This window comes from Balearica regulorum, chromosome Z (assembly GCF_011004875.1).
Source record: "Balearica regulorum gibbericeps isolate bBalReg1 chromosome Z, bBalReg1.pri, whole genome shotgun sequence".
Lineage (NCBI taxonomy): Eukaryota > Metazoa > Chordata > Aves > Gruiformes > Gruidae > Balearica > Balearica regulorum.
In genome coordinates, this window is record NC_046220.1 from 71,085,765 (window position 1) to 71,662,480 (window position 576,716).

The window sequence follows — 576,716 nt, forward strand, 5'->3', positions numbered from 1 at the left end:
TCAGAATCTCTCACATGCTCTGGTCAACAGTAGTGTCCCAGCCTGGTGCTTTATAAACAACTCCTATACTGAATTATTCAGAAGTAAATAATTATGCTTTTTGGTGTGAGGTGTTTTTTTTTTCATTGTAGCAAAGAAGCTGGACACAGGATGGTTGTTATCTAACGATCACTTCCCAGGACAGTATTCTGGGAGAAATAGTCACTAGTAAAGTGACTACAGCAAGAATAATTTAAGATTGTGAGGGATACATACGAGGACTGAGACTGCTGCAATATACTTGTTTGCTGAAGGACAACGGGAGCTCCAGCTCTGCCAGGCAGTTTCCAGCCCTCAGCTGGTTTGGAGGTCTCTTCTCTTGCCCTCTCCTCCCAGTTCCTTTCAGTTCAGGTATAACTAGTTCTAGGATAGGGTTTGTTCAATTAAAAAAACCCACAAAACCAAATAAAAACTGGAGAAAACAGGTTGGGCCTGTTCAATCCAAAACATATACAAGGAGGTGGTTCCTCTTCTCTTAGGGAAAATGAAATGTCATCTAGCAGTGCCCTACCAAGTGCCCTACCAAGTGCACTACAGTGCTCTACCAAGCAGCTGACAAAATATTTGAGCAAAGAGTGCCCTCAGACATTTTTGAACTACTTAGAACTCTTCAGTATCACAAGCACATAAAACATTAAATGATGTAAAATCCAGCCCTACACTGTATATGTCATTAGCTCTCCAGAAGATCTTGACGTAAGTTGGCCTATACTCTTGCATTTTCCCAGTCCAGACCTTCACTTGGATTACCATACAGGAAAAACTTCCAAAAATCTGGGGAGTGCCTTTCCAAAGCCAGAGAAGAGCTGTTAAATGCAGCAAATGGGCAAAGATATCACTGATGCATGTGTTGCTTAATACAGCAGTGGCTCATCTTCCAGAGTGTATCACCAGAAAAACATAGAGAAGCATAGTGAGATCCATGGAGGATGCATTATCCATGACTGATTTTTCACACTGACTGCTAACATAAAAACAGCTGTCATGAGCAGCAACAACAAAACTAAAACCTAACCTAGGCAGTACATTCTGAGATCCAAGAGCCATCTATGATGCACCCAGACAAACTGGCAAAAACATCTAGAAAACAAACGGCTGATGAAGAACTGGCCTTCCCCATACAAAAGCTGCAGATGAAAAATTCCTTAGTATCTAAGTTATGAAAAATTGCTTAGTATCTGAGTTCTGTCATTCTCTGGCTTATATGTTACCTTAAATGTTGGCACAGCCACACTATCTGAATACTGTAGCAGACAACATCATTACCTGAATGCAACTAAACCAGTCTCATATACAGGCTATTTCCGTGGTGCTTCTGTTGCCTACAAATTACATGCACTGCTGACCAGTGGTGACTAAATTAACAGTTGTTTCACTTTGTGACACTGGATTCAATCTGTCTTCACCTGTTCACAAGAGGTCAAAAAGCTACCAAAATGAAAATCTGTAATAGCCTCCACAGTGAACTACCACATACAAATGACACTTTGGTAAACTCTTATTCTTAAAATATCCTGTAAAATATTATACATCCTTCAAAGCTTTTCATAGGTTGTGGATGTGCAGTAGCATACAACTGTGACGTTGTATGAGCAAGGCTACATCTTACAAGGATTGTTAACATATCCATTGTGGCCTCCAATCCATCTCAAAAAGATTAGTCTCAAAATGTTTGAGAATACCCTTGTTAATCATGATCTTCCATTTGACATTGACATCTTCACCGACATACAGTTAATTGATTGATACAACCTCCCTGATCGACAACAACTACAGTTATGTTCTTAAGACAAATGACCCTAGCACTGATAGCAAACTGAACTCTCACCATTGATCCTATCACCTGCTTTTTTAATAATTCTTTTTAATTTTAATTTTAATTTTATTTTTTATGTTGCACCATTACAACCTGTTCAGTTAGGTCACTGAATTAGCTGCATGGTGACCATGGCCAGCATCTCCGGATGGGGTGCATGTAATGAGACTATGGACAAGTCCAAGTGACAGTGTACCCTGTAGAGCAGTGCCCTCTAGTTTGATTTGATGTCAAATGCTGTTGACATTCAACATTTACATCTTTGCCAAGGCACAGATTCATTAGATAATCTCTCTTGTTGATACTGTTGTGTAAAAAATTAAACTCTTATTGGCACATAATACATAACCCAGATGTACCATGTCCTTGATGAATTTTCTAACCAGCAGCTCAATTCTCTTCCACATTTTGGAGAAAGAGATATTTAAGAATTTTACTAAAAGCATAACAGCTTCACCAGAGTATAAAGAGATAACCTGATGGTTGAAACACATAACCAGAAGATAAAGGAACACAGCCAGAAGCTTTTATTACATGGACAACTTTATATTATGTTTATGCAATTGCGGGGTTATAATGCCATTAACATTAGCATTAATGCCAGGAAAAAATGTTCCCAACTGAAATAGCTTAGCAAAAAAACCAAAACAACCATGAAGCATCTCAAGTAACATCTGGTAAATAATCTTGACAGAATACTTTGTCCCAATCTACCATACAATTGAGCCGTGAGAGGGATGAACACGTCGGTATGAATATTTTCCCAAAGTCACGACATTTCAAACCACACATATCCCAGGTTGTGGGGATTTGTTTCACTGATTAATTTCCTATGCACATCAGGGTTCTGAGGGCACCAGCAGACCTTACAACCCAGCCCAGCGTCTCCCAGGGCCTCTTCATCCCTGACGATAACCCAGGAGCCCATTTCATGTAGCCCAGAGTCACCAGTCCATGCTCCTGCCTGGCTGTGAACCTCACTGAACATGATCCTTACCCATGGGCCAACATCCTGGCCCAGCCTCAGACCTTCCCTGTACCCAAGGAAGTGCCTGATGCCTGGGACTGGGGCTACCTGGCGCCCTGGCTGGCTGCTGGGATGGGGCCTGACTGCCAGACCCTGCCCCGCCATCTTGGGGAGCCTTTGCACCCCCATGGGGCTGCCAACTTGTGTGGTGCCATGACAATTCAAATGCAAAAACCATCATTTGCTTTTTGGACAAAGGATTTCTTTGAATGATTTAAACTTCAACAGCACACAATGAAAACCAAAAAAAACCTACAGCTGAATTTTGTTTTCACACTACTGTAAAAATCATAGCATTTATTAGCTGCAGCTTATAAATGCATGACTAAAGAGGTACCAGATGAAATACAGATGAAAATAATGAAGGGTGAAATACAGCTCCAAAATAAATCTGATATGACACAGAACAGAGTCATATGACACAGCCTTTTTCCTCCCTCGAATAGTATCTCTAATGCGTGAGAATTTACTCCATGTTTTTCTGCTCAGCATCACATTTTAATCTGATGGGTAATTCATATTAAGCACTTTAGGGCTTGCTCAGTATTATCTGTCCATTTGCCATTTTTGAGGCAGAAAGCAATGCCATAAATATCAAGGCCAAGTGGCATTAAAAAGGTGAAAGCTGGCATTCAAAGCAGTATACCACTTGAGCTTGTGTGAAAAAAAAACGTAAATTTGACTAGCTCAGACATGATACAATTAGGTGATAATTGACAGATTATATTGGAAAGCATATACATTATCTGAAGAGAGGATAAGTGCCTGTATGGACAGTTGCTTAAAGCTATTGATAGAGGTAATAAGTGAATCAGGCTGCTGAGCTTTCGTTAATCTCAACAGGACACCTTTGATCTGGTTTATATGAATTATGGAAATGGTATTGCTCAAGAAGGACATAGATTAGAAAAGGTCTTAATGCAACATTTACCACAGACTGGATGAGTGACACTAATGGCCATACATGCTTAGCCTGTAAGCAGACCTATTAACTAATTAGGTGATGTACTATACAGATGCAAGAGATAAGGCTGATAAACAAACCTTAATGATTAGGAAACAATAAACTCGGAGTTACAATTCCTTCTCCATGGTCACTGAACTAAGGCTGCTACAGAGAGGGCTGCACAGGGTGCATCGCCAGACTTCTGCTTGTTCCTTGCCACATTAGATCATAAAACAATCAGAATGATGAATCTGAAGTCAAGTCAAGTAGTATGTCTGGGCAAGGTAGGATAAGTGGTTTCTGGAAGAGGTGCAATTGGAAGCAGCCAGCTGTAAACTGTAGGAAGAAAGACTGAACATAGCTATATTGGGTCAGGTTGTCACGTTCAATACTCAAACTTGAATAGGAGTCCAAGCAGATGCCTAAAAGTGAATATAAAAGTAGTGTAAGCAGACAGTGAGGCTTTAAAATTGTTCACCCAGACCAACAACTTGCAGATCAAGGACTCTTGAGTCAAATATATTTAACAATTCTCAGACAATTTCTCTCCCATGATCATGTCTTGTCTGCCCTAAGCCTTCTGGCACTCACAATAACCCCCTGAAGTAAGGGCCTCTTCAGGTCACCAATATGGTGTATGAGGATCATCATCATCATCATCATCATCATCATCATCATCATCATATCTCTTGAACTTGGCTTCTATTAACTTAAATTCAGGACTTACACTCTTACATACAAAAAGATCCTAGCAATAAATTATTTTGCGTCATCTCCAAGCTACTTTCATCTAGCACACCTTTACTGTATCTCCCGTCAGCACGTTGTTGCAGGCTGGAGGGTCTTTGGTTTAATGAGTAATTCCTGGAATGTAAGCCATCTCGTATTTCTCATCAGCCTTGTTACATTCTTCATTGTATTTTCGCTAGTTCTACTAGATTGGGTTTTTTAGGTGGGGAGGGGGATACAGTCACTTATAAAACTGCTAGCAATTATTCTCATCTAGCTTCTTTCTTGTCTCTTTATCCTTGAAAAGGACTTCATCAATGGTAGTTTCTTTAGGACCCTAAGGTAAGGGAGCTCAAAGAATAGGTGTTCAAGACGCAGGTAGACTAGACTGAGCAGATTTTAGTCCCTATGGCTCAAGATTCCTAATGCCTCTACACAATTACTCCTCTCCACACACATTTAAACAAGCATCCAGGAATCATTATTTATTACAGTTTTCTACTAATTTGCCTGTTACAGATATGAGGATTAGTAGATTTTAGTTCCCCTAGAGCTCCCATACAGCCCTTTCTAAAATTACCACCACATCTGAGACCTCTGAGTCCTGAAGTGCAAGGTATTCTTAAACCCACATGGCTACCCACTTCAGTTAACTAGTTCAGAGATTTCATCCTTGAGTTGAACTTTTATAAGTCCTCGTTACTTACTGTCTGTTCCTGGCAGTCTGCTGTAGTCCATATTCTGTTTGTTCCACAATTTCTTCCACTGACACTTCACTTTGAGTGAAATACTGATGAATTCCACCTGAAAAGAATTGTGGAATACAACCTCCTGAAGCCCATATACATTGAACAAAACCCCCATTTAGTTTTCTGATAGTGGTTTACCTTCTCTGAGTGCTCTTTTCACACGGTGGTATCTATTGACCCAGCATATTGTCTAGAAGACTACCTCTTCCTGATGCCTTTCAAAAAAGTTTTTTTCATTTGACTTGGGCTTTAGTTTCTACCTTCTGCTAGTTGTTCCTCCAGCTTTCTTGCCTGTTTATTACATTTTACATTTAATTAGCAAATACTTCCAATGTTATTTGAGCTTTCTGAAAGATACCTTTTTGCTTTCAGTGATACTTTTCCTGTTATATTGATATTTAATCATGCCAGCATCCTTTGACATTTTCTCAGGGGTTTATATTTATTTATTGGATAAGTGGTATGCATTTGCTCTGTACCTCTGCTATAGTGTCCTTAAAGATCATCCAGAAACATCCAAAACTACACAGTTAGCCATCCAAGAGATACAAAACTGATTCTGCATTCTGTGACTCTGCTCATTTGCTCAGCTTAGTGAAGACAGAAGAATTTCAAATGCCATTTTAATTTCCTCCTAAATACTCCAAACCTTTCTCTAAGCTATACTCTCAGAACTTTTGCACCTTGAAGATACTTTTTCCCTTTCATTGCCCAGGTCTCAGATCCCTGTACAACCTTGCATATCTCCAGCTTAGTCACCATTGCAGGTGTCTAAGGATTGTGCAATAATATGATACAAGGGCTATGCTCTCCCATCTTACATTAGGCAGGTAAAGAGGTCAAATGTAAGCAACAGTCTCTACCTATTATTCATCTCCCAATTGTGTGTAAAGCAAAGACAAGCTGTGTGGTGTGGTTGACATGCTGGAGGGAAGGGATACCGTCCAGAGGGACCTTGACAGGCTTGAGAGGTGGGCCTGTATGAACCTCATGACATTCAACAAGGCCAAGTGCAAGGTCCTGCACATGTGTCAGGGCAATACCAATCACAAGTACAGGCTGGGTGAGAATGGACTGAGAGCAGCCCTGAGGAGAAGGACTTAACTTGTTGATGAAAAGCTCAACATGAGCCAGCAATGTGCTCTTGCAGCCCAGAAAGCCAACTGTATCCTGGGCTGCATTAAAAGAAGCATGACCAGAAGGTCAAGGGATCTGATTCTGCCCCTCTACTCTGCTCTTGTGAGAACCCCCCTGGAGTACTGTGTCCAGCTCTGGGGACCCCTGTACAAGAGAGACACGGAGCTGTTGGAGTGAGTCCAGAGGAGGGCCATGAAGCTGATCAGAGGGCTGGAGCACCTCTCCTATGAGGACAGGCTGAGAGAGTTGGGATTGTTCAGCCTGGAGAAGAGAAGGGCTTCAGGGAGACCTTAGAGCAGCCTTCCAGTACCTGAAGGGGCCTACAAGAAAGCTGGAGTGGGACTGTTTACAAGGGCATATAGTGATAGGACAAGGGCTAATGGCCTTAAGCTGAAGGAGATTAGATATTAGGAAGAAATTCTTTATTGTGAGGGTGGTGAGGCACTGGGACAGGTTGCCCAGAGAAGCTGTGGATGTCCCATTCCTGGAAGCATCCAAGACCAGGCTGGCTTTGGGCAACCTGATGTAGTGGAGGGTGTCTGTGTCCATGGCAAAGGGGTTGGAGCTAGATGATCTTTGAGGTCTCTTCCAACTCTAACCATTCTGTGTTTCTGTGATTCTTCTGATATGGAGAAGTGACATACCTCAAAAATTGAATCATCTTGATTTAGGAACCTAACTATTAAAGAAAAATGGACTGGGCTGGAATTTGTGTCTTTGCTCTTCTGTAGAGCAGTATCTGGTATTCAGATTCTCAAATGTTGTTTAACTATTAAAGACTAGTAATCTCTTTTTTTTTTTTTTCTTTAATTGAAAGTGCAATCTCTATTATGTTCTGTCCTTATCTTTGTCTTCTCTCATCTTGAGTCACACTGACATGTAGACAGTTTTTCAAAAAAATGCTAGAGAGAACTGGAGAAAAACTACAGCAATTTTCCTATTTCTATTATCAGAAAGTAAGAGCGAGCAAAAAGAGTCAGTGAAATTGCTAGGTTTCAGTGAGATTACCATCATTTTCCCAAAAAATCTCATTCTTGCTATGAAAGTATATGGTCATGATTTGTAAATAATACCAGCCAGAATCTGATCTCATTTGCATAAAATTCAGCCAAGGACAGCTGCACTGGTGCAATGAAACTGAAATCAGAACCTGGTCTTTTCGCAATTCTTGGGTCCATTCTTTCTACAGAGTCCCAAAGGCCTTGACAAACACAGACAGTATTTGTTGTGCCCTCTTGCTACTACTACAGCAGTTACAATCCCTGAGACATGGGAATTCAGTGACTGCTCCCTAATGGCCATATCTTAAAGCAACTTGCACTGCACTACCATGGTGTGTTAAAAATAGGGCACTCCCTAAAAGATAGGAAGGTAATATAGGACATGTACTGAAGACCTGTAACCAGGCTCAGCCCTCAGTCCCTGGCCCACCCTACAGTCTATATCTCTGTGTGTAATGTCTGTGAGCACACAATAAATGCCCAAACAGCAATCTAGAATACATGCCATATGTAACAGCCACATTCATTTAATGACAAAAACAAAACAGATGTGTAAGCTAGGGAAGGGTGCAGGACAGAGAAGTAGAAACACAGCAATTACATTTAAATGGGGGTAGTTCATTAGTCTTAAAGCTTTCTGCACATGCAAACAATTTTCTCACTCTAAAATTAAATTCTTGTATGGACATTAATTTCCAGTACATCTATGAAAATTCTATCTCTTTTGTCTTGTTTTCTTAATAATAAAGTATTATTTTTTTGTAAATAAATTGTACAAAATAACATTAGATAATAAAGTTCTGCTGTTTCCTCCAAGATAAACAAAGATTTGGATAAGATTTCAGAATGCAAGTTGTAAGAGGCACATGACACCTTTTACCTAACAAACCACAAAAGAAAAATTTTCAGATGAATTCTGAAACCCAACACTAATATTTCACAATAAATCAAGACTTGTCAAAATACATTATTATAAAATTACTCATGCATAAATTTATATGCCAAAATTTAGTTTTTACTAATCTGCATTGTAACAATCAAATAAATAACATACACCTCTATGTGATTCTGCTCAAATAGTGTATAACCTGCTGTTAATAACTCCCAGTAAAAGATATGATTAGTGCATACTATTGCATCTCCATACAAAATACTTGAGAAATTATTGCAGCAGTATATTGTAATATATACAACAACACACATTAACATCTTTTCTGTTTTTTTGATATCTTTACTAATAAGATTAAAATGATAACTACAATCACTTAATACCTAGATTAATAGCTTGGGTTTATTTTTTTATTCATGGGGGAGGTCAGGTGGGGAGGTGCAGAAGTGGAGGGGTTTTGAATTGCAAAATTCTCAAATTTAAAAAAAACAACATGCGATGTCAATCTAGTTTTCATCTGCACACAACAAAATGTAGTTCCTTTCATGACTTATCTTCTCAGAAATTTCTTTAAGATTGCTAAAGACTGTGGAGTCAAAGGCATAGGTGTGGGTACAACAGGAAGCCACTGCTTCAATATTCTGAAGATTCAGGCACCTGAGTAAACCTGCAATAAACTTAAGCATGAGAAGTTTATGCAATATTTTAGAGTTGCTTTCCATGTCCGGAAATAACTCTGCAGTTCCTTTGATTGACGTGGATATTGTATCACTCTGGATCTTCAGTCTTGCATCAAAAAAATTGTACAACTTCAGTTCTGAGAGTGTACACATACTTTCCTCCTCTGCTTCCCCAATTGATGCTGAAAACATCCTACAGAGAAGTACTTACACATCAATTCATCAAAAATTTCAGGGAACAAGCAGATATAGACATGGGAGGATAGAAGCGAGCTGTAGCCAGCATCTTAGGATTAATTCCTTTTTTCTTTGCAGTCAAAAATGAAGTGAACATTTTGTATTGCTGTCTGAGAAGCAAGAAGGTATTAGCAAGCACAGCTAGAAGGTATTACAATCCATCCCAAACTGATTTTTTTATAAAAGCTAAATGAAACTACCATTCCCTTCCTACATTATCTGAGGAAGAGAAACATGTCACACAGTCTAGTCTGTCATGATATTACTATTGAATTGTGCACTTCTTCACAGTACTTGCGAAGTACCACATTTCTATAAACTGAAATTCTTCAGAACAGGTTAACTGCAACATATTTAATAGACTAATTGCTACCAAAGCTGAAGGATTTCTAGATTCTTACAACAGCGATGTTACACCCACTGAAGATTTTGGCTGGACGAAATGACAACTTGTCCTGTGATTAGGAGACACTCACATGTCATAGCACTTGCACACTAACACAGTTCCTCCTTACTGTTTGGATTTCTCTTGGGGGACTCTCCCAGTGGTCATTCTGCAGGTTCCCTCCTGCTGACAAAGCAATGGAAGAAGCAGGCTTTCAGGCTCCAGAAAACAGCTTAAGGGACTGATTTCCATGTTGGAGTCTTAATTTAGTTCCAGGAGTAAAGAGTAGTTTTGTTTTTGTTGCAACTTATCAGAAATACTATGGTTAAAAAGAAGGTTGGTTGTTATATCTGTGGCATGCCTAAATCCTTGAGTGCAGATGCAGGGGGCTCCTGCCATTTTATACGAATTTAGTGAAGAGTAGCAAACAGCATCAGTCAGCTGGTAAGAAATAAGATGCAAAAAACAGTTTTAAGGGGGACCGTTTTCTTGTGGTCCAGCATTACAAATTTAGTCTCAATGTTAAAGTGGCAGTAGTTAGTACTATATCTTTTAAATAATTCACCTCACAGATCCTGCTAAGGGATAAATAACACTTGATCTGGCTGGTTTTTCATTCCCACAGGTTTTCTGTTTTCTGAGGAAGAAACTTTGTTTCCATAAAGTAACAGCAAAATTTCTATTGATTTGCACCCAAAACAAAAGTAACCTTTAGATTATTTTAAGGCTTGATTCTAAAAGCTAGATATAATACTACCCAATATGGTCCAGAAGACAAACAGGAACACTAAGGTTTAGTGGCTTGCCTGACAATTTTGTAGACATTCAGTGGCAGAACAATGATGAAGATATTTGGTGCACAAGTCCATGGGACCTGATGAGATACATCTGCAAGTCCTCAGGGAACTGGTGGATGAAGTGGCCAGGCCACTCTCCATCATATCTGAGAAGTGATGGCAGTCCAGTGAAGTTCCCACTGACTGGAAAAGGAGAAACATAACTTCCATTTTTAAGAAGGGAAAAAGGAAGACCCAGGGAACTACAGGCTGGTCAGTCTCACCTCTGTGCCTGGCAAGATCATGGAGCAGACCCTCCTGGAAACTATGCTCAGGCACATGGAAAACAAGGAGGTGATTGGTCACAGCCAACATGGCTTCACTAAGGGCAAATCATGCCTGACAAATTTGGTAGCCTTCTATGATGGGGTTACAGCATTTGTGGATAAGGGAAGAGCAACTGACGTCATCTACCTGGACTTGTGCAAGGCATTTGACACTGTCCCACACCACATCATTGTCTCTAAATTGGAGAGACATGGATTTGATGGATGGACCACTCAGTGGATAAGGAATTGGCTGGATGGTCACACTCAAATAGCTGTGGTCAACGGCTCAATGTCCAAGTGGAGAACGGTGACGAGTGGTGTTCCTCAGGGGTCGGTACTGGGACTGGCACTGTTCAACACCTTTGTTGGCGACATGGACAATGGGATCGAGTGCACCCTCAGCAAGTTTGCCAGCGACGCCAAGCTGTGTGGTTTGGTCGGCACACTGGAGGGAAGGGGTGCCATCCAGAGGGACCTGGACAGGCTGGAGAGGTGGGCCCGTGTGAACTGCATGAAGTTCAACAAGGCCAAGTGCAAGGTCCTGCACGTGGGTCAGTGCAATCCCAAGCACAACTATTGGTTGGGTGAGGAACGGATTGAAAGCAGCCCTGAGGAGAAGGACTTGGGGGTATTGATGAGAAGGTCAACATGAGCCGGCAGTGTGCGCTTGCAGCCCAGAAAGCCAACCGTGTCCTGGGCTGCATCAAGAGAGGCATGACCAGCAGGTCGAGGGAGGTGATCCTGCCCCTCTACTCTGGTGAGACCCCACCTGGAGTACTGCGTCCAGCTCTGGGGTCCCCAGTACAAGAAAGACATGGAGCTGTTGGAGAGAGTCCAGAGGAGGGCCACAAAGCTGATCAGAGGGCTGGAGCACCTCTCCTATGAGGACAGGCTGAGAGAGCTGGGGTTGTTCAGCCTGGAGAAGAGAACGCACCAGGGAGATCTGATTGCAGCTTTCCAGTATCTGAACGGGGCCTCCAGAAAAGCTAGAGAGGGACTGTTTATCAGGGAGTGTAGTAACAGGATAAGGGGTAATGGCCTTAAGCTGAAGGAGGGATGATCTAGATTAGACATTAGAAAGAAATTCTTTACTGTTAGAGTGGTGAGGTACTGGAACAGGTTGCCCAGAGAGGTTGTGGATGTCCCCTCCCTGGAACTGTTTAAGACCAGGTTGGACGGAGCTTTGGGCAACGTGGTCTAGTGGAGGGTGTCCCTGCCCATGGCAGGGGGGTTGGAACTAGATGATCTTTGAGGTCCCTTCCAACCCAAACCATTCTGTGATTCTATGATTCTATGTTTTAGTTCCCTTTCTAAATCCAAAGATCCCAGTTCTCACCAGCCACTATGAGAAAGTTATTTGCTTCAGTGGCTGGGTTTCCAGGATGGCCACAGAATGGCACAATGGAGGCAATACTTTAGGTATAAAATAGTCATAACTGCAGTCTAGGAAAGCCTTTTCTCATAGTGTCCTGCTGAATTTCTTAATGAACCACCTCAGAGAAATCCAGATTAAAAAAATAAAAATAAAAGGAACTCTGAATTCCAATGTTTCCCCATATTTAAAATATTATTGTCCTCTTTTCATATTTTCATCATAACACTATGTTCAAACAACAGTAACAAAGAGGTGGTGAAAAGAAGTTGGCTGTAAAGATGGAACCCTTACGGTAAACAGGCAACTAAATATATCAGTTATGACAAGAAGGATCCTACGGGACAAAAAACACAGTAAATTTTTCTAAAGTTCTCCTGTACCCAAATGACAAAACAAAAACTGAAGAGAAAGCAAGAGCAGAATGTTTTAGCTTAAAAGTTGTGCAATATTTCATGTATTTCTTTATAGAAGAAATCCTTCTCAGATCTTTGTTCAGCCATGCTCAGCTTTTCTATGGTCTTTATTTAAAAGCTACACAGAGAACAACTTTGACTCACATCGAGTGTGATATGTAGTTTCCACACTGAAATCATCATATTCAAAATGATGCTTAAAGTCTTTTCTCAAATATGTTTCACGTCAAATTTACAACTGTGAATGGAACCATTTGTTCTACTACTCCTAGCACCATTTTCTGTTATTTCCTATGATACACAGTGTCTTCTGTTGGCCATGAGGGCATTTAAATTCTTCTAGAAGAACCATTTTCCCTGTGACATCTGCAAAGAATGGCCAGGGAGATACTTAGACTTTATGCAGTTCAGCTGCTTGGTAACATCAATGGAAAGATTAAATGATAAAAAAGAGAAACCTATCATGCAGTTCAGATTTTCCTACAAAAACCCCATCCTTAAAATTCAGAAAAATTTCACATTTCAAAACATGTTGCCTGGACTGAGGATGTCCTCTATTCAACCTCCGTCCCAAGCTGGTTTTGCTGTTTCATTTAAAATATCACTCAGGTCATTGTGTGTTCTGATGTTGCTAACATTCATTATTGAAACTAACTGTTTTCTATTGAAAACCATGCTTCCTATCCCTACAGGCTTTCTCCTTAGTAAGGAGAAGAGGCTTAATGAGGTTTTCTTGTAAGCTAATTCCAGTAATAAATGCATGAACTGGGAACAAGAAATAAATTATGAGAGACTGCTGATTCCCATTTTCAGGGTCTTCCTTTCAAAACAGCATGTTCTCTTTAGTCCTCAGATGCTGTGTCCCCATGAAAGGCCATGGACTTCAGAAACATGAAGGATTACCAAACTCTCAAACTGATAACATCTGTTTTGGTTCTAGTTTTGTAGGTAGTAACAGAACCACATGTTATTTCAGGTTAGGGGTGTAAGCTACAGTAGGCACAAGGAAGAATGTGCTGTATACATGAAAGCGAGACACTGGCACAGACCAGTCTTTGTTCTGAGATTCAGGCTAGCAAATGAGACATTCAACTGTTGCTTGTGATAAAGGTGTGAAAGAAACAAGCAGCAGTCAATTGTCTACTGGATGAATGAAAAAAGAAAGCAAAGTTCTGCAGAAGAAGACAAATAGTGAGAGGAAAAAAAATCTCTTCTCCTATACAAGCCAGGTGCTTGCCTGTGTGAGTTAACATGTTTGAACACAGTTAGTCTGCTTCAATGTGTATTTGCAAACGGAAGTGAAGTGAGTTACTATGTACACTAAACACATCCTACCACCTTATGAAACATGGAAAATTATAAAAAAGTATCAGATAAAGCCAGTTTGGATGACCTATTATATACTGCGACAAATTTTAACCCTACAGAAGATGCAACCACTTCTGTATGTATTGTTTGGATTGTATGTGACTAAAATGACCTCCCAAGGTCCCTTCCAATCTCAACTTTTCCAGTTTTGTGAGAATTAATAGAAAATAGAATCTTCCCTGCATCTTTCTTTCTGTGATTCCTTTTTACAGCGTACTTCTCAGCATTATCAGACAGCAAACAAAGTGCTGATGTTTCCAGGGAAAAATGGACTCAACGTCATACTGCCAGATCTATTTAAATATGGAGGACAGGAAAGTTACATTGCCTAAAAAGTTCTGGGGTTCATATTGTACCCTGGTGATAACTTCAATTTATTTTAATGAAAACTAAGGTATCTGACAGGACAAAAATTTGCTCTCTTTCAAAGGAAGTGTAAGGAAGCTCTTGATTCAGCAAGTCACAACCACAGGGACAATCCAAGGTATCCCAAAAAAGAATTCCAAAGGACTGAGGACAAAACACTGAAGAACTAAAACAGTGTAACAAACGCATATGATCAGTGAGTTTAAGGGATGAGCAAAGACTTGGAGCCAAAATAGATATTCTGTGAGCTACTTCAAATCCTGTAAGATCTGTTCTTCCCTCCTTCTTTAATACTGATCTAATATTAAAAATGAATGAGCGAAAAAGTCAATTTTTTAGTATGCCATCTAGAGGTAGGTCAATGGCAGTAACAAAAAAGTGAGAGACACGAGCAACAATTCAAATAGGTGGACAGTTGGCTTACTGAGGTCCCTCTTTGCTTTTAAGTCTACAGTTTTTCCAAGATGGATGATACAAAAGATACAGGTAAGGGGAGATGTACCTAGATGCCAGAGATGTAACTCTGACATACCATCACCTTTTACATCAAAGGATTCATACTGCTGCCATAGCTGAGCACTTTGCAAGTTTTAATGCCTTTGACTCTTTATCCCTGCAATGAAAGGTTTTATTCTTGACTTAGGCACCTGTTTCCTACTGATTTGGGAAAATCACCTAAAGGAAGAGGAGTTTAGGGCTACAAACAAGCCATAAAGAAACAGAAATTACTTTCTGATTCCTGGCTGCTGGAATGGGGGTTTTCTCAAGAACTTATTCCACCAAACCATGGAACATTAGAATTACTGTAGCACATATCTCTGATTTTTCATAATATTATCACTAATGCCACAAAAACATTACATTCTTCAGCATGACTGAAAGTCAAAACAGCAAGTTTTACCTCAAGTTAATTAAATATTTTTATATACACTTTCCCCATACTCCATTAGGATTACACTCTTAAAAAAAAGCCAAATCTTTTAGTTGCTTAAATGAGCATGAAGCATGGTCACCTCCCACCTTGATCACTGCTATATACTTTTTTCTGACTATGACAGACAATTCTTGTCCCACTAATATCTATGCACAATGCTTCTAGGAAAGCAAAAAATCAAGAGGATAGGAAAATGGCTTTAGAACATGCAGAAAATGCTATGAAGTTCTTGTATGGATTTATCACAAGCAAGATAAGCGTCTTAACTTCTATCTTCATTTTCAAGACCTTTCAGTCCTTGTCCCAACATTACTGCACTTTATTGGTTATGGAAAGTTTGACACTCCTCCAAACAGGCTGCAGAGGCAGCTGACATTGCTTCCTACATATTTCCAAACAATACTTCTGCTTTCTCAGATATCACATTTTGAGGAAACTACTTGCACGTATCCATGCAACTAACCTTGCTCTAAACCAGCCCTAGCTCAGCTTAAAATGTTGCAAATATTCATCTGTTTCACACAAGAAAAGGCTTAAGTTGCTCCCTTACAAAAACATACTTAGTGTTATAATTAAAATAGCCAGTCCTCACCAGGGCTGGGCAAGTGTTAGCTCTGTTATCTAGTCCTCATCTAATTAGACCTTTCCTTCGAAGACATAAAAAAACCCCAAACAACCCTTTCCATCTGATTGTCTCTCAGAAATAAACAAATGGTAGAGGTCACTCTAACTTTCTAAACGGCATTTCCCTGGAAGTCCTTCTACTCTGCTTCAGGCAGTCTTACCTGATTACATGTTAGACAGGACTGCCCAGAGTGCCATGCTTTCCTGTTCCTCTTTTGCAGAAAGATTCTCCTGGGCTCCTGCAGTTGGGGGCTAGGAACTCAAGCCCTGTGCTCTGCAGATGTGTTAAATAGTTCTAGGACTCCAACCTTGGCAAAAAGTGTATTTGCCTAGAAGCTAACATTTCTGTAGATGTTTACCAGCAAAGAACTAAAGCTTTCAAATACCCTTTTCAGATTAGACATGCAAGCTCTCTTCATCAAAAATCACATTATATCTTTTCCTCAAATAAACAAACCACTTCATATATAGTTTTTCCGGTTAAATTAAATACTTGCTTGCACAGGGCTAAATGTAAGTTAAAGCCAAACATATAAATTCAGGAACATTTTGTTCTTCCTGACAATGCAATATTGCCATAGCATTCAAAACAAGAGTAACAATGTAAATCAGTACATTATTTTCCCAATTAAGGTAATTTTGTTACACAAGTTGATTCTGCTGGCACCATACAGATTTTCAAAGGCTGATGTATGCTTTCTTTTTTCTCTTTAATAGCAAAATGTTTTTGATGAAATAATTTTAGTGAAGGTACAATTTCCGTATTTATTCTCTGATAAAACAGGAGTCAGAGCAGTGCTGATTTACAGCCTCAGCCTTACCTAGTCTCAGTGACGTACTTCAAATTGCAGCTCTGGGTCCCAGGACAATCATAAGGTCACACAGTACTGTTAGCAATTCAGCCATTTTAAATCCAGAATTCTTTTAGAACTGGGAGAAATTATTTGTGGGCTTCTACTTATTGCTCGTTCTGTCCCTGTGTCCATTATCTTTTCTCTCGGTTTGAGACAGATTCTCTGGTGAGTCCTTCTAGAGAAGGATTCTGATATAAATTTCCCTACTACTTCTAACACAGTCAATACAAAATCTTACCTTCTCTGAGTCTCCCATTATTCTGAATGAACAGTAACACAAGCTTTAAGTTACAATCATGTTAGGAGGGTCATGGATACACACATAACTAAATACTTGGCACCTTACTATTTGCTAAAAACAAAAAAGCTTCAAGAATAGGTAGGAGATATATTCAGTCTTCCATTTGTCAGGAGAAAAAAAATAAACTGATCCACATACAAAACAGATATACAGTATTCTAGTTTACAGTACTAATGAACTAGGGTAAATAATTTTAACCTCATTGAAATTTTTCAACGTTTTGTTTCTGTTCATGTGCAATACAATTTAATAAATCAGCAATCAGCAAAATATACGGTAAGAAGTTTGACAGATGTTTATGATTAAGGACCACTTGGAGATTACTGGGGTTAATACTTTAATTTTCCTACTCTTTGAAAGCTATTCTGATGGTAAATTATTTGAGATAGGAAATCCACAACAGCTATTCAACTGAACTCTGACTTAATTTGGAACCTTTGTGTTACATAAGTAAAGTCAGTACAAGTAAAAAAGAAGCAAAACTCTCCCAGACGTTCACTCTATTGCTTTTATTCATACTCATAGTTGTGAAACTATAATTTTTAATCTGACATACAGAAACAGTTTGGAATATCTAACTATATATAACTGCAATTATTCTCAATATGAAATAAAGGTTCCACTTTATATTATAAGATTAGATTTTTTAATAAGATGACCTATAATTAATTAGTACGTAAGAATAACAGTTGTAACATGCAGCATCCTAACACTTAGTTCTCTGCTGAAAATTTAACTTCCTGCAATTTTTTCTGAAGTTTCTGCACTGATTAAAAAAGCATGAAGAAAACAACCATGCCTGGTCCTGAAACACTAAGTGAAGACATTTCATAATTGTGATTGGTACCATCTGGATGCAGAACCAAGACTTAGTGAACTCATCTGAAGGCAAAATATGAAATTTTGGCTCTATGAAATGAAATAGCAAAATCCTCAAATATAACTGTGATCAGAATTTCACCCACACTGACGAGACGCCTAGTAGCATTCATGGATATTCAAAAACAGCAAAGGCATTTGGAGAAGCCTGATATAAATATTTACAAAACAGGTAAGCATCTGCTGGTTTCTAAATGAAGTTCCTATTTTAGCCACAAAACAAATTTAAATATTTTTGTAGGTTTGTTGCAGAGCTGCAAAATGCCTGAACTACTGAGTGGTAGTTGGAAGACTTCCTGTTTTAAAGAGAAAGCAAGAGATTGCTAAATGCTGTTGATCTTGTTAAAGTAGATTACACAAGCAAGGATGCTCACTCAATAACTATGACTGTGGAAGGGAAAGGAGCTATCACAGACTTTATACTGCACGTACGAAATGAGGACTGTTTTTTACCATGTATATCATTTTACCTTTACAGTTAATGCATTTCATTTACTGTTTTAGTGCCTAGTCATTATCACAAGACTTTTCTGTGAGCCTTTACTTTTATTTTGTTTTGGGTAGCCTAATATCAACAACAATCTAAACTCAGTACTTTTCAATAGAAATTACTTATTGCTGTATCACAAAGCTGTGTGACATTTAATTACCAAGAATACAGTATATCCAGAGATGCATGGACACATTTTATCAAATCAGATTAAATACAATTTTGTGTCTTTGTTTATACATAAAGAGGTTTCCACACTTAAAAAAACACAGCCAAAATCTCTGAAGAGCCCAACAGGCTGCTTTTCTGTAACAACAACAGATACTTCATGGAAGTCATGAATCCAAACTTTTCCCTTATACATCCAGACCTTGGCTGTTTGCTGTTTCCTTCCCCACCCACTCTAGGGACTTTTGCCATGGGTGTTCTCAAGTTCTCCACTTTAAAGTAGGGGTCATGGGAGAGGAGGCCTGGGAATAATTATCATGTACTTACATTCTGAACAAAAATGGACTATGCATTGACTCATGAACACTAAGATAATTGTTGTTCCAGTAAGAAACAGCCATATTTACAGTATTTACCAGCTATTACCAATGAGTTTCATTGTTTTGGCTAGATTAGATACGGATTGTCCTAACAGACCTGCAGCTAAAAGGATTCTGTGACTGCTGGGAGGAGGGAAAGAGGTACAAAAGTACTCTAACTCATAGGTCTTCGAGATAACCTGGCAATTTTAATGTCTAATCTCCAGGGAAAACTGACAATGAAGTGAAAATCATTAATATTTTTAAGCTGCGTGTATGGTGACAAGTCTAAAAGGTTTTATACAGTTTTAGAATAATGTAAAAATAATAGCACTCAAATCAGCATTAATTCACTTAGGAACTCAATAGGAATATAAATTCTGAAAATTGTACAGTAAGGTTAACCTCAGATAGGATCTCTGAGAATCTAGCACTGAGAAAGGGGAGAGATAGTCTGTAGTAGTTTCCATGACATTAGAGAAAGACCATAAAACCCCTGGCTCATAAACACATGAACTGTTACACAAACTTACACTGAGAGACCTGGATTGTTCTACAGGGCAGAAAAGAAAGCATGCATGTTGTATGAATCCTTCTTACTTGCTATAACTTATGTTATTCTATTATCATACATGATCCTACATAAGGATCTCTAGAACTTAGGATGTGACAATTCAAGACTTTAAGAAACAAACTTGAGCTATCCTGAAAGGCATTTCAAGTTATCTGTCTTGATAGTCAGACTTGAATTGTTCTTCAGATGGAAAGTATATTGAACAAAATGCCCAATAAATAAAAAATAGCCGTGCTTCATATTCAGCTGGCTGAACATGAGCAGAGTGCCCAGGTGGCCAAGAAGGCCAACATCATCCTGGCTTGTATCAGAACTAGTGTGGCCACCAGGAGAAGGGAGGTGATTGTCCCCCTGTACTCGGCACTGGTGAGGCCTCACCTCAAGTCCTGTGTGCAGCATTGGGCCCCTCACTACAAGAAGGACATTGGGGTGCTGGACCTCATCCAAACAAGGGCAACGAAGCTGGTGAAGGGTCTAGAGCACAAGTCTTATGAGGAGGGGCTGGGGGAACAGGGGTTGTTTAGCCTGGAGAAAAGGAGGCTGAAGGGAGACCTTATCACTCTCTGCAACTACCTTAAATGAGGTTGTAGCCAGCTGGGTGTTGGTCTTTTCTCCCAAGTAACAAGTAATAGAACAAGATGAAATGTCCTCAAGTTGTGCCAGGGGAGGTTTAGATTGGATGTTAGGAAACATTTCTCCACCAAAAGGGTTGTCAATCATTGGAACAGGCTGCCCAGGGAAGTGGTTGAGTCACCATCCCTGGAGGTATTTAAAAGACGGGTAGATGTGGTGCTTAGGGACATGGTTTAGTGGTGGACTTGGCAGTGTTAGATTTACAGTTGGACTTCATGATCTTAAAGGTCTTTTCCAACCTAAATAATTCTGATTCCTGAAAATGTAGATTTTTCTTGTAGAATTGTGCAAACAACCTGGAAGCATCTCCCTAGGCAAAACTCTTCCTTTTAACTTTGAAGCTTAGATAAGTTTTAAAGTAAAGACAGTGAAGGAAATTCATAGAAACATTTTGTGAAGTCACCACTGTAGGTGGAATTAATGTGAATGTCTTAGCCTAAAGAGTCATAGTTGTGCATAAAGGGATAGAAAAAGCAACTACAGGGCAGCTCCAGGGCTGTACTCAAGGGTTTACTAACTATGACATCTGTTTATTGGCTTGAAAATATGAGTACCTGGAGAGCAAGCTCGTTTTAGTAGTCTCACCTGCTAGTCCTTCACATTGTTTCTTGGCAAACCATTCACATTAAAAAGAAAATGTAACCAAATGAAACCTCTGGCAAGCTCTTCTATAAGACCAAGTACAGACAAATGTGTATAATACCACTATGGCTCTTTATTTTGTGAAATAAATATGGCACATCGGAATACCCTATTTTCTGTGAAGGCCTGCAAAGCTGCATTTAGGTAATGGGAATGAAAAGATTCCTCTGAGCTGAAGTGTAAGCTGAATGGAATCTCTCTACAGGAGGCTGCTTCTTACTGTGGCTGGCTTAGGTAAGTGCTCTGTAGCTGAAGAAAATCTGAAAATCATTGCAGCTCACGGTACCGATTTGAAAACAACAAATAAAACAAGAATTCTACTGCCTAATTAGGCAGTGAGCTGGATAGCATCACAATACCAGGCATGAATGAGGGCTTGAGCTCCTTTCTGCCATATTCAGAGCACTGCAAGGTAGCCTACCATTTCAAAACATTGCTAAAGTTTTAGCCTCCAGAGAGGCTGTCTTCAACAGGAGTCTGTCAAAGATAAAGAACTCAACCTCAAGCATTCTGCAAGATTAGGCAAGAGCACTGGATTGCTCAGCATATTGCAGAATTGAGGTCTTTTGAAAAGGTGAAGCCCTGAAGCCATAGTAGATGAGAGATTAGGAGAAGATAGCATGAGAGAAAGCATTTAATTTGATTTTCCAATGTGGGTCATCCAAGAATCTCAGGCTCAGGTCAGACATGCTGTTCTGCTTGTTGTCAAGCTGGGTGAACAGGTTGTTACTCCTGTGCAGTACTGACTGCAGCCATCCTGCTAGAAGTTATCACTCAATTCAATCTGCCATTTTTGCTGCCTGTGTAGAACACTGTGTAATGTTTCTTGACGTAGGGTTAGGGAGCCTACTACTACAGCAAATACATTGCCCAACTATTTTGGGTTTGCATGGCAAGGTTTTGGTAGTGAGGGCGGCTACAGGGGTGGCTTCTGTGAGAAGTTGCTGGAAGCTTCCCCTAGTCTGACAGAGCCAATGCCAGCCAGCTCCAAGTCAGACCTGCCGCTGGCCAAGGCCGAGCCCATCAGTGAGAGTGGTAACGCCTCTGTGATAATATATTTAAGAAGGGAAAAAAAACTGGCAGCAGCTTTTGCAGCCAGAGAGAGGAGTGAGAAGATGTAAGAAACTCTGCAGACACCAAGGTCGGTGCAGAAGGAGGGGCAGGAGGTGCTCCAGGCACCGGAGCAGAGATCCCCCTGCAGCCCATGGTGAAGACCATGGTGAAGCAGGCTGTCCCCCTGCAGCCCATGGAGGAAGGATGAGGGGGTGTAGAGATTCCACCTGCATCCCGTGGAAGACCCCATGCCGGAGCAGGTGGAGGCACCTGAAGAAGGCTGTGACCCTGTGGGAAGCCTGCACTAGAGCAAGCTCCTGGCAGGCCCTGTGGGCCCATGGAGAGAGGAGCCCACGCCAGAGCAGGTTTGCTGGCAGAACTTGTGACCCTGTGGGGACCCACGCTGGAGCAGTCTGTTCCTGAAGAACTGTAGCCCATGGGAAGGACTCATGTTGGAGAAGTTCGTGAAGGACTCCCATGAAAGGGACTCCATGCTGGAGCAGGGGCAGAGTGTGAGGAGTCCTCCTCCTGAGGAGGAAGGAGCAGCAGAGATGAACTGACCACAACCCCCATTCCTGGGGGAGGAGGGAGAGAAATGGGGAGTGAAGTTGAGCCTGGGAAGAAGGGAGGGGTGGGGGAGGTGTTTTAAGATTTGGGTTTATTTCTCATTACCCTACTCTGTTTTGTCTGGTGATAAATAAAATTAATTTTTTGCTAGGTAGAGTCTGTTTTGCCAGTGATGGTAATTGGTGAGTGATCTCTCCCTGTCTTTATCTCAACCCACGAGCCTTTTGTTGTATTTTCTCTACCCTGTCCAACTAAGAAGGGGGAGTGACGGAGCTGCTTTGGTGGGCACCTGGCCTCCAGCCAGGGTCAACCCACTACACCAACCTAGATCGTTTTAATAGAACCAGGTGAGGGAGCAAAAACACACCAGATACTGAAAAGCAACCCAAAACTTCCTGTATTAGTAACAGGCAAAAAGCACACTGCAATGCTATTCAAATTAAATGAAAAAATAGGTAACATGTCATCTCATTTGAATTATAGCATCTGATCTGTAACTGAAAGCCTTTGAATTAATCAAATAGATTTAAAACAAAAAGTAAATACCTCAACTTTTAACACAACAGCAGGGTACTCTTTCTCTTCCATTAAGTGCATCTAATTGCAGTCCAAGACTGCACAGGCTTCTTCATGAAGTTATACTTTGTTTCTCAAAGCATTCTGAAGAGACAGAGAATGATTCAGAGAAGAGCAAAAGGCATGCTGATTGATCCTCAAATCAGTGTTTTTAAATGTCCATTGAGAAGAGGGGAGTTTGAAGGGAGATACTGCATAGTAAAAGTTTCTTTCCTTGTTTCTTTTTCTGGATAATTACCTGATCTGACTCAGAGTAATGCCAATAAAAATAAAGGGGTTCCTGTGAGCTGAAACAAAAAAAGAAGCTGTTTAAAGTGTTTTCTACACTGTTTGGAAACATTTAATTTCAAAAAAGAACAAAAGAATCTTTCATCTTCAAGAGGAATAGAAAGATGGGGCCATTCCAGACAACCAGAAGGAGACATTTAAATAATAATAAAAAAATAATAATAAGAAGAAAGGGTAAGAAAAAGTTAATGACAGTAATCACAGAATTAACCTTTCCTTTAATGACATAAATTCAAAGCATAAGCCATCCAAGTTTGTTCTCACCTTCAAATGTCTCCTTTATTGGATCATTTGCTGCTTCAACTGTTTTATTAGAAATGGTTTGAAGAAAACTTCCCTTAAAACTATTTCCTTATTCTTTTTCACCCTGGTTATGAATCTGAGTCCAGGTACCTGAATATGTCTATGCTGCTGTTAAATCAGTGGCAATGGCACAACGGAGAAATTCCTGACCTAACTCTAAGTTAGCCATCTTGGACGCTGGTCTTACCATAAATACATAGAACTTAGAAGGGCTGATTTAGACAAAATCATCCACCTCACATAAGTCTACACTAAACTTCAAGATAATTTCCCATTACCTTAAAGGAAGAAAGATGGGGTTTTGATGCATTTTGAACTTGCCATTCAGGAACTGATCCAAACATCTAGTTTGTTTTTCTACTTACATCAGCAGAAAATAGCTAATGTGCCTAAAGACTGCAAGAATCTCAAACTAAGAAAGCAATATAACCTGCATGAATCTCATACTAATTTCTCAGACTGGTTTAAATTCAGAAATGTGGAACTTCATAGAACTGACATTTGTCTTCAGTTGTGACTACCCTAGGTGAATTATTCCTCATACATATAGTCAATTATTTGAAGCAAGAATATACTGGTTAATATATTCATATACAAATATTAATTTCTTGTGGCAGCGTGCTCCATTAACATGCCAAAGTGTTACAAAAAAAAAAGAGGTAACACAGCAAATTCATCAAAGAGAGGAAAGATAATGGCTCACCAGGGCCTGCTGGAAGTTTGGCAGAGATTCATAGATTCATAGAATATTTAGGCAAAATACTTATTATATAGAATATATAGGATCTCATTTTCATTAGATGTTGCATTATGTAAAGCATGGTACATCCACATAGAGGTTGCTGAATATTGTGAGCTAGACGTTTAAAGTAAGAATAAATGTACTGGCTTAAATGTGATCAGTAGTAAACCTCTCACGAAAGAGGCAAAATGAGCGTCTGAGTACAAAATTTATTACAGTTTCGTAAAAGTGCTTCTAAATGTGAAATGGACATAGAGAGGGTTCTGAAATACTGAAGTGATGAAATCTTGATTGATTAATTACATGTATACTCATTCCCAAAACTGAGACCAAGGACTGCATAGGTTAGTGAATTAAATTTCTATTTTGTTTCCAACTCTTTACTTCTGCTTACATTTCTACTAACTTCCTCCTATGAAAATGATTAAAGGCAAATTCTTCTCTCCTCCCACATGCAAACTGGAAGTAGAGAATAAACTTTTATATAAATTGTGATATTCTCAAGCTTTATAATATATATCTCCTTCTTGGCCAGTAGCAGTTAAACTCAAGATCTTACTGCACTAGGTCTTCTATTGATGTGTTCTTATAATCTGTAAATACATAATTAAAAAAAAACCCATCTATCTTACATTTATCTTCTACACATATTTATCATAGAATATTTGTTCTGGTAATAGTTTCTTTTTCTCTTTTACATGTACTTCTGCCAGTTTGTTTTTTTTGTTGGGTTTGTTGTTTGTGTTTTTTTCCCTAATCCTTTTATTGTTTATCCAAGCTTTCAAAACAAGACATATTCGCTCAATGAATTTCACTGAACATTTTTATTGTATTCAAATATTTCCCTCCAGGTCTTCTCTGCCTTTTGTTTTCACAACTTTATAGTGAGAATTTTTTATTGGCCTTCTCCTCTTGCTTTATACCAAGTAAATGCAGAGGAGCCTTGAGAAATATCTTGCAAGTAAAATTATGGTTTTAAGTATTGCAGTTAGTAAAAAGATCTATGACACGCTCGTTTTAAACCACCTCCACTGAGGTGTCCATGCTCTTCTGTGTTACTACAACAAATTACAAGGGCTCTATAAATTCAGGCTCTGACTGTCCCTTGATCCACTGAATGTGATTTTGCTGCTCCCCAGTTCATCATCACCTCTGGGACCAGTGGCCCAAACCAGATGTAGCACTCCAGAAGTGGCCTCCCAAATGTGGCACTTGCACTGCAGCCCAGCATACAGGTAGTCTTCTTCACTGCAAGGGTACACTGATGACAACGAAAAGCCTGTCCAGTCTTTTTCCCCAATTAATATCAACTTATTTTAGTTTTGTGTGCAATAAAGAGCTCCACAGCCTCTACTGCAGTAGAGAAAAGAGCAATACCACCAGAGGTGAGACTTGCACAAACCTCACTGCTGAGAAGATCATATAGTGCAGTTGAATCTTTCAATTTTCTTTTTACTTGTTGGTACAAAGAGCTGAGATCTACCTCCCTCCCTTTCCATTCCCCTCTCCCTCCTTAGGTGCCATCTGAAGGCAAGCAGAGAGGTGGGTCAGGAGGAGACAAAACAGATGGAAAACAGACTCCTCTGCTCTCTAGCTGCATTGTTTGATAGTCAACAAAGCCAGATAATACTTTGCCCTTCTGAAGGTGTCTGTGCTCTGTACAAGCCCCAGAGGGCTCCGCAGCAGCAGTGCTGCCTCACCCAGGCAGTGCCATGTTGCCCATGCTGAGACCTACCTCACAGGCTTCATGTCAAAATGCCTGACAAAACACTTCCAGCAGCCATCTGGGACCATCACCACCAAAACACAACTCTTTTTGTCTTTTCAGTGTGGCCTCTTCCCTCAGCAGACGACTCTCCAACTCAAGGGGAGGCTGTAGCAAGACACTGAAGCCAGCCCATGGCTTGCTGAGGCAAACCGAATGTGGCAGGTGGGGCTGCGGGGTCCCTGTGGGGTGGCCCAGGCGCAGGGCCCTCACAGGAGCACCCAGGACACAGCTGTCTTCTGTAGGCTGAATTAAGGTCCTGTTCTAAGCAGGCATGAAGTCATATAATGTAATTTCTACCCAGTGTAATGCTATTACCATGCCAGAGGGATGGTCAAAGACTGGTGGTGTAAATGGGAATGAGGCCATCAGTCTTCACAGTAAACATCTGTGCATCTGTCACTATAGATAAGCCAAAAGGAATTTATTACCTTTTTCTTCCTCTGCATTTGCATTTTTCTTACTCATTAAGCTTTTTAGCCTAACATGCCAGTGCAATGAGGATGACATAGTCCTTTCCCAGTCTCTCTGGCAGAGAAGCCATAGACATAGCAAAGCACAGAAAATGCACTGTGGTTTTTTTCCTTTTGCAAGTGGGGCGGTCACAGATTTGTTGGGGTTTTTAAATTGTTGTTTTGGGGTTTTGTTTAACTTTTGGTTCAGGCAGTAAAGATTGTCTCAACACAATGCTATTCCCTTCGAACTGGTAAACAGGAATCACTGATCCACTCACCCACGCCCCTCTCCTCTCCAGACCCAGCTCCAGCTGCTGCTCTGGCCTGTCTCTCACCGGGACAGAAGGTTTGAGGTTCTCTTCCAGTGAAATGTGCTTTCTTCTGTCATTTACATAGTATAGCATTTCCCCTTTTGGCTAAGGTAGCAGCACAGATGAGGACATGAAATCAGGTTCTGAAGTTTAATTAGTGTGGTTAGAAAATTGGATAGAAAAGCAATTTAGAATGCTGCTGCTGAGGGAAAAAACCCCTTGCTGACAGCAGAGAATTGGACTCATAATGTACTATTCACATAACACTAATCTCCCTATCTCTGAACTAATAAAGATGGTTTTTCAGTAATTTGAACACCAGCTGGTGTCAGGATTTTGAACAATATGAACACTTGTAATAAAATTCTTATTGTCTGTTTATATCTCATTTGCAGCTAAGAAAAGTTTCATTATGGGTTGATACTTACTTTGTCTACAGGGTGGGAGTCCAATTTTCCATTCATATTTTTACTTGACATACTGTCTCCAGCTGTTCAATGAGTTACCCAAATTTCAACTGAAAATTTAATACTGCCACTGAACTCTTCAGTGTGGATTCAATTCATTGTTCATGTAGCTCATTTACAGACTTTATATGCTACCATGAGCAAGCTTAGACCGTGCCCAGGTGTCACAGCTGGGACTTTCTAAGAGGTACAAAACAGACTAACCACTGTCAAGCATTACATAACTGTCAAAGAAGTTGCCTGAAATCTATCATGTCTAAGTTCTGTTGCAATCCAGAAATACTTTATCTACATCCCCTCTTACCATGCCATCCCCTCTTACCAAGCCAGATAGAAAACACTTAAAAATGAAAGAGGAGGTTGACAGTACCTTTCTAAAGTAGCTTAGTGGTAAAAGACTTGAAAAGGAAACACGAGATTAAGGATCAAGGTCCCTTCAGCTTGGAATGACAGTTCTTGAGAGCGTGTTTCCCCATCAGACTGAAGGCAGGGAAACATCAATACACAGCCAGAAATGCAAGAACCTTATGACCGACTTACTCTTTTGCCTGGTAAGGTGAATTGCTGACCAAGAAAAGTGGCTGATGCTCTACGTCTATACTGACTCATGGATGGTGGCCAATGCCCTGTGTGGATGGTTACAGCAGTGGAAGCAGAGCAACTGGCAGTGCAGAGGCAAACCCATCTGGGATGCCCCATTGTGGCAAGATATTGCTGCCCAGCTAGAGAAGCAGGTTGTGAAAGTACCTCACGTAGATGCCCACGTACCCAAGAATCAGGCCACTGAGGAACATCAAACAACCATCAGGTGGATCAGGCTGCTAAGATTGAAGTGGCTCAGGTGGATCTGGATTGGCAACATAGGGGTGAATTATTTATAGCTCCATGGGCCCATGACACCTCAGGCCATCAAGGAAAAGATGCAACATATAGATGGGCTTATGATTGAGGGGTGGACTTGACCATGGACACTATTGCACAGGTTATCCATGAATGTGAAACATGTGCTTCAATCAAGTAAGCCAAGCGGTTAAAGCCTCTCTGGTATGGAGGACAATGGTTGAAATATAAATATGGGGAGGCCTGGCAGATTGATTACATCACGCTCCCACAAACCCACCAAGGCAAGCGCTGTGTACTTACTATGGTGGAAGCGACCACCAGGTGGCTGGAAACATATCCCGTGCCCCATGCTGCTGCCCAGAACACTATCCTGGGCCTTGAAAAGCAAGTCCTGTGGTGGCATGGCACCCCAGAAAGAACTGAGTCAGACAATGGGACTCATTTCCAAAACAACCTCACAGGCACCTGGGCAGAAGAGCATGGTGTTGAGCGGGTGCATCGCACCCCCTGTCATGTACCAGCCTCTGGGAAAATTGAATGATACGATGGACTGCTGAAGACTACCCTGAGAGCAATGGGTGGTGGGACCCTCAAATATTGCGATACACACTTAGCAAAGGCCACCTGGTTAGTTGACACTAGGGGATCTACTAACTAAGCTGGCCCTGCCCAATCAAAACTTCCACGCCCAGTAGAAGGGGATAAAGTTCCCATAGTGCTCACGAAGAGCATGTTGGGGAAGACAGTCTGGGTTATCCCTGCTTCAGGCAACGGCAAATCCATCCACAGGATTGCTTTTGCTCAGAAGACCTGGGTGCACTTGGTGGGTGATGGAGAAGGATGGGGAAGCCTGATGTGTACCTCAAGGTGATTTGATTTTGGGTGAGAATAGCCAATAAATTAAATTGTATGATGTTAATTGCTAAATAACCCTGCCATTGTATGTCATCATTGCTACAATTGCTATATGCTGTATCACCGGTATTACAGTAAGAATCACCCAAATTAATGAAGGATGAACTTTGCTGAAACCAAGCAAAGTGCAGCAATGATGGAACTAGACCTGCCTTCAGCAACAGGTGCCCAGCAACTGCTTCAAAATAGACCTCTTCAGCCCGCAGACTGTGGGCCGTGCCAGATACATTAGCTATGAGCGTCAGGTGCAGCATGCAATAATTCAACCCCACACACCATCTCTCCTGCCCTGAAAAACTGTTACAACAGATGGAGCCCAAAGTCATGGCTTAAACGAACTCAAAGGACATTTTAGAGGGATGGCCCATAGACTAGGGGAATGATATCTGTGCACATATATATATATATATAGTAATATATACATCAAAGACAGGAAGAGTGGTGGTGATAAATTGGGAAGTGTAGGATCTGGGCATGACATAGATAGTATAGAATAATGGGTGGATACTGTCCTGAGTTTCAGCTGGGATAGAGTTAATTTTCACAGGAAGTTGGGAGGGGACACAGGCAGAACAGCTGACCCAAACTAGCCAACATCAGAGTAGGGGAGGGGTGAGTGAGCAACCACAGTCATACTTAGCTGCAGGCTGGGGCTAAACCATGAAAACATGCATTGCAACATGTCTGATTTTGTTTTCCTTTTTAATTCTAAGAATTCAGTAGGTCTGAGAGAAGCACTACAGAAAAACATGTCTAGATCATCCAATTTCTCTCCCAGTCTCCAGCTCATGTTTTCACTTTGGGTTTCAGCTTCAGTTTTTATTATTTCCTATAAGCCAGCAGAGTATTGCATGGCTCAGAAACCCACAAGCTCTTCTCAAGGTCATTACACGACAAGGTTCTCCTCATGTAGTGTGTAAAAGTGATGATTATCAGAAGAGTGGGACTTAGAATTTGTAATAGGGTATTCAGATAGAACGTTTCTAAAGATATTCTTCAGTTACAAACATAAGCAAGATACTTTCTTTAGGTGATAGGTTTTCCAGCTTCTTTTCACTCCCCTTGATTTAGTGATGTTAAAAGGAAAAAGAAACTTTGATTCTTCGTAATAAAATCAAAGAAGCAACAGCGAAAGTTTACACAATTTGGTTTTGCAGACAAGAGAAAGAAGCCACCGTGAGGATAACAAGCAGATGAACAATCCTGAAACACAAGGAAGATGACTGTTTACCTAAAGCAATATGAGAAAGGAAGTGGTAAATAAAGAAAAATGTCTTTAAAACTTTGGTTTACTGTGGTGCTTGTATCACTGTGCAGAGCCATCCACTGTCATCCTATCCAAACACTCCCACTTATCTTTTATCCGCCTGTTTTTCTCATAATTAAATGGTGAGTGCACTGGAGTAAGATCTATCTTCCTGCTTTGTGTTTGACCAGTACCTTGCACAAATTACTCCCATGTCTCTGGCTGAGAACAGCAGGTACTGCAGAAATAAAAATAAAATCTGGATCCAGAGACTGATAAAAATCTTTGATTCACCTAGATAAAGAGATGATAGTTGAGCTTGGCTTCAAAAGCATATAAAAAGTAAGGATACAGACACATAAAAAAGAGCAAGGAGGAGAAATTATTAGTGTTAATAAATGCAAAGTTACCATGACTGCTTCAGAATGTCTGAAAAATTAATTGCTGGGGGCCAGGAAACTACATTTCATGCCCAGTCACTGTAGATGATGTATCTATCTGCTAGAGATGATGGACTGACCCACTATGGCCATTCTGATGACCTTATGTAAATGACTAACAGATGCTGAAGAAACAGACAAGAGATGTGGTGAGCAGTCAGAGAAGGAAAAAAGGACTGGGAAGTCTGGAAAGCCTAGGGAAGGTGCAATTTTGAGAAGTACAAGTAATGGTAGAAAGTGAGAGCTCAAGCTAAAATGCAACTGTTAGAATCGGAAAACAACCACGATATCTGAGGAAAGAGGGAGAGGGATTGGGGACTGGCAGGTCAAGCCCTTCTGGATTTCACCCACCTTGGTATTGAAAAGTCAGGTAGGCTCTATATGAAGACAGAGGAGAATCAGAATGGAGAACCAAAATTCTCCTTGGGATTGGGAAGCCAGAATAAGGTTTGGTGCGAGAAAAGAGAAAGTCAGAGTTGTGAGGCCAGGTGCAATACATGGACATTGAGTGCTGGAACAGTACATATGCTGAGGATATGGAGAATATGAGGAAATGCACCTCTCTCCATTCCAGTCAAACCCTTTGCAAGCAGGGTTGGAAGGAAGGAAGAGGACAGTGATGGTTACTAGAAGACGCATCCATGCACAGATCAATAAAAATACATTTGGCTCTTGAATCCAAGTAAATGGTCACTAGTGACTTCAGTAGAATTTTTTCCCTCACTGGTATTGATTGGTGCCTATTTCTTTGACAGAAAATTATACTGCTAATTCACTTTTGTTTAATTATGAAAACAAGTTCTTCTAGTCTCCCCTGGTTAGAGAGATTCCTCACTATGCTGTAGACTGTTTGCATTATGCCAGTAATCAGCTGAACCGCAGGCCTGTAGCATGTTGCTAAATGAGGGGAAATCACTGCAGCAACCCCAAAATAAGCAAAGGGTGATTCTTGTTCTATACAAAGAGGGACTGGCAAGCACAGGACTAAATAAATTCCAGTCCTCACTTTCTGACAATGAAATCAGTGAAGACATCCGTAAAATCAAATAAACCTAGAGCTTCCAGATCAGTCTGATTACAATACTTCAACTGAATAAGAAAAAAATAATGTATTATTACATCTACATATATATATATACTTTATAGTTTCTAAAGGAAAAGCAAGACTCTCATTTTGCAAAGACCCACATGCAAAATTTCAGGCATATGAGTACTACTGACTTTGATGACCCTTGCCACATATGTGGTATTGAAGGACCTGAATCTGCAGTCAGATTCTAGAGCATATTAAGCATATTAAAGGAGTAATAGCACTGACCCTATTACATTTATGGCAAAAATGCACTCTGATGTCCTAGACTTTAAAATAAACAGTATGTACAGGAAGCTCTTATTATTCTGCAAACAATGGGGTAATTTCCTGGAGGGAACAGCATTGTGACCTCTGTGTGATTGATAGCAAGGAACAAGACATGATATTGCCAGTGTCCAGAGAAAAGCACAGTATTAGCAAGACTTTCAGGCTGTTTCAAAGAGATAAAACAAAAAAGAATTAAATATCATAAACCAAATTCTTTAGGAGCAATGATGTTGCAATGTGCTAAAGTAACACAGGATCTCCAAAATGCTCTCTGAGGATACAACTCTCTGTCCTTCTCTCTGTATAGGAACTTTAGATACTCTCAACAACACCCTACTTAAATACCCTTCAATATTTGTATGATGAAAACTTATCTTTAGAAATCTTGGTGATAAATACAGGGGGGCTATTTAGTCTTTCCTTGACCTGCAGCAGTGAGTTAGAGGGTCCTAGTCCTCTCTTAACTTGACCCAGCAGGAGCATTATTTCAGTGGATTCACAATACATCTATGCTCTATTTAGGAACTGGTTCCAGCTCACTATCAATATGACTAGGACAAAGTTTTAGGTTTTGGGTGGGGTCCAGTACACTGGCACCTCAGAGAGCCCACATGACTCCTTGTTATGGCTTGCTGTCGCCCTGGATGGACTCTGTGAGGTGTGCCTTCTGGACCTGGGTCCGCACACATACAACTCACAGTGTACTCTCTTGGCAATAAGCAACCATACAGGGCTGCCAAGGTGCAAACAGTGCTGCAGTGCATCTCTTTGGGGTGCGCTGCAGCTGAAGTACAGAGCAAGCATGGCCCACAGCTTAGTGAGGTCAGGATGTGTGCTTCACAGAGCCCCTGTGATCACAGTGTGTCAAACAACGATCCAGGAAGAAATAAAAAGACTTAATTCAAAGATTTAACTCACTGCATTTGCATTTTGGAAATACAATATTTGTTTATCTTACAGGGCATTATCATTTAAGGTTTACCTTCTGTGAAATTACTCTGGAACTGTTTTACAACATTTTATCCCTGAATATAAAATCGGTGTGCTGATGCTCTTTTCCCAGGTCAGGAGTATGTCCTTCTAGTGTAGTTTAACCCACTTTGAATGAACAAAGTGGAATAACAGTGACCCTATTTGCAGTTGTTCAAGAATAGCAATTTTTTTTTCTAAATTCACTCTTGAATTGGAGACAACTTTCAAATGTAGACAGTTTGTTTAGATATTTCACAGAGGTGTCAGGAAGAAGATACCCATTCTGAAGAGTGGTGCCTTAGCTGTCATGCCAACTTCTACCTGTGCTCAGATAAATATGCAGCCTGACAACCTCTGGGTATGTGCAAGCACCTTTCTGGAGCAAACTGACCTTTCTGCCATTGCAGGGAATGGTGTGACAACACTGATATTCCAGTATCCAAAAAGATCTCCATTCCACTTTGATGTGCACAGAAGGAAAACAAACTAGCAACATACAAATGCACAGAAATATCTGAGCAGCATTTTCACCAGGAATACAGGATCAGACTTCAGCAATTTCACTGCATATTGTGCCATAACTATTGAAATTCTGTGGATGCGACACAAATATTCTAAGACCTTCCTTTCTCCCAGTGTATGCAATTCTGTGTGCTCAAATATGGGGTAAATTTACACACCTAGGATGTGATTAGGATTAAGGGAGGGTTCCCAGCGTGTGACTGCACCTCTGAGTGTGGAATCTCACGTGGGCTGCCAGCTTCAGATGAAGCACAGTTCTGCATTTTCTCCTACCCCTGATTTCAGAACCATCTGCTCAGCAAATCACAGGTCAGGCCTGTGACATTAATTCGGTGCACAGAATAACAGAGCAGGAAGGAAACTGCTGTGCTGCACTGCTTAGAGACCAGAGAGACACGGAATATACCCCTGGGGGAAAGTAAGACAGGAGCTGACTGTGCTCAGCGCGTGAGGCTTCAGGGGATGGCTCAGGTGGCGGCTCAGGTGGCAGTAGGACACCCATAGACAATGGGCACTGTGGAAATCAGCTGAAAAGAAGGATATTGATATTGGCTCAGCAGCAATTCTTTTCAACAAGAAAAAAGATGCTTGAATTCAAGTGCACAATTCAGCCACATGTTGATTACACTCAGTGTTGCCTCTCTTATTTTATATGAATGTAGCAGTAACCAGGTAATTAGGTTCTTTGCTCTCAATAATTTGATTTGACAAAATTTGAGTCTCTAATTTTGGGAAAAAAACATAAGATTCTTTTAATATTTTTGTTAGTTAAAGTTGTAATTTGCATTTATTTTCTTGCAAATAGCATAGTGTGCAGCTGTACCAGTACATCCTTATGCTACACTGTGCAAGGTTTGGACATGTGATGAATGAAGGTTATATTCTGAAAAGAGGATTCCCAGGTAACTTGTTTACTTAAATCCTCATGATTCAGATTCATGACAAAAAATTTAAAATAATTTATGTGACAGAATTTAATGTATAGCACATATGCAGGTCAAATTTAAACTGTTGCTTTCATATGAATCAAAGATATGGCCATTTCTTTAAATGTCCACAAAATTTAAGATTAAAAGACAGATGAATTTCAAAGGCAATTGGCTGTGAATACTATCAGTGTTACAGGAGAAAGTTCTAAGCAACTGCTGTTTCTAGATTCATTTGTTTAGGAAACTTGTGTAAAAACCTTCTGTAAAAGACAAGCTGGATTTGATTCAAAGTAGAGAAACAGGCTTGATTTTGTTTGTGAAGAGTAGCCCTTATATGTTGACATTCATGGAAAAATGTCTCCTCTGACATCAGGCTGTGGAATTGCCTTCATAATTCAAGTCTGTGGAGAAGATGTGAAAGATGCCACACCAAAATGATATCCTTTTATCAACAGAACACTATTAATTAAGAAATACAGTCCTCAGTCCCTCAGTCACTCTCTACCTACCTTGATTGTCATGCCTGAGAACAAACAGAAGAGTCTATTGTTATTGCTTTGCAGAGAGTAGTGTTAAATAATGTAATTAATACAGTAGGTGTTTCTGGTGTGTCACCAACACAACACAACACTTTTCAGGGTTTGGTGAAGTGTACTTCTGGGACAGTACCAGATTTTCACACTCACAGCTCTCATCTCCCACCAGTATGCCAAACTATGGAGGAATTTATTTTGAGGCTCTAAGACTAGTATTGTTCAACTGTTTTGATGGAGTAGATGGCTCGATTGATTTCAGTCTTCAGGAAAAGACTGAATGCCTTTTTCCTCTCCCATCAGGTGACTGATTCTGCATGCTGTCACGTGCAGGGCCAGTGTTCCCAGAGATACTAGGCTCTTTGTGAAAGAACAGCCAGAAATATTGCAAGTGTGCATTCAATGGGCCAACAGGTGCTCCAGGAACCTCCAGATGTTGAGCAAAGAAAAATGCAAAGTCCTGTATCCAGGAGAGAACACAGTATGCATCAGTGAGGGTCAGGGACTGACTGGTTTGGGAACAGATCTGCAAAAGGGCCCTGAGCTCCTGGTGGACCGGTGAATGGATTCAGCAGTGTGCCCATGCAGTGATAAAGTCTAACCACATACTGGGCTACATTGAAGACCAGTGCTCATTCCCTTCTGCCCAGAACTTGAAGTTCTGAATCTGCAAGACAGTGTCCAGTTTTAAGCCTGCAGTATGCGAGATATAAACCAGAGAGAATCCAGCAAAGGGCACTAAGGTGGTTAAGAGGCTGGAGAACTGTCCAGGAACCTTGGCCAGTAATGTCCTGACTGGTACCTGCAAGAAGTTGCACAGCACAAACGGACAGGACTTTCTGCCTGATCCTGGACCACCTGTGACCTCCCTGCTGGGAAGCGTAGACATTGTGAACATTAATGCTGGAGGGGGAGTGATGCTTGCATGGGAGACAATCTAATCTCACCGGTTCTTAAATATACCCCTCTACCCAGATGCACTGTGTTTTGTTGTTTGCTCTGTCTCACCCATTGAACATCTCTGCTATAGGCCTACCTACATTCTTGATTTGTAGTTTCACCCTCCCGAGGGAACGGAGAGCAGCCTGTGTGCAAACATCCTCTGGCCTGACATTTAAGCACAAGCTCTAGTTATAATATCACCTTCTGTAACTGGCTAAAGAATATTATTTCTTTATTCTTGTACAGAAGGAAAATAATTTATCCAGAACCACTAGTGCTAAAATGGCACAAAAGACAAACTAAATCACAGACTAAAGCATCAATCACCTTGCAATAACACCAGCAACTATTTCCAGCTATTCTTTTTAGCTGCAATACCCATCCTACCACACAAATATTGATACCTACCAGATTAGGAGAAGAGGCACCATATCGTCCGTCTATAAGCCTTTGAAAAACATGTTGATTTCCTCATAGGCTTTGTAACTGCATCTGCTTGCCGCCATATCTGAGAAGGGAGTAGAATTGGCAACTTGAAGCAATTTTGGCAAAGAGAGAACATCAGTGCTGATGTGGATCAGCAGTGCCATCCAGTGGGACAGACAGCGAGGCACAACGCCCCTCCGGGCGAAGCAGGGAAGCGAAGGGTCCCCACTGCCGCTCCCGCGTGGAGCCTCCGTGGCCACCCACGCAGGGCCGCTCCGCTGAAGGAACCCCGAGGCACCTGCCAGCTGTGTGCTGCGAGCCGGGCCGGTGCCCCCACGTACTGCTTTGAGCTGGCAGCAGGCATGTTTGCTATCCTAAGTTTCAAAGACTTGAAAATTAACATCCCCAGACACACCTTCTTTTTGAGGAAGCTGCTCAGGGGAAGGCTCAGTAATTCAGTTTTCTTATAAATCACATGTATTGTAATTTTAACCTCTTACCTTTTTTTTTTGGTGACCAGTGTTGAGATAAACATTCAGCCTCAGTGGGCAGTTTTTCTCACAAACCCATCACAGTTGCATTTACTGTGATAAATAGAAAATCAAATACTGATTTTTGAAAGCTTTTTATATTAAAGAGTTTTAAAATACATTTTAGTGACATTCTAATATTCCATATCCAACTAATTTTGAATTTGTAACAATTTAAGTCCCTAGCTTAATTGACTTACTATGCTTGTAAACCCAGCAGACTCTGTTATTTAAATAGTAGGAAGTGTTTCAGGTGAAATCTAAAAGGTAGTGCTGAATTAAATCCACGGTGCACCTCTGCAGCTATTTGGCATATGAATGCTCAGCAGGCTGGTTCCCTCCTCAGTAGCATACCTCTGTGCATCTAAGCTGCTCCTTTGCACTGCGCGCTTATCTTCCCTACCTGCTTGCCTGTATTGATCCACCACAGCACTCAATCACGCAGGACATCTCACCACCAGCTCGGCGATTCCTGTGATGCTGGAGCTCTGTGACTGCACAGACTTTTAATTCCCACTGTGTCTTTCCTAGGCTGCATCCTTAAAACTCTTAATTCTTTAAGTTATCCTAGCTTTAAGTTAATATAACAGATGTTCTTTAGGTTAAGAAAAATTACATTCTGTACATTATCTTGACCTTTTAAAAGGACACTGAATTAATAGGTTAATTAAACAGATAATATACGATAACATTATTCATTAATGACTAATAATGACTAACTTATCTGACAGTATGACTGCAGACTGCATGCACATGCACATGTGCACACATGCAGGGGGGCTTAACACACACAGAAAATATTGTTCTTTAAAAAATAATTTATTCCTTATGAAGAAAGCAGAACAAGGATCTTGCATAAAAGCCCATATTTGTAGTAGATAACATAGCAACAGGCTGCTGCATTCAACCCTCTACAGATAGATTACAGAATTACTACTACTGGCAGGAAAGTCACATACACCCAGTCACGAAGCGGGGAATTTTCTCCCCAAATACTGATAAATCTTTTGTGTCTTCTCTATTTTAAAGGGAAAAGCACATATACCCTTGTGTTTAAAAAAAAAAAAAAAAAAAGCATAAAACACAGAATTATCATCATATAAGCATCCCATGGCTTTTCCCTTGAAACTGCCATATGTCCTGATTGGAAGACATACAAAAATGTTTAGAAAGCTGAGTTAATTGTGCATGAAGATGAAAAGACACTTCCTGTGTCTATCCTTCTCCATTAAAAAATAAACTTCTCAAATATATTTCTGACATAACTGTATTGAGTATCACACAGACACCGGATTGAGGGCAATTATATCTGAATGTGCACCATGCGGTCATTTAGCTAGGTAACAAGAAAAAATTGTGACACTATTTTATTTCCATGGAGAGGGAGAGAGGAAAAAACCAAAAAAAATGCAGAACAAGACACATACACAGGCAGGAAATGCAAGGGAAGCTTCTGAACATTCATCCAATAATTAAAAAACATTAAAAGGTGGAAGACTGGGACTATCTCAAATGACATCAATACAGAAAATGCAATTCCAGCTGTAAAATGCTGTTTCCCTTTTTATAAAAATATTTGCAACTGTGTAGAAAATTTTAAGTCAAGTACACTTCATATCTCCGACTGGCCACAACTATTTAAGAAACTGATAGGTCCTATGTATTTGACAAATGTCCTGAACTACTAACAATTCTATTTAACATTTATTCATGATAACAGAGGTATGTCCTATTCAAGCTAATAAATTCACTGCAACAGAAAGCAGAAGATGCTGAAGTCTTTTGTCATTGGTTAATAAATAAGATCACAAGCAAGAAACAACCAATACATGGTAGTTGGTTAGTTTGCTTCTAAGAATTTTGGTCTGGGACAATTCTCCTGCAGGTGCTATTTCCTGCCCAGGCACTGTTTCTGGAAAAAATACAGGGGAATTTATTCTTTTGAAAGAGATACTGTCTTTCTGTCAACCTACTGCTGTACAATGTACAGTATAATTTTTTTGGTTGGGAACAGTCACTATCAAGATCTCCACTGAGTATACTTACTAAATGTGCGATGTGTGCCATAGGGTTGTATTGATAAACTAACCTAGTGTTAGGTATATTTACAGAAGAGATTAGATTATCAGATATATTGAGTAAAGATTGCACCCTAACAGCCCTAGCTTGAAAGAAAGAAAAAAACCAAAACACCCAGACTGCCCCTCAAAATCACTTCTGCATCAGCTGCTGGAATCCAGGCAATCCTACTTGTACTTCTAATTCAGGACTACAGTTGGAAGAATGTTAATTATTAAAGTATTTGCAGTGAAATATATGCAGGTTTGCCTTTTAAATCTCTCTTTTGACAGTGCTCTGTCAGGACAAGATTCTCACTTCATCTGAACTGCAACACACCAAAGTCTCTATACAGTAAAACAATGCACAGTTCCATTACTGTGCATTTTTACAATTTGCTTCTTCCAGGAGCCATTCAATTCCATTTAGCAATCCAGCCAAAGTTGCAGCTACAGTGTCCTGCACCTGCAAAAATAAAAAATGGTAATGTATTAGAGATAACAGGTAACAGGATCTAACAGCATTTTAACATCACTCCATGGCTATCCTTAAAGTCAGAAATACTCATATCAAAAAAGGTTTCTTAAGAGTAAGGTACAAAAAAGAAAACACTACTCTTTACAGAATGAATTACAAGATCCATTAGTAAAGACTAACATTCTTTGTATCAAGAATCATTCCATCAGCTATTCTGGAACATTACACTTACTTTTCACATGAGAGTCTACTTGAAAATTCTTCTCATAGCTCTTAAAGCAAAAACGATGATAGCTTTAGAATTCAATGCATATTATTAAGTCTCAGATTTTGGTAAGTATTACACAGTGACTATTATAAAAAAGTATGTTTTTTTCAAAAGCCTGTGAACATTTTCCTTATGAAAACAAGAGAAGCATCTCAAATCAGGATTTTTTTTCTGATTAAGTGTTATTCTTCTACACAACATGATCAAAAATAAATTGTGTGGCTAAGCCATACTGATATATACTGTGCTTGACAAGCATAAAAGAATAGGTTCAGGACCTGTTGTGCTAGGTAAAAAACTGATTTGTTAAAAACTCAATACATCATGTCAAGCAAGTGACAACTAACAGTGTCCTGAAAATGGTAGAAAAATCTACCTTGTGTCCAAGGCCTTGGGTCGTGATTCAGGAGATTTAGACTTAAATTAACTGAAGCTTCCTTACTCCCTTTGAGACCACCATTTCGTCCTTCCTTATATTCTGGCTCCATCTGAAGTTTCTTGTGTGTTCCTGGGCAAGCCGCTTAGCTCACCTGTGTTCAGACACTAATGCCTCATCTCAGAGGACCACAGAAACGAAATTCTTCAATTAACTGGAGAGCTCACGTACTAGTGTTGAAAGCTGCACACTTGCTTAAGTAGTTCAGGAGCTACCATAAGCCGAAATTAAATTTAAGTCACAGAGAAATAGAAAATAAGGGTTTAAAAGCAAGTACCATCCAGGGCTGACGTAGCAGATTTAGTTGCAACTGATGTGCCATGTAAACACAAGGAATTCTTTTCACACCAACATGAGAGACACAAGACAAAACTAGCAGAGGTCTGTTCGGAGGCCCGAGGGCTGGATCAATCATTGCCAAAATACGAGCCAGTTCCTCTTGACGATCATGCTCTAAGAAATAAATTTTAATATATAAGTATTAAATATATGCAAATCCCAAGGAGAACTTTTTTTAAAAAGATTTTGTAGTTTTCAAATATTTAAAATTTTAGAGGTGAGGAAACAGATGGCTGGGAGGGACATGGCAAAATTATCTAGTTCTGCTTATCACACGGCTGGAACACCAGCACTCATGTCACACAGATGTTTATGTCACACTTAGATGTTATTTAAAGATCTCCATAGATTCTACAGGCAGCCTAGTCTAATCCTTAACATCAGAGTGTTTTCCAAGTACCTCACAGAGATCAAAACTGCAACAAGCCAGTAAGAAATGCTCACAGTCCTTCCCTACTGACTGTACTTTTCTCCTTAGTATGTTGTCCCTTCACATTTCTTTTACCCTCTTCTTTTCTGAGGTAGCTCTTTCCCTCCATTTCTAGTTGATTAATGTAAAGACAATTACCATAATAGGTATTTGGATTATTCTCTTATAGGACTATCCTGATTTGGACTAATAGCATCTTTTACTGCAGTTTTCCTGGTGAAGATTTTGTTTCCAGGCTATTACACCAGTACCGATGCATTTCAGGCGTCTTCTCCTACCCTTCCCTAGGGTTTTTTTTAAAATCAAGATCATTGCTTAGATAGCAACCGTATCAGTATCTGCCATAAATGAAAGAAGGTGCCGTAACCCCCCACAGGGAGGTGAGGGAGAGTGTCTAGGATAGGGGACCTCTTTGACTAGGTAAGCCATGAATAAATAGCACTAATGAAGCAGATTTTGAAAGAATCAGAACATAGATTTTGATGCACTGCATATTCTTTGCAATCTTTTATGATGTTCCAATCATTCACAAAATATCAATAAATAAAATAAACCCCTTACTTTTATGAGCTTCTGCATTAGCAACATAAATGAATCCATTGACTACTTCGCACACCTTTTTCACTTGAGCTATTACACTGTAGTGCACGGCTTGCTGATTCCCTACTATGCTGTTCTCTTGGTAGAACATCTTATTCACAGCAACAGCTTGCTCTGCCCTCGCTCTCCTCCTTTCCACACTGCAAGATATTTCAATATTTCATTACTCAGATTAATTGAGAATGCAAACACTCAATTTTGAGAGTCTAGGCAGCACAGGAAAGGGACAGGAAAATGGCCTGAGCCAGCAAAACAGTTACATTTCTCCCCACCCCCCTCCTGCCCACCTTCTTTTCTAGTATACATATTCAGATGGTTTAGCAATCTGCAAGATGCATATGAAAATACACCCCAGAATGAGTTTATATAGTGTTTCAAAAGAGAAATCAAGGTATCAAGAGGATCAGAAAGACCTGTTACGTATTTGTCATACACATATGCTACGCATAAGGTTTGGAAAAGGTTTATTACTTCCATGTGGAAATTTAACAGTTGGAGAAAGAAAGAAAAAGTGAAGATATGCATTGACATGTCCGTTTACAGGGGATACCCACGCATGTGAATGCACATATACAAATCACATGACAAAACTATGAGGAAGAGTAGGAAATAACTGAGAAACTGTACTTTTTTTTTTGGTGGAGAACAAATCTTACCTGGTGGTTGAATACAATGTCAGAATATTGAATTTTTGATTGTTATTAAACTGAAAACTGACTCCTGATCCAATTCCTACAGGGAAAAAATGAATGTATGAGATTACAACTATTTGGTTACTGAATACAACTAAGTGTCAGGTTGAAAATTCCTGTGGTGCTACAGAATGGACACATCCAAGCTTAGGTGTTGCTGTTGGGGGGTAGCATATTTACTATTTTACACTGAAATTTTATACATGCTTTAATTGATCAGACTTTTAATTTAATTAAAATCAATTCAACAGTATTAAAAGAAAGCAGGGAGGCATTTCCATTTCTCTGATACTTAGAGTTGAACCTAGAAACCTAAGTCAGAGAGGAGCTAGACTTGTGTTTATTAGCTGGAACTGGCATAGCAAAGGCTCTAGTGTTTACAACTAGCTGCACTGAAAAGGACGTAAGAGAGAAAAAAGATAATGACACTAAGAAATCTTATTTTCACACTTCCTGTAAATACAATTTAATTATTCCAATTCTTTTGTGCTGAAATAAATGTTAGTTAAAAAGTAACAGATTTTTGTCTCTGGTTTGGACTGAAGTGAATTTACAGATGTTCAAAACTATGTTTTTAAACATTGAAAAAATCCTTCACCTGCTCCTGTAACTCTTCTAAATGAAATTTACACCATTTGACACCACATATAAAGGATGACTCTTGGCTTCCTGCATAAAAACACAAATGTGGTTTTTGCCACTTACTGGAAGCAGTATCTGAAGTTCTGTCTGCATTTATCCATTACAACAGCAGGTGCAACATGGAATTAGGATCAAAAGAGAAGTACAAGGAGCAGAATGATCCCTCTGACATTGTACAAATTTAATCATAAATTCACTGCAGCTGTAATTTTATCCCAAAAGTTTATCACATTTATCCTTCTGAATAAATACAAAGAGAGAATTATTTTTTTATATTATGCTATTGAGTTTCAAGGGGAGGAAAAACCATCCCTTTTCTCCATTGCTCCCCCAGTCATTTTTTCTGTTATATCTGTTTATGAAATAAAAAAGCCAAAACCCAAAACCAACATTACCATGAATTTGTCTTTGAGGTAAGCCAGCTACTAGCAGAATTTCTGGGCATGTCATCATCTTTTGCACTAAAGAGTCGTCCAGTTCTTCCAAGCCCGGTCCAAACATAGCAAAGCGAGGTTCTGCCTGAGTGACCAGTGATTGCAAAAAGGAAGTCACAGCCCCATACCGGGGACGGCTTGATTTCAAACTTCTTCTACTCTGAGGACAGCTTTTTTTATATCTGTGTAAAATAGATGCAACTAGAAATTAAACACAAAGTACAAAAGAGACATTAATCAAACATCATAAATTGATTTAGGTCCCACACTTCTCATGTTTCGTTACTGGTACAACTCAAGCACAAGTCAAAAATTGTAAAGTTCCAAACGTATGGTTTCAAGCACCCGTACAAAGCAGGTAAAGGCATCAGTCCTTCTGAAGTACAAATACTGACTTTCTAGACCTTAGACCACTTCCATCTATGGATCTTTTAGTTTATGGCAAAACAATAAAATAGTATTACAAATCCCCCCCAAGAACACACAATATTGGTAAAATAACATCAAAGCTGATGAGTCACATACAGTGTAAAAAATACGAGACTTTTGAGTGCATTTCAAACCTTAACTAGACCACTTTCGTGTTTTATTAACCATGAAACAGGTAATCACCTGAAAAGGACCATTTCCCCTGTAGGCCCAGAGAATGCATGCTGTGAAAGGAGACAGGTGGTGTCTGCAAGATTATGTGCTCATTTAACACAGAAGCTAGAAGGCATGAAAACACTATGGTAATCAAGGGAAAGAAACAACAGTCATGAAAGTGCCAGACATCCTTGAAATGCAGTTTCAGTCTTTGCTTCTGTGGTCACGGTAGGCTGCTGCTGGACACGTCACTTCAAGGAAACATTAAATCTGTGCTCCTCTACACCCAAAGTGAGAGGCTTCAGTTGAGATCAGCGAAACCGTTAAGTGTTCACAGACACAAGGAAATCAGTGACAGGTCATTTCAAACAGGTGGTGCTCTAAAGTATTCAGTCCTAATGAGATTTAAATCCAATGTTCAAAATCAGTACATATTTTGCACTTCAAATTCTGGGTGCATATTTCCCATCAGTAAAGTGGGGACAAAGTGCACAAAGATTGCAGAGGTTAGTGTACTTATCATGAAACAACAGTTTTGTGAAATCATCTTTGGAAAATTTAACTGCAAATTAAAAAAAAAAAAATACTGCAAACTAATTAAGGGAATTGAATGAAGTTTAAAAAAAAACGCAACACAGAATAATCTGCTTAAGAGTTCTCAGTCATCCAAACATATTATTAGTGTTGCTATGCTTTTCAACTGCACTAAGTGAAAACACAGTCGATGTCTTGTAGCCTTTGACCATCAGAGCTAAAGCAATACTACTTGTTATTGTGTGCACATTCAAAAAAACCTTTTTTTGTTGTCCTAGGTCTTCCAGATAAGATGAAAAAATTAAAGATTCATTCAATTTGCTGTGAAGAGTTCTTAGTACTTTTTATTAAAATAAGAAATCATTTGTCATTGTACTGAGAGCAAAGAACACATTTTTATCAAGATCAACAGTATGCACAGCTTCCAAGATGACTGTATTTCTGTGGCAGAGTAGACATGCAGTTTGCAAAAAGCTGTAATTTTCTGTAACATTACTTTTGATTTTTTTTACAACTTTTTACATTCTTGTTGAATTCCAAACAGAAAGAGCTGCCCAAACTGTCAAAGAACAGGAAATTGTATTTCCAAAACAAACAATGGATTTGAGACACATCAAAATTTAATCACAGCTTTACTGCTGTAAATATGAAACATGCCTATGGGCTATTACTGCTGTAGAGAGACTGTAAGTTCCCTAAGAGCATATGAAGATACTTACACTGCCATGTAATCATACAGCACGTTATCGCTGACATCTGAAAAGGCTTTATTAAAAACCTCCACATCTGGGAGTGATTTCCAATCAACGGATGTCCAAAAGGGGAGATCCCTCAGGAGAAAATACCTCCACAACAACGGATCTTGCACAGCCGCCCTCCAATAACAACTCGTGCTTCCCAAATGGCACAAATCTTGGGGCGAGAGGAAGGACATGATGTTCAGCTGCACGTCGATCTGAAAACCGTCGAAATCAGCGGTTTAACAACCCTGGAACTCAGCAGTGAACATGCCAAAGATGGGATGCCCAGCTTTACCAGCCCCCCCAGCCGCTTTCCGACCGGGCCCCACTCACCGGCAGCGCCTGCAAAGCGCTCACCTCCCCCGCCTCCTCTGGGAGCGCTGGACGCGGGGGAACCGCGAACGCGGCGGTACCGCCGCGTTCGCGGTTCCCCCGCGTCCAGCGCTCCCGGAGGACTCGTAGGTGACCCCGCACGGCGGCTTCCAAACCTCCCCGTTCCTCCGCTCCACCGGCCGCCATAGCAGCGCTGATCCCCGTCGCCGCTACCGCCCCTCGGACCGAGAGCGCCGGCGCCGGCGGACGAGGCGGGGCGGAGGGGAGACGCAGTTAGGTTGCGTGTGAGTTTATTACACAATCTTTATTTTTTTATTATTATTTTTTTTTTCCCCCTAAAAATACTTGATTAGACTTTGGACCTGTAGTCCAGGAGTTCTTTGAATGGATGTTTTTAATGCAACAAAAGTATACATTTTGATAAAAAGAACGGTCAGACACTGAAGCGGAGATCAACTCCCTAAGCGTGCTCTTCGGACACCAAAGTTTCTTCCAGCATAGTCAAAGCAGTGTATTTTAGTTGTGTGATTTCACAAAGTAACACAACATTTGTTTTGCAGTTGTTGTGTTCCACCCTTGGCCTTTTAAAGGTCCCTCACATACAGCCACATACTTCGTTAACATGTTTTTGCCCATTTCTCGGAAATCCAGCGACACGGTCTGTGATCTGCAGCCCAGGTCGCTGTTAGAGACAGGATCTATTGTCTCAAGGCTTTCCTGCTTCCTTTCTCCACAGTGTTGCAGTCCCCAGAAGCACATTTCTCCACTGTACATGATCGCCAGTAAGTGAGTGTCACTAAATATACCTGCGAAAATAATTTAGGTCAAATAGTCTATTGTTCTAAGCAAGTACACAGCTTAATGTCAATAATTATCTTTCAGTAACACTGGAGAAAAAGTCCAAAAAGGCAATATAAACCTATCAAAGAGGTACGCCAAAAAACCAAAATTTTAACCATGACTGACACTGCCAAGAAGAGAACTTGGATCAAGACTTCGCTCATTACTGCTCTCCATTTTGCCCCTCCATAATGCTAAAATCTTTAAGACTGCCACATAAATATTATTCTGACAATTGTGTTTGCCTATTTATCTCAGAGACTTTCACTATTTCTTTACAATCCATTAACCACAGGGATGATTATGCATATTTGTTTTAGAAAACTTCTGTGCCTCCCACAATTTAAGCCTAAAAGATGCTGTTTGAGCATCGTCTTAACTGAGGTTAACCAGCAGCAGCTTTAGTTGAATAGAAAGGCAGACACTGAAAGAAAAAAAAAAAAATCCTGCTACATTAATCTACAAATCAGTTACTAAACTTGGCTTTGTGTTGTGGAGCTGAATTGGCACAGTGCCACTTTCGGAAATTAATCAAGAAGGTGCTCCGTTGCCCCCACAGCCAGAGCAGAGCTAGTTTTGAGTGTGTACATGGACATCATGCCCTCAGCACCAACAGTTTTACCTCACAAATCCCCTCCTGCTGCATCACCCTACCTGCATCACCCTGAGGCAGCCTCAGATCCTCAAATAAATGTACTATAGTAATGCATAAAGTAGATAGAATAAAAGTGTGCCGAATCTAACCAATTCTGCATATAGAAACCTGTGTGAAGTCAGTAATTTTGTGTTCCTGTGTTCTCCTACATCTAAACAGGAAGACCAACATGTGAACATCTAGCACTCTCTTGCAGTCATATCTGTGCTTTCAACATGTCAATTGACAACTGGATGGTTGTAAAACACGTGCTGTGCATAAAACACCCATTGCCTCAGTTCACTTGCCTCCAGTGCACTCAAAAACACTGAGAAAATGAGCACTGCCACCTACTAAAATCCATGAGTCAAAAAGAAGGGGGGGGGGGGGGGGCCTGCTGCCTGCTTATCTGTCTAATCTATTTATCTTTTTTCAATCTAAAAAGTGACATTTTTTGAATACAAAGTCAAACAACAAAATACATAATAAAGCATTCCGTACAGTGGAGCAGTTAAGAGGAGCACGTTGTGGGGTTTTTGGAGGTTTTCTTTTTTACCTTCACTGAGTAATCTAGCTGTGTCTTTATCTTGAAGTGAGTCATCTTCATTTAGCTGAAGAGGGCATCTAAAGCTAAGCATCTTCATCAAGTAATGAACTCCATCATTAAGACACTGAGTACAGTTAAAAAATGAGGAAAAAAAATACTTTTAGATAAGTTCTGATTAATTTAATGGTAGCCAGAAATACTTCTTGCTATGAATTTCCCAAACCCTATTTTAAGAGGGGAAAAAAGAAGCTGTACTTTAAAAACAAAGAGTGAAACTTCAAAACTGTATTCACATGCTCATTGAACTTTTTAGTCTCCTTTACCTTTTTAAATATGGCAATATTTTCTCGCAGCCATTCACTCCTTTCTTTTGCTGTATGACAATACATGTAAAGCAGGGCTCCTTTTCTCCAGTAAAGACACTCTAACAACTCTGCACCAAGGATCTTGATGGGCTGAAATAAAATCCAACAAACTGGGCTAACCCAAAAGTGAACCATCTCAACTACTCGTATACACACTCATACACGCAAACAGCATGATATTAAGTCTCTAACTGTAGAGGCTGTACTTAACAGCAATGGTCACAGACACAAGCCTAATACTTTGGATATAAACAGCCAAAGGCACATGGAATCCTGAAATGTTAGCAAGAAAAATTCAGAGCATGTAACATGCTATTTGAAAAGTGTTTTCCAGAATCACTATTTAAATACAACTAAGACTTGAATATTTTTCAAAAGATCTTAAATTCTGCCCATGACAAACACTACTATCCCATTTCATTATTTTTTTTTAATAATGAAATAATTAATTCTCTGGCTGAATGATGTTAGTACTCACTTCTTCATTTATGTTGCATTCCCTCAGTAGATCTTCTGGTTCTGAAAGAATACAAGTAAGTTCTTTAACTTTTTGCAAAGAAGATTCTTCTGGGAAATCTTCATCCACAAGCTGGTTTTCCTCAAAATAAGTAATGTCTAAGACGGCCTGTGAAAACAAGAAGATACACAATGTAAAAAAGCTACCAGCAAAATAATCAAACCGTGGTGTGCAGTAACATGCAAACTTGCTACAGTTTAAAAAACATTACAATTTTAAGGTAATTTTTAAGATTTAGTTTACAAAAGTTGCAAGTTAAAAGTACTCTAAGATTGCTGACAGTGAATGCAGACTCAAAACCCTTTCTGTCCTTACAGTAGCAGCACAATCATTATCGACTCTAAGTTACCTTCTAATCCAGACAAAAGCAGCTCTGTACTTCATGGATGTTCACTGCACACAACAAGTAACAGAGATCCCATCCTGCTATACCCTTTCCTACACCTACACCTAATCCTCTGCCATACCCTACACAATAGATTTTATAGAAAGGGAGTTCTTAATGCTTTAAATATACTACCTGGGTATAGAGCTGTAAAAGCGTGGAAGGATGTTCTCTCCCTTTGTTACAGAGGTCCTTCAATTTCTCCAGAGTAGCAGAGCCCTTTGCTAAGAAGGTATCTGAAGGAAGAATACAATGCCTCCTTAGCACTGAAAAGCACTCAGCAAGAGCCTTGCTCCTCTCCCTTTTCACTTCGTATGGTTTTATCTGTCCTTGGGGTACCTACAACAGCAGCTGAATAATACAGCATGTACACAGGCCCCTTGTCATGTTAGACTACACCTTTCACGACTAAATTAAGGGCATTCATGGCTACAGTTGGACGTTTCGAAACCAATTCTGCACACTCCATGTACAAACAAGCCATATATCAAAAGCACAACTTGTCAACGCGCAGGTACACATTTTAGGCCTCAGACGCCCTGCTCCACAGAAGAGTCTCCAGAGCCTCCAAACGGAGGCCTGGGTCGGCACCAACCGCATTGCTCCGCGGGCGAGACTCTTTCTGGAGGAAGGAGAAGGGCAGCCCTCAGCAGCTGCCCCGGAGCCGGGGGTCCGCGCCCCTCGGCCCGCTCCCGCAGCGCAGCGGGACGCCGCACAACGCGGCAGCAGCAGAGGGCGGACCGGGCGCTCGGGAACGCCGGGCAGCGATCAGCCCTGTCCCCTCTCTCCTGCGGCCTCTCACCGTCGCCGCCCGCTTCCCTGGGCCCCGCCAACCGCCGGCCCAGTGCCGCCAGCCGGGGCCGCAGCGCGGACACCGCACCCCCCGCCTCAACACCCCCCGCGGCCGCCATCGCAGGCGCCGGTCACCGCGCCCCGCTACGCGCGACGCGGCGGGGGTGGTTCGGGGCGGCCGTGAGGGCGGGCCAGCCCGCGGCGCCTGCCGTTGGGGCGGGGAGAGGCGCGCAGCCGCAGCAGCGTAAGGGCCGCGGGCGCTGAAGGGCCGCTCCTCCCACTGATGCGCGGCGCCTGCCCTGCCGGGATGGGATGGGACGGAGCACGGCCGCCCACCGGTGGGGCGGTGTGGGGGTAGGGTCTGGTGCAGCGGGGACCGCCGCATGCCGGCGCCGCGCTCCGCTCCCGGCGGCTGGGCCTGCCACCCCCACAGGGTGCACCTCCGGCCTCCCCAGGCTGAGCGGACAGGCAGGCAAACGGCAGCCGGGCCGGCGGGGGAAGCCTGGTGCGCGCCGTCCGCAGGGACTGCAGTTTTGTTTTTATGTGGACTGTAAAGCTCTTTTATAACGGACATTTGTGGCTTCTGCAGATCTGTGTCCCCAGGGAGAGTCTTTGGCATGTCCCTGTGATGCCCCCACCGAGCTCTCTGGCCTTGCTCCAAAATAGGTCTTGCCCATAAGAGAACTGAAAAGAATGCTGAAAGGCCGTGAGGTTTTTTTAAGAACAAACCCATAGTTTTTATAAATAATTGTATTTTTATTGGTATTTTTTTAACTTACATTTTAGTATTGGATTACTTAACACGTAGAGGTACAACTCTACAGTTAAACCATCTTGAAACCGCATACCTTTGGTGAGAGAACTGAGACTTTTGCTCCAAATTTTGTCCATGAACTTCAGAAGTGCTAAATAGCTTCCATGTTACGAGAGGAAAACATTAAGTTTTCGTTTTAACAAAATCTTGCTACTACCCACAGTAAATCATTACGTATTTTATGTTCTGTAGTTATAAAAATGCTGTATTTCACTGTCTTGCTTCTCCAGCTTTCTCCATCTCTTCACCTGCCTGGAAAAAGCTGATACCTCATTGTCGATTGGAGTAATGTATCATGAGCTCACACAATATTTTGGATTTTGTTAGCTTGAATATTTTAAAAGAATAATTGACTGAAGACATTTTCCACTTTTCAAGTCATGTAGTGTTCATTGTGTTAGTGCCTGTGTCCCACCGAAGTACTTAAAAAAACAACAAAAGAACAGAAAAAAGTGCCATTTACTGGGGTATTTTACATAGTGAAAAACTGTCTACTTACAGACAGATGTTTTTGCTGCTGCCTTGTGTTTTGTCTTGTGACAGAGTTGCCAAACAGATCAAATAAAAAGTAAAACCTAACAGGCAAAATTGTGTTTGCTTCCAGAAATGGTTGGATTTCTAGAAGAAATATCTTCTAGAGATTTGGCTGGATATGTATCGTCATTTATTCCTGCATAGTCCGTAGCCAGATACAGTTTTTCATCTAATGAACAGCTGTCTTAACAGTACCAAAAGTATTATGGTAGTTAACCATATCATACCTGAGAGTAGAGGAGATGGTGCTTCACGTTTTAAGTGAAATACAACACTTCTCATGTTGTCAGTTTTGGGTCTGAAGAATGGTTGTGCCTTGGTAAGTTCCCTTCTTCAGATCCTTTGCTTGCTTGGTCCTGCCCTTACTTCTCTGTTTCAATACCCAGCTATAATTTTGTGTTGCTCTCTTAGTTGCTTTCTTCATAACTAGTCAAGTGGGCAGGTGGTCAGTGTCCTTAATAGTGAAGGATAAGTCATCCAGCTTTCAAGATGTTTCCTGTGAAAAAAAACAACCAAAACAAAACCCAAAATAAAACCCCAAAATGGATGTGTGCTGACTGATTTCATAAAGGAAGTGGTATCTTTTCTTCTTCCTGTGCTTCAGGCTTGCTGTGCTTCAGCTTACTTTAGCTGTATCAGTTTTGAAAGCTAGATGTATATGCAATTAGTTTTTTCCAGAAATTGTTATCCACTCTAAATATACAGTGAAATCTAGTTTTGACCTGTTTTTAAGGCTACTGTTACTAATAAGGGAAAGTGTAAAGTGTTGGCTGTTTAGAGACAGGCTCTGTTCCTAAACTGGTGGAAGCAAAACAGGAAAAGTGTTGTGGTGTGTAAACAGTTGCGTTTGATGGAAGAGGGAAAGTTGTTATGATTTTGTCCTTCAGAGCCAAGAACATGGCATTGCCACAATAGTTCTCCTGTTACTTTGGGTTTATATATAAATATATCTCTCTGTGTATGTGCATGTATGTATATATGGTGTGAATGTAAAGTAGATTGTGTAGATTGCTAGAGTAGATTCTGCTGCTTCTTTCCTTCTACACCATACACTCTGTCCTTCTGAGATCTGTGTGTGTAAATGTGTATGCTGCTAGAGGACAGACTGGTTGTAACTATACACTTTGGAATTATTTTTGTCCTGTGGTATTCCATCAACACTTAATAACTGTCCTGATACATGTTACTGTGGGGTAGCCTGACGTCTCTGAATACCTGAAAACTTTGAACATATTAGAACAACCAATGTCTTGGATATAGACAATCTACCTTGCTTTAGAAGTTCTGTGACATCTTTTATTTCTGAAAGTGGTAACTATAACTGAGACAGATGTTAGTCGAGTTAGGGTAGGCTTATTCAGCTGCACAGTAGTTTTCACAAATGTATTTGATCTCTGGTAAATTACTTAAATTAGGGATATATTTGTAAAAGGTTAAGTACTAATGGTATATTTTTGTTAGCAAATGAGAAGCAACTTACCTTATTTGGTGTTTTTTTGCTTAAGAAAATTGCAAACTTTGATAGTGTACAGAAGCATAACTACCTTAATTAGGGACAAATTCCATTTTATTGAGCGTTATTGTGAATTCAGGATTTGATCAGAATTTATGTGCATGTGGTGGGCATTATACTGATTTAGCTGTCTTAGAAATGAGGCTTTGCTGTTACAGTGTACCTCTAGTCACTAAGGAGCACTGTATAAAAATTAATCTAAAGTACTTGCCCTTTTTACTTACTTATATGTATTAATGACATTTAGTCATACCTTTCTCCTGCAGATTTGAGTAATAGAAGTTTGTCTAAAATAAGCTTGAAGTTTGCTTCAGGTTCATCTTGTTTCCTTTTGGATCAGCTGATGATCTTTAGTGAGCAAAGAGGTGAACTGAAGGGATGTGCCAGCTTCACACTCTCTGTTTGTGGCTCACCTGGTCAGAGCTGCCTCAGTAACAACTCGATTGTTGCTCTCAGTCTTAGGTGTCGGACTTGCACCGTAAACTGTTAGTTGAGGATTATGAGAAATGTTGTTTATATAAATACTTGAGAGAAACTAAATTTATTAAAATGTGTTACAGAACATTTAATCCTTTGCATGTCTTTCATCACTGTATTCTCTGAAGCAAGTATTTCTGCTCTTGAAAATAAGCAAAAACCACCCTGTATGTATGCAGAGAAACTATTAAACAAGGGTCTTTATTGTATGTGAGCTTCATGAATTTGTTGTATCTAATAATATCTATAAGAGAGATGGTCAATGTTATGGCATCACCTTTCAAATGTTCCTTGGATTCACAAAAGGAGACAAACATTCTTTCTCTCTCTTTTACTGTGTAGCTTTGCAATTACCAGGGAAGGGGCATAAAACTGGAATTTATTGAGAATAATGCTAAGAAAGTGGAAGATAGCTACCAAAGATTTCTTCTTCCATGCTCGTGGGACTAAGCACTATGAAATGATTTCCAGAATTCAATGTCACAGTGAGTAAAGTCATGGCATTCAATAAGGAAGTATCAAATTCAGGTAGTCCTCTTAAAATAAGGCTATGTATTCAGTCTGAAATATATCCAAGTCAGAGCATTTGATATTCATACTGTTGATGCCAAATGTGAACTCAGGGCATAAGGGTGATCTGTAATGGAATTTTACCTTTGTGTCAATAGATGTAAAATATATTTATTCTGGAGAGGCATGTGAGTGCCAACTATTAGACACTGTAGGTGTGTCATATGTTTGCCTAACTTGCATGACCGTTCTTTGTTCTGCCTGCTTTCTACTCTGTGTATACTTCAGGTGGTGCCGTGACAAAATATAAACCAGCTACTTTCTTACAATGTGGTCACCTGCAACCAGGACAACACGGTGCCTGATTCACATTTAAATAGGTTCTGAACACACAAGATGATTTAATGGTTTGATTTTTGGTTATTAGAAGTGGCTTGCACTGAACTTTGATGTTGGAATTGCTCTCTTCTAAAGTGACCTCCTTAGCAGAAGGGAGTGTTAGAGGCTGAAAAATAGGAACTGCTTCTTGCTGCTTGAGGAGTGCTGAAGTAGTTTCTTTTTAAAAAAGCAAGTATAAAGTGTATAATCTATAATAGAATCCAACAGTTTACTTGCAACAGGCAAGGAGACCTGTGTTTTTCTGTTACATGGTTAATGACCAAAGAACGGTGTGTACTGTGGACACCTCCATTGAGAAGAATGCTTGTGCCTGCCACATCTCATTTATGGGCTCCTGTACATGTCGGTCTGGGAGAACTGGCTTACAGCAATCTTCACCCCAGTCCCCAACTGTTACAGATTACTGTGTATATAATTTAGGGTATTACTTCACAGCTGACTTCTAGCTAACACAGAAGTAATGTCATTTGGTCAAACAAGTGACCAGACTCATGTCCCTAACTGCATGTTCCCATCTTTAATTGTATTAATCCTAGAGTCATGTGACAGTTTGATGTGTAAGGTCAGCTCACTTATCTGACTGGATGCTGCCTGGTTTTTCCACAGATCTAGTCTGCAGTTGGATCACCAAGCTGATCTGGGCATCTATAAGGTGAGACTGTAACTTAGTTCTGAAAATTTAATGTGTACTGTACCCTCAAAGAACCTTCATCTGACTTGTAGTAAAGTTTTGTGCCACCATAAAAGGTCTTATGCAGTTAATTCCCTTGGATCACAGCAAAATTAAATCTACTAATTGGGGTATTATATTAATCTGTGTAGCACTTAGCATTAAAGCTTTTCCAGTTCTTGTGGGGTTTCCCTTGGGAAAACAAAACAAAACAAAAAAACCCAAAAAACAAAACAAAACCCCAAAACATTCCTGAAAGGATCATGGGATGGATGAGAAGCAACGTGTATTTGAGAATGCAAGGCAGAGTTTCATGCCTTAGTTTGGCACATGTTTCTCTTGGAAAAGTACTAGTTTAAACAGCTGCTCTGCTCTCTTGCCCATTCTTCCCACTCTTTATGATGCTGCCTTTTAAGTTGTGCTTATGGAATTGCACCTTTCAGATGAACACAGCTGAGAAGCTGATCTGTGTTTAAAACCTCCCCACCCCTTTTCCTGTACTACAGCTGAATGTTCAACTATGCAAATGCATGTACTGTGCTTGCTAGGGCAAGAAGTCTGTGTTTCTTGTATGTAAAGCATGGAGCAGGATGTGAAGTGTCTGTGGTGTTCTGGCTGGCTTGCAGGAAATCTGCTACCTGGGAGTGTGACTGCTGAGAGTATCCTCTTGAACCTATGTTCAAATACCCTTTCAAAGGCAAAAGAAAATAAATATAAGCATACTGATTATGAAGACTTATTCTTGTCACAAGTAATTCCTCTGTTACGGTGCGAACTGCTGGAGTGGCAAGGTTTTACCCTGTGAGGTAAAAGGCAAATCCAGGATTCCTGACAAATTTTCTGATTCCTGTTGTGGATAACTGGCAAGCTAAGTGAAAGATTGGAAGTGCTTCCTTGAATTTAGTAACAAATTAAAGCACTATAACAAAAAAGCATCATGTTTATTGCTTGGCTAAATAATCTAGAGTCATGTGAATTATACATTCTAAAGGTGCTTTAAAATCATGTTGGAATCTGAGACCCTTTTTGCTATCCCCATAGTAATTAGTTTCAACCAGTCCTTCACGTTACCACTGGTACTTAAAGATCTCTATGCCAGACTTACTACAGAAGTAGCACCTCATTGGGACTCGCCAGTCTGAAGTGAGGACAGGCATTGGTGCTGAAAGAAGATAAATGCCAAGCTGCTGGAAGCCCTTTCTGTTGGAGAGTTCAGCAGGATGCCACAGGGTGTCATCACTGCGCTCAATACAGTCCGGCTTTTAACGAGGATGTTTCGTCAATCTGAAATGATTGTGTTTCCTGAAACTCTGCAAAGCCCCAAAAGCAGAGTACGGAAGCTTTTAGGGTGAACTATTTAGGGTATGGCTTCAAACTGGTGCCTGAACAAACCATCCAGATCTTTGATGAGATGTTTGGAGCTGGTGAAATTGAAAGGAAGAGGCCAGACAGCTTTGCAAAGGGCAGCTAGATGCTTGTAAATGCAGGGAACCTGCAGCTTAGGCTTAACAGGCTTCCAAGCTCCTTTTGAGCATGTATTTGTAGAACCAGGTTTCAAATCAGATGGATATACTTTACCTAAACCGGGGGAGAGCTGAAGGAAAACCCAATATTCTAAACCAGTTAGTTTTAGAACTGATTTTTTTGATTCTAAGAAGCCTTTTAAAAAGATGGACAAGTGAATGGTAGGGGTTCATTTTAAATTACCTTATAATTTTTTTTTTAAAGTTTCAGATTTTGCATCTATCCCACATGAAAGTTAAGCTACCTTCCTTCCTAATTCTTCTGTTCATTTGCCTGAGACTGAGAAATGAAACATCACAGGAAATCGCTGTCTGCTTTTCCTATTAGATGTGTAAGTTTTGCACCATTGAGAATATTAACCAAGCCATTGACGAGCTGCCCACTGTAAGGGGGAAGCTGTTCTGGACTCCAGACAGCTGTTCCTCCAGCAGCTGCGTGGACTAGCAGAATTAGGCAAAACAATTCAGATGAGAATGGGTTGGCACTTGGATTTGTCAGCACACACAGGCAACTGGCTCCCTAGTCAGTGAATGATAAAAGTATTACAGGGGCTTGGATTGCATGCATTACTTTGCATGCTAGGGTCTTATAGCCAAGAAATGGTGCTTGCCAGTTAAGCTCCACACCCATGAAATGGATGGCAAAGTCCAAGTTTCAAAGAGGAAACCAGAGTTACAGGCAAAACTTGCAGACCAGGCAGGTGTTGCTTTTCTGAATTTCCAACTCTGACGGTTGTCCTGTAGTGTTACTGTACAGCACTAGCCGTGGCGAGGTACGGGGGGTGTGGGGTGTGATCTCTTCACTGTGTACAACATCTGCCACCAAAGTGCTGCACTATCATCTTAAGGCTTCGTGTTTGTTTTTGCAAGTCGTGTATCAAATACAGGAAAAAGATTTCTTCACTAGTAGTTTTACAAAGTCCTCAGTTCTGAGTTTAAAATACATTCTGTTTGCTGATGAGGTTTGTTTGAAAGCACCCTGTGCAGCTTATTAGTGTAATGTTGCATTGCAGAATCTGGAAAAGCCTGTTACAGTAGTGCTATCAAACATGAACGGACACGCAGTGTGACAGCTGCTCAGGATTCCTGTTTACAGTTTATTGTATCCCCTTTCATTATATTTACCTTTACTCTTTTACAACAGTATTGGTATGGAGTGTAACCCCGTTCGTTCAGCTTGGCCAGAGGCAGGGAAAAAAAGACTTTCCTGTTCTGTTGCATTCTTGCAGCAAAAAATTCCAGGCAAAAACAAGGACTAAGAGATTATGAGAGTTTTCTGAATAAGAATTTAAACCATCCTCTGTAAATATCGATACACAAACATATGGAACTTGTACAGCTGATGTCTGCAAATGTCTGCTGAGTAGGCATTTTGTTTTTTCCTCACTCCTGCTGTAAAGGAATGATAAGTCACTTATCCCTTCTCCAGAACTAGTAGACATACTGACTGTTGCAGTTGAAGGTTATTACACTTAACTAATTTAGACAGTGTTGATGACAGTTACTAAACATGCAATATATGAACATGAATAGAAGTGCCAAGGATCATGCTGAGTACAGACTTCATGGTTCTATTTAAGCAAAAATGACACCTTAATTTTAAATACTGCATAATTACATCTTGTAAGGACTGTGGTTTTGACTTGAGGTGCAGTATTTGCAGTGGTCAGAAAGCCCAAGGCTTTGGATTTTTAAGACTGCTGAACTGAAGTAACTATTTAACTGTTGATGTAACTGCTGATATTTCAGTGGCTAATTCTCAGGGCTGTCAAGGTTAATAAGTGAATAACTTGTTGTGGTAACTTTACTTTTCTAATTTTGACCAAGTACAAAATGTTGAGTCACTTCTAAGAGGTTCTGCATAGTTGCTTATCTTAGCTTGTAATAATGATATGATAGTCTGATGATACAGAAACTTCTGTATCGTTTATATGAAAGTAGGGCAGCCTGCCTAAAATCTGAGAGTGCTGTAATGGAAACTGAACTAGTGTGAAACAAAACCAAAAAATCTCCTCAGATTGTTTTTCACAATATGGATCTGCTCATCCAATTATGGTTTTTTATATTCTTAATTAAGTGAGCTCCTGTATTTTACTACAATATTCAAGTCAACAAAAATATTTGTTGACTTTCTGTTGTCTTCTCCAGAGGTCCTCCAGGGATAAAGAACTGCTTTTGCCAAAGAGTTGTTAATTCTTCCTTATTATGTAGCTTCAGGATCCTTTCGTACTTTGGTATCCTCTTTGATCTACAGCTTAGAATTGTGAAGAGAAAATGTTGCCAGCGTTGGTCGGCAAAGGGATTCCTCAACAGCTCCATGGGTTGTTTTCTCAAAAGTCTTGGCTCTGTGCTTCTCTCATTTGCTTTACATTACCATAACTGTCTAGAAGTTGGCTTTTTAGTGTTTTTTTGTTTGTTTGTTTTCCAATTTAAGTTTGCCTTTGGTATTTATGTTTAATTATGTGTGAATTTTCATTTGCCAAACCTTTGCTGATTTTTAACTCATCTAGTTTTCACTAGACCTGTAAATACCCATTTTTCTTTGTAATGACCTTCCTTTCACCTGAACCTTGTTAATAGGCTGAATATTTAAGTTCACATGGCTTACTAGTGTAATCATTTGTGATGCAAGTGGCAGCCATTTTGTCTTCCCCTGGGTAAATATAGTTCCTGTAAACGCTATGAGTTGATCTTAAAATTGTTGAATGTATTGCACAGGAGCTTGTAATTATTTTTATGTTCTCAGTTGGAATATATTTATAATTATCTAATGCCTTTATGTCTGTATCATAAATTTTGTATCCTTCCTTTATTTGTCTTTCCTGTAGTACTCTACTCTTGCAGGAAGGTGTAGATGCTATGAAATATTCAATTTTATTTGACTTTCTGTCCCATATCAAGGGGATCATGTTCATTCCACTTTATCCAAAGATTAGTTGCAAGTACTTTTAAATTATTAATATAAAAGTACTTTAGTATTTTGAGTAATACTCAGAAGTACTTAAACATCAACCGTTTCAGAACTGGGACCTATTAACATGCTGGAGGTAAGTTTAGGTGTTCTCTGTGTGTTCTAGTTGTTCTCTAGAGCTTTCCCTTATGTGTGGCTCCATACATGATTTTCATGCCTTGATAACTGAATTTTATTGCCAACTTCCAATGGATCTGAAAGAAAGGTAAATTGCTAAATTTCAATTAGCTAAAATCTGGGTCAAGTTTTAAGAAATTTTTCTAGAAACAAAGGTGTTCATCTCAGAGTTCGGGTTCTTTCCCCTATACAGGTAAATCAAACACATAAAAATAGCCTGTCTATCTTCTAACTCTTTGGTGGCTTCTTTGGGAAATACTATTTCACTGTATTGGAGTGCTGACTTTGATGTCTCATTATGCTTGGTAATAGTATAAGTAAGCTGGTGTTATATGGTGTATATAATGATTAACCTGTGGTAGCTCCAGAATGCTTACCTGCTGACTTGTTTTTGGCACCAAGGGCTCAAAACTCTCCCACTATTCATTTTTAAATGCTGTTGAACTTGAAAAATGTTTGACTTGTGTGCTACCACTGTTACGTGATTTACACGTGAGTGTTCAGTGAGCAAAATAAGATCATGTTAAAATACTCTTGATCACTTTAGAGACTTGTTTCGTGTTGTATTCCTTGTTGTGTGAAGAGCTTTAAGATATCTTAAAAATTGAGACAAAGTAGGTTATCTACTATCTTTTATAAACTACTCCAGAACAAATTCTTTTATCTACTCATTATCTTTGCAGCTTTTGTAAGCCAAAATAAGAGGCTTGCAGTCCAAAGCATGTGGACTTTGCATAGGTTTTTTTTTAAATAATTTTGGTTTTAGATAACCCATAGCACCTGATAATGAAAAGTTATATCCCCCTAATTTTCCAGTTCAGAAACTGTAATTTTTGTAAGTAGAATTACCAATTTTGCATAATAGATGTTCCAAGGAGGTATTAATACTCATGCACTATACCTACTGCATGCATTTAGCCCCCTTCCTCAAGCCTGCAAGGAGGAACGCTTTTGGAGTCCCAAATAGCGCAAACCCCATGCAGAATAAATGCTAGCTGGGTATGTGACAAGTACTCAACAGTGGAAACTTTCATAAGTTTGAGAATGCACACTGTGGTTTAGAGGAATATATTTATTGAACAGAAGAGAATGAACTTCTTTTAGACAAGTTTTTCAATGCTTAGGGATTTTTTTTTCATTAAAGGAAATGTGACGTAAGGAATGTACATGTCTATATGAAATTTAGGTACAACTGAGGTTCAGAAATCCAGTCCCATAAAACTTTTCTGCTGATGCGTAGCCCTGGAAGGATACAAGCTGTGCTGTTATTTTGTTTTTCAGTTCACTAAGCCCCTTGTAGATCTGGAGCTGCCCCAGACTTAACTGACTAGCTAAATACGGTGAATATCTAGGAAAAAACCCAAACTACCCAAAACGTTCCCAACAGCGAAGGTGTCTCCACCATCGCTTGCAAATAAACTGCAAGGTTTATTTGTTATGTGAACTTAACTATGGGTACCACCACCTTTTAAAATGTGTGAGAGAGAGGCATGGCAGGGGCCACAGCCCAGCACCTGCAAGGCTGGACCAGCGCTCTAAACAAAATGGACTGGGTATGCACACACAATTTGGAGTCTGGCAGCACGCTCTTAAAACCTTGGCTTCCTCGTTGTAAATTATCCTGCTGTGTGTTCATACCATGATGGCTAAGTACAGTGAGGCTGGCAGCTGCGTTGCAGACAGCCTGGAAACCAGACGAGCAGTGTGACCCACAAGAAGTCTGATCTCCTGTCATGTGCATGAGGGGAATTTCTCTTTTCCTCCATCTAAACAGCTTCTCACATTTTTTTTCTGTGAATCCCGTTCCATTGTTAGGGCACACACTGATCATTCGGGGTATTTTTAGAAAGCATAAATAATGGCAGAGGCATGCTTTGAATTTTCCTTCTAGCAGCAGCAGAAATGCCAGCAGTTCACATCACGTGGCTGCTTAAACAAGTATACATCTATTCTAGTAACATTTTCCCACCCAAACATAGCATCCAAGCGCCTGGTGGAGACCATGTGCTTACTGGACCCTGTCTCACCCTGAGGGCTACACATGGGAAAAGTAACCGTTCAAAGTCTCTGTCCTTACTTCAATTCTCGTGATGTTAGCCCTCAGTCACAAAGTGATAGGACAGAAATTTAACCCACCTTAACTTCACAGGGAGACATTTGCAATGGCTCATCCGAGTTGCCCATCAGTAGAAGTAACGGAGCATCAGAAGGAAAACGGGAAACACACACCACCACCCCCCTTACAATTTAAGTGATCGTAACATTGACGGTTTCCCCCACGTGTGTTTTCCGTGTGTCTGAGGGTTTTTTTAAGAACAAAACCGCTGACTGCTCCGTCGGGGCTATCAGTGAGCTGTGCCCCCTGCCTAGCTCCGCCGCCAGCCCCACCGTGGGACAGCGCCCGGCCTGGGCTACCTGGGCTCGGCAGCCGCGGGACGGCTGGACAGCTCTCCCACGCCCCAGCCCGCCGGCTAAAGGCGGGGGGGGGGGGGGGGGCCGCCGACTGAGGGGAGCCGGCAGCCGCCGGGTCCCCGGCGGCTGCCGGCTCCCCTCAGGCGTCGGCCCCGCCTCGGGCGCAGCCGACGTCAGCGTGCGTCAAGGCCGAGCCCCCCACCCTCCCTCCGCCCGCAGGATCCGTCGTTCCTGCCCGTTCCCGCTCCCTTCGTCCGGCGTTGGACAGCAGGAGCCGCCGCCTCAGCCCAGCCCGCCGCTCCGTCGCCCCCTCCACTCCCCTCCACGAGAGTCGCGCAGCGCGAAGATGGCGGCGTACAAATTCCTCCTGCCGCCGCTCAGCCGCCGCATCCTCCTTCCCGCCGCGCGGGCGCGGGGCGCTGGGGTTGAGGTAAGGCCAGGCGGCGGGGGCAGCCGGACACCCGGACCGCTGCTCACCGCGCTTACCCACAGCGGTCGGCCCCGCTCACCGGGCCTTCGTTCTCGCCGCGCCCGCCCGGGCGACAGTGACCTTGGCGGGGTACCCGCCGCGTCAGGGCCGCGCTCAGGGCCGCCTCCGCAGGGGGTCGGCGTCTCCCGTGGGCGGGCGAGCCGGGCGGTGTCGGGCAACCGGAGCCCCGGGCGTAGGCGGCCGTCTTGCTGCCCCGAGGGTGGCGGTGCCCGCGCCCGTGGGGAAGTGATGGGCTTTTTTTGTTTGTTTTTTTTTTTTTTTTCTATTAACATGACCGTTGTGGCCCGAAGGAGGCCCCCGGGCGCTGCGGCAGGCGGGCGGCAGGGAGCAGAGCAGAGCGCGGCCCCGGGGCAGGCCTGATGCTGGCGGCGGGGAGGGATGCGGTGACCTTGGGGGACCGGGACTGGAGGTTTCGCTTTGAGGTTTAATTTTTTTATTTCCCCTGCGTTTGAAATCGTAGCGCAATTACAGTATGTTACTGTGTATTTCAATCCTGCTTTCACTACGTCGGGCTTTCCTAAAGGTAGGCTGCAGGTGTAGGCAGGGAGAGTCCAGGTCGGTGTGCACAGCTCCCTGGCAGCCCCGCTGTGTTACTGCCATTCCTAAACGCATGGAGTTCAGCAGTGCAGCTAGTTTGCTTGCTTGCTTTGCTCCTCCTGGGGGAAGCTTCTGCCAAACCTCACTAATCTAATGGTTTCCAGCCCACGTGTAACCATAGGCAAGTTAATTTTTTGTCTCTTCAGCCAGAATTTTTTCTGTGGCTTTCGTTGTTTTATTTTAGTTCAAACAGCTCAACTACTGTCTTTCTCATGCCCATGTTTAGTCTTCCTGATGTCTTTAGGGACCAATAATCATACTCTTTCAGTCTTTGTTTTGTGAAGTTATATTTTGCTCTTCTATGACATTTCCTTCAATTTTATTGATCATTCTAGGCGTTCATCTGTCTCTGTGTTACTTGTCTCTTAAACCTGGGCTGCCAGAATTGCAGCCAGCTCCTACTAGGTGATCCCTAGCAGCTTGATTCCCTGAAAGCCCGTTGCTCTCAAATGGCAGAGTGGGTGGGAAAGGGATTGAAAAGAAAGTTTTTAGTACAGAAGGGCATATACACTCATTAGAGACATCCAACCTGGGAAGGCATGCATGTATAACACATGCTGCTCTGTTGTTCCCCACTGTTACAGGCAGTTGGGAAGATTAAAGAAAAGGTACCGCGTGGTCTCTTTAAAGTATTTTCCTATGTGTGAGTACAGGGACACAGCAGTGGCCTGGCCTCCCTCCAGCCCTGGCCCTCATGCCTGCCTGCAGCCTTATTTTACCTGGGCTTATGAGGCTGCCAGCACTTAATTGCAAGTGACTTTTGTCACTTGCATACCAAATGTGACCAGAAGAGATGCTCTTTGCAGTATGAATGTCATGAAAAAATGTTTCTGAAAGAAATAGCCATGGTATAATTAAGCATGGGGAAGGGTCTTTTTCTCAGCTGGCACTGATCCTTATGACCCACATACTTTTTTTTTCTTTTTTTTTTTGAGCCCGCCAGAACAGAGGAACATAAGTGTTTTCAATGAGAAGGGAGATAAGCCTCCATTCAGAAAGGTTTTCTTAATATTCAATGTAAACTCTTGCAGCCTTTATTTTATAAAGAAGGCAGTTTGTATAGTCTTGAAACTGAGCCAAAAATTATTGCCATGGCTGTAACTGGATCTTAAGGCAACTCTTTAGAGAAGAATTAGGCTATTGTCTTTAAACGACTGTAGATTGGCTTGTTTATTATTTACTTACTCATTCTTCTCCTTTTCCAGTTTAAAATTTTCTCACTTCTACTATCAGATTTGAAGTGGAAACATCAGTGGGTAGAATTTTAAATTCCAAATACTCTCAATTTATGGAGACTGTGTCAATGTAGTGACTTGAATGTCAGTTGCTCCTGGTGCCTTGACAGTACTTGATTAGTACTGACGCATGATCGTATTAGTGGGAAGTACTTAAAGAAGAAAAGTTAGGGTAACTGTGACCTAAAAATATAATAAATGAGTTATGGTGGTTACTATGTAATGGGTTTGCACTGTAAAGTCTAATTTTGTGGGTGGGATTTATATTGATTTCCCTTTTGCCCTCCCTATTTCCTCAGTCTGTTGGAATCTCTCTGATTCTGGGTTGTTCTTCAACAACACAAAGAGCTCTAAGACTGCATTAGGAAGCTGGGGGGAGTTCCACTCTGTTGAAGGGAGTCCCTGCTTACTGTACTGCCAGCACAGCACTGTACTTCATATTATTCCTTGGCCTCCACTCAGATTTTGTGGTAGTGGTGGCTCTCTGCTTCAGCCATTTCTGGTTATGTTTAGTGTCTGGATATCTTTGAAGCCCCAAGTAGCAATATGTAGGTTAAAGCAGTCTTTGGGTTGCTCTAACTCGTACTAAGGAATTGCGTTTGTGAATCTGTTCACAATAAGTCACAATTTATCAGCAGTTCAGGATAGAATTCAGAAATTTGAAATCTGTTTGGATATTGTCAAATTGATGCAGCTCATATTAACCCTAAAGCTTTCATAATACATATGAATTTTGTAAAATATGGGTGATGTGGGGGATAAAGAGACAATAGAGTCTTTGTTTTGGAGACCTGAACCCTTCTCTCTTCCCCTCCTCAATGTTTAGTGTTTACTGTAGCAGTATCTTTTTTTGTGTATTTCCCCCCTTATCTAGCAAGAGGGATGATCAACATTATAAAGCTACAATATAAAGCTTTTTATTCATTCATTTGTTTCTTTTAATGTTGTTCCAGATTTGTGGATGCTATTTTTCTACCAGCTGTCATCGCAGCACCAAATTTTATACTGATCCTGTTGAAGCTGTAAAAGATATACCCAATGGGGCAACTATCCTTGTTGGTGGTAAATATTTAAATTCTTTATGGATGCAATCACATGTTCAGTTAATAAGATACTTTTTACCAGTTTACCATGTTTCTTTTAATATTAACTAATTTGAGAATATATATACTTGTATGGGTATTTTAAACAAGTGATTTCCTACTCTGCTAATGAGGGGTAGACTCTCTCAGTGAGAAAATGCCAGTTTGTTTCTTAGTGGAGGGAAAAAGCCTCAGAAAAATCACTAGGTTTTTCTCCCCACTAGTGAAGTGTTAGACTTTACTTGTGCCAGTTTGAATGCAGAAAATCAACATGGACTTCTTCAAGTTAGCATTGTTATTTCAGATAGCGAAGAAATAAAATCTAGTTTGATAGTTTTTGTGGTGGCATTCTCTATGTTCTCTATCTGCCTAGTCGCTGGGTCTCTGTGACCTTGAACAAATGGTCGAATGTGTTTCTGGCTGTAGGCAGTGAAGATAATACTTATCTACGCTACACGAAATGATTATGTGTAGCATTTCCAGAAGAGTCAAGAAGTTGTGTTGTACTGACTTTCACTGTGACTTGAGCTTTTGAATATTCTAGATGATTTCCACGATTTCATGATGTTCCATCTAGTGAAAGAAAAGCAATCTCTCTTTTTAGTAGGTTATAAGCAATTTTTAGTATTGAAGAAGTAATGAATGTAAGGTTGTAAAACATGGGAAACCTAACTGGAGGTGTTTAATAAGGCAAAATGCCTTCTAGGAAGAATTATTGTATTTTTTTGTTGTTGGATCAAAAGAAGAACTGATGCTAAGTGGTTGGGAAGGAAATGATAGTAGTTGTAGTGTTAGAGCCTTGCCTAAGACTTAGGTGCCTCAGATGTGGCATGGTATTTTATTTTAGGCATACTGAGTTCTTGCATAATAGGTAGGAGTGTGAGGCACCTCAGCCTGGGTGGAGATCTGAGTTACTGTGCTTCCAGTTGCACATCTTCCTAGGAGCGTTAAGATTCTCAGATTTTTATCGCCTAATTATAGGCTAAGCTATATGGGAGAACTCCTTGTTCTGCCTGTTTGATGTTAGGTGCAGCAAAGAACTGAAGGTTAGTTGGGTAGAGAGAAAAGGAGGAATAATGAGTACAGTGCACTACACACATCAGGAGAGCCAAGGTCCTTGGAGCCCTTCTCCAAAGACCATTTGTGTGTGAGCAGGCCTCTGATGGTTAAATTGCTTTCATCCAAACTGGGAAGCATCTAGTGACTGGGAGATTCCAGTACTATGGTGCAACTCTTTCCAGAAGTGTTGGTGTTGGCTCAGCTAAGGAGCTTGTTCTACTCAGAAAAGATTTTTAATTAAACAATGCATGTTCTCAGACATGTGATTAATCTGTGTTCTTTAAAACACCTGTTACATATTCTATTTTCTTTTACCCTACCTAGGTTTTGGATTGTGTGGTATTCCTGAAAACCTCATTGGAGGTTTACTGAAGACTGGAGTAAAGGGAATAACAGCAGTCAGTAATAATGCTGGGTAGGTATTCATATATCCGTGGTTTAGTAAGTGTTCCATTCATGTGAAAAGGCTGGTATGTATGAAAAAATCTTACTTTTCATCATAAGAATTTTCATATTAACCACGCAGCTTTGTTTGAAAGCATTATTTTTGGAATGAGCCCAGAAAGTACAGTACTGTATGTATACTCAGCTTTGTCAAGGAGTGATTGTCATTGTTGTAGACAGTTAGAATTATGTGTATTTATATATATTTAACTGGTTGACTGTAACTGAAAATTCTGACTAAGGTGCTTTAAATGTTTTATCAGTGACTTTTCTGTGTGTGAAGAGCTAAATAGGGATTATTTTTTAGCTACAGTTTGATGCTTTCTGACCTTCTTACTGTAATTCTGTTCCTTAAAAAAAGCCCAAACAACACAACGGTGAAGAATATTTATGATGAAAGAATGGAGAGCCTTTTTAATGAGTCTTGGATTTTTTTTTTTTTTAATGTTTACCCATTAAGAAATTCATGTGGGGCTGACAATTCTTTTACATATAATTTCTCAGTTTCTCATTAGGGATAATTTTTACATAAGCTGTAGTAGACTCCACAATACCTAATGATCTTCATATTGAGAAATAACTACAGCCACTTCTGCTGAAGTGCATTGACAAAAGAGAAATTAAATTAAATAAAAATATTGATATGCAGAATATGATGACTTGTAGTTGAAATCAGCCTGGTCACTAAGACTGATATTCTGTTCCTTGCAGTGTTGTTGGACGACTAGCATCTGCAGGTGGCCCTAAGCTTCATTCAGTGACTTACCCTATTAAATGTCACTTTCAGCAACGTAATCATTCCAGTGTAATTTAGTTAATCGTAGATTTAAAGAATATTGGAAGACTGATGTCTCCTAGTTGTACTCTCTTCAGCAAATTTGTTTTGATGAGGGAGCTCATCCTAAAGTCTATTGTCTTGTGAAATGAGTCTTCTGACAGCTAGATGTACTGGGATTACACACCTCAGTTGGTAAGGAAGATAGTTTGTGAGCATTCTTTCAGTTTGTTTTGTTGTTTTTTTTTTTTTTAATTTTTTATTACGTTGCTTACTTTCAGCAAATGGTAATATTTGTGTTATTACATTTTCTGTGAACTTTTTACTTTTGAATGCTGTATTTGTAGTGAAATAATAATGAGAATTCTGTATTGTTTTCATGGAACTTCATTAATGCTTGCAATTATGAGCCCTTTGCTTGGGTTGGAAGTCTCCCGTCTGTTCTTTAGAAGCTCAGCCTTTGTCCAGTTGCAGAACGAGAGCTGCAAGGGGGAAAAAACCCCAACCATGAGGAGACTGTTTTCTTATCATAGAATGACAGAATGCTTTGGGTTGGAAGGGACCTCAAAGATCACTGAGTTCCAACCCCCCTGCCATGGGCAGGGACACCCTCCACTAGACCACGTTGCCCAAAGCCCCATCCAACCTGGCCTTGAACACTTCCAGGGAGGGGGCATCCACAGCTTCTCTGGGCAACCTGTTCCTGTGCCTCACCACTCTAACAGTAAAGAATTTCGTCCTAACATCTAATCTAAATCTACCCTGTTTTAGCTTAAACCCATTACCCCTTGTCCTGTCACTACACTCCCTCATAAACAGTCCCTCACCATCTTTCCTGTAGGCCCCTTCAGGTACTGGTAAGCCACAATCAGATCTCCCCAGAGCCTTCTGTTCTCCAGGCTGAACAATCCCAACTCTCTCAGCCTGTCCTCATTCTTCTATAACTACATTAGAATAAAAGAGAGACAAGTTCATGTGAGCCAGAAAGGTTGTTCAGGTATAAAGAACTTTCGTTCTTCACACAAAATGAAAAGATGTCAAACCCTGCTCCTTCAATGCCTTCAGCCTTGCAGAAGAAGTGAATTAGGTGGGTTTTATCTAATAATGCTGGCTATATGTATGTTTGTATGTGTATATATATATGTATTTTCCAGGCTTCTGAGGCTGAAGTTCAAATATGTTGATCTTCTTTTTTTTTTCAGTGCTTCATGCTTGCCATTGCACATTAATTGGATAACAAATATAATTTGTATTGGTATTTGGCACATGCACAGTCAGACTCAAATTCCTTAGACTCTTGTGGGAAACACTTTCTGCTGGATGATAAAAAGGGGAGAGAAAGAGACAGAAATAATTCTGAGTGGAAAGATCAATTACTTAGAGATCACTCACTTTCCTGATACTCCTGTTTCTGAATGATGCACATATACGTAGATAGAGATTGCACAGATGCTCCTGGGAATGAGGTGGGGATTTGAATGTGAGGAAAAGTAAAGAGAGAAGCATTGTGGAATAGAATGGAGAAGGTGACATTTTGTATTGCATTCTGTGTACAGTTGGTTATGTTATACGTTAGAATTAATTTTGCTTGAAATAATGCTAACCTTCCTGAATATTCTTTGGACTTTGAGGCTGAAGCGATTGCTGTAAAATGTTTGGTTGCTGGCAAGAAAGCAAAATTTAATTCCTTTTTTTCTTGAAACCAGTTTTACCTGAACATTCATGGAAGTCCATTAAGCTCCTCATAGAACAGTGTGATGGTTTGAAAATGCCTGAGGGCATCTAGGCTTTTCATAAAGTCTAGTTTGTAAAAATCCTGGTTTTGCTCTCATATTGAACAGTATCATTTATTTTGAAATTAAATTAATAATAAAATACAATCTCATCTATTGTTTTTATTTATTATATTACTGTTATGTGGAACTTAACTTGCTATAGTTTGGTAGGGTTTGGGAACCAGGTTAATGACAGATGTCATCATTAATAAGGTCAGAATCCTTATCACAGCGATTGATACCATTTAAGCATCTTCTAATACCATGTCCAAAAGTATAGTGATATTATCAATATTGCAATATTAATAAATGGATTTTAAAACTGAAGTAGCAGAGCAATAGTATAACCTGCAGCAATAGTATTCCCTTAGAATTCATCCTTAATGAATTGTTCCTGTAATCTTCAGAAGTCATGTACTTTGTGGCATGAATAATGTGTCACTTTCCAACATCCCTCAGGATTCAGTGCGTTTTGCTTTGGCACTGTTGCGCTGTAGTTGATGCCCTGCTGTGTTTCATTTTCCTGACTGCAGCTGCTTTCTCTTCTGCAGCGGGGTTAGCAAGGAACTTGTAATTGAAGCAGGGAAGGAGCCAAGTGCATAGAGAGACAACCTGTTTTGGAGAGCAGTGCAGCCACATGGCTTAAGTCACAAATCTTTCAACATGCATGAACAACGAAATGTGTTAGAGAGCTATCTGTTTACTACTAAGATAGCAGCAATGGAGACAGTACTTCACTTACATCTAGGGGAAAGCAGTAATTAGGAAGTCCTGAAGCACTCTTACCAACTTTCTTATAGCTGGAAAGAAGGTTCAGCAAAGCATAGAAATGCTTGGCAGAGTCTGGAAATAACTTTAAAGGAGTAGGATGTTCACAAGTCCACACCCTACTGTTCTGTGCTGCAGTGTAATAGGGAGGAGATTCTTCCTGCAAATCTTTGTTCGAATCATGTAGTTGCTGGCAGGTAGAGTCCTTGTTTTGGCCTTTGAAAGGCTTGCCAAGGACACGTACGGTTGTGTACAGGGTGCTGTTAGACACCCTAGTTAGAAACGTCATACTGCTGAGCTTATTGTCTGTTGCAGTGCATTATGCTCGTGCAGGTGCTGTGTGCAAACTAGTGAAATGGCACCTTTAAGAGTAGTTAGTCTTTTGCCAAACCAAATAAGGCAAAGCGTTTGAAAGGGAAGCAATACAAATATCCAGTATCTCTGGTATTTGCTCAACTTGCTGCTGGGGAAACTGGAGCTTGTGAACCAGGGAGATTGTGAAAGATACCATGGTGGGTGGGTGTACTTCTAGAATACAACCTCTCACACCTTCCGTTCTAACTTGTTTTGCCTACGTTGTTCATATTTTAGGTATTTCCTTTACACTAAATTGTTATAAACCCTTTAAATTTAGAGGATTCTGTCTCACTAAGCTACTAAAATCCATTTTATTAAATTTTTGCTGCATTATTGCTTAGATTGGGTTCGCTCCGCGTACATCAGTAGGTCCCTATTTTAAATGTTGATTCAGTAAATTCCCAATGTAGTTGTGATTAGTATACAGTACCTTCTTGTGCATGGCTGTTTTTTCATCTGCTTGTGCAGATCTTGTTGCATACTGATTTCAAATTAGAGTGGACTTGGATGTTACAGGTCAGCTTATGCTAAGACTTTCCTAATGCAGGCTATCAGACCTATTGTTTCAGAATCTGTGTTGCAACAAAAGCTATGTACTTGTCAACACAGCCAAATATTTAAAACAACAGCTTAAGAAATTGGCACACAATTATTATTTTTATTTAATTTTGCTTAATGAAATGGATAACTGATTTGGGGTATAATCACATTCTGAGATAAACACTTTTGGCTCTACCACCTCAATAGGCTGAATTTGTACTTGGTAAAAATGAGGTCCATTACTTGTAGAAGCTGCACATGTCGTCTGACTGTTGTATCAAATGACCTACTTCCTTCTGGGCTTTGTCTGCTTTTGAGACTTAAATACGCATTCTTTTTGAATGCAATAGTGTTGAACAGTAGGGTTTCACTTACAGTAAAAATAGAGAAGTCACAGTTAATATCTTGATTACTAATCACCTGTGTGATTACCTAAAAGGAGGTTGACAGGTTATTACAGATTCAGACAGTCTGCTTAAAAGGCATTACCAGCTTTTTGAACCTTTGGTCTCCGTGCTTTTTGACAAGTTTTTTTTTCTGTTACATTGTTATGTATTAGTAAGGAGAAAACAGCTTTGAGATAAACATTTGAACTCTTGGTCATGGTGCCTGAGTATGCTGATTCCGTTCTGTTGAACATAATACCCTTGTTTTCCTAATGGGCTATTTGCAGTTGCCAAATCTCCAGATAAGGCACTACTCGGTGACATCGGATGCAATGAAAACTTAGTGCATCCCATATTGTAAAGCACAAAAGGTATTTTTATAATCTGAGCAATTAAATATTTTGAATTTAATGCAATATTGATAAATATTATGTATGTTAAAGTTTAAGGTTATGTAATTTTTCAGTCATTGCTTTGAGTTGTATGTTTTTGTTAAAAGCAAAATGTGGCTGCCATCTTTGCTGCGGACCCTCTGTTCTTGCTTTTGTAACTCCTATGGCTTAATTACGTCCTTATTATTACTTTTATATATATATATGAATATATGATTTTTATACTTATATATACTTACCTATATTTCTATTACTTTTATATATTACAATATATTTAAATATATGTATCTATAAATGCTGTCAGGTGGAAGTTGCATTCCAAATGCACAGAAAGTTGAGAAGTTTTTTCACATAATATAAAGTGTCAAGTGGTTTTAGTGGCATGGATTTGACAATCCCTTGATTTAGAGAGCTAAAATGTAACTGAAAAAGGCTATGAGGGACTGGAAAGAAAACTTGTATGTACACAAAGATATGATCAAGGTGATGCTCAGAGTACCTTATGCTGTGTGTGCCATTTTTGTATTTGCATAAGAAATTAAATTTAATGATCACAATTTAACTATACTTTCAGAAGTGAAATACAAGTTCACCAATGACTTTTATCTTTCTTGGTGGAGAGAGAAGAGCGGAGTTAGGTAAAATCCTGTGCATGGCAAGTTACCAAAATAATGAGGCAAGGTATGTAAGATATTTTCAGTGTTAAGTTGAAGATTTGAAGCAGGTTTGTTTTTTGTTTTTTGGGGTTTTTTTTGTTTGTTTTTTAAAATCTCCATTCTTTGTAAAGAATCTAATCAGATGCTTTATTACAGCTGTTAAATTGGTGACACTGTGTGAACTGCAAATCCCTGAAAATCTGACTAGGTCATCTTGCTAATTTTAGTGTGGAGGTTATTTAGGATTTTGGCAGGGCGAATTGTACTAAACTTTGCACTACATGGAACTATTGAGAAATCAGCTGTGCAAATGGATTTCTGGTTGTGATTACACATGAGGAAGACAAAATAGGCATCGAACTCAGCGTGATTGAGGAACTCTGTCAGCTGGGTTTTAGAAAAGTGACAATAAAAGTTAAACTTAGCTTTCAGCCAGGAGACTTTTGAAGTATGATGCATTCATGATGAAATTCAAATGTTTATTGGATTAAGTCTGTTCCATATAACTTCAGTGGGAAGGAAAAATATGGTAAATTTTGAAAGTTCTGAATAAAGTTTTTTATTTGTTGTGATAGAATCATAGACTCAGAGAATGGTTTGGGTTGGAAGGGAACTCAAAGATCATCTAGTTCCACCTCCCCTGCCATAGGCAGGGACACCCTCCACTTGACCAGGTTGCCCAAAGCCCCGTCCAACCTGGTCTTAAACACTTCCAGGGAGGGGGCATCCACAGCTTCTCTGGGCAACCTGTGCCAGTGCCTCACCACCCTCACAGGGAAGAATTTCTTCCTAACATCTAACGTAAATCTACTCTCTTTTAGCTTAAACCCATTACCCCTTGTCCTATCACTCCATGCCCTTGTAAACAGTCCCTCTCCAGCTTTCCTGTAGGCCCCCTTTAGGTACTGAAAGGCTGCTCTAAGGTCTCCCCAGAGCCTTCTTTTCTCCAGGCTGAACAGCCCCAACTCTCTCAGCCTGTCCTCATAGGAGAGGTGCTCCAGCCCTCTGATCAACTTCATGGCCCTTCTCTGGACTCGTTCGAACAGCTCTGTGTCTTTCTTGTACTGGGGACCCCAGAGCTGGACGCAGTGCTCCAGGTGGAGTCTCACCAGAGCAGAGTAGAGGGGCAGGATCACCTCCTTCAACCTGCTGGTCGCACTTACTGTGATGCAGCTGAGGATCCGATTGGCTTTCTTTCTGGGCTGCAGGTGTGCATTAAGAACACAATATACCATTTCATAGCAGAAAGGAATTTGGAAAGAGGAGAGTGCTGCTGATGTAACTATGCAACAGTACTTGTCCTCTTCAAAAATTATATACATTCACAACCTTCTGATGGACTTGGCCTGTATGTCTGCACCCATCATTCTTACAGGAGTGGCATATCGTTTCTGAAGGAGGATGGCAGAGAAAGGACATTTTACTGTGAGGCTGGAGCTGAGAAGAGCAGAGAGGACAGTTTCCCCTAAAAAGAGTCTAGTAGTGAAGGGAGAAGAGTGCAGTGCAAACACTGCAAAGAAGGAGCAGAGGGAGTTTAAGGCTCAGTCATGCCAAGTTGCACGCAGAGCTTCATGATTCTCAGCAACTGTGGGCTCCCTTGGTTTCCTTCTTCTTTCTCCCCTCAAAGTGGAAGAACTCCCAGGTTGCTGAGCTGAAAGAGATTCAGTGCAGTGTTTCTTTTGTCCTTTGCCATGGGTGGAAAAAGGTGGTGAGACAGTTTCTGTGGTTTCTGGGAGCTGTGACCCACTGGATTGTTTTCTGTCCTACCTCTTCCTTCTGATCAGAACTGCCTTACTATGGGCAGCACCCCTACTTACCGCTTCCTTCTCTTTTCTTGGTCACCTTCCCTGAGAGATCTTCTGCCTCCTTTTCTGCTTTCCATTAAACAGTTCCCATTAGGACAGATGGGAAAATGTCCTAGGAAAAAGGAAAGAAAAAAGATGGCTGAAGACAGCGTTCCAAGAATCAGTGGGGCAAATAAACATTATGCCTCTGTCTAATTTACCTTCCTATGAGCTGAATCTGTTTTCCTCTCCCTGTTAGTTGACTCATATTGCTCATTTTGCCCTCATTCTATGTATCCTGCTGGAAGTGGAAGACAGAAAAGGAGAAGCATCTGAGCTGGCTCCTTAGTAATCTTCCAGTGTAATGTATGAGGGATTATTGTACGACATAGTCTCACTGTTAAAAGACAGCTAGATGACTGGGGAAGATGGGTCACCAAGAACTGTTGTGTGAGTGATTGACCACATTTATTTTACCCTTGGTGTGCCTGCACTTTTGTTTGGTGTCTTCTGACAAACGCCATCTAGTAGGCTTCTACTGATTTTCTGCACAAAGGCTATAAAGGATCACTTTCTGGTGCTGCCAGGATTTTACTAAGAACTTGGATGGCATCTTCAGCCCCATACCTTCTTTGATATTGATAAAGGTTCGTGCTATAGTCAGGCACCCCTGTAAGCCTGAAAGCTTAAGACTGTGTTACTAAGAGGTGCCAGACAGGTGATTGATGCATTCCTTTTAGTTGGGGAGTATATCTGGACTTCCTAGGAGTGTGGACCTATCAGGAGACCTAATTGCTTGTAACTTGGAGCAGATCCTTTTGAGGACTGAAAAGCTGATGTTGCAAAATAGACAAGATGAAGCCTCCTTTAAGTGGCGAATCATAAAGGAAATTGTTTCCTTCTCCTAGTCATAGCCTCTTGCCAGGAAAATTTCTAGCTCTGGAACAGGTCCATCTGTTATCAAGTTTCATGCATAGTTGTCCAATGCTCGGTCCTGCCGAATGCCTAGAGAGACTGCTCATGTATCTCCAGAAGCTGACTAATGTCTTTACATAAAGCATTCTCCAGGAGTAGGACCAACCATAAATATGGGTTTTTTCCAGCAACAGCAAGTTGTAGGAAACTGATTTCTGCCTGAGGTGGAGCATTGCACCAGGATTCTTCCTGCATGCTTTTTTCTCTCAATCCATAGTCCTCAGGGGTGATGTAGTTAGCCTCTCATCCTTCCAATCCCCAAATTACGAGAGGAGAAAGGTCAGGTAGGGCATCATGTTAGTTCCTCTTTGGCCAACATGTTTTAGTTCTCCAAAACTCAAATTCATGTTAATCTTTCATAACCAGTGACTTCTGGTCTCAGGATCTCCCAGGATTATGCACTGAAGGTCCTGGAGAATCTTTGAACAAGTATAGAGGAAGACTTCTGTTTAAGAGATGTAGAATGAAGCCCTCATGCTAACTGACACCGCTTACCAGTGGTTTCCAGTGTTCCCAGTAAGGGCAGCCAGTCTGTCCTGAACATCCTCACTTTTCTTAGACACTTATAAATGTCTTTACAAAGGCAGAGAGGGAAGAGAGTGTAATAATTATCTCCTTTTAGTCAAACCCAGCCCCCCCAAAAAAGGTCTTACATCTCTTGCTAAAGTAGTGTGATATTCCAAGTCTCCTCTTTTCTGTATAAGAATGCAAATTTCTATTCCCTGCTTCATTGGGCTGTGTAGGGCTTGTGGCATTTAAAGCTTTTATCAGCTTGGAAATTTAGGTAGTTTCTTCTTCCCTGTGATGTAGAATGTGTTTTGCTTGAGCCACCAAAGAAAAAAGTTTGAGAGCTGCAAATTACCATTTATCTGGAGTGCCACATTGACATGTTGCCTTTGACTGCTTCCAGTATGCTTGAGATATGTGGGCTAGATACGGCTAGGAATAATTTTTTTAAAAATTTTTTAATGAGAAAAGGCTAATTTTTTAATGAGAAAAGGCAGACATTGGTTTTTGACAGGAAGGTTTTGTAGGTCTGAGCCAGACAAAACAATAGGAAGGTTTCTGTTGCTAAACAACCAGACCTCCTTAGTTGTGATTACTTTTTCTCATCCACATCAGTAGAATGGGGAACTTGTCACCTATGTTCTTGATAAGTGCCAGATTAGATCTTTTTTCCTATATGTGTCTCATTTTTCTGTTGATTCAGTTGTTATCCTAGTACAGAATGGGGAAACTTTGAGAGATTATAACAATTTTGAGGGCAAAAAGAACGCATTCTGTGTCTAGCACTTTCCCTTTTCTGACAGCATACATAATTACGTGAACTTCCACCATGGTTTTTTCCTTCCTGTCTAGGGCAATGCATTTTTATTGCACTCACTTTTGTTTAAATTTTTAAAGGACTGAACCCAGCTTTTCAAATTTTCTTTTAATATAGGATGTATTCTTTCCAAGCACTTGACAAAAGATCTGTTTTCCTTTCTAGGGTTACTATTTGATAGGAAGGGCATTGCCTGCAGGACAGATATTTTAGGGGTAACATTTTCAGCATTGATGTAATTTAAGCTGAAAAGTTCAAAGAAACTTTGGCACCTAAAACAAAACAACCAAGAAAGCAGTAAAATATGGAGAGGTAGAACAAGTAAGTAGCGTTAAAAATGTTATATTGAAATGTTATATTTAAAGAAATTTACCTAAACCAGAACTTGGTTTTTATTTTTACTCTGGAATAGAAATGTCAAGTCAAGAGCAAAGGGTAGGGAAAATAGGAGTGAGAACAACATTTTCACTGCTGTGTAAAATCTTGGCTTCTTAGGACATTCAAATATAAGAAAAAAACATAGGAAAAGTAAAATAATGCTGAAGTACTCAAAATGAGTTTTTGGAGGGAGATGAAAGGAAAACTGACATACATGGAAAGCAAAAGGGTTATTTCAGCTGGAAAGTTGAATGCAAATTGCATCCTTAAGAAAGATGGATGGCACGATATTTCTTTTAAGAAATTTGCATCTAAAATAAACATATGAGTAACAGGAATTAGATTTTATGATGCTGCTCTGAAGAAGAACTGCACCTGGGAATTGAAGTAATTTTGTGTTATCAGGCAGGCAGAACCTCTTGGTGTATGACTTTCTGAAAGTAAAATTCCTATTCTCATTGTGCTAGGGAAGTATGGTCGTATGAACGTCTGTACTTTTGCTACACAGTACTCTATTTATACAAACCCATTAAACTGCTATCAGATAGTGGCTCAACTGTTACATTTGTTGATTACCTTTTATAATGAGAGATCAGGGTTTGATGGTTTTCTTGTGAGAGAGATTGTCTTGTTTGTGTGACCCTATACAGGAAATTCTGGCACTTGTATTTTTATTCCTTTTTTTTTTTTTTTTTTGAATCCCTTTCTTTGCCCACAAGACTTCTCCTCTATTCCAAGCTCTTTTAGTTTCAAACTGCTGGATTTTTTTCCTGTAGGGAGTTAGAAATATAGGTTGTTCCCAGGCAGTGCACATTTTATTCTCGAGGCTTTGGCACTGCAACACTTTTAACATTGCAACAGAGTTAGATTTTTAATTTTTTTTAATAGGTCAGAGTTGGGGAGTGGAGAAAGCTTTTATAGTAAGTAAATTTCTTTACATCTAGAGAACATAGAATAAATTGAGAGAACTGGGTCAGAGAAGCTTGTTTCACTTCGTCTCATACAGTTTCCAAAATGCCTGAGTATGCATAGAAGTGGGCTATCTTCTTAAAACAGTCCTAACCTTAAAATAGTCCTCATTATGCATGTAGTTGAGGGGTGTTTCTCACTGCACATCTGTCTGTGGTGAGTTGACCCTGACTGGAGGGCAGGTGCCCACCAAAGCTTCTCTGTCATGCCCCCTTCTCAGCTGGATGGGAGAGAAAAAACAACGAAAGGCTTCTCGGTCAAGATAAGGACAGGGAGAGATCACTCACCAATTACCATCATGAGCAAAACAGACTCAACGTAGAAAAAAAAGTTATCTAATTTGTTACCAAACAAATCAGACTAGAGAAATGAGAAATAAACCCAAATCTTAAAACACCTACTCCCACCCCTCCCATCTTCCTGGGCTCAACTTCACTCCCAATTTCTCTCCCTCTTCCCTGCCAGTGGCACAGGGGGATGGGGAATGGGGGTTGTGGTCAGTTCGTCACATGTTGTCTCTGCTGCTCCTTCCTCCTCAGGGGGAGGACTCCTCACACTCTGCCCCTGCTCCAGTGTGGGGTCCCTCCCACGGGAGACAGTCCTCCATGAACTTCTCCAACATGAGTCCTTCCCATGGGCTACAGTTCTTCATGAACTGCTCCAGTGTGGGTCCCTTCTACGGGGTGCAGACCTTCAGGAACAGACTGCTCCAGCGTGGGTCCCCCACAGGGTCACAAGTCCTGCCAGCAAACCTGTTCCAGCGTGGGCTCCTCTTTCCACGGGTCCACAGGTCCTGCCAGGAGCTTGCTCTAGTGCGGGCTTCCCATGGGGTCATAGTCTCCTTCAGGCGTCTCCACCTGCTCTGGCGTGGGGTCCTCCATGGGCTGCAGGGGGAATCTCTACACCCCCTCATCCTTCCTCCATGGGCTGCAGGGGGACAGCCTGCTTCACCATGGTCTTCACCATGGGCTGCAGGTGGAATCTCTGCTCCAGTGCCTGGAGCACCTCCTCCCCCTCCTTCTGCACTGACCTTGGTGTCTGCAGAGTTTCTTACATCTTCTCACTCCTCTCTCTGGCTGCAAAAGCTGCTGTTCCTTTTTTTTTTTTTTCTTTCTTAACTAAGTTATCCCAGAGACACTACCACTGTCGCTGATGGGCTTGGCCTCAGCCAGCGGTGGGTCCGTCTTGGAGCTGGCTGGCATTGGCTCTGTTGGACACAGGGGAAGCAGCTTCTTGCAGAAGCTACTCCTGTAGCCCCCCTGCTACCAAAACCTTGCCAAGCAAACCCAATACATTGTTCATGCAGCTGTTGTATAATAGTAAACTTTTTGAATCTGTCCTTTTGAAAGGATGCCAGGAGTTTGCAGCTGGGTTGTCTGATGTGGATCCTGAAGTGGTGGAGCATTAATGTACATTCAGTGAGGTTTGGTTGTGGCTTGTGGGTTCTTTCCTCTGATGCTACACTGATTTATTATACCAAACAAATACCTCTCAGCTCACTTTGTATCGTATTTTGATTTTTAAGCTGGGATTTTCCCCTTTTTTGAGTAAGATATTATTTATCATATGGGGAGTATAGATTTGTGTTACAGTACTGATACATATCTCCTTTACATTGTTTTTCCTCATCACCGTAGCTTATAAAGCCAGGGTTAGGGGATATACTTACTGATAATTTGAGTAAGGTTATAAGGGGGGAGAATAGAGGGAAAGCAGTCTGATACCTTACTTTCTCCATCTGGTCATTAGTGGAAAGAGTTCATTTCTGACAGGACCTTGAGAAGCAAGCTGTATTGTAGACATGGTGCTATAAGAGTATCAAGAGGGTGAAATTTATGTAGGAAAGGGATATATTTCATTAAAGCAATCAGTAGAATTAGAAAATACAGACAGCCTTTTTGGAGCTTTGCTTCAGGAGTCATGTTTTTGATAGAACACAAATATTAAAAGCCCATGTGCATATTAATTACAGCATGCTAGATACTGGATTTGGTTTCTTAAAGGATTCTTTTAATATTTTTCAATATTTCTTATCCTGAAATCTCAAGCAATTGTGTGGATAATTAAGTCATACTGAATTGAGACAATTAGTGGCAGATACACATCACTTTTTGTGAGGTGCTTCTGGATCATGGCATCTTTCCTGTAGTGGGAGTGGAAAGTCTTTGAGTTCTCCACTCAGGCGTTGCAGAGACTAACATAAATGTCGAGGAACTTTGCACAGATGTAAAAGTCTGCCAACATCCTGCATAATGTGTTGGAAATATGAAAGAAACATGACTTTGTAGTATCGTCTCTGTTTATTTCCAGTTTTATATTTTAATATCTTTTTTTTTTTCCTTTAAGTTGAAATAGCTTCTTTTACAGAGCCCTTTTGTTACAGGAACTCTTGAAATATATTTTTGTCCCATCAGTACTCAGTATAGGGTGACAAACATCACAAAAATGCTGGATACTAATGGAGAGTAACATCTTTAGGATATCAGAATTTAGAAGCACTGGCACAAGAAAAACGTTATCTTTGGCATTGAGTTTAAGCTGATATGACACAGAAGAAATCTTGACTGCAGTGTTTACGTCTTCTGCTGGAGTAGGCAATTTCTTAAGAAGTGAATTATTTACTGTAATAAGAAAATTTAAATGCAAATAGTGTCTTACCTTACGTACAAACCAGTACTATAAATGTACTATAAATGCTCTCCTTGAGCTGCTAGGCAATCACTTGCCTTTTTCCTGGGGAGCAGGAGTTTAAATGAAAAGCAAGTGTTTTTTCACTCAAAATTGGGTTGTGCCATGTGTGACTTTTTATTAATTAGTAAGGCTTTTCAAAGGAGCAACTATGTAAAATAACACCACTTGTAAAGCTGATATTTGTAGCTGTTACATGTGAAATGTCTCTAAAATGCAGTTTTGAATGTATTCATTGCCTTGGAAGAGTTGAGGTCTGAGCACTGGAGTCCTAAATTTTAATTGTAGCTTTGATGTTCTCCCTCCTACAAGCTGGATTTTGGTTTTTGCCTCCTATTCCTTATGTCTAAAGTGGGGGGACATAACTTTGTCCTATTTTTTTAAGTCACTAATGCTTATCAAGTGCTTTGAATACAACAAAACTCTGTTATAAATGCTGAGTATTGTCTGGCTTTTTTCTACACAGTGTTGACAATTTTGGACTTGGCCTTCTGCTTCAGACTAAGCAGATAAAACGCATGGTCTCATCATATGTTGGAGAGAATGCTGAATTTGAACGCCAGTATTTATCTGGTGAGCTTGAAGTTGAGCTTACACCGCAGGTAAGGGGTGTCTCCAGGAGACTGGTGATTTCTTTCCATCTAAAATACTGAGTAGAATAATGTGTAAGTGCTCTTACAAAATTATTTTGCAATCCAAATGTTTTGCTTGTGTGCAGATGTGCAGTAAAGACAGACAGCACTTGTCTGGATCATGGGCTGTAGGCTGCAACTGGTGTGTTAAGAACTGACTGGTCATATTATGTGAATTCCTTTTACAGCTTGTTACATTGTATTCATTTCAAGTATATATTTGTATACACACACATACATATACATACGTATATTTTATTGTACAGTGTTTGATTTTTGGTAGTTCCTCACAAACTGTAGAAAACAGCACGAAGAATGCTCACTACTGTGTCCGATATAAGGGGAAAAAAGTCGGGAAGTTGCTGAAGTCCCTTATTGGTGGCAGCTCCTGTGGGGATGTTGTGTGTGCAGTGTCTGCCATCTAGTGGGTAGGAATCAAATTAGGAGATTGCAGTTCATTGTGAGACGTCTCTGTTGGGCTTGTTCATTAAATCTTAACTAATTAATCTCTTAATAGTGTTATGAGCCAATATTTACAACTTTAATTTTTAGCACCATAATTTTAATTATTTTAGCACTGTCAAACTACCCAAATAACCTGAATGCAATGAGATATTAAAATCATGAGTATCAGTCACAATCTATTGAGGTCTAGTTTTGTGAAATTAGTTCTCTAAAGCCTACAGCATATTAGTGTGTGGCATTTCCAAAGGTCAAACATAACCTTTGGGTTTTAAACAGCTATTAAGTCCCTGGGAAAAGCAACAGTCTTAAGTTTTTATGGAGAAGAGAATGTTGGACTCCATCTCTTGAGAATATCTCTTGAATCCCAGAGATAGGGGGAGAAAAAAGAAAAGGTCCTTTTATACCCAGTCAGCTGACATGGAAATAACCAGGCACTGGTCATTTCTCATGTTTTAAAACAACTCTCACAATTAATTTTTATTTTCTTCCTACTTCATGTTCAATGCTTTCATCTAGAAGACCTTGAACTCCTTAGACATATAATTTGCTTTGTGGACTGCACAGACAAGCTATGTAGATCCAGCATGAAAATACTGTATCTACAGTGTGCAATGGTAAACAGTAAGGTGAATTAATGACTTCCTAGGAGATGCGGGAATTTGAAATATTTGTATCAAGGTAAAATAACCTTTTGGAAAACTCTCTTCAAGTTTGGTATGATTTTAGGCAAAATGGAGGACTGTTGTGTCCTTGTTACACAGTAAGGGAGAGGTCATGGTGAGACCTTGAAATGCTAAGGGTGCTTGGAATACAGGACTTGGTATCATTGCGTGATTCGCATCTACCTCTTACCACCATTTTGTAAACCTACCAAAAGTCGTTTTGTTTCTTGCAGGATAACTAAGGAAAATACAACCTGTATTCTGGATAGATAATTGACCATGATGGTCTTGTCTTGGTTTGAATCCAGAAAAATATCAAAACAATTTGGGAAAGGACACTAATGAAAAGCAGGCAGACATGGCTTTGGTATCCATAATTAAGGCTGATGAGGAATTTCAGCTGGTAGTATCTGTGGTTCAGCTGGACATAGAGCAGAGTGAAGGTGGAGTGGTCAAATAGAGTAGAAATGCTGTTCTGTCAGCTTCTTGCTATTCTTAGCACAAGCAACCCAGATCACTGGACTCCCTTTTCCTTTCTCGATCTGCTATGTGTGGCTGTTTCATCTTGGAATGAGATTTTTTGTAAGATGTTGGAGAATGAGACATAAATATATAGGACTGTTACAAAAGAAAAACATTCTAGCATATGTAACCAGGTGGGAAGGAGAAAAAGAACTCTGAGCTCTTCTCAGAGTAATAGATTAGGAAACAAGCCAAAGGAGAGGAGGCACAGCAAAGTGCTGTGGCTCGGGCGTTGACAGTGAGTTGTGACGGTGTGCTCTTGAGCAATTTGTGACTGTGTGCATCATGTCCAGTATGTGGGTCTTGCCATATCCAGTGCCAATCTTGCAAAGGACAGCTAAAAGAAGAGGAAGAAATAGATGTGATGGTCTGCTGAGTCAGAAGAAAAAGCTCCAAATGACAAGATGTAAAAATAAGTTCATGCAAGCCATTCATCAAAGTTTGATTTGTTGTTCCCAAATTACTGGTTCTTAAATGTGTTTTCCCATAGGGTACGCTCGCTGAACGTATTAGAGCAGGAGGAGCGGGAATCCCAGCTTTTTACACCAGTACTGGCTATGGGACGCTGGTGCAGGAAGGGGGTGCGCCTATCAAATACAATACAGATGGCACCGTTGCCATTGCTAGCCAGCCAAGAGAGGTAAGACATCAGTTTGTTAATTAGGAAGCCTTCTGCTTTGAAAACTGAATTTCTTATGTGTATCCAAGATAAACAGTAGCTTAAGCACCTCCTGGCCAAGTTTGACCTTGGTATATTGGATTAACAGGATGGCTGTGGTACCAGACACATTACTTTTCCTCTGACTGCTCACTTCTGTCCTCTGTGATGTGTTAGAAAAGTTTTTAGAGCTTTAGGGTGACTTAGCATCAAAAACTGGTCCAGGTATAAATCTACCTTGCTGAATTACTCTTCACTTGATAGTTCTCTGACCAGATTCACTGCATATTCAAAGAAAATCTTGTTCTGTTGGAGTAAGTAGCCCTGAAGCTGTACATGAAGCTTTAACTCGACACAAAATCTCAGGAAACGCATTTGTCAACAACTGAAATGCAATTTAGTCTGAGTATTTCAAATTGCAAACAAATAAAAAGAATGTGGCTTCCAAGTGAGAAACAAGGGCTTCATATTGAAATTGGATGTAGAATTTGGAGAAGGGAAGAGATGTCTCAGTGCCATAACTGTACTTGAAGAAATGGATGGGGCTAATGCTGTATGTTTCAGTTAGGCTGCAAACAGCATTAAATTCTACCTCAAGAATGTCTCTGGGGTAAAGGTAATTACAAAAAATGGTTTTCATATATTTTATACATGGCTATTTTCAGTATCCAATCATTAACTTTGTCTTTTTTTTTCTTTATTTTCTTACTGAGTATGTCATTATGATTTTTTACCATTTGAAGGAGTGTTTTGTTTATTAAATAGCTTATAATTTTGATAACATTTTTCTTCCAATTTTAACATTTGTGGAAAAGTGTCTTTTACTCTTCTCAGTCTTTTGGGGGAATAATAACATGACTAGCATGATTTGATCAAATCCATTCTTCAAATCCATTCTGAATGTAAGTGTCATTTTATAAAAGCTTAGATCTCCTTTTACAGGACCAAAAAACTGGCTTCAGATACACTTTTGTCATACTTCTTCCCCCTCTCAGAAATTTTAAATAGCTCTCAAGTAGTATTTGCATATACTCTAACCTTCTGTATTGTTATGAGAAATGCTATTTCATGGTTCTATATAGGTTTAAAACACTAGCTGTTTGTCAGTTACATATTCGGGCTTCAATATCATTACAAATATTCATCATAAATGCAGAGAAAACCAAATGAAATTTAGCCTGTCAGATGATGTGATTTGAGTATTCTGTCTCAAATCCACTTCATTTTAGATTTGGAGTTTCTGGTGGTGAGCAGTGATTATGAACTTTTTCAACAGTTCTCCTTTAGCACTTCAGTTTTTGGTTAGCTGGTAGATGTGCAGGAAAAAGCATGTCTCATTCCAGTAGATGGAGCAGCAAGAGTATGGATCTGATTCTCATTCTGTTTCAGTCAACAGAGATGCTGTGATGAAACTGGGGTTTACAGCCTTTCCATGCTTCTCTGTTATTATACAGTTGAGCTACAGTTTTTCAGATGAAACTTTATGTAGTACAAAAAGAAGTCTAAATACAATAGTCTGTAAAATTAACCCCATAAAATAAATACTACATGGGAGATCTGTTTGAAGAAACCTGCATCTCAGTAGTGTGTTTTTCTCTGTAGGTACGAGAGTTTGATGGGCGTCACTTTATTCTGGAGAAGTCGATTACAGGAGATTTTGCTCTTGTGAAGGCATGGAAGGCTGATCGTGCAGGAAACATAATTTTCAGGTATAACTTGTTTACCAGTGGGAAAAGATTCTTTAATGGTTCAGAAAATGAAAGAGAAAGAGAGTCCTGTCTCCTGTGTGATGGCAAAATAATGTTTTACTGATTTAACTTTCTTTCATATTGCCTTTCCCTACTGTCAAGTTATACTGCTATAAAAAACAAAATATAATTGCTTTTCCTAATGACTTTTGAGAATTCAAACATAGCTGTGATATAAAACATTGGGAGTTAAAAATGAGACATAGCACACCAAAGTCATTATGATGACTGTGGAGAAATATGGTGACATTCTGTTCATTTCAATTTTTATGTTAGTTTGGGTCCTTTTCCTTGTGCAATTGAAGGCTGACCCAAGAAGTGCAGGTTCATGTATGTCAGAAGAGAAGGGAGCTGAGTCAGTCTCCTGGCCAGTCAGTGATGGGAAGACTTGATTCTGTCCCCAGAAAAGCATGTTTAAAGTCAATTTGATCTTGGTGTTGTAGGGAGAGGCATCATATGAATTTAAACATCTTTTGTAGTGAAAAGTTTGGATATTGCACTAGTGATAACATCATTTATTTGAGCTGCTGTATTTGTGCTCTGGTTTGTCCTGAACTGAAGCAGGAGAGGTTTGCTGATGTTTAATGTCTGGTTTTTATTTGTTTGTTTTATGGCTATCAGACGAAAAGGTAAGTGTTATGGTAATCAGTTGCAGTTTACTACAAGAAGATGCCGAATGATGCAGTCTATCTTTGTATGTATTAAAACAAACAAGGAGTTGAAAAAGCGACTGAAAAATATGCAGATAAAATTATAGTGTTAAAGTAATATTTTTTGTGTATATATGTATATATACACATGTATTCACATAAATTTTTATCTATATATCTTACAGATATAATAATAAATTAAAATACTTTAAAATTAAGGAAGAATCTTTTATTTGACCAAACTCTTGACATCCTGGCCTGCCTACTGGCAAGACAAGATTGTTTCTGATTGAAAACTGGACTTTCTTTTGTGTGTACACATGAATTTGATGGCTACTAAACTGCTTTCCTTAGGCTCTAGGACATGGAATACAGGAAACAGTCTTCCTCCTTGGGCTTCTCTTTGTTTGATCTCTACTGTCTGTGCTTTTACCCTGTATCTGTCTACTGATGCTTACTTATCTCTGAAAAATTCTTTCATTTTCCACAGAAACAGACTGGCTGCGTTATCCCTTTTTTCCCCCTCTTCCTTTATGTCCCGTGGTCTCTCTTTATGCCTTTCCCTCTCCCTTCTGTTTCTTTCAGAAGTCTTCATATCTCTCCCACATTCACACAATACCATTGATACTAGATACTACTTCCGTCTGGAGTGAAGACCTAAAAATCTTGACTCCTCCTTTCAAATGTAGCTAATCAAAGATAGAAACATCATCATCCAGTGTCTTATTCCATGTATAGTATTGCTAGCTTAAAAGCGTTTGCTTGTAATAAGCAGTGACCCATTCTGGTTTTGCATGGGATACACATTACCTCATGGCCTACAACAGAGAAACATAGGCTTATCTCATAGTCTGTGGAAGAGAATAGAGGAGGAAATTATAATAGATTGTAATATAATGGCAATATTTCTGTGATCTACAGGATGAAAAGGAAAATGTATTTTTGACATCGTGCTACATACTGAGTATGTATTCACTGCCAGTGGGATCCTTCCATACTTTTGTTATTATATGACTTCTGTTTTTGTTTGCTGAGGTATGCCTAGGTAGACATAGGCTCTGTTTACTCGCATCTGCCACTGCTTTCATGCAGTGTGGTACTATTTATAGTGTGTTTCCCATGACTCCAGTATCTGTGGAGACAATAGGAATGGTGTAAGTGTCTGCCAAACTGTTAATCACCCTCAAGCTAAGAGATTTTTAAAATTTAAAGAATGTACTTTAGGTGGACTTATTTGTACCACAGGCCAGCATGAGTTTTTTTGTCTATTCTCTTACATGAATCTGTACTGTTGGTGATCCAGAATGTACTGGGTGCTTTAGAAAGCAATTTTTTTAAACAAGGTTTTCTACATGATACTTCGTGTCCCCTAGCTCTTTTGTTCAATACAGCATGCTGTGGCTGCTTTCCTTCCAGACATCTTTATGCTGAGTGGACTATTCTGCACCACAGCTTTTCCCTAACAAGACCTGTGTGTGGCCCAGTAGATAATTTTTCTTAAGTATAGTGCACCATTGCCAAGACAAATAATCCATGACTCCCTCCCACCTTTTTCCTGTGCTAGCTGAAAAGATGCATGTATGGGCATTTTGCTTTGTTAGTCTCATGCAGGTACTAGTACTACTTAGCAGAACAGAGTGTCTCCAGGTCTTAAGCTCCTGTGGAGCTTTGCTCATTAGGAACGACAGCAAGGAGTGCCACAGCTTTTGTGGATATTCTACCTCCTTTGGCTGCCCTCCCTTTTCATCTGGTACCATTCTGCTTTGGAGTTGTTCTAGCCCAACTTTACAAGCGGAGGTGCTGTTTGGTGCTGATTAAAGTACTCTCTTGACAAGGGAACAGAGATGTTTAAGGGATAACCTGAGTCTAGGCCATGCTGTCACAGACAGTCATGTTAGGTCACTTCATGCTTCAAGTGGTTCTGCAATACATAAATTCAAGTCGTATCTGAGGTGTCCCTTCATCTCTGCACCATTAGGTATGTAGTGGATGTAGTTTGTTGGTTTAGTCTGCTGTGAACTAGTTTGCTATCTTTTGCCTTTGGGAGAAAAGCTGTTGTCATGCCTTTGGGTCAGCTTAGGAATCCATTGCTGGAACAATGGACTCTGTAGCCATTGCTGAATCTAGATGTCCAGAAAGCTATCTTAAAATAAAAAGGCAAACTTGCTTAGCTAGTTTCTGGATTTCGTACGCCAAATTCCTAACATCATTCTGTTTTGGAAATTAAATATAGTGTTTCTGGGATTTCTTCTTATAGATGATGTTTTCTTTAGAAAAAAGACCTTTGATCTTGAACAGGCTGCTGCTTCTGAAACAACTGTAGTAAACCAAGAACATTCTAAATTGCATAAGCTTTTATAAATAGGGTCAGAATCAAGCCTATTAACTCCTCTTAATTTGACATTGAAAGGATTTCTTGTAACTTCTTCCCCTAGGTAAAAAATAATTTTATGTCAGTTTCTTTCAGTGGCAGACCAGCCACTATGATCTTGAGAAAGTTTTTTGGCTCAGAAAAATAGTCATTTGGGATGAAATACTGAATTCTTTGTTTTCACATCTGCCTTGCCCCATATGTATCCATTCCCCTGCTATTTTAATTCAGCTTTTGTAACTCTATTTTTCCTCTCATTTTCTACTCTACCTAGTTTAGGGTAGTTTTCCCTAAATCACTACTAGCTAGTATTGTATTCATGCACTAAGAGGAGAATATAAATCCATTTTCTTTTTTTTTTTATGGTTTCCTCTTCTTACATTCTGTGTTTACACAGGCACAGAGGAAACCCATGGACAAAAGATACTGTCCCTTCTGTAGCTCTCTTAGAGGCTTCACAGCTGCTGTGAATTGCCAATAAAACAAGATTTCCTCAAGACATGTGTCTTTGGGTATAGCTTTGATTCTGTAGGTCTCTGCACTAGAAATCCTATTAAAACTGCATGGTCGTCTCAGGATTTGGTCATTTCAATTCCCTACCTCCCGCAAAGCCACGAGGTGGCAGCAGCCTCCTAAAGTTCAGCATGGCTATAGCACTAGGCATGGTCATCGCAGAAAAGGGTGAAGAGAAAAGGATGGTTAGAAAAAAAAAATGCTTCTGCAGAAAGGGGATGGGATGAAAGCAAGTTTTGACTAGTTTCATGCATTTTGATGAAAAATTTTCAAGACTTCTACATTTTAAAAGAGAAAAGTGCTGAGAAGCTATCAATGGAACCTTACTAAAATACGCATAATTTTTCTTAAATATTATACCACACAGTTTTGTTTGCTTTCTGAAAAATACAGAGGTATACACAGGTGACTTGTTTTTCCTTGTGTCTGCTAGGATCTCAGTGCAGATCCCAGCATGGTTATACATGTCATGTGTTGCTTTTACACCCTGGAGGTTCTTTTTCCTTGTTATAGAAATACTGCGTGGGAATACTTAGGATGAATGCCAGAGTCTTGCAGTAAAGTGCCAAAACTGGCACAGCTTTTTTAATCAAGAGAACTGAATTAAATTTACTACTCTGCAAAGTGCTATCCCAAGTCCTAGTCTGAATTATGAAGGCACGTGTGGGACTTGAGAGGCTGTTGGGCCCTGTGCTGTCCCCCCTGTGGAGATTAATTTCATTCTTTGTGCAGTGAAATAATGGGAAAGCACACTGTACAAAGCCTAGCTTGCTGCTGGTCTTGGATCTAATAAATGAAGATAACAGTAGCGTACCAATTTCAGTTAAACAATGTGCTGTTTAAAAGTCATAAGAGCTGTAACAAGTATTTTCGAATGTAGCAAAATATAATTAAATTTCATATGCATCTTACACAATTCCATAATACTTTTTCCTCCCTCCTATTTTTGTAATAGTCCTCTAGCTATTTGGCAAAAAGATTTGTGATATTTATATTCTAGAGATACTTGTAGTACCTTATCTCTGAAAAGTCTTTCCTCGTACGATTACAGCTTTTAATATTTATTCACTTTATTTTCTTTTGCAGGAAAACTGCAAGAAACTTCAACCAACCTATGTGCAAAGCTGCCAAGACAACTGTGGTAGAGGTAAGGACTTGAAACATAGTAAGCCCTATACCTCTGTAGTCAACGAACTTCTTTGTTTTGCATGGTATTCTAGGGACAGAGTTGTTCTTTTCTTGACTCACTGTGAGATTTCATACTAGGGACAGTGGTCTAACCTGTCTCCTTGGATTGCCTACTCCTAACACTATGCTTTGTTTTACTGAGTAGTTCACCATAGTTCCACAGTTTATTGCTGTTCATCTGATCCTGACCAGGACTTCGTGTTCACTGTGATCAGTCTTTGAAAGGGAAACACAGCAACAGCCTTCAAATTTGTTAAATAAAATAATATGTGGATGAAAGAAGAAACAGTAGGCTTAGGCTATGCTTGAGAAAATTCACATGAAACTTACGCAAAACTTCCTGATAATAAGGATAAGCACATAACAACATAGATTAGGCAAGTCATGGACCTATAACAGTTGTGGTCTCTAAAATTTAATAAATTAAATACATATCAGTGTATAATGAGATACAAAATTTTGGGTATGCCTTGGAAAGAGGATGGACCAGATAATCTAGAAGTTTCTTCCAATCTTTTTGGCCTTTTTCCTTGTTGTCTAAAATGCTAATATTTAAAAACATGGAGCAACCTACACTGGCAATATATTGGTGACTGGAGAGTTGCTAAGGCATGGGAATATCTAAAAGATAGACTGCTGTATTGGCTTTTTCATCACTCCCTGCTAAGTTGTGGGGTTTTTTTTTATATGCCTAATAAAAGCTAAATATGGTTTAACAGTAAGATCAAGCCAAACTCTTCTAGACAATTTCTAGTAAATTCTAAATGGAAGAGACTTGTGTTTCTTCAGTGGTTTTGAATTTTTTTTTTGTTTAGGGGTTGGTTTTGTTTTGGGGTTGATTTCTTGTGGTTTTTTTTTTTGTAAATTCTTACATGGGAAATATATTTGTTATATAGACATCTCTGGATAATACACTTGGGAACTTGAATTATTTCTTTGCATTTTACAGAACTATGGCAAAAAATCCCACAGAATTTGTCACAGGACTTACAGTGACAATTCAACAACAGTACATGAAGTTTCACAGTTGGTTTTCAGAAAGGTTTAAAATATTTTTCCATTTAAAAATTAAATAAATAATTTTTCATCATTCCTTTTCCTTCTAGTCACTTGCCCTTCATACTTTGCACAGTCTGGCATTTAGAGATTTAAGTAGATCAAAGCCTTCCACCTACATTCCGTCTCATTCTCTTTTTCTGCTCTTCTATCCACATGTGATAGGGTAGAATTTTCTTGTCAGTGAGCAGCAATTATGTGACACCCTTTTTGCTGTAATTCCACTCAACAGTCTTTAGTAGATCTGCTGTGAACTGTGTCCACCATGAGTCTTGTGGCATTTTTAATACCATTTAAAAACTGACAAGCTTTTTGCAAGATGGCACTTTAATAGTACTTGAAAATTCTAGTTTTTTACAGACAAATTAATGGGTGAAGAGGCATAACCAGAGATGTGGGATAAGTAGATGTTTTTAGCCAAATGCAATGCCTCGTTGGCTTACTTTTAAGTGTCTTTCTTCCAAAGTGGAATTCAGACTGTTGTGTTTGGATTGAAGCGTTCAAACCCAGAGAACTGGAAGGAGATACTTCACTGTGGCATCTAGTACACCTCAATACTGAGCGTTGTCAGCCTGCAGCTGTCTAGAGCTAATCGCTAGGGAACCAATGCAACTGAAAAGAGTTTTGCCTGACTCCTTAGTTAATGTTGTTCAAGGCTGAAGGGTGAAATTCTCAATGCCATTTACAGGGAGAAGAAAAAAGTTTGTGTAGAGTAGTAATTTGGATACTCTTTTGGCAGCAGGGATTTCTGAATTCTGGTATCTGTTCCCAGCTCTGTTTCTGTTTTTCACCCATTTAACTTAACTTAAGCAGACAGTCCTAGAAGTAGAGATTTGAAGCCATCCCAGCTCCTTTCCATCAAACTAGCTACAGGTCAGACTTGTCTTCAGAGTCATGCAGTGATTAATTGGGTTTTGCAGGATTGTAGTTTCTTAGTCTGGCGTTCCCATCCCAATTTTGAACATGGATCTTTGTACTGGTTATGCAATCAGACTTACGCTGCCAACATCTGCTTGTCTAGCACAAAGCGCCATGCTAAGGCAGGTAACTAGCAAAAATTACAGGCATATTCCTCTTTGTTTCTGATTTTTGTGTTGCTGAAATTTTTCCTTTAAAATGAATGCTATAAATACACAGAGAGTTGTTGTTCCTTGTAGCTACTCTGATGGGTTATTTATTTCCCTTTTCTGTTTATTTGTATACATCTAGTTTTATCCAGTCCTTTAGAAGCAATCTCTTTTTCAGGAACAGAACTTCATTTGTTAAACTTTACGTTAGAAAGATGGGTGCTGGGCCATTCACTTATGTCACTATTAAGCTCAGTAAGTACGTTCAATCAGAGTATAACTTGAATTTTGGAAGATAGGTTTAATCAGAAAGTTATCCTACCTTGATGCAAACAAAACAGGAGATGGAAAACCCATCCCTCCCATCCTTCTGTTTGTTCCAGTCATTAATCACCCTCACTGGTATAAAGATGTCTTTTTACTGTAATTAGTTTGGCTTTAGGTTCCATCCAGTGCTTTTACTCTCTTCTGCTAGATTAAAAACCTTTCTGAAGCTGGCATTTCCTTCCCACTGAGTGACTTCTCAGTGCTGTTGATATGATGAACAGATTGATTTCTTAATGATTCTAACTGTAAAACATTTTCTTCAGCTGTCGTATCCTTTTTATGTCTGTCTCCTTCTCACTTTGTTTTTTTCTGAAACTTTACAAATGTGGCTAAAAGTGGAGTGTCTTCAGCTGTAGTTGTTACACTGCTGCCACTAATGTCACCTGAAAGGTAGAGTTACTCTCTGGTCCTGCTGCTGCTTTGTTCGCATACCTGTACTCTTTGCTGATCATTACACAGGCAGTCCTACAGCATTAGTTGCTTATACCTTGTTGATCTGTTTCTGCCATACTTCAGGAAAAGTGTAATCAGTGTTTTCCAACATACATTCTGTAAGTATGGCAGGTATTTATTTCTTCATCACAGATGTTTAACTTTGTGTTTTGTTATGAAACATATATTTGAGTGGACCCAGTTTACCTGTTGTGTCTGGTACTTCCACTTCCTTCTTAGGATTTATTATTTCACTAGTCTTTCCCCAGATTTATTTTAGTTTCTGATCATTGATAAAAATACAGAAGGGCACTTGACATAGTAAGATCCATACCAAGGAAAATATAAACTACTAGAAATCCAATCTCAAGCTATTTGTGAACTTGGTGAAAGTGGGAAGTGCACTGGGAATCAATTGTATTTGTTAACCTGTCCTTCTAATTTAACCCAAGGAGCTGTGAAATCTCCTGACATGCGTACACAGTAAAATACACTTTTTTCTGTAATGTATTAAAGCTGCTGTTCTCTAGTTTAAGTCGGTGTGGCATTTTTCACTTTCTTAGCTGAAGTACAGACAGACAATTTTTGTAACAATTCAGAGGTGGGAGAACTTGGCAGCATTTGCGGATGTGGAGGATAAAAGTAGAGACAAATAAAACCCCACCTCACAAACCCACAAACTGATAGCTATGGCTTGCTTAAAAACTCTCCTGTGTTGTGGAGAGTGAGACTGGCTGTGCATAGAAGGGCTTCTGAAGGAGGAGGATGTCAAGCTGTACTGTTACCAGTTATGTCTGTGACACTGTGGAGAGTTACTGATTTTTAAAATTCCCCTAGAACAAATTTCAAATTAGTGTCTGACCCTCAGCCTTATTTATTTTGATGAAGCAAATGGTCAAAAGCAGCTGTTCAGTACCCTTTTTGGGATCAGAAATACATAGATTGTAAACTTCTAATGAAATGCAAGAGGCATTTAATGACCTGCACAAATATTTTGGACCATTACATGCATGATAGGCAGTAGAACCTGCTAACACTCATGATAAGGAAGTATGCTGAGGCACAGATAACTGTCTGTAAAGATCCAACTGTGCTGAGTCCAGTGGAATTTCTACTTTAATTGAAAGATGACCAGTATTAAGGGTCAAAAAAGAAGTTTGCAACTGAATTGCATGATTCCTGTAATTTGGAAATTAACCTTTGAATTATGTTAAATAATGCAGTATTCACAATAGTTAGTTAACGTTATTTAGTTTGGCTTCATGTGAAAGCGAAATGGTGCAAGAGTTTGTTTTTTAGTTCTTCTACAGTGTTGCATTTAAAAAAAAAAAAAGCTCTCTGTTCATCTGTTTCTCACTTCATCTTGCAAAACTTGCAGGACCTAAGTATGCAGTCAGAGGTATAGCTCTGTTTGGACACGAGCCATCACGCACGCACTAAGCCTGAGGCTTTCAGTTGATTTTCAGATGTATAAACACTTTCCTGCTCCTATTGCAAAGACAGGAGTCAGGAAGTCAGCTGATCTAAAAGGAACTTGGTGGTCACAAGTTATATATGAGTCACCAGCGCTTGTAAAGGTGCAGAGGAAGGGCTTGGCATGTGAAAAAACTTGAGGGCTTGTGTGGTTGTATAATGTGGTAACATTTCCAACACTGTTGAATGAAGGACATGTCTGCTGAACTCAGCAGGCAGCACTGCTGTCAGGCCCCTCAACAGACTCGTTGAACTGTGTGATGGGAAATGAAATGTGTAGCAGCTCAGAGTTACAGGGAGGCCTCCTGGATGTATGCCTAGACTGCTAGGGCAAGGGCTGTGATATTAGGACACTTCCTAAGATGTGCATCTCCCTGTAGAGGCTCCTGTGAGCAGAGTCCCACCAGGAAGGACAGCTTTTGGTGATGACACCTCTTTTTTTGGAGAGAGTCCAGGCAGCCCAGAATCACAGGGGAAAACATGGTGTGACCTTTTCAGGTGTGGGTATCATGACAGCACGGGAGAGGTGAAGGGTGATACAGGCTTGGGCTCTTGCATTCTGCCATGAAGAGTAGATAAATATCCGTAACATCCCCAAACATCCCTGAGCTGTTGTCTGTTTTCTTGCCATTGTTATTCTCTGCTGTGATACATACTGAATACTTGTCCCTGGTGAAGTGGTTTGAGATCTCAGCCACTACCATGATGGAAGTATTTGATAGTGTTAATAGTCAATATGTTTAGAAATATTTATTGACTGGCTGTTTGAATATCCAGTTTGAATAATTTTCTTGTTCAGATTGCAGAGGATGGCTAAATATATCTGCGTGTGTAAACAGCATTTCCACCTCAAATAATATCAGGGGAGGAAAAAAAGAGAGCATACTTTCTCATAAAAATGCATTAAATAAAAATCATTAAACCCTGCATTTTATCTCTGGTTGCCTAGTAACAACACAGCCACGTCAGTGAGCGCCATTATCTCACGTACAATGAACTGTGCTGCACTAGGGGACAGAAACAGACTTAAATAAGCTATTTGTGTCTTGTTATCTGTGCTAAATCATGGTGTTATGTTTTATTGAGGAAACTGGAAAATGCACCTTTGTTTTTGATGTCTGTTTGTCCAAGTGCTTCAACAATGGCAAAACTTTCCTCAGATGCATAACTCTATTCTGAGGAATTCTTCAAGGTTTTTGCACAGTGACAGTTCACTGTAAAAAACCCGTAAGTACAATTGTAAAGTGGAGAAGTAATCTAAAAGAATCTTTTTCTTTACCTGGATGCCCCAACTGTGGAACTCGAAACTGAACCCTGGTACAGGAGGCGGTTCTGGATTTGGGATGAGCACAGGCTTTGCATAAGGATGTGTTTCTGGGAAACCACAGATGAGGATTTGAGGCCAAGAAGGATGCAGAATTGAGGTTGTTCTGTGCAAATGCTGTAACCACTGAGCTATTGTGTTGCTATAGCCTTTCTCAATATTGTTTAATTGCTCAGTGATGACTCCTGTGTGCGCTGAGGGAATGGGGTTGCTGAGGGAGTGTCCCAAGGATCTGCAGTGGTGGAATGTTTTATTTGAGAATCCTATTTGGCACAGGATGGACACTGAGCTGTTTAGTCCTGCCACCTTACCTGCAGCTTTTGGCACAAGGACAGTAGAATTGTAGTTGCCATAATATATTACTCTAATATATGCAAAATATGTATGTTATATATATATAAAAATATATATGATCAGTATAAGTATGGAAGTCTTTGCGTCTTAAACATCGAGGTGGTTAGTCAGGGCTTTTGACTGCATGATTGGATTTACATGCCTGGGTTTTGGCTAAATTCTGAATCAGAGATGCTTGTGGATCTGAATTTAGATAAGCCAATTATAAAGTATAGACATTACAATATCCTTTCCCAAAGGAACCTTAGATAAAAGATTTGAGTGAATGCTTGTGGGAGAGTAACTATGAAATGCAAGCTCACAACCCTTAGAAAGCATAGAAGGGAAAACAGCAAAATATCAGGAATGCCTGATAGATGAAGCCTTTGGGAGGCTAAAAAGAAATTAAGGTATTCTCAAGCTCTTAACACAGTCTTTCCTTAAACTTTTCCAGCATGGAGAAATCATTGGAATAGCAGTAGGAATTTGACCTTGATCACAATCATTGCCATCTCAAAAACAGAAAAGAAAAAGCAGTTTGGTGGCTATTATGACACCACCCGTAGAAAGTTAAAGAGCAAGTCAGAGAAGGATTGGAACTGAAACCCAGGGAGTACTAGTGCTGACTTGGAAAAGCAGCTGCTAGAAACATTTGCACACCATTGCCACAATAATTTTAGTTTGCCAAAAAGAAGCCCACCCCCAGACTTGAATGCTCTTTTGTTGTTTTTATTTCCCTTCATTGTATTTGATTCCTTGCTTTTGTGTGTGCATGTGTGTGTTAAAAGACAGAACAGAAAAACAAAACATTTTTACAGCTGTTGTGCAGACCACCTTATGATGATTTGAGCAGCACTGGAATAAACTGGGCTAGAAGGGAGTTCATAAGGTAGTTCTTTTTACATTTAGTTAACATGCTTTTGATTTTCAGGGAAGTAAACTTCTTTAATAGTTAATTTAGCTATGTGGTTTTGTGGTGGTTTTTTGTTTGTTTGTGGGTTTTTGTGGGGTTTTTTGTAGTGTTTCTTTTTTCTTTTCCCTACAGATGCTTTTCTTTATATATAACCTCTAATTATGTGGGTTCAGATTTGGCGCTTCATTACTGGAGCAGTGAATGTTAAGTGGTTAAAATTCATAGCAGATCAAATTGTTGCTGACTGCCGCTCAGATAGTTTTACCTACACACAACATTGGCTGGAAGATTTGAATTTGTTTTTCTTCTATCTGTCTCTCATATTTTATTCCATTCTAGATTGATACTTTCTTGAATGAGTATCATGAGCTTTCTCAGTGTTCAGCTTCAGAAGTTCATTGCAGATGTGAATATAATCTTAAATGAAAAAAATCCTTTTATCCTTGTTACATATGTTAAGAGCAAATATGACATTCAAAAAGAACAAACTAAAGCAAGTCCATGGTTGATCAGTAGATACTGCAGATTGCCAGGAAGTCAGTGTGCTGGGGAAACTGATGGAAAGCCTCTGCTCCTAAAGCTAAATTTAGGGTTCTTTTCATAACAATTTGTAGAAAGCCTGATATACTGTGAATTTGAAGTATATTTCATTAACAGTACTCATGTCCTGTATCGTGAGAATTTGAAAATTAATAGGATTTAAAATACTCTAGATTTAACCTTTCATTGTATGCACTAATATATACAATAAATTAATGATTATTCTTATGCCCTGTAATCAATCAATCAATGACTTATCAATCTTTGTATTTTAAATCAGACAAGATTATATCACTGAAAAAATTGTGCAGAGAGATTTTTAGGCATGATTCAAGAAATTTATATGTATATATACTTTTATTTATTTGTCTTAAAGCAGTGATTTGTTTTCTGTGCTATTAACATCTCTGATGGAGATATCTAGTACAAAATGAGAAAGATTTGACATTCAAACTGAAAATCTTACAAAAAGTTCACAATGTGAGTAATTTCCTACTGACATGAAAATGTCGGGTGGTCAAAATACTGAGATTTGAAAAGCTACAGCCTTCTAACTATTGCTGCAGTGAGAATTTTGGAGTAATTGATTGAGTCTGTAGCTCAGATTTTAGTCTTCTCTTGCAACATTCTTCCCTGCAAATGCTATAGAATGGAATTATTGAGTGAAGAAAGTGAGGATTTAAAGAGAAGTAAAGGATTGAGATACCAAGAGTGTCTTGACTTCAAATTGTGCTGATTTTTCAGGCTGCAGAGGATGGTAAAAGAATGGATGAAGACCATGAAATATTTCTGTCTCCCAAACAGTTTCCTGGTGCTTATTTGAAAGTCATCTAGTCTTCCATTTTTTTTCCAAAAATAGAAACCATAGAAAACCTTCACTCCTGGAATCTACTGTGTGGAAATGCGCTCCCATTGATATTCCCATGAATTAGATACTAAGTTCCTCAGTTTGCCACTTGTGATGAAGCTGGAGAAAGCAATAGCTAAACAAACCTTAAAACAACTTAACGTTTAAACAGGTGTTTTGGGTTTTTTATTGTAGAAAACCAGACACATTTCTCTTTTTTGTTGACCTTTGGAATAAGTCAAATGTATTATATCAGGTTTTTCTTCTTGTTGAAAGAAGCAGGGAAAAGAAAAAGAGCTGGGATATATTCCTGATCAAAAGGAGGGAGGTATGTAGCCAATTGGCTGTGTAAGCACTGTGCTAATGAGGACTTGTGCCCCACAGGCTCACAAAGTGCTGACTTTCTCAAACACTGTGAGCATCAAGAGCTGCAAATGAGGGTGCAAACACATCTAGCAGTTAGGTTTTTTAAGTAAACTAATTTTCTCAGTAAAAATAGTTTCAGGTACCAATTTTTTCCCACAGTACCTTCCAAATAGCTACTTCCATTTTTCTGCCAAAATTTTTACCTGTTTGACTTCCAGCCTGATGGAAGTTATACTGGTGTCTCATGAGAGTTCTTATGCACCTTTGTTTATGTTGGTTTGTGCTGTTGTGGTTTTGGGGGGTTTTATTCGTGTGAGGTTTTTTAATTGTGTATTTGGAAAAGTCTTGTAGCTTTTGTAACATCTTGAGATGAGGCCAGCTGAGAAACAAGACTTCCTAGCTTGGACAGCAGCACATTCTTGATGCTGTGGTATTTTGGCACCTCCTGTAAGGCATTTGTGCTTTGTGTTTGTCTTTGCCACCAGCAATTAGAAAAGACTCCTGTTTCCCCCTGCACACTGAAGTAGACTATCCCTTGATTTTCCTGAGCTATGCATGCACTCAGAGCCTTCTGGTGTTCATGCATTCGGAAAAGCTATTTTTACATTTTTTTGTCTTAAATTTTACAGAAAGGTGATGGTAGATGTGCTTCATTCATTCAAAATTAGAACTAATTTGCGATTTTAAGAAACTCCAGAATTAAGGGACTATATTGACCCATCATACCAGTAGAAATTAATTGCTGTTTGTGATGGATTCCATCAGATTCCATCATGGTTGAAACCATATACTAACCAAATGTATCTGATTTAGACATCTGCTGGGAGGCTTATGGGAAAGGAGAGAACCAGATGAGTTATATGAAGTTGGCCACCAAACCACCCACTTCAAGACATTGTCTAGACTTTCAGACACAAGAAGAACAAAAATTGCTAAATGAATGCGAAGTTTCTGAGAGTGCTGAATTCTTTCAACAATTCAAAGGAATAAGAGACAGCAAAGAAACCTATCATTACTATATTTCTATTTTGAGGGGACTGGGGAGGGAAGGGTTAAAAAAACAAACAAAGACTTTGTATAAAAGATTAAATAAGCTGTGTAAGAGTTCTGTTGGGAATTTTAAGCCAATTGGTATTAGCTTGATGTGCTTCAGTGGTTATTCTGCCTGATTAATAAATACAGAGACAGAATAGAAAACTTAGTACAATCAGGAGAGTAGAAGTCATACTTTGAATATCAGATGTGTTAAAGACAATGTTTCATTGTTACTAGAGGGAAAGAAATCAGAATTTTCTTATTAGTCTGTGATACGCAGAAACTTTTATGGTGTGAAGGACTGATTTAACACATTTCCGTCAGCTTCAGTGTCAAATAATATTTTTGATTCTATGAAGCACTTTATTCTTGGTTTTTATTTCCATGCATGCCTAGTGCTCTCCTTCCTAGGCAGCTTTCAGGAAGGGTAATGATTAAGTGCAAGAAAAAATTGTTTTTGCTTAGAATTTGTTACTTACAATTTCTGGATACCCACATTTCTGTGGTTTCTGATTAATCTGTTGAAAGTGTTTAAGCCCCATAACATACTAACATCAGTTGTTTTCTTCCTTCCTTCCCTTGAAAAGTACTCTTGACTATCTTCTTCCTTAACACTGCAGAAAACTTTTATTGATGTTGAATATTTTGAGGTTTTGGGATATCTGCTGTGATTTTGAAGGTGAAATAGACAACACTGATCCCTTGTTGTGAAAGAAAGTGGTAGCATGTAGTTTTCAGAAATCTTTGTAAACCACCACTGTCTATAATGAACATCTGAAATAAGGAGGATAACTAATACATGTGTGCACATAAAGTGCCATTTTGAGATTATGTGTCTTTTCGTCACCTTTATTGAAATAAATACCTGTGAGGTTTCTTTTCCTTACCAGAGAGAATCAGCAACATCATTTGTTACAAAATAGCTGCTAATATATTGTTTTATCCTGATTAACTTCCTATATGTCTCCTACTTAGCATGCTCTGCTCTCATCCTTAGTTTGAGGTATTCTTTGAATTTGAGGGTGACTTAGTTGGATTTGCATAGCCTGGAAAATATGAAGAATTCCTTCTTGGATGGTGCAATTAAATTTCTGATTTTATTTTTTTTTCTTTACATTTCTACTTCTCCCTTCAGCACTTAAATTCCTCTTAGTTCATTTTTGAAAGTAAAGCTTAAATTTATCTCCTGAACTCTAAGTTACATTTCTTTGAATGCATAGGAGTTGAGATTTCTTTCAATCTCTTTTCATTTTTCATTTCTCTGATATGAGTAAGAAAACAAAATCTTTTGTTGAGATTAATGTGAATTTTTTCTTTTTTTAGGTTTTGATTCTTCTTGATAATATATCAATAATTTTAATAAAAAATGTCATTATTTTTTTACCTTCTAATCAAAGACTTTCTATCATCTAATGTATTTTGAAAATAAGCAATGAAGTACAGGAATAATGTATTTAAAGCAATGTACACTTTGTTTGCAAAAATGCTAAATGATACCATTCCAGTATAGTTAATATTGTTAGTAGCTATTCTGTTCTGGAGTGGAAGGATTTGGGATGTGGTTAATTACCGTTCAGCAGAGGTACCTAATACAGGTTTAGCAGGTTCTTTTGCCATTAGAGGCAGAAAATCCTCCTGTTTAGCTTGGAGAAGAGAAGACTGAGAGGGGATCTGGTGAACACTTACAAATATCTAAAGGGCGGGTGTCCAGAGGAAGGGGCCAGACTCTTCTCAATGGTGCCCAGTGACAGGACAAGGGGCAACAGGCACAAACTGGAACACGGGAAGTTCCATCTGAACATGAGGAAAAACTTCCTCACTTTGAGGGTGACGAGCACTGGAACAGGCTGCCCAGAGAGGTTGTGGAGTCTCCTTCTCTGGAGATATTCAAAACATGCCTGGATGTGATCCTGTGCAACCTGCTCTGGGTGATCCTGCTTTAGCAGGTGGGTTGGACTAGACGATCTCCAAAGGTCCCTTCCAACCCCTACCACTCTGTGAATCTGTGATGGCTTATATCAGAACAACCAGATTTTAAAAAGGGTTTAGGAAGGAATCACTCTTTAGGTATGCCTGCTGCAGGAGGGTTGGTTGGTAATACTGGGACTGGTAGATTGCTGAATCTTAAAGTAATCTCTCATACATTTAATTCAGGTAATTTTACAGTAGAAAAATAGCATAAAATCAAAATGAATGAATTTAAGGAAGCAAGAAAACAGCTATCATTTATCACTTTTGCTTTTTGATGCATACAGAATTATGTAGACCTATTTGTGCAAATTGTAAAACAAGCAATTCCATCAATTTAATGGAGCAACTTCAGTAACCAATAATAGTTAGCAGACTGCTTTTTTTCTTCATTGTCTACTTTGCAAACATCTTGAGGAAAAACCTGGAAGTTTCAGTTTATACTTACAGAATAGATTTTTACTGTGAGTATCTATAGGCACGGTTGATAGCAGGCATTTATTGTTGAAGTAGCTACTCTTTTATAAAATCACTTCTTCTGTGATTTAAGTGAGTCTGCCTAAGTGAGTTTTTATTTTGGGTAAAACTGCCCAGCTATAAGAAAAATAAAAATACATAGTTCTGACAATATGGGTTTTTGTGGTGGTTCTTTTGGGGTTTTTTTTAAGGATTATTCCTTTGAGAAATGTCAGTATCTTCTGACTTAGAATATGGTAGAACTTTTTCAGAGGCTGGTAGTTAAATTTTTCATATTCTTTTATGCATGCACACAGCTTTACATGCAGCTTTTGCAGATTATCAAGTATGCTTCCTCTTTTCTTTGCAGTTGTCTGTGAGTACGTAGAGCAGGTAATTTAGTGCAGCCTGTTTTCTTCTTTGCTGTCAGCAGTACAGCACGGAGGAAGAAGTTAAATGCTTGGAACAGAAAGGGACAGTTGGAGGAAACAAGCATCAGCTGCAGAGAAGTGTGAGAGAAGAGATTAAGCCTGAGGCAACTAGAAGTGGAGGTAATTGAGATTTAGAACAAAGGGCGGGGGGCGCGGGGGGAAGGTGAAATAAGTATAATAGCAGGGGCTTCTAGTTTATGAGGATCTGCAGCCACATGACAAAAAACCTGGAGACAAACAAACCTAGGATATTTATGTCAGCTTTGCTTCCTTAATGATCAGATACGACATACTGGCGACACACCTCACTGTTTTTCTCTGTGCTGTTCACAGGGGGTAACAGTGTACTAGAAACCAGGAAAAAATGTAAATGTACATAGGATCTTCATTGGTATGGAACAGGCAAATAAAGAACAGCTGCGTGCTATTCCTGTATTGCAAAGAGAAGGAAGCACACAGTGAAATTACAAGAGATAATGAGAAATGTTTTTCACACTAGTTAAATTGTAGAAATGCAATGATAGAGTCTTTTGGGTTCCAAGAAAACTATTAGGCAAGTTCATGGTCCATCAGAAGCTAGGAAGCAAGGTGGTCTATGTCCAGCCTCTGACTGAGGACATTGTTAAACTGCACGTTGCTAGAAGCTGGGAGAATATGATGAGACATACCATGCTGTCTTTTTAAGCTCCTGTTCTTTGCCAAGAAAAATGGTTACTGGCCTGAATGAACCTTCAGTGTAACCCAGATGTGTTTCATTAAGCCAAAGGTTCTCTAATAAATCTGAACTTTACAGATTTTTACTATTCTCCTGCCCCTCAATATGCTTATGAAGGCATTTATTCCAAGTTTGATGTGAGCATAACGTGGAGATTATTGATCAAGATGTGCCTTTATCAGACTACTTGGTAGTTGTTTGCTTTTTGAATTTGTTGTAGAAGTCTGTTCTTCAGGATGCCTATTGACTGTCATTTCATTGCCATAGGAGTTGGGCAGGAGTAAAAATTTCATGGTCTGGCTGATCTTAAGAGTCAGAAAAGGACAGAACTGAACTCAGATCTTCTTTTCATCTCCCTGCGGGCAGGCAGAACTGAGTAAATACTAACCTGCTTTGCCCTTTCCTGTAGCCCAGTAAGCTTGTATGGTGTGTTCTTAATTTCCAGTGACCTGTTTTCAGAATGTGTTCCACTGGTTTACAATACCAAAGCTTTTTGTGAAATTCAGTCTGAACAATTAAAATTAAGACTATTTTTTTTTTCTTGTTTGTCATTAGCTGTGGAGAATGGTTGATTGCAATTTCTGTGATCTTGAGTGAACCAGACACATACAACTTTTCCTCATAGCCCTTATTGTGGGTGTTGGTTTTTTTTTTTTTAAACTTCTTACTATTTTATAAATGTTACAATGAATTTTGCAGTGACATCCGACTCTTCCAGTAGTGAACTGAAGTGCTCTAATGATTTCATCTTGAGAATCTAAGAGGCTAAATTTGATTTAATTCTTCTGTGGTTTTGGACATTTGACCAGTTGTAATGTTTTATTCTAGTTGTGTTCTGCTGGGTTTTTTATTATTTCAGTTTGAAGAACTGAGGTGTACTAGGATAATTAAGGTAGTGATAGAGATATTTAATAAAGCCAGTGTAAAAATAAGCTACTTAAAAATGCATAGATTTTGTTAAGCTCACTCTCTCCCCCAGTCTCTTTCTCAGCCACCCACCCATGCACATTTTCCATTTTTTTTTTTCCCTGTAATAAGGAATTATATTGTCATTTCTGGTTACAGTTTAATTTTATGAAAACTGAGATTTAAAACTAAAACAGGTGAAAACATTTAACGTATCATAAAGGACCAAATTAGGCTGCAGAAACAGGTCAAAAGGTACGTACTCAAAGGAACAGCCTTCTTATTTTCAAGTGTTTTGGCATGAATAGTTGTGTCATTGTAATTTCCTTGCCAGTTTTTGGTCAAGAACTGGAGTTCTTTATCTTTCTTACTGGAAGTCCATAACCTCTGACGTTCCTTTTCCCTCTCTCTGGAAGACTTCAGAAATTCGGAGATAAAACCGTAGAAGAGTAGCTGAATTTCCATAAGCAAAAATAAATCAAACTGCTTTAAAAAGGGAAAAGTAGATGTAAATTACAGAAGGAAGTGATACTGTGAAACGAATGACCATTGATTCTATGAGTGCTGATACCAAAAGGAGTGGCAGAAGGCTCTTGTGATTCATAGCGGAGAACAGCTTTTATGTTCTGGGTGTACTTGCAGATAAACCAGTATTCAGAAATGATTGAATTTATTCATTCTGCTCCCATTGTCAGCAATCAGACAAGATTTGCAAGAACATTTATATCCAGGAAGAAAACCAATACTGTGAAACTTTTGAAACAATGAACGGATTTTTGAATTGTGCATCAGAACCTTCCTGGAAGAGGGAACTCAGCCTGTATGGTCTCCTGAAGTTACTCTTTAGCTTTACCTGTGTAGCAAAGATATAAAACGTTTTCTATCTTCTAGCACATTGATAAAGTTAAGATTGAAAATGAACACATACAATCAAGGCAATCTAAATGGTACAAGAGTATTTTGGTTTGCTAATTAAAAAAAAGGGCAGGAGGTGGTCTGCCTTGATTAGTTCCCTCTTTATGCTTTGCCAGACTTTGTGTCTTTTGGGTGGGATGCCATGTAATGATTTTTGATGTTTACAGTGATTCTTCGGTACATGACAAAATAAAGCCTGAGGCAAGGTAGGTAGAGAGAAGAAAGAACAGAAGGATAGATAGGAAGAGCAGAACAGGAAGAAAACTCACACACATCCTTTTACTTATTAATATGAATGCTCTCCTGCATGTCTCATTGAGGCCTAGGCTGTGGATGTGTTACATAAAAGTCTCATAAAGGAATATGAAACCTGAAAGGGAAGTGAATTTGCCCAGCTATGGAACTATTTATTTTTGCATTATCATTCTTATTTAGAAAAATGATTGGGTTCTGTCTTGCAGTGGTAACAGAAGGTTAAATTGGTGATTCCCGTAGCCATCAGATTTCCCTGTTTCACTTTTGTTGGCAAAGCTTCATCTGTGGTAGCAGTGCTGGCAATACTGATGGAGGCTGCTGGCAGCCCATCTACAGTGTCTCAGCTGGAGTATCATCTAGTTCCCTGTGAGCAGAGTTGGGAGAGAGAGTTGGAGCAATCAGATGACATTTGTACTTCCCCTGTGCGAATTCCTTCTTTTTCATATAAACATGCTGATTAATTTCACTTGTAGAACTGGATGATATGTATTCTTGCAGTTATTACATGCAAATTTTTAATCCCTTTTCAAAATTCCATTTTATTGCTATATGGATATTTCAATGTACTTAATTTTAATTACATTTCATTTTTAGTTTTAATGGTAGAACACAGAAATTGTGAAACACCAGTAAGAATAGTGGTGGACAGCCTGTGAACACAAAGGTGTTCCAGTCTGCTGGGATTCTTAGGCTCATTTGAAATCCTTAGGACAAAATACAATTTGTGTTACATTCATTTAGGATAATACACAGAAATAATAAATGTTACGTTGATGGTTCTTGAGAGGAAAAGCTATTATGCTGACTGCTGTTTCCAAAGAGACAAAATACTAACCAATTAAGGGAATGAGGTGATTAATAACAAAATCTAATAATTTATTGTTGGATAAATTATTTATTCTACGGGGCTAGAGATACAGCGTGTCAAGTTTTCTGACAGCGTAATTCTGTGGAAGCTGGTTGAATTGTGCCAGCAAAGATTATTGTTTTATAATCTCAGCTAGTGCAGCAAATAAATGTAGTTCTTTCAGGAGAAGGTTCAAATCAGTAATAATTAGTATTCCCCAGATGTAATTTTCCACTTGGTAAGTGAAGACAAATTTAATTAGAAAAGGTGAATTTGGGAATTCTGCTGGTAGCAGATCATCTGCTTGCATATGGCTTCATTGAAAAGTCTAGTCTCCTGCTTCTCCCTCCTTTCGAGCATGTTCTGGTAGTAGTCACTGCACCAAGAGTGCAATGTGCTTCAGCTGTGTGCTTCAGGATTTTTTCATTCTACCCTATGTTTGGCTTGGTCTCCATATTTTAAAATTCACGTATAGAATAATAAACTTCAAGTGAGATAGGGCATGGATGCGATTGCACTGTTTTTTTGTGAATACAGTAGTCTGAATCTTTATTGATTGTCTCTCCTTATCTTGTGGATAAGGACTTTCTGGATGTGTGATTCCGCTCTCCATGAACACTGAGGCTGGTGTTGCTGTGGCTGTTATTGCCACTTCCTTACCACATTTGCCTTACAGACTTCACAACTTTTGTCTCTACTGCAGTGGTTTTTCAGGGATCACCTGAAACTGATCCTGTGGTCTTTTAGTTTGTTAATTTTTCCTCTGCCTCTGCTGCTTTTAGGGTGGATTTGTTTGTTTATTGTCACACTGCAAGGCACAGTGGGAAGGTAATTGTCTATCAGATATACTGTAGGTTTTATTATTGATTACATTGTGCAGTAACAGTAGGATGTCAAACTGAATTTTAAGCTCTCTAATGTTGCTTCACTGGTGATGGCTGCTAAGTGATGTACCCCTACTGATATGTCATACCCTGGGTCTTGTTTTGGGGTTCTTAGACTTTGGACGTCCCTGAAAGTTTAACTAGTTCCTGGTGATAAAGCAGTTTGGAAACTTATTTAATTTCTTTTTAAGTAGGTCATTTCAGAAGTTATCTTTGTATATACTTTCTCTGTGGTAACATTATACATTTTCTCTGTGGTCAGATGCAGGTACAGCCCTAGCAGTAGTGTCTGTTTTGCAGCAGAGTGAGACATGCTTTCTGCACAGAAAGACGTGCTTTCTGTAAGGGAAAGCACCAGACATGGCTGAGGGTCTTTGCTGCAGGCATCTGGCCGTAGCAGAGTCTCCAGCTAGACCACCCTGAGCTCAGGCATAGAAGGAAGGAAAACCTTGTTGTCTGTGGTGCTCCAAATAGGTGACATTTCAAATGTACTATGCGCGGATCAGTGCCATTTTGTGCTGAATCTCAGTTTCACTAACTGTAGAGACTTCTAGAACTTCACATCCTTCTTGCAATCAATTATTACAGTTCAAATGTTTTCAATTTTATTTTTGAGTACAGTATGGAAACTTTAAGCCAGCTTCTGTGTTTGTATCCTTAAAATACATACTTTTGCTTTGTATTCTGACATTTTCTTACCAGCATGTTATTTCCTTCTGTTTGGATGGAAATTATTTGTAGGTACAAACAACTCTGATGTAACTGCACATGGTATATTTCTTCAAGGTGGTGGTACAAAATGGGCTGTTAAAACATAAACTACTTTCAATTTGTATTTAGAAATATACTTTGGAAGAAGAGGAAAGCAAAGCGTCTAAAATAGCCCATTTTAAAGAATATATGTATTTTGTCCCATTCCTTATTTTTCTTGATTTGATCCACTGTATATTTAATATTTGAAACTGCATTAGTAATAAAATCTCTCATTGAATGCTTTTTTGTAAATATTTTCACTTTACCTTTTCTCTGTGTAGGTGGAAGAAATTGTTGATATAGGAGCATTTGCCCCAGAAGACATTCATGTTCCCAAAATCTATGTTGATCGTCTGATACAAGGAGAGAAGTTTGAGAAGAGAATTGAAGTAAGTAGCTGAACTTCTTGGTCCCAACATACAGCTTGGGGTGTATTTTAGAATTGGTTTTTACTCTAGCCAGCAAGTCTTAGCATTGAGAAAACAGCGTGGGAAAGACCAGTCAAATTTTGCTAAGTAATAGAGTTTTGGCAGGTACTTAGGTAGGTAGTAGTGAGGTGGGGGCCTGAGAATTGTGCCTTGTTTCTTGTACCTCAGCCCCTCTGGTTCAGTCCCTGAATAAGTTAGAGCAACTGCCTTTTATTCTGGACGGCTTTAACACAGTTGAAAATTTGATGGGAAATGCTACTTCATTCTCCTTCCTTCTCTCAGTTCACCTTCTGTAGATATAACAAGGGGAACATCTGGACTAAGAACTGACTTTTATAATTAGATGCTTTCTTTTCTACTGGAGAGCTTTTGACATGGGCACGTAGGGCTAGTCTTGGTCGCTTTTGTGCCATGTATTGAATTAACATTACGTTGCAAAGGTCTTGGAACCTTTCTTTTCTCTAATCAGCAACTTTTTTAGTCAGTGGCATTTCTGGTCTGAATAAAAGACATCAATAGCTATTAAAAATTGCAGCAATAATATTCCATCACTGAAAACATTCACGAAAATAATGATTATGTAATTGTTCTTCTTTGTTTCTGTGGCTTTGCCTCACTGGAGCTATGTCCCTATATTCATTTCGGTGATGTGACAATGCTCTTAAAGTGCAATTGAAGATTCTGTATTTCTTCTGTGTCTCCCTATTCTGGAGGTGGGAATTATTCAAAATGCCATCAGAAGAGCTGGTAGAGGGGGAGATATGTGACACAAGGAAAAAAACATCTTGAAAAAAGAAGTGCAGAAAGGAATTGTAATAATTAAACTTTTGTTACTGAAATCATGTCACAGAGTCCTAGAAAGTCATACAAGGCCTTTTCTCTGGGTAAACTCTTCTATGAATGTTAAGGTTAAAAGCTTTTTTTTTTTCCCTTCCATCTGTTCATTCTGCAAAAGTATATTGCATGTTGTTGAGTATTTGACTGGAAACAGATGTGTCAAACCTCTTCTTTTTTTTTTTTTCTTTTTTTTTCTTTTTCTGGGCATGTTGTGTTAGACTGCAATTAATAGTCTGTTTCCTTATTCTGAATGAGTGCAATACCTCACAGAAAAGCTTTTACCTTTCTTGAGAGAAATCCATTTTACATTTATTAAACTGCTGTTCTTATTGCTGTTTGGCATTGGATGAAGAGGTGACTCTTTGTCCAGGGAAGACCTTTATGCAGACACCTGATTTTCTTGGCTTGGCTGCATATGTGAATATACCTACCTAGTCAACTGTCCTTTCCCCTATGTGCTTAAGGAAAATAGGAAGTGATGATGGGGGTAAGGTACTATCAACTGCACAGCAAAGTTGTAACAGATTAATTTTGTTTGTGTAATTTTATAATTCTGGCAGTGGTGCCTCTCATTAATAGAAGTAGAGGAAAGAAATGGCAGATTTATTTACTATTCCATAAACGGTTATATATGAAGGATGCAGCTGTACATATGAAAATGTTGAGTATGATAAGTGGTAAGAGGAGAGATGAGGAATACAGAGAATAAAGAGAAGCTAGTCTGTCATAACTCTTACTTTAAATAGCAGTTCCTGCTTAATTTGGCTTAGATGTGGTCCCTCTAGTGCAAGTCATACTTTCTATCCAACCTTCTCTTTGCTGCAGCAAAACCCTCTGTGATCTTACTTTTTCCCTAACTTGTAAGTGAAGCAATTCTAGGGAAAATAGCCAAGGCATAAAAAGAAAGTTGCTAGGAAATTCAAGAGGATTGATACTGTTTCTGACTGCCTAAGAGGAAAGTGGCTCCCAGCATGGGGAAAAAAGACACTGCAAAAATTCTTTTGTGGTGATGAAAAGGAACAGAGGATAATTTTGCCTTATGTGTTCCTTATGGCATGAAGTAGGAGAGGATGTGAAGACATGTTGGCATGACATGATGTTGCCCAGAGCAGTTTTATATGCATGGGAGAGATGCACAAAGACCATAATCTATGTAAACAATAATTTACAAAAAAGATCTTACAAACTTCTGGAATGTGATGGCATTTTCACTTACATGTGATTTAGAAAGCATCAGCTTAAGGCCAGGAAATCTCAGGAAACAACTTCAGGCAGATTTATGAAAGATTTTACAGATTTATATTTGAAAACTTAGTCGCTTAGCTCTCAGTATCTTTAGATGACTGGCATTTGTCTGTCTCATGCATGTAAATCTAGAAAGCACCACTGAATTGAATGAATGCAGAAAGAGAGCAGTATTTGTATTTTAGGCTGACATTTTACAAATCAATTTAGGTATCTCTGGGGTAGTGAATCTCAGACTTGCTAGTATTTGCACTAATGCGTGATGCCTTCTTAACCAGTTGTCTATGTATCACATATTCTCTCAGCCTTTGCAATACAGAGAAATAACATTTTACTCTAAGGCTATCATTGGAGGTATTTGATGACTCCATTGGCTTAGATAAGCTTGAACTGATAGAATAAAAGGTCAATTTGTGTAGAAGATGGATAAATAACATTATTCTTAGACCAAGTATCTCAGTGCAATCATAAATCAGGCTTTTGTGTCTTAAGAAGCAAGAATCTGGATTCTAATCTTTACTTATGATTACTACTATTACAGCGCTTATCAATCCGAAAGCCTGAAGACTCAAAAGCCAAACAAAAACAAGGAGACAACGTGAGGGAGAGGATCATCAGACGAGCTGCTTTAGAGTTTGAGGATGGCATGTATGGTATCCTTCAGCTGTGCTGTAGGCTGAAGTGAAAACTCACTGGAATAACAACTGCAGCTGTTTTGTTTAAGACAGGTTAATTACCATGCTCAGTGTCTTTCCCAGAGCCTGGGATTCTCTCATTTTATTAAAAACCTGTTGAAATAGATGGGATGTTAAGACACAGAGTACTTGGAGTTTTTACCCAAGCATATCTGGAGAGTTTGTTAGCAGTTGAATGTTTTGCAAGAATTTCTTGAAAAAGTTACATACATTGGAAATTAAGCTTGCTTGCACTGTGGGGTTTTTATCATAGAATGGTTTGGGTTGGAAGGGACCTCAAAGATCATCTAGTTCCAACCCCCCTGCCACGGGTAGGGACACCCTCCACTAGACCACATTGCCCAAAGCCCCATCCAACCTGGCCTTGAACACTTCCAGGGAGGGGGCATCCACAGCTTCTCTGGGCAACCTGTTCCAGTGCCTCACAACACTCATGTAAAGCATTTGACGGAATGCAATTAGGCAGTCCAAATAACAAAATAATTCATCACAAATATGAGGCATCTAACTGAAAATGAAAGTGTTTGTGGAGAGAACAGTTCTAATCTAATCACAGTACAATGACAGCAGTAAGTGTGTTCCTGTTTGTGCCTTAACCAGTTCTCTTCAGCTAATCTGGGTATTGGAATCCCACTGTTGGCCAGTAACTTCATCAGTCCAGACATAACTGTTCACTTACAGAGCGAAAATGGAGTCCTGGGTTTGGTAAGAATATATCTTGGTCACTTACAGCAGTGTACTTACCTTGCTGGGCCTGGGTTTTATTCCTTGCCCACCCCCAACTTGATTATAATTTTACTAAAAGTCATATCCAAGTATATGCCATATTGCATGATCATAAAATTCTCATTGTAGTGCAGTAAAGTTTTTAAGGAAATGCTCATTTCAGGATTATAGTACTATTTTGCCAAGTATGTTCTTAAGCACATGTGTTTCTGGAAGCAGTCAGAACCTTCTGTAGTTTGCAAGACCAAGCCTTGTAAGTCTTATCAAACATAATTTTAAATAAAGCTTAAAGTGAGTATTATTTTCACTGTTGTATGGCTTTATGAATTGCACCAACATACCTTTCACTGAAAAATGTCTGTCCCTTTGGTTAGAAACAAACAAATAAAAAACTCAAATAAAACCCCAAACCAAACAAAAGCCCCACTTCATGGTTATTTAGTAATTCTAACAGCCTCTAACAATGTGACCATTGGTCCTGATATGTTAGTTGATGTAAATTATGGCTTGTATTGTCAGAGATGTTGTTCTGCTAAAGATAAAAAAAAAAAGCATGTCCGTGATGACCTGTTTTTAGTAATAAGCATTAGAAATAATAAAGCAGTTATGAATGGTATCTCAAAGGTATTTTAATATAAAGCTGACATATGTCTGTGTTGTTGTCAGGGTCCTTACCCGCTTGAAAATGAAGTAGATCCAGACCTGATTAATGCAGGTAAAATCTTTTAAATAAATTTAACTTACGGAAAATGATTATTCATTGTTAATCTAAAAAAATTTTTTTGATTCAGTGTTTGAACCCAGACTCCTGTTTTATTTACTTACAAATATTAACATATTTGTCTTCTTTTAAGTGAAGGTTGGTTTTGATCAATGAAGATGCTAGAGAGCTTACGCTTTGATGCATTTGAATAGCTACAGAAGAAACCTGTCTTCCAGGCCAGGCAGTAAAGGATCAAATCTTCCTTTTCAGAAATGAGATTGTTTTGTGAAGCCTATACGCAAATATGGATTTGTTTTCCTGCTATTTTCCACTTTGTGTCTTCTAGAAAATGGTTTTCAATGATTTATGTGTGGGACATGTTTTAAAATGTCCTGTGTGCAATGGTCTGGTTTATTCCTGGCTAGTGAATTGCCAGGAATGCGACTCATTTGCATTTGGTGAGAGAGTGGTGGCCAGGGCAAGAGGAAAGAGCTCCCCAAACTGGACCTGGCACACTGGAGGGCTCTGCTGCAGGTGGTTTTTGCCTCTTCAGAGGGGAATGCTAGTTCTCACATACTGTTTTTGCCCAGCTGCTTTGGGGCATTTCACCTCAGAAGCAGCCATGCAATGTAAAAACTTAAGCTTTTCACAGTTCAGGGCATCTGTCTGATTCATGTTTTCTTCATGGAAAGTTGTGCCTGTGTCTGTTCTGTTTCCATGTAAAATTATACCTATATATTGCATTGTGACAAACAGAAGGTACCTTGGCACCTTATAAATTCTCAGTGATGTTAATGGTATAGGTTATACACGAATAGCTGACATCTTAGAGTTGTTTTTTTCATATGGAAAACCTATGCATTTTATATTTTTTTATTTATGTATACATATACAGACATACACGTGTGTGTATGTACGTATTTATATAGGCAGTACCTTTCTCAGCAGCTGTTAGCAAGTACAATTAAACTCTGAAAAATCAGAGATAACGCACTGACATCAAATAAGGTTTTTAAATTTAATATCAGCATGCAGTCCAGCAATTGTTCACTGACTTGAACCATTTGCTACCTCACTTAGCTAACTGATACCATTATCATACTGCTATGTTATTGCCATTATCATACTGCTATTGTTATTATGTTTTAAATAAAGAGTTGTTTAAGGCCATCTTCTGATTTGAAATAAGAAATTGTTGAGGAATTGAGTTCAGCATTTCGCGAGTAACTAGGTAACTGTTGTGATACACTGTATGAAGGAAAATGTCAGAGGCGCATGAGAGCTGTGTTAATGCTTGAACTGAAATTGAGGTGTTGTGTTTGGGTTTTTTTAAATAAATATTGAGGTGTCACTGGAAAGAAAAAATATTTATAATTAAAAAATTACTATAAAAGGTGAAATGATATGCACGCACATTAGAATTTAAGTTCTAGTATGAATGCATTAGAAATGAACATGTTAACAGAGTGATGGTGGAAAAAATACCCAAGAACTTGACAAATATGTGAAAAATCATTGTGTTTTTATATGGATGTCAAGGTGATCTTGAATTGTTTTTTATGCTTGGTAAATATTTTTCAAGAGATAATCTTGCGGGGATGAAGCTAACATAAGTCAGAATGCAACATAGAATCAGATTATTCTAGTGTTTGGAATTCAGTGTTAAGCACCTTCACATCTTCCTCTGAAGCTGCAGTAGACAGGACACAGGATAGGTAAACCTCAGCTCTACCACAAAAATTATTATTGTTGTCATTGCTGAAACATTCAGAAGCTGCTAAATCCCACTGACACATAGTTGAATTAAGACCATTCTATGTGCTTTCCAGCCAAATTTATAAAACCATGTGAAGAAAACAGAAGCTAAATGGCAGAGGACTAGGATTTAATTCTGTTCGCATTCATTGACTGGAATGGTCCAGTATTAGCCCCCAAAGTCTACATTTTCAAAATATACCCCCGGTTTGGGCTTTCTTCAAGTTTTTAGCTGCAAATGTAATTGTATTTCTCTGAAATGTGTATGGGTTTTTTGTTTGTCACATTTTCTGAGTGTCTCCCATGAAGTTTATTTTCACTGTCATTGGAAGATAGACTTCTGTCTTACAGCAGAAATATTTACAAGTACTGACTTCTTAAGAGCATTTTCAAGAAATCTGTAATACAGTGCTCTTGTTGCGTTACTCTGTGGCCCTCAGCATGTGTCCCTTTCTTCTCAGCCTTGCCATGGCTTGTCACTTTATCTCAGGGTTCTCACTCCATGTTGCTGCTGGCAGGCTGTGTTGTCTCTCCCACTGCCTTGGGTGGGTGCCTGGTAGGGAAAGACAATCCAGGCAGTCTCTGAAGGTCTGGATGCTTTTTCTGTGGATAGAGCAGAAGGCTGAAGTCTACAGAGATTTCTTAGTCTCTGGTGTCAGTGCTGTCTTGGCTGGAACTGCTGGTGGTCAAAGAGCAGGCAATCCTGTCATTAAACACTGTAACAAAAACTGCTTCACAATTCATTATGATTGATTAGGTTTACATGTGACATAGTAAATGTAATCAGGTCCATAGTTGTACAGAATCCAAAGGAATTTGATAAAAACCTCCTTATTTCTTGGTTAATGGCTCTAACTGCATTTGTCAAAGAGACAAAAACCATACATACTGTAGCTTATTTCTTTTACAGGTAAGGAGACAGTCACTGTTCTTCCAGGTTCTTCCTATTTCTCTAGCGATGAATCATTTGCAATGATAAGAGGGTATGTAATAACACAAACCCTGATCTTTTGAAACATGAAAAGAATAAACTGAGTCAGTGACTGAACTCATTAGTAATTCTTTGAAATGTGGTTAGCATTTAACACCCTGTAAAATGATCATGGACTTAATCAGTGATGGTTTACAGAGGATTAGGTCTAGCTATTGGAAATAGAAAAACACTGTAACTAATAGATACTGTAGTGATGTTCATGTCTACCACCACCTGGCCATATATAAACACATTTATAACTATGTTTTAACAACTACTTTTTGGTCATTTCCAAGTATCTAATCTGTACGTGCACTCTGTATATTCTCTTTGCTCAGCTTGCAACTGTGATCCTCGTTCCACCTCCCTAATGGAAATTCACCGTCTGCACCTGTTTTTTGTTTGTTTTTCGGGAAGGAGGTTGGATGCAAACAAACACTAAATCCTAATGGCTCTGAAAAGATAATGAGTGCATGTAAATACGTGAAGGAGTGCTCTTAAAAGTATGAGTTCAGAGCTGATTGACTGTGCATGCAATTAACCAAAACCAGACAAAAGTAATAACATTTTTGAGGCTCAGTAGGCAGACAGAAAAATTTGCATCAGCAATATATCTAGATGGGAGAAAAAACAACTACACATGTGACAAAATGGTTGCTACCTCTGTGGTATGCCACTGTTTTTATACTGATGTAATGAGAATGTGAACAAAAGCTTGTTAAGATTTGTGGGCTGTTACATGAACATGATATGCTAATTACACACTTTCTGTTGCCAGAGGCCATGTTGATTTGACAATGCTTGGAGCTATGCAGGTGTCTAAGTACGGTGACCTGGCCAACTGGATGATTCCTGTAAGTAGATGTTTGTACTACTCTCAGTGCACCGTATTTAGGATAATGTAAATGCAGCTGAGGGTCCTGCAAAGGAGAAAAGGGCTGAAGCAGAATGGGAGTTGTGAAACTCAAAGCATTAAAAAAGAAGATATATACAGCGTCAAGGTTAAAAGGTTTTTTTGTGTACTGCTGGCACCAAGCAATCGATTATCAGGAGTCAGCCCTCTAAAATTATACTTGTCCTAAGCATTGTGAAAAGCTAAACATGATTTATATAAGCCTTTTTCCTTCCTCTTGGGTCTGTGCCTTTCAGCTGTCACTTTTTTTGCTGAGGACTGATGCTTTTTCTTGAGAGTCACAACTCCTGTATAGTTGTACCTGGATGTAGCTCATCGTAAAATTATAAAAAAAGTGTGCATTATTTTTCTCAGTGTTCCTGTGAAAAGATCATTGCATTGCCATTTTAAATACATCTAGAAGGAAGCAATACTATTGTATTTACCTGAATAGTTCTGCAGTTTTCAACCACACAAACATAAGCTAATCCCAGTATTATTGAAGCAGCTGATGACATTAAGCCATTCTTCGAACACAGTTTCTGTTTTAACATTAATCAACATACCTATCTTTCACATGGTTTATAAATTTGAGATTTTCAGCATCTTCCAATGTGGTACTTTGTGATATGATTTGTATCAGAGACGTCTAGAAACAAATTTTCTTTTTAGCCTGGTTTAAGGTAATGAGGCATATTTCTGTCTATCGGAGCAGTGCTAAAGGTCTCAGGAAAGTCTTTGAAAACTGCAAGCTGGGTAGAGGAGGATAAAAGCCCGAATGAATGTCCTGTCTCTTGGAGAAGCGTTGGTTGAGCCCAGCAGTCTGTGTGACTTCTCCAGCAGGCCTGTGAGCGCACAAGTTATGGAGTGGTGTCTGGAATGTAAGCTGCTTTTAGCAAGAGGGGACAAAGACAAGGTCTGTACAGGCAGACATGGCAGAAAGGGTTATCTGCAGGACTATTCCAGGTGTCTGCGTGAGCGATTGTAGGCGATGTGAAGGGGTTATGTCTAGGTTGGAATATGTCACGCAGGAGATAAATCTGTAAGAAAACAGTCTTCCTTAGATGTATTTAAAACACAACCTGGTCTTATGGTCACGCAACTGAGAACAGACAGACTAGTGCTGGCTCGATCTTTTCAGACCCCACTGATGGAAGTGTTAGCTTTTTCAAGACTCTTTTCTACTTGCATCCAGTTAATATTGTGAAAAATGAGGTCTGAAAATTAATGCTGCTGATAGTGCATCACTCTGGGATCTTGTGTGTGCTCTTAGAATCATGGAATCCTTTAGGTTGGAAGACAGCTTTAAGATCACAGAGTACATCCGTTAACCTAACACTGCCAAGTCTGGCATTAAACCACATCCCTATGTGCTGTCTTAGTGTACTTCAAATAGGGAAACAGAGTAAGAACCAAATAGCCTCTACAAAGTCTGTATATTAGAACCCTTTGAGTAAAAAGCTGCATTTTGACCAAAGAGGGAAAAAAAAAAGCATTCACAGAAAGATCTTCCCCCAGTTCCATAACCACTTTTTAAACAAAGAAGCTTGTATGTCCAAAAAGCTTTTTCTTTTATTCAATTTTTTCCCCATCTTTCATTTCTAATTGAGCTGAAAAATGGTGCACTTAACCTTCTATTACTGTTTTATGTCTTTTGATAGAACTCTCTGTTTTAAACATAATCTGATGGTCAAATGTACTGTAGGAGTCCAAGTATGATTTACATTAAAGTAACACTGGTTAGCTTGCATTGTCCAATTCCAATTTCTTTTTTTGTCTTGAGTTACAAGAACTTGTTACTAGAATCCAAAATTATGAAACCAGCCTTTACAGAGGACCCCCCCACACACTTTGAAATATAAGGGATAAATGAAATTATGTTTTTAACCCTACATTTGATGTTTGAGCCAAAGCAAAAGTATGATAGTATAAGTTTTAAAGGAGTTGAAACCTCAGGTAACTGAAATTGGAGTTCACCTTATTTATCCATGGCTCTGTATCTCCAAGATGTGATAATTCACCCAAGCCTAAATATATTTTAAATAGTTAACTTAAAAAACCTTATGCTTAGTAAACTGTATTTTTTTCATATGATTGATGTGACTAAATGTAAGTAATCAACACTAACAGTCCAGTACTGCAGGTATATGCACTGAGAAGCTGAGTGGAATATTTTTTCCTTCATGTGAGTCTAAGAACTACTCTTTTCTTTTACTGGATGAAGTAGTTCTGTTTTTGTGAAAGCACTTCCTTCACATTAACAAGTAGAAATTACTTGCTTACATACTGGCTTTTAAAAATGATTCTTAACTATTATGTTCTCTGTCAAAATTTTGAAGATAGACTAGAAAAATATTTAAAGGTAAGCTGTTATACTATAACTCAATTAGTTTTTTTAAAATAGCGTGTAGAGATTTTCTAATACGCACAGTTCAAGATAATTTTAATCTATGCATCTTCTTATTCAATAGTCAGATAAATTCTAGGTTTTGTTTAGCTGAGTTGCTTTAGGCTGACATTCTCTTTATACTTCTGCAAAATTAAAGTCACTATACAAATGTGTTACTAGACTATCCTTTATATTCAAGATTACTTAACTCCTGAGACTTTCTTCTTTGACAGTCCTTTAGTCCTGCAAAAGCAGTGTTAAATGTTCCTGCACCTGGTAAAGCCTTCTGTTTACTCAACCTGTTTCTGAAAGGCCTATTAGAAAGCAGAAGGGGATGGGTTGAGTTTTAGATAGGAAGAATTGCTTTGTTTCCTTTTTTGTTGCTTTTGTAAGTTGAAGGGCAAGAGAAGTATTCTTCAAAATACACAAGTGAACAAGTAATAAATAAAGATGCCTGCTGTAAAGTATTCCTAGTAAACCAACAAAAATGCTCCTCTAGTGATAGCTCACAAAGCTGAACTGTTTGAAAAAAGGCACTCCTGAATCATCAGTGGATATATTTTAACGCTACAAAATCCTAGTAATTTCGACTGACCATATTGGTATGTCAGGATATAAAATTTCATGCAGTTGCATCTGTGCTGAATCTAAAAGCTATTCACTAGGGCATTCATTCTTGAAAAGCAGTGGTATAAGCTGGAGCAATTCATGACTTGTTTTTTTTCTTGGTTCCATTTTACTTGGGATGGGGTTTTTCTGTTTGTTTGTTTTTAAAGCCCATTGTGCTATATTTCCTTTTTATTTTGACCTGCACTCAGCTAACTCAGCGTTAGCTTTTTTCTAGACTTAGACTGAACAAAACCACTGCATTCACAGTCACCACAGGCACAAATAATATTTACAGTACCACACAATGCTTTCAGAGACCAAGTAATATTCATTTTTCCAGTAGCTTTGTGCACTTATTACTTTCTTTCAGAATACTTTTTGCCATAGAGAAATTAAACTCATTTTTCTGATCATGATGTTGAAATTCTTTCACTGACAGTTTTTGTGACTGACTTGTTTTTCAAGATCTGAACTATCAAAAGGTGAAGTCAGCATTTTGCATTAATAAAACAGGTTCATTTATAAACATACTTCTTGAAATGTTTAAGCTTAGATTGTATTCTGTTTTTCTCAAAACTGTGCACTTACATACTGCTTCCTTCAGTACTTTATGTTCTCTAGAAGATGCTGATTTTAATTTTGCATCCATATCAAGGGTATTTTCCATATCTGTAATTGCTTATTTTGCTTATGAAGATGCCTGTCTATTTTGTTCAACCCCAAATTTATGAATAACAAGTTTTCAGAACAGGAAAGTATAAAATACAACTTGGAGTAGATTTTTATTTGTCTTCTTGTTACCTTTTTTACTAATATACACCACTTGTTCCTGTGACTTTTTGCTGTCCTTACTTGCCACTCTTACTAAGCTTTTGCTGTCTGCAAATTTCTTTTGCAGTGAGTTTGCATTTATTTGTGAGTAAATATGCCTGATGACACTCTGCAAATCCAGCCAGGAGCCTTTCCAATCAGCAGTCATTTCCCTTTGGTTACTTTGTTTTGAGATCCGTTGGTCAGATGATTCTTAATCTGCTTTACTGATGTGTTATTACTGTTCTACAGTACAGATTTTTAAAATGGGATTTACCAGCACTTAGGCATTCATATCTTCCTGCTTTTCCTGTAAATAAGATGATATGTTATCGTCAGTTAAGTTGAATTATGAGAGAGATTTGTGTGGGGTGGTACAAAGATCAACTTTGCTGAAAGCTCATAGTGTAAGGAAACTTTAAGTTGTATTTTATTGTAATATTTTTCACTTAGCTTTGTGTTTAGGTTTGGTTTAAATATTCCTTATACACTGTACCTTTTGGGTTCCTGAATTGATGGTATTTGCCATTATTTCAGAGGCAAGTAATAACTCTAAATTTCTTGATTCAAATAAGTACCATCATGAAGCTATCCTTTCTGTCCCATAAGAGCTTGATAACACTTCAGTCCTAGTGCATGCATGTGCATATTTACTTGTACTTATTATTGGGAAATGAGATAAGGAAGACTCATTGCAATAATTACAGCCCTTTCTTCGCTCTTACCTGCCAATTTCTAATGGAGACAAAAATCCCATGAGTAAAGGAAGAAGAGGGTGAAAATATTTTAAGCACATGAAATAAACGATGCTGTTTGCTTAGGTAGAAGTTACTTCCTAAACACTGGCATTTATTGGTAGTTTTGTTCCATTAAGCACTATTACTTAATGGCTTTTTGTCTTTCTCCCTTTGGTATTTCTCCAACTAACAAGAGGGTTTCTGGGGACGGAAAGGAGAAGGAGGTTGCAAATTTCTGAGGAGCCCCTGGGAACAGAGTGCAGCTGGGAGAAGGTGGCCAAGAGAGGTGGAAGAGAAACGCTGAGGACATAGCCATGGAGTAGGGCAGACAGGCCAGAGTAGAGCAGCCCCTGGCTGCTCGGAGCTACTGGATGGAGCCACGTTCTCTTTAATATCTTTATCAGTGATCTGGACGAGGGGATCGAGTGCACCCTCAGTTAGTTTCTAGACGACACCAAGTTGTGAGGGAGTGTTGATCTGCTTGGTGGTAGGAAGGCTTTACAGAAGGACCTGGACAGGCTGGCCGAGGCCAACTGTATGAGGTTCAACAAGGCTCAGTGCCGGGTCCTGCACTTGGGTCACAACAACCCCATGCAATGCTACCAGCTTGGGGAAGAGTGGCTGGAAAGCTGCCTGGCAGAAAAGGACGTGGGGGTGTCGGTCTTCAGCCAACTGAAGATGAGCCAGCAGTGTGCCCAGGTGGCCAAGAAGGCCGGCAGCATCCTGGCTTGTATCCAAAACAGTGTGGCCAGCAGGACTAGGGCAGTGATCATCCCCTTGTACTCGGCACTGGTGAGGCCTCACCTCGAGTCCTGTGTTCAGTGTTGGGCCCCTCACTACAAGAAGGACACTGAGGTGCTGGAGCATGTCCAAAGAAGGGCAGCAGAGCTGGTGAAGGGTCTAGAGCACAGGTCTTATGAGGAGGGGCTGAGGGAACGGGGGTTGTTTAGCCTGGAGAAAAGGAGGCTGAGGGGAGGCTTTATCGCTCTCTACAACTACCTTAAAGGAGGTTGTAGCCAGGTAGGTGTTGGTCTCTTCTCCCAAGTAACAAGCGCTAGGACAAGAAGAAGTGGCCTCAAGTTGTGCCAGGGGAGGTTTGGATTGGATATTAGGGAACATTTCTCCACCAAAAGGGTTGTCAATCATTGGAACAGGCTGCCCAGGGAAGTGGTTGAGTCACCATCCCTGGAGATATTTAAAAGACATGTAGATGTGGTGCTTAGGGACATGGTTTAGAGGTGGACTTGGCAGTGTTAGGTTAACAGTGGGACTCAATCTTAAAGGTCTTTTCCAACCTAAATGATTCTATGATTCTGGATAAAGGCTGAAATATTCATCATCTTTGCCTTATACTTTAGTGGCAGGGTCTCTATGGCTAGCGGTAGAATTTGGTAGATGGTGGGTAGTACCAACCATGGAAGAGGACTGATTAAATAAACTGGATGTGTGTAAGTCCATGAGGGCAGAAAGGATACATGCAAAGGTGCCAAGGAAGCTGGCAATTTCCTAATCACCAGGCTCAAAGCCTAGTGGTCAGCAGTTCAGTTAACAAGCAGCAGCATCAAGGATGATACCGGGACTGATACTATTTAGCATCTCTATTCCCTACAAACAATAGAGACCAAATACAATTTTGAGCAAGAAAATTAACTCTAGCTTTGTATATTCTTCTGCTGGATTATAATATTAATGTTTTGATAGCTAAAGTAATGCAGTTACGGGGCTGAGGAAGAGGGTGATGTAATTCGTGCAGGGTGATGCAGTTTGGATACATAAATGTGTATAATTCTTGGGGAAAAAAAAAAAAAAATCCTTGAATTTTTGAAGCAGCAGCCTTTATTTTTAATACTCTGACTTGGAGTAGCCAAAGCTACAGGATTAAAGTGTTAATAATGAAATAAATGGAAAGAAAATGATACAAACATTCTAAGCCTTTTCAGAGAAGATTATCTGAAAAGAAAACATGAGGAAATCCAACTCACATTTAGTAGTCTTCTATTTTACTATCTGTAGAGGTCAGTATAACCTAAAGCTTTAGCAACATAATTTTATACATTATTGGTAGTTTTTCTACAGAGCTTCAAAGCGCGTCTTTTGCAAGTTTTGGACATTTCAAACATAAGATGAACTGCATGTTCATTGGTAGAGACATTTTTAAAATGAAAGTAATCTGGCAGAGGCCAGCTGAGTATGTGACTAAGGGAGGGATTTTTGCTTTTGTTTTTAATTATTATTTGTAGTGCCAAACCTGAGAGCAGAGAGCTCCACAGCAAGAGCTTTTCTGATTTGAAATTATAATTTTTGATGATGGGAGAAACAACATATATCCCTGAATGCCTGAGAGCACTCTAGGTCTTCTCCAAGGAGCCTTGTTGCAGGTCATTTGCCACTTTGCTTGAATAGGAGTATCTTTGTACAAGACTTATTTTCATTTTGAATCCAAATAGACTAACTCTTCTAGTATTTCTGTTGCACTGAGTGCATCAAACTGTCAGTGTTTTGTTCCAAGTTGCACAGCATTGCAAGAAATTTTGAGAAACATACTTTAACTATTAACCATAAAATGAATTAAGCATTACAAATTAGCTAAATTCTGTATTAATAGAAAATTTGCAGGTTAATTATGTTCAATGACTAGGTTTCTCCTAGTAGCAATGTGAAGTTCTGTAGGACATGACTGATAAGGGCTTATAAAGCAGTAGTTGGATAAAGGCGAACAACAGGACATGCAGTTACCCAGAGTCTCCTTGGCAATCTACATTTCAATGGGATATTATTTTAATATGCAGAGATACTAGGTTTTTGCAGACGTGTCTTGGAAGGAAGCCTACAGTAGTGTATCAGCTGACTGCTTCCCTCCCAACAAACATGGCCCTGGAAGCCCTGCAGAGTTCTTGTGGCACATAATTACCACCATTGGAAGAGTCCTGGACCCTCAAAGGGAGTGTATTGTGTTAGCTCTACTTCTTCAGCCTTTTGGAAGGCTTTTTCTATCAATTTTGTTTGTGTTTCTTTCTCTTCAGACTGCATGGAAGGATTGTAGGAGCTCACTGCTGGTATTTTATCCATACTCTTAAATTTTCAGTGGGAAGCGGCAGCTATGTGTTAGGCATCTGTATAATGAGAGTAGCTGAAGAAATTCTGACTGTCTCAAAAATACAAGCATATGTCAAAAGACTCCTGATCTGTGGATTAGTGGTAACAATTGTGACTACGATATGGAACCATCATTTTCAAGTGAGACGTTGGCAGTAATATTTAATTATTGCACGCTATGCTGTGTGTTTTGGAAAGGGTATGCAAAGGTAAATGGAGGCTTAACTGCCCTATTACACTGAAATGGCATTCATCACTGTAAAGCAAATCCATTCCAATGAAGCATGTCACAGACTGTTTTGAGTTGCTCTGGAGATGCAGTTTCTCAATGTATTCATTTGAATTTCAGTCAGTCATTCGAATCGCTTGCCAACGGTTATTTCAAGTTAGTTTTATGGGAGAATAGAGGAACAAAATTAGACCAACTTTCTTTGCATGTATTTTATGCTGCCTTAATTTTCTCCCTATGGAAATTAAAAATATAAATGTAGTTAGTGCACATATTTGTGTATGCTACATTTTAGGGAAGAGTTATTAATAAATTTTACCAAGAAGTGTCTGTCACTCAAGAACTTCTGTTCCATTCTTTCAAAAATCATATTGCTTTTTAATTTTGATTTTCATTATGTCTGTTAGGAGATACCTGGTCAGCATTCTTGAAAATCAGGTCATTTTCTGTATGGCTAAGCCAAACAACTAAATATTTTGTACATCCTTTAAAAAATATCTTCACTCTGTTGTGCATGTAGAGTGTGCTCAGCTTTGTTGCATTCAGCCATATTAACTCTTTGTTGTATTGTTGCATTATCAACTCTACTGATTCAAAAATCCCGTTAATGATTTCTCAGTGTTTCCTGGTAATGTTTATTCGGTTATACTCTCAAAGTAAAATCTAATGTAGCTGTCATAGTTGACAGTGTAATTACAATAATTCTGTAATTGTGCCATATAAAGATGTAAAATCAGTGGAAAATAGGACAAGGAAGTATATTTCAGAACACTTAATCTTCAGCTTTATCCATCTTTTTTGATACAGTCCTCATCAGGTCTTTTTCACTGAAGAAATGAAATCTGAAAGAGTTGTGGCTTTCATTTTAGAATGAACTGTAAATGTACCTTTCCTTTAAAGACTGGACAGGACTGTTAGCAATGGGTAAAGGATTGTCATTACATTTTTATATAGTTAGATTTATGCGTTTGCATTTTTTTAATATTACCTTCTGATTGGTATCTCTTTTGTACAAAGCTAAGGTCTGTGCTAATATGCACTACCCCAAACAAACAAAAAAACCCCAAACCAACGACATCTAAACCCGCACAATTTGATGAGATGTTTTTGTTAAATAGTTATATATGGCTCTGATGACCTCCTTACTTGTGCTGTATGTGTCATTTGAAGCTGGCACATCTGTGAAAACATACAGTACCTATACGGAGAGGGAGACCTATATGACTGATGTATGTTAGTAGTACAGATACACCTGCGGAGAGGGGCAGAGCGGAAAACTTTGAAGAGGTCCTAAGTTCATCCCTTCTACTGCAGCGTTAGCACCATTGATAGTGGTGATGGAAGTATCTTGTATCCACTGCATTACCTTCATTTCTGCTTGTCTCTGTGGAGTTCATACTGTTCCAGTTGCTCTGAATTTTAGCAGCTGTCCCTGGCATGATATAATTATTTCCTTTCATACGGAAGCTGAGACTGGTGATGGATGTTGTGCCTGTCAACTACTCTGTGTCTGTGGCCATCAGAAACCATACTGACATTCTTAAAACCTTTACTCTCTCATCCTAGGTAGCTTGTTAAAGGTCTTCCAGGGGGATGCCTGAAAATTCAGATTGAATGGGAAGCCTTCATGAGGACTATAGTTTAAACTAGAAGCATTCATTATCTTCTGTAAGAGTTTTTGAAACAGTAGTTTTACTAACTTTGAGCATAGCGTGAAGCATATGTATTCTTTATTTAATGGAAGGAAAGAGAAAATTCAGAATGAATTGTATTTAGTTAATACAGTATGAGGGCAGTTGGCAACATGGGCAAGGACTTCTAACAGGGAAGCAGCTCAGTTTCTTTTCAAATGGGTATATATGTTCACCTTGGCTGTCCTTTGATACTCAGTTTTAAACAGAATTATTCAAGCTTTTATTTCCATCTGCATTCTAATCCTTCAAACTCTGCGTTTACCACTGTTAAGTTTTCACTGTTTCTTGAACACATTACTAGCATCTGCTTTGCTGTACTGTTGATGTGATATGTTTTTGTATCAAAAGATTATGTTCTTATAACATAACCAGATCAATTCAGATAACATTTTAACCTGTGATTTTGGGAGTAACTATAAAATTCAGTTACGAAAGAAAAGTCTTTCCCTTTGGGCATATAGGGGAAAGGTGTAACACACCAGCATGGATTCAATACCTGAATAGTATTTGAAGGCTCCTGAGTTTTCCTCTTTTCTCTCAGCCACCTCTTTTTAGTATGCTTAGATTTTCTTATAAGTTGTTTCCTGCTTGCTGTAGCATCTTTCTAGCTTGCAGTACCACTGTGGAAAAACTTCATGTTCTCTAAAAAAATATCTTGACTGTCTCGCTCACCTGGGAGTACTCAAAGCTTCTGTTGGAATGCCACAGATTTTCTTGGATGTCACGACCAAAGCAACACGAAGGTTTCTGTTTATTAGGCTAAATCGGTTTCTCAGGCTGTTTAATGTTGTATTTTGACCACTCAAACATGTTCAGATAAGAAAACATCAGATGAAAATATGAAAATATGTACCCTTTTGACATATTTTCTTAAAGATGCCCCATCACCACAATAACAAAATGAATTACTTTGCAGTAAGTAGGCATTATAAGAAATTCCACTAATTTTATGTGGGTTTATGGCTGTGAAGAAACAGAAGAGCTGATTATATTAATTGGAAAAAAAAAAAAAAAAAAAGAAATCCATCAGGTCCATGAATTTCCACCTCTTGCATCCCAAGATTATTTGGACTGAGACTTAGGAAGAACTGCTGATGAAGCACAATGGTAAAAAAGCAGAATTCCTCCCAGCAATATGGAACTTTTATGGTAACTGAGAAGCTACAAGGAAATCGTCAGCTCGTTTCTGTCCTCTACCTAACCCTCTGCATAAATATTACCAACATTGGACCCCCCAGGAAGTGCATGGCTAATTCAAAAAACTTTTCTTCTCACTTCAAGCTCTTGCTGATGAAGTGGGCTTTACAATAGTACTTCAAATTACCAGTGCTCTATCACTGAACTAAGTCTTCCAATTTCTTAAGCAAGCGGCACCAATGTAATTGGGAACTAATTAAAATGATCTTACATCAATAAATGGGGGACACACACGTGCAAACCTTGGACCTTACCAACATGGTAAGAAGGATCAGGAAACCTGCAAATGTACTTTTTCAGTTGCTTATTTGAAATACCTCCTTTTTTTTTTTTTTTTTTTTAATGAATTGTTCAAATGAATTGAGCTGTGTACAGGTTATAACATTATAACTTACACTTATAAAGTTACACTTAAATGCCTTATCAAGTAAAGAAGAGTGAATAGTTTTACTGTCTGCGATTTGCTCTATTGAAACAAAAATAAATGAAAATTTACATTTTATTAAAGTGAAATGTATAGTTCCCACTTCAGCTAGTATCCAGCACTGTAAACAAAATTTAGGGTTTTTTTCAGAGATTTCACAGGAGAGGTGGCTGTTGGAAGTTGTCTTCAGGAGGAGAAAATGTTTATTTTCATGACAAACTCTGTATTACATGCAAAGTATTCAAATAAAACAGTCTGACTTATGTCAGATGCAATTAAATATGCTATTAAAATTTGAAAGAAACAGAAATTGCTTATTGTTTGTGGATGTGCAGTATTTATAAATATCAGAACTGTTTTAGTCTGCATGCTTATTGTAGGCAAAAAGGAACAAAACGTCTTTTGGGAATCACCTTTCGGTCTCAAGCATTTTAATTCAAGTTTAGGATGCAGCTGTCCCCTATGCCAGTACAGTGCGGGGGAAAGAGTAAGTTGTGGGGGTTTGCTAGGTGCACTTATGCTTTGGATATTCTTCAAAATAAAAGCATGTAATTACTTGGCTAGTTTGAAGATAATGCTTAATTGTTTTGCTTTACTGGGCACCCTACAGTGATGAGTATGTTTGCCTAAAGAGGAGGAGCAGATGTAGCAATTTATAGGTCCCTAAGTCCTTCTCTTCAAGTTAACTTGCATTTTCCTGCTTCTGCATACAGAAAGGGATGAAGTCTTTTCTCTCAGTCCTGTGTGACAGCTTCTCCAGCAGTAGATTTGTCATTGTCCTTCATCAGCACACACTTCTTCAGATATTTCCTAGTGGCTGTAGGTCTTTATAAGTTAATAGAACTAAAAGGCTTAGAAAATGAACTAATGGCATTGTCAGGACAGGTGTACTGATAGCATAATCCTCAATGCAAACATACTCTGAGTTATTGGGGAGATAATCCATTGTCCTCAGCTACTCTGCATTATCTTGTCAGTGAGCCTCTGGCAGGCAGGTGAGAGGTCACTGCAGTCTCTGTAAGAGCTTTGTATTTCCAGGTAGGATGGAGAATCATCTGAGTAGTACCAGGAAGTTAACGACAGAGATAAATCCTCTCATCCCTTTTGGGTTTGTATTTGCAAAGAAACATTTAGTACTAATGTTAATTAATTTGATTAATATTAAATATTAATCTGACCTGAGAAATTCAAAAGGGGTTGTTTATAGATATAGGAAGATGTGATTTATTCCTCACTGTGCAAACAGTAAGAAAATACGATTTATTTTGGGGGGTGCGTGTGTATATTCCCTTCATTATGATCAAGAGACCAATAAGTGCCTGGCCTGACAGCTTAATGAGACAAATCTCTTCCATATGTTATATATCATGAATCATAGGTATTGATACTAGTAAGGTACTGAATCACATAGCTGATAAAAGGAAGCAAAAAAGAGAAGCTTTGTACTACAAAGTTTTCCAGTTGTTTACTTTTAGGTTTTATAGATAAACAAGCATACATTGTATTACTGTCCATAATTTATTTTAATTACAGATAATAACCAAAAGAGAAAAAATACAAAACACTTCACACAAATTAAATTCTGTAAAATTCCTTGCCTTGTATTTCTTACTAACCTCCCCTATCATGCAGGTGCTTGATATTCCACTCTGCTTTCTGTCCTCAGCAACTCAGGAGTGGGGGGGTCTAGCACTTTCTGTCCAAAAATGACTGTTCTGCTGATAGAACTTTGTACTTACAATCATTTTCCGTCAGAAGTTTGCCAAGTCTGGACCTCTTACCTTCCATGATCAAATGTGTTTAGTTTCAAGTGGCAAAAGCAGGCAAAGGTTGAATGCCGTAGCATTAGGGAAAGTAGAAATAGAGATAGCTGAACACCAAGCCATAATACAGCTGCTGTGATAGCAGGTGCAATTCTGACGTTCTTTAAGAGAAGAATGAGTCACAGAGGCAGAAAGCATTGCTTGATTTGAGGGACAGACAGAAGTGAATACTGATCCACATTCATGTATTTGTCCACGTTCTGAAATGACATCCACAGACATCTGGAATAGAACAAAAAGATCAGTTTGTGCTGATACAGTGATACAAGCCATGGCTTTCTAAACAGGCAGGTGGAGAGTGCTCAGATGTTCTTGTTGCTACATTTCATAAGCAAAGATTGCTTTTGAGGAAGTAATGACATTGCTATTAACAGGAGAATGAACACTTTACTTTTCTAATGTCAGAACCATTGGAACTGAATTCATTGCTCCTCAGTGTCAGGGCTGCCATTAAGCCAATGGTACTACTCCCATTTAAGTTACACCCCAGGGTACCAGCCAGTGAATCCTTATTCTACTCATAATTTTTCTATTTGCATCATATAGAGCCTAGAATGAGACAGCTGTTTTCACTCTGGTGAAGCTCTGTTAGTGTTTGACTACAGCAGTGATGAAATAGGTGGACTTTCTATGCCAGAAAATGTGAATATCTTGTGGTATCATTGCAGCCTGTATATATACATTTATATATTTAATAGTAAAAGTGTTACATTTCCATTAAATATTTAATTTTAGGGTAAAATGGTGAAAGGAATGGGAGGTGCTATGGACCTGGTATCCAGTGCGCAGACCAAAGTGGTTGTCACCATGGAGCACTCAGCCAAGGTAGGGCTCTGCTGCTTCTTTCTATTTAAGAAGTGTTTTGTTCTGTACCAAAAAGAAGGAGAAGAAAAAGACAGCTTACATTCATTCTGCTACTTTGTGAGGATTTGACAGTTTTGCTTTGAGTTATTATGGTGGTGCAAAAGGGAGGTAGGTTGGTATGGTTCCTTTCCTCTTGCATGTGAATCATTCACCATGGTGAAAATGAAATATTAACTTGATGTTTGAAAGCTGCACTCATTTTTTAGTTACTTCATGCAAATTTAATGAGAGTGGCAATTGCCAGAGCTACAGTAGATGCTACCCCAGAGGTTTTAGTCTTCGCCTCAGAATAATTTGAAAAATGAGGTTCCCCACGGTTAAATACTTGTTATGATGGAAAGATATTTACCTTTGAAGTTACCAGTCGAATTGATACTGACAGCTTAATAGAATAGATCTTTTGGCATGATGAGATGCAGGCTGCCTTACATCATTATGTGATAGAGGTTAATCTGAAGACTTATTTGTGGGGGGAGGTTTATAGATATAAACAGTCTCCCACAGAAGGTCACAGGAAACTTGTCATTTGAAACTCTAAAATGGGACTATACAAACTATGAGAAAAATGGACTGAAGGACAAAAATCTCTATATTTAGGGAACTATACCGAATGTTTAAAAGTGAAGTTTTTGTTTCATTTCTGTGTTTCTGTTATTCCAAATTTGTTATATGTCTGCAATAAGAATTAGTTGTGTATGGTTCTAGATAATATTCCTGTCAGAATGCATAAGGGCAATCATAAGGAATTTGTGTGGTAAACTATAGTAAATATGTAAATATGAAAGCTAAATATATTAACAGTTCTGTGGTTTTTAAATGTGATTTGAAGAATGAATTTTCACTTTAAAAAAGTTGAAAATATAGTAGCTTCACAATTTATACTAAGCTGTGATCTCGAGGAGCACATTTTTAGTAACACAGCTGAGTCTGACCTAATAGTTTTTGCGTGCATATGTGTAAATGAAAGTACAAAGCAAATTAATCTATATGACTTGCATCCCTATCACAGCCTCCTCAAAACTGGATACGTAATTATCATTTGCTCAGACATATACTTCAGGTATTAATGTGATCTGAATAAATATTCATACTAAATTTCTAGTTACTGTGCAATTTGGTTAAGGCTCAGAGTCCGCACACCGTATAGTTATTCATGACAGTTTTTCTCTTAAAAGCACTATTACCAAAATCTTTTCTCAGTACAGTGTTTGGAAGTTGTTTGCATATTGGGTGTTTTTTTTGTCAGTAGGAGTACTGAAACCTGAAAAAGATGGAAACACAGATAGGTTCACTGTTACGAACAGTCCAGGCATAGACTTACTTATTTTGGAATATGTATACATTACTTGGGCTCTTATGTATATGGGATGCCTGGTGTGCACTTCTAGAGAGCCACTTACAGGCTTTCATAAATTATTCCTTCTGCTTTTGTAAGAAGGCACTGCAAAACTAAACTATGTGCATGATTTTTCATTTTATTATTATTTTAAAATGGAGAGTATTCTGGCACTCTTTCCTCTTACCTAGCCTCTTTTTGGGGTCATCTTCTTGTTTGCTCAAAAGTGAAGATGATTGAATATGGAAATCTAATGTTTGAAATCAAAAGCTGCTGCTGCAGTTTTTAGGTGGTCCTCTTTTTTTGTCCTCTCTCTTTTTTTTTTTTTTTTTAATATACACAAGCAAATGTAGCACCCATGAGACCAATTCTGAAATCAGAAGCCTTTTATTAGGGTGACTGCTTCTTACAGAGATGATTTTATATTCATAGCTTTTTAGTTCTTTACACCAAAGATTTTCTCACAAACTTACTGCATCTGTATCTGTGCATCAGAGGAGCAACCTTTCATCCTGCTCAAAGTCCAGTGTGCTACTAAGTGAAAGAAATGTCTGCATGCACTGTGACAGTCCATTGTGTCTGCTGACTTTTTAGTATAGGGACATTTTTGTCCTCCTATTCTCCAAATAATAAGAAATCTATCATTAGATGCCAAAATCTCCTGTAAATCAACAGCAGTCAAGATTTAATGGATAGAAATACAGTGGAAGGCATGGGATATATGGAGTACCTTCAATGGACATGTTCCAGAGTTGCTGCAATAGGTAGTTCTTGCAGTCAGTTTTGTCTGATTAGTGATCTTATGAAGGATCTTTTAATCCTTTTCAAGTTTTTTTTTTATAATACTAGTGGCTTATTAAACATTTAAATAAGTTTTCTAAGAGCTTAACAGTACATTCTCCTTTCAGTACATGTTGCAGTTTTTGAACACAGCAATAGGCTGAGTCCTTGCAGTGCAAAATATAATTTACACGTTATGAGAGTGAAACTAGTATCTGTCTTAACACTCAAATAAATTATCAAAGAATTTTCCTCTTTAAAGTCTGCTATGCAATATATTACAAATAGAACTAAATTAACTCTGCCCCAAATTATTTACATTTTTAATTACTTAAAATTTTTACATGTAATGAAAACCAAGAGGTACAGAAGAAAGATGACAGGCCATGAAATGGGTTTTGTAGAAGACTCTTCAGCTTAAGAAGTGGTATTGAGGAAGGGTAACAGAAATAAACAAAATAATAAGGGCATGGAGAAGATGGATACAGAATGGCTAGTCACTGCCTTGTGAAAGAAGTAGGGGTAGCTGACTGAAATCAGCAACAAGCATGTTTAAGACATCTAGAAACATTTTTCACAGCCAGCTAATGAAGTTGTGGGTGATCAGCAGAATGATGCAGGAGCTGAAAGAATTAAGTCTATATGAAAGAGATTAAACATTTTATGAGGTTAAGTTTATCAGTGACAATTAGATAGCATTGCCCAGAAGCAGTCTCTAGCTCAGGAAATCTATACATCACCGAATGTCAGGAACCGTGAGGGCCTATCTGCGGAAGGGTGGCTCAATTTTTGCTCCACATGCTTAGGCCACTGTGAGACACTAGGCAAATGGACCTTAAGTCTAATTTTTATAGTATTTCTTAATGTATTTTTTGCTAAATTACTTTTTTGTTTATAACCATGAAAAAATAATAGTATGTAAGGTTTTTATTTAATATCTAACCAGTCACTGTGCATCTGTGCCTAATCTGCTATATACTGCCTAAGAGAAATAAAACTCAGGTTCTTACCTTCATGCCGTCATTGACGTGCTTTGCAAAACAGTAAAGTAATGGCTGGTAATTAATTGTTCCATGTTGTGAACCGAGTTGTTTACACCATTCAGAAAAACAGAATGGAAACTAGTTTCAAGCACTTGATTTGGATGTGACTGAAACATGGAGAACTGAATTGAAAACTCTGTTCTGTCATTTTTTGATTTTAATGTGTTGTGGAAGATTAAGGACACTTTTGTTCTTCGACAACAGAATTTTTTTCTTAAAGCAGACTGAAACACCTTAAGGTTTTATGTATCTACACAACAGCCTTTTCCTTTATCTGGGCAAATCCCATATAAATTCAGATGGTAAAAATTCATGCATTTCCATTTGGATTGCTATTCTGATAGAGGCCTGACGGATGTCTTCCAAAAGTCACCTTTAATGCTAACTGGTAATACAATAATCTTCAGTTCAAGTGTTAAGAAGGTAGAATGTATCAGTTCTCAGGGTCACAGGAGCCGTTCAATCTGTCACCTCTGCAAGTCCATGCATTTCAATCTCAACTGAGTACCAAGAAGAGACACTTCATTTCATATGGCTGAGAAGTATACCTGATATGTTACTGAAGATATTGCAAATAGCACAGATTAATCTTGGCTCTTAGGCAAAGTGCGCAGGAAGGTCCTCAAGATGGACAAGATATATATAGATCAATTGAAAGTAACACTGTCGCAAGTCATTATTTTCATTAAGAGGGAGTTTCATGAGAGTAGTTGCCTTGATACCAGATGTGGATCTTGCTAGTATAGTTAAAGTTAGGATGAAGAAATAGTTCTTCTCAGAAAAAGATGAATTCAAAAGCACATGGATTGCTCATTTTATTATCATTCAGGACTGAAACTGGCTGAGAGATGGTTCCTGACTTTATATAAAGCCTTAAGGCAAACTGATGATTGTAAATTTAAAAAGTATTGAATTCAGATGGTTAAGTGGGACATGTAATACTCTGAGAGTTTTGAAATGCATAACTGAAAATTGATAATTAGAGAAAAAAATAAAAGCACATTTTAATGGGAGAAATGTGCACTTCCTGCTACCTCTGCAAAACACCTACAAATACTGACTAAAAATGTAGTGATCCATCTCTCTTACATCAATTCAGAACTCTTGCAGCCTACATTCATTTAGCAGGATCTAAAGTAATTTGTGAACTCTTACTAAAAAAATTGAAGAAAGGAAAAATAAAAGAAAAAAAAAAAAGAAAACACCCAAAAAATTCACCACCCAAACCTTACCTGCCCACCTTTACAGCAGAAGGTATGTCATATTAGGTAGTATTTTTCCCATGATTAAGAGTAGCTGGCATTTGATGCCCCAGAAAAGAAAGTGCTTTAAATCCTATTTTCTATATTTACATTCTTTTTTAATATATTTGCATGCTAATTTGTTCTGTCTAAAACAGAGATAATGTAACTTCTGCGTAGCACTTGAAGTTGAGCATATCACACTCATTTCTTAGTCTGCTTTTGGGCTTTCCAGAGAGATGGATGGAATAGGAATTCAATGTGGGTAAAGAAACTGGTTTTAACTATTTTCAGAGCATGACTATACACTTGAGCCCTGGGGATTTGAAACATTTGTGTGTGTGACTGATCCTGCACATACTATTTGTGATGAAGTATAAACCAGAGAAGTGTCATGCCTGCAATGTCTTTCCCTAGTTTTTCTCCTTTACATGTCGTAGAATCATAGAATCACAGAATGGTTTGGGTTGGAAGGGAGCTTAAAGATCATTGAGTTACAATCCCCATGCTGCGGGCAGGGACACCCTCCATTAGACCACGTTGCCCAAAGCCCCATCCAGCCCGGTCTTAAACACTTCCAGGGATGGGGCATGCACAGCCTCTCTGGGCAACCTGTGCCAGTGCCTCACCACTCTACAGTAAAGAATTTCTTTCTAACATCTAATCTAAATCGACCCTCCTTCGGCTTCAACCCATTACCCCTTGTCCTGTCACTACACTCCCTGATAAACAGTCCCCCACCAGCTTTCCTGTAGGCCCCTTCAGGTATTGGAAAGCTGCAATTAGATCTCCCCGGAGCCGCCTTTTCTCCAGGCTGAACAAGCCCAACTCTCTCAGCCTGTCCTCATAGGAGAGGTGCTCCAGCCCTCTGATCAGCTTCATGGCCCTCCTCTGGACTTGCTCCAGCAGCTCCATGTCTCTCTTGTACTGGGGCCCCCAGAGCTGGATGCAGTACTCCAGGTGGGGTCTCACCAGAGCAGAGTAGAGGGGCAGGATCACCTCCCTCGACCTGCTGGTCACACTGTTTTTGATGCAGCCCAGGACACAGTTGACTTTCTGGGCTGCAAGCATACACTGCCGGCTCGTGTCTTCCCTCTCAATCAATACCCCCAAGTCCTTCTCCTCAGGGACGCTTTCAATCCATTCCCCGCCCAGCCTATGGTTGTGGTTGGGATTGTGCCGACCCACGTGCAGGACGTTGTATGTGGCCTTGTTGAACTTCATGCGGTTCACACGGGCCCACCTCTCAAGCCTGTCAAGGTCCCTCTGGATGGCATCCCTTCCCTCCAGCGTGTCGACCACACCACACAGCTTGGTGTCGTCAGCAAACTTGCTGAGGGTGCACTCGATCCCACTGTCCACATCACTGACGAAGATGTTAAACTGTGCCAGTTCCAGTAGCGACCCCTGAGGAATGCACTCGTCACCGTTCTCCACTTGGACATTGAGCCGTTGACCACAACTCTTTCAGTGTGACCATCCAGCCAATTTCTTATCCACCAAGTGGTCCATCCATCGAATCCATGACTTTCCAATTTAGAGACAAGGATGTCATGCAGGACAGTGTCAAATGCCTTGCTCAAGTCCAGGTAGATGATGTCAGTTGCCCTTCCCTTATCCACCGATGCTGTAACCCCATCATAGAAGGTCACCAAATTTGTCAGGCACAATTTGCCCTTAGTGAAGCCATGTTGGCTGTCACCAATCACCTCCTTATCCTCCATGTGCCTGAGCATAGTCTTCAGGAGGGTCTGCTCCATAATCTTGCCAGGCACGGAGGTGAGGCTGACCGGCCTGTAGTTCCCTGGGTCTTCCTTTTTTCCGTTCTTAAAAATGGGGGTTATGTTTCCCCTCTTCCAGTCGGTGGGAACTTTGCCAGACTGCCAGGGCTTCTCAGATATGATGGAGAGTGGCCTGGCCACTTCATCTGCCAGTTCCCTCAAGACCCGCAGATGCATCTCATCAGGTCCCATGGACTTGTGCACCTTCAGGTTCCTTAGATGGTCTGACACCTGATCTTCTCCTACAGTGGGTGGTTCTGCATTCTTCCAGTTCCTGTCTTCTGTGACCTGGGCAGTGTGGCTCAAGCATTTGCCAGTGAAGACTGAGGCAAAGCAGTCATTGAGTACCTCAGCCTTCTCCATATCCTGGGTAACCAGGTCACCCATTTCATTCTGGAGTGGACCCACATTTTCACTTGTCCTCCTATTATCACTGACATACCTATAGAAGCTTTTCTTGTTGTCCTTGACATCCCTGGCCAGACTAATTTCTATCAGGGCTTTGGCTGTCCTAACCTGCTCCCTGGCTGCTCAGACAGTTTCTCTGTATTCTTCCCGGGCTACCTGTCCTTGCTTCCACCCTCTGTAGGCTTCCTTTTTGTGTTTGACTTTGCCCAGGAGCTCCTTGTTCATCCATGGGGGCCTCTTGGTGTTTTTGCTTGACTTCCTCTTTGTTGGGATGCCATCAAAGTCATGTCACTGTGTCATCAGTGAGGTCCCATGTGTCTCTTATCCTCATGTTGCAGCAGGAAAATTATTAAGCAGAAGTATGCAGAACTTCTAAACTCCGGAGCCCAGTCAGTGGTACAGTGAGATTCTTACTAGTCATCTGCCTATATGTGGGATTTAAGTAATAACTGTCCCAAATTGCCAAAGATGTAATCTACCATAGAAGTGAATTCAAAGAGTGTTCTGGGTACCATGAATGTTTCAATAACAACAAATGGCTACAGCTGTGATTTTCATGTACATATTTGAATTTTGAGTAAGTTGTGTTGTTTTTGAAAATTAATGCTTGTCTGTATATTGTTAAACACAGGGCAATGTCCATAAGATCTTGGAAAAATGCAATTTACCACTTACTGGGAAACAATGTGTAAACCGCATCATTACAGAGAAGGTAAAGTACTTTTCTTGAATCCTTGTCAATACTTTCCTCCTCTGTCCCTAAGAAGGGACACTCAGTGGAAGTAGTAAAGCTTAGTAAAAATGAAGAATATATTTGGTATCTGTTACCAATAAAGGGTAAAGATCCACTTGGAGTTCAGTTCCATACATCTGGGGGATCATATTGTTGTTTTTAAAGCTTTCACCATTGACGTTTAGTATACTGGACCATGTTCTTCAGGACAAAGATGCCACGCATGAGAAGTATGCAAAGTGTGTATCTCCTTATTTTCCCCAAAGTATTCCTGAAAATTTGCCATGTGAGATGCAAATCCTCAAATACAGCTGTAATCACAGCTCTTTTTTTTTTTTTTTCCGAGCAGAGCAACAACTGTGTAGCACATATATGTCAGACAATTGGCATCTTGCTTGGTGTGTACTACTGACTCTTTCAGAGAAACACAACCTGTAGCTGTATCACAGCTTTAATTCTTTCGTCCTTACTTCATTCCATTTGTGAAGCAATTTACTATCCAGTGCAAGTACATGTATCTGATATTGCTGAAGCTCAAAGTACATTAGTGGATCTTTTCAGCAAAGGAAAAGTGACTTAAGGTTTTTGCTGTGATCATAGTTCTTTTATTATCAGTGTTTACATTTTTAAGGGCTTAGAGTAGTCCCTCTGCAAGCCATCTGTCATACTAAGTGAATGCATCAAAGGTGTTGATGTAGAATATTGCTACTGTAATTTAATTTTTTTTTCTCCACAAAGCTAGGGAAAATAAATGAAAACGTGGAAGTTTTTCCAGTCTTCTACTAACTACCCACATACAAATGTAAGGTACAAAAAAGTGAGAGTGAACAAGGACTGATAGAAAATAAAAAACAAGCAGAAATTTCTGTAAGAGTCACTACTCGTCCGATCTGGTTACTTTATTAGGAGATGACACAAATGTACAACAGTACTTAGATAGTGTTGCAAATTCTGTTTCCACAACCTTCCAAGTGTGTATGATGTTCCTTATGCACAGCTTCTCTTTTAAGACCTAGAGGAACTGGTTTTTTCAGTCCCATAATTCAGTCTCATGTGCTCAAAGGACAGTGGAACTGTAGTTACACTTCTGCGATGAGCTTAAGACTTTTCTGTCATTTCAAGTTCAATCTTCACCACTCAGCTACTGGCTGTTTTTTTTTTTTTTTAAGGAAAATTACTATAGACCTTATGGTTTCCCTGGCAACTAGCTTGCAACCTGTGTATCTCCCTCTGGTAGGCACCATTAAAGTGCGTATTATTTTACAGGTGTTTTTTTTATTTGATGCGCTTGTGAGCCTTGGAAGTGGAAAGCATATCTCATGAAGATATTAGAAAGAACAGCCTTTGCTTCTTCAGCCACTTCTGCCCAGGCTTTCTATTATAAATACAACAAGAAATCTTGTCTTTCATTGCTAGCTTCTGCAAATACTAAAATTTGCACTGGGTATGCAATAGCTGTTGGAGAAGCTTATAATCTGGCAAAGGTGATCAACCACTCTGTAGCTCTCTACGAGCCTTAAAAAGAAACCGAAGAATGAGGGAGACATTGTCTTTTCCTGTTTTCCTTCATGATCTCTTGATGAGCATTTTCTTGCAGCAAAGAACGTCTCAGCCCTTCCTTTGGACCTCCTAATTCTTACCAGATTGGAGCAGGAGGCATGGTCCTCATTTCATGCAATAAAGAACAGTTGCGCATTTTTCCAACAGAACTAACACATCTCATATTTTATATTATTTCAGGTACAAATAAATGTAACAGAAATCTTTATTGGTCAGTCAGAAAAGTGAAAAGCAAAACCAATCGGTAATAGCATCTTTTCTTACTGAGGGAACGCCACCTACTTCAGCACACCATTTTGTACTATATTACTACTTACATCCTCATTTTCTGTTTTGATAATAAAAAATTAACTGTGTGCTATTTGAACCTGACAGGCTGTGTTTGATGTGGACAAGAAGAAGGGGTTGACCCTTGTGGAAATCTGGGAAGGACTGACAGTGGATGATATCAAGAAAAGCACTGGCTGTGACTTCACAGTAAGTCATATTACAAACAAGTATAATTAGACTGGTGTCAGAACAAGTATTGTCCACAAATACTCATCACATGAAGACTTGTAGATGCAGTAAGTTTCCTCCATATAGGTGAGGGCTGGGTAGATGACCTGTGGGATTTACAATAAAAATAAGATAATTTAGGGCTTATCTAGTATGGTTATATTGGAAGCATTAGAAGCTGGGAAAAACAGAAGAAATGGAGAAATGACTAAGAGTAAAAGGACAATGTGGAAAGAGAACTTTTATGATGCTTTGAAGAGGGGAGCTGATTCATATCTGAGAGGTAGATGAATATTTATTTTTCCACTGTATAAGTTAGTTTACCTAACTCTCTGTTGCTAAGTTTTCATGCCAGCTTTAGGTGGGGTTGTGAGTCTTCTCAACAGGTGTCCACTCTGTGTTACTATTGCTGATCAATTAAGTGCTCTGCTGTTGATACCTTTGCTTTTTTTCTCCCATTGCCTTGTACGAATGAAACTTCGGCTCTGAATTAATCCAGAAAGCCACTGCATTTTGACCTTCACATTCATTCTTAAGTCTCACTTAATGCTAATGCAAAACTGGCTCATTAATGGAAGGCTGCAGCACACTAGATTGTAACTGATTGTGTATGGGTGGTTGATAACATACAATTTCTTCCTGGCCTTCTCCTACATGTACATTATGATTTTTTTTCTTGTGTGTTCTCAAGTCTTTTGGGGCAGGTCAGCCCTCCTTTGGTGAGGACAGCAAGTATAAGAGTGTACAAATTGGACTGTAAATATAGTTGGGGAGAATTATTTGGTAATGAAGTGCAGTACTCTTCCTCTTTGCAGAGTTTCATGTCAAGGCTAGGGCACATAATTGAAAGATTGCAGAGCAGTTAGTATGTGAAAGTTTGTTATTAAGGCTTAGAGCATAGTATTGGCAGTAAATTAAACTTCCTGAGCAATGAGCCTCTGGAATTTCATTCATTTCCTGTGTCCATAAGAGAGCATTTCTGATAACTAAATATGATAGTGTATGTTCTTCTTCTGGAGTTTTAAATGAAGAGCTGTTCACTTCTGAAAATACATTTTTTATCTGAGAAACATTGTTCGGTTAAAGACCAGTAACCCATAACTGCAGAGTGCAGGAAACTGCTACAAAATCACTTCACTCCATTATTTATTTTCCATGTAACATTTTATGGAAGTTATTATTATTTTTTAATTTGCAGTGGAAGCAAGCTTCCATATTCAGCAGTTCTATGTGCAAAAGAAATTATTCATTCAACTTCTGACTCTGATTTAAGAAAAAAATGGTCAGTGTTTTACAACTTCAGTGTTGGGACTTCTTTTTCTTTGGCCGATTAGCCTATCGAACAGCTAGCATCCAAAATTAAAACCTAAAAATGAGATCTTAGGTTTGTACCTGTTGCAGTCAGTTTGGTTTGTTCTTGCGTATTTAATTTGGGAATTAACTTCATGATGAATTTGAAGGTGCTGTGTTTAGTAAGCATTTAAATAGACTGAAACTACAGGAAAGGACTTCTGTTGTCAGAAGACAGCAGTCCTTGTGTATTCCAAACCTGCTTGTTTGGAAGGAGTTGGTTTCTTTTTGGTTCAGGCAACCTATATATATATATACATTTAATTGAGCGTGTGTTCCCCAAAGTAAGGTCCAGCAGCCTATGCTCAAGGCAATGAGAGCAGAAGCAACCAAAGAATTCAGAGAAAGAAGTGATAAGCTTAAAATGATGGGCTATGAGATCAATCTTTGCTTCAGCACAGTGGGTATGATAGGGCAAGACTATTAGTACCAGAGAAAATATTAGCACCACCTCCTGTCCCTTAGGGCTTTCCTGTAAATGTTACAAAGGAGTACTATAAATTTTGAATCTGTAGGATAGCCTGAAGTTAGCAATTGGTGAGAGTTATTGCAACAATCCACTGTCTAGGTCCCTGGGATCTGTCTTACTGGGATCAGGAAGGGACACTTCACAAGCACCACTTCCTAGTTTTCCTGAAGGCAAACTCCAGGGCAGTCTGCTTTGTACAGCTGCCATGGTCATGCATGAAATCATGAGCTCCACTAAAGGAGCTGTGGGCATGAAAAATGTAGATGCTGCTTGGTTTATGCGCTTTCATATACTTACCTTGAAAGCATGTGGCTTGCATAAATGCTTGCAAAGCAATGCTTGCTTGCAAAGCATGTACCTCTGCCAAGGTATGTGTGGGGGTCAGCGTTACCTACTGATTGCTACTTCCAAAAGTACCTGAAAGAGCACTAGCTCTTCCTTCTTCCTTTCTGGTTTGTTTCCCGCCCCCCCCCGTAAAGAATGTTTCCAGGCCACAGTGACTCAGTCCTCTTCTCGCTGAAATCCTTACCAAAACTTCTGCTGACATCTGTGACAGCGAGACTCAGTCACTGTTCCGTAATATTGGATCCTTGATGGTCTGATTTTCATATTCAGTGAACACCTAGAGCCTCTTCACTTAGTTTTGGAGTTCAGAAAATAGAGATTTGAGCATTGTGATAGGCATTAGTTTAGAAAGCAGCATCCTCAGTCCTTTTTTCCACATTCCACATCTGCCTCAGGCTTCCTTGCAAGAGTAGCAGTTGTGCTTGTGATTATTTATGTTCACTGAATGAAACATCTTGTTTATATCGGTGACAGGAACTTTAGTGATACTGTATTGCTACAGTAAAAGCAGGTTTTTTGGATTGTATGTTTTGCTAGTTTGAAACAGAACTAATGGGTGGAAAATGAGGAGTCGACCCTTTTCTAGCAGCTTTGTTCAGTGGATGCAGTGAATGATCTGAACTAAACCAAACATGTCTAGGTTCGTTACAAGTGAGATTTTAAGAGATGGCTGTATCTTTATATATAACTATCTCTCCCCATGCAGACTACTCCTTTTTGGAGAGGAGAACTTTATGGCCTGTATGGCTTTCTTTGAGACATATTTGGCTATACAGTCCCATATTCACAGCCTGCTTACTTATTTGGAAAACCATCTCGTAAAGGACATTTGCAACAACAAAATGTGAAAGAAAACGTGATTTAGAGTCAACAACCTTCATTACAGCATGGCATCATATAAAAAATAAACAATTTACTTTCAATTTTACTGTGCTGTGAAGACAAAGTGTTGGCTTATCTTGCATGCTTAAATCAGTTTTGCTGTAGCCTAGCATATAGATCACCTTGGCAGGTAATCTGTTTGGGCTTGTACTGGCTTATACCATTGATGAGACCATGAGAGAACAGACTGAGGACCGTATTTTGCAGATGTATTTCATTATAAAAGTAATCAGGATAAGTCTGCCTGGGTAAAAATTCCCCATCCACCTCTCCTTTTTTTTTTTTTTTTCTTAACGTAAAAGCTCAGTTTTACCAGATGATCTTAAAAGGTAACATGGGGTTTAGGAAAAGCATCTGCCAAGGAAACATTAGGTAGTTGAATAGCAATTGACTAGTGTATGTTTAAGAAGAAATTGACTGTCCAAGTTCAAGCAAGTGAGTACAGAATAATAGAGGAGATGATTTGATTTTCTGAAAGTACATTTTCCTCTGAGGAAACAGGCTGTTGCAGGATTGAGTCCATTTTTAAATGGCTGTTGTGGTTTTTCCTAATCAATCACCTCCGTTGCAAAAGTCACATTAGGAACAGATTTTTATATAAAAGGTGATGCTGGAATTATGGTTTGTTTTTATCTTCAATTTCAAATAATTAGGAGTTAATAAAGGATAAGCAACTTTTATAATTTTAGCAAATATCTTAACACTGGTCTTTTTTTAATTATTATTATTTTGGAGGGACTGCTTTTACATATTTGAACAATAACTTGCTTTTGCACACCTGGTAAGGTCATTAGATGTTATTAGGACTCAGCTTCATTCAGAACCAGGCCTTGAAAGAACTGCTTACTATAAAGAAACATAATGAAATAAGCATAGGGCTGTTTGTGTAGCTGAAAAGGGTAGCTTGGGGTTGGAAATCAGAGTTAACAAGCTTGAATTGCAGGGAGTCCCTGAGGCCGTGTGTCCTCTTACCAGTTCAGAGGCTGCGTACAGGACTGCCCAGGCAATCTCCTCCCAGTACACCTACCTGTTCAATGTTAGCAAAGTATTTTGAGGCTTCCAAGATAAGCTGTTCTTCCTCTAAGTGAAATAATATTAAGAATGTGTTGCTTAAGAGGTACAACAAGAAAGTAGAAACTCTGCAGCTGTGTGCTGTAAAATGGTCTTGACTAAGCACGTTCAGCCCTTATCAAATGCTGTGCTCTTAGCGTAGGGTGTTACCAAATTGACTGACTCTACTTGGATTTAAAGCAGTGGACCCAGGGGGCTTTCTGCATTTCAGACTTGATTACTCCTTGTTTTCCAAGCACAAACCATCCCTTTTGTTACATTAGTGTTTTTCTGCTTATTTAATCACATTTTATTTAGAGCAAACTGTTGTATTTGGGTCCAATTCTGAGTGGTGCTGGGCTCTCACCACTCCTGTTATCTTCAGCAGGCATTGTGGCACTTCAGCACTCATCGAATCTGACCCTTTCTGAAGCAGATAGTGGTACACACAAGTGACAGCTGTTAGCATCAGATGTGCAGACATTTACATATAACATAATATGCTCATTCAAACGTGAAACACTTGAGGTTTTAGAGGCACCAGAATTTACAATAGCAGAAAAACAATAATCTTCTCCAGTAATTGTTAACAATATTTGCAGAATACAGATTTAAATGGTGGTGTCTTCATCCTCCAGTTTTTGCCTTTACTTCAGTACTTTACATCCCTGGGTGAGGCCCAGATTAAGTGAAGTACATAGGCACTTGGAATCAGAAATGTTGAAACATTTCTGGAACTAGTCCAGGAACGTTGATGGGCTCAGGGAGTTTCTCCAGCTCATCTACACTTGTACCTATTACATCTATTTATTATCCTAGTTCACACACAGCTTTGAAAAATCAAACAGTTTCCATGCACTGAAAACATTTCATTAGCATTTGATACAGTAAACACATTCTTCATGAACTAAGCTTAGGAACTGTTTTTTACCCTGAACAAGTGAGATCACATGAGTTACTTTTGATCTTTGTCCTGGGGCACCTGCTTAAATAGGACTGGGAAAAGGAGCAACTTAAAGAGGCTTGGATCTTCTGTGGGGTGCTTTTCCTCAGGGTATTTTTGTAGACCTGCAGTCAAGGTTCAACCAAATGTTAACCATTGCTACTCTTCAAAGTTTTCTCTGTATTGTTCCTGTTTACACCTTCTTTCCCAACCTAGTTTCCTATTTAGACTTACTATGTTTTATTTTTGGTCTGCTGGATATCTTGTAATACTACTAATTGATTTTTATGAGTTCATGGAATTAAAATGATATAATATCTAAGTGTGTCCTCACACAGAAATGAATGTGAATGGAAAAAGGCAAATTAAAAAAAATAAAAATAGAAGGGTTAAACTATATCATCATCAAAGAAATCAAATGAATGTGATGGAAGTAGGCAAATTTTAAAAAAATAGGTAAAATTAGAAGTATTGAATATATCATCATCAAACAAGTAATCAAATGAAATGTATACATATAGTATAGGTACAGTATGTGTATAATAGCCATATGCATTTGATTGTATATGCCCTGCTAATATGCATGTTCCAGAGCTCAGCTGACTACATCTGTACAAATCCAGCATTGACAGACAGCATCCTATCTCTTGGTGGGTGGGGAGGAAAACCAGAATGAATTGGTCTATTGAACAAGAAGGGAAATCATCAGTTTAAGATTTCTTGGCATGTTTGTTCTAATATTGCAGTGGTAATTCAATCATGTATTGAATGTAGTCTGTTTTGTTGCCTTTGCATCATTCAGTGTGTTGATACCTGGATGCAAGTGGATTAGAAGGTGATGGCCGAAGCTATTGCCCATCTGCAGCTCTCTCTCCTGTTGCTGTTCGTGGCAAGTGCAGTCCCACTGTACACAAACTGAGACCGTTTATGGGCCAGTGCATTAACTAAGCCATGGCCCATTTTTTAGTTACGTTTATGCACCATTCTGTACGCTGTATAACTGAGGAGCTGCTTCACCTGAGTTCAGCTATCCCTTCTGCTGGCATTGGAAGCCATCCGAGAAGACCATGTAGTTAGCAGGCACAAGTATAGGTGCAGCTGTCCAAGTTTAATCTGCTTGCATTCTTAAATCAATAACTCAACTCAAAATAAATGCAGTTTAGAGGCTGGATACTAGCACCACACATATCTTGTATTTCTGCATCAGAAAATTTAGTTGTGGGAGTGTTTATCTCTGAAATACTGCAAACATGCCAGTTTAAATAAATACAGTGTTTCTAGTCTTCAGTGGCGTATAGTTGATAGAGGTGGAAGTGAACAGTGGGTTGTACTGCTATATCTGTATGCCAACTGTTGTGTTTTTTCCCTCCTTTTTGCTAGGTTTCGCCAAAACTAATACCAATGAGGCAGATTTAAACATGAAATACAGACTGGGCTCAACTTGCCAGAAGGCTTGTTTCCAAATGGGAGCTCAGTGAAGAGAAATGGATGACTGTTTTGCAATTTTACTTCTTCTTTTTTTTTTTTTTTTTTTAAGGGCTTTGTAAGTAGTTTCCAGATAGTTAAACTCAGGCTGTTACTATCAGCCTAAATTGTATTTTACTTTCTTAACATTACCAATTTTAATGGAACAGTGAATATTCCCTAATTTTTTAATAATAATATACTGAAATGCTAATGAACATTTGTCAAAAAAATGCCTTGTAGTCTCTCTACCAAATACTACCTTTTTTACACAGATTCAGAAAATGACCACACAAAAGTTATGATTGCCTCTGCTTTTCTTGATGTCATTAAACTTACAAGTCACTCCATTGCTCTGGAACGACAGCACTTGCCAAGTCCATTCTCCTGTAAAGGTGTGGGGTTTTTTTTCTGGAGTGGTCTATAGCAAATGTACACAGCTGTAGAGAGACAGCAGGAATATGGACCTCCCTTTTCCTGAAACTTTTAATGAGTCTGTGACAAAACTGTTTATACTGGTGGAAATAACTGGGTCCTTAGCCCTGAATGTATCTGCAGTTTCCACGGTGTGTGTATGTTGGCATTAAGAAGCCCACACCTCCCAAAGTCCAACTCTCACCCCTTCTGTTTAAATCATACAAACTAAAATGGGGCTACTATGAAGAAGGAAGATTAAAAAGTCTCTGTCCCCATGCAGACAACTGGTAGCTGCACAGTTGTTCCAGGGGAACTGCTTTTACTCTCCTGATATAATCCTTCTTCCTAGCCCCAATTCAAAGGCAAATGAAGATTGTTTCTGGAGTGAGGTCTGTCCTTCCAGTGTTACATAGAGAAACATGGGAAGAGAATGCTGTGGGCACTTGGAAGATTCTTCTGATGGGAATACAGTTGTTTAAGGGTAAAAGCAGTAAGTTTGCACCACTTCCGATCAAGTCATTGGAAAAACTAGAGAGTTTGGAATCCAAACTCATGATAACTAGAATGAAAGCCATGAGACAATCAAAATGAAAAGTCATTCTCTCATAATGGCTCTGCTATTTGATAAAGATCTTACTTTCCCTGTTATTAATTACAAAATCACTGTGTATTTCTGCAAATATGACAGCATTGGATCTCACATCCCAAATCAGCACAATATGTCTTTATTATACAGAACTGACTGGAAATCCGCATTTACTAAAATACAATGTTCTTTCCAAGTATAATGGTTTCTGTCATTCATACAAATAAGAACATGTAAAACATTTCAGTTAAAATAATTCCTGACATAATGTTTGACATCAGGACTGGAGCAGATTAAGTGACTGAAAAACATGTAAAATATGCCTATCATACATGTGATAAGCACTGTTGGGATATGATGTAGAAGAGCATTCTAATACTGGGCGGATGAGATATTTACCAAAGTCAGTGTGTGTTGTGGGAGATGTAACACATTTCTAGATCAGATAGGAAAATCCTGCAATATTTAGCTCCTGTGCTAGCCTTTGTACTGCATTTTTCCATTCTAAAATAAGAAATGCACCTCTTTCATGGGACAGTTATAAAATTTGTCTTGATCTACACGTGGGTTTTATAGCAGTAAAACTGTTTTTGTTAGATTATTTTGGTTAGTTGCACTTACTTTAAACAAATCTTTGATAATCCTTTGCCAATACTGGAATAGGTTATCTTTCCTCTCACAAAGGAATAAAGCACCTTTGTTAGCACTGTTATGCTAGTTTAAAAGTACTCCCATAATACTAAGTTGTATGACTTGAACTCATGGGTGCTGATGGGTGGTAGGCTGTTGTATAGTCTGGATGTGTAGGCAAGACCTTATGCTGAGCCCATGGGAAACAAATGTGTTGTACAAAGACTAGTGCTAATTTCATGATTAAACATATACAAGTGATTTGGTTGATAGGTAATTTGGATGCAAGACTTGAAACTAAATTGATCAAAGTGTTCCAGAATATATTAACGCAGGATTAGCACAAGTTAGTTTTCATCTAGCTTCAGTTTTCAGCTGTTTTCTCTATTTAGGTGTATTCCTTATGTTTTTCACACCCTCCAAGCAAGTTACTTTCTTAAAGTTTGGCCATTTCTATTGCTGTGAAGATGGACTGAAGTTCTGCTTATAGAGATTTTGCAGATTAAAAGTCTCTATAACAAAAGTTGATTCTGCTTTAGCTCAGTATGAAACAGTTTTGGATTTGGATAGAGCAGTCCAGAGGCCTCTTCCCCAATCCATAAAGACACTTCAGTGACAGCTCTGACCCTTGTGGTGCTGTACACAGCAAGAGTTGCCTATCTTTGCCTTCAGGGCCAGGTGAAGGGCAACTCTGAGGGGATGGGTCTGATCCCTGACGGTGTCTTGTTCGTTGTCACTCACAACTCTCGTAGAGAGTACGCAGAATGAATGCTAGTTTTAGGGAAGGAGTATAAAAACAGGGAAAGGGAGTTACTATTAACTTATCCAGAGGAAAAAAAAATATATATTTAAGTAGCTGGGGAAGTCTTAAAGAAATCTATAAATGAAATGTTGATCTATTGCAATTACCTATGTTATATTAGTTGTAGGACTGATTAGTTAATTACAGCAAGCATTTATCGACACATAGAAAGTACAGAAGTGTCTGAGGGCAGCATAATGTACGTGCTGCTTATACCATAGAACTATGCTTTGCTGGCATACGCACAGAAGCCATTGTTGTCATTAATATATGGCTATAAAAAGACTAATAACCAGATAATGTCCGGGAGTTCAGCACTTTGGTTTCTGAAGCAAAGAGTTAGAAGCCAAGAACTCCTGAATTTCAGCTTTTCCAGTTCTCCACTTACTGCCTTGAGAAATGTTATCTGTGCTCTCTGCCTTGTCTCCTGTTTCTGGAAAAGGGGATGTTTTTCTTCCTACCTCACAGGGATGTTGTGAGGGAATAACCAGCTCACATCTGTGCAACAGGTTAATTTTTCTCTTCAGCTTGGAGATCGCACTTGATCAAGAGTGTGGAAGAGTACTTGAAAACTGTCATGTACGCTAGATGTTTGAATTCTGTGTCTTCTCTTATTTGTATCAGTGTTAATGCAAGAGAGCAAAAGTTGATAACGGTGCTGAAAACTGAGGAAGAAAGGAGAACAGGCTCTCTCTGTATACAACAGTGGTGCAAATACATGTATGTCACACTTGAATTTTTTTATCTTGAGGACAGTAGTGGTAGAATATTGGTATTGTTATGAAAACATCATGTGTCCGCACCTAATTGCAACAAGCTGTGACTCCACTTTTTTAATTGATTTGTAAAGTAGGATTAGAAATTAAAGCACTCCTAAGTATTTCCTTCTCTGTGGACGCAAGTGTGGTTCATAGGTAAGGTATACTCTGAGCAGTAGTGCAATGATCAGTACTACAGAAATATGAGAGCTTCTCGTTCCTCTTTGGTCATTGATGATACGCATTAAGGTTTATTGTGACATCACTGAGATCATCGTCTGCTTGACAGCACTTCACAAGACAAGGACAGTTGAGACTCTTTGTCCAGAAGAAGATGATGATTCTACTATATTATCACATTGGACTTATTTCACTTTATATTTTATTGACTTTTGTCCTTGAAAAAGCAAAAAAAAATGAAAAATGTAGTTGTACTGTAAGCTCTGCAAACTAAACGTCAAAGTCCTTCTATGTATTTGCAAAACAATCAATAAAACAAAAATTAAAAATCTCAGGTTTCATCTATTGTTACTATTTTTCATGGTGTTCTGTTCTGCCATTAGGAACACTAAAAGGTTAGCTTGTGTTCACATCAGCATGTCACACCTCAGCACACTCCAAAACCTCAAGGTCTTGGCTGAAGGCGGAGACATTTGATAAACACAAATAATGAAGCTCAAAACTCAGCTAACAGCTGGATTCTCCATGTTTTCTCTTCTCACTGATGTCTCTCGTGGGTCAATCTCAAATGTAATTGTCACATTCATTTTCGTAATTACTTGTTTTTCAATCAAGTCAAATGATGGACTACATATGTAGTCCTTAGAGAAGTGATTTTTTACCTTTTGATTAAAACTGCTGTAGAAATGATAGCATTTGAGATGTTAATCATTGATGTTAGTGTGTGGCTGCACTCTGAAAATAGTACTAGATGACAGATGAAGACAAATTCTATTAACCACCTGGTAAATGATAAAGTAGATGATTGCAAAGTTATGAAAATGCTTTTCCATGGATAGTGAGGTCATCCTTGCATACATGTCATAAGGTCATGCGTAAATATGTTGTATCATTTTATCTTCGGTATTATTGGAAAGCAGGTTGATAAATGTGAAAAAAAAAATGTTGAGGCTCAGAAAAAAACTTGGCAATTCGCTCTGAAATGCAACTTCAGTAATTTATAGGCATGGTCAAAGTCCAACTGTCTGTCACCCCTGTGAAAGGAGGTACAAGGTAAGTGCCAAAACTACTGAGATAATACACCGGTCTTGCAGCACTGAAATCTACTCATACAAATGTAGAAGGTAAAGTTTTCCTCTGACAAGAGGAGAAAGTTGCTTACAGGCATATCTGAGCAATTTTGTGCTATCTATCTTGTATATCTTCAGTTGTTGCCTGTTGTACAAGATCCCATCATTTCTTTGATGCACTGCAGTATTCTGAGCCCCTCTTCTGCCTGTACCCATCTGCTCCTGCAGATGAGGCCTCAGGTCTGAATGTGCCTACACCACGGTATGTGCGGCAGGTTTTAATGCAACCACTTCAGGGACACCTTGGTGGGGTGAGGGGGGGACATGAGAAATTCCTTTACCTAACATCAGATTTTGAGGCTCCAGCAAAGGTAAACGTAGCTATTGTGTTTGTGTTGCAAAAACTTCCTGTGCCTGGTTTACATATTTATGTACATACTTAGAAGTGAGATCATGGAAGAAATTCTTGCCTTCAAGGCCAGTGGGTTCTCCATCTGCCTCCCTTGGTACTTAAATTTTATCTATTGTGTTTTATTATTGCAGTGGCTTGCAAAAGCAAGTAGCACATTACTTATTTGTGGGAGCGGTAGAGTCTAAAACTAGAATTTCTATTTCTGTGCTCTTAAAGCTGTCCCCTGAGCATGCAATCCAGAGAAAAACTGTTAAATTTGTGTAAAGCTGTGACAGATGCTTAGACTGCAGCTGCTGCAATGCTTTCAGGCACCGCCAGTGCTGCTGTTGCACGGGGTGAGAAGTGCTGCCTTCGGTGCAGTGCACATTTGTCTCAAACCTGTGCCTGCATGAGATTCACGAGCTGGTGTGCATCCACCTGACTGCTGAAGCATCTCACCAAGTGTGTAGGTTTGTGCAGTTTTCAACACAGAAGTGGCACAGCCCCAGCTCCTTTAAAACAGCAACGGCGCTTTCCTCCCTGTGTGAACTCAGCAAGGAGTGTGTGAAGGTTCGGTTCCTACCTCTGTCCAGGAAGGTTGAAAGCACATCTCGCTTGTCCCAGGAGAGCACCTAAGCAGCCACGCTGCAGGGTGAGCTGGGAAAGGCTGCTGCTTGGGGGAAACCGGCTGGCTTTGCAGAAAGGCTTGTGAGGGCTTCAAAGCTGTCAATAGAGAAGTAAAGAAGGACCAGGAGATGGTCATCTAGCATGTAAGTCATTTGCCCAGCAGTGGCAAGGCCTGAATTACCTTTGAAGAGGGGTTTTTGGTTTATTAACATGGGCTTTAAACTGTGTGAGCAGCTCACTTCCCTTCCTTTCTGGCTCCCCTGCGTGTATGCACCTACCTGCGTTAAGCCAGGTGTTTCAGGGCAAGTGCAGAACATAAATATGAAGGGCACCTACAGAATGGGCAGGTCAAGCAGTGTGCTGCTCTGGCACCTCAGCAGGGTACAGAGCAGGATTTTCCCTTTTAATTAGGTCAGGTTGCTTACTGAATCAAATTCTCTTGTAGGTGTCTATGTCAATTACTTTTATTTTTTGAAAAAGTTCCTAAATGTTCCCTTCAGTTCTGTCAGCTGGAAAGTACATAATACAAACATATTACAAGAAGCACAAGCACTGCAGCCAGGAGGAGGAGTAGTTTGCATAAACTGAGCAAAAGCAATGTAAAAAGCAAACTTTTATGTTACCCCCAAAAAATAAAGGCAAGCCACAGAAGCAGCACTTTGGTACCACCTACAGAAAGTATACATTAATTCTAGGAAAAATTCAATCTCATCTGTTTAGGCGGTGACTGAATAAAGACTATATGATGCTCATATCCTGCAAAATAGTGCTTCTGCCACCCCTTTGGAAAAATCTGGCTGTATGAGCAATTAACACTTTCTCTCAGATCTGTCCAAGAATAAAGCACGCTATGTGAGGCTATAGCAGGCAAAGCTGTCTTGTCCAATAAATATCCCTACAAATAGAAACTTTAAAGCTATTATCACGTACTGTGGCTTGCCAGTCATTTCTGTTTAGTTCCATCTTGCATTTGCTCCAACAAAACCCATCACCTGTGCTTTCCTCCTTCTGGCACCCTCCTAATCCTAAAGGAGAAGCTCCCTTTGCCCAAGGAACACTGCTCAAATTTCATCAATCTTCCTGCTTGCCCGGGCTTGTTCTCAAGTGAAGGAGAGAAGGTAGAAAGGTGTGTCTGTGTGTCTGCTGAGATGTGCCAGCGGGGAACTGAGACCAGAATTGCAGAGCTGGTGTGCACTGTGCTCAGCTGGATGGCTGCAGGGGGGCACTGCTTGCTCTGGCTGCTCTCCGCCAAAACGTGACTGTGACGGATGGCGTGGGCAGAGATGGTGCTGGGGAACGGCGTCACAGAGCTACCACTGAGCATCAGCATGTCTGGTTTGCTGGCCTGTTTCTAATGCACTGTTACTCACGCACCTCCTGCCAGAAAAAAAAAAAAAAAAAAAAAAAAAAGCACGGTATGATCTTCTCTCTGTTTTTCATTTCATTTCAACTTGGAGATCATGTGGATGCCTGTGTTTGAAAAATGAAAATAATGCACTCCTGTCAAGTGGATGCATCTTAGCGAAGAGCTGGGGGCTGGCTAGCCCAAGCCCTGCACATACTCCTGGCTGCAATACCCACCGGGGCAAGGAGGAAGGTACCAGGCTTGGACATGGCTCTTCTCAGATCCTCGATGCACATCATATGGCCCGTGCTTACACAGCCATGGGGGACAGGGCTGTACCACCATGTCTGCCTGCCTTGGCTGAAAATGGCTCAGGACTTCTTCAGAGTGAAAGGCAGGGCTGAGATCAGAGACTGAAATGGCACACGAACACTTCTCTGTCCTGCGCAGCAGAAATGCTACTGAAGCTTTTGGTTCCACAAGGAGATGCTTCTCACCGTATTGCTGATACTTACTTCTTCAGGCTTACAGGCTGGTATTTGCTGATTCTCTGCTGCTGTATCGATTAATACTGACATTTTCAGATTCTCCTCTTCTTCAGACAACCTACAGCCTGGGAAAAAAAAAAAGGAAAAAAAGCCAACGGCATAAATCTGCTAGCTATAAAACTGAAGGATGGCGAAATTTGTCTGCAATAGCATATCCATGTTCTCATTAAGAGCAATTCAGCATTTTTAGGACATGTTAACTGCTGCAGTGAGGAGAAGAGGCTGCAGATGAATATAAAATAAACCACGGTCTCACAAAATCCCATTTATAATTTCCAAAATACTTCCCCTCAGTTGTGCAGGAAAGTCATTGTTGGTACATCAGTGGGGCAATAGTTACAAAGAAAACATGACAGACCAGTTTGGCTGTGGAGTTGCAAAGCTCATCCAATCTGAAAAAAATATCTCCATATGTTAACAAGGACAAAAACCTAGAGGTAATGTATGTTGTCACAGAGAAACTGAGAGAGGGTAACAAGCACTGATAGCTTCACTTCAAAAGTGGGAGAGGTCATGGCTGGTAATTAATTATCCAAATCACTACTGTTGTATGTCTCTACCTAACAAGCTGTCTGACCCTTTGCAAAACAATCCCTCTGAGAAGGTATCAACCTGAGAGCTTGTTTCTATGGGGATTTTAATTGTGCAGCAGATTATTTTCACGGTCGAGCTGAAAGTGGTAGAGGGCCCAGGGAGCACCAAAGGTAAGCCGGGTGCAGCAGACAGGGAGCTCGCAGGCAAATGGCCACGCACTTCGCATCATGGCACCGCTGGTCCTGGGGCAGCGAACCAACCCACTGGAGGTCACTGCTCGTGGCAATTGATTTGGATGGAATCCTCTTTTGGGTCATCTCTACAAGTGCATGTTTAGTTTAAGCATATCTTCAGATCTCATCAGATTGAAGTGTGTGCTTGGGGACCTCCGGGAGCACGGGCTTGGAGACGAAGGCCAGAGGAAGGCAGGGGGTGGGCACCCTGACCTGAATGGGCTTTTTGGCTCCAGCAGAGCGTGGCCAGGCAGGACCCACCAGCAGCTGGGGCATTTGTTTGCAGCCTGTGCAGGACGTACTGCTATCCTCGGGGCAGAGCAAGTGACGGTGGGATGGGAGAGCTGGGAAGGGCTATGCAATGCCGCTGCTGGTGCAACGGTTGTGTTAATCCCCATCTAAAAGCCAGATGGATGCTGCGTGAAAAGGGGAGGCACTTCTGCATTTGTTAATAGAGGTTTTGCATCTTTTCCCTGCAAAGCTGAGTGCTGAACCCTGGCTTTGATGGGGCACATCGGAAAGCTATCATGTACAGAACAGTTCTTCTAATGTCACAGATTTTGGCAGTAGCTGAGTTTTACCCCAAAGGGAGACCAGGTCTTGGTACAAGACAATCCTATGCACAGCACGATTCTCTGGCTGGGGCAGACATGAGGAGTGTGTATGGAGGTTGCCCAGTGCAGTTTCAGATAGTTAAGCATTAACTACTAAACATGTATTAATTTAGTGAGATTGTGGCCTCAGGATCCCAGGATTACTGGTCCCACATGTAGGCTCTCACCATTGAGTCACAGTAAATGTTTTAAGCCTGTGGCTTTCAAGAATTGAGATGGGTTGCACTAAAATCTAGAAATAATCTAATAATAATAATATAATCTAACAAGTATATTTAATTTGAGAGGTTCTTTAAAAATCCAGTAAAGAAAGATGTGCAGGATGAGAAGCGTTTTCCTGTGACTTTCTTGCTGCTTAGCACTCAAAACTTCATAGACTCACACACTGCTTTGCAGTTTAAGAGGACTTGGGCAAATCAATCTGAGCAGCAGGCATTCGTCTGCATAATTACTGGGGGCCAGATGAGAGGGAAAAAAGCTCTAATTCCACCATCCCTATTTGCAGGTGAAGCCTTAGACAATAAAAATGAATCAGCTTGAGTCTCACTAGTTATATTGAACCTTTAAGGTGGAAAATGAAAAAAAGATAACTTGGTTTGCTGAATAAATCAGCACCATCATCTCTGCTGCGGAATGTGGTTACCTGTGTTACGGTGGAAGCAGGAGGAGGAGGGTCCCCTATGCCCAGGCACTGTGCAATCACCCAGGTGAGCGATGGGGGGGCTGCAGAGATGGCTGGAAATGGTGCAGTCAGCACATCCTCGCCCACAGAGGGGTAATATCCAAACGGGCTGAAAGGACAGAAGGAAAGGTCAATTCTTAGCTGGTTTCTGCCACAAAATCCCAGGACCACAGAGAAGGTAAACTGCTATGTCCTCTTAAGTGAAGTTGGTGCTCTAAAATGAGCCTTAATTCCTCTCTAAAGCATGGTTTGCTGGGGTGGTGTGGGCACCGGGTTTTGTCGCAGCCCCCAGCTGTGAGGCTCTCAGTGGCAGGGAGCCAGTCCATTCCCACCAGCACCTTTCTGCCAATTTTGGTGCCATTGCTATTTTTTTTAAGGCATCACAAAACAATGGAGGTCTTTAAGCATGAAATGGAGTTGTGGTGGAGATGTTATTCAAAGCAGAGGGCTCTTACTTCTATTTGAGTGGTTCAAGGTAAGATTGCAGAGATATTTACTAATCCGAGTAAACAAAAAAATCCCTGCAGCTGAGAACCATCTCCATAAAGCACAGGCAGAGGTGGCTCTCCCACGCTGTTCCCCCACAGTTTTCCTTGCCTCTTGGTCAGGTACAAACACTGTATTTGTTTTTCATCCTTTGCCCTGTGTGGGGAAAAAAATAAATTCAATTTTTTTCTTGAAACAAGAGGTGTGTATATATATATATATATATATATTTTTTTTTATATTTTCTCCCACAGATGGTAACAGAATAGTCTCAGTTTCCTTGGCATCTGTATGAGTTTAAGATAAAGGGGGAGAAGATGGTCCTGGAAAAGGGACTGCGCATCATATTATGAGTCATAGTGCCTGAAAATCCTGTGGTTTGCTGTTGAAGCCACTTAATAGGAGGGAACTGTGAGGCAGCAGGCAAATGTTCAACTTCCAGACTCTCGGAGCTTTTTAGCTAGCCAAAGAGCACAAGTCTGCCAATTCGTATTTTGGGCAACGCTAGAGCTGACAGAGCACGTGAAGTGCTGGCAGGGCAAGATCTGGTTTCAGTAGTGGAGATGTCCATTATTTCCCATGGATTATTTTTGGACAGGTGAAAGTAATTATTTCTGATCACAAAATGAAGAATGTGTGTGATGTCAGGGCTGGGGGTACTGATGTGAGCCTGAGGTCACCGCTGCCCTTGGGGCAGCTGAGCCTGCAGGCAGGGACCTGCTGAGGGGCCAGGGCTTGGGGTGAGGATGCTCTCTGGGCTCTTGGTCAGGGCTTTGGCTTTTAATCAGGCTCTGGAATAGTCCCCAGAGGATCTTGCTACAGTAAAAAGCAAATAAAAATGTAAGAATATGCAGAAGAACCAAGTCATTTTAAGATCAGATGAAGTTTTGAAGAGGAGCGGTTCCCCTACTCCCAAGGCTAGGAAAGCAGTTTGTTCATTCCTCATGCCCATGGCTGGAAGAAGTCTTGTGAAACTTGTTTTAAAGGAAATTTTTGGCTAATGGTGGAAGCTTTTCTATTACCAGAAAATTTATTTTTTTTTTTTACCTCCCATCTGACAGCATAATTAAAAGTTTATCCTCTCACTTAACGTTCAGTTCAGCTCTTAACAAGTGTAAAGTAGGTTTGACCATCTGTATATGCCCCCTATTAAGTGCTCTTTTCATAATAAAGTATACCGTAACTCTTCCAGGGGTGGTAAGTCTGGCACAATAACTCTTTATTCCAATACAACCATTCTTTTGATGAGAGTGAAACCTCTTCCAAGAGAGCAGCCACAACGGATGGTACAGCCTTCACTCATGTCCCTCCAGCGGGCTCGTTTCTCTGATGTTTATGGCAAAAGGGACTTACAGGATAGTGTTGTTTGAGACAATTTCACAGGCTGCTCACGATGGAAGTCTTCAAGTAACCCTGGAAAAAGATGAAGGTACGTGACTATTTCTTGGGACTTATGATGCTGCGTAGAGTATCGCAGAGCCAGAGGGAAGTGCTGCACGAAACACGGGGAGAGGCACGCATTCCTGCATTATCAGCAAGGCGGGTTTCTTGCAGAGAAGGGACCTGCGCTGCCACAGGATAATACGAGGTGGAAGGGCTCTAGTCTGGCAAACCGCAACTACTCTCGGCAGGAAATGTAAAAAAGTCTTTTTTTTTTTTAATTCTTTCCCTTATCAAAGCCAAAAGCCTTCAGCCCTTCCAAAGCCACACCACCTGATTTTGGTCGCTGACCTGCCTCAGCCATGCCTGGAGCCCCTCCATCCTGGAGTCTCTCCAGCACACACTTCAGCAACAAAGAAAAACTCCCCAGGGAAACTGCAACCCAGGTAAAAGCCTGGGAACAAGTATTGAAGGGGAATGAATGGGATTTCAGACCGTTTTTTTTTTCCTTTTAGCAAGGGTCACTGGAGCAGTTGAGCACCCTCCCACTGGCTTTCAGAGCAGCTGGTCCAGGACTCTCCTCCATCACCCTCCACAGGGTTTCACCCCAGTTTGCTTCTGCAGTCGTGCCACAAAGGTGCTAGTTTCAATTTTTTCTCTTGATGGCCTTTCATGAAATTACATTATTTATAGTTCTGTGACCATTCACATCATCTTTACTCTCTAACAATAAACTTAACAATGCCTTTGCAAGCCTTTGTTATTTGCTGAATGCTGTGGGGTGCTGTGTTTCTGAGCTAACAAGCACTTTAAAGAGCCTATGATTTGTCTCTCGGGTATGTTATCTTGCTATTAGCTGTAAATAGGGATGTAGATAATGTTTTACATCTGTACCATTAAGAAGCAACAGATTAGACTCTTCCCCAGCCTCTTCCCCTAGCTCACAAATCTTTGTTCATTCCAGGAAAAACAGAATAAAAAATCATTGTTTGTAAAGATACAGACAAAACTCTGCAATTCATATGCTTGTGAATATAACAACTGAGATTTTTAACAAGATCTGGTTGAAATTCAATATTCCTTTTCTTGGGAAAGCTCCAAAATGTTGCTGTTTGTTTTCATAGCAAAATGAAAAAAAAGCCCAAAGCATCAAAGTTTCCTTTACAAGATGAAATAAAAAGCAATTAATTTCAAATCAACAGTTTAGGGCATTTTGTTTCAATGACATAGATTTTCTATTTTCAATAAGGTGCAATAGAAAATTAAACACTTCAGAATCAAAAGCCACTTAAGAATAACAAATATCAAAATGTTCCTTCACAGTGCAACTGAAACATTTATTTTCAATGTATTTGCAAAATAAAATAAGCAGCTTCTACGTATTCTCTGGAAAGCTTTGTTTTCACAGGTTGACTGGGCAGCAGCTTTCGAGCTGCCTTCTCCCCAAACTCCTGGCATGTTCTTGCAGGCTTCTTCCATGGCAAACCAGAGGGCAAAGGCCAATAGCAAATAGTTGCAGACGCTCACGCAAAAGATGCTGAAGTTCTTCCTTCCCCTTTCTGGAGAGATTCTGATCAACTCCGAAAAGGCAGGGGAACAAATGCTTTTTTAACATTTTCTTTCCACATTGACAAAACTCCAGCCTTTAGGCATTTTTAAAGTAATGATTTGCTAGCTGAGGTTTTGAAGCAGTCCAGAACATCTCCGTCCTGCACGGCTGCTGTGGGTGCAGTTGCGGGTCCCAGGCACAGGTGTCCCCATGGCCAGCAGTTTGGCCAGCCCCTCAGTGGTCTCGGCCCCCATGACTTCCTTGGCCGTGAACAACTGGTGTCACTGCAAACAGTGTCACTTCACTGATTGATTGCCTTTTTCAGCGTTTTCCCTTGGCACACTGAGCATTGGCTCTCTAGACACCAGGAAACACCCCACAGGAAGTTTTTTGCCTTTTTATTCCACACTTGATTTTCCCTCTAAGGTTTTTCCTTCCTAAGAGCACTGTCATCACCTGACACTGATGGAAAAGAGTTTGGGAATACACTGCAAACCCGTTTGCTCGCTGGCTTGAGGAATCCATTGCAATCCACTAGATAGATATGCTGTTTCTTCATCAAACTCGTGTTGGTCCATCTCTTGACATATTAACCAGTGGTAAGCTTGCAATGAAGTCACCTCTCTGCTTACAGCAACAGACTGATTTGCTTTGTTGGGAACTACCACCAAGGATGGAAAGTGGACGTGTCCATGGTCAAGCAGACACCAGTGCCTGTGAATACCTTGTTTGTAGGTGGTGTTTGGAGAAAAGGGAAATCTTTTTATCACAGGAGCAGTGAAATAACTTGAGCAAAGCCATGATTGCCCAGGCAAGCTTGGTGCACTTTCAGAAGACAAGTTAGCATGACTTAAGGGTCAGGGAAACGGAAATTTGGGAGGGATGTGCCCACTGATGGGCATCATGGAGGGGGCTGCTGTGCTTGGGGTAAAGCTCTGCAAAACACAGCGAGTCCTGCTCCCCTGGTTTCTCATGTGAAGGTAGATGGAGTTCATCACAGCTCATCAGCACCTTGCAGTGGCAGGCACCGTCCTGCAGTGATGCGCGATATGGCCAGAGCATGAGAATTGCGTGATGTGTAGGATGGTATCTGCTGTAGTGATGACCAATGGAAGCAAATTAAATTTCTATGCAATATTTATAGCTTTCTTAACTGCTCCCTTCCTACCACAAAGTGATCCCCTGACATACTGCGCTAAGTTTGCTGTGTTGGTTTCACTCCCTCTCTGTTTTCGCTGCTCTTCTCTCTGGCTGCACAACAGTCCTTTCTCATTTTCTGAGGGAGATCTATTTAGTCTGAGTAATTGAGAGAGTTGTTCTTTGTTAGATTTTAATGTGCATTTTCTATGTGTCCAAAGGTGGTGGGATTGGCATTTCCCATTAAATTTCTAAGGTGCAATTATCCAATTTTAAGAGAAAATGGGAAATACCAGTGAGAAATAGCATGACAAAAAAATTTGCCCAATTATTAAGATTTGCTGAAGTTTTGGCTGGCTGGCTGTGTGAAGACTGTGTCAAAAATCTTCCTAGAAACCTTGAAAATTTGTAAGAGAAATTCACAGCAGGCCTTGTGGAATACAAATCTCCTCTGAACAGTGTTAATGTAGCCACAATACAATAAGAAAAAAAGTAGTGTGATTAAAAAAAGTCACTGAAACTCAATTATAAGTGGAACTTTAAGATATATATGTTATTGGCTGGGCTACAAAAGTTAACATAACATTAATGAATGCACAGAACTGTTTTAAAATATAAAATACACTATTGTTCAATATTCCTTGATTTCTAATGAATTCATTTCAAATCATTACACACACTTTTTATAGGGTTGGATTTGTTCACACTATGCAACTAAACAACCAAAGCACATGCATTGTCAAACGGTGATCATACTTAAAACAGGAAAGGGGGCAGCTGCAATGGGGATTGTGCTTCCCACTGAGTATTTGCCAAGGGACACTCCACCTTGCCACAGGGCCCTGATGCACTCACCTGCTGCCCCTCACTACCATTTGCTCCAAGACAAGTTTACCTTTATTTAATCCAGCTGTGCACTATGCAATTAAAAACAAGACCAGGTGACAGATTTTCAGTCCCTCTTCTTTAAATCCTGCCACTGCATTTCCCTCTGGGGTAGTTGGTGACTCTTCTTATTTGGTTTTTGGCTTGTAAAAGCTGGTAGTCAGAAGGGTTACCTGTTCTTTCATTCTCTTCATGTCCTCAGAAATTTTTCTAGGAGAAGCAAGCTAGGGCTGTGATGTGGGATGTGTGTGTGCAGCAAGAAAAAAATTGATTTTTCTTCACAGGAATATGGACTACCTCATCCACAAGATGAGTTACTGCACGATAAGAGAATGTTGTGGCACTGAGTTTGCAAATGTGGAAGCTGAAACCATGATTTTTGGATCACAGGGGAACTCAAACCCAGCTCTGGATGTCAGCTGGTAATTGCTGGATGCATTAGAGCAGGAGGGACTGGGCAGATACTCTTGTTATTTTACTAAGTCCAAATGGCCTGCTTCAAAGGGATGCCATAGAGCATCTCAGGTAAGCAGGAGTCAGGACAGGTATGTCAATGACTTGAGGCTCAGGTACTGCCTTGTCCAGATTTGAAGTCAATGACATAACTCCTTTCTATGTCTTTTGTTTCTTTGCTCCCCCTGCCCTTGTAAAAATACTAAATTAAAAGATCCCTGAAAGATTGCGGCGGGCAAATAAAACCACAGCAAAGGTTAAGGCATCAGCTAGAGGTTGAAGCATGCTGGGAACTGGTGGAGGTGCTGTGTCTGCTCTGGCCTCAGTGGCCTGTGAAGTGAGGGGCAAACAGTCCCAAATGTTACTGTCTGTGTCCCGTCCCCCCCCCCCCCAGCTTCTGCACCCCAGTCCCTGAAGGGGCCGCTCGGTAAGCCAAAACAGCAGGAGCTGCCACAGGGAAACCATTTATTAACACACAGACCTTGCAGGGATCCCTCGCAGAGGGCACCTGTCCTCTGCATTGGGCAGAAGAAAGATCCTTCTTTTAACTTAGACCTAAACCTCAGCAACCTTAATTCTCTAAATCAGGAGTCACATGCTCCTGCACATCCATCAGGTGTGGCAAGGAGGTGCCGGTGAGTAGTGAAACACCAAGAAAGTTGTGCTCTCCCCCGGTATTCACCCAGAGGTGCACATGGATGAGCCCCAGGCATTTAGGCAGTGTTATTAATGAACCAAATGAACACCAAAGGGGAAGAAGGAGAAGCTGTGTTAGATAGTATAAGGGTGGGAGTAGCGACACTGACTGGGTGCAGCAGGGCTGGTGTGTTGGAATGGCCTGGGTTGAGCTGGCCGCTGCTGTGCTTCCTTCAAGCGTCCCTTCCCCTGCAGGTGAAAAGGCCAAGGAAAAGAGAAGCAAAGACTGTCCTAAACTCATGGACCAAGGGCCTTGCCTTTACCGGGTGTTAGTTTCCTGTGAGGGCCATGTCCGGGCTCTGCACTGATGTCCAGGCTGCAAACTTCCCGGACGGCTCTGTCCGAGCAGCTGCTCTGGAGGCCTGGGCTGAACTGGTGGGGATGCAGCGCAGCAGCAGGCACCTGACAGGAACAGTCTTAAATGCCTTTCCCAGTGTTTGGAGGAGTGCTGCTGCAACGAACTGTGGAATTTCAGCTGGCAGCTCTCCCTGGGGCTGCTCTCTGTGGCCCCAGGGGTGGCTGGGTGCTGCGAGGGAAGCTGACAGGCTTTGGTCCACCGCAGGTGCAGATTTACCAGGGAGGTCAGTGTGGCTGCAGCCACCAAGCACGCTGCCAGCAAGGGCAATGGGGTGGGACAGTGCTTGAGCGTGCCTGCTTGTACCCGGCGTGGAAAGGCACTGTGTGGTAGGGGAGAGCTGTTTCTCCCTGGTTGGTACCATGCAGCATTGGCTGGCGTTCAAGTCTCACGGTAAGCCAATTCACTGAATAATGGAGGGATTAATATTTGGAAAGGGCAAGCCTGAGCAAAAGACAAGATGTAGTCTGTGTAGTCTGCGCGTGCTAATGAACCTACATGTAGGATCTCAAGGGGTCATGATGACGTGCTCGGGCACTGCAGAGCCTGTGTGCGCAAAGGGCAGCCTGGCCTGCTGGCCCCAGGGCCGGGCAGAGGGGTTGACTGCTGCTGAAAGTATTTCCATGCAAGAGGAGTTATGGACTGCACACAGCAGCAGACACTTTCTAGTTCTTTGCATTCTTTCATCCATGCCTCTTAATGTTTAGATTTGATGATCTTAAAGGTCTTTCGCAACCTAAATGATTCTCTGATTCTTGCCTTAATTTAGTGGGAAATATGTTTGATTGGATGTGTCTAAAGTTAGTGGAAACTGACTTTTATAGTGGTGCTAAGCATGAGCATAGGAAGAGAAGCTACTTTTTACACTGCCACGTGTTAGAAAAGCTGTAACTGAAATATGTGTGATGGGGATATCATGCCTATCAGGTCATGTCCAACGCCTTGGGCAGTCTCCATCCTAGTTCAAAACCTGACCGGATGCCTCCCTGAGCAACCTGCTCTGGGTGACCTGCTTGAGCAGGGGGGTTAGACAAGGTGACCTCCAGAGGTGCCTTCCTACCTCACCCAGCCTGTGGTATTACAAATGATGAGCTTTTAGAAGCTTTGGCATTCTTTCTATTTCTTAAGCTCCTTCATATTGCCTTTGAGTGAAAACGAAATGGTCTATGGATCGGTCCCCCTTTCCCTCTGGTGAATGTCTGTGGTGGGCCTCCAGCCTGAGACAGCTCTGCAGGCAGCAACAGAACCTCTCCCTTGCCAAGGACCAAAAGGCTTTGAACCTGAGAACTTAAACAACAAACTCTGCAAATTGAAGAAAAACCTCAAAGTGAGACAGAGTAGAAATAAGAGTTTGAAAAAAACAAACAAAACCCCACCAAAAATCCCCTCGTGCACCCTGCAGGCTTGTCCTTTATTTCAGGCTTTGCTCACTCTGTAGTGGCTTTACCAGTTTCCCACAGCCTCCTGTGCTCCTGAGTGAGTGATGGCTGTATCCCCAAGATGTGGCCTGCCCTTCTCTTTGATGGGACATGATCAGCTTGACATTTCTGCAGTGGATGGGACCAGGCTGTCTGCAGACAAACTCAGGTTCTTGGAAGTGGGCAAAACTGGAACTGTATTCCTGTCCAGCTGGGTGTGTGCATTTGCACACAGACTGTATTGAAACTATTTAATTAGTGACTTTTCTCTCTCACACCCACAGCTCACAGGAGTGTACACGTGCTGGTGCTGCAGCAGGCTGCTTGCTGCAGCCCCCACAGAAGACCTACCGGCACAGGGGAAAAGGGTAGAAAAGACTTGCCTTCTGGAGCAGCAGTAGTTGCAAAAATCAGACTATCGTATCTAACGGTTTATCTGATTTAAAAAGAAGAAAAAAATCTGAAGAAAATAAAGGTATTAAAGACTAAAATGCTAACAGTAAGGAAAATTGACCTCCGGTCCTTTAGAAGAAAGAAATGTAACTATTTGGCTGTGTCTCTCTTTAATAGTGCTTTTCAATCACCTACTTTGAAAATAGATTCATATATTGCAGTTTCTCCACAGTGTGGGCACTGCTGGAAAAATCCTTTGGTGAAGGAATGGATGTCATTAATGTGTAGTAAAAAAAGGTTTGATTCATTTGTTCTAGACTCTGTTTTAACTTGTCTAAATTACAGTGTTTTCCAGTCTAATCTGTCATTTCTTAGAAGAAAACCATCAGCTGATGTTTTTAATCATTCATTTATTGCCTAACTGGCTGCTCATGAAACCCCTGCCTTTTGCTGGAGTTGGCTTTGAATAATGTGGTGTTGTAGTCTCTTTTCTTTAAGTTATATCTCAACATTTTTCTTGGCATCTTCTGGAGGGTATTCCTCTGTTGTAGCACCTCTCAGCTGAATCCCTTTGTGGCTGAAGAAAAGGCAGATACCTTTATTCCTACTCCAGGATATCTCCTCCAGGATTGAGCATCTATATAAAATTGCAAGATCTTCCAACTGCAAGATCTTGGTTGGCCCTTCATACTTGCAGTGTTCGGTGGTTGGAGTTACATCTGCTAATGAAACCTGAGTTCACGTTTAAAAACTCTGAAATGTAAAATATCATTCAAAGCCAACAGCAAAAATGAGGCAAAAGGAAAAAAAGAGTTATTCTGGTTTAGAAAACTATTTCTGTTCCTCATTTGTTAGCTCATAATTCACCTGCCATTTGCCTTTTTGATGTATTACTTCTGCTGTCCATAGTGTTAGACGCTTCTGAAAATGTCTGTGAAATTAGAGTATGATTTGAATGGAACATAAAAGCTAATTTTATTTGAAGTAATATTATCTTCAAACTGAAGTCCTGTGTCCAGGTTATATCCTCTTACTATTTATTGCTTTTACCATCAAAGTGTCTTGGAGCCCAATCCTCACTGAGTGAAGCGCTTACAGAAAAGGGTCCTCTCTGCCTCTCTTCTTCCAAGGAGTTGTGTTTTTCTCTTGCTCATGCGTGCTTTGTGGGCAAGGCAGATATCACATCAGGTGGAGCCAGGATTAATCCCCTGAGGAAAGAGCTGCAGGGCTGTACCCCACAACATCGAGGACCAAAGCCTGGTCCTGGCATGCCCTCCTGGGCAGCTCTAGCACAAACGGCCCAGGGTGGCCCCTCCTGGGAGCAGTGGTGCACAGCAGCTCAGGCAGTGCGCTGCCAGAGAGTCACCTCCGCTCATCTGCACAGCACCCTTCAGCCATATGGTGACATTTGCATCTTCATCCATCACTCAGTGTAATGAAAATACAGGCATTTGTTTTGCTGCAACAGTTGCCTTCCATAAATGTCTTGACATTTATGTACCACCAAGAGACATTATGTTATGTCAGGATTTTATTCTTGTGGCATTATCTACCCTAATTAAGGCTGTCCCTACCTACTTCAGCCATGTAGCAAAGTAACAATGAGGTGGTTTTAATTTCTGAATCTTTTGAAGTTGTAACAAAGGAGGCAGTTGAGGCCAGGAGGATAGGTGCCACATCCCCGCAGCCTGCCTCAAACACTGCTCAATGCCATGCCATGCGCTGAAGTTCTCCATCGCATGTTCAGAACAAACCTGTGTCCTCAGCTGTGGCTGGCACTGAGGATGTGTCCAGCAGCCCCTGCAGTGGAAGGGGCACTATTCCTGAGCACCTCTGCATCTCTTTTGTAGATCAACTACTATAAAACAAAACAATTATATGATATTTTGCAAAGACAGCTTTCTGGAAATCTAGGAAAGACCAGATGTAAATCAGTCTGAGCAATGGGAAAACCACTCGCCATGCAAATGAGTGCAGGCAGTGACCATGGGTGCATAAGACCTTGTTCGTGCCCCCATCTCCCTTTCATGGCGGGCAGTGGGGCAGGTAATAAATGAAGCAGCTCTGCGGAGATGTCCCAGGCTCTTCCATGATTCAAGTGTCTCAGCACCTCGGGCAGATAGCCTAGCTGTTATCTGGTACCATTTCCTCACCTCCATCTTCTGCTAGGTGCTGCAAGTTGTGTCCTCCTGTCTAACCTCCCTGAGGTGAACCAGGGCTGGACCAAATACCCATAAGGCCACATGCAGGATGTAAACCATGTGGCTTGTTACCAAACAGCTGTAGCATCCTATTAGCATCTTTTTGCTCATGGAGGAAAATGTAATGGTTTGGAAAAAAAGAACCACAGATGAGGAAGAGAAATCATCTCCTACAGCTTTTATAAGTTTGATCAGACTGCAGGGTAAGAACATTTTTCTTCCTCTATGCAAATAGAAGCAGTTTCCTCTAGCATTTATAGAAGCATCTTTTATATCGATGCATATATCTATCTACATATAATACAATCCCTGGACACTTAGAGATGCTCTAAGAGTCATCAGGATTCAAGCAGAGTGAGCCAGAGCAGGTAGAGGGCTCAACAGCTGATTAATACTTCTTGCTGGAGTAGGTTTGTATTAATGAAGTGCCTCTCACCCCTGCAGGGCTCTAATTCAGACAATTCAGAAATGCCTTGAGGGTGCCCTCCCAGGGCCTCTCTTCCCAGGCATGGGTGAGTGGTGCTGTGTCCCAGTCACGGCTTCATGTCCGTTCAGCCACTGACTTCTTGGAAAAGACTGTCATTAAAATCAAAAACCTTTTTTTCTGCTCTTCCTTCTCGGAGATTGAGTGTTCAGCATATTGAGTGCTCCTGGTTTAATGACAGGGCTTAATGACACCCACCCCCAACATGGGGCCAAATTTCCTGGTTCATTTACCTGCCATTCAACCTCTGACATGTCAAAGTAAGAATATAAATGTCTTAAAATCACAACTTGGTTAAAGAAAAGAAGGGTTTTTTTCTTTAAAAAAGGTTGAAAAAAGACTTGATTGGAAATGGAGCCAAGCGGGTCTGACAATCTATTTCAGTGGAAAACAAATTCAGTAATAACCTGCAAAATGATTGCTTCTCAGCACAGCCAGCCTTCTGCCTCCCACCGCAGCTAATGCACCCGCTGCCAGTGCCGTGGCTGGAGGGACCTCCTGAGACCTACGCTGGCCTTTAAAGACCAGAAGATGTGCAAAGAGCTGTTCCAGCTGGAGGCTGGCTGAATGCTGGGCTGATTTGCTATTGTGGAGTGTAAAGTGAATTATCCTTATCTTTGGTAGGAGACTTGTTCATTGCTGTGTCTCATGGGGAAATATATATTTGGGAAATTAATGATTGTCTCCAGCTAAAACCTCTAAGGCAGGTACCTTCATGGTTTAATTGTTACTACTGAAGGCTCCCGACTTTGTAGTCTTGCTATTGCCTCTCATTAGCCGAACTGTATTTTAAAATAATTATAACATTTCCTCTGATGAGCTTAGCTTGTTTAGCCAGGCCGAACAAAGGTTAGAGGGGATGTAATATCTCTTAATAAATACATTGGGTGGTAAATGCTGAGGAGAGGAAAGAGCTCTTTGAGTTGAAGGATAATATTAGTTCAGGATTAAATTGTTACATACTGGTCATGAATAAATTTATACTGTAAATTAGAAGACAATTTCTGGGTATCTGAAGAGGCAAGTTCTGAAGAGCTCACTCAGTCAGGGAAATGAGGAACTTGGGCTGGTGTTAAGGCATCCTTGGCCTCCCTCAGCAGTGGTGACTGTGAACCAGGCTGGTGGCAGCATGTACCGTTGCTGCTGGGGTGTTCACTTCAAAGGAGTCTCAGTGCACCTCCTCCTTCCTGCTCTGCTTAGACCTGTCACCAGAACTTGGTCTAGACAGAAGGGACAACTGAGGGCTTCTCATGCCTGCTCTGGTAGCATGATCCTGGTCTGCTTTGCTGGTCCATCTAGGATTTTTTAGATTTTTAGGTTTTTGCACATCAATTTTCAGTTACTAGGGAGCCAGTGGTGTGAGTGATGTCCCTGATCTTTCTTGTTCTCTTCCTGTGGGTGGATCTGGGTTTATAATCATAGGCTTTGAATTTCTTGCAGAGGGGGATGGTCTGTGGCCCGCAGCATGTCCTGGCAGATGGGTGAACGTCCTGGGGTGCCTCTACACTTGACACTCACTGCCTGGCACCTTGTGATCATGACAGTCGCCCTAGCTTGGCATTCCTTTATGTGCTGAGTACCACTGTCCCTTGCCCTGCAAATAGCTCTGGAAAGCAAGAAATGCTGCTTTGTAAGGTTTTTTTAGTCCAGGTGAGTTTTTACAAAAGGTGTATTCTTTTGACTAGAACTACCCTTCTGTATCTTATCTGCTGTGCACTTTGTTCCAGTGTTCATACACAAAATCATGACGTTCTATTTAAATGATTTTTTTTTTTTCCTTAGAATAAAATTTCTCTTTAAAAATGCTAATTTGTATCAACTGGGCCTATGATAGCTCTGTGGGATGCTGGACTTGTCCAGGCTTGTTGGTGCCAAATACAGGGCCATTATAAGCCAGCAGAAGGGGCCCTGGGGGAGTCCAGCTTGGGCAAAAGCAGGGATTGAGCAACTTGCTTATCTTGTACTGATAAGCACTGGACCTGAACAGGGGCAGGAGATGAGCAATGTGTTCATCTTAACAAGACGTGGAGCTTGACAGGTCTACTCCTCAATCAACTTAAGTGACATCTGGGGTGAGGGGGAGCCTTCACAGCTTCACGTTACTTTGGTAAAACTAAACAGATCACCGCTCCTCTATACTGAACACCTTTGTTCTCCACCACCCCCCCACCCCAGCTCAGGTCAACTGCACAACAAGCCTTGTTAAGGGCCAATCGACACACAGTATCTGACTTAGTCCCACCTTGCCAAAAGTATAAATCTGGCATTAGAATCCTCTTTTTTGAGGACGAGAACTCCAACTATCTGGACAGGGGTCAAAGGGCCCGGACTTCTCTCCTCCCCAAGCAGGGACACCTCTTTGGTAAGACTTGCGCTTCCAATTGTGTCGGATGTTACCCCAGGAAACTATCATTAACAAAAGGGCTGAACAATTAACTTGAGCTCAAAATTGTTGCAGTAAGTGCATTTATCAATGGCAATTCCAAACTTTTTATATGTCGCCTCAATAAATTACCTGTTTTTCTTTTCAACTTTGTGAAACTGTTTCAGTGAAAGTCCTCAGTGGGACTCTGACAGGCAGATGTTGATTCTGATAAGTGGCTACACACATAATCCTTTAGACATAAATCATTGACCAAGTCTGGGACTAAGACTGGACCTAGCCGCACCTAGGCTCCTCTCTGAGAAGGATTTTAGAAAGCAAGGGGGTCCTTTCTGAACCTCGTGACTCAATGGGAGGGCCTGCCTCACCCGCACGTCGGACTTGTGCCCTTTTACGCGACAAGCTCAAAACATAACATGCACAGAGTGGGAATAGTTTACGAAAAAGCTGCTTGTTTAACTGCAGTGTCTCTCTGACCATTAGCAGTGTGTTTGCTGTGCCTGAGACATGACTGTGGAGTTGAGCCTTCTCCCAAGTCATGGGACCCACTGGGTGCAGCACTCGTAGCACTATCTGTTGAAGCTCAGTTCTTAAGGACTGAAAAACCCCAAGTATTGGCTATGTTCTTCTGTTATATTCTTAAAGTGTAGGCAAATGCCATTGGATGGACAAATCTGGAAGTTTTGACAAAAAAATTCCGGTAATTTTGACAGTACAGTGTGCACGCTGAAACAATATTGAGTTTTCAGAGAACTGAGGTTTTCTGTGAGAATGTGATGTGACTTTACCTGAGAGTGTGGCCTATCCCCAAAAAAACCCAGGTACTTTCTTTTTGTATCCTTCTGTACTCTTCATTTGAATTTCTTTTCTGAAAACTTCATACATAAACCACCACAGACTGAGAGCCAAATCTGGCCTAGGGTGCAGCACCTACAACTTCTAGGACTATGAATAAATGTAAATCAGGCAGTATGTCCATTTTCCTATTACTTGTGCTGCTGTTGCTTTGCCTGCTCTGCACAGAAGACTCCTCTGCACACAGGAAATCTGTGAAGCTTCCCAGGTGGCATCACCAGCATGCAGCCCCGCTTACCCTCTTAATGCTCCCAATCAATGTTTTTTTGTATGTGTGTGTATGTGTGTTTGCATGGCAGAAGGATGAAAAAAATCTTGACTGCGAGCAAAAATATTGTGAAAGCACTGATTCAATATCTGCACTCCTGGTCAGTCCATAGCTCCTTGCCACCTAGCTCTTTCCTCCTCTGTTGGAGCAGGGTACAGCAGGAATATTAAATTCTAGTGATCAGTTCTGGTTAATAGAAGAAGAAAGACCAAACTAGCTCGTCTGCCTGGGAGACTTCTTCTGGAAATGCTAGCAAGGTCAGAGGGAAATTGAGAGTGAGTGGTCCAGCAAGGAGACAAGTATGAGGAAGAGGATCTTTGGGCAATTCCACTATTCCAAAGCCTGGAGCCATATAGACGTGTCTGCGTACGTGCATGCAGGGAGATGTGGTGCATTAATGGTAGCAGTTGTCCTTTTTCAGTTCCTACTGATTTTTTATCTTTTGGAAGGGAAGAATTTTTTGTTTGGAAAACACAGCTTGGAAATAATTAGCCTTACTTTACATTATGCTTTTAATTTTAAGCACTTTACTGTGGGCAAGCTAATGAATTAATAATAAATACCTTAATAAAGAAATCCAATAGGTCAAGGAATTGTTCATAACCATGGCTAATAATTATCTACAATCATAGACGGGCATGCGACCATCTTTAATGCTAGCCACAGGAGCCTGGCACATCATTTAGGGACTCTTTACACATAGAGTCTGCATAGAAATTGTGACCAACGATTGTTCAAAGCCACCCATTTCACTATCTGCCACCTGTCTAAACGAGGACCGCGCGGGTCTGTAACACCAGTGTCCTCTGTGGGGGCATGCAGTCACTTCCATGGAGCGGGGGGAACACTCTTGTGTCTTAAAACAGTAGAACTTGCTGTGCCAGGTGAGCTATTTTTTGACAGCTTTGTCATTGTCCGTAAACAAAATCAAATCAGTCCGGGTTGTTAGGAGTATTTTTGTCATTCTTCCCAGTTTATGGAAGTCCTGCAACTTCACTCCCTGCAATAAGAATAATTTTCTTGTCTTTTGAGGACTGTCTTTCATTACGTAGGAGCTAAGATGCGTATGCTCGTAACCCTTAGAATGTAATTCCCTCTTTCTACTCAGAACATGCAGCAGTCTCACTGTGAAGAACAAGATCAGTGCCATCACTCAAAGACGCTGGAGTCACTAGTGTAAAATGGAGGCTTCTCTAGGCTGTCCAGGCAGTGTGTGCAGCCAGTGTTACTTGTTTATAAAATCACCTACTGTTTATGGCTGTTTAGTCTCTCATACACAAGCCATGCATGAAGGCACATGCTCTCTGCAGTGTATGCTTATAAGCCCTAGAAACAGTGGCTGAACAGCAGCTTTCTCACTCACTATAAATACCTTGGTTTTGTTGGTCCCATTGAGCACCCCGATTCTTTGTGAACATTCATTTAGCAAAAACCACGTAGCCCCCAGTGCCGGGCCAAAGCAGGCTGTGAGGATGGTGCTCTGAGAGGTCTATGGGCTCTCCAAATGATATGGCTGCAAAAATATCTCAAAAAGCCATTGAGTCTACAGAGTTTGACTGGTTTATACAAGAAACAGTGGGCTTGTAATTCATTCTTATACAATATTAATGATATTAAACAATCTTTTCCCAGATGATCTGAACAGAGATTGTTATTTCCTCCATCACATTCAGATTTACAACAGAGAATAAACTTCAGAAGGCACCACATAAAGCAGTTCACAGTGTGCCTCTGCAGAGGCTCTAATGCATAGTGTTAACTTTACTTCTCCCTTCTGTGTACACATGTCTAATCAGAATTGTACAGATTTTATACACGTTTTTACAGAATCCCCATCACTGTAGTATCTGAAGGGTTTCTGTGGTACTTCAGTCAGGCATGGACCATTCTGTAATATATTTTCAGAGGGAAAAATGTAGTTGCAGAAGAGCATTTTAGTTTAGAAGGATGTTTGCTTAGATTTGAACCTTTTTGAGTTTCAGGTCCTATTAATGTTACATGGCTACTGTTCTGGTGGCAATAATAAAAAGGTGTGAAACCAAAGCTGGGTCACATGCGAGGATGGGAATGAACTTAGAGAGACAGCAATGATGAAAGCACTGTTCACCCATGCTACCTGGCATCAGCACCATGAAAATACTGCAAATTTCAGACTGAACTTTTTCTGCCTGCAGACATGCCAATAGGATCCAAGCCTTCCTGAGCCATCAAGTCTTGTCTCCCACTACCCCTGCCTGTCACTTCATGTTTTCCCATTCACGTGTCTGCTAAGCCCCACTTCAGCGCGTTGTCTTGCCCATTGTCCAGGCTGAGAGGCTCCTCCAGATCCTCTGGTGGGTGGGAACTTTCCTCTCACTTTCAGCCCGATACTATCAGTGACAGTTTGTACCTTTCGCTGTAGTGCCGAGCACACCTCTTGGCCTTAATAATTCTTCTTTCTGGTGTTCAGTTTGTCCATATTGTATTTCAAGAGAAAAATCCCACCACTCCTTGCCAATCGTTTCCACAGCTAACTACTCCAGGATGTGTCATGCCCTCGCAGGGACTGGCTAGCTGCTCTTACACATCTGCGTGTGTGCCTGCCCTAGTCGGCATTCATTCATGCTGCAGACAAATGGCTTTCATTGTATGACATTGCATTTAAAAATCAGATTATGTTAGCAATTTGTTTTCTGTGTTTTGTAATACTATTGTTTAATGTTAGTCACTGGATGGGGTAAGCCTATGGCCTTGTGGATGGGAGCTCTGACCACACTTCTGTGTGTGGTCCCATCCACCCCCGTCCATCCTCGGGAGTATTTCATCATCCCTTGCAAAGTGTTGTTCACAGCATTTTGCTCCAAGAGAGCCCATGGCTGGTGGTTTGGGCACTCGGGCAGGTGCCGTGGGCTCAGATCCTTCCTGACGAGGTCTCCTTGTGGAAACCCTTGCTATGGGGATCTGGGCAGGCCCTTGGGCTCCACAGGATCTTTCCAGGAGGCAGCAGGGATACAAGGTGTTGATGAACTAACGTGGCAGGTGAGGAGGGAGTCATGGGAATTAAACTGGTGACTCTGCATTCCGGAGAGGTAAGTCAGTACTTCTGGGGCTCCAGTGATGCACTGTACCTTGAGCCATTCCCCTGGTTTGTGGACACCAGTTCAACCACGTTGACCTGGACACCTTCACCTCTTCTGCAAAATGGCAGAGCATGGGGAGCTCAGCCCATGGCTGTCTGCCATGGGCTGGAAACTCTCTGGTTGAAAGGCACAGACACCAGGACAAGGATTTTTGTTGCACCATTGCCATCAGCAGGGGGAATATTGCTGAAGTAGGATGAGCAAATAGTCTAGTGTTACCTGGAATATTTTTGTAGAAACCATGGCAACAGTCTTCCTCAAAATAATAGCAACTTTTCTGTCTGGGAGCTCATCTTGCACCTGCCTAAGCTGTTACTTGTGGATAATCCCATTCCTGCCCAAAAAGGCGAAGCCAAGCACCTGACTATCTGTTTGAGAGTTTGGTCATTCAACCATTGTGGCTTCAGAGGAACAGTTTGAGAGTAATTTTCTCAGTGAAATCTCTGTGTATGCATAGGAGTGTGCATGTCTGTGTATAATTTCCACCTGGATCATTTTAATTTATTGATGTATAAAAGCTCTTGCAGTTTGCTGTTCATACTGCATTGTTCTTGTACACGGACAAATCACTCTTCAAAGCTGTGTCAGAAACAATTATTTATGGCCTGGGGAAGGTCTCATTTTTCATTATGTTTTATCATTCTGCTTTATACTAATTACAAACTGGGGCTGTTTGTCTATTTACTCAAAACACGGTAGTTTGGCAGTATTTCTAGGTACTTTGTAAGGCAAAGCGAAATGCAGAGAAGAGAGTTGCTCTCTGAGAGGGCTTGTTTTTCCCATGCATAGGGCTGCCAGCATTATGGATGTGTGGAGGCACCTTCATTTTGCTTATTCTGTCAGCTTATGTGTATTAATGTCATTTAATGTGAGGAGAGTATTTTGGAGAATTTCTAAGGACCAGTTTGGTCCCAGAGCTGTTTCATTTGATGAGGTCTGTTTTGTTTGATGGTATCTGTAAAGATCATCTTCTCAGAACCTCTTGCAAGAGCATCTCTTGTTGCACCAAATGGGCTGCACTCTGCCACCCTGGGGCCGTTTTGCACCTCGGGGGCTGTGGCAGAGCACACGCTGCTGCGTGGTGCTGCGGGGCGGCTTTGTGGGGGAGCTGGGCAGTGCTCTGGCAGCTTCTGTGTTTCTCACCTGGCTCCCGCAGCAGGACCAAGTGCATAGGGAAGCCATCAAGGGAGAGGCTATGAGCCCTTGTTCTTCCTCCCTACTTTGCTGCAGCCTCCCAGCCAGCACATCTCTCCTGCTAGCCTCAGGATGAATAATAGTAATAGTAATAATAGAATTTTTTTTCCCCAAAATTTCTGAATTGTACTACCACATTCAAATGGGAGAATAATTAAAAAAAAATAAAAATCCAACATTCCAGGCCTATATTTCTTGAGTATTTTTTATTAACATGAGTCACTGAACACTGTTTTTAAAATAAAAACTATTGCCTTAGTTGCTACAAACAGAGCTAATGTTTTACGGCAGAAGTTCTTTTAGCTGCAGCTGCGTAGAGCCTCATGCTTTTTATTGACTCAGAGAGAGCCAGGATTTGAACAATACATTAGTGCAAAAGGAAAATCTCATAATTTTGTTGCTTGATATGGTGATCTATCTGTAATTCAATATCATCAGTCTTATATCAGATGGTAATAAAATCATTGTGAGGTACAAATCTGATGGTTATATTTTTAAAAACTGAATGGAGGTCTTTCCAGCCATTTTTAAGGAACTATCCTTGCTCAGAGTGCAGAAATTGCTTTTACTTGATCCAATTTCACATTAGGACAAAAAGTAAATTTCATGCTACATTTCATTTTCAGGTGTAGATATAAAATCATGAGCTACAAAAGAAAGTCGTGTACTGTTCCTATCCTTTGTCTCATAATATAACAACAACAACAAAAGCATGGAGAGAAAAAGAAAGTTTCCTAGGGAAAAAAAGCCCCACCACTTGGGGGTGAAATCAAGACCCTGTGTACCTTCCTAAAGAATACATTGTGACTTTATTTATCTAAGGAGCAGTGATTTGCCCACTGGAAGGTCAGGAGATTATATCCCCTACCTACCTCAGTTCCTACTGAATGCACAATCTTTCATTTGCTGCTCTGATGGGCTGACTAATGGACATTAAGGCTGGAAGATAGCTCTGGGTTTAATCTGACCAACATGTCATGTGCTATAAAGATTCACCCTGGACCATTGATCTATGATTTATTTATTATCACAGAAGCCACCCCTGTAGACCCCCCCTGCTACCAAAACCTTGCCATGCAAATCCAACACATCCAGAAAGATACCCAGTCTTGATTTGGAGAGATGAAGTGACAGGTGAACATCAATGCCGCTTGGTGCTTTGTTCCAGCTGTCAGCATCCTCACCTGCCAGAATCTGTGTCCTGACATCTCTAACATGGAGATAGCTGCCATCCATTCTTGTTATTCTTAGCCTGTGACAGAGATGGCTTGTCTTTATGGATGGTTGTATTTCAGCAGTTGGCAAAAGAAGCCCTTATTCACCTTCTGAGCTCTACAGTTCTAGGAAGCTCTACACTTTTTTATCCAACAAAAAAAAAAAAAAAAGTAACTTTAATTTATATAATTAATATATTATCCTAAGACTATCTAGCCACAATCAGAAGTTCGTCCCTTGGTTAAGGATTAAACCTCAGAAACATGAGAACTATCACCTAGCAAAGAACAGTTCAGATAACAGACCTTTTTTTGAGTCTTGAGACAGCTCTTTGATGGAAAAACATCATCTGAGCACTTCCAGACAACATGAAAGAAAATTCATGACCAGAGAGATTAGCATGTTGATACACTGATGAAATACTACACGTTCTGACCATGTTAAATCAAACCCAGCTGCACTGCTCCAATGGCCCCACATTCTTCATTGTTTTGTGATGAGTATATTAAGAGTAGGGGAAAAAAAAAAAAAAAGAAAATAAAAAGATCAGAGATCAGTATCCCTGCAGAAAACTCATAGACTCAAACTCGGCACAGCTGAAATCTCTTGACATCTTTCTGTGTTGCTGTTACAAAAGGTACATAAATAATCTCTCTCCCTGGTGCAACTCTATCAGACAAATTGTAACTACTCTAACAGCTCTGTGTGACACATGGGTAATTAGTCCCGGCTGTCAGTTATGCTTTCAGGGTTCTCTTCTTGTTTCTAGGCAAAATTAGAGTGGTTTTTGCTTAGAGGTAACAAAACCAAAGAAATGGCCTTATTGAAATTTAGACCTGCCCTCTGAAACAGAAACCCAGAAGGCTGTTTGTGGTCTAGTGAATCTCAGTTTATCCGTCGCATGGAGGCCACACAGCCCAGGTGACCAAGAGTACTAACACCTCCATGGAAAGCCATCACTGACACACCATCTGCAAACCTGTAATTGTCACTATACGCAGCTGTTGCCAATGACCTCCTGCCACTGCCCAGAGCCAGGCTGACACCCCTGCCATGGTGAAGGAGTGCTCATCTTCATGGTCCCATCCCTCACCTTTGGATGAGGGTTTGCTGGTGTCACAGGCAGCTTGCTGCTGGCCTTATGCTGGAGGCACCAAGAGCAGATGCTTAGAGAGGCTTCTGGCACAACTTTGATATCAAGGAGTGTTAAAGACCTTACATGAGGAATTGTGGACACCCATGCACAGAGGTATAACTTTTTGGATTCTGGTTAGGCAGATACTTCTGGCTATGTAGGTCTGTATATTAGTGAGTCACCCAGGCTCTATTTCTCCCGCTTCGTTCCCTCCCTCCTATTGTTCATTCTCAGGGAGCTAGACAATAGAGTAAGACAATACATTTATGCCATACTTCTGTAGACATAGCAATGATTTTCCTTCCTTTCATTCTTTTTGCAGAAACCCCAGAGCTTGGAAAATCTGAAGTGATGGGCAAGAGAGCAGTTGACGGAAGTTTTACCCAGCCAAGACATACATAAGCATTAATACTTTTGTACCAGTATCAGCAAACACTTTAAGGTTCAACTTAATCTTTTAGTCTTACCAGTGTTTTGAGCACCTTGAAGCAGGCTACTGAAGTACAGCATTGTGGTCGTTTTGTATTTTGGTCAGCAAGTTTTCAGCTTGTCCAGAAACTAGTCTTTTTTTTTTTTCCCCAGCAAGAAAACATCTCTACTGATTCACATTCCTGTCATGTCTAGTATAGACTCTCACAACTCCTTTTTCCTCTCTCTTAATACGAACACTACAGGAAGCCTGAGATTGTACAGCATGCAGCGACGTGCCTCATAAACAATGATGGCCAACACAAGCAATTCACATCTGTGCTTTGTTAACCATGTTTCATCCTCCCCAATTTCAGAACAGAGTTCAAAATCCTCCTCATCATCTACAAAGTCATTGCCAGAATAATGCTGAACTCTCTGCTTTAGGGACTTCGTCCTCCAGAAAGCTCCATGCTCCAGGGTACATAATACTTCTGGGACAGGTTCTTGGTTACTTGAAGGTGCATATTCATTTGAGTATCCCTGTGGAAAGAGAGGAGAGTGGGCTGAGCATGAGCCTGACTGTGAAGTGTATAGCACATTCTTCTTTAAGACCAAGGATCACTACTAAAGCCAATACCATGGCAGGGGTAAATAATTCTACGATTCTAGTGCATGCTAAAAAAAAAGAAAAAGACACCTAACCTACTCCAATAAATATATAAATATGTATTCACACCCTGTGGTAGGGCAAGGGAGTGGGTCAGGCAAGCAGGAAGATGGGGTGACCTGTGATTAAGGTGTTGCTCCCAGGCTTTACCTCTAGGCTCCTCTTCACTAATTTTTAAATCTTTTTGGACCTTGCCATCTCATCTGTAAAATGATGGCTTGAAATACTGCTTTTGCCTTTCATCCAGATAAAATTATATTACGTTAATGAATGGTTGTAAGGGACTGGGATAACATCACAATGGGAAAAATACCATTTGCTTTTGAATCTGTGGTCCTGCTTGGATAAAATCAAATTTAATGCATAAATATCAAAGATTTTTTTTTTTTTCTAAAATTACAAATAGTAGAGAAATAAAGAATTCAACATATCTTTAATTAAAGCCCTTGGAGCAGCTTGGGTGAAAGTCACCAAAAAATTGCTCATTATCGTATTTCTACACGGGACTACAGAGTAGCTGCTTTCCCATTTTTTTCACTCAGCCTTGCTTTCTTTAGAAGGCATGTTTGATGCTTTGACACTGTTTCTTGCTGAAATGAGAAGACCATTGTTTCTACAAAATGGCCATGGTCCAGAGCACATGTCCCACTTGTGCTTGTCTGAAAAGTTACCATGATGGTGCCATGCTGTGCTTACAAATGTGACCAAGCCATTGATGCCAGTAGCGGTCCCTGCCCTGGGTAAAACTCAAATAATAGGCGATGCTGAAAAAGCTGCAGAGCTGAAGAAACTACCCCCTCGCACTGCTTATCACAAAACAAAGCCATTAGATCTAGTTTTACATGTAGTAGCACTAGCAGTGTGTCTGAAGTCTGGGGAGATGTTCAGCTCCTTCTATTTTGTCTTAGAAAATCATATTGTAAGAAATTACTTAGTCTAGCTGGGATTTAATAGAGCAGTTCTATTATATTTTATGTTGTGGAAAAATATGTTGAAGGAAGAACATATTCAGTGGGAAAGAGGCTGTGCCCTTTCCTAATGGTTGTCTCCTCAGGAAAGAGGTCTGTCAGCTGTGAGGACTTGCCATTCCACTGTTCTCCGGGAGCTTTGGGGTCACCGTTCTCACTGCTATTAATTAATAGGAGTCACTTCTCTGTGTGAAAACAAGCTCTGCTGTCAGCAGGAAAAACTCAACTCACTCCTTTCCTGCTTCAACTTTTTTGTAATTTTGTGAATGACTGTAACTACTATTTTGAAATCAGTAAGCTCCAAATTTGTCAAATATGTATATACTGCTGTTTAAAAAAAAAAAAAAAAAGAAGAAGACAAATTGTTACAATGTGAAAATGGTATCAGTAGTAAGTACAGTGGTGTGAAATGAAATCAGTTATGTTACTATTGGAAAATCTGTTGTGATTATCAAGTGAATAGAAAGTTCAAGGATTATTCCCAATTAATTTGATATACATGACATTCATTCCCTTTGCTGTACATACTAGCTATTTCTACACTAGCCAATAAAATTAAGCTATCCATAAACCTGAAGGCTCTGCTCTCACATGCAGTTTAATATGCCAAAAAGAACAATGCAATTTCCTGAGGATGAATAACTAGGGGCTTGCTGGGAGCTAATGGGCCAAGGTGTGCACAGAAACAATCACACCCTTCTGGTCATTAATCCCCGGGATCAGCATGTTCTGATTATTACTGTGTAATTAGTTAATAAAGCCCCTTTCAAAGCGGAAGAGAACTGCTTTCTTTGAGCACAATGTGCATTGCATCTATCATGGTTTATTCATTCTGGATGAATCTGATTCTCATTTAAGAGGATGTATTCTGGGAACTTAATATCTCTATTGCAATGTTTCTGTTGTGAAACACTGTGAAAATAAAAGATTGTGACAATTATTTGGGTCAGGATTAAAGGGAGTGCAGGGACAGGGGACGTTATAGTGGGGTCTGCTACAGCCCACCTGACCAAGCAGATGAGGTCCTCTATAGACAGATAGGAGCACCCTCACATTCACAAGCCCTGGTCCTCATGGGCAGCTTCAACCACCCCAATATCTGTTGGAGGGACAACACAGCAGGGCACAAGCAATCCACGAGGTTCTGAGAATGCATTGATCATAACTTCCTCCTCCAAGTGACAGAGCAGCCAACGAGGAGAGGTGCCACGCTGGACCTTGTTTTCACCAACAAGGAGGGGATGCTAGGGGTGTGAGGCTCAAGGGCAGCCTTGGCTGCAGTGACCACAAAATGGTGGAGTTCAAGATCCTCAGGGTAGCAAGGAGGGTGCACAGCAAACTCACTACCCTGGGCTTCAGGAGACCAGACTTTGGCCTCTTCAAGGATCTGCTTGGTAGAATACCATGGGACAAAACCCTGGAGGGAAGAGGGGCCCAAGATAACTGGTTAGTATTCAAGGGTCACCTCCTCCAAGCTCAGGAGCAATGCACCCCAACAAAGAAAAAGTCAGGCAAAAATGCCCAGAGGCCTGCATGGATGAACAAGGAGCTCCTGGGCAAATGCAAACACAAAAAGGAAGCCTACAGAGTGTGGAAGCAAGAGCAGGTGCCTGGGAGGACTACAGAGAAACTGTCCGAGCAGCCAGGGATCAGGTTAGGAAAGCCAAAGCCCTGATAGAATTAAACCTGGCCAGGGACATCAAGGACAACAAGAAAAGTTTCTCTAAGTATGTCAGTGATAAAAGGAAGACAACGGACAGTGTGGGCCCTCTCTGGAATTAAATGGAAGACGTGATTACACAGGACATGGAGAAGGCTGAGCTACTCAATGACTGCTTTGCCTCAGTCTTCACCGGCAATTGCTCGAGCCTCACTGCCCAGGTCACAGAAGGCAAAGGCAGGGACTGGGAGAATGAAGAACCACCCACTGTAGGAGAAGATCAGGTGTCAGACCATCTAAGGAACCTGAAGGTACACGAGTCCATGGGACCTGATGAGATGCATCCACGGGTCCTGAGGGAAACGGCAGATGAAGTGGCTAAGCCACTCTCCATCATATTTGACAAGTCATGGCAGTCAGGTGAAGTTCCCACTGACTGGAAAATGGGAAACATAACCTCCATTTTTAGAAAGGCAAAAAAGAAAGACCCACGGAACTACAGGCCAGCCCATATCACCTCTGTGCCTGGCAAGATCATGGAGCAGACCCTCCTGGAGACTATGCTCAGGCACATGCAAAACAAGGAGGTGATTGGTCACAGCCAACATGGCTTCACTAAGGGCAAATCGTGCCTGACAAATTTGGTGGCCCTCTATGATGGGGTTACAGTGTTGGTGGACAAGGGAAGAGTGACTGACATCATCTACCTGGACTTGAGCAAAGCATTTGACACTGTCCCACATGACATCCTTGTCTCTAAATTGGAGAGACATGGATCCGACAGATGGACCACTCAGTGGATAAGGAATTGGTTGGATGATCACACTCAAAGACTTGTGGTCAATGGCTCAATGTCCAAGTGGAGATCGGTGATGAGTGGTGTTCCTTAGGGGTCAGTATTGGGACTGGCACTGTTTAACAGCTTTGTCGGCAACACACACAGTGGGATCAAGTGCAGCCTCAGCACGTTTGCCAATGACACCAAGCTGTGTGGTGCAGTTGACACTTTGGAGGGAAGGGATGCCATCCAGAGGGACCTGGACAGGCTGGAGAGGTGGGCCCCTGTGAACTGCATGAAGTTCAACAAGGCCAAGTGCAAGGTCCTGCACGTGGGTCGGCGCAATCCCAAGCACAACGACAGGCTGGGCAGAGAATGGATTGAGAGCAGCCCTGAGGAGAAGGACTTGGGGGTATTGATTGACGAGAAGCTCAACATGAGCCAGTAATGTGTGCTTGCAGCCCAGAAAGCCAACCATGTCCTGGGCTGCATCAAAAGCAGTGTGACCAGCAGGTCAAAGGAGGTGATTCTGCCTCTCTAGTCCACTCTTGTGAGACCCCACCTGGAGCACTGTGTCCAGCTCTGGGGGCCCCAGTACAAGAAAGACATGGAGCTGTTGGAACAAGTCCAGAGGAGGGCCATGAGGATGATCAGAGGGCTGGAGCACCTCTCCTATGAGGACAGGCTGAGAGAGTTGGGCTTGTTCAACCCGGAGAAGAGGAGACTCCAGGGAGGCCTTAGAGCAGCCTCCCAGTACCTGAAGGGGCCTCCAGGAAAGCTGGAGAGGGACTGTTTATCAGGGATTGTAGTGACAGGACAAGGGGTAATGGGTTTAAACTAAAAGAGGGTCAATTTAGATGAGATTTTAGGAAGAAATTCTTTACTGTGAGGGTGTTGAGGCACTGGCACAGGTTGCCCAGGAAGCTGTGGATGCCCCCTCCCTGGAAGTGTTCAAGACCAGGCTGGATGGGGCTTTGGGCAACCTGGTCTAGTGTAAAAGAAACCTACCAGACGTGAGTTACCCTAGGTTTGCTTTGTTACAGCGCTGGATGCATGGGGGAACCAGCTCCACCAAACATGCATACATATGATTACCAACACACACGTTATATAGAATCAAAACATACATATTCATTATTTTTCTCAGAAAAGGCAGTCCCATGATAATAATTTCTTAGAATCCATTTCCATACTCTCCTCCCTGTCATGCATGCTCCGTGATTTGAGTCAGTGGTCCTCAAGGGGTCTCTGGTGGTCGTCAGTGGTCTCGCACCTGTGTTCGCTGGATGACCCTCTTCTTGCAGGCATGCGCAGTATCCTCGCTGTGGATACACTTGTCCATTACAACTTACTTCATAAGATTAATATTCCCGGGCCTATTGTCCGGTTGGGTAGGGACTGTACAAGGAATGTAGCAGCATTGTACGTTGCCATGGTCAGTTAGCTTCATTACCTATTACCTTGGTTACAAATTCCTTTCCCACAATTATAGGTTTTGAAACAGTTCTAGGCCTTAAGCAGCTAGTTAACATAAGTTTTCTTATAGCTAAGCTTCTATATTTTCTACACTAGTGGAGGGTGTCCCTGCCCATGGCAGATGATCTTTGAGGTCCCCTCCAACCCAAACCATTCTATGATTCTATGATACTATGATTATTAATTATTTTAATCTAAAGCAAATTTTTAAGAAGCAACTTACATTGGGAACAGTGTTTTGGGTTGGGTATAAAAAGCAGAGGTGAGTCTTTGATATTTCAGAGAGAGACATTTGCCTATGTGACTTGGAGAAGATGACATATAATCTGTTGTCCAGAAATGGAGTGATATGTGATTTATGATCTAGTATTAAATTACTATTTACTATTAAGTGTATTTTTTAAATAACTGCTTTCAAGAGTAGCTAGTCTTCAAAAAGAATTATCTTGAGCTGTTTTAATGTAATGCATATGTTGCATGGCATTTAAGTTTAAGTTGCCAGGCCAAAGGTTTTTGAACTCAGAACAACTTAACATTAGTGCTTTCTACATCAGATTATAGAGTAAATTAATTGAACAGAATATTCAGAGAAACAAATGCATTGTAGTCAGGTGAAATTATTGTAAAATCTTAAATGAATATTCACAGATAAGGTTTCTGTTTTGATTTTTTTTCTGGCAGTTCTTGGCCCAGGTTAACTGATCAACTTCTCAAGTTAGAAAACGAATCTGTCCGATTCCTCTGTGGAATTTTGATGAGTTTACATCCTGCTCCAGAAGATATGCTGAGAATTAAATCCAACCAAAATTGTCTCAATCCCTGATCAGTAGCAGCCTTTTTCATTATTATAAGGGTCTTTTTCAAGATACAGATACCATTGTCAGCATCCTGAAATGGGAATTCTGACCACCTTAGTGACACACGACCGATGGAGCTGTTTGTTATGGGTTTGTATAAGCAATGGACAAAAAAGTCTCTCTCCTAATACTATCACATCAGCAGTAGTCTATTTTAATTACAAATCTCTGCTGGGAAATTAATGGAGGCACCTTTCTAGCCTTTTATTGTATAAACCTGAAGAAGAGGTTGATTAGTTGGAATGAACCCAGTGGAGAGTTGCCAGGATGCTCAGGGTCTGGAGCACCTGCCCTGCAAAGGGAGCCTGAGGGACAGGGCTGCTTCTGCCTGGAGAAGGAAAATCTTTAGGGGCACCTCAGTGCAGCCTTCTCCTACCTACGGGCAGGTCATTGAGCAGACAGAGCCAGGCCCTCCACAGCAGTGCAAAGCAGCAGGATGAGAGACTGTGGGTCTAAGCTGAAACAGAAGAAGCCCACATTGTACATAAAGGGAAACCTTTTTCCCTGTGAGGACAGTCTAGAGCGGATCATGTTGCCAAGAAAGGTAGTGGGGGTCTGTGTTCTTGGAGCTTTTCAAGACTGGGCTGGAGAAAGCCCCAAGCCACGTGGTCTGACCTTCTTGCTGCTACTGTTTTGAGCAAGCAGTTGCACTGGGGACCTCCAGCCATGCATTCCAGTCTGGGTTACCCAAGCCCTTTCGAAGAGATTCCAGGGACATCTCTGTGCCATGCCTAATTGCTTAAATTGTGGTGTGCTGAATTTGATAAGCCATGTAGTCTCTTCCAGTCCTATCCATGCTAGAGTTTTATCTATTCATTCACCCTGGTTTTTTTAAACCAAGTTTATAGTTTGAAACCCTTGTTAGCCCTTTTCCCACTCCATGTCTGACTCATGCTGTGATGCACTCATGCCATGCTTTTCTATATCGCAAAACTTCCCATTTTAAGTAATAGTTTTTCTCACAAGCTAAGAAGCTAACTTAAGATGTTTTACTGAGTACTGTGAACTGTCTTTCTTTTATAATTTTTTTTTTGTACACCTCTGACTATCCAACATTCTCTCCCTTCTTTAGGTGTGCCAGTGTGAGCAGTTTTTAAAAGTCAACCAGATCCCTGGGCACAACAGAGCTCATACCACATATGCAAGGTTGGTACAATCTGTACTTGCATTTGTAGTTAGGTCAAGTGAATGTTTCTTCTTCTATGATTGAACTTGCTCAGCTTGGGGATTATCTCAGTGAGGATTCTGCTGTGCATATCTGCTCTCTGCTGATTTCTCATATGTATTGTACCTTATTTGCAGTCTTTTGCTGCTACCATGCAAACTTTCTGTATAATTGAGTTTGTTTCATGTTTTAGCTCATTGCTTAGGTTATGAGCAAGCTGCTGTGCACTGGAGCTCTAGAAACTATAGCTGATGATGTTTTTTCAAATTTCAGACAACATTTTTCCCTATTATCTTATGAGAAACATTCAAACTCATTAGCCAGTTCATATGCTTTGAAGATATTTTAGAGCACTCATTTTTCAGTCGTGACTGTGTAAAGAACAAAGTCAAGTACATGTTACCACCATTCAAGACTTCAAGCCAGCTACTTTCAGCCACTCAATAAATTAAATCAACTGTCTGGCAAGACTTGTTTTCCACAAAATCACATTGACTCAAGTTAATTATTGTCTTCCTCTAATTCTTCATCAATTAAACTCCTAGGATAGATTAGACTCTACCTAATAGCAGCCAACGAAGGTTCCATGAATAAGCTGTTTCTCTAGCTACAACTAAAGAGCATTGACTTACAAAAAAGGAAGGAGGAGGGCAAGGAGCACAGAAAAGACAGAAAGGCCACAAAGGCCTTAACCTTTGAGATTAGCTGTATCTTCTTCTTGCCTGCAGAGCAAAAAACCTTCACTAAACATTTGGGCAGAATAAAGAGCAGCAGTGGCAAATGTGTTGCCATGGCAGATGTAAGATGGCTCATTTTCTGTGGGCTGAATCTCCTAGAATTGATTATTTGATTTCCCATTATTTTGCCTGAGATTGCTATCAAATTAAGCCACCATCTGTTATTCTGTTTGCTCCTGCTGAAGTGTGGACAATGTTGCAGCTCTTCCAGTCATCAGGTGTTTTCTCTGTCCTCCCCTAAAATTTATTCCATACAGAATTCCATCAACTGCCTAGGCTCTTTCTCAGAAAATTTATTTCATAACTTGTGAAAAAGTTATCTGTCCCTGTTGACTGAAGTGTTTATCCCATATGTATAACTTGGTGTGCTTTGCTTTGCTGGCCTGGGAATCATTTCATCATTGTCATGAAAATACTTCTTCTAGTATCTTGTCTTGCCTTTTTCCAGATACAAAGCAGTAAATGATTATAGAAAGGCTGTTACTAATGAGGTAAAAAGAGCTGTTCACTAAATGGGTGCCCATCTTGCTTTCATATTTTTTTATTTTTTTTTCTTAAAACATTTAAATGGAAGTTGCTTTGTTCTTTGCCCTGACTGCCACAGATTTTTATCTAACATCATTAGCTTCTCTTATTACACCTTCCTGTACTCTGAGCTAGACATTCTATTCATTTTACCTATTTCTGCTTGTTTTCTTATTATACATCTAGCTTCTATCTGGTCTTCATTTATCCAATAGGAACTTCTGCTCAAAAAAGTTCTCTGTCTTTATTGTAGCTTTTTGATCATCTAAAACTTTTCTTAAAGAACTACAATATTTGTTCTTACTCCTTCTCCTTTGTGTAATCTTTTCTTTCAGATGAAGGTGCCTAAAACTTTCCTGATATACAAGAAAATAACTGTCTCTTTTTTATCAGTACTGATGCTAATCCATGAATCTCACTTTACAGGATTCAGAAAGGACTGGAACATTTAGACCTTGAAAGACTTCTAAGTGGGAATGTAAATAATGAAACTTTTGGGAAAACTAAAATCTTTAATATTAAATTAAAATTTCTTAACATTCAAAGAAAGCTTAAAAAAAAACACACAGAAACACCAGTTAGCAGTCTGAAAGGATGAACAGCTAAGGATAGGATCGAGCAGCATGCCAGGTAGTATCCAAGTCAAAGATGCTAATTTCAGAATAGCAACCTGACTAAGACAACAGTCTTATTGGCTACATAGACACTCTTCTAATTGGTTTACCATGTTCAATGTACTAGTAAGTGTCAAATGTGGAAAAAAGCTAAAAAAAAAAAAAAAAAAAAGGCAAGCCAACTCGTAGGTGTTACAACCAGCTTTCAAGCTGCTGTCCAGTCTTTTTTTTTTTTTTTTTTTTTTTTAAATTATTATTATTTGTGCTCTGGATTGTAGTTTCAGGTCCCTCAGGTGAGCAATGGTGCATGTGACACATGCTGTAATTCTTCCACCTACATTATACCTGCTTTGTTCCTCTTAACCAGGTTAAAAGCAATGTTTTTAACATTCCAGACATGCAAATCCTCCCACTAGATTTCTGTACTGCCAATTATATTAAATGTCGTCTTGTAAATGAGAAATTTCCAATTCTTTTTTGTTTCTTAGTGCAAGTTCTAGCAATTGGAATGCTATTTATTCTCACTTCTTCTGTCATTGTAGGTCAATTTGTTCATGATTTGCTGAGCTAATGTCTGTGTAACATTTGTCTCCTGTGCATGCTCCCTTATATTTTTAAAGTACTACCTTCCTTCCTTACTGCTCTTCTTGTCTCCATTCCCAATAATTACTGCTGCAACACAGGAGATAGTGGTCACCTAGTCTTTCAGAAAGGTCTTCATTTCACTCTAGTAATATGACTAAAGATGTGTCTCCACAATTTTTATCCTGGTCTCATCTCACTCTTGGGCACAGAAAAAAAAGGAAACAAGGTGTTTTTCTCTCATCTGTCTAGTTTTGTTTGATATCATATTGGTCCCAGCGTGTATGATTATTAGCAGTGGTTTTCTGGATGTCTTCATAATTTTATCCAATGCCTGTTATTCAAGTAAAAAAAGTCAGAATTTGTGCTTTTCTCCTCCAAAGACACAGTATGCACTATCCTGTTGTTCTCGTGCCACTGAGATGAATGATGTATAATCTCAGTGTTGATAATGGTTATCTATAATCTTGATATGGCTGAAGAGCTTCTCTTGATTGACGCTTCATACCACAAGGATGCCTACCAGGCTACGTCCTCTTTAGCTGAGTGTTACTTCTTCACAGACAAGTTTCTTGGCAGATGACTTGCCAACAACCTCGTAACCATCTGATGTCTCCTGCCTTGTTGAAAACTGTTTATATTTCTCATCTTTGACTAGTAGTCTCCAGTCTGGACTGTACGTGAGTACAAGTACTGAGGTATGTAAAAGGATAGTGTCTTTTATCCAGATATGTAGAAAGTCCTGAATATCACCAAGAACTTGAAGTGACTTTATTTTGGCATTTCAATTAGTTGTTTATTGAAAGGATCATTTGATCTGGACCAACACTGGTATCTGCCTAGCTTTGTTGAGTGAAGGAGACTTTAAAACTGATAAAGGTCTCAGCTGAAGTTTCCTCAGTGGTATGGCTGAGGACAAGAAGGTCACAATTTTTTCCCACAGCTTGAGAAACATAAGGTGCCAGTGGGGTTCCCCACACAAAACTGCAGAGCACATCTTTGTTATTTATGCATAAGCAAACACAGGGATGCTAGCAGAGTTAAAAATCAAACCACATGAAGCTACAGTGATATTTTGTTCTTATTTTGTTCTTGCCAGTGGATAAACCACTGCAATCATAAGGATGAGAAATGTTGGATGTTCCTATATTTGGACAATGACTGCTAAATACCCTTCAGAGAAAATACATCCTTCAGAGGAAGGGACTTTTATAACTGATTTTAAGATATAGGGCAATTTTTATTTTAGTTAATATGATGCCACCTTCATTGAATTCTGAGCTGCACCTGAGTGTATAAAAAAAACTTAGACCCATGATTATTTTGTATGCAAATTGTTCAGCCTGGAGAAGAGAAGGCTCCGGGGACATCTAATTGCCGCCTTCCAGTACCTGAAGGGGCCTACAGGAAAGCTGGAGAGGGACTGTTTAATCAGAGAGTATAGTGATAGGACAAGGGGTAATGGGTTTAAACTAAAAGAGGGTCGATTTAGATTAGATGTTAGGAAGGAATTCTTCCCTGTGAGGGTGGTGAGGCACTGCAACAGGTTGCCCAGAGAAGCTGTGGATGCCCCCTCCCTGGAAGTGTTCAAGGCCAGGTTGGATGGGGCTTTGGGCAACCTGGTCTAGTGGAGGGTGTCCCTGCCCATGGCAGGGGGATTGGAACTAGATGGTCTTTGAGGTGCCTTCCAACCCAAACCATTCTGTGATTCTATGATTCTATGGTATTGTAGTGCTATCTGTAAGGCCAGGTCTTGAGCAACATAGAAGAGAAAGGGAAAGAATTGTGCATGAATGAGTATAAAACAACAAGGGCACAAAATTACTCTGCAGAAACAAAGTTACAGTTTCAACAGTGCAAGAGTGGGCTATGTATTTTGAATGATAGCCTGTGTCCCCTTTCATACAGGGAAAGGGACTACGTACACCTGATGCTTTAACTCCTCTAAACTCTGAGCATCTTTCTCCTGAGCCATACTGCTGTTCTGCCATCTTCAGACAAGGTTCTCAAAGGTTTTCAGAAAGAAAAAAGGAAAGGAAAGAGGAAAAAAAAAAAAAAGATACAAGAACTCTCTAGAAGCTTGAAGCTTATCCCAACATGCTGGTGTGAAGATTTCCTTAGGTGCTTGCTTATGAACAGAGCAAGAGGGAGCCTCTGCCCAGCCTGAGGTCCCTCAAGGACTGCAAAGCTGAACTCAGTCACATCCCTGTGCCCTGGTGCATAAAGGTAACAGCAGATCTATTTCCTTACTGCCTGCAAATCTTATGCCTTATGTATTCCTTGGGCAAACCAATCATAAAAGCAACTATATTGGGGAGCAAAACAATGAAAACAGGTCCCACTGAGCTTCTGACTGTTTTTACCATGACACTGTGAACAGCAAGCCAGAGGCAGCGTTCCTTGTCTTTGCGACGTGGCCAAGGGACTTGATATTGATATGAATGAGAGAAAGAAAAGATTAAGAGAAGTTGCTAAGCAACCAGGGGAAATTATTCTTGGAAATGACATTTGGACTGAAAAGGACCAATGTCTGATCTAAGCCTTCCTGCTGCAGAGGGGTTAACCTAATAAGAGTGCTATGCACAGTTATCTGCAGTGGGCTCTTCACCGTCTTAAATGGAAGTTACTTAATAGTGAGAGAACTAATTTGAAGATGGAAAGGCTGCAACTTGCAGAAGTGAAATGAGCTAAGATAAAACTAAGGGGAAAAGGCAGAATAACTGCTTGAAGTGAGAGAGGTGAAGCCCTGTCATTGCTGCAGCTGGAGCACAGACAGCAGTGTTAGAAAGAGCACACAGCTGTTCAGCACATCAAGTTGCATGAGTATGTTTACAAGTGCAATGTTCGGTATTTTTTGTGTAAGAATATGATATGACAGTATAGTAATATGTTGGGAAACATAACACCATGCAAAAGGAACAGAGTTATAATGGATTGCAACAATCACTTGTGCACTGGCCTCCTGAATTCACGTTCAGTATAAAGACTGGCAAAGAAGAGTGGGACTAGTCCCCTGATGGCACTGCATAGATAACCTGATAGCACACCCATATATACGTGTGTGTAGGTATGCCACACACAGGTATTATTCAGTGTTGCACTAGCAAGGCCAGTATCTTTAAAGGAAGCTAGGGATTCAATGAGATCCACAGCAGTGACAAGACACCTAATCTACCTCTAATTTCAATGGGAAATTGAGTATTAGGTATCTCAGGGATTTGGCCATAGTTCCTACCAAATGGTCTCGACTCTCATGTCCAGTTCTAGACAGAGTCAAGAGTACAGGAATTAAGCTTTTATTTCTAATAGCTCTAATGATCAAAATGTCTTATGGACAATAGTGTGAGCTGGCAATGTCTTTTATACTACTTTTATATTTTTATACTGTAAATAGCCTTATGGCACTGTGAGGGCAGAATTGGTTTATTCTGGTGAAAGAGCTAAGTGTGAGAATGCTGAGTTGAGTTCTTGTTTTCACCTGGGCAGAAGGAAGCTGTGCGCAGCCCCAGGGAGCAAAGAACAGGCTCACACTAAGATCATGAAAGACCCTCTTTCTATGGTCCTAACTCTTATGTTTCTGATTTAATCATGTTGTCTTGCACCAGCCACTTAATCTAGCTCCATGCTGTGGGCTAAGTTTTGTACTAACTGGAACCAAGAAGCTAATTTTGCACCTTTCTCTACTATGGACATTTGCACTGGTATGAAAGGACCGTATCAATACAGATGCTTCTTGTAAACTAACTGAAGTAAGAGGTAGCAGCCTTTTTGTGATGAAACCAGCATATCAGCATAGCAAGGAAAAACACACCTTTGAAAACAAAGAACATTTTTGTAGCCTAACTTTGAAGATGATCTCATAAAATGTTAAGGTCTAAATGGACTATCATCATCTTATCCCCTTTTGCTATCCCTGTAGCCTCAGAGATAGACAAGGGGAGTTAGCATATCTGATTCTGGAACTTCTTGCTCACCTATCTTTTACTTTGGCATATGTTATATGCTTACATTTCTTGGCTGCACCATGAAAAATAATGCCAGGCAGTGCATGTTTGTTGTTAACATTTTAAAGCATGTCACAATCCTGAAATATTATGCCCTGGCTATGCATGTGGAAAAAAAAAAAAAAAGAAGAAGAAGTTTGAAATTATGAACCAACTTTTGATTGAAATAGCCTGTTTTGCATCTGCAGAAACTAGTTCATTTTCCTCAATGAAAGATGATTTCCCTCAAAAATGAAAAGCCAGTTGGGAACAGAAAAAGTAGGCAAGCTTGTTTTCCAGTTTATGAATAAAAACAAGGAGTGGAAGTGAAATTTATTGGTTCTACAATCTTGAAGGACATAGTCACCAGGAACAATCTGTTCAGTTCATTGTATTTCTTAATAAATCAATTTTTAAAGTAGAATACGATTTGATAAGACTATTTTTTTCTTTTGTGTCCAGCAAATTCAAGGCAATTTAACAAATAAAACTACTCTTAAATTCTGCTCCATGTAATTTAGCTGACTTCCAATTTCCATCTAAATATTACTTTGACATATCACAAATACGAAGTTTCTTAGAGACAGGGCATACGCTGTTTACATTTATGTAATGGTTATGTATCTTAACATAGTTATTCAGCCTTACTTAATCTTGTGAAGACATTGTATGCATCCTTGTGTTACCAAAAATGAGATCTTGTGAAAGAACTAGAGTAGTTGAAAGAACAATAGCAGTTGAAAATTCACATACAGTTATAGCTTCACAACATGAATCAACTTTTCTTTAGGAAAATAAAAAGAGAACAAGATTAAAATGCATGACGACATGAATGAAGGCCTATTCTGTGGTGTTGGTATGTTATTTTACATCAATTCATCCTGAAAATACTCTGTAGATCAGACTTTTGAGCCAGTCTGGCATAATTTGAGCATTATGAAATGTTAGATACACTACAGGCAGCATGGTGGGGCGTGTCTTTGCCTTTGCTAAGTTGCAGTGAAATGCACCTTACACTGTGAAGGAGCCAGAAAGCCAACGCAGGAGGAAAAACAAGCTTTGGAAGTTGTGGGAAGAAAGGTGCTAATGGAGCTTGAGTGTAGGTCCATTTTCATCAGCACGTCCCACACCAGGAGCTGCCTCTCCCAGCTCACGGCACAGCAAGCACAGGACTCACGGCTTTAGTACAACAGTGGGATGTGCTGCAGCCTGATGGGTTAACGACTGTGCTAGAAACCATTGCAGGTCCAAGCCTACAATGACACAAAATTGCTAGAAACAAGCAGTACAAAAACTGAAGAAGCTTTAACCTTCAACTCTGATTAAACCAGTTCTGAGAAAGCACGGATATAAAAGCAGCTCTAACCTTGCACATGGCCAGTGTCCGTGCAGCTTCAGACAGCGACACGGGGGACGAGCTGGCAGCAATATTGCCTTTGCCTTCCCCTGAGTTTTAGCACCACAAGGGGCTGACTTGGGCCAGGGAGCAGCACTGGAATTGCTTTAATACATAGAGCTAGTAATTTTTACCAACAGAGAGTGTGCTCTGACTTCTCCTGGCCTAGCTGGGGAGTTGGATGTAAGTGGCTTAACTCCAGGGTCACAGGGTCTCTGGCATTAAAGCTGTCTCTCACTCCAGGGAAATCTCCTGCTTCCAGAAGGGCAGATTTCTGGCCTTTTCTGACATTAAAGCACTGGTCCCACTGTAATGGGATTGACCTGATTTTGATTAGGTGTCTACAGTAATATCTGCAGTCATGAAAACAGAGTAAAATGTAGGGAAGGAAAGGAAAAGAGAGAAAACTTATCAGAGTTTCTACCATATATTTTTTCCTGTCTTTATCCATTTAGAGCATCGTATCTTTCCAGTAAGGTTAGCAGGTATAAGCAGGAGTTTGGCACTTGCTTTGTTTGCTAACACTAAACACAGCGCTGTGCAGGGGTGCAGCTCAGCACCATGTGGCGATCCTGTTAGTTCGTCCCCGCCTGGGAGCTGAAGGGTCACGGGCCACGTGTTGGTGTGATGGCACACTCAGCCTCTCCATGCCTATGGCAGGAGATAATCACAGATATAAGGTCACCACATGAGTCTCTCCATCAATGAAGTGCTGCAGCACTAAAGCATTAAAAGTAATCCACTTCAGACTTAACTCTTTTTTAATAACAAAAATCCCAGCGAATCTGCTTAGATTTAAGACAAGCAGAAACTTCCAGTGAACAAACAGTGTTTTAAAGCGTTACAGGAAAACTTTTAAAATACATTTGCACACATCTGCCATGTTGCCTCTCATGCTGTTATGGTATCTAAATATTAATGAAAAATGTTAACAGCAAGGTTAGCCTTCACACACATCAGAGTGTGTAGCTTGAATTACCATGGCTGGTTTTACAGAAGGCTACAGCCTGCCAGCTGTGCTGGTCAGGAGATCGCAGCCATGAGCAAGCTCTCCAACAGCCCAGTTTGGTTTTCTGCTGTGATATCTGCCTGTCTTCAGAGCTCTGCTGTGGCACTCGTGTCCCAGTGTCATGCAAGCTCTGTGAGTCCACAAGGTCGGTGGCCCCACCAAGGTGGAGCCCCCTGAGGAAGATGAAGGATGGAGGCTGCTGGCCATACAGCCTAGTGCCCAGGAGAAAGGACATGCTCAAGCAGGTTGCCTCCTTCAGGAGGGCTCTGAAGAATGCCCAGGTGGGGGCAGGAAGAAGCTGAGAGCCCCCCTAGACTCAAGGGACGCAGCAAACTGGGGTGAAGGCTGGGACTTTGGGCAATACCTGGGTGTTAGACGGTAACATGCTGCTGTTTCTTGAAATTTTCCTTTGCTTTAGGCAGTTGCTAACCTGGTGCTGACTGCAAGTCCAACAGTTGCTTTAGATGGTAATCTCAGAAGCCCTACAACTTTATTAAAATCAGGATCAATTGAAAAAACTTAAAATTAACATCACTATCAGATTTTGTGTATGTGTGAGTAACTGGAATTTAAGCTTTTTAAGCTGTCATTGCAGTTACATTAGTAGAAGGTTGTGTGTGACTACTTTATTTCATCTGACAGGACTTACAAATTCATAAATTGAAAAACATAATGAAATAAAATGTGGTTTAGCTTGCTGAAAAGCAATGGTGTCCTTCCTCTATGCTGTGTCCAGATTTCCAATGCAACCGGAATGCAATAGCCACAATATTGGGGCCTTCTGGAATAAGTATGCTTGTCCTGGTTTCAGCTGAGAGGATTGATTTTCTTCATAGCAGCTAGTGTGGGGATACGTTTTGGATTTGTGCTGGAGACAGCATTGATAATACAGAGATGCTTTTGTTCTATGGACTTCTTGTTGAGCAGTGTTTACACGGGGCCAAGGCCTTTTCTGCTTCTTGCACTGCCCTGCCAGCAGGATGGCTGGGGGTGGACAAGAAGTTGGGAGGAGACATAGACAGGACAGGTGACCCAAACTGACCAAAGGGATATTCCATACTATATGACGTCATGCTCAGTTTATAAGGAACTTGGGGGAAGGGCGGGGGGGGGCGGCGTTCGGAGCGATGGCGTTTGTCTTCCCAAGTCACCGTTATGCGTGATGGAGCTCTGCTTTCCTGGGGATGGCTGAACACCTGCCTGCCCATGGGAAGTGGTGAATGAATTCCTTGCCTTGCTTTGCTTGTGCGCGCAGCTTTTGCTTTACCTATTAAACTGTCTTTATCTCAACCCATGAGTTTTCTCACTTTAACTTTTCTCTTTCCCATCCTGATGGGTGGGGGAGTGAACGAGCAGCTGCGTGGTGCTCAGCTGCCGGCTGGGGTAAAACCACGACAACGCTAAACGTATTTGCATCTGGCAATGCAAGTAATATTTGCTTCATCTTATTTGTGTTTTTATGCTGGCATACAATAAATATCACATCCAGGTACACACAAGCACCTGCTGCCTATTTGCTTATATGTTGGTAATGGCACTCAAGCTTAGTTTTGGCTGCTTTGTTCCCCTCTGAGTAGCATGAACGCTTAGAAAAGCTGGCTGCTGCTGCTCTCCACCAGCACCTTTGCTCGAGGTGGGCCATGGGGTTGCCACTGTTTTGCAGAGACCCTTCTTCTCTGCACAGAGCCTCCAGGGCATTGATGCCGGAGATCTTGCCTCTCTACTTAACGTTTGCCTCCATCGCGTTGAGATTTTAACCATTAAATATAACCATTTTAAATTACCAAACAGTGTAATTTTTAATTAAGATTAAAAATTTTAAATTACCAATCCATGGAGTGCCTCTCCTCTGAGACTACTTTTCCCACCCATGAGGGTTCGTGCCTGTGATCCCCACGAGGCAGCGCTGCCCACCAGCCCACAGCCACAGGCCAGCTGGCTTTTCCCCCATCGCCACGCCTCGTTCAGTAATTTTTTGGTTTTGGTTGGGTTTTTTTTCTTCTTAGTAGTAAAGTCTAACTTCAGAGTCACCTGGGCAGTAATTATGCTGGTCATGAAGCATAATAACACTCAGTATTTCCCAGGGGGGATGAGGTAAATCTTACACTTTTCATTTCCAGCCCTAGAGTGAAAAGAACATTTTCCCTCTACTGTGAAAACACAATGGCCCCACACTGCGAGATGAACAGTGCTGGGGCGCTACTGGATATAATTTTTTTAGTGATGCTTTTTGCTTCTGCTTTTGGGTGGATTGCAGAACAGTTTTTTTGAGGCAGGGATCAGTGCTTATGTTAGGGCTGGGGGTGAAGGTTGTAGAGAGGAAATAGGGACCACGCAGAGAGGAACATGTTTGAATGGGCTTTGCAGAGAACAAAGTAGCTCACCTCCTTTTAGCTCCTGTGAAAGAAGCACAAAAAGAACTTTCTTGCTTTGTTATATGGGTGGAGATGTATGTGTCCGCATGTGTGTATACATATGTTTATTTTATTTTTTTTTTAAAGAACAAGTGTGTGTATATATATATTATTGACTCATTCTTAAAAACTCTTCTCAGGGAAGAAGGACTTATAAAAATCAAGCAGCTGGAAATTAAGAGGAAGGAAATTCATCCAGGTTGTTTAAAATCCTAAATCTCATTTATGGCCTCTTTTAAAACAGGCCAATTGAATATGTGAGTGTTCCTCGTAATAAATAGATGTATTTTATTGTGCTGTCAGATTATCTCATGGGAAAGATACCAGAATCTTAAAAGCAATCATAATCTGGTTATCAGTTACAAACTCTATTGATTTATTTTTTAAATGAAAATGTAACTGGGAAGGTACAATATTTGCTTTTAAAAGATGACAATTTTACTGACTTGTGTGGGTTGAGAATAAAAGAGGCAACTGATGGAAAGTCTGCAGATCTGATTGAGGAATCAAACAGAAAATTATTCCTGCATGAGCTGAAGCATAGACAAATAGCCCAGTTTGCTGTGTTTATGATGGCTGTTAGTGATCTGGGACCAGAGAGAAGGCAGGGATTAATAATATTTTATTGCTGTTTAGGGAAATTTTAGATGGAGCCATTGTGATCCTTTACTGGTTAAGGCTTCATCAGGGAATTTTGTTCTTGAGAAATGACTCTTCTGGATAGTGAGTAAAGAAGCAGGAACTTCTCGAAGATGGGTTTTGTATGTCAGTTGGGAATTGGTACCTCTAGGGCTAACGTCTGTGTTTGTGATGCAGAGTACAGGCACAGAAGACCACTTCATTAGGCATTGTTTTAAGTCACATAGGTCGGAGAAAATTGTTCAGGAAAGAATATGTATGTCATCATTGAGAGAAATTTTCAACATAGTCCAATGGGAGCCAAAGAAAAAGAAAAAAAATCAATCCCCACATACGTATTTAACTGCTGCTGGAAGAGGTGTATCAGGGCTGGAAACTCATCTCAGAAATGTCAAACATAGACATTTCACAGATGCTTTTCCATTTCCATGGCAATAAGGAAGGGAGGAAAAGCAGAAAGCGTAGAATTGAGGACACAGAAAGTCCAATGACGAGCTGCCTTGAATGGTCCAGCAGTGCAACCTCTTCACTGTTTGTTTCCTGAGGTGCAGTGAGTCATTCTGGGAGGGAGACCGTTTGTCTGCCATCATCCCACCTGACCTTTTTGGTCCAACAAAGAGAGGGGACATAGGACTGTACTCTTCTCTTGGCCCCTCCCCTCGTGACAAACTGTAGTTTTGTGGATTTGCAGGGAAAGAAGGGTGTCTGGTGGACCTTAGGTTTGTTTCAGGAGTTTTGAGGAGGAAAGAGGGAGGGATATGGAGCACGTGCACTTTTGGAGTGGGCATCCACCCCCAGCTGGTGCTGGGGTCCCCAGGTGCTGATGTCCAGCCCCATGTGCCACAATTTCCACACAGACCTCATGGCTGTGTCTGGGTTTCTTTAAACTCAGCTTCCTCTCAGGTTTCTTAGATGATGGATTTAGTCATTACTATTTTGCATCCACTCACTTGTAGAACTGGGGTGGTATTGCAGAGTATTGATGGAAAAGACTGCCTCCAACTCCTTTAAGGTAACCACAACATGCAGACCTGCTGACAGCCTGTTTCACCTCTGAATTTAATTAGTTTTACTAGGACTGATGCAAGCCATTGTCAAAATCAGTCTATTATTATGCCATAGTCTGTCTGCTTCGCTGTGCAGCACTAAACATACACTGAAGAACTGTGAGCAGCCTCACTAGGATGCTGAAGAAACCAGTATTTATGAAAAACTAAAGGGTAAAAGATTAAGACAAAAACTTCTCCCTAACAGTCACAGGCTGCTTCTTTTAATTAAAATAACAAACTGAAATAAAGTTGTGCCATTTAAAATGAGCTTGCCAGAAGCAAACAAGTGCACATGAGGCATAATGGCTAATAAAAAGGATAGACTGCTGACGAATAGTAAAACTTTGGGCACTTTTATCTCATCATTTAAATATTCCTATAAGGAAGGGGTATCAAAGCAAAAAAAAAAAAAAAAAAAAAAAAGAAATTGGGTGCTTTGAACCATTTTTTTTTTTGCTCTTTCAAGTATAAAAAGCTGCAATCCAGGGAAAGTATAAAATACAGAGGTTTATTTCCATTGTGATCCTTGCAAACTTCATATTAAAAGTATACACAAATTTGTAAAAATACATATACAAATAATAAGCAGGTAAGCATTAAAACAACTGAAATGGGTTTGTATTTTCCACAAGTCTGGTTCTCCTTTTCCAGAGGTTTTATATCAGAAAAACCTTATTCACATCCATATATTTACATATACAAGAGGGACATTTGTGGGTTTTTCACATTTCTAGAAGGACCTAAAGACTCTTTGGCTGTCCAGATGAGAAGGACCCAGGCACTCTTTCTTTGTGTTTTAAAGAGGATCAGCTTCTTGAATTTAGAACCTTGTACCACTTCACAGGGGAAAGCAGCATGCCTCTCTGCAGAGAGCAGAAGACAGGTGCATGCCATAAAACTGAATCAGAATTTGCATCCCAAATTAAAGAAAAAGATATTTGATCTTGTTGATAGCGCCAGGCATGCAATTAGTCCCACAGATTTGGTGATACTATACACATGATTAAATTTCTTTTGTAACTCATAAAAGAAATTAGACACATGTTCAACTATTTTGTAGTGATAGGGTCAGCTAGCATTTCTTGAACCACTGAGGGATTGCTGCTTGATGTAAAAATCTGTGTTTGATTGTGTTGGGTTAAAAAGGGGGAATGGGAGAACAAGCCTGATTTTGGCACTGCATTAGATCAAAAAGATAAATTGTATTTTCTTTTTAGAAAGAAATTTTAGAGAATACAGCTCAAAATTGCTGTGAGACCTGATCTATGGAAGCAATGTCAACAGGAGTGTGTATCTGCAGTCAGGTAACAAATCCTAAAGGTTTTTTTTAACCAATATTTAGTATAAATCCAGGCTTACAGTACTGCAAGAATTTACCACTTCAGGACAAAATGTTATTTAAAAAAAAAAAAAAATCAACATTATGCTTTACAGTTTTATTCTCTTTTAAAATTAAGGAACAGCTGCCAGCTCATGAGAATTTTGGTAGATTATCTCAAAAAGCTCTCCTAGATAAGCTCTACAGAAAGATAACTTTTAAAATTAGGATAAAAATGTGATGTAAAGGGGGATGGCCTAATAAATAGGAAATGCTCTGGAGTAAGACTCTACTGTTACTTTTCCAAAAGGATCAGGCCCAAAGAAAAGCCAACCAACCAACCAAAAAAAAAAATCAGCAACAAAAAAACCCCAACAAACCAAAGAAAAACCTTCAAAACCCACAAATGGTCTAGAAGCTTTTGCAAGTACAAGGCAAGGTGGCTATTGCCTAATGTGCTGAAATTAGGCAGGTTGGCTTCAGAGTACAACTGCTTAGGTAGCACTCCAAGAAGTGAAAAGTTGAAAGCTTAAAGGATGATGGTAAATTAATTCCTGCCCAGGAAAGGCAGCAACTATGGTTAACTGTGTTTAGCCGGGCTGGGATAAACCCTGTCCGGTGCTGTCACGAGTAGCGATACAAACCTGACCCCAGCCACCTGGCTCTCCAGAGACCTTCATGCACCCACATCACTGCTGCAATTTTGGAGCCGGTCCCTAAAAATGGCAGTCTAGTGGTCTTTACTAAGTCTTTCCTCTCTGCTTACTGGTATTTCCAGGCTGTAGATGCTGGCGTTGCACCCAAGCCACACAGGCGGGAGGTGCTGGCTTGGGTGTGTTTTCCATCTCGCAAAGCACCGAAAGAAAACCCTCTTCGCAGGACAGAAGTTCATCTGACGCTGATGTGGCAGGGAAGGGCCGGGGAGAGGCGATGGTCTGCCCGCTCTGCCTCTGCATCAGGCCTGTCACGGGCAGCATGTGCTCAGGGATGTGAGACACGGGTGCACTGGTTCCAGCACCAGCGGGTGGTGACCCCTCGGGAGATCCCAGCATTTCCACGCTCCATCCTCACCTGCTGCTCAGCGGGTCTTCCTTGATTTCAGTGTTAGAGGATCCGTCACTTCCTACACAAACCACCGCGTTTTTCAGCAGCAGAATGAACACTGGTATTTCAGAGGTTTTATGGATTTCCAGTAAGAGTAAACTAGGGGTGGGGATGAAATGCTGACACAAGAGAGTGCTTGCTTGCTTTTTGTAACCTGCAGGTGTTAGCTCTGCACCTGAAAAGCACGTAAAAAGCATTGGCTCAGGGAGACTGATGCACAAACAGCAGCTTTCACTCGCAAAACCTCAGCTTCCAAAGCAAATTTCACCTTTACTAAAACAGCAAATTTTTTCAGGAAAATAGTGCTGTCTGTCATAATTGCATTTGGCAAGCCTCACTAGCTTTACAGTTGTTACATAGAAACACAGTGTTTGCCAACATGATACAATCGCAGATGCATGTATCTCTACTTCAAAGAGTAGCTTTGAAATGGGAAATGAAGTTTGGCAAATTTTGGCAATTACTTTAACAGTGAATTATTACTGAAAATATTGTTTCGTTATGCAATTACTGTTTTCCATGAGAAGTCCTGCTGAGCCAGCTCAGGGACAGCAGACACAGTGGTACCACTTTCATAAGCTAAGGCAAAGCCTCGGTAAAGTATTAACACACATCTACAGCTGTCACCTAAGTGCTGACTGATCTAAAAGAGATTATTCTTTGCATACTGAGCATTTGTCAGGCTGAACTGAGATGCTTAGATTATTTGATTGATTTCCATTTCTATGATAATCCCATGTTTGTTCAGTCTTGCCTCCTGTTTGACGCCAAGGATAGGTATTTGGGCTCCAGAGTTTTTCCTCAGCCCCCTCCGAATATTGAGCGTTCAAGAGTTGGCATTGCAGTTTGGTTTGTTGCTTGGAGACAGCTGCAGGGACGCACAGTGGTATAAATCACACCTGACTCTGTTGCTAAGGAAATAAGACCATCTCCTGCTTTCCTTCAGGCCTTGTAATGAGACAGGCAAACAAAATTCGTATTCAGAATATTTAAAATATTGCTTTAATTTAACAAAATGAAAAGGAAACGACATAATGCACATCTGTAACAGCTTTCCTGGGGAACAAATACTGCATTTTCTTTCTTCTGGAGGTGATTACTGGAAGCACAGGATTCAAACGCATTGTGTGATGGAGGAGAATAATTAGACACAATCTGGATTTGGGGTATAAAAACTCAATAAACGTTTTGGAGGGTTTTTAAACTTGCAGAGCAGTGCCTGCTGCTCACCCTAATGTTATGGAGTTTCAAAGAAAAAAAGCAAGAAATTTTTGCTACCAAAAGCTTGACTGTAAAAGTGAAAATTTGACTTAAGCTAATTTTTCCTCCAGGAAGACCATCAAAAAAATGAATTTGTCAAGCTAATGAAGAATCACAGATGCATACTTCAGTTGTCCTGGACAAAATGCTCATTAAAGAGCTAGCTAAGAAAATATATTTGTGGAAAAACAGAGAATCTGTGAACACATTTCTCAATGTCTCCCAGATTTCCCTTAGACTTCTTTCCTGAGAGAAAACTGGGAAGAGACACGAGTGTGAAGGCTGGTCAGATGGATCTGTCCCTCAGAGCAGTAGGAAGGAGTTGGCATCCTCTGCTCAGAATTATTCTCTCCCCTTGGTGAAAGTGATGTGCAAATAGCTCCCCTTTTGTAAATACAGCTTCACAACATGCAGCATACGTTATTTTGACCTTTTTCAAATCAGACAAACTTTCACATCTTTTATCCTTTTCAAAACCCATGTAAGTCCCTAATCAGTACAGCATACCAAATCTATGTGTTGCATCAGTTGGAAACAAAGTTCATCACTACAGGGAAACACATCCTTGGAAATTTTACTCCTGAGAGGTATTAAGAGGTTTAGAGGTACCTAAACATTTAGAGTCTATTACCAGTATTGGCACTGATTTGCAGGTCTCATAATTATTCCTTTATGTCTCATTTATTTATTTTGATTTATACAACCTATAAAGGAAGAACCTGTCCCTAAGCTTTCCTCATTACTTTTGAGATGTGTCTTAAACTTCCCAAGCTTTACCAGACAAAGCACAAGCAACAATATTTATTCCCTCTTATGAATCTTATAAAGACGCCAGTTTAGATGCCCATCATTTATCCTCCTGAGAAGTTTTGCCTTCAAAATTTGAGAAACAGAGCTGGGTTTTGCAGGCTTGACCAGAATATCTTTCTTTAGGAAAAACAAAAATGTCAACCAATACAAACCTTTCCCAGTAATTCCTTCCCTCTGATGCAGCACAAGGCTGATGGCATCCTGGTGATGGCCAGCTGAGGATCAGCTGGGTGCTGGGTCCTGCAGCTTTCCCCCACCCTTTTTTTGGAGCTGTGGGAGCCACCAAGGTGAGCTGTGGAAATGCCAAAACAAAAACCTGCCCAGGATTTCACATGCACATTTAACCACCTGAGTACTAGTATGCTAATCATTCCTTCAGGTTATTAATTTGTATTGCATTAGTGAGTAGAGGTCCCTATTAGCATGTCACTGTGAACAACACCTGAGCTGAAAAATAATTTACTGCTAAACAAAGTGAATTGCAAGGAGAGGGAAAAGCGATGAAACAGTGCGGGTCAGGGTAGTACATAGTCTGCCAGACCGCCTGCTTAACTATTGCAAGGTGTTTTGTAGGTACTGTGCTGTAAGTGGATTACAAGAAGAATTTAAAAGAAATTACTGTTCTTTCTCCTTTCTCCTGCCCTCTTATCTCTCACAGACACAGGCAGTTTTAGTAGAGTGATTCATTGCCTTTTCATACTTATATTTTAAAGTATTTTCTTTATGTGTGTACATGAAATGCCAGAATTTCCTTCTATATCTAGCAAGACTTCCTTTTTTCAAGGACTGGGTGTACAGTAAAAGGACATTCAGAGTATACCAATGTACTTTCATGAGGAATTTTTTTTTTTCCAAAGGTATTATTCCTTAGTTGGCAAACCATTTATCCATTGCTGGCACACACAGAGCTTCTGAAATCCTTTGCTCTCATATTTTTCTTAATCATCCTTCTTCACTGTTCTAGAGCTCGTCTCCGTGCAGCAGAAAATAAGTGGCACTTCAAACCAATCTCAGCTGAACTTCTCTTACTTACTGAAAGTTGCTCAAACAGGGGATTGTGGTGATATTCTTCTCTTGGAGTGCTGAAAACCCTCTAGTGCGGGTGACGAACCATGTCCCAGCTGGACTTCCAACTTTCACACATTCATGAAGCACGTTTCCCAAAACAGCTTTGCTCTTCCCGGAGGCAATAGGGTTTCAAAGTACTTCATTTTCTCTCTGGGATGCCATTAGTTTGGGGGATTAAGGATATCTGTCTCCACACAGGTCAAGAACATTTTCAACCTGGTATCCCAACTTTGTTTCCAGGGAAGAAGAAAGATGCAGGAGATCAGCGCATACTTCTGACTCTCATTTGCAATGGAAAAAGTAGCTCCTGCTTTTCCTCCTCCTTCCACAACACTCTGGCTGTTTAGCCAACAATGTGACTTGCAAAGCTCTTGCAGCATCCCAGGGAAAGCCGGAACAGTGCTCGAAGGCTGGCTCCCTTGCATTTGGCGCCAAGCCTCCCATCGACTTCAAAGGGGTAAGGATTTTACCCACTGTGCCTCCTCAGACTGTGCATGATTCAAGTTGTTTATCATCCAGACCATTCACAAACCTCCTGCTGCCTCTTCCCTTTCAGCAGTAGAAAATTCTTTCCAAAATGAAATTCTAAAAATGGGATGAAGTTTTGGTGGCTTTTTCACTTCATATGGCTAGTGGAATAACACATCAACGCTCTTGTTTCTCAGGTGGCATATGCTTGATATAACAATGAGGAGACACTATCAGTCTATCTTTACAATTTAGCTGCTGCTGAATATGCTGTACCATTTCCACACAGAGATTTTCAATAAAATACTTATGCCCTGAATCAATGTACATTTTCTTTCATTCATAAATATTGTCTGATTTTGATATGCTTACATATGTACACTTGCATAAATCTGTTGATTTACATAGACCTGCATCTCACTATACTTCAACCCAGAACGAATCTTGTTAGAACAAAAGGCTACTTAAAAATCCACAAATTGAACCTCGCACTTAAAATTACACTAATTAATCCTATATAAATACTTTTGTTATCTTCTGCCACTGTGCTCTGCTCAGAAAGGTCTTTTCATTTGTCCAGAGAGTGAAGAAACGAAACACTGGCCTTTTTTTTTTTTCCAGCTTCTTCCTTTTCTCCAAGTCTATTTGCACCTCCTTGGTTTCATGGTGCCTTTGCTGGCGCTGGGGACTGCCCTGACAGCAGCTGTGGACACAACCCAGCCATCCCCTGCCTCTCCAGACCCAGGCTCGGTCTCAGCCCCGGCGCCTGAGGAGCTTTCTCTGCACCCCAGCCTGCTGATGCCGACATTCCCAGCACCGCTCCTGCCAGCCTCCTCCTGAGGCTAGTTTAGCTTCACCCTCAGGTACATGGGCTTTGCAAAGCTGTAATTACCATGAGGAAAATATCCTAGGTCTCCACTTAGGAGGAAGAAAACAGTGTGCACGCTGGCTGGATTAACTTTCTGCTTTCCACAGCAGCAGAAATTGGAAATCATTTGTTTTGCACACACAAGAAAGGGTATTTCAGTGAAGTTTGTATGTCTGTGTGCAGATCACTGCAGAATTCTTTCACCTTTCATTGTCTTGGCTGTGTAAGTCCTCATCGACCCCTACAGGGTCTGGAGCCGACATGAGGAAGAGCAGATGCTGCACATTACAGCACAGTCATGCTCTAACCTGCTCAGCCCTTGCAAAAACATGTGTCAAAAGCAGCTGTTTTGCAGAAAGGATAGGGAATATTTATTGCTGTAAAGGATTGCTTTTTCCTATTGCCCCCCCAAATTTTAATGTGAAGACTGAGTATCTGAAAAAAAAAGCAGAACAACTAAAAGATCAGATGTATATTAAGGCAAACTGATGATACACTGAGTTCAGGCAATGGGTCAAGGAAACAACCTGCTCAGTGCTGCCGTGGAAGCACTGGGGCTTTGTTTTGTCATTGGAGTGACGCTTTAATGCAAGTGACACTTCAAATTTAGACACCACTTTAGATGAGATAGCCTTCTTCCCCTAAAAAAAAAAAAAAAAAAAAAAAGATGATCTGTAGTGCTTGCAGTAGGCATTGTGGGGTTAAGGCATGAACAGCCATGCTCCCAGCCTTGGTGCTAGTGCTGCCAGCAAAGGCGTGAGCACTGCCTTTCCCTCCGCCTGCTCATCCCGAACAGCCCCATCCCTCCGACCGCCGTCCTGCTGGGATCCGTCGTCCCTGCCCCCTGTTTGATTTAGCTGAAGGAAAAAGACAGCTTTTGAAGGGATGATTTTACTTTTGGCCAATGTGTATTTTTCAGGAGGGTGTCAGGAAAATGCGACCAGACTTTAAGGTGTTGAATCCAAGAAGGAGGTGCTGAAACCCTTTTGTTAGACTATGACCATAGGTAGGTGCTTCAGTAGATCAAGGCCTTATTCTGATTGATGAGCATGAAGGTGTGCAGCACTTGCAGTGTGCTGGAGAACGGTTTGCAGGCTTTCTCACCTGCTTGAGAACGGAGGGAGGAGGCTGGTCAGAGCCAGACTGCACCTTTTGCCCTTTGCATTGGTTTTTGGTGCTTGTGGGTTATGTGGGGAGCAGTCTGTGATGGCCTTTTTAAACCTAGTCTTTCCCAAGAGAATGAGGAAAATATTTTGCAGCCTAGTGGCTAAAATGTGTGACTTTATATTGCAAAAAGTAATGAGTTTTAATCTTGAGGGGATTGTATTTTTATTAGGAATTCTTCATATCTTTTATTTGCTCAGTGTCATACGGATCATTACATTTTCAAACCTAATTATCTTTATAATCCAGAGCTGCACTGCATTTAATGAAACTGTTTTTAACAACTTTTCATTCTTGTAGCAAGTCGTGATGCACAGCAATTAGGGCCCAATCCTGTGGGAAGAAAATTGTTTCAGAAACTGATGCCTAATTTCCAGGTTCTAGCTAGAAATATTTACAACCTTTTGGAATGGTTCATTAGGTACAGTGCAGTCAGGCAATTAAGGTCTTAGATGCATAATTTAATTTGCCACATAGGTCAAGGTTGAGGCAGCAATTCAAAGCAGAGAGAAGCAGAGCTGAGTCCACAGGAACTGGGAGGAGCCAGATGGCAGAGGGACAAGATGCTCTCTGAAGGACAAGCAACACCAGCTTCTCCACCCCATTGTCCCAGAGGATGGAGGTCCAAGGGCAGAGATAAACTCCAGAACTTGGTCTCTAACCTCTTGGTGATACCATCACCTTTAGATATTAACTTTCTCCATGCCCTTGGGGGATTCTTTTCCTCTCTTCATTACCATCTACTTTTTCCATTCTCTTGTTCTGTCCCTCTTTCTCTCTCTCCTCATTTTCTTGGGCTGGAAGAACAAATATTGCTGGATTCGGGTAAGAGTTTTATGTTGTTGCACAGGATATTACCTTTAAGCAATGACCACATAGCATTCCTTAACATCACGAGGTGGAGTGAGGCACACCACGGAAACACTGAATTCTCACAATTAGTGCTCATCTCTGTTTGTCTAGTGTCCATGGTGATCTCTTCCTACCTCTTCCCATCTCTTCCTCTAGAGAAGCCAGACGCATCACCACTTCCTTTGAGGTTGAGACACTGCCCTGCATCCTCTACTACCTGACCTGCAAATGCCAAGATGGAATGACTGCACTGCTCACACTGACCATGGGGTGTATGTAATTAAAAAGGAACATTACCTCTCATCACCTCAGCAGGCACTGACTGCAGCCTGTGAAATGTGGCTAACATACCGATTTGAGTAGTGTGCTAAAATCTCGTAAGTCCTGCTGACTGTTTTCAACACATTTTGGGAGTGCTTCATTACCATGCAAACAGAAAGAGCCTGTTCGGAAAGCCTCATCCAGGGGACAGAAACGCATCGCTCATGAAACATGACTCCAGTTGCCAAGAATGGACCTGACCACTGTTAACACTCTGCAGCTTCTGTTGGAAAGTCTCTGTGTCATCCATCATCCTTTCTATTTAAAAATGGAAAAGATTTTTCATCTCTAGTGGCTTAGCATGCAAGCACAGTGGATGCGTCAGTTATTAACCAACTGATACTAGTTTTCCATCCAGGGGATCCAAAGCCCACTGAATTCAGTGGAGTATTTTCATTACCTTCACTGATTTTGGAATATTCTCCAACAGGCAAAGAAATAAAAATAATGTGTTTATTATTGCTTAATATTCAATTCTTAAGCAGCCATTATACATTTGTTTGCTTTCACTATTTTCTCCTTTAAAGCAGTTGTCATTTATTTTAGCCTCTTTTAGGTAACATTTACTACAGAACATGAATAGTTTGACTGAATTTTGGTCTTTTAAAAATAATCCTACAGCAAAGAAATGGGAACTACATAATAGTGCATAAGTGTTGCTCAGTCATAGCCAAGATCAATTACAAGATGTCATTCTGAATATCTTGATGGTGAAGAAACAGTTGTAAAATCTGAGAGTCTCTTTTTATAGCATTCAATTTCTATACTTTAACAAATAAAAAAGTACTTCATTATCTATTTAGAAATACTATTTTCCTCTTCTCCCTCAGTTCCTAAATACCCTGTCCGGTAGGTCTGAACTAATCCTAAATGGCTGATACATACAAACTGATTGCATCTTCTATATCTGGTGTATATCTGGTCTGCTGTAAAATCCTGCAACCACTATCCACTTCTGATTAGCTCATCCATTTCATTCCTGCTACCTTCACTGATTTTTCAGTGTATGGATTTGTCTTTTCTTACCACTATATAAGAACATAATAAATATTGCCAATTGAAATATTTTTTTTTTTTCTTGACTTGGTTCTGTCTTTCTTTTTATACAGTTTTTACCCTGCCTTGAATGGCCCTAATTTGTTTATGCTAGCTACAACCCCAAAGTAAGATCTCAGCATCCATACAGTCTGAATTATTCTGGAGTGTGTTGTCTATTATCATACTGCTTTTTAGTGGAGATTTTAGCTTGGTCAAAATTTTCTGTTCATACAAAGGGTTCTGTTTTCTGACAAAACTAAGTAGAGTCATGGGACTATCTGACTGCCTTGAAAACTCTTCATTCTTTTTTTGCTGCTGCTAGAAAACTTAAAAATTAGCAGGGAGGAGGTTGATTTGGGGCTTTCAACTCTATTTTTTTTAACCAAAGGTAGAAATTTTCATATTGATAAAGTCTTTTGTGACCACGTCAACACTACATTGGGTGGCTACACGGATTATGATCAGCAGTGGAGCTTGCTTCTGCATTGCCAGTGGTAACTCCACCACTGAAGTAGCTCATTTAACTAACTCCCGTTTTTGTTAAAACATGGTTTTCTACCTTGAGAATGTACTGAAATTCATATGCTTGAATCAAACTTTCTCTGCTTCTTTTCCAAGCTAAATGTGAGGCCTTCAAGTCACAGAGAAACTTGTTCATGAAAAAATGTTCATGAACTTCTATAGAAAATTTTAAAATATTGTCAGGACTGTTTAGAAATAAAAAGCAACCTCTCTCTCATCCTTCCCTGTACTGAAGTTGCATATTTTGCCGGGATTTTACAGCACTGGTTAGAAAAATAGGGGGGGGTTTATGTTCTGTCATTGCTACTCTCGGTAATGCCATTAGAGTCTTTGCAGTAACGCCAACAGAACCAAACTTGTTTGTTTTTAACCAGGTAAGGAAAGTAGCCACTGCTGTGTTTTTAAGCAAACATCTTAGGTGAGAAACAGCATGACTCTGCGTGACAAACTTAGAAAAGAAAAAAAAACCTAAAACAAACCGTATCTTCCAGAAGCCAGAGAAGTATTCTTCAGAGGAGTAGCTATGCTGAAATTGATTTCCACCTGAGGACTGGATACAAATATTATCATTCGTCTTTTAGCCTCTTTATTTCAAGTTTCTAGAATTTGGTTAATTATAACAAACTGTCTTGCCATACACTTTAATTATTTTGTTCTGTTTTAATAGCAGATTTAGTATGCATTTTGGACTTGATTTTTATTTGCATTAAGGCACACATACTCCCTTGGGTCCTCTGTATATTACTGTAATGTCTCTGTTCTGGTTATAAAGTGTGCAAGTAAAAACATATGATCTTTATATTAACCCATCCTGTTCGCAGTCTCTGTAGTTCACCACAACAAAGAATGGGGATAACATTGACATTCTGACATTTGTCAGCTGCCCAGAACAAATATGGCTCCTTCTCAGATTCAATATCAGCATCAGCAAGAGTGCTCCGACTTTCTTAGTAGAGAATAACAAATCAGAGTGCAGAACGAACCACATTTTCTTTTGCTTGAAAAGCAGAAGCAAACATATTCTTTCCCATAAAATGAGGAAAAGACTATATACTTCATTTCTGCAAGGTTTTTCTTCTCTGTACTGAGAAATATTGTAAGCTGTTTTGACAAGGTGAATACTGCTGAACAGAGATTGCTTAATGAATGCAAGGTGAGATTGTCAAAGTAGCCAGATGAAGCACGAAATGACAACAAAAACACTTGTCACCTCTTCTATTCACCCATATGGTCATTTAAAAAAAAGACCTTTTCTCATTCAACCAGTCTACTTCCTTTGACTCTTAAGGGTTATATGTGCTTGTCTTACAGACAAAAATGACTTTTTACACCTGTTAACCATAAGGACTAAAAAAGCTGAGAATAAAGCAGATCCATTGCATTGTCAGGTAACAAGAAGAGAATGGGAACTCAGCTGCAGATAACTGAAAGGGCGTTGCTGCCCGTATGTGACTAATGGCATCATTTCTGGATAAGGAATTGGCTGGATGGTTGCACTCAAAGAGTTGTGGTCAACAGCTCAATGTCCAAGTGGAGATCAGTGATGAGCGGCATTCCTCAGGGATGCTTTAAGCTTTAAGCTGAAAGACAGTAGATTTATATCAGATATTAGGAAGAAATTCTTCCCTGTGAGGGTGGTGAGGCACTGCAACAGGTTGCCCAGAGAAGCTGTGGATGCCCCCTCCCTGGAAGTGTTCAAGGCCAGGTTGGATGGGGCTTTGGGCAACCTGGTCTGGTGGAGGGTGTCCCTGCCCATGGCAGGGGGGTTGGAACTTGATGATCTTTGAGGTCCCTTCCAACCCAAACCATTCTGTAATTCTACGATTTAAAGCCATAAGAGATGCTAAGGTGGGATGTCAGCCAGGATTTGTTCTGAAAAATTTCTATTGATAGAAATGGGCAGTGAGGAGGAAGAGAGCAAACCTCAGAAGCAGAATCCACTGAAAATTTTCAAATATTTAAACAACAGTGATACTTCTATTCAAAGTCTCATTTTGAATTCATTAACAACAAATTTAGAGTAGTCTCTAAATAAATCAGATATAATAGGAAAATTACAGACAGGCAATGCCCCATTAAGCCTTTTTTTTTTTTTACCTTTCAGAGTGGAATGTACTTTATATAATTTAGAGAAAAAGATCCTGTTACTCCTTTGTTATTCACATGATTAAAATAGATGCCAAGGACATATGAAAAGGCAAAGTATCTGAATGTTAAAATGCCAAAGTATAACAGTGAGTGTTTACCATTAAAATGCTAATTTTTAAGAGAATAAAAACAATGGAAAGCCTTTTTTAAAAATTGAATTAATTTTGAGTGCTGAAGCGACATTCCTACTGGCTAAATTACTCTGTTTTTCTGTTCCATAGAAGCAGAGGTGTCACTATTCATCCATGCTGTTATAGCTGCAGACTGGAGAGAACACAATGTGTGATGAACGGATAGTATGATTTCAGTTTTCCTTCCCTACATGGCATCTCAGCATAGCTGAAAATAAAAGAGCAAAGATGGTATTTTTCAGTATCTTGGCACCGCCTTTCATTTTCGTTGGTCTCTTTTAAGCTTTTAAAGTATTTAATTCCTGGAATCCACTTTCTTTGACAGTTCAGACTTGTTATGTGTAGCAATTTCAGTAATTTGACCAAAAATGTGATTTTTATTCTTTTACTCTTTTTAAATAGGAACAAAAGATTGTATGGATGCTCTGAATTTGATTTACAGGCTGCTATTGTTTATAAAACAGTTGAAATTAGTAAAATGGCAGGTTCAAGCTAAACCAAAGCAAGCTGCTCTTCAATCAAGATAAGCAAAGAGTTTGCTTTGGCTTTTATTAAACTCTTCCCAAGCAGATACCTAAACAAATGGTGAAGTTTCAAACCACCGAAAAGCTCCAGAAAGCTACCTTTTTATTTTAAGTCAAAGCTCTCACATAAACATTTCTTCAGGTTGCTGTAGAAATGTTTCCTGCTTTCCATCCCATAAAAGCTTCCTCTCCTATCCCACTTCCCTCCAAATGATTTAAGCCTGCATTCTTACAAGTTCATAGAGATCCAGTGACAGATTTTAAGCCTGCTATCTTCACAGTTACAGTGCATTAGAAACAGAGGCAAGCCTCCTCAAACATGATTAGTGTGAGACACGTTTGAGTGGACTGGTTTTCACAAAGCAGAGTATCCATGGTTTGAAAATCCAGACTATGAAGAATCTTTCTCTGGGCATTAAAAAAAAAAAAAAAAAGTCAGCACAAAGAGGGACGTTTACAGTTCTCCAGTAAAGCAGAAGGCATTACTGAGAGACCTGGAATGATATGAGATAGCTTAGACATTATTATAGATACTAATACATTTTAAAATGACAAGGTTTTGCAGGTATTTGTTTTATTTTGCTCTGAGCTACATCCAAAGCTTTAGATACTGGAAGAGATTAACAACAGTATTAACAACATGGTTAGCCTTTCAAAAATCTATATAGTTCAGTTTTATCTCAAAAAGATAGAACACATAATGGAGTGGATAAAAATTACTGGTTACTAGTGCAATCCATTAATAACTTTGCCGCTTAAACCAACTTGATCTAGTCATGTTGATAGAAACATTCAGTATTCCTTACTTGAATGCTCTTTAGAAATCTTAAATATTTTTACTAGGATTTCCTCCTGTCCTTTGAAGATGATATAAAGTAACATCTGCCATCTTTAGGTCAGCAGTGGGTTTTATGTCTCTGTATCCAAAATGTAGATTATTCTTTTTTTTTTTTTTTTTTTTTTCCCCCATGTTTACTAATACCAGTGATTTTGGAAGGGGCAGATTAGCATACTAATAGGCAGGAAGTAATACTGCAAAAATTAAACCCGTCTCAGTGACTGTTTTCTTACTCCTCCCCCTTTTCAATGTACTACTCAATTCAGATTCAACATCTCCCCTGAGGTCAACCATCTGTTCACATTTCTCCAGTCAAATCCCACCTTAAGAGCAATTTCTATTGCAAAAAGTGAGTCAGCAGAATTTCATTTATTTAAATACCTCAGAAATATTAACTTATTTTCCAAGAAACCTCTCCTTTATTTAGTGGTTGAAGGAAGAGCTTTTCTTCACACTTGCTCCGGAAACCTGGATAGGAAAAGAGTTATTAATAACTGTTCCCTGCATTTTTATTTCCAAAGCTAGCTGTTAAAGAAGATGTTGAGTGAGAACATAAGCTATGGGGCCACAGCTGACCATCCTAGGAATTTAAGGTGACTGGTAATTGATCCTGGCTCAGGTGTGGCTCTCTCCAGGCATTGTTTTTGACAGATCTGCCAGGTGAACTTCCATACGCCTATCAGCAGCTTTGATAGGAAACAGTCACGCTGAAGTCAAAAGATCAGGCTAGTTGTAACAGTTCAAGATGGCTCACAGAGCTTTATCACGTTCATTCATTCATTGATCTGGAGGCAATAATGTAAAAGCTTTGTTAATGCCAACATTGAAGATGCTTCTCCAAAGACAGGTTGAGAATAGGAATGGAAGATACTACTCTGGATCATCCTCAAAGGACAAGAAAAAATTATTGCTAAAAAAATTGCAGATCTCCAAGGAGCATTCAAGTAAGGATCAATGTTTTGTTAATGTGAGTAACCCATTGCAAAACAATAAGTTTGTATCAGAGGCAGACAAGCCTGCCACAGCAATCAGCTGCGAGAGGAGCCCAGGTCCCAGGGGAGAAGGCATATAACCAACTACTCGCCAAGGTCAGGGAGGTTATTGCAAAGTCTCAGGGCTACGCAGGAGAACAAAAGCCAGCCAGGGCCCCTAAACGCCGTCCCAGGAGCAGGTGCCTGGTCAGCTACAGCTCCGTGGCCGCGGCCGAGCTCTCGGGTGGGTTCGGCTGCCTCCACCCGCCCCGGGGGACGCCGGTGGGGCTGAGCCGGCCGGCTGAGGAGGCGCGTGTTGGCGGGTGCGAGGGGCCGGTGCAGACGTGGCTTCGGCCCAGGGCCCGGGCCATGACCTTGCTCCTTCCCCCAAGCCCCCTGTGTGATTTAGGGCGGGTTCCCCCTCCCGAGCACACCGGGCCGCGCCGCCAGTGATGCCGCCCGGCCTGGTCAGCGCACGCCGCTGAGAGGGGACAGGGCGGCACCGGCGTGGGAGCGCGGCGGCCGCGGCCCCGAAAGCTCGGTCTCACAGCACCCGGGCCCCGCCGCAGCTAGGCGGCCGGCGGCAGCGCCCGGGCTCGGCGGGGCGGGGGCAGGCGGTGCGGGGCGGTGCTGGCGGGCGGGGCGGGCCAGGCCAGGCCGGGCGCGCTGGAGCGAGCGGCGCCGGCGGGAGAGAGGCAGGGGCACGGCAGCGGCAGGGGCAGCAGCAGCAGCAGCAGCGGCGGCGGCAGCGGCAGCATGGCTTCGTCGCAAGGGAAGAACGAGTTGCGGTTCGCCGACTGGATGGCAGCTCTGCCCGGCAGCCTCCACCGCACCCCGCTCACCAACCTGGCCATCCCAGGTAGGTGCTCCCACCTCCCCTCCCCGCGGGCCGGGATGCGCTGGCGGAGCGTTCAGCGCGTTTCATTTCTTAACGCCGCCGAGGAGGCAGCGCGCCCCGGGCTGCGCTGCTGTGGCTCTCCTCTTGAGGTGTCTTGCCGTGTTCCCGTGCGCTGCCTCAAATATGAGCGAGCAGAGCAGATGCATAGAGGGGTTCCTGCAGGACGCGGTTCTTGCGGCCCCAAACTGTAATGAACTTGCAGGCGATGGTTGGCAGAGTGCATGGGCTGGATCCGTTTTTTTGTGGAAAAGTAGCATGTTCCTATACCTCTTCACTGGCGTAACGGACCATTTACTGGACCTCATGTATGAGCGAAATGCCATGTATTGCCTGTTTCCTCTTAAACTTGTGTCGTGAGGTCGGGTCTGAAGGTCTGAGCTCGGGAGGAGCCGGAGGAGGATGCAGGGCTGCAGAGCTGCCGGCTGTGGTGAGGGTAGACAGGCTGCACCAGTGTGCGACTTCATTTCTCGTTGCTTTCAGAAAACACTTGATCTGAACGATAATTAAAGTAAGATGATAAATGGTAGGTCATGGTACTCTAACACTTTTCTTTTGTGTGCTCTCTGCTTTTTTTTTTTTTTTTTTTTTTTGTAAGATAATAACAGTAACTGTGGACTTATGCAAAATACATGTCAGAATCTAAACCAGCAATTGATTTGGATGATTCCTGGTTTGAGGGACCACCTCATTTTACAAAATCTCTTTAGCGGCATACCATCCCCTCTGAGATGTCAAACAGGAATAAGGTTTCAGAGATGCTGAAGCTGTAAAGTCTCTTAAGCCCCTTATGAGAATTAACTTCTTGCAAGTTTTGTGTAGCAGCTGCTCATGTTGTAGCAATTTTTATAATGCTACGCAAAAAAAAAAAAAAAAAAATTAAGACAATGTACTTGCAGCAGGTATTTGCTAGAATGTGTTTTCTATAGTTTTGTTTAAACACAGGTGTGCTCTTTCAAAATCATGCGTCTCTTAGTTTCTTACAGTTTACACAAGCTGTGTCTAGTATTTTACTTGCTAAACTGTTTTTTGCCATTGGTTGAATATATCTTGTATAAAATTGTGTCCCTCCAAGACATAGGAATCCAGCATCTGTAACTGCTATGTTAAATCACGTTGGAGCTGTAAAAGCTCTTGGTGTTAATAACTTTTCATTAGCCCACAAGCTGTGGAATGTTCTTGCAGAATACTGGCTATGATGAGAAATTAGTCTGTTTGCAATTTATTGGGCCTTTACAAGCTAAATATACTGGGGGTTAGACTTTTTCTTGGTCTTGAGAAGATCGTGATCAAATTTACTTGCTTCCAGATGCCAGGAATTGTCTTTGATATGCATCACCTTTAACTGGCTTCCTTGACGGAAGCATCATGAGGCTGTTACTGGTGCGTCTATCTCACCAAGATCTCTGTTACTTTCTCATTGTCTTTGTAAAATAAGGACAGTTTTTCCCAGCGGCCATTTTCCAGAGATTTGGCAGTAATAATACAAACTTTCACACTTTGTTAGCATGTTTAAATTTAAAACAAACGAACAAACAAAACCCCCAAACCACAAAACAACCTACTGTGGACTGTAAGTGCTAGTTGATCCCAGTACACCATTAAGCAGTGCGGAAGTTCTGCCTCAAAGTGCAAAGATCGACCCCTTGCACTGGCAGAAGGGTTTTGTTCACTTAACAGCTATGCACACGTTCTTGCTTTTTGTGAAATTAGCAGCAAAACTTCTACAACTTGAGTGGCATAGTGTTAGGACCTTTGAAATTTGCCCTTCTGTTAGTGTAAATTGACACAAACCTCACTTATCTGCCTATCTGACTTTTAAAATGCCAGCTTTGGTAAATAGAGCCTTATGGGGCAATACATTTCATATGAATTTGTCCATTAGGAAGCCTGGCACACAGGCTGTAAGCATCAGTGCAGTTTGAATATTATCTGCTAACTGTAGATTTATTATTATATTCAACATACAACATGGAAATATACAGTATTAGTACAAAGGCAAACATGGGATTGGTTTCATCCATTAAGAAGAAATATCATTTGAGATGTACATAATGTTTATTTGGAAGTTTCATCCCATATGACTACAGCTGAACGCTAATGCTATGTTTGCGTAATAACTATTAACATATAACTGCTATTCAAGTAGTTAATGCAAGGAATGTGTAGAATCCAAAACCTCGTATGTCAAATCTTCATAGTTTTAACTTGTTGATTTTTTTTAACTGTTTTGGAAACTAGCGTTAATAATTAAATGTATTCATAGAATTACTGCTATATAATGTAAATAGCATTTTGTTTACTTTTCCTTTTTCTTACCAAAAGAAGTTAACAGTACATTTTTATTTTTTCCAGCAGGATGTAAACTTCCCTTGCAGCAGTTGGAATACTGATTTTGACCTTAATTCAGCAAGATAGAATTCAGTTCCGGAGCCAGAGTAACAGTCCAAGGCTAATGTTGAAGAAAACAAACTACTAGCTTGAAAATGTTAGAAGGAATTTTCCAAATGAATGTATCATCACTTATCCAATACAGAGGATGTTCCAGTAAATTAGGGGGAAAATATTGTTGTTTTATTAGAAATCATCAGTACATTTCTCATTATTAGGAGGAGTGCTTGGAACTGAGATGATACACTGTGTTGTCTTTGCACCAACGTGCATGTAAAATTTTAACCGTTGCAAAGAGAAACACAAAAACTTCTGTCATGATCATTTTTAATTAATGGTGTTGCAGGTATGTTATGTACTTATGCTTAAAAGCATGATCGATAACATTTTTTTTTTTTTTCTTTTAAATTGGTCAGTTGTTAAGCTTATGCAGGGACAAATTTATACTAATTATCAACACTTACGCTTCCATAATCAATGCTGCATTTTGTTAGTATTCCAGTAAATTAATTTATTTGTTTCATTCTCTGCAGTTCAAGCCAGGTACTTTTGTTTTCTTAAGACCAAGAATCCAGCAGATGAGGCAAGTATCTCTAATATAACTTATGCAGGCTTTGTCAATCAGAAACTTTTCCATTTGGATTTCTTCCAAATATGAGGGTGATGCATTATACCATGATGTTTTCTTCTTTCATTGTGCTATGTCTGTGTTCTGTTGCACTGCAAATGACAGATTTTCCTCAAGTGAAGCATACCAGTAGGAAATAATAGTATACACTATTTGGAAATAAAATAATCTCTTAGCTTCCAGAAAATACCACACACATTTAATCTTCTATTGCTATGATAATTAGAACAATGAAAGGATATATTCTTAGGATTTCAGCCCAAGGTGTATGTCTCCTTCTTTTTGTAAACTGCCTCTTATGTTAAAAGGTCTGCCTGGCTAAAATCACAGCAGTCTGATTAAGAAAAAGGTGGATGGTTATGGATTTTTTTGTTGTTGTTGTGGGGGGGGTGGTATTGTTTGATAAAGTGTAGTTTTGTTCAATGCCTGTGCCTCTTTGACTAGGATAAGAAATAATTTTTTTTGTAGATAATGTACATTTATAGAACTGAAATCTTTGTGCCCCCAAGTTGAGGCTAGAAGGTGAGGTATAGAGAGCCTATGTATTCTGCTGTGTTAATGCCCTCTTCTTAATCCGGGCTGAGGATATGAGCTATGTGCAATGCAGTAAAGTAGACATCAGTAGGCAGCATTTCCTTATGAATTGATCCAGTTACTGATCAATTAACTTTATCTTATTGACAGTCAAGGATCAACTGATGACGATCACAGGTCAGTAGGAGAGCACCTGAAGTGCAGCACAAAGGAATTCCAGCCAGGCAGTCAGCTTCATCAGGGGCCCAACTGAACTGCCTCCATGCAAACACATGTAGCATGGGGAATGAACATGAGGAGTTGGAGACATGCACACACCTGCAGGGCTATGATCTCATTGACATGACTGAGATGTGGTGGGATGGCTCCTATGACTGGAGTGTTGGGATGGAAGGATACAGGCTTTTTAGGAAGGGCAGACAGGGCAGACGAGGGTGGGTGTAGCTCTATGTCCGTGAGCTACTGGAGTGCATGGAGGTCTGCCTGGGGATGGGTGAGGAGCCAACCAAGAGTTTATGAGTCAGGATTAAAGGGAGGGCAGGGACAGGGGACACTATAGGGGGTGTCTGCTACAGGCCACCTGAACAGGAAGACCAAGTGGATGAGGCCCTCTATAGATGGATAGGAGCAGTCTCACATTCACAAGCCCTGGTCCTCATGGGGGACTTCAATCACCCCAATATCTGTTGGAGGGACAGCACATCAGGGCATAAGGCTACATGACCTTTAAGGTCCCTTCCAACCCAAACCATTCTATGATTCCATGTTTGCTTAATGTAATTCCTTAAGAGGAATGCACAAAACGTGACTGGCTTCTTTTGTTTCTCCAATGAGACTTTTTTTTTTGGTATTTTGACCTATCAAGCTCTTTGTCCATCAGCCCAAAAACAATTACTAGCCACAGCAGAGCTGAAGTTGGCTCATTTTAAATAGTAAGCTATTGGCAGGTGGAATATTTTTTTATGCTACCGATCTTTAGAAAGAGGCTCTGATACTTGAAGTTTGTATTTCCCACTATCTCACCATCATCATGCTTTGGAAAGAAAAAACAAGACCTCATAGAGAATTAGTTTACAAAAAAGGAGGTTGTGTGTCAGTGTCAAAGATGTACTAAGAGATGGGAGGTGCTGTGAGGGGACTTGGGAAAAACCTACATATTACTGTGGCTGGAATATTTTAGCCTTTTTGTGAATGACAGCACTGCTGAGGTAACATAACAGCTCTATTTCAAATATTTTAAATTTCTGTCTTCCACTGTAATACCTTGCAAATGTTCAAGTCATTACTTCTTGGGCAGACACTTCTCATTCACAGCCCCATAGGGAAATTCTTTCATCTTAAATATGGCTAGAAATACTTCCTTCCACATACATACACAACACTTCCAATGTTTAAATGTTATTAGGGAGCTCTTTAATTTTGAGCTTGAATAGCTGATAGATAGGATATTCTTAGAGTGAAGAGTGATTGTGAAGAGCTTGGGATCTGTTTTGTCCTTGTCTGTCCACCAGTGGTCAACAGAATACGTCTGTTTCACTTGCCAGGGTCTGATTCTGTACACAGTTAACTCCACCTAGAACCTGATGATGCAGGTAAACTTGTAAATAAACCTACAATGAAGGTTCCCATTTGCTTTTGATATGCATGTAAGTATCTGGAAGAACTGTTTCTTTTTCCGGTGCACCCTGTACTCTATTTCGGTGTTCTTCTACCTGAAATAAGTACTTTATGCTTTATTTTCTGCTCAGAAAATGAGCAAAGATCTTTATAACTGACTTCTATAACTTTTTTAGGATAGCTCTCTTCTTCCTTATTGATAGTGCTCTTTTCACATCACATTTGGACACAAAACAATCTCTCACTGGCCCTGCACATGCTAAGGTGTCATTTCCAACCCTTTCAGAAACATTTGTGTGATACAGTTTCCTCTGGCATTCACCATTAATTTACCCTCCTGTGATGTGTTTCTAGCATGCACAGAATGAAGCTGTTTGGTTCCTCGTACTGCCATGAAAACAGTTCAAGCCCTTCAGGTACTTGCCCATCTGCTACAAGAAGTGATTTGAAACTGCTTTTGCTTGGTTGCCCAACAAGAGCTATTTATTTAATCCAGCAATCTCTGTCCACTCTGTCTCCTGCGGCTTAGTTCCAGCAGAGCTGGCTTCTTCTCTGACCTGCCTCGCATCCTGCCACCGTGGCAGGTGCGGCAGAGGGAACTGCTTTATTGCCATCTGGAATTATTCCTCTCTTTCCACCTCATTCAATTTCTGTTTCATTTCGTCTCTTGGCTGAAAATTTAACTGTTTTGTATATCCAAACTGCCCTTACCTTCTGACAATTTTTAACTTTGTGTTTGGTGTGTGTTTCATGTTTGGTAACTTTCTACAGTTCTTACTATAGTGCAACTTGTACTGTGTCTTTCACATAAAATGATACTTGCTTTGAAGATGCTCAGACACACTCAACTGTGCAAGTAATTAAAAATGTACGTGCAAAGTAGACAAAATTATGGGGACTATAAGCCCCCTAAGAGGGCTATGCAATCTGTTCTACTGCTCTACATACAGATATTAATTAAAATTTTAGCTAATTAATTAAAATTTGATTATATATCTTTAATAAATACTTTTTAAATTTAGTAAACAGATTTGTGTTTAACAGTTCTGCTTTTCAAAGAGTATCCAGTTCCAGAGATAATAACCCCTATGCCCATCTTGCCCTTTCTTCAAAATAGGCACAGATTATAGGGGCTTAATTTGTGAACAGATCTGCTTGTGCAGTCCTTACAATAAAGCTTGTGGTCCAGTGAGCGAAGAATATTATTTGGAAGAAAGATGGTTCAAAACCAGAATGTTTGGATTTTAATCTAAACTTTTGCAAAGTTGAATGGTTTATTGTTTGACCTACTGTAGCATACTTTTGTTTAATCTTATCTTTTCCATTATTTTGAACAGCTGTATGCTATCAGATAATGACTGTACAAAAATACTGAAATGTTGGGGTAAATCAATGTAAACAAATGCAATGAAACACTTCTTTTCCCTTCTCAAGTAGCCTGCCAGAAATGGGTATCATTAGTGATTTCCTTTGGTGGACTCCCATCTACAAGAAGGGCAAGAAGGAGGATCTGGGGAACTACAGGCCTGTAGTCTGACCTCGGTGCCAGGGAAGGTTACGGAGCAGATCATCCTGAGTGCCATCATGTGGCATGTACAGGACAACCAGGTGATCAGGCCCAGTCACCATGGGTTTATGAAAGGCGGGTCCTGCTTGACTAACCTGATCTCCTTGTATGACAAGGTGACCTGCTGAGTGGATGAGGGAAAGGCTGTGGATGCTGTTTACCTTGTCTTTAGTAAAGCCTTTGACACCGTTTCTCACAGAATTTTCCTGGAGAAACTGGCTGGGTATAGTGTTCACGGGGTAAAAAAACTGGCTGGATGGCCAGGCCCAAAGAGTTGTGGTAAATGTAGTTAAATCCAGTTGGCAGCCGGACACAAGCGGTGTTCCCCAGGGCTCAGTACTGGGCCAGTTCTCTTTAATATCATTATCGGTGATCTGGACGAGGGAATTGAGTACACCCTCACTAAGTCTGTAGATGACACGAAGTTGGGCAGGAGTGTTGATCTGCTGGAGGGTAAGAAGACTCTGCAGAGGGATCTGGACAGGTTGGATCAATGGGCCGAAGCCACCTGTATGAGGTTCAACAAGGCCAAGTGCTGGGTCCTGAACCTGGGTCACAACAACCCCATGCAACACTACAGGCTTGGGGAAGAGTGGCTGGAAAACTGCCTGGCAGAAAAGGACCTGGGGGTGTTGGTCGACAGCCAGCTGAAGATGAGCCAGCAGCATGCCCAGGTAGGCAAGAAGGCCAACAGCATCCTGGCTTGTATCAGAACTAGTGTGGCCAGCAGGACCAGGGAAGTGATCGTCCCCCTGCACTTGGCGTTGGTGAGGCCGCATCTCGAGTCCTGTGTTCAGTGTTGGGCCCCTCACTACAAGAAGGACATTGGGGTGCTGGACCGCGTCCAAAGAAGGGCAACGGAAGCTGGTGAAGGGTCTAGAACACAAGTCTTATGAGGAGGGGCTGAGGGAACGGGTGTTGTTTAGCCTGGAGAAAAGGAGGCTGAGGGGAGGCTTTATCGCTCTCTACAACTACCTTAAAGAAGGTTGTAGCCAGGTAGGTGTTGGTCTCTTCTCCCAAGTAATAAGCACTAGGACAAGAGGAAGTGACCTCAAGTTGTGCCAGGGGAGGTTTAGATTGGGTGTTAGGGAACATTTCTCCACCAAAAGGGTTGTCAATCATTGGAACAGGCTGCCCAGGGAAGTGGTTGAGTCACCATCCCTGGAGGTATTTAAAAGACATGTAGATGTGGTGCTTAGGGACATGGTTTAGAGGTGGACTTGGCAGTATTAGGTTAACAGTTGGACTTGGTGATCTTAAAGGTCTTTTCCAACCTAAATGATTCTATGATTATGTGATTTCAGTGATGAATAGTTTGTGCTCTTATTTTCATGTATTTATGCTTTTGACAGAAAACTGTACCAGTGCTGTGAATGTTTCCAGTGCTAGACCACTTGAGGTCATATTTCACATTTTTATAGTAAGGGTTCAGTTTCCTTGTTGGGTATAGATAAATAGCAAAGAAATAGTTTCTGCTAAGAAGTGTTTGGTTAATCTGGAGTTCTGAAATAATTTAATTTTTTTCTACTGTTGGCTACATGGAAGAACAGCTAAACAACAAAAATATAAGTTGCAGTTTAGAATACCAGTAGTAACATCTCCTTAAATTCTCATCTGTCCAAAATGCTTGAGGTAAAACTGAAGATCTTTCTTCCCTCGTGGATTAGTGCATGGTAGACAGGGACTAAATGCTGAAAGGTGCTGAGTGCTCCAGCTCCCTTGAAAGCTGAGGGTCCTCGGTTTTCCATCAGCTCAGGTCCAAGTATCCAAGGAGAATCTTCACTGTGTGATGCTCCTACTGTAGCAAAATGTCATAGCCACTTAAAAGTTTTTTTTTTCCTTGAGGTGAAATTGAATATATTGTTTCCCTTGTTTGGAAGTATAGATTTGGTCTTTTTCTATCTAATTTAAAACCATCTCACTGTTTTCACCATGATCTAATTTACAACAAATCATTAGAACAGTTTTCAGATGCTTTGCCACATTTTTAAAACATCTCTGTTCATACTAAATGAAGTTTAATCTTTGCTTAATCTAATCTCTTGTCTGGTTAGGTCACATACCTCATGCTTAAGTACTTCATCTTAGTGTTTCAGCAATGAAATAAAATATTGCAGAATAGCTCGAAAAAGAAAAAGAGAGGGAAGAAAAAATGGATTTTCTTAGTTGTCGTTCCAGGCTTTGCTCCCCTCTGTGTGTGACACTTAGGTTTTTGCCTTCATAGCAGCAGCACATGTCATACATCTGTAATCATTTGAAACATCCTATCTACAAAGTTTATTGGACTATAAATTTTCCTTGCAATTTTAAAAAAGCTAGGATAAAGGGCACTGAACTAACCTGGCCTTTAAATAAATTCTGTAGCTTTTTTTTTTTTTTTTCAAAACAAACCCCAGTGAGATGAATAGTATACTTTATGCTTTACCTTGTTGTTGTGCTATCATCCACAATGTATTAATGTTTTGATAGAAGATTTTTTTTTTAAATCTTATTAAACATTTGACATTTATTTATACTTTGGCAGCCATGCAACTTGGTTTTGTAAGTACAAAAGGTTGCTAAATTGTGACTTAAGTAAGAGTAGGAAAGATGTTCAATATATGAGTTGTGTAGTGCTGTCCAAACTGTTGGCTTAGGGCCTCAAAGACTATTAGTCTGTTGTTTTGGTAAATCCTTTTGTTAAAACTTTGTATTCTCTAAAAATACATGCTTCAGTCTAGTCTGGACATTCACATCAAAGCCAAATGACATGTTTGTACATCTTCTGACTGCACATGACTGGAATTGTCTTTTGATGTTTCACTAAGATGCTTGCCATTGAAGGGTAGAATAGAAAAGGAGACCTTTTAGTCATTTACCTTATCTGTGAAGCTGCTGTATGATCTTAAGAAAGTTGTTAGAAATCTCTGCCATGTTTTCTTCTTTGTAGACAAGGGCTGGTAATCTCAAGAAGATCACTGATACTGAGGCTGGCCTTGTTCTTAGGAGGAGAGCTGGGTTAGAAAGTGTGCTCCATGGGTTGTGGAACATTTCACTTACCCCTAGGCAGTGCTGTGGGAGAAAGTTAGGTTGGTTGTTTTACACTGCAAAGCTTGTACAAGCTCTTGGTGGAGTGCTGCTCTCCAGATATATGAATGCTACCCAGAAGTTGCTTTGTCAGTGGAGGACAAGTTTGAGCAGGTACTGATTCTAGTTGCTAGCACAGGAATCCCAACATGTTTGCTATTTTAGGATTAGTCTTATTTCTTTCTGTTGAAGCCCTTAAGTTTTGCAAGACTGTTTGTTCTAATTGTGTAGATCATGTTCACAAACACTGTCTCAGAAACCATGCAAGCCAGGTAGGTGATGTTCCTTATATGTCATGTATGCAGATGCATGTTCTCATCATGTGATCCAAAAATGTGAGGCTTTTGGCATTGGTTCCCTCAGACTTGAAGTGTCTGCTTTAACATCTCAAAAGTGGCCTATCTATGTATGATGGACAGGATCAGGAGATCACTTTGAAGCTACTGCAGAAGACATCCGCCACTTGCTTTTTCCATGGCTGGAAAGCAAGGAGGACTACATTGGTGATCTGTATTGCACTGTAGTAGGAGTGAATCATTAGTCAGTGCACTGTGAGCGGTGAGCTAGGGCTGGATGAAGCTGGTTTTGAACAGAAATTCCCCAGTTATCCTCAGCCACAAAAAGGGGGAGGAGGATGTTGACTCAAAGTTCTCCTGGAGGCAAAGATCTAACATGGACATTGCATAGCAGATGCTGTGGGTTTGTCTGCGTTCATCTCTGTATCCTCACTGCACTAAAAAAAGTGCAGGGGGTTGCATCATCGGATCCCCAGAACCTCTTCTCAGCAGGTACACTCTGGAATTAGCTGTGCTCACTGCCTGTGCGTAATGAGCCTCAGAGTACACCACAGGAGGTAGCAGTGTATTTTTTTTGGTCAACAAACTGCATGTTTTATTTCAGGACTGCTTAGACCATGTAAGTATGTGAATTCAAGTTTGAGATTTTCTGTTTCCAGCAGTGTTTGTGTTTTTTTGTGTATTGTGGGGCTTTGTTTGTTTGTTTTTCTAATGCCTCAAGTTTTCCCCCAGTTGGTATAGTTCTCTCGCTGTCTCCAGGGTTGAAGTCGACAGTTTTCCAGTGGCACAGAGATGCTCCTTTTTGATGAACTTTAATCTTCAAAGCATTGCTTGGTTGGAGTTCTGGCTTACCCTGCTTCTGATGCAAAATTGACAGCCTTTACACTTTCCAGTAGGAGAGGTTGCCTCAAGAGAGTCCTGTCTGGGATGGGAATGGGGGAGCACATGTATTTTTGACCTTCTTGTCATGCTTCAAGTCTTATCTAGTAGTGCAGGCTCTTGCTGTGAGAGGGAGCTGGACTCGTGCCGTTAGGCAAGTGTAATTTAGTGCATGTGCCTAGTGAGCGTTTTGAGAAACATTTTATAAGTTGACAATAAATAAGGAGAAATCAAGCCAGCTTCAGTAATTTTTGGATGTAGCTGTCTTATAGGGGAAACAAGCCAAGGGACACTGTGAAGGACATGAACAGTGCACGTACATATGAATGCTGTTTCTTCTAGTGTGCAAGAGGCAGGAAACCCTTTAGAAATAGAGTATGGAGAAAACTAGGATTTCTAAGATCAGTTTTAATGAACTGGCTGTCAACAATACAGGCTCTTCTGGCTGGAAACAAGGTGAGTATGAACTGATAAAACCAGACACTGACTTCTTCAGGAGCTCAGGATGATGCGGTGGTGGTACTGAAGAGAAATGGTTTGCTTTTGTGCCATTACATAGTTGGCCCTATCTCATCCTCCTGCTCTGCAGGGGTCAGAACAAGTTGCTGAGAGGTTGTGTGGCCTGGTACACCATATGACTTCAATTCCTAGCTGTTAATGTATTTTCTACACCACAAAATTCTTACAATCTCCTTTAAGGCTGCATCCTTTAAAAACAAAAAAAACAAAAAAACCCAAAACCCAGAAGTAATCTGTGCTATTGGAAAGTGACTTCAGTTTTGCAGGAGAGCCCAGGGACAAATAAACATAACAAGGATTAAACTGAGCCAGGGTTATGTGGTGTGGGAGATGCAAGGGTGGAAATCTAAGGCCAGGGTGAGAAGTGCTGTGCTGAAGGAGATCAAAGGTGCGGTTAATTTAGTGCCCTAGCTCTGGCATCTTCTCTGGCCTGTGTCAGGGAAAGGGCTTAAGGATGAGATGAGAATAAAGGGGTATTTCACACACACACCACCCCTGCCCCCATCCACCCACCCACATACGTTCACATACCCCTTTAGTCTTCTGGTCTGTGCATTTCTTGAGCCAAAAGGTTGCATCCAAATTATAATGTTGCAAAACCGCTGATGGACTGCTTTTCCAGTGGCTTTCAAGGGAGACCTGTGTCCCTTAGTCTGTTAATGAAGCTGGAGTAGGGACTTTCCCTATTCCCCTTGGCTGCTGGAGGGTGCAAGGTTTGTACAGCCATGAGAAGAGGGTTTGTGATGCTGGGTCAGTGATGGGAGAACATGACTGGGGCAAGAGAGGACTGAGACAAGTTTCTCAGTCCTGCTTCTGGAACTGCTTAGGTTTTTGACAGTGCATAGATACTGGATAGAGCAGCAGAACCTGTGCTGAGGGTAGCGGATGCAGCCTGAATACGTACTTCCCAACTGAGCATAGATATTTGTCTTGTTTGTGGTCTCCTGGGGCCTGTGAATCTCACCCACTGCTGTAGAGATGTAGGGGCATGGCTGGAGGACATCATCTTCGTTCTCCCCATGCTCAGTAGTTTCTGGCTATTTACAATCCATATAAATCAACATTTTTCTCCTCTGGAGGAAACGTACATATTTCTGAATCATGCGCATTGTGCCACCTACCCTCGAGGAACTAACATTTGTGGTGGCCTCTTTCTAACCCAGCCTGCTTCTCAAGTAAGTCTTCAGGCAACAATAAACCACCAGTGTAATTTTCAGAACTGGCTTTTATCTTTCTTTGGCGTTGCTTTCCCAGATGTGCCAAGAGAGATAAGGTTTCTTAATCTTTAAACCACCTTTCTAGGTTGTGAATTAGCTTAAATTTTGTCAGAGAGAGGGTACCTGATGGTGCTTTGTCATTTTAAGGTTTTAATAATAGGTGTTTTCATATTTCAAATAGTATTCAGAAGTGCCGATAAACTAACCTAATGCCTTGAAAGCAACTTCTCCATGTCAAGTGAGAGATAACACCCTTTCCTTTTGAAATTGCTATCATCTACAAGAGCATGGTGTTCTTGGAACACAGAAGCCAAGAAGCTAAACGCAATCCCTTTTACATCACACTTTCCATCAGTTGTCATTTCAACTGTGTCTTAAGTGTGGGATACAGGCCAGAAATACCTTGTTAGAGAATATATAAAACTAGCAGAAAAATGGAGAAGTATTCTTCTAACATGGAAATAGCATTTAAAAGTAAGGGGGGGGGGGGTAGGCTAGCAATTGTGTCTGTCTGTCTGAGATAATAGTTTGTGAGCGCTGTTTTAATCCAGGAGGCAAAGTAATGTGTTTTCAAAACTCCCACACACTTACGGACAAACCAGGAAAGATCCGTGAGGGAGGGAAGGAAACATTATGCTTGAGGTAAGCTTTTTGTGTGAGTTCAACCCAGTTCACAGTTTGAGTGTTGTTGGATTTTTTTGTTGTTGTTATTTTTTTGTTTTGTTTGGGTTTTTTGTTTGGTTGGTTGTTTTGGTTTTGGACTGTTTATTGGATAATAGAATTCACCATCTGGCAGGAGAAATTTTGACATTAGTCTGACTGGTCCTGGTTTTTCTACTGCCTTGTACCATGTGTAAATGCAGATCTGTATGAACTGTCACTAAATCAGAGCAGTAACTCTGTATTTTTACTTTGTACAGTGTGCAGTGTGGAACTGAATTTGTCTTGGTTGGCTCTTGATAAGTAAATTGTTCTGAGCAGCTGATGAACACAATGCTGATTAGATGATGGACTTATATATGACCCTCTAAAATACCCAATGCAACTCATTAATCAGAAAGATGAGTACCAGCTTATGTTGCTTCCAGTCTTTAAGTGAACCATTATTAAGTAGCTACATCAAAGAAAAAAATGTCTTCAAAGTGCAAAAATCACAAGCTTCACAATTCAGCCTTATCCAAAATTTCCATTGTCATTGATTATGACCTAAATATAAATTAGGGAACAATTAGAGAAAAGCAGGATTTGTGATTTTTACCTATTGCATTTCGAAGTCAACTGACAGACACACTGTGATGACTAATAGTGCTAGATCAGGCCCTCAGTTTGTTATTGTAGTGAGTTAAGGAACATGCAGGAGGTAATAGCATATAATCTAATATTTTTTTGAGACAGTGCACTACTGAAATGCCACTAAGTAATATTTTGGTTTTGGTCTGCATTATAATGATACTGGAGCCAGCTGGCCTTTCACAGACTTGCTCTTTTTACTGGAAAATTAAGAAAATAAATGAAGCTTTCAAATTTATTAACATTTATTTATAATAACGTGTTTTAATATTTAGGCAGCAGTATTTAAAAAACAATCTAGCTTATTCTCAAAGTCTTAATATATCTTTTAAGATGTTAATATAATTGAAGTCTGGAGAACTCTTGGGACAAGTAAAGGTTGTAATTTCTGGTTTTTGTCTGCCAGTTCAAATGTAGCGATTTGTTCCTGGAATCCCTATTGAATTGATACGCACATAGAAACAGAAAATATTCTCCAAGAAACAGCTTTAAAATATCTGTGGTGTATTTGAGGTGTATGGTTGTTTCATGACAGCAGTATTGGTCTGTTTTCTGAAACTCTGGAACATCAAGGCTCTTTATGTCTTTTTTGAACAGCTTCTTACAAAAGACCAATCTTCTTGCTTTGGTCTCTGATCTTGACTGGATTTTCATGTCACACTACTAACTGTGGGACAGTTTGAAAACAAGTAGTTTAAATAACACTGAGGTGCAAGGGGAGAACAGAAGAGCAGCTGTCAGAAACTCTGTGTGGATTTGCATTAAAGGTACGGATTTGTATTGCATTAAAGGTACGGATTTATGGAGTTTTTGATGCCAGGACTGAGTACTGAGAAGAGCAGTAGAGCTGGAGATCCTTGAGACATCACAGTGCAAGTGACCAGACTGGGTGACTTTGGTATTAGGCCAGCTGAAGTGTGCAACAGACACATCTCTGTATCAATGTGTAAAAACACTCATGGTTGGTGGTGTAGCTGATCTAGGACAGTGCTTGTGACTTCTGGCTTTTGCTGATGCTTCCAGAGGGAGATATAAGATCAGATTCAGTAAAGTGGGCTTAGAGCCAAAGACATATACTTAAAGCTTGTCTAAAAGAAACTGTCAGAGCCTCTGTACTAGACACAAATTGTAAAGGAGTAATATGCTGTATTATGACAGGATGTTTTCCATGTTTCATGGACCTGAAAACTAAATGGCTTGCTTAACATGGGGGAGGCTGAGGCAGGAGTAGAAAATGAACCTGAGTTTTATAAATCTTAGTTTAGTGACTTAGCCTTTGAACCATGCTTTTTCATAAATAGTAGTGTAACTTAGAATTGATGTATTCTGCTCTGACAGTGTATTACGGTGTTGTATAATAGAGGACAAAGAGCTGCTCATGACAGCTGACACATTAGGTTTTGATGTCTTGTACGCGAGACTTGTGTGGTTTGCACTTTGTCATAACAGCAAGGAAAGGAAACATTTGCCAGAGGAAAGCAACACAAGTTTGTTAGTCATTCAGAAGGTGTGATGGCATACGGAGTGCTAGATTGCATTGCCTGCCTCTGAGGTGGTCTCTGAAGAGAAGGATCAGTCAGAGGCGAGACCAGATCACAAGCAATTGTGGCAGGGTTAGAGGGTGAGCCGCAGGAGATGAGGTTTCTGGCCTCATTTGGAAAACAAAGAAAGTGTTAGAGCAGCTTCAGCTAAATGGGAGGTTTGCAAGGTCTGCAGAGGAAGGGCTGGCCCATTAGCAATAAATTTTGAGTTACATTAAGGTTCACATATGCTGTCCTTTGGAGTTGTGTGCAAACACTGCCTCACCATTGCACTGGATGTTTCCTGGTGCCATCCAAAAGCGCTTCTTTCAGCAGGTGAACCAAAACCAGCTGGTTTTATCTGTGCCCTTCAGTCACCTGTGCAAAGAACCAGACTGTGGGACTTGTTTCCTGAAGTGAAGATCGTTGAGCAAATTGTGTATCACTGTAGTCTTTAATATATGCTAGTGGGGAGTGGGACAAGGTGTGAGCACTCGGAAGCCTCCTCTAGCACTATCTGAAAGATTCAAGGCACCAGGAGTTTCATCCATTCACCCACAATCATGCAAGGGAGAGAATATAGTAAGTGAAAAGGAGAATAAATACACTGAAGGTTGGAGGGGTGAGGACAAGCCATTTAGGTTACTACCCTAAATCCCTGCTTGCAGATTAGGGGGTGAGCACTGCCAGATTTAGCTCCAACTCTTTGCAAAGCATTGCTTCAGAAAGCATCTAGAACACAGCCCAGGAGTGTTTTGCTGGCTGATTTTGCTTCTAAGACTGGAGCAAAAGTCAAGGAAAACGTGCTCAAAGAGGGGCACAGGTGTTATACTGCTATTGGGAAAATAAGTGAAATTTAGAGTAAAAACCCTTTTATTTATTGCTAAATAAAAGGATATACCTGGGCACTTCACCAGCTGCTAAGTTCATTTGTGGGCTCTGAAAAGACTGCTTTACTTCTGTTGTTCTTACATATGTTCCAAAAATATGTATCACGGCAATATCCCTATTAAATTTTGTGCCCAGGACCTCTGTTTGGAAAGAACTGTCTGTATACCATTGCAGCCCAGTCCTTTCTTTAAAACATGTGAAAGTGATAGAATTTGCTGTGGAGTCTAAGTAAAGCAAATGATAAACCATGCAGGAAAAAGGCTTCTGTGACCTCCCAGCAGAATGGGGCTGTGTTCTGATGGTTCGGTGCTGAGATCAAGCCATTTTGCAGTATTGAAATATTCCACGAGTGCCAAGCTAGGATATTTAAAGTGAAAACTGTTGATGGAAGATATTTTTTATAGCTGCCAAATTTAAATCAGGATATGAAATTGCTGAGGGCCAAAAATGATGTTTGCCAGTAGGCTTGTGCCTGCTGTTACACACTTCCTGCTGCACTCCTTGAGAGTGAATTCATGTTGACTTTAGAGAAATAAGCTTCAAGTATTTTTTTTTTTTGGGGGGGGGGGGGGGGGGAGAGGGCAGGGCTGATGAATGACTTTGACAAAACCACAGGTTAAAACTTGCTTACTGTTCTCCTGTTAGGTATGATACTTGCTAAATAAATAAAATCTTGGTAGTAGTGTTTGCATCCGATCAGTCTGAAAGCCTTTCAGGTGAAGACAGCACTGAATTAGTAAAATTGGGTTCTGGGTAGGGTAGTTTTTAACTGCTGCAATGTTTGGGTCCTGTTTCATTTAATGTTTTTCATTAATAACCTAGATGAGAACAAGCTCATTATGGAAATATGTGATAATAACAATTGAAAGAAGCACATGAGGAAAATAGTAGCCCATATTGCACCACAGTGAAATGCACTTAATTTGGATAAAAATAAATAGGTTTGGGCTGAACTGTAGAACTATTCAAAAGGTAGTTGTTTTTTCAGAAGAGCTATTTAAAATGTGATAATTCAGGAAGAGACCTGGAAGGTAGCAGTGGCTGGGATTTTGACAGGTGAGGCAGCTGGGAAGAAATCATCACTGCAGGCTTCAGCCACGTGCTCAGAAGCACGGTGTGTGGTGCAGTGGTGCTACTGCTGTGGCTGCAAATGAGGTATGGTGTTCATTGTTGCTGGAAATACAGGCAGAAATGGAAGCTGGAAGTGAAGTGAAAAAGGCCTTTGAGATGGTGTGTCAGTGTGAGGAGTAGTGAAGCACCTGGGCACGACTCTGGAAATTGGGCTGAGACCAGCAAGAGGTGTCAACAACACCTGGTGGATTAATTTACTATGTGACTCAAAGAAAAGAAATGAGGTATAGTTCCTTTGAGCTCCTTTAAACATGGATTGGAAAGAGTGCCTTGCTGTAAAACAGAAAGTTATCATGTTACCAGGTGGGTGCTCTGCCTGACCTCAGAAACCCTGTCTTCCCATCCTTTACTCATCTTCAGGAAACCGAAGTTGAAATGCGGTATTTTTCAACTAGCCTCAGTTGTAGTAAAGAGTGATAAATCACAATGGTTCATGTGTAAAAACTTAGAGGCTCCTGGGGGATCAAGTTTATGCAACCTTGAAGCTGCAGCTTGGCACATCTTCACCATCACCTGTAGCTATCTTCAAATCTCCCTTCTCTTCCCACAGCTTTAGATGTCAGGCCTCTTGGGGAAGTTACGCTGTGTGTGGATAATGAGCACCCATCATCAGCTGCGTGAGGGACTTTGCTGCTGCTGGTTGGCAGCATGTCAGTGATGGTTTACTCATGAGGGAACCTTTCATGGAACACTTCTAGGAACTTCTTAAGAGATGAAGAATGTTCATCCATGCCTTATTGACTTCTCTCAATCTGAGATCACCTTCTGGCACAAAATGCTTAGGAGAAGTAGTTTACAGAGTAGCAGTTAAGGTACTTTTATAGTTCTTCATCAGGGACAAGTTGGGAGGGGTTCTGTAAATTCAGAGAGTTTGCTGCTAGTGCAAACTATTAGTGGAACTGTTGCCCTATAAAAAATCATGTTGCTAATGCCTTGCTAAGGTTGTTTTTACCATGCTGTATAAAGAGCCTAGGCAAGCACTGGAAGAGTGAATTTTCTTACATGACTTGACATGCTCTCTTCTCTGCAGGGGGGATCTTAAACTGTCAAAATGCAGTGCTCCTTTTCAGTGAAGTTTTATGCTGAGAAGTTCTGTCTGATAAAGAGCCAAGATCTGTGACCTAGGAGCCTCTCTCTAGATGGTTGTGTGTGTGGCAAAGCCTAGCCAATTGAACTAAAGCCTGATAATTATGCATCAAGAAGCAAATTTTGAATTCTTTTTCTCTTACCAGTGAGGATTTTGATATGAACAGGCCCGCTGGTAGGACTACTTACACCTTAAGCAATCTCTTAAAAACATGGAGGATGAGAACAAAAGTTGAGCCTTAACTAGTCATGGGAGTAATTCAGATGAGAATTAAATTCATACCTTAATGCTTTGCTGGAATCAAGGCACCTTCTATCTTAGAAGAAAGTCTAAACCAGGAAAGATATGAGGAAATATATTAACAATTAAATCCAATATTATTTTCATGGAATCATAGAATGGTTTGGGTTGGAAGGGACCTCAAAGATCATCTAGTTCCAACCCCCTGCCATGGGCAGGGACACCCTCAACTAGACCAGGTTGCCCAAAGCCCCAACCTGGCCTTGAACACTTCCAGGGAGGGGGCATCCACAGCAACCTGTTCCTGTGTCTTGCCACCCTCACAGTAAAGAATTTCTTCCTAACATCTAATCTAAATCTACCCTCTTTTAGTTTAAATCCATTACCCCTTGTCCTGTCACTACACTCCCTGATAAACAGTCCCTCTCCAGCTTTCCTGGAGGCCCCTTCAGGTACTGGGAGGCTGCTCTAAGGCCTCCCTGGAGTCTCCTCTTCTCTGGGTTGAACAAGCCCAACTCTCTCAGCCTGTTGTCATAGGAGAGGTGCTCCAGCCCTCTGATCATCCTCGTGGCCCTCCTCTGGACTTGTTCCAACAGCTCCATGTCTTTCTTGTACTGGGGCCCCCAGAGCTGGACACAGTGCTCCAGGTGGGGTCTCACAAGAGTGGAGTAGAGAGGCAGAATCACCTCCTTTGACCTGCTGGTCACACTGCTTTTGATGCAGCCCAGGACATGGTTGGCTTTCTGGGCTGCAAGCACACATTACTGGCTCATGTTGAGCTTCTCGTCAATCAATACCCCCAAGTCCTTCTCCTCAGGGCTGCTCTCAATCCATTCTCTGCCCAGCCTGTCGTTGTGCTTGGGATTGCGCCGACCCACGTGCAGGACCTTGCACTTGGCCTTGTTGAACTTCATGCAGTTCACAGGGGCCCACCTCTCCAGCCTGTCCAGGTCCCTCTGGATGGCATCCCTTCCCTCCAAAGTGTCAACTGCACCACACAGCTTGGTGTCATTGGCAAACGTGCTGAGGCTGCACTTGATCCCACTGTGTGTGTTGCCGACAAAGCTGTTAAACAGTGCCAGTCCCAATACTGACCCCTAAGGAACACCACTCATCACCGATCTCCACTTGGACATTGAGCCATTGACCACAAGTCTTTGAGTGTGATCATCCAACCAATTCCTTATCCACTGAGTGGTCCATCTGTCGGATCCATGTCTCTCCAATTTAGAGACAAGGATGTCATGTGGGACAGTGTCAAATGCTTTGCTCAAGTCCAGGTAGATGATGTCAGTCACTCTTCCCTTGTCCACCAACACTGTAACCCCATCATAGAGGGCCACCAAATTTGTCAGGCACGATTTGCCCTTAGTGAAGCCATGTTGGCTGTGACCAATCACCTCCTTGTTTTGCATGTGCCTGAGCATAGTCTCCAGGAGGGTCTGCTCCATGATCTTGCCAGGCACAGAGGTGATATGGGCTGGCCTGTAGTTCCATGGGTCTTTCTTTTTTGCCTTTCTAAAAATGGAGGTTATGTTTCCCATTTTCCAGTCAGTGGGAACTTCACCTGACTGCCATGACTTGTCAAATATGATGGAGAGTGGCTTAGCCACTTCATCTGCCATTTCCCTCAGGACCCGTGGATGCATCTCATCAGGTCCCATGGACTCGTGTACCTTCAGGTTCCTTAGATGGTCTGACACCTGATCTTCTCCTACAGTGGGTGGTTCTTCATTCTCCCAGTCCCTGCCTTTGCCTTCTGTGACCTGGGCAGTGAGGCTCGAGCAATTGCCGGTGAAGACTGAGGCAAAGCAGTCATTGAGTAGCTCAGCCTTCTCCATGTCCCGTGTAATCAGGTCTTCCATTTAATTCCAGAGAGGGCCCACACTGTCCGTTGTCTTCCTTTTATCACTGACATACTTAGAGAAACTTTTCTTGTTGTCCTTGATGTCCCTGGCCAGGTTTAATTCTATCAGGGCTTTGGCTTTCCTAACCTGATCCCTGGCTGCTCGGACAGTTTCTCTGTAGTCCTCCCAGGCACCTGCTCTTGCTTCCACACTCTGTAGGCTTCCTTTTTGTGTTTGTGTTTGCCCAGGAGCTCCTTGTTCATCCATGCAGGCCTCTGGGCATTTTTGCCTGACTTTTTCTTTGTTGGGGTGCATTGCTCCTGAGCTTGGAGGAGGTGACCCTTGAATACTAACCAGTTATCTTGGGCCCCTCTTCCCTCCAGGGTTTTGTCCCATGGTATTCTACCAAGCAGATCCTTGAAGAGGCCAAAGTCTGGTCTCCTGAAGCCCAGGGTAGTGAGTTTGCTGTGCACCCTCCTTGCTACCCTGAGGATCTTGAACTCCACCATTTTGTGGTCACTGCAGCCAAGGCTGCCCTTGAGCCTCACACCCCTAGCATCCCCTCCTTGTTGGTGAAAACAAGGTCCAGCGTGGCACCTCTCCTCGTTGGCTGCTCTGTCACTTGGAGGAGGAAGTTATGATCAATGCATTCTCAGAACCTCGTGGATTGCTTGTGCCCTGCTGTGTTGTCCCTCCAACAGATATTGGGGTGGTTGAAGCTGCCCATGAGGACCAGGGCTTGTGAATGTGAGGTTGCTCCTATCTGTCTATAGAGGGCCTCATCTGCTCGGTCTCCCTGGTTGGGTGGGCTGTAGCAGACCCCACTATAATATCCCGTGTCCCTGCGTTCCCTTTAGTCCTGACCCATAGACTCTCAATTGGCTCCTCATCCATCCCCAGGCAGAGCTCCATGCACTCCAGCTGGTCATTGACATAGAGGGTGACACCCCTTCCTCCAAGGTCCGGTAATACTTTGAGTTTAACTGTCCCTGAGCCATGGGGAACACCCAAACAAACACTGTACCAAGGCAGTTCCCTGACAGTCTGTAGCTCACTTCCGATCAGTCTTGAGCTTGGCAGTCTGAACCATTATTTCTGGCTACTGCCTACACTGCCCTTACTGCTCTGCCAGCACTTCAGCCTTAACCAAGATCCAGGCAGAGCAAAAATTTGGCCCCCTCCGTGGTTCAGGGGTGCTAGTTGCATCCTGTATTGTAGAATACTTCCATAAGACAAAGGCAAAACAGAGGTTTGGTGATCTGGAAAAAAATACTAGCATCTCCCTTTCTGAAGCTTATCTTGTAAAAGTATATACTTAAAAAGAATTCCTGGTAGTGTTAATTTACACAGTTCTTGAATGCGTGCGTTTAAAATGCTGCGATGCCTAGCAGGGAGCCCACATGATATCGTATTACCCTCTTCTCATTTAGAGAGTGATGCTAATTTTCTGAGCTGTTTCTTAATCTGCAAAGGAAAGAAAGAACCAAGCCAAACCCCATACAATTACCACAGTATTTGTTACTGTGTTCATACTACCTGAACAGCCCTTCCATCCCTAATACAGTTCTCTTTTTGCCCTTCTAAAGAGTATTTGGGGTTTAGGTGTGTGGCAGTGTCATTCAGTACAAAAGAGTGTGTTTGTGACTGCTGTGCTCCATAATCACAGTTCTCTGGTTGCCTAAGAAAAAGGGTATTGCTGTGTAATGTGTTGTAGTAGGAAGTCAAAACCTCAGGAGGAAATGGTGAGGAATTGCTTACCCCAGCCAAATGGAGCAGGAGGAGGAGGAAGCTGGTGGTATCAGGAGAAGAGGCTGAAATCTTTGCTGCTCCTGTGCATTTCAGTCTCACTATATTTGGAAGTCAGTTTAATATGATGTCCTATAAACTATTCCATGAGCTGCCCTTTTAAAGCTTTTAATGACAGATTTTAATTTGACAATAAAAATTATGAAATCCTGAGGAGACCATTTGCAACATCAAGACTGTGAAGAAGGTTAGTGTTAGAGACCCTGTGAGATTCATTTTTTTGATGGAACTGTCTTCCTACAGAGTATGAAAATGTTTCTGAGTCTGATTAAAGAATATAAGCAATATTTTTTTCAGGATGGCTCTCCAGTAGGAACATAACTATCACAGCATGCTCTGGGGGTAGTCAAGAAGTGAAATATAAATGCCATTTTTATTCCATATATATTCAGCTTGGAATTAAACTGTGCATTTTCACCAATGAGAATGTTAACACAACTGATAGATTGAGAAGTGAGATCTGTTAAAGCGAGATTAGAGTCTTTTCCAGAAAAAATACTTCATCTCAGCATGAGGTTTTTGGGGTTGCTGTAGAGTCTATTGAATGGAATTATTCTGTGGCTTGAACTGATTTCTTCTTCTGTGCTATGTAATAGTCCAGCATAAATAACCATTACCTATTCTGGCCTTAGAGGTCTGTAAAGAGACCCTTAAATCCCCTAAGGCTGCTGTTGTTTATTTTCCAGTAAATTCCATATTGGAAAAGAACTTGGAAAGTAACAGATGCTTTTTTCTTTTTGCATTAGCTGTTGACAAAAAACAATGAAAAATGAATACTTCATTTGGAATGGAAAAACAGGCATTTTCTCATTAAAAATAATAAAAAAAATTACTTCACTCATAAGCCACCTTCAATGTATTAATTCAGTAATGGCAAGATATATCAAACCCAAAGGATTTATTTCAAACCAAGATGTTATGTTTAAAGCACCATATAAATAGCTGTACTGCCATCTCCCTATTGTCTTGCTCTCCAGCAGTGACCATAGGTAGAGTCGTAGGGAAGAGCAACAACAGGGGCAAGCAGATCTGCTGTTTCCCTTGTACATTCTTGCGGTTTCCAGCTACTAAAAATGGCATAAGCTTTGCTTTTGTTTCACTGAGATACTTATGCATCTTCTAAATCTTTTGGTGATGCTGGATGGAGTGATGCACACTCTTTCAAGACCATGGAAAATGTTCTACTAGTTCTGTTCAGAAAGCCTCTAAGGTCAAAGTAGTTGTTTATTCTACGAGTTTTTTCCAGATCTTGAGGGTTTTCTAACTTATGTCTGGGTCATTTTACAAATAAGACATTTCTTGTAAAGGATTCATTTGCAGGGAGATGAATGCCCCTGTATAGAATGGTGTACTCCACCAAAACACCCCATATTAAGCTCCAGTTTTAAAGCTGTTTCAAAAATGAAGATTTCTAGTTGAAAACTTCCCTTTCTGTGACATCTGTAGTATAGATATTTAAAAAAACAAAACCAAAACCAACCACAAACAAAAAAAACCCCACAACACGAAACAAACCAAAACAACCCTTAAGTTACACATTTCGGATTTTGGTGAGTATGGACTTAGATCAAAAGTGGGACTTGCAGGATGGAAACACTTGACAAAGATGAGAACTAAGCACGTTTCTGCCTCCACTGTTTTAAAGCCACTTCTCTTCTGGAGCAGTTTTTGTGGAACAGCCTATATCTAGTTCTAATATGATTTTGGTGTGAATCTGTAGATACTGTCTGTCAATTCCCTTGAGTGTTTCTGTACATAGAGTCACAGAATGGTTAGGGTTGGAAGGGACCTCAAAGATCACCTAGTTCCAACCCCCCTGTCGTGGGCAGGGACACCCTCCACTAGACCAGGTTGCCCAAAGCCCCATCCAACCTGGCCTTGAACACTTCCAGGGAGGGGGCATCCACAACCTCTTTGGGCAACCTGTGCCAGTGCCTCACCACCCTCACAGTAAAGAATTTCCTCCTAACATCTAATCTAAATCTACCCTCTTTTAGTTTAAATCCATTACCCCTTGTCCTGTCACTACACTCCCTGATAAACAGTCCCTCTCCAGCTTTCCTGTAGGCCACTTTAGGTACTGGGAGGCTGCTCTAAGGCCTCCCTGGAGTCTCCTCTTCTCCAGATTGAACAATCCCAACTCTCTCAGCCTGTTGTCATAGGAGAGGTGCTCCAGCCCTCTGATCATCCTCGTGGCCCTCCTCTGGACTCGTTCCAACAGCACCATGTCTTTCTTGTACTGGGGCCCCCAGAGCTGGACGCAGTGCTCCAGGTGGGGTCTCACGAGAGCAGAGGGGCAGAATCACCTCCCTTTACCTACTGGTGTCATCAGCAAACTTGCTGAGGGTGCACTCAATCCGACTGTCCATGTCGCCAACAAAGATGTTAAACAGTGCTGGTCCCAATACCAACCCCTGAGGAGCGCTACTGGTCTCCACTTGGACTACAACTCTGCGTGTGACCATCCAGCCAATTCCTTATCCACTGAGTGGTCCATCCATCAAATCCATATGTCTCCAATTTAGAGAGAAGGGTGTTGTGTGGGACAGTGTCAAATGCCTTGCACGAGTCCGGGTAGATTACATCGGTTGCTCTTCCCTTACCCACCTATGCTGTGACTCCACTGTAGAAGGCCACCAAATTTGGTAGGCATGACAAATTTGGTTGTCTGCTCTTTAAACCAACCATGTAAGATTACTTTCCTCTAAAATAATACCTTGCAGGCATTCTTGAATGATAAAATATGAAAGCTTGGATTAATAGTTAATCACACATAAAAAAAAATAATGTTATCTCTTATTGATTTAAGTAATAAAAAATATTTTATGAAATGGATAACATGTCTTGTTAGTTTAGGATCAATGGTCAAAAAAAAAAAAAAAATCCTTTTTCTATTATCTGCAAGACCTGGAAAGTTTGATAGTATCACACTTTGCAGAGATTTTGTTAGAAACCAAACCATTATCACTTCTTTTTATTGTGGTAAAAAAAAGCCTGCAAGAGGCAGAGGCTACTGTTGACAAGGTTATGAAAGAATATTTCACTGCAATGCCAATTTTGCTGTCTGCTTCAGGAGGAATTTCACCTGGATGGCTAAATGAGCAGTTTACTTGTACACGCTCTGAAGCAGTCTTTTTTAGTCTTTGCCATGGTTTTGCCCCAGATGGCAGCTCAGCCCCACACAGCCGCTTGCTCACTCCCCCACAGCAGGATAGGGGAAAGAATTGGAGGAGCGAAAGTGAGAAAACTCATGGGTTGAGATAAAGACAGTTTAATAGGTAAAGCAAAAGCCGTGCACACAAGCGAAGCAAGACAAGGGATTCATTCACCACTTCCCATGGGCAGGCAGGTGTTCAGCCATCTCCAGGAGAGCAGGGCTCCATCACGCCTAGCGGTTACTTGGGAAGACAAACACCATCACTTCAAACATCCCCCCTTCCTTCTTCTTCCCCCAGCTTTATATGCTGAGCATGATGCCATATGTTATGGAATATCCCTTTGGTCAGCTGGGGTCAGCTGTCCCAGCTGTGTCCCCTCCCAACTCCTTGTGCACCCCCAGCCCACTTGCTGGTGGGGTGGTGTGAGAAACAGAAAAGGCCTTGGCTCTGGGCAAGCACTGCTCAGCAGTAACGAAAACATCTCTGTGTTATCAACACTTTTCAGAACAAATCCAAAGCACAGCCCCATACCAGCTACTATGAAGAAAGTTAACTCTATCCCAGTCAAAACCAGCACAGCCTTTCAGGAGAAATTTTAGTTTTTAAGAGCCAAGAACAGACAGTGATACCTGAAAATACTCACTTAAACAATAGGCAGAGAATATGTGGGCTGACACAGTATTGTTCTCCAGATTGATCAAGGAGCGATAATTGCGGTGCAGTTAATCAAGGCTGTTTAATCATGGCTACAACAATTTCTTATAACTAGATTTTTCTCACTTTATTTCTTCCTTCATAATCATTAGACTTACTTAATTGACTTATACAACAGATAGTGCAATCCCATTGACTTGTAGAATTTTTGCTTTCTTTACTCATACTGTCTTTTGACATTATTTATGAAATTTTTCATCTTCAGTCTTAAAAATCAAACCTTTTTATTGGAGTATTGGAATTAGGTAGTTTCTTTTGTCTTCATTTTTTTTTTTTTTTTTGGCAGAAAAATTAATGTTTTGTAAAGGTTTTTCTTTGGATGTTTATTTTCCCTTCAGCACACTAAGATCTCAAATATGGACAGTTTAGAATGAATTTATAAACATAGACTGTTGTGGGGTGGATTGGGATAGACAGAGCAGGGTGTAGTAATAAAAAATCCATGTTTTCAGCTATAACTTGTGTTCATTTTTTCTGAATAAAGTACAATCCTTCAAGTATCTGAGTTGCTTAGGTAGAGCTTTGTTCTCAGGATGTTTTATAAAAGCTCAAATTCTGAAAGCTTACTCATATCCTCAAACCAGAAAAAGGCAGAGTGTGAATAGGGTACAGTGCGGCTGTGATCCTGGTTCAGTAGGTTAAAAACATTTGGGATATAGTAAATTAAAAGTATGAGGCAGTAATTCTTGAATGCAGTGATCCAGTGAACTTTCGTGAATGCTCACATAGCCTTTCTCATGAGAAGTAATTATGTGTGTGAAACTAATCTGAGGGAGTTTACTCACCACTACTCATATTTTAATTCCTTGTTTACGACACAAGCACTAGACTCCCAAGAAGTAAACGTATAGGAAAAAGTATATGTACATGTTGCAAGGTAACTCCTTAGGCTCCCATTCAATGGAGTCCTGCATATATCTATTATTTTTATATATTTTTAAAAATTTGGGTGTGTCTGTGTATATATAATTAATTGATTCATGTTTTTTTCCAACTGTTGAGCTAGGCTTTCACCTATAGTGATCTTCTCAATTAATTATCCTCTGTGTACAGGTCTTCAGGGTAAAGAAGTAAAAACACAGTATGATTTTTCTGCTCAAAGTTCATCACTACTTAATTGATATGTTGAAGCTGGCAGTATTCAGTGTCCTTAGCTCTGGGTTGGACACCAGCTGTGCTGCAAATTTGAGAGGTGGTTTATTAAAAGTACCTGAAAGACTAACTTCTTTTCATCAAATATTGTAACCAGCTGAACACCAGGCTTTGTAGCTAACTTACCTCCTCAAAGCTGAGTGACAGTGCTAGTATCTTTTGTATCTGGACTTCAAGACTACTCTCTCACCTTTCCTCCAGAGAGATGCTTTAGGGACCATGGTTTCTTTCTTAAATTCTGGAAGTTAGTTCTTTGAAACACATTGTTAAAAATTGACTCCCAGGGACAGGTTGGTCCAACCTGTCCCTCTCCCTGCTGTGTGTACTCAAAGGGCTTGAAGACTAAAGTGCTGTACTTGGGCAAAGACCTCTCATGTTGAAAAGAGTAGTTAGGAGATGTGTTATTTTAAAGTCTTGTTGAATTTGTACAGTTACATGATCAAACGCTTACTAGAGGCCAGCACGATGTTACTTTTCTGAGTCAGCTCCTCGTTAGACCAACTCTCCAGGTAGGAGAGCCCCAGCAGTAGCTGTGTTACTCTTCCTGTACTGGGAACACATATACAAAGCCAGCATAAACATGAAGAGGATTTGAAAATTGAATTTTCTCTCCAGTTGTGGCTGCCACCAGTAGCGTTACACAGAATTGTCTTTTTCTTCCTTTTCACTCATTTGTCTGTCCATCTCTTGTTCTTGCTTTAGATTGTATGGTGTCTAGGGCAGAGGCTGCCCATGGCTTAGCACACATAAGTCCTACACAGGGGTAATTTTAGTAAAATCCTAAATTCATTTTTTAAAAACAAACAAACAAACAAACAAACCCCCAAAACCAACCAACCAACCAAACAAAAAACCAATCACAGAGTAAAGGACCACACTTGGTGTTGCACTGGCCGCTGGGCTTTTTTTGATGAGTCAATGAGAGTAGACGTCGCAAGAACTGAAAAACTATCCTGGACCAAATCCTGGTTATTTTGAAGTCTGCCTTTTTGAAGACCAGGCAAAACTTTTTCTCCCCAGGAAAGCAGATTACCCATTCAAAGGATAAAGAACTATGTTTCACATGATGCTAGAGTAATCACTTGGTTAATAGATGTAATAATTTGGACATGCATTAATCATTGCATTGACTCCAATACCTATGTCTGTATGTGTGTGTATATGTGTACATATATTTTTCTGTGTTTGCTCATTCAGTTGACAGCTCCCTGTTGAAAGTTCATAAGGGATGAAATTAGAATTTACTTTGCAAGCTGCACGAGGTATATGGGACAAGTCAAGTGATAGATGAGCAAGCTAGAAAAGGAAAACTTGTTTAGAAAGTTCTTATATCTTTGTAGGAAGCCCTCAAAAGCTGAACAATCCTTTTTCAGAGTAAATATTGCTACTGTCTTCTCCAATTCTCTGTTCTCCATGTGTGTGGCACCAGGTGGTGCAGAAGCAGTTGAGCAGCAATACCTGTCTTGCTTGGACAAAAACCCACATGGAAACTCTCAGAGAACATACATAAATTGTGTCTGCTCAGGTACTTGAACAAATGCCTGTATGCAAAACCTCCTCTATGTTTCCTTGGCTCTGCTGAAAATCTCCTGCACTGTTGGTTATTATGATTCTATTTCTGTCTCCTTGCACAGACTTGTCTTCTGTTCTTGTCTGGTCTCTTCTGCTATAGATAATCTGCTTTATTGCATTGTCTCTTCCTGTATTTTCTTTGAGGTTTTTCCATTTTCCATTTGTGAATTGTGATTTGTAATATCTTCTCTCTCTGCTTTCCTCTACCCTCCCGCTCTCTGTGGCTGCTGAATATTTGCGTTTGGTACCGTGGTTAGAAACTATTAGCAAAACAGTCATCTTTGGCCAAGAGTCATCGTTGCCAAGGATCAATAATTACTTTCTCTGGACAGACACAGAGATATTTCAACTCCTTTCTTAAGAAGAGAGGCATGGAGTAAAAGTTAAGAGCAATTCAGAGAGCTGCTACAGTGAGATTGGAATTTGTAAGATGATGAGGTCAGATTACCCATATTCACCCAGTGCCACAGTTTGTGTCCATTTCTAGTGTTGTTCTGATGGGTTTGAAGGCTTCAGAAATAGCGATGGTTGCAGAGACAGCAGTCACCTCTTCAGGGAGAATATAATGAAGAACGTGTGTCAGAAGTCCACAAAGGATGTATGGACCACATTTTCAGGCTGAAATGGATGGTGTAAGTGCAGATATCACCAGCTGGACCAACGAAGGAGTCTTACTTAATTTCATTGTGATGCTGCTTTTGAAATGAAAGACTTATATGTGTAGACCAAAGAAAATGGACACAGGAATATTCTTTGCTAGGATTCATTAGAGGTAAGGAAAATTTTTGAAGTGTGGAATACAGATGTAGAATTAAACTTTTGACAGTGAAAAGGGCACTGGCTTTGGAGGCTTTAGGTAAGCTCCATGTCCTTCTACTTTCTTCAGTTAAATGCTTGTCATCCTCCCCAGCTTTGCGGTGATTGTTCTGTAGGGCGCTGCTGGATGTGTGCTAAGGACGTTCTCTGCTGAATGGAACCTAATAGGGCTTTGAAATATTGATGAATAAAAGGTTAATTTTTAATTCCCCATCAATCTGAACTAATTGGAATTCAATGTGCTTTTGTCCAAGAGACTTTCTGACATTATATGGTTTAATGTGCCTGCACATTTAAATAAGCATGGAGCTACAGGATTTTTCTTCCTTGGAGGCCAAGGTGTTAGGTTTAATAAAAGAAAATGGGTTTGTGTGCTTCTATTTATAGTTATGCCACTGGCCCAAATTCTGTTCTTGCATGTTCTTCAACATTCGTCACATAATGCAACTTCCATTGAGCTAAGACAGCCCATAAGGTCTTCAAGAGCTCATGCCAGGGATCATATATTAATAAATGAATATTGAGCCCATCTGAACAATGATATCCTGTAAGCACAGATATGAAACTTGTTGATGTGTATTTATGTGTTCCTTCCTTGTGCTGAATCACTGACCTGCTATGGCTTCAGACTTGAATGCCTGCATTTGTGCTTGTGGCTTGGAAGACCTGAGCCAGCTAGAGTGATGGTTGTCTCACTTCTGTCCTCATTCATGTTTTTGTTGTCTGATGGTTTCACCTAACTAAAATTCATTAATTTCTATTATGTCTGTATTTGGAAATATAGAATGATGGTCACAAATCCTAGTTTTCATTAGTGGGATAGAACTTAACAAAGTACAGTGGAAAAGAAATGTTAATCCCTGTTTTTCATAGTCAAATGTTGTTTCATTTGAAATGGAAGAAATACAAGTAACGTGTTATAGCGTCTTTATGCTGCCAGGATAAAGGAGCTTAATAACACTGCAAGAAATAGTGGCAAAGAACAGAAGAAGATGAGGAAATGTTTCTCTCTGCACCAGGCAAATACATTATTCAGTGACTGCTACTGTGATATGTGCCTGACTGAGCCAAAACTCAACGTAGTTGGTGCTCAGATTGCATTTCTATTTGAGTGAGCATGGACTACGTTTGCATAAGCAATAGCCACTCAGTAGGTATGGCCACAAGGAGAAGCTGCTAATGGTAGGTCACCAAAATATCTGCTTCACTGGGGGTTGTCCAAAAGATCAGTTCCATTGGTGTATTTGCCTTTGAAGCATTCATGTGAGCCTCACGAGTTTAGCCACTCCACTGCCAGAGGAGATAAACTTAGACTCTTTTGCTCTTGCCTCCTTAATGTTTTTTCCCTGCAAAACTGGGGAGATGATTTCTGGTCTATGTACGGTAATAAAGCTTGTCAGACACAGCCAGCCAGAATTCTTCTGAATTCACATTTAATTTATTCACAGCACAGCATGCAGCAGAGCTGATGGCTGCAAGTTAATCTGCTGCACTTTAATGAGATAACTGTTTGCCTCCCAGGTTTTGAGGTTTATGCTAGTTTTATTTGTCAACCTGGCCAAAGCCAGAGCCATAAGGAATCACAGCTCTACACTGAAATATTTTATTTACTTAGCTGATGTTTTGCCAGAAGAGAAATCGGTGAAGTAATTAAATAGTGCTGCTTCTATTTTAGAACAGAATTTTTTTTTTTTTTTTTGAGCCTGCAGTTTACAATATGTCCTTGTCAGTGTTCTGGCTTATGAGTATTACCTAGATAAAAATATTCTATTCACAATTTCTCTGTACTTGTGGAATTAAATTTCTACCTGTGTTTGAAAATTGATCCCCTCTTCTCGTTTCCTTTAGAGGTGCATATTACTGGGGAGGAGGGGCAGGGAGAGAAATGTAGGAACTGTGTAATATCAAATCCAAATGCAGAAATATCAGTGTGACAGTGAGAGTTGCAAAGTCTCCCATTAAACAACAGATTATATGGCTCCACTCAGGTTTAGAAATCCAGTTCATGGCAATCTAGTCCTTGCATTAAAACTCAGTCTTTTAACAGTGGCAATTCCTCCTCATTAACTAATTACTGCATTCATAATGAAAAGAAGATGAACCCTAGTCAAGAAAAATGAGGTAATGATGCTTCACTAATGAGATAATTTCTGTTGTGCGATGGGAACACGCGGGGGTCGGGAGGCACCTGGGAGCATCACCCCTGCAGATGGCTGTCGAGTGCCAGCCCTCACAGGTCTGCTGTCCGAGCCAGACCTGCCCTGGGGTGGGCAGAGAGGAGCACACTGTGCGGACACGGTGTCTCTTACAGCAGTCTTGGAGTCTGAACTGCTTAAATCAAAGTAAGTGTCCTCTGAGAGGCTTGCATTGATTTATCTAAAGCCAGTTAAAACACCATTTTAAGACTCACTTGTACTCATGCAGAAACATTGTTTCTGTACACAGAAGAGTGTTTGGAAAGGAGTCTTTGAGATGGAGCTAACATCTTTTGTGTATGTTAACCTTTAATGTCTAAACCCTGTCAGGATGAAGGTCAGATTCACCTTTCACTTCACCATTGTACCCTTGCATTATGTTTTCTTCAAAACCAAAGCCTGTTAAACTTGCCACCTTTTGCAGCAGGAATACAGCCACGTTAAGGAACTGTGTAGTTCTCTGTCGGTTTTGTGTGCCATTTGTGACACAAGCTATTGTCTGTTTGGATACAAATAAATAATGACTAGGAAATAACTGATAGATTTATGGGAAGATGCTGTAACAGGCTTCAGTTGAAATGTACCTGATGTTAGTTATAATCTCCTCATGTTCCTCTGCTGCTAACAGAAGGTTGGGGGAGTGGAGAGGGATGGGGAGGGAATGTATAGGAGGGGATGTGCCACTGAACATCATTGGGTTTGGGCACGGGGACAACCTTCACTGAGAGACTTCAGAAAAAGACATACAGAGGCTATATTTGGAAGTATTAAACTGTGTTTGGCAATCCAGTCAGGTAATGTAACCCATAGAAAGCACAAGATTAAACCAACCCTCTATGCATTTCTTCGAATTAATAAAATGTTGATTTCCAATCCTGTGCAGGCAGAAGGGAGCACATAGACAAAACATCAGCACATTTGCCTGTGTGTAATGCTTTTTGTTTATAGGCATGTTTCCTTTCTCTTGGACCACGAACTGCCTGTTAATATGCGTGTCTTCCCCGGATGCCAATAGCATATCGAAAGGAAAAGTTGTGCATGTGTGCAGGAAAGGGTTGTGGAGGTTGCAGGGGGAGAGGGGGCTTTGCCTTTGAGCAAGTGCCACCTCTGTAGCAAGACAATTCACACAGCTTCTAGGGTTTCTTTCTCATCTTAATGACGGAGCCTTAGATATTAGAGCAGTCTGAGATAAATAGTTATTTATGTGGCAAAGGAGAATGTAAATCACTGCTACGGATTGCCAAGTGCCGTTCCCTGTATCATTTAGATCTGGCAGCTGAGTTTGATACCTGTTGATCAGGAGTTAATGGGATTAGCTTAATGAAGAAACTTAGGGTTCACAAAAATATTAAACGTTTAAGAGGTTTGGATTTTTATTAGCCTCTTGCTGTTCAAGAGATAGTCTTTTTAAGGACTTCACTCTGAATTTGTGTCCAAAGCCATCTAATCTGACATTATTGTTATTTTTGTTTCATAGTGTTTCCAGGTCAATTTGTTGCTGGCAGTGGGTATTTTCATCATGTTAATGAGATTTCTTTTTTTTTTTTTCTTGTTTTGTCTGTTATCAAATTATTTTGGCAGCATTTTAGGGTTTGTTATATAGTGCGTGGTTTTGTTTCAGAAATGTTTTTTTTAGTTTGTTGGAGCGCGTTTCTTGTTTCAATTATTTCCTGTGGAGTTCAGTAGCTGAGTGAAAGAGATGATTCTCAGTGTTTGAAATTTTCTACCTAGTTGTATGTAGTAGTTAAAAATGAGTAATACTTAGAGGTTTGGGGGTATAGGTCTTCTGGGGATGGTGTGTAAATTTGAGAACTAAATGGTAATGTGGCTTCATTTTTCTTCATTTTGGGCAATCTCCATTCAGACACCAACTTCCCATATTGCGGTAGTTTCCTTACGGCTGTGATAGTCCCAGGTATGTAGAAAAGGTATTATCTTTTGAGGACCAGCATCTATAATTCGAAAAAAATGGATAAACTTTTAGGTATAGAAACCTTTCTCCAGGCCTGAAATGGAAGCAGCAGACTTCAAGCTAAGTACAAAAATATGACCTGACACTAATCTAATGCTAGTGCCACCTAAGAATAAACACAGTCTGAGTAGCTCAATCTGTGAAACATGAAAGTGCTACTGTCTGGATTTCAAATGGAGTCCAGTCTGGATTGTGCTTAGTGTATCCCAAAAGATGCTTTCCCTCAGACTGCCAAGGACTGACCATCTGGGCACTGTTCTCATGTCGTGAGGAGAGAAATACCAAGATGGCTCGTGTAATTTTAGTTTGTCCAACACAAACTGTTGCAGGATCGTATGCTGTTTCTCCCTGCAGGATGTCTGTCTCTTGGTTTGCAAAGAGCTCGCAGGTCAGGTTTGTGGTGGCTCTCTCTGGGCTGTGTGTGGCTCTGTACCTTCCTCTGCAAAAGAGAACGGTGCATTTCTCCATGGGTGTTTCCGCAGGACTCTGAACAGCAACTCTGGTCTTGCAGGCTCACCTTCCTTTTGACCTTGTCCATGCCTCCCTGCCCATCACATCAAATACAGGGTGCTCACCCCTGATTTCAGAGCCCAGCTTGCCTCAGCCCAACTGGTGAGCCCTGGGAGCCGTGGAGGGTTGGTTATTTCCTGTGTTCCTGTAGTACTGGTCCTTGTCTTGAACATGAGTGAGTGTTTCCCACAAGCACTATCCACTTTTCTCTTATGTTTTTTTCTGTATTTCTGCAGGGAGAGAAACACTGTTTCAGAATGGGAGTCATTCTAGTCTTTCCCTAAAATTGAGCTCTACTGTGATGTAAAAGCATGAAGCACTTGGCAAGCAATTGATGAGCTGTGACCTTTTTTTTGTGCTGTTAGTTATTATCTTAGTTTTTCTTTGAGCTCTCCTCTTTTGATTTTTATTTCTACTTCATGCATTTCTTTTTATCCTTAGACAGATAGATCCTTGCAGAGATACAGGCTGTCTGTGATGTGTCTTTGTAGAAGTTTCTCCAACTCATATCCTGAGCAAGGCAGCCATGCTCCTTCGTGAAGACTTCAAGCTATCCCAATACAAATGCCGCTGCTATAATTGTACCTCAGCAAGACAGAAAAGAAATGGAGATATTGCTGAATATCAGAGAGTACATTTAAAAATGAAAACAAGCTGAACATTTCTGATGCTCAGTTTGAAATATTGTGGGCCTGGATTTCGCAGACTTCTTGCACTCTCAACTGTTTTCACCCCCCAACAAGAGATGCCTACCCTTCCCCCTGCCCCGTCCCATCCCCCCCCCCCCCCACCCCTTGTCTTTTAACCATACTTCTTCCTCTGGACCGTGTGGCCTGATGTCTGGAGTTATTGAGTACCTTCAGGTTTTTCTGATGTTTTCTTGTGTGTGCTCAAAGCTTGGTTCCTAAATAGGGATTTAAAGCAAGGCCACTTTAAGGTTTTGCATCCAAACAGTGATTATATGCCATTTGGGCACCGAGCTGCTCATTCATGTGACTGACTAATTTCTGGGCAACTCTCAATACTTGGGAAATGCTGTGGTAAGAAGTAAGACTTTCTACTCTTTGGCTGTTTGCAGAGGGGTTTTCATGGTCATAGTTTTAAACTTTAAACTTCTAAATTCCATATAGATGGATTTTAAATTTTTTTAAGGTGCAACATTCAGTCTCTTGGACCCTAACTTGCCCATTAGTAACAGAGGGATAATATTTCCCTCCCCTTAAAGATGCATTCATTAATAGCAGAGGTAAGTATGCTGGGATTTGTCTCACCTAATTTTAGCTGTCTGAAGTGAGCTGTTTGTCTAATTTAAAGAGTGGAGCAAATGAATCACCTCCACTGGTGAATTATCCAAGCTTATATTAAACACCTGTATCTGGACAAGGTAAGTACATATCAGAGGTCCCTCTCTTTCTCTTTTGTCGCTGCAGAAATTTAGATGACCAGTACCAGTTTAGATGATGAGCTTAATTTTAAGTGGCTACAATTGGGTGAGGTGGTCGGGGTGATAAACATGGACCAGCTAAGTGGATGTTCATCTGCCTGATGAAATTAAATACCCAACAAATTGCTGCTCCTGTAAACAGCACATGTTCTGCTGGGGGTGGTTTTACTGCTAGAATTTTCTAGAGGTTTCCCACAATTTTTAATTTTTAATGCTGAGGATTCAAATCCACTCATAATGAGACCCTGGAAATCTGTATATCTAAATATCACTATACAGTTGCAGGAGCGAAATCATAAAAACGTTTCTTTCCTTGGCTTGGTTTCAAATAGGGTGACATCATTTTTATCAAACCGCCTCTATTAGTGCTTTAATTCAGCAAACAGAGATTGCTAAGTAAGATTCCTTTTCCAGCCAAAACGTCAATCAGAACTGCATGCTCCATAGAGTACTGTACAAATTAACATTTTAACATCGCTATTGTAGTAATTATTCCGAGCATCTTTCTTTTATGACACTCACAAGAAAAGGGATGACTTGTTGCTGAGTTTCCAGACTCTAATTTTCTTCCTGTGTAAGTGTGCTCTGCCGACATCTCTTTCCCTTCTGGCTGTGCAGTTTTTCTCCACTGCACGTACCCAGCTGGGAGCTCCCTGTCTTAGTTATTGAGCTGCCACAGCAGAGGGCAGGAAGGATCCAAACAGCCTTTGTGTATGTGAACAGGTGCTTTGAATGTTCAGAGGATCTGATGAATAGACAAACATATGATTTGACTTCTAGGGAGATGATTTGATGGCAAACAAAAGGTCACATACCAGCAAAACTGTTAACTGGTGGCATGAGGGTGGGGACTGCTGTTCTGCTCACTATTCATTTTCCTCCTACACTGCGGGGCAGATTCTGCCTCCATTGTAGCTGCTCTCGCTACACAGGATGAGCGAGCTTTTTGGGTGATGTGCTTGTGCGCTACCACTAAATAGAACATGCAGCGAACAGGGATGGATTTTGCTACAGCTTGGTTGCTATATGTCTCCTATTCCTCTTTATGAGCTGTTTATGTGTGGCATCATACACAAACCCGTGCCTGGCACCTGCATTCATACTTGCCTCGTCATTCTTGGATGCTTCGTTTACTGTCCAGACTGCAGTGCCCTTGCGTGCCTTGCTGCTTGACTGGTGAAAATCAATCAGTGCCATGAAATCTGGCTTTCTGTACGCAAATAATTGGACTCTCTTGTTTCTGGAGTTCTTCAAAGGAGGCTCACTTGTGGAAGAAGGAAACAATTAGTGTTTAATGTGGATTTGTATCTCTGCACAGAAAGAGGAATGTTAGTGAAATAAGCTGAAAGGTGGAATATGTCTTCTGCTTGGGGATCAGGTGCAATTCTGGCATTTTATTTATTTTTTTTTTTGACAGCTAAGCACCTGGACTGAGAAGTACCTGTGCTTGAAGCTCAGCAAATAAAGAAGCCATTGTACTGCCAGTCCCTGCTCAGACAAAATACCTTGCAAATCAAAACCTTTTCTTCTCAAGGTTTTGTACTGATTATTCCTTTGGCTTTCCTTCACGTGCACCAGGTTTGCTTTTTATTTTTACTGCTTAGGGGAAATTATGGTTCACCTAGCAGATCCAGCAAATTCATAGAACTCCACATTTGATAACTGGGATAAACATGCCTGGAACACTGCTCGGAAATCAACTGTGGATGTTGAAGAACTGTATAGTAATAGGGTGGAAATCTTTAATTTCAATTTTAAGTTCCTGCCTCTTTAATAGCAATGATATTGAATGTTTAGTTAAGCACCACCAGGCTTAAAACTATCTATTGCTCTTGGAAGAGCCTAGGTGTCACTGACTCCCAGCAACAGGCTGAATTCTGTGATTCAGAGTTTCAAAGTTCTTTGGGAACAGAAAGATAAAAGTATATGCTCAGAGGGTTTTTCAAAAGAACTTAAGATTAGTTTCTGTGTCCTGTTGAAATGTATTAAAAAAAACCCCAAAACCAAAAACCAAAACTAGTCCCTATAGAAAAGGAATAATTTCTTCCTTTTTTCTTTATTGTGTTGAAATGAAGAGAGATTTTAATACTTTTCACTACCTTTAGTTCGCAAGTGGGTTTCAAAAAACTAGAGTACTTAACTGGACAACAGGTATGTCATAATTCATGATGTGAAAAGAAGTCTTTTTTGTTGTGTTAGTGAATTCTGTAAGATTAAAGCAACTGCATGTTGATAAAGACGCAAAACTGCTTCATAGCAAGCGCATCGCAAATTTTCTAGACAGTGATTATAACGTGTGAATTAGAGCTAATTAAAGTATGTCAGTAACATAATGTACAAAATGGCTGATTGCCGGGAACAGATTTGGGAGCTTCCTGCAAATTTTAGTTTTTTATAAATATGTGTAGATTTCAAAACATGCCCTCTCATAAGAAGTGTTTAGTCTTTGTTTATATGTCAGTGCTGTTGCTAGTAAAAAAAGATTATGGATTAGGTGTTTCTCATAGGTAAGAAATAATTTGCCATGCGATTATTTTGATACCCTCTTTTTAAAATATTGAATATTTTCATAGTATGCAAGGGTGAATGTTTTACAGCTATGAGCACAGCACAGAACTGAACTTTTGCAAAAAGGCCTCTTGTGTTGTACGTAGGATCTGTCCAATCAGTGACGATGCTACTGGGGTGGGAAGGGAGGACGATGTCCTCCTTGTGACAACATCTGGAGCACCATGTGCCTCTGAGGACGAAATACAGGCTGTCTGCAGCTGCTGTCGTGGCTGTGTTCAGCTTGCTGAAGTGGCAGCCGTGCCGAGGGGCTGCTGGGCTGCCCATGACATACAGGTTTGCAGGGTGGAGGGTGGCAATGCAGTAAGGTGGTTCTTGTGGGCAAGAGGGATATTGTCCTTATGGTCTGTGACAGGCATTAACAAGAATATTATTAAGCCATTAACTGAGTATCTACTTGCACCATATACTGCCTCAACTAAAAGTTCAGGATTGCGTAGTTCCTATGCAGCTCTTTTTACTAGGAGACTTTTAATGGGTGAGAGTGTATTAATATCCTTCGTTTTGCAGAAATGAAAGTGGAGTCATGAAGAGATTTCCACCAGAGCTAAGCACTGGATTTGTCTTACACACCACTCTCTGGGTCACAACTGTATGTCAGAGGAATGGGGAGTCCTGGGAACTTTGGCTCCCTGTGCTCCACACCTTCAGCGGCAGAAGAGAGGTTCAGCATCCAACAGATAGATTAAGGTTGTGAAAAAGCTTTTTAAGCAAAGTTAAATATGAAGATCTAGATCTCTATCCAACTGGATCTGCCTTTAGATAATTGCAGGTGGCTTGCTGAATTGTTTTTTTCCCAGTACAGCTGCTCCTAAAAGAAGTATCATGGATTTTATTTTCTAAAATATCTCAGTTACTCAAAATTTGTCAAATTCCTGAATTAATGTATATGTCTATAAATGGAAGAAAGGCAGAGAGGAAAAAAAAAGACACTGTCAGATAAAGACTCAGTTTTGACAGTATCCTTGAAAAATGGCAATAATAGCAGCATGGAACAGCTTCCATTGTGTTTGGCTGTGGAGTGGGACTGTCAAACTGACACGCTGTCTGCCAGTGCCATTTATTAAAGAATTACTTGATGGTTTAAAGCAAAGGATCTCCTTTCACACAAGCCACTCATCCTCTCACAACTGGATCAGAAATGGGCTGTCTTGAGCAAGTCCTTGCAAATCTCAGGATAGCATAGAGCTAGAGAGTGGAGGGGAAGGGAATGTTAAGGCATTTTAGTCTATGATATTCCTACCTGAGTAATAAGGGCAATCTCTACCCAGAAGAAAAAGGGGACACAGAAGTTATAGAGAATTCAAAGGAAGCATGAAAGAATTTGTGCTGGCACCATCACTGCACAGCTGTGCCAGCTTTACCAATAGCCTCGGCTTTACCAGTATCACCAGCTGTGGGATTATTGCAGATAACAATATTTTGATTTCTAAGCTGAGGAAGTGTCACATTAAAAGCCAAAACACAGTCAGTCTAGGTGGATTGCAGTCATTGCCATGGTGTTCAGAGAAAACATGCCTTTTTTTTTTTTTTTTTTGGCACATTCAAGACTGAAAACATTCCATGTTTGGATACTTTGAAAGGTCCTTAAAATACATTTACTAATTGGTAAGTTTTACTGTATCAAGGTTAACTTTTGAACCAGGGGGATGTAAACAGCTGAAATGAGTTAGAGGGAGGATGAGGATTGTATCCAATCACGTTAGGAAATTACTATGAAATGTTGTATTTATGTAGTGTTACTATGAAACAGCTAAACCAATTGTTTTTAGACCTGAACATATCCAGTGTAAATTAGATGTATCCTGAGTCTGGACAGAGTGCAGATCAGCTGACTGTTCATTCACTTAATCAATAGTACTGCCTGTGCTTTTTCATTGACTTCTTAATGCTAAATGGTAAACACTAACAGCCAGATCTGCAGCAGTCTAAATTGGCTTAATGGGTCATTAGAGCTATACTGATAAATACCAACTGGGAATCTGATGTGGACTGTAGACTGGAAATTTAGGAAATGGAATACTGCTATTTTATAACTGGTTTCATTCATTTCTTATAGTTCTCTGTATTGTATAGTGGCTTATTTGATTGCTGTATTGAATCAAGCAGGGATACTGGATTGAAATTGAATTACTAGGCACAATGTGTTTGATGGGACTGTAGGTTGATTAATTGTGCAGGGCTTTAAATTGCCTCTTCAGTGATGATAGAAGAGATGAGTAAAAGGCAGGCATTGACAGTTCAAGTCCTCTCTACTATGTGCGTCTTTACTTGTCACCATTCTGTTTGCAAAATGAAATTATTAGTCTCTTTATGTTCCTGGACCAGAGAGGATGTGCACCAGGTGATGTGGCCAATAGGCATGTTTTGCAGTCTTAGCTAAGACTCTTCCAACAGTGGTACTTGTAATACTTGTATTACAGTGTGGAGGGTTTTTTGTTGTTGTTGTTTATCTGGTGGGGTTTTTTGTTTGGTTGGTTTTTTTTTTAATTTGATCTACTAGCTAAAATAGCGTCCAGGAGAGTTCTGTTTCCTGCTTACTGGTTGAGATTGAGACCTTTCTTTAGGCCTCTGTTGTTTTGCTGTGCTTTCTTTTCTGTTCTTTTGTGATATCTCTTGGTCTTCAAGGTCAAAAATGAAACAAGTGCACTTGTGTGGATAGGAAGATTATTCAGAGTTATAGTTAAAAAGATGAAAACTTTGGAGGGAGTATTATTGAACCTCATATTTTAGAATTTAAGAATATTCAGAAGTCAGGTTGTGAACCTGTGGGGAAGAGGGGGTGGAGGATTATCCCATACTTCTGTCTGGAGGGCTCTTAAACCTCTGCTGAGGTGTCGCCTCTGGCAGAAAAGGGATACTGCCTCGTCACAGCGTGGCAGGTCTGACAACACTTACCTGAACCATGCTGGGCTGAAAACATACTTGCACCCAACTGGGACAGGATTTATTTTTAAACCTCCTGGTCTGGTTCCAGAGAGGTCTCCTGTCTATCCACACCTCACAGCCAAGGAGTAAACATTGCAGCTCATCTTTGCTTATGTTTCCATTTAGTTCCATGTTGTGAAGCAGTGGTTGTACATAGTAAAGCAAAGCTGTGCTGTATTTGTAGACCTCTGGTTGGAGAAGGCCACTGACAACATGGTGTGGTAACTTGGTGGAGGGGTTATGTTTATGGCCAGCTGAATGAGCCTGTGTGCTTCCTCACGGTGATGCTGCTCCAGTTGTCCTTTCTCTTGCACCCTGTTGAGTTACAGCAAAGCAAACTGGCTCTGGGGGACCTCCTGGGCTGGAGGGATACTCCATTTGAATACGCATAGCTGGTGACTTCCTAAAGTTCAGGCTTCAAGCGCTTAGAGCTGTTTTTCTGGATTTTTGGAGGAAAAAATGCTTTGGCAAAGATGATGTAGTGTTTTCCACTCACATCTCAGGGCCTAAGGGAAAATATTTCATTATTTCTCTCCAGTGAGCATGAAGTCAAATATTACAGTGTCTTTGCTTATAGTTGAGGAGCCTTGCATGAGAGACTTCTTTTAGAGCACCTCATCTGGGGAGTCATGTCTTGCATTCAGCACAGCAGCTAAGAGAGTTATTTTGTTTGTTGCAGTTTGTCAAATGTGCCAGGCAATACACAAAAGTAGAATAATGTCTAATGTGAAGATCTGAGGCAACCAAAGGATAAGGAAAGTTGCAGAGCAAAGGGAATGGTCAAAATATGACACCTTACATGCTTTCTTCTTCATCCCCTTCCTTTGTAGTATTCTATATCCTTTTGTTATCTCTCAGCCTTGGTGTGGTCAGTCAGCTAAGTTGATATAATCAGTTTATTAAAAATGGTCTTTTAAGAAAGTTTGTATGTGAAAGCCTTTGTGAACTGACTCAGAAAAGGGAATAATATTTCTCCCAGCTGCTTTCCTAGCTTTCCCCACAAGAATCAGATGAACTGCTCAGCTTTTCATGGTCAGTGACTGAGAAAATGAAAAGGAATCTAGCTTGGATTTCTTGCATGGTTATAGAAAGCTCTATCAACATCGACCCGAGGACAGCCCATCCTGGAGTGCTGATAAACTGTCCGTGCACTCATTACAGTGCAGGAGGAGTCCTTATTCTCTGCATTGCAAGTGTCCTTGCAGCAGAGTTTGATGCTTGTACCATGTTGTGTAAAGGGTGTGAGTCTGACATGTGGGTGAGGCAGGCCCTCTCGTTGAGTCACAAGGTTCAGAAGGGACCCCCTTGCTTTCTAAACTCTTTCTCAGAGAGGAGCCTAGGTGCGGCTAGGTCCAGTCTTAGTTCCAGACTTGGTCAACAGTTTATATCTGAAGGTTTATATATAGCCACTCATCAGAGTCAACGTTTGCCTGTCAGAGCCCCCTAAAGAACTTTCAGAGACAGTTTTGCAAAGTTGAGAAAGAATAGTTAATTTGTTAAAGCAACAGATATAAAAGTTCAGAATTGCCATTGATAAATACACTTACTGCAGTAGCACTAGTATATGAATATAATGCCAGCAAAGTACTGTCCCGGGTATTCTTCACCAGAAAGTGAAGTTGCAGTGCTTACCAAGAAGATGTCCCTATCTTGGGTGGAGGAGAAGGAGCACAGCCTGTCGACCGCCTCTTCAGAGTCTTCAGTCTCTTCTCTCTCTCCCCAGGGGTACTTTCCTCAATATCCTCAATATCCCAGTCTTAGCTGTCCCCTCCCTGGGGTGACGTTTAACGTCATTTGTGTGGAGAGTAGAGTACTATAGTTGTATAGGTTTAGCATGTACTCCTTTTAGCTCGTTATCATATTTAGGGGTGTCAACTTTTAACTTTCATTTCATGGATAATGAAGCAAAAGGTCTCACTTTGGGGACCACGGCCTTCAAGATTCTGTGTAGAAACTATCTGTTTATTCTGCATTCTTTAGCCAAGACAGGGCCATCCTGCCGCTGTAAAACTCCCTCCTTCGGCTGCTTCTCGTACGAACCTTGCGGATCTCCATCCACAGTGTTTGTATGAGAGATAAGTGGACACCAGTGTTTTTAACCTCTTATGTGCAATTGCCACATACAAACAATGGAAAAAATCTTACCTTTTAAAGTCGTTGTGGAGATCCATCTCAGATGGCAGTGGCTTTCTTTTAGGGATCTTAAAAGTAATGGCAAACCTGTTTTAAGGCATCATTCTTCAAGTGGCTTTGCAAAGGAATCTCATTTTATCCAGCCACACCTCCTGGTTTTCCTTTTCTTGACCTTAAAATAATGAGTAAAGATGCAGAAACTGCATACACTGTGCAATATCTGTCAGCTATGAGATCACTGGAACTGTTCAGTAGTGATGCTCAGATTTAATATAAAATACTGCACTGTTGTTTGGTTTGGTTTTTATGGGTTTTTTTTTGTTGTTGTTGTTTGGGGTTTTTTTAAGAAAAAGAGAGGGGAGAGCACAATGAAATAAGAACTGTATTGAGAGTAATACATGCATCAATGCAGCCATGAGTTAGGAAAGGGCTGTACTGCATATGCCAGAGAAAAAAATGTACATCAAAGAGGAAAGGAGAGGCAAAAGATGGGAGAAATGCAAAATCAAGTATCCAAAACATTCTGTGTTGCTGAAAAGATGCAATAAGTGGCAAGAAAGAGATCTGTGTAATCAGAAGCAATTATTTCTACGGAAATTTCTCTTGTTACCAAGAGTATTAAAGGATGTTTTCCATGAAAAGAAGTAAAATAAATAAAAGCACAAGAAGCAGAGGTTGTCTGATTTGATCCTATTTTAAAGTGTGAACATTGAATTACTTGTGGCTATATATAATAAATAGTGCTTTATGTGTGCATGGAGAGGAAGAGATATGAACAGATCAACAGCCTGCTCTCTTTTTTAATATGGCTTCTCATTCGCGTACTGCCCTTCGAGGCTGTCCTGTCAATGGCAACGTTAGGGTTATGAACAAGGATTATGATTGGAAGGTACTCACTTTGGGGAGATGCTATTTCGTATGCTCAGCAGAGCTGCCTGGGGTCATCACAGCTTCTCGCTAGTCCCAAAGCTATCGGCTCACAATTCAAGTGCTGCTGATTGCCCCAGGAGATATAACTTGGATGCTGATGACATACTCAGCCAGACTAAGCTGATGCTGGAATAAAATATGCCCCAAATGATTCCTGGCACATTAATTTTATGCTTAGAATCAGATATACCTTTTGCTATGTTTTCCTCCCTGAAACGTTCACATATGCTAGTCCCTGAATTAAGAAGAAAAATAGCTAACATGGTACTTGTGAAACTAGCGTTTAACTAAAATGTCAGATCTGATAGAGACCTCTGATGCATCTGAACACACAGTGAGCTTGCAGAGGAAAAAGGAAAAATAGCATAGTAAATTTGTTTGCAGTGTTTCCAAAAAAGGGAACACTTGAAAGAATTGTCATTTTTGGAGTACTGGTGATAGACAGTAGCAATGGTTCTGCCCTCAGTATTTTATTTCCAAGTGATTAGATAGCTAGTTCACCTTCAGATTATAGATGTCCATAAAATACAAGGTTGTATGTGGTGCTTATTAATGTGATACAGAGTATTCTATTCAATCTTCATATATGCAGTCAAATTAATAAATGAGAAGGCTGTGGCAGTCTGTCTATCACAGCGCTTGACCTGCGTCATGCAAGCCATAGTGTTGTGTCTGGTCTTCTGTTGAAGTTGTAACTTCTGTTGATCTTAAACTCTATGTTTTAGGTGCTTGGTCAATCCTGATGTAAAGATGCTTTTAACAAATTGGTAGTTACTCTTGCTGTGTCAGAAATAAGAACTGATTTACTAGTTTTTGTAAGTTTGAGTCAAAATTCTTGTCCCATGAATCCAGCTGGGCTTTAGCCTGATAGATGAAGGGAGCCTTCTTCTGTTAAACAATTTGTGCTATGTGTCTGCTCACGAAACATTGTAAAATCATGTTTACAGTTTCACTTGACTGAACAAATAAAAATAACTTTTTTTATTGGGTTATTGTTGTGCCGGTTTTAAAAGTTTTAAGACTTTTGCACCTTTTAAAATTTTCAGTGCAGTGCACAAACATCCAACAGAGTTTGGGGTTTTTTTTGCATTTGGTATATGCACAGGTGATATTACTGCCTTCCTCCTCCACCTTTTCTTCTGTGTACAGCTGAGAGGTTTAGATCATTTTTGGAAAAAATAGTGGGGAAGGCACACCAGCTGATTCTCTCAGTCCTCAACATGATTATTTCCACTTCTACATCTATAATGCAAAAGTGGTCCCCATGCTGTTTGTGTTTAGATGTCTGCAGGAAGTCTGGTGGCCTGTGGCTCTAGGGGCGGTGGAGATGGGGAGAGGCTGTGAGCAGTGCTGCTGCCCAGAGCTTGCCTTGCTGCCACTGTGCTGTTGGGTGAGGTCTCCACTGAGCTGATTAAACATGAGAATTAGCGTGCTCCACTCTGCACTATGACCTGATCTCGTAGCCCTTTTTCAGTTTTCCAGTGGTGCTAATCTTATATTTGTCTGAGTAAAGATTGTCTTGTTTAAAACCTACATTTGATGAAACTAGTAACGCACTTAATGGTGAGCTTTTAGAGTGCAGTAATCTGGGGCTTTGGAAAAGCCCCTGCCATTCGCCTGCTGCTCCACCATGCGCTGCCTGCATGAAGTCTGCAAGGAAATCTGTCTGGGGGTGGTTTGACTGGGAAGAGGTGTGAGGCTATCTACACTTAGCAGTGTTTCAGAAAACATTACAGCACCTCCTCCTACATAAATAATTACAGGACGGTAAGGAAGTTACTAAGTGAGAGGGGAAACATGCTCTTGGGAGGGCAGCATGTTTTTCTGTTAAAGAATAGTTTCTTTAGCAGAATTGGCCTTGTGATGTCCATAGTTGTGAACATGCTCACACTGTTTGGAGAGCTAGAAATATAATTACAGCTTGTTTTTTCTCATTTCTTTACTTTTTGAGAGTACTGAAAATTTGAAATATGGAATTAAATGATATAGTGTTCTAAGAACAAGAGGAGCTGGTCTTTGTGCTTGCAGGAGGGAGCTGTAAGAGGCTGAATGTGGGTACTTTTATGAACACTAAATGTGTTAGTCTGAATTGAATAATGAGTAACCTAATCAGACTTTTAGCCAAGCTTGCCTTTTGTACTGTGATAATTGCCAGTTTTCTTGGGCCTTAAAGCCAAACAGATCCTTCCCCACCTTCCAAACTGTTTGATTTTAGAAGTGAGTTCCTTATAGGAAAGAAACAGTGCTTAGGTGAGGCACTCATCCTGGCTCAGTCTCTTGACCAGAAACACTTCCCCAGTGCAGGCACTGCCATAGTACACAAGCTATCTCTTAGAAAAGAACTGAAAATGGTAATGGTGTTGGTCTGAATCAAGGGCAGTTCATTGTGGTCATGGACATTACTGGCAATGTCAACAGTTGTAGGCTCCCCTTGGAGGCAACTGTAGCTGTGTTCAAAAACACAAAACAGAATGATCATCAGGAGTATTCAATAGATGATAAGGAGATGCCAGAGGAACAAGAGTAAGTAGTTGCTTAAAATCTTTTCTTGTGTGTGAAAATTTTATTTTATAGGGAGGACAAAAATACAGAGTCATTCCAGGTCTGAAAATTGGTCACTAGATACGGCATGCCATCTCCAGATTGATGGACTACCAGTTCTTCTTTCTTCCTATCTAAGAAGCTGGTTCGGACAGGTTTTTTTGAGCAGTCTTCAATGATTTGTAGTAATTTGTGCAAACATTTTTATTTCTTTCACTTCTCTTTGGCCTCAGAAGAAGGGAGGATTGGACCAGATGACCTCCAGAGGTCTTTTTCAAACTCAACTATTCTGTGATTTTCTGAAGGATAAACTCTCTGTTCTGTATTACGTTGATCAAAGAGCAGTTGCTTTGCACTGGGTTTTGAATGTTTTGTACTTTGCCACATGCACTCTAGGCTGTGTCCATTGATCCATAGCTGGTGTGTCTGCTGTAGTTGTGCTGTGACATTCGATGTGGATTAAGGTGCTCCAGCTGAGATGTTTTCGCTGAAAAATGCAGAGTCCCATCTGTGACAGAAGTAGTATTAGAAACCATGTCTGGCAGCAGTTGACAAAATATGGCTTTGAAGTGGTTTTTAATACAAAGTAGTTGTGCTCACCCTTGCAAGCAAACCATGTTTAAATGTTTGCATACTAATTACTGTGCACTTACCTGGTTTCTTGGATTGTCCCTTTGACACACAAATTTGCCTGCAATAACAGTACCAATAAGGCAGCACAGTGCAGACTCCTGATGCCATGTCGCTAGGCACAGGACCAAAGTCCAAATTATGGTTATGTGCAGTTCTGATGTCTGGTCCAGGACTCAGCTGGTGGTGGAGGGAAAATGCACCTTTATCTCCCATAGGAGGAGAGTGGGGGTTGAGGGGGAGGCTACCAGTTCTGGGAAGTAATGGGGCAGGAAGGAAGCAAACATTTCCTTTCTTTTTCACACATTATCACCGAGGTCTTCAAGGCAGAGGGGGGTACAGGTGGAGGAGGAGAACAGGACAGCCACAGTGGATGTGGGCAGACTGGGGAGTGTGATTATACTGTATTTGCAGCAGCATCTAAATTATTGCAAAGTTAACAAATGCTGCTATAACAGCTTCATTCTCTGTCACTCCTGTCACCTTTTTTGCTTGCGTTCTCAAACACGACAAGAATACATTTTCTCTTTTGTCACTGCCTGCCTCTTCTTTCTCCCTGATATTTGACGATGTCAATTTATCTGGTCTTAATGTAACTCCAAAGCAATTTAGAATTCTATTCTTCTGAAAGAAGCTAAAGCAAAATGGGTCTCTTTCCTGCAGACATTCGTGCACATAATTAAAATCATTCAAACAGTTAAGTGTGCTTAACTGCTTGGGCTCTGAATTTATCAGTAATCTCCCATTGAAAACTGAGGTTAATTCATCTCCATAGTTATCATTTGAAAGCATTAAAATGCTTACTTAACAGGTAAAGCTGTTGACTTGGGAAGATTTAACTGGCTGAATATAAAGTTGTTTGCGCTGTATGGCCTGGAAAGAGATTTGATTTAAAGAGTGGAATGACATTTAAAGTTTGTTTAATGGGCTTATTTAAAAAATCTCTTCATTTTGTTTTATGCCTTTTTTCTTTTTTTTTTTTTCAACAGAAGATTCAGGGGTTAATTCATCTCCATAGTCATCGTTTGAAAGCATTAAAATGCTTACTTAACAGGTTAAAGCTGTTGACTTGGGAAGATTTAACTGGCTGGATATAAAGTTGTTTGTGCTGTATGACCTGGAAAAAGATTTGATTTAAAGAGTGGAATGACATTTAAAGTTTTTTTAATGGGCTTATTTTAAAAGTGCCTTCATTTTGGTTTATGCCTTTTTTTTTTTCTTTTCTTTTTTTTTTTTTCCCCCCCAACAGAAGATTCAGTGCTTTATAAACAAAAAGTAAAATAGCTCTTCTGTTTTCAACACTTGAGAGGGGCTGATTAAGTTTGATTTGAGTTATGTATGGGCTAGTTCACCACCTACAAAATCCATGCTGTGCTGGTTTTGGCTGGGATAGATTTAATTTTCTTCACAGTAGCTAGCAGGGGCTATGCTTTGGATTTGTGCTGAAAACAGTGTTGATAACACAGAGATGTTTTTGTTACTGCTGAGCAGTGCTTGCCCAGAGCCAAGGCCTTTTCTGTTTCTCACACCACCCCACCAGCAAGTGGGCTGGGGGTGCACAAGGAGTTGGGAGGGGACACAGCCGGGACAGCTGACCCCAGCTGACCAAAGGGATATTCCATAACATATGGCATCATGCTCAGCATATAAAGCTGAGGGAAGAAGAAGGAAGGGGGGATGTTTGAAGTGATGGTGTTTGTCTTCCCAAGTAACCGCTAGGCGTGATGGAGCCCTGCTCTCCTGGAGATGGCTGAACACCTGCCTGCCCATGGGAAGTGGTGAATGAATCCCTTGTCTTGCTTTGCTTGTGTGCACGGCTTTTGCTTTACCTATTAAACTGTCTTTATCTCAACCCATGAGTTTTCTCACTTTCGCTCCTCCAATTCTTTCCCCTATCCTGCTGTGGGGGAGTGAGCAAGCGGCTGTGTGGGGCTGAGCTGCCATCTGGGGCAAAACCATGGCAAAGACTAAAAAAGACTGCTTCAGAGCGTGTACAAGTAAACTGCTCATTTAGCCATCCAGGTGAAATTCCTTCTGAAGCAGACAGCAAAATTGGCATTGCAGTGAAATATTCTTTCATAACCTTGTCAACAGTAGCCTCTGCCTCTTGCAATTGCCAGCTGGGGTTAAACCACGACACAGGCTCATAAAATATTTTTTTATTACTTTCTGATCAGATAATTCACTTGAATAAAACCCCAATAGTCTTACATATTAAAAAATATTCCTCTCATATAAAGAAAAGTCAGACTTTTAATTTTTAATGAAAATCCTGATTTCCATGCTGAGACCAAGTTACAAGAATGTGTGGTTGTTTGGCTGGCCAGGACTCCAGGAAGAGCACCTACTGCTCTGACTTTCCATTGAGAAGGTTCTCTGAACCTTCAGAAGGCCAAAAGGTAGGCGTGATCTTGCTGGTGCTGCAGGTAGCTTTGCTTGAAAAGCTTGACTAAGTTATGGGCAGTGCAGGAACTCACGGGTAGAGAGTTGCAGAAATCCCATGCAACTGTTGGAGGTTGAGACGGGGGGAAAAAACTGTGAATGAGCTTCCTCCCCAGGTACGTGCCCCCTTAGCTAACCATGGCAGTTTGGCTGGTTGTGGCCATGGTGTCTGGGTGGGTGAGACCTGGGAGATGGCCTGCTCAGTCTCTGCAGGCTTCTTAATTCAGACACAGAACAGAAGTTTTGGGGATTGCAGGGAAGAAGCTCCCTGGTCTCTCTGCAGAGGGGCAGTTTTAGGTTTCTCAGTTCCTCTTCACCATATCTAAGTTGACTTGCATGGGGCTGTCTGTGCATCTTTCACTGGTTTATCTGGAAACAGCAGCATGCTGCTTGAAGGCCCAAACTTTCTCACAGGGTTTTGGCAGAATTTATGAGTCTAGAAAGAGGTTTTATGAGTAGCAGTGAATTGTCTGTACACTTTACATCATAACAATGTGATCAGCTACACAGCCAGTGGGCCTATGTATACAAGAATGGGTCATACATGTACTCTTGTTCTGACTCTGACTTGTTCATTATCTGGATTTTTGCATTACCTGAGGTAGTGTCTGCCTCTCTTCTCATTCCTTTGGATCATGGAGTGCTGAGTGTTTATACATGCCTAAGCCCTGTGGCCTTTGGTTGGTGTCAGGGGCACACAACTGGTGATGAACACTGGAACAGCTGAGAAGTGAGGCAGTTACCTGTGGGGAGGCTGCATCACTGATAAATCTATAATCTCTTTTTTCCCAGTTGTTTTTGGTTTTCTCTCTTGGGTAATATTTTTATCAAACAAAGCTTGTATAACCCAAGCACTTTATATGCTGAAGGTAACTGGACTGTGAAGTCTGAATTGCACTGCACTTGGAGCACCTTTTGGGTTCCTGATCTGTGTTGTGGCTTTGGTGGAGTGAACACCAAACAGAGCGGTTTGGTGAACAGTGCTCAGCCATCTTAAAAAGAACGTAAAACACAATATTGAGGTTCACCAACTGTAGTGGTCATGACTAGGCTTTTCTATTCCTTCACATAGCAGTATGGCTACATAAATTTTCCTAGGGTTTTTTTCTTTGTTTTATTGATTTTTAAGGCCAACCGAGACAGACTAAATGAGGTTGTGAGAACATCTGCATTGGTCTCCTGTGTGCCAGAGGTTATGGAATTTGTCCCAGCTGTTCTCCACAACATCCAAGAAAGGTGGTGTGATCTGATGTCCATCATTGTATAGCCCTCATTGACAAGGATGTTTTCAAAAAAGTGAGACTGCACTGCATGTGACATTTCAGCAATAGTCACCAAGGGATGATATAGGAAGACAATAGCAGGTAAAGCATTTAATGACACCCATAGCGGTAGTAAAAGACTCCACTTCCAACAGCTCTGGGATAACTCCCAGTGCAGAGACAAGAGGAGCTTGAGGTCTGTGGGGGAAGGGAAGGGGAGTAAAACATGCCAAAACCAGTGAAACTTTGCTTCTGTCTGTTTGTGGTTTTCCTGTGACTTGTGGATCTTCAGGGTGTGATTGCTGCTGTCAGAAGTGTGTTGAGCAGTGCTGTTCAATTCAGTACCTCTGTTTTAGGTGCTATTTACCAGGCAGTTATTAAAAGGGATGGCCAGAGCCGACAGTGAGGCAAGGGGAGGGCAGAGAGAAGTTCAGCTACACTTGCTGGCTTTATGAATGATATGTTAAAACATAGCCACCAAAAATAGTAGTTTCTCTGTGCCTCTTTGTAAATCTCTGTGGGACAGAAGAAATGATTCTAAAGTGAAACACATGCTCCCCGAGCGACTTTTTTCAGCACTGAGCCCAATTATTTTTTAAATGGGGGGGTTTAGCCCTCCAGGGAAGCCATAAATATGTCCATAGCTGAGCTGTAGTGGGTTGTATATTCCCAATTGTCCTATTAAGGGAATTCAGTGAAGAAAACAGGAGACCGTTCTCACTAGTAAAAGTACTAGCAGCTGTTTTCTTTCAATGTAAGTCATACTGCACATTTTACTCTTGAATGTCTAAATAGTGTTTGGCCACATCTAAGTTCATGAAAATTTAATGCCTTGGTGGTTGAAATTGGCTGCTTTTGGTTTTGGACCATGGCTGGTGCAGACATTTTAAGTGTCTCTTGATAATTGCTTTTAAGGTTGAGAGAAAAGAAATGAATCTTTCGTATCTTGAGGAAGGGGGGAATGAGCAGGCATAGAGTAATTTACGTTGGAAAGGAGCTCCAGAAGTTATCTGGTCCATCCCCTGCTCAAAGCAGAGCTAATCCAAGTTAGATGAGGCTATTAAGCCAAACATTGAGAATCAGGGATACAGAGTCCAGTCGTGTAGGGCTCCTACCCCAGGGCTTAACTCATCTTGTAGGGAAGTTGTTTTTTCCTTCTGTCCAAGTGAACAAGTCTTTCTGCAGAGCTGCTTTCTCACCAGTTAGTCCCCAGCTGTGCTACTAAATGGGGTTGTCTGTCCTGGGTCCATCTTGCCTTTGAACTTCTTAATGTTCCTGTCATCCAGCTTCTTTGCTGTTTCTCTGAATACTAGCTTTTCTCTCCAGAGCATTAACCTCTTCCCCCAACTTCATTTCACCTGAAAACTTGCTGAGGGTGCTCCCCATCATGTTGTCTGTGACACTTATGAAGGTGTTAAATAGAATTGGCTTGTAATCACCTGGGAGTTTGACTTTGAACCTTCAGTCACAACCTTTTGAGTCTGATGGTCCAGACAGTTTTTCACATATCTTTTAGTGCATTTGTCTAGTTGGTGTCTTCCCAATTAGACTGGAAGCATATTAAGGGAGATGGTGTTAAAAGAGTTGCTGAAGTAAAAGGAAAATTTTGTTTTCCTCAAAGCTAGTAATTCCCTCCTAGAAGGCAGTCAGATTGGTCAGTGATGATTTGCTCTTGCTAAATCCATGATAGCTGTTTCCAGTCACCTTTTCACCATTATTAAGCTGGAAATGGTTTCCACAAGGACTTGCTCTGTGATCTTCCCTGGGACTGAAATGAATCTGAGAGGCTGTTGTTCCCTGGATTGTCCTGCTTTCCTGTTCTGAAGATGAGTGTAACTTTTGCCTCCTCCAGTCAACATGACTGGTCAAAGGTGAGAGAGGGCAGCCTTACAGTGATGTTGGCTGTGCCTTCTGCATGTTCAGATGAATCCTGTTTTGTCCTGTCTACTTATATGTGTCTAATCTATATACGTAGGCCTTAACTCAATCACCTTTTACTAATGAGAAGCAGTTTGAGAATGAGAAGGTACTAGGCAGAGAGATATGAGATGCATGAAAGCAGGCCTTGCCAGTGAAGACTAAGGCAAGGAAGATGCCAAGTACTTCAGTAGTTTCCTTGTCTTGCATTATGAGGTCTCCTGCCCTGTTCAACAGTGGGCCACCATTCTCCTTCCTCCTTTTTGCTGCTGATGTATCCGCAGGAGCTCTCTGTTGCCTTTCCCATTTCTTGCTGGTTTCCCATCCTTTGCAGGAGCTCCAGCCAAGCTGTGGACTTCCTAGAATCACAGAATGGTTTGGGTTGGAAGAGACCTCAAAGATCATCGAGTTCCAACCCCCCCTGCCACAGGCAGGGACACCCTCCACTAGACCAGGTTGCCCAAAGCCCCATCCAGCCTGGCCTTGAACACTTCCAGGAAGGGGGCACCCACAGCTTCTCTGGGCAACCTGTTGCAGTGCCTCACCACCCTCACAGTAAAGAATTTCTTCCTAACATCTAATCTAAATCGACCTTCTTTCACTTTAAACCCATTACTCCTTGTCCTATCACTCCATGCCCTTGTGAACAGTCCCTCTCCAGCTTTCCTGTAGGCCCCTGCAGGTACTGGAAGGCCGCAATTAGGTCTCCCCAGAGCCTTCTCTTCTCCAGCCTGAACAACCTCAAATCTCTCAGCCTGTCCTCACAGGAGAGGTGCTCCAGCCCTCTGATCATCCTCGTGGCCCTCCTCTGGACTCATTCCAACAGCACCATGTCTTGTCTTGTACTGGGGACACCAGAGCTGGATGCAGTACTCCAGGTGGGGTCTCATGAGAGCAGAGGGGCAGAATCACCTCCTTTGACCTGCTGGTCACACTGCTTTTGATGCAGCCCAGGACACAGTTTGCTTTCTGGGGTGCAAGAGCACATTGCTGGCTCATGCTGAGCTTTTCATCAATCAGGACCCCCAAGTCCTTCTCCTCAGGGCTGCTTTCAATCCATTCTCTGCCCAGCCTGTCGTTGTGCTTGGGATTGCGCCGACCCATGTGCAGGACCTTGCACTTGGCCTTGTTGAACTTCATGTGGTTTGTACGGGCCCACCTCTCAGGCCTGTCAAGGTTCCTCTGGATAGCATCTCCCCTCCAGCGTATCAACCACAGCACACAACTTGGTGTCGTTGGCAAACTTGCTGAGTGACACTTGCTGGCTGACACTTGATCCTGTGGACAATATGTCAGCAATATGTCCATGTCGCTGACAATATGTTAAACAGTGCCGGTCCCAGTACCGACCCCTGAGGAACGCTACTCATTACTGATCTCCACTTGGACATTGAGCTGTTGACCACAACTCTTTGAGTGTGACCCTCCAAACAATACCTTATCCACCGAGTGGTCCATCCATTGAATCCACGTCTCTCCAATTTAGAGACAAGGATGTTGTGCGGGACAGTGTGGAATGCTTTGCACAAGTCAAGGTAGATGACGTCTGTCATGTCTGTGAATTCTTTGCTGTCTCTTCACATTCCTTCTCTATTTCTTCCAGGGGGGCTGTTGCTGTTTACACCCTCTGTACATGGCTTTTTAAGTTTGAGCTCACTCAGCAGTTATCCATTCAGCCAAACTTGCTTTCTCCCTTACTTCCTTATTTTCTTGCATGATCGGGTGGATTGTTATGTGCTTTAGAGAGGTTGTCTTTCAATTTCAACCATTTCTCCTGAGCCCCTTGGCATTTAAGGTACTTCTCCCACAGACTACCAATTACCAGTTTCCTGAACAAGCTAAAGCTGCTGCTCTGAAATCCAGGATCTTTATTCAGTTATTTGCCTTCCTCACTTTCCTCAGTATTTTAAATTCTTCTGTCACTTCATAGTCACTCTGGCTAAGACCGCTGTCAGTCTTCATGTTCCTAGCCATTTCTTCCGTAATTTGTACCACATCCAGCAATGCACTTTGTCTACTTAAAGGAGTGCCTGCAGAAGAAAAGTCTTTGCTCTCTAGATTGCCTGAGCCCTGCTATTCTGCTCTCCTAGCACATGTCTCTTAGTTCCCCATGAAAACAAGCGCTGTAACTGTGAGGTTTCTTCCAATTGTTTAGAGAAGGCTTTGTTTGCTTTCTTTTCTTGACTGAGCAGTCTGTAGCGTATACACACCATGTTTATGCCTTGTTCTCTGCCCCCATGATCCTGATCCACCAACCTTCATCCTTGACTCCTTGGATCAATGATATGTTGTAGTGTTGAAACAGTAGGAAAACAGCATGCACTATTTTAAGAAAGTGCTAGACACTTAGTAAACTGGTGAGAAAATGTTTGCACACAAAAGGAATATCTGTTTACTCCTCCTGCCTGTGTAACTTGGGATGAGTTATTTCCCCTCTCTTTTGCCTCCCCATGTCCCAGACTGTGACGTTTCTGTGGTAGAGACTGCCCCATATATCAGGTCAGTGTGTCCCCTGCCCTATTGTACTAAAGATAGCTGATTTGCAAGCACTGCTGTCTTCCAAAGATTGCAGGCATCATGCATCAGTATTTCTGAATGTACCCTGCATCCTGTCTTTATGGGAGCTGAGATTTGGTGATACAGAGAATGTGCAAGTCCACTTCTGAGTGGCAAAGTAGGATGGAAATGTCCCCATGCACCAAAGCAAAGTTGGAAGGAAACCTGGTTGCTAAAACCAAGTGTATGTTCATACAGGATTCTCCCATTACCAGGAACATAGTGATTTGGGGCATGACAGTGGAAAAGATCATACTTTGATTTGCCTTGCTAAGTATAAGGTTTTTGATTTTCCCCGAGTTATATGAGTAAGCTGGTTAGGACAACAGGGCAGGATGAAGGCAAAAGGAAATGTAGATGAGTGCATGGTGAAAATAAATATTTAAATGACCTGTTCAAATTACTTATACATGTGGAAAGACAAAACACTTGTATTTTTCAGTCAGGAGGAATCCTTACATACTCTTGAATAGCTGACATTGGCTTTATTCAGTGTCAAGCAAATTAAGTCAAAACTTATTTTCTTTTTGTAGTATTTAATAGGGGCTCCTTGTTGGGTTACAAAACATGGAGGTTCTCAGCGTACTGTGTGCTTTTCTCTGTTCCTTATACATAGGAATCCCCATTTTTAGGCTCAAATATGTGCATGAAGACCTTAGTTAAGGAAAAATATTTTTCTAAACTGTCCTTTGTAATGTTCAATCACTTCTTACTGTGGTGTTTCCCCCACCTTCTACACTCTTCTCTGTGTTTTGCATTACTGATAGCTAAAAGCTACCTGCTGACAAGGTGTTCATTTTAATTTTCTGCCATGAGAACTGCGCTGCCTCTCTCAACTTAAGTAGTTTTAAGAACTGTTTTGCACTGTGTTGTGTGTTGGCTGTGGTGGTCAAGTTTAGCTGCCTCTCCTGCAACTTCGGGTTGTCAGTGGTTGTATATCAGACACCAAAGGACCAATGTTTTAATTGATCTTAATACCATTTTGAGCCTACTCCTGCAATCATTTGATCATGTTTATAGGTGTACTTATTCTCACATAAAGTCCTACTGAAATAAAAGGGACTTCAGTGGATAAAGCGAAGGTTTGCAAGATCTATCCCTTGCTAGTATCAGTAGCTATACCTTGTTTTGAACAAGACTGGATTTACTTTGATTTCTAGATTAGTGCAGGTTACATTGGGCAGAACATTTAATGTATCTCATTGATTTTCCCTGTAATACTGTTGAAACACAAGTCACTGCTCTAATCATTTGTTTTACCCATTAAAATTCTGTATGCAGATCCGGTCCCCTGGGATATCAGTGTGTAACCAGATACTCCATGATCTAATGAGGTTCTGCAAGGAATATGCGATCACTTCAACACTTAGCAGTAGAAAGCTTAATCAAAATGGAAAATTTATCTAATATTTAAAGTAAAATGCAGTTCAAAAAGACAACCATGAAAAGCAGGGGTGTACAAAATTTTAAGACATCTCAGATTAAACAAAACAAAATCCAAGCCAGAGTTTAAGATGATTTGTCGTGACTCTATTTATTGTTAAAGAAGAAAATGTTATAGCTGTCACTTCAGTTTATAGGGTTTGTTCCAGTTCAGTTAAAATAGCATCACCATCAGAAATGACTGACTAGCAGGATTTCATTAATGTGATACTTATTTGCCACAGCGTGTGTGCTTTGGAAAGTAATTTGGAAAAGCGCCTACAAAAGCATCAGTAGCAGGCAAGACTTGTGCTCTGAACTCATTTTGATGCTAGGATTTGGATGTCTGAGGGCCTAGTGCTACACTCCATTTCAGAAATACAAGTCCTGCTGACCTTGAAGGACTTTTGCAAATGGTGTGACTACGCTGAGGAGCAGACCTGCTTGCTGCAGTGAGTCTGACCAGAACTATCCTCTCTGGCTGGGACAGCAGGAGTGCAGCTCTGCCTGCAGCTGGACGATATTTCTGTATAAGCTGCCAGATTTCACCACCAGGTATTCAGAAGGCTGGTGGTAGACAAGAGTGATGAGCATCCTCAGGATCAGCTCATCTCTCCATAAAGCAAGACAAAGTCCTTTGCAGAAGAATGATCATGTGTTTGTGGATGTCCTTAGTTTTATCAGCTGTTCTCATGTAAATGTCTAAATGCTGAGCAAAGAATATTGTTGGGTTTTTGTTTTGTGGTTGGGTTTTTTAATGGACGTACCTTAAGATGGAGAGAATTTGCATAGCCAAGTCTCTTACATATTTGTATTCAACTTTGTTAAATTGTGGAAAATTATTAACTTCTGTACATAGGCATGTTAAGCAGTTTGTCTCACTTTTGTCAAGAGCATGCAGTGGAGTTGCTGTATTTTATCCTTGGCTCTATCATCTGTTGTACTTATGTAGCAGAGGAAAGCAAAGAATTTTAGAGGTAAATTTGAGAAGGAAAACAACATTCAGTAACCTTACTGATGACCAGATGAGACTTGAAATAAAGGTCAGAAAGGCTACATGTCCTTGGCATTTTTCAGCTCTTATTTTAGCTGGCTGTAAAGGTGTGTGGGGCATGTTGTTGGTTTGTTTTTGTTTTTCTTTGGTTCTGCAAAGTAGATGATGCACAATTCAGTGTGCAGGACCAGACTCTCCTCTTCTCGTTGGCTCTAGGGATTTATTATGTGACGAGCTTTGCTGGAGTTACACAGGATTGCTTTGATGTTAAGAGCTTGCTCACTTCAGTGAGCTTGAGGGCGTAAGTAAGAGCTAGAAGAGAGTGAGGGAGTGTCCAGACAAGCAGTGCAAGCTTTTCCTTCAAGTCCCTGCAAGGTGCTTGTAAAATGGTGCTACACAAATGTAGTGTACGGAGAAAAAGGAGAGGGGAGGAGTCTGTGGTGAGTGTTGGTACAGGTCAGAAGATTATGTTTATTAAGAAAGAATCACTAGTGACTTTTAATATATGAATACAATACTGATCATTTTCCTCTGTTGTATTTTTAGGGTCTCATGACTCATTTAGCTTCTACATCGATGAAGCCTCTCCAGTTGGGCCTGAACAGCCAGAGACGGTCCAGAATTTTGTGTCTGTTTTTGGGACTGTGGCTAAAAAGCTGATGAGGAAGTGGTTGGCTACACAGACCATGAACTTCACCAGCCAGCTGGAGGCAGGTATAAGGTATTTTGATCTTCGAATTTCCACCAAGCCCAGAGACCCAGACAACGAACTCTACTTTGCTCATGGTTTATTCAGTGCCAAAGTCAAGGAAGGTCTGGAAGAGATCAATGGATTTCTCACTGACCACCCAAAAGAAGCAGTCTTCTTGGACTTCAATCACTTCTACGGGATGCAGAAATACCATCATGAAAAGCTTGTCCAAATGCTCAAAGACACCTATGGAAACAAAATGTGTCCTGCTATATTTGCCCATGAAGTCAGCCTCCAGTACCTGTGGGAAAAGGAACACCAAGTGCTAGTGTTCTACCACAGTCCAGTGGCTCTCGAGGTACCATTTCTTTGGCCAGGCCAGATGATGCCAGCTCCTTGGGCCAACACAACAGATCCAGAAAAACTGATTCAATTCCTCCAGGCATCAATCACTGAAAGAAGAAAGAAGGGCTCCTTTTTTATATCTCAAGTAGTGCTGACGCCAAAGGCTAGTACAGTGGTGAAGGGGGTTGCTAGTGGTCTCAGAGAAACTATCACGGAAAGGTAAGTTTCTGGTGGGTTACGTGTGCTGACTGTGCTGATTGTGTGTGTTGGTAATGTTGCTTTTCTAATGCCTTTTAAAGAAACTCCAGCAGATATGTTTCTTCCATGCTACTGTGGGTTAATCAGAACTTGGGCATAATCCTAAGATATTTAAAGAGGGACACATTGAAGGAGAAGCTTTTGTGTTGTGAAAGAAAACCTAGTGCTAAAGCCTAATGAGTTCTTATGGGATTGGCTTAGCTTTTTTTCTTTTTTTTTTTTTTTTCCTGAATGCAGGGTTTTCCCATTTGTTTTACTTTTCAAATGTAGTTTCTTACCACGAGCAATGAACATCTTGCCTCGGATTTCCTTACTGGATGTGGACAAATATACCTGAATGATCTAGATCATTTAGGTTTTTATTCATGCATCAGGCTTCAGGTATTGGGTAAATAATTTTTTCTTCATTTTGGCTCATCAGCAAAGCCTGACAGTGCAGAATTTGCATCCTTAACTACCTTTACAAACCTTCAAGATGAGTGGCTTTTCTCTCTGCATACCATCACACATTACATCAGGACACCATTAGAGTGAATTTGCCTCCTAACAGGCCTTCATTTGTCATACAGGGAAGAGACTGCAGACCACTGTTGTATACATGGAATACTGTGTTGACAGGCTATTAGTTGTTACGTTACAAAAAAAGCCATCTGTGCAAGACATGCATTATTTATACCATTCTGACTTTGATAAATCACAGCCAATTTTCAGGCATATATGTGTGACTATGTTCTTGACAACTTGGTAGGGAACCTGAAATGTAATGCCAAGACACAAGAGCTAATTTTTTTCTGGGGAAAAAAAAAAAAAAAAGGGTTGCAGTGTGTAAAAAATTTGTAGTGGGGATCAATAGCCTGCTAATGTTCTGCTCTCTGCATGGATGTGCCTGTGCCAGAAAGGTCTATTGGGAACACTGTCCCCTTCTTTGAGATGAATGATGCAGTACCTGTGACACTACACTCTGCAAAGAAAATATGCCTTATTTTTCAGAAAGGTTGAGCCATTTTTATGGCAGCTTTCCAAAGCGGCTGTTAACTTGAAAAAACAATGAAAAACTTTACCTGAAATGGTAAAACAGTGACACAGAAGGTTTTATAAGCTTGTGCAACTGCACTTGCTACTGTTTGTGTATCTTCCACATGTTTTGGTAGGCTCCCTTGGATTGGGGATCTCCCTTTCTGGTGAGTCTGAAGAGCACTTCTCTCTGCTGAAGTACTATTTTGTTGATGGATTTTACTGTTAAACGCTTACTTTGTTGTTCAGGGATTTGTTTTCCCTGGCAAACATCTTTCTAGTGTTCTTTAGAACATGAAATATCACAGTCAAGAAACTACCAGGTTCTTCTTAAAACTTGTTACATAGAATCACAGAAGGGTTTGGGTTGGAAGGGACCTCAAAGATCATCGAATTCCAACCCCCTGCCATGGGCAGGGACACACTCCACTAGACCAGGTTGCCCAAAGCCCCATCCAACCTGGCCTTGAACACTTCCAGGGATGGGGCCTCCACAGCTTCTCTGGGCAACCTGTTCCAGTGCCTCACCACCCTCACAGGGAAGAATTTCTTCCTAACATCTAATCTAAATCTACCCTCTTTTAGTTTAAACCCATTCCCCATTGTCCTATCAATACATGCCCTTGTAAACTGTCCCTCTTCATCATCAATGAGATAGCCATTAAAAAACCTTTTCTTCTTCTCTGGGTCATAATGTGCTTCCTTGAAGCTGTTTAGAAAAATAAAAAGTTCAAATGGATTCTGGATATGTTTGGCTGAGCTCTGAATGACTTTGAAATGAGCCTTTGAACTCCTAACTATACCTTTTCCTACAGCAAATGTTGAGATTATAATTAACTTGAAATGTCAGAAATAATTGGTCCAGAATACCTGGAAATGTTATTTTTTCCAAACAGCAACTGATTTTTTCACATGAGCCACAAGAGTGTAATCACATCTGCTGCATGAATACTTTTTTCCTTCTTTGTATAACTCTTAACCATTGCAAAAGAAACGGACCTTTAAAATTATCTCCAAAGCTATCATTTCGTCTTCCAGTTGTGGCAACTTCTTTTGAAATTCTACTACTTATTACCAAAATACCCTGCAGGAAGATACAGGCTTGGAATATGTGTTAATCCACAGAAACTGAGTTCGTATATTCAGTTAAGTGCTCTGAAAGTAACTTTAGCTATACTCAGAACTACTCCTCTTTTGATGATAATCCTGTTAAAAAATAAATAGATGAGCAATTAAGAGATGCAGCACAATTAGTAGATTTTACAGATTTAACATTAAATATTACATTTAAGAAATATTCCTTTGATATTTTCAAATAAAACCCTTAGTTGTTTCTTTTTTTTTCCCCATCTGTACAGTGACCATTTGCATTTACATATTGACTTAATTCTGAAAATAGAGCAGAGTTTAGGTCCTTTCAGATCCAGTAAAACATATCAGGTTTTGATCTCTGAAGGTGTTTGTTGCTCAGGAGATTATTTACAATTCAAAGTGCAATGGCAACCTGAGAGGGAGAATGGTTTCTCTCAGTTGCAGCATCTGTCAGACCAGGAAAACTGGAGGCAGACTCCATGCAGCAATCCATACTCCTTTCTGCTGCTTTGTAGCTCATGTTGTGAAAGAGCACAGTGAAATATTGCTCTGCAGCCAGCACAAGGTGGTTGGTTTAATAGCTTTTCATCGCAGCTGCTTGTGGTTGTGGGTGTCCACATGTTCAAACTGCAGTAGAGCAGTCTTCTAAGGTGATGCATTTCAGAAGGAGAAGTGATGTTATTCCTCATTTTGTTCCCCACAGCAGATATCCAAGTTGGGAGGTCCATTGTAACCTTGATTAGAAAAACCCCCACAGTTTCATGCTCCTAAGATTGAATTCAGTAGAAGACATACCAGGACTGTTTTTTACTGATAATGCTTGCTCACAGTCTTTGCTGCTGTCATCACAGATAATACTCTGTGGGACAATAATTTGAAAGAAGGAGAAATTATAAAGTTTTATTAAAGCTTTCTATCCTGCAGAAATGCAAGAGAAAAAGTCATTTCTCAAAAGCTTTTCATAGGATCACAGCTCAGCATTACAAAACTTTGACACAGTTTTCATCCTCATTACTTGAATGAGAAAAATCGCTCACATGCATGCATGATATGTTTCTTGGATTTGATGAAAAACTTGGAGGACTAACAATATGTTTTCAGGCTTAACATTCTGTCACGCACAGTTTAGATGCCAAAAAATACTCTTTGATTAGCAAACAGTATGTACCAAATGAATTACGTTTCCTGTGCTTATTGAATTAACTTCACAGTGAGGCATCTGCCTTTAGTACATCTGAAAGGTGGTTGTGAAACAACCTTTTGATGAGTAGAGCTGTTCTTCATAATAATCTAGTTTGTTTTCTGATTTGCAGTGAAATTACTAATTTTAGCTCTGACACTGGAGACAAGCATGATATTCTCTTTGTTGTCTCTGGGGTTGAATAGTATAGAAGATGAAAAATAGATCTCCTACAGAGGATGCAAAAATCCTGTGGTACTTTAAAAGCTTTCGAGAAATAGAAAATAAACACATACCCAGCCGATTGTCACTTGATTTCCAAATTAATGTCTAAGGATAATGTTCCTTCTAGCTCACACGTGACTAAATCCTTGCCCACCATGCTAAAGCTTCCCCCTTAGCAACCAAAGGAAAAAAAAAAATAATCCTGCACATGAAAATGAACCTTTGAAGTGGAGGCAAAGCAGCCACACCAGTGACAAAAGGGGTGGTAAGTAGGCCACAGAAGCTGTCTGGAGAAAAGCCATCTCTGGATGCAGTCATAAAATAAGCAGGGTTAGATTTAGCTAGCGAATAGGTGGATATTATATGAAAAATAATCCCTGAAGTTGCAAGTAGTGGGATTTTTGAGTCAGTTACTGAGAGTGCACTCTTCCAAGCCATATCTCAGCCAGCTGAATTTTTGAGAGTTTCTGTGTTGCTGGAAGAGTGGGATTTGATGATGTTTCTGATCTACACTTGGTACTGACTGATGTCATTCTTTAACTATTTTATGTGAAAAATAAAAACAATAGAAATGGTAGCTGCATTTTGCTAATTGTCTGGGCATCCTTCCTGCTTGGAACCTTGATGTCTGCCTCCATTATGGGCTGCAGGAGAGCAGCAGGCTCCAATGAGATGGTTTGGGTTTAGGACTCATCAGCCCCATAGCAGCACAAGTGGTGTGAGCTCTTCAACTGCTGAGAGGCAAGTAAAGACTCAGTCCCTCACTAATGAGTATGGTACACACATGCTTGTCCCTCACTGAGTTTGACTTTGTCTTTTTCCTTTTTTCCTTTTTTCCCCTTTTTTCCTTTTTTCCCTTTTTCCCTTTTTCCTTTTTTCCTTTTTCTTTTTTCATTTCCCCCTTTCCCCCTTTTTTCCTTTTTCCATTCTCTTTTTTCCTTTTTCCTTTTTCTTTTGTCTTTTTCCTTTTTTCTTTTCGTTTTTATTTTTCCTTTTTTCTTTTTCCTCTTTTCTTTTTTCTTCTTTTTTCTTTTTATTTTTTCATTTTTCCTTTTCTCTTGCCCCCCTTTTCCTTTTTCCTTTCTCTTTTTTCTTTTCTCTTTTCTCTTTTCTCTTTTTTCTTTTTTGACCCCAGAAGGCACAAAACAGTCATTCTAGTATATTACTAAGGAATTCAAAAGTATTCTGTGCAATCCAGCCAAATGCTTAGTATTTCTTTTCTTCCTCAAAGTATCCTTAATTACTTTTTCAGTTTTTCCATACACGAGGCAATCTCTGTGTTTGCACACAGACCAGCATCTATCTATCTGCCACGTCAACAGGCCTGCAACAGTAAAATTCCAAATGGGCTGTGTGTGTGTGTTCAGACTGATTTTGCTGCCAGGCATTCTAGTGGCATTTCATTGTTGGAGCATCTGTCTACACAAGGATTTTAGTATAGCCTTCCCTTGGGAAGTGCTGGTTGGTTGTGTCTGATGGCATTAAAATGCCACAAAATACAAGACCACAGGATTTTTTAGTAACTTTGTTAGGGAAAAGTATTTATCTACATACCTATTAGTAGCCTGTGGGATTTAGTCCAGAAAGGAAGTTGGCGTGGTGATCACCAGCTCAGTGACCACCAGCATTATTGGTGGCTTGGCTTTGGGACGTTTGTTTGGGGTAGTTGGCTTGGTGTTTTCTTGCGCGGGGTGGGGGTGTCTCACAGTCTTTTCCTCTATTTAGCGTGCTTGTAACTTTTCTCATATTATGCACCAAAACACCTGCTTGCAGTTGCAGTATATGCTGTGTGACCACTTGTAAAGATAGTATGTGAACCCATCATCACACTCTGAGCTGTCCGACCCTGCGTATACAGAAAGCAGCAAGTGTTTTTCTTCAGAAAAAGGAAGCGTTCAATCCCCCAGCCCTGCTGCTGTAAGCTGTCACTAACATCTACTTGTCTCAAAGATTTCATGCTTCAATCTGCACGGCTGCTGTAGTGAAATTGCAAATGGCTCATTAAGTCAGCTGGATTTTCTTTGATCCTTCTGACATTACTTAGATCACTGAGGAAACTCCACAGCTACTAGAGGCTGACAAGTGCTGAGCCCAGGGGAAATGCATTTGTTGGGGCTGGGCCTAGCTGCTTTTACTTCATTGTGAAGATGGGTTGGTCCATCTCTTCATTTATAAGGTACAAAATGACCACAGAGGTTTACACAAACAAGCCTCTCCAGATTTATTCACAAGGTGGCTTTCAAGCTGATAATGACTTTCTGTAATACAAAGACATTTAATACGAACTCAGCCAAACACAAACTCAGCAGGTATGACATCATCCATGTTTCTGTGTTGTATTAGCGCTTGCATGCTGCAAACCATTGGCTTCAGGATTGTATGAGTAAGTAGATCTATAGGCTCATCCTTTCTAAATTTTAGGAAGAGAAACTAAGCAGTTCTGGACTAACTAACGTGCAGTCACTATATGTTTGGAAGTTTGAATTTTTAATCTCCTATAGCTGCTCCATGGTTCTGGAATGGTAGGATGTAGATAGAAATTGTCAAAATATTCTTGTCAGTTCTTAAAAACCTGTTGCACCTGCTGTATCATTCCTGATGGATTTGGGCAATTCTCAGCATCCTCCAAGGCCTTAGAGGGCTTTCAGTTGTAATCTAGAGAGAATGCGTCCACAATCTCCCTAGAAAAGTCACCTGCATGTCCCCAACTTCTGCAGTGGCTATCTCCGCTTGGCTGGTAGGCTAAGGAAGCCTTAGCCACAGAAAGCCCCTGGGATCCATTGTCAGAAGGTACACCAAGCCTGCAATTAATTTTACTAAATGCTTCCCCATACCTACAAAGAAGTAGCCTTTGTGGACTGAATGAGCAATTAGGCATTCAGGCTGTAGCCAGAGTTGTGTTGGGGAAAAAGGTGCAGAAGAAGCAGTAAGGGATCCTGGCATCCTGGTGCCACATTTGTACAAAAGAAACAGCTGGAAGAGGGGGAGTGGAAAAGGACTTGTAAATAGGGAAGGCAGCCAGGCCAAAGGTCTTGGTGATGTACCACCTTCCGTATAATGGGGAACTTGCATTGACTATAAAAATTCCCATATTTTTCTTTTATTAAAACAGAGATGATAAAGTTTGTTCCCTAAGAATTCAGTGATGTTTGTGGGATGCAATGCAATTCTTTCTTAGGGAGCCACTGTCATTTTGAAATATGCTAGTTTGATACAATATTTTGATTTCTTTCGTTCTTAAAGCCCAGAAATATTTAACCTCATTTTATTGATCTTTTTCCCTACAAGTTTAGTCCTAGGCAAATGTTTCATAATTCCATTTTCTTCCAGGATTGTAGGAGTTTTGGGGTTTCTTTTTTTTTCAGTTGGGGTTTTTCGGGGGGGTTTTGTTGGTTGATTTTTTCTTTTTTTTTTTGTGGCTAAGTTGTAAACTTCATGTAGTCAGATATAATAAGAGTTTACCTATAATTATTATGATAACATTGCATGTATTGTCCCAGGCTGTACAGTTGTTTCAACAGAACACAGCCTATTTTAGAAAAATGACTTTCAGTATTTCTCTCAGACACTAAGAAAAATAATAAAAGACATCTCTTTAAGACACTGAATGATCATACAGTGGAATGTGACCTCTGGCAAGATTTTTATGTTGTAGCTGTTGATCTGAGAGTTTTTGTAACTAAGCAACTGTCATTCAGAATGTATTATATCATAAAACAGTATGAAGATATGAAGGAGACTGAATGGTTAGAGTGGAAGCCATGGTGAGATGTGGGCACTTTCCCACTGAAAAATTTGTCTTCTGAGCTATAGCACAAAGGAGGAACCTTACCATCATTTGTTTCATGGTGGGGTATTGAAACCTGCTTAATTTTGTCTTTCAAACAGCACCATGGTGCTCTCAGTTGTGCCAGCAACCACTATTATGCAGTAAATCAAGAATGAAATCAGATCTTGGGTGATGGGCTCCTTAATTTTGCAGTTGGAAAGTGAAGAGGGACAGCCATGGACCTTTATTCCTTTCCTACTTGGATTTACATACTCTGAAACTGGATTCTCTCCTTTTCCAGTGAGACTCGTTCAAATTACAGCTGTGAGGCAACGCTGTAATCCAAATAATTCCTACAGGTATGCTAGTGTACTGTGTTCCTTGATTAACCAGGAAGGGATCATTGTAGCCAGTGCATTCGCTGCCTTGTTTCCCAAAGTTTGAGTGGATATTGCAAAAAAATTGCTGCCTTCTGAGCAGGCTTTTCCTCAGAGCTAAGTTCATTACAGTTTGCCTTGGTTTTGCTGCTCAGCAGAAGAAAGCAACAATGGGGCCACCTCTCTGTTCCCTGCTTTAAGTGAGGAAGGTGCTGAAGCAGTGAGGACTCAGCTCCTCACCACCCTTCCCTGCTGTCTCATCTGAGCCATCAGCTGTGCCGGACTCTGGACCACTGTCCCTGCGTCAGGAGGAGGATCTGCCTTTGCTCAGGACTGCTGTTGTTGCATCCTTTCCTTAGCTGCCTTTCACCATCTCTCTCCTCCCATGTACAGTTTTTTACTTAGTTTTGATTTCTTCCTCTGGGCTGTTGCAAGCAGTCAGCACAGCAAGTGTCATTTCTACTTCAGCTGTATGTGCAGTGATGATTAGGATTTGGACAATTAAGATGAAATAATTAAATCTGAAACCAGAGCATTACCATCGACCTTTAAGGTTGCCACTGGGAGGAATTAGGGAAAGGGTGTTTTGTCCCCAGAGAGGCTGTTTCAGGCTGTCATCGAGTGTTAGGCAGACAGTCCTAAAGCTCATGGCTGAAAGGTCATCAAGGTACATGAGTGGTGTCTAAGGCCGGTGCTGTTTCTCTGAACAGTATGAGCATGTGGCATAATGAGTGTCTGTGCCCAGTTTGGTCAATCTGTTAAGCGTCCTTCTGCAGAAGGGAAAGGACAGGGCTCAGCCAAGAGGGGCAAGTAAGGTCCGTGCTGTGGGACTAGAAATGAGAGCCATGGTCTTGCCCTGCTCTTACACCAGGCACAGTAAGTTCTTCTGACCCTGTTGCTAATCTCAGCTCAGAGAGCATTTGGCTGATAATGATCTGTCTCAACTCGTGGTGTTTGCTGCTGGCTCCCTCTCTCCATCAGACAGCGTTTCAGTGCTCCTGCTGTCTGGCTGTGCTAGAACAGAAAAGACGTAAATCCAACTGAATGGTTTTGTTTTGGTGCAAAGCTCCCTCCTTTCAGCTCTGCAGTCTGAGGAACATTTATGGAATTAGTAATACATATGATGAGCATCTGGGGTTTTTTTCTTCTAAGATATTTCTCGTGAGAGTTATAGATGGGCTCTTCCTGGAAAAATATTTTCCAGCTCAGGCAGGACCTTTCTTTATTGTGTAGTAGCTGGAAATAATGCATTGGGTGGATTGACCACAAGGCTCAGTTGCTACAATTCATAGAATCAGAGAATGGTTTGGGTTGGAAGGGACCTCAAAGATCATCGAGTTCCACCCCCCCCTGCCATAGGCAGGGACACCCTCCACTAGACCACGTTGCCCAAAGCCCCATCCAGCCTGGCCTTGAACACTTCCAGGAAGGGGGCACCCACAGCTTCTCTGGGCAACCTGTTGCAGTGCCTCACCACCCTCACAGTAAAGAATTTCTTTCTAACATCTAATCTAAATCTACCTTCCTTTAGTTTAAACCCATTACGCCTTGTCCTATCACTCCATGCCCTTGTGAACAGTCCCTCTCCAGCTTTCTTGTAGGCCCCCTGCAGGTACTGGAAGGCCGCTCTAAGGTCTCCCTGGAGCCTTCTCTTCTCCAGGCTGAACAATCCCAGCTTTCTCAGCCTGTCCTCATAGGAGAGGTGCTCCAGCCCTCTGATCATCCTCGTGGCCCTCCTCTGGACTCGCTCCAACAGCTCCATGTCTCTCCTGTGCTGGGGCCCCCAGAGCTGGATGCAGTACTCCAGGTGGGGTCTCACGAGAGTGGAGTAGAGGGGCAGGATCACCCCCCTCGACCTGCTGGTCACACTGCTTTTGATGCAGCCCAGGACACGGTTGGCTTTCTGGGCTGCAAGCACACACTGCTGGCTCATGTTGAGCTTTTCATCAATCAGGACCCCCAAGTCCTTCTCCTCAGGGCTGCTCTCAATCCATTCTCTGCCCAGCCTGTCGTTGTGCTTGGGATTGCGCCGACCCATGTGCAGGACCTTGCACTTGGCCTTGTTGAACTTCATGTGGTTTGTACAGGCCCACCTCTCCAGCCTGTCAAGGTTCCTCTGGATGGCATCTCTTCCCTCCAGCGTGTCGACCACACCACACAACTTGGTGTCGTTGGCAAACTTGCTGAGGGTGCACTCGATCCCACTGTCCATGTCGCCGACAAAGATGTTAAACAGTGCTGGTCCCGGTACCGACCCCTGAGGAACAGCACTCATCGCTGATCTCCACTTGGACATTGAGGCATTGACTGCAAGCCTCTGAGTGCGACCATCCAGCCAATTCCTTATCCACCGAGTGGTCCATCCATTGAATCCATGTCTCTCCAATTTAGAGACAAGGATGTTGTGCGGGACAGTGTCAAATTCCCTCTTAGTAAATTTCTTGGCTTCTCTCCTGCTTACAGCCAGCATCTAGCATACCAACTGTGCAGTTCATCTCAAGTATGTCTCTTCTGAGATGCAGACTCACATCTGCTTTTTTTTTTTTTTTTAAGGTGGTGTGTTTTTTTAATCCAGGCCTATACTTCTGAACTCTTGTCATCTGTTAAATAATGTGTCTACTGATGCATAATATACCAGCACATTTGGTCCCACTGACACAGGCTGTACTGTCTAGCAGATCTCCTCCCGAGTCAGTGCTCAGTGGATCAGTGCAAGGTCTCTCTGTGTGATCTTTGACACTTGATAGGAGGCAGATGCTCAGCTAAGGCTGACCATCAGCGTCTGGTGTGAGAGGTCTGTATGAGGAAGGGGACTGCAGCAGCTCTATGGTGAATGTGCAGCTTGATCTGTGTCCCTCAAGAGGAGTGTGAGCCACCACAGGGACTGTCACACTCAATTCATGGCTGACATGACAGGTCTGCATTCCCTTTTTCCAATGGAGCAGAGTGGTCCATCATGACTCCATGTCATGCTGAAGGAGGAAGGAATGACCTCTCTTGGCAACCTCTCTTCCCACACCTCTTGAGTGGATGGACTGCAAGGCAGGGACTGGGAGAGCAAAGTCGCTCCTACTGTATGAGAAGATCAGGTTCAAGACCACCTGAGGAACTTGAACAACTTGACAGAAGTCTGCATGACCTGATGAGATGCATCTCAGAGTCCTGAGGAAATTGTGTGATGTAGTTGCCAAGCCACTCTCCATCATATTTGAAAAGTCATGGCAGTCAGGTGAAGTCCCTGGTGACTAGAAAAAGGGAAACATTGCACTTGTTTTTACAAAGCGTAGAAAGGAGGACCCTGACACCTACTGACCTGTCAGCCTTCCCTCTGTGCCTGGGAAGATCATGGAACAGATCCTCCTAGAAGCTGTGCTAAGGCACATGGAGGACAGGGAGGTGATTAGAGACAGCCAGCACAGTTTCAGCAAGGGCAGGTCTTGCCTGACCATCCTAGTGGCCTTCTCTGATGGAATGGCTACCTCAGTGGACAGGGGAAGAGCTATGGTTATCACCCATCTGCACTTCTGTAAGGCCTTTGACACAGTCCTCCATAACATCCTTTTCTCTAAATTAGAAAAATATGGATTTGATGGATGGACTATTCGGTGGATAAGGAATTGGCTGGATGGTCACACTCAAGGGTCTGTTTTGGGACCAGTACTGCTTAATATCTTCATCAATGACATAGTGGGATTGAGTGCAAATTTGCACATGACACCAATTTGAGTGGTGTGGTTGACACACTTGAGGCACAGGATGCCATATTCAGAGGGACCTGGTCAGGCTCAAGAAGTGGACGCATGTGAACCTCATGAGGTTCAACAAGGCCAAGTGCAAGGCCCTCCACATGGGTTGGGGCAACCTGCAGTATGCAGTATCAATACCGGCTGGGGCACAAAGGGATTGAGAGTAGCCCTGAGGAGAAGGACTTGGGGGTGTTGGTGGATGAGAAGCTCAACATGACCCAGAAATTTGAGCTCAAACCCCGGATAGCCAACCATATCCTGGGCTGCATCAAAAGAAGCATGGCCAGCAGGTCAATGGAGATGATTCTCCCCCTCTGCTCCATTCTGGTGAGATCCCACCTGCAGTACTGTGTCCAGCTCTGGGGCCCCCAGTACAAGAAAGACATGGAGTTGTTGGAGTGGGTCCAGACTAGGGCCATGGAGATGATCAGAGGGCTGGAGCACATCTCGTATGAGGCCAGGCTGAGAGAGTTGGGGTTGTTCAGCCTGGAGATGAGGCGGCTTTGGAAGACCTTATCATGGCCTTTAAATACTTAAAGGGGGCTTATAAGAAAGATGGGGACAAACTTTTCAGTAGGGCCTGTAGTAATTGGACAAGGAGTGATGGTTTTAAACTAAAAAAGGGCAGATTTAGACTAGATATAAGGAAGAATTTTTTTACTGTGAGGGTGGTGAAACACCAGAACAGGTTTCCCAGAGAGGTGGTAGATATCCCATCCCTGGAAACATTCAAGGTCAGATTGGACAGGGCTTTGAGCAACCTGATCTCGTTGAAAATGTCTCTGCTAATTGCAGGGGAGTTGGACTATATGACCTTTACAGATCCCTTCCAACCCAAACTATTCTACGATTCTATGACCTCTTTGTTATGGTGTGTCTCAACCAAATACCTATCCTGGCTTCACTCCAGGAATATTTTAGCTTATTGTTGATGCAATCCCTTGCTATATTTTTACAAGCTATATAATGCATTTTTTAATCTACTTTTTCCCTGATGGTCTGTGATATGATTTGTTTCATTTGTGGTATTGAAAGCCTAGTTCATCAGTGTCGAGTTCTTATTAAATAAAATATGAGATCAATTCAGAAGTTACCAGTATTACTGGAAACATGAGACTTCTCACAATGTCTGCCTATTTTTAGTGCTGATCAGAATCACTAAGAGCTCTCCAAATCATCAAAACATTTGTGTTTTTAAAGCTAATTTGAGATCACATCAGTGGTATATTGGTTAATATTTTATTTCCTTTTTTAAGAGTTTGGTCTACAGCTGTTAGTTTTGTTCGATGTGTCAGCAAGTGCATGTTTGTGTAAATTGTTTCAACCCTGCAATTACAAAACCATTTGTTCTTTTTCCCATTGCTGCAGCTTTTTATTGAAAATTGCAGATATCTTAAAGTCTACTCTTCTTTTTCAGGAATGCATCTTTCAGTATTTTTCTCCAGGGAGTAGTCTATTTTAACAAAATAGTATGTGTCAAAACATTTCAACTTTGTACTTCTGTTAATTCTGTCTTGTCTTCAGGTTTGTGTTACAATGTTAATTACAATATTTAATGCTGTTTCTATATTCGCAGCTTTTCATTTTTGTATTCAGAAATAGGTTTTGAAGATTAGATGATGAGAAAGGCCAACATTTTGTGTTTGCTTTCTAATTTGAAACAAAATCACATTTTGAAATGCTGGACTTTCTCACAGAACAGCAGTTCTTGGTTTCTGGCCAGATCTATTTAATACCAGAATGTGTGTCCTAGCACTGCAGTACCCGGCTTTACTTGCCCCTCAATATCGCTGTTGATCAAGTGACAGTCTGCAGACAATATCATACTTTTTTTCTCATTCCTAATGTCCATTTTAATTTTGCTTATGACTATTGGAAATTACAGTTTTATCCATTAGCTATAGGATGAATACCACTGGCAAGCACAGTAGCAGTGTTATTAGCAATAATAAGCCTGATGTGCATGGTAATAAACCCTGTAGAAGGACAGAGTTCTTCAGGGAGACACTATCATCGAAGTAATACTGTGGCACATCTCTAGGGCCTTTATTTTTTTGTAGGAAAAATAAGTCAGAACCTGTTTTTGATTTTTCTCTAAGAAAGTTCAACCTCATTATTTTGTTCAAAAGTGAAATGCCTCAACTACTATCTTTAAAATTGAAAATTATTTGAAGTCAAGACAGACAGCATGATGCTGCCTAGAGTCAGTGATTTGGGACTATGCAATGTGGAAGAGTCTGACTCAGCTTTATGACTGATCTGAATTTTGCTGTCAGTCATGTTGCCATTGATTGTATCATCTAGACATTTCAAGACTGTTGGCTATAAAGTTGAGTTAAAAGGAAAGATGAGTATAAGCATTTGATTACAATAACTGCCAGTAATGAATGTTAAAAAGGATAGCTCAAAGGTCAGCAGAAATATCTACCAGAGTGAAACAAGCAGATTTTATTCCTTCCAGTGGATTGCTTTGCATGGTGTAGCAAGTAAAGTGTACCACTGCTACCTTAATGATATGCCCTTATGAGCTGGTTAAAATAACTGTATGAATCCTGCTTATCTTCATGTTAAGTTCTGCTATATTCATTGTGGAGCTTGGAAGTTAGTTTTTCATCCAGTGTTTGAATTGTCAGAATTCCTCTTGGAGCCTTCTTTGCAACTCCCGATATCACTGCAGAAGGTGTTTTATAAAAGCTGTAAGAAGTTAATACATTCAGGCAGAGTTAAGAGTGATCTGTTTAATCTCCGTAGCATAATTGCTGAAGGACTAGCATGAGCATTGCACATGTTAAAGCAGACCTGTGAAAACAGCGAACATAACACCCTTATCTAAAAATGGTGGAGGAATGGTCTGAGCCCTCACAAGCTTTCAGGACAGGGTGAGACTGGAGAGTTTAGTTGGAAAGAAGTGATAATTAAAGACACAAAGGTTAATGGAAAGTAGTATAAATGTGGATGAGATTTTGCCAAAGGTGGATTGTGTCAAAAGATTTATTTTTGTAGCTAATTCTATGGAAATTTTACATGAAAATTTTGGGTTTTCAGTAATGCAGCTGGTAAAGTGTTAAGTAGGATATTATCAACCAAAATGGAATTTGGGTATCAGAAATGGAGTTGAAGAGAAGGTAATGGTAGCATTCCTCAAAGAGCCTGGCGACCTTTAATATTTCCATGAAGGACCTTGAATTCAGCTGTAGGAGACTGCTAACGGCGTTTGCTGATAACACAAAATAAGGGGCATAACAGAGGAAAGCATCTGGGAAAAAGAGCAGTATCCTTTTGATATGCACCAAGGCATTTCCAGCATGTGCAGAAAGGTGGTGATATTACTGCCCAAAGTGCAGGTGGATTATCTTTTTTGATATCCTTTGCAATTCTGATCATCTGTGTTCTGGAGAGTAGATTAAAATTGGAAGAGGGATGCAGAGAGGGACTACTAACTAGGATAATCAGGGAATGAATCGCTGAAGATATCAAGAGAGCTTGTCGTATTTATGCTAGCACAGTGAAGCCTGAGAGTCTATGTGATTACTGTCTGTAAATATCACAGGGGAATAAATACCAGGGAGGAAAAAGAACAGTTTAGACTAAAGGCCAGTGTTCTCAGAAGAGCAGCAGTTATACACAGACTAAATAAATTTAGACTGGAAGTGAGAGAAAGGCTCCCTGCCATCAGAGCACTGAAGATTTCCAACAGTCTTAACAGCTTGAAAAGCAGGACTGAGAAAGCTGATTGCTTTTAAGATGAGCTCTATCAGCTTTTGAAAGAAGAACAGAGATTTGGAAGAAATTCTTCCCTGTGAGGGTGGTGAGGCACTGGAATCAGGTTGCCCAGAGAAGCTGTGGATGCCCCATCCCTGGAAGTGTTCAAGGCCAGGTTGGATGGGGCTTTGGGCAACGTGGTCTGGTGGAGGGTGTCCCTGCCCATGGCAGGGGGGTTGGAACTAGATGATTTTTGAGGTCCCTTCCAACCCAAATCATTCTGTTATTCTATGATCATTAGTTAGCAGATTCCTCCCAGGCCCCCTTCTATGGGAGGACGGCATGGCTGCTAACCTGCTTTTTCCAAGGCAGCTCTGCACAGTCCTGTCCATGCCACTTCCTTTGTCACTGGAGATGGGAGGACAGGACCGCATGGCACAGTGTTCTTCTCCCAGCCAGGCTGTTCGCAGGAGCACCAGGAGCAGTTTGGTGAAAAGCCACCGTCCAGTGATGAGGAAGCAGGAGCCCTTGCAATAGTTGTTCATAGCCCCACAGGTTATGGAGGAGTCAGAGAAGTCTGTGTTAGTGGGACAAATCCTCCTGACGTGGGACCACCTTGGCGGGAATATAGCCCGGTGAGAATGTCTCCCCCAGCTATACCCAGAACAAACATTTCTCACTGTGAAACAGCAGTGGTTATTCCATAATATCTCCTGGGTACTATATTTGGCATAATTATAATTGGTATAATACAGGTTTATCATATGAATGCTTTGGGCTTGTTAATACTGGGTTGTGAGGAAAACAAGTGGAAGAAATTAGGAATAGCTCAGGCAAGGCTGCTTCTGGTAAATGATTCACAGCAATGCCCAGGATGCTATTTAGGAGGATATTGCCTCTGGGATCCAGCTGATTAACAAAGCTGGTTTAGCTGTGTGAGGCCAGAGCTAGAAGCCAGAAAATGTATGAAGAATAATAAGCAGCTTAGTTTCCCTTTCTGGTGAGATGAAGCTGTTGCTGTGGAGGAGCTAGTAGGTGTGTGACCCACAGCCTGCGGTGCAGGCGCCAGGCTGGGGTGCTGGGTGGCAAAACCCTGGGTGGTAATGACAGCAGTGTAATAAATATCCTCAGTGCTGTCTGTCTATTCAATACACACCCCACAAGTGAAATGGTAAAACTAGCTTGGCACATAAAGGCTTGGTGGAGACGGAGGTGGAAGAAATCCAGTCCACACAAAAATGCAGTTAGTTGCTGATCTAATCAAAGGAAACGACAGCAGGAAGCAGAAGACATGGTGTCTCAGGTGGAGAGAGGTACAGCAGGGAGGAATTTTGATGCTAAACAGAAATTTGCTGGAAAAACAGATTTGTGAGCACAATGACACTATTTGTGAAATTGGGTCAAACTTGATGACTAATTGTCATGAAAATATATAGGAAAACATTTCATCTTTATATTTTCTAACTTAATGTTTTAGAAATACTGAAGTGTTTTGGCAGTTTCAAAATAACTTTATTTTAAAATTACACCTAATTTAAAATTATTTAAATTTTAAAAGACCAAAAAGAATGCTTGATTGGCTATGTTGAACATTAACTAGACATTTGATTTTTCTAATTAACTGAAAAAGTTTATGTTTCCATACAATTTTATATCCCACCATCTCATTTCCTGACTTGTTTTAACCACAACATCATTCATTCAAATCAGAGCTGTAATTATGCTCAATTTCTGTTACTTGGATGTGCAGCCTGAAGCTCTTACTATATTCTCTGCTTCTTGCTTGTCTAGATAGCAGCAGTGATGAAAAATTACTATTTCCCTGTACCTTTTTTCAAAGGCAACTATTTTTAGTATAATTTTCTGTGTAAACTTTGTTGAGGGGATTGCTTCATTGTAATCTGCTTGCTGATGTTTCACAAATGAAGCTGATTTCCATCTTCTCTGAAGAATCAGAAAGTGTTACATTCCTGGGAATGCTGCAATACTCACCTCTTTACTGCAACTTTCTCTGATTTGAGTGTGGCTATTTACCTTGCATTTTTCAACATTACATTCAATATGAATTATTCTACAGTATGTCTGTCTGAATAATGTATTTTGGAATATACTGATCAAGGTACTATGGCAAACAGCTGCATGCTGTTTCATATGCTTTGGTTGTCTGTTCTCTGCCAGTGCAGACTCAGACTTTCTATCTCCACTTGATGGAACAAAAAAATTAGAACCACTTAGAGCTGTTTATCTGAAAGAAAATGGAAATTGCTTTGCTCTGTATTCAATAGAAAAGTATTCAAATACAGGTGAGATTTAGTTTAATTTCAAAGCATTTGCAGGACGAAAACATTAATTTTGCAGGCTATGCTATTAGACTAAAAAAAAAATCCATATTTTACCTATTTAATTAAGTAATTTAGATTTATGGTAGTATCTGTTTCAGTGGAAACTGTGCAATGGTGTGTGAAATTCTGTTGCAGGTCATACAGTGGAGTGATAGGGCTGGCAGACAGAAGTTTCTTAAATAAAGTCTGCCTTCCACCTCTGCTCTGTTTTCCCTGATAGTGATACATACCTTTTTACTAACTTTTCCAGTTACTCAAAAGTGGGTTTTTTTCAGAATCACTCTGCTAATTTACCTGTGTTCCAAGGTTCTGGGCAGGGCTAAACATTGATAGAAATAATCTCTTCTTGTTCACTCTAGTAAACCATATTTCATTGTTCTCCACATTAAATTTCAGAGTATTTCCTCCATGAATGATCTATTATTATTATTCATTGCCTTTTAATCTCTCTCTTCTGTCTTACATCATTCAAATTTTACATGCTTAAGAATGTGAGTTTTGTACTGAGAAGCTGAGCCATCAGCAGCAAGTGAAACTGTGAACTGGGGAGTAGCTGGGCAGCTCTGTGCCTGGAGTCCCTTACCAAGTATCTCAGCAGGAGAGCTTTCTGAAAGGTCCTAGGTGGCACATGGTGGCAACCCTTGGAGAAAATTAAACCCTTGGCTGACTTTGGTGGAGGAAACCTTGTCCGTGAATGGTCCAGTACTGGTCGTACACCTGTGACAAAGCAGTGCCTGCTCTGCAATCAACTCTAACACCTGATTTGAATGGTGTTAATACAGTGATTCAAACGTAATGAATGTACGAATAAATCACAACTCTTTTTTTAAAGAACTAGAAGATGGGGCGAAAGGGAAGCCCCAAACCTGTAGCTATTCCCTTGATTGGTGACAGATGTTCTCTTATGTGAAGTAGAGGTTTTCTATGTTTCACAGGCGGTGAAGTAAGTTCCATTTCCTATCTCCATGCTTCTTGTAATCTCTGTGAATTTTTTGGCATTTCTTGAACAGTCAGTTTTCTGTGGGAAACTGGGACCAGGACTGACTGTCTCAAGCAGGTAAACTGTGCCATGCGTGGGCACCTGTGTAAATGGATGGTCAGGCTTATCTCTGTTTCGGCCACAAAAGTTTGAAAGGAATGATGTCTGAACAGCACTCGGATCTCTGTCCCCGCCATTTTCCTAGCTTCACACTTTGCACCACTGTTATGAAAACTGGAGATGTTTCTCCCCTATGTGTTTTCCAGAGAGATAACTGATTAAAGAGCAGTTGGTGAGCTTGTCTAACTTGATCTGCTGGATCACTGAGAAAAGCCAGCCTTTGAACACAGACATCCTCATGGCAGGCAGTAGTTTTCCTGCTAATCCGTGGGCTATCATGTATTTGTCCATACTAGCATAACTACGTTTATTACAATGACGCCTTCAGTCATGATGTAAAAGCTAAATGCCTCACTTTGTGAGGTAACAGTTTAAGCTTTTAGCTCTGGCATTGCCCACTTCAGTTCCCCACTACACTGACCAAGATATGAGCCAAAATATTAGAGCTGCCTCATTAATGAGGTCTTTTATACTACAGGGTCCACTGAGTCCTTTCCCAGCTGTCTGCATTCCTAATGCTATTAGTTAATACCCTATGTGCAATGGCTAAAAACACAGAATCAGGGAAAAATAGGATGGTGAACATTAATCACCTCCAGAACGACCATTTGCTGCTATTAAATATCCTGTTGCATTTTTGTACAAGCATAGAGGTGTAAGTTCAATAAATTCAGCTGAAATGTTCTTTGAAGGGAGGGCAAGAAAGGCCCTTTTGAGCTCGTTTCTATCTCCCCTTAAAAATGAAACCCAGAAAGGCAACAACAGCTCAATAGGAGAGTGAAGACATCTGGCCCCTGGTGACTTTGCAGAGTATAGTACTATGATCAGTTATGTTAAAATATTCATCTGACCCTAGCACAGCAGTCTGTGTCATCTGATTAGGTGCATTCCCAAACTGTATAAAGCAATTGGAGACGACTGAATTATAGATAAGCAGTTCAGAAGAATAAATTCAGGGCTGTTGGATGTTGATGTAAGTAGTTCTTGCAACATGACAGCTTGTGGACAGTATAATGTCCATTCACGATCCAGGGAAAGGAATTCCCACCTGTGTGCCTTCAGGACTATTAATAACAAAATTTCACCCAACATTGCCTAAATTTTCTGGTTCTAGTCAATCTGGTCCTGGTAGTGCCAATTTTATGACCACACTACGGCTGCCTAGAGAGGATCTGAGGCGTAAGGAAGTGAATCTAAGGAGTTCCTTCCTACCTTGTCCATGCTGAGGTCTTGTAAATCTCTGTGCTTCAGTTAATTTGTTCCTCGCTTTTGCCAGTTCAACAGTTTGTGAAGTCCTGGCATAAATCAAATTTCTTGAATGACCTGGGGCCATTTGAGACAGAGGGAGAGCAAAAATACTTGATTTGTTTCTCTTAATACAGACCATTTCCATGTCCTGTTTTTCATTTTGTCACTACAGATCTATTAGCACAACTGAGAGAATGGTAAATTTTGATCAAGGGGCAGAAACAAATGGCTGGCATGTAGAAGAGGAGGACCTTTTAAACTATTTTTTCCACAGAAGAGAATTATGGTAGAATGATGTACTGTGGAATGGTACCTAAGGTTCATGTTCTGCAAGGAAGCTTATTTACTGATAAACAGTAAATCTTTAGCAGGAACAGGGTGAGGACATGGTGAACGTTCTTGAGTAGTGCACCTTAATGTCATTATTTTTCATGGCATATATTTGTGGGTACTCCTGTTGAAGCTAATGAGGATGTATAAGGATATTTACATAGGGGTGCTCTGAATACAGAGGAGGGTTGTGATGTCTCCATCACTGGAGGCTTGTAAGAACTGATTAACTTGAGCATTTGGCAGGAATGGTTTGTATAGTTGATCTTTGTATAGTTGATCCTGCCCAGGATGGGCTGGATGAACTTGAACGACTTTTCAAGGTTTCTCTCCAGTAGTGATTTTTATGTTTCAGTGACACATGAGACATCAACTGCTCCCACTGGAGTGATGAATTCTCAGCATCCTTGAAAAGCCAAAGTCAGCGTGTGCTGAATTACAGCTCCAGAATTAATCAGCATTCTTGCAAACGTGGGTAAAATTGGATGGAGGGTGGGGAAAGTTAAAAAGTGTAGGTATTCAGATTCAGGCTCATGTGAGTACATCCTCCTGCAGAGGAGTACTTTTTTTCTTGAACAGTAATGCCTATTTGCAAAAGGCTGCATGGAGGCAGGTTGTGTGCTTCCGTGGAGGGGGAAGAAATGCCGTATGACACTTTGGCCTGAGCAAGTGGACCTGCTTCAGTTCTCACTGGTGTTACTGGTAATGGGCACTTGATGCTAGGCAGTGTCACACTCTGCAAATGAGACCAGTTTCTCATTCTGGACTAGGTTGTACTGGCCCCCTGCACTCCAGAAGAAAACCTGTTCTGTGCCTTTAGTGATCAAACTCTCATTAAACAGTGAACAGCCTTTTCGTTTTGTGTTTACAAAGTTGCTTTTCCTCCTCCCCTCCCTTGAAAGCTCTGCAGAGAGAAACGGCTGTTTCGCCATGGGAGGTCCTGTCTTAGAGCGCTGCTATCCTTAGTCTTCTGTCACGTTGTCAGGCTTTGATGACTCAGGCATTGAAAAAAACAAACAACCACCCCTCTTTCTGAACTAAAATAGCCTAAGAGCAAATTTTTTAAGGCAAATTTTAATGCAATTAGTTAGGTCATATTTTCTTTCTGAAAGCTCATGATGGGAATCACAGTTTTGCTACTTGAACTGAACTACTTGAATGTTTAATTACTATTTTTTAAACAAAATTCAATACCCTTGGAGTCCACTTGAGATCTGTGATAGATTAAAAAAAAAAACGAACATCTTGAATATTCAATAGCTTTGAAAAGGGCTATGCACGTTTTGTAGTTTAGGGCAGTGTTTCTCAGTTGAGTTCTTTAATGCATCAGAAAATGGTTCCTGAAAGAAGTTAAAAACTTAAATCTGCACACATTTCTGTACAAGCAAACAAACAGAACAGGGAAAATAGAGGTAATAAAATAATCGTCAAAGCTGAGCCTGGATTTTACTGGCTTGTAAATGAAAATCACTGCAGCAATGATACATGAGAAAGTACAGGGCTCCTCAACAAAAAAAGGCTAGAAATGGTGATGTAGAGCATGTTTGCATGTGTGATGTAAGCCATCCTGATAACCAAGCCATGTCCAAATGCTTAAAATCTCTGACTGATCTAGTGAGGTGCCACCTAGAGATAAAAGCTTTGGTCTCAGAAGAAATATAGCCAATTAAATACCTCTGCACAACATTGCGTTGTGCAGTGTTAAGTAGGTCCCTACTGCCCAGATCTCCTCCACTCTCCCCCTTCTGATGCAGACTTTTTGGCAGGTCTGAGAGCCCCTGCAGGAGGCTGCTGGCAGCGTGGGTGGTAGGGTCAATCTGGCCCCTGGTGCCAAGGTGCAGTGGTGGTGGGCTGGGACTGGACCACAACCCTCCCACGAGGTCTTTCCACATCGTGTCCGGTCACATTGTTTTCATCCCCCTGCTCTCTCACCCTCCAGGGAGTGAGGAGCAGCAGTCTGGTACCTCCTAGTTCCCAGTCAGTGCAAATAAATGATATCTTGTACTTATTCCTTCAGGACAGCAAATTTTTTGGAAAGATTACTGATCCCAACCCATAGTCAAATCCAGGTAACATGCCATTCCCTGCCACTGCTCAAGCCCCCCCAGTCCTGTGGCTTTCCCCTCCCTGCCCTGCTTGTGCCACTAGCACTCCTCTTCTGCTGGGAACGTGGAAAAAGGAATTGACTTCAGATGCTGGTTTGTGGGGCAGTGCTTCACTGGCCTGGCAATGTCAGATCTGACCAGCGCTGACCCAGGTCCGTGGAGCTTCTGCAGGATGAAAACATTGTCCCAGGCAGTGGGGCAGAAGGAGGAGACTCCTCCCTTTCTCCCCATGCAGGTTTTGCTGATGAGCACACCTTCTCTCCTCCCTGGGTCTAGGCTAAGGCAGGCAGCACCCTTCTGTGTACGTGGCTCAGCATTACACAGTGGCTTTTGCAGCCCTTAGGGGTTAGAAGCTATTCCTTCCAAGAACTGGGATTGTGGCCACAAGGGCTGGACTGTACAGCTGTAGGACACAGCTGACTTCAGTAAGTGTGAGGGCTGACAGTATTCTGTATCTGTCAGCTTTTCCAGCTGCCTGGCTCTTCGTTCGTAGCATGTTAACCTAGGACTTTTCATCTTGTATACCGTGCAGAACATTTATTCATGGTGCTGAACCTCAAACACATCCCTGAGGCCAGGTAGGACTGCTGAGCAACTTACCCAGCTTTCACTGCATGATTTACAGTGGAGGCAGCTGAGGCACAGGAGGGCTGGAAGACTTGAGGTTGCCGTCAGGAGAGCTAGAGCCTGTCCTGCATGCAGTTTCAATAAGTGGCATTGCTGTCATTATTACCAGGATTACACTGTTTTATTAGGAAAACTTGTTACACTAGCGCAATGGAGCTGTGGATGTATTTATAGCATGACTACACTGCTGCAGTTAGTGGGGTAACAGCACGGATTACTAACCTTGAGTACCTGCAAGTGTGGCTGATACTCACATGGCTGGGCTGTCCTCAGCCCTTGCAGGCTTGGGATCTGAACCTTTGGTCCCAGAGCTCCAGTGAGACCATTGAGCACGGACATCAACATCCTCCAAAGGAGAACCAGGACCTGCCTAACACAGAGGCAGTGGTGCTATCAGGGTTTGCAAGCTGAGGCGCTTGCATGTGCTCATGCACAAAATCATTTCTTATCAACATTGTGAGAATATCTATTAAGACCGTGGAACATACAGGGTTTCTGTGAGCACAATCATGTAGGTGGCTGCCACACAGCATGGTTTGTGTTCCTCTGACTAAAACCCTTAATGAGAACAATTACTAGTTTGAGGCATGCAGAGACTGGAAATTACAAGGAAGGGTGAACAAGGTTTGTGCTGCTATCACAAAGGCACCCTGAGGAATGTTAAAGCAGACTTATTCTAATAATTATTGTGAGCATGTGAGATATTTGTACTGAAACTGAGAAACATGTGGTTTCTTACAGTCATTGATATAATCCACTTTCAAGATGGCAATATGGGAGGAAGATGATATGTATGGCGTTTTTCTATGAATTTCTATCATAAGCAGAGTTGCATAGAGTAGATCAAATCTTTAAGGTCAGTGGAATCTTTTGTTCAGGTTTTGGGGGTTTTTTCATGATTGTGTCCTTTAGCTTTGCTATGCAAATAAGCTTTTTGTTGGATAATCTGATTCATTTTGACTTATCTCTGAATGTGCTCTAATCTCATGAACAAAAGATTCTGTGACTTTATCTAACAATTTGGGTATGAGCAAAGAGTCATGTGTCCTGTGTGAAATATCAGTAAAATGTAAATAACCCATTTAAGTACCAAGCCTAACTGGAGGTGAAATGGCAGGGCAAACTGAGTTTAAGATAGAGCACTAATCAAAAGGAGGCATGACTATCTGTTAAAGGCTTGCTTAATAAGAACACAGCAGGAAAAAGAAAACAATATTTCAGTCTATATGGCTAAGTGTATAGACAGCAAGCTCTCTGGTCTGAAGACAGAATTACATCAGAACCAACTTCAGAACAAATAAAGGACACCAAAAGAAGTTAATTATGCCTCAAGGGGGAGTAAAATATCAAGGGTATCAACTTATGCAGAAGGAAGGTAGGGAAAAATCTGTGCCTGCCTAGAATCAATCAGTTTGCCTTTAAACCTGAAACTCTTTGAGCTTAAATAGGATGATATTAAAGACAAAGGCAACATACTGCCATCGTAGAAGTTCAGCCTTGTATCTCTGTCCAGTGTTCAGCAGTATCTCTTGCATGTGAAGATGCAGTGGTGTTTTCAACTGCTCTGAGCTGCTTTTCATCACCTTGGTGGTCCCTGCTGAGATGTGTCCTGGTTCTGGTTGCTTGCAGATCTTCTCAAACAGTCCAGGCATGGCTGGATATTTAACACCTGACCTGTGCCTGTTATAGTTCCATGGAATGCAGGTTTTCAGGATTACATACTCTTAAATCTAAAGATGCTGTCTGAGTTCTTATACAGCAGAGTGCCTAAGCTCAGTTTTATGAGTTGATGTGCATACATACATGTGCTTCAGTCACATTGAATCAATGAGTGAAATAAAATGTGTTGCTGGGCTTAAACGTGGATCTTACGGTGGATTTAAGCACATTTTGCTGAAGCAAAACCTTAGTGTTGTGCATTCTCCTGTAAAATCATAAAGGGGGCTAATTATAACTGTTTGGGTTTTTTTCTGTACTGAATTGTTTTAAAAAACGACTGATTCTGGTGGCCACTGACAAGTACAATCCGTGTCTGCTAATAGTTCTGTTTTCTTTAGATCTGTTTTCCTAAACCTTTTGGGAGTAGATTTAGATTCAGCATGTTCAGCTTGATTTAAATTACTGTCAGGCCAACATTTTACATGTACTTTGCCCCTGTGAAAAAAGCTGTACAACATGCTGGCTGAGGGGGAATCATGGTTTTATGGGTTTTAGAGCAAAGGGAGAATACGATGTTCATTGAAGCTGACTGCAGCCCTGCCCAGTCCGTAGGTTCTTTTATTTAACTCAGCAGCTTGAGTTTGACCGAGAGTGTATTTTTGGAAAGACATCCAGGCTTGATTTAAAGACTCCAAGTAGTGCAGAGTTTGTCACAGTCGTTGGGAGTTTGTTCCAATGGTCAATTACCCTTTATCTGGAAAATACACTTTCTCTGCAAAATCTGTACCTTATTTTTTTTGGAACTCTGTTAACATTTGTCTTCTGAAAACTGGATCTTGCTGCTTGATTTCTTCAGCAGGACTAGGGATCCCTTTATTTTCCAACAGATATTTCATGTGATTGTTAGTTTATATTTTTATGGTGTCAGAAAAATTTCTTTCTACCCACAAACCTAGTTAGGCAGACATCTTTTGCACCCCAGAATTCCCTTGCTAAGGGTCTGACATAATAAAAATATGCCACCTTAGAAAAGAGTCAGTATGACTGTGGTGCTTTTTATTTCAGTTACTAACCATTGGTTTATGATTAAATATAATTCATGGCTAGGATATTAATACTGGGAAAGAAATTCTTTTTCTGTAAACAATTCCCGTGAGTCTTATGGCCAAATGATATCGAAAAGGTACCTGGACCATGCCCTTGCCCCTAGGCAAGATGAATAATTACTGTAAGCCTGTATGATCTTCCTTCCATTCTTTTCTACTGAGAAGTTGAAATGCAATCAACATAGTATTTCTACAGAGAATGAAAATTAAAAAAAGAAGGGTTTTCAAAAAGCCTGAGCATTAACCTGTGTCCTTTCTCACATGGTTCCCTTAGAAACCAAGTAAGATCAGTGGATGGCACTGTTGGTAAATCCTGCCTTGATGCATTTGTCTTGCTGCTTTATGAGTAATTATTGTTCCTGTTTTCTCCTTAGGGCTCTTCCTGCAATGATGCAGTGGGTCCGAACTCAGAAGCCAGGAGAAAGTGGTGTGAATATTATCACTGCAGATTTTGTAGAACTTGGTGATTTTATCAGCACAGTCATAAAGCTCAACTATGCTCTGGATGAAGGTGAAGACGACACTACCTGATAGTACTGTAATATGTGTGTTGCTGCATTATTTACAATTAAAAAAAATTTCATTTTAAAAGAATTATCTTGTAAAACACTAATTTTCCTATAACACTGATGTGTTTAGGGCTTTAGTGGGTGGGCATAAGGGAAAATGTTTTAATCAATTGTGATCATTTTTTACATTTGTGTTTCATGTGAAGAGCAAAACTAAACGTGTTTACATTGTTTGATAAAAGAAGGCCATTTACATGTTTTTCATGAGGTACCAAATGTGATTCATGTATCTTCTATGGTTATGAACAGTGCCAAGAGATTTGCTGCTTTCAGTCCAATGGGATGTATATTGTTCTCTGTCTGCTCACAGCAGGATTCATGACTGTGTGCATTACACTGGGAGACTGAGGACAGTATATCTGGCCTGAAAATTTTAAGCCACTACACTTCATCTGTTAGGGGGTTTAACTGATCATATTTATCAGTGAGCTACAGGTTTAAACGCCTTTGTGAAGTAAATCCAAAGTCATGCCTCTAACACATGCATAATCAGTGGACAATAAACATGATGTTTTACATATCTTGCACAGAGCACAGACTAAATCCTGCTTGCTTTTCATTCTCAAAATGGGGTTTCCTGATGGCTCTGCCCCAGGTCAAGTCAGCAGATACGTGATGCTGGCCTAACTCTGTACTATGAGCTACCAGTGCATATTTTCTCTGGTTCTAGCAGGAACAAAGTTAGGCCAGCCTGGAGCACCACTTACTCCCAGGATTAATCTTATGTAAGAGCCTGATTCAATGTCCACTGAATTTAATAAGAATTTTTCCTGTGTTTAGCATAGTTTGGGGATAGTAATTGTGTGTATTGTAAGGTGGGCAGGATTTTGTCCCATAGTGGGAACCTGCTTTCTGCAGGACTAAAACTGCACTTAAAAAAAATAGGTGCAGTCTAAGCTTCTTTTTAAGGCAGCTACGAACACACTTCTCTGCTGATTACAAAAAAATCACTTCCAGTTTCATCAGTGAAAAATTGCTGTACTAAAGAGTATAGTAGTTCAATTTCTAGTAATAACAATACTCTATAGTCCTTAAATTGTTTGTGGGATATAATACTGAGTAACACAAAACTGGAAGTCTACTGAATGGCACTCTTCTAGTAGCAGAATCACTAATCATCCTAATTTTAACAAAACATAGTCAAATATATGGAAAACTTAGCGATTTATAAAATGAGAGCATTGCCACTGTATGACACCTAACTGGATACAATGCAATCAATCATATCTCCTGGACGCATCAATGCACAGGCACACAACTTTGGAAAGAAAAACAATTCATTAGCGCAAAACAATAGATAATATAATGTCTTACAAGGAAAATGCTCTTTGAAATATTGCAGGGCTTTATGGGATGAGACTAAGGTCAAGTTTCCCTTGATATTACTAGAACTTTTGGTTGAGTGAGAAAAGAGAATGGCATCATACGGTCCTTTGCTATGTTCTGTGAGATGATAAAAAACACCATCTACCATCAGAGTTTAGAAATACAAAATTGGTCTTATTGAACAGGTGGGTTACAGGGAGGTTATAGGGATTTAGCTGTTGTGGAAGAAGTGGAATAAAATGAACACTTGCTGCTATTTTGTACTGAGAGGGTGCCTTGGAAAAAGTGTGCATGTGTGTATACTATAAAGAAACATTTAAGTTTATGTGTAGTATGACACATTTGAATGTATGGATATGATGCAAAGACATCCATGCACACTTGCATAATGATATTTGGGTTTCTGGACAGGAGTATTATAAATTTGGTTGAAAAAAACTGTGCAGCTGTTATGAATTTATGATACCTCCTTCAGTAGCAGTTTTTTCTGTATAGTTTAGGACTGTAAGATTCATCCTTAGTGAAATCTGTGATCTAAGCCAGTTAGGTTTTTTACAGCATAAAAACTTTACCCAATTGCCTCAAAAATTTACCAAGAGTCACAGCCCATCTTTGCATTGAACAAGGGGTAGGACTCAGTGCTTTCACCCACAACTAAGCAAGATACAGGGAGGGTTGATGCACTCAGTTTCCAGTTTCCACAGGCTCTCCAAACAAAATTCATGTAACAGACACATAAAATGAAACATGAGCATATGTTTTTCTGAACCCACCCTATTTGCTTATTTACTGGTGATGTGGTGTGAAATACTGTTTTCATTTTTCCATTTAGCTGGATTGTTTGCTTCTAGACTCTTCCTGTCATCCGTTAGCTGCTTAAGTATAGTCAAAAGAGTTAACCTATCCTTATAATACAGTAATATGGATCCTAGGTTTCTTTTTTGGATTCTGATTGAAATTCTGTTGAATCTGAGAGCATCGTCAACAAGTTGCTCCTGGGACACCCTGCTCAAACACACACCAGACACACCAAGCTTTTTGCTTACACAGAGGTGTACTCAAAGCAAATGTTCTGCTGTATTTAAGAAAAGTGTGTGCGTGTACACGTGTATATATGAATAAATATAGAGCTATCTTGAGCTTGTTAGCATTGTTATGAAATGTTCGCTTAGTGTCAGTTTTATTCTAATTGTCATTGGAGTGCTGGAAAATAAAAGCAAAGCAAAAAAAAAAAAGAGTCCTCTGACAAGAAGGATAATAGACAAATCATATAGTTTCTCCATTAAGGAAAAAAAAAAAAAAAAGAAACCTTAGCAAAATGTTAAATTTTGGTCAGAAAAATTATGTTTTCATTTAGCTGTCTATCTCATTTCTGTTGGAGAAGCACAGCACTTTATGTAAGGGACAGGTTAACAAACTTGCCTTAATTACTGAAACACAAAAATGTGTGTGTGGGGATACTATCCACGCTTTTCTGGCGATTTCATCTGTGAGGCCCCAAAACCTTAAGTCCTGGTAGGGATGCACTCCACGTTGATACTGTTTGGGAGATCTCGCCAGAACAGAACAAGCCAGAGGGACTGTGCAGCACAACTGGACCATTCAAGAGCCCAGTTTTGCCACGCATATGCAGCTAAAACTCTCTTTGGTTTCAACCAGATATGTGCTTGTGGGGTTGGGTCAGGTGAGCTGTTCTGACCTGATTCATTTGAGAGATTTCTACACGTGTATTATGAGGAATCTTACAGGGGAAATTAGATGACTGTAATCAGCCCATCAGAGGAAAAATACCTGTCTACACTATTGATCTTCATAAGTATCTATTTACTCAAACTGTCATGTCATTCTCTGCCAAAAGATTTTTTTTTCTTCCTGTGCTCATTTTCCCCCACTATGTTCATTGTATACACATCAAGTAGTGTTGTTTTCTGATGTTTTCAGATGATTACTTGATCTTTTCAGTCATACTTGAAAAATTGCCACTGCGCTGCACAACATATGCTGCGTCTCAGCTGGTGTAAGCCTACCTGGCTCTGCTTTTCAGTTTACACGAGCTGACATGTCTTTGTTTGGTACTGATCCAACCTGCAGCAATTTAGACCAAATAGCAGCTAGTCCTGGGGTCTGATTCCTGCCTTGTGTGAAGAGGGGTGAGATCAGAATCAGACCACAGGAGCCTAGTTTTAAAATCAGTGGGTTATTTGCATTCCTTTGCTGTTGGTTACATTACTGGTTTTGTAGGTCATGCCATTTCAAGCCATTCTTTGAAACATACACATGTGTGTATATATATGTATACATGTGTGAGAGGGAATGTATGATCCTGTATGCTGGGCTGTCGTTCTATCACACTGATGCAAAACTAGACCATTTCTGCTAACTTCAAAGTAGTTACTAAACCTTTACCCGGGGATGAGAGGGAGCAGATTGTCAGTGTGTAGTATTTGCTGTGTTGCAAAGGACATTTAAAATTGTGGAACTTAACTCCACAATATCAAAAAAATGAAGTGCCCTGAAAGCACCACTCCAGTGTTGTTTATTCTGAATATAGTATATGGAGTACTAGGTATTAGCAACCGAGTAGACTATTTGGTGATTTCAGCAGTTCAGTTAACACCATTCTAAACTTCTGAATTCCTTTTCAGTGAAGTAAAAGCTAATAGCGTATGATGTATTTGCCATATCTCAGTGGTAGCTTCTGTGTTACATACAGTCAACGTTGTTCTGAATTGTATATGTTTACCTAATGGTGAGGTTAAAATATGCTATATAGTGTGTGCAATGTATTGATTACAAGTACGTTGGAGTTCAGTGATCTATTTAGTTCTTACTGTGCTGCTGTTTTGTAGGTATATGTATGGGAGTATGGATTGTCTACAGTGTATGAGGAAATAATAATTAATCCTAAAGGAAAAGGGCAGTTATGTAACCTGCCTTAATGCATTCACATAATCTTGTTTAAATTCCATAATTATAAATTCTGATTTCAAATGTTACCGAGGATTGTCCATAGGGCTGACTCCCTCACTTTTTGGCACTAAGGAGTTAAACTTGAAATTACTTGGAGCTCACTTACAAATTATTAAATAAAGAATAGGAAGTTTGCCTGATTGACTACCTTGACTGTGCAAAGTGGCAAAGATGGTTTCCAGTGTGATACAGATCAAATCACTCACTTCTGTGCACACACAGTTCCTGCTGATGCCAGTGGGAATTGTGATCATGTAATTGAATAGCCTAAAATTCATTTTCTGGGATACAATCATGATAGGAGGGTGGTGATACCCTGGCTTTGGGGATGCTATACAATACTGCTCATGCCCTATGCTGGAACATATCTGTAAATTCACAGGAAGAGCTCCAGTCTAGGTTGGACTGTAAAATCCTTATGTAAAAATTATGTCAGAGGCTGAGCAGCCTGGCCTGGCCTGCCCACACGCAGCATTCTGCTTTCAGGAGCCGTGGCAGCTTTGATTAAAGAAGCTATATTAACTTCCCAGTGGCTTGCAGGACCTAGTATTTGACTTAGGAATCTCTACATTGCCCACAGGTACGACCCCTCTACCATTCCCACAGCCAGGTCTAGCTTGCCTTTCATGGTTTCTGTCTGAGATGCCTCTGCTTTATGCCAAGGGTAAATCTAGAAAGACATACTGAACACAGAGAGGGTCCATCTCATGCCTGGTGGGCTGGACAGGAGTAGGCAAAGTGTGCCTGCCTTACGGTTTGTTTGGAGTGAGGTCAGCTTCAGTCAGACCCACTTGAACAGCAACTGAGGGAAGGCAGAAATCTGATTTCAGACCCTCTTCTGTTACCTTTGTCTAGTTAAAATGGAGCGTCTTCCCATTCTTCTCCTTTGCCTCTGCTCAGTGCTCCTTATCTCAATCCACTAGTCCTTACAACATATTTAAGTTAAAAGGTGGCAGTGATGCCATCTGATGTCCTGGGATGATTTATCTCCACACTCCAAGTTACGTACACATGTCCTCTTAGATGGGCCTCACCTTGGCTAATGAGAATTCAGGTATAAACTCTCTCCCTCCAAATTAAAATCAAATTGGATGATATGCCAATGGCATCTCCTAGGTACACTTAGGGTTTGGTTTGTTGGGTTTTTTTCCAGTGAGATGACACCTACTAGTCTCCTCTCTCAGTTCTGGGTCCTACAAAAGTCAATTTGATCAGGAGAGATTCCTCGAGTAGCTGAAATCAGTTTTGCTGTGAAGCTGGGATCCTTACAGCAGAATCCTGCGTGTAATTATTATTATTGGAAATAAAAATACATGGTTAAAAATATAATTTTAAAAAGAAAAAGAAGAAATATCTGGGCTTTCCAGGACAGTAGTTAAGTTTTTGACTGTCTCAGTCATCAGTAGCTTTAGGATCATGAAGGTGATGATTAGGACGTTATTGCCACACTGACTCCTGATGCTGTTCAGGGTCTCTGTACAGAAGCCTTATTATTCCCAATGAGCATTAATGCGTTTGACTGACTTTTCTCCATTTTCGTGGGAAGGACAATTGTGTAACATTGAGGACATGGAGCTCCCTGTGTGTTGTGCCCACAAAGGTTCACAGAGCTGCGCCTTCTCTTTTTAGGATCTATTCAATGGTACTTTAATAAATGTTGTGTTAAAAATGCCTACAGTTCTGTATAGAAAATGTGAATTTTTATGACAAGAATGTGTATTTAATGTAAAAAAAGAGTAATAAAAAAATGCAGTTTCTTTGTATCCAGTGAAACATCTAATAAAGCTATGGTACCTGTATTCTTTGTTTATAGCTTCATTGCTGCGTTCAAGACTACATGTAGGAGGCTTCTTAAACACAGCTTTGCCGTATGGGATGGAGTCAGATGTTAGACCCAGGCTGTGCTATTATGTTAGGGGCGTATGTGGAATGCACCATGAGGGCATCAGAGTGGAAGTACTGTTTCCACCTGGTTAGTGTAGGACCGTTGAATACCGCAGGATGCTGTGATGTCTTTGTGCTGCCAGGGACGCAGCAGGCTCTCAGCTACCTCTTTCCCTGGCAGAACTCTCAAATCCCAATTTGCTTCAAGCACCAAAGCGTATGACCCAACTCTGTAGCCTCTGTAGATAATCATGGTGAGGAGTGCCTGCCACTGATGCAATCTCAGCTTGCCTGCAGGTGCTGGTTGAGCAGACTAGCTGCTGCCTCAAGCCTGGCTCCAGAACACGCCAGTCAGCAGGTGAGTTCCCTCCATCATCTTCCTGGTGCCTCCTGGGGGATTTGGGGATCTGCTCCTTGGAGGTGGACGTGGGCAGGCCCCGCAACAAGAGCTCTCTGCACCCAGGAGCACAGCCAGCAAGGCTGGGCTTTGCAGTGTCCTGCGATGGTGAAGCGTGGCATGTTAGAGGCTAAAGCCTTTCTGCATGGCAACAGCTGGGAGTTTACAGCTCGTATTACTTTTTCTCCCTAGCGAGGCCAGAGGTGGTGTTTTCCAGGACAGACCTCTTTTGCTCACCTCTCCTACGGAGTCACAGGCAACCCCAGCCCACATGCTCTGCTCCCACACTCTTCATGCCTTCTCACTTGGCCCAGTTTGAAGTCAAGAAGCCAGGTGCAGGCTGCCCGGGTTGCAGAAGAAGATGCCATGAAAGATGAGCAATGCCAAGGAGGCCTCTCTGTCAGTGCTTCCCTGCAGAAACCCCTGAATTAAATTTACCTGCAGCTTAAAGTGTCTCCCTTCCTCTTCTTCCCCACAGGTACTGTCTTACCAATGGAAGACAATGGGTTGCTGAGTACACATAATGAATTTTCCTCATTGCAAAAGTCGTTATTTTCTCTCCTTTTTTCCCCTAAACTACTCCAATAGAAGAATCAGCAGGCCAACTTTATCCTGCTGTTGTAATAGCTACTTTATTCCAAATATGGGTTGCCTCTGTCCTAACTGTTAATGTAGTGGTCTGATGATATGTGAGAACACAGCCAACTGAGATGCTGATGCCTTTAAGAAATCATACGTAACACTAGATGAGACAGGTATTTAGTAAATAGTTCTGATTCCAGAAAGTAGTTGGGTATTAAGACATTGGATCTGAGAGGAGGGGAGGAAAAAAAAGAAAAATGTTTATATGTTTTTAATTTTATAAGAGAGTTCAATTAAAATGCAACTATTCTCTTAGAAGGTCAATTTTAAGTAGATGTTATGGGAATAAGCAATTTGTGGGCATAGACACAGTGTAAGTGATAAATAGGACTTCCACATTTTTGGCCCAGTTTCTTGCTCCTTAGTTTCTGCAGTTTCTGGCATTATTCATTTATCTTTGTTTTTCTCCCAGCAACTGTGAAATTTCTGAGGGAAAAATAATTACATCATAAATGTATCGATAGAAATCAAAGTAACTTAAATAACTGGTCTTAATCAGATTTAAATTTTCAAGTACAAAACAGCGATTTAGATAATGAATTTTAGTCTTGCTTTCACTTTTTTCATTGTAGTTTTTTCTGCTGTAAAGATAGGTTAATCTTTACAGATAACTATTAAGACCTGGTTTAGCAACTAAGCGGAATAGCACATTAGTCTTGATCTGTCTTTGCTAAACAGGAGGGTAAGCTCTACACATGGGTAAACAACTATCTGTTTTAACATACATTCATTTAGATTGTTATTTCACCTTGTATTTTGTAAGGAAACAGAAAAAGGTATTTCTTATTTATTAAATTATTTTTTTGTTTGTTTTCATGCTATCTCCTGAAGATGATTAGAGTAAATTAACACATATAAAATCAACATATGGCTAATAAAAAGTGTTTTGTAAATAAAATGGAGCTAAATATGCTGGATCCCAAAGAAAATCTATATCAATGCTGAAATCTATGGAAAGTCATTTACTAAATGAAAAAAGTTTTATCTAGAATATAAGATGTGAGATATTTCTTGTTTTATAATTATGAAATTCTCTTAATTTTAGGACCAAAAGGCCCCCAAGACGTGCATATACTTTTTGTTCATAGAGGAGCAGAAAAGGGAAGTCTTCCTGGCTTTTAAGTCAATTTTCTTCAGCTTTGAAAAAGATAATTATTGAATTACACTAAAGAGAGGAAAGCTTATTGATTTTTCTTTTTTTTCACCGGAAGTGAAGTTCACAGGACGGCTCTGAATGGGATGTCCTGGGGAGCCATGGTGTGGAAAAAGATGTATTTTGGGGAGACTCAATGAGAAAGTGGAAAAACCTAAGAAGAGGGAGCCTTTGTTCACCTGATGCCTCAGGAGGCATCAGACAGGAAGCGACTGGGTTTGCTGCTCCATAAAATGCAACAGTAAGTGCTCTAGGTGTTTTGTTTCTATTGAAGATGCAGATGTAAATACACTGCCAGCTTGATCACACAGATTCAGCCCAGTCAATGTGGCCTGAAAGACATACCTGAGCTCGTTCAACTTCAAATAAGTATATTCGAGCCAGATGGAGCCATGGAAATAGAAAACCATTAGGACTTAACAATGAGCTGCAGAGAGCCATTGCTCCCTCACAGCATTCAGATTAAAAGAAAGAGAGCTTTAAAAAACTCCTGTGTGTGATTTACATGACACGGTCCTTGCTCATTAATGACACGTCATCTATGCAGATATATTCTGTTTTCTTCTTCCTGTGCTGTTTGCACAGGTGAAGAAGTGACATCCTCATTATCAACACTATTGTCTGATCAAACTGCTTCCCGCTCCCCAAGTAGCCATCATATTTCTGAAACTCATAAACATCTTAAAATAACACTTGTACAATTTGAAAGGAAGAATTGGAGGGCATGAGCTGGGGTGTATTTTAGATATGTCCAGTACCATGTGGATGAAAGAGTCAGAATACATCTTACCTTGAAGTACAAGCTTGTTATTAGCCAACTGTCCAAGTCCTCTGGCTTTGCCTTCCTAGTAACTCAGAAAAAATTTGAAACCCATCTTTCAACTGGCACTCAAATCCAGGAGAAGTGCATTATGTTACTGGGTGATACCTGAACGAATTTGTCATTCCCATGCTTCCAAGCCGTGCCTGCCCTGGTGCAGATGTACCCTCTAGACAAGGAGCTGCAGGTGAGAGCATTGATGCCAGCCAGCGTTTAGCACTTTTAGGCATCTGACCAGTCATCAAAGATCTTGGAAAAGGTTTTTGAGGCTTGATTTCTTCATAACAAATCACCATCTATTTCCCTACAGTAATGGGAAGATTTGCCTATCTTCGTTAAAACACTTGACCAAAAATCTGAGTCCTTTTACACTGTGTCACGCAGCTGCTACCTCAAAAACTTCATCTCCACTCTTCCTCTAATTACAACATTAAAAAATAGAAAGTATGAGAAATTGTTAGAAATAAAGCATACTGGATGTACTTTTACATGCTCAAGACTTGTAGCTCATATACACTGCAAGCTCCCAAAGTGGCCAATACATTTTAATAATCCCATTGGCATTGGATTGTTTCAAGTATAAGTGTCTGATTTTATATTTTAACTGAAATTAAATATGCAATTAGCAGTCAATACAGACAGTGAATGGCTGTAGTCTATTCTCTGGGCTATTGAGAAACGTGTGTTTGTCATCTGTCTACCTTTCAATCCTCTAATGACTGTTAGCATCAGCACTGAAACAAACTAAATAATGGAGCAATAAAATTCATTTGCTTTGGCGGTCAAAAAAAGCTCTGTGTTCATCTAAGCAGCATCTGCATCTCAAGTACTGAGTGCAGTTTGGCTACCCAGTCTTAATGAGCATGTGACAGAGCTGAAAAAGACTCAGGGAAGGGCAACAAGGATGAGCAAAGTTGCAGTTAACTTCCACCTCGGGAAAGACTAGCTCAGGACTCTTCAGACTGGAGAAGAGGCTGATATGAGGAGATATGATGTGGTGCGGTCGACACGCTGGAGGGAAGGGATGCCATCCAGAGGGACCTTGACAGGCTGGAGAGATGGGCCTGTGCAAACCGCATGAAGCTCAACAAGGCCAAGTGCAAGGTCCTGCACATGGGTCGGCGCAATCCCAAGCACAACGACAGGCTGGGCAGAGAATGGATTGAAAGCAGCCCTGAGGAGAAGGACTTGGGGGTCCTGATTGATGAAAAGCTCAACATGAGCCAGCAGTGTGCGCTTGCAGCCCAGAAAGCCAACCGTGTCCTGGGCTGCATCAAAAGCAGTGTGACCAGCAGGTCGAGGGGGGTGATCCTGCCCCTCTACTCCACTCTCGTGAGACCCCACCTGGAGTACTGCATCCAGCTCTGGGGGCCCCAGCACAGGAGAGACATGGAGCTGTTGGAGCGAGTCCAGAGGAGGGCCATGAAGCTGATCAGAGGGCTGGAGCACCTCTCCTATGAGGACAGGCTGAGAGAGTTGGGATTGTTCAGCCTAGAGAAGAGAAGGCTCTGGGGAGATCTAATTGTGGCCTTCCAGTGCCTGAAGGGGCCTACAGGAAAGCTGGAGAGGGACTGTTTACAAGGGCATGGAGTGATAGGACAAGGAGCTTTAAACTGAAGGAAGGTCGATTTAGATTAGATGTTAGGAAGAAATTCTTTACTGTGAGGGTGGTGAGGCACTGCAACAGGCTGCCTGGAGAAGCTGTGGATGCCCCCTCCCTGGAAGTGTTCAAGGCCAGGTTGGATGGGGCTTTGGGCAACCTGGTCTAGTGGAGGGTGTCCCTTCCCATGGCGGGCGGGGGGGTGGGTGGAACTCGATGATCTTTGAGGTCCCTTCCAACCTATACCATTCTGTGATTCTATGATTCTATGATAGATGGCTATGAAACCATGAGTGGCATGGAAAGGGTGGACTGCAAATGGTGGCCCACAAGTGGGAGGAGGCATCAGCTGAATCTTGCTGGAGGCATGTTCACAGCAAACAAAAGGAGGGGTTTTTCACCTGCTATATAGTTACACCAGGAGCTCCTTGCCACTGGGATGCTGAGGTGGGTGTGGAATGTTTTCATCAGCCCAGAGGGAGACTAGGCAAGTTCATGAAAAATAAATTTATTGAAGGTTACACAGACAGAAGATTCATCTCAGGGAGTTCCTAAGCTGCAAATAGTTGGGGGCTGGGATGGTACTTCAGAGCTGTTGTTTCATAACAGAAAGAAAAGTTACTACTTTTGACTGGTAAATAAAACATGATCTTAAACTCAAATAAAAATGATAGCACTTGTCTAGTGATGAATAGGAAAAAAGTTAATTCATGTTATATAGATGTGAAAGTAAACTCTGCTTGGCTAGCTCACCCTTGAGCGCCCCACTGCCTTGTTATCATAGGGTCATGGAATAATTCAGGTTCATCTATTTCCATACTTAATCCTTCCTAATACCCTTGGCTAGACAGGATTATCAGATGCTAAAGCTTTATCTTGGAGGGAAGGATCCTGCTATGCCTTCATTCATCTGTTTGATGTACATATTTTCATAAGAGTGCCTGGCTACTCACCCAACCAGCATTTGTATAATAGTATTTTTGTGGGCTAAAGATTTGCATATATAATCTACAGCAGAGCGGAGAGCCAGGAGTACTTTATTACCTGCAGTCACAGCTTGTCACTGGGCCTGGTATCAAACTGACCTGCATGCCTTGTCTCCATAGTCCAATCTAACAAGCTATTGTGTCTTCATACTCAGTGTTCAATGAAATAAAGACCACAATAGCCTTTTCCAGATGAAAAGCAAGCTTCCATATTGAATGCTTTGGAATGATTAAGTACGTAGTTATATAAATAGGTAACTATACCCACGATTCATGGTCTTGTGCAAAATAGCAGTGCTCCAGTTAATCAAACTTTTTAGAGATGAGTTTGTCGTCTGCTTGAATTACTGCAATACTAAAGCTCTAATATGGTCAGATCAGGTGCTTTTTTGTAATACAAGGATTATTACTCTGTACATCTGCTTGTGCAGACAATGTACTTTGCAAGAAAATCAGGTAATCTGTATTCTCCTTACTAGAACAGTTAAATGTGCAAGCTAAACTTGGCTGAACCTTTTTGTACGTGTGCATAATCAGCCTGCATGTAACAGGGAAAGGAGGGGGAACTTTTTTCAAAAAGCTGCTTGCAAAATCTGACAGCACCACTGTAAGTACTGACTACATAGTCTGAACACGGGGATTTTAGCATGTGTATAGCAAAATCGAAGTTGAAAGGTGAGGGAATGGTTGAGGCAATTAGCTGCCTCCTCTTTGAAACGCAGCAAGGCAAAGCTGGTGTATCTCAAGGCTAGCGAAAATTAATGGGGGCTGTTATATCACACATTGCCAGCGAGTGCTGGAAGTACACTTGCTTTTTCAGTGAGGACTAAGGCTCCTTGCATTTGCTGCAGGAAAGGAGCATGGACCACCCAGCCACCATTACAGAGTAGTTAAGATAGAAGAAATTTAGCCTTTCAGTTTTATTGGCAATAATTTATTAAAAGCTGGTGCCCTGGGCTACTCTACCACTCTGTCTAGAAGAAAGGACATCAGGTAGGATCTCAGGTTTCTAAGGGTTCAACTAAATGTTTCTGGTTTTATAAAATTTGGCTGCAGTTTAGCCTGATGATGACAAATTGGTGATTTAAAACCAGAAATAGGAGATGAAAGCAAATGCAACCCCACCCTTCCTGGAGCCACGTAAGGCTTTTTGCTGGTGAACAGAGTAAACAGGGCTGCTGCTCTCAAATGTTTGACATCTTCCCTCTGCTTTCTCTTTAATAAAGTCTGAGACCTAAATTAAAGCTTGCTGAAAGGACATGGCAAAAAGAAGTGTAAATCAACAATTTATGATGAAGCTGCTTTTCAACTTTCAGGGCTGCTCTTCCTGTACATTGACAATGTCAGTTGTGCAAAGGCTGCAGTTAACCAGTAAGTGTAAATTGTGTTAATTTGCCTGTAATCATAATGTTTAACACAGTAGATCTCTGAGGAGCTTTTCCCCTGATGATCTCTTTGTGCAGCTAAGATTAGATTTTGGATTAAATAAATACAACTTTTAGAGTAAAAAAGGAGCTTAATTTAAAAGACCAAGTGACTGATGTGAGAACTTGTATATATGTTACTAAATTAATTACTCAGTTAACCTCCTGCTACTTTTTTTTTTTTTTCAATTTGCCCTTTTTCCAGACATTCAGAAAAAGCTCTTGACCTTCTAGAAGAATTAAATAAATAGCTTGGAGAATTACACTGACAATTTTGTAGTAACTTTTAGTTCCATGGCATTGTGCAGAAGAATAGAAGAATTGTACCAGAATGCCTCTCTCTTCATATCAAACCAAACACTTCACCTGCTACTGCTGCAGTGAGCTTTTTTTTTTTTCTTTCTTGAGCATCGTGGACAAAACCCTGATACCATTAACCAGTGATGTTTAATGCCAATATCCTGGAGCTCCTATGACAGCCTTTGCTGCATCGATCGGATCAGGTGAGTGGAAGGAAGTGGTTTAGTGGAACTTTCATGGGATCAAAATATAAGTGATAACTTTTGGTCTTGTGCATCTTGTGGGACACAGTGCATGCTTATAAATAGTTTGTTAATAAATATAAATGCGATTTATTTACGGGTCTGCACAAGTTCTCTCCTACTTCAAAGCAAGTGGTAAATATTGTAACATTAATGATCTGAGTGCTATTTTGATGCATTGAGAAGTTATGATACTGAATTGCAAGAATTTTGTCAATTTTTTTGAAAGGCTGTGTAAAGGAGCTAAGCCAAACTATGTTTACAAAGATCTGTCAGAAAAATCTATGTATTTTTACCCTGTTAGAAAAAAGAAACAATGATTCTGCCCTGTATACATCATATATGCATATGTGTGAGCACTTGGCTGTGAGTATGCACTTAAAGGGGAGAGAGATGATCTCCTCCAAAGAGGAATTGTCCTGTGTTTTTATATTTCACAAGCTTGCCTGTGGGTTTGGTTTGTCTTTTTTTGTTTCGGGTTTTTGGGTTTTGGTTGTGGGTTTTTTTTTTTCCTTTTTGAAGTTTGTTTCCTGAAACATATATTTTTTCAACACAAAATTGCTAATGTCTGTCATGTTAACCAAATATTTTGGCAATGCAGGAGCCCTGGGCTCCAGCCCCAGGCACCTCCCCAGGACCAGGTCCATCTGCCAGCTGGTCTGCAGCTCTTCCATTCTCTTCTCCTGAGGATCTTTTATGTTGCATAGAGCACTTAAAGACCAGCAGACGTGGAAAACAGAGTACCTTCATTCTATCCATACTCCCCTAATAATTGGACAAGATGGAAGTGAACAAAGTGGTTTGGGGATGTTTCTGTCACTATTTTTGTGATTATAAGGGGGGTGTTTAGCTTTAGAAGAGTAAAGGAGAAGAGAAGGCAAAACGTGTTTGTCTCCCGTTGTTTCTCATGCATCTTTTCTTGAATTGCTATACGAAACCTGTGTGGCAGGTGGTTCAGAGCACATTGACCTTTCAAACAGAAACCCCTTTTCATTTCTGAATAAAAATCGATGTTGATTGACCCTGTCTGTGTTGTATGTATTTGCATATGTGCAGCTATTTGGGGGTCTGGTGCCATCTTTTAACACGAGATTGCCTTGTGGTTGCCTCTTACAGCACTTCTGGTGTGAGAATGTGCCCAAATTTTGCTCTGTTTTGCCTGCTTTCAGTTTCTTTGCTCCACTACCTCGGAGCTTGCCTGACACTTATATGTCTACAAAGTAAGGGTAAGATAGTGGTGGTCTAATTTGCTAGCACTTCATATTCACTTGGCAAAAGCATAAATCCTTGGCAATGGGAGCTTCTCTGTGGATTTTGCAGGCAGCAGACAGGGATGCTGGGAGACTCGGGGTCCGGCATGTGCCCAGCTGCCCCTAGGTGAGCAGAAACAGCCTTCCCTTCCACTGTCGAAGGCAACCTCTGCTAAATCATGTTGCAAAGGATTCCCTTTTAAACTACAATATGACTGGCAGTTTCCATACCTTCAAGCTGTTCTTGAACAACAGTATTTTCTTTGTCTGTCTAACTGCTGTATGTAAGCTGTGTCATTTGGGATCCCATTAATTGCATTTTTATGATAGATGGAGTTGGCTCTTGCATTTCTTTGCTATATCTCAAAGTTTGCCTTCAAAGGTGCAGCTGGCTCTCCTGTATGAGTAACATCTTCCTTATAGTTTCTGTGCATGTCAGGATATAAGCATAACCCCAACAACATGTCCAGGTGCCTCTGCATTGTGGCTGTGTGTACAGATGGCAGAGAGAATACTTTTTTAAAACATTGTCTGCAAGCTACACTTATCCTGTTGCTTTGGAGTTGATGAACTGTGCAGTTCTGAGTGCATTTGCATATTGATAAAAGAAAGAATAATTTTCAGGAAATTCAGGAGAGACATCTGACTCTGAAATGAGCTCCTTCTTCAGACCAGACCTGGGGCTTGTATAAATCTCAGCCTTTAAAGATCCACTTCTTGGTTACTATAAATCCATGTGGTCCTGTTGCAATTACTAAAGCAGCATATGTACCAGATTATTGCCTGGCTCTCATCTATGTCTGTGTCTCTTTTAAGTTTGACTGCACTGAATCCAGCCCCCTGGGAATCACAGAATCATCAAAATGTAGAATTGAGGGAATTACATAGAATCATAGAATCGGTTTGGTTGGAAAAGACCTTTAAGATCATAATGTCCAACCTTTAACCTAACTCTGCCAAGTCCACTGCTAAACCATGTCCCTAACCACATCTACATGTCTTTTAAGGGATTGTGACTTAACCACTTCCCTGGGCAGCCTGTTCCAATGATTGACAACCCTTTCGGTGAAGAAATTTTTCCTAACATCCAATCTAAACCTCCCCTAGGGCAGCTTGAGGCCATTTCCTCTTGTCCTAGCACTTGTTACTTGTGAGAAGAGACCAACACCCACCTCACCACAACCCCCTTTCAGATAGATGCAGACAGCGATAAGGTCTCCCCTCAGCCTCCTCTTCTCCAGACTAAACAACCCCCGTTCCCTCAGCTGCTCCTCATCAGACTTGTGCTCCAGACCCTTCACCAGCTTCGTTGCCCTTCTCTGGACATGCTCCAGCACCTCAATATCTTTGTTGTACTGAGGGGCCCAACACTGAACACAAGACTTGAGGTGCAGCGTCACCAGTGCCGAGTACAAGGGGATGATCACTGCCTTGGTCCTGCTGGCCACACTAGTTCTGATACAAGCCAGGATGCTGTTGGCCTTCTTGGCCACCTGGGCACACTGCCAGCTCATCTTCAGGCACCTCTACTGGTTCTTCTGTTTTCAAACCCAAAAATCTATCATGAACATTTTTTGGTGGGGAGGGGCACAAGAAAACATCTGCTTTGAGGACAGTGTCCCTCCTTCCCCATCCCCTGCCTGCCTAAACAACCTGCTTGTGAAACCTAAATACACTGAAGTTTGATAGGAGTTAGAGGATCTGGGTTGCATCAGTCTGTGATAATTCCTTTCACAGTGTTGCTCAAGGACCAAATCAGGAGAAAATGGGCTGCTGGAAAACAAACAATGAATGTGCAATGTGGGCAGCTGTGAAGCTGCAGGGGACAATTTACCTTAGTGCCACTAGCCAAACATTCAAATGTGTTTGTGTGATACTTCAAACAAGTCAAGACTTAAATCAAGATGAGTGCTTTACAGTGGCTTAGCAACCTATAAAATCCTACATTGAGGAGCCAAACACATGTAATGTGAGACGTGCTTGTTTTGTCCTGAAGTCCATAACTGTTGCTCTGCAAGTGCTTAGTATATTATTTCCAGTGCCAGCCACTGTTAAAGGTGGCATGACTTGCTTTGTAAGCCTCCGCTGCTTGATTCAGCAGTGTTGTGATCTAAAAGTTATATTGTCATGAATTATAAAACACAGTAATTCTTACTGCAACACTGATCCAGTCTCAGTGCATGTTAGCCTTGAATTTAGCACTGAATACTAAGGCATTAAATGGCAGTGCTTGCTTCCTCTTGCAAAGGATGATGGCGTGGCTGCAAATAACTCACCTGAATGCAGATAACAAGGTTCTGCTGTGACTTAATTAATACAGATCCAGTTTTCATGGTTATCCCTGAGGACTTGAAAAGGATCAGTTATTGCTCATGTTTGTGAATTCTCAAGTGAATAGTGCAATTAGTGCAATTAGGCTTCAAGTGATATTAAAAAAATTAAATCGATGTTTTAGTAGCACCTCTTCAGCATTCTTGTCTTTTGTTAGGCAGAAAACAGTAAGCCTGGCTATAATAAACACACATGCATGCACATATACACGAGGCAATATTTGTATTAAATAAGTTGTGATTTCTCATGGGGGAGCAGTCAGTACAAGCTCCCTGTCGTACAGCATTGTTCTCTTGCTTCGCCTGCAGCTGAATGTGTCCTACCAATCCACTGTGTATAGTTTCAGTACTATGTTGCTTTATTTAATTTAGTAACACTAAAAACTGCCTCTGGATCACACCATCTTTCATTTTAGTCACATTGTGAGGATTCTAGAAATGGGAAGTCTTTATGCACAGCTACTATGAGATACCAGCTGGATCACATCTACTTAGATAGCGCACACTCTGTGTAATTTATTTTTTTTATTTATTTATTTTTTAGGCAACAGATCCTTCTTTTCCTCAGCTGTTCTAATTCTTCCACAAGACCTTTATGATCATCAAAACAATGAAACCAAATTCCTGTCAGTGAAGCTGAATCTCACCTCAGTTGTTCATAAGAAAAATGAAGCTGAGTTATTGTGGTGATACCAAACCCATAATTTTTTTATTTAGGTATCTTGTTAAAAAACAATTAAAATTCCTTCACTGTCTTGGTCGTACAGAACATCATCCTCTTTGCTATCACCTTCTTCTTCTCCAGACTTTCAGCTCTAGTTACTGCATTAATCCCTGCTCTGCGAACTCTCCTTCTGTTGCACTCATTGAGTCTCTCTGACATTTCTAAGACTAAGAGAAGCTTCTCACCTGACTTGCTCTTAACTTTTTTTTAAATTAAAACAAGCTCCAGCCACTATGATCACAAAATGTCAAACGAATTGTATAATTTAAGAGTCCTTTACTGTTCTTCCCAATGCTTAGCTTATGACCTTGCTTTTAAATTTGACCTTTTCTGAAAATTTTTATCTGAAGCAATAGCCTGTCTATACCTAGCGATGGAGCTCATCATGGCTGTAGCATTGTAATTGCACCATGCAGCTTAAAAAATTCAGGTCACTGGCTGCTTTCTCACCTCTCCAGAGCAGAATTAACACTACAGTGTCAGCTGGACATTAATGACTTAAATTGCCTTTAATGAAATGAAAGATATTTTGCATGACCTTCTTGGCTGGGGTGAATAGGAGAAGAAAAAAGGCAGATGTCTGATATATGTTGCTTAATTTGTTTCTACAGGTTCCCTTGGGCTAAATCACTGCACTGGTACAGTCAGCTTTCTTCACAAGGTCCGCCATTATTAGCAGTGCTGGAAAACCTCTCATTATGAGTATCTTTACAGGGCAAAGGTGCTGTTAAGCAAATGTTCATGTAATGTACAGTAGGTCTGGCAATTACAATACGCTGATGCTGCACTAAGTGTTTAACTCGTTCCAAATTCTTTCACCAGGACTGATTTCAAATGTCAAAATCGAAAATTGTATAGCCAAATTCATCATCTTGGAATATCCTTTTCATAGTCACCCAAAGGCATACATACCCCTGACTGTGAAGCAGCTTGTGATGCCTCAGTGGAGAGGGATATGATGGCAGTCTGGAGCAGCCTGTGGAGGAGAAACCATAACCAGTGCAGCCTAGAGTGCTGCCAAGACTCTGTGCAAACAGGGTGGGTGAGTGGAGGGAAGGAGGGAGGGAGGGAAGGAGGGATGGATGGAACATGACTAGTGAAGGACAGTGGCAGCAGGTCATTGCTGTACTGTAACCTGGACAAGCAAAGATGAGTGTCACAGCTGGGGTGGTTGTGTACTGGGAACATCTACAGAAGTTGGGAGCCAGGGTTGTTTGTGCCCAAGCACTGAGAATAGGAGGATTTAGTGGAGAAAATGTGAGTGAGAAAGCAAGCCTCAAAATGCCTACAGTTATCAATGTTGGTGCACCATCGGCCCAAGTGTGATATGCTAGTCATGAAACTTTCTTCCTTCAACTGTGGCGTTAAATCCCAGAGGGCAGTGTGGGCTTGCATCTTTACCAGCTTCCTTCGTCAGCAGCCTCCTTGCATCCTGCATGCTTGTGGCTCACAAGCACAGAAGAAAAACCCTTCTGGCACCATCCCCCTTCTGCACATCACTATCTGCTCTCTCTACTGTGAGTTTGTGCAGCTGACTGGGAGCAGAGAGGGGTGTCCAGGCTGTGCTTGGCTGTGCTGCAATGTGTGATGAGAAGCAGAGCTGGTTGTCAGTGTTTTTATCAAAAAAAAAATTAATGACTTGAATATTGTGTAGTGGATTTTGAGGTGAATGAATCTTTTTTTATATAGGTGAATAAGCCCCTGAGTCTGAAAATAGATGAGGAAAAAGCAAGAAAAGTAAATGATTCAGCATAATCCATAGAAAAAAGGCATGGGACTAGTAATTTCTAGTTCCTAACCTTTTGTTTGGTTGTCTGAACTACACTTCCCTCTGCTGCCCTATCTTGAATTTCATTAATTTAATTACTTCAATGGGAACAGGAGCAAGATCTTAGGCTGGGACTTTCAAGGACAGTTGAAGAAGTCAGAGACTCACTGCTGGTTTCCAGAGGGATTTTGTTGTTTTTAAAACCTATTGGAAAGCCAAAATCTCAGTTACTTGTAAATGGTGGCTTAAGGAATTTGAAGTTCTTTTATTCACCTTCTGCTTGCAAAGCAGGAAGTCAGAAGAATTATATGGACTCTGGTAGAGCTGTCAGTTGATTGTTGTATTTGTTGACCATTACATGTAACCATCAAGTTCCTTGACAGGTAAGTATGCACATATGCTTTCTATAATACATCTTTAAGACCATTCCAAAAAAATGTAAAACTAGGGGCTGTGTGACAGGTAGACTTACAACAACAAAATCACAGTATGACCTACTGGATCCAATTCTTGAATATGTGTTAATACAAGTAAGGCTGAAGATCATAAACTCAAAAATGAGTCACTGGGGACCTACTGACACCTGGGACAGGTGAAGGGACAGCCTGCATGAACATCCACAGCAGGGATCAAGGAAGGAGTAGGTTTTCCCTTCTCACCAGTCTAGCTGTGTGGGTTTCTGCCCATGTCTTCTACAGAGGACTTAGCAGCATGAATAGATCATGTAGGCATAATGAAGATCCCCCTTTATTGTCCTGGATATGCAAAGATTTATAGTGCAGCTCAGGAGATTAAGGCTGCCAGATGTGGCTGAGCTGGGAGTTGGATCAGCCTGAGAGTTTCACACACACTTGGAAGGAGCTCACTAGGAAGGGTGAGAAGGAGAGTGTCTGGCAAAATGACTGCCTGGGCCAGGTGACATAGCATGCCATTTTTCTCCCATCTTCATACAGATGTTCAGGGAGTCATGCACACACAGTTATCCTTGGATACAGAGGCACGCACCGTAAGTTTCCACAGCCACCTGCCCTCTGCATACAGGTCACAAGGAGGTAAATGTACATGCAGCAAGTTTGGCATGCAACTCTCCTTCAGACACAGAAATGTCAGTGGAAGGCATGAGAATTAGAGACCTAAAGCTAAAAACCTAGCCATTAGCATGCAAAGGAGTGTCAGTATTATCAGAGTCCGCTGTGCTGTGTCTTACCATAAATGGATAATGAATAAAACATTCTGAGTCATGGAGAAGAGCACAGATCCCATAATTGCAGGTGAGCAATGTAAAGATGGCATGGAAACACCACCAACTCCATCCCACTGTAGGACATGGGGAGTGACAGAAAAACAGTCATCTTGGCTCTTTCAGCAGAGCCATCCCAGGAGCCTGCCTACCATGGAGGCATATGTGCACCTGCAAAGCATCATTAGATAAATCTAAAACCACAGCTCCCGTCTCTGCTGCCAGGGTGCTGGACCGTGAGTTTAGGTCCATCCCAAGGCTTGGGTGGAGAGCTGAGAGCATGCCTTTCTAATGCAACTTCTCCATTGACTTTTGGGTTTTGTCAGTAAATTCTGTCCAGCTTTGGACAGAATTGCCTCACCACAAAAATGCATGCATGTAAATGTTTACTCATGTTTGCAGAACTGTAACTAAAAAGGAGACAGAGCTGCATTTGAGGCAAAATTCCTTTCAGGATGTGTCAAAAGCTGTGGTAATTTACAGATCTCATCGTGCCCATGGCAAAGATGTTACCATCCAGCAGAAACTGTGGTGTAACCGGCTGCCTCTAAAGCCTTTCTATACAGGTAGGGTCACTAATGGCCTAATAGAGGTGATGTAGAGTCCCAGGGAAAGGAAAGCAAAGCACCATTTCCAGACTTGCCTTTTTTCTGGGAATACTTTGTATATGGTTTCCTATGTGAAGAAGGACCTGCTGCTTGCTCCTCTACTTCTGTTGTGGGTGACCTGTAAAACAAGCACACAAATATGCATGAACACATCTGTCATTCCAGTTGTGGCTCTGCTTAGAAAGATCTAACCATATATTTGTTCAAGTCACTTTCTAAATCCATTGTGATTGGTAGTGTGTCATGTTTCTTGGAAGCAGCCTCTTTCAGGTCACAGAGTGTAATTAAAGACAATTAATGTAATTACTCACAACTGTGCTACTGATAATGCTCCAGATGCCATTATGGCACTATGCTTCCTGCTGCTGGCCCTCACAGGCTGCGCCTTTATGTTCTCCTAGGGTTGTCATTGTGGTTCAACCAAGGGGCTGGAAATGGGAGAAAAGTACAATTTATTGTTCCTAACTCCCCTCACTGAAAATTCCAAGTGTGCTAGGCAGACCCTAAACCCATTTGTCTATTCTCTTTTCTAGTTAGTGCTTGATGAAGAATAAGAAGGAGACGAGGGTGAAGACTGCCATGGAAAATGGTCATAGCTGAAATTTTATAAATCACTTATACATAAAAATATATTTTACTGTAGTCTGTTCTACAATTAAACATCTACTAAATGTGTCGATTTGCACTAATGAGTTTTATAATTATGGAGTAACTATTTGAAGGGACTATAATTTTAGGCAGTAAAATCTGAAAGACTTGAATTAACTGTGAACTTCAAACTTTTCCTTTGGCATCCAGCCCTGTCTTTCCCTTTTGTCTCAGCCACTGCCAAGTAATTTACAGTTCAAGAAAGGCTAATGGAGCTATAAACAAAGCACAGATACCTCTCACATTTCCTTTATTGGGCTGTGGTATGAAAATAGCCACTGCTTCCAGAGGAGGGCACATGCATAATTACAGAAGTGCTTTGGGTCTCCTGTCTATCTGCAGAACAAGCACAGCATAAATCATCCTTTGTCTTCAGTGGGGCTGGCTTAAGGGGCTGAAACCTACCTGAATCCACTCTCTGTCCTCTGGGTTTATTTTTGTAAAGTGAGCATTGGCCTACTGGGGAGATCGTTAAACTCATTAACTCTCTAAAGAAAGATTGACTACTATAAGCTTAGTTTTAAAAGCTGTCTTATATAGATAGTTGAATATCTTCAGATCACCTCATAAGCCTGTCAATCACTGCACGCACATTAAAGTTCAACATTTCCCACTCACACTAGCATGAAATAAAAATATCTTAGCTGAGCTGAATGGTGTTGAAACTGTTTTATAGCAATGCAGTCGTGATCAAGTTCAGTAGCACCAGGTCAGGGCTGCCTCGCTTTCTTCTATGCCTTTCCCGAGATGCAGGCTCAGCAGTGCTGGAGCCTGGGCAAACAGCACCGTCCTGCTGCAGCTGCTGTCTCCGAGCACTGCTTGCCTGCAGGGCCAGCTGCTGCTACTGCTGCTGCTGCTGCTGCTGCTGCTGCTGCTGCAGAGACGGGGGCACGAGGTGGCCTGGGCGAGCCAAAGGCTTTGGCAGGGAGGTGTTGACCCCATCCCCTGCTTCCCTCAGGGATGATTGCAGGCATAAGGGAGTCCATGTCCTTGGAAAGATGCAACAGGATTCATCCAACACTTCATTTGGAGAAGGCTGACTGTTAGCAGATGCTGGTAGCTGATGCTTAGCTTCACTGCAAGCAGGTGTGTTAGTGCATACATGGATATTTCAGGACACGAGTCCAAACAAGCAGAGGTAAGCTAGCCTGCACGTACACCTTGCAGTTCACTCCATGGTTTGCTGAAGCTGGGTTTGCTGGCTCTGGGACCTTGCAGGGCAAGCAGTCCTGTCAGATACAGCAAGGCTCTGTGCAAAGCTGAGGCTGATCTTCAGCTCTGTAGTAGTCAGCATTGCCCTGTAATGAATGTTATATATGTACCAGCCAGCCAAAGGAAAATCTTTCTAGACTGACAGTTTTCATGAGCACTGATGTTGACCATTTGCATCTCAGCTGACAAGAGCCATTGTTTGATTTTTAGGTCTGCATAGAAATATCGTAGAATAACAGAATGATTTGTGTTGGAAGGGACCTCAAAGATCATCTAGTTCCAACCCCCCTGCCATGGCCAGGGACACCCTCCACTAGACCAGGTTGCCCAAAGCCCCATCCAGCCTGGCCTTGAACACTTCCAGGGAGGGGGCATCCACAGCTCCTCTGGGCAACTTGTCTCACCAGCCTCATAGCAAAGAATTTCTTCCCTATATCTAATCTAAATCTCCCCTCTTCAGCTTCAGGCCATTACCCATCACTACATGCCCTTGTAAACAGTCTTTCTCCAGCTTTCTTGTAGGTTCATCACAGAAAATATCTTCCTGATTTCTACTCTGAATCTACCCTCTTTTAGTTTAAAACCATTACCTCTTGTCCTATTCGTACAGGCTCTACTTAAAATTCTGTCCCCAGCTTCCTTATAAATCACCTTTAGGTACTGAAAGGCTGCTCTAAGGAGCCTTCTCTTCTCCAGGCTGAACAACCTCAACTCTTTCAGCCTGTCCTCATAGCAGAAGTGCTCCAGCCCTCTGAACATCTTTGTGGCCTTCCTCTGGACTTGTCCAACAGGTCCATGTCCTTCTTACGTTTGCAGCCTCAGAGCTGAACACAATAACAAAAAAAATCCAGTCTGTTTCAGCATATCCAATATTTTTCCTTGAAATAAAGGAATATTTGATATGAATATTTGATATATATGAAATAGTGCTCCCACACTGACACCCATTCCCGACTGTGGCATTGCAAAAACATCAGTCACTCTCACAGTGTAATCACCAACAAATTCCCCAAGCATCAGACCCATAACTTACACAGGGAGTTGTACATAGCATGTACCTGCTGTTCTCAGTGCAATTTCCTCTCAGCTCCCCCACTTCTACCCCCATCCCCATTGCCCTCAAACACACAGTTCCCAATTGAACTGAGTCCCCAGCTGGGGATCAGTGTCCCTGCCTGGCCCAGCAGCACCATGGTGCAGAAGCCATCCCCTTGTGCATGGTCAGGACTGTCACCTTAAATATTATTGCAATGCACAAGTGAAAAGGAGCTTTCCTACCAAATTCAATTACACCTTCTCTTGATATTTAGAGCATATCCACTATAGTGATATGACTATTGGGAAGAACAAGATATGAAATAACAAGCCATTGGGGAATGGAGGAGCCTTAATACAACTGGAACCAGGATACCACAGCAGGCTAGATGAATGAATAGTTTAGATGCCATACAATAATCAAAAGGGTTGTCATAAGAGTGCTCAGTGTGCTTCATCCACTGCATCAGAACAGTGTGTAGACATTTTAATCGTGTCTTTTGACAGCTACGGCACATGCATGTTTCTTGGAGAATTTTCTTGCAGTCAAGGCTCCAGCCATGGAGGAGAGCCCCTGTGAGCACTGGCTAAAGACTAGTCTCCAGTGAAACCTCCTCTGTTTTGTGGGAATTGGTGTATGTGAGGGCTGCTTTCCAAACTGACACTGTCATAAGTGCACGTCCTGGTTGTTGGGGAAAATAAAGACTGCTAAGAGCTGCAATTTGGGTGGCACTTAAGTTGCTGAATAATCAAGGCTAATTGCATCTTCTACTGTTAGAAGCAGAAGATGAGATGTGAAATCTTACATTAATGATCAGTTTAGTATACCTGTTGGTCTGTATCCACAAAGCCATTTAGGAGTCGGGGTTGTGTTGAGTTAAGCCTTGCTTTCATTCCAATGTCCTGAGGCTGCTGAACACCCCTGTGGAACCTGGCCAACGGGGTGCACAGCTAAGACCAGAACGGCCAGAGAGTTTCACAGTGCAGTCTGACACCATCCTTAATGTCATCCTACTCTGCACAGATGTGACAGCAATGCTGATGTTATGTGTCCAACTCAGACAGAAAGAGAGGGTAAGGAGGACATATAGTTCTGCTTCAGGCAAGAGGAAGAGGAATTGAAGTTTTACGGGGTGAGCTGTTAGCAAACATCTCTGGTCAGTCAGTTCTGCTGTGTAGAATGGGATTTGAGCTACAGCTCTGAATTTTCTTCGTTTGCCTCTGAGTCACTGTGAAACACAGTCAGGAGCCTCTGATCCTCATTTGCCACAGAAAAAAAACATGCTGCTTGTTCTCTTGGCTCTGTAATGTACTTTGGATTTGACCTAGAAGGTTCATATCTGGTGGAGAAAGACTCCTTTAGTATACTCCTGGTATCTGTCATTTTTTATTGTGATAAAGTTACCAATCATACAGAAACTCGGGGAAAAATATCCACAAGTTGCAAAGAAGAATCAGCAGAGCTCTCGATTGGTATCAATTTACAGACCTTGCCTAGTGATCAAATAAATTGAAATCTTTTGCCCCATTACTCCTGATTCATCTAGTTTCTCAGTGGGCAGTTTAAAAAAAATGTAATTTTAAATATTTATTGTGTCAGTGTTAAATGCATTCTATATTTTATATACAGAATACAGAAAAGCTCTAAAAATCTTTGTCTGTTGGTGCTCCCTAGTGGTGAAGTTTGCCTGCAGTAAAGCCGCAGGAATTTTGCTAATGCTTGTGCAATTCAATATCTTAATTGCTTTAAATTTAAGTCCCTCAGAAAGCCTGTTTGGGGATATAAAGTCATTCACACATATCAGTGCTTGCAGGACTGTGCTTTCATGCAGCACAGGGCCTTTATGATGTGCAAAATGTACACAGCATTGAAGAAAATCCTTTTCCTTCCTAGGCTTTGTTCATTTCTGTCCTTAGCATTAACGTGCTACATAAACTTTCCTAAATAAGACAAGATATGCCACTCTTGTTTATTTTCTCATTCTGTATCAGACGAAAAGCCACACACCAGTGCAGTCAGGAAGGCACACATATATGTATTTCTGCTCTCAAAACCATTCCCAGGGTTCATTTCCAGCAGCAAGTGGTGCAGTTCCCAGTAGGGTGGTCACTGCCACGCTGGGTTCCATAGCTCCTCCCCCCGCCCCATAAATGTGCTAATCTAGGGCCAAAGCCTTGGCCAAAAGGACTTTGGTGAATGCCAAACTGTCATCAACCCATGCCTTTCTTTTGGGCGGAACGTTACCAGCTTGAAACATATCTGAGAGATGAGGAAACCCCAAAACCATGAGCCTACTCTTGTCTGCAAAATGACTGTGCACAGCCAAGTGCCACAGGTACCTAGCGCAGCAGGAGACAAGCATAACCATGCTGCCCCTGAGCAATGGCAGTTATGCCAAAAAAAGTGTCTTCTGCCCTCATCCACTGCCAGCCATGGTACAAGAATTACTCTGAGCCTGAGCTGATGGACAAAGCATTGCAGACTGGATTTGCACTGGTAAATCCTCATTGTGTCAACCTCCTCCAGCATGAACCTCCTAAAGCCTTTGGGTTTCCCCAGCACACACTAGGATTTATGTCTACAGAGGCAAATGAAAGAATAAAAGGAGAAGTTCGTACAATCTATATATCCAGATCTGATATGTTTTAAAAAAGTGTATGTTATATATATATATATATATAAAAAAGTATGTGAGATATTTATATACCTTTTAAATTACACCACTCTCAAAAACTCAAGCCCAACACAATAATGTTGGCTGAGGTAGCTATGGCTGTATTGCACCACATATACAGGGGCAGTGGGATGCTTCTGCCCCAGGGAAACTACCACTAATCCCAGTCTGGTAAGGACAATGCTGACTGTGATGGTTTAGATTCTACTGAGAAAGGGAATTGTCCCAAGACTTCGGAAAGCCTGAGAGAAAACAGTGGAGTCAGAGGATCATCTCTTTATGCACAGAGGCAGTGAGTCTGAGCAGGGACTGGGAGGCTGGAACAGGAGTGGTAATTAGGGACGCACCCAGTTCCCTTCATCTCTTCCCTGTGGGATGGCTTTTGGGTGCTAGTTTAATCAAATAAGGTGATTACCAGGTGCTTTGATTGATGATCATCAAACTTTTTTGATAGTAAATTCCGTTGTTTATCAGAGATCCTTATTGCTTCACATTGTTCCTTTTGAAGCCTTTTCTATTCATTTTTTCTATCAGGCAGGATCTTATCTTCCTAACTTCAGCATTTTCATCACCAGGTTATCTCTTTCAGGAAGTTGAGACCTACCAGCAAAATGGCTGGAAGCAAATTGAAATCAGTCTGTGGAACCTCTAAAGGAAAATTTGAATTTCTAGTGTTTGCCTTATGTGTGCACATTACTAGACCTTCCCTCCTGATGCAAGAAAGCCCAGTACACCAGATGTCTCCTGCAGCTGCAAAGTGTATTTACAGTGGCCTGGAACAGAGCCTTTTCCCCATGTATTTTCCATGACTTGGGTCAGCTTTTGAGAGTTGGTTTCCCAGGAGTTTCCAAAGGCCATAGGCAGGCAATGTGCACCCCAACTCTCTCACTGAAAATGGACAGCAGTTGCCCTGGTAAATTTCAGGGAAATCAGCTATGGTACAAGCCACTGTCTCCTCAACTCTAGGTATGCGTGCTCATAGGTACTCGTGGTACTGCAATCTGCATCAAGCACTGATACAACTAACTTATTTGTTACATGAAATGACAGTTTTTTTCTCCTGTCTTTTGATTAGAATACCTGCTCAGCTATGGGGTACAAATGCCTCACAGCTCTGTTGTCCCTCCTGTTGGCTAGCACTCCAGAAGTATGACCATTTCTCATAGAAGAACTAAACACAGACGCAGCTTCCAGCATGACTTGCTGGGTGATGTTTCAAGGATCTCCAGCCCTACTTGCTGCCTCAGACCTCAGCGTCCATCTCACACTCCAGTGCTCCAGGGCCTATGGATGCCAAGAGACAGTGAATTTGCTCAATGACTTAAACCCTGACTAGGAGTAATTTCGGAGGTGACTGCAAATGGGGAGATCGTGGTGTCACATTGCCCCATGATAGATGACTGGTGTAGGACAAAGCAGTGGTGCCATCTCACCTGCAGCAGCGCCCATGGCCCGGCCATGAACCGTGGGCCAGGCCCTTGATGCCTGGTTGATGAAGCAGAACAAGAGGGTGGGACTGAAAACCTTCTGTCCTTCTCTAGCATTCATCCCTCCACTGGCTGGGGTCTCCTGTGGTAATCTGTGTGGTCCTTAAAAGCCTTGATGGAGCAAAACCCACTTACTTCTGCAAAGATGGAAGCCATGTATCTCCTTTGGATTTTATGGGGGAAATTTGTCCCTTACAGCTCTTCCTGGGTGATAAAAACCACACAGCCTTGTTTTCTAACTTGCGTTATTTGCTGTGACACGAGCCCCTCTTTGACTTGTCCTCCACAATCTGCCCCAGTAAATTGTGTGCTTATAGAAATCAGAAATATTTTCAAAAAGTGTATTATAAATTATACTTTTAATATAATTTATTACATATTAACATATTGATTATTTTAATATATAATATATTAAATTATACAGTATATAAATTATAGATTGGTCCAGGCAGCCTGTGCAGGGGTGGTAGCACGGGACTCCCCCAAGATGCTGCCTGTACGCACTGGCTTAATCTGTCCTGAGGTGCCTACTCTGCACATAAAATAGGATACCACAAACAGAAAATGCTGTTCTCCCCAAGGACAGGCGTCAGGGGATGTAGATAGGTTTCTGACCACGGGAGGGAAAAGCAGCGTTACGGACTGCCTGGCCCCAGAGCAGGGAGCCCCAGCACTGGCAGCTGACTACTGCAGCCAGCATGGGGAAGAGGCACATTTCTAGCATCAGAAGAGGCTAATGGGTTTCAGTTTTGGCACTTCCAGCTGAGTTCCAACCCCTTCAAGGCAAGAAGAGACCTCTCCTGGTACATCTTTTAGGGGATATTTTTTTTCTCAATGTTCTCACAGGTTTATTTTCAGTCTATTTGATCTGAATGCATAAAAAAACGAGCAATAGCTGTACTGAGGAAATCCCACTCTGTTATTTTTTCTCATCAATCTCCACCACCGTGATTTAAGCATTCATAGGGTTGTAGGAAGGGGGCTGTGTACATGTCTGATTCAGGTTTTTCTGGGCATACCACAGATTAGATCTATCTAGCAGAGAGAACTGTGGGGGAAATATTGCAAGGCAATGGAAAAATATGTCCATATTTTTCAAATTAATTTCAACCATTTTTCAAGTGAAAATTTCTGCTTTTTCTTGATGAGAAAAAAAAAGGGGGGGGGGAGCCCATCCTCTTTTAAAAAGGTCAGTCATCGTAAAGTGCAAGTTTTCACATTTAAAAAAAATTAGGGAGAAGTAGGTATTTTCTATGAAAAATGTTAAAAAGGCGATTTCCATTAAAGTTTTGACAAACATTTCAATTGTTCTCATATAAATAATAATCAAAGTATGTTTTACTGGTCACTAATCATACCACGTCATTAGTACTTGTGAAATATTAACTGGGAAACAAAATAGTTAAATGAATCAGTTGTTTCATATAGTAGGTGTGCTTTAGATGCAAATTCCTCAACATACAAGCAGCTTGAATGGTAGCTACTTAATGACAGCTTTTATTTATTCTGAAAAAGTGTTATAAGGTAAGGTCACGTTCACCTAGGCTAACACAAGGTGTGGGTCAAGCTCATTCATCCTCCTTCCAGCTGTGTACCCAAATCACCAGCTAGCACCTGATGCTTCCTGAGCCCCTTCCTTCCCCATAAACCTTGCAGCAGTGTCTGCTGCAGGCTCCTTGCTGTGGTGCGGGAGGGATCCTGGTGCTCTGTGTTGCAGCTCATGCAATGGAGAAGGTGTGATAACCAGTGCTTTGGGCAACCTGGTCTAGTGGAGGGTGTCCCTGCCCATGGCAGGGGGGTTGGAACTAGATGATCTTAGAGGTCTTTTCCAACCCAAACCATTCTATGAGTCTATGGTTCTATAATTCTATGACTCTCTTCTGAGATAGACCACCTCAGACTCTCTTCATTCAGATGCTGCTTCCTCCTCCCTTGGTGGCTGGTTTGGCAAGCAGGGTGTTGTGTAAAGGCTGTCTGAGTTTCCATCCACCCTCCATGAGGAGGTGAGGTGGCTAAGTGAATGCCTGTATGCAATGTTTTTGGTTGGTTCCCTGTACTCTACTCTGCTGGTAAGGTGCCTTACAAGCATGGAAACTGGGATGTAGTTTCCCCAGAATTTTGTTTTTCCACTGTGTGGTAGATAAAGCCCACTTTTAAGCATTCCAGCCCCTGGCAGAAGGGGTGCTTTTGCTGCTTTGGGGGAATGTGCCTGCACTGTGTTTGTGCTTGGGTAATCCCATGGTTGCGTTTCAGTCCGTCAGAGCAGTTACTGGGTATTAATGGGGATGAAATGTGGCCTTTAAAGGTGAAAAGTCTTACTTTAATTTCCAGGTGATCTGTGGGATGAAGAAAAGACAAAACAGTAGCCTGAAAGCATGGAAACGAAGGTAGGTTCTGAGCTGGGGTTTCCCTCCTTGGCTCCAGCCCAGCCATTACCATGGGGTTCAACAACAGGGCTGAGGCTCAGCAAACAAGGCTCGTGCTGGGTCTTCCTGGTGATACAAGCAATAAATGTGCTTTACACATCTAAACACCATGAACTGTGCCTGATCCAGACCAAAGCCACCTAACAATGTTTTCAGAAGCAGTAGCTGGTTTTGCTTGCTGCTGCCCCAGAGGGACTTTGGTACTGACCCCCACCACAGTGAAGTCCTGAGTCCTGGGTTACTACTGATGCACCAAATACTTCCAACTTGTTAGTAAAAGTCAAGGTGCAGCAAATTTTGTGTAACAGAGGGAATCCTGACTGTTCATTCAACAAAGAAACCCGAGAGGGCTGTTGCAATTCAGCACTTTCAGATCCTGCAGCATAAAGTCTGAATCCGCCAACAGAATCCTTGAAGAGAAATTGTTTTTCTCCACACGTGCTGCTGTTTCACAGCATCCTCTGTGCTGATACAACCTCTCTTCTCAAAGCCTTTGCCTCTGCTCTTCAATCCCACACCTCCTTCAGATCAGCGGTGGCAGCCAGGGAGGAGGCAGCAGCATGGGTTTCCCCGTGAAGCAGAGCACAAGCAGTGGGCGCCTGGCTGCAGGCAAAACTGCCCGCCGCTGCCGTGCCATGCTGGGGGCAGTGCCACCCCTGTCATCAGATGGCCCAGTGATAGACAGGGTAAATAAGATATTTTATGGTTCACTTTTCTTATTGCCACAGAACATGTCAAAACAGCTCAGTATTGAAGCCATTCAGATGGCCTTTTGTGCTCAAAGGTGCCTTCAATTTTTTTTTTTGTTTCAATATCCCTTCTCATGGGGGGCATATCGGGTGATAAAATTTTAAAGAGGAGGAAAAATACCTCACTGAATTATTGAATTAAGTTCCAAGTGTATTTTTCTCCCAGTCCATCCTGATATTAAATTTTAATCTGCCACATAGGGATGAAAGATTTCTCTTGTACTTTGTTTTCAGGAAGATTTTGAGGGGGAAAAATTGTCTAGTGAATAGTATCAGTTTATGCTCTTAAAAATCCAGATTTTGTCAAAGAGCAGACAGCTGAATCCATGTCTGCAAGATTTGTATGAGATAAGGGGTGCAGTTCAGTAAACTCTTGCTATTCATCAACCAAAGAACTGGAGGTAGGTGGTAACAGTCCACAGTTCTCAATTTTATGGGCCAGGATGGAAGGTTTTTCCTGTCTAGGCATCTAGGGAATCTGGAAAGCACCAGGACATGTCACTTAAATTGAGAGCTGTTTGACTTCTGCTTTGCTTACCTCTCAGAGATTGTTGTGGTGTTTGCTTCCCTCCTTCTGCTCTTTCCCCTTTACAGTTCTGGAGTTTCTCCCTTGAGCAGAGCTTTGGGGTGAGAACATAGGCTTCTCTCTAGAGCAGTTAGAGGTTGACATGGGAGGATAATATGGTTTTTCTGAGTAAGAGGAATTAGATATAGGATGAAACAGATGAGGCGTGACCTTGTGAAATCCAGCTAGAAATGCTACAATCTCAGGCAGAATAGTCGCTGGATTTCTCCGCTCCCTTTGAGATAACATTTCCCCGTTCTTTGAAAAATGATCTTTTATAAACACATTGCAGCAGAGATGATGAGATGTTATGTTTGTTTTGCTCAAGACATATTTCTTCTAGAAATAATGAAATTGAGGCCATGGATATGTGCATAGACAGTCCCAAAGTCTGAGTGTTGTAAAATGGCATGCATCTATACTCTGCTCCCAGTTTGATTCCAGTGATAGTGCTTTGGTCTTTGGGGAATACTGCACCAGAGCTTGAGACCAGAGACTTAGTAAGGCACAGCATCATATGGGTGTGAAAGCCTGCAGGACTGCAGTCCAGAGGAAGAGCATCTTTTGGTGCTGATGCTTTTCCATGTGAAAATCAGTCCTAGAAGGCACCCTTATTTGCATGAGCCATCACTTGCCATATTGCCAACGAAATTTCTAAGTGCTTGTTTCTCTAAGCAGACTTATTTGATTTCTCATACTTTTACAAGGTCATGAGGGAACCTTGCTAGTGGCTGACTGTGAGGACAGAAAGTGAACAAGAAGTGGAGTGTCAGCACTAGGGTGTTGCCTGCTGTTCAAATGCCCTAACACATCCTATGATATAAGGGAAGGATGCACATATGCAAGTGTTGATCTCCAGCCAGGAGCGAAGAGAGTGAGATTGCTCTGAGGATATCCTATAGACAAAGCCTGTGAGGAACTGAGGAATATATATGGAGAGCAGTCCCGCAGTGTCACAAGGTGAGCTGCCACACTTGGGAAAAGTTTCTTTCTCTAGTCACTTTGGTTACGTGACTGCCAGCTTTGTTGTTCTGGTCCAGATCCTTCATTCCTCTCATCAACTCACCTGCTTGCAGATGAGCTGACAACCTCCTGAGGCACATCAGCAGTTGCATGCAGCTTTGCTAAAATGTGAGTTAGCCCAAGCAGTGCTCTTTGCTACTGTGGCCACCAGCTTTGGGCAACCGAGTTAAGTTCACATGAACTCCCATCTAGGGATTCAACATGGATGTTCTCACGCTGTCCTCAAGCCCTGACTTTGGTGTGAAGTCTACCAGTGCCAGTCTCCACCTAACATTTCTGTTAATGCAAACTGTGGCACTTGTCTGCTAGTTTGTTCTCTGGTTATGAATGGCACAGACTGCTTGTAGACTGTGTGAAGTGCCCTTTCCTTGTAATAATTTTAAAATTTATAAACTGGTTTAGCAACTCCTTGTTTTCCTGTTAGGTAAAAGCATAAAAGTAGTTTCTCAGCTAGAAGCTTTTAGCCATCTGCATTACACTACTATAAACACTGACTTGCAGCTCACAGCTGTGGTTTGTTTCTACAAGTCTGAGAGAAGCCAGGCATCTCCTGCTTGGGGTCCCACTGGGGCTCGAGGGGTTGCCCTCAGTGAGCTGGAAGTGCTAAGGGTTAGGAGATGCTCTCTGAAAAGTAGAAGCCAGTGTTTTTCACATAACTTTACAAATCCCACCCAGCAGCAATCATGGAGCCAGAGTGATGACTATTTCGATTTCTTATAACAAATTTACACAATGTAACAAGGATCTGGCAGAACATCAGCTCGCTAACTGTCCTCAAGTTGTGTTACAACACTTCCTTGGTCAAACCCAGAATTAAAAAAAAAAAACCCAAACACAAAAACCAGAAAACCGCCCACCAAAACTACAAAAGCAGCTGGAAAATGAAGCTATGCAGGAAGCTCTGAGTTGTTTTTCTTTTTCAAGGATATATATGACCTTGGGTCCCAACAAATTGGGAAATATGTTCTGAAGACTCTGACATCCTGTCATGTTTCTGCCAGTCTGCTGGTGTGAAGGGGGATTCAAAGCAGCATTGCCCTCTGGGTGGGACGCATGTCAAGTGTTTGGGAGGTTTTGGGTTCTGTTCCAGACTTACAAATAATCAATTTTTTAGTGCAAACTACTTCCTTGGTTTGGGCTTGTCATTGCTGCGTCTGTTCTGCACGCGTGTATTCTCTTGCTTTCCATTTTAAATCCTGCTGGCACCTCATTCTTGGGGTGGTGCCTGTGTTGCAGGGCAGAGGCACTCAGCAGCTCTCGTCTGCTGGCTGCACTTCCCCAGCGTCACTGTGTGCCCAGAGCTCACCACGGAGGGCAAAAGGCAGAGAGCTGTAAATCACTCAAATGTCTTTGGAGTTTTGCTTTCTCTGGCAGCCCCGCTTTTGCAAAGAGAGTGCAGCAGCAGACGGGTACTTTGCCCTTGCCTGGACTCTGTCTCATGTTTCCTAGTGAAAGCAGTAATGATTTATGAGCATGTACCATCTTACCGTATTCTCACTCTGTTACCTTCAAACTGAGAGCAGAGAGGTTGTGCAGCTCTATCGGGCAGCACAAGGAGACTTGTTGTGCATCAAGCCATTATGACCTGATGAAAAGGTATTTTTATTCCTCTCAGCTCATGTTAGGCAGCTGCATTTGTACAAAGAACTGTTCCTCCACAATTCTCTAGAACATGTCTCTCTGGGGACACTGGTGAAGAGGCCGTTTTGTTCTGACCATTTCTGTCACCAGACCAAATCTGCCTTCATTAACAGATAACCAAATTAAACAAAACCTCCAACCTTTCATTTAAGAGACTACAGCAAACCACACCAAGGTCACACCAGTGTGCAAAGTTGACTGACTTTGCAGCTAACAGTCTTACAGCAAGTTAATAAAGAAGCTCTTTAGTTGGCTTCAATGCACACAGGTTACAAGACATATGGGGAAGTATTTTGTGGGTTTTTTTTCTTTACAAGTTTGAATTAATCTTTCATGTACTTACATCTATATGGCTGTCGATATTCTTCTGATGTATTGATTGGTTGGAGTTTTGCTCACAGGTGAGAATAAACGGAGTTTTTCTGTGTACAGTAGAGTGAAGGAATGAACACAGTAATTTAGGGAGTCCTGTAGGGCTTCATCTCCGTCCTAAGCCAGCAGCGTTGGTGCGAGGAGCCAGGAACCCAGGTAAGGAAAAAAGATGTAATATTTGTCCTCCTTTTGGTTCATTGGCAAGACTGTTGATTTCTCTGTCTTCAGCTTTACTGTATTTTGGGTTTGATTATACTTAAATGTCTCTGAAAGGTTTGTTCATTGATGAATTGTTGTGTAAAAAGTGTTCTGAGTTCTCACTACTACAGCTATGTGAAGACTTACTGCCTTTCTTTACTAAAGGAGGAAGCAATGTTTTGACTTGACACAGTTTCATTTTTTCTCAGCAAGGTATAAAATCATAATAGCATATGTGGCTAAAAACCTAAAATAGAAAACAGTTGCACATTTCATTTCAAACTTTTCAAAATGAAATCTTCTGGAGTATTATGTTAAAATAAATACTTATTTTTAAAACTTCCTACTGGGTTTTCTTTTTTTGAGGCAAAACCAAATTATAATGTTCTACTCTTAACAGCCTATCAAATTTAGTGTTCATTCAATCTTACAATGAAGGGCAAAAATCTTCTGCATTTTTCAAAGAGCAAATAGTTTGTCTGGAAAACATTTTTCAAGTTTACTAAGCATTATTGCTTCCTAAAGACTGCCTATAACCTTCTGCCTCAACAAATAAAGTTTGATTGACCACTGGAGTGAGAAATAGGCTAGCTGTTCTGTTTTCTTCTGTTGGTAGAAAATTCAGATGAGCTTTGAATAGTGATGGTTTGTGATTTAGACAGGCTAGTCAAAACTAAGAACAACAAAAAGCTTAAGGAAGGATTCACTGCAGCAAAACACTCATGCTAAGGAAATTTCTAAGCATGTGAAAATGAATTGGTTACAGGGTAATAGATGGGACTGCTTACTCTTAAAATCTTGTTTATTGTTTCACATGGTTTATAGGAAGAACTGTCTCATGCTTTTATTCTTATTCTTAGAAAATATTTTTGAGAATACTTCTAAGCAATGAAGAGCAATAGCAGGTTTTTATTTGTAATGTTCAAAACGATTTATAAGCAACGTCTTAAATAGAAATAATGTGCAATCATGATTAGTACTCCTGATAAGTAAGCGGCCAAAAAAGACATTGTGACTTCTGGTACTTAAAGTATCAACAAAATTTTTGATAATTGTGCATCATGCATTATTACCTTTCTAAGTACACTGCTTAGTAACTTTGTATTGTGAAGCAGATTTAGACTCTGCATATTAGATATGTCTCTAAGAATACAGGCACAACTGTGATGATAGTTTCTTAAGCTTTTGGTACCTGTCCATGTGTGGTAGATGGACACCTTCACTACAGACAAGACTATGTTAATGCACCTGATGCTGCTGAGCCTGGTGATTGGGAGCAGCCAGGGGTGCTACTGTGAACATTACCCATGGGGGTCGTGGTCTGCCTGTTCACAAACCTGCAATTATGGCACACAGACCAGGCACAGGTAAGGCCAAACTATCTCACTACTTCTATGTTTCTATTTATTCCCTGAGAAAATACCACTTCTGGGGAGGGGGACCTGTGTCTGAAGCTCCAGCTTCCATAATATACTGAGAAACTGTTTACCTGATGAATAGGTTATATTTTAATTGCAAGACTTAAAAATTACACAATTTTGCATATGGAGCATTACAGTGCCTCCAAACCAACCTGCATCTGTCAACATGTGTAGTGAGGAGAGAACAGCCAGGTCCTATGATGGCCTTGCCAGCAGCGTGCATTGAGCAACCAGTCCGCGTGAGCACACAGGGCCAGCGCTCAGCGTCCCTTTCCAGGAGCTCTCCCAGCGCAGAGCAATGCCACGGGAGGGCTGAGCTCCAGTGTGGCAAGCCTACAGAAAGTTTGTCCCTGTATGATTAATTTTATGAAAACAGTTAAAGTCAAACAAAGATTCATCAGCACCATATTGGATGCAATTCAGTGGTATATTCTAAACTTGTGAGAAATCCCTACTTTTCCACCTGGCTCTCTCTGTAGCTCTTCTCTGGGACATTTGAAGTGACATGAATCAAAAAGAATTGCTCTGTAAACTTAAGCTATATTTGGATTTTTCTTTTAATCAACATTCTGCAACTACCTATTATCTCTCAAGTTTTTTTCATTGGACTCAAATAATTTTATCAGCCTTCACCCACAGTTAGAGAACATCTATGATCTGTCTATGATTTCTTCCTAGCATAACATGTTAAATTTTTTTAGGCAAATAAAGATGGATGAATATTATAGCCAAAACTTCTGTGACCAGCTGTGCACAAAGCAGGAATCTCGTGCATGTAACCAGCAAACATGTCCTATCAACTGTCAGCTTGGAGACTTTGGCCCTTGGTCAGAATGTGACCCATGCATTAAAAAACAAGTAGGTAGAAAATGTATTATTTGGGTTAAATGCAAGAAATTATGCTTAAGAGATCTCTTTGTTTCAGACATTCAACTTTATGGCAATTGATCTGCAAAATGACAGTTTATGTTAACAAGGGAAATTGGTTGTGAATTATAACAGTAGAAGATGGAGAGAACAAGGAACAAGTTAAAATAAGCAGATCAAACTAGAAAGGGCTGAATTAGTAGCATAAATCCATTTATGAGAACTTGCTTCAAAAGTTCCATTGTCACAATTAAAGATGAGTTTTCCACATAAAGCTTAAATTAAGCTTTAGAGTTCACATCTGTTTAAGCAGGAGAAAGTCACAGAATCTTTAGCTTATCCATAGCATTCTGTATGATCTAAAGACAAGAAAAATAGGATCAAATCATCTGTTAAAAAGAATTAACTGGCAAATTCTAACCAGCACTGGCTGGAAATGTTCAGGCTGTATCTTACACTGATAGTCAGGGTCAGTTTGAGATTGCTGTTAAGAAATCCAGGGCACAATTCCCCCAACCTTTATAGCCTACACAAAAAACAGGTGGATGTGCTTAATATCTGTGGAACAAAGCCCCAGGATGGTGTTTTTTCTTCCTGGGCTTGTGTCTGTTGACTGACGATCAAGACTTAGAGGTGAGATGGCAGAGAGGGAAGAGGTGAAAAGTCATGTTCAAGTGGATTTGACCTAAAGAAACCAAGCCCTGGCAAGTACAAGTTTGTAGGGAGTGGAGAGGAGCTGAGTGCAGATTGTTTGGGGTATTTATGTGGCTGGTGGGTCTGAGCTTTGAGGCTGACCATGATAGTGGCTCTGAGTTTCTGGGCAGACACGGACTACAGCCCTCTGAATGTCCTGCTGAGCTTCAGAAATCCATGCCTGGAAAGCAATCTTGAAAATCATGTCAGTTATCATAAGTATATCTTTACATACACATACAAATTTCTGATGCCCATGCAGGATGAGGAAGACATGAAGAAGCTGTTCTAAGCGTGAGATATGAACCTCCCTGTGGGGTTCCCATCCTGCAGTTGGGATGGAGAGTACGAGAGCAGAACAGGGACAAACAGTGAGAGAGTGGGAGTCAGCAAACAAACTGCAAGAGCTGAAAGGGGACATTGCTCTCAATTGAACTGATTTTTTTGTAATCAATATCCTCTTAAATGGCTGGGTTTCTTACATATTCATATGTAGAAGCGTTGTTCATTTTTATTAACTTTAAATATTGATGCAACATCTTTGCTGCTTGAAGCAAAAAGGTGCTTTTGTGGACTGCGATCCATTTTTTCCCTCCAAGCTATAAACATCACTGCTTGTGACCTTTATAAATATAAACAACCATCAGAAAGGAGGACGTGACTTCCAAGGTATGTGTGAAGACTATTGTAAGCAAGCTGCCAGTGAGGGGTAGGGATGCAGAGGTGGAAGCTCACACAAGAAATATAATGAGTGTTATGGATTCCCAGTGGAGTACAAGGAAGGGTTATCTTGAGCTCAAAAGCCTTCAGATGGTCTGCTGATGCTCCTTGCACTCTCCCTTCATAGCCATTCCTGATTTTTTACTGATTTTTACTAGTCATCTTCCTGCATTATTTGACTCCACAGTCTGTCTACAGGAAGGGAAATAACAGAAGTCTTCAAGGAACTGTGCTTTTCCAATAGGGAAAAATTCTTAGAGGAGGAACTGTTCAGTCACATGCACAGCGGTCTCACTAGCAGTCCCTTGAAGTGGAGTGGAAAACATATCTGAAAAAAGGCTGCTAGCCTTCAGCTTTGTTATTCTGCATGGAGGGTACTGACTTGGGGAAAGAAAACCCAGTAAGCTCCGGATTTTGCTCCCAGATGTTCTTTGGTAACAGGAACTTTTAGGAAAACCATTTTTGTCCTCCCCAGTCATCCAGCGCTCCACAGATAAGAGGCCCCATGTGTGGGAGCCAGGCCAGCTGGTTTGGGGATGGGGATACATGCCGCTGTCAGAGTGTTTCTATTTCAAGTGATGATAAAGAGCAGGATAAATCTCCACAAGCCTGTTCACACACCATTTCCTACAGTACTTTTAAAACTGAAGATACAGGGACTGAACTTCTGATTCCTCCAGTGATATAGCCCAGGTTGTCAAATGTTTAATCATGTATGGTCCTTCAGGGCTATTGAGGCTCTTGGATTTCAGTTCCCTGCCTGCCTTACCTGGGTGGATGGTGTGGCGGGATGTAAGGACAAAAAACCCTGATTATTTCCTTCGGGGCTCTGGTTTTGATAAAGCTTCAGCAGCACTGAGGCACGTGGCTCTGCCTGGGAGGCAACAAAAACAGCTCATACAAACAACTCTGGTTTTGTTTCTTCTGCCTTTCAGTTTCGTGTCCGGACACTCCTGCGACCATCCCAGTTTGGGGGTCAGGCCTGTCCTGAGCCGCTGGTGGATTCCCGCCCATGCTTCCCAACTAAGCTCTGCAACATAGTGGAGGTTGATTGCAAGAATAAATTTCAATGTGAAAGTGGTAATGATAGTCTTCATTGTGTAACTGCTGCATTATTAGATAGTCAAAAGATTAGACACTGAGACAAAAAAGGTCCAGATGATCCAGATCTTGTATGTTCCATGAACAAATTCCAGGGAAGAGGAGCAGGAAGAAAAGTCTACCTAAGGATTTCATATGTATAAGTAGCAGCTGATGTTTGCAGTTTCTTCTGTAACTAAAAGTAGTTCAAGTGCAATCTCTAGCCTGGGATGTCAGTATCACCATGATAGCTAGATAGTAGCACTGTTCCAATAATATTTCTTTGCACATATTTTTCATGTGCAAAGAAAACATATCCATAGAGTTTGTCTGAACATAAACTCGCACTGTTTTTATTTGAGGGTATTTCTTGTTTGCTTCAATTTAAATATACCTGATTAGTCTCAAAATAATTTTACCCACATATCCTTTTGCTAAACTTTTAATTAAGACTTTGCAGCTTCAAAGCAAGGCAAAACTGGCAGAACTGAGACAACCATTTCTTATTGGAATAATCTAGGCATTACACTGTCTCACTGTTAATTCCTATGACAAGTTCACACTTTTAACAGGGAAAAAGACAGTCTGCCCTTTTCTGCATTCAGACATGGTGAATCTTTGCATAAAGCTGTTTCTCTGGTACAGGTCGCTGTATTGCAAAAAAGTTGGAATGTAATGGAGAAAATGACTGTGGGGATAACTCTGATGAAAGGAATTGTGGGAGGAAGAAGAGCGTGTGTAACAGAAAGTATGAGAGCATCCCAGGTGTGCAGTTAATAGGAAATGGGTAAGCCAGCTTTGCTTATTTTTCATAAACTTGAGATTTTTATCTCACTAATTTACATAAACAAGATAATCCCCGACTAGCTTGTGAGAGTATCCTATTAAAGCACATAATCTCTCAATTTAAAATTAACAAGAAATTATAAAAATGCAGCCAAACCATCAGGCTTGCCCACTGCATTTGCCAGTCCTGCTCTGCAATGCTGGTGCACTGGATAAAGAGCTGTCAGGGAGCACGGCTGTCTGAGTGACCCTTCCTGCCTCACAGCAACCAGAGCATCACGTACTGGCAACTTCCAGCTCAGTTATGCCAAGCACTTCAGAGATTTCGAGGATGTTCCTCTACGAATGTTTGCTCGTCTATGATATATTTGACACGATACCAACCATCACCTCATCCAGGATACTAACTTAAGCAGTGTAAAACCTAAACATGGGGTGCTTGTCCCAGGTAGTCCTGCATTTTTTAATTGAATTTTGAACTTGGTGCACTCTGGTAGCATTACTTATGGCAGAAATTAAGAACTGCTTTTTATTTTCCTAGGCCATTTTTAGGTGTTTCTCTGCTTAAAAGTGACTGTTTCGTGCTGGCATTGGGATTACCTAGAGGGTTAGACAGTGCTGGAAAGTAGGAAACAGGATTGCTACTGCAGCATTTTTCAGGTGAATTCAGTGTGAACAAGAAGGTCTTGTAGAGGAACTTCTTTCAAAGCAGTAACATAATCTGGATACTCATTCCATTTCCTTTAAACCTACAAAATCTTCAGTGCAGTTACATACCACTAAATGTTTCAAGCTTGTATGTCTTTCTGGGATTTTAATCTCTGGAAATAATTTTTTGTTAGATTTCATGTTCTGGCAGGAGAGAGCAGAGGGGAAGTCCTTGGCAACTCATTCAATGGAGGACAATGCACAACAGTGAAGCACAATGAGACCAGGAAATCATATCGTGTTCCTGCAAACCTGGAGGCTGTCAGCTTTCAGGTATTCTCAAGCAGCAACTGCTGGTTGAAAAAACACTGCCATAATCACAATCCAAGTTATGTGTTCAAGTTCTAGGCAGTAATGTGTGTTTTAGGACAAGATTAATCAACCTGGTGAGGCCTGAACATGCTTCAGGTGATGCATGGAAATGGGATAAATTGAGCACTCGGGTGGCTCTTCTCATGCCTTTCAGATCTGTGTTTACTCACTGCATCATGTATCAGAGCCAATATGATTGATTTGGGCTTCTCTCCTGCTTCCTCATGGCTGTGGCCGCACCTTTGTTCTGACTTGGTACCAAGGGCCTTGCTCCTAACCCTGACATAATCTGGCCAGAGGCTCGTTCAAGTCCAAGCTCATTTCAGCGTCACTGCTGTATCCTTGTGGTACCTACGGCTGTCCTAACGCCAGCTTCCTTCTAGTCTGCTGCAGCCTTGGGACACAGGTTCCTCGCTGAGCCATTTCAGCCCCTGAGTCCTGCCTGTTCCCTTCTTGCCCCTCCGAAGAACAGCAAGGAGAGGAGGCAGACACTGAGTCTGGGGAAGAAGGATGAGAAGTACACAGACTGGGAAGGAGTCTTGTGGGACAGGCCAAGGATAAAATGAACCTGGCTTGTATCTTATAAAAAATCTGGCAATCACTGATTTTTTTTAGACGCTGATATTTTAGACTTTTAGACACTGACATTTAGAAAATACTTTGAATACCATGGTTAGGGCACAACATCTGGCTGTGCACATATTGGCAGGCTCTGTCTGAAGCCAATAGATACTGCTGTGGGAAGGAAGGAATGCAGGACATTAAAAAAGCTCAACTAATGAATGAAATCTGAACGGCTGATTTTTGCCATGAATGCTCTGAGGTTTTAGCATTACTTTATCAGGAGCAACTGAACAAAGGACACAGTAATATGTTCCATGGAAACTGCAATTAGTTTGGCCGTGATATGTAGGTTTTGTTAATAATGGTGAAAAATTACTGTGTGCAGAAATATTCAATGGGGAAAAACAAGCCTTGGTTTGCCCAGGTCTCCTTAAAGATGTGTGGTTTATTAAGTTACTGATGTCCATTTGCAGAACTGTCAAAGGTTTGTGAATCTCATCTTTGAGAATGCAGCTATATCTTTTAAAATTTAGAGCAGCCTTTGGTATAGAAGGGTCACTGGATCAGGCTTTCTTCTTGGACCTCCAGTGTGTTTTCATGCAAAAGCATATGACTTCCTGGAGAATGGAAGTGGATTGGGCGAATGGACCACGTCACGTCCCAAGGTCCTTAGCAGCCCTTCTAACTACGCAAGTCTAGAGCAGGGAAAAAAAATGAATCTTTGAAACACCCACAGGGATTTCCCTGAGTGTTGGGAAATGAGTAATTTCTGAACTGATGCTAAAGTTGTCTTAGTGCTTTCCACAACAGCACCACTGAGGTTTACCAACTTGATCTGGCAGGTTTGCTCCCGGTTCCTCCCCACCTACCCTTAGTGCATCATGCAGTATTGGTGCTAACACCACAAGTATACTCTAAGACTCTAAGTATACTCTAAGAATACTCTTGAACCCTGTTCATTCCTCTGGTTGGGAGTTGAGAAGAAAGGACACAAAACATCAAGCTCTTTACCTTGTACAATATAGAAGCCATGTGACTGGGACTTAGTCATAGTGTGGACATAGCATGAAGGTCTGAGAGTCTTTGAAAAGTGTGTTGAAACAGTTTTTGAGAATTATTTCTAAGCTTTGGGACATGGGGGTGAGGAATTTTAGAATAAAGTGTTACATGCTTTTTTCTTTTTTTCTCGTATAAATGCCTGTTAGTAAGTCTAATTCTTATCTTATATTCATCTTGCCTATCAACTTTTCTCTGTCTTATCTTTTGTGTTAAGAACAGTTTTTTAGCTTACTGCCATGTCTCAAACAATCAGGCATGTTTCTTCCATTAAAAAAAAAATCAAGATTCATTGCTTAATAGGTTTCTGTTTCAGATTATTATTTGAGCAAATGTGTTTTTCTGTACTGAATCTCCAGGTAACAGATGAAGAGGATGATGTAACATCAGATTTCTACAATGATTTGACTCCCCTGAGTGACAGTGCTCATGAAAGTAGTTCATCTACTCATGGTGCTCGAAGTTCTTCTGGTATCCCATTTTTATTCTCAAGAAAGACACGTGTTAAAGTCACATCATCTTCTTCCTTCAAGAAAGCCATTGAAGCTTCACATGAAAAGGTAATTGAATGTTGCCTCCAATTTCTTCCTTTCATTTGATTTTTGTCTGCTCGTTTCAGAACTGAGCTACCAAAGGCTACTTTCCTTATCAAGGCATTGGCATTACATTTAAAACAAAACAACTCTAGAACTATGAATTATAAAATTTGTCTTCTGATACTACAGGATGTTCCTGGTTGTTACATAACTTCTGTAATGTAGTGTGCTTTTCCATTTTCGGTACAGAAACCATAGGCTTATTCCACTTAAAAAAGCATACAATCATAGAATCATAGAATGATTTGGGTTGGAAGGGACCTCAAAGATCATCTAGTTCCATCCCACCTGCCATGGGCAGGGACACCCTCCACTAGACCACGTAGCCCAAAGCCCCATCCAACCTGGTCTTAAACACTTCCAGGGAAGGGGCATCCACAACCTCTCTGGGCAACCTGTGCCAGTGCCTCACCACTCTAACAGTAAAGAATTTCTTCCTAATATCTAATCTAAATTGACCTTCCTTCAGCTTAAACCATTACCCCTTGTCCTGTCACTACACTCCCTGATAAACAGTCCCTCACCAGCTTTCCTGTAGGCCCCTTCAGGTACTGGAAGGCCGCAATTAGATCTTCCTGGAGCCTTCTCTTCTCCAGGCTGAACAATCCCAACTGTCTCAGCCTGTCCTCATAGGAGAGGTGCTCCAGCCCTCTGATCAGCTTTGTGGCCCTCCTCTGGAGTATCTCCAACAGCTCCATGTCTCTCCTGTACTGGGGCCCCCAGAGCTGGACGCTGTACTCCAGGTGGGGTCTCACCAGAGCGGAGTAGAAGGGCAGGATCACCTCCCTCGACCTGCTGGTCACACCTCTTTTGATGCAGCCCAGGACACGGTTGGCTTTCTGGGCTACAAGTGCACACTAGTTTTGACATATATTTAAGATTACCAGATTGGGTAAACCACTTCTTTCCCTGTCCTAGTTATGGATTAAGAAGGCTGAACACCATGTAGTAACAGTAGCAGACAACTCTAAAAAGAAACAAAGTGCACTCAGGAACGTTATATATATGCATGTGCTGGGAATTAATCTACATTAGTTTTTGATTTGGTAACTAACTTACATGTTGGAGTCTCATGGCTGCTAAGATGCACTTGGTCATAAAGATAATCTCAGAAATATCACATCCACAGAAACGTCAACATCAGTCCAGCTCAGTTTGTGTTTGGCTGGTTTTTGTCAAAGAAGTAGTTTGTATAACAAAATGCTTGATTTAGACCAGGCTTTCTTTGGGAATAATCATCCCTGATATACTCACATTTTGTATTAATACCTGGTACTTGTGCATCAAGCTTGCTACAGGTACCAGGGTTTACCACTATGATTAAACATGTGCCCAGAAATGATGGGGACTTTGAAATCCAATTTCCCGGGATTGTTCTACAAGTGAGGGTTTCCAACACTGAGTGTGCCTCAGGGATTTAACATAGAAATCACTGGGTTTGACAACTGTAAGGTAAATTGCTAGTAATAAAAGCACTTAATTGCTAGTAATAAAGGCACTTAAGATACTTTTACTAGCAGAAAATGCAAATGTGAGATACATGTCAAGCAGAAATTCATATTTAGCATGCAAGTGTATTCTAAAACCAACTAAGCTTTTACAATCAGTATCTGCCAAGTGGTCTGCAATTTTGTGTGTTGTAACTGAAGTGTTAGCTGAAAATTGAGGATCAGAACCTAAATCACCTGAAAATTCTAAAACTGATGTTACTACAGGGTATTTTAGGAGATGAATATAATCTGGGAATTGTTACGTGTCCTATTTCTTCCATTCATATTGTCACTGCAGCAGAAAGCTGAGTAGCTTATTTTCCAATGTGCAAATGAGATCACTGAAATGAGTAGTGCTGTGCAGAACTGAGAGCTGAGGTCCAGCTCAAGCATCAGTCCTGGCTGGGAGAACTCTCTGTCTAGATGCATCCTTGTGTCTTCTAAGCCAAGTGACCTTGGAGACAGAAGTGGAGTACAGCCAATCTACCAGCAGCAAAATTTAGCAGAAGAATCCGTGTATAAATCAGTAAAAAATTGTTTTATCTTTCCTATCTGCTGGTTGGTCATTTGCTCCAGTTTCCTGCCCCTCCTTTTGCTCTTGATTTCTTTGCTTCAGCCTTGTGCCATTAGTTCCCTTTGTCACTTTATAAATCCCTTCTTTCAGTATTTTCTATTCCTCTCATTTCTATTTAGTTAAACTCCTACACAAACAGCCTCTAGCATTGCAAAAATATATGAATTAGCTGTTTCAAAAACATATTTTTTTTCTAAATGTAAGAGATGTTTCCAGTTTTCAAACTTACTTTCTTTTTTTTTGCCTCTCACATTAACAGCCTGACCCTTGAGCTCCATGAGATCTTTATCCTTATGGTTTAGGTTTAGTTTTAGTTTAGTTTAGGTTTAGTTTAGTTTAGCAGACTGATGAATTGTGACACTTCATAAGAGTGAGTTAGTATCCAAAACACCCACTCAACAGATTAGTTGCAAACAAACCGTGGATGCTCATAAACTGAAGCCTTTCTTCTGAGACTTTTGGTTGTCTTATCAATTGCTGGTGTGTTTGTTATTGCAGGAATCCTTTTGCTTTCTGTTTGGTAGGTGCTCAGGGAGTCCTAATTTTTGTTGGAATGCTACATACTCCCACAATGTAAAGGAGTAATGAGCATTGTCCTCAAGAACCTCATAGGGCTCTTGGAAACTCCAGGGTGAGATTGTACATGGTTAAAGTAGCGTGATACACATGATTAATTAGTTCTTGCAATATATCTCAGGATGTACTCTTGGCTCCTCTACTTTCTGCAGTTAACTACCTGTGAAGGTGCTAAGACTCCTCCTTTTTTTTTATATATATTTTATTTCTAGAATTCCAACTTTATTAGAGTCCATAAAGTCATTTCTGTTGCAAACTTCACAATGAAGCAGTCAGATCTGCAGCTCTCAGACATCTTTCTAAAAGCACTTAACCACCTACCCCTGGAGTACAACTACGCTTTATACAGCAGAATATTTGATGACTTTGGCACTCATTACTACACCTCTGGCAAGATGGGTGGTTCTTATGACATTCTTTACCAGTACAGCTCTGAGGAATTGAAGAACTCAGGTATGTAATCTTTAACAAGAAAATATCATGATTTGTTTACTAGCTTTTCTTATCACTGTTTTTAGGTCTTACACCACATAGTAAGTTCTCCAACAGCAAAAAATCCTTTAGACTTGCATAGACCCAGGAATTACTCACACTGCCTAAATATAGAGCAAGAAGAAATTTTTGTGGTACACTCTCTTAATTTGAAAAGCTCAAGAGTTCCTTACTTGGTAAACATCATTGTGTTCAGGGAAACCTCTTAAGACCTTCAGATCAAGACCCGGTGCCACCAGGAAAAGGTGTGCCAGCACACTTCAGTGTGACACTGTGATCTGAGAGTTATAAGTGGTACTTTTTGGGATACAGTCATTAAACTTGTTGGTATTGATGAGAAATTACTCTAAAAATAGTCACATGACTGCCAGACTGTCAAAATGAAAAGACAATACCACAAAAGTGGAAATCTAAGGTTAAAAGCTGTGATCCTTAATGCCACAGCTGTAACTTTCATGGGTATGGGAGTGTATCTAAAGGGTATGGTAAGCATGACTCAGTCCAATGCTGTTTATACCTGGGAAGCAGGTGCCTGCAGTAATGAAGTCTCTAGTGGTGGGTGAGGAGCAGGGAGATCTGTGATGGCTGACCTTGACGTGGGAGCCTGGGAGCATGGTGCCATCACGTAACATTGTTATGGGGATAAAGCTGCTGCTCTGTGGTATTTCTAGGCCTCACAGTGGATGAATCAATGGAGTGTGTCCGAACAGAAACAACAAGGCGCGTGTTATTCTGGAAGAAAAAGAAAGTCAGTACCAGATGCACCACTAACAGGATGACTGTGAAACACGAAGGTGACGATGATGAGAACAGGGTCCATGTCCTGTTACTTGCCCTGAGAGATACCATTCCCCTCAGCTAGGTACCCAAGGTGACCTCCTAGCTTTGTAGAACTACAGATGCTCCTCCACCACTCACTGTCAGAGGAGGCAGTGTTTCACTGTTTGTCTCTGAAGCAAGCACTGGAAACATCCTCTTACTTGCAAAAGAAATTATGATGTAAGAGTGCTCTTCCTCTGCTCTGGAGCACCATCATTGTAGATCCGGTGGCACTGGCTCTTCCAGTCAGTCATGGATCTGACAAACATTCCCCACAGCCCTGGGTATAGGACCAGGCATGCTGAACTGGGAAATGAGCACAGCTAGAAACGTGCGATCATGACTGAGTCCCTGATCTTCTTTAAGGGCTGCTCAGGGGTCTTTGAGTAAGTTGGGCAGCAATAACACACTCCCTGACCTTCCCCTCCCCTCTTCCTCATGCCAACAGACATCTAGGTGCAGGAGCTCCCTGGAAATGCCAAAAAATATCATGATCTGCATCACTAAAACAGGGATTTCATAACCTCCACCATTTTTTGGTCCTCATTTTATGATCAATTTCCATTCCTCAGGTGTTTATAGCTGGGACTATGGATCTTGCCTTGCAGTGGGTTCTTCTAGAGGAGCCTGCTGTCCTCCCTGCGTTTTCCACAAGTGTCTTGTATAGTTCTGAATATCTCCATGGCTAAGGTCTCAGACACTCCATTCAGAAGACTATGACACTTTGCTGTCGTAGTGGGGACTGTTTTTCTGAGCTTATACTTCATTCTTCCAAGGGTAGCTTCAAAAAAATTGATCTTACTATATTGTTTTATATCCTATTACACTTTTTCTTAGAAGTCTTTCTACATCCGCTGTCTTTGGAGGCCTTTGTCTGACAATACTGTGATGAAATGACCTTTCAGGTTCCATTTTGGAGTCAGCCGAACAGTCTGTCTCCCTGGTAAAAGGTGGCAGGTCAGAGTACGCGGCAGCTCTGGCCTGGGAGAAAAAGGGGGCTTTTCCAGGACACACAGTCTTCACAAACTGGCTGGAATCAACAAAGGACAATCCCGTGGTGATTGACTTCGAGGTAGGAGAAGAGCAAGAAAAACATTGAGATAGTAAAGCACTCACCAATTAGCAGCTCTTGAGAGACCTCTGCAGGTGTTTTGTCTTTTAAATTGGGATGATGCTGTGTGTGATATGAATGTGCATACATATGGGCATAACATAAACATATAAAACATTTATTAGCATGCATGGTGTTGGTTTATAAGCCACACCAGGTTTGCATCATCCATGGACAGTGAGAATATGAGGGAATACGAACGAACTACTCTGGCATCAGCAGGAGCTCAGGCATGGGCAGGGGTTAGTCACCGTGCAGGAAGGCAGTGCGTGCTGCTGGGAACACTTTTTGTTCTGGTGCTCTTTCCCTTGTCAGACCTATGTTGCGAAGTATGACACATAGCTAAACTGAAACAAAACAGCAGTCCCTGATATCTCCGTCGTGCTCATTTAACGCAGCATGCCAGCGCTGTTGTGAGTGCACTGAGCTCCCTGGCTGGTGCAGCAGCCGCTCCGCAGCAGCAGCAGCAAAGTACTGGAGGCAAATGGCAAAACCTGCCTGAAGGCAGCATGCAGACATCTTTCTCCCACTGCAGCTGCTGAGCTCCTGAAGGCAGTCTAAGGATGTCTCAGATGGCAAGGACTGGGTGTAAGCAAACCGCACGTCATCTATGGTGTCCTGAATTTTTAGACATGGTATCCCACTTGGTTAGTTTTCCACTGGCTCAGAGAGCCCTAAATTGGGGAAATAAAAGCAATATAAACAGGATAATATAGATGTATAGCACTGTCATGCTCCATTAAACCATCCATAACTTTCAACACGCCTGACTCCTGTGTGATATAGCTTCATATGTAGTCTCTAGTGCCTTTAAAATCCTGCAGCTACGCCCAGCAGGACCGTGCTGTGTCTAGGTAACAGCTTACTGAATGGCTGTCTAACAGGTGTCGCCCATCCTGGATTTGGTGAAGAACGTGCCATGTGCCGTGACCAAACGTCGCAACCTGAGGAGAGCCCTGAGAGAATACGTGGGCAGGTTTGACCCTTGCCAGTGTGCCCCGTGCCCCAACAATGGCAGGCCTGTGTTTTCTGGGACGGAGTGCCTCTGCCTGTGCCAGGCTGGTACCTACGGCAAAAACTGTGAGACACGAGCTCCAGGTTACACATCAGGTATCTGGGGTGATACTGTCATAATGTAAATATGGTCCTTTGGTATCTATTAAAGATGAATCTGACATAACCTTCCCTTACTAGGGAATCCATAGCACTTCTTACCACATGGTGATGGTCAGAAAGTGTAAGAATAAAGGTAGGATTAAAAATAAAAAGATCAAACTGAATAGGCACATCTCAAAAGAAATTGTAAGACATGGTTAAAGATTCCTTAGCTACGTAATTAAGATAATAGGAAATGAGCTGTTCAGCAATAAGGATGTAGTTGAGATCAAATATAATTGATGCAAAATTTAAGAAACCCATTCCTTAGGTTTTCCTATAGCCTCTTGTGCTTAAGACTAAATGGCTAAAGGAGATAAAAATTGTTGGTTACAATGTGGAAGGAAAACTCAGTTGTTTTAAAGAGAGAGAACACAATCATAATTCTGAAGAATTTAAAGAACAATTTAATATGAACAGGTTTTCGAATGACATTGACACTAGTGCCATACCTATGGAAAACAGAAGAGACTTACAGTATTAAATTTGCTATAACATATATTTATATTCCAGAACCAAAAGGAGACAGAAGGAAAAGTCACTTAAGCAGCTACAGGCCTCATTATGTGACCTGGATAAAGACCTATTTTCAAATGAATAAACAATTGAAGATATGCAGAGAGACATGAATGTAGAAAGTGTATTGCATGCGGAAATGAAAAGGTGTTTAAATAAAATAATAATAGCATAATAATAGTAAAATAAATATGTTTATATATATAAATATATATATGTATATGCTTCATGGTGGCACAGACGAAATACCCCAGGGGTTAAGAAAAGACAGTAGTGTTTTAACTTAGCATGCATAAGATGTAGATTTGGGGTTTACACACTGTGTTAGAGCTCAGATTTATTTAATAATTCATTAAATACTGAGCTATCTAAAAAGGTTGTCAGCACCATGAAAACTCGACATCTCTGTGTGCAATAAAAGTAGAAAATGCTTCTATGTTTGAAAGTTACTTAAATCAAAACTAGAAAGGAAGATATATTTTAGGTTTTCATGAAGCAGCTGGAATTTGGCTTTCTTTTTGAAAAACTTCACATTCTACAGACAATCTACTAATAGTAACAGTTTTAAATCCTCTGAAAATGGCTGTTATGAATTTACCACCATCCCCTTCATATGTGGCTTTAAGAGAAATACTGTATATGGTATAGATCTACCAAAAGATGGGATTTCTTTTCTTTCTTGCAGTTGCTGTAGATGGGCGCTGGGGTTGCTGGTCTGAATGGAGTCCATGCGACGCTTCCTTCAAAACAAGAAGGACCCGGGAGTGTAATAACCCCTCCCCGATGAACGGTGGAAAGGCCTGTGAAGGTGAATGGGAAGAAGAGGAGGATTGTTATGTTTCTGTGTTCATGGACAGGTAAGAAGATGGTAGATCAAAAGATCTCCGTAGTCATGGGGCAGAGTTAAGGAGCCCTCCAGAATGGCTTTGTGACTACCAAGGAGAAATAGCAGTCAATTCTCCCATCTGAACTTCTGTGGTGGGGCTGAAAGAAGGAAATGTCTGAAAATTTTTGCAACTAGCTTAAAGTTTGGATATATTTATAGTTTATTCCTAGAAAATGGCTGATGAATTACATACTAAAGTATGCCTGTTGATCTCTTACCTTCTTTGCATGGCTTCTTGTCCAAAGCCATGGAGAACTCATCTGCTTCTGTTCATGGTAGTTCACAGTTTCTGGTTTTTTAACATTACATCCTCTTTTCTTAGAGGTTTGGGTCTGAACTCAGTCTCAGAGATGATTCCACTGAAACTATCAAGCTTTTCATATTCCCCCTTTTAGTATGTCTGATGTACTGGTTTTGCATGGTTTCAACTTAAAATCACAACTCTGCCCCCAAACTGGCTCAGTTTCTTGCATCTTCGAGAGCAAGGCTTTGTACAGATGGTCTTTCTACTGGAACCAAGAGCTGAAGCAGGATTTTAATCACCCCTGCTGTAATGGCTACAGAGGAAATTCTGGGGTGGGTAGGAGAGGACTAAAAGCAATGGGCTCCACAGCTCTTTGTTACACAGCTCAGTTAGACACTGCAGACTGTACCGCTCCATGCTCACAAACATCAGCCTCATTTAACCATTCCCTGATGGCAACAGGCAGGTTTTGACTGTGCTTGTCTTAAACCCAACCAAATCACATGGACTCCTTAGAGACTTCCTCCATACACTGTTCTTTGCCTCTTTTCCTTACTCTACAAAAATATCTCATGAGTTATGTTGATAGCGATTGTAGCCCTGTATCTATCACTTTTTTAGTGCTCTCACAATCTCCCTCCTATCGACACCTGCCATTTTTGATATCCACCATCTTTTATTTAAAGGAATAAAGTTTTTGCACCGGGGGGACAGGACAGGACACACTCACAGCATTCCTGGCCAAAGCTCCTGACATTCTGCCATTGCTATTTGGTGACAGCAACGCTTAAGATACATCCTTTATCAGCAAATTTTTACTTTTCAGAGGTGCTCCTTGTATAAATGATGATGAAGCCAGAAGAGAAGAGGATGTCCCTATTGGTGAACCTGAGTTGGGATGTTCGAGGCCAGACCCACCAGAAAATGGCTTTATCAGGGTAAGCGTGAAAAACGAGTGATATAGAAGGAAAGTTTAGTAGTTGCAGAGCTGGAAAACATTACAACTTCTTTGTTACACGCGCCTGACACCCAAGCCAGTTACTGTGCTAGTGAGCATGTTGCTGTGTATGTGGCATGGTGTGGGACTCTAGTCCACCAAAGTCTGTCAACAACTGAAGAAAAGGTAAGGTAAAATCCATTTCAAACAGTGGTCCTTGAATCCTTGTCTTGTAACCATGACATCAGTTAGTGCGGCTGGGTAAACATATCATTACATAGGTGAGTGGATGACTCATATTTCAGAATAGGAAAAGCACTCATTCATTACATCGTATCATCAGGCTTTTATCACTGTTTCTTTTGACAATGTCCAGTCTTGTTGCCATAGATTTTTGAGGGGCTTTTTGTTTTCTTTTTTGTAGAATGAAAAGAACCAGTATGCTGTGGGGGAAGAAGCCGAAATCGCCTGTGTGAGTGGTCATGTCCTCAATGGCTATCAATTCCTTCGGTGTCTGCCAGATCAAACCTGGACACAGCAACCTGTTGAATGTCAACGTAAGAAAGAGAAAACTAATGTAGCCTGGTAACAAAACAGAAGCAGAAGATAAAGAAGTAGAATAGATTTTAATACAGGTTTTAACAAAGGAATCTGTAATGATATCTGAAAAGATAGCATTTTAAGAAGGTGTTTCATGTAGAGATGGCAGAAACCTACTGAGTCACTACATCATTCCTCTTTCAATTCAGAAGTGTTATTATTATGTGCTTTGTAAGGATATTGTAATATTCAGTCCTTTAGAAAACCCTCAGATCTATGCTGTGAAATTCTTCTTTTGTCTAGTTTTAAATACCTTTAACAGAAGGACTCATCTTTTGTTTCCACACTTACACAGATATCTTTAAGTTGATGACAGTTTTGCTGAAGAGAGTTTTCTTAGAGAAATTTGTCTACCACTTCTTATATTAAATGGCTGATCTGTCTCTAACCACCATCACCACCCCAGGGTGCCTTGAAAATCCCCACAATAAATCAACACCTTGAATTATTTATAGTCCAATTAAGAATTGAGGATCAGAACTGACCTGGGTTTGCTAACAGGAGAGATTCCGGTAGTTTTCTAGAACTCGGTGTGATTTCATTGACTTAGTGTTCATTTTATAAAAAAAAAATTGCCTGATTATACTTATGAGCTTTCTATTGCCATTCATTTTAATTGTTTTGTTAATAGCTTCATTTACAAAAGAAAAATTACAATATGCTGTTACTGCCATTTTTATTATTTTTAAACTGCAGAATTGAATTACTTATACTAGCTTACATTAGAAACACATTCTAATTATTTAGTTATTGACTGAAAAATATTTTTAAAAGACCATGATGGTGTGCTGAAAATTTCTAGACTTAAATATGTCAAATACTTACTAGATTTGAATGTCAGTCAAATGTTCAGTGTTATTGAGTGTCTTTATGGCTCTTCAGATGAAGCATTATGACTTGCTGTAAATATCCACACACCATAAAACTGACAAGAATTATACTTTTTTCTTGTTTGTTACAGCCTCGATGTGCCTGAGGCCACCAACATCTGACAGTGTCACAATTTCCCCGTTTAAGCAACATTACAGCATTGGTGAAACCATGAAGCTGAGCTGCCGAGCTGGGTTTATAGTCACTGGTCAAACACAGTATACCTGTGGGAACGACCTGTCCTGGATACCTCCTATTTTGAGATCTATTACATGTGAAAAAGGTTAGTATACCTGCATATACTTTACTATTTCTGTACTGCTGGTATTAACAGCATAGTTTTAGTTAGCTACACCTAGGAAGCAGATCAATGGTTTTAAGACACATAGGAACTGTTCATTAATTTTGGTTTTACTTTGTCCCCACCACAATGCCATATAATTTCAGCCCAAAACCTCTGCATTAAGTTCAGAATTTTTGGATGCAATGCACTGTACACTTTAATTATGAACTTGAGATACTGAAAGAGTTTTCTTAAAAGCAAAACAAAACAAACCCCAGATGTATTAACAAGATTTTGTGAAAGTAGGAAAATGCATTCTACTGAAACTTAAGCTTCTCTTCTTGTACAGAATTTTCCAGTGATTTTTGCAAAGACTGATGCATACTTGTGGAATCCTAACTACAGCAGCTTTTGAAGAAAGAAATATGGGATAAATGGAAATAAATCCATTTTAGGTTTTATGGCAAAAGTCTAAGGTATTTCTGTTCACTTTGTTACTAGTTACAATACCTCTCACTCTTTTGTTTCAGATTTGCAAACTAAAATTAGAGGTGTTTGCAATCCTGGACAAAAGCAGGTTGGATCTCAGTGTATTTGTATGTCTCCAGAAGATGACTGTGGGTAAGTTAAGTATTTTCATTAGAAAAGTTGAAGGTTCTCCACTGATAGGTCAAGAGTCCATGGTGACACAAAACAGGAAGAGTAACAAAAGGCAACAGCAATTCAGGGCTACTCTCTGTTCAGATATTAGCCAGCTATGCCTCTATATCCAAACTACAATCCCGTTTACAGACTATGAAATTAATGAACAATGACATTAGCCAAATGGCGCACCAGGGCACGTCCTTCTAATCTACATTACCATCTGCTACCAGAGATCCCCATTCTTCCTTCTCTTCACTCCTCCAATTTGTACATTTTCACTGTCATCACCTTGCTATAGTAGGTCATGCTCCCTGTGATTGAGATTCACCTTTTTCAGATGAACATGCTGCAAAATACATTGTATGTTTCAGTCTCCAGAGCATATAAAAATACATAAGACTTGGATTTACCATCCCTTTACACAACATGACCTGCATAGACCATCGAGCCTTCAAGTGAATAGAGGGTTATCCTAGAGGATTTTTAGTAAATGACTGGCCAGGATGGAGGTGTGGTGTGAGGCTGGAGATCAGAGAGATGAGTATAGCTTGAATACAAGCTGGGCTGTTGTATAGCTTAGATCAACACACATTCCACCACAGGGCTCCTGTGTGACCACATGCAAGTCCCTCAGCATGGGACTCGTTCGTGTCAGTGCCCAAATAACCAGGTATCTTCTCTCTCTCAAGAGCCCTTGGGTGGAAAGAGAGCATATTCAAGGGTGATAGACATTGTCAAAAGTATATAGGCCAAATCTTCTGAAAACTAGAGAGGTTTTGTTGGCTAAAGCTCTAAGTTTAACTCAGGAGGCTAAACAAGGTGAACTGTTTGCTCTTTGGTACATGACTAAGCTCCACAAAATTATGCTGCTTGGAAATGCCTGCTTTTTCTGAGAACGAATCCACCCAGGAACCAAAAACAACACAGAAAGAAACTACAAGCAGCATGGCTGGGTTTGCCTGCCGTTGATCCCAAATTAACTGTGCCTCAGAGGCAGTCTGGCACACATGGCTGCAGGGCTTCATTAACTCAGCCAAGCCACCCCAGGTCCTGTGGAAGTTTCCCACGCCTTGTGGAGATAACATGTCCTTCACCTCCCATCTGTTGGACAGGACCAAAACTTCCTCATCTCACAGCACTATGCTGTATCAGGTCCAGGTCCTGCAGTAGCTGGGACAGCCTTAGGTCTTTAGACAGATAGCTAATCTAGCCATGGCTTTGCTGTGTTTCATCTGATGCTGGTGGAGAGTTTAGAAGCATGGACTTGTTCCACACCCTGCTAAAATAATTTTTCTTTTTCCCTTGGGGCAGCCACTATTCAGAAGACATCTGTGTGCTACATGCTGTTTCTGAACAGAATGTGACCAAGCCCAGCTGTCAGTATTCAGCTGAAATGTGCCTCGGAGAGCAGTCTTTTCATTTCTTGCATGCTGGCCCTTGCCATGGTGATTCCAACGTAGACTGGGCTATTGAAAGGGCAAAACTCTCTGCAGATAGCATGAAGAAAGTGCCCTGTGGCTATGACACCTGCTATGACTGGGAGGAGTGTCCAGGTATGACTTCTGAATAGTGGGATTTAGATCCTTCCATCTAAAAATAAAATATGCTGATGCCTTCATTACTCCCAGAATGGGATTTATAGGCATTGTGGTCCATCTGAGCAATTTACAGTGAGAAGAGTGTGGAAGTGTGGTCAGTCCCATGTCCCTGTTACCAAATATTACACTTGGATATGAGCCTTTTCCCTCAGGCACAAATGGTGTAGCATTGCCACTTCCCATTAGTAAGGCACAAAGGGAACTTGGAGATTAAGGGAACTTTTTCAGAGAATTAACATTTGAGTTTTTAATCACAGCAATGTAGTCAGCAATGTTATCACCCATTCCCTGTGAGGCTACCATAAACACTAGTTTGTACGGCAGGAGTTAATTTGGGCCACACCCTCTGTACCATATAATTTAATTATTAAATTAAATCATTATAATACTTAAAAAGCAAGACTGGGGCCATCAGACTTAATGGGATTTTAATAGTGAAATTTGCAAATACCCATATGTAAAAACTGTATTTATTAAGAGTTTTAATGAACTAGCTAAGCTGGTGAAATCCCTAAGAGGATTATTCTATAAGCACTGTTGTGCAACTTGGCTATTTACTGTGTAACTTGGTGATAAGAGCAGTACGTTTTCCTGTAAATGTCTGAGGTGCTGGCTGATTCCGCGCACATCAAGCACTTGCCAGGAAAAGGCTGAGTGGCAGCCATGCTCATTCCTTCACTTGCTTCCAGAGACAAATATGATCCTTATCACAGCTTGTCTACTTATGATAAATAAAGCAACAGCAGTGTGCAGCAGTCCTAAAATCCTGTTTGGAAGATGCAAGATTTCTGCAGCACAGGGTTTGAAGTAGGTGGCTGTAAAATTACCACATGAGATGTTGTTCCTTGTAGGGCTGAAGCAGAGGGCATGAATACGTGTGCCTCTCAAGGGACATACTGTGTTGGAGCCTCTAAAAAAAAACTGGGTTATAATTTAAAAAAAATATTTGGCTTATTTATTCCAGAGCCCCTAAGAAGCAAAAATCTGCTCCCACTGTGAAAGTGGCTTAAAGATGAATCCTGTGCCAGCACCTCAGTGTTTTTCTCTCAAAAGCCTGAAGAGGAGCCCTATTCAGTGAGGAAAAATGAGAGAGAGAGAGGAGAAAAATACTAAAGTTTTCATTGTGATGCTTAAGAGGTTTGAATTGGACTTTCCTCCTCTCCATCTCATGAGTATGCACAAACATTTAGGAGATGGGAGTTTTGCTTTTCCTAAGAATTGAGTAGTTGAGATCAACACAGAGGCAGAAGATATTGCAGTACCATGTGAAAGCAGCTAAATGGAGGAAAACACACATTTTTCATATGTTTTAAGAAAGGGAGGGCAGAAACTTAGTTTCCTGCCTAGGGAATTTCTGGGAAAGAATATAAAGAGTCAGAATCTGATTAGATCAGAAATGGATAATGAAATAACAGGCAGGACTGAGCTTTACCACAGGCCAGCAGCAGGTAGCTTAGCATTCATAAAGGGAACTTTAATGAAATAGAAGCTGACACAATATAGACCTTAAGACTCCATTTCACAGCAACATTGTGTGCAAGGATAATTGGGAACAGAAAGTCAACTTAATATCTTTTTGTTTAGAAGAAAGGTCAGGGAAAGCCAGTGGATAAAAATAGTTGGATACTTCATTTCTGCTTCTGTATGGGCCACTGCTGCAAAAACCTGATATTTAAAGCTGCTTTTGTCGCTATACCCTACCATCTAGTGTATGCACTATAGGCTTTTTGTAACTAATGTATCACAAACCTGCAATAGTGTTTTTCCCTGGTGGACTTTGAAATGTTGTCCAACCATAAAATACGGTTTTGGTCATGACATTTGCAGCTAAAACTCCAACACGGTCTTTCCCAGAGACGCAGACCCAGTGCTCCTGCCTGATGCCTTACCAGTGCCCCAAAGAAGAGAGCCGCCTTCACTGCATCCGTATGGAGTCAACAGGGAGGAGGAGGACAGTCAGTCATTGCACCCTGGCAGCCATGAAGTGTGCTGGCGTCAAACTGGAGGTGCTGGAGCAGGGGAGCTGTCTGGTGTAAGCTGTCAGCTCTCCTGGCAGCCACCACAATCATCTCACCATGCACAGGCTGAGCCGCCCTGGGGAAAACTTGGCTGGTTATGAAAGGACACGTAGATCAAAAACAAGGGATGAAAAAAAAAAACCACAACCCCCCAAAAATGAGTTCACTTAACAGATTTTTGGGAGAAGGGTGGCAGCGGGCTTTCTTTGGTCTGAAAATGATCTGGAGTGTGGGGTATAGGAACTGTTCTCACTGCTGGTAACACTGTGGAGGTACAGAGGGAGGGAGGGGAGCATTGCCTCTGGTCTCCCCTGGTGCTGCATGAGACTTTCCCTTTCCTCAGCCATTTGTTGCTCTTTTCCTGCACTTGTGACTGCTGTGCACCCTGGTTGTCTCGCTGGCTGAGTACCCACTGTATCATCCAGGCAGGCAGACTTCAGCATCATTGCATGTTCCATCTGACACCTAATGGGGTCATGAAGGAGGCTACCTGTCTGGGCGTTCACGGTATAAATTCAGGGAGGAATACAAAATTCTGAAAACTGCAAATATGCAATGATTGAGTGACATCTTCAAAACCATGAGATTTTAAATCAGAGTAACCAAAGGGAGGAAATGTTTGCTTTTCTGGGTTGGTTTGCTGGTTTTGAGCCTTAGACACTGTTGGGGAATTTTTATGGTATCCCTTGAGGTGAATTAAATACACATTTCTGTTTAAATATAAAAGAAAAATTTAATGAAAAATACATTGGGCAGTGTTTTACCACAGTACTATGCAGTTCTACATGGAGTCTGCAAAGATGCACCATAAGCACCTTCCTTAAATACACTTGCACCAGCACCAATACTGAGAGATGTTGCATGGGGCACCTCAGCCCAGCCTGGGTCCGTCTCCCAGCCCAGCTCTGCTGCCCAAAGGTGGCCCCTGAGCTCTCCCATTCCAGGGTAGCTGCAAGAAAATGCTGAGGCTGTTTCTTACTTCATCACCAAGGGAAACTTCACTCTCTTGCAAGCAGTCGTTCTTTCTCTGGCATTTCTATCTGCCCAGTTTAACCCCTTCTTGCAGTTGGGCCTTCTTGCCAGATCATTCCTGTCACAAATTACTACTGCTGCGCAGTTACAATTAGAATTTCACCTTCAATACTCAGAATTTTAAAGAAATTAGGATTAGAAACCTGCCTTCCAAGAAGGGGAAAGCTGAAAGTCACTGTCTTTCACCAGCAGTCAGCAGAACAATGAAAATCATGAAAAAAGCATGAGAAGTGTCCATTGATGAATAACCTTCCCTATGTATGTGTGTCATACCTTGCCAGTCACTTGGGAGCTGGGAGTGGGCTGGATGCAAAAGGGTTATTTTTCCTCTAAGGAGGTATCAGATGCCTATATTTGGGATGCTGCCAAGCTCCCTAAATCAGCAGCTAGTCTCAAATGGATGGAGCTCAAGGAAAAGAAGCAATTAATCCTGCTGCTAAATACAATAAAGCATTCTGTTTTCTTGCTTAAATTGTGTAGTACAATGATTATAAAAACTTGAGATAGATTTGCCTTTGTTGTTCTATAACTCTTTCCTCCAACTGAAGATGTATGTTAATATGCTGGTGATGGTCTAGGAGAGGGTTGCAAATTTGATTGTCCCCAGATTGTTTTTTAGTGCCCTTATTTCTTCTTGCCAGTTGCATTCTGTGGGGGAATAATCACTTAGAATGGCACGTATGCCTTCTTCGCCCTCAACAAGCAATGAAGATTTCTTGCTCCTGACCCTCTAACCTTCCTACTAGCTTTTCATTACAGGACTTTGATTCCAGTGTGACTGTCTAGCAATGTTTCTCATAAAAGGAATTTTTTTTCCCTGACACTTCTCACGGTGATAAATTGCCAGATGAAGTTATTTCCTGGTAAACAGAAGGCAGCTGAAAGCTCCCTGGCTGCCCCCATTTCTCCAGCACCTCCGGTCTCAGAGTGGATGCGTGCTATACAAGCACTCGCACTAAGACTTGTGTTGTTCTCCTTTGCTGATGGGGATAACTTCCATAGTCTCTGTTTTATGGCACAGAGTGCAGACGTCATCTGCCACTCACTAATAAGGTGGTGATTCAGCCATAAGCTGAATCCAGAGGAAATCTTCAGCAGGCTGAAATCAGCGGGAGCTTTGCTGTTGGCTTCAGTACGGTCAGAACTGTGCTCACAAGGACTTCACATTTGTTGCTATGCTTTGTCACAGGGGTCTCCACCCCTCACATCAAAGACTGCAGCTCTTTAATGTTTCCTGCAACATCAATCTTTTTCTTGGATAAGGTCCTCTTTTCTACTGTGATAACTTATATTAGGTAATGATAGAGTTTTCTTGTTCACTGGTGGCAGGAAATGCTGTCCCTCCTTTGTCATTGTAAAATCCAAGTAAACTTACCTGGCTTGATGGATCATTGCCTTGAGTCATAAATTATAATTGGGGAAGATGAAGCAAACCTGAGCTGAATCTGTCAGAGTAACCAGGGTCATAGAGACCTTACTGATTGTTGAAGGACAGCTTTCATGGTAATGCATCTCTACTGCACAGAAAAATCCCATCTATTTGGTCTTTACATCAGAGAGAAGGCATTATCCAAAATGAATATAATGAGCCTTTCCACTGACTCAAAGTTCCATACAACATCCCAGCGTATCTAATTTTTTCACTAGCACAAGAATATGTGAGATGTATGTAGAATACACTTACCACAGTGAGACAGCTGAGGGACGATTAAATGGCTGGACAATTAGCAGCTGCTGTTATGGGCTTCTGTATAAGTAGTTACTGCAATTCTAACACAGAAAGCAAAATTTGACAAAATATAGAAGTGAACTGAATATACATATAGTGTCTGTTATAATGTTTATCTGTATGCAACCTTAGAAAGGGATATTCCAGAGTTTGCTTCAAGGGTTTGAAGATAAGGCAGATATATAGGTTTAAAAAGTAACCACCAAACTTTTTCCAACAAGCCACTGCTTATTTATAGCAATTATTGTTTCCCGTTACACCTATGAAAGGCAACATCTTGTATGAAATGTTTGAGTCCTGATGTCTCTATTTCAGCTGCTATGTGAGAGGTAAACCTCTCCTACCTTAAGAATTTGGTGCAAAACATGACTGTGACTATTATATACAAAGCTACTAGATGCAGTGAGCTCAGCAGAAGATGGGTACCAGAGCTTTTGCTAGTGCCACTTTATCAGTGAGTGATTAAACCAGAGGCAATCTCAGCCAGTTTTTCCTGCTGGGTTCCTGCAGAGCACACTGCTGTCCAACACACTCCTGGGCTTGTACTCCAGGGGAGTGCAGGGATGCATCTCCAGCAACAGCATGATTTCAGGCACTCATGGTAGCTCCAGCTCAACGTATTCAGTTTATGTGTTTAGGGGAGGAGGACCATCATGTTTCTTTTCACCCGGAGATCCCTGAGCAGTAGGCTTTAGCTAGTTGCGTCAGAAAATGGCAGCTTCAGCTGTATCTGTAACAGAACTGACTCAATGCTGCTGGTGGAATGTTATGGGCTAAAGATGCTAAAAATAATGTTGATAAGTTAAAATGTAACTAGATTTAATAAACTCTCTACTCAGGGGTGTCAATTTTACTATAAGGGATCTTTCAACTGGCTCCCAAGGCTCTGTGTGTTTGTGTGTGGGTAAGTGTGAAGATTTCTGATGTGGAGCGATTTGGGTAAGCTAGTCTTCTTTTCTTGGTTAGTGGGAGTGAGATGGCCCTGCAGGTCTATGTCTGCTTCCAAGCTAATTGTCTTTGGCTGTCTTTTCAGTCAGTGGAGGAAAGAAACAGTCCCTTGGAGGAAAGGATTTCTGTCTTCTTAGGTAGACATCTAAAAACAGGCCAGATGAGTCATGCCCTAAAGGTGCCTGTCTTCCTCTGTTGACTGTGAAGGGAGCTGGGGGGGTGACTAGGTTAAATACAAATATTTATTCTTTAGATGTCTAAAAATGGATCAAATTAATCCTACCTCTTCTATTTTTAAAATTGTGTGTGTGTGTGTGTATAATTAGAATATATTGAACATACATATACTCCTAACAGTTTCTAACACTGGATTGTTTGTCTTCTAAATCAGTGCCATTTATATTGCCACTTTTCAGGAATAACTGGCTCCATCCACAAAGGACCAAAGCTGTTGTGGGGCTTGGCACTGTGATAGTTCAAGATTAAAGACTGGCTCCCAAAACAATGCCCAGCACCAAAAGAGGTGCCTGCACTTCCTTCCCATTGCACGCTTTGTGAACCAGAAATCCCCGAGCATTTTTCACGTGTGGGTGGAATAGACGAGCACGTCTATAGGTGACACAGCCAGCCACTGGCAAACCATGGATGGGATGATTTTAGTGCATTGCACTCTGCTCATTACCTGATGGGGTTTGTTCCAGGATCTGCAATAACCAAACCCGGGGCAGAACGGACTTGATTCTAACATGTTGCTTTTTACATGAAGCCTGGTTACCTTCCCCCCCCCCCCCCCCCCCTAGAGCCTTTGTACACCCTAAGTTGAGAGTCAGGGGTCTTCAGCCTGACACAAACAAACTTTATGGAAGCTGTTGCTCCCATAGCTTGCAGAGCAGCAGAGTCTTTCACCCAGCACCCTCCTTCGGTGACTAAATCTTTTACCTAGAGCACATAAGGTATCTCAAGTGTTAGGACCTGAGACCATCAGCCACACTTACGGCCCAGACCAGCTTCCCATGGGCCTCCCCCACCCTGCCCATGCCCACGACCCTGTTTCAGCCCCTCCAAAGCCATCAGGCCCTGCCCTGCATGGCCATGGACCTCATTGATTGGGATCCCTGTCCATGGGCCAATGTCCCGGCCTGGCCTTGTCCTGTCCCCATCCCCAGGGAGGTGCCCAGGGCTGGGGTTAACCATTTCCCTGGATGTGAGGTGGGACAGGTCTGGGCTGCCAGGCACTGCCTGCCACTCTGGGGGTCCCCAGAGAGCCCCCTGCCACTGTGGCACCCTGACAGGAAGGTAGAGAAATGCACATTTAGCTGGAAGTCATAAATGTGTCAGCAAGTGCATTGGACATAAAATCATGCTATCAGGGACTTTCTCCCTCTACTGCTCTCTGCTGCTGAGATCTTGCTAAAATAATAAAAAGGGTCTTCCTCTTTTATTAGGTGCTTAGTGTTCAAGGCCAGGTCAGATGGGGCTTTGGGCAACCTGGTCTAGTGGAGGGTGTCCCTGCCCATGGCAGGGGGGTTGGAACTAGATGGTCTTTGAGGTCCCTTCCAACCCTAACCATTCTGTGATTAGATCTTTCTGCAAGCATAGTGCAAATAGTGCAGCTGACAGGAGAGCCTTAGTTTTCCCTAAGAGACAAATTAACTCCAAAAATCACACATGAGTGATTGCGGGTACCTGGACACCCACTGGTAATTTCAGGCCCCTGATGAACAAGTAGGTCTTGTCAGATGCTGTCTTGGAGACTTCAGGCCCTGGTCAATGTGACCTGTGTGTTAAAACCCACTCAAGGAAAAAATCAAGCTGATTATCTGCTGTTTCCTCAGCTCACTGGCTGTTTACTTGTTCCTCAGTAAGGCTTTCTGGCATAGCACTGCAAAGCAGTTTTTATTTTTTGACAGTGACAGCTCTGGAGACATCCGTGTCCTTGTCAAAGTTGCAGAAAGAAGAGAATGAATCCAAATTTCCAGTATTTGGTTGAAAGTGTCTGGATGACCAGTAACACCTCTTTCTGTGTCCTGGTCCCTGTAATCATGACTTTGACATGAATAGGTCTATCAAAAAGATAAAATCCTCAGCAAGGATTGGAAGGAAACAGCCCTGCAGGTATGACATCTGCTACCCCTGGGAAATGCATTAGGTACAACTTTCAAATGCCTTCATTTAGGTCTCACATTTTCAAAGCCAAATGTGATGGTCAGTTTTTGGATTCACAAAAGTTCTGTGATTGCTGGTTACAAAGCTTTGTACTGCATATAATGACTTGCTGATTTCATTTGCAGAGGTTTGAAAAGTAGAAATGAGTCTGGCAAGTAAATACTTGTTTTATGAAAACATTTTGGGAGCTGCTGTTATTAACAGCAATCATCCAAGAAATAAAAGTGATCAAGTAAATAAATAGCACTTTAGAGTTGGACCTTAGCAATGTGCTGATTTTCTGGATGTCAGAATAGTTACTTTATAAAGCAGTTGCGCCTAAAATTTTGTTGGTCATATAAGCTCAGGATATTTTGAGACTGGAGTGTTTTTAATCCTGTGTTCCCAGAAGCAGCAGAGTGAGGTCACCATAACACTGCAGCCATTTCTGTCCTCTGTTGAGCAGCCAGATTGTGTCTGTGCTGCTTAAACAAAAGATGACCAGGTCATGGACTTCAGCAAAGGGCAAATGATTATCCTTCCTGTTGAATTATTTGATATGGTTTTGGTCTGTGCTAGCTAGTCCTCCCCCAAGAGCATTTGGGCCCAATTCAGCCACTCACATGGGCCAAGGACTGGTTCCAGTGAGACAACTGTTTTTGTGGCAGGGGGTTAGCTGGCTGGCTGTAAACTGACCTATACCCTATACCACTTTGCCTCTGGGGCTGTAAAATGAGGCCTGCCCAGTTTTATTTACTGTTATAAGCACTGATTATTTGCTCTTTCCCAGGAATTCCTAGACTTGACTTATTTTATTCACATGCCTGTATCTGTTTTGAAACTCTCCAGCATGCACTAGGGACAGACAACAGTCCAAAGGGTCACTGTACAAGGCCAGAGAAATGTTCCAGTTTTTGAAGTATAAATTAAACTTGACCATAGCATTTCAGTCATCTGGGATCTCTAAATGGGTCTGGGAAATTTTAAGAAACTAAAATCTTTTTTTCATTATTGGCCGAAACCTCAAGTAATACTCTATAGATTGCTTCAAGCTCTCATAAGTTAAACCTGCATAGTACAATACCTGACAGTATCAGGTGATTTATGGTAATTATCTCATATCCTTGGTTTAGTTCACTAGGGAATAATTTCTTAATAAGTACATGTGAAATCCCGGGTTATTTTGTTAGCATCTGTGAATACATGGTTGTTTTGTCTGTGAAATTCCTCTGAGAGTTACTGTGTCAACATTTGTTGTGCAACGCTTTTATTTACTGTGTAACAGGGTGAGAACAGCAGTGGGTTTTCCTGTAAATGTGACATTTTTCTTGGCTGGCACAATGTGCAGAGCCCTGCCAAGAAAAAGCTGGGTAGCGACTGCATTCCTTATTGACTTGATGGGTGCACTTGGGGGAGTGTGCAGGTATGTGTCTGCATATGTGTGCAAAAAACACACATTTACTGGTGGGACTGAAAATGCTTTAGCACTGGCCAACACCACCACATGCTCCCATCACTGATAGAACCACGGATGTTGCAGTCCCTGTTTAGGCTGCAGCTAGCTTGCATGTGTGTGCATTCACGACAGAGAGACTTCACCAAAGACGCGGTCGTTCTTGCCCCTGTAGGTTCAAACTCAGCGTCAGGACTTTGGCTTACTTTTTAGCCTTATGATATGCGTTCTCTCTTTCTAAATAAAACAAGACTTGCCAATACTGAGAAACATCTTGAGCGCAGCAGCAAAACGGCATGAGCAGTCAGTCCTTGCTAGATGCAGTTGTGGCTGGCACTGCTGGCCCCAGCTCTGTATTTGTGGCACCTCTTAGCCTAAAAGCTGGCTGTAGTCTCGAAGCACTGCCCTGAGCTCAAGTTAATCCATCCTGATCTCCCCAGGGCTTATTAGCTCAGCCACTGTATTACCCTAGCACAGCTACATGGTCCCCAGATAAGGCTATCTTGTGTCTAGACAGCTTAAAGAGCAGGGAGAGTAGATATGCATAGCCTAAGGCCATCTTTGGGACTTACGAGGATTTAGTCTTCTTGGAAAGGCCTTTTATTGATGAGCTTCCATAAAATCTGGTAGAGGAAATAATGTAGAGAGAAAAAAAGAATAAAACTCCAACTATTCTGTAGATAATGCCCCCAAATTTTCCCACTGAGAGTCACAATACTTCTTCCTCTTGCTTCAGCCAGTGTTCTAAGGATTAGAAGCAGTCTGTTTGCATCTTGGTGGGAGCTCCATGCAGAAAGACAATATCCAGTACTTGTGTGCTGGGAGCAGTGGTACACACTGAAGCAAAGATGGCAATCCTGCTTTCAGGGAGATATCAGCATGTACATGTCCTGGGAGATGATCTAAATAAATTCGTTCTCCCTCGAGAAATGCTAGTCTTGGTGTTTTTTTTGTATTTGGAGAGTATTTGCAGTGGCCTTTGCTGCTACATGTGCCTGGATTAATTGCACAAGTAGGATGCTGAAACCTGTGTTATGCATGTGACAGTACTTACATAGATATCCTCATCATAAGATTTGAACATCTGAGTAAGAGTTCTCAAAATACAAGAATATTGCTTGTGTTTGTTGGTTGCCTTTGGATCAATAAGGCCTGTTAGTAAGAGCAAGTTCAGTTATCATCATACATTGTGTAATTATTCAGGAAGTGAGTAATAAAATCACTGTAAAAGTCTCAGTGTAATTGCTGTCAGCAGTAAAATATAGAACCATGACTTTGCTTTACCAGAAGCTAGTGATCTAGTCTACTACTCTGCTCAAAAGCACCATTTGCAGCTATTTGTCACTGCTTCCCTCTTGCTAAATTTTATTTTGTATATTCACATTAAATACAGTTCTTAGAGGCTTGAATATAATAAAATCCATTTACAGACGTGCTAAAGCTAGTTGATAGTTTTCTCTTGCCTGCTGTGGGGCAGGACTCTGCCCACTGGCCCCTGACCTCAAGAAATGAAAACAGCTGCCTGAGGAACATGTGCAGGTGAGCAGGACCTGGAGGCTGTGCCCCAAGCAGTTAACACGTCTCCTGAGTTTGGCCAGAAGATCCAGGTTGCCAGCACCATCCTTTTGCTGCTCAGAGACAACTCTTTCGCAGTAGAGAGAGAAAGAAATCAATAGCAGTTTATATTCCTGTGCCTCCTGTCATACACAGTAATGTCTCTGCTGTTACTTACAGTGGTGGCTCATCACAGCCAGCAATGCGGCAGAGCCACAGTGTGGTGGAAATGGAGCTGATCTGTAGAAATTGCAGTCTTGTTTCATCAGGTTACGAACCGGCAAGTGAGAGACAACAGCAAGTTACACCTTATGAGAAGAGGGGCAGAATAGCGGAAGTGTGCTTGACCAAAGCTGTCTAAAGAAGACATTAACAGAAGAGGAGAGGAAAGGGACTTCTCGGTGGTGGGGAGTAATACACCTTGTGAATGTTATTTACACTGGGTTTTTAATGTTTTCATGTTTTTCTTCAAAACATTTTTGTTTTAGTTAGTGCTGTTTTGCTTTAGGCGAGACACTAAACTGCTGATCTGCTGTCCCCTGGAGGTTCCTGGCTGGGGCTGCAGGTCAGGGAGTGCTTTGGGAACCACAGCCTCTCGCTCCATCTGTGTCTCACCCGAGAGATGGAGGATACCTATGGATGCCAGGGGGTGAGCTCAAGGAGCCATGAGAAGCACACTGGGGATAGACAGTCTCCAGTGAAAAAGAGATTTCCAAATGACAGCTCACACGATTAGTGCTACCATTATTAATTTTACAACAGCAGGTTGGTGGACCTTACTTGCTCTCCTTCGGTTAGTGCAGGTGCACATTGGTCCCAAATCTTTTCCATGCAGGTAGGCTCCTGTCTGGAAGGAAAGTTGGGAAGCTTCTCCCATGTCACTGTATAGAAAGACAAAATATCTGTCACTCTTCAGGTGTTAATTTGCTGCTCCCAGACTAGGAAAAGGTACATCACAAGAGCTTTATTTTTTCCTAAGTTTCTGCTAGCTGCTTGTCTGTTCTGCTTGGAAATATTCCATGTCTAATGATTAACCTGGGGCCACTACAGCTCTGTGCCAGTCCCTCTCTATCCTTCCCACCTTTGCTTCTGGCGCACGTCCTTCTTCCTTTTCCAGCTTGCTGTTTTTCAGAAGGGGACCCTGTCACAGGATCGTTTGAGCAGGAGTCTATCTACCTGTGTTGTCTCTTCAATAGCATTTGAATCTGTTGTCTACCTTTTAAGAACACGTAACTGAAGACATCCCAAAGGTATTGATTTTTTAGTATCTTTCATGCAAATAGGAAGCTGGGTAGAGGAAGATCTGTTCTGTGTCTTCCCCAAAGGAAAGGACATAATGCAGACTTCTTATTAATCAGAGAATCTATTACAAAAAGAGAAAATCCTGGAAAAACAGGTCTTGTTAGTGCTGCTACCTAGGGCACCACTTTTTTTGCAAGGAAGCAACCAAAGCTGAATTTCACTCCACATGCTGGTACTGTTTATCAAATACTGTTAACTAGGAGGAATTTTTTCAGCATTACTGTTTTATAAAGGTCCCTTCACTCTGTCCTTGTAGCTGCTGCTCTGCATCAGGCAAACCTTTTTTTGCGGGAGAGTTGGTGATGATATCTTCCAAGTCATTGGCTTCAGATCATCCCATGAGTCTAGATCATCAGTAAGGAAAACAAGTTTACCTTACCTCAATCTGAGTTAAATTTAATCTGCCACAGCATCGCTCAATTTCCCAGTTGGTTTCTGTCTCTCAGCAGCTTCTTACATGGTAATATTTTTTTTTACTTGAATGTCATTTGCAATTCACACAGTTCACAGTTCAGCTGCCCAAAGCTCAGGTCATCTAATATCAAATTCCTCCCAAGTATCCTGACCAGTGGTGATGGGACAAATGCTCATCCAAAAGAAGCATGTGGTCATTTAGTTCAGATAAAACAAAGGAGTTTACCACTCTCTGCTACATAATTTTGCTAAGCTGATTGACTCCATGGAACCCTCTTTGTTCTTCTCATTTGATGCTAATTTGTCTGACTTTTCTTTCTCACCAAGAAAAAATGTCCTGCAGTTCCTTGTGAGTTTGACAACAGTATGGTGAAGTGGTGGACCACCATGACTGGGGATGCTTCTGTTCTGAAGGGGCCAAAGTGTGGCCAGCAGATGTGCACACCGTGACAGATTGTCATCCGAGCCACTGGTCCTACATGAACTCAGTTTTCCTTCATTAAGTAGTCATATTGCTTTGAAGAAAATTTCTACCTCCTCACTGTACTTCTTCCACCCTCTCAAGCAGCATTAGACAGTCAGCTGGTTGTTTAAAAACAAAAAAACCCAAAAAAAACCCCAAACCCAAAAAAACCCCAACAAAAGGCATCATATCTGTTCTAAAATGCTGTAAGATGTCCTCAGATTTTCAGGAGGGATGATGGAACAGAAGTGCTTTCTGTTCTGTTTTGACCTGTGTAAACACAAGACTGAAAACAGTATGTGGCAGAAGTCAGGCAGGGAGAAGACTGCGGTGTCACAGCATGAAGGGGAACAGACTCTTGCTGGACACCTGCAGGCAGGTGGCTAGGAGAGAAAGGGTCTATGTGCTTACAGGGAAGGAGCTGGCTGGGCTGAGAAGTAGGAGGGGAAAAGATGGAGTGGGTAATTAGAAAGAAAAAGGAGAGAAAAGGGATCCCTGCAAAGATTTAGATGGATCAGAGAAACAGTGAGATGTCAGGGACTAGACGAAGCATTTGAAATGCAGCCTTCATTAATATTTTGTCTGTCTTATCTCAGACTAATTTATTTTATGGATGTGGAGATCTGTTTCTGCTGATGTATCGAGATGATTATCAGGCAACCTTATTGTTTGTTTGAACTGTTTCTTAAGCAGGAATTCTCAACATTTCTTGAGGCCCTATGCTGTTTTTCTACATTTCCCTATGTTTGAAGACATGAATCACCAACTCACTATTATTTCTGTGCTATCTATCAGGAAATTTCCAGGTGATTTTCTCTTGCCTCCAGCAGCTGTGGAAGCTATTGCTACCCAAGGGGCTCATGGTCCAACCACACGTAGTGCCAGTTGCCCCAAGAAAAAGGCTAGAAATTGTGGACAAGAAAGTTGGGAGTAACCAAGGGGCAAACATGGTCTGCATGCTACTCCTGAGCAAATAATACAGAGCAAATATAACTGATTAAATTAATTTGGCTTTTATTCTACTTGTTTTCATCTATAAGCTATTCACAAAAGTTTATGATTTGCACAAAACCAAAAAAAAGTACCATTAAGTTTCAGACAGCATAAAGGCCAGGAGGTCCTTTCAGTTAGTGCGGTGGCAACCTTGCCCTCCAACATAGCTGCCCCCAGGAGAGGGAGTGTCCAAGGGGAAGCATGCCGCATTATCCTCATTGGCAGCACCACGGAAAGCAAAGCTTTTCCAGCTGAGGGTAGGGTTTATGTGAGGAAGCTACAGGTACAAATATGACAACCGAGAGAGATGTTTTATCTGGTAGATATTTATTGATCATAAGAAATAAAATCTGTTGCTTAAAAAGCATACAGGCTTTCTGCTGATACTGCTGCACTTGCTTGATCACATCCTTGCTATCCAGCCCTTTGTCCTTGTTTGCAGCTCAGAATAGTCAGAAGGGATCAGACTGCCAGGATGAGTACCTGAATGGACTTGCAAGGTACACCACATGTGAGTGAAGACGTCACTGTCTGACTAACCTAGACAGCATGCTTAGCTGTGTAAGAAAAGAGTGTAAGAAAGAGACTTATTTTATTCAGGAACAGTCTTAGGAGATTGTCCAAAGGTATCATTTCTGTGAAGATACGCTTTCCCTAATAGCTGCCTTTGAGAAAGTTCTGCTGTGGTGGAAGGCCTCTATGTGCAACGGTCTGTAAGCAAACTGGTCTTGGCACAAACATAAATGCATGTGACATGCAACCGAGTTACCTGTGCTTACAAATGTAGCTCATGATGATAGTTATGACAATGTAAAATGACAATTATTCATGAAGTGGTTCTATGTACGAGAAGCTGCAAGCATAGAAGTCTTCTCATTACTCTAAGCTGGCTTTACTATTAATGCACATTGTTTTGACCTTTAAGAGTTTCAGGGTCAACAACAGGTTCTACGCTGTGCAGTATGTATACTATTTGCTCAACTGAATAAGGCACAGTAGGAAGAAGCTACTTTGTTAAAAGAGAAGAATCATATCTCTTACTCTGTAAAGCTTATTCTTTTTTTTTTTTTAATCTAAATCTAATCCATGCATACATATGCTTATGTGGCTTTAAGAAAAATATATTTACAATGATGTCAGACACTGTAATCCATCACTATAAATGCTACTTTGGCAATTGCACTTCAGCAATATTTTTTAATTCTGTTGGAAATGTGAAGTAAATTTGCCAGTGCTAAGTCTGGGGCCAAAGCAAGAGCCCTGTCATGAGCAGTGGAATGAGTGCAGCTCTGCCAGCAAAGAGCTGAAGGGCCTGATTCAGAGCCGACCAGAGCTGATGCACACAGTCTCATCAGCTGCGGTGGACTTCAGAGCAGAGCTTGCATTTGGTAGAGCAATGTTCAAAGTATGTCCTGCCCAAGAGTTGACACATTTTGACATATCCCATGGCAATAAGCAAAATGAACCGTAGTGTATCTTATTTGTTCTGTATGTCGCAGGGCCTTATGCTGACAAGGGTGACAGTCTCCCCCCGGCATTTGAGCTGCCCAGCCTCGCACTCGGTCATGGTCTGATGGACAGCAGAGGCACTCACTTCAGCGCAGATCTGTATGCCTCCCTCCTCGCACGACCCATCTTCATCACAGACACAGCTGTTGGATTGCGCTAAGCAAAAGCACAGAGGAGAAACACTCAGGATGGCATCTGACTCAATGAAAAACAGACTAAAATGTTTCCAGCAAAACCGTAGGATTGACAGCAATTTTCTGGAGGGTGGTCAGTACAGGAGAGACATGTACCTGTTGGAATGGCTACAGAAGAGGGTCACAAAGATAATGAGAGGGCTGGGGCACCTCTCCTACAAGGACAGGCTGAGAGAGTTGGGGTTGTTCAGCCTGGAGAAGAGGAGGCTCTGGGAAGACCTTATTCCAGCCTTCCAGTACTTAAAAGTGGCTTATAAGAAAGCTGGGGACAGAATTTTGAGTGGAGCCTGTAGTGATAGGACAAGGGGTAATGGTTTTAAACTAAAAGAGAGTAGATTCAGAGGAGAGATACGGAAGACATTTTTTATGATGAGGGTGGTGAAACACTGGAACAGGTTTCACAGACAGGTGGTAGATGCCCCATCCCTGGAAACATTCAAGGTCAGGTTGGACAGGGCTCTGAGCAGCCTGATATAGTTGAAGATGTCCGTGCTGACTGCAGGGTGGTTGGACTAGATGACCTTTACAGGTCCCTTCCAACCCAAACCATTCTATGATTCTATGATTCTTTTCCTAACCAGAAGTAACATTAGCTGATTTTCAGTGGAAAACCTAGAAGTGGAAATGAGTGGTGCAGTGCTGGGGCTTGCTCTTTTCAGAGAGGCTGGTTGTACTTGTGGGAAAAGCTTGCTCAAGGTGCCTGAGATACTGCTCTCAAATACTTCTGTAATGGTACTGCTTGAACCAGTTTGTGTATCTACTGCTTCACAGTTCAGATAACATATGAATTACTTGGACAGTAACAAACTGATTATACAGACACTTTCAGATGGTATCTTTATTTACATACAGGCAGTTCCACTAAGATCAAAGGATCTACTCCTACAAATGAATGTACATAGTTGTAGCAGTGACAGCTAAATAATCGGATAAGAAGAAGCTCCCATCTGAGATTTATTTTTCATAACTCTGTCTTTCTTTTGGTGTTGTATGTTTATTTTTTTTTTTTGCCTGTGTTTGTCTCTGCTGAAGCTCCAGCCAGTTTTGATTATCTTTTTTTATTATTTTTATTTTTGTCTGTTCAACCTTGTTAGACAAAACAGATGAACTCCTATCAAGTAATCTTTTTTATTTTCAAAATATGACAATAGCTGTGCCTCTGTTGCACTTCTAAAAACCTAATTTACTTCTTTATCTTCCCATTTCTGGCAACCCTCCATTAAATGCAATGTAGTGTAGGACACTCAGGGAAATTAGATCAGGAAATCTGAAAACTTTCACTTAAGACAGATTGCAAAAGACTGGAACTATTTCCTCTGAGGGAAGAGACATTCACCTTTGGTCATAATATAAGAAACTGGGGATAGGCAGTGAAGTACAAACAAAAGTAAATGGCTTTCCTAGATGGTATAGAATAATGCATTCGATTCCTTGCCACAAGATACTGCTGGGGAGACTGCTCGGCAAATTTCGGGATAGGATTAGGTGTTCCTGAGGGTAGTAAGGACTACCACATTTACTGTGTTAAGGAACTTAAAACAGGTGGATACAGAGAAATGAGAGTAGGGCAAGGGTGTCACCCAAAACTTACAGAGGACCAATGGGGTAACCCACTTAACAGGGACTAGGAGTAAGCTTTCCCTGTAGATAGTGCATTTTGTTACAATATCCTGTGCAGTTTTCTTTTCCATGGTTGGAGCTTCCGGCCATGTTTGGACACCAAACACTGGACTGATGGTTTGAACCAGCTTAGCAGTGCTTGGTGCTTCTGAGACAGACTAGAGATACCATACCATGACAGACCTACAGCTAATGTGTAAACTGGGGATAAAGATTTCAATTTAGTCTTATAAACAATTTTGCTTAAATTATGAAGAATCTCTTACCATCACATTTTTCCCACGAACGGCATGATCCACATGATATTTCGGTTGCCTGAGGTGTTTTGCAGTTTTCTGCATTAGTAAGAGAATATTTCCTGCCCATGCACTCCAAGGCATGCATCTTGCAAACAGTTAAAGATGTATTTCTCTTGGTTCTTTGATCTGTAGCACAGGTGTCCAGGGAAGGACTGAAAACAAAAGCAGAGATCTTGCTATTTAAATGTGCTTTATCTTGGTACCTCTTAAAAAGATCTGAGGGAATGGAAAATATTCAGGGTCCGGTTCCTTTTTATCCATTCATTGAGGTACATTCTAAGAGTGTAGCAAGGGAACTCAAGACATAGACATGAATAATTCAGACTCCGTCCTCTTCCACAGGATGCTGCACCTCAGCAGAGCCAGGATCTGTTCCCTTTGAAGGAGAGGGATATTACTGGGTATATTTCCCATTGACCTCAGTAGCAGTGAGACTGAGACTTCAGTTGAAAAGAGTTCAGACTTCAGCTATTCTGTAATACATTACACATACATGCATATAAGTGCATACACAGAAAACATTTCTTATACACATATATTAAAATATTTTATAAGTATTTCTTAATTATAAGAGATGAGAATATACTTAAAGACCTTTTCTCTGCTGTCCTTAAAAGCCTCAGCTTTTACCAAATAAAATGTTATGATCCAGCATCAAAGCCCAAAGATATTTCTGGAAATGTACATACATCTCCACAGAAATTTTATTAAAAATCTGCTCTATTTATGCAGGGAATTTGCTTGTTTATTTCTTGAAATTTGAATATTGTTCTAACACCCACAAAAATTAGCTTTTAAAAGTGGTAATAACAATTCTTGGGCAACCTTAACTGGTGTTTGCTTTGGGGACAGTTCCAGGAAGTTGTTATCATTTGTGTTTCACGCTGTAAGTGTAGGAGGAGAGCAAAACGACCTTCTGTTATTTCTGGATTTTAATCTCAAACCACAAACTTCTCCACCTGTTCTCAATGCAATCAGTGGCACCTCTGTGGAGTGAACAAAACAAATGCCTCTCCGGAGCAGGGCATGCTCTTGCTCTCCTGGCTGCACTTTACAGCCACAGGTAGGGTGTTGCACAGGGTATGAGAGAGCAGAGACCTGCCCCCAGGGGATGGTGAGCTTTGAAATAGGGCTCCAAAGGCTTATTTTCAGCACAGCTCCTCCTTTTGAGCTCCCACAGAAACTTCTAGTGTCGAGTCAGTTCTCATTAGAACCTCAGCTAAAGAGGTGTTTGGTGGGGAGGAGAGGCTGATGAATTATGGTCAAATGGCCCTAATGAGCTTCACAGGGCTACCTGAAGGGAAAGGTAACACTACCTATCAAAGTGGCCTGTGAGCTACGGAAGAGGAATTTGGAATAGGGAAGGTGTGGTAACAAAGTCCTGACCCAAACTTTGTTCCCTTGCTGGCCAAATGTTAAGGTAATTTTTCTTTTCTTTTCTTTTTTTTTTTTTCCCCCTCAGAATTAGGAAGTGCTTTTTGGTAGATCTATAAATAAGACACTGAGTAGAAGTACCTGCTCGAAGCTTTGGGAATGGTTCTTTGAGAGTTGGTTTTGAAGCCTCTTAAAAGAGAATGCTTTACAGAAAGTTTAAACTACCTGTAACATAGTGTACCTTTAAGATATTTAAAATTTGGGACATCAGCTGAGCCTGAAAACTTTGCTGTATCTACCTGCAACCAAATATGTCTTCAAAGATTATTACTTGTATTACATCTCCTACTTAAATTAGTATCCTCAACTGCAGTGGGTCCCTTAACTGCTGTGCTTAGTCAAAATACCAGCCACTAAATCTCTAGTAAAGTTTGTTGCCTAAATTTTCCTTAATGCTCTTTTGGTAACATAAAGAATGAAATTAACTCTCGTATTCTGAGGTACAACAAGAGGACAACCCAATGGATACATAGCATCAAGCAGCTGATAAAGGAAGTCTGTACATTTGTCTGCATTATATTGTTTGCTTGTCCGGCTGCACAGCCAATGAGTTAGTGGTGCATTGATTTTTAATGTGAAAATTATCTTTACAGACAGAGGTATAAGAAAAACTTCATCTTTAAATATCATCTTAAATTTGGATGAACAAAGTGTGATCCAGGGAAAGCATCTAATCTATAATTACATTGTTTATTATGTTTATAATTGTTCAAAGACCTTCTTTATTTGCCTGAGTAATTAATCTCAGTATCTGAGTCTTAAGGTCAAAAACTTGTATACAAGACAGCTTAATTTAGCTGAAAATATTAAGGCTAGACATAAGTGCACTAATCTGTCTGCTTTGCACCATTTTAGCAACACCCAAAAGAAGGGAGGGAGGCTGATTTATCCAGCTGCCGAAGGTTGAACCCAGGGAGTTCATGGTCCATGTTGCCAATCTCTAGCTACAGTATAATCCCTCAAGCTGACTTGAGAGGGCTTCACGTATTTGCTACGGCTGGGTCAGCTGGGAGAAAGCCAGTGGAAATCAACATGTTCAGATGCATAAGAAAAAGGATGGAGAATCTGTGCTCGTAAGAGAAATTAATAATTTGCACTCGTTGCTGAGAAAGGATGTTACGGGGCTGGAAGCATCACAGCAGTGCAATGAAAATCATTAGACGCAAGGAAAAATTGTTATGTAAATAATGTGAAAAGTTCGATACCTTTTACCTGAAAAAGAAGGTATTGGGTAAGAACAAACTTTTACTGAGGCACAGATTGTGAGAAATGTAAGTCAGTGGATAGATACCTTCTCTCCCTTTCACCCACAACGAGAAGCAGGCAAGTTTAAGTGAAACTAAAAAGTGAAAAATTCAGCATGCTGGAAACTATTTTAACTTCTTAAACTTATATTAAAGACCATAAGTTTTAATATAACACAGGCCAAGAACTCTTAGGAGAGACATAGACATTATACAAATAAATGTGGGGAAAAAAGAGGGGATGGTAGTTAAAAATTATTAAATCTCATGTTTCACTTTGGAGATAGTCTTTAGCTACTGGAGGGTGAAGTTACATCTGTATTAATACACTAACTGTGCTCTGACCCCTTCCTTGCACTAGGGACAATTCACGCAGAATAGTGTCCATACTGTTAAAGTCTCCCCCTCAAAAGATGAGGACCGCATCAGCCTGCTTGCTAGGAATGGTCCCTGGCCCTAGTAGCTCCTGCACTGTGCCTGGGAATTATCTGGGAGTTGGCCCTTGCTAAAGCTCTGCCAGGAGCTGCTCTAGCAATTTAACAGCTCTGGTGCCCAGGATTGTTCCCTGGTTCTAACTGACGAGGGAAGACGTAGCCTAAGGTACCATGTCATGAAGGACAAATTACCAGCCTCACCAGCCTGTTTTGGGGTTCCTGTGCTGTCCCTGAAAGTCTCTGTTGCTAGTCTCTTGGAAACTGAAAGGCTGTAGGATGTGTCTGAAACCACAGTGTTCCTGAATTACCACATGAACTCTTGTTCCCAGGTCTCTTCCAAGCAGAAGCTGCTGCTGAAAGTCACTGCCACGGCAAAGCAAGCCACGTTACTTCTGATCTCTGAGGAAAGACCAAGATCTGCTTACATGCCTTATTCCTACAGCCTTAACAGCCTGGCAGATTAGTCTGCTTTGACAGCTGATGATTTATCCTTCTATTATTAGATGTGTTATTTCAAGACAGAGTGAAAAGATAGCATCAGGTAACAGAAATGACTGTTATCTATCTTCCTGCCAGTTTGAACATAATTATAAAAAATAGAAACAGGCAAGTAGTAGACTAATTATAACTGAAGCATAAATGCATAAATGAATGTAATTCATTTAACTTCCAAGGTTATTTTGGCTCTGCCCAAGTCCTTCCCTAGCTTTGTGGACTCCCCTTATCTTCTGTGTAACTAACCTCAACACACCCATGAACTAGAGGAGGGGTTGTTCCCTCACTTTAATGAGCATTGAGACAAAAAGAGTAGAATCAGGTCATTTAAAATATTACGGTGTTTAAGGATAGGAGTAGAGTCTTAGGAGAGTTGTTATAAACCTGACCCTTACCTCCGCATGCAAGACAATGGCCTCAGATCCTAGGGAAGTGCCCAGTGGATCTACAAAACCTGAACTAAGCTCACCCATTTTAATTATGAGATGTTCAAAGTGTGCTAATTTTGGCTTAGAACCAGAGTCACCATGCGGGGCACTCTTGAATTATGTGGTTGATGGAAAGTGCCAGTTCTCCACTGAGAAGTTCTTCTACCTTGAAATCACTTGAGATGATGTCAAAATTTCTTCCTCCTCCTACACAAGGGTAGGAAAAGTTTAGCCTGTTATCCTAGAGTTTCCAATCTGCTCAGTTCCTGCTGTGCCATAAACCTGGCCAGATTTCATATCCGGAGATCACATCCACTGTGACGACATTATAGGAGACTTCATCCAGTCTATGAAAACCAGCCCAGATGTTTGTGTGCTGAGCAATTTTAGCACATCTGGCCATTAATGCCAGATGGTCTCAGGTGTCTTCTTGCTACTCCTCTGTTTTGGTTCTGTTACTTCCATGTTTAGCAAAGAACTCAGAGTTACTCATTTCCTTACACTTCTCCTGCACTGCTTATTGCAAAATAAAGGCTTAGATCAAACAGGAAACAATAAACTGTGGTCTGCAAGTCATGAGGTCAGGAAGGGTGATGTGACTGGTCTGTGCAAACTGCTGTGTAAATGGGAGATTAGATTATTGTGCCTTTCATAACTCTACAGTCTCTCAGTAGGGAAAAGAAATCTGTTTTATTTCACTAGCTTACTGCTTTGATGGTTTATATCCCAAGGGCCTCTGTTCTAACTTTTCCTCAATCTTCTAAATCTTCAAAATATCATTTTATCTTTTTCCATCTATTTCACAGATCAAGTGGAGCTGAAATTATCCCTTCACCTTCTGTCATCCAACCAAATTCCATCACTGCTAAAACCCACTGACAGCTCTGACAAGGCAGGTAAGTGATGAACAGGACATTGATTGAGCTATAAAGCAAACAAAGTACAATGCCTCGTTCTTGTATGAGTAAAGGTTTATCATCTGTCATGGACTGAAAACTTAAGAAATTTAATTGGTCTTGAATAAAGTGAGAAAGTCATTGCCAAATTCAGCCTGAACTTACCCACACTCATAGGGCATTTTGCACACACATTGCGACTGATGCACTTTCTCCCATGGCTGACATTTAGGCTCTGTCACTTCTGGTTTCACACTGGGCACTGAAGTAGAAGAACACAGACAGTGCTATTAAGGGTCAGAAAAACAACTACTGTTAAAGGTCTACTCTGAAATTATCCTATCAGCTGAGCTTAAAAGGCACTGAATTTTACAGCCTGCATGTTCATTAGAAGTACCTACTGCATGGAAGGAATCAACACTTTTAAAAAGATGATATACTTTGCAAAGTTACTGTTCAGTAATCTATCCACGGGTCATGAGTCAGATGGAAGGAGACAGGTACTATGTTCAAGCTTAAACATTCATCTCAGTTCTGCAGCAGCTTTTTGTTTCTGCTAAGGCTAGCAGTGCTGAATCATAGCTGGCAACAGTTTTATCATTAGGTTTCAGAGTTACTGACTTCACTACTGAAGCTAGAAAAGCTAAGGCTATGACATCTGATGAAGAAATGTGAACTAGAGTAACTTTATGCACTGATGGTTACGAACACTAGAAGTTACATCCTTAGCCCACAATCTGCACTAGCTTTAAAAATAAAAGCAATGATTTTTTTTTTATTTAATTTTCATGATTGTACCGTTCTTTGAGTGCTCAGTTATATTCCAAGCTTGAAAATGAAACAGGTCTTTGCTAAACATTCCTCTGGAGATTTCTGTAGCAAGTAATGGCAAGACTTTCCTAAATCCATACAGACACACTTTCTGAGAAAGCTTTATCCTGATTTGTGTTTTAGATTAGGTGTTTGTAGTTTTCTACTTTAATATTAAACTTTAATACCCCTGAACATTGTTGCCTTCAGAGAAAACAAACAAACAAACACCCCTGTCCATTATGGATTAAGACTTGCCAAGCAAAATAAACAGGTAGAAATTGCCAGAGAAGAAAAATAAAATAGTTGCAGTGCATTGCAATACAGACAGTAGGCATAGCTCTGTCTTCCTGCAGAGGGGAAATTTCCATCAAAAATCACTGCATTGTCTCCATCCCTGGGGCTGTTGGTTATATAGTTGACTGTTACTGACACTATTGCTGACTAAATACTCTCATCCAAATGTATGTGTGCTACTGTGTCTGTGTATGTATATTTTTTACCCTTCTCATCTCATATTCCTTGTTTTTTCAACTGTTGTTCTAATTGTTATTCTGATCTAATTGTTGTCCCTTTTTGGGGTTTGGTTTGTGGGGTTTTTTTCAATTTTTGTACTAATGTAATGCTCCCATACAGGCAGGCACAAGCTGTTTCTAAAGATGGAAGCATTTGAAACTGTTTCTAATTATTACTGGAATTTGAATACATGATGTAACAGAAAGCCGGATGAAAATCAGTCAGTAAGGCTAAGCCTAAGGAGTAATTGGCAACAGTACTTTAGCACTGGTACTTTAGCAACAGCGAGCTGTTTATGTACGGCTATGTTATTCCTTCTGAAATCCTTACACTTTCTGTGCATGTGGATATGACACAGCGGCAGACAGCTTACACTGGGAATCTCACAGGACCATTGCTTTTTGAGGTCTAAGCCTGACTGTCACCTGCCTCTTCCCGCAGGTCAGGTAACCTCAGGCAGCAGTGGTTGATAAGGACAGGACAGACATGAAATGTAGGAGACAAGCCTAGTCTTCTACAGCAGTGGCTGATGTGACCCAAGGAAGGGTCTCCCCAGGGTTATCTGAACATCTGGTTCCTCAGGTGAGGACGTGACTGGCCTGAAGCAGCAAGCTGCTTTGGATGTCTGTATGTTACTGACCAGCATTGTAGGAGTGCACAAGAGAGGGTCTTGTCTGCCTTCCACAGCTGAATAAGATGACTTAAAGATGCTGTATGCTCTAGCCCATTTCCCTCTCTGCCAGTGCCTGCCAATATCAACTCAGAGCTTAAACAGCTGTTACCATGAACTCTAAGCAGCATTTTCCCACTGCTTCCAGTTCCTGGAGATTTACTCCGTATCAGCTGTGTGTCTGTCAGATGAGCAAAGGAGTCATCTAGCCCTGTCCTTCTCTGCCATGAGAGGCTGTGGTGCACTGAACAGCTTCCAGATAGAAAAAACATATCTCTAAGGTGCAGCTCACATGGTGGTGGTGTTACACAACATGGGTGGAAAGTGAAGTGTTCTTAGGTGGCAGAAGTGGCAGCATACATCCCAGGTAATCTCTTAAAATATGTGTTAGTGACAATACTTGATGGCAACAGGGGAGCGGGAAGCAAATAGACGGAAGGAAACCTCACAAGAAATGCCTTAAGGCATCTTCAGCCCACAGAAAACACACACTCACATTTTCTGTTCTTCCTGCTGGTGATGTTAAGTATGGCTTCTCTATCACTGTATCAGCTATAGCTGTCTATATCTTATCTACATCAGCCATAGCCTGTTCAGGAAAGAAACTTCTGCATTGCACTTGGAGGACTGCCATGGCTTACCTGGTCTCTTGCACTGGATAGTCTTCATGTCAGGAGACCACTTGAGACTGGGTTCACACAAAATGGAACGCGCCCCTTCTAGGTGCATGTCATGTGGACAAGACAGAGTTATTCTCTCACCAATCTCATACACAGGTTTCCATGGCTCTCCTTGTAAACCCCCTTCCAGGACGGGCAGGAGACAAGAGGTTTCTAAGGATGAAAGCATTCAAGATAGGCACAGTGAATCAGTGGATTGCAGAAAGCAGCCACATACTTTATCTTCTCTGAAATTCCTTAACAAATTGCACGGTAAGATTAGCTGGTTTTCCTGTAGAAACATAAACTTGTGTAAGCACAGGATATTAGCTCATCACACCAGCCAAACTTGTGCAATATCAAGGACAGAGTGACAATATCTTCTACTGCCTGCAGGTCCAGCCCTAGCTTGAAGAAGGCTTCTGTGTTCTTAGGACCCATGCTTCTGTTGAGGGTTCATATTGGAGACTAATAGCCTAGTAGGTAGAGGATGGGAGAACCCTGGGAGACCATGTACTGATACAAAAAGTGATGGCATTTAAACAGCGTGGACTAGCATTTGTTGAGCAGTCAGACCTGGTTGGAATGAAGAAAGGATGATGTTAAACTACAGGTCTGAAAATTCTCAAGTCTATCTGATCACAATCAAAGTTCACTCACAAATAAAATGTACAGGGTAAAAAAAAAAAAAGAAACCCTCATGGTTAGAGGAAAAAGTGAAGTAGGGAGACCATTCAAGATGTAAAGTGATCCTCGGAGTTGTGTTCTTATAACAAGGAGGTTATTTGAGAACTTCATGGTTGCCCAGTGCTGCCCACTGGACCTTTTCCTCAGTTTGCCTGAGACATAGACTCATCCCCAGGGTTCTTGGATATAGCCACAGGACTGAATTAAGCAACAAAGTTCGTTTCCACAGGAAGTAACTCCTGCACTGGAATTTAGTGTCCCTCACTTCCAGCCTTCCTTAAAGCCATGTTTCTATTTCAGTATTACAATATCTCGATTCAAAATAAAAGTTGATTTAGATTTGATTATGTCTAGGGAACTGGGAAATGCAGGGGTGTCTTTTTCTGCTGTTGTTGTTGGAAAGCAGACATTCAGAGATGTTTCACTGGAATTCAGGAATGGAGTTTTATTTCAAAACAAGAATCGGTTAGACATACCCTGGCAATATCTGTCTCCAACTTGCCACTGTAAATTACTGCCACACTTAGCAACAGAATCACCAACAAGAGAATATCCATGTCTGCAAGCATAAACAATGCTTTTCCCAACAGGGTATGAGTTTTCAGCATTCTGAAAGAAAAAGAACAAGCGAAATTTTGGATATACAATCTAAGAACCACCAGCAGAGTTGAACTCCCTTTAATTCTGGGATGCAGTAGCTGAGGACAGTGGGAATTATTAATGTCACTCTACACTGATGAGTGTCCAGAAAATTGGGGGCAATTCTGGTTATCAGTAGTCAGTAAATGTGATCAAAATGGAGACAATGCTGCAACTAAGTTTGTAAAATACAGAATATTGGGGCTATCTTAACAAAAGGAGAGTTAGAGTTGAAGGTAGCCTATGACAGGGGTTTGGCAGTGGTAGGTCAGTGATGGAACAGCGCTCCGTGCCAGTGTGTAAACTGACCGCAAAAATTAGAGAGGGAACATAAGATTTTGATCAGCCTTCTGGAGGAATCAGTGGAGAGTATATGGCTTTGCTAATTCTCAGGATGACATGTTATCAGCTTGCTAAAGGTTAATGTGATACGTTCACTCAGAAGAGCGGGATCTGAAGACACAGGTCTTTTCTCATTTCTTATCCCACTCTTTGCTAAGGAGAAATTTTTTGAAAAATTGAGACTACTCCACAAATTGCACAAAATTTAGTTTGCCAACCAAAAATATCAATATGGGAGACAACTATTGATTACCAAAAAAAAAAGAGGCAGCACAAAATTTTGGATCTTGCCTCAGGCTGCAGTTGTGTGGGGGCAACTAACAGATTTTGAAATAATCCTTTTATCTATTTATTGAGCAAAAAGACTCTAGACAGTCTTGTAACATGGAGAAGGAATAATCCATTCTTCCAAGGGAGGAATTTAGTCACCCTTGTTAAACAGGCCCAAGTTACAGTCAGTCAAGTACCTTGCCAGATCATAGTTTCACCAAGGAACAAGCGCAATGGTGAGTTACAGCGTGTAGAGTAAAGATTCCTAAAATCTGTTTGTAATTTTGCTATGGACTTACTGGATGACCGTGGACAGTTTACTTTCTGTGCTATTTTTTCTCTAGTTTCCTGTGCTTTAATATTTAATCCATGTGGCACAGAAAATTTTTAATATGTTTATAGGGTAAAGGACAAGTAGATTACTTTTCTCTGTAGGTACTGTGGTCCAGAAAAGCGAAGATTTTGTTCTGGTTTCAGAGGTGGGGCTTTTTTGGTTTTCTTTTATTTTTAGCAAGAATTCTTGGCTTATGCAATGTAAACTTCAGCCAGGTAGAAATGCTGAGAGAGCTGCTATACAGTAGCTCTGATACTAAGCTTACCAAAATAAATACAAATTTGCAAGTGAGTATCTGTATTAACTGTAATAGAGGCACTACAGGTAGGGATAGGACAGAAAATACAGTACTAGAAATAACTTACTTGAACAAATCCATTTTCCAAGAGCGGAGGAGGTGAACAGAATTCTGTGGGGGTTATGGATAAATCAAAACAGTGTGGTTCAATCAAGCTATGAAGCAAACAAAAGTATGATTTAGTTTGAATTTAGTCTCCCTTCCTTTCAAAATTCTACACTTCTCAGTCAAGCCCATTTTCATCACAATTTACATCACAATTATACTTAAATCAGTAACTGCCAGGCTACCTGAAAGACTGTTAAATAGAATGGTGTCAAGTTTACTTGCTTTTACCCCGTTTTCTAGTCTTACCTTGTAACAGATTCACAGCTTTTGAATTTCATTCTGTTTCAATTTAAATATGAAAGCTGTAAGTGACCTTTTCCCTGAATTTAATAGCTTATGCACCCTTCTGAAATAAATTTTTAGATCTTCCTGTAGTTATGCTCCAAATGTTTCTTTTCTACTTACCGAAAATGCTGCAACTCTTCATCTTCACATGGTCTGCTTTCACGCTGCTCTCCTATGCAGGCCTTCCCTCCGCCACGCGGCGAGGGGTTGTTGCAGGTTCTACTCCTTGATTTCCTTCCCCCTGAGCAAGGACTCCAGGAAGACCAGCAGCTCCAGTGTCCATCAACCACACCTATGTAACATTTGGGAATATTTCACATTAAACCACTTTGGAGGTTTGTTGTCCTTTAAGGAAAAAAAAAAAAAAAAGTATGTGCTGTTCGAACCTACTGATGATCTAAACTGTGACCTCACCATGATCTTATCTTACCCAAACTCATCTTTTACATAAATATAATTTCATGGAGTCTATAAATTAGCTATTTTTATATTCTCTTAGACTCTGATATCAGATGTGAATAATTAAAAAAATAAAGAGCAAAATTTTAAGTTATTGATATTCATTTAGTATCTATACTTATTGATAGAAGGTTACATTTTGAGTGGTTAGTATTGTCCACTGCATTTACCAAGAATAATAAAAACAATTCTTTGTTAAGGGCTGCTTGGACATGTTAAGTGAAGACTCAGGTTCAGCATGATGCTACCCCATGCTGTATGTCTGCAGAGATACCTGACCCAAGGAGCCACTGCACATCAGCCACTCATTCAGGTTCTGCAGTGGGACAAACAGACCCTGGAAGCAGGAGAGCACACTTTGCCCCTTCTAAACTCTCACAAGTTTCAAGAGTGCTGACCTGACTGATCTTGCACGAGAGCTCCCAGCTCACAAGCTGCTCCAAAGGTGTAAGGCTTGCAGTAACACACGCACTGAGTTCCTTCCACGGCTGCTTCACCACCATTCTGGCAAGGCTGACATTTGCAGGCATCATTTTCAGCCATATATTCTTCGATGGCTTGTTTTAGGTAATGCTTTTTGACTGAGGAGCAGGGCACTTCCTTTACCAGCTCATATAATGGTGTTAGCTATACACAGTAGAGAAGCATTTATATTACATAATTATAGTTGGGATGTAAAGGTTTATGAGCACATTTTGTCATGTAAAATAATTTGTGATGTATGCTCCTGCACATGAGAGTTGATAGATGCTCTAATTTCCTAGCTAGCAAGCTAAAATCTTATTGTAGTATTTAATATTAGCCTTTTTCTGAAAAGTCATCTCTGCTTAACAGCATGCCTTAAAGCTAGTGGTAGATTATGATGACGATACTAAACTGGGAGGAGTGGCTGACACACCAGCAGGCTGTGCTGCCATTCAGCAAGATCTGGACAGGCTGGAGAGTTGAGCAGAGAAGAATCTAATGAAATTCAACAAGGGCAAGTGTTGGGTCCTGCACCCAGGGAGGAATAATCCCATTCACCAGTACAGGTTAGGGCTTGACCTGCTGGGAAGCAGCTCTGTGGAGAAAAACCTGGGAGTCCTGGTGGACAACAAGCTCTCCATGAGCCAGCAGTGTGCCCTCGTGGCCAAGAAGACCAATGGTATCCTGGGGGGCATTCAGAAGAGTGTGGCCAGCAGGTCAAGGGAGGTTATCCTCCCCCTCTACTCTGCTCTGGTGAGGTCACATCTGGAATATTGTGTCCAGTTCTGGGCTGCCCAGTTCAAGACAGACAGGGAACTACTGGAGAGAGTCCAGCGGAGGGCTACAAGGATGATGAGGGGACTGGAGCATCTCTCCTATGAGGAAAGGCTGAGAGAGCTGGGGCTGTTCAGTCTGGAAAAGACAAGACCAAGAGGGGATCTGATCAATGCTTATAACTATCTAAAGGGTGGATGTCTAGAGGAAGGGGCCAGACTCTCTCCAGTGGTGCCCAGTGACAGGACAAGGGGCAACGGGCACAAACTGCAACACAGGAAGTTCCATCTGAACATGAGGAAAAACTTCTTCACTTTGAGGATGACAGAGCACTAGGACAGGCTGCCCAGAGAGGTTATGGATTCTCCTTCTCTGGAGATATTCAAAACCCGCCTGGACATGATCCTGTGCAACCTGCTCTAGGTGATCCTGCTCTAGCAGGGGGGTTGGACTAGATGATCTCCAGTAATCCAAATTCTCACCCAGGTTTCCCAGTCTAAAAAGCTGGACATTTAAACAACCCATTATGGTATTGCACCGAGCAGTGATTGAAGGTAACAATAAACGCAAACATTTTGCATTTCTATTGCCTATCTTATGATATCCTGTGCTTTTACATTTAATTGAAAACTTTCTGACAGAAATCTTTTGGGTGCATACCATTCTTCAGTATGTGGGCAGTTCCCAAAAGGGACTTTGACAAGGTAGTAGTGAATATGGTCCTGCCCAATTTAGAAATATCTGGCTTCCAGAATCTCCAGTTATGACAGACTTACGGACGCAGAGAGAAGGAAGAGGGATAAAAGGGATACACAGAAGTTGGCAAGCTAAGTGGAAGCCACACAAACCTGCCAATATGCATTTTGGGCTATCTAAAATTCAGGCTTTCTCCAATGCTAGCGTGATCCTCTCTTCTTAGGCAGAACTTTACTAAAGTTACTGAATGCTTATAAGATTGTAGGTGTTTACCTGCCAAAGGACCTAGATTTGTGATATAGCTGATCACGTTAGCATCATGGAATTTTCTTCCTCTGTATTTTTCATTTCTTTCTTTTTTTTTTTTTTAAGTGATCTGAAAACAAAATGATTGCAGACTACAGCCTGATTAACCACCAGCTATAGCTTAATCATTTCTCCCTTTGAAGTGATCCCATCTGCTCATCTCTGCTTCAGAAAAATAGCCTTACCTTTTGTTTAATTACTCTGGGATAGTCTGTCACTGATCTGGCCCAAAAGGAGTATCTCTGACTGTTCCCAGCAGGATTATTCAGCTCAAGATAACTAAGGCCAGCAACAGCACCTGGGCTTCCTCCTTCTATGTAGGGGTCTCCTTTAATCTTATTACCACTTCTTCCTGTAAATTCAGGATGGGGAACACAGAAAATACCAGCATTGCTATATTTACAAATGGAAATAGAAACAATACACACAAAATCTATACTAGTAAGCAGTGAAAGGACTCATCAGTGCAGATCAACCACCTGTGCCTGGATCAAGATTTCGAACATGGATAATATATAAGAAGTATCTGGTTTTGCAGGTGTCTTGGCAGCCCTGACTTAGGGTGTCCAGAAAAGTACTAGTTACTGGGAAAGCATTAGCAATGCTTGATGCATGTTGGAGAGGCTTTTAAACTAGGTACTTAGTGTCTGGGTTCAGTGTGTTAAGATAGGGTTCAACAAAGCTATCAACACCTGCTCCTCATTTTGACAACTATTTAGGAGGAGACGAAAGCTGGAGACATGACAATGGTACAAGTCACTGTTGAACGTTTACCTGAAGAGGTCTGTAGTAGTTCATCCAGTTTGGAGCACTTTACTTTCTTCTTTTTCACAATAAATGCATTCCAGCCTGATGTGGTGCACTCATACATGTCTGTTATGCTCATACCTGCAGATAATTGATCTGTTAACAGTACTGTACACAAAGTAAGTGTTGGATTAATTTCCAAGTTTCCCATTGACTTAAGATATGTTTTAGAAAGATAAGAATCATGAAGCATTATGCCTAAATTAGAAGGCAACTAACTAGCACATCCTGTGGGAAGGTCCACGTGTTACTAAAGACTATGGATGGAGGCTGAGAGATGGGAGGTGTGTCTGGGAAAAGTTTATAATTTCTTTCATCTCTTTTCTCAGCAATCCCTAATCCTACAGCACTACTCTCCACTGAGTACCATCATATGTGTCACTCTGGATTTTGCTCTGTTTGTAATTTATTCTGCTTTACACTGTTTTACTGAATCTTCATCTCCAAGTAATTTTTAAGCTTTATCATTTTTTGAGATTCAGATTGGCAGTAGAATTCAAGTTTAGCTTGATGAGGTCCCAAACCAACCATCAAGTCTTTGCTACCCTGAGCACTGCAGGTCATAGATGCAGATCTAGAACTAAATGTTGTGTTTTGAGTGCTTTTTCTGATCCTCTTTATTTGTCCTGTGAAGAGAATGTAATGACTAATAGAAGTCTCTTATTTGATTTTAGATATTCGCTGTGAGAACATGCAAAGAAATTTTTATTCTTGTTTATTCACTTTGTTTCTTGTAACAAATACTCTAGTACTCTACCTTCCTCTTTCATTTTGTCAGTATCCATATAAAAAATAACTTTGTAATGTCCTCCTAGAGATCCAGAGTGTAAGAAATGAGTCCCAAAATGTTCGATAAGTCTTCGGTAGGCGTTGTACTCGTAGACAACTGGAAGGTTGGCCAGTTCCTTCCAGAAGGGCTCCGCAAGAGTGAGAAAGTCTGGGCGGTTGTTAATAAACTGAGCAACTTCCACACTGTTCTCAACAACCATCAGCTGCTTACTCTGGGGGAAGGAAAAGGCATCAGTCATGCTCCATGTCACTACTGGGGTCGTTCCTACTAGCCAGATGACATGCACGTTATGTCGGCTACTAACCACCACCTTTACAGAGCTGTTAGATATGTCTAAGCAACTCTGTGAATGCAAAAAGAACATCCTGAAGTTAGGAAATATCTTTTGGACCTTCATTTATAATTGCTGTGTATTTATAATTGCTGTATAATTTTCTCCCATGTCTCTGAAAGCTAACATAAGGACCAATAAGAACGGAAAATATCACTCTTCAAAGCTAATGATGGTTTCCAACACCATCAGCCTGGCAGTAGCAGGTTAGGAAGCCTTGTTTGAAAGCAAATCAGAAGCACTGGAGAGGTCATCTTTGTACCCTGTTTTGTCTAGAGGAGCCTTTCTTTGTAAGGGGCTCTAGCCATTTGAGGATGCTGCTGAATTATAAAATGCTATATGCCTATACAATGATTGTCACCTCTGCCTCTCAAAGTTACTTTTCACCTTTGTGATGCTAAGTCACAACATACGTCATTGTTTGTGTGGTAAAATGAGCTTGTCCTCTGTCAGCTTGGGGGTCATAAAATACATAAATTTCTTACTTGGTTTTATTTGCTATAAGATAGAGGCTATACTTCATAATTGAGAGTTACTCTCAAATTATTTATTTAATGCTGCTTTTTAAATAAGTCAAAGGCATAAGCACTGTGACCTCCTGGCTGTCTAAGGCAACAGATCTCTCTCAGTGGAGTTCTACTACTGGAAAATGTATTATAAAAAAGCCTAACTTTAATCACAGAATTATTGCAAATTTTTTGCTCCAAGATACTGACAGAGGTAATAGGGGGGAAAAAATGTGGTAAATCATTAGAAGAAAATGGAAAAGATTAATCAATTATGAGAAGAGGCTAATGTTTTTCTTCCTCAAATAGGGAGGAAAACAGCTAGTAAATAAATAAATTACTAACAAAGAGGTAAAATGGAGAAAGTAAAACCAGCAGCCAACACCTCTTAACTGATAATCAAACCAATGATCTCTTTGTAAAAGTTTTATGGGATTTTTTCTGCCATGTACTTTGTGCCAAAATTATATGGATAAAATAATTATTTGCATCTCACTATAAAAGCACATGAAAAAAATTATGAAAATGCTTATGCAAAATACTAAGCCACAGTGACAACTTATACATACCTTTTGACTCTGTTGCAGAATTTTACTGTGTGAATAACTGTGTCCACTGTTTGATTTTTCATACCTCTCTGTGTGTTTCATATAAGACCAGCTGCTGTTGAAAAACTCATAACTGAAATCATTCTGAATTTTAACCTAGAAGATGAAAGATAGAATACTTCACAAAGATCTTCATGAAGGATGTTAAAAATGATAACTCATAGAGTAGAGCAAGTCCTTCCTGATGAAAAAAATCCGATGTGTTTTTCAGGCTGAGTCCATTTCAGAATTCATAAAAAAATATTGAACACTATTGGAAAAGCATTACATATATATATTTATATATTTGAATATTAAATATCCGTGTTATGAAGTAAAGTACATTAAGGATTGCTCGGCATGCTTTTGATAAACATGAGACAACCCAAATCTCTGAGACAGTGACTTCAAACAAAGCATATCTCTGGAAGATCTCCACAAAGCACCCCAAAGCCTTGTGCACATAGGATTTCTTAGGGTGATTCAGGACACTACCTGTGCTAAGGAGCCAGCTTTACATTCAGTCTAACTGTGAGAGAATTAGAAATCACGTCCAAGGGATCACAATTTTTTTCCTTCCATTTTAGCAAGACATGCACCAGTTTGTGTGTTTCAAAATAATAAGCAACTGCAGAGAGGGAACAGGTGTTGTTCAGCTGCGTTTAGGGAAACTTACCTGCCAAGACACCCTACATCATCCTCCTAGTTTTAATTATGACTCTAAAGCTGTGCTTAATGGAAACTTACCTGGAAAGTATAAGCAAGAACACTTTCACTCAGCCTGTAGTATTCTCTCCCATCGCCACTAAAGACCTTTCTGCATTGTCCTCCAAAGCTTTTTGTATGAATGACTCTTCCCCTAGTCTCACCAGTAATGGCATCGAAGCTGTGAAAAGGAAAATATGAAAGATCATTAAGACAGAGAGGTAGCAAATTATTTTACAGGAGGTGAAGATTACAGAGCTATTATAACTGAATGCTGTATCTGCAGATTAAGATCATGAACTGATTTACCCAAGAAAAGGGGATATCAACTGACAGACTTCTACACCAGCAGAACTGCAGTGTGCACAGCATTTTACAATATGGAAAACAAAATGTTGCTCTTGATTTGTCAACAAAAATGAACACTTACCAATATCTCTTGACATTAAGACATTCATATCTATCAAAACTGATTTTATTAACTTTTATTGTTCCAGCAATTAATGCAACACAGAAACAAGAGAACATCCATTCCAAAATGGTTTTGTATTTTATATGAATTTTATCACATACCAAGTGATACAACTATGCTAAAGAAACTTAAGATAATTATTTTGCTAGGTTGCAGACGGGACATATAAACAGAATTCCATATGGATCCACAGTACTAAATGCAACAGCAATGAACAAAAAGAATGAGCGTTGCTGGCTCATTTTTTCTATGCTGATGATTATGTGTTATTGGTTGACATTTCATTTAATTTCTTAAAAGATGTTTTTAAATAGCAGGAATGAAAGATAAAAAGCTTTATTCTATGCTTCATGTCAAAGGGCTTGTACTTTCTGGCTGCACTGAGCTACTGGCATGTTGGAGGCAGTTGTACTGAATGATTTTGCATATGGGACATTTTACCATAGGCACAGGAATTTTATCTGTAGAGCCAGAGGCTGTAAATACAACCAAAATGTAAATGCTTTTGGCATCAGTACTACTGAGCCTAACACAGAACATTACCCTGTTCCTGTAAGTTCTGAATTCGGAGGTGTTTTATTAATATCACATACAGTCGTCTTCTCTTCACATCGATCTTCATCTGCACCATCTTCCTCACAATCCTGATCTCCATTGCACACAAGAGATCTGCTAATGCACTGACCTAAATCAGAACAAAAATGCATGGGGAAAGAAGTGTTTGTGCATTTGAAAATAAATCACCCCAAATCAAAGCAAAAGTCCCACTTATCTACCATATTAATTGGCTTGTTCACTCCCATGATGAACAGTCTGTGCCCAGGAGGGCTTGTGAAACAACAGTAAATGTAGTCATGAAGAAATAGTGTATAGTACACTTAAGGGAACCACAGTCATTCAAGGTTTATGACATATTAATAAAACAATGGAGTTTTAGATTTATTTCCTCAGCTTTCATCCTTTGACCCTATCATTTGTGATTAATTGTGATTATCTCACTGGTAGCACCAAAACATGTTTATCTTACTCCTCTGTGATAAATGTCTACCTACTGAAGTAATGTGCTTCTTTTGTGAAGGTAATGGAAGCTGCTTGGATACTGGCACTGTTTTAGGGAGCATTAGTTTCCAGGACCGAAGTGATTTCCAAGATGTTTGGATATAGCCTAGAACACCTTTGAATAATCACATCTAAAGTAGTGTTCCTTAATTACCTTCTCATAATGAAAAACCTGTAGCAAATAAGTAAAGTAGAATGACTTAGAGAGGCTGCCAGGGCTACAGCATATTATCTGCAAAGCTTTGCAACACTCCAGATGAAATTAAAAACATGCGTAGAACTCTGAAAAAAAAAGGAAACATCCTGCTAAATCAAATTTATCTGTAGGTCAGAAGTTCTGCAAAGCCATTGCCCATTTTGTAAATTTCAAAGCTAACAAGGTTATCCTCTTAACTTTATGACCGGAAAATGGTGAAAAAGATCTTGGATGGTACCTGAGAAACATCTGAACCGATCACCACAGCCATCCTCTGTTGGGCATCCCCTCGTGGGGGTGCATGGTCTTGTTTCAGAGGCATCACCAGAGCAGGGGTTTCCCCCATACTGGCCGTAAACTGCTACTGTCCGTCTACGAACCTGAATGCAAATCAAGGGAGATCTTAGCAAACCCAGACGCAAAGAAGGAATAGTTTACTAGTGTCAGGACAATCCTACCACTCTTCTGCTGTAAGGAAATGAGACATTCACTACTTTTCTGAGAACAACCATTCTTGGTATTACTGCAGTATGGTAACAAATTCTCAAGTTAATAGAAAGACAGCTATTTTATCTATGAGGTCTTTAGATGACGAGGCTTGGCTCGTTTGTTCAAAACTCTAATATGTAACTGAAACCAAGAGAAAGCTGCTGACACATTTCAGTTTGCTTTTACATTTTTAATAGGACTAATCGTGCCTGATACGAATTTGCTAAAGCTCTTCAAAGTAAACAATGTCATTAAGGAAGATGATAAAATCTAACATCAAGTGAGCTACTTTTTGCTTCTAAAAAGAATAAGTACAGTCTCATGGCACATCTTTAATTTTGACTAATCCCTCCCTAATTAATGCAACATCAAAGTAAATGAGAAGGAAAATCAAAAGCAAGCGTCTTGCGCATCAATAGAGTTGCACCGTAAAAATCACCAGCTTGTTTTCATTGAGCATAATACTTTGCAACCAAATTTTCTTTCCTTGAGATGTGACTCCACTAATGCGAAATCAATGGAATTGGTACAAACAAGCATCAAGGGAGGAAAATCTCAGTTTACTGAACAGTTCAGTTGAGTTTTTTGGAACTATCACTAAAATAAAAAATGCACAAATTATTTTACAACATGAATATCATGATTTTGAAAGGGAACATAGAGGGTCAGGCTGGAGGATTTCCATTCTGAGTGCTTTGTCATTCATCCTTCTCGTTCTGCTGGGGCTTTTATCTGACACTTGATTTGGCGTTTTAAAGACATAGCATCTCCTTAATTACTGGGAAAAACGCCTATGTTTGTGAAGTCATGAGTACAGAAAAAGTGTGTCTGTCTATACCTGTTGGTGAGTACAGCCATCACACTCGGACCAAGGGCCAAAAGAATTCCAGCGGCAATGGACTGGAGGAGAAGGGCTGCTCCAGTAGTATTTTTTGCATTTAAAAAAAAAAAAAAAAAAAGAGGAAAATTATCAGGGATTTCCATCCATAAGCATTAGTGCAAAACTTTCCTAAAAAGCAAAACAATCCTTCAATAAAAATCAGGAGCATGATTAAGCTCCCTCTAAAACCATTGGGATTTGCTTGTCACGTGTAAGAATAAAATCAGTTTCTGCTTTCTGATCCATGAACAACAGAAGGAATTAGACACGTTCACCTAGCCTGAAGATCAGCAAGGACTTTGTGCAACCATATACCGGCTTCAAAGACCAGCTTTCCACTGCAGAGCGGGGGGAGGCCAGATCACGTCCGGGCCTGGCAGGGAGCTGGCAGGGGCTGCGTGTGCCGTGCCGTGCAGCAGACCTTCCCGCAGCATCTCTCAAACAGCCAGTTTGCCAATGGGAGGCACAGAGGGTGCAACCTGCCCCCAGGATCGGGGCTGCCTTGGGGGAAGCTGTGCTGTGTTTCGCAGGTGTGCGTCGCTGTGGCTCATACCACCACTGCGAAATATATCTGAAGACCCCTTTAAGCCCAGCCCTACGTCACGCACCAGAAGTTGTCTGTTAAATTGTACATGCTTAGTCTTCAGCATGCAATTTACTAAAGAAATATTCACCTGGAAAAAATGGGAAAGAAGCCTGAAACTTCCAACAACAGAAAAATCCCCAGCACCTGAAAAAAAGACAAGCAAAAGCAAACTTATTTTCTTTTCTGCGTTTTCCACTAGCTCATGCAGCTGTTCTAACTTTCTGCAATCTTTACACTAGCCAGCTTAAGAAATAGTCACACTGATTTTCCTCAGCTTTGTTGTACAAGCTGTTGTTTTTTATTTTCTGCTTTCTTGCAATACTGCCCAAGTACATTTTCAGCTAAGTATTTCTCCATATAAATTAATATTTCATTACACTTCCCATATTCACTTCATCAGTATGAATTAAGTAAGCAAGTGTCTTACCTTCATGTTAGATGAAATAATCAGATATCCAGCAATTATCAAGGAAAATGCACTTCCACTCAATTCAGCAGCCAAAGGAGTCAGTCAGTCTGTCTGCTACTGTACATCTCTTCTCACTCTGCCTTGCTATTCTGTTTTTCTTTCCCTGAAAAGGCTGAATATTGCTGAGGAATTTTAATCTTAACCCATCTAGTCCTCTCCAGGGACATAGCCTGCTTTGGGAGCTGCTCAGTCTTTTTAAGACATATAAATCAAGGCTTGGATGTACTGTCTGGGGCTGGCACAAAATTTTGAAGAGCGCTTACTGGAAGAACAATCATCTTTTCCTTATCTTCTCTCTGACAGTTTCTTTCCCCTGAACAAGATTTTTCAGAGATCCCAGGCCAGTCCTTGTGTCAAACACACTAGAGCAGAGCTGAGTCCCCAGCTTCAGCAGGAAGAGCTGATCCAGAATTAATCTCACGTTGCCAAGGTTTAATTTTGATGATGACTCTCCAGTCTTCACTTCTGCAGTTGTGCTGATTTTTTTGTATCAGTTCTTACATTGAAAATCAGCTTATGGATCTGAACGCAAGTTTTGGCCAATTCTGGCGTGGTCCTGCCTGTGAAAGACTTCCTAATATTGTGCCCAGGCCCTAGTTTCAATGACACATCAATAGCTGGCTGTTTTCTGGGGATGCTCTTACAGAAGTAAGAGCACTTCGCTTTCCCCTTCCTCACCCTGCCGTGCCCTCTTTTTTTTTTTTTTTTGACTTTTTTCACTTTCCAGAGCTGATTCATTCCAGTAACACCAAGAAAATGCCACTGCTGGGAAAATTTCCATTACTTTGTCCTAGTGGAGCCTGGATGAAGCCCTCATGGAAAAGCAGCTCCCCTATCTGAAAATCCTTCATACACCACATCGCAGCTTCTCTATCTATTTTGAGCACAGTCCTCTGAAAACCACATGCTTCATGTCACAGAATCACTATATGGTGACTATTAAACCCTGCACTCTGTTGGCATGGTCAGCTTCCCTTCAGAAGATGCCTGGACTGTGGGTCACATTATTCCATCCATGTGAGGGATGCTTATGTCCACTGCTCAGAAGTCACAACCCCAGAGCCAATTTAGCTAAGCCAGAGCCCGTCTTTCAGACTTTTCATGTTTAGTAACTATGAAGCTCTTTGATAGTGTAATTCTTACTCTTTCATCACTTCTGTACATATTTTACTGCTTTTGATCAAAATCCTCATGCTCCTATTAAGTTTTATGACCAATTTGTGCAATATCATCAGCGGTCATTTGGCTATGTAAGAAATGATTAAAACTGAGTTAAGCCCTTTAAAATCTGGCCCAGAATATGGGAACACTGAAGAATATTTTATTTCTCCAGACATATATCCTGATCTTGCAGTTAGCTGTTTTAATGGCTTAGATAGCTATTTCACTTTCTGTAAGTACATCATTAGCTATAATAACCCTCAAGATAAAGATATACTGTAATTTTCTCACAAACAAAACATACAAATAAACATAAAAGAGGAAAAATACAACAAGCAAAGAAAGTATGTGTGATGTCGGGTGTATCTGCTCTTAATTAATGGGGAATAAAATCATTGACAATAACAGATATCATATTGAAATGAGTTTATATTGAAGGAATGTCTTCGTGCAAGAAGCATTTCAGCAAGACAAAAATGTTGCTTTGGCAGATGCTGTATGATTGTCCTTTTAGCACACATTTTCAGGTACCTCAGCCTAAAGACTTCACCTTTCATTTGGAAGTGGGATCCTACTTTTTTATTGATCCTGGCTTCAGCAGTAACAAAAGCAGAGACTGAACCAACAAGGTGCAAAACAGAGGCAGGTTAAAGCTGGACTTGTGTGGCTCCTAGGACTGCAAGTCCACAGGTTCTGTGGCACTTCACTGGTTTGCAGAAGATGGATGTTCAGTCTCCTCTACAACAGTGGGACTCTGAAAGGTTGATTCTTCTTTCATTTCAGAAGGGTACTTACAGTAACTTTTTTCTACTTAGCATTTAGGCTCTGGACCATTTAGATAGTTTCCTACTTTTGTGTGTTATTGATACTTAAGACTACGTGGATTTGCATGGTAATCTACTTACACTGCAATTTTGTGACAAGGGACGATGCTGCACCTAGCACAGCCCCAGTCTGACTGATACGCATTTCTACAATAACACAAATTGTAATAAAAGGCCTGATTGAGGGACCTCCCCAGTTACTTCACCTGACTGCATGGTAGTCAGGGACAGAATGTAACTTACAGAGAAGATGGGGCTAACTTTCCCTTACTGTTAGCAAAAATGGCAACAATCTACTAACCATTTTGCAGTCAAAAATGTGTTTTATCATAGCAACTTTAAGTTCTTGATAAACATCTCTACTGTCTATTCAGAAATAAACTGTCTTTAGGCTTAAGAATGAAGTTTTAGGGGAATAAAAGAGGAGTAGTTTGAGAGACACAAAGGGTTAGCCATAAGGCAAGGCATTTCTTGTCTTGCACCAAATGGTAATTCTAGCACAAGAATGATTAATGCAATGCTTCACTTGCTGGGCTAATGATGTCCTGCCTGGTCTGGAGACAGCATGAAATGGTATTGTCTGTATGCTACTTCACACTAAGGTCAGCCAGAATATAATTATATCAGCGATATTTCCCTGTAGACCTTTTATAGAATTGATGCTAAGGTTACTCAATAGTTTACCAAGCTTTAAATAGTCTTGTGTCTTCATTGTCCAAGTTCATTATGTATTATGGCCCTAAAGACAGTCTGTGCTCTGTGACTGCTGCAAATGCCAAGGATCCAGTGACAACTGAGTGGAGAAAGAACATCTTGTCATTATGGTTTTAAATTGTGAAATTGACTTGGAGACTTTTTGGATTTCTTTCTGTTTGCTAATGCCATCCTGCTTTTTTTTTTTTTAAAGAATTTTAATTGCCTGTTTTGCTTTTAATGTATTTGTCACGTTTCAAGGATTAATGACAATGCCTTGGGATGTCTCTCTATAAAATATGTCAAATAGCATTAATGTTGTCCTAACTGTAATGCAAATGATTCTCTCATGGGACTTCACAGAAGGATATTACCTTAGATAACGAAATCCATATGCTGCAGAAAGTAAGCCAAACAAACAAGGGCTGTGAGAGTTCTGGTTTGAATGAACTGGGTTGGAAGAGAAGAGCTCATGTTATTATAATTGAAAATTCAGAGATCTAGTAGTATCTAGGTAATAAGTCAGACTTGTCTAGAGCATAGACATTTCATCCTGTGTGCACACACAGATCAGCACTGGGCAAACAAATAACTACTGTTCTTTAGAGTTAGGTTCTGATCTTAGGACACAAAACATGGTGAGCAAATTTAGGAGCTTGAAACTGCCCCAAATGGTGAGTTACTATTCTGTTTTTTCCACATCTTTTCCTGCTTTCACTTCCAATGCCCACTATGTGTTCCTTCCCCACATCTAGTGCTGGCTTTGGCACACTTCAGTCCTCTCTGTGCGCCAGTTTAATTTATCTCAACAACAAAATAAATCCAGCAAAAAAATCTGAGTGGTTTTGTGCTGTTTTAATGAGTGAGATCATCTCCCACGAAGATCTGGTGGGCAACAGGCCCAGGGAGAGGGTAAAAACGTACCGCCACAGAGAGAGAGAGGGGGAAAAGAGGTGGGAAGTGTGAGAGGAGGCAGGGCAGGAGGACAGCCTTCTGCCTGCAGATGCAGCCAGCCACTGCATCTGCTCAGTCCAATGAGCACCACCTTGCACAACCTTCTTCTGCTCAACCTAGACTAGCAGATATGGACCACCCCACGCACCGCTCACTACTTCACAGGACTTCCCTGGACAGGATGGTAGCATCCAAATTGACCATCCTATCTAGTTATCGATGGTCCAGACAGGCTAGATTTAGGTGTTTATTGAGGTTGAATATTTATTTTTCATTTCTACCATTACTGATACTTGCCTCCCTGAGACATCCCACTTTCAGGCTGAAAAAACCTGCTAAGGTTCAGACCACCTGTCTTTGGAGATGACTGCAACCAAAGCATGGACAGTAAATGTGAGTGAGATTTTCAATGGCCTTCATCGCTGAGGGTTGGAAGCAGGCTTAGGTCCACCCTGAGTCCTTCTCAACCCAAAAATCATGCCCACGTTGCTCAAAGGGGTCAGGGCTTCTGCACAAGCTCTCCTGAGAGCTCACCTGCCAGCTGTGTGTGGAAGCAGAGGTACTGTGTCTGCAACAGATCTGTATGCTCTCACATGCTTGCCCAGCAACAGAGAGGCTCACACACACATAAAATAGGTGAATTTAATGAACCAGAGAGCTGGTCTCATAATTTTAGCACTTTAAATAAGCTAGCACAGAAAGAGTCACATGAAACAGGCTAAAGTGGAAGTATTATTGCATTTGTCTTAATAGTGTCACCAAACTACACATAGTAGGGGTGTATCAGAGGTTAAATCACATGGAGGATTGCAGATCCTGTTCCAAGCAACTGAGCCTCAGAGCCAAAGTCAATTTTTCACAAGTATCCAATAATTTAAGATTTTGTTGATTTTTTTCTTGTATTTTTCTACATCATTTAACTATGAGTTTAATTCAAACAGTTTAATAAATTCATAAGCAGCTTTGTATGAGTGCCTGAGACCTCAGTATCTCAAGGTGATTATCCAGAAGGTCTCGTTTAGCCTCATGTCTTGGTGCTTTTCAAAATATCATCTCTTTCTGATTGTTCTTTGCAGAATGAATAGAATGTCAAACATCAGCCATTAGCAACCTTGCCCATGCTTTTATATTTCTGGTTCTTTCTGAATCAGTGGTGTATGCATGTTATATATTTTAGAACTATTATTGTAACTAGTTGGAAAGCTAAAATGCTTCAAACAGCAAACTCTGAACAAAAATCTTTCATCAAAATCCATCAGTGTACCTCTGAAAATTTACAAGAATCCTGAAATTAAAACCTAAAAAATGTTTTTCAATAAATGGAACAAAGATTCCTCTCCTATAAAGGAGAGTTAGAGAAGAAAATGAAGGCAGGACTTCAAAGAAACAGATCTTATTAGGATATCTTTTTGAACTACAACATTTTAGGACCATCTGAAATTCATTAAAATCTTGTCAGCTTACTCAAGAAGTCAGTAATTAACCCTAACTGCTACTGTGAAGCTTTCTGAAATGAGCTTTTGGAGATACCTTCCAGCTGGAACCAAAGTTCAACAAATAAAGTAAGTTTTTGCAAACTTCCATAGAGGCAACAGAGATGCACAGCACTGCGCAGAAATAGAAATGACATAGCGTTGACTTACACCCTCCCCGATTCTGGGCTGGCTATGCATACAACAACCATCACACTGCAATAAATGAAAACATATACTAGTAATAAAAAAGGGCTGATACAGTTTCAGGGATTCACCTGAGCTCCAGAGGAATTTAGGTGTGCTCAACATTTGTTATGTCTTCTACAACAAGCTTATAAACTCTTAAAATGGGCGTTCTGTCCTGTTGTGAGTTATTCTGGCTTCCATCTGTACTTGCAGTTCAGGTCAAAGGAGCAGCACTGAAGCACAGGGTCGAAGTACTCCCTTTATATATATGTTTTTTTGGGGTTTTTTTCTGGCATAGATGAATACATATCTCCTTCTGAGATTAATGAGGTACTTTTTGTTATCTCCAGAAATAAAACTCTCGGACAATTTCTGCCTATCAAGCCATGCAATTACCAGTACATACCAATTTTGATTAGTATGAAAAAAGTTGATTTGGAGTTGTCTAAATTGGATTTTTTTTTTTTTTCTGGTAGTGGAGACCATATCACTAAATATCTCTGAAGTAATCTGTATTTCTGGAGATGGCACTTGTTCTTAATTAGCCTCTAAACACATCCCACTCTGTGCTTACTTGGTTGAAATACCATCATGAGAGTGATTAAAAGTACGGTGTTTCTAATATGGGTGGAGGTTCTGTAGAACAAGTAATAGCTAGGAAAAAGTATTCAGCAAATAGCAATGTCCAGACATCTTAGAGCTAGCAGATAGCTTTGAGATTTTTATAAATGACAAAAAAAGAGATACAAATACCGATCTTTCCAAGGAAAGAATGTAAAATGTAAGGCTTGTGATAGCAAAGGACAAGAAAGCCTCCTGTTTCCTCCTTTGTGTAGGCTCATGGCATGAGAGGTATACACCTCTGCCCATTTATTGGTAACTATACACTGTGTCTTCTGAGGCAGTAACGAAGCCAAGACTGGGAAATACTGCCATGTACAAAATGCATCAGCCATGACAAAGGTACCTTGAGAAAGGCTGGTGGTCGGTTTTGACTGAAGTCAGTAACAGACTTGTAAAATGGTTGAGAGACTCAGCAGAAAAAGTCAATTACCAATATTGTTGCTTGGAGGATTACCACATTTTCTTCTGCTGTTAAAATACAGTAAGACAGAATAAGTAGGCTTGGACTTGTCACAGTTTTGTGACCTTTTAACAGTGTAACATTTTTCCCTTCCCAAGCAACCACTTTTTAGGCTACATCTCTCCCTAACATATGTTCAAGCACAACTGAAAACCATTTTTAATTTACAGCAATTAGTTAACAACTACTAATTAATAAGATAAACCACATCTAAAATCCTAAGTACTGGCATGTTCTCCACCATCACCGTAAGTGCTGGTAAAGCTGAGTCTGCCCTGCTCCATCCAAAGGCAAGCCTTTCAGAGACAGAAAGGTGCTGAGGTGCAGCTCCAATCATAATAATGGCAGCTGCTTGACCGGACATTTTGGAAAACCTCTCTGCACACCTGCTGCCTCGGCAGGCAGACCAGTAAAGCATCTCCCCGTGCCCTGCCTGCTGGTGCATGTGCTAGTCCAGTCTAGGTCTTGTGGCCACGGGATCATGAGCTCCGCATCGTGACCAGAGAAGAAAAAAGTTCAAAAAGCTCCATTTCTTTCCCATGTCCTCTTGGCACACGCTAATAAGGCCAGGCAATGTTTTGTCCTATATTTTTGTTAAAGTGAAGTAGTATGAGAGGGAAAATGTGCATAGATGTTAGGGGAATTTGCTGATGGACACAATATGCCTCAGTTCCAGTAAATGGAAAACTGAAAATGCCTGATACAGGGAAAACATATTCCAGAATAAACAGAAGATAACATTTGTAACTGCAGAGTTGAGCTGACCTTTCTTAGCAAAGCATTGTACTTAGGGAAGGTTCTCAGCTGGTGAATATAATAAAATGCAACAGTGGTTTTGATGAAGGAAAGCAAACTTATTTTACCTGGGTAAACAGGCTTTATCTTCAATAAATATAGAACTTGCATTTGTCCTCTTCGTTTCACTGCAAAGTCTTTTTTTCTTACAGTTTGTGTCTCACATCCAAATATTAAAGGCAAACCCCACAAATCCATACAGGGTAAAGACTGCTGTACAAGTGGTGTTTTTTTTCTACTTTAAAGTGAGCTTATATTTTTATTTTGAAAGAAGGGACAGAGTGACCAGTGAAAGCAGTAGCAGTCTCTGAGCAAGAGAAAGGTAAATTCTTTAGGATGCCTGAAGTGAGATGTGAGATAAAGTAAATAAATAACAAATAATACAGAAGGCTTATTTTACTGTTTTCAGATTAAATGAGTGCCCCAGTTTTCACCAATGTTTTCTTCTCTGACCTATGTATTTTTCCCCTGAATGTTAGATGTAAAGAAAAACTTGAAATGTATAAACTGTAAATATTTGTGAGAAGTAAATACATATTTCTGAAAGAAAATCAGACACCTTATATTCACAGCTTTGTATTTATTCACGCTCTTGGATACTTCTAATTGCAACATAGATGAAAAATTTGAAAATGCACTGCACCACGTACATGCTGTACCGGTGCTTTTAGCACTAACTGGTGCCAAACCTGGATGGGTCTTGTAAAACTGAATTACCGGGTAAACTTTGGAGACAGGAGGCACTGTAAGGCATCCATGTGCATTTCTTCAGCTACCCAGAAGAATTCTGGGAGGAGAACAACATCAAGTCATGTTCTGAGGAATGGCTGGTGAAATCATTCACATATGCACTTGAAGCATAGCTGAGTAACACGTGGAGGGAATGTGACGGCAGAGATACAGGCAAGCATGTAATTCCACATAAAAAGTGAGAAAACTGAGAAAGCAAGATAGCCAACTGTTTGAATCTAACCTTAAGATGGCTTCCTTTCCTGAGCATTTCTTTTGTTCAATAATAAATGTTTTGGGTTTAATGTGCTTTAGAATAATGCTGAAAATGTAAGTGTCCTACGTTACCCTGGGGAAGGACAGACTTTTAAAGCACAGGCCTGTCAGTGCAAAGCAAGTTTGTAAGGTGGAGGCCATAGCATTTATTTGGCCAAACACCATGATGGGAAAAACAGGTAACATTTGAAAGCAGAATTTCTGAAGATCTGACCTTTTATTCCAAGCATAAAATTGGTCAAATGTGTTTGTCTAAGAATATGACAGCAAGGGAGATGAGAGATGGGTCTTTATACAAGAGGCTCCTATTTATAAAGTCACAGCATCACAGAAATATGGCTGGGAGGAACCTCAGAAGATCATCCAGCCTATTTGCCTCGCCACTACAAAATCCACTACACCCAAGCCATTTCAGATAAACATTTGCCCAGTCTCATCTCAAAAGCTCCAGAACCATCTAAAGGAAAATTTAGTCCAGTGCTTTGCAGTGGACTTGTACAAAAATTTTCCTAATGACTAACTAAAATATTTTCTGCTGCAATGTAAGGGGAACGTAGTTAGAAGCTGGGCCTGGAATGCAAAGCAGGCTACAATTTTGAACTGTGGTGGCTCAAATGCTTTTTGTGCATCTCCAGTGAAAATTTTGTCCTAGGCTTGTTTGTGCATGAATAATGCAACAAAAGTTTAAGACAACAGCATCAAACAAAACAAGATTAATGTATGTTGTTTTTTATCAAAATAATACTAAAAAGACAATATTTAGTTGTTATACAACTGAGAAGAAAATGGCTGTCACCTTGTAAAGGAACCTGTGGCTTTCTCCCGTGCACCCCTTCTGGTGCTCAGCCCAAACTGGCAGGCAACCACCTCTGCAAGCTTGAGGCTAGGCAGTGAAAGCCCCTCTGAGACTCACTGCTTTGGTGCAACAATGCACTATAACCTTGTAATGTATCTAAGTGTAAGCATTGAAAAAAAAAAAAAAAAAAAGGACATTTTAAAATTCCCTAAGAGACTGTTGCGTTGTCTGACAGGTATGTCCCAGGGTTGTAGGTACCTCTGCTGTACAGAGGTATGCTGGCCCTGCTCCTCTAGCTGGATGGAACGACAAAGAAAGATTTTAGTGGGGTTTCTGGTGGGGAAGGACCATTGATTTTTTCTACAAGGAAGGACCATTGATTTCAGTGTGCCACACGTGAGGTCATATTTTGTGGTGTTTTTTATGGTAAAGAAGACTCTGAATGCATGGAAAGAGCACATAGCTGTGATAAAGGGGCTCTTCCCTTCCTGTTCAGGACTCACTACGGGAAGCAACAGTATGAAATGTATTTTATACATCCTGTATAAGCTTTGTTATACAAAGGGGTTTTGTAATTTTTTTAATTATTTCCACTATATTTTAACAAGCAATTTCATAAGTTAGTGACAGCTGTTTAATTTTCTGCTACCCATTTTCATTTCAAACAAATAGAAAGGCTTTTGTATTATAATCATTATTTTCTTAGCAGGATGCAAGAGCCTTTTTCATAAGCATTGATGTTTGCTCATATTTTCTGTTATTGGCATAGAGATTTAAGAACTGTACAGATAATATTGTTTTCAATTTATTAACCTAATTTACTGCTACTGTTTAGAGAGGTTTTACTGAGTTATTTAGAAGAAAAGGTTTAGTTGAACTATACTGTCATCTTGTGGTGATCAATGTTCCTGGTTCAAATGCACACATGAACGTTTTCAAACTGAAGAATCTGGATACCATACAAATAAAGTTAGGTTTCCTTTGGCTGCTTGGTAACACATATTCAGTATGGTGTGTTCCCCACTAATTCCAACCGAGCTGTTTACTTCTGCAAATGAAGACAATACCCAGAAGCAAAGGCATATAAACTGACCCTCATGAAAATGCTGCCCTTAATTCCTCAGTTCTCCTGCAGCCTTCCCGAGACATTGTTACCTAGGTCAAAGTGGTCAATATCCAAGAGGATACTGAAAAGCATTCCTGTGATCTAAAAGATCACACTTAGACTTCAGTTTGTCTGAAGATAATTGGTATAAATTATCTCTGAAGAGATATATCTCTGATATATATCTCTGAAAATAATTGGTATAAAGCACCAACGAGCTTCTAGTACATATAAAGCTTGAATCTTCACTATTTCTATCCCTGGAAGTCATCCCTGCTTGTGCAAAGGATGCACAAATAAGTGATGCCATATGATGACATTAGACAGAAATTGCTTGGATATCAGTCTTGCATTTGCGCCGCACAAGTCATTCCAGCAGTGCTCAAGTTTCCTAGAACCAGCACAACTGCTCTATGAAGGAGCAAATCCCACCAGTCACATCAGGGACGGTAGGGCTGTACTGCACCCTGGTGACAGTGTGATGTAGTAGCACGACACCAAACCTATGCAAAACAAGTGCCATTGAGATTATTTGGTGCTCATTCTGACCTTCCTCTCTGCTGCCTAGCAAGTGGGTGATTCACCAGGGCAGAGCAAGGAGGTCAGGAAGATCTGTGGGCCTTACACGGGATCAGCTTGAGGCAGAGGGGCTTGTACCCCAGAGGGATGGAAGAAAAACCAGATGGGAGCATCCAGCATTGCATTTTGTTTCAGTTCTTCAACCCCAACCAGATCAGACAGGCTACAGAACACGGTGCTAGGGGATACAGGAAGGGGTTCACCTCCACAGTGTTCAGTAAACCCTGATGTAGATGCTTAACAGGATCAGTGTTTGCTGGCACGACAAAGAGTTTCTCCTATCACTGGAGCTCCCTGGCTGGAACAAAAATGCTGTGTGGAAGCTGTGATGAGACGCTGGCTCCAGTGACAGACTGCTGTTTCCTACATCAAAAAGACAGCCCTGAAATCCAGATGTGTCACCTTCTAAATTTTGGACTACTTCCTATGCATCAAAGAAGAAGGGTGAGTTAGTCAGTGCTGAATTTAGGACAGTGCCATTCAGCAGGTGCCAGTACATGAGTCTGCAGGTTCTGAGCAGGCTGGAGTTCAGTACGGGCGGTGAACTCCATCCTCACCCATGGCCTGCACGAAGGCCAAGAGCTTCTGGGAGGTACTGGGTCAGCCACAACTCCACCCATTCCCTGCTCTAAAAGTATCCAGTGCTCCTGAATACTAAAGACAACTGCATGACTATACCAAAAATCTTCTCTAACAAGTTTGAAGACATGTAAATGAACAAGATTATTTTTATCCCACAAAGGACAAGAATAATTCCTCTGGCAGTATATCCTTGCAGGCAGCCAAACCAACACACTTCCTTTGGAGGCTGTTGCTATGGCATCTGTCCAATGTCTTCACAGCATCTTCCAGATTTCTGAGATCTAACGAGAAAGAAAGAGGAAAGGAGGCACTAGTTAAAAGACACAGAGCAAGGTTGCTGGGAGAAATATGACCCAGTCCAGACTGTAGGATGTATTCATACTGCTTGAGTTAATTAGGATTTTTTTTTTTTCCCCTGTATGGCATTTCATCCATAGGACATTGAGTTTTCTCTTTTCATTCTTTGGCAAGGAAGACATAACTGCCATAAAAATACTTTCATTAAGTCAGTCAGGGCAAAATACATTTTACCTAACTTCATCCACCTATGTGCCTAGCCTAAGGGGGTTGTCTAGGGTCCTGTTAGAATTAATGGAAGGAGAAGGTTTCTCCCAAGGATGATTTTTCCAGCCTACTTCAGACACCTAAGATGGAATGATCTACCCTTTATCTCTCTCCTTTCACTACAACGGGACCATGGATGGACTAAGTGCCTGGATTTTCAGGTGAAGTAAAATGAATGTGACCAAAGACCTCTGCCTTAGGTGTTATTCTGGTGATACAAATTGCCAATCAAAATGAAAGAGCTGAGTGGACAGCCCGGGCCACACCCTTGTGTGTCTGGAAACAATGCAGCTATGGTCAAAATGGCTTTTTGCCCCATCCCTCAATTAGCAGAGGTCAAAAGCTTCCCAGCACATGAATTAGTGCCAAAGGGATTCAGCAAGAGGCCATGCTCAGGAAACAAATGAGGATAAATTAACATTGAGACAACTGTACAAGGCTGCTTTGTCCAGGAGTGAAAATGCAGCAGACACAGCTCCACTGCTCTGGGATTATGCCATGGGATGACCCCTTTTTCTGGATAATAAGCTCCATGTTACAGGCGTTCAACTGTCCACATGTTCATTGTGGGAGGGTTCCTCACAGTTTGCTGGCGTGTGGCAGGCCCAGACAGCTGTACTTTGGAGTAACTGCATTTTTGGTCAGTGAACCCAAAGCAGAAGGAGATCGATCTAGCCTGCCAGATAAATACATACTTTTACCAAGACCTGTTAAGACAAGGTTATATAATTCTACAATCAAGGATAAATAAACTGCTTTTATCATCAATTTCTGGTTTTGTTTGAGACGACAAGGTGTTGAACCAGTGGTAAGACAAATTTCTTCAATTTCTCTTTGTATGTTACTCTCTCCAAATTAGCGCTTGTAAGATAAAATTGTATATAGGTTGTGAGTCTACTGAAGATGCATGGTAGGCTGGCATGTAAGAATTTAAATGGTGCATCTGAATAAAAACCTATTTGGCATCAACGATGTCCATTGTGATGCTTTTGACTGCCGGCAGACGGCCAGGTGGTGGGGAGGGTCCGGGGGGACAGTGACAAGCAGAGAGCACAGGAGGACCTGCCTATTTTAAAAGTATGTATTACAGCCAAGAGTACCCTGTCCCTGAATTTCATTCATTAAAACAATTTTCACTGAAGGTGTAAGTAGGGCCAAGGCTTGACTGTGTAGCCTGAAGCAGAGCTGTAGGCACCTCTGAATGCAGAGAAGCAGCATTAAAATGATGTGCCAGTACGGCACCTTAGGTGCACTGAACGTTTCATTTACCAGGCAGAGACACACTTACACACAGATACCCCTCAGCCGTTATTGCCAGGAGCAGCCGGACCGCGGCCTAGGACACACTGCGACACCCACGCACCAGTTTTGGGGCGCTGCCACCAGGGACAACCGAGCTTTCAGGGCCCGGGCCCCTGAGGGTCTCACCCGGGACACAGGCCGGCCTGTCCTAGCAGGCCGGGCCTGGCGGGAAGGGGCCACGGCACGGAGGGCGGCTCAGGCACCGCTCGGGCACCGCTAGGCCGCAGCCGGGCGGGCGGGACCGGACGCTGCCGTCGCGCCCCGGAAGCGCTTCTCGGGCGTAGCGGAAGCGGGGCGGGGTTCGGCCTCTTTGGTGCTGGCGGCCGGGGAAGATGGTGAGCTCCGCGGCGCGGGCGTGGGGTATCCACTGGTATCCGTCGGCATCCGCCGCCCCGCGGGGTCCGGCGGGGCAGCCGGCCTCGTCTGGGACGCGGGGCGGCCCTGCGCTCTGCTGCGGCCGGGATCGGCGGCGGGACGACGCTACAGGGCGGCCGCAGTGGGGCCGAGGCCTGGGCCTGGGCCTGGGCCTGGCGGGGAGGCCGCTGCTGAGCTGGGTGGGGTCGCGGGGAGCCCCGCTCGTTCCGGGCGGGGAGCCCGTGGTGGGGTGCGGGGCCGTGTTCCCGTCGGATGCCTCTGGGGTCTCCTTCGGGATGTGCGCCGTGCTTGCTGCGGTTCGGCCGGCGCCCTCCCCGTGGCTGAGGCAACAGTGCGGATAACGTAGCAAGAGAGGCTTTGGTCGCCAAAGCTCTTGTGGTGAGTGTGCGGCTCATCTGCGCAAAGCAATCACCTTTCTTCAGGAAAGAGCAGTTCAGTATTTATCAGTGCGGAGCTTGGTGGGGAGGAGAAGAGAGCCGGAGATAATCGCTCGGTGCCTTCGTTTTATTTCAGCTCGTGGCAGCGGGAGGCATAAGGAAATGATTTCTAAAAATGGAGGCTACCCGTAGGCGAAACTGTTTCAGAGTTCAGCGTGCCTCTGACATGTTTATTGGACTTTGTGGATTTTTAGAGGGGCTTATTCTTCTTTAGTTACGTAACTTGCAAGTGCTAGTGATATTTTTAACGTGCCATGTCTTGAAATGCTTTTCAGACGAAGGGTACATCGTCATTTGGTAAGCGACGAAATAAGACACACACCTTGTGTCGCCGATGTGGGTCCAAGGCATACCATCTGCAGAAATCTACCTGTGGGAAATGTGGGTACCCTGCTAAGCGTAAGAGAAAGTGTAAGTAATAGACTTATAACTGACTTGAGTTTAAAATCTGTGCTTCTTTGTTTTCTTCAGTAGTCTGACTTTTGTTCCAACCAAGGTGAAATACTGTGTCATCTTGCAGTGCTTGGAGCTTTTTTCAAATTACTGCGTATTTAGCTATATTTTAACTAACATGCAGTATTACTACATAGAAACTGACTTAATTTATAATGATTTCTTTTTCTTCTGTCAGATTGAATAATTGTGCTATATAAATGCAATCTGCAATTGTTTATGTGGTACAGATGAGTAACAGTAACTTGTATGTTTTAGATAACTGGAGTGCAAAAGCTAAAAGACGCAACACCACTGGTACTGGTCGCATGAGGCACCTGAAAAAGGTCTACCGTCGATTCAGGTATAACATTTTATTACAAACCAGTGTGGTGAATCCCGCATAGATATCACTTAATTATAAAATTCATCATTCAAAGTTAACATTTTTATTTATCTAGTATACTTTTATGTATTTTGTGTGATATGGTCTTCTTAAAGAAGAAGTCTTTAAGATATAAAGTCTTCTTAAAGAAGACCATATCATTAAATAAATGATACTTTATATAACTGGCTGTGTATTCTTTTCAGGATAACAAAACTCACTCACTGGTAGTACATAGGGTGTATAACAAACTCTGATGTTTCTATTACGTGTACGTAGTACAGAACATAGAGGTTATGGTAGTAAGTGCCCACGTTTTAAAAGATATGGTTTGTGTAGTATTACCTCTATTTGTGGGTCAATTAAATTGCCAGTTGCACTGAAGTGTGCATTTTTCTAAGAGACAAGTCTTGAAATGCATTCCAATCCCCTTCTGCCCACAAAAAAGAATTCAGGACTGGAATAACTTCAGTAGCCACTCTTAGTTGGAGTTCAGTTAGCAGTAAGTACTTAAAACATCAGATTCTCAGTTACAGGTTTCTAAAACTTGTTACAGAGCTTTGAATTGTAAGGTAATGGTGGGGACAGTGTACTGTTAGAATCTTTTAAGAAATTTTGTATGACCTCCATGTTACAAAATTGAGCTCTGTAGCTTCTGGCCTAATAGACAAGAAAGATGGATGAAAAATACAAAGTGATTCAAGAGTCTTGTCGTAAAAATGCAAATTGGATTTAATAGTGAAAAGTAGGAGTCTTTTAAATCCCACACCTGGGTAGTTGAGATCCAGTGATCTGTTCTGGTGAGCAGAGTCTTTCCCAGCAGCAGTCACAAAATGCTTTGCAGTGTGCAGCTGTAGCCTGCTTTCCACTGGCTGCTGCTGAAGTAGGAATGTCATCTCCAAAAGCAAGCTTGGGGCCAACTCTTCTTTTGTCATGCCTGTCTTAATCTCTGGTTGGAGGAATAGAGGATTTCTGTAAGAAACTGACTTGTCCTTCACAAGTGTGAAATCTTTTGCTGAGTTGCTTAGTAGGTACCTAAAGCAAGGCGTTCCTTCAGCAGGTGTGCTGAGCAGTCCTGCAGGGTTCACTCAGTTTCTGAAATCTTCCTGTTTGAAGAAGTCAAATCTACTTTAGCAGAAGAGAGTGAAAACCATACTGTGTATTCCAAACATTTGTTAACAAGATGTTTCTTACTAAAAATGTCTGAACTTACGAACTCCATAGTGATTTCAGTGCATTACTGAGACAAGCTGAAAAAAAAAAGCTGGTGAACTTGATCTGTAAAATTACGTGTTAGAAAATAACCTGGAGCAGGAATAATCCTTTCAAAAATTGGTAACTGTATTTCTTCTTGTAGGAATGGATTCCGTGAGGGAACCACACCGAAGCCCAAGAGAGCAGCTGTTGCAGCCTCCAGTTCATCATAAAGACTCATCTATTTGTTAAAATAAAATGGTCTTCTCCAGAAAATCTGTTGCCTTTTATATGTGTTTTGCTTCCATGAAATGCAGAAAGTACATACGTTTGCACACAATTTTTTGATGGTATACATTGAAGTGAGTTATTAAAAACAATCCTTTAATTGACTCTTTATTTGATAGCACGTCTGCCTTGAAAAGGACCATTATCTCTGCTGAACTTAAAAAGAGGCTAGTATGTGTTACTCAAAAGAACTTACCTGCAAGGGAAATGGGATATTGGCACTGTGGACTTGACCTGCTTGCCTCTGAGCTTCATTGTGCCCTGACATGGAGAATCACAATTTATGTCAAAGATAGTAACTTGCTGGGGGCCAGTAGTTAAAGAGGGATTCCCAGTCTTTGCCTTTTTTCACTATTCTGCTGCGCTGAAAGGCCTGCAAAAGCATTGCTTAATTCAGTGGGTTGTAGCTTCCTGGGCAAAAAAACTCCCAAGGGCAGAACATGCACACTGCCGGACAAAGGGATTGGAGATGTGCTCTAGTTGGGCAGAAGTTGCCCAAAGAGTCCAGGGAGGCCAGTGTGGAACAGTGGCACATGAAAAGGTCTGAGTTAAATATGCCAGGTGTAAACAATAAATGGTAGGTAGTATGATACGTAAGTAAGGCACTTGGGGGTACGTAGGAATTAGAGATCAATGGCTGATGAATTTGTACCCTACATGGTGTGTTACTGGGCTACTTGGCTGGCTTTCAAACTCGGCTTCAAAGAAGTGATTGTAAGATGCTGTGTAGGAAGTTTGGGGAACTGCAGCAATCACTACAAAGGTTTAGAGGATTTTCAGATGCCTTGAAGAGAAAATACTAAAAAAACAAAAATGTGATGCTTTAAGCTTCTGAGGCTCTTTCTGTGATTCCTTTGGTTTCATCATGAACTTCTGGAAGCAGCACACTGCTTTGTCAGTACTGAAGGATCAGCAGTTAACATACCGACTTACGCAAATCACTGAGAAAATAGCCTAGCCAGGTTTGAAATTGGAGTATGCCTGACTCTGCTTTTAGGTTTTTAACCAAACTACTGTTAATGCTTTTAGGTACTTGAGTGTATCTACTTGGCTGTTTCTAAACAAAATGTGAAATCTCCCTGCTGTTCTGTTAGCATGTCACAAAAACAGTGTACTCACTCTGCTTTCAACTGATCCTTCTGAAAGGGTCTGAAAGTAAGTAGTGGTGAAGCTGTTAGAACACGCTTTGCACATACTACGCATCCATGTATTCCCAGGGCTCAGGACTGCATCTGAAGTGTGTTTTTTGGTGAAACTGGGAAATGCTTAAATGTAGGAGGAAGTAATCATAAATGCGTCCTTTTGTTACTCTCAGAGTGAGAATAACCCTTCAGAGCAACTTAAAACAGGTCAGCAAGGCTCTAGGGGTGTGTTGAGCAATGGAACAGTTGGATGGGTACGGCAGGTATTCGGACTATGGGTGGCAATGAAAGCCTTTGCTTTGCAAAGTCTTGGGTGATCTGTGTATAGTGCGGGATCTTTGTTCTGAGCAGCCTGTTACCTGCAAACATGGTATGATACTGCAAAGGCAAGTGCTTAGTTATTCGCTGCTGCTACCTATTAGCTCCTCGGTGTGGATTATGCTCCTGAGAAATGAGGGTTTGTATAGTATGCAACACATCAAGGTAACTGACTGAAACTCACAGTGGCTTGCAGTAACTTTGTGTCCTGGTTTCAGCAGGGATAGAGTTAATTTCTTTCTGACAGCTGGTTAGTGCTGTGTTTTGGATTTAGGATGAGAATAATGTTGATAACACACTGATGTTTTTAGTTGTTGCCAAGCAGTCAAGGACTTTTCAGCTTCTCATACTGCCCTGCTAACGAGATGGCAGGGGGTGCCCAAGAAGCTGGGAGGGGACACAGCCAGGAGAGCTGACCCAGACTGGCCAAAGACATAGTCCATACTATATGACATCATGTCACATTTATAACTGGGCAGCTGGAGGTCTTGCGTGGCAGCGGGGGGTCTTGCGCAACATTGACTTCAGTGTGATGGTGTTTGTCTTCCCAAGTCACTGTTAAGTGTGTTGGAGCCCTGCTTTCCTGGAGATGGCTGAACACCTGCCTGCCCATGGGAAGTGGGGAATGAATCCCTTGTTTTGCTTCGCTTGCGTGTGTGGGCTGGGAGGCTGGGCAGCTGCGGGTCTTGCGTAGCATTGACTTTGGGTGGGAAGTTATGCTGTTCATCACTTGTTTTGTATTATATTATTATTATTATTATTATTATTACTACTACTACTACTACTGTTTGTTTGTTTGGGTTTTTTTCCTATTAAACTGTCTTTATCTCAACCCATGAGCTCTCTCACTTTCACTCTTCCAATTCTCTCCCCTGTCCCACTGGAGCGGGGAGTGAGCAAGCGGCTGTGTGGGGCTGAGCTGTTGGCTGGGGTTAAACCATGACACTTCGAAAACCTACAAATTTCATTTGAAGGGGAATTTTACCTACAGCAAGAATGAATGTTGCATGCACAGTCTCATATGTTTGATTTTTGTATTCTGAGATTGATACATATGGCATAGTTAGGTGGTATAGTGTAAATTACATCAGAAATTATTACATATTTTTCAGTGTAGCAAGTCTCACTTTTTGGACAAAAGTGTTTCAGATGAAGGTTTCTCAAAGGCAGAGAGGTGTTCAGGTGACTGCGGTGGTGGAAGACTGGTCAGCTTTGGTATGTCTAGCTCTAAAAGTGCAACCGCATGCCAGAGTTTAAAAAGAAAAGAGGATTCTTGTCGTCTTGACCTGAGGTTCAAAAGTTTTTTTCAGTCTTCAACTTGTAAGCAGGGGTTCTGCTTATTTCATCCATGTTAGTTCATACTGAAAGGATGACAAGACCTAACACAATGTTAATGCTATAGGGAGCCATAGGTATCAGGGAACTAACCAATTCCTCAAAGGTAATTTAGACTTCTAGTAGTCGTACATCCTGCAAAGATATGTAAATAACAGTACCTGTTTTTTAGATAGGTTGTGTGTGTGAACTGGCAAACCCAACAGGGTGAATGAACTACAGCTCCATCAGTGTGAGATTGTTCACTTCAGAGCAGGAACAGCTGGACAAAGTGTTTCACACTTTCTGACCCCCAGCTTTTTCTACCATACAGTGTGCTAGCATAAAGTGGTGCTAATTTTACTTAACCTATAAATTGAGATTACCTCCTCTGTTGTTATATTGTGATAGTATGGAGACCAGTCTAGTTACTTTTTGCCCAATGACACAAGCAAAAAACACCCACTAGATTATTGTGACCCCTGGGAAGGGGAGAGGTGGTCCTAACATGTCATGAGATGCTCTACGAGGAAAATGTTGGGCGAAGAAGGGCATTAGTCACTTTTCCTCATGGATTTACGTGAAAAAGGTTAATTGACTGATAACAATGATTTGAAGACCTCTCTTAAGTTACTTTCCTATACATAGCTGTAACTACTACACTAGATTCTTAAACTTCTCTGCTCTATTAATTCTATTGATTCAGAGCCCTAAATGAGAACCTTTGAGGTCTTGGCCTCAGGCTACAAACGTGAAGACTTTTTTACTGAAAATATCAAATAACTTGATTAAGTGACGCTATTTGTCTTACTCAGAATGTGTATAAAAGTCTCCCACCTCATGGGACAGTTGGCATAGGCTGCATCCATAAAAACATGTAGATAAAGCACAGTAAATTCCAACATAAATTTTTGGGTATTTAATGAGGTAAACAGGTAATGAACATGTTAAGGAAGGCAGCAGTCTTTGATACAGGTTGTGGGCAAATTGGCAAAAATCTGCAATTTGTTCATGGAAACAAAGTTGTACTTCTTGACTAACGGGGAGATCAAAGTTCTAGTGCTTTCCAGAGAGCACTGCTTTCTTAGTGTTGTTACTTCTAGGGTGCCAGCAAACTGGGGACTATGCTTTCTGATAAGGCATTTCATATGTAGGTAATAGAGATCTTGTATTTATGTATAGGGAAAGATGATAGAGGGCAAAGGATAGAGTTTTCTAATTGCAGTAAAGGGGGGATAAATAATGCATTTAATCCTGGGGTTTTTTCTTATGGTAAACTTACCTAATGATCCTCTAAGGGTGTACATGCAAAATAATAATTAGCTGAACTTAGTACAGATCTTTGTCTCTTTTACTGCTATTGGTAAACTGTAGTATGTAAAGGGACTTATGTACTGTCGTCATGGTGCAAGGTATATTATGTTGCCTAATGTACCAGCAAATACCACTGCCACTGTTCCAAGGGATCGCTGTTGCAGTTGTTGCAATACTGCTCCAAAGCACAAAAATTTTACCAGATAGGAGTTACAAAAGAGGAATCGAGGCTAAGATTTTTGGTATGCCACATCTTCAAGAACAGGACAGGTATTTGAAAGCACATCTGAAATCCCTGTATTAACACTCTCCCACTTCCACCTGTAATGAGGAAAGACCATAAAAGAAACACACAAGAACATTAGCACATGAAAGCTCATACACTTTGCAATAGAACAATTAATCAAAAATTGTGAAAATCCATATGCACCTTCTAGAAAGTATGAAGAGGAGAATCATAATGAAACAAAAGGGAATGGACCCATTAAAACAGAAAGCATGTTGCCTAATGGGTGATGCTCCAAGGAGAAAATGGTGAATAAATAAAATCATGGTTGCTAACCATTTCCCCTTGGATCATGGGGGCTTCATTCTGCTCACGATCCCTGTCTTCCAGCTCAGGGGGCTGGGTACCCTGAGAACAACTGGTCTTACTGCAAAAGACTGAAGTAAAGAAGGCATGAAGTACCTCAGCCTGTTCCTCATCCTTTGTCACTGTTTCCCCCTGCAGCCAATAAAGGATGGAGATTCTCCTTAGCCCTCCTTTTGTGGCTAGTGTATTTATAGAAACATTTTTATTGTCTTTTACAACAGTAGCCAGATTAAGTTCTAAGGGCTCTGGCCCTTCTCATTTTCTCCCTGCATAACAACATCCTTGTAGTTGCCTGCTTCTTCCTCCAAAGGTCATAGTCTCTTTTTTCTCCTGAGTTCCAGCCAAAGGTCTCTGTTCAGCAAGGCCGGTCCTTTTCCCCACCAGCTCATCTTTTGGCACATGGGGACGGCCTGCTCCTGCACCTTAAAGATTTCCTTCTTGAAGAATGCCCAGCCTTCCTGGACTCCTTTGCCCTTCAGGACTGCCTCCCAAGGGACTCTGTCAGCCAGCCTCCTAAACAGGCCAAAGTCTGCCCACCAGAAGCCCAAGGCAGCAGTTCTGCTGACCCCTGCTCCTTACTTCTCCGAGAACTGAAAACTTTATCAATTCATGATCGCTGTGCCCAAATGGCCTCCAATCATCACATCACCCACAAGTCCTCCGTTCGCAAACAACAGGTCCAGTGGGTCACCTTCCCCAGTTGGGTCCCTCATCAGCTGTGCCAGGAAGTTCTCTTGCACACACTGCAGGAACCTCCTGGACTGTTTCCTCTCTGCTGTATTGTATTTCCAGCAGGCATCTGGTAAGTTGAAGTCCCCCATGAGAACAAGGGCTAGTGATTGTGAGACTTCTCCCAGCTGCCTATGGAATACTTCCTCTGCATCTTCATCCTGGTTGGGTGATCTATAGCAGACTCTCACCATGACATTTGCCTTGTTGGCCTTTCCCCAATTCTTACCCATAAACACTCAACCCTATTGTCACCATCATAAAGCTCTAGACGGTCAAAACCACTCCCTAAGATACAGGGCTGTCCTGGTTCTGGCAAGGATAGAGTTAATTTCCCAAGGAGCCAGGACAGGTGAGCCAAGCTGGCCAGGGGCTATTCCATACCATGTGACATCATGCTCACCATAAAAGGGGGCTAGTCGGGCAGGGGCGCGTTCGGTGTGTCGGTGTAGCTCCGGGACGGGTCGAGCGTCTGGTCGGTCGGTGGTCGGATCGGTAAATCGTTCTCTGTTATCACCCATTGTTGCTATCTGTTATCAGCACTGTTGTTGATTGGTTCCCTCTCCCTTGCTGTCCCAGTAAACTGCCCTTATCCCAACCCTCGAGGCTTTGCCGTTGTTTTTCCGTTCTCCTCCACATCCCGCCGGGGGAGGGGTGAGCGAGCGGCGCGTGGCACTTAGCTACCGGCTGGGGCTAAACCACGTCAAGGGCTCTCCCACCTCCTCTCCTTCCTTGCCTATCCCTTCGGAAGAGCTTATAGCCATCCATTGCAGCATTCCAGTTGTGTGAGTCATCCCACCATGTTTCTATGATGGCAACTGTATCATAGCTTCCCGCTGCACAATGGCTTCAAGCTCCTCCTGTTTGTTGCCCATGCTGCATGCATTGGTGTAGATGCACTTCAGTTGGGTTATTGATCCTGCCACCTTGTTTGGGGGAGAAGTCCTAATTCCTATGTGGCTGTTCTCAGGCGCTTCCATGGTTTCTAACACACCAACAACCCTTGCGTCTTTGCTGCTGCATGGATTTCTATCCCTTACACCACTGAGATGGCTAAGGTGCTGTGCATACTAATACAGAGACATTTCAAATGTGCTCCAGTGTACTCAGCACATCCTGGAGCAGACTGAAGAATGTCGCTAGCACATTGTCCCTCAAACATTGGTGTGCTGTCCCACAGCTTATCACTAGTGAGCCTAGTTTTATCCCTTTCCCTCTTCAAATCTAGTTTAAAGCTCTTTCAATGAGCCCTGCTAACTCTTTTTCACACTTTGAGACAGGTGTACCCCATCTGTCACCAGCAGGCCTGGTGTCATGTAGACCAACCCATGATCAAAAAGCCCCAAATTCTGCTGGTGACACCAGTCTTGGAGCCAGGTATTGATCTGCTGGGTCTTTCTGTTTCTTTCAACGTAATTCCCAGCTGCCAGCTGGGGCTAAACCACGACAGTAACACATTTTGTCTACTACTGCATAATGAAAACCAAAGCCCACCTGTAGCAGGAGCCAGAGTCTGCCTTAGAACGTATTCAGAAATGCTGAAATCGGGATTCTTTCTATAATGTGAGAATTTCAACAGCCTGAAACTGCAGCAGGAACTACTATTTCTTCCTGCAATTTCCATTTACTGACAAGCCAAACACCAAATTGTAGTAAGGAGGTTCTTGCTTGGTGAATACAAACTGCCACTTGACGCTTTCACTGACTCAGGATGTTTATATACAGAAAGCCCAGAAAAGCTTTTGTCATATTAAAATAGCAATAATGATAATGATAAGACCCTTAATCCTTGTGATATCTATGGTGCATACTGATATAGCCCAATAAGCTTAGACTAAAAGTAGTTCTGAAATCATAATGAACTTCCTTCAGCTGTCTTGTACAGCAGCATCTTCTCCTTCAGGATACATAGTAGACAGAATGTGTTTAGCACAATGCATTCAGACTTAATTACAGAGAGATCCTTCTCTTTTCTTGCTCAACCTGTTAACAAGCTGTGTTTGCCAGATGGCGTGGCTATATTGCTCCTCAGCGTTTCTTTTTACAAGACTGAGAACTTGTAGCATGCTGCTAGCTTATCTTATTTCCAGGGAAAAAGAATGATTTCGATCTGATCCCTTCCAAAAAGGCAAGGCCAAATCCCTCAGTGCCTTGCAAGTGAAATGTTTTTCTCTTGTGGCAATCCTCTGCAAATTATGCCCTTCCAGGACTGCTCAAATATCCTAGATGAGACCCATCCTACAGCTGGGATCACAGTGCACCTTGGGAGTGGCCCAGAGTATAAAAGACAGGAAGGAGTAGCTGGTGCTGACAAGAGATTCCATTATTAGACCTGGGTAACTTGGCCAGTGAAATTAAATTACAACCTGCTGCTGGGCACAAAGGCATCAGGCATCATGCAATGTCTAGATGTGAGGCTACAGGGTCAGAGCTTGTTATTTGGGTCGACCTTCATACCATTGATGCAGATAAACATAACAGGCCAAGTTTTGGCTATCAGGCAGGTGGCTGAGATTCAAGACCATTCATTCCTTGAAACACTGTCAATTCCACTTGTGAAAACAGGGATACACAGAAATCCAAAGTCTTAGTGCCCAAATGAGAAGTAGAGAGGAAGGACTCAGATATGTAAAACAGAGGTGCAGAAGAGCACACAGTTCAGACTGATGGGATCTAAAAAGTGGGTACAGCCAGGGTTCAATACACCTCAGGAAATACTAGAAGAGAAATAAAAAGAACAATTGCAATAAATAAAGAAATCAAATTAGATTGCCAATGTCAGTTGACTGTCACATGCAAAATTAAATGATGGACTAAGAGCAAAACTTACAGGTGCTTGCACATCCATGCATGAAGCCTGAACAGTAAGTTAAGGGGGCTGAAGCGGTTCCCTTCAGGGACAACCCTGATACAATGGACATCTCAGAGAGCTGGGATATGGAGGGTCAAAGGGATTCAATGTTACTTGGCTACCAGTTTCATAGGAATGATGTGATAAGGTGTTTAGGGGGCAGAATGGCACACTGTGTGAAAGATTCTGAAAGCAGCAAGAGCATGAGAGCATCACAGAAAAGAAAAGGACATCACAGGACATGGAGGTGGAAATCACAGATCAACAATAAAAATGTTTTTTCAGGTTGTACCACTGACCTCCTTGCTCAGGAAGGAGAGAGTGATCAAGAAGTGTGTAAGAGTTAGTGGAGCTGTGAATTTTGGACAGATAGTAATAGGGGTATTCCTACTACTGGGTCAATGACTTCTCAAGAATGAAATGCTGAGACATCATCTCTGGATGCAATAAATGACAGCTTCCTAAGACAACTAGTCCTAGAGCCCACAGGAAAAGAGGCCATACAGGGTTTGGTCTGGAGCGGTGCATTACGTGCATATAATTCAAAAGGTTTTGACAGTAATTTGGGCACTACCTGCTAAAGAAACCATAGCAAAGCAAGCTTAAATACAACTTTAGCCACAGATCACTCTCTTTTGACGCAAAAGCTCATTTTAACTTGAAATGTCATGACTGAAAAAACAGCTAAAACACACTCTTTAAAAAAAAGCATTATTAATGCAGCCTACTAGACCAGAAAAATCAGTAAGCTGTATACAGATATATAATATCCATATATGCTACCACACAGTGTACTTCCAGCTTTAATACAGGCTTTTCAGAGTTGCAGGTTGCAAGATCTCGTTTGTGTCTTGGTTGTTTGAAGTGCTGAGGTGAGTGGCTGGTAGGGAATGCTAAATGAAGTCTCCTGTTGTTACAGCTGTCAAAGTGTGGTTTTGGGTAACCTGTCTAAGCAACCGATGCCAAGGTACAGGAGGCAGAGAAGTTGCCAGCCCTGCTCCCTTGCATTGTAGGGCAGATGAGAGGGCTTGCCATGCTGTGGCTGTCCTGTGAACAGTCTCAAGGTGAACACTTAGCTAACCTTAAAATTGCTAGTAAAACAGAAATCCTGAACAATTTATTTTGTCTGATTACTTTCAGTGACTGTATTTTACTAAACTATTAATTTCCAACTGGATAATCTTCCTATCCTGCATTCCTAACACTTTTATTTTGAGAAGAGCGATAAAGGCTAGTAAAGCTCTCTGGTGACTCCACTTTAGTGGCTCGCCAGATGGAAATACCCCTGTGCATTGAAGGTGCATATTTGAATAATACTGGAAATTGTGCAGCTTTCCTCTTTTCTGACAGTCAGAGGTCACTGGATGGCACTAAGGTTACCATCATGCTCACAAACGCATTCTAACAAGCCTCACACTTTGCTTTTAGGAGTACTGAAAAATTGTCTGGGGCACTCAATTTGGGCTCTTTGCTTGCACACGTGTGAGGTGGGTTGCCTCAGCTCTTGTAGTTCAAACAATGCCGCTCCCCTCATACAAACTGGTTTTGTCTTCCCTGCTGTGGGAGCACTTCCAGCTAACAGCAAATGCTCGCTGGAGCTCTCCACACAGGTGCATATGGATCCTCAAACTTGCTGAGAGCGCGTGCCATCCCATCAGTCCGGTGGGTAAAGATGCTAAATACCCTTGGTTCTGGTATTAACCCCCAAAGCCTGCCACTACTGCCTGGCTACAGGGTCATTCCAAAGGGTCTTTAAAAGCACTGGTTGCCCCTCTGTGTCAAGAAAAGGATCAATTGTGAAAAGCAGTCCCTGAAGAATAGCCACAAGCAGCTTATGGGTAAGAACTGGAGACTGAGGCAACAAAGGGAACCTTGTGGTCGGTGTTTACTACAGGCCACCCGATCAAGGGGAGCCAATTGCCAAAGCCGCCTTACTCCAGCTACAGGAGGCATCACGCTCGCAGGCTCTCGTCCTGCTGGGGGTGCTTCAATCACCCCAACATCTGCTGGAAAAGTAACACGGCGAGCTGCAGGCAATCCAGCAGACTCCTAGAGTGCATCGAGGATAACTTCTGAAGCCAGGTAATAGACAGCCTGACCAGAAGGGATGCGTTACTGGACCTGTTGTCACCAGCACAAGTGAGCTAATCAGAGATGTCAAGGTTGGAGGCAGTCTGGGCTGCAGTGATCATGCGCTACGTGGAGCTGGCAGTCCTGAGGGATAGGGGACAGGTGAAGAGTAAAGTCAAGACCCTGAATTTTAGGAAAGCAAACTTCCAACTGTTCAAGGAGTTAGTCAATGGGACCCCCTGGGAAACTGCCCTCAGGGACAAGGGAGCAGAACAGAGCTGGCAGACTTTTAAGGATGCTTCCCGTAGAGTGCAAGAGCTCTCAATCCCCACATGTAAGAAATCAGGAAAGGAAGGTAAGAGACCGGATGGCTGAGTCAAGACCTGCTGGTCAAACTAAAGGTCAGGAAGGAAATGCACAGGCAGTGGAAGCAGGGACAGATATCCTAGGAAGAATGTAAGGACGCTGCCTGGTTCTGTAGGGATGGGGTCAGGAAAGCCAAGGCATGGCTGGAGCTGAACTTGGCAACGGACACAAAGAATAATAAGAAGGGCTTCTGTAGGCATGTCAGCCAGAAAAGGAAGGTCAAAGAAAGTGTCTTCACCGGCAACCTCTCTTCCAACACCTCATGAGTGGATGGACCTCAAGGCAGGGACTGGCGGAGCAAAGATTAGGTTGGTGACCATACTGGGACCAGTGCTGTTTAATATCTTCATCAATGACATAGACAGTGGGATTCAGTGCACCCCCAGAAAATCTGCAGGTGGCATCAAGCTGAGTGATGTGGTTCACACACCTGAAGGATGGTAATGCCGTATTCAGAGGGACCTGAACAATCTGGAGAAATGGGCCCATGTGAACTTCATGATGTTCAACAAGGCCAAGTGCAAGGTCCTCCACATGGGTTGCGGCAACCCGCGGTATCAATACTGGATGAAGGAAGCTGGCAATGTGTGCTCATAGCCCAGAAAGCCAACCGTATCCTGCGCTGCATCAAAAGCAGTGTGACCAGCAGGTCGAGGGAGGTGATTCTTCCCCTCTACTCCGCTCTCGTGAGGCCCCACCTGGAGTACTGCATCCAGCTCTGGGGCCTCCAGGGCAAGAAAGACTTTGAGCTCTTGGAGTGAGTCCAGAGGAGGGCCACAAAGATGATCAGAGGGCTGGAGCACCTCTCCTGTGAGGACAGGCTGAGAGAGTTGGAGTGGTTCAGCCTAGAGAAGAGAAGGTTCTGGGAGAGCTTATTGCAGGCTTCCAGTGCTTAAAGGGGGCCTACAAGAAAGCTGGGGACAGAATTTGGAGTAGAGCCTGTAGCGACAGGACAAGGGGTAATGGTTTTAAACTAAAAGAGGGTAGATTCAGAGAAGAGATACGGAAGACATTTTTTATGATGAGGGTGGTGAAACATTGGAACAGGTTTCACAGACAGGTGGTAGATGCCCCATCCCTGGAAACATTCAAGGTCAGGTTGGACGGGTCTTTGAGCAACCTGATCTAGTTGAAGATGTCCCTGCTGACTGCAGGGTGGTTGGACTAGATGACCTTTACAGGTCCCTTCCAACCCAAAGTATTCTATGATTCTATGAGTCAATGAGTCTATAATTGTATGATTGTTGAGGTATCCTCAATCCCAAAGCTCGAAACAGCAGCAGAGATACTGGCCTGGAGCTGGGCAAAACATACTTTTGGGGGAAGCACTGGGAACGTGGAAAAAGTACCTGGTGTCTGCAGAAGAAACATGCAGTGTATTCAGAGGTCACGTGGAGTAACAGATCAAAGACAAAAGGGCAAGAACTGAGTGCATGTTCACAAATCATGGCAATGATGCCGCGGAGATCCTAGCGCAAGCAAGTAGAAACCATCAACACTAACATCTCCCCCTTTAATATTGTTAGTAAAGCTGAGGACTTTTTGAGTCGCCTTCAATCCTTTACTTTCCTGTGCTGTCTAAGAATTAGACCTAGACCACTACCAAGAGCCTGCTGGTCTCCGTGCTGGCTCTGAACTGTACAGTTTTCCCCCTGCCAGGTCACAACAAGCCCCCCAGCATGTCATTGATGGCTGCAGGCCTTGGTTTTGAAAACCAAAGACAAGAATCAACTGCAGTTTGCTTCCCAGAAAAGCCCACCTGCACATTAGGAAAGACCCTGCGCAGATGACAAGACAAAGCGGCCTGGTGGCATTGCAGTTCCTATGGGCAGGCATGCATTGGGAAACCCTTGCTCTGTTCCTGACCCACAGTGCTGGCTCCCTGGGCGCTGCAAAGGGCATCCACACCAGGGCTCCTCACAGAGCTCCCCGAAGCAATTGTAACACCCCTGGATCACTGCGGGGTGGGGGTGTGTCGTGGTTCAGCTCCAGTCGGCAGCTGAGCACCACGTGGCCACTCGCTCATCCCTCCCTGGTGGGATGGGGAGAATGGGAAGACAAAGGCAAAACCTCGTGGATTGGGATAAGAACAGTTTACTAGGACAGCAAAGGGAGAGGGAAATAACAACAGTACTTAGAATATACACAATGGGTGGTAACACAAGGCAATTTACCGACCCAGCAACTGACCAGACACTCAGCCCACACTCAAGACCGTCCCGGAGCGGAGCCGAGCCACCCCTCCTCAACTAGCCCCCTTTTATGGTGAGCATGATGGCACATGGTACGGAATAGCCCCTTGGCCATCTTGGCTCACCTGTCTTGGCTCCTTGCAAAAATAAACTCTATCCCAGCCAAAACCAGGACATTACCCACCCCTTATTCTATACCATCTACATCATGCTCAGTTCCTACATTTCCAATTAATCACTACCGCTTTCCCCATCTTTGAGATATATTTATATATATATGGACACACAGATACCGTTCCATTAGTCTATGGGCCATCCCTCTAAAATGTCCTTTGAGTTCATTTAGCCCATGACTTTGGGCTTCATCTGTCATAATGGTCAGTCCGGGCAGGAGCGATGGTGCGTGCTGCTGGATTGTTGCATACTGCATCCGGAGCTTGTGGCTGGTGTATCTGGCGTGGTACATGCTCGCAGTCTGCGCGTTGAAGATGCTGATTTTCAAGGAAGTTGCTGGGTGCCAGTTGCTGAAGTCAGTTCTAGTTCCATTACGGTGGCACTTTGCTCAGTTCCATCAAAGTTCATCCTTCATTAATTTGGGTGATTCTCACTGTAATACCGGTGATACAGCATATAGCAATTGTAGCAATGATGACATACAATGGCAGGGTTATTTAGCAATTAACATCATACAATTTAATTTAAAATTTAAATTTGATTGAAAATCAAATCACCTTGAGGTACACATCAGGCTTCCCCATCCTTCTCCATCACCCACCAAGTGCACCCAGGTCTTCTGAGCAAAAGCAATCCTGTGGATGGATTTGCCGTTGCCTGAAGCAGGGATAACCCAGACTGTCTTCCCCAACGTGTTCTTCATGCGCACTACGGGAACTTTATCCCCTTCTACTGGGCGTGGAAGTTTTGATTGGGCAGGGCCAGCTCAGTTGGTAGATCCCCTAGTGTCAACTAACCAGGTGGCCTTTGCTAAGTGTGTATCGCAATATTTGAGGGTCCCACCACCCATTGCTCTCAGGGTAGTCTTCAGCAGTCCATCGTATCATTCAATTTTCCCAGAGGCTGGTACATGACAGGGGATGCGATGCACCCGCTCAACACCATGCTCTTCTGCCCAGGTGCCTGTGAGGTTGTTTTGGAAATGAGTCCCATTGTCTGACTCAGTTCTTTCTGGGGTGCCATGCCACCACAGGACTTGCTTTTCAAGGCCCAGGATAGTGTTCTGGGCAGTGGCATGGGGCACGGGATATGTTTCCAGCCACCTGGTGGTCGCTTCCACCATAAGTAAGTACACAGCGCTTGCCTTGGTGGGTTTGTGGGAGCGTGATGTAATCAATCTGCCAGGCCTCCCCGTATTTGTATTTCAACCATTGTCCTCCATACCAGAGAGGCTTTAACCGCTTGGCTTGCTTGATTGCAGCACATGTTTCACATTCAATAGTGTCCATTGTCCATCTGTATGTTGCATCTCTTCCTTGACGGCCTGAGGTGTCATGGGCCCATTGAGCTATAAATAATTCACCGTTATGTTGCCAATCCAGATCCACCTAAGCCACTTCAATCTTAGCACCCTGATCCACCCGATGGTTGTTTTCATACTCTTCAGTGGCCTGACTCTTGGGCACGTGGGTGCTGAACATGGCACGCCGTTAACTCTACCCTAGTCAAGACCAGGACAGGGTGTTTCCAAAGAACAAGAGCTCCGCTTAAACACGAGCCACCCTGAAGAAACGGCTGGTGCAAGGCATTGCCACGTTTCGCCAGGGGAAACGAAGCAGAGAGGCAGGTGCCTCTGCTCCTCCGTGGCCCTGAGCGTCGTCCCATCTCCTGCCCCCGTCCCTCTGCCCTGCTCAGTAACAGGGGCCCGCAGTGGCTGCACCCCGTCCCTTGCGTCCCATCGCCCAGGAACGTGGCGCTGCCGTTGCTGGTACCAGACCGCAGGCTCTGTACCGAGTTTGCAGGCTTCTGGGTGGAGCAGGTAGTAGGGCCCAGCAGACACATGAGGCAACAGTGGGAGTGGCACCAGGAGAAGGGGGAGAAAGCAGCACGGGTGGGGATAGCAACACCACCAGCACTCTTAGTAATACTGAGACTTTTCCTGCACTTTTCCTGCCTCTGAGTTCTTTTATTGAATAATAATTAGATCTAGGGGGCTGGGATCTCTTGGGGACCAGCCCGAGCCCCAGCTGCCGGCCCAGCTGTGATTCGGTCGCCCCTGAGGCAGCCTCCCAGTGTCACTGATGGTGGGGTGGCTTCTTGTGCGGCTGGGAGGAGTCCTCAGGGTGGCCGGCCCTCCTCTTCGGGGCTCGGCGGGGCCTCTGGAGGGAGCGTTGGCTGCCCTGGCTGGGTGTGGAGGGCCCGGGCACAGCCGCCTCTGGCTCCCGCTGCAGCTCTTCTTGCTCCCCGTGGGTGGGAACGGGGGCGTTGGGGGAGCTGCCGGGATCCCCCCGAAGGGCTGGGCTAGGGGTGGAAGACCCCCCTCGGGAGGCAGCGGCGCCGGGAGCCACCTCGGGGCTGCCCTCCCGCCCCCCGGCAGCACGGGTGTCCTCGAGGCCCATCCAACGTCGGGCCTCCCCGCTGCACCGGCGCACGATGGCGTCGACAAGCTGGTGGACAAAGCTCCTCGTGCGCCTGCCCAGGGAGCCCTGCAGCAGCTGGATCAGAGCCTCCTCATCCAGGCCAAAGTAACGCAGGCTGGACAGGATGAGGCTCTGCGCTGCTGCTGCTTCCTGGGCATCCTCAAAGAGCTGCCCCAGCTCCTGATGCAGCCAGGGCAGCAGGGGATGGAGGACAGCGGGGTAGACACGGAAGATTGATGCCCAGACGTAGGCGTAGAAGCCACCCACGGGAGCCATGGCCAGCAGCCTCGCAGATGGTGTCTGGGGTGCTGCAGGCTGATGGAGGCTGTGGGCAGCTGGGTGCCCGTGAGCTCCTCCTATCTGGCGGACGATGACTGATGGAGCTGCAGGTGGTGGGAGGATATACTCCTCAAAGTCGTCGTCCCCCCGCACCGAGTGCAAGATGGACTTCACCCTCCTCTTGCAGAGGGGACACTCGGGCTTGCTCTCAGCCCACCGCATGATGCATGGGTAGCAGAATTGGTGGAGGCATGGCAGGACGTAGCTGGCCTCCTCCCCACTGTCCAGACATATTGGACAGCGGTCTTCCAGCTTCCTGGCCATGCTCCCCACGTGCTGCGGTGGGCTGGGGGGAGATGGGGATGTTGAGCCGCTCCCTCTCCCGGGCGCTGCAGCAGTGGGTGTCACGCTAGAAAAGGAAGAGAGGCCACAGTCATTCGCTGGTCCACAGAGAGGTGGAAGAAATGCCCAGGCCCCTCAAGAAGGAAACCCTCCCAGCTCCCCAGGTGAGGTTGCCCTGCACAGCTTACCTCAGCTGCTGCGAGCGCACCTCCTGGGTGCCCCGGCTGCCTGAACCGGGCAGGGCCAGGGAAAATCCTTCAATGGCTCTGGGGGCCGGGCACTGAGAGTTGCAGTGAAGAACTCCCTGAGCACGACCTCAGCTCCAGCAACAGCCTCGCTCAACACTCCAGCCTCACGTACTCGCTCAGCTGGAGTGCAGGCATGAGCCAGCTGGTTGAGACTAGGCGCCCGGATATAAGCAGCGAGGGACGCGTGGTCACAATCCGTCGCTTGGGGCTGTCATAGTCCATGGCTTGGAGATGTCACAGTCCATTCCTCGGCAACATCAGAACCCATCGCTCAGTCACGTCACTGTTCATTTTTTGTTCTACCTGGAGGGGATCTCATTCTACCTGGAGGGGAAGCAAAGTGTATGGCTGCCTCCAGCCTCAAGCCCTAGCTGTCCATTTGCCAAAGGTGGCTGCACGACTCACGCCCTGTGGAGACACCGCATGACAGTCCCTTTTCCAGAAGAGAACCATAGAATCACGGTCACTAAAGTTACCATCATGCTCACAAACGCATTCTAACAAGCCTCACACTTTGCTTTTAGGAGTACTGAAAAATTGTCTGGGGCACTCAATTTGGGCTCTTTGCTTGCACACGTGTGAGGTGGGTTGCCTCAGCTCTTGTAGTTCAAACAATGCCGCTCCCCTCATACAAACTGGTTTTGTCTTCCCTGCTGTGGGAGCACTTCCAGCTAACAGCAAATGCTCGCTGGAGCTCTCCACACAGGTGCATATGGATCCTCAAACTTGCTGAGAGCGCGTGCCATCCCATCAGTCCGGTGGGTAAAGATGCTAAATACCCTTGGTTCTGGTATTAACCCCCAAAGCCTGCCACTACTGCCTGGCTACAGGGTCATTCCAAAGGGTCTTTAAAAGCACTGGTTGCCCCTCTGTGTCAAGAAAAGGATCAATTGTGAAAAGCAGTCCCTGAAGAATAGCCACAAGCAGCTTATGGGTAAGAACTGGAGACTGAGGCAACAAAGGGAACCTTGTGGTCGGTGTTTACTACAGGCCACCCGATCAAGGGGAGCCAATTGCCAAAGCCGCCTTACTCCAGCTACAGGAGGCATCACGCTCGCAGGCTCTCGTCCTGCTGGGGGTGCTTCAATCACCCCAACATCTGCTGGAAAAGTAACACGGCGAGCTGCAGGCAATCCAGCAGACTCCTAGAGTGCATCGAGGATAACTTCTGAAGCCAGGTAATAGACAGCCTGACCAGAAGGGATGCGTTACTGGACCTGTTGTCACCAGCACAAGTGAGCTAATCAGAGATGTCAAGGTTGGAGGCAGTCTGGGCTGCAGTGATCATGTGCTACGTGGAGCTGGCAGTCCTGAGGGATAGGGGACAGGTGAAGAGTAAAGTCAAGACCCTGAATTTTAGGAAAGCAAACTTCCAACTGTTCAAGGAGTTAGTCAATGGGACCCCCTGGGAAACTGCCCTCAGGGACAAGGGAGCAGAACAGAGCTGGCAGACTTTTAAGGATGCTTCCCATAGAGTGCAAGAGCTCTCAATCCCCACATGTAAGAAATCAGGAAAGGAAGGTAAGAGACCGGATGGCTGAGTCAAGACCTGCTGGTCAAACTAAAGGTCAGGAAGGAAATGCACAGGCAGTGGAAGCAGGGACAGATATCCTAGGAAGAATGTAAGGACGCTGCCTGGTTCTGTAGGGATGGGGTCAGGAAAGCCAAGGCATGGCTGGAGCTGAACTTGGCAACGGACACAAAGAATAATAAGAAGGGCTTCTGTAGGCATGTCAGCCAGAAAAGGAAGGTCAAAGAAAGTGTCTTCACCGGCAACCTCTCTTCCAACACCTCATGAGTGGATGGACCTCAAGGCAGGGACTGGCGGAGCAAAGATTAGGTTGGTGACCATACTGGGACCAGTGCTGTTTAATATCTTCATCAATGACATAGACAGTGGGATTCAGTGCACCCCCAGAAAATCTGCAGGTGGCATCAAGCTGAGTGATGTGGTTCACACACCTGAAGGATGGTAATGCCGTATTCAGAGGGACCTGAACAATCTGGAGAAATGGGCCCATGTGAACTTCATGATGTTCAACAAGGCCAAGTGCAAGGTCCTCCACATGGGTTGCGGCAACCCGCGGTATCAATACTGGATGAAGGAAGCTGGCAATGTGTGCTCATAGCCCAGAAAGCCAACCGTATCCTGCGCTGCATCAAAAGCAGTGTGACCAGCAGGTCGAGGGAGGTGATTCTTCCCCTCTACTCCGCTCTCGTGAGGCCCCACCTGGAGTACTGCATCCAGCTCTGGGGCCTCCAGGGCAAGAAAGACTTTGAGCTCTTGGAGTGAGTCCAGAGGAGGGCCACAAAGATGATCAGAGGGCTGGAGCACCTCTCCTGTGAGGACAGGCTGAGAGAGTTGGGGTGGTTCAGCCTAGAGAAGAGAAGGTTCTGGGAGAGCTTATTGCAGGCTTCCAGTGCTTAAAGGGGGCCTACAAGAAAGCTGGGGACAGAATTTGGAGTAGAGCCTGTAGCGACAGGACAAGGGGTAATGGTTTTAAACTAAAAGAGGGTAGATTCAGAGAAGAGATACGGAAGACATTTTTTATGATGAGGGTGGTGAAACATTGGAACAGGTTTCACAGACAGGTGGTAGATGCCCCATCCCTGGAAACATTCAAGGTCAGGTTGGACGGGTCTTTGAGCAACCTGATCTAGTTGAAGATGTCCCTGCTGACTGCAGGGTGGTTGGACTAGATGACCTTTACAGGTCCCTTCCAACCCAAAGTATTCTATGATTCTATGAGTCAATGAGTCTATAATTGTATGATTGTTGAGGTATCCTCAATCCCAAAGCTCGAAACAGCAGCAGAGATACTGGCCTGGAGCTGGGCAAAACATACTTTTGGGGGAAGCACTGGGAACGTGGAAAAAGTACCTGGTGTCTGCAGAAGAAACATGCAGTGTATTCAGAGGTCACGTGGAGTAACAGATCAAAGACAAAAGGGCAAGAACTGAGTGCATGTTCACAAATCATGGCAATGATGCCGCGGAGATCCTAGCGCAAGCAAGTAGAAACCATCAACACTAACATCTCCCCCTTTAATATTGTTAGTAAAGCTGAGGACTTTTTGAGTCGCCTTCAATCCTTTACTTTCCTGTGCTGTCTAAGAATTAGACCTAGACCACTACCAAGAGCCTGCTGGTCTCCGTGCTGGCTCTGAACTGTACAGTTTTCCCCCTGCCAGGTCACAACAAGCCCCCCAGCATGTCATTGATGGCTGCAGGCCTTGGTTTTGAAAACCAAAGACAAGAATCAACTGCAGTTTGCTTCCCAGAAAAGCCCACCTGCACATTAGGAAAGACCCTGCGCAGATGACAAGACAAAGCGGCCTGGTGGCATTGCAGTTCCTATGGGCAGGCATGCATTGGGAAACCCTTGCTCTGTTCCTGACCCACAGTGCTGGCTCCCTGGGCGCTGCAAAGGGCATCCACACCAGGGCTCCTCACAGAGCTCCCCGAAGCAATTGTAACACCCCTGGATCACTGCGGGGTGGGGGTGTGTCGTGGTTCAGCTCCAGTCGGCAGCTGAGCACCACGTGGCCACTCGCTCATCCCTCCCTGGTGGGATGGGGAGAATGGGAAGACAAAGGCAAAACCTCGTGGATTGGGATAAGAACAGTTTACTAGGACAGCAAAGGGAGAGGGAAATAACAACAGTACTTAGAATATACACAATGGGTGGTAACACAAGGCAATTTACCGACCCAGCAACTGACCAGACACTCAGCCCACACTCAAGACCGTCCCGGAGCGGAGCCGAGCCACCCCTCCTCAACTAGCCCCCTTTTATGGTGAGCATGATGGCACATGGTACGGAATAGCCCCTTGGCCATCTTGGCTCACCTGTCTTGGCTCCTTGCAAAAATAAACTCTATCCCAGCCAAAACCAGGACATTACCCACCCCTTATTCTATACCATCTACATCATGCTCAGTTCCTACATTTCCAATTAATCACTACCGCTTTCCCCATCTTTGAGATATATTTATATATATATGGACACACAGATACCGTTCCATTAGTCTATGGGCCATCCCTCTAAAATGTCCTTTGAGTTCATTTAGCCCATGACTTTGGGCTTCATCTGTCATAATGGTCAGTCCGGGCAGGAGCGATGGTGCGTGCTGCTGGATTGTTGCATACTGCATCCGGAGCTTGTGGCTGGTGTATCTGGCGTGGTACATGCTCGCAGTCTGCGCGTTGAAGATGCTGATTTTCAAGGAAGTTGCTGGGTGCCAGTTGCTGAAGTCAGTTCTAGTTCCATTACGGTGGCACTTTGCTCAGTTCCATCAAAGTTCATCCTTCATTAATTTGGGTGATTCTCACTGTAATACCGGTGATACAGCATATAGCAATTGTAGCAATGATGACATACAATGGCAGGGTTATTTAGCAATTAACATCATACAATTTAATTTAAAATTTAAATTTGATTGAAAATCAAATCACCTTGAGGTACACATCAGGCTTCCCCATCCTTCTCCATCACCCACCAAGTGCACCCAGGTCTTCTGAGCAAAAGCAATCCTGTGGATGGATTTGCCGTTGCCTGAAGCAGGGATAACCCAGACTGTCTTCCCCAACGTGTTCTTCATGCGCACTACGGGAACTTTATCCCCTTCTACTGGGCGTGGAAGTTTTGATTGGGCAGGGCCAGCTCAGTTGGTAGATCCCCTAGTGTCAACTAACCAGGTGGCCTTTGCTAAGTGTGTATCGCAATATTTGAGGGTCCCACCACCCATTGCTCTCAGGGTAGTCTTCAGCAGTCCATCGTATCATTCAATTTTCCCAGAGGCTGGTACATGACAGGGGATGCGATGCACCCGCTCAACACCATGCTCTTCTGCCCAGGTGCCTGTGAGGTTGTTTTGGAAATGAGTCCCATTGTCTGACTCAGTTCTTTCTGGGGTGCCATGCCACCACAGGACTTGCTTTTCAAGGCCCAGGATAGTGTTCTGGGCAGTGGCATGGGGCACGGGATATGTTTCCAGCCACCTGGTGGTCGCTTCCACCATAAGTAAGTACACAGCGCTTGCCTTGGTGGGTTTGTGGGAGCGTGATGTAATCAATCTGCCAGGCCTCCCCGTATTTGTATTTCAACCATTGTCCTCCATACCAGAGAGGCTTTAACCGCTTGGCTTGCTTGATTGCAGCACATGTTTCACATTCAATAGTGTCCATTGTCCATCTGTATGTTGCATCTCTTCCTTGACGGCCTGAGGTGTCATGGGCCCATTGAGCTATAAATAATTCACCGTTATGTTGCCAATCCAGATCCACCTAAGCCACTTCAATCTTAGCACCCTGATCCACCCGATGGTTGTTTTCATACTCTTCAGTGGCCTGACTCTTGGGCACGTGGGTGCTGAACATGGCACGCCGTTAACTCTACCCTAGTCAAGACCAGGACAGGGTGTTTCCAAAGAACAAGAGCTCCGCTTAAACACGAGCCACCCTGAAGAAACGGCTGGTGCAAGGCATTGCCACGTTTCGCCAGGGGAAACGAAGCAGAGAGGCAGGTGCCTCTGCTCCTCCGTGGCCCTGAGCGTCGTCCCATCTCCTGCCCCCGTCCCTCTGCCCTGCTCAGTAACAGGGGCCCGCAGTGGCTGCACCCCGTCCCTTGCGTCCCGTCGCCCAGGAACGTGGCGCTGCCGTTGCTGGTACCAGACCGCAGGCTCTGTACCGAGTTTGCAGGCTTCTGGGTGGAGCAGGTAGTAGGGCCCAGCAGACACGTGAGGCAACAGTGGGAGTGGCACCAGGAGAAGGGGGAGAAAGCAGCAGGGGTGGGGATAGCAACACCACCAGCACTCTTAGTAATACTGAGACTTTTCCTGCACTTTTCCTGCCTCTGAGTTCTTTTATTGAATAATAATTAGATCTAGGGGGCTGGGATCTCTTGGGGACCAGCCCGAGCCCCAGCTGCCGGCCCAGCTGTGATTCGGTCGCCCCTGAGGCAGCCTCCCAGTGTCACTGATGGTGGGGTGGCTTCTTGTGCGGCTGGGAGGAGTCCTCAGGGTGGCCGGCCCTCCTCTTCGGGGCTCGGCGGGGCCTCTGGAGGGAGCGTTGGCTGCCCTGGCTGGGTGTGGAGGGCCCGGGCACAGCCGCCTCTGGCTCCCGCTGCAGCTCTTCTTGCTCCCCGTGGGTGGGAACGGGGGCGTTGGGGGAGCTGCCGGGATCCCCCCGAAGGGCTGGGCTAGGGGTGGAAGACCCCCCTCGGGAGGCAGCGGCGCCGGGAGCCACCTCGGGGCTGCCCTCCCGCCCCCCGGCAGCACGGGTGTCCTCGAGGCCCATCCAACGTCGGGCCTCCCCGCTGCACCGGCGCACGATGGCGTCGACAAGCTGGTGGACAAAGCTCCTCGTGCGCCTGCCCAGGGAGCCCTGCAGCAGCTGGATCAGAGCCTCCTCATCCAGGCCAAAGTAACGCAGGCTGGACAGGATGAGGCTCTGCGCTGCTGCTGCTTCCTGGGCATCCTCAAAGAGCTGCCCCAGCTCCTGATGCAGCCAGGGCAGCAGGGGATGGAGGACAGCGGGGTAGACACGGAAGATTGATGCCCAGACGTAGGCGTAGAAGCCACCCACGGGAGCCATGGCCAGCAGCCTCGCAGATGGTGTCTGGGGTGCTGCAGGCTGATGGAGGCTGTGGGCAGCTGGGTGCCCATGAGCTCCTCCTATCTGGCGGACGACGACTGATGGAGCTGCAGGTGGTGGGAGGATATACTCCTCAAAGTCGTCGTCCCCCCGCACCGAGTGCAAGATGGACTTCACCCTCCTCTTGCAGAGGGGGCACTCGGGCTTGCTCTCAGCCCACCGCATGATGCATGGGTAGCAGAATTGGTGGAGGCATGGCAGGACGTAGCTGGCCTCCTCCCAACTGTCCAGACATATTGGACAGCGGTCTTCCAGCTTCCTGGCCATGCTCCCCACGTGCTGCGGTGGGCTGGGGGGAGATGGGGATGTTGAGCCGCTCCCTCTCCCGGGCGCTGCAGCAGTGGGTGTCACGCTAGAAAAGGAAGAGAGGCCACAGTCATTCGCTGGTCCACAGAGAGGTGGAAGAAATGCCCAGGCCCCTCAAGAAGGAAACCCTCCCAGCTCCCCAGGTGAGGTTGCCCTGCACAGCTTACCTCAGCTGCTGCGAGCGCACCTCCTGGGTGCCCCGGCTGCCTGAACCGGGCAGGGCCAGGGAAAATCCTTCAATGGCTCTGGGGGCCGGGCACTGAGAGTTGCAGTGAAGAACTCCCTGAGCACGACCTCAGCTCTAGCAACAGCCTCGCTCAACACTCCAGCCTCACGTACTCGCTCAGCTGGAGTGCAGGCATGAGCCAGCTGGTTGAGACTAGGCGCCCGGATATAAGCAGCGAGGGACGCGTGGTCACAATCCGTCGCTTGGGGCTGTCATAGTCCATGGCTTGGAGATGTCACAGTCCATTCCTCGGCAACATCAGAACCCATCGCTCAGTCACGTCACTGTTCATTTTTTGTTCTGCCTGGAGGGGATCTCATTCTACCTGGAGGGGAAGCAAAGTGTATGGCTGCCTCCAGCCTCAAGCCCTAGCTGTCCATTTGCCAAAGGTGGCTGCACGACTCACGCCCTGTGGAGACACCGCATGACAGTCCCTTTTCCAGAAGAGAACCATAGAATCACGGTCACTAAAGTTACCATCATGCTCACAAACGCATTCTAACAAGCCTCACACTTTGCTTTTAGGAGTACTGAAAAATTGTCTGGGGCACTCAATTTGGGCTCTTTGCTTGCACACGTGTGAGGTGGGTTGCCTCAGCTCTTGTAGTTCAAACAATGCCGCTCCCCTCATACAAACTGGTTTTGTCTTCCCTGCTGTGGGAGCACTTCCAGCTAACAGCAAATGCTCGCTGGAGCTCTCCACACAGGTGCATATGGATCCTCAAACTTGCTGAGAGCGCGTGCCATCCCATCAGTCCGGTGGGTAAAGATGCTAAATACCCTTGGTTCTGGTATTAATCCCCAAAGCCTGCCACTAGTGCCTGGCTACAGAGTTATTCGAAACTCTCTGTAAAAGCAGAATTGCTTTCAGTTATGTAGCAGCATGTAGGTGCTGTTCACTGATGATGCCATCATTTAAATTCCCATGACTTCTGAAGCTGTCCCATGCCAAATGCACAAAACGCTAGCTCAGCAATTTCAGAAACCAAAACATCCAACATCTCAATGTATTTGCAGAGCTCTGACCTTAAGGCCCCTTCTCTCTCTCTGAAGATGAGGTCTGGTGAGGCATTCAGGTCTGTTTCCTTGGCAATTGCTGCTAATTGCTTTTTATCATATTGGCTGTAGGCTTGACCTCCAAATACCAAATTAGGAGGTTATATGGGTGCTTGATCCAGATGATGCAGGCTATGCAGTGGTACACTTGAAACTAAGGATGGCAGGGACTCTTATCAGCTGAAGCAGGAATAAATATTTGCAGGTTTTCTCTCAAACTATGTAGTGCTGAGCCACCAGGATTTTGGGTGCATTTTTCCTCCTGACCACCTTTTAACTGCTAGCTGCCTTGATCAAGTTAAAAACCCTTCACTTAAGCTCTAGGTTGTGTTTTACTTTGTAATGTAAGCAGCTTCCCAGGGATACCGTTCTTCAAGCTTCTAATGCCAGGCAGGCTGGTCTGCCTTTGAGGGGCAAGTCAGACCTGGCAAATATTCCAACAGTTGTGTACTTCTAGTGTGAGCAAAGCTGCAGTCACCACAAGGGAGTGGGGCCTGATCAGTGGACCCAGAAGGAAGCAGAGGGGAGAGTGGTGAGTGAGTCTCCTCTCTCATGTTTGCTGTCCTGGCAGCAGGGGAGTGGTCTGGGTGCACCCATGCAGCACCTGGCCATAATACTGGCATGCCTCTGGCAACAGCTAGCCAACAGAGTGGGCTGCAGGCAATGGTGCCTTATTGCTTAGCTCTACAGCCATGCTGAGTGAAAGACAAAGTTGGGGTATTGCGAGTCTGAAACAGCCAGGAAAGGAAGTACCACTGTGATTCAGTTAACCAGGTGCCAAGTGCTTGATTTCTTTAAATTCTCTTCAGAATTCTCGTTTAAAATGATTGCTCTTCTCCACTCCATTTCCTCAGACTTTCAGCAGATGAAAGGCAGAGGGACAGCATCACTTCGCCACAGTCTGATCTGAAGCATACTGGCTTTCAGAAAGGAATTCCAGCCTCCATATGCAACTTATATTAGGAAAATCTGAGGACTTGGGACATAATTTTCTATTTAGATGGCTGTTCCTCAAAAGCAGATGCATATCTAGGCACTGAACCACCTAAAAGTTCTCAGCTTCTCTTTCACTGCCACTTAGTTATTTCCAAATTTAGGCATTAAGGAAATCAAGAAATCTTAAGCTGTGCACTCCTAGTTCTGTGACATCACAGATGCTGTATGTTGTTGGCTCTTAGTAAAATGGTGCATTGCTTTAATACAGACAGGGAATTTGAGAGAAGATGCTAATGTATGGATCTTTTCGAAATAAGAGATTTGTTACATGTCTGTCAAAAAACCCTCAAAAAGTAAAACCAAAACATTGGGAGTTTTCATAGCCGGATGTGGCCAAAACCTCACCAAGCATGCTGATCTGTTTACAGTGAGTGTTCTTCTGAGAATACCATAACCTCCTTTTCAATAGATGTGACGTTCTGCAGTTCTTCTTGATTTTGTAAGGGCCTCAGCATTCTGCAATCAATCTGAGATCAAGCTTGCTGGGTATCCAAAGCCTTTGAGAGCATTCTGTTCAGTGTGACTTTCCACATACCTGAACAATGCCTGCCCCGGAAGCTACTGAAGCTGTGTTTGGTGTGGTCTATAGCTAAGCAGCACCACTGCCACACAGATGTGGGTGCCCAGAGCAATCTTAACATCATGCTGCTTTGAGCCAGTAAGTCTTCCCATCTGACTTATTCTCACATTTTTGATCCTCTCAGTTCACTAAGAATGGATTCTTCCAAGCTTGGTTGTGTACAAAGTGCTGGTATTTACATATTTCTGGCTCCTGAGGAACTACTCTTTGGCAAGATAATGAAAGCAAAGATTGTACTTACAAAGATCCTTTGGGCAAGAGGGGGAACAATGCGATTCTACTGAGCTTTTAACTCAGACATAGCTGTTTGGCTCTTTCAACAAAGCCAATGTCCTGGTTTCAGGTGGGATAGAGTTATTTTCTTCCTTGCAGCTGGTCTAATGCTGTGTTTTGGATTTAGGATAACATTTATAACACACTGATGTTTTAGTTACTGCTGAGCAGTCAAGGACTTCTCAGCTTCTCATACTGGTCTGCCAATGCGGAGGCAGGGGGTGCATAGCTAGCTTGGGGGAGACACAGCCAGGACAGCTGACCCAAACTGGCCAAAGGGATATTCCATACCATATGGTGTCATGCTCATTACATAACTGGGAGAGCTGGCCAGGAAGTGTCACGTCTCAGGAACTAGCTGGCATTTAGTCAGTGGGTGCTGAGCAATTCTGTTGTGCATCACTTGTTTTATATATTCTTTTATCATCATCATCATTATTATTGTTGTTGTTGTTGTTATTATCTTCCTTTTCTGTCCTATTAAACTATTTTTATCTCAATCTACAAGTTTTATTTTTTCTTATTCTCTCCCCCACACCACTGGGGATGGTTGCTTTAACTGCCTGCCGGGTTAAATCACAACAGCCAGCTATATCCAAAAGGGGAGGCATTGATGAAACAAGTGGCACAGGCATAACCACGGCCACAGATGCTTTGAGATATACCTGCACTGGTGTGGACTTATTCACAGCCACAGATGCTCTGGGGTGTCCTGCTCCCATGTGGACTCATCCACAGGTCACAGTCCTTTCAACTCAAGTTCACAGTGGAGTTCCAGCCTGTCCAGTACAGCAGCACAGAAACAGCAGCGATGCCCTGGCCATCAGCCAGCCCAGGTGCATCACCACTGCTGTTACCAAAATGTTCCCAGGCACAGCACAGTAAGATGATAAGCAGTACAGCAGTACAGCAAGCAGCGAAAGCGAAAAGCGGCCACTAACGAGCATTAGACTCTACTATACCATAAAGCAAACAAGCCACATGGCAAGCACAGGAGCCTGCCAATTAACAGGTAAACAGCAATAACAGCTATAAGTTTGATCTAGCACATTCCAATCAAATCTGTCGTTATCTCAAACCCTTCATGCCCCGCATTGGGCACCAAAAGGACTGTCATGGTTTAACTCCAGCCGGCAGCTCAGCACCATACAGCCACTCGGTCACTCCCCCTTCAGTGGGATGGGGGAGAGAATCAGGAGTGAAAGTGAGAAAACTCATGGGTTGAGATAAAGACAGTTTAATAAGTAAAGCAAAATCCGTGCATGCAAGCAAAGCAAAACAAGGAATTCATTCACCAATTCACATCAGCAGGCAGGTGTTCAGCCATCTCCGGGAAAGCAGGGTTCCATCACATGTCACAGTTACTTGGGAAGACAAACACCATCACTCTGGATGTCGCCACCCCAGTTCCTTCCTCCTCCACAAGCCCTTTATAAGCTGACCATGACACCATACAGTATGGACTATCCCTTTGGTCAGCTCGGGTCGGCTGTCCCGGCTGTGTCCCCTCCCAACTCCTTGTGCACCCCCAGCGTACCCGCTGGCGGGGTGGTGTGAGAAGCAGAAAAGGCCTTGACTCTGTGCAAGCACTGCTCAACAATAACAAAAACACCTCTATATAATAAAAACATCTCTATATTATCAACAGTGTTCTCAGCACAAATCCAAAACATAGCCCCATACTAGCTACTGTGAAGAAAATTAACTCTATCTCAGCTGAAACCAGGACACTTAGTTACAGTGTAGTCCTTTTTAAGACTTTGTTTGAAAGATCTGTTGTACTGTCAGAAATGTGCTGTGTATGGAGAAGAATTCTTTCAGTTTACATTCCTAAAAATGTTAAAATGACTGTTTCTGGGTGGCGTAGATATGCCTCAAAGCTCTCATGTCTGTGTGCAGTTTGAAAGCAAGTCTAGAACCAAACTACATCTGGTCTAAATTGCTCTAAGGAATAAAAAACGTTCAGCAGCAACTCCACAAGGCGTGACCATGTAGTGCACTGACTCTGCTGTGACCTGCAGGAGGTGCTGATTCAGTTCTGTATGCCCAATGTTGTATAACTTGAACCCCATGATGTCTGCATAGAAAAATTGGTGCTGCATTCTGAGCAGCACAGTTGACAGGTTATCACATCTTCTTGGTTCTTCCTTGCTTGTTCACCTATTTTGTATCTAGTGTGTGCATACTGAGACTCCTTATGCTCTGACCTTCCAAAGGTCAGATACTTTTAATAATAGACTTCTGATGTGTATACTTAAACCAGGAGGAATATTTAAACCACTCTTGCAAGCAAAATTCAGGATGAGGCCAAACTTTCCCAAACTCTCCTGAAAAACATCTGTTGGGGCAGCACCTGAATCAATAAGCCACAACTTCCAAACTGACTGAGCTGGGAAGAGACAGAAGATATCTGCATTATACCGTCTAGGCAGCAGCCCTCTAGGAACAGCAGCTGGGATACCAGAACACAAAGGATGTGCTGCAAGTGTGGATGTGGATTTGATGGACGGATGATTTGGTGGATAAGGAATTGGCTGGATGGCTGCATCTAGAGAGTAGTGGCCAATGCCTCAATGTCCAAATGCAGATCAGTGATGAGTGGTGTCCCTCAGGAGTCCTTATGAGGACCAGTACTCTGTAATATCTTCATCAATGACATAGACAGTGGGATCGAGCGCACCCTCAGCAAATTTGCAGGTGACACCAAGCTGAGTGGTGCAGTTCACACACCTGAGGGTTGGCATGCCATATTCAGAGGGATCTGGACAAGCTCAAGAAGTAAGCCCATATGAAACTCAAGAGGTTCAACCACATACAAGGTCATCCACATGGGTCAGGGCAACCCCTGGTATGAATACCGGCTGGGGCATGAGGGGATTGAGAGCAGCCTGTCGAGAAGAATTTGGGGGCACTGGTGGATGAGAAGTTCGACATGAGACGGCAATGTGTACTCATAGCACAGAAAGCCAACCGTATCCGGGGCTGCATATAAAGAAGTGTGACCAGCAGGTCGAGGGAGGTGATTCTTCCCCTCTACTCCGCTCTCGTGAGACCCCACCTGGAGTACTGCATCCAGCTCTGGGGTCCTGAGTGCAGGAAAAATGTGGAACTGTTGGAGCAAGTCCAGAGGAGGGCCAAAAAAAATGATCAGGGGGCTGGAGCACCTCCTCTGTGAGGACAGGCTGAGAGAGTTGGGGTGGTTCAGCCTGGGGAAGAGAAGGCTCTGGGAGACCTTATTGCAGCCTTCCAGTACTTAAAGGGGGCCTACAAGAAAGCTGGGAACAGAATTTGGAGTGGAGCCTGTAGCGATAGGACAAGGAGTAATGGTTTTAAACTAAAAGAGGGTAGATTCAGAGTAGAGATAAGGAAGACATTTTTTATTATGAGGGTGGACATGCTGGGGGGCTTGTTGTGACCTGGCAGTGGGAAAGCTTTACAGTTCGGAGAAAGGATGGAGAGCAGCAGGCTCTCAGTAGTAGTCTAGTTCAAATTATTAGTACAAGAAAATAAAGGATTGAAGACAACCAAAAAAAGTCATCAGCTTTACTAACAATATCAAAATAGAGGATGTTAATTTTGATGGTATCAGCCAGCCCACAGTGCTGGCTCCCTGGGCAATGCAAAGGGCATCCACGCCGGGGCTCCTCACAGAGCTCCCCGAAGCAATTATAACACGCGTGGATCACTGCGGGGTGGGATTTTTTCCATAGAAAAAGAGCTCCACTTAAACACGAGCCACCCTGAAGAAACGGCTGGTGCAAGGCATTGCCACGTTTCGCCAGGGGAAACGAAGCAGAGGCAGGTGCCTCTGCTCCTCCGTGGCCCTGAGCGTCGTCCCATCTCCTGCCCCCGTCCCTCTGCCCTGCTCAGTAACAGGGGCCCACAGTGGCTGCACCCCGTCCCTTGCGTCCCATCGCCCAGGAACGTGGCGCTGCCGTTGCTGGTACCAGACCGCAGGCTCTGTACCGAGTTTGCAGGCTTTTGGGTGGAGCAGGTAGTAGGGCCCAGCAGACACGTGAGGCAACAGTGGGAGTGGCACCAGGAGAAGGGGGAGAAAGCAGCACGGGTGGGGATAGCAACACCACCAGCACTCTTAGTAATACTGAGACTTTTCCTGCACTTTTCCTGCCTCTGAGTTCTTTTATTGAATAATAATTAGATCTAGGGGGCTGGGATCTCTTGGGGACCAGCCCGAGCCCCAGCTGCCGGCCCAGCTGTGATTCGGTCGCCCCTGAGGCAGCCTCCCAGTGTCACTGATGGTGGGGTGGCTTCTTGTGCGGCTGGGAGGAGTCCTCAGGGTGGCCGGCCCTCCTCTTCGGGGCTCGGCGGGGCCTCTGGAGGGAGCGTTGGCTGCCCTGGCTGGGTGTGGAGGGCCCGGGCACAGCCGCCTCTGGCTCCCGCTGCAGCTCTTCTTGCTCCCCGTGGGTGGGAACGGGGGCGTTGGGGGAGCTGCCGGGATCCCCCCGAAGGGCTGGGCTAGGGGTGGAAGACCCCCCTCGGGAGGCAGCGGCGCCGGGAGCCACCTCGGGGCTGCCCTCCCGCCCCCCGGCAGCACGGGTGTCCTCGAGGCCCATCCAACGTCGGGCCTCCCCGCTGCACCGGCGCACGATGGCGTCGACAAGCTGGTGGACAAAGCTCCTCATGCGCCTGCCCAGGGAGCCCTGCAGCAGCTGGATCAGAGCCTCCTCATCCAGGCCAAAGTAACGCAGGCTGGACAGGATGAGGCTCTGCGCTGCTGCTGCTTCCTGGGCATCCTCAAAGAGCTGCCCCAGCTCCTGATGCAGCCAGGGCAGCAGGGGATGGAGGACAGCGGGGTAGACACGGAAGATTGATGCCCAGACGTAGGCGTAGAAGCCACCCACGGGAGCCATGGCCAGCAGCCTCGCAGATGGTGTCTGGGGTGCTGCAGGCTGATGGAGGCTGTGGGCAGCTGGGTGCCCGTGAGCTCCTCCTATCTGGCGGACGACGACTGATGGAGCTGCAGGTGGTGGGAGGATATACTCCTCAAAGTCGTCGTCCCCCCGCACCGAGTGCAAGATGGACTTCACCCTCCTCTTGCAGAGGGGGCACTCGGGCTTGCTCTCAGCCCACCGCATGATGCATGGGTAGCAGAATTGGTGGAGGCATGGCAGGACGTAGCTGGCCTCCTCCCCACTGTCCAGACATATTGGACAGCGGTCTTCCAGCTTCCTGGCCATGCTCCCCACGTGCTGCGGTGGGCTGGGGGGAGATGGGGATGTTGAGCCGCTCCCTCTCCCGGGCGCTGCAGCAGTGGGTGTCACGCTAGAAAAGGAAGAGAGGCCACAGTCATTCGCTGGTCCACAGAGAGGTGGAAGAAATGCCCAGGCCCCTCAAGAAGGAAACCCTCCCAGCTCCCCAGGTGAGGTTGCCCTGCACAGCTTACCTCAGCTGCTGCGAGCGCACCTCCTGGGTGCCCCGGCTGCCTGAACCGGGCAGGGCCAGGGAAAATCCTTCAATGGCTCTGGGGGCCGGGCACTGAGAGTTGCAGTGAAGAACTCCCTGAGCACGACCTCAGCTCCAGCAACAGCCTCGCTCAACACTCCAGCCTCACGTACTCGCTCAGCTGGAGTGCAGGCATGAGCCAGCTGGTTGAGACTAGGCGCCCGGATATAAGCAGCGAGGGACGCTTGGGACTGTCATAGTCCATGGCTTGGAGATGTCACAGTCCATTCCTCGGTGACATCAGAACCCATTACTTGGTGATGGCACTGTCCATCGCTCAGGGATGTCACCATCATTCAGTTGGGGGCATCACAATGGACTGTCCTCCCCCGTGCACTCACACACATGTCCAGCCTTAACTGCAATGCCACTGTACACTGCTTCCCCCCATCTGTTGTCCTGTTCTCAGCAACAGTGTTTCATTCTAGTCTCCGAGGCCTCAGCTATGTCTTCTAGGGTCCCCATCAGGTTGATCAGGCTGTGGCTGATGTCTCCACACATATGCACCAAGAGGGTTCGTTTGATAACACCTCATGCCTCCCTTGGAGGCTGCAGGACAAATGCTCTATTTGTGTAATGATTTGTGTGGCACTGGTATTAAATATCTGACAAAGACAATCAGTCATTACTCAGTGAATGAATGAATGAAATGGTCACTATAGGTGACAGAGTGAATATTAAGTCTTGTCTATGAAAGTCTTTGTATTTTCTGCAGAGGAAGTGAGCAGTAAAGTCAGGTATAAAACCATAAACGTCAAAACAATTCTACAGCATCTCAGTGGGATCAAGTGCTATGCTGGTCCAGTTAACATTGCTCAGTAGGATCAGTAAAGTCTGCAGTAGAGACTTCTTGCTATGCAGCCCTGTGTGGACATCTGCATCACTTCTGCATCACAGCTACAGCATGTCCTCATAACAGCTGTATCATAGATGCATCACCTAGCAGTGATTATCATGAGGTATGAGGACTCCAACTCCCCTGTAAAAGATGGGAAGTTTGCAGAAAAAAGCAGCTGTAGGCTAAGCATGGTCATTAGAGGCTGCTGGTGGACTCAGGGCACCAAACTAATGTAATGCACATGCAAAAAGCAATCCATTAAAATAAATAAAACATTAAGTCATTTTTTTCTTTTTGCTGAAAATGTTCTGTGCTTCAGAGAACAATAGATTCACAGATTCACACATAGTCACAGATTGCTAGGGGTTGGAAGGGATCTCTGGAGATCATTGAGTCCAACCCCCTTGATAGAGCAGGATCACCCAGAGCAGGTTGCACAGGATCACGTCCAGGCGGGTTTTGAGTATCTCCAGAGAAGGAGACTCCACAACATCTCTGGGCAGCTTGCCCCAGTGCTCTGTCATCCTCAGAGTGAAGCAGCTTTTCCTCATGTTCAGATGGAACTTCCTGTGTTCCAGTTTGTGCCCATTGCCCCTTGTCCTGTCACTGGGCACCACTGGAGAGAGTCTGGCCCCTTCCTCTAGCCATCCACCCTTTAGATATTTATAAGCGTTGATCAGATCCCCTCTTGGTCTCGTCTTTTCCAGACTAAACAGCCCCAGCTCTCTCAGCCTTTCCTCATAGGAGAGATGCTCCAGTCCCCTCATCATCTCTGTAGCCCTCTGCTGGACTCTCTCCAGTAGTTCCCTGTCTGTCTTGAACGGGGGAGCCCAGAACTGGACACAATATTCCAGATGTGGCCTCACCAGGGCAGAGTAGAGGGGGAGGATAACCTCCCTTGACCTGCTGGCCACACTCTTCTGAATGCCCCCCAGGATACCATTGGCCTTGGCCACGAGGGCACACTGCTGGCTCATGGAGAGCTTGTTGTCCACCGGGACTCCCAGGTTTTTCTCCACAGAGCTGCTTCCCAGCAGGTCAACCCCTAGCCTGAAAGGTCTAGAGATCTTAGTATAGTGTGGAGTAGTTGTATCTCAATTTCACATCAGCTTTGTTTAAACAGAGATTTGTTTCCAATATCTGCCTGGAGTACAACAATGCTTTTGAGGGAAAATCCTGGAGCACAACAATGCTTTCCTGAGGGAAGCAATAAGTGAGGTAAAATGTATTTTCACATGCGTTGCCAGTAGGCTGCACTTCAGCTATGCTGATGTGTCAGACCTTCCTGAGGGACGAGGGCATAGCTGAGCATTAGAAAAGGAGATTTCTAGTCCTGCTAGACCATGTTTGTTGTTCTTTGCCCCTCTTTAGGGCCTCTCTGGTCTTTTATGACTGACCAAGGTGTGATACCTTGGCAGAACTGATTTCTAGCACTTGTGAACTTGAATATTTTCAAAGCTGAAGCTATGAAAGAAGCTGGCATAACCTTAAATGCCAGCAGGACTGAGGCTTATCTCTGCAATAGACTCAGCAGCAGGTTTTGAATTTATTGTCAAGAATATAAAGTTTGTCTCCTTACGTTTGGCAGAACAGTGAGGAGAAAGCATGCCACAGAGAAGTCTTTCCATCTAGCAGTCTAAAAGAGTGTCCTCCCTAAAAAATGGAGACTGAAAATAGTACTTTTCCCCTTGTGATATGTCTAGACCACTGAAGCTGGCACTGGTGAGACATGCATACCATTAGCAGTGGTGATCTAAGAAAACAGCTGGCAAACTTTCTGTGCCAAGTCTGCTTTGTGTCCAGCTCACTTGTTTTCTGTGACACACTTAGGTCCTGATGTTCCCAAGTTGTGACATCTCTTTCCACATCAGCCAGCCAAATATGCAAAATTGTTTCTTCCTACTTTGTTTCAGTAGTACCTGAGAAGTGGACCTGGTAGTACTTTTTGTCTTATGACTATTCATTATTGGGATCTGCCCAGAAAAGCAGATGATGTGGTGAGCTGGAGTAATTTGGGAATATGCTCTGCCTCAGCTCTGCCTCAGCCTTCAGCATTAGCTCAACTCCTTTTCTCTTGATGGTGATTACAGTGGACTCCTGCTGAGCTTAGAATACTTAAGCTACATCTTCAGTTCTCTGGCAGCATGCATCCTATCCCTCTGAGGGGAGTAGACACGAACCCAGTCTTCACTGAGGGACTGGAAAATGTCTGTCTCTATGGGTACCAGCAAAACGTCACTCTATAGCTGCAGCTGATGCACCACTGATTGCCAAAAGCAGATTTGTAGCAACTGTGAGGGTCAAAACTACTGAGATGTTTGCAGATCTCAGTGCACAGATGGGCTCCAAGAGAACGAAACATGATTTCAGTGTTGAATTCAAAGGAAAGCACTGAAATAAAAAGAGTGACAGGTGTCTGCATGTTCTCAGCACGGTGCATGGTGCTCAAGGCAATCAGGGCCAGGTTCCAGCCATAAGAAAATGTTGTTTCATTGAGTTATAATGACTGGCATAAAGTACTTTGAACGTGTTTAAAACCTAATTTTTAAGGACTTATAGACATATTCAAGGATGAAAAGTCCAAGGGCCATCAGGTACGAAGACACTTTCTCTGGCTGAGGAGGTCTGACACCCAAAAGCTGAGGCTCAATGGAAGAAAGACTGCCAACTGCTTGCTGTGTTCTTCTGATCTTTCCCCATGTGCTGCTGTCAGACAGGACACTGGCTTACAGGGAGATTTGGTCTTGGTAGCACAGCTGCCATTTTTTCCTTCTCTCTGTGCAGGTCCTCGGGCAACTGAGGCCAAGATCTCAGGAACACTTAGTCTCCTTAGTTGATGTAGCTTTGTACCAAAAGACAGGACAATTGATTTACTTTTCATTTTCACTTTGGGCAAGGTAATGGTATACAGAGCTGAGTCTGAAAAACATTTTCCTTCTGAGGAGATTGCAGCATCTCTGCAGTTCTGAGACTATGTTCCAAAATGCAAAGAATGGAGGGGGTTCAACCCCAGCAACAAAGCACTTCAGCATCTATGGGCTTTTCCTATTCCCCTTCTCCCATTTTATTGGACTCTCCCTTAAACCTGGAAGTGATGGCATTGAAAACACTAAGGACAACCCTAGAGAGAAATGGAATGCCTAATAGTGGACGAAGGAAAGCAAAATCCAGCATTTCTGTAATGAAAATTGAGCAGACTAGTGTCTTAAAGTCTTAATTTTGCTCCTTACCACAGACAGATTTCCCAGAAGAAAGTGGCAATTATTGCAACAATCAGAGCTGTTTGTAGAAAACAAAAAAGAAAATTTGAAAGGAAATTCAACACCCCCAGTGCTCCTACCACTTGGTTATATTGTCAAGGCCAGAAAAAACTGTGACTCGGCTGCAATAGGTAAATGATTTGTTCAAACTTAACTTAGAAGTAGTGGTTCTAAGTCACTCGAGCTTTACCTGTTATATGCTTGATAGGATTCTGGTACAAGCAAACCAAAAATAAATTCAAGTCTCCAGAGGAAAACTGGAGCAAACAGACTTGGGAGACAGATTTTTGACTCCTTTCAGAAGCATAATTGCAAGTTTTACTGTTGATTTCTTCCCACCTGAAGTGTTGCACCAGGAATGCTGATACCACCAATACCCAGCGCAGCCTTTCTAGTTGTTGTATATAAAATGGCATGAAACCATGGGAAGCAGGGAACAGCTGCTGCAATCACCTGATGAACAGCTGCATTTTCAACTACTTTTGCACTTCAGATCAAAGAAGGTAGAGACAAATATGTTATGGCACTCTCAGTGACTCTAAACTTACACTCGTCATTTGGATATATTCAGATGGAGATGTTCATGAATGCGTTCATCAGACCACTACAGTCCTGCAGGCTCCTGAGGAAGTGCCAGCCTGGCATCAGTGCACATTTTTAGCATTTTTAGCACTTTTTATGCTAAAACATAAAGCTACTGACAATCCACTATGCCAGATGAAAGATGACTCTTAGCCATATCTGCTCTTACAGGCAAGGATGGGATTGGAAGGAGTGCCTAACGGACCTCCTGAATGAGCTCTGTCAGTTTCCCTTCCTTTCCTTCAAGAAAGTAACTCATACAATGGTCGGGTCTAAAATAATAAATGCAAGAATTTGTCTCATTATGTATTAGGTTTGAATTGGGATGCTGGGGTCTCTTTTCATAACTATCTAGAATACAAAATTTCCATGGCATAAGAAATCCCAACAAGTGGAAAGTTTAAAATTACTCCTTTTAAACTGTTCAGCAGCAAGATCTGTTGTAACTGCCAGCACTTACATAAAAAAGAATGCTTTTCTGCTTAGGGAAGGAAGGTAGGGAAAAGGGAGCAAAGAGATTGTGGACAGCTGCCATACCTATTTCCATGTGCAAGAGACTGGGAAGAATTAAAGATAAAATGGTTTTATTACAAAATGTCTGTACCAGTTGAGTGGGCTCAAAACTCTACAATTTTGAGATGCTTTCATGTAATACAGTCATCATTTGGTGACACCCATTATTCCTGAAGAAGAACTTAATCCACTTCCAATGTAGTCTAGAAATTATTGTGCGTTTATGACAGAGAGCTAAAGAATAAGGGGAAAGGAATGAAGCCGATTCCCTCTTCACAGGTGCTGCAGGCTGTATTCAGGCAACTCCAAAGCTCTTTGGGGTACTGCAGTTAATGCTGAACACAGAGTCTTCCTTGAAATGTCATGGATGGCATTATCAGGGTGTTTGTTTAAGGAAAATAATGGATTTCATACTGTACCATAAAAAGGTACATCTTTTGAGGGACAGGAAGAACCTGCTGTCCTCCTGGTAATCTGGCATTTTAGGATGTCAGTCTGTTAAATCCAGCATCAGCTTATCCTTTGCTCAGAAACCAGCCTGTGAGGGAAACTGCAGCTGCTAACCTTGCCTCTGACTCCTTGGAGACAGACCAGGCACTGCACTGCAGTTACTGATGTCCATCCTACCCTCTGCACCATACCCGTGGCTGCAATTACTCAGCGCTCCAGAATCTGTCATTTACAGACATTTTCTTTAGTCATTATCTTCTGAAAATTTGTGACAAACCTCTTTGGACTAGTTTCCTTAAAATTGCTGTACCCTGAACTGAATTGCTGATACCTGAACTGTCTTAAGCCAGCTTTCCTTCACCGTACTTGGATTTTGGCAAAGCTTTTGATACTGTCTCTTAGAGTATCCTTCTGGACAAAATGTCCAGCACACAGCTAGACAAGTCCATAAGACGTTGGGTGAGCAATGGGCTGATGGGTCGGGCCCAAAGAGTTGTAGTAAATGGGGTTACATCAGGCTGGCGGCCTGTCACCAGTGGGGTTCCCCAATGCTTGGTTTTAGGACCAGTGCTCTTTAATGTTTTTATAAATGATCTGGATGCAGGAATTGAATATACATTAAGTTTGCTGATGATATTAAACTAGGAGGAGCTGTGGACTCCCTCAAGGGTTGAGAGGCCTTACAGAGAGATCTGGATAGATTGGAGAGCTGGGCAACCACCAACTGTATGAAATTTAACAAGAGCAAGTGCTGGATTCTCCACCAGGGACAGGGAAATCCTGGTTATACGTACAAATTGGGGGACAAGAGGCTGGAGAGCAGCCCCATGGAAAGAGATGTGGGGGTTTGGGCTGGTGGCAAGTTGAATACAAGTCACCGACCGTGCCCTGGGGTGCCTCGAGCTCAGCACAGCGAGCCGGGCAAGGGAGCTGACTTTCCAACTCTACACTGCACTGGTGCGGCCCCACCTTGAGTGCTGGGTGCAGGTTTGGGCACCTTGCTGTACGAAGGACATCAAACTATTCCAATGTGTCCGGAGGAGGGAGACCAAGGCGGTGAAAGGCCTTGAGGGCAGGACTTCGGGGGGAGCGGCTGAGGCCACTTGGCTTGTTCAGCTTGGAGAAGAGAAGGCTGAGGGGGCCTCAGGCAGCCTGCACCTTCCTCACAGCGGGCAGCACAGGGGGGTGCTGATCTCTCTGGTGACCACCGACAGGACACCAGGAAATGGGAAGAAACTGCACCAGGGCAAGTTCAGGTTGGACATTAGGGAAAGGTTGTTCACTGAGAGGGTGGTCGGTCCCTGGAACAGGCTCCCAGAGAAGTGGTCATGGCACTGATCCTGTCAGAGATCAAGGAGAATCTGGACAAGGCTCTTAGTCATATGGTTTAGTTTCAGGTGGTCCTGTGAGGAGCAGGGAGTGGGACTCGATGATCCTGATGGGTCCCTTCCAACTTAAAATATTCTGTGATTCTATGATCTGTTTTGTGTAAATCTGTACCACAAACATATTTTGAATGAAGGTAGATGATTCAGGCCACATTCGGTTTTTCTTTACATGAATTAAAATATGCTTAAAAGACAGCGTTTACACTGATGACACTTTTATTATCCTGGACAACATAATTTATAGATATTTCCTGATTAAACACCACATTCAAGTTTCATATTTGATTAACAGAAAGCTTTTTCTTAATATATTCAGATACATCAGTGCTAGATAAATATTCCATTGATGAAAATTTCTATGACTCATTAAGGCAGTAACTTGAAATTAATTAAACAAAAAACAATTTGGATACAAATCCCCTTCCATGTTGAACTGGAGTATTACACACAATTTTCAATATCTTTATGGTGGTGCAGTCTATACAGTAAGCATTCTTTCTTGCTGAAGAAATGTTTTTGTTTTACTGAACACAAAACAGCATGACAATACCACAGGGGCCATTCTTCAGCTTAAAACCAAACAAGCTGCAGCCAAAGTGTACATACGGTATATAGCTCAGAGGTGTGAAAAACATAGTCATTGCTGGTTCACATTAGCTTCAGCAACTATTTCCCATCTGACTACTCAACTTAAAATACTTTCATTAAGCATGTCATCTCAGAACAATTTCCATTTTTAATGGATCATTTTTGTATTACTGATGTAAATTTTGGAAGAGAAATTATGTCAAAGGGTAAAAGAACACTCAGGAAAGGAAGCTTCTGAAATGTGTTGTTGTTATCTCTGGGCCAGAATGTGTTGATAATTTACAAGGAATTTAGCAAACAGCAAAACTTTTGAATAGAAATGTAAAGTGGTGGCAAGACTAAGCAATAGCAAAGCGCAGTGACAGAAGAAAAGGTCTGCTCTACTGGGGTGAGTCTTCATATTTTCAAATGAGGAAAGGGCATATGCTGGTGCTGCCCCTAGCTAGCGTTCAGCCCAGACCCTGAGCCTGGATGGTGGCTTTGTTTGTTTAAAGCACTTTATCCCTGACTAGGGCTATGTTTTGTCCTGTTACCAGAACAGTGATATCAGTTTTGGCTGGCAGAGGTCATAGTGGTGCTTGTTATTTTAAAATAATTTGCTTAAGTAAAAGCTACTGTATAAATCCTTACTTTGCTCAGGAAACTAGTGTAACATTGGCTACACAAAAGTACTGCTGTGCTGTCAGAAGCTCCATGAGAGGTTTTACCATTAAAGTAAGGTATTTCTCTGTGTGTGTAGCTTTATTCTTCATATAAAGCAGCTTCATATTCCATGTTCTGCAGGGCAGAGATGAAGACTTGAATGAATCCATTTCGCAGGACTTACAGCTATGCATCCTGTCACAGAAAGGCTGCTTTATAGCACTGGGTGGGCATGAGAAGCTGATTAAAGGGTGAAAAAATGGCAGCTATTCATGATCTTGGTAGAAAGACCAAGGAAGAGTAGAAATTGTGCAATTGCTGCAGAATTGTAGGTTGTGGAGTGTTAGAATGAAGTAAAGCCAACATGTTAAAGATAACATAGCAGTATAGTGCTAGTAGTTTGACTTCTCAAATGTAGGAGTGTTCTGTAAGGGGAAATTGTGCAAGTATTTTTAGAAATAAAGATTAACTTTTTACTGAGGCAAAGGAAGTATTTGCTTTAAAACATTAGGTAGTTTAGTACCTGATGAGGAAAATGCTGGAATCAAGGCCTGAGAAGACAAATTCATATGCACCAATCTACTAAAACAGTCCTGATTTTATACCTTCAAAGTGTAGTTTTCTCCATCAAGGGTGAAATTAATGACACTTTGAAAACAGTGGGAAGTGTTTTCAAAGTAAGAATGTCGCTGCACATCTGTTTGCAAAACCTTAAGGGAGTTTTTTTATTTCTTCTCATCCTGGCATCTTGGCTGTAATGAAGAACAATTTAAAAAACTGAGAACTTGCAGCAGATAATATGATGGAAATGGCGTTTTTTGTTTGTTTGTATTTCTCAGTGATAGGTCTGAGGAGCAAAAACCTTCGCATGTGCTAATTAGTTTTCTCATTAGGCCCATGCATATAAAAATAACGAACTTGCCTTCCTGTTTTCTCTGAGTTGGGTACAAGTAGAGCAGTAAAGGGATGGAGCCTTTGAGTTGTTCCTTCCTTTGGGAAGCTGAAGTAGCTTAGTGTAGAGAAGGATGAAGTAAAGAGATTCTTCAAAAAAGAAGTACTTCCTAAATTAGTGTCCTCCTTAAGGATGTGTAGTTTATACATCATCCTTAATATCTAGGCTATAGATACTCCAGTTTGAATAACAGTAACTGAGATTTTTTTTTTATTTAGTTGCATCTGATGGAGGTTTTATAATTTTGTTTAGTCACTTTTATGATATGAATAAAATAGCAGCCTTTTCCACCTTACATAGAAGATATTGTACTACAGTCTGTTTTTCCAGAATTGATCCATTAATGCAATTGATAATGCAATATGATATTATTTTTCTTAAAATATTTTTTAAACTTATACATGATATCAGAAATCCTGTTGGAGTGCAAAAGAAAAAAAACACGGTGAAATAAGTTTTAAATTTTTTGTGTGAAGCCAACACACTATTTTTTTATACTTATCAATAAACATAACTCTCATGCATTCTTCGAGTATGATTACACTCAGCAGTGTAGACATGACTAATTAAAGCAATTCTGTAAATTCCATTTTATGCAAACTAATCTGGTATAAATTCAATTTCAATTTTAATTTCAATTTTCTTGAATTTATGCTAGATTAGTTTAAAGGCATTTTTGGGAACTTTCATAAACAGTTATTATTTATCAGTTATACTGATTTTAAGTTGGCTTATGATAGGCTTAGGAGCTGAAACTCTGAACATGTCCCGTTAGCTTTAGTGCTGCTATTTGGGGACTGTACTCCAAGACAAGTAATGGCTGTCAGAATCTGAGCACCCAACCTCAAACTTTTCAGTGTAGGAAGTGGGAGAATGTCTCAGAGGAGGCACTTTTAAGCTTCTATGGTAAAAGTCTATGTACACTGAAATTAGAAGGTCATTTTGCCATTGATTGCAGAGCAGCCATATTTCGTGCCAACTATTAGGGAAGTTCTGAAACACATGATGTAGAATGAAGATTCTTCCCTTGATTCCAGAAAATGGGATGACACATTGGAAAAGGATATCTGAACTGACAACTTTACAGTGATTTTTGGTCAGAATGTCAGGAATTTGCATGTATTTACATGTGTAATGTGCACATGTGTAAACAAAACAATTTTTTTTTTTTTTCCACTAGGAGCCTGGGGCGCATGTACTGGAAAATACAAACCTGAGACTTGGCTCAAGGAGTGCCAGGAGCGCAGGGAGAATAAGAAAGTGAGAAAAGCAAAGCAATACGATTCTGACTTTCAAACAGGCACGTACCTGGGTCAGCGTACTGTGGAAATCCTTTAGACCTTTGGCTTCCAGGCAAAATGAAATTCAGTTTTCACTGGATTCTCTTGTCTCTTTTCTTTTTGCATTGGTGAGCTGAAGCATTATGTTATTAGGGCAAAAAGTAGAATAATAAATCATTCACAATTTGCAGTCTGAAGCATCAGGAAGTTACTGATGAAGAACTGTGTAGCTACCGCAAGAGTATCTACTTTTCAGTGGTAGTTTTAATGCTTCAGTTCACACTAAGATACTCTTATTTCTTGGAGTTTGCAATGCAGAAACATATAAACACTTTTTCAGGTGAGCCTTGTGTAGAATAATGTAATGGTTTGTGTCTTCTTGTTTTCTTTTTTGTTTGCTTTTTTGGTTGGTTGGTTTGGTTTGGTTTTGAGTGGCTTTTTTTTTAGGATGGTAAGCCAGTTAGACCAGGAGTAGTCATGACAGATCTTGCTGCTGAGTTATGTACATATGGTGCAATTATGGCTTGTTTACTTCAGAGATATAAGATGGACAAAGTACTGTACATTGACAGCAATTTCTTGTCATCTCAGGCAGGAGTTTTTAAAAAATTGCTTTTAGTTGTGTAGATGTTTGAACTTAAGAATACCATTTTGACATAAATTAATGCAAATTAGTTGGTACAACCAATGACAACAATAATAATGACAAAAATGGCACTAGTGATAGTTTCCTTATTCTGCCACTCTGACAGTGACCATTTTATATGACATGGTTATACTTACTACTGCATTACATTTGTTTTCCACTATTTACAAAGGACCTCCATATTCTTTGAAAACATGGGTTAATCAAAGTTTGTAATATTCCTCAGACTGTAAGTAACAGTTGTAGCAGATAATTTGAGATAGACATGCATAGTGAAAACACTGTTGAAGGGAGGCATTGGCCCTAGGCAATATTACCACCAGAGTGATTGAACAACTTGCACAAAATCACCCAGTGTAATCAAGTATCACCCAAATATCACAGTAAACTAACAGAGGAGGCTTGCCTTTTGGATCTGGGAATTAAAGAATAAAGTAAGCCTGAAGATGCAGCATTTTCTCTAGGCACGTTAAAGAGAAATCTCATCAAAATTGTAAAGATGATGTTTTGATCATGTAATAATCCAATTATTACACAAATAATGAGAATTTTCAATTGCCTTTGAACATTTAAGCACCATTGGTGCAATGATTTATGCTTCACAGAAATAATGTGATGTTGGTGTGAGCTGCACATGATTGGATGGCACATTGTCTTGCTGATGTAGATACCTGATGGTAGCAACAGGGTATATGGTGTGCAGGAATTTTTCTGTACGTTTAAAATATACATCGAAACTGTATGCAGTACTAGTCAAAGCGACTACAGTGCTTCATTATTTTCGCCTTTATTCAATGGTATGTTTGTGCACATTTTACCTGTCAGTATAGTGCCCATCATGCAACAAGTTGGCCCTGGTGTGAGCAGGAGGTTTGACCAGATGACCTTCAAAGGTTCTTTCTCACCTGTAGCATTGTATGATAATGATGATGGAGACTAACAATTGAAGTTGCTTTTGTTTTACTACCTACTGAAATCAGATCTGAAAGGAGGGGAAGCCCTCAGTTAAATCAACAAAGAATTTTTCATTTGTTTCAGAAATGTTTGTAAGGACCAAACTCTTAATCATACTTATGCGTATTTGTAAATGTTTTCTCTGTATTTGAAAAATATAATAAGCAGTTTAGAAAAATATTTTAAATGTATGTTAAATTCTTACTACATATTTTGTATATATATGAAAGTATTTTTTTGTTTAAGGTTATCTTACAGTGTTTGGTAGTATGGCAGCTTCTGCTTGATCTTTTTCATTTCTGATTTTATTAAAAGGACTTACAGTAATTTCTAGTAATTTCCAGAGTCATTCTGTTATTTTTTGATTCCTTGTTCTGCTATTTTTTGGCTGGTTTTAATGGCACATTCCTGATTATTATTTAATATTTTAGCAAATGCTGAAGTAAGAAGAGTTAAAGTTACAAGCTGACCATGATTAGGAAGAGCTTGGGAGGCTGTGGCTGGAGGAAGTGGTCTGAGGAGTGCCGGGGGGATTTTTTTTCAGTTATTGCTGATTTTTCTATGTATCCTTTGAAAAATGAGAGTGGCCTTACATTTGAAGTCACCTTGTATTTGGGCCAGTACGGTAGTTCTGGTTAAGTACATGAAAATGGCCAAAGTATACAAGGATAAACCACAATGAGGTGGAAAAGAAAGTATTCAAAATTTGTTTTGGCATAAATTGGTTAATTAAGTCTGTTTCACATTACACAAGACCTTAGCTTGGCCAGCCTACTGTCTCTGTTAAATATTCAGCCTCTCTGGAGTAAATCTGGACAAAATATCTTAGTATTAACTCATTTTTTCATAGGGAAAACACAAAATTTGTGCAATTGCATATAGTGGACTAAAGAATATATATGTTTGCATTTTCCCATGAAACTCTATTTTCCAGAAAGAAAACCTACTGACGGAGTTGTCAGGCTTAGGTCCAATATTGAGGGAAATGGCAGTATTTTCTTTATGTTATGCCCCATCTGGAACACAGATTCAAACAGCAAAAGCTGAGTGTGAGATATAAATTACAGTGTTTTAAGAATATTGATATATCAGTAACAAGTCAAGACCCTCTTCAGTGCCTCAAATAGCTGCCTTGGAACAAATACCCCACATAATCTTCCTAGCTTTAGCAGCTGTAGCTAGACCTGGGTTAGGTAATACCTCTTCAGATGATGGAAGAGATGATAGTCCGATGATGGAAAGAAATTTATTGAGGTTCATGGCAGTATTTTCTGACTGTAGAAAAATCTTTCCTGGAGGAAGAGTATGATTCTGGGAAGCCAAATGGGCAAAAAGTGTATAAGGAAGACCTCAGGGATACAGGAGAATGGGCTTTGAGACATGCTAATTTTCTTCTCACCAATACATTGCACAGCCTACCTTTAGCACACAGTAGACTTAAGTAGGTTCAAGGTCTATTCTTCCCAAATACAGGAATAAGTTAATGATAATATAGAAATAATTTAAATTTAAAGGAAATTAATGGTAAAAGGAGAACTAAGCAATTTTTGTCTCAAAATACAATTCTAGAGATAACTTACAAAAATAGTCAGCTCTGAGTTAATTTTTTGTTTTTAAATTCTGTCTGTTAAAAATAGAGGCATGCTCATTGTTAATAAACAAACCAGAAAAGGTGGTTTTAAAGTAGCCTATGGGCTACTGAGAATGTAATGAAGAAGTTATCAGAAAGTAAGTCAGCCTAAAACTCTCAGGGAGCAATTCTTCTGGTCTGTCTTCCTATAGCTATGTCGAGAGCCCAAAGAGCTGTCCTTTATGTAAGGCTGGGATTTTTGTGGTATAAAGTAAAATCTTGGGGTTTAAAATTTTCAGTTTCTGGGTCTGTGGCAGTTACGTGTTTTCTTCCTCTGCACTTTTCTTCTAATTGACAACTTTGGGCTGAGCACAGCATGTGAACACACACGTTACATTACTCTGAGTTGAAATAGGGGCCAAAAAAACTCAATCTTTGAATATGATTCTTACAAGCAAAAGATGAGGAAGGAAGCAGTGCTACTGATTAGTATTGTAAAGCTTCTATCATGTCCTTTTACAGTGAGTAGAAGTTCAAGTAGCTGTGTAGATTCATAGGTATTGTACATATGCATCAAGTATCAATCATTGTTATCTTACTATAAGGCTGACCAAAGTCTTGGGCTAGGTTATGCTTGATTTGACTCAGCTTTTTTTTTGTTTTTTTAAATCAACTTAATGCTCAAGGTAATAAAAAGAACTTAAGAGTAAAAGTGAATGCAATGATATAAACATAGAAGTCCATATACAAATGAACAAACTATTCTGGTAATACTTGCTCTTGGCTGCAAATGTAAGGTAATGAATGGCTGCTATAGTCTATTTCCCACCTGGTTTTGTCAGTTTCTTTTTCATTTTCTAAAATGCTCTGGTATCGAAGAGCTCATTTAGCAAGTTTTTACTTTGCTAATTAATGAAACGCTATCATTTTCTAATATACATCTGTGGAGCTTCTTGAATTGTGACTGTGTGGCCATGCTTATGACAACAGCTTGAGTTAAAGCCAAAGATAGCTTTGAATCATTCGGTATCATGGTACTAATGAGCTCTGGAGACATTTTAAATACAATTTTTCCATCTTCAGTCATGTGTGGCTTCATCCACTCTATTTTTCCCATAAGGAATAAAATGTCCAGTAAATAACTTTCTCCTCACACTGCAAAGAATGTTTCCAAAAGGTTAAAGTCATGCTTTTTGCAACACAAAAGAGACTTTACCAATTTCTCTTTCCTGATGTTAGATTACTATCCAATTCCACCCTGAAAATTGTTGGCCTGACAATAAATACTTTTTCCTCAAAATGTCAGATCATGAACTATACTAGTTTCTATATTCTGATGTGTGTGTGTTTCCTACTGTTAAAAACTGTTTAGGAATGAAAGTAAAAAAGCTTTTTCTACAGGATTTATACTCAAGGATCATTTTTCTAAATTCTAGCTGCAACATTGCGAACAAATTACATTCAGATTCCAAGGAAATAAATTGAGAATTTAACACCATAGTAAAAGCATTGAAGTCATTACAAATTAATTTATCAGGAATTCATTCCTTTTGATTGATGTGCTATGTAGAATCATGTAAGACATTAAAAGGATCTTGTATAAATCTTGATAAGATTTGCTTTTTCTGGGAGAATGTGTACGTGTTCTGTTATTGATTTGTTTGCAGCCACATAGTTGAACTGTAAGAATTCTGGCTAGTAAAATTCTTGTGCACATACCATGGGAATGTTGTGCTTTGCTCCATCCTCCAGAGAAGAGTGCCAGCTTTTGCCTCAGCATTTCTTACTCATTCTTCAAAACATAATTTTGTCACTGCCCAATTTCCAGAAAGCGTCAGCTCTGATATTTAAAGCAGTTAGTAAGTTTTCTCAACAAAATTTGTATACATTCAGTATTTTTGAAAATATTAGTTCATCATGCCCTTTGTAGCCCACTCATTTTCTTTAGAAAACATTCTGTTTACAGGTTGGCTTCTCTGCAATGTCAGTCAAACTCATGCCATGGCTTATTTGCCACAGTGTGGGAATGCCAGGGCATTCATCATGGCAGTCACTCCAAGGATGACAAGATTTAGGATTCAAATTTTCTCTTGGGGAACTCTATAGGTTTTGCGTCAAACCAAAGACATGAATCTCCACCTGTCATCTTAGTATAAACATGTAATTCCACAAAGCACTTGCATCTGCTAAAAGTACCTTGTTGAAGCAAACAAGACAACAAATCCTTTGATATGCAACTAAGAGGATGAGCATCCCCTGAATATTTCCCCTTTCATTTGGTGTTGTCATTTGAAGGGTTAAAGGTAGCAGAGAAGTTTCTGTCTTTCCTTCCCTACCAGTCAAGGTGCCTATCCAAAATGAAAAATGCCTTGTTTAAAGGATTGCATGTACAAGTCAGTATCTTCAGAGTACTGAAAATCTTAAGTACCTCCATGTATCATGAAATATTGCTGGTTTTTATTCAACTACCTGTCTTGAGTAAAAGGAATTCCCACTCAAGGAAAAATTACCTCACATCATGAATATTTTGTATAACAGCCATTGTTCACATCTTTGTTCCACAGATACAAGGTTCATATTTTGGAATTCAAGGTGAGATGTTTTTCTTTATTTCTGGTTCCTATTGTCTGTGATAATTCCACAGATAACAGAATAGCATACCCTTTCTTTGGGTGGGGAAACAAATTTGTGTTTCACTAGAAATGTTTGGTTAACAGAAGCACAAGAAACTAAACCACAAAACCAAAAAAAAAGGAAGTTTAAATGTATTTTTATAGGAGTAGATCTGTAATAAAACCAATAAAATCCAGTGTTTAAGCTTTATAGAAATAATGACCAGCTGCAGCAATAAACACCTTTCTGTTTTGATTGAGTCTTAACTCCTCCATCCAGTGATTAATTGCTCCATGAAAGACAAACACATTACATTATAGCTTAAGTAAAACATCCTGTTTTAAAGATTCCACTAGTGCAGTTTAAATGTTTTTTAACTTGTTCAGACTTTAAAAGGATATTTCAAGGATCGTCCATTTATCACTACTTCTTGCATATATTCAGGACCAAAGCAATCACTGGCCAGTATTTCCTTTCTCATATTCAGCTTTGGCCTTGCTTGCATTTATATTCCATTTGAATAAACAGCAGTGCAATACTGTGGTGTCACAACTTGTTTCCATTGGAAACACCATGGAAAGTACAGGATGAATACTGTATTTTATTTAAATTGTGGGAAAAAATATAACTTTATTAAAAAGTTCTGTAACTGGTTCCTATGCAGGATGGAGCATGTGTTTATGCATTATTATTAAAGCCATACCCACTGCAGATAACAGAACAGCCACTAAGACAGTGATTTAAAAATATATTTTAGATATAAACTAGATTTTATCTGATGACCAGTAAATGAAATGATTATATTAAAATCTCCGATTCATCCACTCATCTTCTTACACAACTACACTTCCTTTCTTGAGGAAGCCTGAAAAAGGGACTGCATATGACACTAGCATCAGGAAATCTGTGCTATGGCGCAGGATGTATCTATATCAGATCTATGAACTTAATTTGTTTTTTTAATTCCATTTTATCTCACTTTGTGTTGTAACCTCCGCTTGAGAGTGTTACGTTGAGTTTCATTATAGAATCACAGAAGGGTTGAGCTTGGGAAGGACCTCTTGACGTTATCTGGTTCAATCCTCCTACTCCAGCAGGGTGACCTAGAGCCAGTTTTCCAGGACGATGTCCAGACGGCTTTTGAATATCACCATCCAAGGCGTGAGATTCTGCAACCTCTCTGGGCAACCTGTTCAGTCACCCTCACAGTAAAAAAGTATTTCCTGATGTTCAGATGGCACCTCCTGTTTGTGCCCGCTGCCCCTGGTCCTGTCTGGGCACTACAGAAAAGAGCCTGGCTTCCTCTTCTTTACACCCTCCCTTCAGGTATTTATATGCATTGATAAAATTCCCTGAGACTTCTTTTCTCCAGGCTACACAGTTGCAGCACTCTCAGCCTCTTCAGGTATGAGAGAAACTCCAGTCTTTTCATCATCTTAGTGGTCCTTTGCTGGACTTTCTCAAATAGCTCCATATCAAGCTTGTACAGGGCATCTTGATTATTTTATTTTGGATTAAAACATTTGTTCTGGGATGATGTCTTTTATGAAAAATTAGCACAATCTAGCACTTCCTTTAATGGTTTCTCTGATGAGCCCATCCAGAGAAACAATAGATTCTTGAATGAGAACAGGGGCAGAGGCAAGTTCAGGACCGTTTCTTCCCTTCAGTCATGTGTGGCTCTGAATACTGTTGACACGATATGTCAATGGTTTATGCTCATTCCTTTGCTAAAGCTGATGGTCTTTGTTTGCTTGCCATGTTTTCCCACAGCCACCAGAGAGCCCAAAATCAGTGGAACTTGACAGAAATGTTTTTGAACTCAGAAAAATGAGGAACTAGTATGAAGATCCAGAGCAGCTGGATGACAGTATCCTACTGGAAGGGACACGTATCAACTGTAAGATCTCTAGAGAAATCTAGAGCTTAAGGGTAGTGCTTAGTCACCATCCAGTCCCAGGAAGACGGATGTAGTCACCTTGGCCACTGGGAGAAATAGATCAGGCTGAGATAAATCTCTCTACTCATTTCTTGAACTGAAAGGAAAGACTTGATGGACCTAATTTAAAGTGCAACTAGGTGAAATCAAGCATGTTAATGTTTATGTAGTGTATAGTGAAGGTAATCTAAAATGAAAATCAGAACCTTTATGCCTTTATGTACAAGATTTTTGGAGACAGAGATCTAACATTAGGCTTAATAACTTCTATTGTTGGACTTAAAAAACTTATTTCCTTTTACAGTTGTTAGTACCCACTAACATAGGTGTTGTGATCTGTCTGCTTCATCGAGAAGAGCCAATCTGGCAATACAAACATGAATTGAGATATTTAATTAAAGTGCTCATTATTCAAATAGGAAAACCTAACTTAAACATTTAAACAATATTAAAGACAATGAGTGAAACTATTTCTTGTCTTTCTCTTGTACTTAGTGACAAATATGGCCCCGTTTGAGTCAAGTACTACAACAACAAACTACTCTGTTCTAGCACTTCTCAGGGGAATAGCTGTCAGATATTTAGCTACTTCTTAAAAGTACAAATTCCTTGTTGTTAACAGCTGTTTATTGGTTACTATCACAAGTGCAACATTATGTGGGATTTCTGAAATAGGGGGAGCAATGTGTATCACTCAGTTAAAGCAGTGGAAAAATATAGTTTAAATATGCATACAAGAATAAAGGAAAACAATAGGAAATGCAACTCAACTGATGAAAACTGAGAAAGAGAAAATTATTTGAAGTTATAAACAAAAATATTTTGAAGCCATAATCTCAGGTAAAAAAATCTATTGTTTCCAATTTTCCTTTTTTTTTTTGGTAGAAGTTTGTTCAGATATTCTTCAGATATCATTTTTGCATTTGATTTGGGAGATGAAATAGAAAAATATGGTAGCTTTTTATGGTGATAAGGACATACTTTATTTCAAACTTTTGCTTTCCATTACTGCATGATAGTCTGTAGGTATCTTTATTTATGCTTCTCTATTTTCCACAGTGATCAAAGTGATAAAGCCAATCTAAAATGTATTATGAACTTTATCATCTGAATCCATGTAGTTAGAGATCAGCAGGACATGCATGGGACAGCATGCATAGGAAGTGGCATTCCAAGTGTTGTTTCATTCTCACACTGCCTTAATTAGTGCTCAGCATTCTAGGTATGAAATAGTATGTCTGTGCAGACTGTATACCATTCAGAAAACAATTTACTGAGGTTTTATATACATTCTTATTACTACTTGCAAAAATGACCCTGCATACACTGCTTTTCTTACAATGTTACAGACTGGCCTTTCCACAAAGCCATAGATAGGATCTTATATAAAATTTATGCATTTAGACACTTTAGATAAGTGCAGAAATTCTTAAGACATTAGACAGAGTCTCCAACTTGGAGCCAATACCCTTTGCTAAGTACTCTTATAAACATACTTCAGCTTTAACCTTCTTCTGTACAGGACTTAGCCCAGGCAGCCTACAAGAGCCTGGAGGAAAGCAAGAGCCATCACTGACTAGGTGGTGGGGCCAGATGTTGCCTGAGTATTAGTTCATCTTGTTTTGTAAATACAAGCATTTTACAGGAAGGCAATGGGGAAAAAGAGAAAATTATAATTTTTTTTAAAATCAAAACTCAAACCTGGGTTCCCACTTCACTGCGATAGTGTACTTTCCCAAAAGATCAATAACTGAAGAAAGAAAAGTTAGTAGTCTCAGCTTGCATGTTGTTTTTACTAACAATAAGTGCTAACATGGGGAAAAACCCACGCCTTGTTACATTTATTATGGACTTGTTACATTTATTATGGACTAGGGCCTATAAAGATCTGACCTCTCTTTAGAATTCAAAATGTAATCACTGGAATTCTGTCATCTGCTCAGGTACACTTACAGGAACTATTTTCAGCTGTTTTATTGAATAGGTGCATTCTTACTATATATTCCCCATATAACCTGGAAATACTGATAGACTATTTCAGGCTTTTTCTGGCTCAAGTAGCTGCAGCTAGTCACTTGGCTCCCACAAATCCTACTGAGCAGTGTTACACTCTTGGAAATGAACTTTGTTTTCTGTTTACATGCTTGGTTTTGTATTTCTGTGACTTCTGCCAGCTGCTCTTGGTTGTATCTTTTGTGGTTTCTTCTATGGCACAACTGAAGGCTTCTCAGATGTGAGTCCAGTCACTGACCTACAGAAAACACTTTCAACAAAACAGTGTCTGGCCCTGATGCTGATTATTTTTCTGCTGAGGGACATGGGAGACAGAGTGTTAGTGGATAAAATATGCCACAGAGTAAATAGTTGGTGAATTTATGTTAGGCAATGTCAAATATCTTTTAATGTTTGCATTTTTAAAGCTAAGGCCTCATTTTATTTTAGAACTGAAGTTCAAGTAATTTAAAAGCCATGTTTGTAGAAGCTAATAGCTCTTTGTTCTGTTTTTCCTTAAAAATCAAGGATGCCATTTCCATTTAAGCAGAACTGTAGGAAATCACATGGATGCAGATGGGTACAAAGCCTGATGCTTGCTCATCTCCCCTCCATGCTCTTTCAGTACATATGCTGAGGCTCTGTTAGGAACTGATGGGTCTGGCAGCAGAAGACAGGAAGATCTGATACAGAGAAACTGCCAGAGAAACTGTCTGTACTCTCTATTCTTCTCCTCCAAGAACAAGAACAAAAATTAAAAAAATTGCACAACAACATGATTCACAAGCCTACTGATGCTAAGCATGAACTGTGATTCAAATCAGAATTTCTGTGGGAATACTTCTCTTTAGATAATGTCCAGAAAGGGCATAATTAACATATCTGAATTCAGAAGTTAGGAAGTGAAAAATATTAAAGCTTTATACTAGTCAATTAGTGCAGGTTGAAAGCTTCTCACATTTCCCACTCAAAGATGATCCTCATGAAAATGTTTGAAATCAAAATTCTGAATTACTCAAATGAAAATTAAGTATGTTTTACTTTCCTTGTTTTGACTATTTTACCACTTAAAAAGTTATTTTATTTCATGTTGTGCAAATTTTAAGAAGGTAAATATTCTAAGTAATCCCTACATTGCTTTCCAGCCTACGTTTTGGCACTGGCTTATTTTAATTACTTGGTTTTATCAAACTAAAAAAAAAAAAAGGATTCTTTATATTTCCTATGAAATTCTTTGGAATTTTTCTTCCATAGTAATGAATAGATGAGGTTTAATTTTTTACCCCATTAGAGTAGAGGGATGTTCTAAAATACAAAGATTTTACATGGACCAGAATTTGTTTTCCAACCTTCTGTTAAATTAATGTTTGTAACATAAGTAATACTGAATGTTCTCTGAATCAGATTTAGGACCATTACTAGAAAAAAATTGTTTAACTTCCTGATGTCTGCAGATTTAAAAATCTTTATATTGTTTCTGTAATATATTTATCTATTTGCAAACACATTCAAGGGCTGTGCTTAGGGTAGACAAGAGAAAGCATTTTAGTTGATATCATTCACTGGTAGTTGTTACCAGTCTGGAGAACTGGGGAAATGGGGTAAAGGGATGAGAGTTGCCTATAACCTTCCTTTTCAGTCGATCTCTCCATGCAAAAATACCCATCCAACTGTCATTCTCCAGGTTCACCTGTTACTCTGAAGGCAGGGTTAGAAAGTGATTAAAAAATAATCTAGTTATAATCAACAATAAAAGGATATGGTCTTTGGTATGTAGAAAATACACAAAGCATCAATGGAAGGAAGGCTACTGCCCTAAATGCAATGTGCACGAATGAGCTGGCAAGACCAACTGGAGGACAGGTTATGTGGTCAAAGTAGTAAGAGGGTCCTATTTCTCCTAGTATTCCCATCAAAGAGTTTGGATTTGGATCAGGGAAGAAGAAAGGAGAAGGGGGAGGAAAACTAACAGATTTAATTCACAAGGTTGACTGGAAATAGACTGGAGAGGTCCATTTTTTGAGGGTGGCTATGTTTTCTGTCATAGGATCCCAATACTCATATTTTAGTAGAATTGATCTTCTGGCAGGAAACGCTCCTGAATTACTGCACGGAAGAACTGGACTGGTGTTTGCTTATGTCAGAGCTAGGGAGGGGCGAAAGCATGGCTACACCAGCTTGCTTCAGCTTAAACTGCCACAGACCTTTCCTCACTTTCGAGCACAGGTGGGTTGGAAGCACAGTATGCAGCCTCTGCCTGGACCCCGTGCCTCGCACGGCATGGCAAAAAGGGCTAGTTTGGCCATCAGCCCCCTCGGCATCGCTGGCACAGCCAAGCCTACCAGCAACAGCTGCATCTCGAATGGGCCTTAACACTGCGGTACCAACACAGCGCACCGCTAGCGCCTGGAGCCCTCCCTGCCCGCCGCCTTCAGCTGCCACCCAGCCAGCACGGCACGGCACCCCGCGCCTGCGGCAACGCAGACAGCCGGGCGGTCTCATTGCAGTACCGCCATTTCTCAATTAAAAGTACGTGTGTGTCCCCTACATCCCCTCACTTTGGCGCCCGGAGGGCCGGCCAGCGGTGGGGGAGCGCTTAGCCCCAGCTTCCCGCTGTCCGCGGGCACAGGCCCCGCGGCGATGGCGGTGCCAGCCGGCAACACGGGGCAGCTTCAGCTTCCAGGCGGTACCTCTCCAGACCCGCCGGCGGTGCAGCCCCCAACACCGGGGAGCCGAGCCCAGCCCAGCCCCTGGCACCGCACCGGCGCTGAGGAGAACCGCCACCGCCGCTGAGGTGCGAGCCCTGCGCCCACCCCCACCCCCCCCCCCGCAAACCAGAAACCCAGAGGGTGAATCCCCTCCGCTCCTCGGGGATGTGTGTGTAAAAACGGGGCCCTCTCCCGGCCCCTCTCTCCGCCCTGCAGCCTTCGGTGACTGTTTCTCCCACCCCGCCGCCTCGCCTCGCCCCGCCAGAAGGAGCCGCACGACCCCGGGAGCCGCGACGCCGACTCAGGCCTCCCCCCGAACCGCAATGGTTTGTGCTCGGGGGGCGCGGGGAAGACCATAAGTACGGTGTTCGCTTCCGGGTTTCGGTGCGGGCGGGCGCTGTGTGGTAGCTCCTCCTTCGCCGGCGCTCCGGCCCCGCGCGGGCGGGTACTATGCGCAGACTCGGCCCTTGGCTCAAGATGGCGGCGGCGGATAAACAGAAGCACGAGCACGGGCGGGTGAAGATCGGGCACTACATCCTGGGCGACACTCTCGGCGTCGGCACCTTCGGCAAAGTCAAGGGTGAGCGGCGGGGAGCGGGGCCGCCGCCTGCCCCGCGGAGCGGCACGGCCCAGCCGGGATGGCGGGCAGCGCGCCGAGCGGGCGTGTCGGGGCAGAGCAGCGGAGTCTCTCCAGCCGCTGCGGCTTGCGGTCGTCTCACGGCGGCCGGTCCGCTGGGGCTAGGCGGCCGCCGAGGTTTTGGGGGGGGGAGGGATTTGGGCGGGAGGGGAATGTGGGGGGCACCCCGGCTTGGTCCCGATCCGCCTCCCGCCCGGAGCGCTGCGGCGGGCTGAGCTTCGCCCGGGGGCGACTCCGGGAAACCTGAGCTGCTGGGCGCTGCCCGGCCGTTCCCGCCGGGCCGGGTGAGTCACTGGGCTGCGGCGGCTCTGGTGGCGCGATCCGACGGGGGCGGAGGGAGAGGGGCTGGGGGGAACGACTGCAAGCCGGCCGGGGCAGCCGCCGGAAGGTGTTGGAGCCTGGGCCCCAGCCGGCGTGGCTGCGGGGTGGGGGCCGCCGGCTGAGCGCGGGGTTGTGGAAAAAGCGCCTGTCGGGCAGAGGGGTTGTATGTGCCGACCTGCCGGGGCTGGGACGGGACTCGCAGTCCCGCAGCGGGAAGTAATGGCTAGGGGAGAAGCAGCTTTCTCTTTTGTATTTACGGAAATAATTCCTGCAAGCTAATGATGCTGCAGTTATTTAAAATAGCACTGGATGTGTAACGAAAGGAGGCAGTCTTAGTTGTTGAGCTGTCTATACGTTGTATTTTGCTGTGCAAATACTAACACTTGATGTCCTTATAAGGAAGGCAAGATTTCTCCCTCTGTGAAGGGAGAAAGGAGCATAAAAATATGAGCCTGGGATTATTTGACTAACTGGCAATGTAGCTGACACACAGATGTGGAAAGACTTTATGTGAAATCTAGTTGGCCAGTGGTTATCAACGTTTTTTTTCAGCTCAGACTTCAAAAACTTTTCCCAGTAGGGGTACAGATACCGTGCTGCAAATATGAAGCCTAGTAGAAATAAAATGGAAATTAAGGACTCCCTTGGTGCTGTCCACCACGGGTTGCAAAACTGCATTAGCTTATACTGTTCCTGCTGTGTTGTTTGTGAGAAATATTCAAATATTGGGGTATGCAAATTGAAAACATCCTTTCATAAATGAGTTAGACTAGACTCAGGTTGTATTCTGAATACGGCTTTTTGTGCTTAACTGTCCTGGTTTTCAGCTGGGATAGAGTTAATTTTCACAAGAAGCTGGGAGGGGACTTAACCAGAATAGCTAGCCCAAACTAGCCAAAGGGATGTTCCATACCATATAATGTTATACTCAGTATATAAGGGGGAGAGGAGTGAGTGAGCGAGCAAGCGGCCACATGGTTCTCAGCTGCTGACTGGGGCTAAATCACAACAGTCCTTTTTGGCGCCCAACGATGGGCGAAAAGGGTTGAGATAATGACGGATCAGAGCAGAGCATGTGAAAACCAAATTTGCTATATGCATTTATTAGTTGAATAGTTGCTGGTCACAATGGTGTTATGTTTGTTTACATGGCTGTGGCACGTAATCCCGTACTTGCTGTATGTATTCCCTGCGGTGCTGTTTATCACCTCTGGGAGACGAGTCAGGATTCACATTTTGCTGTGCCATGTAATATCGACTTATAACATCACTGGCCATGAGCCTAAGCTGGTATTTGTATGTGGCATTGCTGTCATGCCCGTACCTCAGACAACATCTCTCAGAATTGACTAATAATCGCAGCCAATCCACGGGGAAGATGGAGGGGATATGTTCTCTCGCTCTTTCATTCATTACTCCTTAGGGTTTGAACATAGGTGATGTAATTTGTTGTGCTCCTTTTTCCTCAGGTTGGTTACAGCAGCTTTTGAGATTTTTGACTATCTTTTGAATATTCAAGCCAGCATGCTCTTATTTCTATGTGTTTCAGGTGTTGTTTAGGATTGCAAAAAATTGTTTTAAGAATAGCACCCAGAGATCTGCCCCGAGGCTGGATAGTCAGGGCTGGCATGGCATGTGGAAGAGTATGGGCAAGTATCTAGAGAACTTCTCATCCCCAGTGGTTTGGAACTTCATCCCCAGTGGTTTGGAACTTCACCCCCAAACAACTACAGGACCCTGATAAAGTGATAGAATATTTGAAAATGCTATGGCTGTTCCAAAGAAGCACAACTTACTTCACTGTGCTGGGCCCTGGCCACTATCTACCAAACACTGCTTGACAGCTGGCAGCACCATCGGGGGAAGAGAGGGAAAACAGACTGACAGGCACTGTGGCTGCACATTTGTGCTGGCAGTGCAGCTGAACCAAAGAAAAAACAACCTGTGCTGGTATCAGTTGCCCCTATACAGAAGAAGAAATACATCCCTGTCCCTGAGTGGTCTGTGAGGTATGTGAAAAGATTTCAGCAGCCATCCAGGTGAGCACATTGTTACCTGGCTGCTCGGATAATGGGGCCAGTAGCCTGGAATTAGAGGGTAGGGAGGGGTACCAGTGGGCTTTTGGTACAGCTGCTATGGAGACAGAGGAAATTGAACCATTAGCTACTTTGCTCGGACTCTCAGAGGACCCATCTGTTGTGGGGTTGCTCAGGGTTGAAGAACAACGGGTGCCAGTCACTACCACAGGGGTGCACCGGTGGTAATATCACACTGAGACTCCCTGATTCATCAACTGGAGAGCCAGGGAGTGATCAGCAGAACCCGCTCACCCTTTAACAGTCCCATATGGCCAGTGCAGGAGTCCAGTGGAGAGTGGAGGCTGAGTGTAGACTATCGTGGCCTGAATGAAGTCACGTTGCTTGCTGAGTGCTGCCGTGCCAGACATGCTGGAACTTCAGTATGAACTGGAGTCAAAGGCAGCCAAGTGGTACGCCGCAATTGATATAGCTAATGCGTTTTTCTCAATCCCTTTAGCAGCAGAGTGCAGGCCACAGTTTGCCTTCACTTGGAGGGGTGTCCAGTATATCTGAAACCAGCTGCCCCGGGGTGGAAACACAGCTCCACCATTTGCCATGGACTGATCCAGACTGAAGAAGAGATATTGTAGGCATATGAAGGTGTTTGAGCTGCATTGGAGGTGGTTGGTAAATGAAGCACAGCTCCTCCTGGCACCCCAACTGCTGGTGCTGGGCTGGATGTTCAAAGGGAGAGTCCCCTTTACACACCATGCGACTGATGCTATGTGGAGTAAGTGGGTTGCACTGATCACACCATGGGCTCGAATAGGAAACCCCAATTACCCAGGAATTCTGGAAGTGACTGTGGGCTGGCCAGAAGGCAAAGATTTTGGAATGTCGCCAGAGGAGGGGGTGACACGTGCTGAAGAGGCCCCACTGTATAATAAACTACCAGAAATGAGAAGCAATACGTCCTGTTCCCTGATGGGTCCTGCTGCATTGTGTCGCTCTGCCCAATCAAAACTTCCATGTACTGTACAACAGGATAAAGTCCCCGTAGTGCGCATGAAGAACATGTTGGGGAAGACAGTCTGGGTTATCCCTGCTTCAGGCAAAGGCAAAGCCATCCATGGGATTGCCTTTGCTCAGGGGCCTGGGTGCACTTGATGGGTGATGCAGAAGGATGACGAAGTCCAATGTGTACCTCAAGGAATTTTAGAGGGATGGCCCATAGACTAGGGGAATGCTATCTGTGCATGTATATTTATCTCTCAAAGACAGGAAGAGTGGTGGTGACGACCAATTGGAAAATGTAGGGTATGGGCATGACATAGATGGTATAGAATAAGGGCTGGATATGGTCCTGGTTTTTGGCTCAGAGTTAATTTTCACGAGAAGCTGGGAGCGGACACAGGCAGAACAGCTGACCCAAGCTAGCCAAAGGGTTATTTCATTACTATATGATGTCATTCATGCTCAGTGTATAAGGTCGGGAGCAGTGAGCGAGCAAGTCGGTGATACTTAGTTGCTGGCTGGGGCTAAACCACAACATTAACCTAATGGATTGCTCATAATTATAACCAGTAAAAACCTGCAGCTTATTCTGTTGTATCTGGTGTGCTTGCTGGCTTTTAATGTCGTATCTTTTTTTCAGTGTAGATCTTCCATTGTATATTCTCTGTACAACCTCTTTCAACTGCTGGCATGTTCTGAAGAAATTACTGATGTATAGAAAATAGGATTATATTTGCCCCTAAGATGATCTAGGAAAGCAGCAGAAAATATTTTGAGCGTAGAGCCCTTCAAGTCTCCTTTTTTCAAGACCGGCTTATAAAGTGACACTCCCACTCCCAGCCACTTGCGAGCAGTGACCCCACATTGGCAACTGGAGTTACCATTCCTTTCCTTGGGAACTTAGCACCTTCTTAAATAGAGAGGAAGTGAGATAAGGCAGAAGACAGGCATAAAATTTTCTTTCCTCATGGAGGGACTACGTGGTTGAGGGGAGGAGTCAAAAATGTTGTTTCATAGACTCATAGAATGGTTTGGGTTGGAGGGGACCTCAAAGATCATCTGGGTCCAACCTGCCTGCCATGGACAGGGACACCCTCCACTAGACCAGGTTGCCCAAAGCCCCATCCAACCTGGTCTTGAACACTTCCAGGGAGGGGGCATCCACAGCTTCTCTGGGCAACCTGTTCTAGTGCCTCACCACCCTCACAGGGAAGAATTTCGTCCTAACATCTAATCTAAATCTACCCTGTTTTAGCTTAAACCCATTACCCCTTGTCCCGTCACTACACTCCCTGATAAACAGTCCCTCTCCAGCTTTCCTGTAGGCCCCTTCAGGTACTGGAAGGCTGCAATTAGATCTCCCCGGAGCCTTCTTTTTTCCAGGCTGAACAAGCCCAACTCTCTCAGCCTGTCCTCATAGGAGAAGTGCTCCATCCCTTTGATCAGCTTCATGGACCTCCTCTGGACTTGCTCCAACAGCACCATGTCTTTCTTGTTCTGTGGCCCCCAGAGCTGGATGCAGTGCTCCAGGTGGGGTCTCATGAGAGCAGACTAGGGGTGGAGAATCACCTCCCTCAACTGGCTGGTCACGCTTCTTTTGATGCAGCCCAGGACACGGTTGGCTTTCTGGGCTGCAAGCGCGCATTGCTGGATCACGTTGACCTTTTCATCAGTCAACCCCCTAAGTCCTTCTCCTCAGGGCTGCTTTCAATCCATTCCTTGCCCAGCCTGTAGTTGTGCTTGGGATTGCCCCAACCCATGTGCAGGACCTTGCACTTGGCCTTGTTGAACTTCATGAGGTTTGCATGGGCCCACCTCTCAAGCCTGTCCAGGTCCCTCTGGATGGCATCCCTTCCCTCCAGCATGTCGACCACAGCACACAGCTTGGTGTCATCGGTAAACTTGCCGAGGGTGCACTCGATCCCACTGTCCATGTTGCTGACAAAGTTGTTAAACAGTGCCGGTCCCAGTACCAACCCGGGAGGAACAGCACTCATTGCTGATCTCCACTTGGACATTGAGCTGTTGACCGCAACTCTTTGAATGCGACCATCCAGCTAATTCTTTATCCACCGTGTGGTCCATCCATCAAATCCATGTCTCTCCAATTTAGAGATAAGGATGTCATGTGGGACAGTGTCAAATGCTTTGCACAAGTCCAGGTAGATGTTGTCAGTCACTCTTCCCTTATCCATCAATGCTGTAGCCCCATCACAGAAGCTCTTTGTTGTTTTTTTTTTCCCCCCAGTGCACTGCACAAAACTAAGCTTGGCATACCCATAAATGTTTTAATATATTCTTAAACTTCAGAGAATGCTGTTCTACTAGTGCAGCTGTTCTTATCTGTATTGGCAAAAACGTGCCTGAATTTGAAACCTTGAAAGATGGTTAATTTGTGGAGCTACTGTTAATATTTTAATGTGCTATTAAACATTACTCCTATTAATATTTCATTAAACAGTTTGAAACACTTAAGTAAAAAACCCCCAAAAACCTAGACCTGCCATTTTAATTATGCTTTATTTCCATAATACCCCTCTTCCTGCCTTATTTGACTGACATTAGGTGTTCTTTTAGGCTGCTTTGTAACTATTGATTATATGCATGTATGAATATATTTTTGTTAAAGATGGGGGAGAAATCACCTTGTGGCGAAATGCAGCATCATTCTGCATACTGAATACCTTTCTTAAGTGGCTTGGGAATTTATTGAGGATGTGGAAGCAACTGTTAGTGTTTCTGGACTAATGCTCTGTTTTCCTACACAAATTGTTTTAAGCTTTGGGGTTTTTTTCCTTGTCCCTAGATGATGTACTGTGTTAGTTTTGCCTTGCTTGAGCTGTATTTAGTAAAAGGCGTATTTTATTTATGATGCACTGATTTTCCTGCCGAGCACACATTTTCTTCCTTTAATACCAGATCTATGATTGTTTTCCTGTAATCCTCATAATGTTACCTTTCTGTTGACTGATATGGTTTCATCAATTCACAATAAAGTGAAAAACTTTAATGAATTTTCATTTATTGTTCATTTTTTTAATTCAGGGTTTTCCTTAAGCTCATGTGATGTAGGGTGTCAGGCATGTAACTTCTTGATCTTTAACAGCAGTGGCAGCTTGAAAAGATAGGACTAGAAAACCAGTGCTTTACTTAATAATTGTTGAAGGTAGCTATCAGATGAATTCACCCTGCTGCTTGCTTACCCTTCTACGCTCAAAGGTAACTGTTACTGATGTGATGTTTTTCCAGTTTAACTGTTCATCTGGCTGCACCAGCCTGAATTAACTACTGACTGACTTAATTCACTTGACTGTGTCTCAGATGGGTGTTCATGGAGGAGGCATCTGTTTCTAACCAATATCTAGGCAGAGCTAAAACGCCATCGAAGTGAAAACTTGTGGGGTAGAAGAGAGTACTGAACCTAAATCAACTGAGATGCATTCTTATTAAAACTTTACCAGGATTCAGTGTAAAACATCTATCTCTATTTTCAGGTTTTTTAATTAAAAAAAAAAAATCCAAACAAAACACTGCTGATGTTTCCTGCTGACACCAAATGCAAACTTTTAATCTCCAGATATTTTTTGGAAATAAAGTTAGCTTTTGTAAAAGGAAGAGTAGTCAGGCTTCCAGTGATTTGTATTGAGTAAATGAGGGATACTACTTCAGGTTGTAAATATACAGTATTTGTTCCGATCTATAGGTTAAAAACCTTGGTCTGTATAGACTGCAAAACTGATGTAAATGGCTTCTTGGTCAAGGCAGTGATAAAAGACCTGGATATGGACAGTGAAGATCAGTTTGCTATCTGATGATGTTGTAAAGCAATATACCTTTGCACAGGATTAACTCATTTTTTTGTATGTTAGTGAAAACATGTGTTTAGCTCATACTTTTAAAGACTACTTTTCTCTCAGCCTTGGGTTGGCTTTTTTGACCTATTGCGAAAATGTTTCATTAAATACAACATAGGCTTGTTCAGCTCTTTTTCTACAAACTTCATGACTAGTACCAGTATTTCATAAGAATCTTGTATTTACTCTGAATAGCCTCGTAATTGGTTTTCTTTTCCAACTCAAGACCTGCTGGATTGAGTTTAGAAGCTGTTGCTCCTGCACTTCAACAGTTAAAGGAAGTCACTGCTGCTTTGAAACTGTCTTTGTCTGGGAAATCTTGGTGCTCTGTACAGCCATGGTGAAGCTTGAAGGCAATTGGCGTTATCAGAGAGTAAAGAAATATAAGGCAATACTAGGTCTGTAAAGTGAACTTTTTGCAGTGATTCTTTTCAGGGACTGATAGCTGACTGAGGATTAGGGTGACTAACATACATTGTGATTACTTGTAATTTATAAGCCTTCCCTTCTATAGGTAAAACTTCTGTCAAGAGGTAATACAAAGTAGCTTTCAGAAAGATAATATTGGCTTCTTTTCTAAGTGATGTTGTCATCTGAGGTCTTGCTTTCAGTTCTGTCTTTATGCTGAATTCAGAAGTAGTCAGCAGTCTGTTACCAGGTAGTGTCTGCTGTTTTACTGATAGTAGATACCTTGAACCATGTCCAAGAAAACAGTTTTATTTCATGAAGTAGATAGTTATTGGAAACTTGTATCTTAAAAAGCTAGATTTGTTATAATCTTAAATTGAATTAAAGGGAAGCAAAAACTACTGAAGAAAAAACGATTGAATTTGAAATGTCTTAAGCAAGTGACCAAGCTTTTTGGGATATTTTTGCACCTGCACAAAACCACAGTATGTATTCATTACAATAATTTATTCAAAGTTGGCAAACAGAGTTGAAGAAGCAAAAAATCTTGTTTTCTCCCAGTCAATGAATAGAATCAAGGCTTGAGGCACAAAATCTTGTAGGCTGTGACAGCTAGAATTTGTTTCAGTCAACTGCAGATGTTACTGTTCAATTACTTTGAAAAATGTTTTGAAAAACTTTTCTTATGTGCTTTGCATGTTGAATGTAGATTGTTGTAGCTAATAAATTACTTTCTAATGTTTTTGAGTTATTGAAATTCCAGTTTTCATCTAAGCTAGATTGACAAATCAGAAATGAAACAAATTGGCTCATAAATGAGACTTTAACACGATACATGTCAGAACTGAATATTTATATGCTAAGCTGTACAATTGCTCAAATATTCTACTTACTTAATTTGTAAAGCAAAGGAAGATGCAAATTCATGTGTCTAACTGTTAGTTTGTAAGAAGTTGTTCCTTACTAACCAAACTTAAATGTTAACTTATTAAAGATTTTTTTTCCAAATATTTCTGGCTTCAGTTCATGTTATTGGTAGGCAAAGCTTCTGTAATGCAAATGGAATAGTTGCTTTTCTAATGTTTTGTGTTAATGATTCATTACTCCTTAGGGTTTGAACATAGGTGATATAATTTGTTGTGTTCCTTTAAAACTTCAATCACTTTTGAACAGAAGACGACAAAGGGGATGTAATTGCTTTAATTGTAGATCTGGTTGAAAGCAAATAATTCTCATAGGTGACATGATTTTACAGTTCTAGGCACTCACCTACCAATGCTTTATGGTCTGTCTAGAACTTGTGATGGATGTGGGCTTTTGTCCTGCATTCGTCAGCAGTTCAAATGTGCCTGTCCAGTGTTTTGGTTATTGTAGCCATTTTTAGGTAATGGCTCCTCTGAATGAGTGGATTGTGATGGTCCAGGGTCTTGGTGATCAACAAGTTAGTTACTTCCCTACAGGAGTTTAGACAAACTGCTGTATTTTACACAGTGGCTATCTTTTTCTTGTAAGAACAGTCACTCAGACGCTTATCACTACATCTGTGTTTCTGCTAAGAATTTCTTCTCACTTGCATTGGTTTTTAGCTCAGTATAGAGGCAAAAGGCGGCAGGAAAGTCTTGAGGTGGGAATGAGATTTACAGATTGATAGGTGTTTGCTAATTCTATCCAAATTATCTGTTGAATGCAGGATGATATTTGTGGATCACTGCTGTTTATCACAGCTTCCCATGGATATATTTAAATAAAGCTTGAAGCCTAGGGCTTAGTTAAATTCTCAAGTGAGAAGAAACCAATGCAGATAGCGAAGCCTTAGTGGAAGAGATACTTTCTGTGGTTTGTCTGTGATCCAGTGTTTGGTTGAAGAAGAATATTCTTAGCAACTTTGTTGTGGCTACTTCCAATAGCACCTGCAAAACTAAGGACTTTAAGAGCGATAACCGTCTAGGAAATGTTTTACAATTTGAGTTCCTTTGTTGAAAGAAAAGTGAAACTCTCCAAGAAGTAGGAAATGTATGAGGTTGCATGTTTACATTGCTTCTTGTAGTTACTATTGGATTTTATTTTGTGCGTTTCCTGTAGCTTTTGCCACTTATTTTATATAATAAAGCTCTAGTGTTTGCTGCATAGAATTTGGAGCTTGTATAGGGTCAAACTGCTCCAAGTACAGATAAATAATTATTTGTCAAGTAAACTGATCAGATACTCTTAGTGGTAATTCAGAGTAATTGCTGAAACAGGCTTCTTGAGGGACAGATAGCAGTGATTTCTTCAGTAAGAGTTGATCCTTGCAGATGAAGTAGAAGAGCTGCAGGAGAACGTGTCTGACTGGGTTACCAAGTGAGCCAAAAGCTTGCAGTGACTTACAGAGGGAGAGGAAATGGTCTCCCTAATTAGCAAGGATGGCAGTACTTTGGGATATGCTTTGGTATTTTGCAATAGTACAAAAATGTAGTCATGCTGCAAGACTTCTGAGGGTTAGGTTTAAAGTTTTTCTTACATCTCATTACTCTGCTAATGATAGAATTGTGGGAGAAACTGGAATAGGGCAGAAGAAATGACATGACATCTGGTTTTCAACCTCCCCAAAGATAATGGAGTATGTGGAATGCTAACATCTTAACTTGTATTTCTTTGCTGCAGTCAAAATAAGCAAGTTAGTGTCTTAAAGGAGCAATTTAAAACCCTGACTAAATACTTCCTTATTCCTTGCAGTTGGCAAACATGAGTTAACTGGGCATAAAGTTGCAGTGAAGATCCTGAATCGACAGAAGATTCGCAGCCTTGATGTGGTAGGAAAAATCCGCAGGGAGATTCAGAACCTCAAACTCTTCAGGCATCCTCATATAATTAAGCTGTAAGTTTTGCTTGCTATAATAAAACATATTTAAGCAGTAATCTCTTTTTTTTTTTTTTTTTCTCACTAATCTGAAACATGTTTAATGGGCAATACTGCTAGCAGTATCTTGGCGGGAAAGTAACCAGCTTCCAAGTATGCCACCATTTTCAGTGTACTTAGTTTTGTGAAAATGCATTACAGATCTTCTCTGCAGAGCTTCCAGTAGATCTTTGCTTACAAATTCTTTGGACAGCTATATGAAAGGTAAGGGCATGATGGGTACTTCTAGTAGCATCCATCTCTTTGGCTGCTACTTCACTTTTCTTCTTCTGGTTATACTTGATCTTTTTTCTGCTTAGAAAATGAGTTATTTAGAATAAGATTGTAAAGGGCATTTCTATAGTAAGTTTACTGTTTTTTCTTACTCAAAGTAAGTTTTTAGTGGTGTGCTGGTCACTGATCTATAGTTTTTCAATGTAGATTGTGCTCTGTGAGATTTTTTTCTGAAATAAAGATGTGCAGTTTGTTAAATGGGATTGATATTTCAGAATTCTTCAGTATAGCTGCTGCCACTTGTCTAAATGTGGTATTTATAGTGTGCCTGTTTACATCTGCTAATTGGTCAATAGTTCATCAGTGGAATTCAGAGTACAGTTAAATATGTCTCAGAGTAGACCACTTATGTCTGGTCTCAGGAAATAAATTATAAATTACATTGATTTCTTTTGTTTTTACTTTCATTGCCTGTAAAGTTAACCTGCACCTCCAGACTTTCACTGTCTTAATTACGGTGCCGGTGTTAGGGGTTTTTTTTAACTGACAGTGTCTTGTCTTCAGACCCAGCTGCCACTGACAGATGCCATCCCTATAACGCTCCCTTTAATTCGGGAAGCTAAACTGGATTGTGTTAGATCAACTCACTAACTTCTTCAGTGGGTTAGTTTTCAGAAGACTGTTGAGCTGATTTGGTTGCAAAATTGCTAGTGCTGCCAGTTAGAGTTCGTGAACGAGTCCAAAGGACATGCAAAACAAAGTCAAAACAAAGGGTCATTGTACCAGCTGAGATATGGAGGTGGAACAGAAATGTGTGCTTGTGGTGTTGCTAAACTGTTGAGTCAATTTAGTATGTTTCAGATGACAGTTTCTTTCTCAGGAAATTATGGGGAGAATTTTTTTTTATCCTGTATGTGGAGAGAAAGGGTAAGATGTAGGAGATGATGGGAAACGTGATGTCTAATTTGGAACGTTGCTGTGCTTTGTGAAAAACTTCATACACTGCTTTAGCAGTATGTACAATTGCAAGCCTGTTGCAATAAGATTTTCTGTACTGTGCTGTAACTAACACCTCTGCGGCATGTCCTCTGTGGTTTTTGACCGCTAGCAACAGAATGCATCTTGTTTTCCTTTGTAACATTGCCTCTTTTTGCATTCTTGTCATCTGTGCTGTGTGGTTTGATAACCTTATTTATATTGTAGGTATGTAAGTGTTCCACAGCCTCCTTTTCCGTAACCAGAAAAATGAGATGACTATAGAGAAGCACCACTGTAATTTTTGAATTGAAAGGATTAAAATACCATTTCTGTAGTACTGTCTTAGCTGTGGCTTCAGAATGTTATTGATATTTAAGTACATGAGGTACTTTCAACCAAGATATTAGAGAGAAAATTGATGAAGGTAAAGCATCATGGTCTATAAAATTTTAGGTAAAACTGCCTTTGAAGATATCATGTTGATAACTCTCAGAAGGGTATTGAGGTTAGTGAAATGTTACACTGTAATACTAAGCTGTTAAAATAGATACACACATTCACCTGGATAGTCTGAACTCATTGCTGTCTGTGTAGTTCTAGAATAACTTGTCTCAGTAAGCTGAAGCACATCCGTTTTCCCCTTTGTCTTGGAATCAGCATTTTGAAGAACGTTGCAGTTCTATAGTGTATGTGTGAATTCAGTTAATTATTACAATTTGAACATTTGCATGCCTAAATGTAGTACCTTGAAACATTTGTTTTTATCCAATTGCTACCTCCTGTCTTCTCAATAGACTTGAATTTTGGCTGAAGTGTTATCAGTGTTCACTTTCTTGTTCCATTAAAAATTGATCACTTCTGACTGCTGTAAGGGGAAAAAAATTAAACAAATTTTAGGTAAGGATATGTAGAATAAAATCAAAATCTCTTAAATGGGGAGTTTGGCTATAAGCTAGTTATTTCAGAAATTTCAAAACTTCAAAGTGTGGTGGGTTTTTTTTTTTGGAAACTTAATTGAAGTAGACTGATAAAAATATAACCAGAGTGTTGATAGTTTTCTCTTTGTGAAAGATAATGTTCACAATTATTAAAACAATTTTTTTTCTAGTCTTGAAGTACACTTTTTATTTATGGCAAGTCAGACTTTTTGTAAGTTAAGGATGAAAAGTGTATATTTTTGAGACACTATCAAAGTCCTTTTGAATTCCTTCCACACTGCACCAAGCTGTCTGCAAGGCAGCACTGTAAGTAGTTTCATTGAAATAATTTGGACTAAGCTTAGTTCTCTGAAAGTACAAAGACTGATATTCCTGGTGAGGAATACAAATTTCCTGCTAGTCTTGTCAATGATGGCATTACATAGTGAAAGGAAAAGAAATAGCTGTAAATTGGCTGATAAATATTTTGAAGTATACTTTTACCTGACTCTTTGCACAACTTTGGTTTTAACTGAATGTAACTAGCATCTTCTACTGAATGCATATATTAATATATACGTTCTCTTATCAGGTACCAGGTCATCAGTACACCAACTGACATTTTCATGGTGATGGAGTATGTTTCAGGAGGAGAACTGTTTGATTATATCTGTAAAAATGGAAGGGTAAGAAGTAATCCAACTGTACAGATCAGTGACTTGCATTCTGTTACTGCTTTTGTAGCATTCCTGTGTCACCCAACATGGAGAGTATAGACAGGTTCTTTTTGGGGATCCTTGGCACAATGATTTAATTAAAGCTTTATTTTCTTAACAGGATATTATGATTAGTGTAGCACAGAATTTATGTTTAGAGTGGCACACGATTTCTACAAGCAGAATAAATGTCATACAATTTATAAGTAGCGTAATACGTGAAGTTGTGTTATAAATTCTGTATGATTTCTAATCACCTGGATCCTATGCAGATAGGGTCAAATATTAATACATGGTTTACTGTATCAGTCTAACAATCACAGTCTAGACTCAAAAATTATATGAAAGAATACAAGTCACTCCATCCTTGGAGGAAGCAGAGGACAGTGGAGGCGTCCCTGGACACTGGGGTCTCATGGGTCTCACTGTCCAGCGATGGTTCTGCTCCAGGTTCCCCACTTAGGAGTTGTAACTGCTTGACTTTTTGTATAGTGCTCTGGGTGCTGCCATGCTTCCCTGTTCTGTGAGGGGGTCGTCACCACCTGGCTGGCCAGGTGCCTGTGACCTTCAAGGTGGGTGAGGAAGGGAGTAATCTGGCTGGTGCCCAGGAATCTTGAGGTTGGTAGGGAGGGGAAGAAAAAGTTGGTTGGTTTGCTTGATTCACAGGACCTTTGGGGCCCAGGAAAGGGCACAAATATGTGACTTACTTGGTTACAGAATGGCTGCTTGCCTCATAAAATGACGTTAGTTATGCTAATCACATTACTACAGGTTAGGAGCAGGGGGTACCGGTCACACTCTGTTAAACGAAGGTTTGGTTTTATGTATTCATCATTAATTTTGCTGTTAGCGATTAAAATATACTTTATGACTACATCTTGTTCTGAAAGTAAAAATGGTTATATGTTAACATATTGCAGATCTTTACGTATGAATTTGTCATAGCATTTTTCCCCTCTACTGATATGTTAATCTACAATTACTGTGTACAAACTGCATGGGTATGTATCCAGCTGGAATAGCTGAAAACTATTTCTACAGTATAACCCATTATTGGAAAGCTACCATTGTGCCTTTATTACCCTCTTCTACTGGTAGAACAGTTTCTCTGAAAGCTCTGAACTCATTTCTGACAAACCATCTAGATAGCCAGGATACTTTTAGTTAGTTGTTAGAACAAACTTTGACATGGATTAGGTCATGTTCACAGGAAATGCCCAGCTAAGTCTGCTGCTTGGAACTAGCTGCTAATAGCATAAATTAAATAGCATTTAAAATATATCACTTATGTGCTGCATGTCAGCAGCTTTTGTCAACTTAAATCTTATGATGTGCTTAAAAGTTCATTGATATTCCAATTAGACAAAGTTAATGTTTGGGTGCTAATGTTTCTAGCTACTAAGTATGTAACATCTACCTAACCAATTTCAAAAGTGTGATTGAGAAATTTCAGTGACTTTCTGAGTTGGTGGGTGTATTTTGGTTTAGTCATTTTAGAGCTGTGGTACAAACAAAATGACATAAGCTACACAGCTTTCTGACACAAGTTCTGATAATCTGCTGTGTAAAGTATCAAAACTATAAATGATAGCTTCAGGTCATGTGAAAATTTCCTTTAATTCATATAAATTAAAAACAAGTTATCTTCCACTGTCTGGTAATTGTTTAAAATCTTTGTCTGTGTTAGCTTGATGAGAAGGAAAGTAGACGTTTGTTCCAGCAAATCCTTTCTGGTGTGGATTACTGTCACCGGCATATGGTAGTACATAGAGATCTGAAGCCTGAAAATGTACTGCTTGATGCACACATGAATGCCAAGATAGCTGACTTTGGTAAGCATTGCTGTTCTATATCCAATCGCTTTTCTGGTGCTATTTAGATACTGTTAATTACTATGGGGAACATTTAATAAAATGTGTATACTTTAATATCCTTTTGGTGGTACACAATACAAGAACCTGAAGACTACGAATGTAAAGCAAAATTGTGTTCTTGCACATGTGTAGCACTTGTTCTCCTCTCAAGCTTTCTTTTCAGGTATTTTCTGTGACTGGGTGAAATTGTGAACTGACTTGTTTAGTTTTGCTTAACAGTATTTTCTCTGAAATGCTTAACAGACTTAGCTTCTGACCTTTCCACTTCAAAATTCACTCCTATTGCCTGTTTCACCATTTGTAAAATGTAGATGCTTAGCTCCCTTGAAAGCGCAAGGGCAGTTCATCGTGTTTAAGAACCACAATGCTATAGTAAAATTCACTAGTTGTCCTATTAAACTACTGTAAATTCACTTTAAAAACTCTAAAGATGTGATTGAAAAAATGTAATTAAAGCATAAAAGGTAAAATAAGAACAGCTAATCTTGCAAACTCCTGTACTTTTTCATAGAATCACAGAATGGTTTGGGTTGGAAGGGACCTCAAAGATCATCGAGTTCCAACCCCCCTGCCATGGGCAGGGACACCCTCCACTAGACCATGTTGCCCAAAGCCCCGTCCAACCTGGCCTTGAACACTTCCAGGGAGGGGGCATCCACAGCTTCTCTGGGCAACCTGTTCCAGTGCCTCACCGCTCTAACAGTAAAGAATTTCGTCCTAACATCTAATCTAAATCTACCCTGTTTTAGCTTAAACCCATTACCCCTTGTCCTGTCACTACACTCCCTGATAAACAGTCCCTCACCAGCTTTCCTGTAGGCCCCTTCAGGTACTGGAAGGCTGCAATTAGATCTCACTGGAGCTGCCTTTTCTTCAGGCTGAACAAGCCCAACTCTCTCAGCCTGTCCTCATAGGAGAAGTGCTCCATCCCTCTGATCAGCTTTGTGGCCCTCCTCTGGACTCGCTCCAACAGCTATATACCTGCCTAACTAATAGAAAGCTTAATTGTTTATACTAGCTGCTTGTGACACAGCTGCTGAGATGACTGGCAGCTAGTTCTTGGAACTATCTGAATCAGGAAACTTCACCCTATAAGCATAGTAAGGTATCCATACTGCTGTGTCATCATCATCGTGTATCTCTTGTTGACAGTGGATAATACCTGCCCTTGTAAAGCACTTTGAGGCCTCTGATGAAAGGTGCTAAGTAATGGTGAATATTCTAAGTATATTTTAAAAGTACGATGTTCAAGTATGTTGGGTACTGGGAATCGTATTGGTTTCTTGTGTGTAAAAAAAAAATGCTTTGGGTGAAATGGATTATATGGTGAAGAAATGAAGTACAGAAACTTATAAAAATACCTTCCTGTAACTTAAGTATCAACACAGCTGTAGCACTCAGTTAATCGTCACTAGTGTATTAAACAATACACTACTGTATTAAACAAGAGCTTAATAAATGCTTTTGTGTATTAGAATATGAAAGCTATCCAAGCTGTACTCTTTCCTCTTCCCTGCTCCTCCCCCTCTTCCCCCAACCCCCCCAATAAAAAGACATATTTCTTTCTTGGAGACTGAGTTCTCTGATTTATGGTAATCTTGATCATGCAGCCTCCAGTGAGCAAAGTAGAAGACATTTCCCACAGCTAATCTGGAAGTGGTAGTTCTTTACTAGACTCTACTGAGGGCTGGTGAATGAAGATGGCTTTAGTTCTGAAGTACACTTTAATTACTAACAGAATATCTAAAAATCAAACTACTGAACTGCAGTGATTCAGGAACCAGCTGAGCAGTGTAGGTGTCTAAATTGTGGTGAAGTCACACGTACTCCTCAGTTCCCTTGTCCTATATAAACACCTTACAGAATTTTAGGCAATTCTGTGGTAGCATCTTCCACTATGGCATTTAGAAGCAAATGTGTTTAAGACCTCCTTGTTAATGACAAAAATCATATGCTGCTATCCAGCTCCATCTCTCATAGAGCAACTTGCTTCTCTATCATGTCTATGTCATATCAGTTGGACTGGTTTTTGTCTTGGAATGAATATGTTCTCAAATATTTCTAGGTTGTGTGCGGTAACGGATTGATGTTACTTAAATTTCTGGTAAACTAAATGGAGGATTATAGGGTATGTTCATATAAAAATTTCAGTAATTCCAAACCATATTATTTCTTTATTGAAATAAATTTGTTAATATTCTAACTTGAATTACCAGTGATTTGTTCTAGGTGGTATATGCAGTGTGAAATCATTTTGCTCTCTGAATTTTTAGTAGTTACTCTTATACACTTTCAGGTCTTTCAAATATGATGTCAGATGGAGAATTTTTAAGAACAAGCTGTGGTTCCCCTAACTATGCTGCACCAGAAGTGATTTCAGGAAGGTAGTTTCTTTTATATTGGATACATGTGTGCATGTACTTTAGCCATTTTGCTGCTTGATTCTAAAGGCTACAAAACTAGTGCAGTTGACAGGCGTGATGCTGAGAAACTGTGGGCTGAACTTTTGTCTTGATAATTTTTCATGAATATTTAAGGCTTCTAAGAATTAGCTTTGAATAGTTCCTGTAAGGTGGAGGTGATGTCTGATGTCCCAAATCCAGTGTGTACAGTGTGCCTGAATTGGTTTAAAAATCTCACTTACAGCTCAGATCTTGGAAGTAGAGGTACGGATAGAATTACAGGCAAAGTCTGCTGTGAAGTTGAGTAGCAGTGAAATATCTGCTGCAGATTAGATACTCAACATGAAGGTAACTTCCCCTTTTTTGGACTCAATGATTGTCAAATCTGCTGCTTTCAGTTACCCATCCTAGTATTACCTCCTGCTGATTGGAGGCAAAATGTCTGTTTTATTCAGGCAGTAGCACAGAATATGTGACAAATTCTGCTTTATGGGCTTGTCTTAAGCTTTTCAGCCTCCCAGATTTGGGGTATAGATGACTTTGAACAGATTTCACTAGAACAGTGGTAACTATGTATAACTATGTGCTTTCTTAGTAGTAGGTGCCAGTTTCTTTCAGTTTGCCATTGTCTTAAATTGCATTTGTGGATTATTGTTATACAAGAGAGGAAAACTGTGTACTTGTGCCCTGTTACATATTTGAAGGGGAAGGACACTAAAGGTCAAGGGAGGCATGGCATAGGACTAACAGTGGTATGTACTTGCAGATTAGTTGTCTCAAGTTCATACATTTCTAATTACTGTGATACAATGTAAGAAAGTAGAGGAAAAAAAATCTATTTAAATGTATTAAATAGAAATCACTAATAATTAACTTTTTTCCAGATTATATGCAGGTCCAGAAGTAGATATTTGGAGCAGTGGAGTTATTCTCTATGCTTTGTTATGTGGAACGCTTCCATTTGATGATGATCACGTGCCAACTCTTTTTAAGAAGATATGTGATGGTATCTTTTATACCCCTCAGTACCTGAATCCGTCTGTAATTAGTCTTTTGAAGCACATGCTGCAAGTGGATCCAATGAAGAGAGCAACAATCAGAGACATTAGGTAAAACACTAACTGATGTCTGATCACAGGACGCCAAAATGATAATCTTAGTGCAAATATGCAGAACAAAGAAATCATTCGTACAACTTTTTTGTGTTTTATAGACTGAGATGAAAATTCAACTTCTAGTGGTTCTGATCTCCAGTGGCCAATGAAGTATCTATTGGACATCACAGTAAAACAAATTACGTACATTACATATAGAAATTCTGAGAAACTCTAGGTTTAAGACCACTATAGCAAAGCTGTTTACCTGCAGAGTGGTTTGCAAAAACAACACTCTGATTTCTCTGGGAAAAAAAAGTCTTTGCTGTTAAGAACCACTATTCTCTACTGTAAATGTCTGAGAGGAAGTTATAGGTCTTTAATCTGGTAACTACCACTTTTATTAATATTTCTTCAGAATATGAAAAATCTTCAGTTAAGACAATATTCCACATGCAACATAGCACTTTCTAGTTTCAAAACTCTGGCACGAATTTGTGTATGGGTGATAATTACTGCAGCAAACACTGATAAGTTAAAGCTTGTAGGTACAGATAGCCATCATGGACTCCAGATTCCATGAGGAGATTGTGGAGAAAGTGACTGACAAGTGTGCAGTGGATCAAATAAAAAAAAAAAAAAATTGGTAGCTGATAGAGGTGTACGTCATGCAGCAGCTTAGTTAGGTTTCCTGTTGTTCTTCTGAGAAGCTAAGGCGAGAGCTCTGATATACTACCGTAGTGAAAATACTGCTTCTTTTAGCGTTGGAAGTTAGGAAGTTGGCAATGTTCATGTTCTTTCAGTAGAACAAAAAACATGATGCGCTTATCCCTTGGTACTTTATTACAATGGGAAGTACTTTCTTGCATAAATCAAAGCACTGTGAGAACTAAGCATTGTAAAACTCAAGTGGATAGGAATTCAGCTTATCTCAGTCATGTTAACTATGTCCAGAAGAGAAGTGGTGTGAAAAAGATGCTGAAAAACATTGGTTATGGAACATGGATAGATTTTGAATCCAAAACAGTTCTGTTCTATTAGTCATAAAACATGTCACCTCACAGTTTAAAGGACAAACTGAGTTTAATCGAATACCTTCATTCTTCTAGGGGAGGCTGTGTGCATGCAAGGGGAGAGGCCTACTGCAATGAATAGTAACAAAATAGTCCTCTGAGTTCAGTCATCCAGCTAGTGCTGTGCTTTGTAGTAGTATAGGAAAAGCGTTTTCTGCTTCCAAATTAACTGGTTACTTCTGAAGAAACTGTATTTTGCTCAACACATTTGTGCTGAGGCATGTTCTCAGGATCACACTGACAAGATCTTGGTTCATTGTACTGATTTTGTCTGGGATGTCTTCACAGTAGCTTGTTAGAGGGCTATGGTTTGGATTTGTGCTGGAAATAGTGTTGATAACACAGAGATGTTTTTATTACTGCTGAACAGTGCTTGCACAATGTCAAGGTCTTTTCTACTCCTCACACTGCCATTGCAGTGAGTAGGTTAGAGGTGCACAAAAAGTTGGGAAGGGAAACTGGGACAGCCGACTCCAGCTGATCAAAGTAGATTGCTGAGCATGACATTATATGGTATGGAATAAGCTGGGAAGGAGGTTGGCAGGGGTGAGCTGCTGCTCGGCAGCAGGCTAGGCACCAGTCGGTGATGAGCAATTGTTTTCATTTGTATCACTTGTTTTTCCTGGGTTTTATTTTCCTGTTTGTTTTGCTTTTTTTTTTCTTAATTTTTTTTTTTAAAATCTTTCTAATTATTAAACTGGTTTTATCTCAACCCTTCAGTTTTTCATTTTTACCCATCTGATTCTCTTCCCCATCCCACTGGCAGGTAGTGAGCAACTGGCGGCGTGGTGCTTAGTTGCTGTCTGTGGTTACAATGCAACAGTCCTTTTTGGTGCCCAGTGTGGGGCTTGAAGGGGTTTAGGTAATAACAGGTTTGACCAGAGCATACAAGATGGAATTTATAATTATATCAGTTAACAGTGGCTGGTCACATACTGTTTGTTCTGTTCTTGATATTTATCTTATCTGGGTCATGTTCCCTTCTTTGCTGTACAAGACTGGTTTTGGCTGTGTTTGTAGGGCTTAGTGATGTTTTGCCTGGGAGACTTATTACTAAAACACTGGCCTTGAGCTTAATCTGGTGTTTGAGCTCTGTACTGAAGCTGTTACTGTACTTCAGGTACCATCTCATGGAGACAAAAACTATCCTTTTCTGAGAGTTTTTTTTTTGTGGAGGAAATACAGAATGGCACCTTCACCACCACCTTCTGTGATGTTTTCTCCCTCATTACAACAACTCTTCAGTATGTTGAACATCCTTGGGTAATCAAAATACTTCTACTAGTGTTTCTTAGAAAAAGCCGAAACAATGTTCCTAAGGTTTATGAGCTATTTAGGAATATCACCCAGGCCCCACAATAGTGTGGTTATGGGTGGCAAGGCATGTGGGAGAATATGGGCAGGTATCTAGAAAGCTTGGTCTGGGACTTGACTCCCAAACAAGTGTGAGATCCTGATGAAATGATAGAATGTTTGGAATAGCCAGGACATCTTTTTTTTCAGAGAGGCACAGCTTACTGCACTGTGCTGGGGCCTGCCCTGCACCTGCTGAACACTGCTCGATAGCACTCATACCGTCAGAGAAGAGAGAGTCTATGGATCTGAAAACAGACATTGTGGCTAAGCCAGAGACCCAGCCTTCAACTATATCAGTTGCCCTTAAAATTAAAAAGAAACAATCAAAGTGGAAGTCAACTCATTTAGTAAGGGATGAAGAAGCTTCTCCTGAGAGGGAGCAGGAGAGAATCCGAAGAGGCAGCCTGTTCTGCAACAAGGCAGTCACAGGAACAGGAGGAGGAAGAGACTGATTATGAAATCATAAATGAGATAGGGATACAGTGCATACTAAGTAAGCTGTGAGATATGTGAAGAGATTTCAGCTGTCAACCAGGTGAGCTAATTCTCAGCTGGTAACTCTGGTGCTTGGATATTGGGGCAAATAGTCAGGAATTAGAGGGTTAGGAAGCCTGGCAGCTGAGATCCCTTGCTATGGATAAGGCCATGACAAAGGGATTGTAAAAGGGGCAGGGGTCCTCAGTCTTTAGAGGCAACTGCTGTTGAGTGTGAAGGACAGGTATTCCTTCAAGGAAGAACTTGCAAATTCCCTAAGCAAGTGGACCACCATTGAGGGAGGTGCCCTGTATCTGAGGGAATTGGCTGTGGTGGAGGGGATCTGTAATGACCAGGTAGCCAAAGACCTGAATGAAATCTGGTGCAGGCGGTCCATGTGGCAAAAGTTTGTATGATGTCATACACCCACACCCTGGCAATAATGAGCTGTACAGACGTGGAGGCACCAACTGTGGATGGATTGGCATCTCTGCTGTGGAGAAACTCACAAAGTTTTTCTCAGTTTTTTCCTTCTGATTCTCCCCTCCAAGCCACCGTGGGGTTGGGGCATGAGCAAGCAGCTGTGTGGTGGTTAGTTGCCGGACAGGGTTAAACCATGACATCCATATAACTGCTCTTAAATCTGTAGCAAGTCTTTATGCTATAGGCTAGAATATTTTAAAAATTAATGTCATGCCATACCCTTTGGCTGGTTAAGCAGCTTATTCTAGGCACACAAGACAATCTTATTTTTTCTGCATGATTGGGCAACGTGTTTGGTTCCTTCTGTATCTTTCCTTTTCCCTTTTATGAATACCAGCCCATGGATATAGTAGTAAAGAGGTACAGTTTTGATGATTCCATAGCTTCCTTCAACTCTTTAAGTCTTGGAGACAGCTGGGGGTGTTCTGAATGAAAAAATGATAGGGAACTTGTTTGGGGTGGGGAGTGAATTGTGACTTTAATGTTCAAAAATCCGTATCCAAGCATCTACCAAAAAATTACTCAGCATCAACATTTCTTAGTTTTGTTACATATTGTTATGTGTGTACTTGGGGAGGGATAACTCACGTGGGTAGTATAAGAATTTCAGTTGAAAATATCTCAAAACTAACATAGTAAAAAATACACCATTTATGTAAAAAAGCTGCTTGAGGAGTTACACAAAGATATTTTTGGAGCTCAGGTAGCTGAAACACTTACAGGAAAGAGGATTTCTTCCAGTCTTTTGCAAAATGTCTAGCAAAACCTTGTGAAGGAGGAGATTACTTTCCATTATGTACTGCTTCAGTGTCTGTGCTGCATAGAAGGGGACTTGGACTGACAACTGATTCTTTTTGTATTAGGTTTATTTTTAAAAGAATTTAATATTAAAAAGGTTTATTTTTAAATCTAGGGAACATGAATGGTTTAAGCAGGACCTTCCCAAATACTTGTTTCCTGAAGACCCATCGTATAGCTCTACCATGATTGATGATGAAGCCTTAAAGGAAGTGTGTGAGAAGTTTGAATGCACTGAAGAGGAAGTACTAAGTTGTCTATACAGCCGAAATCATCAGGATCCTTTAGCAGTTGCTTATCACCTCATTATAGATAATAGAAGAATAATGAATGAGGCCAAAGACTTCTACTTGGCTACAAGCCCACCAGATTCTTTTCTTGATGATCACCACCTGTCTCGCCCTCATCCTGAGAGAGTGCCATTTTTAGTAGCTGAAGCACCACGTCCCCGCCATACTCTTGATGAGCTCAACCCACAGAAGTCAAAACACCAAGGTGTAAGAAGAGCGAAGTGGCATTTGGGAATACGGAGTCAGAGTCGACCAAATGATATCATGGCTGAAGTTTGTCGAGCAATTAAACAACTGGATTATGAATGGAAGGTAAAAGAATAAAGGATCTTTACAACAGACAACAGCAATTTTTTGTCTGAGCTGTGTTCTACATAGCCTAGAAGTCTGAAATTATGTTCTCCTATGCTGGAAAATAATCTCGTGCCTGTGCTGACTGCTTGTGCTTGCTCTGCAGGAAGGGTTGTGGGGGAGGCTATTCGTGCTGACAGGAGAAACAGTCTTGCTAACATGTGTAACTTTTCTGTTGGTGGCTGTAGAAATGGGGTTTTTTTTCTATTGGCTAAAAAACAAAACAACCAACTAAAAAAACCCAAAGAACCAAACCAAAACCAACCAAACCAACAGATAAGCCTGAATTCTCTTAATACCAGTGAGTTAAAATGAAAAAAAACCCCAATCTGCAGCACTTCTCAAGCGGTTCTAGTTACTAGCTCAAATCTCTTTTTGTACTAGGTTGTAAATCCATACTATCTACGTGTTCGAAGGAAGAATCCAGTGACAAGTGCATATTCCAAAATGAGTCTACAGTTGTATCAGGTGGACAGCAGGACATACTTACTGGACTTCCGTAGCATTGATGGTATGTGATGACTTATATAAGTTAATCGAGTTCCACAGGAACTAATTCTAAAAGCAAGCATGTCTTAATTTACTTGTTTATAGTGAAGTAAGTGTTGTCAATCTAGATCTGTATTAGTTTCTTTATTCCTTCCTGGTTTAGTGTTCCTGTGATCTGATGGTTAGCTGCTTCATCCCTAAAATAGTAGCTTTTTAGCTGTATCAACTCCTGAACTGCTCCATTTTGTCTGCACCAGCGCTAACGCCACTAGTGCAGGAGGTGATGGGGCTGTGAGAGGTAAGGTTTGGATCATCCTAAACTGCCTTTGGAGCCCCACCCCCAAATTTAAACATCGATTTAGATCTGGAGTAAGCAAGTGAGTAACATTTCCTAGTGAAGATAATGCTTGGCATCTAGGCATTTAAATTTTACTTGGACTCTACATTGTTGTACTGGGTCTGGCTGAGATGGCATTCATTTTCTTCATAGCAGCTATATGGTGCTGTGTTTTGCATCTGTGACTAAAGCATTCATAACATTGTTTGTCACAGATGTTACGATTTAGTCACAACATTGTGGCTGTTGCTGAGCAGTACTTGCATAGTATCTAGTCTTTCCTAGGCTGGGGGTGAGCAAGAAGTTAGGAGGGGATGCACCCTGGAGAGCTGAGCAGATTGGCCTAAAGGATAACCCATGCCATATAATGTTATGTTTGGCAAAGAAACTGAGGGGGTGGGGTTTGGGGAAGGTTGCCTTGAGACTGGCTGGGTATCAGTCTGCTTTGGAGAGGTGTGGTGAGTAGTTGCCTTTGTGTCACTTTTTTTCCCTTTCTTCTTATTAAACTATGTTTATATCCACCATGAGGTTTTATCATTTTTATCCTTCCCGTTCTCTTCCCTATTGTGCTGAGCTATTAGCTGCTGGGCAGAGTCAACTCACCAATGCTAGGAGTAGACACAATTTGAGAAAGGATTTGTATGGTTGCAGTAAATGAAGTTTTGAAAGCAGTTGGTCTAATCTATAGAAAGATCAATTTTACAGAGTGACAGTTACACAGCATAGCTTCCTGAAAACGTATGGAGGAGCTAGTAGAGACTGGCCATAATGCTTGTTTATGGGTATAGTACAGCTGATGGCTCAGGGAAAATAAGTGGCATGGAAAAAGGATTTACTGGAGTGGCTGGATTATAGAATAGGGTGGCTAAGGCCATGTCTCATGACAGTTTAATCTGATCTGACTTGGCTGTGTAGTCCTTGCCTCGATCCTTCCGACAATACAGGTGCTTGCTTAGATCCAGTGGTACTTGATACAGAGGACTAATCACTTTCCTGTGCTGACCTACTGCAGTACAGGACAAATGCCATCCCTGTTGGACGGGAGATGCCTGCTTAGAGCCATGCAGCTGGGGGAGGGCAGCCTGCTGCAGTCTTGGCCTTAACTCTTGAGGAAGTACAACCCAATGGCATGGATTTGCCATCTCTTTTCCAATAATGAAGCTGATTCCACTTTCCTTTCACTCCACCATTGTTAATGGTTCTCTGTTTCTCTTACCAAACTGTAGTTTAAAGTACCTTTGTGAAAAAGCAGTCTCTCCTGTGTTCACTGATTTCTTCTGGAAATAACTTTTCTGGTGCCAGGTGAGAGTCAAACTAATGTTCAGTATTTAAAGTAAGAACAGAGATACTGCAGTAGAATATTACTTCTAAGATGAAAGTATTTCCTCCTCATACTCAAGGTAAACTTAAGCTGCTGCAGCCCAAATGTGCAACTTACTAAGGGGAAAAACTTCCAAAAGTGAAGGATAAATTAATGTAGGCACTAGCAATTAATGTGTGAATGAATTACAAAAAAATATAAATAGTAACAAAGTATAAATAACCAAATATAAAGAAAACAAAAATAGAATAAAGTACATGCTAGCAAAAAGCATGAACAGAATGTTTGAACGTTATGCTATCCTGGTTTTGTTTGAAGTAACCTAAATTGAACTATTAAGAAGTGTGAGAAGGGGAAGATGTTTGCTGTTCCTGTAAGTGATCTGATACTGATAACTAATTTTCTTCTCTCACCCCCCAGATGAAATTACTGAAGTGAAGTCTGGGACTGCAACTCCACAGAGATCAGGTTCTGTGAGCAACTACAGATCCGGTCAAAAAGATTCAGATGCTGATGTGCAAGGAAAATCTGTAGATACATCCCTTACCTCATCAGTGACCTCTTCGCTTGACTCTTCTACAGCTGACTTAACTCCAAGACCGGGGAGTCATACAATAGAATTCTTTGAGATGTGTGCAAATCTTATTAAAATACTTGCACAATAATTTTGAAGATACGCTTATTTCTTTTATAGCAATAAGCATGCCTAAATCATAGTCAGATGCTTCCGATTATAATCCAGTTAAATTAACTAAGGCGCTGGAAAAGCTAGCCACAGAATGCAATTTGCACAAGGATTGAAATGATTATGGGCAGTTATGTATATTATTTTGAAGCTGGAGTGAATTCTGATTGTCTGCTGTCCAATAGCATAATACAGGTACAGGAAATCACATGCCCTTGGGGCAGTGTTCATAACATTTTACATTGAGTGCACATTAGTCTGCATATAACAACTAAGTTAGACCTCCTTGGTTTTTTCACTGGTAATACATAGCTCTGATGCACTGTAAGTAAATCTACACTTCCTAGTTCAATGACCTGAGGATGACAGTCACAATCTACAGTTGTGCCTCAGCTGGTCAGAACTGTCAATGTCTTCTAACAGTAACATGTTAAAACTGCTGTGTTTCTTTCCCCTTATTTGATAGTAAATGATAAAGAATAGTTTAATGCATTATAATGTACTACTATTAACAACTGATAAATTTGATTAAATGCATGCAAATCCAACCAGTTGGAAATGCATGTAGGTGTTCTGTAATGCACTAAAGGCAAAAGCGAGAAACTGAATGCTGAGGAGCCTTCGCATCCCATGGGCTAAAGCAAAATGTGGCTCTGTGAAGGAGAACTGTCAGCAGCCTCTTGATCTGTGCATACACCTTAGTGTGGTAGCAGCACAGCAGCTCCCTGCTGCTGCAGGCTGAGAATCCTTTTTCTTAGAAACGGGCATGTAGTTAAAAGCACGGCCTAAGGGCTCTTGCATGCTATTCCAGAATCTGAAATGGACAGTTTTTTAACATATATGTTAATACTTTGATACAGCTGTTTATCACGTTAACTTAGCATATACTATAAAGAATTCACTTTGCAGTTGAAACTACACGTACATGTTTGGTTTTCCCAGGCTTCCTTTATAGCAAACTTTGTTATTTAAATTCATCGTGAAATTAAATAGTCCAGCTTTTCAGCTGAACATGGAAAACTGATCGTGAAAACAGGAGTGCTAATATTCAAAAAGTTTTCAACAGTAAATTGCAATTACCCATAAAATAAATCCTTCTGCATTTATAGTTTTTGCAGTGTTCCAGAAAGAAAATTGAACCTCATATGTTAAAATGACAGTACTTGCACAAAAACATTTAGTCTCTTGTAAATTGGATATAATTAGCCACAATGCCGTTTTCCTGTAGCACTAATAGATATAAACAGTAAACTGTATGTCATAAAATGTTTAGTTTTGTATTCAAGAATTAATGTTCTCTTCAAAATAAACTTCATGACCTACTCTGTTTCAAAGGTTGCTCTCCCAGGGAGAGACTGGAAATCATGGCATTACTATGAACAGTTAAACCTGGGCTCTTAAAATGGTTGGGGATTCTTGCCAATGAGATTTCATCCACAGAAAACTGCTAGCTACAGATAGAAGAACAGTTTATTCCAGGCCAACTGGCTTCAGTCCAGAAATTCATCTGTTATGAACATGCATAGAATCTGAAGAAACGTAAAGCTGCTTTAAGCCCTGGAACTGCTGTAACTGCATTCTGAACTGGGCGGTTGTGTGGTCTATTTAGTATGTAGGTGCAAGTTACAACTTCAATTGCTTATTCTCAAGCATCACACACAGTCCCTGTAATACGAAGTTGTATTGCTGTATCTCAGAGTGGAAGATTTCCCTTAGATAAAGCTTGGGATTTAAACTCCTGAGATTGAGATGTCAACATGAGGGACCAGCTGCATAATCCTACTTTGAAGTGCTGTTTTTAATCTTGTAAGAATTGGGCCTCATGTACTGAATAAATCAGTGTTCATTTTTGCTACCCTTTTATTTTGAAATTGTTAAATAGTGCACTTGTACAAATATAACAAAACGCACAGTTTTTTTATTTGTTGTAATTCCTCATCTGGAACTGGTTTGGGATCACTCTTTATATGTTAAACTAAGTATGTATAAATGGTATCTGCTCCTGGTTTGCAAACTTGTAATGCTGATCACAAATGCAAGCTGTCAAGGTGCAAATAGCTTTTAATTTTATATACTTTTTTTGGCCCTCTTGTGCATTAAGACCACCATGGTTTTTCCTTTGTTTTGGTATCTGGAGATGAAAGTAAGTTTCTGCAGAAGTGTGCTGTATGCATAGTTTTAAATAAAGTAAAAGTTATTGGTATGATAAATTAGTTTTGATGGCCAAAAATTTTCTGATTGAACAGAGATTTTTGTAGGGGGTGGGGAGGGAGAAAGGGGACAGACAACTTAGTTGAACCCAGAACAGCTGCCTGTTGGGTGACTTTCCTATGCTTTGTAGATCTTGCTGTTGAAACAGCTTTCTTCACATGTTCCTACTGATCTTGCAGACCCTTTTTTTAGCATCGCACTAGTGTCTGCCAACATGCTATGAAACATAACTTCACTGCAAAAGCTGCCAGGGTCGTGAGGAGGCAGTTTATGCAAATACACAAATTGGTCAAGTATGTTACTCTGTATTCCCAAGCTTACTCCTGTTGGAGTACATTGAATTATCTTGCCTTTGTATTGTAATTTTTTCAAAAACATGGATGAACCTGATTGTCCATGTGCAATATAACTCACTCAGTAGTGGATAAAAATTCATCTTGGTGGTGCAATATTTAAAAAAAAACTTTCATGTTTGTCTTGATATGAGTGTTTAATACAAAAGTGGAAATAAATTTTATTTTACCAGTTGATTACCATTGTAAGATATGAAAAGATGTGCCTACTTCCTATGTTAATTTCTTTTGACAAAGCTGATTGGCAAAAAATGCTTGTTTATAACTGTATAACTTTTTAAACTTTCAAAACTTTAAGTAAACATGAAATGCTGAACCATGTCGTTTGAAACTGTGTGCATGGCGTCGTCTGGTATTACGTATGTTATAAATTAACACATAAGGACTGTTACACTTGTTTTAAAAACAACTGCAATTACCATTTTAGAATAAGCAGCACTAACTCACTGCAGAACTCCCAGCTAAGCAGGCTGGGCCACCACCTGTGCCAGCCTGGCCCCCGACTGACCGTTTTCCCCTCGGTGCCGCACAAAGGAACGTGAGGCAGACGGGCCGCTCGGTGTCCAAGTCCCCATCTGCCCCGCGCCCTATCTGCTCTCTTCATGCGGCGCGGGTGGTTCTTTTGCCTTGGTGTTTGCCCCTGTAACTAGGGAGCAATTTTAAATCCTGTAGCCTTTTTCTTCCTGTTAGGAAAAAGAAGAAAAAAAAAATAATCCCCAAACCCCTCGCTTCCAGCCTTGCTCCTTTTCCCTCGCGGTATTTCATGCTGGGAGCCGCCCGCCCCGTCAGGCGGTGGCCGCGCCCAGAGGGAGCGGCCGGTGCTGTGGAGCTGCGGTGGGCGACCCGCGGGTGCCGTTCCCGCCTGCCTTCGCCCGTCCCCCCGCGCCTCACGCCCGGTGCGCTCGGGGCAGGTGGTGGTAAAATCCCCAAAGCTGCATCACCCGTCCTGCACCTCCCGCCGCGCACCAGCACCGCGGCAGCCGCGCTCGCCCTCAGGGCGCTCCGTTACCCAGCTGGCGCTGCCCTGCGGTGCCCGGGCGCCTCCCGGTGGGCTCAGGAAAGCTGCGTTTCGCCGGCACTTACACACGCCCCAGCGCCCTCCCCCGGCCCTCCCCGAACCGTTCCGGGGGAACTACAGCTCCCGGCGGCCCCTGGCGCCGCGACGGGCCATGGTCGCTGCCGGTGCCCTGCCCTCCCGTCCTGCCCTTCCGCTTCCTGCCGGAGGGGGGTCACGGGTCGAGCGGGGCTTGCATCCGGAAGAGGGGTGCTCGGAGCAGAGCGGCAGGTAACGCTCCCCTGCCGCGGGCCTCTGCCGGGTCTCGAACCACGGGGGGCTGCGGGCCGGTGTCGGGGCCCCCTCGGCGGGAGGCTGGGCGGGGCGGAGCCGATGCAGGACGCGGTCTGCTCAGCCCTGCTGGCTGGTCCTCTCCTGCCGCCTACCCCGTCGGTTGTGCTGGGCCTCGCTCCCGGCCGCGGTGAGACCGTCCCTCAGGCGGCCGGGCCGAAGGCATCTGGGGCTGTGCAGCGGAGGTCGGCGTGGCGGCTGCAGCTCGTAGCCGTCCGGGATAGTGGCCGTGCCTGTGTCACTCACCTCGGACCGAGTCATTTCCTTTCTCTTTTTTGTCTGGTTTCCTGTGTGTTGCCTTCAACGTTATAAGGCTTTCTGGTGTGTCACAGCTCTGGATTTGGGGGTTTGTTTTGGTTTTTTTCTTCTTTCTTCTCTTTTTTTCCTGCTAGAGATCATCTTTCAGCTGGGCTCAAAATTATAGTTGCCTGACTGACATCTCTGGTAAAGCTAATGGGCAGAATTTGTGCAGACGAGTTGCGGTCTGTTGCATATTACTTTTTTAGAATTACTTGTTTAGCAAGGTGTATTTTTTCTTCTGTGCACTTAAAAGCTAAATTACCTAAATACTGAAAATACATTTTTCTTTAGTTCTCCAAATGGCTTCTTTTGGGTGGAAGAGAAAGATTGGTGAGAAAGTTTCAAAAGCTACTTCTCAGCAATTTGAAGCAGAAGCTGCGGATGACAAGGATCTGGCTGATGATGATGATGCTAACTGGGTACATGCAACTAAGAGAAGAAAGGAAATTCTCTTAGAAGACTGTGCAAAGAAAAGTAAGGAGCTGAAGGATGAAGGTGCAAGTTTGGCGGAAAATAGGAGGTACTAATGTTATCTTGCTCTTTTTTATTGACTGAATAAGGACTAAATAATATTTTAATCCCTTCTCTAAACACTAGGTAACTTGCTGGCAGCTGCATTCACACTTTTCATATTTGAAAAAGTGATCACTTCTTTACAGAATCACAGAGTAGTAGGAGTTAGAAGGGACCTCTGGAGATCGTCTGGTCCAGTCCCTCTGCTAGAGCAGGGTCACCCAGAGCAGGTTGCACAGGATCGCGTCCAGGCGGGTTTTGAATATCTCCGGAGAAGGAGACTCCACAACCTCTCTGGGCAGCCTGTCCCAGTGCTCTGTCACCCTCAGAGTGAAGAAGTTTTTCCCCATGTCCAGATGGAACTTCCCGTGTTCCAGTTTGTGCCCATTGCCCCTTGTCCTGTCACTGGGCACCACTGGAGAGAGTCTGGCCTCTTCCTCTAGACGTCCACCCTTTAGATATTTATAAGCGTTGATCAGATCCCCTCTTGGTCTTGTCTTTTCCAGACTGAACAGCCCCAGCTCTCTCAGCCTTTCCTCATAGGAGAGATGCTCCAGTCCCCTCATCATCCTTGTAGCCCTCCGCTGGACTCTCTCCAGTAGTTCCCTGTCTGTCTTGAACTGGGCAGCCCAGAACTGGACACAATATTCCAGATGTGGCCTCACCAGGGCAGAGTAGAGGGGGAGGATAACCTCCCTCGACCTGCTGGTCACATTCTTCTTAATGCCCCCCAGGATACCATTGGCCTTCTTGGCCACGAGGGCACACTGCTGGCTCATGGAGAGCTTGTTGTCCACCGGGACTCCCAGGTCCTTCTCTGCAGCACTGCTTCCCAGCAGGCCAACCCCTAACCTGTACTGTTGCCTGGGGTTCTTCTTCCCTAGCGGCAGGACCCAACACTTGCCCTTGTTGAATTTCATTAGATTCTTCTCCGCTCAACTCTCCAGCCTGTCCAGGTCTCGCTGAATGGCAGCGCAGCCTGCTGGTGTGTCAGCCACTCCTCCCAGTTTTGTATTGTCAGCAAACTTGCTGAGGGTACACTCTGTCCTCTTGTCCAGGTCATTGATGAATATGTTGAACAAGACCAGACCCAGTACTGACCCCTGGGGCACACCACTAGCTACAGGCCTCCAACTAGACTCTGCGCCGCTTATCACAACCATCTGGGCCCTGACATTCAGCCAAGTCTCAACCACCTCACTGTCCACTCATCTAACCCTGACTTCCTAAGCTTGCTTGTGAAGATGTTATGGGAGACAGTGTCAAAAACCTTCCTGAAGTCAAGGTAGACAACATCCACTGCTCTCCCTTCATCCATCCAGCTGCTCATGCCATCATAGAAAGCTATCAGATTGGTCAGGCGTGATTTCCCCTTGGTCCATCCATGTTGACCACTCCCAATAACCTTCTTTTCCTCCACATGCTTATTGATGACCCCCAGAATGAGCTATTCCATCACCTTTCCAGGGATGGAGGTGAGGCTGACTGGCCTGTAGTCTCCTGGGTCCTCCTTCCTGCCCTTTTGGAAGACTGGAGTGACTTTGGCTTTCCTCCAGTCCTCAGGCACCTCTCTCGTTCTCCATGACTTTTCAAAGATGATGGAGAGTGGCCTAGCAGTAACATCTGCCAGCTCCTTGAGCACTTGTGGGTGCATCCTGTCAGGTCCCATGGATTTCTGGATGTCATGTTTGCCTAGATGTTCTCTAACCTGATCCTCCTTAACCGAGGGAAAGTCTTCCTTTCTCCAGAATTTCTCTCCTGCCTCCAGGGTCTGAGTTTCCTGAGGGCTGGCCTTAGCAGTGAAGACTGAAGCAAAGGTGGCAGTCAGTAACTCTGCCTTCTCTGTATCCTCTGTCACCAGGGCACTCACCTCATTCAGCAGTGGGCCCACATTTTCCATAGTCTTCCTTTTGCTGCTGATGTACTTGAAGAAGCCCTTCTTGTTGTCCTTGACATCCCTTGCCAGATTTCATTCCAAGTGGATCTTAGCCTTCCTTGTTGTAGCCCTGCATTCTCTGACTATATCCCTATATTCCTCCCAAGTGGCCAGTACCTTTTTCCACGTTCTGTAAACTGTGTTCTTCTCTTTGAGTTTTTCCAGGAGCTACTTGCTCATCCGTGCAGATCTCCTGCCTCCTTTGCTTGTCTTCCTATTCTTTGGGATGCACTGATCTTGAGCTTTCATTCTACCTTTTCTGTCTGGTACTAAATAAGTTGTTTCCTTTGGTGGCATTGGCAGCAGTGAAATGAAACTTGTATTCCATCTCATTTTTGCATGTTCATGTAACAAAAAGATGATAGAAGGAGGGAGATGAGAAACTGATTGGATCTGAAAGTTGAAAGGGTAAATAAGATACAGTGATATAAGCCACAGCATACATAATGCTTTAGCTACTCTGAGAGCTTTCTCCTCTCTTGTGAATGTGTCTCTTTCTCTTACTAAGAGTAAGCATATTTGCATGTGTACAGCGCCTGGGCAAATACTGCAGAGCAGCTAGTGCACTGTTAATCTGTCTAATGCTTTTGGAAAGTCAGGTTCAGGTAGCTGCTCTGAGCATCTTCTGATAGCAGTAATGAGTCTTGAAACGTTGGCAATTTTGGAAGGATATTGTAAAGATAGTTCCATTGTCCTATTGTGCTTCAAGCAGAAAGTACCTTTCGAGTAGGTGGGGGTTAGAAGAGGGAAAGAGGGACTATAAATTACACATTAACTACATAATTCGTTAGATCTTCTCTGGAGGGGGACAGAACAGTTCCAAGGATAGTCCCCTTTAAAATCTTCAGAATGCTTGACATCTCAATCTGTATCCTGACTTTACTTGTCTGACCATCTCTTCTTTATTCATTGTGTTAGACCAGATATAACATTATTTTCCTGGTAGAAACAATTCCACAATTGTCAGTATGTGCTCCTGTGTTTTTAAACTTTTTGTGTTAAGAAATTTCATCCTAAAAAAGGGTTCCCTTGGCAATATGGAGGAGAGAAAAACTTGGAAGTTTAAAGCAGGCAAGTTTGTATGTGATAATAAATACACTGTGTGTGTGGTCTGGTCTGATTTAAAAAATAATGAATAAATAAAAAATGTCTGAGAAAAGGCTTCTGTTAAAATACTTAAATACAGTTTTCTCTTTTTGCTCAAATGGTGACACTGTTCAGGGGGGTCAGTGATTCACTTCTGTACATCCTTTTGTGTTCTGGAGTTCTGTAATTCCTGAACAAAATTTTGAAGCCTTTTAAAGCTGACTTTGAATTTAAACTAAATTAAGCTAAATCAGCTTTAAGCATGCTGCTGCTGTATTAATATCTTTAATGCAGTAGCTGCGTAAGTTGGTTACATTAATATTGATAGCCAAAAATTCAGAATACACAAATTAAAGAGTCTATCAACATCTTTGTTTTTAACTCTGGAAGTACATACAGTGGCCTACAGAAAGGTAGGGCAATTCAGTCCCTTTCAGGATATAGAGATTGTGTCATTAAGCTTGGGAAAACAGAAGTATTTCTAAAGGTTTTCATTCTATGTCTGGTAATCACTAGTGTTTACTATACTTACATATATTAAACAGAGATTCATTTTTATTTCTGTCTTCCATTCTACCTTGGCCTTCCTTGTATTTTGCTTTGGATGTTGTATATCTTTTCTCTGTGGATTTTGGTGTTCTTTTTTGATTCTTTGTTTTTGTATATTGTGTAAAGTGCAATAAATCTCTTGAAGAGCAGCAAATAGCCTGTTGTATATGTGGTTTAGGGTAGGGAGATACAGACTGCTGCATCTTTATTTTGAGCAGCAGGTAAGCTTTTAATATTTTAAGTTGGTCTTAGAGATTGAGTTTTCCTTTATCTGTCAGTTAGAAAACAATGCAAGAGCTTAACCCATCCAGAAGTAGCAACGTAAGGGTTTTTTGTGAATTTAGTGAGAACTATGTATCATCAGAAGTGCCTGTAAGAGCTACTGAGAAACACTGAATGGCTTATAAAAAATATGAGAAACAAGTTACAAGAAATTATAATGCAGCTTTTGGGAGGCTTATCACACTCATGTTAACACTCGTTATCTGAGGCTTTCAAGTTCTAACTTGAAATTGTAGTTTCCATCAGTTACTCTAGCACACTCTGTACAGTTTGGGCAATTTTGGTAGTATAGTGCTATCAGGCTACATAACTTTCAGGCTGATCTTTCTCTTAAAAAAAATAATCACATAGATTAGAGGCTAAACTCACAGTGGGAGGCTTTTATTACTTTTAACAGGTGGTACAGTTGACATACCATTACAGGGAACTTGAGGAAGCAGACTGAAAGGAATGTTTATTCTCTCTGGTGGAGGGTGGTTGCTGTAGTTGTCTTTCAGACTTACATGGTCTATTTCTTGAATATATGTTTGTAGAACATAAGCAGACTCACGTAAGTAATTGAGTACTTAATGTGGATTGTTTCTTGAAATATCAAAGCATAATAACAGTTAAAGAAAGATTTGCATTGGATTGTGTAGCATTCAGGTAAAAGTATGGTATCTCTTCCATTGAAGAAACTCAGAAGAAAAGCAAAGACTGAACACTAGAGGGTAACCAAGGTGGTATCTTAGTTGGTGTTGGAGTGGAGAGAAGAAGGGGATCCTGAAAGAAAACGGACTTGGGAAGAAGCAAGAGGCTAAATAAAAGAAAGAATGGAAAGTAATAAATTCAACTTCACTTTTCATGGAAGAGACTCCGAGGTCCACCACCTCTCTGGGCAGCCTATTCCAATGCCTGACCACTCTTTCAGTGAAGAAATTTTTCCAAATACCCAATCTAAATCTCCCCTAATGCAACTTGACACCATTTCCTCTTGTCCTATCACTTGTTATTTGGGAGAAAAGACCAACGCCCACCTCACCACAACCTTCTTTCAGGTAGTTGTAGAGAGTGACAAGGTCTCCCCTCAGCCTCTTCTTCTCTGGACCAAACAACCCCAGTTCCCTCAGCCGCTCCTCATCAGACTTGTGCTCTAGACCCTTCACCAGCTTCGTTGCCCTTCTCTGGACGTGCTCCAGCACCTCAATGTCTTTCTTGTAGTGAGAGGCCCAACACTGAACATAGGACTCGAGTTGCGGCCTCACCAGTGCCGAGTACAGGGGGACGATCACTTCCCCAGTCCTGCTGGCCACACTAGTTCTGATACAAGCCAGGATGCTGTTGACCTTCTTGGCCACCTTGGCACACTGCTGGTTCATGTTCAGCTGGCTGTCAACCAAGATCCCCAGGTCCTTTTCCTCCAGGCAGCTTTCCAGCCACTCTGCCCCAAGCCTGTAGCGTTGCATGGGGTTGTTGTGACTCAGGTGCAGGACCTGGCACTTGGCCTTGTTGAACCTCATACAGTTGGCCTCGGCTCATCGATCCAGCCTGTCCAGATCCCTCTGCAGAGTTTTCCCACCCTCGAGCAGATCAGCACTCCCACCCAACTGGGTGTCGTCTGCAAACTTACTGAGGGTGCACTCGATCCCCTCATCCAGATCATCGATAAAGATATTAAACAAGACTGGCCCCAAGACTGAGCCCTGGGGAATGCCACTTGTGTTTTGCATGACAAAATCACTATGATGAGAGATTCATTTTATAAGAATATTCACTATTACTTATCTAGGACAGTGACTGCCACCTTTACACTTCATTAGTCCATTAGCTTATCTTTCTGGTAAGGGAAGGCGGTGGTGGTGTGACACCCCCACCATGGTGGTGTCAGTGTCTGCATATGCAGTAAGCCTCTTTCTGTGGGTGAGGGAGATCTGACTGACTTGTGCTTGTAAAGTGACCCTCAGTGCTTCTTGGGGAAAAGGAATAATGGGCTGCTTGGAGGTCAGAATTTGTACAGACTGCTTTCTTTGCCGATTGGCAAACTCAGGAGTGGCATGGGTGGATTGTTTTGGAGGTGGCAGCACTCAATGGGTTTTCAGATTTTGCAGGAGGTGCTTGAGGACTATTTGTACCTGCTGTAATGTGTATGCATGAACTTGTTAAGCTGAGACTGAGACACACACGGAAGAAAAATGGTGCTGAAGAGAGCAGTTTCTGATCCATATTTTAGTCTTGTGGGATGGGCAGAAAGATGAGGAGACTACCAAAAACAAGTATTGAATTACGTTGATTATCCCAGTGGATCTGTTACTGTGGAAGACGTGGCTTAGGAAATTCTGACCCTGAAACTTGATCAATAGCCAGTTATGAATGTGACTTTTGGATGAGCGATCTCACTGTCAGAACAAAAAGAAAAGGCAGATATGTGGAAGAAGTGGCATGTTTGTGTGCTCTTTTGATGTGTGCGAAGGAGCAATTAAACAGTCTTTTGGGAAACAGTCTGTTGATGGAAAGAATGGAGAATATTCTAGAGGAGAAATGGGTTTTGCTTGTATGAAACTTGAAGTGCTGGCATTTTATCCAACTTGAGGCACCAATATGGATGTACCCATGTGTACTTGAATTAAACAAACAAAAAAACCCCACCCAAAAAACCCCCAAGCAAAACAACCACCATAATCCAGGTTAGATTTTTTGTATTGGTAGTCCTATACTGTTTTAAATCCAGCACAATCCAACAGGATAAAAGTTCATGTGCTCAGCCTCAGTGTTTTGAGCACAGCCAATTGCAATCTCAGTGTGTCTTGACTCGTCGGTAGGGTAGTCTTTGGCTGTGAACAAAAGCTTAAGAATGTGTTCAGGTGAGATTAAACAATGAAGTATAATGTCCTCAAACATATAGCATGTAGAGTGCTAACAGCAACGGTAAGAAAAATTGCTGTCAGACTAGTATCTTCAATATAATTGAGTTGCTTATTCATATAGATGGCTTTGCAATCCCCGTGTGGTTTTCAAACTACAAACACTTTTGTAGCTGGACCAGTAGGTGGAGATAGAGGTCGTCTCAATGTACCCTGAAGATGTACAAAAGTGCTCATCTAAATACTTCGTTTTCTTTTGCAAATAGACATTACTGGGTTTAACGTCATACTCATTTGCATTTAATTTTTCAATTTTCCTAAATAAAAGTTAATACTTCTCTGGCTTCTGATGATTTTTTTTTTTTAATTATTCCATATTGCACTTAAAAATCTCCATCTCTAAAGCTAATACTGGTTTGGGAAGATCATGTTTTCAACTGGAACACTCATGTTTTGGCTGAGCTTATAGAGATTCATCTGTGTTAAAATAAATAGTTGATGTCACTTTGTTACTTGATGTATAAATTAGACTGATTAATAGGGTTTTATTCTTTCTTTCCTTTAGCTTTTGTAGCAGCAAATTAAATAAGGACATATCAAAATGCTATAAGCAGACCAGACAATAGGTCAATTTTCATGAAACTTATCTAGAGGAACTAACTTTTGATAATTATTTGATTTAATTTTCTAATCTATTTAAAAAATTGAACTTCTGTGAAGTACTACTTATTCCACATTTTAGCAGTTGGACTTTTTTTCCCCCTGATGCTAATATGCCAGTATGACTTCAACATGTGTAGTTTATGACTCCTTAGCTGTATGAGCTGTAGTTGAGTTTGTCTTTCTCACTAGACATGATAAGGTGTCTGTGTCAGATGATGAGAGGCACATTACTTTAAGTACAGTGGTAAGTTAAGTGTTATAAAAAATATATATTTAGCAGATGGAGCAGAAAAGTAATACTTAAATAAAGTTGAAAAGCCTTTCTGTCATGTTCTTAAAATATTTGTATTTGATAATTTATCTGTGTATTTCAGGTTTAGATTATGATAAGCACTTAACATTGATTACTAATGAGTTTGGAAAGTGCTAAAGTAATAACATTGCTTTCAGATTATCTTGATAATTCATTTTCATGCAACTAACATGTCAAAGATCATTGTGTCAAAATTGTCTTTCAATTTTCAGTCAATAAAACTGATGTTACTTACATAATGTAGTGTTAAAAAAGTGGTTTCCCGGAAGATCCAACAGCTATCTTTGGCAGAAACACTTCAGCAGTTTGATAGGCAGAGTTATGTTATGGAGTAGCCTAGGAGAAGTGGGGTATGTCAGAGAGAAGAGAGTTTCAGGAGAGCTGGCTGCCTTTTTTTCCCCAAGTAATCTTGTCCAAGCTCAAGAGTGGCTTATCCTGATGAGGAGGAAATCAAGCAGAGGTGATTGGAGTGCTGCATGGGTGTACAGGCAGCTCCTGACAAAATCCGAATATAAAATGGAAATATACAAGAGGTGGGAGCAGGGTCATGTGATCCAGAAAGACCACAGAGACCCTGTCTGAGTATGCAGCGATGGGATTAGGAAAGCCAAAGCCCACCTGCAGTTGAATCTGAGAGATGTGAAGTGCAACGAGAAGAGCTGCTATAGGTGTATCAGCAGCAAAAGGAAGATGGGAAAAAGTGTGGATCCTCTGCTGAGTGGGGTAGAGAATCACAGGATGGTTTGGGTTGGAAGAGGCCTTGAAGATGATCTAGTTCCAACTCCCTGCCATGAGCAGGGACACCCTCCACTATACCACGTTGCCCAAAGCCCCATCCACCCTGGCCTTGAACACTTCCAGGGATCCAGGGGCATCCACAGCTTCTCCGGGCAACCTGTTCCAGTGCCTCACCACCCTCACAGTGAAGAATTTCTTTCTAATATCTAATCTAAACCTACCCTCTTTTAGCTTAAACCCCTTGCCCCTTGTCCTGTCACTACATGCCCTTGTAAACAGTCCTTCTCCAGCTTTCCTGTAGGCCCCCTTTAGGTACTGGAAGGCTGCTCTAAGGTCTCCCAGAGCCTTCTCTTCTCCAGGCTGAACAACCCCAACTCTTAACAGTGTGTCCTCATAGGAGAGGTGCTCCAGCCCTCTGATCATCTTCATGGCCCTCCTCTGGACTCGCTCCAACAACTCCATGTCTTACTTGCTCTGAGATCCCCACTACTCTAAAGAGTACTCTAGGTGGGATTTCAGAAGAGTGGCATAGAGCAGGAAAATCACTTCCCTCGACGTGCTGGCTGTGCCTCTTTTGATGCAGCCCAGGACATGGTTGGCTTTCTGGGCTGCAAGTGCCCGTTGCCGGCTCATGTTGAACTTCTCGTCTACCAACACCCCCAAGTCCTTTTCCTCAGGGCTGCTCTGAATCCATTCTCCACCCAACCTGTAGCTGTGCTTGGGATTGCCCTGATCCACGTGCAGGACCTTGCACTTGGCCTTGTTGAACTTCATGCGGCTCGCACGGGCCCACCTCACAAGCCTGTCAAGGTCCCTCTGGATGGCATCCCTTCCTTCCAACATGTTGACCGCACCACAAAGCTTGGTGTTGTCAGCAAACTTGCTGAGGGTGCACTTGATCCCACTGTCCATGTTGCCAACAAAGGTATTAAACAGTACCGATCCCAGTACTGAGGAATGCCACTTGTCACTGTTCTCCACTTGGACATTGAGCCATTGGCCACAACTCTTTGAGTGCGACCATCCAACCAATTCCTTATCCACTAAGTGGTCCATCCATCAAATCCACGTCTCTCCAATTTAGACACAAGGATGTCATGCAGGACAGTGTCAAATGCTTTGCACAAGTCCAGGTAGATGGTGTCACTTGCTCTTCCCTTATCCAGCAACACTGTAACCCCATCGTAGAAGGCCACCAGATTTGTCAGGCATGATTTGCCCTTAGTGAAGCCATGGTGGCTGTCACCAATCACCTCCTTATTTTCCATGTGCCTGAGCACAGTTTCCAGGAGGATCTGCTCTGTGATCTTGCCAGGCACAGAGGTGAGACTGACTGGTCTGTGGTTCCCTGGGTCTTCCTTTTTTGCCTTTCTAAAAATGGGGGTTATGTTTCCCCTTTCCCAGTCAGTGGGAACTTGGACTGTCATGACTTCTCAAATATGATGGATAGTGGCTTAGCAAATTCATCCACCATTTGCCTCAGGACTTGTGGATGCATCTCATCAGGTCCCATGGACTTGTGCACCTTCAGGTTTCTTAGATGGTCTCAAACCCGCGGTTCTTCATTCTCCCAGTCCCTCCCTTTGCCTTCTGCAACTTGGGTGGTGTGGCTGGAGCACTTGCTGGTGAAGACTGAGGCAAAAAAGTCGTTGACTACCGCAGCCTTCTCCATATCTTGGGTAACTAGGTCTTCCATTTCATTCTGCAGAGGGCCCACATGTTCCCTAGTCTTCCTTTTATCACTGTGTGGTTGATTGACCCAGGCTGGAGGCCAGGTGCTCACCAAACTCGCTCTATCACTCCCCTCCTCAGCTGGACAGGAGAGAGAAAATACAATGAAGGCTTGTGGGTCCAGGTAAGGACAGGGAGAGATTATTCACCACTTACTGTCACAGGCAAAACAGACTCAACGTAGGAAAAAAAAATTCATTGCCAAGCAAAACAGAGTAATGAGAAATAAAACCAAATCTTAAACCACCTCCCTCCCCTCCCTTCTTCCCAGGCTCAACTTCACTCCCAAATTCTCTCCCTTCTCCCTGCCAGCGGCACAGGGGGACGGGGAATGGGGGTTGTGGTCAGTTCATCACACATTGTCTCTGCTGCTCCTTCCTCCTCAGGGGGAGGACTCCTCACACTCTGCCCCTGCTCCAGCATGGAGTCACTCTCACAGGAGACAGTCCTCCATGAACTTCTCCAACGTGAGTCCTTCCCATGGGCTACAGTTCTTCACAAACTGCTCCAGCATGGGTCCCTTCCACAGGGTGCAGACCTTCAGGAACAGACTGCTCCAGCGTGGGTCCCCCACGCGTCACAAGTCCCGCCAGCAAACTTGCTCCAGCATGAGCTCCTGTCTCCACAGGTCCACAGGGCCTGCCAGGAGCTTGCTCCAGCACAGGCTTCCCATGGGGTCATAGTCTCCTTCGGGTGTCTCCACCTGCTCTGGCATGGGGTCCTCCACAGGCTGCAGGTGGAATCTCTGCTCCCCATCATTCTCCATGGGCTGCACGTGGACAGTCTGCCTCACTATGGTCTTTTCCATGGGCTGCAGGGGAATCTCTGCTCCGGAGCCTGGAGCACCTCCTCCCCCTCCTTCTTCACTGACCTTGGTGCCTGCAGAGTTTCTTACATCTTCTCACTTCTCTCTCTGGCTGCAAACTCTGCCACTCCTTTTTTTTTTCCTTCTTAACTATGTTATCCCAGAGGTGCTACCACTGTGGCTGATGGGCTCGGCCTCAGCCAGTGGTGGGTCCCTCTTGGAGCTGGCTGGCATTGGCTCTGTTGGACATAGGGGAAGCTTCTAGCAACTTCTTGCAGAAGCCACCCCTGTAGCCCCCCTGCTACCAAAACCTTGCCATGCAAACCCAAACCACACTGACATACCTATAGAAGCTTTTTTTGTTGCCCTTGATGTCCCTGGCCACATTTAATTCTATCAGGGCTTTAGCTTTCCTGACCTGATCCCTGGCTGCTCAGAGAATTTCTCTGTATTCCTCCCAGGCACCTGCCCTTGTTTCCAGCCTCTGTGGACTTCCTTTTTGTGTCTGAGTTTGCCCAGGAGCTCCTTGTTCATCCATGCTGGCCTCTGGGCATTTTTGCCTGACTTGTTTGTTGGGATGCATCGCTGCTGAGCTTGGAGTAGATGATCCTTGAATACTAGCCAGCTTTCTTGGGCCCCTCTTCCATTGTTGCATGCTGCATCTGGAGCTTGTAGCTGATGTATCTCTTCCATAAGAGTGATCTGAAAGCCTTACACAGTTGGATTTGTAATTAAGCATAGGGGAAGTCACTGTGTGGTGGGTTGACCCTGGCTGGGGGCCCGGTGTCCACCAGAGCTGCTCTATCACTCCCCTTGTTCACTAGACGGGGGAGAAAAGGTATAACAAAAGGCCTATGGGTTGAGGTAAGGACAGGGAGAGATCATTCACTAATTATCGTCACGAGCAAAACAGATTGAACTGAGAGAGGGAATTCATCTAATTTATTACTACGCAAAACAGAGTAGAGGAATGAGAAATAAAATCAAATCTTGAAACACCTCCCCCCACCCCTCCCATCTTCCCCAGCTCAACTTCACTCCCGGCTTCAGCCTCCTCCCCCCGCCTCAGTGACACAGGGGGACAGGGAATGGGGGTTGTGGTCAGTTCATCACACGTTGTTTCTGCCGCTTCTTCATCCTCAGGGGGAGGACTCCTCTCATCGTTCCCCTGCTCCAGCATGGAGTCCCTCTCACGGGAGACAGTCCTTCATGACCTTCTCCAACATGAGTCTCTCCCACAGGCTGCAGACCTTCAGGAGCAAACTGCTCCAGCGTGGGTCCCCCACGGGGTCTCAAGTCCTGCCAGCAAACCTGCTCTGGTGTGGGCTCCCCTCTCCACGGGTCCACAGGTCCTGCCAGGAGCTTGCTCCAGCGTGGGCTTCCCACGGGGTCACAGCCTCCTTCGAGTGCTTCCACCTGCTCTGGCGTGGGGTCCTCCACGGGCTGCAGGTGGAATCTCTGCTCCAGTGCCTGGAGCACCTCCTCCCCCTCCTTCTGCACTGACCTTGGTGCCTGCAGAGTTTCTTACATCTTCTCACTCCTCTCTCCAGCAGCTGCAATAGCTCCCTCTCACTGGTTTTTTTCCTTCTCAAATATGTTATCAGAGAGGCGCTGATTGGCTTGTCCTTGGCCACCGGTGGGTCTATCTTAGAGCTGTCCGGCATTGGCTCTATCAGACACAGTGGAAGCTTCTAGCAGCTTCTCACAGAAGCCACCCCTGTAGCCCCCCTGCTACCAAAACCTTGCCACGCAAACCCAACACACACTGGAAAATGCTTATGATGAAACTAAGACAATGTAGTAAGTACTCACTCCTACTGTTCCCTGTAGGCTGAAAATAACTGTTTGGTATCAGTCTTGGATGTAATTTGTATGCCAGGTATAATTAGCTATTCCATATATCGCTTACCTCATTTCAGACGGAATGATCTATACCAATGTTATCCAAAAAAAAGGAACATTTTTGATCTCAGTAATTATTAACTTTGATTAGGTTGAGTGTTTTCTAAGGTCAATCATGCAAAAATGCAGAGAAAATAGGTAGGATTATCACTCGAAGTAAAATTGTATAGTCTGAATAGGGTCTTGATTAAAATGATTGGGACCTCTGGTCAAAACACCTGATCACTTTTTAATGTTGTTCAGTGTTTAGCATTACTGTTTATTGTGTGTATATATAACTTCCTTGCTGTTAGTTCCCTTATGAATACCTTACACATAAGCTCAATAAAACAGTAAGAGTGTGTAAACTGTAACTCTGGAGTGCAGAACACATGAGCTGAAACAAAGAAGACTGAAGAATTAAGGACTTCTTACCTCCATTTTTTGGGAAGAGTGTACGTTGCAAGTTCTCTCTTATTAGTCAGAGCATATGCTTTGTTTTGCAGGCCTCATAACCTTTCTACAGAATTAAAAAAAAAAAAAAGTGCAATGTTTTACACTGTTAAACACCCTCCTGTAAACTGCCATGTGAAGTAGTGCATTAATTTTTGTCTTTAAGTTAATTTTTATTGCTAGCTTTACTGTTTTTGCTCACTTACTGATAGAGTTGTTGCTTCCTGGTGATGCATCTAGTTGTCTTCTCTCATTGAGGAGGAAGTTCTTTGCAGAATATTTGTTTTAAGAAGTTCCTTGTGTTTAAACTGCAATTTATCTTTAATTTAGCTATTTTCCTTTTGTTCTGGCAAGCATTATTTTCTAGTAACTGGTTATGATTTGGCAAAGCAGGAGTTCAGTTTTGAAATTGTTACTACTTTAGTGAAGATTTTTCTGGGAGTGTCTACAAGAAGAATTGTAGATTATTTAAACTGTACACAGAGTTTGAATAATTTTGGGAGTATCCTTATGTTAGAATTATTGTTACTTGAGGATATTGAATTGTGACATTGTAGTATCCATCTGTATTTGAATGTGTGTATATTTATGTAGGTATGTATTTGTAAATAGAAACAGAAGGAATATTCATGGAACAACTGCAGACTTTTATTTCTTTGCTGGTTTATTTATTTATTTATATTTTCCTTAAGTAGAAAATGTCATTTAATTGATGGCTATATATCACCCTATATAACTTTAAGCCCTCAGTGGAGTCAGCCAAGATATGAATCTGTATTTGTTCCAAGTCTCTTCACAATGTAAGGAGAAAGAGGTATCGACATAATTCAAGTCACTTAAGAGCTTAAACTGCAATTTGGAGGTTCCTGTTGCTCACTGTTAACCCTATAGACACATTATACATTATACTGTTTTGTGGTGCTTTTGCCTTCCGGAACAGGGTGGCTGTGGACAAACTGTGAGGATGCTGGCTGGCCACAGCCATAGAACCATAGAATGGTTTGGGTTGGAGGGGACCTCAAAGACCATCTAGTTCCAATCCCCCTGCCATGGGCAGGGACATCCCCCACTAGACCACGTTGCCCAAAGCCCCATCCAACCTGGCCTTGAACACTTCCAGGGAGGGGGCATCCACAGCTTCTCTGGGCAACCTGTTACAGTGCCTCACCACTCTAACAGTAAAGAATTTCTTCCTAACATCTAATCTGAATCTACCCACTTATAGTTTAAACCCATTACCCCTTGTCCTATCACTACACTCCCTGATAAACAGTCTCTCTCCAGCTTTCCTGTAGGCCCCTTCAGGTACTGGAAGGCTGCTCTAAGGTCTCCCTGGAGTCTCCTCTTCTCCAGGCTGAACAATCCCAGCTCTCTCAGCCTGTCCTCATGGGAGAGGTGCTCCATCCCTCTGATCAACTTCATGGCCCTCCTCTGGACTCACTCCAACAGCTCCATGTCTTTCTTGTACTGGTGACCCCAGAGCTGGACGCAGTGCTCCAGGTGGGGTCTCAGGAGAGCAAGGTGCATTCTCACGAGAGTGACATGCCAAGGACCACTCTGTCAGACAGAGAGTAGTGCTGCTCAGGTGCCCATGTCTGGGGACGTTCCCCGGCACTGTCAGCTTGTGAGTGCAGATACAGCCTGCGAGAAAACAGGGTGATAGAAGTCGTCGTGTCAATGCTTGAGGTTAGGTACCTAAACTTAGGTGGGATGAGTAAGGCCTAACTGCTAATACCTATCTGGAGATGAAGAATAATGTGTGTGTTACCTTTCTTTGGACTTAAGTTCAGAGGGTCTGTTCCTTCTATGTGTGAAAAATAATTTACAGAACTTAAGTTAAAAGCTGTTGTATTCACTGAACATGTTTTATGTAGTGTTTTTTAACATGAACTCTTTGAAAATGTGTCTTTTACTTAAAAAAATGCCTTATATTTAAATATGTAGAGTATGTTACTGGAATTGGAGAAGCATGAAAAAAATTGGTTCTTAAGTAAAAGTTTCATGAGTATATATTAATTTTTATATATATATATATATAAAAAAATATCTCTATATAGAGAAGTCATGCCTGACAACTATTTTCTTCTATCCTTCTAATACTAGTGAAGTTACTGGAAAATAATGAATACTTGCATCTGATTTTTACATTTAATTAAAAAAAAAAAGTGGATTTTCTTCTTGGTAATCTGTAGAGCAGGAATTGATACTTTCTGAGCTGGTTCTGTTGCTTCCATTTAATTCCTAGCACTTTTTCCAGACAGCTTTTGTTTATGACCAAACAGAATATTTGCATCTAAGAATAACTGTGTAGTAGTGTTTAAGGACCTATAAGGAACTACATAACATAATGGGCTGTAAATAAATAATATAAAAATATAAATATTGTTATTTTATTGTTTTTATTATATATTAAGACAATATTTTACATTTAATTTTTATCATTCATTATCACAGCTGTGCCTGAAAAAATAATTAAATATATGAAAGCACATGCGCTGGCATATTTCTAGCCTTGTAAATTATATACAAGTAGACTTAATTACTCCTTTTATCTTTTTTTACTTTATTCTTTTGACTGTGTGTGATTTTTGTTGAATCTGATGTGTGTATGCCATGCAGCCTTTGAGGTATTTTTCTTCAGCAACACTTAGAACATTTTTGCTGCGTATGAGGGATAATAAGTATATACAGCAGAGTGCACCTGGTGCATTTTCATTTTCTCTAAGTGCTGTGTTGAGATGAAGTGCTTCACTGTGAGTTTCTCTCACAGTTGGCTTGTTTGTTTTCAGAGCTCATCTCTGAAACTGTCTTCATTCCTTTTCCCTTGCTGCATATTACTGTTATAAGCTGGCTGGGACAGGAACCATCTTTTAAAATAGCAGACACAGTGGCAGCAGAACCAGCACTATTGCCGTCCTGCAGAAACCAATTTCTGCTGGCAGGTCTGTACTGATAGATGGTGGTTAGAAATTCAGGTAAATACTTCGATGCAAAAGTCTTCCTAGCAAGTTAAAGAACATGATTCTGACTTGAGCTAAGAGATTTCGCCCATAGCTTCAGTTAGGCATTCTAATAATGCAGCTATTAAATATAGAGAATTCTATTATTTATATACACTGTATAGCAAAATTTAGTAATTTACATTAATAATCCTAGCAGTTTTCACAGAGAAATACAACGTGCGGCCTTTTTCACATCCTTTGCTTGACAGATACTGGCAAGAGTTGCTCTACTGAAGTACTGCTGTTACACTGTCCAGGATTCCCTACATTAATGACACTGTGTATTGCGACTTGGATACTGTAAAATGTGATCATATTTAATTTTTTTCAAAGTTACATTTTTGTGGGTTTGTTTATTGTCCAGATCTACTGATAAATACATCTAGTTGCTTTTACTTGAATAATAAAACCTTTGTATGTAGAAATATTTTTTTCATAATATTATTTGTCTTCATATGGGAAGCTGCAGGGAAAAAAATAAAGCTGTTTCCTAATTTAATACCTTTGTCCAGTTGCTCTTAAACAAATCCTAGTAATTATTGCTGTCACAGATAATGTTCCTCTCCATTCCCTTTGTTTTAACTGTCTTTTTGGTTCATAGAATTTAATTTTGAAACAGTAATTCAGTATCCCTTGCATGATCCCCATTGAACATGATGTATACCTGTTGTCCATATCTTCTAAAATTAAAATGTACAGTATTTAAGGGATCATAATTGCCCATCAGCATTTATTTCAGGAAGAAGTAGGATATGACAGTGTGTTTTGTTACAACGATCTTGATTTCTAGACTATGTCAGCTTGTTTTCTGGTTCCCTAAATGGTGTACTCCACATCTCATGGCATATCATGAAAGTATCTTTCAACTGGAAAGGAAGCTTGACAGTAAAGGCTCAGAATAAAAACTCCTTAGGGGCAACGTTTTGTTCAGTCAGGTCTTTGGAAGGACTAGTTCAAATAGTGGTGGTGGTGGGGAATCAAGAGTGCTACGTTATCTTTTTTCTTTGTGGAAATACTCAATGTTATAGGACTGCTAATTGTTTAAGAGTTGGCCTCACAATATAATGTACTATCACAAGAGAAACTACTTGTCAGGGTCTTGTACACTAATATGGTCATCAAATTAATAAAAATTTAATTTATTGTGGATCTTGACTTTCTCTACTGCTTTTTGTCCTCTTCATTTATTTACATGGGAGTTAACTAGTCATTTTGTAGACAATTGTTAAATTTTATCAGGGCTAAGTTAATTGAAAGCAACGGCTGGTTTACTTGCTACCTAGGTTTGGTTGTTGACAGGTCAGGTATCTAGTAAAAGGTTGCAGTTCCATCAGTGGTTAAGCTGATTTCAGTCAGGGTCAATGTGACCCAACTCTCTTGCCCTCTCATTTCCACCCCTTTGCAATAGTCCCATTTTTTGGTTTTACCCTGGGGAGAAGCCACCCTGGAGTACCAGTTTGTCACTGGGCTGGAGAAGAAGCCCACTTGGAAAATAGCCTCTTTCTGGTTGCTGGCTCTGGTCTGCTTCTTAAATGCTTTTGCCAGAACAGGCAGGAAAATGCGTTATAATAAGTGGCCAAACAGCAAGGGAAGTGGAGACGAGTTCTTTCATTTATGTGGTATTATTATGTAGTTATTGCCTGTGCGTTATTGTTACTGAATTGTATTTATAATTTGAAATGGTTGTCTGTGAAAATATTTTCACTCGCAGGCTAGACATTTCTGTTTTTACCCTTTTAAAATGTTCATCTCCTTCAGAGTGAGTCTAATTCTCCTCTCAATTTATCACTGGACCTTGAACAAATTACTCTTAGTTAGCTTGTAAGGGAGTGCACTCATTCATTACACGCAGAGCAGTTATTTTCTCTGATTTTAGCAGTACATGGGGGTAGGTGCAGAGAGAGTCATAACATGACAAAATTGTTAACATATATTGCAAAGTACTTTTGGTAAACCGTGTGACATATATGAAACAGGTGATAGATATTGTACATTTTTCTTAGTACAGTCATTTGGGTGACCAGTGCATCCATCCCAATCTCAAACAAAGAATCATGGTATTTATAACATCATGCTCAATTTTCTGATATGGTGTTTAAATACCGTAAGTCAAAGGTTTTAGACAAAGAACCATACCTTTCTACCTCTCTGGGTGGTGCCCAGTACGCTAATCCCATGTACTGTCAGAGGTTATGCATCCCTCCTCTGTTTCTTACTTTCCAAAAAACAATCATAGATTTTTTTTTTTTTTTTCATGAAGAACTGGTTTGCTATTTTGAAGCCAATTCAAACTGATAATTTTTACAGGCTGCCATTCTTAGTGTGTGTTGGACATGTTTTCATGCCAGTCTCTGGAGTTTTATTTGCTCAACCAAATGGCAAATCTTAAGAAACGTCTGGTTTGTCTTTGACCTGTCAGCTGGGAATAGAAATCTAATGTAGTAGGCCGTGGCTTAAGCTTTTTGTCCTCTGCAAAAATTAAGAAATGACAGTTAAGACAAAATGCAGTTCAAAGCGGTAGATCTTTTTTGAACTAGGTTCTTTGGATAGGAGATGTTGGCGCTGAATAATGGCTTGTATTCAGCTGGCTCCACCATCCTCTTTTACTATTAAAAATGCAAGACACCTGTTAAATATGTTAAATAGCATAAACTTACTGAAAGGGGTTCTGCTACCTAGGTTTCTCTGTAGGAAGCTGTATTTGTCTGGAAGCTTTCCTTTTCCTGGCAATTGGCTCTTGTGATGATGATAAATTCACCCTCGGTGGATTTGGATGTTGACATAGATGTTTTTAATTGTCTTTAATCTAGTCTGTTAATGAAACGCTTCTGTTTGTCAGAAGATTAATTTTTCCTGGTATGCTCACACATAGCTTACTTTCCTGGGTACATTATTTGAAGTATTGCATGTCCTAAAGCAGAATTGTAGTTGAGTGAAGTATTCCAACTTTCAGTCTTCAGAGAACATTTCTGATCTGCATTTGATTAGTATTTGAGACTTCAAAAAGGACTTAAATAGGGGCTTAATAAAGAAAAGGTTTGTATAAAGCATTCTGGGGTAGGATCACATGTTGAGATTGAAATAAAATTTTTCCAATATAGAAAATAATTTTTGTTTTAGCCCTTGCAAGACCATCTTTCTCTCACTGCCAAACTGAAAAATCTGTTGGTAGAGCTCTCAGTAAGAAGGTGGTAGGAAGCTGTTTGGTAAAGATGCCATTTTTTAATAATGCCTTTAGTTTCATGACTATCACATTTGTCTTGTTTAGTAAAGTAAGGACTGTGAACTGCTCCAACATCCAAACATATACTTGAGATATTAAAGTTTAGTTATCATGTGAAACCATTACAATACAGCGATGTCATTGCTTCCTAAATAAAGCTCTCTTCTTTGTGTTCATGTAGCCAAATCGAGAATTACACTGCAGAGCTGCTTGGTGTTTTAAAACAAACTAATGTTTAGACAGGTCATAACCTGGATTAGACTGTTGATTTAGTTTAAGAAGCAAAAGCTTTTATACTGGTGCAAAACAGGGGCAAGAAAGTAGACTGAGGTGAGAAGAGTGCAGAACGACTTTTGAATACTTGGAATGACTCTACAACTTTTGTATTGGCCTTTCAAAAATGTGGCAGAATTCCAATACTTTTGTATTGTGGGTGGAAAAAAATGAAAGAGGTTTCAGATTTTAGTAGCTGATTTCTTCTGTGGGATTCAAGGTGAGAAAGGAATTCCAAGCAATCCTGGAAAAAATCTGAAGTGTTGTTGACACTAAATACTAAATGAATACTAAAATTAGAGTCATAAATATTAAAATGTCTCAATTAATTTACAGAATAAATTGTTGTCATAAAACCTGAGGAAGTTTAATATAAACTGCTAGTATAAACAACTATTACATGGAGCATTGCATAAGAAGAAATCTTTAACCTGTCTTTTTTTTCCTGGGTAGTTTATAGTTTTAGAATATATTTTAACTGATTTTGAGGGTGCCCAAATCATTTAGTTTTGGTCATCATATTCTGATAATAAATTGAGATTGAGAGAGTGAAATTTTAAATATTGAGCAAAACTGGAAAAAAACACCAAGGTGCATTTATTTCTCAGTCTAAAGAAAATTCATTAATACTCTTAGAGTTTATGGATGGTAGCTTTTATTAAATCCATGGAGAGGATTTGTAGAGAGATAAGGCTTTTGCAAGTCAGATTTAATTATGTTTATCTAATCAGTTATTAAAGAGAGAATGTAGTAAGGAGTATATGTTAAAGGATGTATTTTTATAATTAATTGAGACACGGATTCTTTCTCCTAATGCAACACTGAAGCTATCAAGCTTTGATTGCTTCTCTTTTTTTTTCTCCAGAAGAAGGAATCTTCCACTTCACAGATGCGTTACAGCTGTGTGCATTATTGCAACAAACTAGTGTCTGTTGTCCTGTTTACTTTTCTGAAAGTGTGTTGTAAATATATGAGTAGTTTAATGGAAAGGGAGTCCTTCCAGAACTCAAAATATTCTTTGTAGATGCTCCCTGATAGGTAGAGCATAGGATTTCAGTCATAAAATACGAGGAAGAATTAATTTTAGAAATTAGGATCAGAAGCATAGGATACTGTGGACTAAATGGCTTAAGTATTCCTATCTAGTAATTAATGTAGATAAAAACATCTGAAATATTAATCTTGTGTTGAATCTTTAATGGTTTATTTGGCATTTCGTGCTGTGCTATGGGAAAAATTGAAGGACATGATTCAAATGGTTCTTGCTGTTACTCTCATTCGATAGGCACTGTGTGTGCAAAATCCCCCTGCCAACAAAAATCATCAGTCTGAACTATTGGTTCTTGTAAGGTTGCTTATCAGTAGAAACACAACAGCATGTAAGTGATGAACTAGCTCTGCCATGGAAATTTGAGCACAAACTTGCCTCATCTGTCCCTTTAGAGAACATTTTTGCCTAGTGACGCTGAGACTCATCACTCCATGTCTCTGCAGTGCTGGTAGTGAGAGTTCCCACTCTTCTTGCCACTTCTACGTGTATGATGTGCATCTTCTACGTGTATGATCTACATCTTGGGATGTAGAAGTGTCTGATACATTCCTTTAGTTCTGGATGGTGACATCCAGTCTCTATACAATCTGTATATGTGTATATTATGTCTTTATATGTAGATTGTACTTTTATTACACATCTATATTCCACTTATTTCAGGACACTGGATGGTTTCTGCTGACTAGTATTTGTATTGGTACTTTATAGTCATTTTATGTCAATACTTTCTAATCGGTTTAGCTATGTGGGGGGGTTTATAGGGTATCAGCCTACTTAACTTACTGCTACTTTCATAAAACTAAATTAAAATTGCCCTTTAAGTCTCCAAATGCCATAGAGAATGACATGTTTTGTCTGTCTTTTTCTTTCTATTTTTGTGTATAATTTCTGTTATTATTGCTCTGTGATATTGACATCAACAAACATTGTAAAGAGGCCAGAAGTAATAAAGGGAAAGAAAATGAAGGGGAATTACATTATTTAGTAGAGATAACAAGAACATGTCAACTAGATGAAATGAAACTGCTCAGAATAGAATGTGAGCAGCCTTTTGCTTTTTTTGTATCATCTCTCCTGAAATGTTTTGCCCTGTTAATACCCTACCCGTGAATATCATATTTTGGCAGTAAGTCATTTTGAGGAAGATAGAGAAATACTGGTATCTAAATCCAAGAAACATTTTTGAGTGCTTTTTTTGGTGCTGTTGACAGCTTTTGACTTTTTGCCCTAGTTCTATGACTGATTTCTGAGAACCAGTAGGATCATGACATGATGTAAGAGACACAGCTGTCAGCAATCTGTGGACAAATAACTAAAAGGTTAAAAGGAGTAAGTGCCTACTCAACTAAGACGAAAACATATGGTACCCATCATTCTAGCTCTACTACTATGTTTCTAAAGGCTATCTGAACAAATAATTCTCAAGACTGGAATATGACCTCAAAATTGCTTCAAATGCAACATAACGGTTTTTCTTCTACATTTTTCTTCCTGCTGCTTTCAGAGGAACTACTGTTGAAACTGTTTTGAGGAACAAAATCTTTGTATTTAAAACTTCATTTCAGCAATACAAACACATTACTTCTCTGTGAATACTTAAAATATTACAACTATTGCAAAATCTGATACTTCATAGAACCATAGCATCATAGAATGGTTTGGGTTGGAAGGGACCTCAAAGATCACCTAGTTCCAACCTCCCTGCCATGGGCAGGGACACCCTTCACTAAACCAGGTTGCCCAAAGCCCCATCTGACCTGGCCTTAAACACTTCCAGGGAGGGGGCATCCACAGCTTCTCTGGGCAACCTGTTCCAGTGCCTCACCACCCTAATAGAGATACTTGAATTCTATTATTTTGCAGCTTGTGTTTAGGATACTAAAATAGTGAGTTGATTTTACTGAAGCGTTACAATTACTTCTCTTTTGAACCTTGTAAGGTTTATGATCATCTGTTCTTATTGCTTAAATAATGAAATGGCAGGTTCAGGAGTAATAAAACTTGTATTCCTGTTCTTGCTTTGAATTTCCATGTGTAAACCTCAGTTCTGCTTCTATTTGTCATTGTTTATTTTGGCTTCCTACAGAGCTCTTGCCCATAAAATGACAGTCAATACCCAATTTTAATTGTGTTAAATTACAAGGCTGGGATTTAACAAAGTGCTCCATGTGTTTATGTGAAGCAGCTTCTAGGCCCTGTAGAGGTGTCTTTTTTACCAGCTGTTGTCTTATCTGACCCTAATGTTGAACTTGAAAGCATTTGAAAATGGATTTTTATTTTTAGTTATATGTATATAATTAATATTTTTCTTTTTAATGCTCTTAAACGCACACAGTAGTTGTACAACATACCAAATGTTCTCTTGTGTGAGAGTATTTCTCAGTGGTGTGGAAGGTCTTGACAATTTCTGTTCTTAAGCACCTATTATGACTTACAATGTATGTGAATATAACCATTATTTCCTCTGTATCAACAGCTCTGTTGTTAGCATTGCCTTTTTAGATAGAAAAATGTTTGTTCTACTCTGTATTTAAAACAGGTATGTTATATAACTTGCAACTATAGATACTTGAGAAATACAGGTAAAAGGTTTGCCTACCTCTAAAGAAGTTTTCAAATATTGTGGACTGTGGTGAATTAACATCTTTCATGGTGTATTTTTACACACCTCTTTATGTTCTATTTTTTAATTACTTGACAGTTTTGTGTTAATAGAATACAGGCAGAAATAGCTTATTTCTTTTGACAGCTCCTTAAGGTCAAACATTTATCCATACTGTAGTTTTTAACTTTTACATGGTAAAAATCTAAGTATTTCTTACCACAGTCTATCTGTTAATATTTCTATAATTAATCAGGTATGCAGTCAGAGATAGCATACAGTCTTGTCATTTTCATAACAAAACTAAACCAGCAAAACCACTACTTAATTGAAGGAAGCATAATAAATTCTTCCAATTCTATTCCTCCACCCTGAATAATAATCGTGATGTCTAAGTTAACAGCTTGAAGAAAGAACTTGTGCTATTAACCATGCTCTACTTAAAAATTACACTACAAAGTTCTCAATACTACCACAAATAATTAAAATTAGCCTGAACTTGTCAATTAAAATTAGTTATTTTGACTCTTCTGAGCATTTTTGTAGTATCATTTGAAAATATAAGAAAGTTTTCGTGATTAGCAGTGTATTTTTTTGACCTTCTAACAGCCTTCATGATGTGATCTTATTACAGTTAAGTAAATTCCTCTGTGTTGTATCATACGTCATTTTATATCAAATCCATATTTTCAGGGAAAAAATATGAAGTAGCAGTGCCAGGTCCAGGGAGATGCTGCAGCACGGCTAGAAACAAAACTGTAGATCACTAAGTTTCTAGAATTTTGCGTGTGATTGGCGTGTTTAACTAAGGTTTTATTTAGTAGTACACAACTTGTTTGGGTTTTTCCTGAATATAAAGTGGGGGTTTTTAAAGAAAAATACGTGGTTTGGACTTGCTTCAACAAGTGCTTGTCAATCAACTATATAAATCTATATTAGTCAGAGCTGAAGTAATTATTTCGTGTTTGAAGAATAAACACAAGCATATGCACATACATGCTTTCCAAAACCCTTCTTGAGGACAAAGCCCTGAAGTCACGCACACTGATAACGCCAGCGTAGAAGGCACAGGAATGAAAGTGGTCTTCATTTAGCAAGAGAATTGATTATCAGCCGGATGTGTTGCACTTGTATTGCAAATTTTTTTGTCTCCTTACAGATAAGTGCAGTATCTGAGTGGGGTGGACCATGAATCAGTGATTCACCAGATTGTAAAGAAGGGTATAAAATAAGTCAAAGGCAGCAGAGCCCTCAGCTCACAATTCAATATAAAAAGTATTTGTAAAAGACATCTTATGGCAGACTGCAAAGGGTAATTACTGTTCCCTCCCCATCGTTATCTAGTACTGTTCCATTAATTCCTCTCTCATTTATTGTTTATTCACTGCAGTATATTCCATTCCTGGATCTCAATAAAATAATTGTGAAGTAGTTATGAGTGATTTTTATGAGGTTACTTTTTCATTTTGTATGTGAGGAAATTAAATGTTACTCCCACGTGAGAGAGGAAGTCTCTGTCAGAGACAGTACCAGAATCCTGATTTTGTGGCTTTTGCTTCTGGGTATTAGTTATGAGATCATCTTTCTCGAATGTTGAATTTCATAGCTTTTCTTTGACAAAGACAGTTTCAAAACTGTATTTGCCTAGTAGATGCAATGACAAGAAGTGTCCATATTTACATGTGTGGCTGAAATAAAAATTAGAAAAATGATGAATGGGACTTACATTAAAAGCTTGTTCTTAGGGTGGTGAGGCACTGTAACAGGTTGCCCAGAGAAGCTGTGGATGCCCCCTCCCTGGAAGTGTTCAAGGCCAGGCTGGATGGGGCTTTGGGCAACCTGGTCTAGTGGGGAGTGTTCCTGCTCATGGCAGGGGGGTTGGAACTCGATGATCTTTGAGGTCCCTTCCAGCCCAAACCATTCTGTGATTCTATGATCTTGTAGTTTAGTATGATGATAGGTGGTAATTGCTTTTGGCATGTGATGAAATGGTATTTCACATCTGTTTTTCTGTGGAAGTTCTTAAATGAGATAAGTCTCTCTGAAAGATTTCTGTAGGTATTTAATTTTGAGGTATATTCAACTGATTTACTTGTAACAGAACTTTGTATTGGCTGCGTAGGAAAAGAGTCAGCTGTATAAATCAGATTGTTTTTCACTATATGCACTACTAGTGTCCAGGTGTCAATGACCTGATATGGGGGGGTCTAATATGTGCAAGCATAGCAACTCTCATGAATACTTATGCTTTGAAATGATGTGCATTAGCTGCATGCAGGCTGTTTTACCCCACGGTCAATTCAGTGTAGTTTACCGACTCAGAGGGCAGTTACAGCAAATTTGGTTGTGCCTGTCTCTCCTTTACTGTGGGGCAAGAACATGTGTATGGTCAGGTGCCAGTGAAGAATTGTCATGCATCTCTTTACCTGTGGTGATTAGTGTGGCCATACCTAAATCAGCCTATTAAATTAAAATGTTTTATTGGAAGTTTTAGTAGATAGTAAAACAGTAAGTTTTAACTTTCTCCCTGCATAATCAGAAGTAATGTTTGACACACTATTTACCATAAAATAGCTACACTTTTGAGCTGCAGTAATGAAGATTCATCAATAGTGTCAGAATTGTCTGCAATTAAAAAAAATAAAAATTGTGGAGTTGCTAAGTCTTCAGAAGAACATTTACTATTGTATTTCATGTGTTTAAAGACCTGCCAGTCTTGTGAAGGTTAGAAGTGAGGTTAAACATGCTGTATGGCACTAACTATGGACAAGAATTTTCTGTGCACACTTAAGTAAACAATTTTCTTTCCCCTGTTCCTGCACACTGTTCTACTCTAGATGCTTCTATATAGTGCCGTACACCTGCCTCCCCAGCCCCTGCAGAGGAAGTATTTTACTGTAAAAACCTAGCTGGGTTAGAGGACTCTGAAGTTGTTAAACACAAAAAAGCCATGTTATGTTCATCCTCCTTTATTCTTTTTAGTTTCTTCCTTCACCTGTTCTTTGAAACTTTTCTCCCACAGTCCAGCCCTGCATCATCTCCCAGCTTAAAAAGGGAAGTCTATTCCTGTCACGAACTTCTGCTTTGCTTTTCATTTCTCTTTCCTTTTTATGTACTCTGTATAATTACTGACTAGTGTTCTTTTTCTCTAGCTTCCACCAAAGTCTGAATTGACCCTACACTAGATTAAAATTGTTCTAGCTGGCGTTTCTGGTGGCACAGACCATTCACGTTCATCCTCTATGGTATGATATGAGTATTTGATGGTTAGCCATATTATTTTCATTTTTTTTTTCCTCTTCCCTTCCTTAGCTCTCTCTAATCATGTTTTTCCTCATTCTCGTGTAACCTCTGATTGTAGGAGTGTCTGTCAAAGCCTCTAAGAATTCCCGGGAGTTATGATGCTTCATCTCTTCTCCTGACACTGTACTCCTATGTCCTGCCTCTCTCCTGCAGGCCTGTCTCATGTTGCCTGAATTTGATGCCATCCCATTTCTTCAGTGTATCTTCAGATATTTGCAGTGTGACTCTGAGCATGCCCTATCTCAGTCTGTTCTTGAAGCATCAACTATTTCAAGCCTGTTGGAGTAAAGCTACAGGACCCCAGATCCTGCGTGATCTGCAGTGATGTTTTTTAGCATTTTTTTATATATATGTAAAAAAAATGTATGATTCAAAACCTGATTTCTGGTCTAACTTGAACGGGGTTTGTTTTTGTTTCTTTTTTTTTTTTTACCCAGAAGCCTCCAATTAAGTATTTTTAATGGAAATATGAATTTGGTTTAGTGATTTTGTTTAAGAATTCAAGACCTCCTGTTTTCCCAGAAGTAGTGTTTAAAAAGTGAAGTGTAAGCATGAGATGTTTGTTTCAAAAGTTTAGCAAGCTGTAGTAAAATGTGCCAAGTCTGTATAGCTCCCAGATGGTCAGTAGCACATCTGAAGAGAGCAGGTTTAGTACTTTTGGGGAGCTATGAGATTTCATATGCTGTTAAATAAAAATTGGCAGGATCCATCAAGTCTTCCACACTGAAGCCATCCCGGATGTATCGAGTTCTCAATAATTTATTCCTTTTGATGGCATTGCAATAAAAAAGAGAAAATGATAATTAAGTTCTGGTTATAATTGTATAATTTTTTTGTAGTGAGGTGTACTATTTTACCAAAATCACTGTGAGTAGATAAAACTAAGTATACTGTATCTCTATACTTACATGAATAGTAATTTAATACTTCAAAATATGATAGTCTTTTTTTAAAAAATGCTTCATATTACTGGAGTTTAGATGCTCAGTTACAATGTATGTACAGATTGGGGTTTTACTTTTGCTGGAAATACTAATTTGATATTCTATAAAATCAAGATTTACTCAATATTCTTCAACTTCTTTACTACTACATTAGATAAGTTTTTATAGTAATCCCAGACATCTAAAAATTAATGGGTCTATTTGTTGTAAGATTATATTTTGCCTAAATTGTTTTCAAGAGATAATATTTCATCTTAAATCATGTATCACTGAGGGCTGATGCCTTAGTATCATATAATCCTAAGGAACCCTAGGAGATTTTCTCAACTCCTGCTTAAAGCAAGGTCAGCTAAAACAAGTTGCTCAGGACGTTGACCAGTTGGGGTTTGGGTATCTCCAACAATGGAGATATGTTTAAACAGAATTTCCTGCGCTTCAATTTGTGCCTCTTGCTTCTTGTCCTGTCACTGGGCATGACTGAGAAGAGTCTAGTTCCATCTTCTTTACTCTCTGTCACCCTTCCAAATTGGGTATTTTTACACTTTGATAAGATCCCTATTGAGCCTTCCCTTCTCCAGGATGCCTAGTCCCATCTCTCTCAGCCTCTCATTATGTGACAGATGCCCCAAGCCCTTAATCATCTTTGTGGCCAATTGCTGGACTCACTCCTGTATGTCCATGTCTCTGTCATACTGAGCAGCCCAGAACTGGACCCAGCAGTCCAGATGTGGTATCACCAGAGCTGAGGTAGATCACCTCTCTCTCTGCTGGTGATGATAAGGCAACCCAGGATGCTGTTGGGCTTCTTTGCCACAAGGGTACATTGTTGACTCATACTCAACGTCTTGTCCCACAGGAACCCCAGGTCTTTTATCTGCAAAGCTACTTTCCAGTCAGTAGGACCCCAGCCAACTGATGCTTGGGATTAATCTCCACTTTGATAAATACTAAAGGTTTGAAGAAGATTTGTAGCATCACTGGTGGATGGACCTGTGATTTTTGAGTCTCGTTCTTGTTTCTGAGATATTATTTTTGAAACAGATTATTTTAATTTTTGAAGTGCTAGGTTTCATATCCCGTTTTCTGAAGGGACCTAAGATTGAAATGCATGTTACCATGCATCGGCTGTGCCGTAGCTTGTGTTCTGAACACGTGTGCTCTTGTTCTGTATCAGGCATATGGGAAGAAGTTCAGGCAGACCTCAGTGGAATAGCATTAAGCTAAAATTCGTTACTTCACTTTCGCCAGCCATGATATGGCAGTTCTTACAGCTCAGCTAATGCATACAAGCTAGTCACTCAACTGTATGTGAGCTTATTCACTTGCTAAGAAAAAAAATGGGAATAGCAAATAGAATGCTCATTAAAGTTGTGTTAGTTAAACACAAAGCAGATGTTATATTTATATTGAAGTTTTCCTTTTCAAAATTAGTTATCCCTCCTTATAATGGTAAAGGTCCCATACAGTTCAGCTCAAAAAAGGCACTGAGAGACAGTAAAATTATCTAATTTGTAATTATTTATTTTTAGGACACTACCGCAGTGTTGGCTCACTTCTTGTTTCGGCCAGGGTTTATGGTTTTGATAAAACATTTGCTGGAACATTGACTTTACAACTGTATCTTATATCCCCAGACAACTTTTTTAGTAAGGCATTTGATATTTAATATAGTATATAATCTTTTCCTTCAAAAGAATGAGGTAGAAAATTCTTTAATTAATGGACTATATAGAAAGGAATTTTTTCTTAAATTTGCATTACTAGAGCAAACAACATGGCTCAGTTTCTCTTAATAAGAACAGTGTCCTTAATTTTTCCTGGAACAACAATGGAAACACCTTTTTTCCTCACAATTTAAAAGAACAGAACAGTCATGTTTTATCAGACTTCCTTCTTAAGGAAATATATGCACTAAAAAGATCAATATTTCAAAGCCACCTGGGTGTCTGGTAGTCAGCAGTCAGTCTTTTTGAGCAGGTGGTTCAGCATGTACCTGCAGACAAATGTTCCTTCTCCATCCCTCTTCCATTGTATTCTCAGTCCTGGGAAGTGATTCCAGCATTCTGTCATCACTTCTCTTGGATCATGCTTTCTGAGGCTCACAAGCAGAGTTGAGTAACTTACTGTTCATACACAGTATGCATGTAGCACAGCATTTCTGTGAGTGGACAACCTCTTTTCCCTTGCCCATCTTTATTCTGTGGGGAAACTGTTGACAACTCGTCAGCAAAACCCAACAGAATTTGGAGGAATATTTGCTTATATTTGGCACTCCCTTCAGAGGTAGCATGTTCTTGCTAGGAGTTTTTATCCCATTCAGATTGACACTTTGAGCGATAATATGTCCCCTCTGTAGAAGCAGAATGAAGATTCCTGAAATGCAGCTTTAATCTTATAACTTTTTATTTGCAGAATGCCAGTGTGGTTCCTTCCTTTCTGGTTACTGATGTCATTTCTGTATTTGCTCTGTTTTTCAAAATCATCTTTTTCTAAACTCTAAACTCACAATATTGTGCCTTGCTGTGTGGCCAGGACACCACCTAACTGAGCTGAGGACTTCCCTTACTCATGTAGGTTTTATTATGCTATGTTTGTGCTAGGTCTTGAATAAAACTATAATCTTCTACTCAAAAAGTAGTTCTTGCTAACTAAATGACACCTTAAGGCTGCTACTGACATACATAGAAAATGTAGTGATATTTCCTTTAGTGTGAACACCTGCCCGTGGGGAATGAACTGAGAAGACAAATGCACAGCTGGTGGCTAAACTTTGGGGAAATGTGAAAATTTATTGAAACGTCCTTTGCTTAGCACTCAAACATTATACTTATCAGTGTCATTTACAAACTAATAATACCTGAATCATAAGAGTGAGAATTTGACTTCAGTTGCACTACTTTTCAAATCTATTCTTGTATTCCCAATTGGTTCAGGACTTTCTGAAGTTTTCATGTGACTGCTCTGGAAAACCTGCAGGCGTAATACAAGCCAGAGGACTGAAAAAAGGGGAAGGGAAAAGGAAGCAAGAATGAGGAGCAGGGGAAGATAAAAACTGTTTCCATATACAGTGTGTGTGAAAATTACTGTAGTTTTACCTGTGCTGTATTAAAAGATACACTGTGTGTATCTATCGAGTAACTTTTCATACCTTCGCAGTGAAGTTAATATAAATGTAGGAGTTCCAACACAGTTACGTAACAAAGGTGGCTTTTGAAACAGATTGAGAGAACTTGTGGCACCCCACAGACTTGTTCATGTTAGTCTGAGGCCACCTTTAGTGCTGAAAGACTGAACCCCTGTAACTGTCTTATTATGCTGTTACAGTTCTTCAGTATGGTTCAAAACCCTAGTATACAGTTGTCCAAGTTTTACCTCTTTGTTCAAGACAAAGACCTGCTTTTTATTGGTTTTGGTCAACTCTTCTGCTTTGTTCTGGTTTCCTAGGGAAGGGCAACATATTATGAAGCTGCTGTACACCTTCCCAAAGAGGAGTGATTTCAGTATAGCTGTTTACTTTCAACTTCCTTCTTATATACCAAAGTTACTCAGATGTCTTTAGTATCATACAGTACAGAAATGCAGGAGGGCAACTCCTATGTTTCAGCCTTTTTAGACTGAGAATAAATTTTAAATTATATGATGGTAGCAAGGCATGTTGGGTTCACATTATATTTTTTTATGCCTGACTAAGGATTATTTTGACAATGAGAGGAATTGGACTCAGTTCAAGATTCCTAGTTTTAAGTCATTGCTTTGCCAGAGGTTTCCTATGTTGACTTGTAAATTCAGTTGAGGCCAGTTGTACAGTAGTACTTAGCATCCATTTGATCAGAACAATTAGCCAGTTCCTGAAAACCATTCAGCATGTGGTCTAGTGGAGGGTGTCCCTGCCCGCAACAGGAGGTTGGAACTAGATGATCTTTGAGGTCCCTTCCAACCCAAACCATTCTATGAGTCTGTGATTCTATGTCTTACAGGGAAGTGGTCAGAAAAATCCTTAATGCTAATGAGATGCCACGGCACTTTTTTTAGGACCCTGTCAGGATATAAATAGAAATATCTAATACCTTTAAATATAGTGAGACTGTAATATTGTTTTAACTGCAGGTACCGAGAGGCTATTCACAAGTGGGATGAAGCACTTCAATTAACTCCAGAAGATGCTACGCTTTATGAGATGAAATCACAGGTAAACCATGGCAATTCTTTATTAGTTTAGAAATTAAAAAAGAGAACATTGTGCTTGTGAACAGATACTATGCAACATTGTGTAGTTGTTGTGCGCGTGAACTACAGCACAATTCAGGGTTTTTTGGTTTTCCCAACACAACAGGGCATCTTTTAACACGAAGTAAAATAATGCTGTTATCCAAGCCAATCACAATAAACAACATCGTTGTTAGGACATGAATTAGGATGTTACAATGTGGAAAAAGCAACTGAAATATTTAAAAATTTTATTGGGAGGAGCAAGGAAAGCCTTACTGTGATAGATGAACAGATTTGACCATTAAAAATCTGCCAGCTTTTTCTGAAGAGTTGGCTTAATATTATCAATATTAAATAGGGATACGGTATGCAAAAGATATGCTCCAGTCTGTTTTCATATTAAGTATTACATAGATAAATCAGCCTTGGAAAAGAGCATTAAACAGAGTATACTTACGATGTCAATCCATCTGAGCCTTTATTTTAAAGCTGTTTTGAGGAAAAGGCTTGCAGCCGTCAATGCCTCACTAAAGTTAGGAGATGTGCTTGCAGTTTCAGTGTGTCTTTGTGTGGCTTAGATGGCAAAAGTGCCAGGATCCATTATTTTTTTTGGATTGGGAATCTTTTGTCTCCATCTGTATGCAATGGTACAAAAATATTTATTTTTTTCTGTTTTAAATAAAAATGCTCCTCTGCAAAAATTATTTTAATTTAGATTGAGGATGAGAACAAGAAATGTATGGCTTCTTTCAACCAGTTGACCAGATTAGAATGGGAAAAATTATTTTTAGGAAGGTAGCTACTTAAAATATGGCTGAAACATACATAGTTTAGATTTAGAAGAAAGGGAAAGAGAAAAATCATGGTAGTTTAGTGAATGTGTTACATAACTTTTAGGAAGCTTGTGTATTGTTTAGTTTTAAAATATTTGTTACTGTAATTCTTTTTTTGTATAAAAACCAAAACAACACCCCCCAAAAAAACCCCCAAACAACCCAAGCCAAAAACCCAACCCCCCAAAAACCCGTAACAAAACACAAGAAGCAAAGCTGGCTGTTTTCCAACTGCTCTTGGTGACTGCCCTTTTTTCCCCCTGGGATGCTATCACATCTCCTCCTCACAGTCATGTTGTCTGTGAAGTGAAGAAAGTTTGGTTCTGCAAAAGAATTAATTAAATAATCATAAGCTTATTTCAATACAGTAATGCTGAAGGAGGCTTTCATTTTATACAGCTGCAGAATGTTTACATTTTACTTGGTTTTGCATTTGGTTTGAGAAATACTTTATGGCTTTAAAGTTTTTTCTTCCTGAATTATTTTGGGAGAAGTGTGTTGCTGGATTGTTTTGTTAATGTGTTATATGTATACAAGGGATCCAGATAGACTGTTAGGAAGAACCGGGGAAGGGTGTGTATGAAGGGTTGATTTCTGACTTGGTTCATTAATTTGAATGGTGTTGGTCATAAGATGCAGTAGTTGGGTTTACTTTAAATTTTTATAGTGCAGTTCTCTTATTCTACGCCCTACATGTTGCTGAAAAGAGGGCATTTGTTCTCTCCACTTTTTCACCAGGCTAGATTTGTAGTCAATTATTTCTTCCTAACTGCTAAAACAGGAGGCATATATCTGTTTAGAAAAAAAAAAGTTAAAATATCTTCATGCATATTGTTCAAACCTTGTGGAAATTCTTTGGTGATACTTCCTCTTAACTTGGGCACGCTTAGGATCAGATCTGTATGTTATTTAGTTAGCATATTAATATTTACAGGTCTCCTGTATGATTTAGGTGCTTGACTCCTACGTACTTAGAGAGTTCTGTGGTAACAAAACATCTTAAACATGTAAACCTCCATTGAATATTTACTTGTATTTGGATGCCTTTACCTCAACGCTAGCTTCAGTGAAAGATCTGTCTAGCCTAGTATCCTGACAACTTCCAACAATGAGTGTCTGGGAAAGCGTCATACAAATGGTGCAAGCATGTAGCAGTGCTTCCCCCACGATCCTTTCCCCAGCCTCCAGCAAGCTTTGTCTCTGGCACTTCTCTGTCTTTAGAAGTGCTTGAAAGATTTTTCTTCAACAATGTGTCTCATGGCTTTCTGCTCTCATGTAAACTTCTAGAATCTGCAAAGCTATGTGCCAAGGAGTTCCAAATCTTAATTATGCACTATTGGGAGAGACAGAATAATATTATTCTGCGTTAATTAGCAGCTTTCCAGGTTGCTGTAAAGGTTACTAACTTATATAGCTGTTCATTTGTACATTTAATTTTTAACTCCACTAGTCAAGAAATTTTGCTAAGGTGTGAAAATGGTATTGGTCCTATAATTTTTTTTTTACTATAGTTCAAAGATTTAACTGTTTTGCATAAAACAGACCACCTAGTAGGATTTGTTCTAGGTTGGAAAGAAATGGTTCATGTGCTCTGACACTGGCTTCTTAACACAGCGTGTTTTTTGAAGTAGCCTTTATTTTGCAATTTGAATTTTTTTTTTTTTTTTTTTTGACTTAAAGTCAAGGGAAAGGTGTTGAAAAGGACAGTTATGCCCAGTGGGACAAATTAGTGAATAGCTCTCTTGTAACAGTTCTTTATTATGGTCTTATGCAAATGCAGAAATTAAGCTAGCTCTTCAAAATTACTCTATTTAATTGAAATTATACTAAAATGAAATATTTTCACAGTGGAAATAACAGGAGAACAGGGAATTATGTTAGCTTACCAGGATCTGAACTATGATGCAGTGACTTATGTAAATGGATACTTACTATGACATCCTTCAATCGGTGCTCCAGCTGCAGGACCTCATACTGAGGGGCGGTTGCTTACTCGGCACCCCAGTCCCTGCATTTCAGCGAAATGTCAAAGGTGAGTTGGAGGAGTAAGGCACACGGCTTTCCTGCTGACCAGGGGGAGTTGAGAAACCAGCTGTGTGACTCTGATTCGCCTTGTAAAATGTCTTTGCCTGTCTAATGAAACCATTGGTGAGTAATCAAAGCTGAAAGAATAACGGAACTCAGGCTTCTACTTTCACCATGCCTTTGCTTCCTTTCCTGAAGAGAAGTGCTGGGCAGTTGCACTGTTTCTCTTTGGTTTCCCTTTCTGGTATTGCATAACACTTCTGTTACACTGTGAACGAGAACACAAGAAAAGTTTATCTACAAAATATTATGCATTTATAAAATTATTTATTGAATCTTTTTTAACAAAACCTCCAATCTTGAAATTGGTAACATCTCTTTAGCATCCACAAATAATTATTACAGATGGTTTTTGCAGTGTGACTTATGCCTACTGGAAGCTAATTAGTACAATACATAATTTGATACCTTTCTACTTTTAAAGGCACTAATGTGAGCTGTAAAAATCTGTTTTTGCCAAAATAGGAATACATAATTAATTAAAAAATTAATGTGGTTAATATATTCAAATTATACTGTCATAGAGCTGACTAGTTATTCCAGTCCAGCATACCAGCACAAATACTGCAGCTATTTCTGTGTAGCTAAATGAGAAAGTTATGGTAGCTCCAGATCTCGAAGAACTATACACCAACTTTGGCAAGGGCTTGACCACCATTGGGCCTATGCTAATCTGCCTGTCTTGGTACATGAGTCACATACTACAGGAGGTGATTCATGTTAAGAATTACTTTGTGTGATATGCAAAGATTCTTTGTGGTCTATGCTAATTTTCTTTCGGTGAGGAAAAGTCTCCTCATGAAGTATTTTCTTGTGAGGATTAACATCGGGTGGAGTGTTTTGCATGGGTTTGAATATCAGTATATGCTGTTACATTTATTAAGATAATCTTATGTTGCGTTATATAGCAGGTTCCCAGTTCGTTAGTAGTGCCTTTCGCACCAGCAAACGTAACATTTTAAATACCCTGTTGTTTAATATGCAGCTCAGATAAATATGCTAATGACACAGTAGGAATTTGTACATATTTATGGTAAATTCTTAAAGATCTGTATATTAACAGTTGTGGGACAAATGTCTTTCAATATTTCTGAAGAGTGGAAATAGTATTTAAAGTTCTCAGTTGTCAATGACATTTGCATTAAGTGTGTTTCCAGAAAAACATATGGGAATTGTGGAATTGCTCAACTGCTTCAAAAACCCATAAAAGTGATGAGATCTTTTTCCATTGCTCTCAGCTGCTCTTTGATCCATTTAAAAACAGATTATTATGGTGTGTGGAGAGGTTAGGGGTGCACTTAGGCTGTTCTTTGCAGATATTTCAGTTACCAGCCTAAACTGCTCCCCCGTTGCAAGAACAATGACTGGCAAGTAAATGTTTATGCTAGCAGTTAATTTCTATATTTTTGTTTAAAAAAAAACTTTAAAAAAACCCCCAGCAGCAACAGCCTAGTGCTGATTCTAGTATTAGATAGGTAGTATCGTAAGTATATTGAAAGGAGCATATGAAAACTACCTATGTTAATGCAGTCACCAAGACTGTTTGAAATTCGTTGTGGGCTAAGTTTCTTCTTGGATAATTTTATTGCTGCTTTGAATTACAAAGATGGAGGAACAAACTTTGAGCCATTCTTTGGTCTGAACGTTTATATGCTGTACTATGTGGTTCTCTTTCTTGGGTGAAGAGACATATTAAAGGACTTGTTACAGTATGATATATATAACAAACTCTCTTGGGAATCAGGCACGCTACTATTCTACACCACTGGATCATGTTGCTCATCCAGTGATACTTCCACCTCAGATCTCATGTAACATTGTCAAACACACAGTGCAACTATGACAGGATTCCTGAAGTACATAATACAATTTTTTATAGATCTTTATAGAAACAAGTAAATAAAAATGTAAACAAACAGTCAGGTTTATCTCCATTTAATGAGATTTTGGATGTTGGAGCGAGTCCAAAGGAAGGGCCACAAAGCTGATCAGAGGGCTGGAGCACCTCTCCTATGAGGACAGGCTGACAGAGTTGGGGTTGTTCAGCCTGGAGAAGAGAAGGTTCTGGGGAGATCTAATTGCAGCCTTCCAGTACCTGAAGGGGTTCTACAAGAAATCTGGAGAAGGACTGCTTACAAGTGCATGTAGTGATAGGACAAGAGGTGATGGCCTTAAACTAAAAGAAGGTCAATTTAGATTAGATGTTAGAAAGAAATTCTTTACTGTTGGAGTGGTGAGGCACTGGAACAGGTTGCCCAGAGAAGCTGTGGATGCCCCTGGATCCCTGCAAATGTTCAAGGCCAGGTTGGATGGGGCTTTGGGCAACGTGGTCTAGTGGAGGGTGTCCCTGCCCATGGCAGGGGGGTTGGAATTAGATGATCTTTGAGGTCCCTTCCAACCCAAACCATTCTGTGATTCTATGATTCTATAGTTGTCATCAGCTGCCTGAGGATCTAGTTTCTGTACAACCCTGCATCCTCAATTTGCATTCATTGAACAGGACCAGGATTCCAGATGTATGTCTCTTTTTTTTTTTTAAATAGGCCAAACCCATCATACATATATTGAAATCATTCCATTTCTCGTGTCCTACAAGTTTTCTTGATCTTGAACTTAGTGGAGAAATACCAACTTCCACCCATGCTTCTTCCTGCTTAAGAAATGTTAAGGTTCCCAAGACACAACCAGAATCACAATCCCAAGTTTACAGTATAACAAATCAGCTAATAATTGCTGATTATTTTTAAATATTTGTGGTATTTTGTTTGTTTTTTTTTAAACTGGGGTGTAGTGGGAAGAGTTTACCTCAAAACAGTGATGAAAACTCCAGAAAGCTATGTAGCAAAAAGCATTGCTGTGTGGTGCAGTGGTAATTGCTTTGCAGTGTGGATAAATGTAAACTGCATATGAGTAGGAAGAATTTTATTCATCAGTGTTTTGAAATGGGTTTCTGGATGGAAGAAGGAATTGGGTCAGTTTCACTGGACCTGGAATGTATCTGCATACAGTGATTCAGCTTCAAGCCAGTGAGCTCATCTAAAACCAGGACTTACTCAGATTCATAACACTTCCAGAATACTGTGGGTAGGACAGGATGGGTCATTCTGCTGCCTGGATTTTTAATACTTGGTCAGTCTCCTGATGACAGTTGCTATGTTTAATTGTTTTTTTGCCACTGAGTTCTTCTAATTCATCTAATCTGTCTCATATATATATATATATATTTTAAAGCTAGATCTATTAAACTAAGTCACAGTAGTGACATGGATCTTCTTTGTTTTAATGCATATGATAATGGTAAGTCTATGCTGGAATAAAGTAAGTTCTGAAAAGCTGCCTACTGAACATCTTTAAAAGACATTTCCCTCTAGTCATTTTTAATATATATGTACATGAGAGTCTTGAGTTGTTTTTTCTGCTTTGTAAGATTTTTTTTCTAATTGTTTGATAAGTTTTAAGAATGTTTTCTAATGAAGTGTTACCACTATAATCAGAAAATAAATCAAATATGCAATGAGATTACTTAACTGTGAAACTTGAGTGCCATCCTGCTAATTAAGTTTGCAAAAGAAAAGTCACCTGAGAAATTAATTTGAGAGCTACAGGAAAGGAATAGAATCTTAGTGTGTGAACTCTTAAAAGGGTAATCATAAGCAAACACACACATCCTCATTGTTACATTTGGTGATTCTGGCAAAATAGCCCTTTTCTGTCAATGGATTAAAGACCTGTTTTGCTGCTAGTATTGTCTCTTTTGTAAAGGTTTTCACCATAATTTTGATAAGTATAAGCTTAATATCGTCATACTGTCAAATGACAGTTATATTTGTGCATTTTTCTGAATGCATGGCCATTGAAAGACTCTTTAAGTTGTTGCTAAAACATGGAGGGAGAGGGATTTAAATGGATTTTTCAGTGATACATAGTTCCTCTGTGAAGCATCATGCTATTTGGTTGTTGAAAAATATCTTAATGCAACTGAATTAGTTTCTCTAAAAAGTAAACATCTGTTTAAAAAAGAATGTTCCATCTTGAGTACTCTATTATAATGGTTTGTGACCTTTTTAGAATAATACTTGCTTGTTCCTGTTTTTACTAGTAATCTGCATGTTTTGTAGGAAGTAACTAGCAGAGGGTGACAATTATCTCTGCTGTCAAAAAACCCCCACCAAAACCACATTGAAATTGGTGTGAATTTAACTTGAATCAAGAGATTGCACAAAGTTACTGATGAAGTAATGTAGTTGTACGTAGGTCTGGATTGATGCTGATGATGGCTTGCAGTTTACAGTCAATTGTACTGAAGTAGTCCATAAAAGATTAAAAGAGGGTCAAGAGTTTGTTGTACAATAGAGCTCCCAAAAAGAAACACTACCCAGACAGAGGAGTTCACTTTACTTTTTTGAAAAGAATTCAACCAAATCAAAGAACATGCTTATTTTGGAGGCAGTTCTTGGGGGGTGGTGTTCTATTTATTCTATTTTCTGCAGAATAAATATTTCAAAGAAGTTACTGAAGTTAAATGTCTAAGTATAAACAAACTTGTAAAGAAAATAAATTACTGTGACAATGAGATAAGATTGAGCAAAGCTAAGAGTAGCAGGAAGCATTCCACTCAAATTGGGTGTAGGGACTGCTACTGGTTTCCACATTCACCTTTCAGTCACACATCTGAATGAAAAGATAATAATTTTCTAATCAGCTCATTTCAAGCATATGGGCTGAAATGAAAAAAGACCTGGGGGCATCTTTGTAAGAGGGAGAAAAATAGCCCATTATGCTGATGCCATGTTGGAGCAAATAAGAGTAACTTATTAAAAAACAGGTACATAAAAGGAAGCAAATAATACAGATTTTTACAATGAGAGAAGAAAATTAAGTTGTATACAGTAGGAAGTAGGACCAAGACTTTGAACAAGACATTCATTAAATCTTATTTTTTATTAAGTCAAATGGAATTTGGTCCATTATGGTATGATATGTGGGGATCAAAGAAACCAATAAAAAAAAGAACATAAGCAAGACAATTAAAAGAGTTTTGCAGATAGCAAAATAACCTTGCTTTTAAACAAGGCATAAATGTAGACTAAATTTATGTGAAGGAAGAGAAAATTAAAAATGATTCTATCATGGTAATGACAGCACTACAGATAAAGATGATTTGGGAAGGAGGCAAGGAGTTCAGTTCTAGATATGTTTAAACTAGCAATGAGTTATGCAAGAAGATCTGAAATGCAACAAAAGTAGTATTTCAGAGTAGCTACATCCTTGAAAATAAGCCTCACATCTTGCATTGTTATGCAGAACTCAAGATTATTGTATTATTCAAGTATGTGTAAAGACTGAAGTATATGATGTTCTTGAAATGCTGTCTATGGAATTAGAAATATGATTGTGGGGTTTTGTTAGACTGGCATGTTAAGCTGGTTCAGGATAAGAAATCTATGTTTCAGTGAAGGCCACCAGTATAATTTCTGTGACCTGGCTTCCCCCTTTTTGGACGGCACCTGTCTAAGGGGCACACGTGTAAGGAGTGACAATAATCCTTTAGGTACTTACCATATTAGTGAAATGGAGACCATGCTGGACTGTGTGTTATCGGGCAATGATGTATATACACATAGATTTGGTGCTTGACGTGGCAGTGCACTGAGTACACAACAGGCACGTTATACGACAAAGGGGGCTACAGCACACGTGGTTCCTGTCTGGCTTTGTCATGGCCACGTGGCCTGCCCCAGTAAAAGGACTGAGCACCTCTTGTCAAAGCCGAGCAGCAGAAAACTGTATGCTACCAGTGGAGCTTTTTTTTTTCCCCTTTTTCAGCATCACTTTCCAGACATAGAATAACTTCGGTGTTTGCTGGTTCAGCTTTCAAGTAGCAGCAGTATCTAGCATGCAGAGGTGTATTACTGAAATGATAATAATACCACAGGTAGAGTAACCCACGACAAGGCTGCACACATTCAGGTCTGCCATTGTATGTTCATTTTGATGATCTCTTCACCTGAAGACAAAAGTGTAGGAAAATAGCGTGCATTAAGAAGTTTATTCTTTTATACTGACTGACAAGTATAGCTGAGTCATTTTATTAATAACTGAAAAAAACACCTATGCTGGACAAAATGCATATGCATTCGAATTTGTATTTGTTTGAAGGTTCCTTGAGAAACTGATGCCGTAGTTACTAGGAGCACAGTAATTACCACCATGATCTGGAAGAGAATTTTTAAAGCAGCTGTCTAAATTAGTACACACAACAGTCATAAAATAGATCAAAGTGGAATTGGTCTTTTATTAGTGAGGTCACAATTCAGTAAACAAAGCAGTAAAATTCATTAAAAACTATGAAAGATTTCCTAAATACTTACATAGATGTTTTGGAATTCTGTTGCAGTAGAAAGTACTGGTAGGAAATACTGAATACTCAGGATGCATAAAAATGTTCAGGTGAGCGTATACTTGGATTTGTTTTCTCTTATGAGAATAAACACATTATGAGATTAATGTAAAAGCTAGCGGATAGATGCAGAATCACTTAATCATGGTAGGATGTACACCTATCCTGCTAGTAACAGTTCGATTAAATTCACAGGTCTGCTGCAGATAAGAGAAACTGCACACAAAAATGAAGCTGAACTGAAAGTTTTGGAAAAATACATAGTACTCATTACAAACTTTACTTACAAAGCACAGTCATGTGCTCAAAGGTGTTGAGGAAAAAAGGGAGAATGACATACAGCTGCGGGTTGTTTTTTAAAGATTTTTAGGTACTTCTAAATTCCAGTGTACAGCCTAATAAATGGAATTAAAGAGAAGCCATAGGACTAGTCTTTAGAAAAATTTAGTCTTACTAAAACAGCAGTAGTATGGATCCAAATACTTTATCAGAAGCTATGCTTCCTTTGTTCCTTGGGTACAGCATTACTTTCTGTAGTAAAGCTTTGCTTTTTTTTTTCCCCCCCCTGTATTCACCCCCGTGCTGTGCAAGTATTTTATGTTAATTAAAGTAAATACTCAAGATTATTGCATTTGAATCCTCCAGTACTCCACACTGATATTCATCTGTTTAACATATCATAGAACAGTAAGGTTAAATAAATGCTTTTTGCACTTCAGTACTCCTAATATGTTCTAATATTATTCATCATGCTTGCGGGTCAGTTAGGATGAAAGTGGTTGCCCACACATGAGTCTTACTCTTGTGGTTGACATTCTCATCATACTGTAGGAATGCAGTTGTCATTTGTTTCTTACACTGGTATCTATCACCATAGCATGTGGGTGTCTGAAATCATGATCTCAGAGTGATGCAGGTCTTCAGGTAATAGGCCAATCTCATGGTGGTCTTGGAAAAATAAGACAAGCTTTAAGCCATGTTATGTATTGTTAACTATGATTTATAGGCTTAGTTATGGAGATTCAATGCAAGGAGTAGAATACTATGGTAACAGGCTGACACTAACCTGTACTGCTGAGTAAAAGAGATTTCCACATTCGGAAACCACTTTTTTTTGTTGGTTTTTTTATAGTGTAGGTGACTTCATGTCTCAGTTAGGCTTTGCTATTGCAGAATGCTTACTCTCCAAATACAACTGTCATCGTTAAGGGCTGTTTCCATGCTGAATTACGGGGATTGCTTCTGTAATTATATCATGTGCACTGCAACTGTATTTGGTAGATTCCAGTCTGTTATTAAAAAGAACAAATACAACCCAGAAGCTTTTCAACAATACTTGTTTATTTATTGTGATTAATTCTCAATGTGTTTGTCCTTCAGTGTATTCTGTTATGATTTTACAGAGTGGGGGGTTTGTAGGGAGGAGGGAGAGGGAGAGGCACCTTCAGAAGCAATTCATCTACTTCTCATGGAGTTACTTAAATGGTTCAGGTGAATCATCCTCTAACATGCCTGTTTCTCTCCATGGGCTATGGAATGAGTCTGGGTAACTATCTGAGATTAGGCAACTAATTTTTAAACAAGTAAAAAATAACCAACCCAAGAATCTCCAACAGGTCAATGTCCTTCTTATGTTGGGGGCCCCAGTGTTGGATACAGGACCCCACCTGGAGTACTGCATTCAGATCTGGGGCTCCCAATGTACGAAGGGCATGGAGCTGTTGGACTGAGTCCAGAGGAGGGCCACAAAGATGATCAGAGGGCTGGAGCACCTCTCCTGTGAGGACAGGCTGAGAGAGTTGGGATTGTTCAGCCTGGAGAAGAGAAGGCTCCAGGGAGACCTTGTAGCAGCCTTCCAGTACCTGAAGGGGCCTACAGGAAATCTGGAGAGGGACTGTTTACAAGGGCATGGAGTGACAGGGCAAGGGGTAATGGCCTTAAACTAAAAGAAGGTCGATTTAGATTAGATGTTAGAAAGAAATTCTTTACTGTTGGAGTGGTGAGGCACTGGAACAGGTTGCCCAGAGAAGCTGTGGATGCCCCTGGATCCCTGCAAATGTTCAAGGCCAGGTTGGATGGGGCTTTGGGCAACGTGGTCTAGTGGAGGGTGTCCCTGCCCATGGCAGGGGGGTTGGAACTAGATGATCTTTGAGGTCCCCTCCAGACCAAATCATTCTGTGATTCTATGGTTCTGTGATAAAAAGCTAGGTGAGATTAACCTGTCCTTAGTTATTGAAACAATGGTTGTTGCCTAGGTAATCCCAGAAACCTTACATCTGTTTTCAATTTTGCTTATTATTCCTCTTATTTTTCTTTTTCTGTCATAGGTCCTTATGTCTTTACATGAAATGTTCCCAGCAGTACATGCAGCAGAAATGGCTGTCCAGCGAAACCCACGTTCTTGGGATGCCTGGCAGACTTTGGGACGTGCCCAGCTTGGATTAGGAGAGATAGCACTGGTAGGAAAACAGACAACATTAGTATGCTGAACTTGTAAATCACATCTTCTGAATTGTGTGTGAATGAAAGTACAGAACTACCAAGGTAGCAGGATATCCTTATGTAACCTCAAAGTAGACAAAGAAAAAGGTTGTTGTTATTTATCTCCAGTATTCCCTCCACTTTGTTGTTTTTCACAAATGCTTCCGGTGTGGTTTTGTTGCTGGGCTTGTGGAAGCCATTTGTGTTATATACTGTATTTACGTGGTGGCTTTATGCAATAGAATAACTATGTTGGCATAACTGCACATACTACATTCTGGGTACTGTACTACTACAGCACAGCTCACCACAGTTTAAAGATGAAGGTACTGTGAAGTCCCAGTTAATATTCAAGCTCAGTTTTATACATGCCTCCTAATGAAATTCTAGTATCTTGTTTTCCCTGTCTCCTACTGTCTTGCTTCAGGTTCCCAGAGAGGTTGTGGAGTCTCTTTTTCTGGAGATATTCAAAACCCCCCTGGACATGATCCTGTGCAACCTGCTCTGGGTGATCCTGCTTTAGCAGGGGGGTTGGACTAGATGATCTCCGGAGGTCCCTTCCAACCCCCACTGTTCTGGCATTCTGGAATTCTGTGATTCTGTGCTGCAAATCATGTGTGCGCTTATTCATGCTTTCCTCTGGCTTCTTGACCTCAAATGGTGGCTGAAGTTGCTTCTTTTCATAATAAGACAGCAAAAAGGCTGGGATGCTCTGCAGTAGCTGGAATGCATCTTTTCTCTAGCTGCAGCTGTAGGCCATGGTGCTCTCTTGGCCACATGATGTGATGCAAAGGGAGACTCATCCCCCACGTCAGATCACCCTCTGCCTATAGGCTATACACCTGTAAATAATGTAACATACATAGTGTAATAGTTTTCTGCTAGTTAGTGTGGAAACATAGTGAGTGAACTTCTTAATTCAGACATGTTGAAAAAAGTGAATTAGAAAAATAATTCATTGTGAGGCCTCAGATAAAAGAAAATACTGTTTTTATTTTATTTCTAATAGAAGCAACCATGTGCTGGTTTGATACAAACAATTTTATTGTTAATTTAGAGTGAGTTTGCAATGTTTGGACCGAAAATTTTTAATAATAAAAAAAAAATCATGATTTTTTGAGGGAGTCTAACAGATCATGCAGATCATGTAGGACGGAGCAATATTTAAAAAAACCAGCAAAAACCCAAAACCTAAACAATGAGAATAACATAAGACAAAAGCTGTGTGTTGCAGATGTATAGTGTGCTAACTTACGTTGTTGCAGTGTCATAATATGAAATATTTAATATAAATCCATGTATATCTGCATCACATCACGTAACTGATGACATTCCCTGGCTTTTGTGATGTAGAAGGTAAGAGTAGATGGTCTGTCCTGTCTGGATCTACAATCTATATATCTTTTTATTTCCTTTTAAGTGTCTGAAATTGTTGCTGTAAATTATGTCTGAGATTTTTAAATGCATTAGTCACAGGACATTCAAAGTTTTATTTTCTGCAAAAATCCTAGGTAACTAATGCTGCTTATTCTATAAAAAATGCTAGAGTTACTGTAATGTGAATTATAGATATTGATATACCCGTACTAGTTATAACACTAGATCTACTCACCAGATGCTGTAAGCTTTGTCTACATTGTCAAGTCACATCACACCAATAGGAGTGGATATCTTGTGTTAGTAGTGGTGGAGACCCAGTGTTCACACCATATTAATTTTTTTTAACTTCAGAGTAGCCCTTCAGGTGGAGTGCGTTGTTGAGCTTAATCAGAAAGGAATCTAGTTTATTTAGTCTGAGACTATTCCATGATGCAAAATGGGAACAATCAGAGATTTGCATCACAGCACATTATTCATCTGAAACAAAACACTAGTATAGATGCCTTGTAATTGTTATATTCACCTTACTGTCTGTGCAGAGAGGGAGGAGAAGTTATCACCAGGTAGTTTGCCCTCTGGATGTTTTTGTCTCTGAGTAGGGAGCCCAGGGGTGGGTAAGCTCCTGCTGCTGTCCCCGTGCTGTAGTACTGGCTCTTTCTACTTTTTTGCCTTTCTGTCTTTAAGGCGTATTGAACTGCCTTCTGATGAATATATTCTCATATACAAAGAAGGAGTTAGTGAAAAATGCAGATAATGTTCACTATTTGTTTTTGGATCAAGCAATTTTTAAGGAGTCATAGAAAGTTAAGACTGGAGAAGTTTTCAAAGGTTAAATTATTTCATAATTATTGAACGTGTGGAGGCTTCTTGACCAGGTGATCTAAGTCATAATTATCCTTTTCCCACTAGCCTTTCATTACCATGATTTTCTAATTTGTGCACTGATTCATTATATTTTTTATAAAAAAAGCTAATAAAGCATAAATGTCAGGGCTTTTTAGTAATGTTTGAGATTTGGGAATTACTACCCTTCTCAAGAGCAGCTTCTTCTCTTTCTTTGTTTCATTTCTCCCCTACCAATGTCTGTCTTCACAACCCACATCCTCCCAAATAGTCTGTTGTAAATATTTTTATTACTTCACAATGAATGAGGCACATCTTCTTAGGAAAGAACAATTTGCTGTATTTTAATTTCAAGTTTCCCAGGTTTAAAACACAGCTTTGAAAAAAATTAATTTGTGTTTTGAGCTGCACAATATATTAATTTCTTGCAAATGAAGAATGATTTGGTTTGGTTTGGTGTTATCAAACTTGTGACAGAAAGAGCGTGATAAATTAGCTCCTTTCTATTTAGCTTTTACAAAAGCTGTTTGCTCTTTTTTCTGAATTTACTAAATAGGGTAATTAGGCAGTAGTACTTAACTGTGAGCAGGCAGTACTTTACTTCTGTAAAGGCAGAAATTCCTTAAATTCTATAAATCAATTTGCAAGAGCACACCTACATAAACTTTGCAACGTGAACGTAGAAACTGTAGAACTGTAGTCAGGCTTGTAATATTTCTCTCATTTAGTTGTAAATGTTTGTTTTTACAAATGATATTACTGTATTGGTGATGGCAACTTAAGCAGTAACAGTTTCCCACAGATACCTTCATTAAAACAATTCTTCCCATGAGACAGAGGGAGCCCCACGCTTTCATTAAACCAGCGAACAAAAAACGAAAAACAAAAGCAGCATTAAACACAAAAAAAAATCTGCCAACTGAAAGTGACTGAGTCTCCCACCTTGGAGAAATTCATAAGCCATCTGGACATGATCATGGGCAACCAGCCCCTGCTTGAGCAGGGGGTTGGCCCAGATGACCTTGGCAGGTCCCGACCAACCTCCACCATGCTGAGATTCTGTGACCTAATCTTACCCCGTTGTGGGCTGAGACCTCTGTGTCAAATCTGGGGTATTGAGGATTACGAAGTTAACTGGGGAGATTTGTAAATATGAACCAGTTGTGCTTGCTTTTTGTTTGATGTTTTGAAGGACAAGCCTTGGCAATATGAGTCCTCACATCAGCCATTTTCTTTTATTTCTCTTGGAAGGAATAGTTTTAGGTCTTTCATGTAATGATGGGAATATGTACTAGCAAAGAAAGGAATTACTGCATTTTATTTCAATCCAGCTAATTAACATAACTGAATTTGAGAGAATTTTTCAAAACATTAATAATGTAAGTGTGTACAAACATCAAAATTTTGGTTATCAAAAGGAAACTGACAGTTTGCTTTCCATTGAAAACCAGTTAAGTCTGTGCTTCAGATTCTGTTCCTGTCAACTTGAGGGGATAAATAACTCCGATTTTATTTTTATAGACTTATATGAGATTAAAACATTTAATTACACTGCTGTGATAATCCTCCTCCCAGGCATGACAAAATGTGTGGATTATTTTATAGTGATGGGAGTATTTAACTTTATGATTATATTAATACAGTTGATACTTACTCTTCTTATGTGCATAAATGTAAAGAAAAGTGGGCAATGCAATTTTTAAAATTTGTTTTATAATTTTGGCCTAGAATTTCTTGTTATTCCATTTACAATTTTTGTGTCGCACTTCAGATGCTACTGCTTTCCTTATCAGGATTTGATAAAAGACATTTATTTTGAAAATAAAACATCTGTCAGGGCATATTTCTGTCCTGCCAACTCCATCTTGAACTACACTGCAGCCTCATACACATTCTAGTGCATAGTATTTTGGAAGTATTAAGTTAGAGAGAAAATAAAATGCTATGTCAGTTAAAGTGGGGTTCTGTTAAATTCTTTTCAACAGCTTTAAACAGTCCTACCCAGTTATAGGTAATACTAGGTAATACGTGGTAATACGAGCTTCCCCAGATGTCCTGTGTCAGCCCTGCAGTTTCCAGCTACTAAAGTGAAATCTTTTTTTTTTTTTCTTTTTAACCACTGTTGGAAGTCATAAATGTATTTTGATAACCCACCTAGTGATTTTTTTTTAATGCATGAAAATATCTTCTACTCAGAGGTGATTCTTATTTTCAGTCAAGTAAGCAGAATGGCAAAGAAGTCTCCAAAAGTTCAAATGCCCTTTCTGCCACATTCCTGGCAGGCGTGCTCAGTTCTTGCGAGCGTTCCCCACTGATTTAGCTGGCGCCTCCTGTTACTCTTGTCAGATGCTCAGAACTTTTGAGACTTTAACTGTGATGATGAAGTACATCCTCTCAACATTTAGACTTTGTAGCTAAAACAGATGCAGAGTATATGACAAACTGGGGTTGGGAAGAAAGTTGTTTTACCATTATTTTAAGATTCCTTGTAATAATTTTAGCAGTATCATTTGGTAATAGGTAACTTTTCCATCCTGGGTTTTCCTGACTTAAGAGTATTCATATGACTTCAGGCTTTATTTTCTTGGGCTAAAGATGCCGATTTGTAGGATGGGATAGATTTTTTTGTTCCCTCGAGCACGGCATACAGATCTGCATGGTAGAGGCAGCCTGAAGCAGTGACTTCTGCAGAGCATGCTGCAGTGTCTTGCAGGGTTGCTCACTGAGGTGTAAAGGCAGGTGGGCAGGAAGCGTTGTGAGGAGTGAGGGCTGGGAAGAAGCGAGTTGGTACAAAAGGAGATCTGGGAAATGGGAGTACATCACCGAAGCAAGAGAAAGTACAAGAGAGGATAGAAGCTTCTTCAAAAGAAGAGGAAGAAGGAAACTGTGGAAGTGAGGAAGAGGCACCTTGAAGAGAAACTTGAAGTGGACACAGTGGCTGACGGGAAATTTTCTGAAACTCTAGTCTGTACAGAGATGTGTGCCTGGGCCCAAAGAAACTGGGGATGTCTTTTTCTATCAGTTGCCTCAGACCATTATATTCCTGTTCTCTTCTCATACCTGTAGGCTCAGGCACATGTCCTCTGGCCTCTGGTGCCAGCCATCAGGCACTGCACCCCAGGGAGGACATGTGCTGAGTCACCCCTGGGGTGAAGCATCTTCATCCGCACTGCATAAATCTTCTGCAGTAGAGAACTTCCAGTGTGAGAGAATTAAGCTAGCATCATCTCACAGACATCTACCAAATGGGAGCAAAGACTTTTATGGGTTTATATCTTGACTGAATTCCAATAGGTATGTTTAGTCTTTCACATCTGTAAAATTGCCTACTATTGTGCAAGTGTTTTCTCCAAAACATGAAAGGACCAGAACCTTTGAATAAAATGGTTTTGTAAACATAAGAACCACAAAATATTAGGTGTTCACCTCTGTTTTTGAAGACAGAAGGATTATTTTTGCTGAAAAGAAATTTCCAGAGAGAAAATTTTTATTGAAGAAATAATCTGAACAGAAAAGTTCAGCCTGACCATTTAAAATCAAAGAGATACCTACCATTCAGATTATACTGTATAAACTATTAAACTAGAGTGAAAATACCTGAAATAATTGGAATTTTTTTAAAAAGAAGATAAATGTAACAAGGAGTCTTTAAATACACTAAAATTTTATGATATCTCTATGCTACAGGTTTCTGTAAAAACTAATTATTTATATTCACAGTGAGTAGTAAAAGAAATAAGACTTAAATTCCAATAAATTATTTTCATGGATTCATAGAATGGTTTGGGTTGGAAGGGACCTTTAAAAGTCATCTAGTCCAAACCCCCTGCAATGAGCACGGACATCTTCAACTAGATCAGGTTGCTCAGAGCCCCATCCAACCTGACCTTGAATGTTTCCAGGGATGGGGCATCTACCACCTCTCTGGGTAACCTGTTCCTGTGTTTCACCACCCTCATCGTAAATAATTCTTCCTTAAATCTCATCTAAATCTACCCTCTTTTAGTTCAAACCCATTCCCCCTTGTCCTGTCACTACACGCCCTTGTAAACAGTCCCTCTCTAGACTTCTTGTAGCCCCCTTCAGGTACTGGGAGGCTGCTCTAAGGTCTCCCCAGAGCCGCCTTTTCTCCAGGCTGAACAACCCCAACTCTCTCAGCCTGTCCTCATAGGAGAGGTGCTCCAGCCCTCTGATCAACTTTGTGGCCCTCCTCTGGACTCGCTCCAACAGCTCCTTGTCTCTCCTGTACTGGGCCCCCAGAGCTGGACGCAGTACTCCAGGTGGGGTCTCACCAGAGTGGAGTAGAGGGGGAGGATCACCTCCCTCGACCTGCTGGTCACACCTCTTTTGATGCAGCCCAGGACACAGTTGGCTTTCTGGGCTGCAAGCGCACACTGCTGGCTCATGTCGAGTTTCTCGTCCCCCAGTACCAACTCCAAGTATTATGTTGGATGCTGTAAAAAGATGTAAGGATCATTAAACACAGAAGAAGATTCCTTATAGTTGTATACATATCTTCACTGATGGACATCCTTTGAAATAGGTCCAAAAGTGTCTGTCAGATGTAACATAAAGGCCTAATGCAAACCTTGGGGGCAGATGTGAACTGCGTAATCTCTTAAAATGCTCCCTTACCTTTTTTAAGGGTCACTGTATAGTGACAGTTACTAGATCCATGTGTTATTAAAACATATTATAAAAAGTGTAGCCTGATCAAAACTGCCCTTGATGTTTAAAGACTGCAAATCAGCAGAAGAGATTCTGGTCATAGGACAAATGAAAGATTGTTTGCTACAGAATACCCTTTAGTGAGATGAAATGTAAAGTAATCTAAAAGTACAAATTCTTCAATTACTGTAATTTGTCTTGTAATAGATTTTATAGTAGTCTTCCCTACAGAAGCAAAAGCAGGTATGTGACTACGTACTGGTTTAAAATCCCATAGTCCTTACTTGCAGGATCTCTAAGACTGCAGCTGCCCTTTAAAATTAGTCTAGAAATACCAAGTTTATCTAGTGCCATCACATTTTCCTATAATGCCAGACAGGCAGTTGGAGAAGGAGATTTACATCTCCATCAGTGAGAGAATTAAAAGTAGCACTGTTATTTCCTTTTCTTCTGTCTTCATAGAAATTAATGGCTGTGGAAGCAGTTACAGTGGCAGCATGAAATTTTATGTGGATGACAATTCTGTATCTTTCAATATTACATTACTGCTTTAAAATTTATCCCTCTGCTCTTTTGCAGCACTTAAAATTTACTTTATATTATTATAATAATAATCATAATTTCTAAAAATGTGACACACAAAATCTTTTTTCTAATAGATTTACTAAGATGATCGTTTTATGCTGTATTGTATGAATCATCAAGGCAGCTTCTAAGCTTATCAAATGTTACCTTATATTTGATTACTGTGTTTAATGTTGTTTATTGTGCATGAACATAGCTATATAGACAGACTTTAATTAGGGGGCCTCTTTCATGGAAAGCTTAAAAGCAGATGGTGTTTGTTTATATTTTGTTCTCAACAGAAATACAAAAAACCAGAGCATTTAATGGTTACTTGTAGCTCATCTATCTGTGGAAATTAAAAGCTAGCAAAGTTGAATAAAATGACACTGTTTTGCAAGAATTAAACTGCACTCCTCCTTCTGTTTAAAGTTGAGCATGCTCCTACACTTCAAAACTGGCTGTGGACCAATAATAAAGTATTATTTTTTTTTTTCCTGGAACTGAAAGGCTGCCTATTACAACAGCAGTAATACTGATAGCATAATCAACATTTCTTAAATCTGATTTCTATCTCTTGTCTGCTGAGTTCACGTCATACAGAGTTTATATATTAACCTGTGCCAGCAGAAGGATGAATTAGCAGTTTCTGTCAATGCAGATGAAAAGTTGTGATTTTTCAAATTAATTTACACACTTTAAGTATTTATAAATTACAACAGAATATGGAATTCGATAGTTGTTTGCACGTCTTTAAAGTCTTTATATGCAAGTTGCTAGAAGTCTTCCCAAATATAATCCAAATCTGTATCATCGCTGTTTTCCCACCCTACAGGAAGGCTTCTGTACCTCATCACACTAAGAGTTTGGTCACTCAGGTGGCCATTTCCATAACCGACCATACAGTCATAAATGTGAAATACACATAATTTAAGTAGGTAAGGTCAGTCTTGACCTTTTCACTGTTAATATAAATACAAATACAGTACAGTTGTAATTCTTGGTCTAGCATTTTTCCAGTATTGTAGCAATCTCTTCTTATTGCCAAGTATCACATCTACTGGATTAAATGGTCACATTTTTTTTTATATTTAACAACTTCTGTGTTGCATATTTGTATTTGTGGGACTTTTCCCAATTGAGCTGAAAGACAGGAGAAACAGTATCAGCTATACTTAATTGTATTAATATTACATGGTTTATAAGATTATAGGAGTTCTTCATTAGAGCAACTTGCCGAGTTGGGAGTTTATTTGTCTGCTTTTGCCTCTTTAGGTAAGTGTGTTTGCAACCACTAACCTGTTACAGAAACTGCTTATCATGGGGCTAGGATTACTGTAGTATTGGGTCTGTATGTGAAATGACTACATGCTAGTTTAAAAGCAGTGATATTAGTGATACTTCAAATCCCAGTCATCCCTATTTTATATTTCTTTAAATGATATCTGTCTGCTTTTGCCTTCCCTTACATCTGATGATAGGAGAAAAGTGAGATGATAGAAAACCATCAAAGCAAAAATTATTTTTGCTTTTACCTTTTTAATTACAATATTATTTTTGACATGTGAACTTTTATTTGTGCCCTTGTTGCCAGGTTGTTCATACATTCTTGGTAATTTCAGACACTTTTATGCACCGTTGTTCGGGGGTAATGCTGATATTGAACTTAGAATTGAGGGAGGATTGTTCCACTAAAGACAGACTGGAGTAAAATCACTTTTGTCTTTGCTTGAATGATGTACATATTTTTTTTTTTTTAATTTCTATCATGAAATATATAGACTTCAGTGTCCAATCTTTGTTTCTTCCCCATTCTGTTTCTAGGCAATCCGAAGTTTCCAGGTATCCTTACACATCTTTCCAATGAACCCTGAAGTATGGAAAGAGGACCTTTCCTGGGCAAGAAAACTACATGAACAGCAGAAGGCAACAAAGACCGAGGCAGTGCAAGCACTGGCAAAGGAAAAAGAACTTGCACAAGAATCAATCCCAGACTATGACTTTGAAAGTGATGAAATTGTGGCCGTCTGTGCTGCCATCGCAGAGAAGGAGAAAGCTCTTTCAGCAGCTAAAACAGTAGTGATTGTGTCTGCTTCAGGCACAGTAGAGACTGTTACTGAGAAGGAGGATTGTCCTACAACTCCTGATGAAACCCTTTTCATCAGAGCCCGATAGGGCAGCCTTATGGGATGCCATACTGTTTTAAGAACTAGTGTTATTTATTGCATGGGGCTTGCTTTGTTTTTATTTTTAAGCAGTGAGAGAGCCTACAAAAGTTGAAAGAACTGAAATGATTTTCCTTTTGTAAATTGAAAGCAATGACTTCAGTTGTTGTTCCACCCCTGTTTTTGGAGAAGGCCAAGAGTTGATTCTAAAAATCTGATGAACAGATGTGATGTTAAAATGCTCAACTACATTCTAACAGCTGCTTTGATCTTTATGTATTTCACAATTTTACAAGTTAATAAGCTTTTATTTAAACAGCAAAAGAAAAAAGGATTTTTAAAAAATCTATTTCAGTTCTTATTCATTAACATTATTTTTCTTGCAGTTAAAGTGTGAACTGTTCTCTGTTATCAGAAGTCTTTATTTTCATTGATTACTTTTTGTATGAGGAAGTTTCCTGTGAAACAGAGATGGATTATTATTTTGCTTGTGTGTGTGTGATAAATCTGGCATCTGATTTGTACTCAGATGAAATCAGTAGAAACCTTTATGTTGCTTCCCAGGGTGAATGGGTTAAACACCCATGGTGGGAAGAAGGATGGAAGGAAATACTATACCAAACAAGTCCCTGAATGCTTAGGTATTACTAAGTGTTTCACCAGAAGAAAGAACATTCAGCTGACACTGAAACTGGCCGTTCCTTATCTTGAATACTGTGCTACAGACATCACCAAAAGTAAAATGGTGGGAGTTAGAGATAGGTATGTCTGAAGTGTATTATGTTTAGTCTTTTCTAGTGAGGCTAATCTGATAAAGGGAGTCAATTTGTTTTTCCTAATTCTTGTGACCCGCTGTTTAAAGTGTGTTCTTAGTGAACCAGTTTTTCAGGACAGCGTTGCCCAAAGTCTCCCTTTTTATCCTTTTTGGATTTTGGATGCTATGGTGGGTATTCACATTGCAGTAACTGAAAGGCATAACGGGGGAGATTTGTTTAGTGGTCGTCTTTCTTTAGGGGAAGGTGGCCATTGGTTCCTCACATGGGCAGCTCAGAGAAACAAAGTCAGGCTGTTTGTGTGTGCTCTGTGCTGAGACTGCTCTCTTTTCATTGTCTTGGAGGCATGGAAGAGATAGGTGGTCACCTCCTAACCAGACTGCAAAAAATGGTCAACTAAGGGATTCCTGGAGAATTCAGGATTGGTAATATGTCATTTCTACATGGTTTTGATAACATTTTGCATGATAAAAAACTTTATGAATAATAGTTTCAAAGACAAGTGAAACCTTTTGAAATCAATCATCTTTGCATTTTTCAAATCTGATTTCTCTTTTTGAAGTAACATATTTTTAAAGGAAATAATGCTGCTAAAGAAGCATAGTGATTTTTGCAACGGAAAGTGTATTGCAGAAAAATTATCTCCGATCATACTTTTAGTTGAATATCTTTATTTAAGATGACACTGTCTTTGCAGAAATTAATTATCCCTTTCAAAACTTATTAGCCATGTTGTACTTAGAAGTTTTCATTAATTTTTCCAAGATTCTTCCCGAGTATACTTTTCTATATATGTGAATTTTTAGATCTGTGCTTGCACACACAAAAAAATTTACACTTTTTAACATCTCGTGAGTATTCAAAATAATTATAATTACAGGGACCAAAATATATTAAAAAATGTAAAACATCACCGTGCTACATTTTTGTTTGTTCATTCTGTTCAGAAGTAGATCTTAAATGCTTACTGAATAGGCATTTGATTAAGATATGGTTTGATAGACGGTTTAAATTGTCCCAGTTGAAGAATTTCTTAATCTTATTTTTCCTAACAAATAATACAATCTATTCAGCCACAGGAAGAGTTAGTATGAGCAGGATTTGGACAGATTTCTTCAAAGAAGAGACATTCTCTGTCTAGAAAAGGAAATGTGTGAGAAGCTGAAAGGTGTGTTTTCCTTTTGAGGGACCTCGGCTATAATCCAATACATCTTTTCTTCCTTTGTGCTTTATATTTGCATCAGTGTTATGTCTTTACTCATACAGGAATGACTGCCTCCCTCCTTTCAGAGGTCCATGTTATATCAGAATCTGTTTCCACTGAACTGAGTCCCAGAATTCCTATTGACTTCAGCACTGCTGGGCCAGACTGATGGAGAGGTGTGCATCTACACCATCAGGCAGAGTCACCATGCCAGCTTCAAGGGGTGGTAGTTTCCATCCCCTCTACTAAATGTGTTTTCCTTCTGATTAGGGGAGGTTATGAATTCGAGGTGTTGTCAGGATCACAGTGTTTTCGCAGAACAATGTAGAACAGATAAGTTATCGTGACACTGTTTTCTCAAACCGGGAAGAAGTTCAAAAATTGATGATATCAACATTGTTTTTGTTCAGCATGCCTTGTTTTGCATGTATGGGATTTTTTGGATCTGTTTTAATAAAATACTGACTTCTCTGCTGCTCAGTGATGCCTGTTTATTCTCTTGGTCATAACAAGAATAGGGTTATCATGGACCATTTTGGAATGTTTCTCATTTAATCAGTTAGTTTCTTCTGTCTCTGCTGAACATGTTAATATGTTACAGTGAAAAGAAAAGAGAAGAGAAAAGAAAAGAAAAGAAAAGAAAAGAAAAGAAAAGAAAAGAAAAGAAAAGAAAAGAAAAGAAAAGAAAAGAAAAGAAAAGAAAAGAAAAGAAAAGAAAAGAAAAGAAAAGAAAAGAAAAGAAAAGAAAAGAAAAGAAAAGAAAAGAAAAGAAAAGAAAAGAAAAGAAAAAAAGAAAAGAAAAAAGAGAAAAGAAAAGAGAAAAGAAAAGAAAAACTAAAAGAAAAAAGAAAAAAAAAAGAAAAAAGAAAAGAAAAGAAAGACATCTCAGGAAAAATGTTTAACACAAAGTAGTGCTCAGTGCTTTTAAATCTCTCGGGGGTGTCCAGATGAGAGGGACCCAAAGGAGAAAGCTTTTGTTATCAAAAATAGGATGCCTGTGAAACACACTCCCACTTTGCCATAGGGAATTTATTTTTATTGTTCTTTATCATCACTAGTGGCAGTGGCTGCAGTAGCTTCCATGTGTTTGCCTTCCATATGAGTCATATATTAAAATGCTGAAGTGTTGCAACTGTCGTTAAAGAGGAAATCTCAACAACAATGATAGGTTAGGTGGATTAATTTTGATTAATTTAAAATCCACAGTTAAACATTTAAATATATTTTTTGCCATTTGAATCTCTTTATATCCAGTGGAAAGAAATACACAGCCTCAGAGGGCCATTCATATGCCTTGTGTTAGATAAATATCTTAGAATGAGTTGAATCAGCCTCCCAAGGTGCCTAATTATTTCCATTGACTAGAAAGGAAGCTGAAGGTGACTGGGAGTTAACTTCACTTGCTGAAACAGGGCAGATGAATTCCACTCTTATAGACAGAGTTAATTATCTTTAAGAAACTTAAACATAGATTATACTGAGAGAGAATAAATCTGACGGTACTAGAAGGTAAAAAAGTATAGATCAGATAACACAACAGTGACTCTAATTTGGTAATACCATAAGAGACTGGATTTTAAAAGTAGTTATGGAGGGGGAAAAAAGCAAATGTAACAGTTTCCTCTACTCTTCTTGTTTCTGAAAGTTGTCTGAATGTCTGTTGGTGTTGAGGATCAAGATCAGAGCAGTAGCATTGGAAACTTACCTGGCCATAAGGTAACTGCCCCCCAGATCTTAAAACCAGGGAGAAGGAGGTAAAAACGAGTGTTGAGGGCAGATGGTGTTTTGATTTATTTTGAGGTCATGTAATAGCTATAAAACTGTGATAAGTGTCATTAGGACTGGGTCACAGGAAAGCAGAAGCATGTGTGCTTGGTTTATTGGCAGGTTGCAGTCACCGTGTGTTTATTGTAGGTTGGTATCATGAACATCTTGTTCTCAAATGGACTAGAGTCCTTGGCCTGTGGTATCTCCGGAGAGGGCTGGTTTAGATGCGGGAGGAGCTTATGAGCGTGGATGATTGATGGATCCTACCAGATGTGCTGGCCTGGTTTTGAGGGATGATTTTCTAAGAGCCAGAACTCTAGGAGCAATAAGGGTTGTAGACGGTGAATGATCAGGGAGAAAGATTAGAGGTGGGGAATGAGTTGACTAATAGAGTTTCAGAAAGCAGGTGATTTAGAGTTCAGTTGATTTCCAGATTCAGTAAAGCATGCAGGTTTAGAATGAGGCCTAGGAGTGGAAAAGTCTGATGGCATTTAGTAGCTCTAATAGTAAACCTGCCTTGTAGTATATTTGCAGTTGTGTCTAGGAGCAGAGCTAAAAACTTTATAGCAAGGTTAGGATTATGGCTGGTGCCATTTGAAGATAGTGGATTACATTGGACTTGTGCAAAGCATTTGACACTGCCCCACGCAACATCCTTGTCTCTAAATTGGAAAGACATGGATTTCATGGACGGACCACTCGGCGGATAAGGAATTGGCTGGATGGTCACACTCAAAGAGTTGCAGTCAGTGGCTCCATGTCCAAGTGGAGAACAGTGATGATTGGCGTTCCTCAGGGGTCGGTACTGGGACCAGCACTGTTCAACATCTTTGTCAGAAACATGGACAATGGGATCAAGTGCACCCTCAGCAAGTTTGCCAACACCAAGCTGTGTGGTGCAGTCAACACGCTGGAGGGAAGGGATGCCATCCAGAGGGACCTTGACAGGCTTGAGAGGTGGGCCTGTGCAAACCTCGTGAAGTTCAACAAGGCCAAGTGCAAGGTCCTGCACGTGGGTCGGTGCAATCCCAAGCGCAGCTATAGGCTGGATGGAGAGTGGATTGAGAGCAGCCCTGAGGAGAAGGGCTTGGGGGTGTTGATTGATGAGAAACTCAACATGAGCCGGCAGTGTACACTTGCAGCCCAGAAAGCCAACCATGTCCTGGGCTGCATCAAAAGCAGTGTGACCAGCAGGTTGAGGGAGGTGATTCTGCCCTTCTACTCCACTCTTGTGAGACCCCACCTAGAGTACTGCATCCAGCTCTGGGGCCCCAGTACAGGAGAGACATGGAGCTGTTGGAGCAAGTCCAGAGGAGGGCCACAAAGCTGATCAGAGGGCTGGAGCACCTCTCCTATGAGGACAGGCTGAGAGAGTTGGGGTTGTTCAGCCTGGAGAAGAGAAGGCTCTGGGGAGATCTAATTGCAGCCTTCCAGTGCCTGAAGGGGCCTACAGGAAAGATGGTGAGGGACTGTTTACAAGGGTGTGGAGTGACAGGACAAGGGGTAATGACATTAAGCTGAAGGAGGGTAGGTTCAGATTAGATATTAGGAAGAAATTCTTTACTGTTGGAGTGGTGAGGCACTCTAACAGGTTGCCTAGAGAAGCTGTGGATGCCCCCTTCCTGGAAGTGTTCAAGGCCAGGTTGGATGGGGCTTTGGGCAACCTGGTCTGGTGGAGGGTGTCCCTGCCCATGGCAGGGGGGTTGGAACTAGATGAACCCTTCCAACCCAAACCATTCTGTGATTCGATGATTGATTTCGTTAGTGCTTTGGCTTTGCGCCTATAGCACCAATTGGGTTAGGAAGCACTAGGGTTGAAGAGAGCAGAGATGTATAAGCTTTATGTAAAACAGTATCCTACCACCTGCCCTTATATCCAAGTCCTCTGTCAGTATATCCTACAGCCTAAACCTGGGCCCAATGCTAATGCCCGTCTGTTATTGATCAGAGCTTCAAATTAATCTACAATTTTTTATAGTAACCGCTCTCATCCTGCCAATGACGGGTAGGTCCTCCAACCTGTGCCACAGGGCAAGGACTTGAGTTAGGGCTGGGGTTTGAGGTGTGGGACAGGGGTGGGATGTCTAGCAATACTTCTGGATGGAAAGGGTTCTGTGAAGCAGTGCTCCAGGATGTGTGGACAGGACAGACTGCTGGAAATGAGGGACAGGACTGCCATTCACAGGACTAGCAGGATCGAGTCAGGGAGATACAATTTGGTATGAGACAATTTTTAATGGCAAATTAGCGTATTTTTTGTGAACACAGTGTACTGAGGAAGGTGGATACAGATGTGGAAGACAGGCTGTTTTGGGGATAGATGGATCTCTGGGGACCAGGAGTGGACGGGAGCTGTTATGTGTGAGAAGGGAAGCCCTTTTGAACATGTGGAAATTACTCATAATACCTAGCAAGAAAATAACATTTCAACTTCTGTGTGGCAAATTAATCTCTAGAAACTTGTGGCTTAATTTTACAAGACCTGTTGTGCTCAGGGAGGCTGAGGAAGGTAATTCGGCAATGTGTTTGTGGCCAGCATGGAGGAGGGTGCCAGAGCTGAGCAGGACTGTTGGGCAGGTGAGGGAGACGTAGTGGTCTGTCACTCTAAGCAAAGGCACACTTGCACAGTGCTTTTAGCCAAGCTACTACATCTGTGTTTACAACAGGCAGCAGAGGTGCTCACATTCTGTATTTGTGCGTTGCCAGTGAGTTGTGGCAGGCAATTCCAGTAGTGCTCAGGGGACTTTGTAATCTGTGGGCTGGTTGAGAATCCTTGAGTTCATTACTGAGGGAGGGAGTGTTGATGATGTGTGCTATGAGTGCAGTCCACTACTGACAAAGCCGCAATGCTGTGGGCAGGAGGAACACCTCAGGCTGAGGTTTGCTGAGGGAAGCTGGAAGGTCAGCTACTTAAAAGGGTCTATTCTTGCTTATAGCTCTTCCAGAACACACATACTTCTCATCAGTAATGATGAGAAATAATAATAAAGTAATATTAATAAAATAATATAATAAAAAATATCATAAGCCCTTGCTTATTTAAATACTTATTATACAGTGTAGATACTTAATTTTCCCATTGCATACAGCACTGATAACACTGGTGTGCTGCTTCAGGCCAGCTGTAAAGGTGTGGTCCAGTATTGGTACAGGTGCTGTATCTACAGCGGCAGTCCCACCTTCCCGCTCGGCCAGGTACTATTTCCTGTCGTAGGAGGTACAATGAGTGTATTTAATTTGTTGGTCGCTAGTAAGCAACAGACCATAGTTAAGTCATTTAATTGAAAAGAATTCAGGCAAGTATTTAGCTGCAGTAAGAACCTGAGTAATACTGTTCTCCAGCTTACCTGGTGGAAAGGTGGCTTCTGCTGCAAATATTTGTGTAGAGATTTAGCCTCACTTTCTACATGTATCAAGGCAAATAAGCTCAACTGCTCCCCTGTTAAAGGAAAATAATGGAGCAGGCCTGCGGTTTAAATGAGTGTAGTTTTTAAATTTTTGTTTGTTTGCATGCAGAATTTTCAGGGCTCTGTGTCAGTGCTCTTAGGGACATTTTTGAAGACAGCTGCCTCTCACTGACGGTGATTGTTCTGTGGTGTTTTGGAAACTTACAGAACAAGGTAAGTTTTGACAGCAGCTGAGTGCAAAGCTTTCCAAGGCGGGAGGCTTGTTAAGGGGAGGAGTTGGCACTGAATGGCAGACTCATGTAAACTTCTGAGATCAAGCAGAACATTTCCATTTAATTGTGATCTCCAAAATTACTTTAGTCAGTACAACTGCTTAAACATATCAACATAAGGCTCAAGATTACAATAAAGCATTTCACATGAAAACACTTTTAAGCAGCATAACATGCTTAGTATTTGACAAAACATCCTCCAAATATCTGTACAGAATTATTTTTATAAACAGTGTTTCTGGAACAAGATCTAACCCTTACAACATATAACACAAAACTCCTTTTTGTCAGTGGTTAACAGCTGGTTTTGGTGATGTGTTTGCCATTAAAACTCTAGGAACAAACGATTTTCAAGGACTGCAAGACAAGGATATGTTTCTATATAACCTATACTTTTAAATGAAGATTCTGCTTCCATGGTTTTGTACATTTACTGGATGGAGTATCAGATTACACACTCATAAAATTCTATTTACTATTTAAAGTAAAATGATAAATGTATGAAAAAAATACCTTTATTACATCAGTGATGCTTTAACTAAAGTGAATATTAAGACTATTAACCAGGGGTTGAAAGTTTTAGGCCCTGATACTGAAAGCACTTCTATATGTCCTTAACTTTACATGTAAGGAGTCTCCCTGGCAGCAGAGGGACTACTCTGATGGGCAACGTTAAGTGTGTGCCTAAGTGTGTGCAGAATGTGGGCCAAAGTACTTGGAGAGGAGCAGATGTGTTATACAGAGAAACATTCTCAGCACATAAAATCTGGCTTTTTAATATGTACATATACTGAAAAAGAATATTCTTAACTGAAAGGAAGTGTTTTCTTTTTCTCTCTTAATAGCGCACATATTCCCATTTCACTCAGAAAGTGCTTATGTATGCTCAGCTAGAGAATTACCTCATCAGCTGTGAATCTAGCATGGAGAACATATCTAACCCAAGAATGTCTTATCAGCAGGAAATACTGGAGGGAGAGAAGGCCGGCAATCGTTTCTGTATACCTTGTATTAATAAAAAACCTTCTCATAGAGAAGAATAGACTTTAAATATTTTCAGTCTTGATATATAGACAATAGTAAAAATTCACATTTTCATGCTTTAGTGAGACACTTTAAAATCCTGCCCCAGGCAGCTCTCAGAGTAGCTCTGTCCGGTTCCTAGCAGCTGCCTCACATTCAGCTCTAGTACCAGAAGCTTAAACTCTTGATAGCTGAGCAACCATGGGGAGAGAAAACACAGTTCTACCAGATTTGGAAAGGGAAAGAAAGAAAAAAGAAAGTGATGGGTCTTTCTATTTCCAGAGGCCCAGTAGCTCTCCCGTGTCCCAGAACAAGACAAGGCAGTTCATGTTTCCAATCCCGTTAGACCTGCTTTGTACCATTTCTGATGGCAGGGCCCAAGCGCAGTGTCTGTTCCACGCAGTCCTCAGTAGTCTAAAAGAAACGTACCCATCACACGGCAAGAGAAGAATAGCCCTTTGGAGCACAGCTGAACCCCTCTCCCCTTGAACAGGCAGAACACCTATCTATTGCACCAGTTTTTCCAATGTACCAGGAAGTATCCCCAGGGTCGATGCCTTTCACGGCTATCTATATACACTTTTCTGATAAATTCAGTGTCTCTGAGGGGAAGGTGACCTGGAGGGGGCTGCCCTTGGATGCAGAGCTAGCCCCACCACCAGACCTCATTTCATTCACCAGGAAGACGCTTTCGCAGTCCTGCCCCTGTGAAGACTCCGAGGTCTCCGAGCTACGCAGTGTCCTTACTGACGTGGTGTCGGACTGAGCCAAGCTGGCACTGGGGCCTGGAAGCAGCACGCGACCCCCAGTGCTGCTTTCGCTTAACTCCGGAGGGTAGAGCAGTGTTTGTGAGGTGCTGCTGATCTCCCTCAGCTCACGGGAGATGAAGGAGGGTGACTGACTTGACATGGCAGAGGAGGTCCTGTGGCCATCCACGCAGTTGAAATTGTTCCCCGAGTGCTGCCTCCGAGCCCCTCCAATGCGGCAGAAGAGGCACTTGATCTTCTCAATGGCTTTGCTGAGCACAGTCTTGCGGAGGAGGATGTAGACCCATGGGTCCAAAATGGGGTTCACCGAGGCAATGCGGATCGCTTGCAGGTCAGGGTTTTGCCTCACATCCCTCACTGATTCTGGCTGGTACAACTGGTTCACGAAGACACGGACCTACTCAAGGAGATAGGCGAAGAGAAAGACACAATTATACGATTACATCAGGAAGTCAAAGTTTGCATTTCAAAGCAGAGATCTAGATTTGCTACTGCAAGCTACGACAAGAGAGAAGCTGGCAAAGCCAGGCTTCTGAGATTGACAGCCTTGAGTTTATTTTCAGAAACAGCAAAAAATTCAGATAGATTAATCTGCTGTACATTGGCCTTTGTTACACGTAGGAAAGGAATGTCTCTTTCTCTCTCCTTCCCCTCATAATAATCCTGGAACCTCCAACATTTGGCCGATGTTTTTTAAAAATTCCTTTTTCCTGTTAGAGTTCAGGAGCAAAGATGTAGACTTGTATCGTGCTTCCTTGGTATACCTCAAGTCTTATGCTACCTGTAAAGAGATATCTGACTGAGGAGGCCTCGACGATCAGTTCCTTCAGCAAAGGTCTAATAATTGTTTGTTTAGAAACAAACTGAAACACAGATTATAATGCAGGTACACTAGACTCTGGAAACAAGTCCAGAGCTGTTGATTCCCAAGTTTAGAAATGCATTTTGCTGGCACCTGTCCTTACCGGAATTGTTAGTATACCCTCAACTGTTTGCTTGCTGCAGCATGGCTTGAAAATAAAGAAATGTAAAAAAAAAAAAAAAAAAAAAAAAAAAAAGAAAGGAAAGGTCCTCCAGCTAGAAGATAGGTCGAGATGATGAGATGATTGTAGCACTGGACTGCAATGCTCTGCTCTCCTACATGAGCCAGCATTTTGGTTCTACTTAAAAAGAATAAAAATACTGATGAAATGAATTTAAGATGTTGAAGCTGCTGCATGAAGTGACTATTTAATTAGCAATTTTAGTTTATCATGCACAAAATTTAAGACTAAAGGATCTTGTCTTCTATACAGAAATATCTTCTTCAGCTTCTTCCTTTGAAGCCAAGAAAAAAACCAGTAACCTAGTCCCTCACCTGCTTTAGAAGCTACTTTTGTAAATGCCCCTGTAAGGCACAGTCCAAATCTTTGATATCAATTGTCATCTTTTCTGTGTCACTAAGGAGGATGGCATCATATTGAGTTTATGTTGATCAGTCTCAGATAGCTGTTCTTCATTTTAACAAGACCTATGCAGTGTCCAGTTATGGGAAGGCCTAGGAAAGCTACTGGATAGGATTGATAATGGAAGATGCTGTACTCTTCAGATTCCTTATGGTAAGTGAAAATAAATCCTTTTATTATCTTCTATCTATCTTATTATCTATCTATCTATCTATGTTTTATTATCTGATACAGCAAAAATCTAGTAGGAAAATTATGAGGCTTTTAAAGTCTCACCCTTGACTCCTGAAAGGAATCAAGTCTTTCAAGTCTTGCCTGGCTAGGACATTACAGACAAGAAGTCAGACAAACATTTAAATAAATGAGCCAAACTAGAAGAGCCCTCTTAAGTCATTTTTATTGGAAGTTCTGCATGTGAAGCCATCCAAGTCTAGTGAAAAATTTCACAATTCTGTTTGGGGAAATTTTGCTGTGGCAGGGCAATGTGGTGGCATTCAGCTTCTCAGAATTCAAAGACTGAGTGTGCTCCAACGCTATCAATGAGGTATGTTTAAAATAATGCAGAGTCCCTTTTTGGAAGTCCTATGCATATAGCCGCTCTCTCAAACTGACTGTCAGAGTGATGATTGCCTGTATTTCCTTTCTCAGTAGTTTTTGCTAGGTTTATGGGTAACAAAACCTGCCCATGGAATCCAAAATATGGGAAAACCTTGAATTTATACAGTAATATAATGATCTGAGTTTTATTCTCTGTTACTTTCCTAATGATTTCTAACACTGCAGATGTGTTTTTGACAGCTAATTTATTGACCTTATTTTTCTGTTAAGCCAAATATGCAATCCAAGTACTTTAAAGAGCATTCCTATGCACATTGAATTTATTTTTGTGGGGTTTTTTTTCCTTTATTAAGCTTTACTTGCTTTAAATTTTTTCATTATTTATTTTATGTTAGCCTCCTATCCGATACCCATCGCTACACGATTCCATGTGGTGAGAGAAGACCAACCCCCTGCAGAGGTCAAAACTTTTAAACCTCTACCGTTCGGCTGGTATTGATTGACGATTCCTTAAAAATGCCCATAATCAAAGTCTGTTGTGACCGGCTGGCGAGGTGGTGGGGGAAGGAGGCCAGCCTATGCCTCACCTGGCCGGAGGACACCTTTCCACCGCTAGGTGGCACGGATGTCCCACGTCACAGCCTGATGCCCCAAAGACACCACGCATCTCAAACCGCAGCGGGACAGCGAAAGCAAAGGGGCGACCACTGGTTAACTTCGCCGGTGAGGACAAGTTTTGTGACTCGATTTATCAGCTCGAGCAAGTAAAGCTGCTGCTAGCGACACCGGCGCCGAACCTGAAAGGCAGCAGTCGGCATTCCTAAACCTGGAAGGTTGAAAAGTAAGGTTGACGTTGTCCGGCATCAGCTAAAATCTGTTCTTGAAATACCTGCTTGACCGTTTCTGTGAGATTTTTTCCTCCCTCCAAAATGATAAGAGGTCAAATGTATAAATATACAAAGGTCAAATATATAAATACACAAAGGTCAAATTTTCCCAGGGGATTTAACCTGTGCCGTAACAACAAATGCTCCTTTTCTTTTTCTGTACTGACTTTTCCTTATGCTGGGGAACACACCCCAAAAGTGTGTAAATGCTAGTCTATGTATATGACCAGTTGATCATTGGACAGGTATATGCCTGAGAGCCAGGAGTCCAAAGGACAGTGTTGTGGGAGTGGAGGCCTTCTAGCAGCTCATACGACTAAATGAAGTCATTACTGGGAAGATTTGAGGTGTGACAGGGAGGGGTGTTTGCTGATAAATTCATCCAGATCGCAGAACCAGAAGGCACACTTTGAAGATAGCTAAAGAAGTACACAGTACAACTTTGGAGACTTGACTCTTTTTTTTTTTTTCTTTCAACTTGGAGCTATAGTTACACGTCAGTGATTTAATAGTGGGATTGTTCTTTTGATAAGCAGCATATGAAATTGAGGTACTTATTTCACCTTTCTCTGTCTACCTGGCAGACTTTATGGAAAGACAAAAATGTCTTTAACTGCTGACTCTGTGGCTGAAAAGGACAATCGCTAATTGCACGGTGCAGCTTGCTTTATGTTATCTCTGTATGCTTTAATTCCTTTTAACAGACATGAGGCATGTATAGGCTAAAGATTCATAAAATAGATCTATTTAGTGAAAAAATTTGGACGGTACAAAATTGTTTCTACTTTCCAGAAAGGCCTCCCTCAATGTCAAATGCATTTATCAATTCAGACCTATTACTGGGATTACATCTATATCACAATAAGGTAAAAATTAGTATGTGTTGGAATGCCAATTTTGTAATTTTTCTACATGCTGGTGAAACAGCATTTACTAATGTATCATCTACAAGAACAGCAAGAGATGTATCCTGTTTCGGCTACAAACTGCAGGAGGTAGCATGACAGAGGATATTGCCTTGCATCTTCAAAGTAATTGCCAACTAAGTGGAATCCACTACTAAGTTAGTTAATCTGATGCTTGATTTTGTGCAATTTGAAATCCTAATTAAAGAAAGAAACAAACTAGAACAATTCAAATCTCAAAATAATGAGTTTTGTATGTTAGCTTAGTAGCTATAGAATTCAAGCAACATATCTTAAAAGTACTGGCAGTTTGTTTGCAACAGTGTTAAGAAGCACATAGCTCCAAGGTCTGTTGAGTTTATGCTCAAGTGATAGGTACTTGCAGGATCAGAGTCCTGTATGCTGTTTGGTGCTTCTCCTTTTTACTAACTACAGATGCAAATCATGATTTTTAATCCTATGAAGTACAATAAAGTGACTTGTATAGTTACAGTCAGACTAGCAATTGTCTTCATAGCTTCTACATGCACTCAAAATCTCCCCACATACTGATAGGATAAATTTAAAAACCATACGGTAGTAAGCAGGAACAAGTTTTTCAGCTTTACAAGCCAATAACCTTTGCTTTTCAAGGGCCTGGTGTCTACTCCATTGCTCAAAAATCATGTCTGCCACCTTGCTGTTGGCTGTGGACAGTCCCTGATGTTAAAAGAGAAAAGTCGAAACCAACTAAGCCAAAAGAAAATCAAAACTTTTAGATCAATTAAACATTAAGTTAGAAACTCTTGATTATTTCATGCCATCAACCAGATGTACACCCTGAAGAATTGTATTTTATTTTTCACTTCACCGTAACTTAACAACAATGTTCAGTGGTCAGGATCAGAAAAAGATCACGCACTTAAAAATCTTAAAAGTATCTGACAGACTGCTGGAGTGAATTACAGACTTTGAGTAGTGCGTGCCTGTATAATAATTCCAAGTCTATTCTTGAGAAAATCCCTCCTAATATAACTTACTCCCCACTTTTAACTCTATTCAATTCTATTTTCTTAAAACTCACAATATTTTAAAGGGTGAGATAACCAGTGTGGAGTGCAGAAAAGAGTCAGCACACAATTCATGTATTTTCCTTATTTCATTTTTAACCTATTGTCAGATTCTTCTTCATGTCTTTCACATCACCTTCTGCACATTGAGTACACATCAGGTTATATCAAAAGTTTCCTCTCACTAATGTTTTTCATTCAGTTTTTCTTTCCTTGATAAACTTGATCAGCCTTCAGTTCTGTCAAGTTCATTCAGCGTTTTGCACAATCCCCCCCAATTTTGTTAGAGCACTTGTCACTGCAAAATTTTGCTGATTTTATGAATAAATCATGAAGACACTAAGCAACCCCACTTGTAAACTAAGTGCTGGAGCATCTCATTATTAAAAACTGCTGTTCTCTGTGACTCAGCTTGCTGTTCTTTAACCACTTTTTAAATCAAGACAAGCATTTGCTTATTAATTCAGGGATATTTAATATTTTAAGACTTGAAATTTTTTTGTCAAACCCTATTAAACGTAGCCTGCTGGATTGCCTTTGTCTGCTCTTTTATTATGTCGTAAAAGTGTTCATTCTAAAATGTTAGAAGTTGCTTTGCTTTGACTTAAGTGATGGTTTATTCAGCTGAAATCATCAGTAGGTAGCCAGCTCATCAGAAAACTTCAGTCACAAAGTACCCTCTGAGCCTGCTTTGCGTATCTGAATCATGCTGCCGCCACCTTACCACTTGCATGTTCCTGATGACTGCCCGACTGTCCCGTTATAGATGAGCCTCTCGCTCGGTTAGAGCTCCCTAACACCCCTTCCTGAGTCATGAAAATGTACATCTATATTAGTTATTTACCTATCTCTGCTAGCGGCTCTTTCTAGAGATTCATAGCATACAGGTGTCACTTCTCTGAGTTTATATCGCAATTATTAACCTCAGTCTATACGCAACCAGAAGGCTTAATACAGCAGCATACACAGCAGTACGTCACGGGACAAAGAAGCATATATGGCTATATATATGTTCCTGTGGGGGTGGAAGTGTGGCCGTGTGAGCAAATGACTTATAGAAGCTACTTAAAGATGAAGAAATTTAACCACACTGGACACTGTGATGATGTATATATGTGTGGTTGTGCTGTTTGATTTTTTTTTTAGGAAAGCTTCCTTTTTTTCTTAGTCATCCATCTAAGTGAAATGATAGTCTCTTACCTCACTTTAGATAGAGAAAAGATGTGCTGCTTTAGCAGGGAAAAGCTAACTTATGTGAACACTCCCAAGGTAACACTGTGCCTTTTTAAGTAGTGAAATCGAAGTCTGAGAGCGCTACACAACTTCATCACCTGCAACTTCACATACCTTCTGCTATACACACTAGCTACTGTTTAAATAATAAACTTTTTGCCTCACTGAGGTTCATTAATTTTAACTGTTAACAATCCAGTTCCCTTTCTGGTAACCCCTCCCTCTTGATTTTTCCCTTTTTTTATTTTTTTAATATTCTGTAAAAGACTGCCTAGCTCCAAATGGATACGAACAATTTCATTTTGCATTTTACATTCAGACTTCTCAGCCCTCCTCTACAGGATAAGGTTTGGCTTTTTTCTGAAAGTGCTGAACTCCATCAGCCGATACCCTGTATCACATTACGACACTGTATTTAATTCCAAAAAGCCATTCTCTGCATTTACCAGCATCTCTTCTGAGAGGACGATATTGTTCTTTTGTAAAGTAGCTGTACAAGATTAATGTCTATGAGATTAATCAAATTAAATACTGTCAGCCCACGGTACTGTTGGGTTTTGGCCACTCTGTGACCTGATGCCTCCCAGTGCAGCAAGTTGGCTTACCCCTGCAGTTTGTGGAGCTGGACCGCAGGGCAGGTTGTGCGTGGTTCCTCCACCTAACATACACGTGCACCTGCCGGAGACACCCTGCGTGCAACTCAAACAGCACCTCTCGGCTTCCTTCAGGTGTCAAAAAACTAATACACAGCACTGTGCTTGGCCCTGCCATGGCACAACGCAAAGTGACAACGCCGAAGGACGGGAGACGGCCTTTGGCGACAGCCGGGGCGCTGGTGCTCCAGCACAGCCACACTTCACTGGCTCCTGTTTATGTCAGTAATGTGGCAAAACTGGCCCGACCCTTGCGATTACAGCTGCTCTGAAGCAGGGGGACGGACTCGCCGACCTCTCGAGTCCTGTTCACACGTACTTCTCTAAACTTCCTCACTGTGGTATACGCTATTTGTTCCGCATCTGCAGCTGGCCAGCTGCATTTCACATACCTTGTAGCCCCTCTACGACGGGGGGATCACCCTACTGACAGTAAACTCTCTTAAAACAATCCTTCTAAAAACACTTTCTGTTTGACAACTACTGCTTGGCTCCCTACGCTGTGTTTTGGAAGGTGGCGAATAAGGCAAGCCAGCTATTTGTTTAATGTCTCTGAGCCAGAGGAGGAGAGAAGTTCACCAAGCTTTATTATGGTGGATGGCAAGCAAGAACTGAGCCTCCGGCTGGTGGATTTTTTTTTTTTCCCCCCTTGGAGATAAGTTGGAGGAATATAAATAAGTGGATCCTGCATGTTCAATTTAATGACACTAATTGTGTCAGCCATTTCACAAAATCAGCAAATGGTTAGTGGTAATGCTGTTTGCCATTTTGGTATGATCTCTAGGTTTATGTGAGCCAGATACCTCCAACTGTCATTTCAGAGAGCATTACACCAACAGGAGGTTCCACCGAGTTTACTCCTCCCACAGTGTGGAGCTGCTGGAGGGATGTCTGTGTGAGATTTGCCCCAGAGATGGTGGGTGAATCCCTCAGGAAGGGAAGCCGGGCTCAAGTTTCAGGTGTGAAGCACCCTGCATGTTGCTGGTGCCAAGAGAACAGAGCTCTGTCCTCCTTCCGCACATCAAGGATCGCCGTACCCTTCAGCAACAGCATGCACATTTTTAAAACACAGTAAACATCCAGAAATGCAGGCCAGATCCAAACCTCACTCATCACAAATTAATTTTGGAAGTGAATTTTAAAGTGCCTTTAGCTGTCGGTAAGATTTTTGCTGTGTGGATTCCAGTTGAACAGTGGAAAAATTATTGAGAATTTTTGGCGCTGTATTTTAACCAATGAAAGGAGCCCAGGACTTGGGATAAGCCATGTTTCTTTTCTTGTAAATATAAATCAACACAACTTTCTCTCACCATGCATGTATGCTAACAGCTTTTAAGTTATTATAACAGTTTGCAGCACCAGCTAAACAGGAGTCTGTCCTGCAAGCACAGACTAGAAGGAGAAAAGACTCAGTGGTGCGAGTGATGGAAAAGAAGAAGGGCTGAATAACGTTACTCACCACCAGAGGAATGGAGCAGATGACCACCACCAGGGAAGTGGCAATGAGCAGAATAACCATCTGGATCTCTGCTCCAGCCATCCGACGGAAGCTCCGGCGTCTGCGAAAGTCAGATAAACGGCTGGAGGTGGTGTCTGTCCCCAAGGATGTGCGTCGCATGAACTGGCGATGCATGCGAATGAGGGCCACGCACACTAGGATGTTGCAGATCACAGTGACCATTATTAGGAAGGAGCTGAAACCGGCGTACATGTAGGAATAGGCTGCATGGGTGGCCTCCTTTGCTCGCCAGTCTATGAAACACCAAGTGTAAGGGTACTGCAAGGTAGATTTGCCGAGCCCCATGCTGGGGAGGGCGCAGAACAGCACGTTGGAGGCATAGATGGCAAAGAGCGTGAGCCCTGCCAGCTTCTTGTCTACATAATGGTTGTAGAAATAGGCATGGTTGATGGCCAGGTACCTCTCTATGGACATGGCACAGATAATGCTGAGGCCAGATAGTCCAAAGAAGAGGAGGATGAAGGAGCTGTACTCACACAGTGCTGGTCCTCCCGGCCAGCGGTTCTGCAGGTAAGTGGCAATAGTGACTGGACTCACCAGGCAGGTCCCCAAGAGATCGGTGACTGCCAGTCCGCAGACCAGCGTGTAGAAAGTGGTCTCCTTCTGCTCCTTCCTGGACTTGCAGAGCACCACGATGGCTATGAGGTTGCCTACCATGCCGAAGATGAACATGACGGTGGGAATGGTGGGGGGCTTCCCGCCCTCAGCTCCACCGGCAGTCCCGTTGGCAGAGCCGTTCGCAGGTGGCATGATGGTGGGGTTGAAGGACATGATGCCCACACTGCTGCTGGGGAGTCGAGTAAAGGCAAGAGTGGGTCCGAGAAGGAAAGGCAATGTAAGGAAGGGGAGGAAATAGTCTAGCGTGAAAATAAAAATTCAAATGAAGAAGTTAAAAAAAAAAAAGTATATAAAAAAAAAGTGGTGTGCTTTAGTTAAAAAAAGAAAAAAAAAGAAGTCCTAAAAAGGAGCCGAAGCTGGGTGCCGTCCGGCAGCGACCGACTGCAGCCGGGGGAGTGGAGGCTGCTCTTCCTGCCGCCGCTCTCCCCGCGCACACCGCAGCGCTCCGCCGCCCAGCCCGGAGGGGGATCGGGGCGGCCCGAGCGTGGAGCCGAGCGGAACCGAGCCGCCTCACTGCCTCTCGCACCGACGCCGGGCAGAGCTCAGCGCGGCGCTGGGGAGGCCCTGGCCAGGCGGCGGCTCCAGGTGCCCCCGGGGGCGGCGCGGGAAGGTGCCGGAGCACGGTGGCCGCCGCTCATTCCCTCCGCAGCGCTGCGGTGCGGTGCGCTGCGCGTCGCGGACGCCGTCTAACTCCCCGCAGCGCTCCCGCCGAGTTTCGCTGCGAAGGGCGGGGGCGGCCAGGGCAGCTCCCGCCGCTCCTCCCCGCCCTCTCGCCCCATTGGCCGCGCCGGGGAGGGCAGGTTGCGCGGGGCCGGGCACGGGCATCTGCGCCCGGGGCTGCCTGCGGGGCGAGGCGGGGCGCCGGCAAGGGGAGGCGGGCGGCCGTTGGTGGCGGCGGGAGAGTGCGTGTGTGTGTCTGTATGTGTGTGAGGGGGCGGCGGGCACCGGCCGGTCCGGGGGCACCTGCCCGCGCAACCCCCGCTGGGCCGTCTCCTCGCCCGCGGCCGAGAAGCTCCGTGTACTCATTGAGCCAGTCCCTCGGTTGTAATGGGTGGGAGCGAGGGCTCCTTGCACGTTCCCCTAAAGGGCAGCGCTGCTGTACGGGCACCCCGAGGGGGCCGTGTTTACCGAGGAGCTGGCCTGGTGCAGGTCAGGTCCGCCATGTTCCAGTGGGGAGCCCTGGAAGGCGCCCGGGCCCCGCCGGACCCTGCCTCTCGCAGGGTGTGAGCACATGTCACCCCCGGGCAGGACGGAGCTGGTGGCCCGGCGCCCTTTCACCGGCTGCTGATTCACGAGTGGCAGCTGGGAGAGACTTGCGACCGGGCCGTTTATCAGGGAGATAAGGGCAGGTGCAGCGAGGTGATACTGCAGAGCACGACAGCTGGCAGCGGACGCTTTTGTATCAGGCGAGGACGACCGGTGTGTCCCACTGCCGAAGAGATCTCCTTATGTACTGCCTATATCTAGCCTCTGTTAGGTTACTAAACACAGGAAGGGTGTGTGTACATTCGAGGGAAGTGTTTGAATGTTTGTTTCAAGAACTGGTTTTATCTTGACCGTGAGTGGATCACAAATGAACTGGAAATAGGGTTATACTTGCTGGCAAAGCCTCACAGTTATAGTTCAGTCTCCACCTGGGCTGATGGAGGGACAGCAGTCACTTTTACGTGATGCCTGTGTGGCGGCTTTCACCCAAGCGGTGGTGGTGGTAGAGTCCCTAGTCCAGAAACGTCCACAAAAATCTGCCACCGCAACAGGTATGGCGACAGATGTTGCTGCTGGGAGGGGAAAGTGCTAGTGTCCTGTGCTAATGCTGTTGGGTCAGGGATGAAGGTTCACACCGTCGTACCAGATCAGACACCCAGATCCAGCTGATCTAACACCCTTTCTTGTACATTAGGTGACATCAGTTACTACAGAGGACACAAAACCTGTGCCCTGAAGCATTATATTTATATCCGTACAAGAATCTCTTCTCTGACATAAAGGCAAAATGTATTATAAAAGTCTGATCTTTTTTTCAGTCTTGCTATCCTCCCTCCTCTCTTTTTTTAAGTCTGTGAAAGTGATGCCTATGGACTTAGTAGCATTCGGTAAAGTCATGATAACATCATAATATACTAACAGCAAAAGTACTGACAGAACAAAATACACGAAGGAGCACGAGTGTGTACTGTGGGAAAGAGAACGAAGAGTTTCAGTTTTCAATGCTATATGAACAGACATGAAGAAAAAAGCTATTTTTTATTTGATCAGCTCTTTAGTGTTATCTAACTGCTTTGAAAACTAAGTTTTAGAAAAATACTCGGTCTTGAAATAACATATATAGAGATAAAGAAAGAATACCAGTGGTAGTGGTGGTCTAGTCTGTTCAGAGAAAAAAGATTTTTAAAAAATGTTTTTCTAGTATTGACATCTCTTTATCTTTTACAAAATCAGAAAATCATTCTGTCACAAGCACAAAGCTACATGTGGGAGTAGGGGTTGCTCAATTAGGTTTGCCTAATTGTCAGAAGGAAATTATAAGCACTTTCAAAAAATACTTTCAAAAGAAAGCACAGCACAAAGGTGGGGTTTTTTTATTTTCAACAGTTTCCCGGTTGTTCCAGGACAGCTGACCCAGGTACAGAGCAAGCTCTGAATTCAGGCGGTGTAATTGCGCATGTTTTCTCAATAGTCCTTCTTTCCTACACTGAGTCTTTGGTGCTCTGTTATTAGAGGCCATAATGTAGGATTAAGATAACACAGGTGCAGCTGTCATTACTAGTATGGGAAAAGAATTACCTTGCTTCCCTGAAGTGGTGCAAAGGGTTTTAATGACAAAGGGCAGAAAAAATTATTTGTGTTTCTTTGTTGCTGCCTTTTTTTTTATTATTTTTATTATCCGCAGGTCCAGTTTTACAAGGTGTTTGACCATCTCATAACAGACTGTGTGTCTTCAGAAGCCTCAATCTATAGGAGAGGGTGCTCAGGACCTTCTGTGGGTACGTGTACATATGTGTATGTGAAGGAGTGAATGTTATTTTTTGTTCTATAAGGTCTGTCTTATAATGGATACATCTAAAAAACTAATTAAAATGCAGGGAAGCCAGGAAAACCAATGAAGAAACAACAAAAGTACAGTTTTGAGTGCAAGCTAGTAAGATTGGTTTTGTGAAATAGTGTTAGTTCTTTAATTAGAGAATATGATAGAAATTGGTCACAGAATTGTGGGACAGCTTGCATGTGAGCTTTATCTACCCATTGTGTAAAACTTGTAGAATTATTAGAAAAAATCACTAAGTTCTGGACTTTCCCTTAGAACTAATGGTTCTGATATCTAGAACTCCTAGTCAAGATGAAAAGTGTAATCACACAAAAGCCTTAGTCTTCAGAGCAAAGAAGAGACTTAAAGTAGAACTGAAAAATTGAAGAAATTCCACTTGCAACATGACTAGTCATGTTGTCATAGCAGCAATGTCACACTTTGTAGAATTGAGTAAGCACCAAAGGACTTATCTTTTTGTGGAAACCACTTAGGTGAGAAGTCCAAGTATCACGAAGACAAAATGAAATCTTTGGAGTGATAATCATGTACAGAAGACAACCTGGTTCGTTTAAAAGTACTAGACTAGAAAACGTGGACACTGAAAATGTTTAGGATAAACTTTTACTTGCCTCAGAGTAAACATTTTCTGATTTTAATGCTGTAACAATTTTTAGAAGATTAATACTGAAATATATGAGTCAACTACTATAGCTTGATTAGTTGAACTGTGTAACTAACTGTCGTCATATTTCTAGCTTGGTGAAAGATTTAAATTAAAATACTTGACTTTTTTTTTTTTCTTCTTCCGTGGTGTGGTAAGAGGCTCATATTTATTCAGCATGTCTCAGCTGCCACGTGATATTCCTTATAAAGCTCCTTTAGCCAACTGATGCTTCCAAAACCTTACCTACGTTGCTCAGAGGCAGCTGGAATATAGACAAATAAACTATGCAACCGTCTCCCTGCTGTATGTAACTGTGATTTTAACACCAAAATGCCCATATAGGCATGTGAATTGACAGATATTTTCTGAAGGTGCTTCTGTGAGCTCCACTTCCAGAGGAGTTGTGTGTTCAGTGGGCAGTAAAAATGGATATACAGTAAATTTTGGCAATTTTGGACTGCTCTTAACATGCTACAAGTCTGAAAAATGTTTTGCATGTTAAACTCCCATTAAATATCTGAAGTTCAGTAACATTCTTGTCTTACTCAATAGTTTGTTAACGTTTCTCCTTTGATGGGAAATTTGGCCATGGGAACACTTTCATGTAGCTTTTCTGCTTAATTTTTCTTCAACTGTCATGCTTTTGACACATAAAGTTTTTCAGGAAAAAAGACAACCATTAGACTAAACTCTCTGTATGCCAAAATAAAATCATTATTAATAGACAATGGGAAGAGACTGAACCAAATGTTACATAATAGTCTTTCTTTAGTTAATCATTAGAAAAGAAAAAAATACAAGGAGTAAGTTGAAAAAATCTGTAAAAGGAAGTAGGGAATTTTGTACTGTAATTTGAATAGAAATAGCATTGTAAGTAGATAAAAAAAATTATATTTTAAAGCGTATAATATTTTTCTGCCCACATATTTTCATATAAAGTCATCACAGATAGTAACTATTAAATTTATTTTGTGAGTTCTCGTTATTACTACTATGACTAGTGATATTACTAGTATTTCTGGCACATTTCTGTTAATGTGCCAGATAAAACATCTTGATGAATGGGGGATTTCCCTGGGTGGGGGAATTCTTTGATGAGTGAGAGCAGTCTACCCCCCACTCCTTGCTGCTTGACTGTCTAGGAGTGAGCTGCAAACTGCCACTGCCAGGGGATCTGATGGTGTGCTGGCATGCGAGGCACCTCTGCACTCCAGTAGGACACTATCATGCCAAAAACCACAGCTATATAATTTACTCCACAGTCATGTGTTCCGTATTAGTCAATCACGCTACTGAAGTTTGGGGGTTTTTTTCCCTGTTTAAACAGTGCCATTAATCTTTATAGTACACTGAATGACTTTTTCCTCTGTAATAACATTTGTCACTGCAGTGGTACGTAGTTCTATTTTAGCAGTTATGAAGTCTGCATTAACAGTTAAAATACTTTCAAGTTATTTTTTCAATCCATTTATTTGGAGCACTAAATATTAAATTAGCTTCTTCCTCAACTGTTGTTTATACTGTTTTTTCTGGTTTTTTTTTTTTTTTTTTAAGTTTGGCAGTTCTTATGTGCCTTTCAGAGGCCAACAGCATAAAAGGGAAGTTCATAGAAGAGCACTAATAATTAGCTGTCAACATATTTTCTTATTTTAGAGCCCTTAAAATAATTTTGGTGCTTTCAGGTCTTACCTGATGAGTTATAAGTAGACAGCTAAGTCAGACCCTATGCAGAAAAAAAAGTTATTAATTAAATTCCTCTTGGGCATGGACTGTGGCACCTTCACTGAAGTAACCTAATACCTTGTTAGAACATTTGCTGGATTGGTTTTACAGGTACCTTTAGCATACACTTTGTAAATATTAGCAACTGGAAATTTTTGTATTGTTTTAGCTTTCTGCAGTTGGCTGTGTGTGGTGGTTCATTTTGTTGTGATGAGGTACAGTAATTGGGGACTGTGGTGGAAGCAGAAACAACCCAGCGTTGCACAGGAAGTAGTTATCTGGAAGGTTCTATCTGAGCCTAGCCATTCTGCAGATTTTCCATGAGAGATCTGAAGACTGAAGACTCTTTCCAGGGATCCTGACTGTAACTCTGTGATGGTATCTGTGTGCCAGAAATTTCAACGAAGTGGCAGGCTTTCTTCTGTTTCTTTTTTTTTTTTCCATGAGGTGTGATAACAGGACCCAGGAGTGTGCTAAACAGCCATACTCTGTAGCTTTGAAGAAAGAACTGAAGCTGGGCATTTCTGTTTCAAAGTTTAAACTTTTATCAAGTGTTAAAAGTGTACCAAAAGCCCCTGTGATGAAATCAGTGGACCTGTGATTTTTGCAGCCACATTAACAGTCATGGAAGTGGCTTAACTCATGATATGGTTTTGTAGCATTCCTTTCTTTGTTGTCATAACTTGGCTTTGGTTTTTTTTTCAACACCTTCTTGTAAAATAAACTGAAGTTTCTCTGGAAAGTATACTACCTCTTTAGAAATTGTGTTCTCTGTTTCTATCCTGGCGAAGCACTCCAAGAAGATGGTCAGTAATTTTAAGGTGAAATTTTATTTCTGCTGTTAATGTACCTGGACCATCTTTGGAAAGAGGGCAGAATACTTTATAGTATATGCTGAGGCTGTATGCTACCTCTGCAGAACAAAGGCTGGCTTGGGCACGTGATTTGAGGTTAGATGTGAGTTACGATCAGCTGAAAGTTTAATAGAAGTTTCTTCTTGTACCATCCTGCCCACTTATGGGGCTGGGCTTGAAAGCGTTTCCAGCTGTCAAGTTGGATTAACAATTAATAGTGCAATGCAATGGCTCTTTCATTGCCTGGTGGAAGAATTCTCCTAATAAATACAGAGGCTGGGCTCTTCGGGAAGGATGTTTCCTTTTAATAAATGCTTGCCATTGCAATTATTCAGAAAGATTTTGTACACTATGTAACTACTGTATGTAATCAAATCTTGCACGGAGTGAATTGTATCACATTAAGCTTTGAATTCTGTAAGATTCCAGGACCAAGAAAAATAATACAAACCAACAAGCTACTGGATACTATCTGTAAATCAGAAGCTTGCGTCTTAGAAAAATCTACTTAAGCTCATTGAAAAAAACGCTAATTTTGTGGGAATGATTCATGTATTAGGTCAGCCAGTTATCTTTCAGTAAGAGGTCACTGGCTGCAAAATCATTGGAATAAACCTCAGTTTTAGGAAGCCTGCAGCAAATGAACAACTATATTTGCAGCTGAG

At 41.3% G+C, this 576,716-nt stretch overlaps 10 protein-coding genes and 1 non-coding gene across 14 annotated transcripts; 7 read left to right on the forward strand and 4 right to left on the reverse strand.

The window, feature by feature from the left end:
• Positions 1-38,256: 38,256 nt before the first annotated feature.
• FBXO4 (F-box protein 4) lies at positions 38,257-45,792 on the reverse strand. Of its 2 annotated transcripts, XM_075739841.1 has the most exons (8): positions 45,608-45,792; positions 45,474-45,520; positions 45,120-45,355; positions 43,243-43,463; positions 42,170-42,245; positions 41,475-41,653; positions 40,422-40,597; positions 38,257-39,428 (listed from the first exon to the last, which is right to left on the reverse strand). In XM_075739841.1, exons 1-8 carry the CDS (start codon positions 45,657-45,659, stop codon positions 39,339-39,341), a joined length of 1,077 nt encoding a protein of 358 aa, XP_075595956.1. In that variant the 5' UTR covers positions 45,660-45,792; the 3' UTR covers positions 38,257-39,338. The 2 variants fall into 2 exon arrangements, with proteins under 2 accessions (XP_075595956.1, XP_075595955.1); XM_075739840.1 differs by having other exon boundaries at positions 45,474-45,792.
• A 57-nt stretch (positions 45,793-45,849) lies between these two features.
• Positions 45,850-49,958, reverse strand: RIMOC1 (RAB7A interacting MON1-CCZ1 complex subunit 1). The gene is given in 7 exon segments (XM_075739842.1): positions 45,850-46,279; positions 47,504-47,618; positions 47,818-47,949; positions 48,338-48,484; positions 48,897-48,997; positions 49,564-49,660; positions 49,663-49,958. Coding segments are annotated over 7 exon segments (1,158 nt in total). The 5' UTR covers positions 49,939-49,958; the 3' UTR covers positions 45,850-45,989.
• Positions 49,959-61,633: 11,675 nt separating this feature from the next.
• OXCT1 (3-oxoacid CoA-transferase 1) lies at positions 61,634-149,135 on the forward strand. Its single transcript, XM_075740817.1, has 17 exons — positions 61,634-61,923; positions 64,769-64,877; positions 66,281-66,371; positions 80,634-80,769; positions 82,939-83,088; positions 84,709-84,815; positions 89,475-89,535; positions 107,701-107,808; positions 110,471-110,582; positions 111,235-111,329; positions 112,017-112,065; positions 114,719-114,791; positions 115,560-115,635; positions 129,417-129,506; positions 136,766-136,846; positions 138,803-138,904; positions 145,345-149,135. Exons 1-17 carry the CDS (start codon positions 61,840-61,842, stop codon positions 145,378-145,380), a joined length of 1,560 nt encoding a protein of 519 aa, XP_075596932.1. The 5' UTR covers positions 61,634-61,839; the 3' UTR covers positions 145,381-149,135.
• On the forward strand, positions 61,839-411,844 carry RPL37 (ribosomal protein L37). 2 transcript variants are annotated; one of them, XM_075740821.1, is made up of 4 exons: positions 61,839-61,842; positions 409,833-409,968; positions 410,269-410,353; positions 411,732-411,844. In XM_075740821.1, the coding sequence occupies exons 1-4, from the start codon at positions 61,840-61,842 to the stop codon at positions 411,799-411,801; spliced, it is 294 nt and encodes a 97-aa protein (XP_075596936.1). In that variant the 5' UTR covers position 61,839; the 3' UTR covers positions 411,802-411,844. The 2 variants fall into 2 exon arrangements, with proteins under 2 accessions (XP_075596936.1, XP_075596935.1); XM_075740820.1 differs by lacking the exon at positions 61,839-61,842 and adding an exon at positions 408,953-409,080.
• On the forward strand, positions 213,422-302,108 carry PLCXD3 (phosphatidylinositol specific phospholipase C X domain containing 3). The gene is made up of 3 exons (XM_075740819.1): positions 213,422-213,645; positions 272,610-273,318; positions 299,353-302,108. The coding sequence occupies exons 1-3, from the start codon at positions 213,543-213,545 to the stop codon at positions 299,507-299,509; spliced, it is 969 nt and encodes a 322-aa protein (XP_075596934.1). The 5' UTR covers positions 213,422-213,542; the 3' UTR covers positions 299,510-302,108.
• On the forward strand, positions 334,933-359,009 carry C6 (complement C6). 2 transcript variants are annotated; one of them, XM_010308757.2, is made up of 18 exons: positions 335,078-335,200; positions 336,452-336,609; positions 337,365-337,521; positions 339,879-340,023; positions 340,669-340,810; positions 341,652-341,790; positions 343,809-344,009; positions 346,898-347,138; positions 347,849-347,971; positions 348,902-349,068; positions 349,992-350,217; positions 351,464-351,635; positions 352,735-352,846; positions 353,270-353,402; positions 354,407-354,598; positions 355,129-355,219; positions 356,555-356,796; positions 358,696-359,009. In XM_010308757.2, exons 2-18 carry the CDS (start codon positions 336,452-336,454, stop codon positions 358,875-358,877), a joined length of 2,823 nt encoding a protein of 940 aa, XP_010307059.1. In that variant the 5' UTR covers positions 335,078-335,200; the 3' UTR covers positions 358,878-359,009. The 2 variants fall into 2 exon arrangements, with proteins under 2 accessions (XP_075596554.1, XP_010307059.1); XM_075740439.1 differs by lacking the exons at positions 348,902-349,068; positions 349,992-350,217 and having other exon boundaries at positions 334,933-335,200.
• Positions 371,201-395,941, reverse strand: C7 (complement C7). The gene is made up of 18 exons (XM_010308755.2): positions 395,599-395,941; positions 395,260-395,315; positions 394,544-394,619; positions 393,455-393,596; positions 392,505-392,646; positions 391,532-391,670; positions 390,767-390,901; positions 389,328-389,571; positions 388,538-388,651; positions 387,949-388,115; positions 385,921-386,149; positions 385,184-385,355; positions 384,738-384,825; positions 383,264-383,396; positions 382,083-382,274; positions 379,611-379,707; positions 374,482-374,666; positions 371,201-372,557 (listed from the first exon to the last, which is right to left on the reverse strand). Exons 1-18 carry the CDS (start codon positions 395,602-395,604, stop codon positions 372,370-372,372), a joined length of 2,505 nt encoding a protein of 834 aa, XP_010307057.2. The 5' UTR covers positions 395,605-395,941; the 3' UTR covers positions 371,201-372,369.
• On the forward strand, positions 411,544-411,626 carry LOC142599623 (small nucleolar RNA SNORD72). The gene has a single exon (XR_012833201.1). It is a non-coding gene; the product is annotated as a small nucleolar RNA SNORD72 (small nucleolar RNA).
• Positions 411,845-466,742: 54,898 nt separating the features above from the next.
• Positions 466,743-496,573, forward strand: PRKAA1 (protein kinase AMP-activated catalytic subunit alpha 1). The gene is made up of 9 exons (XM_075741322.1): positions 466,743-467,256; positions 477,644-477,785; positions 480,528-480,621; positions 482,339-482,483; positions 484,822-484,909; positions 485,812-486,036; positions 490,321-490,807; positions 491,231-491,357; positions 493,414-496,573. Exons 1-9 carry the CDS (start codon positions 467,127-467,129, stop codon positions 493,656-493,658), a joined length of 1,683 nt encoding a protein of 560 aa, XP_075597437.1. The 5' UTR covers positions 466,743-467,126; the 3' UTR covers positions 493,659-496,573.
• Positions 496,574-497,478: 905 nt separating this feature from the next.
• On the forward strand, positions 497,479-554,160 carry TTC33 (tetratricopeptide repeat domain 33). Its single transcript, XM_075739905.1, has 5 exons — positions 497,479-497,527; positions 498,179-498,407; positions 530,183-530,264; positions 541,930-542,061; positions 551,363-554,160. The coding sequence occupies exons 2-5, from the start codon at positions 498,187-498,189 to the stop codon at positions 551,711-551,713; spliced, it is 786 nt and encodes a 261-aa protein (XP_075596020.1). The 5' UTR covers positions 497,479-497,527; positions 498,179-498,186; the 3' UTR covers positions 551,714-554,160.
• A 4,999-nt stretch (positions 554,161-559,159) lies between these two features.
• On the reverse strand, positions 559,160-570,507 carry PTGER4 (prostaglandin E receptor 4). The gene is made up of 2 exons (XM_010304031.2): positions 569,106-570,507; positions 559,160-561,313 (listed from the first exon to the last, which is right to left on the reverse strand). The coding sequence occupies exons 1-2, from the start codon at positions 569,934-569,936 to the stop codon at positions 560,720-560,722; spliced, it is 1,425 nt and encodes a 474-aa protein (XP_010302333.1). The 5' UTR covers positions 569,937-570,507; the 3' UTR covers positions 559,160-560,719.
• Positions 570,508-576,716: the final 6,209 nt, after the last annotated feature.

Bases quoted from the DNA above. Each gene is read 5' to 3' on its own strand.
- RPL37 (XM_075740821.1), top strand. The intron at 409,969-410,268 runs GTAAGTAATAGA...TGTATGTTTTAG, and splicing joins TGCTAAGCGTAAGAGAAAGT to ATAACTGGAGTGCAAAAGCT. The intron at 410,354-411,731 runs GTATAACATTTT...TTCTTCTTGTAG, and splicing joins AAGGTCTACCGTCGATTCAG to GAATGGATTCCGTGAGGGAA.
- PLCXD3 (XM_075740819.1), top strand. From the start codon at position 213,543: ATGGCTTCGTCGCAAGGGAAGAACGAGTTGCGGTTCGCCGACTGGATG. The intron at 213,646-272,609 runs GTAGGTGCTCCC...TTGTATTTTTAG, and splicing joins CACCAACCTGGCCATCCCAG to GGTCTCATGACTCATTTAGC. The intron at 273,319-299,352 runs GTAAGTTTCTGG...TTTTCTCCTTAG, and splicing joins AGAGAAACTATCACGGAAAG to GGCTCTTCCTGCAATGATGC.
- PRKAA1 (XM_075741322.1), top strand. From the start codon at position 467,127: ATGCGCAGACTCGGCCCTTGGCTCAAGATGGCGGCGGCGGATAAACAG. The intron at 490,808-491,230 runs GTAAAAGAATAA...TTTTTGTACTAG, and splicing joins AACTGGATTATGAATGGAAG to GTTGTAAATCCATACTATCT. The intron at 491,358-493,413 runs GTATGTGATGAC...CTCACCCCCCAG, and splicing joins GGACTTCCGTAGCATTGATG to ATGAAATTACTGAAGTGAAG.
- PTGER4 (XM_010304031.2), bottom strand. From the start codon at position 569,936: ATGTCCTTCAACCCCACCATCATGCCACCTGCGAACGGCTCTGCCAAC. The intron at 561,314-569,105 runs GTGAGTAACGTT...CTCCTTGAGTAG, and splicing joins TCTGCTCCATTCCTCTGGTG to GTCCGTGTCTTCGTGAACCA.
- TTC33 (XM_075739905.1), top strand. From the start codon at position 498,187: ATGGCTTCTTTTGGGTGGAAGAGAAAGATTGGTGAGAAAGTTTCAAAA. The intron at 530,265-541,929 runs GTAAACCATGGC...TTTCTGTCATAG, and splicing joins TTTATGAGATGAAATCACAG to GTCCTTATGTCTTTACATGA. The intron at 542,062-551,362 runs GTAGGAAAACAG...TTCTGTTTCTAG, and splicing joins GATTAGGAGAGATAGCACTG to GCAATCCGAAGTTTCCAGGT.
- FBXO4 (XM_075739840.1), bottom strand. From the start codon at position 45,659: ATGGCGGCCGGTGGAGCGGAGGAACGGGGAGGTTTGGAAGCCGCCGTG. The intron at 42,246-43,242 runs GTAATGTTGGTT...TTTTCCCTGTAG, and splicing joins ACCTCAAAGACAAATTCATG to GAATTGGATCAGGAGTCAGT. The intron at 41,654-42,169 runs GTAAGATTTGTT...AATATCTTGCAG, and splicing joins ACATTGTATTCAACCACCAG to TGTGGAAAGGAGGAGAGCGA.
- OXCT1 (XM_075740817.1), top strand. From the start codon at position 61,840: ATGGCGGCGTACAAATTCCTCCTGCCGCCGCTCAGCCGCCGCATCCTC. The intron at 107,809-110,470 runs GTAAGTAGCTGA...CTACTATTACAG, and splicing joins AGTTTGAGAAGAGAATTGAA to CGCTTATCAATCCGAAAGCC. The intron at 115,636-129,416 runs GTAAGTAGATGT...ATTTAATTTTAG, and splicing joins TGGCCAACTGGATGATTCCT to GGTAAAATGGTGAAAGGAAT.
- C7 (XM_010308755.2), bottom strand. The intron at 382,275-383,263 runs GTATGTCTAACC...TTTCATCCTTAG, and splicing joins TGGAGACAGATATTGCCAGG to AAACCTCTTGTCTCCTGCCC. The intron at 374,667-379,610 runs GTAAGTTCAGGC...TTTTGTTTTCAG, and splicing joins AAAATGCCCTATGAGTGTGG to TCCTTCCCTGGACACCTGTG.
- C6 (XM_010308757.2), top strand. From the start codon at position 336,452: ATGGACACCTTCACTACAGACAAGACTATGTTAATGCACCTGATGCTG. The intron at 336,610-337,364 runs GTAAGGCCAAAC...AAATTTTTTTAG, and splicing joins GGCACACAGACCAGGCACAG to GCAAATAAAGATGGATGAAT. The intron at 349,069-349,991 runs GTAGGAGAAGAG...GCTGTCTAACAG, and splicing joins CCGTGGTGATTGACTTCGAG to GTGTCGCCCATCCTGGATTT.